The sequence below is a fragment of the Aulonocara sp. 'chitande type north' Nkhata Bay genome, linkage group LG5 (genome assembly GCF_057382095.1).
Source record: "Aulonocara sp. 'chitande type north' Nkhata Bay isolate Kocher_YH1m ecotype deep benthic linkage group LG5, A_spYH_male_GT1.1, whole genome shotgun sequence".
Taxonomy (NCBI): Eukaryota; Metazoa; Chordata; class Actinopteri; order Cichliformes; family Cichlidae; genus Aulonocara; species Aulonocara sp. 'chitande type north' Nkhata Bay.
This window is the reverse complement of record NC_141348.1, coordinates 22,334,167-22,903,568: the sequence shown is the minus strand read 5'-3', so window position 1 is coordinate 22,903,568 and position 569,402 is coordinate 22,334,167. Positions and strand designations below refer to the sequence as shown.

Genomic DNA, 569,402 nt, shown 5'->3' with positions numbered 1-569,402 from the left:
TGTGAGAGCTGTGAAAGCTGATGCAGCTTTCAGTCACCTTAGATAGTAGTGCTGAAAACAGTCAGACATTCATTTAAACCAACCAAACTGCCATGTAAACCACACTCTGAAATGCTGAAATGATTTAGCAACTGTGTAAGCAGGTCACAGCCTCTCTTAGTGACATGGATCTGGCGGTTCCATGCACGTCTTATTCTTCTCAGGGATATGGTGACAAACCTGGTCCGGTCTGGGGCCCTTGTCTTGCGCTGCACTCAAGGTACCTCACAATTCTTACTTTTTCAGTTTGCAAATACTTCCCTCCATGGACCGTGAATGTAGCAAAAATAAAATCAGTTCAGAGCAGTGGAGTTAAACAAGGAGCAGGATGCAATACTGTAAAAAAAGAACGAAAAAAATGGAACACAGCAACCCGTGACGAAGGACAGAAAGACAGCCGGGTTGGAAGAGAGCACGAGGGATCATCCAGTAGGGATGACAGGGGCAACAGAGAGAGGAGAGAAAAGGAGGGAGAGATAGTGAAGCGAGACATCGATGACCTTCTTTTAGCTCTTAAACCATGCTGTTCATGCCATCGCATCACTCAGAGACAAGAACACCTCCTATACCCTGCTGCCGCGACATGAACATGACAGGGCTGTCTGATATACTGGACAATGCTCTCTAATAGACACAGCCACACACACACACACACTCACACGCACAATGCACACATAATTTCGCTCCAGAGGCTTTCTGTGATTACATGTACAGTAAAACATCAGATTTTCATGTTGGTTCATTTTCATGTTGTGTTTCTAAATTGAATTGCCCCAATAGAACATTTTCATCTACGCTGAAACATAGATTATAAAGACGACCTCACAGGATCAGCTGGATTTGTTTTAATCCAATATATCCAAGTGAAATTTATATAAAATTACATTAAATTAGGGAGAAAAAGAGGATTAAACCTATTGCTTCATTGTGTTTTTATGTGTTTTAATGGGGTTTTTGTGTGTGTGTGTCACATGATCCTGAATTGGTGCATAAATAAATCCGACATGTTTCCAGGATCATTCTTTGATTTTCAGAGCACTGAGAGTCGTACCCCTGTGGCACAGGTTTGTATCATTTCACTTACTGATAGTTTTGTGCAAAAGTGCAAATTTTATATTGCCGATACTTTCAGCTTATGTAGGAGAGAGCGTGTGTCGTGATTTATGACATCAATCATCATCGATTTGTAAATTTTAAACACGTTTTATTGACCATTAAATCACTGTGATTTTTACTTTCCAAAATAACGAGTTGACACAATAAAACACACTTTTCAGCTTTTCATGTATTTTGAGACTTTTCTTTTTGTTGTTATTTGGAGACCTGGAATATAACATTTTATTTTATTTCATGTTATTTAATTTTTCATTTATTTAACATAATTCAGGGGGCTGCATACCAAATTTAGAGGTTTTTGATCCCATCAGGCTAGTATACCAGTGTTGGTTCGGTATTTGCATCGATCTGCTCACTTCTACTCACAGATATTTCACAACATTCAGAACATTTCACTTTTTATTTTTTTAAATGATGTTTAAATGATGTTACATATATTTGTCTGTGTTATTTATAAAGAAGATGGATGCATGGATGGATGGATTTTGGGTGTTATAATAATAATGGATTGCATTTATATTGCACTTTTCAAGGAACCCAAAGCGCTTTTACAATTCCACTAGTCATTCACTCTCACACACTGGTGGAGGCAAGCTACAGTTGTAGCCACCGCTGCCCTGGGGCAGACTGACAGAAGCGAGGCTGCCATATCGCACCATCGCCCTCTGGCTTCACCAGTAGGCGGTAGGTGAAGTGTCTTGCAGGACACAACGACCAGGACAGAGAGCCCAGGGATCGAACCGGCGACCTTCCGGTTACAGGTGCGCTTCCCAACTGCCTGAGGCACGGTTGCCCAGGGGGGTTGTTATGGTTTACATTACAATCACCGCTTAAGAATAAGAGCATGGGCACCAATTATTAAAACCAAGGTAACTTTTTACATTTGGATTTATTTAATGCTACAGTGTAATGATTCTTTTATGGGATATTGTTGAGCTTTTATTTTTGCCCTCTATAGGTTTGAGACATTGTCAAAAATTCCCCAAAAACAAGGAGACCACACAGATAATGGAGGTTAAATAACCTAAAGCTGAATTAAATTAGACTTACTAAAAAGTTGAATGGCTATATCATATTGTGATATCGCAAGTAAAGCGGAGATGTCTGCAAGAAGTGAGGTTAAACAAAAAGCAAACAAAACCAAGAGGAAGCATGTGCCTGCTGGAGAGAAGAGAGGGTTATAGCACATCCTTTTAGGTAACAACTCCAACACAAAAACAGGGGAAAGTAAGAGGTAAACAGGGAAACTGGAAGGGGTCATCACCCACATTAACTGCAAATGTGGGCTCTTTTTACATGGTTTACATTTAAAACTGTCTGGGAACATTAAAATTGATCCTGGAGGTAGAATTTCAAAAGATTAATTATGGAATTAAGAATTAATTTCACATAAAATATGAATTTAAAACTGAAGTGAACTGATTGGTTAATTCACTGCTACCAGATCTAAACGCAGACAAAATCAAACTAAATATTGTCACAAGGGTTTTGACTATTGCAGAGTTTCATTCTTTACATTTGGTATCATTTATACTTCAACAAGAGTATTGCTTCTTTTTGAGTACTAGTTACTTTCAGGTTTCTTGTATTTGATTTATTATTCCTCTATGTTTATGTCTGTAGTTTTTTTTTTTAATCCTAATTTAGTTCTTTATCTCCTTTCTTTAACTCTTTAGTTTACATTTGTTTAATTTGTTTGATGTTTGGATTTGCATTCATTAAATTTACTGGTTTCCTTCATTTATCATCTTATGTTTTTCCTTCTTTAAAGCTCACCTGTGCTCAGTGCATCACTTTTCGTCTTGAATCACTTCCTGTTATACTTTATACGTTGTTTCTCTTCCCACCTCCATGCCCCTGCACAGACTCTTTTGTTGCTCCCCCTCTTTTTTCAGTGAGTTAGTTTTAGTTATGTTTCGCTTCCTGATGTACTTTGTTAGTTAGTTGTCTAGTTTTATTTCTAGTTATATGCCTCATTATCGTGATTGTTTTCAGCTGTGTTTAGTTTCTTTCCTATTTTCAGCACCCTCGTTACCTTCTGTGTATTTATAGCCTCTTGTGTCAGTTTTTGTTTTTTTGTTTTTGGTATTGTACCATTCCCCCTCTCTTTGTTTCCACACATGGTCTTTCCTGGATTCTTGCTGCTTTGCTCAATTGTGGATTTTATGTTTGGGACACTGCATGCCTTTATTCCAACAATATCTGAATCTGTACATTTCATTAGGCTGGACATTATTTTATGTAGACTATTAAAAGTCTAAATAAGAATCAGCACCGTACACTAAGACTAAATGGTCATCCGTCTTTCCTCTTTTGGTGTAAATGTGCAGTCTAACTGAAAAGCCATCCATCCCATAATCTGTCTCTCTCACAGTGATGTATCCATCTGTGTCCTTCATCTAATGCCTCTACCTGTCTTCGCTCCTGGGTAAACAAGTGCTCTGGACACAATTACTGTAACAAATCCCCCCTCACCACCACCACCATTACCCTCCACCCCACACTATTTCTATTTTCCTCCTACACAGTCTCACCCGTTCTCCCTCATTTCAAGCTTTACCTCCAGCACTCTCTTGTTCTTGATCTCTCCTCACACCACAGTACCGCTGGCCTCATTTGTTTTTATCTTGTGGTTATAATGACATTTCATTTAGGCTCTGCTTGGCTGGGTAGGTAAACCAAAACTCTTCATTTTTCTCTGTCAGATGGAGAGAAAAACTTGTGCAGCAAATGGGCACTGCTGCGGCTTTGGGGATTCAGATTTTCTTAAAAAGAAGAGGAGCCTAATTGTACTTTTTTCATGTCGAAACTTTGGGAGTGAATGCCTCCTAGAGTTCACAATGGGTTATTGATCTTTTCAGTTGATGCTAATGAGTCTTCACATATTTTTATTAGCTGTCTAATGGTGCATTTTACTGTAGACAAGGCTTTAGTGAGGCATTTTTAATGGACTGATTGACACACTGAATTAAGAACCCGGACAAACAGATGTCACTGCTTCATTTCTGAATACACACTTGGCTTTTGAGAAAGAAAAAAACCCCACGAAGACACTGTAATCCTGACAAACAAGGATGTGGGGGCACAGGAGAATAAAGCCAAAAGCCAAAAAGGAGAAATGAGATGTGACATAAAAAGAAATCATTGTGAGAAAAGAAAAGAAAAAGACACGAGTACATTTGTGTCCCCATTAGCACATATCGTGTCTAGAAGGGCAACTAGCCTCTCTAGTCTAATCTTAGCTCTAAATTAATGTACAAAGTCCAGAGAAGCCTTCCTCCCTCTGCAGCATTAACCCCTATCTTCACAGTTTAAAAGTGTTTTTATTCTATTATGCCTCTCCTCTTTCTTAATCAGTGTCTATGTGTTTTCTGCTCATTCTGGACACCTGATTAAGAAGCTGCTTGTATACCTGCCCCCTCTAAGTCATCAACTTTAGCATATGTGTGGTTCAGACGCAGCATCGGTTCTTCTGTTTCATATGCACAGCTTTTTCCACTTTACAGACTCTTTGTTAGTAAGTACCTCCAGGGCATACGGCAGCAGCTTGTTAAGCAAAATATTGTGTTTTACGTTCTTTTTCTTCCCATATTAAGTAATAAAAATGCAGCATGTGGTCATGAGGCCTTGGATTGTTTAAAGATATGTTTGATTGAGCTTGGCTTGAACTTGAATAATAAAACTGAACTAACAAGACAGCCGTAAAGCTATGCGCAGAAAGAAAAGTAGTGTTCAGATTTCAAAGTAAACATTTCCATTTGAGTTGAACTCACAAAGAACAGGACTAACATATGCAGAGTAAAAAGGTTTAGAGTTGCAGTTCTTTTACAGATTATTAAAGATGATTAAAGAACCACATAGTCTACTTAGTCCACTGAGTCGAGGTTCAACTTTAAATCACACAGAGAAGAATAAAGAAAGATTTAGTTGAAGTATATTTCTTAATTTTAAAATATTCTCACAAAAAGAAACCCCTAATTGACCATTAAAAAAACTGTGGCCACAATAAATAATACTTTAGGATATTTCACAGTTGTTGTTCACAGTCATTAATTAATATATGTGGCAAAAAGGGTATAAAGAGGAAGTAAAAGTGATTATTATTAGGGGTAGGATTAAAAACAGCTAATGCCTCTTCCTACTCCTCTTCGAACATGTTATTTATTAGGATTATTGTTTGTTTTCTTATTTTTCTCACATCATCCACTTCAGTTCATCCACTTTTTGTTTCAGTTCATCATAATGCACAGCTCTCTTAAGGTCACAACATTTCACACATGTCGAGGTGTGGACTTTGAGTGGACCACTGCAACCCCTTGTTTCTTTTGTCTTGATGCATGCTCAATCATCCAGGTAAATAAATCCCCAAAGGCTGATTCTGTTCATCTGGACGTAGCGTTTTCAGTGGGAGAAACATTTTGTGACTCATCCAAATGACTTCTTCAGTCTCAGCTGACTGCAGGTTTCCCCAACCTTATAAACAGTACATTTGTTTGTTTTCTTTTTCAGCCATTCTGTTGTAGATTTGCCGCTGTGTTTAGGTCCATTGTCCTGTTGCATGACCCAGTTTTGGTCAACCTTTAGCTGTCAGACAGATGGGCTCACATTTGACTCTTCAATACTTGGGTTTAAAGAGGAGTTCAATCAATGAGCACGAGGTGCCCAAATCATCACACGTCCATCACTGTGTTTGACAGTTGGTATGAGGCATTTATTCCAATATAATGCTTGGTTTTTGAAAAACATCCCCACTCTGGTCTTGTCACTCCAAGGGACATTGCTCCAGAAGTCTTATGGTTAGTTCTGATGCAATTTTGCAAGTCCAAGCCGTGCTGCCAATATTATTTTTTAAAGAGATACAGCTTTCTACTAGTGATGTGCGGATCAATACTGAAATATCGATTCCTCCGATACCAGTCATTTATGTTCTAGAATCGATTCTCACATTAAAATATCGATATTTTAGTAATTTAGCGTAAATGTGTAGTTTATCATTAACAGGAACACAGTGGGAAGAACCTATTTCATTCCGATTGTCTACATTGGAAGGAACTACTTCCTCTTCCGCCTTTCATAGTCATGTGCGAAATACAGCTGTATAAATGTGTCAGCTCCTTGGCGTGCGCACTCACAACAATGGCTGAGCGTAACTGGAGTTATGCGCGGCCATATTTTACATCCACAAACGTGGTTTGCGATACATGTGGCAAGAAAGTGAGGTGTTGTGGCAACACCACTAACCTCGTCAAACACCTCAGAGTAAATCATATCACAGAATATGACGAGCGTATGTTGAGGCGAACTGAAGAGGAGGACAGGGACATGTGCTGCTAGGGCGAGACAGACGTCTCTCACGGAGTCCTTTAGTGCTGCAGGCGGGCAAGGTGTTCACATAGCACACAACTTCAGGTTTTTTATATCTATTTGATGAACTCTGCATTGTTAAGTGATAAGAACAAGTAATCTGATGTCCTGTAATCATTATGACGTTATAATTTGAGATACAATAAATAAAATACGTTTTTGTACAAAGTATTGTATCGGATCAGTATCGTCGATACCACCCTGAATTTTACCCTTCATTCTAATTTGTGTTGTACAGTTATTTCATTTTTAACCTTAATTTATATTTTATTCCTTCCTAGTTAAATTTACCCTTTTTAATTTTTCATATTTATTTCCTATCTTGTTCATAGCCTTTTCCTTTTTTGTTTTCTTTAGGTCACGAGCAGTTGTCCAAGCATTTCACTACATATCGTACTGTGTATGACTGTGTACGTGACAAATAAAATTTGAATTTGAATTTGAATTTGAATTTGAATTTGAATTTGAATTTGGTATCAGATCGGAAAGGAAATCAGTGGTATCGCACATCACTACTTTCTACCTTCCAAACAAGCCATACTTTCCAGTCTTTTTCTGTTTGTATAGTTATGAACTTTAACATTTAACATGCTAACTGAGGAATGTAGCCTCTGAGATGTAGCTCTTGGATTTTTGTAGTTTCTCTGAACACTGCACAGTCTGACTTTGGGGTGAATTTGCTGGAACGTTCACTCGGGGAAAGATCGGCATCTGTCTTGAACGTTTTGCACTTGTGAGTAATCTTTCTCGCTGCCAAAATTGTTTAACCCTCCACAGACCTTAGAGAAGCAGCAACAGTTGCTTTTCTAAGATAACTGCTTACATCGCCCCTTCATGGCATTGTGTTAACAAATACTGTACCTACACATAATGCACAAAACCAGCAAACTCACAAAGCTTCCATAGACATGCTTGATGTTGATCAGTTAATCAAGTGCAATTGGTGCTACTTACCATCTTAATTCCAGTGGAAATAGTGAACGTGTATTTCGTTTTCACACATATATATTTGGCCTATTGTTTGTTTAAAAAAAATGGCATAATGTAAAGTTTTAGGCTGTAAAATGCTCCTTACCACAAAATGTGTGACAGGTTGGGAATGCAGGTTAATAATTTTACTGAAATGAAACTCTCAAACTCTTCTTTGGTTATAACTATACCTATAGCTTCCTGTGTACCAGTTTATTGCAGGAGTAGATGAAGGGGTAGGGGTTGAATGGCGTATTGAAAGAGCAAAGACAAGACAGCCATGGATTTTAAGAATATATCAAAGCTGCTTAGCTGGTGACGACTTATTTGCTGCATTCACAGCCGAGACAGTAAATCTCAGCCTCCCCCACTTTTGTTCATCTATCTTTGTTCTGCAGCCATCTTCCAAAATTTCTCTTTGTTTCTTATGCTGCCTCTTTTTTTGAAAAATAACTTCATTTCAGGAGATTGCCTTATAATTATCACTTTAACCCTTTTCTCAGATTTTGTCAGATTATTTAGTGCAAATCTGTGGTGCATTGATTGTAAACTCTTTATCAGGCTAGCTAGATGCCCACAGACTGAAATTCAGCTCTGTCTGCGCTCAGTGTGAGTGAAATGTGGGGTTGGGTGGGCTACCATTGGACCTGAATAATTCATGCTGGCTCTGCCTCTGTCCATGTGTTTTAAATACTGGTTATAGACTAGAAAGCTATGAATCATTCATCAGAGGCGATTAAAGTCTGCTGTTAATTAACCCTTATCCTTTTGCAGTAGTGTGGAGAGGGTCAGTGACTGATCCCTGCCCTGACCTCTCAGACCACCTGCTCACTCCCTCCATCTTTCACTCCTGAATTTCACTATACGTCCCGTTAGCGTGTGAGGCAGTGTGCAGTTGTCTTTTCTTGAATCAAAACGGCGGATCCAATTGAGATACAAGCAGTTTTTCTCATTATAAGTCACCCGAAACATGTTATTTTTTTATCTTATGACTTTCAAGAATATATTGCAGCGCTCAAAATAAAAGACTCTTTGAAATGTGTTTCGAGTGTACTGAGTATGTTAAATGTGTGTAAGTGTGCGAGTGTGTGTGTGTGTAATTGCCGTGACGAGACAAGATGTTGAGAACTCAGCGATGCATGTCGCCAGAGCGGTTGAACGCTCCACGGATGGCCCACAGAGAGGAGGAATGAAGGAGAGACAGAAGGGGGGTAGAATGATGAGAGGAAAAGTTAGGAGAGACAGATATATATGAATAAACAATGTGTATTCTTTAAACAACAGAGAACTTCACTGAGACACCACACCAAGCAGCTGCATGTGCGATTTCTATTTTAGCTCTTCAAAGTGTGTGTGTGCCAGGTGTGTGAGGTCAGCATAATTACACTGAAAGTTCAAAGTGTCATTAAATGGCTAATAGCAAATTAAAACAGCTCCATTCTAGTGTACATATGTTCTTTGTGTGCATTTATATCATATGCATTCAGATGTAGAAGTGATATACATGTAGCTACTATTCTTTGAAGCAGTTAACAGACAAGATGTTAATATTTGAGTCAGAATTGTCAATGCGTTTCTTTCTGCAGCAGTAAATCAAAAATGCAATTCAAACCAATGCAAGTTCTTGCAATGGTTTGAAGTCATGCTTCATTTGTTGCACAGCGGTTGGGTCCATTTGCGTACCATAAAGTTCCTTCGCGGAGACTACAGAGAAGGATTTTCAACCTATGAAATCATGCTTCTTTGCAGCCCTTCAACAATACAACTGCACATAGCTCAACGTAGATGACACTATGCACAGGCTGAATGGGGATTGGTTGGAAAACAGGAGAAATGTGAAAACACATCAAATATCAAAAAGTAAAGCAAGAGAAGCATAGTTAGTGGCTTTACTGGACTCTTTTACCTGGTTTATTTAGTTACTTTTTATTGTTTTTAACACTTTGTTTCAATGTAGACCTTCCTATGCTATAACAGCTCAAGCAAGCACAGCTCACAGACTGCTTGTTCATGATGCTGCCCCCTGGTGGCAGTAAACGAATAAAAATGTGTAGATCAGCGGTTCCCAACCTTTTTTGCGCCACGGACCAGTTTATGTCCGACAATATTTTCACGGCGAGGCCTTTAAGGTTTCGCGGATAAATACAACAAAATAAAAATCGACTGGTATAAAAAAAAAAGCGGATTTATTCATAACACACGGGAAAAGACCCAGGGAAACTGAGTTAACAATAAAAATATTTAAAAACACAACAATAAAAACCATGAAAACCATAAATTTTCCAGTACTAAACGACTCACGGACTGGTACTGGTCCGTGGCTCCGGGGTTGGGGACCACTGATGTAGATGACTTTTGACAAAGCTGCTTGTAGGCTGTGCACTGCTCGCCTGAAGAAACCATGTTGGCGCTCTTAGTCTGCGTGAAGCGTGATTTGCAATAGTGGACTCCACTCAAATGGTTGCCACTATATATTATATTCTTGCATAAAAGTAAAGTTACCAAGTGCCAGTGTCATTTTGTAGTTAAATTCCTTTCCTGCAGCAACTACGTCACCAACTGTGGAGGAATTTCTGAACATCTAGGAATATAAGAGAGAAATGCAGGTTGTCTACACTTGACACCGTGATTACGACTCTACATGTAAGATTACAGAGAGGCTTTAACAAAGTCATGCATTTCTTAAATTTTACAGTGAACTTCCAGGCATTTTGTTAAAACTATATCGTGTCACCAGTGTTGCAACTATGCAGAGTATTCTGCGCTCATCTTACATGCTCTCATTTTGCAGAGGATTCATCTTTGTGAGAGACAGAGGACCCTGTTGAATTCTGAGTGAGCAGCATTTCAATTCCACATGCCACGGTGAAGCGACTCCACACAAACACCGACAATCGCTTTTTTACATGTACATTTCTTCTGCCTTCCTGTGTGTGTGTGACTGTCACACATGTTACCAAACACACTTACTTCATCAGCAGTGCTGTTAGGAGCTGTTTGGAGGAGATTGCTATTTGCCACCACGTTCTCTCTGCAAAGGCAAACTGTAGATACGTTGGTGATTCTACGGACAGTATTTCTTTGACAGGACTTGGGACTGATGGAGTGTGTTTGTGTATGTGTGTGTGTAGCTGCTGGTGGTGGGGGAGTGACAGGCAGTGACGGTGGGTACACAGCGTAACCTTTAGAGTGGAGCCACAGGAGCATGACGGCCAGACTCCAAGGTAACAGAGAGGGAGAGAGACAGGGAGAGGTGTTGTGGGGGTTGTTGGGAGGAGAAGGAGAAATTCGACAGGTAGGGGAGATAGAAACTTCAAGGTATCTGTGTCATCTGCTCTTCTGTCTGTTTGCTTTCCTATGTCCCATTGAAAGACTGCTAGCAGCCAAGAGGTTGGAATACAAACGAAAAAAGTTTAACGCTTTAGAAAACAGGTGTATTTTTACGACAGCGCCACTATACACATCAAATATCTGCTAGATATAGATAAATGTATACCTTTTTTCCTGTGACTCTCCTATGAAAGATACTGCACCCCGACGCATTCTTGACACGGGGAAAAATGTAACTTAGCACACATATAAGGTAAAAGAAGAAGGTAGAATATGTGTTTGCTCACTGCTATGTATCAGTAAATCTGAGGAAGTGTGGAAGAAATGGGTGAATTTCTTCGTTCCCGCCCTGCCTTGATTACACAGAGTTTTAATCATTTCTCCTGTCCAGCAGGTCCAGTGCTAATTAATTTCCCTGTGCACATTTTAACACACACCCTCTACATATGCAAAGACATGGTGCCTATTTACGCTTTACACATGCTCATGTGGACGCAATGACACGGCTGAGTGTCTCCCTGCAACATTTTTCTCATTAGGATCTCTGTCCTGTCAATCGAGGCTTGGTGAATAATTTATAGACGTTGCAGAAAAGAGTTTACAGGGGGGAATATGTGCATGTGTGCAGCCAAAGGCAGTGATTTCAGTTTTTAAGCTTCCATGAGACTTCGGGGGAGGTTGTCCATGTTTCCACAAGCTCAGATCTCCAATTCATTCATACAGACCACATATCCACATGCAGTGTAGAGGTGAGCACACACACTGAGCAATAAACATAGTGGTGGATTTACGTGAGGCCCCAAACGCAGGACAGTCTGATGCTGATAAAGCAGGGCATGAACAAAGGCGAATGTCCAAGAAACAAACTGCAAAAACGCAATCCAAAAAATGAAAGAAAAAAAAACTTGGACTGCAGGGCTCCAGGGACACAGCTATGTGGGATGACTCAACAAAGGACAAGGGGAGACTGGGCCAATATTTGCAAAAGCTAATGAGAGAAGTAGAAATAGCTAAAGCTTATAATAGACGAATCATTTTCCATTCGTCTATTAGGCACCAACAGAAGATCACATATCACTCCAGTTTTGGCCTCCCTTCACTGGTTGCCTGCACGGTTTAGGTTTCATTTTAAAATTTTAGTTTTAACCTTTAGGGCCCTAAATGGTCAAGCTCCCCAGTTTATACCTGACCTGCGGAAAGCGTGTTAATCGTCCCGAGCTCTAAGGTCATCAAGCCAGAGTCTGCTGGTGGCCGCACGCACTCGATTTAAAACTCATGGTGATCGGGCCTTTCAAGCAGTGGCACCACGGTTGTGGAATTGTCTTCCACTGTTTTTATCCTGTTACTGACTCCATTGATTCTTTTAAACAGCAGCTGAAGACATTTTCAGTATACAAGCTTTTAACTAATTTGTTGTTTTTATGTTGTATTTTATTGTTTTACATTGTTATTTGTTGTATTTTCATTCTTTTTCATTTTCATTCTCTGTATTGTGAAGCACTTTGTGATTTTTATCTGTGAAAAGCGCTATATAAATACATTTTACTTACTTACTTACTTACTTACTTAACAGTGTGCAGCTAGGTGGCTACAGCCGCCAGCTAATGCTAGTTCAGGCAAACTAGCTAGCAAGATGTAGTTCACTCTGAACGAATTAAATGCAATGCTAGTTTTAGAAAATGCTGAACAATACAAAAAAGGGTACCACCTTTCATTCAAAGTGATTCTAATAATTTTAGGGTAATAAAAACCCTACTTACTATGAACAAGAAAACTCTGGAAACCAAACCACACTGTAGCAGGTTGTACAATATTGTATTTCTACTTCTATCTAAACATGTGTGTCTACAGAGATTAACATGCTTCTAAAGAGAGCCTCGGTTCAATGTTTGGCACTTCTAAGTTTTCTTTAGTTTTCCACCCTGCAGTTTGCTGCTTACCTGCCGTCGCTCTCCCACAGCTGTACCAACTGGGAACCACATCCATGACGAAAGAAGTCTGCTGTTGGCTTAAGATTCACCGACATACACAACATGCCATGTTTTATTTTTAAAAAAATCCAGGCCTGTTGCATCCTCTAATAATCTTTCCCACTAGTGATACTTTCTGTTTTCTTAATCTCTTCCTTCTCCACCTACTTTATTCACATGTGGTTACCATGGAATACAGTTTTCGAAAACCAGACATTTTCTTTTGTTTTGTTTTTCAGTTGCAAGTAACATTTGTTATCATGTTCTTTATGTTGTTTCTTGTCATCTTTTAGGAAATATACTGCTGATATCATGAAAAAAATAATACATTTCATCTAATTTAATTTAATTTAATTTAATTTAATTAAACTTTTGGTCTTAAAATGGTTAAATAATTTAAAGAAATAACAAATTTGCATTAAATCAGTAATTGTTGCAAACAAGCAAAGGAATAGTTCATACAGAGGATGGTTACAAAATTGCCTAGTAAGAGCAAGAAATAATGTGAAGTTATCAAAAACTACAATATATGTTCAATGTATAAAAACATGTTAAAAAAAATTGCATGTGTTAAGTGTGTGTCAGAGAGTGATGGATGATTATATTTCTGATAAAGAGGAACACATTACTCTCTTGAAGACAATGGTGTTGTTACTCTTTCCGCATTTTGAGTTGAATAGTTTCCAAGTTTGCTAGTGGTGATGTTCAGCTGTGTCAGCTTGATATGGTTAAAGGGAAATTGGTTTCTAAAATTGACAGATAAGTTCATTTAAATATTTCCTCATAAACTGACTTTATGCATATATATTTATCCAATTTAATCTATATGTCAACACAGACACATCTGAACATTATCACATTTTAAAGAAAATGCACATAATTACATATTTGTCGACTGGGACTGATTTATGTACGTTTTCTTTTCTTTATTTGTGGGGTTTTTTTTCCAAGTTAAGATTTATTCATTTAGGTTGATCAGTTATGGTTTAGTTGTGCCAGCATGTCGACATGCAGAGAAAAAAGCGGCCAAACGTTATAAATGAAGTGCACATACACATGTTAAAACACACACACACACACACACACTGCTTGGACCTAGGCCTGCGACTATGACAAGCCCTGCTGTCTGCTTCGGTCCTCTCCCAGGCTTTGGGAGAGGATGGGGAGGAATGCTAAAGAAACCAGGAGAAGCCAAGCATACAGTTTTGCTGTGGGGGTAGAGGGAGGCGGAGTGAGGGAGGAGGGATGGATGCTGCTCACCACACCACACAACTCTCTTTCTCCATCTCCCTTCCTCTCCTAGCATCCTTTCAGTCTGCAGAGACCCCATGTGTGTCAGCCAAGCAGTGGAGCATTCCTTCTGTCTATTTTACCTATTTTTGTTGTTTCTCCTGCTGTCTTTCTCGCGCTCCTCTTTTCCACTTTCCTCCTTTATGTTTTCTTTTGTTTTTACATTTTGCTGCTTTTAAACATGTTTTTCAGCAGAGGGGTTACAGACAAAAACATAAACTCTCAAGCTTACAGTGTTATGCACACTGAGATTAAAAGAGAGCCAAACTGGAGGAGGTGTAACAGAGAACAAGAGTTATACGATGAACTCTAGATTCTTTGAAATTCCAGATTAAATAAAATAGAAATCACTAAAATTGAGAAGAAGGAATGGGTGGTCGTAGAGAGGCAGCTCTAGCCAGTTTGGGTCTGTCGATTTGTTTCCTGTTAAACTTCTCCACAGCAGGTGTCAGCTGAAGAAGGAGACTTGGAGGCGGAGACATTGAGGAAGAAGGCAATTATTGTTGGGGAGCGTTTTGTTTTGTTTGTGGAAGCAGCATTGTGTGGCCTTCTGCTAATGAGGCCCAGCAAGCTTGTTAATAATGAATTGGGGGAAAAAGGTGACACAGAGTGTGTGTGTGTGTGTGTGTGTGTGTGTGTGTGTGTGTGTGTGTGTGTGTGTGTGTGTGTGTGTGTGTGTGTGTGTGTGTTTGGTGAGGTCATCTCACCAGAGGGTGTTGACATTCTCTCTGATAGGCCCCTAGGATGAATATGGTGTCACAGCACTGTTTGATATTGATCTGGTCTCACTCTCTCACACGCACACACGCACACACACACACACACACACACACACACACACACACACACACACACACACACACACACACATTCTAACTGGTTTACTTCTATCAAAAACAAATTTGTTTGCCGTACTTTTCCAATATTTGAATTTTAAAAAGAATAAACTACTGTAATACATACTTTCATTTCATTTCATTTATTTGTTTCACACATGGTTCAACAGTATTTCATTTCTTACTGACAAACCCTCGTTCCCATTAATATAACACTGCACCCATGAGTGAAAAGGAGCAGGACGAAGAATAAATTCTTATTAGCACCTGACCCCTATCTGAATTCCAAATAAATTTACAAGTGGGCACCTACAACCCCAAAAGCACTCTAACATTTATCTACACTTATCAATGCAAAATGTAACAACAAAACAACATAATCAACAGTATACAATACCAATAGATGGCTGCCTTTGTGTGATCCTGGCAAACTGATGCTTAAAATAAACTTTCCTTTTACAGTCCCCACTACCTGAACACAATACAAATAAACTTCGAACTTTGGAGGTAATGTATTATTTTTTGCCTTGAACATGATTAATTATGTTTGTAATGTCACTAAATCTTCTAATTTCAACAATTTTATAAACAGATTATTTGTATGTTCTCTATATTTAACATTATGAACCATTCGTACCACTTTCTTCTGTAACAAGTATAGAGGTTTTATATTACTCGCATATGTATTCCCGCAAACTTCAGCACAATAACTGAGATAGGGGGAAATTAGTGAGAAATATAGAATACGCATTGTCTAATAATCTAGTATGTCTCTAACATTAACTGGAATATAAATATTTTTAACCATCTTTTTTGAGATTTCTGTACTTTCTGTACTTTGTTTAATAATTGCCCAAAAGTTCTCAATACATGTCGACATGTGTGAATTTCTTTAGGATAATTTTGTCTGAAATCAAACACAGCAAGTTGTGAGTGTCACACTGTAAATGGTTTCATATTAGTAACTTGTCTCCTTGCAACACAAAAAAGTTTTTTTCCTCATAAAAAGTCAATTTCAACTCACATAATGGCAGTACCGGGAATAAAATAAGAAATAAAATAAGAGTAGAAAACACTGGGCTCAAATTTCAGGCTCATGTGTAGCCCTCTGTCCTACTGATGACATATTATGTGAAATTATTTAACAATAAATTAATGTTAGAGCTGGTGATAGATTTCATTACTGGGTTGATTTGTAGAGCTGCAACTTTTTTTCCTACAAAATAAAACTAATCAAAGTGCAATCAGTGTGTCAGTAAAACCAGCAGGTTACATCACTACTGGTTCTCTCCATGCCTTCATCCATCAGGCATTGTACTGTTAATTTTACAGTGTTTTACAATATTGTTTAGTTGTGACTACTAAAGTTGTTTGTTGGTCTTGCTCATCCCATCAGTATGGTGACCTTTCAGCATGAGAGCCGTGCAGCATTCCACACTCATTGTTTTCACTCCTCTTGAAGCTGTACTTGTTAGTTTAAATTAAAAGCGCCAGAACCTAGAAGGTAAGAAGGGACAAGCAGACATAACTATCAAATGGGCCTTCACACGTTACATGGGATGTATATATTTGCCATCTTTAGTTACATTTTACACATTATAAAAGTTCCAAAATATGTTTAGTTCACAGTTCTGTGTTGTGAGCCAAAGCCTAACTTTATTTATGCTGTATACATTTAACAAATGAATCCAATTTTAGATCAGAAAGGTGAGTGTTTGAAAGAAAAATCAGTCTGGAATTGTGTTATTTTGTCAGCTGTCTATAGCTTTCCTCTTCATGTTGGTGGTTTACTCAGGTTACAGTGATGAGCACAAAAATCTGATCTTATATGAGAGGCGACCACCACAGTAAAAGTGCAGACTGTTCCATGCTTACCTTTGCTCAGCGTGTGTGGGTTTGTGTGAGCATGTGTGTGTACTTCGCCTCGATGGGTGTGTCTTTGCCAAGTACAAGGAGTGAGAGAGAGAATTATTGCTCCCCTCACTTTGGTGTCCAAACGAAGCCCCTTGGATTCTTCCAAACTAACACCTCCCCAAGGAGAGAGGATCAGACAGTCTGCAAGAGGAATGAATCTCTGCGTGTTTCTGTGTGTGGGTATCAATACGTGTGAGTGTGTGTGTGTGTGTTTGCGTGCATGTGACCAGCAGCTGTGTTAGAAGGTTTAGGTTAGCATGGACCACAGACCGCTGACAGCTTCTCCTCTGTTACATTTCCTTGCCTTTCTCTGCACTTTGCTCTCTTTTGTCGTTTTCCATCTTCATTGTGAATACAGCCTGATCCTTCCATTTCTCCTTTTAGTCTTTCAGTGTACCATCTGACTGTTAATAGCCTCTGTCAACACTAGCAGTCTTTTCTCTGACTATCTGCCTGCTTTTTTCCCCCTTACCTCTAAAAGGTGAATGTTTTCAGCATCCTGCTTTTGTCTATATGGTTGTCTGTTTTTGACACTCTCTTCTGTTGCTTTAGAAGCCCTTTCTCTCTTCCTCTCAGCACCACTGAGACAGTGACCAAAAATATACAGTCTTATTTAACTTGCATGGTTCTTGCTTCCCTCCAGCCATTTAGCTTTTCTCTCGTCTCGTGTCTCCTTTCATTTCTTTCTTTTACTCGTTTGTATCAAACAGGCTGGAGGAGGACGTGAGGTGCATTGAGTTAATTTATTTGTCTCTTCCTATCATCTTCTTCACCCATCTTCTGTAGATCAAACTCTATAGGCAAATACTTTAGACATATTTAAGTGTGAATTTGCTTTTGCCATGCTCTCTAATGTAGGGTATGTGCATGATGTGACTACATAGTTTGGTGTTGCCTTTCTGAACAGCTTCACACATTTTGGAGGTTTGTTATTCTCGTTCTTTCTTACCATCTCACCAGCCTGTCCCCCTGGGGTGAGGCAGAGGAGAGCCCAGAACACCACAGCAGACCTTGTCTATTTCCATCCCCCTTTCCCGGTCGCTTCCTGACGACACAGGCGGCCTCCTGGTACCATGGCTGACCCCTTCAGTCAACTCTCTTCAGCCAGACTGACAGCTGTCAATCAAATGTCTGGGCTGCGTTGTGACATGCAGAGGCATTGATAGACAGCGGCTATGTTTGTTAGTGTGTATTTGTGTTTATACTCATCAGCAATGTGTGTCCTTAATATCAAAGTTGTCCAAATTCATTGATTAAAAAGCTGATGTGAGGTTCATTCATGGAGCTTTTATAGATTTAACATTTTGAGAAATTTTGTCGAAATAAAAGTTTTGTCCTTTCTTTTCATTGCTCTCCAATGTACAGCGATAAAAGACAAAGAAGTGCTTTACTGGACTGGTTGTATTTAATCAATATACTAATGACTAAACAGGCAGAGAGGTGGAATTAAGCTCAGTAGCTTTGTTCATTTTAAAAGCGCCTCCTGTGTTGTGTTATTGAGTAAGGCAGAAATTTCCAGACGGTTAAAGGTTTTGAAGCTGTTGTTGGAGCTCTGAAGATTTCTCATCTCGCCTCTTTTTGTTTGTGTGGGAGCAACAGACATTTCCATTGTTTATCTGCATTATTATTCTCCACTGGCACCTAAACCACTAATGGCACAGCGTTCAGATCAAACGGCTCTGTTTATGGCAACCAGGTCGGATCTCTAGTCATAATCAGAGCAAACAAAGTGAAGACTGTAGACTGAACTGTATCAGACAGTGTGGGTCAAGGGCAAGAAATCATCTGTACCTTCAGATATTAAAAGTATCTAGTTTGGATTTAAAGTTTTTACTTTACACAACACCAACTGAATGTTATCTCTATAAATTATCAGATACCGCTGACTGAAGGTAAAATGAAGAAGCACTGAGATCTTTTACTTGAGTACAATTTTAAAAATGCTCATAAAAAATAAGGCATTTGTGAAATAGTGAAACTCAGCTTTTTAGTGTTCTGAAAATCACATGCATATAGATATACAGCGAATCATAATTTTAGGCCCATTATGTATGTAGCATTTCAATGGTATCAAGCTATGGCTAATATTTGGCAGTTTAAACTATATCACATTTTTCATTTGCAAGACATGAATAGGTGGAAAATTAGCCATTCAGCGGTGGACTTGCCAGGGTTTGGTATCATTGTCCTACTGCAAAAGTGTTCATGAGCTTCAGCGTATAAACTGATGATCAGACATTCTCCTTCAGGATTTTGTGGTAGAGAGCAGAACTCATTATTCCATTAATCACAGCAAGCAATCCGGGTCCCCAGACCCAGTGGTAACATTTTTCAGACAGAATGAAATTGTCATGGTCCTGGGCCATGTGGGCCCAGTATTCTTATTTTTCATGTATTTTTGTATTTTGTTCTTTATTTAGGCCATGCTTCCTGGGTTGATCTGTTACGTTGTTCCTTATGTGTTTTCCCTTCATGACTCTTACCCCCTGTGTGCCCCTCTGTGTATTTATGAGCCCTCGTCTCTCTTTGTGTTTTATTCTATGTTTTCCCCAGCCCGTTATGTCTGCGTTCTCCCCGTGCTCTCTCTCCTCCTGTTTGAACCTCTGTGTACTTCCTGTTTTACTTTGCCCATCTCCCATCAGTGTTACGTTCACTCCTGCCGTGTCTTGTTATGATTATCAGTGTCACCTGTGTTCCCCGTGTGCATCCACTTCCCCTGATCATCCCTCATGTGTATTTAGTCTCTGTGTTTCATACAGTCTGTGTCGCGTCGTCTGTGTTCCCACCCCCTGTGTTCCGTATTTCCAGCCATAGCCTTTCCTTAGTTTGTCCAGTTTAGGTTTCTGTTGAGCTACTACTCATATGCTGCCTTCACTCTGTTTTGTTCCTTTCATCAGCCATAATAAAAGGCTCGCTTTTGTTTAAATCCACTCCTGCATCCTCGCTTGTGTTCGCACCTGGGTCCACCATACACATTCCCGCACGGTCTGCCTCCGCAGACCGTGACAGAAATTTAAAAACTGCACTGTATTTACTCAGGTCATCTTTGTCTACTATTACCATTTGTTTGATGATCTGAAGTACACAAAAAACAATTTAAAAAAAACTTTTTCCCAGCAATTTAGGTACCTAATATCAAAAAGAAACACCAATTAACCCCATAAACCCAAAAACCTTCAAGTAGTAGAAAATTGCATCAAATCTAACTTCAGTTGACACAGTAAAGCTACTGAGGTGCAAGTCATTGTGACATAGTGCAGCAAAAATGTTTCAGTTCATTTAGGTTTGCTGCATGGACGTGTCATGTCTCACAGTGCTCAGAAGTGAGATGACCTAAAACAATGTTCTTAAGTGGGAACCACCCAGGCATGAATATATGCAAAGTGAACTGGTATCTTAAGATTTTTTCAAAAAGTAAAAGCATTTAGTTAAATAATACTTTGTTATCATTGTGTAATGTTGTTATGTGTTCTCAAAAACAATGTTCCTTGGTAAATCAACAAATTCAGCTGGCTTAACAATTCATTATTACACGTAATGAAAATCTTATTAGCTGAGGGCAGTACAATTAAGACTGTGATTTATATAACTGCAAATTAACATATCAATAAGCCTTATAGGAAATGTCTCATTAATTAGTCATCCCTTAATTGGCCCTGAATGCCATTAGTGTGCTGTGTGTGTTAACTATGCGTTCATTAATAACATTACTGCGGGACACGGATCTGCACGGCCAAGCTAAGTTTAACTGTTGTCTCTTCAGCTGTTGCTGTGTGTGTGTGTTTGTGTGTCTGAGAATGGTATGACACCCGTGGCCGTGCTGATGCGGGCTGGTTTTTCTTTGACCGATGGTGCCTGGCATTGGGAGGGAGGAGGGGTGGGGTGCTGGAAGGTGCGGTGGGAATGAGGAAGGGGTTTGAACCTCCCACTGGTGCTGATGAAGACGAATGAGCTAACAAGACATGACGGAATTGCTTTTGCAAAGAGGGGGGCTGAATGCTGTGTAGTCATAGTGTTAAGGGCGGCTAACGGGGCAGGTTGATTTATTGTTCCTGCAGCAGATAGCCACCATTTTGCCCCCTCCTTTCCCTACTTATTCAGCAAGACCCCTCGGTCTTTAATTACAGCCCCCAGCTTCCTTCATTCTCTCATCCATGTCCTTATTAGAAGAGTCATACCACACATCATACATCCATGCTAGCAGAGGACAACTGTGTATGAGACAAAGCCTGAAGGGGAAAGGCTGAAGCCCAAAATGTCATCGCTACATTGAGTTTGCATTCCATTACTTTCTCATGGTCAGGAAAACAGGAAAGAAATACAGGAATGGGAGAGAGTAATGAAACAAGGGAACTGAAGGTCAAAACTAGAAGAAAAAAACACAGAATGGATAAAATTGAGGAGAGGGGGAAATGGAGTGATTAAGATATGTACATAATGGGAATGAGGGGATTGTGGATAACAAATGCAGAAATAGAGCAATCCTCAGAGAGAGGAGGAGGGGTAAATACATGTTAAATGGTGTTGGAGGTCTGAGAATAAGGTGGAACCTGGTGGCCCAACCTGATGAATTCATAAAACCCCCATGGAAAAAGGAGGAGGAGAGGATAACATGCAGAAAAAAGGAGGAAAGTGGGAACTGCTATCTCAACAACAACAAAAAGGCTGAACCAAGAGCAAAATACACACTTCTTTCCTTTCTGGTTAATTACAGTTTAGTCTGTTTTAGCCTGAATGTGAAAAATCTGGATACATAACATAAGACTCCTCTGCACCAACAAGTGGATAAATAGCTGTGCAGGTCTACATTAGCAATTCTCTGCAGCAAAAAGGCAGGAGAGAAGAGGAGTGAGGTACGGAGGGTGTGGGTTGGGCAGCTCACCCCACAAAATTTATCACCACATGGCTTTTCACTCTCTGAAATATCAGCCTATTAAAACATTCATTGAGCTGATTAAACTGCAATAAAATCTAACAAAATATCCACTGACACTTTCAGTGCATGATTCATTCGGCTAAAGCTTTGCGTGTGCTTCTCCAGTGCTCATAAACAGAGCGATGGGAAAGGTCTGATGCTGCCGCCATCTCTTGGCTGACTGTGAGTTTAAGCAAGGCTCTGTCAGGGGTTTTTTTTCCCCTTTATTTAAAGATCAGGGAGAGCAATAGTGTACAGGATTTATGTTGAAAGGGAGCAAAGTGCTGACCTCAAAATGGCCTTTTGCTTCACTATCTATTTTTCATTCTGATTAATTTTTACCACAGTGGTTTTAACTTCATGCAATGCCAGGTCTAGAGTCTACAAAAGTCTACAAAATACTTCTAGGACAATCTAGGACAATATACTCGTCCTAGATTGACTTAAGGTAATAAAACACACCAATGAGCAGAGTTTCTCTGGTTCAGTATGGGCCTTTGAGGGCCTGACACAATGTTAATCATGTTCATTCACAAACAGCAAATGCAACGACTCTGTTTCACCATATCTGACAAAAATGTAAACATTTTCTTTTATTTGTGACCCTTTGGTATGCAAAAACGTCAGTTTTACCTGTAACTACTAAACATGTAACCTGTAGTTAAAACATTTAATGTAGTAGTGCAGAAATTTAAAAACTTAATCTAAATTACTATGGAAAAGTCAATCTATGAAAAAATGTTTAAAAAAATGATTCTTTATGTCTACATAGATAGATAGATAGATAATCACAGTCTTAATCACAACATAAATTACAGAATATTACAGACAACTGGATAATTAGAGATGGTGAGGGATCAGATTGCAGGGATATCCAGTCCACATATCACTGCATTAGCTGAGATGGAAGTGTTTTGTGTTGAACTGGTCTTGTATTGATCCATCTGGTTTATTACAGCCAGTGTGAGTGTTAACAGTGTCAGGAAGACAGGAGCAGGGATTACCTGGAAATGGTGCTATTGATTGGGGTTCGCCTCAGGAGAGAGCTGCATGTCACTCAAACCACCAGGGGCACACAATTTTTCGAAAGATGGTGCACAAAGCTGCCTTTTGTCCACAGTGATGTATCTGCTTTAGAGGTCATTTTACTGAAGGAAAGGTGTTTTCTTAAAGGGGCTGCTGTGAGTCGTGACCTTCACAGATGACATGAGTTGATGAATCACAACAATAGAAAACCATTTAACTTAAAGCTCTTTTTTAAACTATCATGATGCATGAGCTTGTCTGGTTGTGTATGTGCGCCCAAAGTCTTAATCTGTTCCTATGACACAGAATTAGACTTTGAGACCTTGAAAGGTTTTTTTTAGAAAAAGGTGAGGACGTGGTGTTACAGTTAAGATTTGGTTTAATGTTAGGATACGTCAAACATTTAGGTATGCTGCTGAGATTATGGGTTGAGGTGTCCATTATATTAGTGGGGGTCCTCAAAAATATACTGTAGCTGTGTGTATAATGCATGTTATTTGTCAGTCTGCCTGTGCTTCACTGCTGTAATCTTAACCTGTGTTGGTATGAGAGCCACTCCAGTGTCATTGTCACGTGGCTGCATAGCTTGCTGGCTGCAAAGTCAGCCATCGATTTAAAAAACACTGACCCCATTTAACATGACACCACTGTTATAATGTCATACTGTACCAACAGAGAGACATTAAACCAGTTTGTCAGCTCTTTAAATAAATTTGACAAAGTTATAATGAACTGAACTACAGAACACATCGTCTGGCGAGTTCAACTCTGCGGCATACGGCAATTTTAAAGGTACAGACAGTTGTTTTTTGAGGTTATTTATTTTTGGTACAATAATGTGTACCTCTTTGCAACCAATTTCACCTAGCAACTGACTGGTCTCTAGGCCTGAGTGACTGGGGCCAAAAACATCCTAAACATCTTCTGACTATTTTAGCACTTTACCAATTCCCTTTTGTTTTTGAAGCCTAAACCCACTGTCTCACTCGTTAACACAAACCAAAACATGATCTTAATATATCCACCCAGCCGTCTGACTGCTGCAGACACTTGCAATTTGTATCTGATTACCCAACATGCTTAAACGATGAAGCTCACTACTCCACAATGAAGAAGTGATATCAAAGCTATTAATACAGATCAGAATGGTTTCAAAGGAACAGAGGTACTGGGAGGATGTGGCACTCAGGGCTCCTCATTGCTCTGTGGCTTCTTTGTGCCACCCTGTTGGCCTGCTTGCTCCTCTGGCTAAGAAAGAAGTGCCAAGGTAAAATTTGTTCCTTTGTGTGTTTTGGTATGGGCCCGTATGGTCTATGTTTCACTCTGTGTTTTATTCAAATGGCAGTATGAGACCGGTTGACTGGTTGAATTTGTTTTCAGGAACTTTTGACGTGTTGTTTTTATTTTTATTTTGGTAAATTGTCATACCTTACTGGGTAGTAAATACAGAAAAATGACACGGTTTGACATATTCAGTTAGGATGACTGTGCATTTTCACAGTAATGGGGGAAAGGAGGGGAGGGGTTCCTGTGAGGTTTACAGATAGCAGCTCCTGCGTCTATTTAAAGTCAGCTTCAACAAGCTAACTGCAACAGACCAAACTGTTGCAGTTAGCTTGTTGTCATATTGATCCTTACTTTTCATATATAATCAATTCACACATGCATCGATATCAAAAATTGACATCCCACACATTGGTTTGTTTAACTATTATTTGTGTGTTAAATATTGAGTTTCATCTAGCTTTGTTTTGTCTCATTTTTCATCTAACACATAGCAATATAGTTAATTCAACATTAATTTAGGAGACCAAAAATAATGTATTTCGTTCTGCCGTGCTGGTTCCTCAATTAATTCAGCTTCTTCAGGTGTGATTCATCAAACATTTTTAAAAACTGCAAAAACCCTCTGGACTCATACACAAACAAGCCTGTACCCACATCTGTTGGAGGTGTAATACTGTGCTGCATGTAATTACTCATCTGATTCATAACTGTGCATGTCAACAGGGGACTAACAAGGTATAATGTGTGTGCAGGTGAAAGAAAAAAATGGGCACAGTTTTGTGGTGCAGAAGATTTGTACATTTTCTTGCATACAAACAATACAAACAAGTGTAAATTGCTGTGTGAATTACAGGCTTTGTGAGCAGTAGTCATCTATATGGAATACCCTGAGGTCTTGTTGGTTCAGCACTGAATTGGACTTATTGACTGGCTGAACTGAGAGGAGACTTTTTTTTATATATATATATATATATATATATATATATATATATATATATATATATATATATATATATATATATATATATATATATATATATATATATATATATATATATATATATATAAAACACCCAGCACGCCCTTGCGGGCGATTTATCCTTCAAGCTCAGGTCCTCTACCAGAGGCCTGGGAGCTTGAGGGTCCTGCGCAGTATCTTAGCTGTTCCCAGGACTGCGCTCTTCTGGACAGAGATCTCCGATGTTATTCCCGGGATCTGCTGGAGCCACTTGCCTAGCTTGGGAGTCACCGCACCTAGTGCTCCGATTACCACGGGGACCACCGTTACCTTCACCCTCCACATCCTCTCGAGCTCTTCTCTGAGCCCTTGGTATTTCTCCAGCTTCTCGTGTTCCTTCTTCCTGATATTGCTGTCATTCGGAACCGCTACATCGATCACTACGGCCGTCTTCTTCTGTTTGTCTACCACCACTATGTCCGGTTGGTTAGCCACCACCATTTTGTCCGTCTGTATCTGGAAGTCCCACAGGATCTTAGCTCGGTCATTCTCCACCACCCTTGGGGGCATCTCCCATTTTGACCTCGGGACTTCCAGATTATACTCAGCACAGATGTTCCTGTACACTATGCCGGCCACTTGGTTATGGCGTTCCATGTATGCCTTGCCTGCTAGCATCTTGCACCCTGCTGTTATGTGCTGGATTGTCTCTGGGGCATCTTTACACAGCCTGCACCTGGGGTCTTGCCTGGTGTGATAGACCCCAGCCTCTATGGATCTTGTGCTCAGAGCTTGTTCTTGTGCTGCCATGATTAGTGCCTCGGTGCTGTCTTTCAGTCCAGCTTTGTCCAGCCACTGGTAGGATTTCTGGATATCAGCCACCTCCTCTATCTGCCGGTGGTACATACCGTGCAGGGGCCTGTCCTTCCATGATGGTTCCTCGTCTCCCTCCTCTTTCTTGGGTTTCTGCTGCCTGAGGTATTCACGGAGCACTCGGTCAGTTGGGGCCATCTTCCCAATGTATTCTTGGATGTTCGTTGTCTCATCCTGGACTGTGGTGCTGACACTCACCAGTCCCCGGCCCCCTTCCTTCCGCTTAGCGTACAGCCTCAGGGCGCTGGACTTGGGGTGAAACCCTCCATGCATGGTAAGGAGCTTTCTTGTCTTTATGTCAGTGGCTTCTATCTCCTCCTTTGGCCAGCCTATTATCCCAGCAGGGTACCTGATCACGGGCAGGGCGTACGTGTTGATGGCCCGGATCTTGTTCTTACCATTCAGCTGACTCCTCAGGACTTGCCTGACCCTCTGCAGGTACTTGGTGGTTGCAGCTTTTCTAGCGGCCTCTTCATGGTTCCCATTCGCCTGCGGGATCCCCAGGTACTTGTAACTGTCCTCTATGTCTGCAATGTTGCCTTCTGGTACTTCAATCCCCTCAGTTCTGACTACCTTCCCTCTCTTTGTTACCATCCGACTACACTTCTCCAGTCCGAATGACATTCCAATGTCATTGCTGTATAGCCTGGTAGTGTGGATCAGTGAATCGATGTCTCGTTCACTCTTGGCATACAGCTTGATGTCATCCATGTACAGGAGGTGGCTGACAACTGCTTCGTTCTGTAGTCGGTATCCATAGCCAGTCTTGTTAATGATCTCACTGAGGGGGTTCAGGCCTATGCAGAACAGCAGTGGGGACAGAGCATCTCCTTGGTAGATCCCGCACTTGATGGTGACTTGTGCTATGGGCTTGGAGTTGGCCTCTAGTGTTGTATGCCACATCCCCATTGAGTTCCTGATGAAGGCTCTTAGGGTCCCATTGATCTTGTACAATTCTAGGCATTCCAGTATCCAGCTGTGGGGCATTGAGTCATAGGCCTTCTTGTAATCAATCCAGGCAGTGGACAGGTTGGTCAGTCTGGTCTTGCAGTCTCGGCTGACTGTTCTGTCTACCAGTAGCTGGTGTTTTGCGCCTCTGGTATTCTTGCCAATCCCTTTCTGTGTCCCGCTCATGTATTGACCCATGTGCCTGTTCATCTTAGCTGATATGATGCCTGACAGGAGCTTCCATGTAGTACTGAGGCAGGTTATTGGTCGGTAGTTGGAGGGGACCGGTCCCTTCTTGGGGTCCTTGGGGATCAGGACCGTCCGACCTTCGGTTAGCCATTCCGGGTGTTTCTCGTTAACTAGCAGCTGGTTCATTTGTGCTGCCAGACGCTCGTGGAGTGCAGTCAGCTTCTTTAGCCAGTAGGCGTGAACCATGTCGGGCCCTGGTGCTGTCCAACTCTTCATACTGGAGACCCTTTCTTGGATATCTGCCACTGTGATGGTTACTGGACCCTGTTCAGGGAGGTCGCTGTGGTCTGCCCTCAGATCCACTAGCCACTGAGCATTGCCGTTATGGGTTGCTGGTTCTGTGGAGAACAGCTGGTTTATTCTCCTGCCTTCTATCTCTCTGGTGTATCTCCTCAAGCGGCTGGCCAAGGCTGTGAGTCTTTGCTTGGCAGTTTCCAAGGCCTCAGGTATGGACAGCTTGCTGTATTTCTTATGCACCTTCTTTGTCGCACCTTTCTGCAACTCCGTTAGTTGGCTAACCTCCCTCCGTGCTACTTTGATCTTGCCCTCTAGCCTCCTTCTCCATGGAGGGTACTGCCCCTTGTGGCTGTTCAACTTGTAGCCAAGCATCTCACTGATCACTGCTGCCGTATTGTAGATCAGCTTGTTAGTGTCGGTAATCGTGGTTGTAGGTATCGTCCGTAGTGCTGCATTAACATCATCTAGCAGACCTTCTGAGGGTACTTCACGTAATCTTGGTAACCGACTACGGGGGATACAGGTTTCAAGCTTGGCCATGATCATATTTTTCAGGTCAGTTCCTCTCGCACTCAACGATCCTTCTCCTATCGCACTTGGGGCTATGTACCCAATCTCGGGTGGGGGTGATGATATCTCCCCCCTGACCTGGCGTCCTGACTCCTCCTTGCCATAGCATTTGTGTTGTACCTCGTCAATCTCTAGCTGTGAGAGCAGTCCCTTCTTTCGAATGTTGGAACACTGAGCTACTAGTTGTTTCGCCGTCATTGTGGATGTTGGGTATCGAAGAATCCATAGGTCCCTCATCCTATTCATGTAGCCCCTTCCGCCGGGGTTACTTGCGTAGTAGCATTCCAACAATGCCCTGTTTTCGTCTCTTGCCTCTTCGTCTCTTGCCCATATATATGTATATATATATATATATATATATATATATATATATATATATATATGGGCACGGTGGTTAGCACTGTTGCCACACAGCAAGAAGGTCCTGAGTTCAATTCCACCATCAGGCCGGGGTCTTTCTGTGTGGAGTTTGCATGGTCTCCCCATGTTTGCGTGGGTTCTCTCCGGGTACTCCGGCTTCCTCCCACCGTCCAAAGACATGCAGCTTGTGGGGATAGGTTAATTGATTAATCCAAATTGTCACTAGGTGTGAATGTGCGAGTGAATGTGAGTGTGAATGGTTGTCTGTCCCTGTGTGTTGGCCCTGCGACAGACTGGCGACCTGTCCAGGGTGTACCCCGCCTTTCGCCCTATGACAGCTGGGATAGGCTCCAGCGCCCCCCCGCGACCCTGAAAAGGATAAGCGGAAGCGAATGGATGGATATATATATATATATAGCGATGTAGCGGTTCCGAATGACAGCAATATCAGGAAGAAGGAACACGAGAAGCTGGAGAAATACCAAGGGCTCAGAGAAGAGCTCGAGAGGATGTGGAGGATGAAGGTAACGGTGGTCCCCGTGGTAATCGGAGCACTAGGTGCGGTGACTCCCAAGCTAGGCGAGTGGCTCCAGCAGATCCCGGGAATAACATCGGAGATCTCTGTCCAGAAGAGCGCAGTCCTGGGAACAGCTAAGATACTGCGCAGGACCCTCAAGCTCCCAGGCCTCTGGTAGAGGACCCGAGCTTGAAGGATAAACCGCCCGCAGGGGCGTGCTGGGTGTTTTTTTTGTGTTTTTTTTATATATATATATATATATATAACCGTGTGTTTTTTGTTTGTTTTTCGGCATTCATTCCTAAGGAGCCAGCCTATCAACTGCAGCCTGTAGCAAAACACAAAAAAGATAAAGCCTGTGGGAGTAAACTAACTGCATTGTAGAGGATGTTGCAGAGGGATCACTAATGCTTTAAATTACAAAATGGATAGGAGAGAAAATGCTGAAGGATAATGCTGGAGAAGCTCATCTTTTGTAGAGAGGGTCTGTCATGTGAGTGAAATGCCAGTTTGCACTTTAAAGTGACTTATGGGTTTGCTTTTTGTAAAAAAATAACCAGTGATTCATGTACAGTTAAGTCACATACAGCTGTGGTAGGATCATAGTTTAGATAACATTGTATTCTAATTCTTCCTCCACAGGTGGTGATGACCTCTCAGCAGAGGATGCTGGTAAGCCAGACTGCAATTAAAGTAAACACCATCACCGCCAGCATTGATCTGTGCAGCGTTCTTCTGACTTGGCATGAGAGTACAACCTTGCCATGCTCCTATTCAGTGGCGGTGGGCATTGTTAGATTGGCTGTACTGTGGCCCAATGGCCTTACGGGACACCATGGGGGCAAACCATATTTTGAGGAAGGGGGGTTGGTAGAGCGTGTGTGTGTGTGTGTGCGTGTGTGTGTGTGTCTAAATGCGTAAGCACAACTATGTGTGCCTCGAATGTCTGCCAACAGGATAGTTGGGCTGTGCACTTTTGCAACTGTTACTACCTTCCATAACAGGCAGGCTGACTTAGAGGCTCCTTGTACTGTACACAGTACAGCAGGGTGGCAGGGATTTCTGCTTTCAAGGTCTCTTTCTCCCAGTCAGCTTCAGCTCCAGGACCATGGCACAACAGAGTCCTACCGACCCCACGAAGATGGGAGTGGGTCGGGCAATTGCCGTGCTTACCTCCGGAGGCGATGCCCAGGGTAAGTAGATGGTCTCCGGGGAGCATGGTGTGCCCAGGCAGTATTGCTGTTGTTTTGTTTCAGCAGGTGGCAGATTTGACTGGTGAAAATCAGCACTTAGGGACTCATCAGCAGTGACAATACAGTCAAGAATTTAAGTCTTGTCTTTGAAACTGTTCTTGGTTGTCAAAGACAAATAATAAACATAATGAATACAAACTGTGCATATATAACAATGAATTAGACTTAACACTGTAAATCAGTTTTAGCTAAAGTGCTAAGAATGGCCCAGACAAACTTCACTGCCATGTTTAATCACCACAGCAGCTCTGTTTTAATATCGACTGTAACTACTCGCAAATTTTTACTCACTGATCATATTTAATGATTTTCCTTCTAAAGAGTTAAACTACTGAGCTATCCACTCTTATGGATAACTTATGTAAAAGGGCAGCATGAAGGACTTCACCCAGACATGGTAGAACTACAGACAGAGATAGATGCTCCCCTGACCTTTAACTTGATGAGGAATATCTCCACTGTGACCTTTGGGAGGCGTGTCAGTGACCCCACACAATCCTGTAGTGTAAGCATGTGAGGCAGTGAGCTATTCAAATGATTCCTTTTTTTTCCATCTCAAATGTATAAGATCCTTGAACAGAGTGCAAAACTGGATATCTCTAACCTTTCTTTATTTTCCTAAAATACCTAAAATACATAATCCTCATTAGAACTTGTATGTCATTTACCAAGTTTCTTCCTCCTCTTCTTCCACCTTTCTCTGTAGAACTGTATCTGTTATGGGGGCTAATTTTAGAGGCGTGACCTTTCTGTCATGTGTTTGTAAAGGGGTGAGATAGAGTGGGAGTGCAGTCCAATTCTTCCTTACTCTCCTCTCCTTTTTTACACCGTAAGTGGAGATGCTCTTGACACCCTTAAAGTTAATTTTCCATATCTTGTCCTTTAAACAACCCCTTCAAAAGAGCAGACACAGGCCCAGTTTCCTTTCCAGCAGTTTACCGCTATCAGCTCTCTTGTGGTTCTTGATGCTCCCATTTGGTGTTTATCAGCTGATGAAGCATGTTAATATGAAGTCTAAAAAAAGAACTGTCATTATACTTGCAGAGATTAGTTGTGCTAAATCAGTGCAGATTATTATCAAAGAAAATGGTGCCTTGGAAAGAGTAAATAGCCTACTCGAGTTACCCCACTAACTTAGAGACAACCAGACAGACTTTGATGTAAAACTAAAAATAATGCAAGCGAGGGTGGAATATTCTTTAGTGATCCCCACGAGGCTGAGGTGTAAAAATCGGTTGTGAAAATATGCTAATCCAGTTATCATAAATTTTTAAGAAGGGCATCATTTTGAACTTTTAACTGTATTTTCATGCATTTTACACCTTTTCCTATCAATAAAGACCTCTCTTATGGCCATTTACATACCACCATAATAGATAAACAAATGACATAAACCTTCCCTTTTTTTCACTCCTATTCTCATTTCTGTTTTTAACAATGTGTCCAGTAATAAAAGAATAGAATATTTTTGTTAATAAATATAAACTCGTATTTGATAATTGCAGGACAGCCTGCAGAATGAGCTACCAGAACCTTTTCTGTCATTTTACACAATTTTATTTCTAACAATTTATGCCCAAAGAGTTGTGGCGACTTTGTTATGCAGAAAACTGGGATATATTGTTGTAATTGACTTTGCATTGCTTTTTCTCATACTAAATTATTCTAAAGATTAAATGTGCAGTTAAACATCTCTGTACTGATAGAAAAAGGTGTTTCATTGATCTAACTTACCCGAGATCGAAGTGGACCGTATGACCCCCATATTGTAAAAGGAGTGTGACATCCCTGCCATAGGTATAGAAAATCTGTAGGATTAGGAGTGGTGGATATTCATGCATGTAGCATGTGGGGGCCAGCTCCACGTGTAACCCAGCACCTTAGCCAAAGGCAATCACAGGAGAATTGCTCCTGTGTGTTTTTGATGGCAGTGGGAGTACAAGGAGAACAAGAAACCTCTGCGCAAAAGACCTTTAGCACAGGTTTGAACCCAGAACCCTCTGGCTGTGGGCAATGGTACAAAACTTTAAACCACTCAGACTTTAAATCATTAGACATACATATGTTAGGCAGGAAGTTGCTGAAGTGCCGCATCTATCCCAAAAATTTAAACCAAACTTTTGTGCTGTCATAAGTTTCCTATACATTATTCCTGCAGGTATGAACGCAGCTGTGAGGGCCGTAGTCCGAGTGGGAATTTACACTGGAGCCAAGGTCTTCTTTGTGCATGAGGTAAATTCTGCTTTTAACTTCATTTGGTTTCTTCAGATTAATCATTGTAAACACAGATTCAAGAGCTCCAGGTGGTATGTTCAGTTTCGGCATGATGTTTGTGCAACAAACCAAAACTACCATACCTAATATTGCAGGTATGAATGCGAGAGTGAATGAATAGTGGCATTGTAAAGCGCTTTGGGTGCCTTGAAAAGCGCTGTATAAATCCAATCCATTATTATTATTATTACCATACCTAATATTGTTATTCAGTTAATACTACCGTTAACAGTAAATATATAATAAAATAAAAAGTCTATGCTTGTTATTTTTCTTTTTAAAATTTAAAAATATTATTTGATTCTATATGGCATATATTCCACTGCCTAATATCCCCACCATAATAATAAAATCAACTGACGGAGTAGAGTAGCTGACTATATAATCACTAAGATTCCCGTGTTATTAAGCCCAAAGCTTTATCCAAGATATGACCCTTTTCACTGAGGTGATATTGTTCTTGTTTGTTAACAGGGTTACCAGGGTCTAGTAGATGGAGGAGACAATATCCGCCCTGCTACGTGGGAGAGTGTGTCAATGATGCTGCAGCTGGTGAGAACACACAAGGATGCAAAAACTGCTGGGTTTTCATTTTTGTTTGTTTTATTGTTTTTTATGTTAAAAAATGGTCACAGACTAACTTTTTGCTACACTCTAAAGCAGTAGATCAAACTAGCAGCTAAATATCAGCATTTTTAAATTGCAATACTAAATAGAAATGAAACATTTGTGCTTAGATTTTGTATAATTGCAGCTGCCATTCTCCTTATTATCCTCTTTGTGATTCTTGTCGGGGTCTGAAACCCTTCTTCATTGCCTGACGTCAGGGTGGGACTGTGATCGGCAGTGCCCGCTGTCAGGACTTCCGAACCAAGGAGGGTCGCACAAAGGCTGCTTGTAACTTAGTCAAGCTGGGCATCACCAACCTGTGTGTGATTGGAGGTGATGGCAGCTTGACGGGTGCAAACCAATTCAGAACAGAGTGGAGCGAGCTGCTGGCAGACCTTGTTAAAGCCGGTGAGAAACACAGAATTCACTTTTCTTAGCGACACAATAAACTCATGTTGTTATGAAACATCCATCGTTTTCTAAACTACTTGTCCAGTTCAGGGTTGCCTATGCCTGGCGCCGATTCTGGATCACCAGCCAATCACAGGGCTAGTTATGGAACGTGGCAAGGTGCATTTTACTGCTGTTAGCCTATTTGTCAAGTGTTTTGTCATTTTGGTCCTCAGGTAAGATCACGGCAATTGAGGCCAAGTCCGCTTCCCACCTTAATATTGTTGGCATGGTGGGCTCCATTGACAATGACTTCTGTGGAACTGACATGACCATCGGCACTGATTCTGCCCTGCATCGCATCATAGAGATCGTGGATGCCATCACCACCACCGCACAGAGGTATGCCCAGAGGCATTCGCATTTTTAAATGTGAACAAAGGAGACAACTGATTTCAGAACTCCTGACCCAAAATCTGTTATTGTGCAGTCACCAGAGGACCTTCATCCTGGAGGTAATGGGCAGGCACTGTGGGTAAGTACAGCTTGTGTGAGTGTTTTGTGCGCGTCAGTGCAAGTGTCAGTTCAGTAGTCACAAAGCTGTAATTACATTATCTCTGTGGAACCACAGAATATGGCACTGACACCAAAATAGATGGAAATGGAGGTGATGAGTTGTGTGTGATATATGTGTGTTCAAGTTATGTCATCCCAGTTTCTTTAAAAACAATCCACAAATTCTTGATATCATCTCTAAAATTGAGGACGATGTTTTGTTTTGTTTTATCTTATGTTTACTTGGTCACATTCCTTTATCGTGTTTGTTATTATCATTATTCTAGGAATTCGTTTTACAACAAATCTCATTTTAATATGTACCAATATTAGCGTTAGATATTTTAAAGTTTTAGAAAAAATATTACTTGGTTTAGTTTGTTTGGTTTCCAGTTACCTGGCTTTGGTGACAGCTCTAGCCTGTGGTGCTGACTGGGTGTTCATCCCAGAGATGCCCCCAGATGATGGATGGGAGGAGCATCTGTTCAGAAGACTAACAGAGGTGGATTTCACATTCATGTTCACTTTGGCTTCATTACAGTCCATACATGAAAAGTGAATTGCGATACTGTGTTTTACTCTGTCCCTCTTAGCAAAGAGGCCGTGGCACCCGCTTGAATATTATCATTGTTGCAGAGGGAGCGATGGACCGCCAAGGTAAACCAATCACCTGTGATCATGTCAAACAGGTCAGTATTGGCAGTACTCCAGAATACCACGTTAAGCTCAACTATAGTTAGAAGGACTGCTCATAAATCATCTGTCTGTGCAGCTGGTATCAAAGAAACTAGGTTTTGACACGCGCACAACCATCTTGGGCCACGTGCAGAGAGGAGGGACTCCCTCTGCCTTTGATAGAATCCTGGTAATGTCTCAGTAAGATCTTCACAATGAATCACCGGCTGGTATTGTTTTCTTTATAAAGTTAACTGTGTAAAGAAAATGTGTTTCAGGCAAGCAGAATGGGAGTGGAATCAGTTATGGCTCTACTGGAGGCCACACCAGAGACTCCTGCTTGTGTGGTCAGCTTGTCGGGAAACATGGCTGTCAGACTTCCGCTCATGGAGTGTGTGCAAGTGGTGAGTTAAGATCCTAAGCACACAAAAAGTCAGATTTCGACACACGGGATCTTCTAAGTATCCAATATGGAATATATAACATGTATGAGATACTGTAGGCAAGCTATAATTGGCTTTGGGGTTGATATTTTAGAATATCTGACCCAGATTTTTGTTTTCCTTCCACCTTCACCTATATCAGACTAAAGATGTCACAACAGCCATGGCTGAGGGGCGGTATGATGATGCGGTGAAGCTCAGGGGAAAGTGAGACATGTACTTTTGTGTTGCTAATACGAAATGCTCATGTGCTGCAATAATTTTTCAATGTCCATATTTTTTTTGTTCTAATTTCTGGCAACAGGAGTTTTGAGAACAACTGGAACACTTACAAGATGCTGGCTCATGTCCGCCCCCGAGAGGCAAAGGTTTGAAACTGCCGTGCTACCGAATAAATTGTCTTTCAGTCATTAAGCCTCATTGAAAAACGATATCTCTCTGTAAATATTTTTAATAAAAATCAAATATCTCTGTAAATATTTCTTTGCCAGAGTAATATCAACATCGCCATACTGAATGTGGGAGCTCCGTGTGCTGGAATGAATGCTGCAGTCCGTTCAGCTGTCAGAACTGGACTCCTCCAGGGCCACCAGATGTTGGCTGTGCATGATGGCTTCGATGGCTTGGCCCATGGAATTGTAATCTAATTGCATGCAAAAAATAATAATTAAATAAATAAGCCAGACCAGGGACCGTTTACTGTTTAAGCATTTAAACAGCTGTTTACCATAACTGTGCACAGCCATGACATACGATAGAGCACATGCTCTGTGACTCCACAGATTGAGCCCATTGGCTGGTCTGGAGTGGCAGGATGGACTGGAAAGGGGGGCTCCTTCCTGGGCACAAAGAGGTGAGAGGTGACAAGTGCAGTAATGAGAGTGCGTGTTACAAGTCTTACATCTCCATAACTTTTATCTTAGGGAGATTTAATCTGTTATCATGTGGCTTTCTTCTGTTCTGAAGATCCCTGCCTCAGGAGTTCATGGAGAAGATCAGTCTGAGCATCACTAAGTTCAACATTCATGCTGTGATCATTATCGGAGGCTTTGAGGTGAGCAGCATTAGACTGTGATAATGCCACAGGTAGATCGGTATTCACACCATAACCTACATATTTTAGGTTTGAGCAGGGATAAAGAGTAAATGCAGGTATTATTATTATTATTATTATTATTCATTAAGTAGTTTTATTTAAAAGGGACCATGTACAGTATTAGCATAAACGTTGCCATTCAATACATTGTATCACAGTAAGCTTAAGTTGATTTCTTTTATAATTTAAAAATATTAATACACAAAACAGTACATTTAGGAAAACAAACAAACAATGTATTTGATGCAGCATTTCACATCTCTTTAACACAGTAATAACGTATTTAACATGTGTTTACATTTGCACCCATGAGGGAGTGTCCAATTCCCACTTGGAGAATGACAAAACACAAAGTCCAAAGCTAGAACCAGCTGTGCCATAGGTCAGCTACCCTCTCTATTTTTAACTTTCACAGTTAAAAATAGAACCCAGACCTCTTACAGTGTAGGTTGCCTTCAGACTGCAGCATGTAGTAGGCTCTGGCCTACACAGAAAATCAGGAAAATGTGACAGCTGAGCTTGTAGTGTAGAGCATCTGTGCACTAGAGTGGAAGCACAACCCAGTACATGCACCTCCAATTAACCCAAAACAAGCACAGAAACAGGTTTACAGCAATTGCAAAACATACACACACACGCACGCACACACACACACAAAAAACCAACCCTCGGTCAGTGCCAGTTACCCACAACAAATGTGGAGGTGAGTTTCTGTGTGGATGAAACCAGTCTACTCTGTTTCCGTATCTTCCTGCCACATTGAGAGCACATAAACAAGAACGACAGACACTCATTCTTTTACTGTTTTCTCCTCATAGGCATTTTTGGGAGGTCTGCAGTTGGTGCAAGCTAGAGAGAAATATGAGGAGCTGTGTATCCCACTCGTTGTTGTTCCCGCTACTGTGTCCAACAATGTTCCTGGATCCGACTTCAGCATTGGTGCTGACACTGCCCTCAACACCATAACTATGGTAAAGCTCTTATTTGGCACACTCTTAAGCACAACAAAACAACAAAGCATCAAAGTCCTATGCAGCACATTGTTCTCTTCTCATGTGTCTGCATTTGTAGACGTGCGACAGGATCAAGCAATCTGCTGCTGGAACCAAGAGAAGAGTATTCATTATAGAGACTATGGGAGGATACTGCGGCTATCTGGCAACCACGGCTGGTTTAGCAGGTGGAGCTGATGCAGCCTACATTTATGAAGAGCCTTTCAACATTCATGACTTAGAGGTTTGTCTGTCTCGTTATGAGAATCACTGATGGATATGTGGATATTTTTAAACACAGGTTTCTTATTCTTGACTTCAAAAAAAAATAATTAATTTGTAGCTAAATGTGGAACATCTGGTGGAGAAGATGAAGACTACAGTGAAGAGAGGACTCATTCTGAGGTTTGAGGGAATTATCAACATTATTACATTTATAGGGTTCACCACTGGAGGTCATATCTTATCTGTTATTCTACTTTTGTTTTAGAAATGAGAAGTGCAATGCAAACTACACCACTGACTTTGTCTTCAACCTGTACTCAGAGGAGGGTAAGGGCGTGTTTGACTGCAGGAAGAACGTCCTTGGGCATATGCAGCAGGTGAACTGCTTAATGAAGATCTTCTTGTTTTTTTGTTTCCAAGATCATTATTTGACACCCAGTTCAATATTATGCATTAAAGGAAACCTGTATGTTATCAGGGTGGAACCCCTAGTCCTTTTGACAGGAATTTTGGCACAAAGATGGGGATGAAGTCTGTCCTGTGGTTGACTGACAAGCTGAAGGAATGCTACAGACATGGTGAGATTTTAGTATACCTCAGAAAGCAAAATGTTGTATTGACTTGCTGACCATCGATGTTCCCTGTGCTAATGCCACTTGTGCTGTTTAAACCTTAAACCTCAAGGTCGCATCTTCGCCAACTCTCAGGATTCAGCCTGCGTGTTGGGCATGAGGAAGAGAGCTTTGGTTTTTCAGCCTCTGGCAGAACTGTCAGAACAGACTGACTTTGAGTGAGACCGCATTTCTATTCTTTTCTGCTATCTAGTGCGCTGAAATAACTAAATGCAACTTCAGAAAGAATGTTTTACATATTTACTCAATAATTTGATCTCTTGATTTCATTGATTTCCCTCTGCAGTCATCGTATTCCAAAGACTCAGTGGTGGCTAAAGCTGAGGCCCATCTTGAAAATCCTGGCCAAGTACAAGGTCAGCCTGGACATCTCTGAAAAGACTGCAATGGAGCATGTCATCAAGAAGAGGGGCTTAGTTAATCAGTAGTTCAGCTGTAGGCTTATTTATAAGGCATGGGCACATGACCTGACTGTCTTCTTTGAAAGCACTTTGTAAACCATGTTTAAGGAGAGTGCAATATAAATAAAGCTATTAATTTAAAAAAAATTGTCTCACAGTGGACTCCTTCACCAAATCCCAAGGTGATCACTTTCCTTCATTGCTTATCTCACTGCTGCTGCTGCTGTGCAAAAAAGGTTTTTGTCTATTTTATGCACCCAAATATAATGCCTGTCACTTTATTTCAATCTAAAGTTTATATAAAATACAGCTTTTCAGTTATCTGTAACTGTTTCCCTTTATATGAGAGCTGTCCAATATTACATCAGATTTCTTCTACTCTTTTAACCACATTTTAGACTCAAAATGTGCTCTGAAATACCATTGTCACTGTGCATTGTTATTAATTAATAATTAATTATTATTAATAATTATGATAATTAAGTACAACATGGCACTAATACCTTTAACATATAAATGAAATAATGAGCTATCTTTGATTTATATGGGCTGAAAATAGATTGTGATTGACTGTTTCATTTGAAACATGTAAATATAAATAAAAGAGCAACAGAAAACAAAGTAAAAATCAAAACAAAATTAAGTCACCATGAATAACTCCATATGCCACACAATTTAAATGTCTAGTAAGGAGTAGGATGAAATACTATTTACACCCCCATGGCGTTATTTAATAGTTTACAAACATGTGTTCCTCAATTTAATATATAATACGACAATGGACATGTATAATTATTTACAAGCATAAAGTTTAATTACTGCTTGTAATATTTTTCTTAATTTAAGATTTTGACAATGAGTTCTCAGTGTGATTTCTGCATTTTTCCGGCTAATGTACGATTTATATGCAGTGAGACTCAATAAAACTACGGTACCCATAATTCATTCTGTTTCCGGCTAAAACGGATGTCTTGTCGGATTGGTCTTCAACGATCTTTTAAAAACAGTGAGCGGGGGAGTAAATTCTGTGAGAGGAAAGCGGCGGACATTGATAGTAATTTTTTTAACGTACACTATTAAAAACAACATTACGCTATTGTGGAAATGTTGCTTATTGCGGGCAGCTAAAAACCTGTTTATCTACCGTACGCACAAAAAACATTTTTAAAGACGTCGACCTTCAAGTAAGTCGCAGTAACTGTTCTCGGTTAAAAGTCTGTTATAGCGTCATAGTGTATTGACGTTGTTGCTAACGCTAACTAGGCTAGCCACTGTGTTGAAGTTTAAGTTATCTTTTATTTACTCTTGGCTAACGTGTTTTCCACAGCTGTCGTCATGAAGTGTTTAAAGGTGGACGAATACATCAAGCGGACTGCTTCCGTGAGAGAAACGGAACTTTTATTCCACGAACTCGAGGTTGGGACCAGTTTATTAAGAAGAATGCTATTAACTTTAGAATTCACGTTAAATTGCTAGTCTGACGCAAGCTGTTAATGTACCTATATTAATCCATTATTAATTGCCTCTACGTTCTCGATTTGAAAGCTGGATTTATTTATGTATGGTCTTTATTTTGCAGAATTATGTAAAGGGTAAGCCCGGGCTTCAGGGTCGCACACTGTGTGACCGGATCATCAGAGCTTGTAACCATCAACTTGGAGTTGGAGGCCTTGACTTGGAGCACATCGGTCAGTTGGTGAAACTGATGGAGCTTTCTCTTCATGGCTATGACATCTTTGCAGCACTTGTGCCTCAGAGCAACCCCTTATACATGGAAAAGATTGTTTTCCATATTGTCAAAAAGCTAAGCAGCATAGAAGTTCACACTCTGTGCAGCCACATAGCTGGACTACTTTACAGTCGTCTTTCTAAAGCCCAACAGGTATGCGTTGCTTTCTCTACAAGAGTGTCTTGTGAAGTATGTCTGACATTGAGTTGAAAAATTAATAATTTAACAAGATTTGTATTTTCTGTAGGATGAAGAAGACTACTGTGTTCTTGTGAGGAGCTGTTTTTCCGTGCTGTGGAACGGACTATCTGCTGCCAAAGACAAGAAAATCTTAAATCCTCAAGACAGACTGCGCTGCCAGATGCAGGCTTTGAGCTTTCTTTTGCTTTTGGACACTGAAAATGCAACTCCATCTCTGCCTAAAGCTGTCGTATACATTGAAGATATCATCACTGAATTTGAGAGTAGCTGTGGAGTGATGACAAAGGAGGATACCTCCATTCTTCTACAGGAAATGAACACACTTTTTAACACATGTTGGACTGGTGATCAAGACTCTGACAGGGATGGCTCAAAGCAGCGTGCAGCATCACGTTTTTACGTGCTTTCTGAAATGGTGCTGATTATATTGAAGGTGCTGTGTAAGGCTGGCCACCACAGGCTGGCCTCCTCCTTCCTGAGTGAAATTGAGAGAAAGGCCTCAGAGTTTCTTAGCTGTCAGTGTACAGCAGTGGTGCTTGCCAAATGGGGAGTAATGATTCATTCAACAGTGAAAGCAGGTGATGAGGCTCGCCAGGCTTTAACAGAGTGTGCTAGGGCCGTGAGATCAGTCTCTGGTAACCTGGGTGACAGAGAAGGTCATGCATTTCTGGAAGGGTGCAGCTTTGTTGTGTGGGCTGTCGACAGTGGGTATGACAAGGGTTTAAGTGGACCGGTGTTACTGGCTTTGTTTTCTTTTTTTGAGGAACACCAAGAGTGCGTAATGAGGATACTAAACAAGGTTAGCATTGCCTCTGACGAGTCAAAATAGGTTGAAGTTTGGAAAAACTGACTTTTTCCTGATTATAAGTGCTTTTTTTATTATTATTATTATTACATTTATTTTTTCAGAACTTGTCATGCCAGACCGAGTGCAGCAGACTACAGAAGTCACTTTGCTTCAGTATTTACAAAGGCTTTGAGTTTGCCTACGAGAGCATGCTTGCATCTGAGGTAAGTAGGGATGGGTAGAGTGACAACATAACATTGTTTTGATTATGTTTTTCAAGGAAAGTAACAAAACTAAGACCCAACTAGATATTTTCTCTTATAATTACATTGTGCTGTTAATAACTTTCTTTTGCTCTTCTTCTTTTACTGTTGTTGTTTTGTTGTTGTTGATTTTGTTTTTTAATTTAGCAAAGAAGAAAGAGGAAAAATAATAATAATAATAATGGATTGGATTTATATAGCGCTTTTCAAGGCACCCAAAGCGCTTTACAATGCCATTATTCATTCACTCTCACATTCATACACTGGTGGAGGCAAGCTACAGTTGTAGCCACAGCTGCCCTGGGGCAGACTGACAGAAGCGAGGCTGCCATATCGCGCCATCGGCCCCTCTGGCCAACACCAGTAGGCAGTAAGGTAAAGTGTCTTGCCCAAGGACACAACGACCGAGACAGAGAGCCCGGGGATCGAACCGGCGACCTTCCGGTTACAGATACGCTTCCCAACCCCCTGAGCCACGGTCGCCCTTTGTCTGCCAATACTTATACCAGTATGCAGTTAGAGCTGTGGGGATTAGAACGACTGCAGGAGGGGCAGGATGACCAGGGAAAAATATAGAATGATTTTTTTTTTTTTTTTTTTTTTTTTTTTTAAATTTTCTCTTAAACTGAACTTGGAAAGTTCTTGCTTTATAGCTTCTTCTTTTTTTTTTTTTTTTTAAGTAAAACATTTTGGTAAACAAATTCAAAAAGAGAAAGCCGCTTGTTAACCACTGTTATAGATAATAGAATTGCTCTGGTTTATTACTGTTTGAGTTGTGCACATACAGTCAAAGGTGTTTCTGTAGATGATGATGGTGTTGGCAAAACTGAAAAATCATATATTTCTGTGTGGTTGTTTTGTTTGTTTTTTTTGTTTTGTTTTGTTTTTTCCCAGTTCTGATTGTACTTGGTTTAACTGTTGGTTGTGATTTGTTGTACGTAGCTGGAGGACAGTGACACACTGGAAAGAGTGCTGCTCTACTGCCAAGCCACAGCTGGACTGATGATGACAGAACTGCATAAACTGTCTAGTGAAAACCTTGTCATCAAAGCAGGTGATTTTCTGTTATTAATGTTGTCAGTTCACTTGAAATGAAATTATATGAAAGGGTTCCTTAAATTATACCATACTTTAGATAGAAGGATTTTTCCTGACGGGCATAAATGAAACGTCAGGTAACAAAACTGCTTTTAAAGAATGTAATTACATGAAAGTTTTGTTGACTTTCTTTTGTCTCTAGCTCAAATAAGAAATACCATGAGGTAAATAGTTCAGTTTATTTGGTCAGGGTTTTTGTGCCTTTTTTTATTTGTCATTTTGTGTTCATGTGTCTTCTAGTAATTGCTGTGAGCAACTTGGCTTGTGGGTTGTACAACAGACGTCTCTATGACAAAGCCTTTATCCTAGTTGAAATCCTCTGCAGGGATCTGTGCAAAAATTGCCCTGCCTCTCTCTCTGTGGATAGGGTAAGTGTTCTTTAATGATTGTGTAATCTTATATCTCTGGTCATATTTTGTAGTGAGGCACAGCTAGGGGAAAATTTGGGGGTTTATGACTAACATTAGTATGCAGACTGCAGCAGTTGGTTTACGAATGAAACCAACGTAATGTATGGGAAATTTATTATATTTGCTAAATATTTGCAGTACTTTCTTTAAAATGTCTGTTTTTACGGTTTGTGATCAGTTGAGCCGGCCCTTCATGCTGGCTGTGCAAACTTCACGGCGGACTGGGCAGTATGATCGAGCTCTGGACTGGGTGATCCTGTGGCTGAAAGCTTTGGGGGACAAAATCACTGCTCACATGACTGAACCTGTATCGCTGTGGGTGAAAACAAAGACTGATGCAGCGTGTAATTCTGAAGAAGACATTAGGCTCAGGTACAAACAAGGACTAATGAAGTGACTTTTATTGTATGCTTGTCTTAGATTTGTCTTTTCTAACAATATTAAATGAGTAGAATATTGATTTAACAAAAGATAAATGCTTGTTTTGTGTTGGCCATTTCTTGAGCAGGACGTTGCGTGACGGTTTTGGTCCTGATGTACCTGATGAGAATGTAATGTTGCGCCTTTTGGAGGAAGAGCTTAGTGCTTACAAGGAGATGCCAGGAGATACAGCCCAGGAACGGTACAACACTCTGTGTGATCTGTTGGATATCTGTCACGAGGAGAGTTCCCATATACATCTGCGGGCTGTTTACCTCTGTGAAATGGCCAAAGTTGTGTGCTTCCAGGATTTCAGTGAACAGACTGACTGGTAAGAACTTTTTTTTTTTTGCACCAGTTCTAATGAACTCTGGTCCTTGAGAGACAAAACACATTCTTTAGTGTACCACCAAACTGTGTACTTGGGTTATCACCATCTATGGAAAGTAAATGTTTTCTCTGTGCTCATTATGTTATATTATTTGTGTACACAGCTCAGCAGTGGATTTTATTCACGAAGCTCTACGACTTCTTGATGAAGAACCAGAGACTCCAGAGAATGCAGACAAACTGAAGGATGACAAAGCCCATGCTTTGCTATGGCTTTACATCTGCACTCTGGAGAAGAACCTTCAGGAGGTGAGCGCTGTGTCATCAATCATCTGCTTGTTTTTGTGGATTGCTGTTGTTTGTTTGCACAAAGGTGTGAGAAGGAGTAAAACTGAAAGTGTAAAGTCCGGTTTGCATAGTGGAAGCCATGAGAGGTTATTTAGAGGTCCCTATTCAAATGAATGGGAAGAGAGACATATATTTTAATTTTAAGGGAACTGTGTATGGAATCAGCAGTTGAGTCCAGTAAAGACCAGACATCAAAGTCTGATGACTTTGTCCCGAAATACTTTTTAAAAGCTTTATACTCTGCATGTGCACGTGCACAGTTTCATGATATGTTTCACGAACATAAGTGGCTAAGCTGTTTCCCAGTTCAGCAGTCGATTGGCTCTTTAGAGAAGGACAGCAGCCATATTAGCTTGCCTCCTCGTTTTATATAATGTTTCTGGTGTTAGTTTGATACTTCTTATTTGTTTGTGTTTGGATTAATTGTTGCTTGTTTTTTTTTTTTTTTTTTTTCTTTTTTTAACCAGGCCATTGATAGTGACAGAAAAAGGAAAGAGCTGCGTGAGCAGACACAGTGTGTGACCAGTTCCATAGGAAACAATGATTTTGATTATGAAGACAAGCAGAAAACACAGGACAGTATTCCGGTTTATGAAGGGCTGCATTTCAACCTGACTGCAGAGCACAGTAAGAAATTTTTTTTCCCCCTGTCAGTCAAATCTAAACTGATTGTTTGTTACTGGATATGTTTGTGTGATATTTACAGTCCTCCTTGTTTTTTTTTGTCTTCAGAGTTGTGTCAGCCGTTGGAAAGCGCTTTGGATATTTGGACCACTATTTTTCAGAGTGAAACCCTGTCTTCTGTCAGAGAGCCAAAAGAGACGTGTCGTTCCATTGGTGTGACTGCATCACTGTTCAGACTCATGGGAAAGGTAACAGCACAGGATGTGTAAAATGTTTTCTTTATGCTCCGTTTTGCTAATATCAGTCATTCTAGAAGCACATTTTGCCACTTGGTAACCAATGAAAAATTAATTGGTTGAACATGTTTTTGGTTTGTTTTTTTTTTGAAGCTGCACTGTAATGGTATGTTTGCTGTGTTGCAAGAATATTCACTGACCATGTTTTTGTTTCCAGCAAGTTATCTAAACACCAATTCCATCCACTTAAAAAAAGAAAAAAAGAAGAAGGCATGATTGAATCCTTTTGTGTGTTAAATAATAATTATGTTAAATAGTTATGATATCAAACTTTACCAGAATAAGTGTATGGCCAGAGAGATTTCTTGTAACTGTTTTGTTTTCTGTTGTTTAGCCTCTCCAGGCTTTGAAGGCTCTCCAGATTTTGACGGACTTCTCAAGGAAACTGGCTGATAACGAGGCCTGTGCCAGCTCGCTCATTCATTCAGCCAGTATTCTTCTTGATTTGGGCTCCACAGAACTGGCGCAGGTAATGCATGCCGTTTAGTAACCTTTCTTACTTTATATGCTTTTGTTTAATAAGAGGCAATATCCAAATGCGCCATATTGTTTTTAGACACAGCTAGACCAAGTGGAATCAGTTCTCCCAAGTAACACAGCAGAGGGATCTTCATCCTTGTCCTTACTGGCAATCCTGGTGAAAGCTCAGTGCCATTACAACAATGGGCAGGTATGTAGCATTCTTCACATTAATCCACTGATTTTGATTTTCCTAAAACATATTATTCTTGCAAGTTATCATTGTTGGCGGGATTTTGTCTTTTAATTGCCCTTCTTGCGTTTGCTCCCATTTCAGATTGACTGTGGACTTCGCTGCCTTATTGAAGTGCTGAAGGAACTAAAGCAGCAGCAGAAACAGTCAAAAAGCTGGTACTTGCTGCGTGCACGGACTCTGCAAACATGCGCTTCTTTTTTGAGCATAGATGCAGCTCTGCTTCCCCAAGTTCAGAAAAATCTTATAATGGAACAAGGTTAGAAGCACTTGCAACTCTTTCTTGAGCCAGATGGCCTTGTGTGTTTTTAATTTTGCATTGTTAGAATATGGCGAAGAAGTTTTCACCTATAGTATGTATGTATGCATGTGTATGTATCTCTTAGGTATAAGTACTTCAGATGGTGCCCTGTACGAGAGCCTAAAGCTTCTTTGCAGCCTTCTGGTTACTTTGGTAGGAAAGGGCCTCTATGGGACTACCACCAGCAGCAACAGTAGCACAAACGTGGTTTTCATCAACCAGGGTATGTTTGTCCCTCATTCTGAAAGTCATTGGTGCTTGTTTTGCCTCTTGTAACTGTCTTCCTATTCCCTTCTTATCCCCTATGAGCAGGAGATAACCTGGCACTTAAGTGGCAGCTGCTTGCAGAACTGCTAAACTGTTCTAAGAAGATGGTGTCTGTGAGGAGCGACTGCGGGGCCATTAATGACGCCAGACTACAGTGTCTAGAAGCCTTGAAACTGGCCATAAAACTTCAAACACTCAGCCAGTATGTACATCTTAGTGAGTTAAAATGCAGTTTTTATGAGATATTTGTCTATATGCTTTCTACATTGGTGATGTTAATGTATTGAAGTGACATTTTTATTGTGGCTTGTTTTGGGGTTTTTTTACACTGAGCACAGTAAATTATGAATTCCTGTTAACAGTGTTTTATTTTGTTGTTTGTTTTGTAGATGTTCCGAGTTGCTGGTGATGAAAGCAGAGTTGGAGCTGATGCAGGGAGAAAAAGATGAAAGTAGAACTGATTTGGACATCGTCAGAAACCTTCTGGAGCGCTCCACAGGTCTGTAAATGTATAGCTCCAACACATGGGGCCAGATGTTAGTTTAATAGTGTTGACTTCCAATAAAAGGTAATGATATGATCACAACTGAAATGTTGCTTTTCATGTTATTGAGTCACAATAGACAATGAGACTGGACTTACCAGAGGCCACGTGAAATTATAAAATATGTTGCAAGGTTGTTGTTTTGTAACTTTTTTTTTTTCTTTTGTTTTCCCAAAGACTTTTCTGATCAGGTGCAGAGGGCTGAAGTGAAAATCAAGCCAAGGAAAGGTCGTCCTGTCCAGAGACCTCAGTCTCCTCTTCCAACCATAGAGGATGATCTCAAGGACATCTTGAGCACCAGGTGGACCTCCAAAGAGCCTATAGTGAAGGATCTGTCCGGCTCTCCACCTCTCAAAGCCCTGCCTCACCGCTGGCTGTCGTCACTGACCCATGAACCTGAATGTCAGTGCCCTTGCTGCTCTGAACCCTGTCTAGGTCGTGCCACTGCTCGCTGGGCAGCTGCACAAGCTGATCTGCTTCTTCAGCTGGATCCGAATGACACCAGTGTCAGCTCCAAACTTCAATGGGCAACATTATCCCGCTCTAAGACTGTTACTGCCAAACTTGGAGTAAAATTGGCTAAACTCTTCCCTCTGTACAATACTGGCAAGCATATTTCTAAACCCTCCCTAATGCAGGATATAGTTGGCCGTGTTTATCTGCACATGGCTTTGTCTGGGGTAGATCCGAGCCTTACCAAGGTCTGTGCTATATGGAAAATACTGGAAGCTGGGTTAGCTTTTGTTGAGTCTACACCTTCTCCAATGCTAAGGCCTGTGAGAGCAGGCCTAATGACAGCCAAAGCCATTGCATCCCTGATAAGCTTGGCTGCCAAAAACGAATGCACTCCTGAGGAGCTCTTCTCAAAAGCTTGGACTTGGAATATGCCGAAAGAGGGCAAAGACCTGAAATCAGAACAGAAAAATGATCCTCCTGCATCTGTACTGAAAAAATCTAAAGACGTCATTAAAAACTCAGTTACTGCTGATCCAAAAAAGGAGGCAAAGAAGACCAGGTCTGTCAAACCTAAGATTCAAGTCACAAGCTCCTCAACCAAAGAAAAGAGTCAGGTTCCTATCACACCAGTAACTGTAAAGTCTTATCCTTTTGTTAAAGAGCTCAGCTCTTATGACTTCAACACAGCGGTACCTACTTTGGCCCTTACTCCTGTACAGATGGTAAGATGCCCTGCTTCAGTGCAGAAACCATCAAGGACTGCTCCTAAGCTACAGTTTCATGTGTATGAAGAGTTGTCTCCAGTTCAAGGCAAAGCTCAGCCTGTGCCTGCTGCTCCTAAACGAACAAAGAAATCCCGTTTCAAGGTAAGCATCTAATGATGTGAGATTTTATTATTTCATGATGTGCACTCCAATTTTATGCAAAAATAAGAAAAATGTCTTTAAATTTTAATTATAGGTGGAATTTAGTGATGAAAGCGACTCAGAGGCTAATGCGCAGGCAGAGCCCAAAGTAAAAGCTGAAGCCTCTAAGACACGAACAACTGCTAGGAGAGCTGGCCACAATACCAAAACAACCCCAGATGCACCTGCAGAGAAGGTTCCCCCCAAGAGGCAGGTTAGAGGAAAAAAAAGCACCGTGGTCCCTCGTGCTGCTTCTTCTGAGGACGAGACATTGGTCTGTCGGCCTGGTTCAACAAGAAGAACCAGAAAACAAGTTTCCGCAGCTGCTGTGGAGGAACCAGACACAATGAGGACCATTGAGGAGGAAACTCCAGAAATTCTGGACATGAGCATTGAACAACTTAGGACATCAGATGCTGAGGACAATTCAGCTGCAAGTAAAGATAACAGTATGTATTTTGTGCACATTTTGGAACATCTACATGTCAGTCATTCACATGTATTGCTGTTTTGTTTTTAAATTACATCAGTGAATTCAGATTACAGAGAAGTTTCTCCCTAACTCCCTTGTCAGTAAAGTGCGTAGTTGTAGTTTTCACAACATTTACTTGAGGAACAAATATCCGCAAGCAAATACAAATATCGATAATTCAATTCAATTCAATTTTATTTATATAGCGCCAAATCACAACAAAAGTCGCCTCAAGGCGCTTCATAGATACAGAGAAAAACCCAACAATCATATGACCCCCTATGAGCAAGCACTTTGGCGACAGTGGGAAGGAAAAACTCCCTTTTAACAGGAAGAAACCTCCGGCAGAACCAGGCTCAGGGAGGGGCGGCCATCTGCTGCGACCGGTTGGGGTGAGAGAAGGATAGTGGTCACTATAGTCTCTAACAGAATATCTTGACTGTTTCTCCAGACGTGGATTTTGAGGTGCTGCGGAGGGATATGTGCGGTAATCTGGAGAGAGATGAGCTGTTGGTTCTCAGAAGCAGAGGTCATCTGAGAGAGAATGCACAAATCCACCTCTCTCATGCAGACAGCAGGCCAGGTGAGCCAATATCAGATGATGCAGTATTAATAATGGACTGGATTTTATACTTGTATCTTATGATTGTTTTCCTTTTGCTGGCACCCAATGTAAAATGAGTTCAAGTACTATAAAGGAAGGGTTGCTTTATAAAGTAAAACAAGGGCTATGATACCACGATAGGGCTGCTCAATTAATCGAATTTTAATCACGATTACGATCTGGGCTTTCAACGATCATTAAAAATGACTGAGCCGATTATTAGCCCCTCCCTCATTTATCCGCGACACCTTAAAGGCCGGTCCGTGAAAATATTGTCGGGCATAAACCGGTCCGTGGCGCAAAAAAGGTTGGAGACCGCTGATTAAGAGGACCCGAGGGAAGCTCTGAAAGCTAAGCAGAAGTTATTTGGAGAGTGACTGCCGTTGGTTGAAAAGAGAGTTTTAAAAAAAAAAAACTTCAGTGGTGTTGCACACTATGTTATATTATTTTTTTAAAGTCATTGTTAACCCTTTAAAGCCGGTCAGAGCAGCACGCTCCGTTTTGCGTAACTATTGTTAAATCCCTGTAGAACCTGAACCGTGTAAACTAGCGCAATAATTTGTTTTGCATATGAAACCGGAGGAGTTGTACTTACATCTGATGCCATCAGCTTGTCCTCGGTCACGGTTTCGTTCCACATATAGCTTTGCAAAAATTGCATAAAAAGCGCTTGCAGGAACAAAAACATAATATTCCAGAAACACGCTTTGCCGTTCCTATCAGCTGTTCGTAACACTTCCCACAGTGAAATGATGCACATGCTGTTTTCTTTGCAAATTTGCATCATAGGATTGTTTTTTGTTTTTCCTGCAGTATATAAAAATTGCTGTATCTCCAAAATCAAACTATGAAGACACTCAAAATAAATTTCCTGTTGTTGTAAACTATTTTTTGCAACTTTATTGTATTTAAAGTTTTGAGGGATAAACCTCTTAAATTTCTCCAAGTAGAAATATATGTAAACAAAACAAAAGCGATTTTCAATTTTTTTTTGTAGTTTATTGCACTTTTTTGCAATTTATGTAATTACTATGGACTTAATGCATACATATTATTAAAATATGGGCTATAACAGTTGTATTGATGTATAGCAACTTGAAATGCTCCCACAAATGGCACTACAGCATGTAAAAAAATAATATAAGCTCTGGTGGACTTGGTTCTATAGTAGGTCTTAAAGGGTTAAATAAATATCGTCAAATAATCGTGATCTCAATTTCAGTGAAAATAATCGTGATTATCATTTTTGCCATAATCGAGCAGCCCTATACCACGACTGTAAACCAGATTTGTATGTTAACACTGTTTTTAAGTTTTAAAATGTAATTATCTGATCCAAAGTGTCAAAAAAGGGCCACAACAATAGAAAAATAAACATGGAAGTAATATATTAGATGTGGAGTCCCTAATGAAGTTTCATCCGTAACATCTTTTTTTCAGACAATCTCACTTTGGAGGATGTTCAGTCATTGCTCCGTTCAGCGTGGTTGACTCTTCAGCACTTCCCCCCTCCCACTCTTTATCCGACCCTGTGTGCTCTTTTGGCCTTGACCACGGGACAGCAAAACTCTATAACCACAGCAATGCTACATAGCCATTCTGTGGGCATCACAAGTCGGCATCGCACAATCAGGCATATAGCCAGTTGTCTCAAGTAAGCACCTGTAATATGAAGTGTCAATTTATGATTTTCCACTCATGACATTCTATTTTCTGACACCCGTCATTTCTATTGTAATAGAAAGCTGAAAAAGGCTTCCAGTGAGCTGGAGGACAAGATGCATACTCTGAGTCTGAATGAGCTCACTCAGACTGTGTGTGAACAGAGGCTGGCTCAGATGGAGAACATCTTTTTATTCCCAACAGCTGACCCCTCGACTTTTCCAGAGACCCACGGCCAAGAGTTTATCCAACAAATCCAGCACCTTCCTTCAGGTAGAATAATACTTTCTTTGATTTCTCTTGCTACCCTGACAGCAGTGAGCGTCTTCTATTTTAGCATCCATAGCCCAACTATGTCAGAATCTTTAGCATTTGAAAGGCTAAGCTAAGTAAAAGCAGAGTTTGCATTATCAATGTGACCTAAATAACATCATTTGACAGTTTCTCTGTCTATACTTTCTGTTTTAGGAGTGACTGCATGTGTCATGTCTGTAATGGGAGTCAAACCAGGAGAAATGAGCAACAGCATCATGCTGACACGTCTGGAGAAAAGTTCTGCTCCTGTCACAGTTTATATTGACACATCTAAACAAAAGGTGAAGGTTTTCAGCAGACTGTTGATCTATTTTCTTCCTTCAAAGCAAATACATTTACAATTAATGCAAAATGAAAATGTAAACTAACATAGTTTTTACCTCTCAGCCATAAAAAGACTGATGGGGTATTACCACCCAACTTTGTGAACACGATAACATGAACAAGGAGACGTAAGATTTTTATACCATAAGTGTATCTATTAAAAATCTCAGACAACTTTGTCTCGTCAACGTCAGAGGTCAAGTTTTCTGAAAGTCTTGTGAATGCAATAGCTTAAGAAAGAAGTCACCTAGGATTTTCAAATTCATAGCACAGGTGCATCTACTAGGGAGCTTAAATCTAGAAACAATCAAGTAAGGGAATTTTATTACTGTCATAATCTGACGCCTGAATTTAAATACTTTGTTTGGTTCTGTGACTTCATGCCTCAGTCGTGACACTCAACAGCAGCAGCCCCAGTGCTTTGTCCAGCTTTGTTTATAAGACCTTTAAATCATATTTTTAACAGACAATGACTAACTTTGACTTTCTGTTGTGCAGCATCCCATTAGCCAGTTAGTCCAGGAGATGGATAGTATTCTGGTCGAGCAGAAGGTTGTGAGCTGTGTGTCTGAGAAAGCCAAGTGGTGGGAGGGCCGCAGGACTCTCGACTCTCGAGTTGAGGTCAGTATTACAGATAAATGACGTTGCTGGACTTCATAGTGCCTGCATTATTCACCTACTTTGATTTTGTTAAACAGTCATTTAGACCAAAAAGTGTCATAGAAACAAAATTTCTATGAGCAATATGAATTGCTGTTTTAGAGCGTTCTTTTAAAGTGAAAACATTTTGCTATCTCACCTTCAGCAACTCTTGAAGGACATGGAGAAGTTGCTTGGATGCTGGAGAACCTTCCTTCTACCCCTTTCACTGGATGCTGAGCTTTCCAAACAGACCCAACACCTTTACAAGGCATTATCTGCAAGGGGGGTGCCAGTGCAAGAAGAGATGTTGAAGGTGGTGTTTTTTTGTTTGTTTTTGTTTCATTTCCATGGATCTTTAACATCAGGTTAATCGATTATTCTGACCACTAATGCCTCTGACTTGTCTTAGGTTCTGCTTTCTGCATCTCCTGTGCTATCTGAAGACGATTTGAAAAGATTCACTCTAGGAGTTTCTCCACAGTGGGACACTGAGTGTGATCAGCTTCTTCACACTGCTGTGTCCCAGCTCTTACAGAGGGATGAGCCCCGAAATCATGTGGTTCTAATCCTTGACAAGGTTGGTTTCATCATCTCTGTGAAATACTGAATTCACTTTTATAGCTAATGCAGGCATGTGTGTCACTACAAGTTGAAAAGCATCACTGCATTGTATCACTTGTGAGAAGACAAAGTATTTGCTGCTTATCAGCTTTTGTGCTTTTTGCTGCAGTACCTTCAGAAGTTGCCATGGGAGAGCATTCCCGTCTTAAAGTCTAGCTCTGTAAGTCGGATGCCTTCTCTGCACTCGCTGCTTGGACTGAGCATTCAAAAAGAGGTATGATTAAGCTCTATAACTGTCAGGTAGGACTCATACATGTATGTTAAGGCGTTTAACATTCACACCTCTCATTAACTGCAATGCTAATAAAGACATTCCCATGCTGTCAAGGATTAATGCAAAGTGTCTGTATTGCTAATGAAATAGTTGATTTCAATAGTCGCAATGTTATCATTATTTCAATCATTCTTTTAGACTGACTCCGAGTCTATTTTGAGGCGTGGTGTGGATGCAAAGAAAGTGTTTTATGTGCTCGATCCTGATGACAATTTAGGAAACTCCCAGGAGCGTTTCAAAGACTGGTTTTGCAGGTGAGACTGAAACATATCAGTAATTGAGCACAAGTCCATGCATAAATGTTTTTCATCAGTTCAGTTTTCTATTCTCATTAAAGCAAACCGGACTGGGAAGGAGTGTGTGGAGTTGCACCTGCCTTGGGCCGACTAGAAGAAGCTGTTTCTACAAAAGACGTCTACATGTGAGTTTCAGTTTTTCAAGTAAAAATTAACTACTGATTCAAACCCCTTTGTTTGAACATTTTTCTCTCTTCAAGATTCACTTTAAAATTCTTTAAAAAGAAAAAAAAAAAAGGGTCTCCCTTAAAAACACATTAAAACCAATAATGTCAACCTGAATGAACTACATATATATACATACTTGTAAAAATTAATTCTGTAAGCAGACCACTAAGCACTGTGACGGACTCCAAGGCACTTCATCACTTGGGTAATACTCTCATCTTGGCAGCATCATGCTATTGGTGTACCTGTCAGGGCTTAAAGGAAAGAGGTTGGGGTGAAAGTTTTTCTATTAGTAAAAATAATTCAGCCACGGTCTTGTTGGAGTAGCTTGAGGACAAGTCTGGTTTTACCATCGTTGTTGCTAACGACAACCCGTAAAAACAGGCGCTTGTCCGTCTGTAGTGTGGTTATATTAAATATAAGAGAAAGAGAGAACTTTAAGAAATTAATATAGCCACTACAGTGACCATCAGAACGATGAAAAAAAATATTGTTTTATTTTGCGACACCATGAAACAAACGATAGCGTAAAATGAAACGATAGACGTTTTTATATCGTCATCCGATATATATCATTATATCGAACAGCCCTATGTAGAGATGTGTACAAAAAGACCCAAAGCTTAATGTGCTACTTTGAGGGCCTTCTGGAGATAAGTAAGGGGCAGTGTGCAGAAAGTGAAGGTGTCTGGATGGTGACCCTGAGCTTTACTGTAGATGGTTCACACTGGGACTGATTTCTTAATCAAAAATAAAACTTTCTCTTTGTCAAACATATAATAGTCATTCTATTTTACATAATTAGGGCTTGTTTTTCGTAACATTCAGTTCTGTCAACAGATTTCCATCCATCTTTTTTTACCTTGTATTTCTATTTTATTTTTTTTATTTTTATTTTTTTCTTTCTGTTCGTTTTGCGAGTTTCACTTTTTTTAATCTATCTCTCCATGATTTTAGTTATGTGGGCCATGGAGCAGGAGCCCGATTCCTGGACAGCCAGGCTGTTCTCAAACGGCCGCTGAGGGCAGCATCTCTGCTGTTTGGCTGCAGCAGCGGAGCCCTGGCTGTCCGGGGGCAGCAGGAAGGAAATGGCATTGTGCTAAATTACATCATAGCAGGCTGGTAAGATATTTTTGCATTTTCATTCATGTGCAGCTGAATGAAAACTGGATAACGTGATCATATGAAATGCACAGCATTTCCTTTTGATGGCTGAAGCAAGTTATAATAGCTGATGTGAAACCTTTTCATTGTATGCATTTATTTTTAACTTGTGCACTACAAAGTACTTATGATTACAACCTAAAAACAAAAATTTAAATAAAGAAAAATAAACATAAATAATATATTTTTTTAATACTGCTGTTGCAAATTTAATTGCAATTTTTTTGAAACAAACTGTTGTTAACAGAAGGAATATTTGGGAATCTTATGTACAGGGTGGGCCATTTATATGGATACACCGTAATAAAACGGGAATGGTTGGTGACATTAAAGTCCTGTTTGTGGCACATTAGTATATGTGAGGGGGCAAACTCCTCAAGATGGGTGGTGACCATGGTGGCCATTTAGAAGTCGGCCATCTTGGATACAACTTTTGTTTTTTCAATAGGAAGAGGGCCATGTGACACATCAAACTTATTGGTAATGTCACAAGAAAAACAATGGTGTGCTTGGTTTCAACGTAACTTTATTCTTTCATGAGTTATTTACAAGTTTATGACCACTTATAAAATGTGTTCAATGTGCTGCCCATTGTGAATGTGAATATAAACAATAGGTTGTTTTGTTTTTTTTATATACAGTAATTACATAAACAAACAGTTGTGTCTGAGAGTCAAATTGAGTCACTTATATCCAGTGAACTGTTCAAGTTTGTCAGAAAACTGCATACTGACTTTATTTAAGGGATAATTTTAAGGCAATACAAGGCTTATTTTGTAAACTGACAGAAATCATTTTAATAAAGAACAGTGGTCCCTAAATCTAAAAAATAGAATCTAATGGATGTACATTTGTTTTTATAAATACAGGTAAAATATCTTGTTTCAATCAAAATCTATTTTGACTGCAGTTCCTTCTCAGCTGCTTGCTTTGGCTTCACATAACAAGTTAATCCATTTATACTTCTCCCACTCTTCACACACTGATAGCAACACCGCAGGAGAAATGCCAGCACAGGCATCCGGTATCCGTAGTTTCAGGTGCTGTACATCTCGTATCTTCACACTATAGACAATTGCCTTCAGATGACCCCAAAGATAAAAGTCTAAGGGGGTCAGATCGGGAGACCTTGGGGGCCATTCAACTGGCCCACGACGACCAATCCACTTTCCAGGAAACTGCTCATCTAGGAATGCTCGGACCTGGCACCCATAATGTGGTGGTGCACCATCTTCTGGAAAAACTCAGGGAACCTGCCAGCTTCAGTGCATAAAGAGGGAAACACATCATCATGTAGCAATTTCAAATATCCAGTGGCCTTGAGGTTTCCATGGATGAAGAATGGACCCACTATCGTTGTACCCCATATACCACAGCAAACCATCACTTTTGTTGTTCCAACAGTCTTGGAGGGATCCATCCAATGTGGGTTAGTGTCAGACCAATAGCGGTGGTTTTGTTTAACTTCACCATTCACGTTAAAGTTTGCCTCATCACTGAACAAAATCTTCTGCGTGAACTGAGGGTCCTGTTCCAATTTTTGTTTTGCCCATTCTGCAAATTCTGTGTGCCAATCTGGGTCATCCTCGGTGAGATGCTGCAGCAGCTGGAGTTTGTAAGGGTGCCATTTGTGAGTAGCTAATATCCACCGAAGGGATGTTCGACTAATGCCACTCTCCAGTGACATGAAAGTTAGCTGACTGTAGCATGGGAGATGGGTGGTCTCGTAGGGCGTCTTGCATTGAAATCTGCTGCAATGACCCGGTTACTGCGTTCACCAGATATCAACACAATTTCGATCCGCTCCTCACGTGTTAACCTCTTCGACATGTCAATGGCTGTGAACAAAGAGAAACTTGTAAATAACTCATGAAAAAATAAAGTTACGTTGAAACCAAGCACACCATTGTTTTTTCTTGTGACATTACCAATAAGTTTGATGTGTCACATGGCCCTCTTCCTATTGGGGAAAAATTCAAAAGTTGTATCCAAGATGGCCGACTTCTAAATGGCCACCATGGTCACCACCCATCTTGAGGAGTTTGCCCCCTCACATATACTAATGTGCCACAAACAGGACTTTAATATCACCAACCATTCCCATTTTATTACGCTGTATCCATATAAATGGCCCATCCTGTAGAGCAGGGGTGTCAAACTCAAATACACAGTGGGCCAAAATTCAAACTGGAACAAAGTCGCGGGCTAACGTTAATATTTATTGAAATATATTTATTCCTCCAGATATAAGAATGAATCTTTTCTTATGGACTCAAACACGTTTGCTGAAAAACTGAATATGGAACAAGCAAAGCTTTATACTAAACAATATATATATTAGCTGTATAATACCAGTAGGCCAGCTCTGATAGTAATTTGGTATGGCTTCGCGGGCCAAATGTAAGTAGGCTGCGGGCCAAATTTGGCCCGCGGGCCAGAGTTCGACACCTATGCTGTAGAGTATCTAGTTTGTAACATGTCTTATGGTCATCATCCTTTTGATTTTTTTTTTTTTTTTTTTTTGTTTGCTTGTTTTAGCCCATTCATCTTGGGAAATCTCTGGGATGTCACAGATCGGGATATTGATCGCTTCACCAAGGCCTTGTTAGAGTCGTGGTTTTCTGCTGGCTCCGGGGCACCACTCCTCGACTTCATGGGGTCGTCTCGGCAGGCCACTCACTTGAAATATCTGATAGGCTCTGCGCCCGTGGTATACGGGCTGCCAGTGCACTTATCATAGGGAGCCACTGAGGGGTTTTTTTTTTTTTTTTTTTTTTTTTTTTTAAATGCATTTTGAGTATAACATTATAAAAAAATGTTATATAACCATTGTTTTGATTATCTTTTTTTGTGTGTGTCAATATGTTTTAAATAACTTAGGATTTTATTTTATTTTTTTTAATTCATCATTAATGTATAGAATGAACTCCTTTTTAAAATATAATAAATGTTTTTTTCACCCACAATCTGTCGGTGCCCTGTTAATTATGTAAAGAAATGAAGCCCAGATCTGTCTCCACAATTATCAGATCTCAATCTCTGGGAGTTGGTTGACCAGGAGATTGGTATGATGGATGTGCAGCAGACAAATCTGCAGCAACTCTGTGATTCGTTCATATTTAAATGGAATAACATTTCTGAGGAATGTTTCCAGCACCTTGTTGAATCTATGCCACGAAGAATGAAGGCAGTTCTGAAGGAAAAAGAGGGTCCAACCCAGTACTAGCAATGTTTATTTAATAAAGTGGCCAATGAGTGTACATTGAACCTGGTGCCTGTGGTACCTGACATATTTACATAAAGCTCTCTACCTTAAACCAATACAAAAAAAGAAGAGTAACGGTATAAAAGTGTTTGACACGAAAAATGTCTTCAGAAAGGAGCCCCCCCATAGCCCATCTTCTCGTATCACTGCTGAATGTTTTTCTAGTCACTGTTTTGAACTTTGCACCCATGGGGCATGCATGGTGTTATTTCTTTGGAATAAATTATTTTTTAACAGCAGTTGGTGGATGTCCACACTTTCTGGGTGCTCTTGCAGTTTTAGTTTTATTTTGTCACAAGCACAAAAAATAAATTTTATATAGGGCCTATATCCAGCAATATTTTTCTTCTTCTTTTGGCCTGAGCAGATTGAAAGCAGATCATCTGCCTGCATCACACTCTATCCCAGGAATCCCCTGTCACACAAACCCTCTGCATACCATCCTTAACTACATCCATGAATATTTTCTGTTGTCTTTCTCTTCTCCTGCTGCTTGGCAGTTCCATCTTCAAGATCCTTTGTCTGATACATCTGCCATCTCCCCTTTTCGCAGGTCTAAACCATCTCAGCTTTACCTCATCAAACTGCTATTCCCTCTGTGTACTCATTACTAAATCCTGATCTCTCCCACTGAAAACTACATCTTCGATTGTCTGTGAAGGTTCTCAGTCAACCAGGTCATCGTAGTCTATGGAGCTTGGGGGGGGGGAGAAAGCATCTGGAGACATTTTATCTTTTATCCAAGAAGCGTCTTTAGTTCATCTTCGACTGCCACCTGCAATTCGGACTGCTGTGTTTTAGTCATTTCAGCTATCTCCAAACTATACATCATAGCATGTCTCACTACCACCTTGTAAACCTTCCCTTTCACACTCGCTGATATCCTTCTGTCACAAATCACCCCGGACACTTGGCTCCACCCTGCCTACACACTCTTCTTCACCTCTCTTGTGCACTGTCCATTGCTTCAGATGGTTGACTGCAGGTATTTAAACTTCTACTTTCACTACCTTTGCACCTCGCTACCTCTCTCATTCACACATATGTATTCTTTCTTTCTTCTATTGACTTTTGTTCCTCTTCTCTCCTGAGTATATCCTCACTTCTTCAGGCTCTTTTCCTTTCTTCCTGCTCTCACTACAGATCGGTGCCATCTGCAAACATCAAAGTCCACAGAAACTCCTCCCTGACCTCATCTGTCAGTGATCACCATTTTAAACAAGAAGGGGCTCAGTTCAGATCCCCAGTGTTATCCCAGCTCAAACTTGAACCCATCTGTCAGCCTCACATACTTCTCCTTGAAGAGGCATAAGGAGCTGGTTCACTTCCTCACTTCTCCGCAGTGGGGCGATGTTTCAGACTAGTGACGGTCCAGCTCCATAACCCGGAAACAGCATCACTAAAGGTCTCTTAGCATCACGCTTCCAACATGGCGGTGAATCTGACAGACCTCTCCCTGCCTCAATTAGAGGGACTGAAAACCCAGCTAGACCAGGTAGTGTGCCTAGTTTATCCGTGTGTGTGTGAGGAATGTGTCCTTATAAAGGGGTCTAATCAGAGCTTTAAGCGTGCTGAGAACGGGCCCGGGTATTCAGCCGGCTAGCACCACTGATGCTAACAGTGCAAACCCATTGTTGTTGATGCTGTCGGCACACCTTATCAAGTCAAGCATAAAACCATTGGTTGGTAACCGTGTGCCACTTGCTTTCTACGCGTTGTGTCTTTTTGCAGGAAGTTGAGTTCTTGACGTCTTCGATAGGTCAGCTCAAAGTTGTCCAGACCAAGTATGTTGAGGCAAAAGATAGCTTGAATGTCCTAAACAAAAACAATAAAGGTGAGTAATAATTTTAACTTCTGACAGCCTACCTCTGGTAGATTGAAAAACATGTTTATCTCAAGACTCAAGAGGCGTGAAACTGACTATATCGGCAATAACTCGTATTATTATATATTAGATGCACCGGTATTCAAATGAAATGCAAGTAGCAGCTACTACCCTGTTTATTTACTTCCCCTTTTAACCAACCAGTTAACTGATAAATGTTATGTAGTGAGAGTGAGGAGCAGGTTGAAGACAGCCTAGGGAGGTTTGAAAGTCAGCACAAGTGTTGAATGAATGCCATGTTGATGTCAGAGTAGAAAGGTCAGACTGCTTTGAGTTGATGGAAGAACAACAGCAACTCAAATAACCACTCTTAATAACTAAGGTCTAAGACATTCATCGGACGTCCTCTATGAAAAATCAACTACACATCCTGGATTATAGTGTACATGACTAAATTTTGTGGCTATTACCCCTTTCGCAGTTTCAACAAAAAAAAAGCAAGAGCAAAACACAGAAGGGCTGAGGCGCTGATCTGAGCTCATATGCACTGTAATGATATAACCAGTCATCACATTAAAAACGACACTTGTTACAACCTTATTAGTTCTTATGACACCCCCCACGACCATTTCTGGCCAAAAACAGAATTCTGCTTTTTCAGTAATGTTTGCTGGAAATCTGTGGCTTAATTTGATTTATTATTACCTCCTCCTTTCTCCTCTCTCATATAGGAAAAGAACTCCTTGTGCCTCTTACCAGTTCTGTATCCTTTTGTTTGCACTGGACAGTAAGTGTTTTGCTGTGTTGTATGATGTGCTTTAAATTACGTCATGGTTATCTTGAGCTATGCATGTTTGTCCTTGACATTCCTGTTACTCAGATGTATGTCCCTGGGACATTAAATGATGTGGAGCACGTTTTAGTGGATGTGGGGACAGGATACTATGTTGAAAAGGTAAAAATAAATAAATAAATTTGCAATTTGAAAAGCCATGAATGGATTATAATGAAACAAAATGTTTAAATGTGTTTGAGTTGTGTTGAGATTTCTCCTTTATGTCTCTGCAGAACGTGGAAGACTCAAAGGCATTCTTTAAGCGCAAAATAGACTTCCTCACAAAGCAGATAGAGAAAATTCAGCCGGCCCTACAGGAAAAACATGCCATGAAACAAGGTAATTTCCTTATCTCGGTGCACCATCATACAATGTGACATTATACTGGTTTTAAGCACTGTATGAGTCAGAATTCTGGCTGGGTTGGAGGGGGATGAAATACTTATTTTATTCAATGACATGCATGTTTCTGGACTTTTTATTTTTTTCTTCAATTAAAATGAAATTATCCTAAAAATTAGACGACAGCAATTATGATTATTTTCACCACATTAATGTCGACTCTTTTTGAATGGATTGAACCTCAGTCTTGAAACTTTACCTTTACCTTTTGATCTCATCGGCAAAGCTTCATGTGTGTATCTTGCAGAGTTGTGATACAGTTGTGGTGACAGATTGTGCCAAATAACAACCAAATTACTCATAGTGCCTTTGCAGTTGTTTCCCGTACAGAAGGTGTCTTCATAAACACATTTTATCATCATTGACAAAAACACAGACTTACAAGGTGAAGATGACATCAGCTGAAAATCCATGTCCACTCATGTGATGAACCACGTTGGATAATAAGTTTGCAATGCAACATAACTCCCCCACATCTTCACTGTGTCTGTGCCAGGCATCGTACTTGTCCTCACTCTGTTTTTTTTTTTTTGTTTTTTTTTTTAGTTCGTTTAGCCTTGGCTTTTTTACAGTACAGTTTTTGTTTTATACACTAAAGAGTAGTAAACTAAATACTTAAGTAGCTTTCAGCATAGCTAGCTAATATGAATTTTGATGAATTAACCTATGAAGATGACATTTGATGACCTCGCCTGTACCCTCAACCTAGTACACTAATGCTGGGTGATTTAACCCATGTGTAAGTTATATAAAACAGCATGTTAGTGTTGTTGGGTTAGTAACGACTTTACACCTTGGCATTTATCAATGAAGATGTGGTTCAACAACCATTAGAACAGTATTCGGGTTTATCCAGGGGTAACTAGGGGCAGAAACCCCCTCACTAACTTTTGATTCAAACACACTCATTTTGTTCTAATAGTCAGGAATTAAATATGACAGAAACCACTCAGAAAAGAGCTTCAAGGGTTATTCTGAGTAAGCTATGAAGGGTAATAGAGCTAAAATACAATAAAAGTCGTTCATCAAATCACCTGAGTGAATAGTTCAAATGTGAAGAAAAGCAATGTTTTCAGCCTCTCCCATCCAACAGGAACAGCATGCTAAATTAAGAAACAGCTCAACTGAAAGTCATTTGTATGCTTATGAACTGCTCAGTCTTTAAATTTGGCACATTTCCTGCCCCCCTACTGTCTGTATTGCAATGGAATTCCTGCACTACGCAGGGGTTAGTCTAAGGAGGGGCCAAATGTCACTTTAGTGACTATTCTTTGGGATTTGGATAATATAAATTATTAATCTAGCAAGGATTTTATGTATATTCTTATTGATTAAACTAGCAATATATAAAGAAACTAAATGTTTTTTCTGGGACAGCAAATGTTTGATCAGTGGACTTATGAACCATGACTGTTTTTTTTTTTTTTAGTTTTTTTTTTTTTTTATGAAGCCATGTGTTGAGTCTTTAACATTAAAGAATAATGGTAATTTCCAGTGTCCATGCCATTACAAAAGATGGGTATGAGTGCATATCGGAAAATGTTAATGTTAATCGATAGCAGCGTTGAATTTATATTATACTTGTCTTCTTTTTTGCAGCTGTAATTGAAGTAATGAACATGAAGATCCAGCAGTTACAACAGAGCCAACAAGCCTCGCAAATGGGGACCACCAAGGCATAATAAGAACAGCTGTTTGAACTCCTTATGAGCAGGAGGATTTTTTTAGTTTGTGTTGAGAAAACATGCTTCAATCTGACGAGCACAAACCTTGTTTCAAATATATTACAAGTAGCCTGTTGTTATTGTAAAGCAGCCATATGCGCTTGGTCAATTTTAAATTAAATTGGGTGTCCAGCATGTTTGATTATTAAAGAGGTCACTGTGGATTCAATGAACATTGAAGTGTTTGTGTTATTGTGTTTATCAGTGAAAGTCAATAAGGACAGCTGTTTTGTTTGTAAGACTGAAGATTGTAAAAAATGCACTACTAGACTCTACTTTGGTACTACTTACAAGACGCTGCACTCCCATGTTTTTATTTATTCTGGTTAATTAAATTCACAGGGGCTGCGCCATCCTTTCTGACTTGTTTAGCTGGGGTTTAGAAGGGGTTGGGTTAGAATGAAGCTTGCAGGGCTTTAAAAGGCAGACAGTGATCATTGTTTCTGTGTTGCAGTGTTTCAGGTGTTAGCAGGGATTTTGATTTATTGCACAGGCTGGGTAATCAGTAATCCACTAATCACATAGCGTTGTGCAAATTGTGTTGCTTTTGAAAGACTGTGGTAAACGAATTCCCTGTAATAAGTTTGACTGAGGTAAATCTCAAAAACAGTGACCTCTACAGGACATTTTGACTGTTTCAGAGTAAACTACAGCTTCTCCCGACGGCCATGTGCTTAGGATCATGAGACTTTGACCCCTTCAGGCTGAAGGTGGGCAGGGCCATACTTAAATTGCAAGGTCACTGTAGAAGGCCACAATTGCCCTTTAAAAAAAAAAAAAAAAAAAGTAATGTGACACCATTAAATAAAATTGGAACTAGCTTATTAAATGTCAAATTAAATGAATCGTTAACTTATTTATACTGATAAATTATTTCACTTTGTAATTAATAGCAGTTTTTTTTAATGATCTAATTTTGTCAGTCCTCCACAGTTCTGATTTAATTTGCAGATTTAATCAGCCAAAAGTGAAATCACGTGTGCGGGTTTTATGAGAGCTGCGTTGATTCAATCGACATGATTTCATCAGTATTGTCGTGCTGGAGCAGCACCGTGTCAAGTTCCACCCACTAATTACTGTTTAGGTGAACTTCGCCCGGTAACCCAGTTTTGTCCGAACTGCATGCTGTCACAGTTCACATTTTAAAAACTCTCCTTGCTTTTACTTTTCCTACTGCGACAACACGAACTTATTGGACTGGCTCTTTCCAAAGCTAATTCAAGGCTGTTTGGCAGTACTCCGTTTCCTGAGGTCACAGATGGTTGCTATGCTGCGTTGCTGTTGCCGTGGAGGCGGAGTGCAGCCTGTCGGGACGGTCGGTTGAAGATAGAGGACGTAACTGTCACATGCTGGAGGAGAGTAGCGAAGTTTATCTGCGGGATGAGGATCTGAATGGAAGAAATTCATGAGTAAAATGGATAGTGCTTGTTAAAAAATATAGCGAAAAAAGTTTTCGGTGTCTTAAAGATAACAGATCTCAAAGTTGTCGTGCGCGCGGACGTGCCTTTGGAACTGGAGCGCGAGCTGTCGTTTAACCGTACTGCCGCAGTTGTTGGAAGAGACCTTAATTAAACGTAGACACCAAGATCAGCAACTTCGACTTACGATATTTAATAGCAAACTTCGCACGACAATTGAACTATCGGTTCCCCGCGACTGACGAGGACCTACGGAGAAGATCAAATCAGCATGGTGAGTTTTGACGAGGCCTTGTTGCTAGCTAACGAGCAGCAACCTGTTTGCTTCCTTTCTCTCGTTTCACACACGCGTGCTGTGTGAAGTTTCTCAGATACTTGTGTGCTTTTTCTTTGATTACACTACACTTTGTCTTTACGTTTCTCATTCACCACAAGCACTTCTCTTGCATTATTTTAACATGTCAAACACATTAGCTTAGTTTAGCAGTACGAAGTGTAGCCGGTGTCGTGTGCGGGTAAGACGAGAGCGAGTTAGCGAAACATGGTGGTGTCACTTGTTACATATGGCAACGTTACGGTAGGACACCAACCAAAGACCCTATTCGGCAAACACGTATTTACGAACTCATTGACTTGGTGTTGCTGCTTTACGAGTAACACTCGGTGTGCGTTTTTAAAGTTGGATTACACGTGTAGTAAATATGGCACGTGATTTGTGTTAAACGTTAGCACCACTGTAGCTGAATAGCCCGTGATAAAGGTCATAGCACTATGCGACGTTCATTGTGAAAATATAAGAACACGTACAGCAGGGGTAATGATGATCGATGACAGCCATTTTAACCAGAGGGAGACTTATTTAAGCGAACTTTAAATGAACACAGTGAATATCACTTCGTGTTTGAAAGCGCTCAGGCATGTCGGTGCCATGTGCTCTTCTCGACCCTCAAAGTACTTCTAGTATTTCACTGTAAACCCAGACCTGCTGCTTTTGTAATACAGTGTTGGAAAGCAGATTGGATTGAAAATAAGATTCTAGTACTGTGTAGCTACTCTAAATATTGCACACTCGAGATTTTACAATGGATGACAGGTCAAACTGCCTTATTCGAGTCATGCTGCCTTGAGGCGGGTCTGCGCCATGTACGGGTGTATGTGAGCGACTGAGAGGCGGAACAATGGTGATAAGCAAGCCAATGAAAATTCAGCTGGGGCTTACGTGCGTATGCGTGTCAATGCTTTAGTAGTACTACTTCAGGGCTCCGGTGAATGTGTGTGAAGAGTCGACACATTTGCAAAGCTGGATTAAAGGATCGCTAATGAACAGAGTTCATCCATTGGATTGGCTCTGATGTATAATGCTAAATTAGCTTTGAATGTCTATTTAGGATCTTGACTGACCTGTCTTGTTGATTGACTTGACATATGGCACACAAATGTTTTTTGACACTTGAGACTCATCATTTAGGGGGTGGGAAAGCGCATCTGTAACCGGAAGGTCGCCGATTCGTTCCCCGGGCTCTCTGTCCTGGTCGTTGTGTCCTTGGGCAAGACACTTTACCCTACCGCCTACTGGTGATGGCCAGAGGGGCCGATGGCGCGATATGGCAGCCTCGCTTCTGTCAGTCTGCCCCAGGGCAGCTGTGGCTACAACTGTAGCTTGCCTCCACCCACCAGTGTGTGAATGCGAGAGTGAATGAATAGTGGCATTGTAAAGCGCTTTGGGTTCCTTGAAAAGCGCTGTATAAATCCAATCTATTATTATTATTATTATTATTATGACTCATTCAATTTGTTTTGTTTTTTTAAACTCCAGTACATATATTAAAAAAATATCAAATCAAAAATATCAATTAAGACCACAGTGCAGTAAGTACAACACTAAAGTAATCTCTTTATTCAGTAATATACATGTTTTTACACTATACAAGGCTGTACACAATCTCTCATTTTTAAAAATTACATTTACTCTTGCTACAATTCGTCCAGTCTTACTTTCACTCCACTTTGAGTGACATATTTGAATACCACTTTCTTATGATTGATGAATGTTTCTCAGAAATTAGTAACCTACCAACTGTATGCAATTATGTGTAATGTTTGAAGGAAAAAGCTATTTATTCTGTCTCTTTTAATGATCATGCAGGTTACCACAAAGGGAGCGGGCCTGAACCCCAATGCCAAAGTGTGGCAGGAGATTCCTGCCCAACAGAGTGAGAGTCCCGAGGAGATGGACAATGCTCCATGGCTCAATACCTGCCCTCCTCCTGCTGAAATGACCGAAGGTATGTTTGCAGGGAAGAAAAAGTTAGTTCCTCTTATATGGTACTACACTAAAACCAAACGTTCTCACTTGTACAGTGTTTTTTTTAAATAAAAAAATAGGGAGTTGCTGTGTGGCAAGTATAGACATGTATAGTAAAATTATAGACATGGTATGAGGAAATGGTTGAGGTTGCTTCTCTTGTCCATGGGAGTGTGCAGTAAATGCAAACATGACAAACCTTGTTTTGTGTATTATAGTATCAACAGTTATGACATAAATGTTGCACAGTGAGGATTGAATGAATTAAGTGTTCAGGTTCACTAAACTGAAAATTGCTGACCAAACAGTAGGACCGGAGTGCAACAAAAGTTGGTTGGTTTTCATGAATGAGATTTGGGGGGGGTTTGTTAGTGTGCTCCTGTATTTATCAGGTTCATATTGTGTAGCAAAGTTTGGTCTTGCAGTTTTGTGTTGAAGGCCAATGAAGTTTTGCTTTGTTTTTATTCCCCACCCCCCTGGAAGACCCATGAAGGTTGAGTTCTGTATTGTCCTTGACACTTCTCAAGCAGACAAACAGTCATTTCCTTTAATAAGCCCTTTGGCAAGTCTGAAACACTGGCCCATCTAATTTCATCACTTAGATTGTGCAAGTGGTACACTCTGTCATTTTAAGAAGACAGATATTGTGTCACTGATGCTTTGACTCATTTATACATATTGATTACTGTACCGATTGTCATCACCCATTTTTCTGTAGCCTTTTCTGCTAAAGTCTTATAATCAGATGTTTGAATTTCACTGGCAGTTGATCCACAATTTGGAGTTCACGTATTCACATGTCATTTTACATGCATGTAGTTGAACTAATTGGAAATCTCTTGGATTAGAGTTTGCTTAGCTCTCATTTTGATGTTAAGGGCCCGCAGGGTTATAGTTTATAGCCCGTTATAGTTTCAGTGTAGTCCTCAAAAGATATATCTCCATAGGATGAAACCTTGCACTTGTAATATTTGAAATAATGAAACATTTTTAGTGAGATTGCACAAAGGTGCACTCAGTCCTGTTGTGTACTACTTTATTGAATGTGACACTTATCACTTGGCTACTGTTTTCTCTTAGATTACTCAGATGTTCCCTCTTCAGGAGGTAAAGGATACTACAGTGAAAACGTGGACAGCATTGCTGAGTATACCCCTGTGAATGACATCAGTCCGTCTGACCAGGGGTATTTAGGCTTTGACCCACAGTGCGAATCCGCCATAGATAATTCATCTGAGGTGCAGGCGATGTCCGAAGAGAGTTTGAGACAGTCTTTAAAGGAACGTCTCGAGTTCTTCTTTTCTAGGTGAGTTGTGTATAATGTTTTGTTGCCTTAATGGGACAGCAGTAATTACTGAATTTACTTTGTTTCATAACTGTAAGAAGCCATTTAACTTTTAATTGGAGTATATTCTTATATTGAGTCATTGGTGTCTGAAGTTTCTAATTTGGCTTAACTGCGGTTTTCATCTTGATTCAGCTGCACAAACAATAATTCAGGCCGATAGTGATTTAATGTTCTGAAATGTCTTTAGTATTTGCGAACTCTGTGCTTATTGAACAAAACTTATTTTAATTTAAATTATTTTATAGTGACATGTTAAATTGGACAATGTCTAACACAAAAGTGCTTAATAAATGGCTTTCCTACACTAATGTAAATGATTTAACATCAACCCCACCACCAACCACCATCATCATTTTGGTTGTTAAAAGGTTGATGTTTGTGTTTTACTATTACTGCAAAGAAAAAGCTGTAACTCAGAGAGACCAATGTTTTGGGTATTGCAGAGAGAATCTTTCAAAGGACCTCTACTTGATATCCCAGATGGATGGTGATCAGTTTGTTCCCATTTGGACACTTGCTTGTATGGAGAACATTAAAGCTCTTACCACTGACATGGACCTCATTCTGGATGTACTGCGAGGTACAAGTGCTTCTGTTTGTCGTTGTTTCACATAGACAGGCTGATACTTTTAAAAGTTTTGAACTCTAATAGTTCTTAAACTGCTACCTGCTCCAGCTTGATCAAATATAGAAGATTTAATGTAAGACTTTTTATTTATTAGGTAAATGCAATTACCTAGTTTACTACTTAAAGTGCCCATTGTTACTTTTTAAAAAGTAATGCATTACATACTTGAAAGAATTCATTACATTCCTTTTGTTTTACTCTTAGTGTGTGGTTAATTTACCACATAAATAAGATTATTCACAGTGTCTACCAACTTTAAACTGGCTACAGTGGAGCAAAGGTCTTTCATAGCTATTACATAAATGGGATATGTCAGTTGTCTTCAGCTGCACTGTGAAGATTTAGGAAAATAATTTTTAAAATTTTTTTTTTTTAATAAGCCTCCCCCATGGTGCAAGTTGATGAAACTGGGAAGAAGGTTCGACCAAACCACAGTCGCTGCATCATTATTCTAAGAGAAGTGCCGGAGACAACCCCAGTTGAGGTAAAGACGACTCCTACATGCTAATAAAATATTGCTCTGTAACCCCATACTGTCTGACTGAATAGTAAAATCTACAAACGAGGGCTGGAAACTGATTGTGCTTGCATAAATTGTGATAACTATTGTCAAGTCAGCTTTAGATGATTAAAATATTGTGTGGTAGTGTGTATGCTGTAGCTGAGTGATAGCTCTTTTTCTTTTCGGTCAGACTTTGCATGCTGACTTGTGGAGAGTGATGGAATGGTCTGTTTTAGGTCAAAATGTTTCATGTTGTGTTCCTCTCACAGGAAGTAGAGGCTCTTTTTAAGAGTGAACACTGCCCGAAACTGTTAAGTGTTGAGTTTGCGCACAACAGCAACTGGTACATAACTTTTCAGTCAGACATGGATGCACTACAGGTACGTCCCCTTATGAATTACCACAAGCTACTTTTACTTATTTTTAAACTGGTTGTACAATTTTAGGTTTACACAACCAGTTAAATATTCTATTATTACCTGGCATATTTAACTTAAAATTGCTAAATCTCACTACCAAGCAGGTGCAGTACTTTCTGATCTTTTCATGTTTCACTAAGGTTCTGCATTAAAGGAAAGAGCATTTCTACCACATTTTCTTTACTGTTTTCTTTTCTTGCCCTCAGGCTTACAGATACCTAAGAGAGGAAGTTAAAATGTTCCAAGGGAAACCAATCATGGTGAGTCAGTCAGTGCTTGTTATAGATGTATGGAGCTTGCTACGCTTTGTTTTTCACTTGATAAGCAAGAATGGGGATTTTTTTTTTTTTTTTTTTTTTTTTTAATAGGGCTTTTAAAAAAAGTTTTTCTATCAGTGATATTTTTGCTGGACTTTGTTATGACATCGTGTGCCCTGCTCTTTTATCTGATGGAGCAAATAACACTGATTTGTTGATGGTCCTGTTTAAGCCCCAGTGATGATCAGTATCGCGCTTGGAAGGACCCATATGGACTGTGGCTGGCTGGGTGGAACCTTTCACTGGCTTTCTTAAAATCTGTCTGTTTCTATGCTGTTCCTCTCTCCCTTATTTTTCTTTTATACTCCTTCCCCTCCTCCCCCTCAACACCTTTCTTTCCTCCTAGTCGGTGCAGTTTTTATGGCCTAATGACCGTGAGATTATGAGATCTGAGGGGACTAAGGACAGAGCTATATGGGTCCTGTGGAAATGTTATATCGATATTGATTCACTCATTTTCCCTGCAGGCCCGCATTAAGGCCATTAATACATTCTTTGGCAAGAATGGCTTCTGTAGCATCCAGGATTCAGGTGTGTACAGTCAACATGCTCCACTGCAGGCCCCATATGACTCAAGTGCTCCAGTGTACATGCAGTCGATGTACAGCCCTCAGCAGCAATACCCTGTTTATCCTATTGTGTCTCCCTCCTGGAATCCTCAGCCATCAAACATGCCTTATTTCGAAACACCGCTGGTGAGAACCTTAATATACTATTCAGAATGTCCCATAAAGCTGCTATGTTATTTATTTTAATGTTTTTAATGCTGTTCAAATTAATGGCAGTCTCCATTGTAGCTAATATTTATAACCTCTGTAAACTCAAAGTTAATATTAGAAGTATCAGAGGGTTTTTTTTGTTTTTGTTTTTTTTTTTAGTTACATTTGTAATGATTTTTCCTGTTTGGTGATATGCAGGCACCTTTCCCCAACAGTGGATATATGAATGGTTACAGCAGTTCCGGGAACTACAAAGCTAACTCAAGCTCCGTCAACACACATGCTGCTATGACCAGGAACCGGTATGTACAGTTATGATACAAACTTTTAGTTTATTAGATCAGTGCAGACTTGAAGTTACCATCAGATAAGATAAGATAAAACTTTATTAATCCCTCGGGTGGGCTCCTCTGGGAAATTCGGTTTCCAAAAGCACAGCACCGACCATCAGGTGCTGGCAGTGTTTGTTGTAAGCTTTAATTTAGGTAATTAAGGACTTTGAACTTGGTAAAATACTTTCTGCGGATGGTAATGCTAGCATTAACTTAAATGGAACGCAGTTTGGTACCAGTCCTTCCGGAGTCCATTATTTTGCTTCAGGACTGAAACTTTGTTCTTTAAAAAAAAAAGGAGAAAAAAAAAAAGAGTACTGTCAGTTTCCTCTGTTATTGTCATTTGCGAACCAATAAAGATGAGCTTTCTTGCATTGGTCTTGTGTTCACTCGTTTTATTAAAAAAAAAAGTGTACAATCCTGTCAAACTATGCTTTTGTGGTAGCGCTTGATTTCTGTAGTAAAACTTGTAATTTTTTTGTGTGCACCTAGAAATCATTTAAGAGGTCATCCCAGGCCTGGAGATGTGCACTCTTCTTTTGCTCCAAGGAACCGGTTGGATGGTGTGTCTGGTCCACAGGTCCTGCAAACACAACAGCTGATCTCTCTGGCCTCCTTCAACCTTAAAGATGTGAGCGGGTCTGGACGGGGCAGGTGAGTTGGTGTTATCCTACACTTACCCCTGTTAACACTAAAACGGTTTCCAATCTGATGTGGCAGTCTAATGGTATGTTTGTTTGTTTTTATAGAAGAGGCCCCAATAGAAGCACAAGGAGAAAAAGGGAAGATGAGCAGGCAACGGTCAGTCGGTTTCCTCTTTTCGTGCTCTTCATTTAAGAAGTTGACTGCCTGGACTGTGTCCTACAGTGTCTTGGTGTGCTGCTTTTTAATATATTGAATTTTATTTCTTCATTCAATGTAGAAGCCCGTCCCTGTACCGGAGGCCAAGGCATCGCATCCAAAGTTTGACCTGGCAGCCTCCAATTTTCCACCTCTGCCAGGATCTGTGGTCAGTATGCAGGAGGAAAGTGTCCCTGAGATGCGCCTTTCTGATATTGTGCGTGGCCTGAAGGTGACAAACAAGGTGAATATGTTGCCTCTCCTGGTGCTTTCTATCCTTAAGACTCTTTACAAAATGAGGTAAAATATAAATGCACAAATTTTAATTGTCATTACAGTCTGTCGGCAAAGATGTTCCCACAAACATCGCAGAAGGTCCTGTAAACAAACCTGATCCTGTAATTCCACCTAAACCTGCTGTTGTGTCCACACAAACAACCACTCCACCAGTCTCAAGGTAACCTTTGCTTCAGGCTAATATATCAGTGAATAACAAAGGTATTGAGTCTTCAACAATTCACTTATCCCTTTTTTTTTTTTTGTATACATTTAGTGATTCTCTTGTCGTAAAGGAAGAGGATAAAACTGAAGCTCCTGTAACAAAGGAAAATGTCTCCTCATCCGCACAAACTCACACACAATCACCTTCAGAACATGCTCCCTCCACCTGCAGCCAGGCTCTTTCTACCGAAACATCTTCATTGCTTCCCACATCTCCAACATCAGAACCGGTAAGGACTTATTTTGTGCTGCTTATCACATTATATTGTCTTGTAACATCAGCTTACAACTCTCCAAACTCAGCGTGTTTTGTCATCTTGTTGTTGTTGTTTTTTTGTTTTGTTTTTAAACTGTGGTTCCCTGTTCTTTCACCAGGGTCTAAAAAAGCTCAGTTATGCAGAGGTGTGCCAGAAGCTGGCCAAAGAACCGCTGCCAGCACAATTGCCCTCTCCCTCCACTCCCACCTCTTCAGACAGCCAACCCCTGCAAGAGCTCAAGGTAAACAGGGTGGAGGAGCCTCGTCCCAATGGCCGACAAACTGCAGAGAAACGTGGAGATAAACGGCCTCCTCGGCAACCACTGCGCTCCTTCAGAGGGGGAAGTGGCCAAGCCAGAGTCCGAGAGCCAGGGCAGAAGATTCGGGAACATCAGAAGGGCCTGAACACTGGGAAACGATTTTCACCACAGCGGGCAGCCAGACGCAGTGGCAAAGAACAGAATATCCCTCCAAGTTCACCAAAGTAACCAAAGGGTGGGGGAAAATGAACTGAAAACAGAAAAGAATATATGTACATATGTAATATATAAAGACAGATGCCTATATTTCATTTCATGAGTTTGTCACATCTCTTTAGATTACTGCAGGCCTGAAATTATTTGAAAAATTATAAATAGATTTTCCTTTTCGGAAAAATGTCGTCATGGATGGAATCGCAGGGTTCGCGGTGATGAAGCATACTTTGCTGAAAGTAGTGTCATGATATGATATGAGGATGTCCCTGTACATTTGTTGAATTTGTGGCATCTACATCTGTGGTTTAGAAAATATGAGACCTTGTGTCTCTTTTTAAACATGTAATTAACAAGTAATCTGAAAAACTAGTATCTATTGTCAGTTATCCATGGACTTGACATGTTCAGCTTCAGAGTGGGTTGAACTTTTGAAAGGTAAGAGTAGCAATATTTGTAGAAATGTTTGTAGACACTTGTTCTACGACTAGTGAATCTTGTCTTGAACTTATAATACTTGTTGGGTTTTGTGTTTTGCAATAATTTTCCTTTGTGGCACAAATATTGGATCAATACCGCTAACATTGGAATAAGTGGAGCAGATCTGCTTATGTCATTTTTACTAGACTTTACAAACCTTTTTCTTTTTCATAAATTATAAATATCTAATTATTCTATCAGTGCTAATGGTTGGTGGATGTAGGCAGGAAAGTGTTTGACCAGATCTTGGTGATGTTGGCATCTGCTTTGTAAAGTACAAGTAAAAAGGGTTTGTTTTGTTTTGTTTTTTTAGCTAACTTTGGTTTCTATTTCACAAAACCAGTGTACACTGGGATTAGGTAAATAATCCAGTTAACTAGGTCATTGTAGTAATTTGGTGTTTGTGGTTCCTTCATAGTTTCAGATTGTTGAAGTGGAACAGTCATGCTGACTCAAGTCTTCGTCAGTGAACCCTCTTTACTACTAAAATATTATGAATGGCCTGAGGGACAGGGAGCAGAAATTTTCCCCTCAATGTTGAATGTTTTCACTGCTTGATTTCAAAAGTAGCATTTTTATTGCTTGAATCACACGTGCTGAATGTAGCTGTGGATCTCAAACCATTTTTAATGATTTTTAACATGTATGTTTTGTGTTTGCAAATTCAGTTTTTGTTTGTCCACATGGTAGTGTATTTTGTTGTTAGCGTTGACTACATGTTATTCAGTGTTTGTAATGTTGATGAATTGGTGTGTAGACTCATTTTTATTAGCGGTTAGGTTCTGATCTGTAATGCAGCTTGTGGCTTGACAATGAATATCTTTCAGTTACAAATGACAGAAGGGTATTGGGATGGATTTTTCAACTTGTTCTTAGATTTTCTTAAATATGGTTAAAAGAGATGAGTAATTTAAGATAGAATTCAGATGTTAACAGGGAATTTACAAGACAGGCTGTACACTCTAGTAATCAGTAGTTTATACTGGATTTTTATTTATTTTATTTTATTTTTTTAAAGTGTGCAGCTGACTGACACTGCTTGTGTTTTAGACTATAAGGAGTTATCAAACCAAACTCCTAGTGCCTTAATGGGATTTAATTTCATTGTAAAAAATGCTGTAAACCACCTCATTTTGAGGCAACAAAAGTTTCAGTTCATTCTGTAGGACTTGCCCTTTTTTTTTTTTTTTTTTTTTTTTAAATGGGCTGGACATTTTTCGGAGTACATTGGTTTATGCGCTGAGTTATAGTAGCTTGATGTATTCAAAAAAATAAAGGTTTTATTTTTTAAAATTGGTTTTGGTTTTTTGTGTTTTAAGCCAGAAAACAAAATCTGTTCAAGGATTTCAACATGCCATCTGCCAAGTAAACATCCGGAAATAAACATTATGTAACTGCTGTAGGCGCGTTTGGCTTAGTCTTCAGTGGGTGTGTTCATAGCTTTCGCTGGTAGTTGACGCGAACACAGCGGAATATATATGTAGAGTTGACATAACGGCACATTGAGATAAAAGTCAGGGAATATGTAATGATTCATATAATATCAATCTTATTTCGTGTAAAATCTACGATTCCTCCCGCATAGAGAAATCCTGTTACATAATAACTCTTCCAAGTTCTCTCGCGGTATTTGGATAATGGAAGTGTCAAGAGTGTCAACAACGGCCAAGCAGCAGCACAGCAGCGCTGTCCGGAGCTGGGAGGGGGGGAGTGAAGAGGCAGTCTAAACGTGGGGTGAGTTTAGGGCATACTTTAGTAAAATGTAATGTAAATCGTCATTTAAAGAAAAAAAAAGTGTGTGTATATATATGTGTCTGGATATTCATAAGGCATGCACCGCGCTCATACAGTCGTGGCTTGGTATATGGGCACTATTTAGCATTAGCGTGCTAACGTGTAATGCTAGCTACTAAGTTGGCGGACGTGTTAGTGTAACTTAAGGCAAGCTAACGAAGCTTCCATTAGCACTTAGCATGAGCTCAGCTAGGGGATTGTACTTGCACTAAACAGCTTTATTTGCTAGACGTGCCGCGCCTTCTGATATTTGGAATGAGTTTGTTCAATGTTAGCTTCCATGTTCGCTATAATGACACGTATGTCAGGTTGTGGAAAACAGTATTTCACGTGCTTAGCAATGTGGATGTGCTACCTTGCGGCCCATTTCTCATTAAGTCATAGCTAACCAGTAATGGATTGGTAACCTGTGTCCTGTCCACAGTCTGTAACCCATGTCTTATAGCTAACTACATAGCCGGACTACATCGACAGCGCTAATAGCCAACGCCAGTGACTCGATCCTGTTAAGTGGAGGTTGCATGGTGAGGTGCTTTGGCTCTTGCTGCCTCATCGTTGAACGCTAGTCCCACATTATACCCAACCGAGTCTAAAGAAATGCTCAAAACAGGCCCACAGTCTTCGGCCTGTGTCCCTCCTATCCAGATGTTATTGTGATTTTGGTGACAGATGAGCAGGCACGTGTAAATTATGACGATTTAGATTGTAGTTCTTATCAGCTCCATGACACTCAAGCTGATGCTGTAGGTTAAGAACATTTGGTAGTAACATATCTGGTTCCCTTATGTAATATGTCTTGGGAACCTGAACATCAGCTGGTTTATCGCCTAATAAATTGGATGACATTGCTGTGTTTGTTGCTTTCTTTTACAGATCATTTGTCTGAGATGGCGGATGACCGGCCCTTTGTATGCACTGCCCCAGGATGTGGGCAGGTATGATTTCTTAAGACATACCCCTAACTCTAAACAGCCATAGGAGTCTGAATCTCTGCTTTTTATTCTCTTGTTATTAACTGAACCCAGCTTAGCTCACCAATTACGACTGCTGATAAGGTGCTGTGTAATGTATGATGAAACATTGCTTTAATAGTGGAAACCAGGCGTTATTAATCTCGCATCAGGATTAAAACTGTCTTGATATTCCTTAAATGTCATGTGTGGTGTCTTTTGCAGAGATTCACAAATGAAGATCACCTGTCAGTACACAAACACAAGCATGAAATGACATTAAAATTTGGTCCTGCCAGGACAGACTCTGTTATCATTGCAGGTAATGGCATCGCCATTTGTCTTTTTTTAAATTAATCTGTGCTGAGGAGGTGGTCAGTGCTCTGAATAGATGAATTGTATATAATAGTCTGTGTCTGAAGGTGATATTTTTGTCCACTAATACTGACAGTTTTTTTTGTTTTTTGGCAGACCAAACCCCCACTCCCACACGTTTTCTGAAGAACTGTGAGGAGGTCGGTTTGTTCAATGAGCTGGCCACCTCCTTCGAGCAAGAGTTTTGCAAAACGCAGGAAGATGATCAGAGGACGAAAAACCCGGTGAGAAAGACAGGGTTACTGTAGATCACGCAGTGTGCTGGTTTCAAGATAAAATTTGAAGGCTTTCATCTTCTCATCTTTGCTTTTGGTCTTCAAGGCCGCATCTTTACAAACACCATCTGAAGTAAAAGATGAGGATGAGGGGCCCTTACAAGTCGATTCTTCTCCTCCTGGAACTCCTGATTCCTCGTCCAGCATGTCAGAAAACAGCAGAGACTCTAGGGTGAGAGCTGTGTTGTAATTTGCTGTCCTTGCACGCACGTAAAAATGATGGACACACAAAAATAGTTACATTGCTTAATTTATTAACAGGAGATCTACACAAAGCCCGTGGCAAGCTCTGCTCCCACTCCAACTATTGTGCGTCCTGGTTCTCTTCCCCTTCACATGAGTAATGACTCACTACACCCCACGTTGCCATCTCCAACCTCCGTCATCACACAAGCTCCACCCTCCAACAGACAGCTTGGGTAAAATAATTTAGGTTGCTGTGGTTTGCTTTACTGTTTTACTGTTTGGACCATGCTGACAATTTGTAAAACTTAAAATGAATTAACTGCTGGTAAAATGTAGAAATTATAAGTCTAATTTCACATGACCAACTAGCAAGAAAGTCAGTAATCCAGTCCAACCAGAAATCAAAGATGGGGTGGTTTGATTTTTACCTGGTGGGGAGATATGCTCCTATTAATTAGAAAGTCTATATTTGTCAGTCACTTTTATTGAACCATAAAGTGCCTTTTAGACTCTGCGTCTGTTATTTATTAGCCATCATTTATGGCCATTGTAAAGCTGTTGCAGTTTTTTGTGCAAAAGAAAGCATCACTTTTTTTCTCTTTTAACAAATTGTTTCTCTACCAATATTTAAACTTTTTTGAGACACTCACCCCAAACTTAGAAATATAGCTACCTCTTCAGCGAATCTCTTATCCGTAGACTTGGATTACAGTAAGCAGCTGTAGTTGTTGTGTTGTACCACAGTTTAGCATCTTTTTGTTTTTTAATTTCCAAAAGAAGTATGGTTACTATCATCGTATGTGTCTTGATCTACTATGGAAATTGAGGCAGGTGTTGGAGAGCTGCAGCTCTGCACCACTCCGATTCTCCAGACTTGCGTGTTCCTCAAGCCAAGCTTAACTTTGAGAACTTTTGAGTCACATCTTCATGCTGCTTGTGTAAGCTCTGTACAGTTAACTCATGAAGAAGTGTTCATCGGAAAAGTGAAACACTGTAAGCCTGATCTCTGCTCTATCAGTGGGAACACAGTGGAGAAGCACCTATTTACAAATGTCTAATCTGGCCAACAGCTCTCCCACAGGCTCGTATCCACTGGTGAGGCACCTCCCTAATGGACAGGCAGTTCCTCTCTTGCCCAGTCCTGTGCAGATGACCTCAGTTATATCTGTAAGATATTTTCCAGAAAAATGAAAAACTATACAACAAATTGTAATTGGGATGGAATTTTAACATATCCTTTTGGTTTTTCCCCTCTCATCCACTTTATGGATATTCGTTGCTATGTGGAGCTTGCGAGGCCAGTGAACACAGTGCCTAACATCCCTGGGATTCCAGGACCGCCTGTTGGAGGTGCTAGCAGTGGTTCATCCTCCCCATCTGGCTATACTCTTCACTCTGAGGCAAAGATGGTGAGACCATCAGTTGTACTTTCATCATTTTGTAGGCTGCTGGCTAAACATTTCATTTACATAAACAAACGAATGACATTTATAAAACTTTTACATGACCTGGGTGTTGTCTCTGTGTCTTTTTAGCGGTTGAAGGCAGCTCTAACTCATCAGGGCCCAGGAGCACAAGATAGCATCAGTGGGGGGTCAGGATCCATCCCTGCTGTTCCACAGCGACAGGAACAAAGCCAGCAGCCCTCTCAAAACTCTGATGCACCATCACCTGCCCAACCACAGGTAGGTAGTGCACATATCACACAAGTTATGTGGTCCTAGAGCACACCTAGGACTATAGACTGTTAAATGTGTGTGATGAAGGAAAACCTTTGAATGTTCCCTCAAAAAGCTAAATGAGACTCAATGCTAACAGCTGTAGTTTTCACATTATTGATGGCATCAAAGAGAAAAATTTAGCAGAATGTCAGGCTTGTCCAACATTTGTGCTCATATATGCAAAATAAAGGCCGAGTCAGTTTAAGTCAAGCATGAGCATTGGATTGAGTGTGTTTTGGTTTGGATGCTTTAATTTGACAGTTAAGGGCACCAAATTGTCTGCTACCCCTGATTTTTTTACCCCTGTTAAATGTCAGAAGTTCCTGATGCAGTTGTTCTGTTCTCCCCCACTTACTGATCACATTTGGGTTTACAAGTAGCCAACTTTTACCCCCTCCTCATTCTCCAGGTGTCCCCTGCTCAGCCAACAGGGGGCAGGCGGCGGCGAGCAGCAGAGATGGACCCTGACGAGAGGAGGCAGCGTTTTCTGGAGAGGAATCGGGCAGCTGCTTCCCGCTGCAGGCAAAAGCGGAAGCTGTGGGTGAACTCTCTGGAGAAAAAAGCAGAAGATCTGGCCAACATGAACGTCTCCCTCACAGTGAGTCGTCTCCAGGGCGTAACATCAAGCATGTAAACACCCTGGCGGTCATAAATGGGTTTCTGTGGTGATATGGCAATAACGGGGCATGATGGGAATGATTTATGTACTGTATTTCTTTTTGTGCTGCTGTCAGAATGAAGTAACCCATCTGAGGAATGAGGTGGCACAGCTGAAGCAGCTTCTCCTGGCCCACAAGGACTGCCCTGTCACTATTATGCAGAAGAAGGCAGCTTTATTAGGTAACCAGTTGAGATAATGAACTGACCATCAGACTTCTTGTACTGTGTCACTTGTGCCAGGATTCATCTGTCACCTCATCCCATCTAATGCATTATTTTTACTCGCTCACCTCTCTAAGGGTGAATGTTGCTCTCTCTGTCTGTAGCTGCAGGAGGAGAGGAAACCTCCAGGGATACTTCCACTGAACCCATCGGCTCCCCAGCGGCAGTCATTCAGCACGTGCCGTCGCCCTCGGCAACAAGTCCGGGGGCCACCATCAACGGGCTGAGCGTGCGGGCTGCAGAGGCGGTGGCCATGTCGGTCTTGGCCGGCATGGGATCGGGCCAGGCTGCAGGGGTTGTCATGGCAATGCAGCCGCAGTCCGCCCCGAGATGATCCGCAGACACTTAATAGACCAGAATGAACTCGAGTGGCATTCGGAGGTCGGACTCGTGCAAAGATTTCTGAAAAGAGGAACCTGCCCTCAAATCCCTCTCCCCTTCCAACCCACACCCCAAAACTAAGATCCACTTCCACACCCACCCAATTCCCTCGCAGTCGCCGATAATCACACAAAGACGCGGCACAGTGCCTCCATCAGCCCTCCACTCCAAGCAGGCTCCCTTTTTCATTGAAGCTTCGTCACTCTCTATGTAAATATGAATTACATGTCAGACACTCACTCTGCAGGGTTTGGGGTAAGTTCTTGTTCAGTTCTGACACTTGGGAAAGGTTTAAAGGCTCGAGAAGAAAAATCTGAATCAGAAACATCGTTTTTTTGTAACTTCCTTTCACAAAGCCACTGTAGTCCACCTTCTTCCTACACACTGGTTGTGATGAGTTCTTTTTTTTCTTTTTATTTGTCCTTCCCAGGCTGACACTTTTTCTGTAAAATATCTTGTATTTTTCATGTGTAAGAAAAGATTTTTTATGCCGGATATGTTAGTCAGATAATGTTTTGCTAATGCAGTGAAAGTCTGAGGAGAGCTGAATGCAGTGAGCAGTAGCCTGGAAAGTGTTTATATTGTTTTGTTTTCAACCTGTTCTTTCAGTTTTGAGTTAATACACTTGTCGCTTTAGTCAGCTGAGTTCTTAGCAAACCAAATTGTAGATGGTGTTCACTGTTTACCCTGTGATTGTGTGCCTGACACTTTTTTTTTTTTTTAAATCATGTATTTTAACCCATTCAGAATGGATGACATGTTAGTCCTGTGTATGAAACCCTATTGACTGCATGGAGTATTTAAGGGTGAAGATTACCACTGTTTGTGATTCATCCTATTCACTGTTTTCATGTTATTTTTTGGTTCTCTAACATTGTTATCAATGCAAAAATCATTGTAAGGATTCCATCCTCGGTCCTAATGTAACACACTTGAAAAGTTTGATCCTTCAGACGGCCTTTAAATGATAATCATACGTAGATTTTTAAACTCCAGTACCCATGCATTTCAGTTGAGGAAAGACTAGTGCAATATATTTTTCTATTGAATATCGATGTTCTTGCATTTAGATGACATGTGTAGCCCAGCTGCTGAGGGGGTGGTGGGTGTTTGGTCGAGTTTTAAAAGCTAAAGTTATGAGGTGACCAAAGCAAATGTGAAGATAAGTATTCTTGAGTGAATGAGATTTGTGATTAGTGTGCATTTTTAGAGAGTTACAGGTGTCCTGGTCTTGTGTGCTTTCCACCTTTTGACGAGCTGTCTTGTATAATGAAGTAGACTCAATACTTGTGCACGGTGCTTCTTTTTAATTGCAAGTTTTAAAATGCAGCTTATTTTATATGGCATTGTACTTCCAAGACTATCATATTGCCCCCCTCCCTGTTGCTCTTTTATAACATGTCTTTGTTTTAAGATGTTTATTTTTGCTCTGTGGGTATGTTAGACCCCCACCCCCCAATTCATGTAATAGTACTTCCCCTTAATTTGTAAAGAGGACAGTTTTTAAGTGTTTAGCGACAGTGAATCCACATGGGAAAATGTCTTGGAAGGAGTTTACTCAGGCCTCAAGATGGGATACATTATTTGTGTACAGTCTCAACTAATGAATAAGTTGTCTTGAGCAAATAATAAAAATAAATTAACGAACCTGAATTGTGCTTCAGTAATAGTATGTTGGGGTTAAAAGTAAGCTGCTTTTAAGCCTGCAAGTCGTTTTTCATTAAACTTATCGCATCTTTTTGGGTGCAGCTGATGAAACAATGGCATAAAAATTTCCACTTTTTTTTTTTGGTTGGTGGAAAACCAAAAACAAGTTAAAGGGTGTTAAATGCAGGATCTAGACCACTGATTGAAACATAACTCTAAACATAGTGTTGCCTTTACTGCTGTCAAAATAGGTTGGTTAACCTGGCCAAAAGGGCAACAACGTAGATGCATAGAAACACAAATTCTGTTTGTTATATAAATATTATTATAATTATACAAATTAACAGTATTTACTCAAATAAAATAGTTGCACACAGATCTCACCAGGGCTTGACATGGTTAAGACGAACCCCTGAAGTTCAAACTGATCATTAGATTTAAAGGGACTTTGAACATGGCAGAGTTGTTGTGTCAGGTGGGGGTGGTCTGAGTAATTCAGAAACTGGTTATCTAGTAGGATTTTTCACACAAGCACACCAGCCTAGAGATGGTTATTTCCATGCCACCTTGAGCACACCCAAACTTGTCTGATCTCAAAAACTAAGCAGGTAAGCAGGTCTGGCCTGGTTAGTACTTTGATGGCAGACCACCTTGGCATACCAGGTGCTCTAAGTTTGGGTTGGCTTTAGCTCAGGAGGCGTCTACTAAACGGAAAGTTGGTGGTTCAATCCCTGGCTCCTCCAGTCTGTATGCCAGATATCCTTGGGCAAGATACTAACCTCATGTTGCGCTCTGATGCATCCATTGGAGTGTGAATGTTGGATAAAAAGTGCTTGTATGAATGAGTGAATAAGGTAAGTTGTATAAAGTGACGCCATATAAGAACCAGTCTATTAAAGTTTTACAGAGACTGGTCTGAAAAAGTGAAAGCATCCAGTAATTCTCTGGATGTAAGAAGAGAATCACCAGACTGCTTTGAACTGACAGCAAGGATAACTCAAGTAAATACTTGTTACAAACGAAGTATGCAGAAGAGCATGTCTGAATGCACAACACGACAAATCTTAAAGCAGATGAGCTACAGCAGCAGAGACCACAGCGGGTTCCATTCCTGCCAGTAAAGAACAAGAAACTGAGGCTCACCAAAACTGGATAATAGAAGATTGGCTCTTAGGTCTGATGAGACTCATTTTTTCATTTTGTGGAAACAGCAAGAAAACATGGCTCCATCCTGCCTTGTATCAACAGTTCAGGCTGCTGCTGCTGGTGTAAATGGCATGGAGTATATTTTCTTGGCAGACTTTGGGCCCATTAGAACCAACTGAGCACTGTTTAAACTCCACTCTTTCTGTCTATGCCCATCTCTTTATGCCACTGTCTTCCAGCAAGACAGTGTGAAATGTCACAACGATCTGAAACTGGTTTCTTGAGCTTGCCACTGTACTCAATGGCCTCCACAGTCGCCAGATGTCAATGGAGCAGAGCGCATTTGGGAATGTGACGCACCTTGTTGAATCAGCAGTTCTGGAGGCAAAAGACCGACCAACCTGGTACTAGAAAGGTGTGACTACGGAGTTGACCGGCGAGCGTGTTTAAAATGAGTGCGTACATGTGATTTCCGGTGCCATCTTTGTTTGGAATAGGTGGAAAATAAATAAAAAGTGATGCAGCCTGAAAATTTTGTTAAATTTGTTAAGTGTGCAAGTGAACATTACATTTTTTTTATTCTGATATTTTGTTTTTATTTATCTATTTTTTATTAGGAAAATACGCCCCCCCCAATCCACGGGGGATTATATATTTCCTTGAAACATCACACAAAATATCTCCAATAAAACCTGGCGCCACTTCCACCATTAGTGCATGAAAATACCTGTACAAACTCGAGCTAGCACCCACCTGAGGGGAAGGTGGCAGGTGAGCTGAGGCGACAGGAATGCTGTGTTTTCTTTTCTTTTTTCTCCCAGCTGTAAAAACACAACAGCAGAGGGAGCAGAGAGTCTGCTTTTCATCCCACCATCCTGTCACGGCAATTACCGTCAAGCCTGGTCATGTGACTGACGGACTCCTCTGGCGAGTTGTTCCCATCTCCCACAGTCATGGCGGTGTCGGGGAGTCGCGGAGATGGAGTAAACAACACGACTACTACATCTTGATTTTTTAAAATCCCCCCCACCTCTTCCTCTGAGCTTCATGGTGGATCTTACCTGCTGTCATTTGAGATTTCACAAACATCCCGCAGGCTGCTGTGCTTCCAACGATGGCCGACCGCGGCGTTGATCTGTCGGCTCTGCCTAAAGAGGTCAGGGACCAGCTGGCGGAGTTGGATCTGGAGCTCTCCGAAGGTAGGGTTTGCATATAGCGGCGATAAGTAGGTGGTGGTGATGGGAAAGCTGCGGCTCGCTGAAGTTAATAGAGAGGGCTGCGTGAGCGTGTTTGTGTGCAGTCATCCACCGTCTGCTTTCCCGTGTCAGCTGGAGGAGAGTCGGTGCTGCTGCAGTGCATCGGGACACGACTGCAAGAATTTATAAAAACAAAGTGACCTCCTTTTCCAGCTGTTGTTTCTCCATCAGTCATCTTCGTGTGTATGGCATGCTCTTAGCATGATCACCTTAATATTTGGGTTTTTTTATTTATTTTTTTAGCTTCCGCTTCTCTATATTCTTAATGAACCCACATCTATACCACGCAATGTTTACAGAGCACATACACTCCTGTCTAATGAAATGGGTCAAGGCATTGTGTGTGAAGAATTTGTGGACACGAACTGATTCATTGGGCTCTCTGAACGCTCTGAACCCTGAACTGCTGCACAAATAAAATGGATTTTGTGCATTTATTTAATTATTTATTTTTGTAAGAATGGCTGGAAGAAAACAGAATATGGAGCTGACTGTTATGCAAGTCTCCTCCTCACACTGTGAATCACTGTGCAGCAACTTGATTGGTGCTGTGCAGTTCTCAGGTGCCTGGGGGTGGATGAGTAATGTTGTGTTTCACATGGAGAGCCATGCAGGAGGAAGCATGGGCCACTAATGATGCCTCGGTCTCTGTTGCAGCGCAGAGTTGCCCAGCCCATGTGAAAGAAGAGGTGAAACTTCACATGGGCACAAGAGCGAGAAGAACCTCGGCAAAAGTGTCGTGACTTTCTTTTTGTATTCATTCGAAAGGTGACACCTCTGTGAAATGTAAAAAATGTTTTCCCCGTTTTTGGTTTAGATTCAGGTTATAGGAACTGCAAAATAAACAAAACAGCACCACTCTTAATAGACTAGACTCTCGGAGCATGACTGCAGCCTGTTCAGACCTGAGCTAGTGCTGGGAAAGAGTTGTGTCTTTAATTATAGGCTCCAATCAGCAGTGTGATAATGAGAGTGAATAACTGAGGTTGTTCACTGTATGTTCATCTCATTGAACGTGGCTGAGAGGCAGCGAATGAGAAATAACCGTAACGATGTGCACACTGGCGTGCAGTAATGGCACATTCATAACTGCGATTGTTATCATCCTGCACTTTTCATGATGAACTTTTAAAAAAGAAAAAGGAAGAAAAAAGCTTGTTTGTGAATGAATTAGGTGACTGCAGTGTCAGATCAGTTTACCTGGTGTGGGTTGGTGTTTGAGCACTGTGGCACGATTGCAAAATGTAAGTGCCACTGAGCCCAAAAGGCAGCACTTTGGTTGTGAAATTTACTGTTTTAAGAGTTTGAGATTTTTTAAGTCAGATCTTCTGTAAGAGAACCTATCATGTAGTTTGGAAATGTCTTTGTAAAAGAAATGAATATCCTCTGTTCCACTATAAATATAGTTAGTTGAGTGCCTGAGTAGAGCAGGGCGATATGGCCAAAAATATTTATCACGATATATATTTGAAAATTTGCGATAACGATATAACTGACGATATAATTGATGCGAGACAAAATACAACTCCACAACATTACTAGTGCAAAAAGACAACCTTCCATTTATTTTCACTTAAACAAGAAGCTGGTTTTTATGTACATTAAAGCTTTATAAAAATGTAACAGTGCAAATGCAAATTCCTTGCTGAAAGTTTAACCAAAAGGCATTTCCAGTAGAAATGGGCTGACATATACTGAGCATAACCATGTATAATATCCACTGAAGTTAAAAATAGGTGCTTTGCAACATTAAACGGCAGTGAGCAGTACGTATTTTTCGGACCATAAGGTGCACGGGATTATAAGGCACATTAAGCGAAACAAAGCAGTCAGATAAATCAAACTTTATTCAACTCATTCTTGCTTCCTCCACTTCTGTACCATTGATTCATTAATGTTGAATTCTCTGGCAGCGGCTCTATTCCCATGTTGTTGCAGTATATTAATGACTAACCTTGTATTGTGGATGGATTATCTCAGTTGTTCTCCTGACTGAAGTTTGGTCCGTTTACAGCATCCTGCCATGCGACTGAATTTGTCTCCAACTATCAGGAACCTTAACGTTAACTTTTACAAGTGGAAAAGTGTTAGTGTTCGTCCTCCAGCTTCACTGTTTATGTTATGTTTATGTGTCGCTAGCGATCACGTAGCACATCATTATATACCAGCTAGCCCAACTTCAGTAACCCTACAAACGTCACTGCTGTTTAGTTTCCTGTCTTCATTTATGTTGGAAGTGATAGCAGAGCTGTACGTTTGAATTTTTTCAGAAATCTCTCAGTCAGAACATGCTATATCATGCTTAGGTAACTAGCAAAACTAGCGTGCTAACTTCCGCTAGCTTCCTGCTAACTTCTAACTCCGTTAAATGTAATAAATTTTGTTTTCATGGATGCCTGGAAGTTAAACTTCATAGTTACACCTGGTAAAGCAGCAATGCTGATCGTTTTATTAAAGATGAAAGAATTTAGACAGTTTTTAACTCTCAGTGATGCTGCAGTGTTGTTTGACCTGAGAAATACGGGGTTTAGGACCCAGATTACTCCCAGATTTAAGAGCATCTTAGTCCGACAAATACGACAATAAGGACAGCCGCTTGCATGTTCTGCAAAAAATGTGCTTTGTCTTGTATCTGACGGACAAACACCAAACCAGTTCCACATCACTGAAGTTAAACCATTTTTACAAACCAATTCTGGTTCATCTGTTTCACTCAACAATCGGCCATGTGCGTATGAAAACAAAGGCACTGCGCATGCGCGTTTTACTCATATTCTATCGCGATATTTCATTTTCCTATCGTTGCCTAACATTATACCGGTATTACCGTGAACGGTATAATATGGACCAGCCCTAGTCTGGAGCATTGGTTTTGGCAGGTCTTATTATTAAAATGGCCAAAAGCAATAAAAAAATGATAAATGGCCTGTATTTGTATTGCGCTTTACTAGTCCCTAAGGACCCCAAAGCGCTTTACACATTCAGTCATTCACCCACTCACACACTGGTGATGGCAAGCTACATTGTAGCCACAGCTGCCCTGGGGCGCACTGACAGAGGAGAGGCTGCCGGACACTGGCGCCACCGGGCCCTCTGACCACCACCAGTAAGCAACGGGTGAAGTGTCTTGCCCAAGGACACAACGACTGAGACTGTCAGAGCCGGGGCTCGAATCAGCAACCTTCCGATTACAAGACGGACTGCCGACTCTTGAGCCACGATCACCCAGGGTTATTCATAAACTGTCAGGACTTTTTTTAAATAAATGAAGGCCACTCATTGCCAGGTCCGAGTGTGTGTACCACTACCTTCAAACATGCTCCAGAGTATGTCAGAGTCCTTAGTTTGACAAACACATGCCTCTCGGGTCCTCAGTGGCTACTTCACTGAATAATACTGCTTAGAGCCAGATTGTGCTGGTTTGTGAAGGACGCTGTTGTCTTCAGCACGGAGTATAGCCTTCTTTCCTTAGAAGAAGAAAAGAAATAAGTTTTAGAGGAAAGTTCTTCTGTAACCCACAGAAGCTGTGCTCGGTACACTTGACCAGTTAACACCGTGGACCACTGGGCCACAGGAGAGAATTTGCTAAAAATGGTTCTCTGTGCACCTTTAAAGATATTTATGATAAACAATTTCTTTCTAGTATATTTTTATTCTTATAATAGGAGGAAGCAAATGTGCTTTTCTTTATAGGATGTCTATCAGGTTTCAAACTACTCGTTATTTACTCTAATCTGATTGGATTTCAAGTCATCCAATTTCAGCTGTGTACAGTTTTCGGTGTTTTTGCTTTGTTATAACCTCGCAAACGGTTGCTTCTTCATTCTTGTCAAATGGTCTGCCTGGAGCAGCTGTTGCTGGCAAGCAGGAATTTTTGAGCATAGGGGCCTACGGTGGTCAGAGTTACCTGCGAGAGTCTTTTAGTGAGATTGTGAGGTAAGTCGACACCACTTGTCCCTCTTCTGGGGACTGAGCCTCAGAGGGTGAGTGCATCGTTTGTAACTTTAGATGAGACATGATTCTCTTGCTAATGAAAAGGTTCGCTGCTGTCCAGATGTCCTGTTTCTGTATCCGCAACTTCTAGTGAGATAAAGTGCCCTCGCCGTGTGCTCAGAATACACACAATGGGACAAGGCGAACAGCAGCTGGACCCCCAATGAGTCTGAAGCTCTCTCATGGCTATCTTATACATAGCAACAATTTCCCCCATTGTTGCCCACATAGATGGGACTCCCCTAGCAACAAACAGAGGAAATGTGCATCAGCGTTTTTTTGACAGAAATAGTTGTGGGCTGCAGTGTGGGTGTTTATTTGTCTGTATTTGTGTGTGTCTGTGTGTGTGAGAGAGAAAGAGAAAGGGCACAGCTCCACCTACTTTAACCTCTTTGACTGTACAGACACAAAGAGAACCTTTGAGGGGGGGGGGGGGGGGGGGGGGTTGGTTGGTTGGTGTCAAAGACTTGCTGTTTGAACTCGACTGGAATTTGGAGCCTCTGAACCACAACTGTTTTCTGCATTTGGGCTTCATAATATCAGCAGCTTCTATCTTCAGAGTATGTTAGGGAGTGAAAGTAAAAGAGGGAAAGTGAAAAACAACTGCACAGCTCGTCAAGCAATGTTGAGTATCCTGTTTAGTTATTCTCCACTCAGACAATTATTGATTTGAACTAAACACTGTTGTTGTGGGATCACAGCAGCTGTGACACCATTTCATTGTCAGATCACACCTGCAGAGGTGGGACCAAGTCATTGTTTTGCAAGTCTCAAGTAAGTCTCAAGTCTTTATCCTCAAGTCTCAAGTCAAGTCTCAAGTAATGTCAGGCAAGTCAGAGTCGAGTCTCAAGTCACTGGTGTAAAAGTCCGAGTCAAGTCACAAGTCTGAAACTTTGAATTTCAAGTCCTTTCGAGTCTTTAAAAAAAACAAACGAAAAAATAATGTTGCATTTATATGCTAAATGTAAATATTAGACCATGTAATTTTAAAATCTGTGTTTTTCTCAACACATACAAAATAGTGAACTTAGAAAATATACACAAATTGTGAAATTGCACCTCTTTAAAATGCAGCTCAATTAAACTTAGCTCCAAGAATAATTTTCACCGACAGTTCTGAGATAAGCTGCATGTTAAAATCGCATGACAAAAATATCATACACATTAAAAAAAACTGTATCACCAACGTAGCCTGGACAACATTTGCTAGTTAGATGAAGTCAGCTATCTCATCTTAGCATATTTATATGCATATTTATAATTATACGGTTCTTGGAGTGAGTGCATACACTCATGAAGTTTAGTAACTTCCGGTCACTGCAACAAGCCCAGGTACAGTTTACCGACGGATGGGTACAGGACCTTGAAATGCACCGTGTAGAACGAAAGACCATCGTACGTATCATAAGTTTACCAGTCTCACAAATCGTCGTCATAAATACACATTCGTTAACCGTTTATTAATAGGACCTTTGAGCTCAACGGTAATTAATTAGTAGTGGAAATAATTTCTGGTAGCATCACAGAAATGTAGCAGTGACAATAATATTGTATGCTGTAATCGTACTGGGCAATTAGTGATACAAAAAACCTGTTTTATCCTGTGAATAAAAGTATGTGTTTTTGTCAGTGTACCATAATAACAGAAGCGAAACGCAATATTGTGTCAGGACAATTCACTATTTATGCACAATAAATAAAGGAGCATAGCGCGACAATTTCTGTTCAGCGCCAGACTTGCTTGTAACCTATATCACCAATTATGTTAAGAAAAATGACGCATTAACTACAACAGCAGACTGACCTTTGTGTAAATGCTTGGAGCAGACTAACCTGTGAGCTGGAGTGTTCTGGGACGTTATATTTGGTCTTTGAATGGCTGCAATCCAGTCGCCTCTTTGTTACTTCGGAAACATGGCTCCAACAATTTCTCTTCCACGACGTAATCCGATAACAACCGATCTCTTTACCCGTCGGCTTCCCGTGGCTGTCATGCGACCGGCTATTGCAGTTAATAATACAACAGCTTCTTGACATTTTTGTGTTTCTTTTTATCGCTGTGTGACTGATTTTAATTGAAAGCCTGCGTGCGCTAGTACCGCTTGCCACGAGTTCCCAGAATCCTTTGCGGTTCTACCCGTGAATGACGTCACATTTTCAATCTCTATATAATATGCATGTTAAATTTTATATTTGGGGTAAAATATCAAGTCTTTTCAAGTAAACCGGTTCAAGTCCAATTCAAGTCCCAAGTCATTGGTGTAAAAGTCCAAGTCAAGTCACAAGTCTTAGAACATTTTTTCAAGTCAAGTCTAAAGTCATAAAATTAATGACTCGAGTCTGACTCGAGTCCAAGTCATGTGACTCGAGTCCACACCTCTGCACACCTGCCCTTGAGCTATGACTCTCACACACCTGTCAATAGGGCTGTTCGATATAACGATAAATATCGGATGACGATATAAAAACGTCTATGTTTAATTTTATGCTATCGTTTGTTTCGTGGTGTCGCAAAATAAACTGTTTACGGCAATATTTTTTCATCGTTTTGATGGTGACAGTAGTGACTAAATTCATTTCTTCTTTCTCTCTTTCCCTTTTATTTAATATAACCACACTACTGATGGAAAAGCGCCTGTTTTATGCGTTGTCAACGAAGGTAACACCATCGCGTGTCCGCTTGTTTATGTTCCACATAAACCTTTCACAATAAAGCTCAAGATCCTGTTGAGACTTTTCAAAATAAACGGAATCACGTGAAAGAGCAGATTATTTACGGATGAGAAGTAAAAAAGAGCCGCCAGGTGCTAAAAAAATAAACCTTAGACTCAAACGTTAGAGCGGCTTTTCCCCGCAGCACGCCGTGTAATAAATACTCACAAAGAAAACGGCGGTGGTTACAATTTATGTCTAAAAATGTATAGTTTCATGCATCGGTTAAAACACTGGACTCCAGGTACACGACACGCAGCTGGAAACACTTCACGCAAGTCGAGCTGCCCGAGATTCACATAATTTACAGAAAATGTTACATTTTTGTGATTTATATCGTTATCGGGACGATAGAATTCTTATATTGGGATATGAGATTGTGTTCATATCGCACAGCCTTACCTGTCAAGCTTTTTGACTCTATTCCATTCAGTGCTGAAATGCTACCAGTTTTATATACCAAATGGAAAGACATGGAAATACATCATGTGTGAAAAAACTCTGGTATAGGAGCATACTGTGGGAAGGGCCCATAGCCCCCTTGACCCTACTTCCGGCACTATTTATGGGATGGCACTGATCCATCTTTGAACTCGGGCTTCATTTTGAGCTCAACTCAGCTCTAGTAAAGTTTGATGATAGCATCTTGTACAGTTGCGGCACTATCGTGTTGACAAATCTGGCCGCTGTGAGCCCGTGGACCCTATCTACACCTTTGTAATAGTTTGCACATTTTGCCATGGTGTATTCTTCGAAGATCATGAATATACGTCTGCATTTTTATGACAGTTTATCCAACAGTGGGTGAGATGTTTGAGTAGACTGTCAGATTGAATTTGCTGCCCCCAAACCTATGCAATGCTATGCTAAAAACAAAACAAAAACAGCATTTTGCTATTAGTGTTGAAGCTCAGATATCATTTTGGTGCTTGTAATGATAATATATGCCATCTGCGCCATGATTTTCTGCATGGATGTGTTTGACCATAAGTGCATCACGAGTCCAGTAAGACTGCAGTTATGTGTTTACATAGTATTTTTTTTCTCATATTTTTACGAGCTCCCCAGTCCCTGTTGCAAAGGGCCGGCTGTTGAGTGGACGTGTGTATTCTCTAATGAACAGCATCCATCCCGCTGTCTGCCTGCGATGCTGCTGCAGAGGGGATGCAGGTTTTCATGTCGGCAGCCCGCTACATACTGAGAGAGAGGGAGAGAAATGAGAGATAATAGCCTTGCCTGCGTCTCTCAATCTAGGTCACAGAGCATCAGGAGGCAACAAGCCTGGCTCATTTAGCCTGTGAAGCACAGTGGGCCAGGACTGCTGCGGGGGGATCTCTCCTCCTTTCCCACCCATCCACTCTGACTCTAAAAATGACTTCTCTCAGTCTTCCTCTGTCCCCCTATTGCTTTATTATTTCAGTATTACCCTCCACAAAAATAGATGAAATGCTGTCCTGTGTGTCTGATTAAAAAATAACAATAATACTGAAGTAGTTCTGTTGGCATTTCCTGCAGTGAAGAGTGTTAAGAGCATTATGACAGACTGTATATAAAAGATGGACAGGTTTGTTTTTAGAAGTCGTCTTGGCCGTCGTATTGTTAGCTTCTTTATTTAAAAACTGGACATAACCACATTCGAATTAGGGTAGACCTTCAGTGTTGTCTGCTAGTGCTAGCTAGGCTGATTTACTCTGATTTGTGATGGGATGCTAACCATGGCCAGCATCAGCAAATCTAAGCTCTTAGGGTGTCTTTTAGTGCAACCAAACACTGAACTTCAGTCATCACCCACCTAAAGCAGTCACACCCTTAATATCACATAACATTAACCTTATAGTATAACTGAGTGAAGTTAATCCTTTGTACCTGTTGGGGAAATTACCTCTACCAAACCCTTTTTTGGTACCAGGCTTTAAAAATGTGTGTATTCATGTTGCAGAGCTTACAGCTCCATTTATTTGTGGTTGGTGTGCACACAGCATTGACCGGGACAGGAAGGAAGCTGATTTAGCTTTTATCTCTTTAATTTTATCTCTTTAAAAGCTCATTAACTGTTGCAGAGGAGCTGCCCTCTGATCTTCACTGTCCCAGGCCACAGGCTTGATCCTACACCATGAAAAGATGAACTCTTCTGCTGCTTGTTTCACAGCAGGATCCGGTTTGGTTTGTTTTAATTTGTGGATCATGGTTTTCATGTAAAACTTTGCATGTCCACTTTCACCACGAGCGCAGACACACTGTTACTAAAAACCTTCTGCTGCTTTGTGTAATAAAGAAACTGAATTATTTAGATGACATTCAAGCGCACCCCTCCAGCTGGGTAACTGAATCGTGTCACGTTCAAGTTCACAGTGAACCACAGGTGGGTCTTTAGCCTCCTCTGGCTTTAAAGTTGTGCTTCCCAACACCTTCTGGTAATTAAAGCTAAACTTCCTCTGATCTGTTAGTTTCCATTCTCATGCCACTTTCTGCTAAAAATAGCACAAGTCAAAGAAATGCCAGAGTGAGGGTGACAGTGTTGGAAAGAGAGAGTGTGGTTAAGTCGATATGCTATTTGCTGAATTATTAAAAAGTGGCAAATAGAAGTGGCAGTCGGACTTGGCCTCACATGCTTCAGCCCAGGCTGTGCGCTGCTACTTAATCCAAGTTTCTTTCTGGTTTATGTTGCTTTCACTTTCAGGCCGAGCCTCCTGAGCTCAACACGTTATACTTATTCTACGTGTCAGTGAGTTAATATTTTGATAAATTGTCCTCATCATAACTCAGCCCAAATCAATTACTGATTGTACTGGCTGGAAAATACTGTTATAGTAGCTGCTAATTCAAGCACAAGAACTACAGAGGAATAGCTTAAAAGAGCCTTGTGCCGCTTGACCCTTTCGATCAGATACGAGGCTTCTCATCCTGCCTTGTCTGGATGTCTGTGATCAAACCAAACATACTGAAATAGAATTAAACATGCAAGTTCATTGCCCTAACACAGATATGTTAGCCTGCAGTTTTGTTGCCTGGAGGCCCTGTTGGCTGTAATATGCAAACTACTGCAAACTACGTTACACTTGGCTGTTCGCCCATCCGTTTATCAACATCCGTTGCACAACAGGACCTCTTCAGCATGCTGTTGATCATTTTGGAACCGACTCCAAATAAATGCTCATTCAGTGACTGAGCAAAGTTCGCAAGCTTACTTCTGTAAATCTATTTCATCTTGCATTTCATTTCATCTGCTTCTAAAGCGCCATCGTGTTCATTTAACACAGGGGTGGGAAACTCCAGGCCTCCAGGGCCGGTGTCCTGCAGGTTTTAGATCTCACCCTGGGTCAGCACACCAGAATCAAATGATTACTTCATTACCAGGCCTCTGGAGAACTCCAAGACATCTCGAGGAGGTAATTTAGCCATTTAAATCAGCTGTGTTGGATCAAGGACACATCTAAAACCTGCAAGGACCATCATGGATTCGTATGTCACGTTCCCTCGTGCTGCACCACACAGTGGTATGGACACAGCTCTTGTGTGACCACCCACACCCTGCCCCCAAATCCTCCCTCCCCCCCTAACACATGCATTTTTTTCCTTTTGAAATTTTCCATAAAGCCTTTATCAGATTAAAACAGCCATATGTTGAAGCACATACAGGAACACAACTGCACACTGTGCTAAGCTGTTAAAACCATTATACGGGAAACATGAGGCTTCTGCCACCAATGATAATGTGCTGAGATGCTTTTGCAAATGTGGGGGAGAAATGCAGCTGAGTGTTGCTGTGTTGCATGATTTTCTTATAAATCATAATAGTCAATCGAGAGCAATTAGCCGATTCCCATCAACCCGTGAAGACAGGAAATGCACTATACGCTTTAGCTGGTTATAGTTTCAACTGTACAAATAAAAGCCCCTCATGGGTGTATATATTCTACATTTTTAATGTTCCTCCGTGAATCTTTTGCAAATGAATACAGCAACAAAGAAGTTTTATTCGGTGGGACGAGTAAAAGTTCTGCAGTTGCTAACAGATTAAAAACAAGGCATCTGATTGGATAATTATAACTGTGAGGTCAAAGGAGGGGGTCCTGACAAAAGTTTAAAAAAAAAAAAAGAAAAACCCAAGACGAAACGCTCAGACTTCAAATAACCAAAGAGGCAAAAAAGTGCTACAGAGCAGGGATCCTTAAGCAAAACCATTAACAATTAAAGCAAGTTATAGTAACTATAATATTTATGAGAGGCCTAATAACCTTCTAATGCTTTCTTAATTATTTATAGCTCAGTTTGTAAATGCTTAGCTGCACACTTTAATAGAAGGGAATATAAACAAAGACGTAAAATCAAAAAGAAAATAATCTCAAATGAATTCATGGTGAAAATAGTCTTTCACCATGAATTTGAATGAATTTTTGAAGTTTCTACATCAGGGGTGGGCAATTCCAGGCCTCGAGGGCCAGTGTCCTGCAGGTTTTAGATCTCACCTTGGGTCAACACACCTGAATCACATGATTAGTTCGCCTCTGGAGAACTTCAGGACATGTTGAGGAGCTAATTTAACCATTTAAATCAGCTGTGTTGGATCAGGGACACCGGCCCTCGAGGCCTGGAATTGCCCACCCCTGTTCTACATGCTTCTGAGGGAAACCTCACACTGGTTAATGAGGAGTGCCCATCATAGTTTTCACGTCTGGTTCTCTGGAGGTTCATGTTAAGTCATGCTTTGCTGTCCTCCAAAATAAACTGTCTCTGTGGAATGGGTCTTTGGAAGTATCAGGCCTTGCATTAAACAGGGCTACTCTCATGTGTTTTGCTTAACACCAAAACAGTTTTTAAGTGAGCTCCTTTGGTGCTTTTGTCGTTCTTATACAACATGAAACTTTTATTTTGAAAAACAAATCATTTTTTTTATTGAGTTATTTTTAAATTTTGCTCATAAGGACCACATCACTTGTTCACACATCCTCATGTTTGATCAAATTCTTACAGTTGATGTCTACATACTTGGATACTGGCCACTGGTACAGGTCTCAGCAAGAAAACTGGTGTGTGAAGAGTTTTCGTAGGAATTGCAAATGACAGTAAGAACGAGTTAAGCAGAGGTAGCCTCTTTCTGCTCTGCCAGGCTGATTGTTCTGATCTCATCAACTAAACCACACGTCCACTTAGCTGCTCCATTCACTGACCCTTAACCTTTGCTGTTACACCATTTTGAAACCTTATCAGACTTTTTTATAATAGCTTCATCTCCCATTTTCATTTTCTGTTTTCCTTTGTGGTTCTAGAGTGTACAGGCTTGGTCATGAACCCTCACAGGGAGACGTTATACATTACAGTCAGCTGTACAAATACACTTGATGTAATCTGACTTGACTGGAAAGGATTTGACTGTGACATCTGCTCACCAGGCAGTTCTGTGACTGCCTAAAAGTGTGTTGAACTTCACAGTCAGCATTTCAGCCCCCACCACACACACACACACACACACACACGATTAAAACCCGGAATACAATCCTCGCCTGGGTTTAGATCTCGCTTTGTAAGACGCTAGACATATTTAATGCAGTCAAAGACAGCACAAAATCATAGCATTTGCTAAGTTAGCATAATATTTAAAAAATATAAAAACAGATATATTGTGTTTAACAGCGTGCAAAACTCTGTCAGCACCTGCGTGATGTTTTTGGATACGGTGATACTGCTCCTGGGACATTTTTGTTTTTAGGTTTACATCATTTGTCATACATAATATTATAGCCAGAACTCAGCGTCTCACTGGTTGTGTAAATCCCGTAGGAGGATATGCGTTTGACGGTGTTCAACGTTTGTAACGGCTTCTTCCAGCAAATGTTGAAATGCAATGTGTCAGGTGTGTCTCCACGCCCTTTTCTTTCAGTCTTGTTTCCAGCAAAGACAGAAACTAAGGAAGGAGGTGGAAGGGCTGCCGACTGAGTCACGGTTTCATCCCAGACACGTCTTGAGCTCAGTGTGTGGAGGCAAACATGGAAACATGAATTGCACTGTTGGCCAGAGTTAACCACACCCTGCTTACAATTTCAGGGAAAACGAATCACCTGAGAGATCAACTACAGGGAAAGTGTGTGTGTGTGTGTGTGTGTGTGTGTGTGTGTGTGTGTGTGTGTGTGTGTGTGTGTGTGTGTGTGTGTGTTTTTTAGAGCTTGAGGCTTTTTTGAAGCACTTTCTTTCACTCACCAGTGCCTGTAATTCCAGTTTTGTTGTCTGACAGAGTAAAGGTACAGGTAAAGGTAAAGGTACACAGAAATTCTCTGTTGCTTTCTTTTCGATAATCCATTGTTGTTTTTTGTATCCTCCCAAACGGCAATAATTACTAAAACCATCATTATAAAATTCTCTAAAAAAGATAAAGATGTTTTGTTTGGTGAAATAAAACATTGCACAAGACACCTTGAATTGGGGAAATGATCATTAAAAAAAAAGCAGTGTAAAAGTGTGATATGTCAGACAGTGTAGAATAAGATCATCGACGCTGAAGAAAGGCGAACAATATGGAAGTCACAGAAGAAACAAAAAGCTCCAAGTTTTGTCAGTAGCACCCGAAGTGTCATTCACACTTGCATGGTCTTGTATTCTCAAGCAGTCTGGACTGATTGTTCAGTACAGAAAGCATGCATCATACAAAGGACATGAACCATTTGCTAGGATCTACATTTATGTTCCATATAGACAAAAGTATTTGGATGTACATATTTATCTACAGGCTGCACCCTGTACCAGGTCGCCCGTCTGTCACATGGCTCACACAGAGAAACAGACAACATACATTTTTTTTTATCTAGCTATATTATCCCAGTGTGGGTGTGTGTGTCTTCTAGAATACACATTCAGTTTTCTTGTTGTCTAAAAGCAACACAATATTAAGTGTTCTTAATATTTTGTCCCCGTAATATATTATTAATGTGTGGACAAAATGCTGAAATGTCACCACCAGGTTTCAGTTCAATCTTATACATGTTCCCTTGAACTCAGTCAGCAAATGCAGAGGAGCCCCAGAGCCAAAGAGGAGGGGCCATATGTCAGTTACTCTGGGTAAATTCGAATACTTCACTGACAAACTTGTTTTATTCCGTTTGGAGGATCCTCCTTGGAGTTTGCTATTGTGTGATTATAGTAGACACATTATCATCAGGCTTATTCGCTCTTGTAAGATGAGAGAAAACGGCAGGAAATCCACGTTTCCTCTGTAATATTTTGCCAAGTGTTTATATAATTTTCACAAAGCAGGTGTTAACACGACTTTAAGTTGTTTGTTTCTTTTTTTTTCTTTTTGGAGACCGAGTATTCGAATGATAATGTGATGAGGGAGAGAAAGAAGCAGGGAAAGAAAATAGAGGGCAGTAGCTAATTACTATTCAGACTGAGTGCCTGTGGGGAGGAAGGAGAGTGCAGGCCTGCTGCAATTCAAATAATCTGAAGCTAGAAAGTGTGAGAGTGTGGAGGGCTTAGACAAGGCACTGCTTTGATGTTTCTCCCCTTCACGTCGTGGAAAGTGAAAACGTACGCTCTGAGGTGCACGCACGGGTTTCCTTTACTGATGCAACTGTCAAACAAAGACAGGAGAGCAGAGTGGCGGCAGCCTCGTGTGAAACCTGACTGTAACACTGAAATAGTCGCATGGTGACCTCTCCACCAATAGGACAGACGTGACTGGGCCACTCTGAGAAAGTGGGTTAACGAGTGAGGCCCTCATCACCTCAGCAGGGCTGTGATTTGCCTCGAGCAGATTTCTTTGACTGTTTGCATATAGTGTGTGTAGACATGTTTGTCTTTATAATATAAGCTGGGCTAAATAATACATCTTTTTAACTCTTTTTCTGGTAACATTTTATAATACGGTTTGCAACTAAGGGTGTAATTCCCCTCTAATTAAATGGGATTTCAATGTTTTTTATGTGAAATTACAATGTCATTATATTTACCCACAAATACGCAGTCTGACTAAAACAGTAGTGCCTCATGTCTTTACTGAAAAGTGTTGGTAAAGTATGGGAATTCTTGAATATAGACCCTCCTTAATTTGCTCCACCTTGGATGCCTGCTAGGGGTAACCCTTGTTTCTTTTCTTTTTTCTGGAGTGAGCACTTTCTGTCATATTTCAGGCCTGCTTGCTCGAGAAGCAGGCCTGAAATATGGTGGTGATATACATTTAGGGGACCGAACTTTGTCATTAAGGGTACGGGGAGGTTGTCAAACGTCGTATTTTTGCGGGAAAGAGTCAAACAGTGACGACCTTTACTTATGAGACTTGCACAATGGTGAGGAGGAAAAAATCTCCCAACAAAACCATTTCAGCTCATAAATGTTTCAGGGTTGTTGTTATTGAACAGAATGTCAGAAAAACAGGATTTTACCTTGGCCATTGCAAAACATTAGTTTTATTTATTTTTTAACAATATCATTGTGGATGTACCTGTGTGCTTTGACTCATTCTGCTTGCACAACACGACCGAGGTCCATGGTCATGGACTGCTGCTCAGACACGCTCCTGCAAAATTTCTCAATGAAATTCAGACCTAATCTGTCCAAGTCCCAAATCTTGATGGCCTGTCCACATAACTTGTTTTGTCCTCCAAACACAACATTTATAACTTTTATCAGAAAATTACATTTTTATCTCATCTGTGTTACCGAACAGTCAATTTTTGTCTCACACTGGACACTTTAACAAAGATTAAGTTGCGGTGTGGAGTTATCTGCAGGTGCTCTGCCGTTCCCGTGGATTTTTTTTTCACCACTTCTGGGCTGTGTTCATAGTGTAAACTTTGTATGATGCCCGACACTATGGAGAGTTCCTCTATCGCTAGACTAGGGATGTTAAACATAAAACCCAGGGGCCAGAATGGGCCCATTAAAGATCTCCAATCCAGCCCACTGGATGGCATTGGAACATTTGATTTTTTTTTTTTTGCATATTGCACTTTGATTTTTTTTTTTCTATGATGATGTGAAAAATTGAGGCGCGTCACACTAACTGATCCTTCTTCTACGAACTTACCATATCAGTTTTTTTTGTTTTTCCTGTGCCCTTTATTCACAGGGCGAGGCACCGCTACAAGCTGCAAGCGTTGAAGTGTTTCCAATCCCATGGAAAACCTCACTCAAAATAGCTTTTTGGAAAAGTACAAAAAAAAAGATGTTGGTAATTATAATAGTTTTTTTTTTTATAGTCACATTTTAGGAATAATTGATGGAAAAAAAAATATAAGGGAGCACACATACATATTTTCATGCAGGGCTCTAATCACCTGTAGTTCACTGATCACATGCAATGCTTTCACATCAGTTTAACCCTTCAGCTTCAACTGCTGGAGACCAAATGTGATGACGCAGCCGTAAAAACACAGATGACTTTCAAATCATCCAGATGGAACAGTGATTACTTTGAGATTCATTTAATGCCACACAAGCCCCTCCCCCTTCACTGACTCCATCTCCCTCTCTGCCTATCTGCAGTGAAACTGCCTGTTCACATAAGCTAAAAATAAATTGTGTCACTGAGCGTGGCCAACTGTACTGTTCATGCATTACTTATGGAAGTGTTTGCTTTTCTTCCATTTTCAGAAAAAAAGGGCCCTCAGTCGCCGAGCAGATATTGTGTTGGAGTGGTCTCTCAGGCAATATCCTCCAAACAGGAGCACTTTCACTGTTGCCGTCCTATCCACAGTGATGTCAGCAGTGTGGCAATTTATATGGCTGTGTTGTAGGTTGCCTAAGCTTTTCTGTCTCTTCTGCTTAAGAGTTGTGTTAGAGGTTCTGTTTAAGACCAAGCAGATTAGTCAGTTATTAAATATAAGCGGAGGATCTTTGTATCATCTGTAATGTCAATTACGCAAAATGTGATTCTTATTGTTTTCATCCTTTCATAACAACAAATCCAAAAATTCCAACAATCATAAAGCAGGAAACAGAGGCCCAGCTTGAATATCCACCACAGTTAAAAACACCTTTAGCCTAACATGTGAGGCCATACATTCTCACTCTTTACAAAATAAGAATAACTAAAGTTTAAGCAAACTACAGTTTCAAAGGTATTGGTGTATTTTTTTTTCTGGACTGTTTAGTCATAACCGACATCTAAAGATGAAGTTTGCATATAATTGCGGATACAAATCATCAGCTATTTCTCTGAGCAGTTTTCTAAGTAGATTCAAAGTTACTCAGAGCGAACTTGGATGATGTCTTGACTGCATGTGTTGTAAATCATATGCATTTCATGTTGATTTAATAATAACATGTTCACAGTGCAAACTTCTTTGCACATCTCCTGTAAAGAATTCATACAAATTTGTGACCTTGAACCTCTTTCTGTTTTGGTTTGCGCTGGAAGGCCTTCTGTTTTGGGGATTCGTGTAACCATCATGATTTTGTTCCAATTTTATGCTGCTTTGCTTTTAACACACCGACTTCAAAAAGTGACACTTCACTTGCTGCTTTATATTCCACCCTTTGTCTTTGTAACAAGATGCTCACTTCACGTTAGTGCTTTTAACTTTGTGGTTTGATGGAACCACATCAGAAAATCCTCATCTCCTCTCTGTTGTCCTCTGTGCTGTAACTGGGCAGAGAATAAAAATCAGTGCCAGAAAGATTTGTATTTTTCTTTGCATCTCAGAATCCTAAATTGTAATCACAGATTAAAACTGAGGCCCACAGGGCATTATGCTACTGAGTGGCTGATTCACAAACATCAGGGTCCTCCATCAGACCGGCCAATACTTGTAGTTGATATAAAGCTATCTCCCCTTCGTACAGACATTTTCAGGCACTGTAAAAGGATAACAGGTTGTTTCAGAGACATGTGGAGATGAAGTTTAAAATGCAGCCAGGGCAGCTACTGGTGAACATACTGAATGAATCATTGCTGATCAACACAATTACTGTAAGAGTGTGTACGGGCTCTCCAGATGGATTTTTAGTAACTCAAAACCTGACAGCTTTGCCCACAGAAGAGTTTGGCAGAGTTTCTGTATCGCTTCGGGGCCAGCCGAGAGCTCAGTCAGGCTGTGTTGGGTCTGGTGGGGTGGAGGAAGCTGCAGATGGGCTGTTGGCAGGAGGGATGGAAGATGGTGTCGAAAGGACACTGCTTACCTATCACTTGAATACGATCAAGTCAAACCCGTGGCTCAGGATTCCTCCTCTTCTGTCCTTTGCAGCATCATTCTCATCTTCATAAGCTTTTTCTGACTTCATCGCTTTATCTTCTCTGCATTTCCGTTTTTCCCTTTCTTGTCCTCAGTTTTCACACTTCTGTCTTTTCTGTCGGTGTCTCTGAATCATCCCATCTCTTGCCCACGCTTCCGTACGTTTCCAGATTTAGTCCTGTTTTGTTTTTCTCTTCTTTGAGGCTGGAATCGAGCCACATGTTTGACGCCTGCAGTCATCTCCAGAGATTACTGCAACACTGTGTGGGTCCAACTGTGTTTTCATCATCTTCTTTATCATTTTTTTTCTTTTTTTTCCCTGCTGCGTCCTGCTTTTTCTATCACAGTGGGTTGGAACAGGTGTTCGCTGACTCCATTCACAGATAGAAAGCTGATCATGCTGAAGCTGTTTATTCTACCATCGATCTGCGATAACACTTGAGTAACTGTTGCTTGGTCCTTATGACAGTCTTTCTATGATCTGCTCTGCTGAAGCAGGGTTAATGAGAGGGGAAAAAGTGATATTAATAATGCTGATATTGTTGTAATGGCAAAGAGAAATGTGAAAACACTACCATCATAACATTTTTTATTAAAGTTCAGGGTTCAAATGAGCACCTTTGACAGTCTAACTGGTGTATATTTGAATTCCATCAAATAAAACAATCAGAGTTTGAGATGTTTTGTTATTTTTATGGTGGCATATCTTATGCTCATTTTTTCAGAAGCAATACAGAGTTTTATTTTATTTTATTTTTTCTACAGGTGACATCACACAGAAGGGCTATGAGAAGAAAAGGGCAAAACTTCTGGCTCCCTACATAATCCACACTCCACGTAAGTGTTCATAATCCCTTTTTTGATCGGGCTAAGCATAGATGTGCATCCCTCGTGTCTTTGCTGTTTTCCTGTCTTGCTTAGGCATACTCAAAACAATATTTTCTTTGTCTTTTTGCCGTGGCAAAGAATCTGTTCTTGACTTAAATTAAAAAACTATATTTAAAAATAGAATCATTTCACACCCATAGCTTTTTTTAGTAGCTTTTTATTTATTATGTTACAAAAATGAAATTAAAAAACAAAAAAAAACAGACTTGGAACAGCAGATCTACAAAGCAGACAAACACGAGCTGATTCTCTCAGTTGGAATATGACAATCCATGTCCTTAAAACAACGTCCAAAAAGCCCACCTAAAAAAAATAAATGTAGCTTCAAACACACACAAAAAAAATCAATTTTAATATTTTTCATGTCATTTGAAATTTACATTCAGTTCAGTTCAATTTGATTTCAAATATATGGCGCCAAATCACAGCAAAAGTCACTTCAAAACGCTTTATATTACAATATTATAGAGAAAACCGCAACAATCCTCAGAGTAAGCACTTGGCAACAGTGGGAAGGAAGGACCCCCTTTTAATAGGAAAAACCTCTGACAGAACCAGACTCACAGAGGAGCGGCCATCTGTAATAATAGCGATAGCAGAGACCAATTGACATGACAAGTATACATGGTGTGCTTAATGCACAGCCACACTGTGCACATATGACAGCAACATGGTTTCATGGTAAAAAGGCTAAAGTGGCATTTGAGGTTTTCCTAAAACAGAGAAAACTATCCAGTCTTTGTTGTGATGCTCATTAATATCATTACTATCATCACTGAGGTTCTGAAGAATATTAAATGGTCTGATTCCTATACAGTGCTTTCCCACTCCAGGTGAACATTCAATGTGCTTTATACACCGTTTCATTTATTCACTGCTTCTGTTCACACTCTGATGAACAACACATATTTGGGAGCAACTCAGATTCCAGTATCTTGTCCAAGAATACTTTGAATACTTTGTCCAAGACTACAAACCACCAACTTTCTGATTAGTAGATGATGACCTGCTCTACCTCCTCCTCTAGCCACCCCGTTGCTAAGAATTCATGTACCTTGGTAGCCTGGTGAGCAGCCACAACAGAGCCCATAAAAACATCACAGCCAGAGTGAACAAAGCTAGAGGTGCTTTTAGGTGACTGAGAAATATATAGGATCCAAAGCAAGCTCCAGCTCTACAATAGCAATGTTAAGACAGTGCTGCTATATGGCTCTGACTCTTGGCGGGTAGTGCAGAAGGACATAAACCAAATCATCACCTTCCACAGCACAGTTAAACAGATAGTGTTTAACAGAAACAGTTAAAAGTTCAGCAGATACCCAAGGCCTGTTACAGGAAAGTCTTCTGCCTATTAAATCAAAGTGTTTGCAGAAATGAGTATGTAAAGCAGTTTTTGATTGTTTTGTAACAATGCATGTATTTTGTGTTTATTTTACAGCACCACCTCCTCAAAATGTACAGCCTCCTGCTCCTAGTTCCTCGAGCCATGCACCTCCACCCTCCAGCTCATCCCGGTATCGTGAGCGACGCACTCGCAGAACGCATCGCAGTGGAGGAACCCGGGATGACCGCTACAGATCAGGTGAGCAAGAAGTCCAGCGCCAAAATGTTCTTCATCCCACTTTGGTTGTCCCACCACGGTCACACCAGCGGTACAGCACACTACAGCACAGTTTTCAGAGCTGAAACGATCCGACAACAGTCTGTTTTTAAGCTCAGATCCTGGGCTGTTTCAAAGGGACAAATTAAAGAGCTGTGGGGAACGTGTGTGTGTGGGAGAGCGAGGCAGACAGCAGTGCTTTGCCGCAGCTGGGAAGCCCCCTTAGTGAGGACCCCCTTCTCAGGCAGAAGAGTGATGTCAGTGGCTGGCTATGTATGAGAAGGTTGTGAGGAGAGCAGGGGAATACAGATTTTTTTTTTTTTTTTTTTTTACAAAAAAATCCTATATAAGTGGTAAAGATCCGAGAAAGTTGATTCTGTTCAGCCGCTGTGTTTTCAGTGGGAGAAATGTTTCGTCACTCATCCATGTGACATCTTCTGCAGCTTACTGCAGATTTCCTCAGCCTCATAAACACTATATTTACTTAATGATCAAAACCAACACCACTGACTAACAGTGGGGCTGTGCAGCCAGTTTCATGATCATTACTGTGTAAGTTTGTTAAGACTGATGATCAATAGTCACGAGTACCATTCAGAGAGTAGTGAATGTCTGCGATCTCAGCATTGTTACGTGTTGAAGATGTACCCTTTGGCCCCCTCCTTGATTCAGAGATGGTTGTTTCCTTTTCACGTGAAGATGAGACAAGAGAAGCACAAAGCACGTGTGCAGGACACAACTAGTGTTTGTTGACTGAGAGTCGGGCTCTAAAAGCATCTCCCTGTGGGCTGACCCACACCCTGCTGGTTCTTTTCTTAAAAAGCCTCTCAGCCTGTGCAGCATGCTAAATGCCAGGCTGACTAATCTAAAGTCTGTCTGTCAGACTGGAGTTTAGTGGAGAGTTGTCTAAAAATGTTTCAGCTTTACAGAAAATCTTACTGGCAGGGGCAACATACATTATTTTTGTTTAATCTGGTTGGAGGATTCAGAAAGATTAGAGCTTAAAAAAACTCAGTAGAGGCTAAATTGAAATTGTGATAACAGGTCTGTGTTAGGAAATAAATCTTTGTTTTGATGTTTCGCTGATGGCATTGCACGATAGATAAGAATTTAAATATTGAAAGTCCCCAAAAGCTATATTTGTGTCCTGGCTTCAAAATAGGTTGTTGTTATGTTGGTCAAGCTATGATTGTTATACTTACTGTGAGTGAAACTTGGCAATAAAGCTCCCTTGTGTATTCAGTTACTGCTCTTTTATAAGACAATCAGTAGTTTACAGTGTAGTGGGCAGTGAATTTAGATTTGAGACACATGCATTTATCTGTGTTATTGTCTATGTCACAGTCACTTCTGTGGTTCAAAACCCTTAATTTGGATTCCATAGTGGAATGAAAATTGCTCCCAGAATTGTTGTGCTTCGTTCCACAATGTTTTCGTAGTCTCGAAAGTCTCCGACATATGAAATGAATTCTGGTATAAAGAATTGCAAATACTGCAAAAGTGGTTAAATTGAGAGATGAGAAAATGTAAAATAAAACCAAGCTGAATGGCAGATGGTATTCCTCAACTAAGTTTATATTGCAGGATGAGAACAAAAAGGAGTGTCACAGTGGACAAGAAGTTCCTTTACATGCTGGAAAATACAGAATATGCAAATATATTGATGCACTGAGGAAATACAACACCACACACATTGATGTTTTCACAATTATGTTTATTCAACTAAAATCTAAGAGGACCCATTCTTTCAGAAATGTTTTTAGAGGCAGGCTGTGTGGCTAGGTTTCTTTGGTTTTATACACCTGAATTCCAAGATTAAGGCATTGTTTGGCCCAATACTGTGTCCACATACTGCATATTTAACTCTGAGGTTTGGAGAAAATCAACAAAAACCGTTTCAGCACAGAATGTATAAAACAATATTTCTGTTCCTGATCTTGTTCCCTTTTGCAAATTTTAGGCTACACGACTAAGTCTGAAGCTGTGGTGATTCCATTCAATTCAGTTTTATTTATATAGCACCAAATCACAACAGCAGTTGCCTCAAGCACTTTATACTGTATAGTAGCAACCCTACAATAATGGAGAGAAAACCCCAACAATAATGACCCTCTATGAGCAGGCATTTGGTGACAGTGGGAAGGAAAAACTCCCTTTTAACAGGAAGAAACCTGCTGGAGGTTTCTTCCTGTTAAAAGGGAATCTGCCACAGCCGGCTGTAGGTGAGGGGAAGAAGAGTTGTGGTAGTAAGTTTATGGGGGTGTATGCTGAAGCTGAATGCTAGTCTTGCCATGTACAACGGCAATGCTAATAACTGATGTTAGCACGTTAATTAGCTTGCACACGTTTTGCTAATGTGCAGTAAAACAGAAGCTAAAGCTGAGCCCATCAGTTTTGAGGTACTTTGTTGTAATTTTGCACTAATGAAAAAAATCATCAAAAGTGTCACATTTCACCCTGAGGCACATGGATATCTCGTGATAAAGGCTGGCAGCATGTACTGACACATTTTACATAAAAAATAAAATAAAAATGCAAATGTGTTTCTGATGGTGGCATGAGGAAAAAAAGAAGATCACTAAAGTCAGGAGGTGTACCCCTCTGGGGAACAAAGGATTACTATAGTAGGCTTATAATGGCAGTTCATCCAAAAACCGATGAGGAGTTTCTATCAGAACCAAAGTTGTGATCCTACTCGACAGAAAAAATGAACTTGATGACCTTGAGTCATGTTGTTAGAAAATGGCAGGTCAGAGATTTCTAATTAGAAGTGTTACAGCCTAAAATAATGTAAGAATAGTAGAAACTGCAGCAGTGAGGAACAGAAAAAATAAGGTGGTTATAATTTTAACAGACTGCAGAACAATTTAATTGCCTCTGGCTTCCTGCAGTTATTACACCTCTTACACAGCCTGTCACTACGGAGTTCACTCGAATACACCGCTGACTGCTTTCTGGAGCTGCTCTCGCTATGATTACACTTTATGTTTTATGTTTTATGTACACCATTTTAGATTCAGATTAAGAAGATAAATAAAACGGGCATGCATCAAAGACATAAGTAAAGGTCCTCAGCTGCCCACATGTCAGTATTGATTGGAACTGGAGTAAAACTCACCGCAAGCTGCCACGCACCCCACTGTGCCCATCACCGTGGAAACCGCCCTCATCCTCCCGGACATGTGCAAGGAGTCGTCTCTCCTGACGCTCCGGTGCGAGGATGCGCAACAGCACATTATGAGAGCGAATGATTTAGCTGAGAACAATCTGTTAAGCAGAATGACAGTTATGTAATTATGGTCCCCACTGCTGCTGTGAAATGAGCTGTGCTCTGTGATTTATTTAAATCTGTTGATGTTTCAACAAAAATGATGCCCTCCAGTCGATAGATGTGAAAATTCCCTAAGTCGTCTTTTGTGGCGCGTGTTCTGTTACATGTTCTGAGCGTGCGTCTGTTTACGCGGTGCCTTTTAATGCGCCTGTGGGTGTCATCAAGTGAAAGTATCTCGGCATTCATTACTGTGTGCATTTGCGCGTGTAGGCATGTGAGTGGGCTAATACACGGCTTGGCTCTCTCCTCTCTGTGTGCCGTTTCATTGGGAAAACGCTGTCTTCCTGTAAGGATTTCTTCAGGCTTCTCACCTGTCACCGTTCTTCAAGTTTTAAACATGACTTATAGACATAACACTGCACTCCTGCTCTCAAAAAAATGCTGTCACCAGCTAAAGCAAAGTAATGTTTTTCATCATTATTTTGCAAGCTTGCTAGATTTTTCTCTTCTTCTTTTTCTCTTTATCGTGGGACTCCTAAAGTTAGTTACTGTGCCTTGAAATCTCATTTAGGGGGCTCGGCTCCTCGGTTGAGATCCCCTATGGAAATCATTCAAACATATGAAAATGTTATTCACACAGCAGTGACTCTTTGAAGTAGTTCAATAAACTTTCATATAACAGGAAAAAAAAAAGGTCTCACTAATGGAAGAAAAATACCATAAATGGAGGTAGTAAACAAAATGTACATTCTTGAGTCATGTTGAAAGAATGTGAACAGCTTTTTTTCTTTGTGGCCTTCTTTGTTTTGTTGCTCTGAATGAGATCCAAAGCCATTGGAACTAATCTCTACCTAAACTAAATGTGTTTGTGTCAATACAGATATCCATACTGAGGCAGTACAAGCTGCCTTGGCTAAACATAAGGAGGAGAAGATGGCGCTCCCCATGCCTACCAAACGCAGGTCCACATACGTGCAGTCACCCATTGAAACACGCACACCACCAGGTAGGACGTGCGAAGGCATTAAAGTTGGACTTTTTAGTTAAGAATTATGGACATTTACATTTTCTTTTGTGGCACTAAGACTCCTCGTCTGGATCCGAAGATGAGACAGCCGTGCGCAGGCAGTCGTCAGTGGTTGCTCCCCAGCCTCAGGTCAACCCCAACCTGCAGAGCCCGGAGTCTTGGGTCAACCACATCGTCCAGGGCTCTTCCACCTCCTCCTCGGCCTCCTCCACCCTCTCACAGGAGGCCAAACCACAGCCTCAGAGCCAACCTCAGCCTCAGTACAAACCGCAGTACCAGCCTCTTTATAAGCCTCACCACCAACCACAGTACCAACCTCAGCACCAGCCCCACGAGCAGCCTCGCACTGCCGCGGTGACGGACATGCTGGCTCACAGTCGCATTGGTGAGACGTGCGCCTGTGTGGAGAATGTTCTGTGCAGACGTTGTGTATGTTAAAGCAAAGGACAGTAGACTTATTAATTATTTAACTGGAGGAAAAGCAGCAGGTAAAAAGTTTGGATCATCTGATTGGTCAATTTATGTAATGCTGCACAACTAGCTTTAATATAGCCTAATCCTGTAATGCAGAGTACATAAACCTACCAGCTATAGTTAGCTTGTGAGTAGTGTTTCACATACAAATAAACTGAGGGCTTTTCACTGCCATGTGTGAAGGTAATAATAGTCTTTTGTTTTTGCTAATGCATGAGTGTTTTATTTTTATTTTTTAAATTTAAAATTATAGCTACAGTACATTCGTCCCATTAAAACACGTGGACATCTCACTGCTTTCCCTTACAGCCCACTCAGAGAATAGTGCACCTCCTCCAGATGTGACAGCTGTGGCCCCTCCGGCCAGAGGCCCACGCGTGGACCTGCCCTCCAACGCTGTCGTCCGAGGGATGAGCCGGGGACAGAGCCGCTCGAGCATGATGGAGACAGCGGATGGTAATGGAGAACAGTTCATTTTTAACATTTTGTGTCTCTTTGCAAGAATCTGATTTCTCTTTCTTCAAATAAGTGTTGACTTCCAGCTGTGACCTTTTTATTAATCAAGTTGTTTTTCTTCCCGATTTTTTTTCTTTTTTTCCACTCTGTCAAATTATTTTTGACCGGCTAATAGGAAGAGGTAATATACAGAGTAAGGAAACTCCTTAATCTACAATGTCCATGGCGTTCTGTGTTTCTGACTCTCCCTGCTGTGTGTACTTAGTGATTTAACCAGGAAATGAAACAAAAGCAACGTCTACACGCACAAAAAGAATCCTCATGTGTGATCCCAAACCAAAAAAAAACCTTTATCCCGGCTCTCACTCCGTTCTCCTTGTGTTGACGCCACCCACCGCGCTGCTGCTTTTCAGTCCGGACATATGTTACGGTTGACTCAAAATGGTGTATCTGTGGTTAATTCAATTTTTTACTAAAAAGTTACGGCATGAAAAACAGCAGACTATGTGATGGTAAGACGCTTAAACAATGTTCTAATGTTCTGTCACTGTGTGTCGTGGGATGTGTGACTGTGTATTTATCCCTGCTGCTGCCCCTCTCCACCTTCACCCTGCCTGTAGGAGTTCCTGTAAGCAGCAGGGTCTCCACTAAGATTCAGCAGCTGCTGAACACCCTGAAGAGGCCTAAGAGGCCCCCGCTCAGTGACTTCTTCACCGATGACGCCGAGGAGATCGTAGAAGGTACGCTGCTGCACTGAATTAGCTGTAGCGGTAGACTGTTCGACTTGCACAAATTACACATAGAAAAATTGGAATTTGTGCCCCTCCTTACTCCAACGTTTTATAATAAGTTAAAATAGTCAGATGTAGTGCTCCAAAATGACATTTCTGATTATTTATGAACACTTACCTGTTTTACAAATGTATATTTAGGTTTCTCTAATAAGCCAAAGAGTTTAAAAGTTGTAACTAACTAGCATAGTTCCCATTTAGGGTGAGTTTGATGCAGGATATTTTAGGGGCTACATGCAAAGATGTTTCCTAAATGCCACACATGCAGGAAGTTGGTCTAAAAGAGAACAACTCTAAGGATGCACGCAGTGAAAGCATGTATGCCACTGTTTCTAAACACTGTAATCTGCCCAGAAATCAGAGCTAATGCTAACTGAGTCAACAGCTGCTGGTAAGGAGAAACCTAGTTTGTATTATTTTTATTAAACCACATATGCAATGACTGGTTTAGTCATTGCATATGTGGCAAGAACTGATTGTTTTATAAATGTCCCCAAATTTCTTTAGCAGGTTGAGAATTTGCTTGTAAAGGTGTGTGGCCAGGCTAGAATTTACTGATGTTCTCTGAACGTCTCACGTGCAGTGTTATTGAAAACTTCAAACTTAGTGGCTCCATGGTATAATGCATGCACTCACCTAGCAAGCGACAATCCCTGGTTTCTCTCCCTGGAGGAGACAAAAATCCCTTTGGGCTTGCGTCAGGAAGGCCATCTGGTGTAAAAACTGCCACATAAAATATCTATCTGCTACAGTGACCCCTTGTGAATAAGGAAAGTAGCTCACAGAAAACTTCAAAGTCAACACTGCACTCTGTCGGGTTCCCTGCAAACCAGATGAACAGACACATGCAGAGACATACAGAGATTCCTGGATTTTTTTTTAGGGCGATTGCTTTTCTGACAGTTCAAAAATATTTTTCTAATCCTTTACTGATTATGTTGAGCTATTTATGAGGAAAAGGATGTTTGTACTTGGCTTTAAAGTTTGAAAATGTTAGTAAAAACACAAAATAAGGATAATTAACGAATCAAGTCTGCATCCCTAACAGGTAATATGTTGGTAATAAATTAAAAGATATAAAAATGAACCGTTTTTCACAACATGGTGACAGAAAAGTGCTTTGCATTTGTAAATCGTTTTAAATAAGTGTCTTTGTATATGAGATTTTTTGGAATTCAAATTTGTGTGATGTAAAGCAAAACACTGATAAAAATCTATTTTAGAATAAGGAGATAGTGATAAATCTTTGGCATTTATATATATGTGTGTATACATATATATGTGTATACGTGTATACACATATGTGTGTGTGTATATATATATATATATATATATATATATATATATATATATATATATATATGTATATATATATATATGGAGAGAGAGAGAGAGTTTAAGAATAAACTTGTTGTATAGTTATAACAAGTTGCAGACTTCTTGTTTATTCTCTGCCCAACTCTGCTTGGATCAACTGATCGTTGTGTTTGTGGCATTTCAAACACACATTGCCAACAGGCAAGCTGCCCTCTGGTCAACAAACTATGCATTATCAGCACTCACTTTACAGAATGTTGTCCAATTCTTATTGCTCTTCCTTCTGACGATGCTGTCTGTGTTGAGCGCTCAGTGAATCTGCGTTCGACTACTCCGCCTAGGCTGCACTGTCGAGCGCAGATCCACTAAGCGTTCAACACAGACACCCTCATTCAGATCTGGCGTTTGGAATTATTTTGGTTTTTTGGTTTTTATGTAACGTATGACCCTGAAGGTAAGCGTGTCATGGACTAAAGTAAAACAGTATGTTGGATGTGCCACGCAATGCTCAATTACATGGGCGGGAACTAGTGCGTTAGCGCAGTTAGCTCGTTAACGTGTTGGCCGTCTAGCCCCACGCAGGGGTAGCTCGTTAACGGAGATTTGTGTTGTGGCGTTAACGTCATTTCAACGAGATTAACGCTGACAGCACTAGTGGGAACACAACGAATATGACTGCACATTTACCCCGACATCATCCTAGTGCAAAGACAAGTGGAAGCAGACAAAACCAACAAGCATGCATGCTACAAACTTTACCCGAGTCATTTAGACAGCCGTTAGCACATGATTCTCCTTATGGGGACCTGATATGTTTAATATTGTGGCGAGCTCAGACAAGGAGGAGACGGAGGTATCGTTTGGTCTTGCTTCCCGTGAGCTAGCCAGGGAGCACAGCCGTTTATTGACATCTGCAGAAGAACACTGCTGCTAGCTAACTGCTCAGCCCGGCAACCGCACAGCAACAACAACAACAACACACAGAGCGCCCTCTGACCCCGGAAGGACACACCGTGGCAGCGAGAAGGCGTCACCTGTCACTATGGCAACATAAACAAAACATAACTGTACAAACAGAACCCCGAACAGCCCTGACCCGCTACATAGCCCCCACCTAAGGGGTCAGTCGTCCCCGACGACCCCATTACCCCACACAAATGTCCAGGTGCCTTCTTTTGGCGCACCGGCCGGTCACGACCGGCGGGGGAAAAGTCACTCGAGTCAGAACATGGGGTGCCACCATCATCCCACTTCTGACACCAATGTGGCGAGCTCAGACAACGAGGAGACGGAGGTGTCGTTTGGTCTTGCTTCCCGTGAGCTAGCCAGGGAGCACAGCCGTTTATTGACATCTGCAGAAGAACACTGCCGCTAGCTAACTGCTCAGCGCGGCAACCGCACAGCAACAACAACAACACACAGGGCGCCCTCTGACCCCGGAAGGACACACCGTCGCAGCGAGAGGGCGTCACCCGTCACTATGGCAACATAAACAAAACATAACTGTACAAACAGAACCCCGAACAGCCCTGACCCGCTACAATATGCTGCTGAGAATATAGCCCAGAAGTAGCGTATAGTATAGCTTTTATTTTGGAAAGAGCCATTTCTCTGTAATAAACTCTCTTTTCCAAAGATGAGTGATTCCTCAATCAGATACAGGTGTTACCGCGCCAGATCCGCGGCCCCGAACCGTAGTAAGGAAACCTCTGGCAGTTACTTGAAGGTTCCGTAACTGACTCGTAGCCGGCAACAGCTTACTATACAGGTCAACTCCGCTAGCAAAAAGATCGAAGGAGGCGTAGGAAACTGCTTCACCGAACTTTATTTCTTCTCTAAGGCACGAACACCGCGTACAGTGGGCTGAAACAGTTTACTCACAGCGAGCATCGCCGACACAACTCTGGCTGTCGAGGGAGTTATTATATTCCTTTTATTTATTTTCTTTTCGTCTCTTCTGTAGCTAACCGTTACTTTTTCCCCTTCTCCGCTCTCTCTCTTCACACACACACCAGGCAGTCCCGCTACACACATCCCGAATACATTTCCCATCAGGCTTCATCCTTAAAGGGCCATGCCTGTAAGTTAACACAGGGCTTGCAAAATCGCTAGCCCGACGTCCCGGGGCTAGCGATTTTTCCAGTCGGGCTACCAAAATCTATCTCTGCCCTGCCCGTCGGGCTATCATAGGAAGGAAAAATATATGTCAATGCTTTTGCATTCTTTCGTTAATGTAGCTGGGTAACTATGTCATTGGCATCGGTGAGCCACTGTCAATATGTGACATATTGAAATCCTGTTTGAATTTGCTCTTGTTTTTTGCTTTCACTTTGCAAATGTCCAGGTGCCTTCTTTTGGCGCACCAAAGTCACTCGGGTCAGAACATGGGGTGCCACCATCATCCCACTTCTGACACCAATGTGGCGAGCTCAGACAACGAGGAGACGGAGGTGTCGTTTGGTCTTGCTTCCCGTGAGCTAGCCAGGGAGCACAGCCGTTTATTGACATTCTGCAGAAGAACACTGCCGCTAGCTAACTGCTCAGCGCCGGCAACCGCACAGCAACAACAACAACACACAGGGCGCCCTCTGACCCCGGAAGGACACACCGTTGCAGCGAGAGGGCGTCACCCGTCACTATGGCAACATAAACAAAACATAACTGTACAAACAGAACCCCGAACAGCCCTGACCCACTAAAATATGCTGCTGAGAATATAGCCCAGAAGAAGCGTATAGTATAGCTTTTATTTTGGGAAGAGCCATTTCTCTGTAATAAACTCTCTTTTCCAAAGATGAGTGATTCCTCAATCAGATACAGGGCTTGCAAAATCGCTAGCCCGACGTCCCGGAGCTAGCGATTTTTCCAGTCGGGCTACCAAAATCTATCTCTGCCCTGCCCGTCGGGCTATTGTAGGTAGGAAAAATATATGTCAATGCTTTTGCATTCTTTCGGAAATGTAGCTGGGTAACTATGTCATTGGCATCGGTGAGCCACTGTCAATATGTGACATATTGAAATCGCGTTTGAATTTGCCTTGTTTTTTGCTTTCACTTTGCAATCGCGCAAACTGTGTATAGAGAGCGACAGTACTGATTGGTGAGTGATGATAATTTGGGCACCAATTCCTCTGACATCGTCTTATCAATTGTTAGCTTACTATGCAAACATGACAAGTGAAATCTCCCACAGCAAGCTTAAACATATGAGAGGTTGATCGCGCAGAGAATCGCTGACCATTATGTGTGTGTGTGTGTGTGTGCAAAAGCAGCAGGATACATATTTTAGTTCTGCTGAGCCAAATAAGACAGGTCAGGGTGAAGAAGTGACAGCCAAAGAAAAGCTTACCACAAAACGTAAAAGTTATGACAAATCAGACTATAAGGCAAAAAGAAAGTGCAGCTTTCTGGTTTCATGGACAAAAGAATTTCTGTGGCTGCAATATGATGAGCTAAATAACCAGGACTGCACATAAGTGGTCCGCAGGTGTGCATTCGCTGTCAAAAAAACAAACAAACAAAAAAAAAACGCGCACAAGATATGAAGTTGCAACGCGTGTTTGCATACATAAGATTTTCTTGACGTGGACAGACATTTGTTTAAAACTCTTAAAGATGTCGAAGAAGCTCCTTTAAGCAATTACTTTGGTGTTCCTCCACCTCCAAAGAAATGTCAGAAGGAGTCCGAACCACAAAAGAAGAAAAGTGGTTGCAGGAGGTGAGCTGGCTTCAAACAAATGATGAACGCACAGAGATGTGGTGCGGAATGTGCCGTGAAAATCCCACTCTAGCGGACTAAAACAGTGCTTTTATATGGACGCAAACGCGCGTTGCAACTTCTTATCTGGTGCGCGTCTTTTATTTTGACAGCGAATGCGCACATGCGGACCACTTATGTGCACCCGTGTAAATAACATAATGTTCTGCCGGGTGTGTTGTTGGTTTTCTCTCGATTTCTGAGTCGACAAGCGCCTTTGTTACTGGGACCAGTCATTTTAAGAAAGGCCCCCATTAGAACCCATGAGAAATGCAAGAAATGCATTATTGCTCAGTCTGCAATATCTTTCCCAGAACAAACACCAATTGCAAATAACATACTAAAAATAAACCTGAAAAATCTGTTTAGAACAGCGTACTATGTTGCAAAGAGTGAACTACCACTGGCAAAATTTAGCAGTCTTTGCAAACTTCAAAAAGCAAATGGCCTAGATCTTGGTTCCACTTGTCTCTTACCCTGACTTCAGCGGAAATTTCAAATTCAGGATCTGACACAGACTGATTCATGTCCTACACAGTTCTTACAAGTTCATAGAAATTTCTGTTCAATTAGAACCAAGTATTTGAGTTGATGATTGTAATTTTTATACAATGTTGTAATTTGTTTTTCAACAATTTTTTGATTAACGTTTTGTTTCCTTTACAATATTATACTTTAATGTATAATATTGTAAAGGAAACAAAACATCAATAAAAAAAATTGCTCTCTTTTTTATTCGGGCTACTTACATTTATTTTGGGCTACCAAAAACTGAAGAGTCCCTGCCCGAAGGGCTACCAGGGAATTTGAAATTTTGAGAGCCCTGAGATATATTTATTTTTTTAATTACTTTTGTTTCAGCAACATTAAATTTAAAAACTGTACTTTTGAGTTAAAATATATATTTATAATTTTAATAAATGACAAATTAAAAAGGCATGAACGATTTTTTTGTATCGAAAAAATATCGAACCGTGACACCAAAGTATCGAACCGAGAATTTTGTGTATCGTTGCACCCCTAATATATATATATATATATATATATATATATATATATATATATATTAGTAAATTAAAAAAAAAAAAAAGAAAAAAAAAAAAAAGCAGGTAACATGAGAGCTCAGGAAACAAAGGGGGAAACCATGTAGGAAGAAACTGATACCCCGCATGGACCGGTTTTACCTCCGTGATATCTCATCTCATTAGTCTGTAATATACTCAAAAGTGTCCTGTTGTCTCTCTTTCACAGTGCCCCAACCGGACCCCAACACACCCAAGCCAGAGGGCCGTCAGATCATCCCAGTGAAAGGGGAGCCTTTGGGAGTGGTCAGTAACTGGCCTCCAGCCCTGCAGGCAGCGCTGGCTCGCTGGGGAGCCACTCAGGGGAAGAGCCCCGCCCTTACTGCTCTCGACATCACAGGCAAACCACTCTATACACTGACTTATGGTGAGACACAAGATTCAAAGAGAGAAGTATAACGTCATCAAGTCAGTAAAATGATGTCATTTAATGTCATAAACGCTTATTGTGACGACTGAAAGATAACATTATATATGTTTATTATTTTAAAACCTAGTAATAGTAAAAAAAATGTGCAAACTCTTTGACATTATATTTTTCTAAAGGTGCTAAACCCCCCCCCCCCCAAAAAAAAATCTACCATCTGTCTGTTAGGGAAGCTGTGGAGTCGCAGTGTGAAGCTGGCGTACACCCTCCTGAACAAACTGGGCACTAAAAACGAGCAAATCCTCAAACCAGGAGACCGAGTAAGAGCTCACACTCAGAAAACACACACTTATTTACAGCAAATGATTATTTTTAACTTGTGTATTTGCAATGAACATTGACTGTATCACAATTTATTGCTGCTGCCTCTGTGGGAGGCAGGATTTTTTTTTTGTTGTTGAAAATAACATCAAAAAAGACTGTTTTTAGTTTTTCACACACTGCTTCTATGCTGCTTTTATGTCTATTATGTCCTGTTACGTAAAACGACTGATATGGAAGAGGGTTTACTTTATTAAAATGACCACTGGCCCCAGAAAGTGCTTGTTTTAACGTCCAACTAAACTTTCTTGGTAGGTGGCGCTGGTGTACCCCAACAGTGACCCCGGGATGTTCTGGGTGGCATTTTATGGATGCCTCCTTGCTGAAGTTATACCTGTACCTATTGAGGTACCGCTGTCTCGCAAGGTATAAAAACCGTCACAGGAAACTTTCATTTTATGTTTTTATTATGTTCAAAAATCTGAGTGCTTTCTTGTTGTCCTGTTTGTGACGTGTTTAGGATGCAGGTATCAGCCAGGTGGGTTTTCTGCTCGGTAGCTGTGGCGTTGGTCTGGCTCTGACTAGTGAGATCTGCCTGAAAGGCCTACCCAAGACCCCCACGGGCGAAATACTACAATTTAAAGGTCAGCAAGCAAGTTCTGTCCTGAATGTCCTGAATACCTGTTTTGTTTTAAAAAAAGCAACCTTTGTCTAATTCAACACTAATGTCAAAAACATTGGGATGCTTTGTTTTGCAAATTTCAAAAACTCTTATTCACAGTAGAACCTGGAAAACAGACCAAATGTTTTAAATGAGAAAAAGTAACATTTCATAGCGACACGTATCAAAACAGTTAGAACAGGTCTGTGCGTACTGCTGTGTGGCATCCAGTCCATAAACATCTGGAAACTGAGGAACCAGCTGCTGGACCTTTTGGAAGGAAATGTTGTCTGCTCAACAGTCCTGGGTCTTCTTTGTCCTATTTTTTGTTTCATGATGAGCCAAATATTCTCATTTGGTGAACGGTGTGAACTGCAGGCAGGCAGGCCAGTTCAGTACCTCGCCTCTTCTACTATGAAGCTGTTGTAATAGATGCAGTATGTTGTTTAGCATTGTCTCCAGGCCTTCCATGAAGGAGGTGTTTGTCTTAATGGGAGCATATACCTTTCTGCATTGTTGGCACCTTTAAACTTGTGAAAGATACCGTTTCCAAAAAGGCACCATCAGAGATGCAGGCTTTTGAACTGAGCATGGAAAACAAGCCTCTTCACTTTAGTCCACATGATGCAGCATCCATGTTTTCCAAAGACAATACACAATTTTCATTCATCTGACCACAGAATAGTTTTACACTTTGCCTCAGTCCATTTTAAAAGCACTTTGGTCCAGGGAAGACAGCACTTTTTTCTTGATCATGTTCACTTACGGCTGCTTCTTTGCACGATAAAGCTTCAAACTGCATTTGTCGATTGCACAGCGAACTGTGTTCACAGACTGTGATTTCTGGAAGTGTCCCTGAGTCCATTCACACTCATGTTACTGACCCAGTTAGTTCAGTTCAGCATAACTTTCTTTTCCATCCTTTTGTTTCTTCCATCTCAACTTTTTCAGACATGTTACAAAATCCATCCAAATATAAAATGATCTAATATTTGTATGCCTGAGTTTAAACATTTGACATGTTTTCTGTGTTATGTGTGAGTTTATATGATTTGCAAATCATTGCATTTTTTTTTTTTTTACACATTACTCAGCATCCCATTTTTTAGGGAGAATTGGGGTTTTAATTCAGATCAATTTTGGTGGCTTTTAGAAAACCTGTGAGGTTTTGTTGTTGTTGTTTTTTGTTTTTAAAGAAATTAAATATTTCTCGAAATTGTTGTGTGATGCATATCTTCCCTGTCTCTGTTAGGCTGGCCTCGAATGAAGTGGGTGATAACAGATTCAAAGTACTTGACGAAACCATCCAAAGACTGGCAGCCGCACATTCCCACTGCTAACACTGACCCTGCATACATAGAGGTAACACAGCTGTGCTTATTATTATTTTTACTTTTGTTGCTTCATTCTTAGAGCCTATTCCATCCTGTCAAAGTACCAAAAATATTTTAAAGCATCATTTTAGTCAGGTGTGTTGTGGCTCATCTGTTGCTTCATCTCTTTGTAGTATAAAGCAAATAAGGAGGGCACAGTGGTGGGCGTGGCTGTGTCTAAAGTGGCCATGTTAACCCACTGCCAATCACTGACTCAGGCCTGCAACTACTGTGAGGGTGAGTAGAAGGATAGTGTTTGCATCATCCATTACACAAAGCTTTATTTCGGTTCAGCTCCATATTATTTATATAACAGCAAATCACAACTTGAGTCATGTCTCAGTTTAGATTGTTTAGACATAGCCAACCTCACTTATGTGTTTGTGTCTCTGTTTTAAGGGGAAACTTTGGTGAATGTCTTGGACTTCAAAAAGGACATGGGCTTATGGCATGGAGTTCTCACAGTGAGTGTCATTAGCTGTAGATTTCTAGGTTAGGTTAGGTTGCATATACAGCTAGGTGCATGTACAACGTCTTAATTTGTGTGCACATTATATCTGAACTATAAATTCTCTAGTAAATGTAAAATGTTAAATTACTAATGAAAGATTTCTTGCACAAAATCATCACAAAATGGGTTTCTCACTGTTTGTGTTGTTTGTCAAGTTGGAAGGAAAAAAATCCCTTCCAGTTTTTTTTTTATTTGCAACCTCCAGTAATCAGGTTGTTTGATTGCAGGCTGTAATGAACAGGATACACACGATCAGCGTTCCCTATGCAGTGATGAAAGCCTGTCCTCTCTCCTGGGTGCAGAGGGTCCACATCCATAAAGGTAAATTATCTTTTACTCTGAGATGAAGTGTATTAAAAAATAATTTTATAATTTTATAATACTCCATGTAACTCCTGCTGTTGTGCAGCTCGTGTAGCTCTGGTGAAGTGCCGAGATCTGCACTGGGCCATGATGGCTCATCGGGAGCAGAGAGACATCAGCCTGGCTTCATTACGAATGCTCATTGTTGCTGATGGTGCTAATCCCTGTGAGTATGTCCCGAGCCATCGCTGCTTTGTAAAACTGGGTCTTTTCCAACAAGCCAAATTAGATGTCACACTTTTAAAATTGTACTTTCCAGGGTCAGTGTCTTCCTGCGATGCCTTCCTGAACAAGTTCCAGTCTCATGGGCTGAAGCCTGAGGTGATTTGCCCCTGTGCCACATCTCCAGAGGCCATGACGGTAGCTATACGAAGGTAACTCACTGACCTATATTCACTGCTCTTATTGGATGTTGTTAAAAATTACAGAAAACTTAAAGACAAAACCAGAAGATTAAAACCAAATTCTTTCTATTCTTTCATGTCTCACACAAGCCACCTTCACAGCTTGTATTTCAGTCCAACTAGACAGAAATTTATATGTGATGTTGTTCATAAGAGGGTAGGCAGATGGCTAACAGATGGAAACATCCATGTTTGATTGTGAACTGTCTACTCGTGTAGATCCGGAGTGCCTGGTGCGCCTCTTCCTGCCCGTGCCATCCTTTCCATGGGTGGCTTGAGCCACGGTGTCATCAGGGTGAACACGGAAGACAAGAACTCCGCTCTGACTGTACAAGATGTGGGGCACGTCATGCCTGGAGGTGAGGGTAGAAGAAAAGCTGCATGATAAACGGCTTTTTGTTTGCATTTGTTTTTTTGATTGTAATTAATTTGCTAAAAAAGAGACCATTACGACCTACACTTAAAAAAAAAAAAAAAACAGTTTTCTATACATATTAGGAGATTACAATATTGACTAACTATAACCACGTGGTTATAGTGTAAAAATGTAATAGGCCTAGTTGCCGCCAGCTCTGAAATCTTTCTGTTTGACCTTTTGCACGTCTCCAAGAAAATGGAGGCAAACAAGCTTGTTCAAAAATATAATCATAAAATTATAATCATATGAGAAAATTAGAAATTCAAATAATTATCTTCTTCTTTTCAACATCCAGATAAAATGTTCCAGTTTTTTGGCAGATGTTTATTTCTAAGACTTCATGACATAAACAGTTGGGTTTTTGAACACTAAAACAGCATTTATTATTTTGGCTATATACCAACACTTGTTCATGTTACAGTTTGTAATGAATATGCAGACTTTAAGCTTTCACTTAGGAGGTCAAACTAAAATATTGTACCAACAACTGCCATTTTTATATATATATATAGTGCCCTGTTTATCTGGGCTCATGTGTAATTGAACAATCTATACGAAAAATTGACTCGGCCTATTCATTAATATTTCCTCATAAATGAATGAGGTCAAAGGTTTGGAAGTGATTCCAAGTGTGGCATTTCATTTTTAAAAGCTTAATCTGTGAACCCACAACATGCACTAAAGGAGCTCTCAGTGGAGGTCAATATCCACCAGAGAACTAGCAGGGACATTAGCACGTTGGCACAATAATGAGGGGGGTAAAAGGATGCACTGTTGTACTTGAACCTGGACTAATTTGGTCAGTGATCATGGGATCCTTTCCATCATAAAGAGAAAAAAAAACATTTATCAAACCTCTAGGAGACAGACATGTCATAATCCAAGCCTGTAATAAGCCCCTCATAAGCCTCAGCAGTAGAAAACAAAGATTAGACATTGGAGGCAGTCTGATGCATAAGTGTGCATCTGTGGTTAAGCAGACAAATTTGTACTTTAAGCTAAAATGAAACCCAGGAGTTTCTGAAGGTAAAGAAAGGCAAGACTGAAGGCATAAAGAACCACAAAATATAAAAAACATTTGCAGGCCTGGAAACAAGGAATCCCAAAGGAGGAAACTCATTCTTTGGTGTTATCTGTTTGCTTCCTGACATCGTGCAGCCATTTCCTGCAAAGGATCCTCAGCAAAGTCTTTAAAATGAATATTTTGATGTAACTGTGTTAATTTGTTCATTTATATTTATGACGCTCAGATAGGGGACTGAATATAAAAATTGTTAATTGTTAAAACAAGTAATACACTCTTTTATTAAATTTAAGCTGAAAGTCTACACTTTCCCACATTCTGTCAATCCAGTCAATCTTTTTAAACTGCAAAAATAACAGAAAGGATGTAAATCTGAATACATGTACGCAACAAAGAATGAAAGTGGGACTTTTTTTTAGTCATACGTCTAAGATAAAATTATCAAGGGAATCATTTTAAATTAGGAAGTCCGTGTTTTCTTAACTTTGCCTTTTTGTCCCTCCAGCTCTGATGTGTATCGTTAAGCCAGATGGACCGCCTCAGTTGTGTAAAACAGATGAAATTGGAGAGATAATTATCAACTCCCGTGCAGGAGGCAACATGTACTATGGCCTGCCTGGACTCACCAAAAACACCTTTGAGGTGCGAAAGCAGAATAACCAACACTCAAACTGCACATGCTGCCACCATCGTTAGTAAGGGACGCAGTTAAAGCTGATTCTGTTTTTGTGTGTTTTGCTGTTCTTTCTTTGCGTCGTCGTGCCCAGGTGATACCGGTTAACGCTAACGGAGTTCCCATTGGAGAGATTCCATTTGTGCGATCTGGACTCCTGGGGTTTGTTGGCCCAGTAAGTAGGACTCTTTCATTAGAGCACTTCTGTGGCAACCTGAAACCATTCGTCTCTCTCACTAACCGTATAACAACCCTGCTGTTGCATCACTTGCTCTGTACAGGGCAGTCTCATCTTCGTGGTGGGGAAGATCGAAGGCCTGCTGATGGTGAGCGGGCGGAGACACAACGCCGACGACTTGGTGGCCACAGCTCTTGCAGTTGAGCCGGTCAAGACTGTGTACCGTGGCAGGTGAGGCAAAACTCTTCTTCATGGATTAAAGAAAATAATCTTAGAGCTCTTTGGTGGGTCAAGTGCAAATCTTATTTATAACTACTGACATCTAGTGGTATAGAGGAAACACAGCAGGCCCCACACTGACAACTGAAGGGATTATTGAAAGATAAAGTATTTCTACTTTCTGTATGCTTTAAACTGCTCATTTGTGTTTGATTTCCACGTCTTCTGGCTAATCTTCAGTGAGTTTGTGTATCCTCGTGTGTGTCAGGATCGCTGTGTTTTCAGTCACGGTGTTCTATGATGAGAGGGTTGTAATTGTGGCAGAGCAGAGGCCCGATGCCAGCGAGGAGGACAGCTTCCAGTGGATGAGCCGGGTGCTTCAGGTAAATTCAGCCACAGCGTTCGAATGGAAGCCTCCATTCAGTGTGTCTACAATATAATCTTCAGTCTTTGGAGTTATCGAAAAATCATTCGACATATAGAACATTACCCAGCAAAGCTAATCTCAGTGCTTGGTTTCATCTGTAGGCTATTGATAGCATCCACCAAGTGGGGCTCTACTGCTTGGCTCTGGTCCCGGCGAACACCTTACCAAAAACGCCGCTGGGTGGCATCCACATTTCTGACACAAAGCAGTTTTTCTTAGAGGGCAATCTCCACCCCTGCAATATCCTAATGTGTCCCCATACCTGTGTCACCAACCTGCCCAAGCCCCGCCAGAAGCAGCCAGGTAGGTCTGTCTGACACAAACTTCTGTTCAACATGACTGAAAATGATCCCCATCAATTTCTTACAAGATTATGCCAAACGAAGCCTCGGTGAGGAGGTTCATAATTTAAACGTATTTAGCATAAATTATTAAATGGAGTCCAGCACAGAGACTGTTTATAGATGTAGTTTGTAGGAAACCTATGGGTCTGCCGTGCAGTCATAAGGATATAGATGCAGTAATCTGCAAATGTCTTAAGTCACCCCTCATTTCTAGGTGTTTTGCTAGGAAACTGCGAAATAAGAGCAGGAACTTATTGAAATGTGCAAACATGCATGGCATCTAAATAAACAGTGATTGTACTATTCTAACAATTCAGTATTTGGTTTGACAACCTTCAGTCTTAAACAGAGTCTGAACTCTCTTAGACAAGCTTTCCTGTCATTTTTGGGGCAGGGCTAGCTCAGTAGGTAGAGTGGTGGCCCCATTATCGGAAGGTCGGGGGTTCGAATCCACTGAACAGCTACACTGAGGTACCCCTGAGCAAGGTACCGTCCCTACACACTGTTCCCCGGTGCCCAATGGCTGCCCACTGCTTCACTTAGTGAATGGGTCAAATGCAGAGAGGAATTTTCCCACAGGGATCAATAAAGTATACATTATTTTTATTATTATTATTATTTTTTAAGTAGTTTTCAGGAATAGTTCTCCGGGCTTCTTGAAGGACATTCAAAGCTCTTCTCTCGATGCTGCCTTTTGTTTGTTTCTGTGTCAAGATGATCTCACACAGCTTTGATAATTTTGAGGTCTGGCCTCCCTGTCTTGTTTTTGCCTCCTACTTTATTTCACTTTATCTCTTTCGGACTGTTTTGTCTTGTAGTTGGTGTCGGTCCTGCATCTGTCATGGTGGGAAACCTGGTGGCAGGAAAGAGGATTGCCCAGGCTGCAGGGAGAGACCTCGGTCTGATTGAAGATCAGGATCTGGTCCGAAAGGTACTAGAACTATGAGCACCGAACTCCGAATCTGATAACCCAAGCTTCGATCAAACTGCCGGCAGAAATGGCCATAAAATGTTCATCTTCTCATCCTCTTTGGCACTGGTTGAAATGCTCTGGTGTCTACTGCACATTAATTGGAATCTGCAATAAATGAAAATGTGAATGGATGAATGTATGCAAGAACTATATCAGAATTTTGCACTGATTCTTGCAGTGTGACCGTACCCTTTTTAACCTAACTCCTGTTTTTCACAAGAGCTAAATGCAAGTCTTTCAGAAGCTGCAGGCACCCTGTGCATGTAATTAACAGCATTGCTCAGCAAAGTGTGTTAAAATAGGAAACACTGAAACATTTCAGCTGCCACTGTAACAATGGCTCTACCTCAGCCAGAGCTCAGTTTTATAGAAAAATCTGGACTCTTCTTTCTCTCTTCTCTCGTCACTCTCTGGATGTAGCTCTGTATGTGGCCCACCGTAATGGTAAGAATCACGACCCTCTCTGGCATGTTCCCCACCCTCGTTTATTCTGGTCATGCTCGAATCTGTATTGTATTGTGGTTTTAGTTTGTGTGCTTTCGTTCAGTTCTGACGTAAGCAAGAATTTGCATGGGTTTTTAACTTTTTGGTATTTCAGAAAATAAGCACCTTCCATGAATGTCACCCTTTATTTTTATTGCTGATGTACCTTTCACATCCTAAGTTAGGGTTCATTACTATAAGAGCTATATTGGCTTAGTGTGCTATTAATTCTTGTTCAGATCATTTATACCAGACAGCTCTCAGACAGCACACTCAGTGTAAGCATCGCTTTGTTTATTTTAAATTTAGACCCTAATAAATTCTTTTTTTCAACACCACCCTTCCTGTATTTACCCCCAGTGGCTGGGTTTGTAATATTTTATACACTTAAACAAAAAAACCCTCAGTTTACAGTGTGTAATTATGTTTCTTATTTAATAACAGCATCAGTATTTGACAGAGGCGCTACAGTGGAGGGCACAGACAGACCCAGACCACGTTCTCTACATTCTTCTTAACGCCAAGGTACCAAACTGATCTGTCCATACACTGCAAAATGCCGTACATCATCTATGTGATTGACAAAAACAATACATAGTAACCTTACTGTCACCTGTCCTTCAGGGTGTGACAGTGGGGACAGCGACCTGTGTCCAGCTTCATAAGCGAGCTGAGAAGATAGCTGCAGCGCTCACTGAGAAAGGCAGCATCAACACAGGAGAGAATGTAGTGCTGCTCTATCCTCCTGGTGGGTTCTACCTCCGGCTCCATGTCTAAGCGTTCCTTCCGTCATCATTGTTATGAAATGATTTTCCTCTGTTTGTTTTCCCTCAGGGATCGATTTGATTGCTGCTTTTTACGGCTGTCTCTATGCTGGATGTGTTCCTGTAAACGTCAGGCCTCCGCACCCTCAGAACCTGGCAGCCACGCTGCCTACTGTCCGCATGATCATTGACGTAAGTGCATGTGGTTACATGCATTTATGCCTGTCCTTTCATTTAATCCTAAGCAGGATCTCATTCGTGTAGATATTAGGACTAAAAAAAACACGTCCATACACTGGATTACTTCTACTTATGCTTTCACCAAAAATAACTCTGCAACTACTTGGCGCCTCTCTGCGCTTCATTAGATTTTAACAGATCTTTATGGCATCCAGTTTCCTGAAATAATTTCCATTTACAAGCTACATTGATTCCGAGAGCAAATTATGCTCATGAAGTGGGTCCAGTTACAGTGTCCATCGTAGTTTCCACTTTTTAACTGTAATCGACCCGCTGATGGAATGTGCTGCTCACAATTTTACAACAAAAATGATTCTGACTGTTGTGTTGTTCACGCTCCCATTCAAATGTGTTTTGTTACCAGGTCAGTAAAGCTGCGTGCATCCTTACGACACAAAACCTCATGAGGACTCTGCGCTCCAAAGAGGCAGCTGCCTCTGTTAATGTTAAAACCTGGCCAACAATCATTGACACAGGTAGTAAATACTCTTAGTATGTTAATCAAGCCTGAACATATCTGAGTACTGCATGATGCTCTGGTTACAAGCCATGGGCTAAATCAGGCCCCCCCTTGTGGTGCCAGTTGGTATGATTGAGACGTTCCAGCTATTTTTAATGTTTTATAAACACCGTCAAGTATTTGCAACTCAGATGTAAGTATGCAGTTAGTATTCAGTTATTAATCCTTGTATCAAAGAATTATGAATAATAAGTCAGTAATGTGAAAGTCAGGCATTCTAAAGAAAGATGATTCACTGTCCTCACAGTTCATTCATTTTGGTAAATATTCTGGTAAATATAAAAGTTTGTTTATTATAAACTATCGTATTTACCAGAAGGTTGATCAAAATTAATCAAAAATTAAAGGTTAATGACTCTTTGTTTTTATTAGTAGCTTCATAGTATGGTGGTTTACACATTTGCCTAACAAGGAAAAGATCCATTACTTGGTCTCCGGAGGTTACACAAATCCTTTTTGGGGTTGTGTCCACTGTAAAGGCATCCGATGCAAAAGCAAACGTGTGTAGCTGCCCACTGCAGTGCCCCATTGTGACTGAGGGAGCTGCTTTTATAACAGTTTGCTGTCATTTTGCTATGCTATAGTTTTCAATGGTCCATCAACGTGATTTTTAAATAAATCAGCCGTGAAAGCTGTAAATAAGCAAACACGCCGAAAAGAAAATGAGAAAATAAAACACTTTTTTCCCCTGTTCAGTTTTAACATATGACAAAACTTTAAATCCTGCAGTTTCTTGTTATTTACATACACACTCCAAATTAAGTACACGTTGTTCACAGCGCTTGACTTTCTCATGTGTCAGATTCAAAGCAGGAACATGGTTCATTAGTTGTGGGTCGCAGTCGAGGCAGCGTAGATGAAGTTGGCGTCGGTTATTGTGGACTGTTTGAATCTGTAACACTGAGACACTAAAACAGGAAGCTGGACATTTCACTGCTTTCTACAATTGTTATCCAAGTTGCTCAGTGGGTAGATTTGTGAATAGACACCTGTTTGGTGAACTTTGAGTTAGTTGTTGCTTGCTGGATCCTATTCTATATCATTGCTCAATATTATCTTAAGTTTACTTTGTGCACAGCGCTGTAAAACCCGCATTATTGGTGTTTGCAGATGACCTTCCTCGCCGCCGGCCTCCACAGATCTATAAGCCGCCCACAGCAGAGATGATAGCTTATCTGGATTTCAGCGTGTCCACAACAGGCATGCTCACTGGAGTCAAGGTGAGACACGTGACTTTTTATATGACTCCTCTACTGACTGGGGCTTTTACAGGATGGATTTTGCCACATGAAAAAGACTGTAAAAACACTGAGTTCTGTCACGGCGCTATTTTAAACCAAATATTGGCATCAATTCTGTGGTCGTTTTTTAATTTCGTGTTGGCTGTATCTTAAACTTGTTAATGACTGTCTGGTACACTGTCTCATACATTACAGCAGTAGTAGAGTAGTATTAAAACACCAGCAGGAATCAGCAGGGTGTCGTTTTTCTTGTTGTAATCCAGTACAGTCACAGATGCACATACCTGGAGCATGTCTTCATTTTTAAAAAGTGAAAGCGTGTAAGGAACAGTTTCTGGTTATATATGAGTGGCAGATATCTATGGAAGACTTTACTTTGTTTTATAAAACATACACAAAATTAATTCTTTATCTTTTCTTGTCTTTTGTCAGATCTCTCATGCAGCAGTCAGCGCACTTTGCCGCTCTATAAAGCTTCAGTGTGAGCTGTACTCCTCTCGCCAAATAGCCATCTGTCTGGATCCTTATTGTGGTCTGGGCTTCGTCTTGTGGTGCCTCGCCAGGTACGGTAAAACGTCAGCTACAATATTTCATGGTTATTTACAAAGGTATCACTTTCCCCACTTTTTCACCTACATGTTTTGTCTCACAGTGTCTACTCAGGTCACCAGTCAATCCTGATTCCTCCGTTCGAGCTGGAGACCAGCTTGTCTCTGTGGCTAAGCACGCTCAGTCAGTACCGTATCAGAGACACCTTCTGCTCCTACTCTGTCATGGAGCTCTGCACTAAGGGATTGGGTACTCAGACAGATTTACTCAAGGTTAGGACTCGACATGCAGGAAGAGAAACAATACAGCTATTTTTAAAATAAAACATCATGGGTTTGATCATTTGCATGTTTGTTTAAGGCCCGTGGTGTGAACCTGTCGTGTGTGCGGAGCTGTGTGGTGATAGCAGAGGAACGCCCTCGTCTTGCCCTCACACACTCCTTCTCCAAACTGTTTAAGGATGTCGGGCTGTCGTCCAGAGCTGTCAGCACTGCTTTTGGTTCCAGAGTTAACCTGGCCATCTGCCTGCAGGTACACCAACCAGCAGGACGTCGCTGTTGATCATAGATCAAATGAGAAAGAAGTGGGACCTCTTTAAACCTGTTCTTTTATATATGTGTGTGTTTCAGGGCACCACTGGTCCTGATCCCTGTACGGTGTATGTGGACATGAAGTCCCTGCGCCATGACAGGTGAGAACAGTCAAGTTAGTTAAAGTAAACTTGCTAGTATTTAGTAAAAGCTTACTTTACACTTTTTTTCTAGCTAAATGGGATTTATTGGACGCGATCAATATAAAAAATAATATCACGTCTGGGGGGTTTTCTGAAAAAACAATAAAAACAATAACACAGTGAGGTTCTGGCTAAAACCTCACTGGCATCAGAAACTTCTCTGTGCAGGAAAATCCCTGACATGGTCCAATTCGCAAAGATTAATTAGAACTTTGAATATTTATAAATGCGCTGCCTGTGTTTTTGGCAGAGTGAGGCTGGTGGAGAGAGGAGCACCTCAGAGTCTTCCTCTAATGGAGTCTGGCAAGGTGAAACTCATTATGCGCTGTCCTGTGTGGGGTTTTTTCTCAATTTTTGAGAGGTTTAATGAAAAGCATGTCAGAGTTGTATTTAGTGTCTTTGTTTCTCTGTCATTTTTAGATACTGCCAGGTGTTCGGGTGATCATAGTGAATCCAGAGACCCGAGGCCCACTTGGCGATTCTCATCTAGGAGAGGTTAACCACAGCACACACGCATATCGAGACCACACCTGAAGCTAGAGAAGATTTTCTCTGAAAGTTACAGATGTTTCTTTCTCTTAGATCTGGGTAAACAGCCCTCACAGTGCCAGTGGCTACTACACCATATACGGAGAGGAAAGTCTTCAGGCTGATCACTTCAACACCAAGCTCAGCTTCGGAGACCCGCACACTTTATGGGCCAGAACTGGATACCTGGGTTTTGTGAAGAGGACCGAGCTACTGGATGCAAGCGGGGGTAAATAGACCACAACTGAGCTAAAACCTGGACTCAGAAATATTGATGGAATAGTGCTGATAAGTTTAATGTAACAAGGTTTGCAGATTTAAACCTGATAAAGCATAAACTTAAACAAACTTTATGAAACTAAAGTAACCTCGATCCTACAGTAACCAATTACAAATTTTGCTGTAATGTGACTGAATTTGTTTGGGGGGGTGTTGCTTATATTGTTTGCATTTCTGTGCTCAGATCGGCATGATGCTCTGTTTGTGGTGGGCTCACTGGATGAGACATTGGAGCTACGAGGCTTGCGCTACCATCCTATTGACATTGAAACGTCAGTGTCACGGGCTCACCGAAGTATTGCTGAGAGGTGCGAATGCATGCACACACACCGACACACACTTTAATGTTTTTAACAATGTAGGAGTAGATAATAACTGCACATAAATAACCTGAGCTTAATATATAATAATATCCTATAGTATTTATTAAAAATAAAAGGGCAGCTCGTTCTCTTTCTTTTGGCAGGACTTTAGATATATAACAAATTTTGGGGTTAACTTGAGAAAAAAGGCAGTTGGAAAGGTCAAATGTATCATAATACTACAGTGGGGCAAAAAAGTATTTAGTCAGCCACCGATTGTGCAAGTTCCCCCACTTAAAATGATGACAGAGGTCAGTAATTTGCACCAGAGGTACACTTCAACCGTGAGAGACAGAATGTGGAAAAAAAAATCCATGAATTCACATGGTAGGATTTGTAAAGAATTTATTCGTAAATTAGGGTGGAAAATAAGTATTTGGTCACCTCAAACAAGGAAAATCTCTGGCTCTCACAGACCTGTAACGTCTTCTGTAAGAAGCTTTTCTGTCCCCCACTCATTACCTGTATGAATGGCACCTGTTTGAACTCATCATCTGTATAAAAGACACCTGTCCACAGCCTCAAACAGTCAGACTCCAAACTCCGCCATGGCCAAGACCAAAGAGCTTTCGAAGGACACCAGGAAAAGTATTGTAGACCTGCACCAGACTGGGAAGAGTGAATCTACAATAGGCAAGCAGCTTGGTGTGAAAAAATCAACTGTGGGAGCAATCATCAGAAAATGGAAGACATACAAGACCACTGATAATCTCCCTCGATCTGGGGCTCCACGCAAGATCTCATCCCGTGGGGTCAAAATGATCATGAGAACGGTGAGCAAAGATCCCAGAACCACACGGGGGGACCTGGTGAATGACCTGCAGAGAGCTGGGACCAAAGTAACAAAGGTCACCATCAGTAACACACTACAACGCCAGGGAATCAAATCCTGCAGTGCCAGACGTGTTCCACTGCTGAAGCCAGTGCATGTCCAGGCCCGTCTGAAGTTTGCCAGAGAGCACATGGATGATACAGCAGAGGATTGGGAGAATGTCATGTGGTCAGATGAAACCAAAGTAGAACTTTTTGGTATAAACTCAACTCGTCGTGTTTGGAGGAAGAAGAATACTGAGTTGCATCCCAAGAACACCATACCTACTGTGAAGCATGGGGGTGGAAACATCATGCTATGGGGCTGTTTTTCTGCCAAGGGGACAGGACGACTGATCCGTGTTAAGGACAGAATGAATGGGGCCATGTATCGTGAGATTTTGAGCCAAAACCTCCTTCCATCAGTGAGAACTTTGAAGATGAAACGAGGCTGGGTCTTCCAACATGACAATGATCCAAAACACACCGCCCGGGCAACAAAGGAGTGGCTCCGTAAGAAGCATTTGAAAGTCCTGGAGTGGCCTAGCCAGTCTCCAGACCTCAACCCCATAGAAAATCTGTGGCGGGAGTTGAAAGTCCGTGTTGCTCGGCGACAGCCCCAAAACATCACTGCTCTCGAGAAGATCTGCATGGAGGAATGGGCCAAAATACCAGCTACTGTGTGTGCAAACCTGGTAAAGACCTATAGTAAACGTTTGACCTCTGTTATTGCCAACAAAGGTTATGTTACAAAGTATTGAGTTGTATTTTTGTTATTGACCAAATACTTATTTTCCACCCTGATTTACGAATAAATTCTTTACAAATCCTACCATGTGAATTCATGGATTTTTCTTTCACATTCTGCCTCTCACAGTTGAAGTGTACCTCTGGTGCAAATTACTGACCTCTGTCATCATTTTAGGTGGGGGAACTTGCACAATCGGTGGCTGACTAAATACTTTTTTGCCCCACTGTATATTGTGATATTTAAAAACCCCATGTAACAGTATCATTTCTGAAACGTTGTCAACACAATTAAAGGCAGTACAATTACAAACATAGTTTTAAGGATAAAAGACATGTTATGAACATGTTCCTATATGCTGTTAATGCAAACAAAGTCAATATAGCATTAATATCATTTTGACCTACAGAGGAATCGATGGACTTTGAAGGATAAGTCAGAGGTCACGTATGAAGTCATATTTGAAGTGTTTAAACAGTACTTTCTGTATCTTGACAAAACATACCACACCTCTGAGATTCCTGTCAATTCTCGGCCAACAAATCATTAACTTGACCTTGAACAACTTCATGGATTTAAGCCAGATTTTAATGGATCATTAACATGACCCTACAAAGTTTTATCAGAATTCATTCAAAATGTTTCCAGCTATTGTGTTTACAGACAGAAAGACACACAGAAACGCTGCCAAAAACATAACCTCCTTGGCGTGAGTAAAAAGCCTGGCTGGTACTAATAAGGATAGAAATATAAACCTTGCAGATAATCATTGAAAATATTATGTCTACATTCATTTAGAAATCAGCTGTTTTTGTTGTTGTTTATGGGAGAAAGAAATACAAGAAGTGATGAACTAATTTCAAAGGAGGAGCAACTGAGAAAATAACCTTGAAAACATGAAGGTAAAAGCAGTAAAATTGAGCCTTTGTGTATAAATTTTGGAACCCCACTGCCTTAATAAAAGATTACATTTTAGGCTGTCATCACAACGTAATATCCGATTAGTTGTTTTTATTATTCCTCATCGTGACACTGCTGTTAAGTGCCTCGTCCTTGTGCCTCACAGTGCTGTGTTTACGTGGACCAACCTGCTGGTGGTGGTGTCGGAGCTGTGTGGTTCAGAGCAGGATGCGTTGGACCTGGTGCCTCTGATAACCAACGTGGTGCTGGAGGAGCACCACCTCATTGTGGGTGTGGTGGTCATCGTTGACCCCGGTGTCATTCCGATCAACTCCAGGGGAGAAAAGCAACGCATGCACCTTCGTGACTCTTTCCTCGCTGACCAGCTGGATCCTATCTATGTTGCTTACAACATGTGAGCACTTGTGGTGGTGTTCTGGGATTTAAAAAAAATAATAATAATTTTTTAGCCATTATCCCGCCATCTGGCTACTGGCTTGGTTGAGGTGTAAGGCAAAAGCATGAACCACATATACTGACACCTAGCCCTGTGTGACACCAGCATATCTTGGCCACATGCATGTCTGTGATTGGATCTGTGATGCTTGGAGTTGTTCACTGTGTTTTTGTTTTTTTTGTTTTTTTTCAATATATAGAATTTTGGGGAAGAGGTAACATGTGCATGTCGCACATTGGAAGCAAAAAAAGAAAAAGTCCCTGCTGCTCCTATTCTTTTCTTTTTTTGTTCTGCAGAAGGGACGGAACAACACATACAACAGGCCGTTACCACAAAAACCTTCCCTTTTGTGTCTACGCACCGCAACTGCACTTCAATCTGCAACTTGAAATATTTTTACATTTCAGACGCACACAAACGCATCTGCTGAGCCCTCGTCATTTATCACTAATACAGATGAATAAGAGGGCAAACTGTGAAAATAACAGCAAGTCTGTGGACATTACTTAAAATGCTTTTTTTTCCCTTAATAATGAAGCCAAATAGATTTTCCTGCCCTAATATATTTCTTGCCTTATAAAACTTTCAAACAGCCATACATTCCTAACTTAATTTTTAAGACTTTACCCTGAACGGCTGTTGATTCTCCTTTGGGTCTGAATAGTAGTTGAAATCCTGGTAGATATCCAAAGGGATCAAAGCAAAAGATGAAAGAGGCCGTATTCTGTACTGTACTTACAAGGGCCTCCTTTTATTTTAGATACTGTACGTAACTGTATAGATATTTTTAATTGTAAAAATGTATAGATGCTTACTCAGCTCTCTCGGTTGATGGTTTGTAGATAAAGAACCCAACAGGGAGATTACAACAGTAGCAGAAAGAAGATTGTAAATACAGTTTAACAGTTTCGAAGTGGTACACTAGCTATGTAATGGAGGATAAAGGTAAATAACTTTAAAGCATTATTAGTCAGGATGAATTTAACATTGCACTTTCACAAAAAAAATCTCTATTTTATTATAACAATGAGGCATTATAAATGGTTCAGGAGCATGTGTGTGATGAATCTTGGCTGAGGACTTTTGAGGTGTCAGTGGGAGGACTATTGCTGGTAATGCCAGGAAACTTTCTATCAGCCGCTGCGGGGGGGGGAGTGTCTACGGAGAAGGCTAAAAACAATATTATGACTGTTTTCAGGCTACCAGGTTATTTTGTAAGAAAAAGCAGGCCCCACAAGTGTTCATATATAATCCATTACCATCATACTTGCAAAAGAGCCATGCCCCTCTAAGTTTACTTTACACAATAGAGCAAGTATGTAAAAGTTCAGCCCGTTTCTCCCCTCACCGCTAGAAGGTTCATTCAAGCTGTGTTTTGTCTTTGTGCAACTTTGTAAATAGTTAACTCTGAATGGCAAAAGCAATGCTGTTAGTACCATCATTACGTATCTGGATTATTTTCTGTGTTCAGTCACTGGATTTTTAGAAGCACTTGTGAATCCATCTGCAGAGCTTAGCCAGATTTAAAACATCTTTGGTTGATAATGAAAGGTAATGCAGAAAAATGGGTAAAAAAAATAAATAAAAAGCAGCTAGATATATTTGCAAACTGTAGTTGGATTCCTGCGCACTCGTGCTTCTCCTTGTGCTCCTCAGAGAAGTAAAAGTTTGTTTGTTTTGGATCATACTGTTTCAGTGATGAACCTTGAATATCAACATGTATATAGTAATTGTTTTTTTGGGGGGTTTTTTGTTCTGTTTGGACTTTTGCTGTAGTTTTATTATAACATTCAGTCATGCCAAACATTTTAGAAACAACTTTAACATAACTGGGAATGATAATCATTTAATGACTGCACTTTGCACTGGTGGTACTTAACAGCAGGTTTCTAATGTGTGAACTTTATCCCCGTTCAATGTTACATTAAGTATGTAATGTAATTTTACAGCTTGATACTTGTTTTTGCCTAGTTTCAAATCCCCCCCCCCCACACACATATATATATATATTAAAAAAACGAATAGCTCTTCATCTTAGCTTTAACACTGCATCCTACAGTTGCAGCAGAATGTTTGCATGACTCAGCCAAGCACAAGAAGGAATTGTCTTGAGGCACATCTTGTCTTGAGGCACAAATGTGGGGGAGGGAGGGGATTTAAATATGTTTGAAACTGTATATTCAGGGAACAAAACTCCTAGGACAGGGATGGACCAGCTGGTCCCGTGGTGCAATCTGTGAAGAGTACCCATAAAATGTAGACATTTGTCAAAATGAGGCGTCACAAACCTAATAAGCATACAGAGGGGTAACTGACAACCAGTGTCCATCTACCATCAACCTGCTTCACTGGGAAGTCTACAAGGGCTTCTTCTGGTTTCCACTCTTTTTTTCTCCGTCAGAGTTCTTACACACTATGCAATCCCGACGACGGTGTAATTTCTTTTCAAAGCTTGCACAGTCTGGTGAAATAAACATGATGCTTATACATTTTGTAATTACTAAGAACGGAGGACTGAACAAATTTAATCAGTAGTGTACTTAAGACTGTATTCATCTCTTGAGTTGTTCTGTCAATGTTTTGTGTATGCACACTTTAGTATGTTGTATTTTAATTATTTGGTGAAATCTAAACTTGCTCCAAGAAGGTGTGATCCACTGATTAATCTTTATTGCTACAGAGGTGTTTCAACTTGTATAGTTAAAAAAAATAATACTAAGGTGGTACACTTTCCCATTTTCTCACTTATTTTCTATTTTGGTTTGTTGTACTTTGTTTTATACTTTATGTATAAGTAATGCAGAATAAAAAGAACCATTTAATCATTTCAAGTGTCTGGATATTCTTGAGCTTACTAATGAATACTGTTATTACTCTAAATATCTTACACTCTTTGAATTATTGTACACACTGCATCCCCACAGACTGTGGTCAAAAAGGGATGGACATGATCAGTGACTCGCGTAGGCTGTGGTGTTTAAACGATGCTCAGCTGGGGCCCCAAATGTTCCAAGAAAAGATCCCCCACATCATTACTGCACCACCACCAGCTGGAACTGTTGATATAACAGGATGGATTTATGTTTCCAGCCAGATTTTGACCCTGCCATCCGAATGTTGAAATCGAAACTTAGCAGACCAGGAAACCTTTTTCCAATTTTAGTGAGCCCATGTGAATTTTAGCCTTGACAAACCTGGCACCCGATGAGGTCTTCTGCTGCTGTAGCCCATCTACTTCAAAGGTAGATGTCTTGCATTTCTGCATAGTTTGGTTGTAACAAGTTGTTATTTGAATTATCGTCTTTTCCTATCGGGAGAAGCAATTTGGCCTCTGGCATCAAAAGCACATTTTCACATAGAGACCTGCTGCTCACTGGATATTTTCTCTTTCTCCAATCATTTTCAGTAAACTCTATTGATGCCTGTGTGGGGAAAATCCCAATACATCAGTAGTTACTGAAACTCTCAGATCACTCTGGCACCAGCAAGGATACCATGTTCAAAGTTACATTAAATCCCCCTTCTTAGGGGACAACTGCTCTTGCAAGTTGTCTTGACCATTTCCACATGCCTAAATACATTGACGCGCTACCATGGGAATGGGTGATTTTTTAAATTTTTATTTTTGTTAAGGAGCTGCTGAATGGGAGCACATAACAAAGTGTAAGTTAAGTGTAAGTGCTTCATTTACAGTAACTTCTACCTACTCCACACTATATGCAGTAGAAGTCTTGATTCTCTCTGAAAGGATGTGAAAACAACTCAACACCTTTTTTCTGTGAAAAATTACATAAGTCACTCACTTAGACACACTGTAGGTTTACAGAGCTGCAGTCTTATCTTTTCTGCACTGCCATATTTTCAGCAGGCACACCTGCACACAGACATTTAGTGAGTGTATTTCTATAGGATACATCTTTTGAACCTATTACAGAATAACCTGGGTCATATTCTCAAGTAACAGGCTCTGCAGTTCTACCAATAATTTTGCACATGTTTTGTAAGGTCACAATGACCTTGACCATAATCACCATAACTAGTTCATGCCTGTGTCAGTTTGTGTCAAATCTGAAAAAAATTGCCTCATGGAGTTTGAGATTTACATTTGCACAGCTGTCACTGACTCCGAGCTGAAAACATATCAGTCTTTTAAAAGATATGCAACAAGCATGAACATAACTTTTAGCAAATGGGTCAAACCATTGATGCGACTTCAGAGGGGATTTTTTTTTACTGGTACTGAGATTTTTTTCACCCCTAACCCCCTCCCTGAACCTGGTTCAGCCTGAGGTTTATTCCTGTTAAAAAGGAGTTCTTTCTTCCCACTTTGGCCAAGCGGGTTGTTTGATTGCTGGATTTTTCTCCATTTTCTGTAGGGTCTACACTTTACAATATAAAGCACCTTGAGGTGACTGTTGTTGTGATTTGGCATTATATAAATTAAATTCATGTGAACTAAATTAAATTACATGCGTACATAAAAGTGGCAAGTGTCTAAGAAGCGTTAACAACAAAACATACTACATTATACATGATCTAAAAAATATGTAATATTTTTGTCAAATTTAAATGTTAAAAAAAAAAAAGGCCTGTATTTATATAGCGCTTTACTAGTCCCTAAGGACCCCAAAGCGCTTTACATATCCAGTCATCCACCCATTCACACACACATTGGTGATGGCAAGCTACATTGTAGTCACAGCCACCCTGGGGCGCACTGACAGAGGCAAGGCTGCCGGACACTGGCGCCACCGGGCCCTCTGACCACCACCAGTAGGCAACGGGTGAAGTGTCTTGCCCAAGGACACAACGACCGAGACTGTCCAAGCCGGGGCTCGAACCGGCAACTTTCCGATTATAAGGCGAACTCCCAACTCTTGAGCCACGATCGCCCCAATCGATTACTAAATCACATAGATATAGTAAAAAAATTACAACTTCTATTTAAAACATAATTAAAAAACAAAAATAACTAAGAAGACACTAGCATCATCAAATCAGGACAGAATCATAAAAAGAAAAATCAAATTAGATATCAAACTCAAAAGGACAGAAGGACGACATTAAAAAGTTGCAAACATTTAGTCTTGAATGCTCTGCACAAAGTCATATACATATATATATATATATATATATATATATATATATATATATATATATATATATATATGTGTGTGTGTGTGTGTGTGTGTGTGTGTGTGTGTGTGTAATATCATAGATAGTTGAGTTTGTTGTCTCATTAAAAGCAAGAAAAAAAATTGGCCTTTTGTGTGCAAATTTTGATTTGAGAATGCGTAGAACGTGGCAAGAACCTGCACTACATGAATAATATAAAATGCATAATCAGCAACAACTAGAGAAGAATCAGAGAAAATGTTGTCAACTATATTAACCATTAACATGAAGACAAAAACAAATGAGAAGATGTGTCAGGAGGCTGTCCACAGATAGAGCATTTCACACCTGTCATTCTTTGATCCGTTTAAATGAACCTTCTTCAAGTCAACATCTCAGAAAATGTTGCAGCTCGAATAGTCAGAATTGTCTTTATTCCCTGAAAACATAATGAAGTAAACTTTTCATTTCTCTGTGTTTACTAGTTGTTCAAACTCTTCTCACCAATCACAAAGCCTAAAGAAACTGTTACGTAATGCGTCTTTGCTTTAGCAGCACCGCCCATTTCCTTTGGGAAAAAAGTGGTCAGCGATTTTTTTAGCTGACATCTTTATGTTTTTAGCCTTTTAGCCTTCGGTGCTAAGTACTTTTAGGATTACTTTTTTTGATCAAAGGTCTATACCCAAATCGCAGGAAGTCCACGCTGTGAGCGAGAGCAGCTTCTCTGCATTTGAAAAGGTAAATTTCAGCTGCCTGAGCGGCAATTTTGTGCTCGTGTGGCTGTCTGCTCGGCTGTGGCGGTAATGGCGGCTGCTACTTCGTCAACTCCTCGCCGTTTTACGAAAAGGGAAGGTGTAGTTAGCTTAATGGCTCCCCGTATCGCTGACGTCTGTTGACGCGGTAACTTGCGTGCCAGTGACAGAGTTGCACATATTTGCTCATTCAGACAAAAGCTTGTCCATCCTTTGAATCGGAGGAGAGAAACTTGCCTCGGATGTTGCTATGAAATCGATTTATAAGATTTAAACTGCTCAACATCCGTTTTACTGTACGTTAGCTACCGTTAACTAGCAAGTGTAACCTTAGTGATCTAGATCATTCTAGCAGTGAGGAGCTTTTATTTCACCCGAAAACGTTTGCTTGGGATGGAAGTTGCACATTGTAAAATTAGCAATAAATGAATAAAGAAAAAAAAGTTGAAACTGTTGACTGTCGGGCCTAGGCATGTTTCGTAACTCCTTTGCAACGTTAGTTGCATTTGGGCTAGCGCGACCTAACCAAAGAGGAAGTTGTTTTTTTTTTTAGTTGGCTGTAATTCATGTTTTTTAAACTGCAGAATAATTAAATAAACTGTGATTTGACCGCTCATATATTCTTCACAGTGATTGTATTAATGGTGTTAAGTAGTAGAGGAAAAGAAGCAGAGAAGGCCACAGCGGATTGGTTACAACATGTCACAGGCGTACCACCCCGCCACAGAAAGTTGTTGTTAACACTAGCGCCACTATGAAACGGTAATGACTTATTTCTTCCCAGTTACTATGGAAGAAGTACAGCAGGTCAGCAATGGCATTGAGTCACAGACTGCAACCATTCCCACTACCATCACAACCTCTCAGTTCTCACAGATAGGCCACCAGGTAACTAATAGATTCAAAATGCATTAAGAAGTATCACTGCTATACTACAGCTGCTCTCGCACTGCTGATAATACAAGGCCACTTATGAATGCCAGGCTGAAAGCGCATATCTGACCTTTTGTTACAGCTTCATGTTTAGGTTCATTCATGAAGTTTTTTGTTTTCAACTCTTGCTGTCACACACCTTAAATTTGTTTACTTAAAATGGATTAAAGAAAAATTGAAACGAAAAAACCAAATACATTCTAGGTTGTAGTGTAGTAAGTCTGCTTGGCTTAATCTTGCTTCTTATTTCATAAAGCTGTTTCAATTCATATCTGTAGTACTATTAAGGTCACAATATCTATGAACTATCCACTTAAAGTACATGGTGTCCAAATGAGGATAAATGAAGACTTACATGTGACAAAAAGCAACTATGTGGAATCATATTGTTATTAGCTTGTCGGGTTTATAAATAATAATTTTAAAGATAATTTTTCTTAAGATATCCTTTTATAGTTTGTTATTTTTAGTCATACTAATTGGATATTGCCCTTGCTACTGAATGTCTTTTAAAAAAGGGAGGGGAAAAGCTTTTGTGAACAATTAAAGACGAATTTACCCCTACTAAAACTACACCGGCGTGCCACAGGAAGCTTCGTGGCTAAATATGGCAAAAATAAAAAGTATGTTGTGTGTAAATTTGAGTGAAAATTTCCTTATATCCTTATTAATATTTCTGTTGTTCTCAAAAGTTTGGAGCACACTTGTGTGTATGTATACACACACACACACACACACTCACTGACACCAAGCTACTATGTCAAACATACAGTTTTTTGACATTTAGAACTTTTCTGTGTTTTTTTTTCCAGATGTCACTGGGTGGTTCTCCTGTAGCTGTTGTGCAGCTGCCTGGTGGTCAGTTTCAGGTTCAGGGTGTGATCCAGTCTGCACAGTCATCAGTCATTCAGTCCCCTCAGGGGCAAAATACACATGTAAGACCGGCTGCTTTTCTCAGCTCTGTATTTATTTTATTTTCAAATGGACCTTTTGCTTAAATTGTTTTTATATCATAATTGACCACCTACTTTCAAGGCCCTGGGTACAGACAGTGAAGACTCACAGGATTCATCAGACAGTGGAGCAGCAACTCAAAAAACCAGAGAAATACTGGCGAGGCGGCCTTCATATCGGTAAGGAAAACAAACAAACAAAAAGAAACTGAAAACCCAGTTCTTGTTTAATAAACAACAATTCAGGAACTGTCATTTTTTCACATTATAGAAAAATCCTGAATGACCTTTCAGCAGAGGAAGTGGCACACATTGAGGGAAAGGACAGCAGTCCCACATCCACAGGAGTTACGGGTGTTACAGTACCAACCACACCAATCTACCAGACCAGCAGCGGCCAGTACAGTAAGAGCTTTTCCCTTCGGTTATACTTGAAAGGAGAACCTACAAAATCTTTCTCGCTGACTTGCGAAATTAAGAATTGCCTTGAAATGTAAAATATATATATATGGAAAAGAGCTCTATATACATGGAGCGCTATACTGAAAGTTAGAATTTTTGTAGTACTTGAGCTACTCACAAAAAATGTAACTTTTACTTTTGCTTTACCAGCTTCTAATACTCTTTGTGTAATTTTTTTCTAGTTACCATAGCTGCAAATGGCACAATCCAGCTGGCATCTCCAGGGTCCGAAGGCATTCAGGGACTTCAGGCTGTCACCATGGCCAACTCTGGTGGAGCCCAGTCAAGCACCACCATCCTTCAGTATGCCCAGACACCCGATGGACAGCAGATACTGGTGCCTAGCAATCAGGTTGTTGTACAAGGTGAGTCAATAAAATTTGCCAGAGTTTTCAAGCAGTTTTTTCCTGATTACTTTTTTGTGAGCTTAAATGTGTTCAGCTAAATTATGCTCTCTCATAACATGTTCCGGTCAGATGACGGTGCCTTATCAAGGGGCTCTGACTACAAGAACAATGTAGGATTGGCAATCAAAAAAGTAAATCCAGTCACAAGTCTTCCTGGAGCTTACTCCAACATCCTGTAGTACATACCACGGACCAGTAGAATATGGAAAAACACACATACTACACTAAATACTTACCTACCATGCAGCATATTGTGTAGTGGCCTTGTGTCTGAAAATCTTTACATTCTTAGATTTTATCTGCTCAGTGGTATGTGTGTAGTAACTTGCCAAATACAGCTTGTAAGGTTCTTTATAAGAACCATCTTACTTCCAACAAGATGTCTTTTTATTTTTCAGTCTAATTATTGTTTATTTGAAAAACAAACCCAAACTGCTAGTTGAGTCACATAGGTTTGAAATCTTTTGAAATAAGAGGGGTAGAAAAAAGGCCAACAAACCCGAGCAGTAATAATTCAAATTTCAGGTGAACACAAGAATTCCTCGTGTGTGCCAAGTGAAGTAACATATGTCTTGTTGGACTATACCACTGTACATAGTTCTGGTCAACTGAGAAGTAATTACTGATCAAGCATCTTAACTCATGCCTGCATGCAAAACTCTTGTTTTTCCAGTTGTAATTCTTTGACTATTGTTCCACACAGGTGCAGGAGGAGAAGTGCAGACGTACCAGATCCGCACAGCACCCACATCCACTTCCTTGCCTCAGACTGTAGTTATGACGTCTCCTGTGGGACTGTCCCAGACTAAAACTGATGATCCAACAATGAAAAGAGAAATTAGGCTCGCAAAAAACAGGTAAATCCACAGTGTATTTGTGAGTAAAACAAGGTCTCATATTCCGCCTGGATGGGGAAGCTTTAACAAGTTGTATGAAAAAGCTATAAGTTTACAAAAACATCAACTGATTTGGACCCGAAAAAACAATCTATAGGTGTGAAAATGCCCCAGGTGCTTTTACTTTGTGTACATTCATTTTATGGTTATAGTTATAGTTGGGGAGGTAGGGATTGGACAAAATCCTCTATCACCGTATCAATAAGTTTATAGTGCACATTGTGAAACACTTTTTTTTTTCCTGTTTTCAGAGAGGCAGCCCGTGAATGTCGACGGAAGAAAAAGGAATATGTTAAATGCCTGGAAAACCGCGTAGCTGTTCTCGAGAACCAAAACAAGACTCTGATTGAAGAACTCAAAACATTAAAAGATCTTTATTGTGTTAAAACAGGTTAACCTGTGTGAATAATGTTCATGGATTGGGACGTAGTGTGACAGTGGTGCACCTCAGCCATTTGGACGTGATGGGGTTTCTGGGAACACTTCATTTCAGGCTGAGATTCTACAGGGTTTTGTTTTTTGTTTTGTTTTTTTACTCTGTTTGATATATAAAAAAAAAAAGTGACTTATAGCAGTGACATTTACTCGGGAAAAAAATACAAATTGGCCATTTTTCCACCTGCTGTTTTTAAAAAATGCTAATGCTATAACATTTATAGTTGTGTACATTTTTAATAATGGGAGATGTGAAATTGTGAGCTTTAATGTTGAGTCTCAGTTTCTAAATGTATCCCTTTCCTTTTTTTCTTGTTTTTTTTTTAACTTTGCTGTTGGATTTTTTTTTCTTAAACAACATCTGCAGAAATTTGACTATATAATTACTACACAGACATATTTTGTTTATTTTATGAACCAGCATTTCCCCTCATTTCCCTATACGGAGATGTTACAATTGTCATTCCTTATATTTGTGCAATGCAATATAAAAGGTAAGAGAGAAAGGAAACAAACAAAATTAAGTGTGGTTTGTTTGGGTGTTTTATGGCCGTTCCTTAGACAATCAGGGAAAAAAAGCACAGTGTCCAGGTAATATTTATTATATACATCATGGGAGGGAAGGGAAAGGAGAACAAAACAGTAAATGAAATGTTGCTGATTGTGTAAATAAATATATTTTCACTCAATTTATGTAGTGTGGCTAATGTATTGCAATAAAAATGTAAGCAGATCTGTTATAATTACAGGGATGAATGAAAATAATTTCAGGTTTTTTTCAGAATTTTAAACTTGTGTGCACTCAGATGGGCTGCCTTTCAAAATAAACCTCCAGCCTGAACTTGGACCTCAACTAGTAGTTTGAAATTCATATGTGAACTCTGGACAGGCCATTACAAGTGTTGCTTTAGGATGTATGTCACTGTATAACCTGAATGTTTTAATATAAACTCCACAGTCCACCATGCCGTCATTTAATACAATATCCCATGATGTGTGGCCTGATCATCAAACTGACATCTGGAGCATCAATGTGTCTCAAGTTAAGCTCGGAAAAACCAGCTACCTCTATATCTTTCCATGTTGCTCTGGTAATCATGCATCCATCCCCGAGAAAGCACCAGAGAGGCTCAAACACATACTGCAAAAAGTATGTCCAGGATGAAGAATCTGAGACAACATGTTCCAAAAAGTAGAAGGCGCCACCCTGAAACACAGTCAGCAAAAAAGATTACATTGTGTTCATGTGTGGTTGTGTAATGCTGGTTATACATACACTGGGGCTGACTTTCTGGCTGATACTGGTTCAAACTAGATGAAGTGTGACAAAGAAGGGGTGTGGCGATTCCAGTATAACCATTGGACTCCATTGGAGTCATACATCTATCAGATATTTTAGGATTTGCTAACAGTAAAAAATATTCTTGACAAGCATAAAGGGAAAAAGAAGTCTACTTTAAAAGTGCGGTCTTTTGCATATTTTAACTTAAAATATTTAACAGAGTTGTTCAAATGCCATGCAAGACGTGTGAGGTTCAGGTAAAATATCACCTTCAGTGGGTCAACCACAGATGATGCAAAATCTGCATAAGTAGATACTTCACAGAGAAACCAGTCTAATACTTTGTAGAATGGCTTCATTTCATTTCATCACTTGAGATGCCACTGACTATACTACATGTTGAGTACTTCTGGAAGAAGGGCTTCTAGAGCTACAGATATTTACCCAGTCTCTAGCCCTAGCTTTTCATATTGGCGGAAGTTGGGGCCAAATACTTTTTAAGCAGCCGGTGATATATTTTAACCAGATTCATTGCATAAGATGATTTCTGGGTTAAAATTACCCCAACCCGTTGTGGCAGATGGCTGTTCCTCCCTGAACCTGGTTTTGCCAGAGGTTTCCTCCTGTTAAAAGGGAGTTTTTCCTTCTCACTGTTGCCAAGTGCCTGGGGCTCATCTGATGTAAAGCATGTTGAGAGTAGGTTGTTGTTCTGATGTAACGCGATGTAAATAAGACTCAGTTAAATTGGATATGTTGTCCACTGCTCTACAAGAAGCCGGGAAATGGTGGTAATAACACACCGAGTGTGTTTAATGCCACATAATGAATTTACTAGCCGACCTCATGTAACCGACTACAATGCCATTCATGCGCGTTAGCAGCAAATAAAATAAATCCTACTGAGCCTGAAGGCAGCACCGAGACGTTACTTACTGTTCTGAGAACGCGCCGGGCCTCCTGCAGGACCTGCTGCACATTGCTGACAGAGCACAGGACTAAGGTGCAGACAACAACGTCCGCAGAGCCGTCCCGTACTCCCCGCATGTCCTCCCCGGAGACGCACATAAACTTGTCGTAAGTCAGATGCTGGTTTGCGTCCATGCTCATCCGCAGGTACTTCTCGAAGTGCGGGTTGGGGTCAGTGCAGATCACCGTGCAGCCGTGAGGGTAAAACTTGAAGTTAGCTCCGCTGCCGCACCCGATCTCCAGCAGGCGGAGGGTGCCATCGGTATCTGCAAATTTGGCCATGTTTCGGAAAAGCTCCCTCTTGACTCTGTGCATTTTGTCGTTGTATGAAAATGTCACATTGTAGGCGAGCAAGGGAAAAAGGCGTTTGTACATGCCACGCAGCCCTATGACCTGCATTGCGTGCAAGGGCAGACTCAAGGCTGAACAAAGCAGTCTGCATAATTTCATTAGACAAACCTTCATTTCTCACCGAGCTTACCTGAAACTTTGCTGTGGCACCTGAAGATGAACGACTTAAGAAGCTCAAAAGATTATAATCTTTAACACGTGACCAACGCCTCTCATTGACACCAGGAGGTGCTGGAAATGCAGTGCAGCCTACATGAGTGAAAGCAACACCAAATTCCTCCCAATCTTTGAAAGAAAACAAACTCAGTGGGATAAAGACTTTTAATTGCTGCTGTTTTGACACAGTCACCTAAATAACAGCAAAAAATATAAATTTTATCTGATTTTAATCACAAAAGGTACAAATCAATCCCCATAGCTCACAAACACTAAGACAATTTTTTTCCCGGCAAGCAATTTGGGAATGAGGAATGGAGGATGAAACACCACAATGTATTTGTCACTTTAGCTGGATTCAAAATTAGAGTTGTGTGCTGTCTATGTAAGGTTGTCTTTTTAGTGTTCATCTTTTTTGTACAACACTAATGGCTCACTCTAATAAAAAAATAGTATTAAGGTGACTGGTGGTTTCTATTACTGGTGGTCACATGATAGGAGAGGAAAAAGGCAGTTAATGCTCAGCGTATTCAGAAGCTGGTTGTGTGTGTCTGTGTGTTTTGGAAGGGGGTGGGGGGCTCCCTAAAAAGACAATCAGACTGAATTTATTTGACAGCATAGCCCGAGATGTGAGGTTTTATTATGAAGAAGAGTGGCGCTTCAATGTGTCTTAGTTTGAGATCAGAGAATCCGGCTTCCTCCACATATTTCCATGTTTCCCGGACGATCCAACATCCGTCACCGAAGTAGTACCACAAAGGCTGGAGAACGTGCTGAAAGAAGTACGTCCAAGTCGAGGTGTCACCAGCTACGTGCTCTAAGAAGAAGAAGGCTCCACCCTGCACGACAAAGATTTAACATGTAAACTATAAAGTGTGTCAATATTGGGTAATGAGTGGTAAATTAATAGTTTAACTGGCAAACACGTAGGCGCTCATTTCGTCTTAAGATCTACTACAGAACACACAAATTGATAAACAGAAAAAATACATCCCCAACAAAAAAACACAACCAACCAAAACAGTGGTGAGCTTTTGTATCTGTGGCCAGCCTACCAAAATCACTCGAAGAAAACATCAATGTCTCATCCAGGAGGACAGAAAAAAAACAAAAAACAGAACATCATCTAAAGACTGAGAAATTTGTTTACTGAAAAAGATCCCTAAGACTGTGCGGCCATCAATTCATGTCCTAAATCTCAAGGTTATTTGGATTATGCAGCAGGACGATAATCCGAAACACTAGCAAGTCCACCTCTGAATGGCTCAAAAAAAAGAAATGATGGTTTTGGCGTGGCCTAGCCAAAGTCTAGAGTGAAATAAGTTTGAGATCCTTTGACATAGCCATAAACAGCCATTCATGCTCAAAAACCCTTCAGTGTAGCTGAATTAAAACACAAGAGTTGCCTAGAATTCCTCCACAGACATGTGAAAGACTGATTCCAGTTATCACAAACACTTGATAACAGTTCTTGTTGTCAAGGGTGGAAAAACCAGTTACCAGGTTTAGGGAGTGATTACTTTTTCATATAGGGCCAGGTAGGTTTGGATAACTTTTTAACCCTTAATAAATGAAATCATCATTTAAAAACTGCATTTTGCATTTACTTGGATGACCTTTGCCCAGTATTACATTTTTGATGAATTGTTCAATGATTTCAAACATGTAAGTGTGAGAAATATGCAAAAACATAAGGATTCAGGCAGGGCAAATACTTTTTCACAGCACCGTACTTACAAGCATTAAACTTATTTTTCCTGTTCAAAAAATTATTAATACAAGCATGAAGTGAAATTTACAGCCTACATTGGACACACAATGCTTTGTAGTAATGTGAAAAATATGGCTGCCAGTATTACCCTTGTGAAATGTTTATGCAGGATTTTAACAATAAGGAGTTTTAGCCTACCATTCAAGAACTTCTAACCAGTGTTGTTTTATATGTTGTAGCATGTCTCAATGGGATGTGTACGTTTTTAACCTCCTACAAGTGCCACAAGTGCCTAAATTAACAATACTAGCAACTACCAAAATCACTGGTTTAATCTTTCTGTAATGGTTAATCCACTAGTACAAACTCTTTAATCAAAATGTTATTTTCAATGCTAAATGCAATTATTGTTCTAATCCAGGAACTCTTCAAATTTAGAATCAGAATCAGAATCAGAATACTTTATTCATCCCGAGGGAAATTAGGGGTTACAGCAGGCAGCACGCTAATGGCGCATGCGCACTCACAAAGGAACCTTCTGACCAACTTTACACAAACATCACATTGGGGAGACATGTCAGAAAGGTAGGCTGATAGGAAAAACAACGAAAATACACTACATGAGGTAAGAGGAGGAGAAAAAAAAACTGTGTTAAAATAAATAAATACATAGATAAAATGGTCAACAACATCAATTTGTTTTTTAATAAGATGCCAAAATACAGTTATTTACTGTTAAAGTAAAGAACTTTTGTAAAATACATGTAAAAGTCACTTTGCCAGTATTTAAACTGTGTGTAAATGACTTGTTGGCCTGTCAAACATATCTCTAATTAATTACTCCAAGTCATTCTCAGCCTGAAACAACATTCCTGTCATGAGATCAAAGGTGCAATCAGTTTTTGGCATTCGTTTCTTGCAAAATGCAGGAAATCGCTTTTTATGTTAAACAGAATACCTCACTGCATCTGACACATCCATGGAAATTGGGCGTCTTCCTCTTGATCAAGGAAAATTGCTTTTCACACATATCCAATAAATTAAAAATGTAATGTATAAAACAATATTCTTAAGAAATATATGCACTATAATGATCTAATAATTTAATTAATATTGCTTTAAATTAATATGGAATCCCATAAAACAGACCTAAATGCCTTAAACTGGAGACAGATTAAAAAGGTGCATGGTACAAAGTGCTATTACTGTCCATCTAGTGACTTAGTGCCTATTGGACTGATATTGGAAACTAAGAACTGATTTCAGTATTGCTGTTGGATATAACAGGTGGTCTCTAATAAATTTAAGTAATGTTTATGTTGTACAATCAAACAGAAAATGATGATAAACTTTTTAAAGCGTGAACACTGCAGTTGTTTTCTTGATGACTCTTCAACTTTTACTGATTGATGCAGAACCACAGCTGGAAGGCAGTAAAATCCACCAAGAGAAGGTGGCAGTACCCGCTTATCACGATCACGTGTCCTAAAGCTCACAATTGTTAAAGCGATAGAGAACACTTCGACAATTATAACTTTCATGAAAATATATTGACTCTAGACAACGACAGACTCTTAGGATACGAAGCGTCTTCTTCTCCCCCAAGAGAAGCAGCACAAATAATAACATAAACAGCATGGCTGCCAATCAGTGTTTAATATGGACTCGATTCAGTCTGAAGTAATTGCTGCAAAGCCCACTCACTGGTCGCAGTATGCGGTGTGCCTCTCGCAGGGTTTGGCTCACGTCGTCCACAGAGCAGAGCACCAGGGTACAGACTACAACATCTATCGAGTCGTCCTCCACTGCCCTCAGGTCCTCCCCCGACGCCACCACAAATCTCTCATATCTCAGGTGATCGTTCTTGGCCATAGTTTCTGTCAGATATTTCTCAAAGTGCGGGTTGGGGTCGGTACAGATCAATCTGCTACCAGGCGGATAAAACTCAAAATTTGCACCTGTGCCGCAGCCAATCTCCAAAATTGTGAGCTGCCCGCCAGCCTTCTTGAACTCTGGCAAAACGCAAAACAAATCCTTCTTTTTATCGTGCATCTTCTTATTGTACGATTTCGCCATCCGATTTATACAAATTGGGAAAATACGCTTGTATATTCCGTACAGGCCTACGGCGTGAATCAGGTGAAGCGGAATGCATAATATATTTACTATAGAGCTCAGAAATCTCATTACAGAAGTCATTTTTGTGGAGCACGACTGTCGTGCAGCTAAGCCGCGTAAACAGCAGCGAATGATCGCGAGATAGGAGGTCAGACGGGAAGTGTGTCACGCTTTTCTAAATAAAAGTCTACATAAAAAAACCCATCAGGTTACAAACAGTAGCTGCAAGCATGCAGGAAACAGTCATCAGAACCCAACCCTAATACTGATATGAATCTAAGGCGGGCACTAATAAAATTATGATAAATATATATATCTGTAGGTGGCGGTAGTGCTGAAGTTAACCTGCTCATATTTCAATATTACTGCATATCAGTACAGTGTAATTCACTGGTAACAGGCCAGTCTCAGACAATATATCAGACTACTGATATATCAGTGAAACTTTAATGGACATGGGCATATCCATTATGGTGGAATCATGTTTTTGACCACCCATCCTTTACCATGTTTTTATAAGATCATTTTTTTCCTTCTCAAAAATTGTCGAGTCATGTCAAAAAAAAGAAAGAAAAAGAGTTTATCCCCTTTTCAATAGTCTGTAAAGGTTCTCGCTCATCCAGGTCATTGCAGTCTTTCACCCCTCATCTAAGATGCTTCTTCAGTTAAATTCTGATGTTTTACTATGAAAACTGACCAGGTTATAAAATACAATCTCAGATGAATGAACAGCACATGATGGACTACACTGGGTCATTATTTATTTTAGTAACTTCATAGGCAAGAGTCTCTGAAGATGAGGAACAGAATAACAAACACCAAAATACATTTGTCACTTTAGCTGGATACAAAATCAGTATTATACACCGTTTGTGTCTTTTTAGTGTTTATCTTTTCTTTTTACAACACTAAAGGATCACTCTAAGTTGACCGGCACTTTTTATCTCTGCTGGTCACATGACAAAGGAGAGGAAAGTGAGTTAAAGTTCAATGTATTCTGAGCGGCGCCTCAATGTGTCTTAGTTTGAGATCAGAGACATTGGCTTCCTTCACATAATTCTATGTTTCCCGGCTGATCTCACATCCATCACCAAAGTAGAACAACACAGACTTGAGAATGTGCTGAAAGAAGTATGTCCAAGTCGAGGTGTCACCAGCCACGTGCTCTAAGGAGAAGAGGGCTCCACCCTGCACGACAAAGATTTAACATGTAAATTACAAATTATAATAACTAACAAAGTTTTATGGACCCACATGCAGGAGCAAAATATTTACAGCCTCCAATGCTGATAAATAAAAAAAATAACAGTTCAAAAGCAAAGTGCAGCACCAGGAAACAAACATCTAGAAATACAGGAAATGCAAGAATACACAACTAAGAGAGACAACATGACAAACCAAAATTAGGTCCCTCTCTCTCTCTGAAAACAGGACAAAGGTATATAACCTAACATGAGACACAGAGTAACCATTACCAAAAGCTAACTAACAAATACAGAGTTAGACACACATATAAATGCAGAACCTTTATACTGAAAGAAACATAGGGGAAGGCTGCAAAACAAGCAAGAAAACAATTACTATAAAAGCTATTAATAATCACAATAAACACAAATTCTACTAGTTAGTAAAACCAGTTCCAAATCAATTATTTTTCTCTCTGGTAAAATCCATATTTTATAACAATCTTTTTTTTTTTTAACCATTTAGTACTAAACTACATTTACTACGTAACTTGCAACACAATTACTATGAAGGTTGACATGAAATTGAACTGCATATATTAAATGAAAAACTTAATTTAAATGGCGAGCAGAACTGTATATTGTCTAATCCACTATGTTCACAAAGAGGGAAGATTCAATTGATGTCAAAAGTTAAAAGAAAAAAAAACTTCTGGTGGACTGCTCCAAGATTAAGCAGGAAGTTGATGTGGAAAATCAAGAACATTTTGGCTTAGCCGAAGACTGAAGGGTTAAAGAGCAGAGAGCAGGTCAGATAAGTGACTGCAAAAATGGCTACTGAAGCTGGCTTTGCAGGCTCTATCGCTCTTGTGCCCGGTGTGCCTTTTAGGTGAAACCAGCAGACACTGGAGATGTGGACAGAACTGCACATGTGCACCAGGAAAGCCTCCATGCTAATGTGAAAATTCTGACATATAATGTCAAGGCTGACTGGGAAGCCTTTTATTCGCAGTTTCAATTTTAAGTCCAGGCTAATGGTACTGAAGGAATGCACCTAAGCTCACATGGCCACTTCCAGTCAGAGTGGCTTAGCTTGTGGTCTCTTCATGACATTCTTGCGCACAGTGCATCTTTCAATGGTGCTTTTGAAGCCTTTGGATTTGTACTGGCCAGGATGAAGGCAGGAAGGCAAAAACATCTACATAAATGGTGCTTCATGTGACATAAGGCCATGTTAGTAGGCCACAGGCTAAGGCACTGATGCTGTAAGCTCCGAAGAATGTGGAAGGGATTGGCCCACCCTCAGATGTATTCAGGACTTAAAGAGGGGTTTCTGTACACAAAAACTGTGCTCCTTTCTATAGTAAGTAGATCAAAGAACAACAGTGGAAGAGAAACCCCTTACAAGCTTTCTATAGTTTGAAGGAAGCAAAAAAATCTCTTTAAGGTTTCACTTCACTACAGATGACTTAGTGGAGGTCCCAGTGCTTTACTCACTTGAGCCCTGGTCTCGATATGGATGTCAGCAGTGTTGGATCAGGAGCTCTTGAACATTGCAGGTTTTTTTGAAGAGACATCAGCCAAAAGCTTACTGCTATGGATGCAGCAGAGTGGAGGCGGATACATGAAGATGATGTTCACGTCAAACTGGTATTTGTGTGAGATTACCATGGTGTCTCAAGCTCCAAAGGGACTCTGGTTGGTGTTTGATTGTTTATGGTAGTGTAATGCTGGTGAGAGCCACCCACAGGAGAAAAGAAATGGCAGTTGCTCATACCACCGACCTGTGGGAGATGGTGCTCCAGGTGATGTCCATCTTCAATGGTTTCCTGCAGGGTACCCCAATGGAGAGAGTGGTGAAAGACATCCATGGTCTTTTCCCCCAAACTATGAGGGGAAACCACCATGCCCTCCCAGCTATATAGAGTATTTCACCAATTACATCGGGGTCGGCCCTGAGCCCCTTGCGCTCGTAATAGACATGCTGAGAGATGAGGTCAGGCAGGCGTCTCCATAGAGTATGATGTTTGCAGATGATATTGATCTGTAGTGGAAGTAGGCAGTAGGTGGAAGAGAGCCTGGACAGGTTTGAATAACTGGGGTCAATCATCGAAAGAAATGGACAATTCAGGAGACAAGTGAAGAAGAAAGTGTAGGATGGTGTGGATGGAGACAAGTGTTAGGGGTGACTTGTGACAGAAAGACAGATAGTGGCAAGAGCAAAAAGGAAAGTTTGCAAGGTGAGACCTAATATATGGTTTGGAGGAGGAAAAGAGGAAGACCACAGACAAGTTTTATGGATGTAATGAAGGAGAACATGCAGAGGGGAGAGAGGGTGATATGGAGCAGATGATCTGCTATGGTGACCTCTAAATGGACAAGAAGACAAAGATGAAGAAGATTTGTCTGTATTTTCAGTGCTTAGAGTAAAACCATCTATGCATGGTTACAGATTTAATTTCACATTTGCAAATCTGGTTACACACACATTCCAAATTACACATGAACAAATCTCTGTAAAGATTTACAAATATATTTGCACATTTCTGATCACACATACATGAATCAGAATACACACACACACACAAATCCACACAGAGATCAAAATGCACACACACAAATAATTTTGCTAGAATAATAGCCCCATAGTAGAGTCCACCATGTGAAACTAGCAGATTAGCCTAAAATACAACCTCAGATGACCAAAAGCACATGACATATTACATTGTCTCATTATTTATTTAATAATAGCACCCTTTTTGTTTCCAATAAGAGGAATTAAGAAGGTAAATAGCAGCCAGGTGCTGCTAATCAAATGCATTCGATTAACATGTCATCAATAAGTGTGGACACCCATGGAAACCGTTTTGGCAGTTTGTTGGTCTGGAGCAAAGCCTCGACCTCAACCCTAATGAAAATTTGAAGCTTGAACTTAAAAGCCAGGTCTGTACCAGAAACCAACCAAATACTGAAATTGTCAATGGCTACTATAACTGTCAACTACTATATCACAACTGTAGAGCTATAAATGTCTTTATTTTTGTAATTCTTCTTTGTCAAAAAACACAATGGCATGATTTCAATACGCTTCTTTAACCCCTTTGCAAAGGTAAATAAAACTAATAAAGATAATTTGGTTGTGTGTACATCCTTTTTTTCAGATTTCATCAACCAGCTGTCAAGATGGTGGCCCAGGGATGATGATTTGGGCTTGTTTTGCACCTGGGCACCTTATAGTCACTGAAATGAGCATGAACTTCTGTGTGTATCAATGTATTCTAGAGTCAAATGTGAGGGCAAATCAGCTGAACAAGAAAGAACTCAAGGTGACATAATGTCCCAGTTAAATTCCAGACCTCAACCAGATTGAAATGCTGCAGGACATTAAAAGGGCTGTGCCTAAAAAACACCTACACACCTTATTGAACTAAAGCAATACTGTAAAGAGTAGAGGGCCAAAATTCCCCTACAACAATGTGAGAACCTGATAAAGTTATACAGGACAATGATTGTTTCAAGATATTTCCTCTAAAGGTGGTTTTACAAGCTACTGAGTCATGACATGTACCTAGTTTTTCCAAACACTGTTTCTAATAATGACACTGTAAAATAGTTCATGTATTGTTGTTCATCTATTCATTTGATGTGTTTAAACAATTTGAGAACCTGCCATGGACCTGATTCATCTTCTTTAAAAAAAAAAAATGTCCTAATGTTTAAAACCTTACAGCTGCTTCAGTTTTTTAACAGGTGCATTTTATATGGCAAAAATTTGTCTCTAGGTTTTTCAATCACATAAACTCCCATGTTGTGTGGTTTACACTGAAAAGAGTCATGGTACTGAACCAAACAATACACTTACAGGTTCATAAATGAAAACATCAATCAAAAAGAGCCAGAAGTGAAGAATTTAGTCAATGTTTCATTTTTGGCCTGTTTGTCACTAAAAGCAAAATCTGTCATAGACTAAAATTATTAGGGCCCGAGCATTTATTTATTTATTTTCATTGAAATGAATTGCCTTTTTGAGGGCTTTAACATGCTCAAAAACTCACGAAATTTTGCACACATGCCAGGTCTGGTGAAAAATTTCGTATTTTAATGGATTTACATATGAGCACTGGGAAATGGCTCTAGAGCGCCACCTGTGCCTTGTTAAATGCAGCCCTACGAACACATCGTTTGAGCTACATACATGAAATCTGGCACACATGTGTATCATACCAAGACGAACAAAAAAGTCAATTGGCCCACTGACGCAAACCCAACAGGAAGTCCGCAATTTAGAAGTGAAGGTGACATTTTGGCACTAATTTTGCTATTTCCATGCCTCGAACTTTTGCGAACTCCTCCTTGGGATTTGGTTGTATAAGCTTCATTTTTGGTCAGTGTCAACTACACACCTGGGCCATGTTAAATTGCGGAGCTTTGGAGTTTTCGGGATACGGTGAGGCCGTGGCGCCACGGCGAATTTCGATGACTCGCCATGAAAATCTTATTGCCTCTCATTCTGTCATACATTGTCCGATTTGGACCAAAGAGCACACATATGATAAGGCTCCATATTTGACATCAGGGACAGCGCCACCTAGTGGGAACAGGAAATGTCATGTTTTACACTTTGGGGTACGGTATTGTGATGGGTGACATCTGCAGCCTCAAATTTCTCCAGGAAAGCCTTAAGGAGTTGGTCTTGGGTTACAGTGAAAACTGTGACTTTTCGCGAAAGGGTGTGACCCCAGCAGCATGGCGAACTTTGATGTCTCGCCATGAAGAAACAAATTAGTATAACTCACTGAAATCCAGTTTGATCAGTACCAGACTTTACAGGCATGATGTCAGACCCGCCCTGAACAGATTGATGTGCCCATTGTCAGGAATATGCAGAGCGCCACCTAGTGGCAACAGGAAATATCATGGCTTTAATTTTGTTGTACTGATTTTCACAGGTTCATCATGGCCACCTCAAAAGTGGTGAATATCACCATCAGTCCTTCATGATGCTTCAGTGCGAAAATTGTGACTTTAAACTGAACAGCGCACCCTGGTGGCAACGCGGTTCACCATGAAAAATAAAGTTGCTTTTGAGGGGCTTGGAAAGTTTAAAAAGTCTTGAAATTTGGCACACACCTCCAATGTGATGAAGGCTTTCTTGTTATGTGATCATTTTTAAGGAAAATGGTAAAATGGCTCCACAGTTCCCCCTAAAAAATGTCAAAACATCAGCCCCTGCTCTGTGTTTTATCTATGAGTCTGAAACCTGGTAAGCTTATGGAAGATATCAAGATGTACAAAAAATTATCTTGGAGCAATATCCCAAATCCAACAGGAAGTCAGCCATTTTAAAATTAATGTGTAATTTTATCGACATTTTCCCCTCTTTTCAGGCCTCATACTTTGACGAACTCCTCCAAGGGATTTCATCAGATTGAACAATTCTCCAGTGCGTGGAATCTAAAGACCTTTTTGATGTTGAATTGCGAAGCTTTTTACGTTCAGGGAAACGGGGTGGTCATGGCGACACGTGGAGTTTCAATCACTCGCCAAAAAGCAGTAATCTGCTGTCACTCCAAAACACAATGTCCAATCTCTCCCAAAGGTCGCAGGTGTGATGAGAGTCGAGCTCGGAAATGTTTGATATGCCATTTGTCAGTAATGGTTAGAGCACCACCTAGTGGGAGGACTATAATCATGATTGAATGAGATGAAATGTTAGCTGGATGTTAAATGCATGAATTCCATCAATGTGACATCAGATCGGAGGTGCTGGTTTCAGGTGTTGGGCGTGGCCCGACGCGCCGGGGGTGCGAGGGCCCTCATAACGCTGCTTGCAGCTTTAATTTAATTTGTTATTAATAATGTGATTATTTTGGGGAACAGCACAGATGGTGTATTTGCGGATCAATCCATTCGCTTCCGCTTATCCTTTTCAGGGTCACGGGGGGCACTGGAGCCTATCCCAGCTGTCATAGGGCGAGAGGCGGGGTACACCCTGTACTGGTCGCCAGTCTGTCGCAGGGCCAACACACAGGGACAGACAACCATTCGCACTCACATTCATTCACACATTCACACCTAGTGGCAATTTGGATTATCCAATTAACCTATCCCCACAAGCTGCATGTCTTTGGACAGTGGAAGGAAGCCGGAGTACCCGGAGGGAACCCACGCAAACACGGGGAGAACATGCAAACTCCACACAGAAAGATCCCGGCCTGATGGTGGAATTGAACTCAGGACCTTCTTGCTGTGCGGCAACAGTGCTAACCACCGTGCCACCGTGCTGCCCGTATTTGCGGATGTTTTTATTATTCATCCAGTTTTTCAGCAAGTGAAGACATGTATAAAACTCCATGTTTGGAGTTTTATACATTCTGGTAGCAGAATGTGTTGCTGTTCACATGTAACTTGAGAAGAGCTTCTAAGACAATCTGGTGGATGTCTCTGTCTCGTCTACAGTACACTATACAAATAATTTACTCGGGACATCTATATCCCATGCTTAGAGTTTTTTAAATGGCTCACTTATTTCCAATAGACATTAAACTGCAGTTCTTTAATGCTCCACTAGATGGAGACATTGTTAGCTCACGACACTTCCTTCATAAACTCCCCCAACACTGTGATTTGAAGGGTGAGGAATATAGACAACATATTGCAAAACATTTGTGGCTGAAAGCAAGTTACAGGTAAGAATTTTGTAATCTACAGGGTTGTGTGTTTAAAAAAAAAAAAAAAAAGTCTCATAGGGGAATGACGGCACACTTAACCATGTGAGGTCCATGTGCAGTAAAGACAGTAAGTCTGTTTTCTATATTTAACATAAATTGCACAATTTCCAGTCATTTTTGACAATTTCATAAACAAAACAGTGTATTATTGTGTTTAAGTAAAACCTTAATCATCAAATTTATTTCACAGTGCTGGTGATTTTTGGTTAGCCTGCTATGGGGCTCCAAAAGCTCAAACCCAGTGTTTTAAATTAATCAAGTCTTGAAACAATTCTTGGAACTCTAAACAGCATGGTTTACAGTTAATTTTACTGCTTGTTACAAGGTTTGGGAGCTTCGTTGAGGTTCTCCATCAGATAACTGTGCACATAGAATTTTGAAATGATTACATCCAATAGAAAGTTGAGCTTTAAAGCTGTTAGCTCGGAGGTGGTTGTTCCAGTTTTGAACAGCTGTAACAAGATTGATGCTAGTCTGTTTATGTTGTACACATTATATGTGTGAGAATCACACACACACACACACACACACACACACACACACACACACACACACACACACACACACACACACACACACACACAACCATGGCTACATCACTTTAACATACAGACCGAAGGAGCTGGGATCTGTTGGATGAGTCACTGTACCTGTTCGTACTCTTGAATCACAGCTACCTCTCTCTCTCTCTCTCTCTCTCTCTCTCTCTCTCTCTCTCTCTCTCTCTATATATATATATATATATATATATATATATATATATATATATATATATATATATATATATACATACAGTGGGGCAAAAAAGTATTTAGTCAGCCACCGATTGTGCAAGTTCCCCCACCTAAAATGATGACAGAGGTCAGTAATTTGCACCAGAGGTACACTTCAACTGTGAGAGACAGAATGTGAAAAAAAAATCCATGAATCCACATGGTAGGATTTGTAAAGAATTTATTCGTAAATCAGGGTGGAAAATAAGTATTTGGTCAATAACAAAAATACAACTCAATACTTTGTAACATAACCTTTGTTGGCAATAACAGAGGTCAAACGTTTACTATAGGTCTTTACCAGGTTTGCACACACAGTAGCTGGTATTTTGGCCCATTCCTCCATGCAGATCTTCTCGAGAGCAGTGATGTTTTGGGGCTGTCGCCGAGCAACACGGACTTTCAACTCCCGCCACAGATTTTCTATGGGGTTGAGGTCTGGAGACTGGCTAGGCCACTCCAGGACTTTCAAATGCTTCTTACGGAGCCACTCCTTTGTTGCCCGGGCGGTGTGTTTTGGATCATTGTCATGTTGGAAGACCCAGCCTCGTTTCATCTTCAAAGTTCTCACTGATGGAAGGAGGTTTTGGCTCAAAATCTCACGATACATGGCCCCATTCATTCTGTCCTTAACACGGATCAGTCGTCCTGTCCCCTTGGCAGAAAAACAGCCCCATAGCATGATGTTTCCATCCCCATGCTTCACAGTAGGTATGGTGTTCTTGGGATGCAACTCAGTATTCTTCTTCCTCCAAACACGACGAGTTGAGTTTATACCAAAAAGTTCTACTTTGGTTTCATCTGACCACATGACATTCTCCCAATCCTCTGCTGTATCATCCATGTGCTCTCTGGCAAACTTCAGACGGGCCTGGACATGCACTGGCTTCAGCAGCGGAACACGTCTGGCACTGCGGGATTTGATTCCCTGCCGTTGTAGTGTGTTACTGATGGTGACCTTTGTTACTTTGGTCCCAGCTCTCTGCAGGTCATTCACCAGGTCCCCCCGTGTGGTTCTGGGATCTTTGCTCACCGTTCTCATGATCATTTTGACCCCACGGGATGAGATCTTGCGTGGAGCCCCAGATCGAGGGAGATTATCAGTGGTCTTGTATGTCTTCCATTTTCTGATGATTGCTCCCACAGTTGATTTTTTCACACCAAGCTGCTTGCCTATTGTAGATTCACTCTTCCCAGTCTGGTGCAGGTCTACAATACTTTTCCTGGTGTCCTTCGAAAGCTCTTTGGTCTTGGCCATGGCAGAGTTTGGAGTCTGACTGTTTGAGGCTGTGGACAGGTGTCTTTTATACAGATGATGAGTTCAAACAGGTGCCATTCATACAGGTAACGAGTGGGGGACAGAAAAGCTTCTTACAGAAGACGTTACAGGTCTGTGAGAGCCAGAGATTTTCCTTGTTTGAGGTGACCAAATACTTATTTTCCACCCTAATTTACGAATAAATTCTTTACAAATCCTACCATGTGAATTCATGGATTTTTTTTTTCACATTCTGTCTCTCACAGTTGAAGTGTACCTCTGGTGCAAATTACTGACCTCTGTCATCATTTTAGGTGGGGGAACTTGCACAATCGGTGGCTGACTAAATACTTTTTTGCCCCACTGTGTATATATATATATATATATATATATATATATATGTATATGTATACTTTTTTTTTTTTTTTTACACCCAGCACGCCCCTGCGGGCGGTTTATCCTTCAAGCTCGGGTCCTCTACCAGAGGCCTGGGAGCTTGAGGGTCCTGCGCAGTATCTTAGCTGTTCCCAGGACTGCGCTCTTCTGGACAGAGATCTCCGATGTTGTTCCCGGGATCTGCTGGAGCCACTCGCCTAGCTTGGGAGTCACCGCACCTAGTGTTCCGATTACCACGGGGACCACCGTTACCTTCACCCTCCACATCCTCTCGAGCTCTTCTCTGAGCCCTTGGTATTTCTCCATATATATATATATATATATATATATATATATATATATATATATATATATATATATATATATATATATATATATATATATCCACAGAACCAGCAAAGGTGTACTCTCAGTGGCAAGGGAACAATAAGAGAACAGCACCACCAAGGCTGGAGACGGAGCAATACTGGAAGAGCATATGGGGGAAGGATGCAACCCATAACGGCAATGCTCAGTGGCTAGAGGATCTGAGGGCAGACCACAGCGACCTCCCTGAACAGGGTCCAGTAACCATCACAGTGGCAGATATCCAAGAAAGGGTCTCCAGTATGAAGAGTTGGACAGCACCAGGGCCCAACATGGCTGGCTGAAGAAGCTGACTGCACTCCACGAGCGTCTGGCAGCACAAATGAACCAGCTGCTAGTTAACGAGAGACACCCGGAATGGCTAACTGAAGGCCGGACGGTCCTGATCCCCAAGGACCCCAAGAAGGGACCGGTCCCCTCCAACTACCGACCAATAACCTGCCTCAGTACTACATGGAAGCTCCTGTCAGGCATCATATCGGCTAAGATGAACAGGCACATGGGTCAATACATGAGCGGGACACAGAAAGGAATTGGCAAGAATACCAGAGGCGCAAAACACCAGCTACTGGTAGACAGAACAATCAGCCGAGACTGCAAGACCAGACTGACCAACCTGTGCACTGCCTGGATTGATTACAAGAAGGCCTATGACTCAATGCCCCACAGCTGGATACTGGAATGCCTAGAATTGTACAAGATCAATGGGACCCTAAGAGCCTTCATCAGGAACTCAATGGGGATATGGCGTACAACACTAGAGGCCAACTCCAAGCCCATAGCACAAGTCACCATCAAGTGCGGGATCTACCAAGGAGATGCTCTGTCCCCACTGCTGTTCTGCATAGGCCTGAACCCCCTCAGTGAGATCATTAACAAGACTGGCTACGGATACCGACTACGGAACGGAGCAGTTGTCAGCCACCTCCTGTACATGGATGACATCAAGCTGTATGCCAAGAGTGAACGAGACATCGATTCACTGATCCACACTACCAGGCTATACAGCAATGACATTGGAATGTCGTTCGGACTGGAGAAGTGTAGTCGGATGGTAACAAAGAGAGGGAAGGTAGTCAGAACTGAGGGGATTGAACTACCAGAAGGCAACATTGCAGACATAGAGGACAGTTACAAGTACTTGGGGATCCCGCAGGCGAATGGGAACCATGAAGAGGCCGCTAGAAAAGCTGCAACCACCAAGTACCTGCAGAGGGTCAGGCAAGTCCTGAGGAGTCAGCTGAATGGTAAGAACAAGATCCGGGCCATCAACACGTACGCCCTGCCCGTGTTCAGGTACCCTGCTGGGGTAATAGGCTGGCCAAAGGAGGAGACAGAAGCCACTGACATAAAGACAAGAAAGCTCCTTACCATGCATGGAGGGTTTCACCCCAAGTCCAGCACCCTGAGGCTGTACGCTAAGCGGAAGGAAGGGGGCCAGGGACTGGTGAGTGTCAGCACCACAGTCCAGGATGAGACAAGGAACATCCAAGAATACATTGGGAAGATGGCCCCAACTGACCGAGTGCTCAATGAATACCTCAGGCAGCAGAAACCCAAGAAAGAGGAGGGAGACGAGGAACCATCATGGAAGGACAGGCCCCTGCACGGTATGTACCACCGGCAGATAGAGGAGGTGGCTGATATCCAGAAATCCTACCAGTGGCTGGACAAAGCTGGACTGAAAGACAGCACAGAGGCACTAATCATGGCAGCACAAGAACAAGCTCTGAGCACAAGATCCATAGAGGCTGGGGTCTATCACACCAGGCAAGACCCCAGGTGCAGGCTGTGTAAAGATGCCCCAGAGACAATCCAGCATATAACAGCAGGGTGCAAGATGCTAGCAGGCAAGGCATACATGGAACGCCATAACCAAGTGGCCAGCATAGTGTACAGGAACATCTGTGCCGAGTATAACCTGGAAGTCCCGAGGTCAAAATGGGAGATGCCCCCAAGGGTGGTGGAGAATGACCGAGCTAAGATCCTGTGGGACTTCCAGATACAGACGGACAAAATGGTGGTGGCTAACCAACCGGACATAGTGGTGGTAGACAAACAGAAGAAGACGGCCGTAGTGATCGATGTAGCGGTTCCGAATGACAGCAATATCAGGAAGAAGGAACACGAGAAGCTGGAGAAATACCAAGGGCTCAGAGAAGAGCTCGAGAGGATGTGGAGGGTGAAGGTAACGGTGGTCCCCGTGGTAATCGGAGCACTAGGTGCGGTGACTCCCAAGCTAGGCGAGTGGCTCCAGCAGATCCCGGGAACAACATCGGAGATCTCTGTCCAGAAGAGCGCAGTCCTGGGAACAGCTAAGATACTGCGCAGGACCCTCAAGCTCCCAGGCCTCTGGTAGAGGACCCGAGCTTGAGGGTCTCCACCACCCTTGGGGGCATCTCCCATTTTGACCTCGGGACTTCCAGATTATACTCGGCACAGATGTTCCTGTACACTATGCCGGCCACTTGGTTATGGCGTTCCATGTATGCCTTGCCTGCTAGCATCTTGCACCCTGCTGTATATATATATATATATATATATATATATATATATATATATATATATATATATATATATATATATATATATATATATATATATATTGGGAACCATGAAGAGGCCGCTAGAAAGGCTGCAACCACCAAGTACCTGCAGAGGGTCAGGCAAGTCCTGAGGAGTCAGCTGAATGGTAAGAACAAGATCCGGGCCATCAACACATACGCCCTGCCCGTGATCAGGTACCCTGCTGGGGTAATAAGCTGGCCAAAGGAGGAGATAGAAGCCACTGACATAAAGACAAGAAAGCTCCTTACCATGCATGGAGGGTTTCACCCCAAGTCCAGCGCCCTGAGGCTGTACGCTAAGCGGAAGGAAGGGGGCCGGGGACTGGTGAGTGTCAGCACCACAGTCCAGGATGAGACAAGGAACATCCAAGAATACATTGGGAAGATGGCCCCAACTGACCGAGTGCTCAGGGAATACCTCAGGCAGCAGAAACCCAAGAAAGAGGATGGAGACGAGGAACCATCATGGAAGGACAGGCCCCTGCACGGTATGTACCACCGGCAGATAGAGGAGGTGGCTGATATCCAGAAATCCTACCAGTGGCTGGACAAAGCTGGACTGAAAGACAGCACAGAGGCACTAATCATGGCAGCACAAGAACAAGCTCTGAGCACAAGATCCATAGAGGCTGGGGTCTATCACACCAGGCAAGACCCCAGGTGCAGGCTGTGTAAAGATGCCCCAGAGACAATCCAGCACATAACAGCAGGGTGCAAGATGCTAGCAGGCAAGGCATACATGGAACGCCATAACCAAGTGGCCGGCATAGTGTACAGGAACATCTGTGCCGAGTACAACCTGGAAGTCCCGAGGTCAAAATGGGAGATGCCCCCAAGGGTGGTGGAGAATGACCGAGCTAAGATCCTGTGGGACTTCCAGATACAGACGGACAAAATGGTGGTGGCTAACCAACCGGACATAGTGGTGGTAGACAAACAGAAGAAGACTGCCGTAGTGATCGATGTAGCGGTTCCGAATGATATATATATATATATATATATATATATATATATATATATATATATATATATATATATATATGGAGAGAGAGAGAGTTTAAGAATAAACTTGTTTTATAGTTATAACAAGTTGCAGACTTCTTGTTTATTCTCTGCCCAACTCTGCTTGGATCAACTGATCGTTGTGTTTGTGGCATTTCAAACACACATTGCCAACAGGCAAGCTGCCCTCTGGTCAACAAACTATGCATTATCAGCACTCACTTTACAGAATGTTGTCCAATTCTTATCTGATAAAGGATTTCATCTGCTCAACAGTCCTGGTTCTTCTTTGTTGTATATTCAATTTCATGACACACCAGATGTTTTCAGTTGGTGAAAGGTCTGCGCTGCAGGCAGGCCAATTCATCACCCGGACTCTCCTATTACAAAGCCATGCTGTTGCAATAGCTGCATTATGTGATTTAGCATTGCCTTGCTGAAATATGCAAGATCTTGCATGTAAAACGCAACATCTGGGAGGGAGCATATGTTGCTCTAAAACCTGCATATACCTGTCTGCATTGATGGCACCTTTCCACATTTGAAAGATGCCAATTCCAAAGGCACTAAAGCACTTTCATACTATCAGAGATTCAGGCTTTTCGAACTTAATGCTGACAACAAACTGGATAGTCCTCCTCTCTTCTCTCCTCTCTCGTCTTCAGTTTCTCCAAAGGAGATTTTCAAGTTTTGATTTGTCTTACCAAGGAACAGTTTTACACCTCACATCAGTCCTTTTTAAATTAGCTTTGGTCCAGAGAAAATTATGGCATTTCTGTGTCATGTTCACTTATGGTTTCTTCCTTACACGGTGAAGCTTTAGCCTGCATTTGTGGATGAGACAGCAAACTGTGGTCACAGTGATTTCTGGATGTGTTCTTGAGGCTGTGCAGTGATTTCAATGGCAGGATCATGCCTTCTTGTACTGTCTGAGGGCCTGGAGATTATGGGCATCCAATATTGATTTTTGGCCTTGTGTTTTTGTGCAAGGAGATTTCTCCAGATTCTTGGAATCTTTTGTCAATATTATGTGTTATAGACGATAGGATATTCAAAATGTTCACAATGTTTGAAGAAGATTATTCTTAAATTGCTCCACAATTTGTAGACAGTTGTGCTCATCTTTAACATGCTAAGATGCTCTTTTATTTACCAAATCATGTTACTGAGCAGTTGCCAGCAGTTGCCACTGCACAGACTCAAACTTTTTTTTCACGTGACTGTATTTACAGTGATGCTGTGCTTTTCCAGTTAGAATAATTAGATGCAAATGCTGCCATCAAATTCCAAGCTAATATTGAGCTGAGGTAATATTTCTCATGAAATGTTAAAATGTTTCAGTTTAAACACGTGGTGTATTTTCTCTGTTCTGATGTGAACAAAATGTGGATTTATGAGATTTTCAGAGCACTGCATTCTATCTTTACTTACATATTACAACATATTACAAAACAACCCAACATTTTGGAGCAGGGCTATTATATACCACTGCTGGTATATACCTTATATTTTGTCTTCTTTCAACTGTATTGCATGCTTCATCCTGTCACCCCAATGTTACAAGCTCCTTAATCATGGGATGTACTTAGTTCTTCACAGGACTGCACAGACTCAAACTTTCTTTCTCACATGACTGTATTTACAGTGATGCTGTGCTTTTCCAGAAAGGAACTTATAAAAAAAATAGCAATTCTGGTTTTGTATCTGCTTATTTATGACACAAGGTGTGACAAATTTCGTGTTAAAATTAATTCTACAAATCAGTTGTATTGAATGCAAATTCTATGCAATCTAAGCATTAAAGTAATATTAAACAAATTATTTGTTTTTTGGTTTGGTTTATTAATTTGCAAAAATTAAAGATTAAGGTATTTTGCTAACTGCTTACAAATCCCAACCAGAACACGAACGAGTTATCTTACACGAGTAGCGTACACTGTCCTTTTTTTTTTTTAAATAAAAAAAATAAATAAAAAATAAATAAAAAATACATTTCCTTACGACGCTGCGGTCTCTCGTCCGTTATTGAAACCAGAGGCATTTACCGACACTCCCCAACAATTTGCTGAGAGTCATCAATTATGCAGGGTAGCCGCACGCACTGGGAAGGAAGATAGCAGCAACAATATGGCGACAGCCGCATTTACTCCCGGCTCTTTCTCACATCTGCAGTTCGGTGACAGCTGTCTGGATTTCTGTTAATGCGAGAAAAAGTAAGTAGACCTTATTTTTTCTGCTTTGTCTTTTATTTCACGTCACGGGATGGATCTCGGTCTTACTTTGTCGACTGACTGCATCCCAGTGCCGCAGAGCGGTCCCTCTCTCAGCATCTTTTCCCAGCGTCTGTGGAGGGCTCCTTGCCAGTACATGGACTAATATGTAAGCGGGGCGGCAGGCAGAAGTAGCCAAGATGTGATTTATGGAATGAAAAACAGCCATCGAAATGCGACGTGGTAGAAAAAGGGGAGACGGGAGGTTGTTAAGGGAGTTGGCCCGCCGCTGGATAATAGGCTATGACATTTCAGTGTGTCGGGATGTAAAACACAGCCTACGCATATAAGTGAGATCATGTCAAACTTCTGTCAGTGGCTACAGCAACTATGGTGTGTGCTCTCAATGGCTACGCGAATAATGCGCCCCTGGCAAAAAATCATCCTCCCAGCATTTCCAGCTTTGTGCCATTATTTTCTAGGCTAACTGATAGTTTTACCCCCTCCTCTGCCACCCCCACACTCCACCTCTGTGCCCCCCTCCCTCTTTCAGTCTCTTTGGAGACTGTATTGCAGGAAGAGGTAGGTGCGTCTGTAGTTTGGCAGTCCTCAAAGGGGACCACGACACCCCTTTCTAGTCTTTTCGTGCAGTATTTCCCGCGGTGGTGGTACTCTGTAAACCTGCATCACAAGGAGTCTATAGATCTCCGAGGTCTATAGATACGGGTGCGGTGGCTAAGCTGTAACATTAAGGCCATTTTAGTTTCGTTTATTTTCTGCAAAAAGCCCAATTTCACTTTCTGTTGGGAGAACTGGGTTGTGCTGACTTCGTGTGTGTTTTTGTCGGTCCAGAAATGAGTATTCGGGATGTAGCTTGTGCATTTAACTGACCTACTAGAGTCAGAGCCCATATAGCAGCAGTAAACCACACTGCAGTATTTTAGGCTATGGCCCTATAGAACAACGGCGCGCCTCAGTAACAGTGGACTTTACCCTGGACTGCACAGGCTACATATCAGCATCACCAGGCCACTTTCATGGCAAGACGTAGAATATTAAAGAGGGAGTGGGTGGTCTTAATCCCACAAAGGGTAGAAGTTCTCTAAGAAATAGGAAGATGTGTGCTTGATTTGTGTTCAGTTTTACCGCACAGCTCCCTGAAGGGAAGAGCTCTGTAATAATTGTTTCTCTTTCCTCGTCTGTTCTCTGAGGACAAACGGGTTCAGATGAATAATCAACTCATCAAATTCCCACTCAGGACATCAAAACTTCGGGCCTACCTGAAATAGAGTCAGCTCTGTCATCCCCGTATATGATATGAGGGGGTTACTTGAGCCCCCTTTCATATTTGGCAAGCAGCTTATTTTCTCAGCAACGCTTTCGTTTTGATGGCATTTAGAGGCTGGCAACGTTTAGACTTCGCTGCAGGAAATGAAGGATGAAGTTCTGTCCGATCCATGTGACTCTGATGCAAGAGCCCCGTACGCCTCCTACTCTGGAGCACAGTTGTCTCCGCGGTGTCCTGATAGCTTCATCACATGTCAGGTCATCATCAGAGAGAGAGAGAGAGCCGAATCAAAAGCTTCTCTTTTCTTCACCGGGAGTGCGGCCGCTGTGCGCCTGGATGCCTTTCCTATGCGCAGAGGGCGCAGCGTCACGGCTCTTTTTCAATGGGAGGCAACTGAGGCTCTCGGAGTTTTGGGGCTTTTCTATCATCCATTCCTTATTTTCACTTTGAGCGGATTTTAATCAAACCGAGACCGGGTTGGCTCTGCGGAATTTAGCTCCGGCTGTGTGCGGTAGCATTCACTGCAAATTATGTAAGAGTGACCCGAGCGGCGCTTTTAATTCGAGAAAAAGTCCTATTTTTGCACTTTTTAAAAATGTTTTTCATGTTATCCTTTAAGTTTTGCTGGAAATCATAAAAACGACATCTGCAAAATTTCGAGCAGTTTTACTGCCTGTTTTTTTTTTTTTTTTTTTTTTTTTTAGATTTGTCCCAGCTTTACCTGTGAGTGCACACGAACTGCTGGTCATGCTATTGCATCCTGGTTTGAATCACCTTGACGGATCAATTGATGTAGCGTTGGTGGAAGGAGACTTGGAGGTTGTGCCGTGGTTGGGTTACTTAAATCGGACTTCGTTCCCCTTCTTTTTTTCCAACATATACTCAGATACCGGGTTGCCGGATCTCTCTCTGCCTGTGGATTGCTTTTGAGTTCGTTTTTGATTTATACCCAGGTCTGTAACCTTGCCATTGTTCCCCTAAATGTTTTGCACACACTCATGTTTGAATTTTTGACTTGACTGTTTAATACAGTGTATTATAGAGCATGCACAGCCATCTGGGGACTGAAATCTATCTATTCAGGGTGCATGAAGACAGTATTATAAGTATTATAACCTTACTTTTAAGCAATGAGTCAGAGTATGAGAGGCTAAATAACAGTGACCAATTCATAAAATCATTTATGCATTACTGTGTGAAACGGTTCTGTGCCTAAGAATGTTAAACGATTATAAATCAGTAATTAATAAAGTTAATCAATCATTTAACTGTTGTTACAGGATGTCGGATACCAGGAATGTGGCATTTGTAAAGTGTATCACAGTAGGGGTCAGGTGGATGAATTTGTCACACTGAATCACAAAAACTGTGATTTATGGGCAAGCTAAATGTATTTTAAAGCCAGCTCATCATGCACAGTGAATATTTACATTATCATCATGGATGAAACCCCACCCTGACTCGCATTAAGTTTATTAAGTTCTTTTGGTGACAGTGTTCTCATGTCTGACTTTACTGAAATGAGAAATGTCTGGTGCTTTCTGGCTTGTGTGTTTGTTTTGCACTGAAGAGGGCTGAATTTGCCTGTGTGCACTTAACATTTCTACTAGCAGCAAGAGCTGTTTGAACTCCACCATAGCTTAGTTTTTCCATATCTGGGTTTATCATTTCCATAGCTGAAAGCTGCACATACGCTGCTGCAGAGTTGGATATCTCTTCTAGTGAGAGCTACCACTTTCACATTATGGTTTTTCATTTTATTCTTCACTACTTTAGGCGCTGTGTAGCTGCAAATAAAATGTAAAGTAAATGCAGAATTTAATGTCAGATATATTTTGAAGGAGAGGCTATCAGACGTACAGTGCATAAACTCAAGAAGAGAAAACTTGACACGTCTCCTTGTTATGTAAAGTTGGGGTCACAGAGGTGAGAACAAAAGGGAATTCAATGCTGTCTGTGTGCCTCAGTCATTAAGGCTGATGGTTAGATGCTTGCACTTTTTATGTCTTTTAACCCTCTTTTTCTCTTTGTTGAGTATCTGTTCTCACTCTTCCACCCTTTATCGTTGTCTTCCTATCAGAGCTGGATGTCTGGGATGGAAAACAAATAAAGAGGAAATAGCTGCAGGATGAAAACATGGCCGCACCCCTTCTTGCACCCCCAGGACCTGACAGCTTCAAGAAATTCACCCCGGAGTCACTCGCTAATATCGAGAAACGCATCAAAGAAGAGAAGAACAAGAAGCCGCCCAAGCCAAGATCAGACAGCAGTCACCGCGACACATCCGACGAAAATGAGCCCAAGCCCAACAGTGACCTGGAGGCTGGGAAGAGCCTGCCGTTCATCTACGGCGATATCCCTGATGGAATGGTGGCCACACCACTGGAGGATTTGGACCCGTTCTACCTGAATCAGAAAGTAAGTTGTTATACAGCCTTACTCCACTAAACAAATGTCCTCTTCTTACCAGACAAACACTACATATATTAAATCAAGTTTAAGGATTCCAACTCTCTTGAATTCTCTGAATAGTATTAAACCATTGTCCTGAACCCCCTGATGGGCAACTGCCATCACTGTAAACTTAACACATTAGGTGATTTGAAATGAACAACAAATTTAGATCTCATATCACTTCAAGCAGAAAAATCAAATTATTGTTACCACAGAGCTAGAGATAACAAAGATGACCTTGAGGCAATCAAGTGCTTTTCAAAACTATTTTTTAGTCATGGTACTGGGGCTTCGAGGCAGTCATTAGAGTGTGCTTTGATAATATAAAATATCTGTGAGTTTACATATATGTTTTTTTTTTACTACACTTGTACAATGAAAGCAAAGCTGAGGAAGAAGGACATTTGGCTCGTGCAACACTGCAGGGCTGCTGTGGAATGCAGTTCTTGGGCAGCGGTTAGTCTCGGGTTTCTGCAGGGTTGATTAATAATATGTGTTAATGCATAATAAAGATGATGTAACAGCTGGAGGGGACGACAAATTTGCCTTCATGTTTCAGTGCTATTGTGAACTGAATTCTGTTACGACAAAGCAAACTCCCACATAACAAGTGCTCTGTCAGGATGGCGGAGGAGAAAAAACGATCTAACTGGATTGTGTTTATCAGCGCAGCATATGTGTGTGATTTCTTTTTTGAGTTTTAGTGTTAAACAGTACATTTCTTTAATTTTAAAATAGATAAACCAGAAAAAATCAAAGGTTTTCTCAGTGTTCTCTCAAAATCATTGTTACGCAGCGTTTGTACCAAACTCCAAACTCATATTTCCCCCCCAAATCATGTATTTCTTATTAATGAGACCCACGGCGCTGAGATTCCTGTCACTCCATACTAGGAAAAGAGGAATGAGTAGTGGAAGGCAGAAGATGGCAGAAGGGGACAGGGAGTGGAGAGAAAAAGGCTGGAGTGTGCAATAGTACTTTCAGCTGTGTATAGGTGGGGAGTAGCCAGTCTCCAGTGTGGTAGCAGGGATAATGTGTAAGAGAATCTGTGGGCTCTGTAGACGCCAGAAGCCCAGTCAGCAAGACTCGTGATCTCAACGAGAAGCACTTCCTCGTAGCCTGGATGGAACTATTAAGTACATGTGCCTTTTCTTATCTATTGAGCCAAAGCCCTGATTCAGTAGTGTGTATATATATATATATATATATATATATATATATATATATATATATATATATATATATATATATATATATATATATATATATATATATATATATATATATATATACACACACTACTGAATCAGGGATATTCAGTTGGAATATTCAGCATTCTTAAAAAAAAAAAAAAGTCAAAAAGTGTAAAAATGTCATTTTGTTACATGAAACATTAAATTTAATGAAATCTGGTCAAATGAAATTTACTTGATTCAGTTTATGTTAAGCTGTTCGTTAGCTGTTATGTTTTCTGATAATGATTTATTATTTGAATAAATAAACATTTGTCTTTATATATTTCATTTGCTATTTTCTTAAAATAATTGCTTCATGTTTACAAAGGCCAAGAATAATTTTTCAGATTGATCTAAATCTTCCTGCAGAGTTTTCTTTTAAACAGTAGTGTAATGATAATCAACCCCCTGTGTATTTATATGCTCTTACTGTCCAGATGATTTGCGGTACATGGCGGAAGTATTCTTTAAAATGGTTATGATGACATGATAACATCTACATTATCAGTATACAGGGTTCTGCTTCAAACGAAGTAGCATAGCATAGTATTTCCACATGGTCTTTGACCAGAATATCATGCGAGAGGTCTTTTAGACTTATATTTCTTCTGTTGGTACAAAAGTTAATATAATACCGTATAATTGCTGCAGGTACACTTATGTGCTGTGTCAACATGCATAAGCTAAATAAGATCACTCAGAAATATAAAAATGCCTCACTGGCGACTTACAGCCACAGTCCTTAGTTTGTTTGTTTTTTAATCCTCTGAGCAGCTCTGTTGGTGCAGCTGTGACTATGCTGCATGGCTGAAGAACACATTTACACTAAATTAGGTAAATAAGGTATGGGTGCTAAACTTTTACACTTCCATCCATCTTTGGCTTCACTGATTCCTGCATACAGTATGTGTTTCTGAACATATCAATACAGGTTTTGATTTCTCTTTATTCTGCTCAGTCACAATTTGCTTCCCTTATCGCAGCTAATTATGTGGTGAATTAGCAACATCATACCATCTTTCGTACCAGTGAACTGCCTAATCCACTCATGTATTTAACTTTGATCATAACCATGGAATTTACTCTAGTTAGTTAGTTCCTCTTACTCCCCCCCCCCCTGTTTCTGCAATCACCTTTTCGGGCTGCTCGTCTCCTCTGCTCAACCCACCATCGCTCACCGCTGCGCTGTGTGTCAATGAGTGTGTCTGAGCGCGTTCATGTGTGTTTGCGTGTGTGTTACCATCAGCTGCAGCTGCAGGAAACCTGATCACAGCACTTTAATGCAGTGTTAAAGTGGTACTGTGTGGAGAAAAAGAAGCTCTGGTTTTGTTAGTTTGAAAGCTTGATGTGCTTTCTGTATGTGGCATTTCTGTAACTGTCGTATTCTAGCAGCACCCAGTCTACCAGTCTGCACAGGCTTGTGCAGGGCAGCAACTGCTAGTGGGTGCACAAGGGGAGCTCACAGCGAAAAGAGCGGTTGCTTCTGAAGCTCAGCATGTAGCACTGCACACACCATTACATTATGTCCCTATCCCATCATCTCTGTCAGTGTGTTTGTCTATCTCCTTTACTCCCCTTTCTCCTCTCCTGTCCGCTGCCTCCTCTCTAGCATGTTCTTTTCTTTCGCGGTGTAGTAAATTAGAATGAAGCCCAGGCTTTAGTGCTCTGTCTGAGTCCTCAGTCTCTGATGACACAGCATCCTCCTGTTCTGAGCTGAGTGAGGAACGGATAGAGGGAGGGGAGGGGGGTTGAATGTGCTTTCACTGCTAGCCAGGTTGGTATTAAGAGGGAAGGTAGGGTAAGGGGTGGAAAGTGTTTGGTTTTTGTTTGCAGCACAGCATATGGGTAAGGAAGTGGGATGACGCAGTTTTTCTGATACAGGTGAATTAGCTTTGAGTCATTCATATTTAGATGCGACCGTCTGTCCACTGAGGTTCGACGGCAGCGAATGAGCTATATTTGCTGACACTTAGTAATTAATTAACATGTCTCGTGATGCTGGTTTGCCATAAAGGAAGTGCTATGGAAATAATACTTTGTCAAGTCTAACAATACTTTTACTTTTCCATAAATTTATTCTAGATTGACTTTGTCCATACCAGGTACACTTTACAGATTGGGTTTTTGACCGTTCTCGCTTGCAAAAGTGTACCAGATCACGACAGAAATAATATCTACTTTGCCACTTTATTATTTGGTCAGCATCTTAAAAGGGTAAAAAACTGCATGTTTGTCTGGTTTGGGTTATAAATGATTCTAATGTAATCGTTTGTGCATTTTTGTTTGATCTGCTTTATACATTTTTTATGTCCATCTTCTAATACATGTGCTGATCACAAAGACTTAATTGTTGTCAGTTTCATAAAGAAGTAATTAAGAGAAATAAACCACCTCTTCCCTGCGACTTACTTACTATAATCTCCCCTTTAAGATTTCATTGAGCTTTCTTTGTTTCTCTTTCGTCCTCTTCTCATCTCTAAGTTTCTCTCTCTGCTGCATGCCTACCAATTCCTCCTACTCCTCCTCCTCCCTCCATCTACCCATCCATCTCAGGTTTGGCTCTCTCATCTCTGCAGCTCTTTGGCTTTCTGTTCTGCATCACTCCCCCTCCATCCTCTTATCTGTCTCTCTTTGGCTCTCTTTGCTTGTGTCCCGTACCTCCATGTGTCCGCTCCATGCAAACACAAGCACATCTGCAAGTAGACTGCCATTGTAGCTGCATTCTGTCTCCTGATTCTTGCATGTGCTTTGTTGAGAGTTATTATCATTTCCACAGCTTTGCAGCAAAGGTGGCTTGGTAGAATGAAGCCCGACCTGCTGAGTCGTGCATTTAAAGGTGTGCATATTCATTTGTTTATAGCAATATAGATCAGTGCTATTGTGATAAGCGTATGCACTGTACCTTCATGCACTTTGTGTGAATGACTGCAGTAATCATTATGTGCCGCACAGTCATTTGTTTGGTACTTATCTACTATAGCCACTCTATTTGATTGTATGTTTATCCATTTGAAGAGATGCAATTGAACCACTCGTTCACTACATGTTAAATATTTTCATCCCGCTGGAATGCTTTGTGAAGGCTAAAACCTTAATTTCATATTGATGAACTGATTCACTGTCTGTGATCCTACTTTACAGAGTTTGTTCAAGAAATTAATTAAACCAGGGAAAATTGTTCTGTCAGTTAGGCGCTTTGAAGAATTTAAACAGTCAAAGTTATCCTTCACACATTCACTCAGCTGCTGATTTCATTGGTTGGACTCAGGATGGTGGCTGCTAACGATGGCATGCTTCACGTGTGTGCCTGTTTTCTTGTGCAGGTCCTTCCATCTAGTTTTATTCTTTAAAAACTGTGAAAAGTGAATTCCAGTTTACAAAATACTCTTATAATTTATATCTGACCACAAAGATTTGCTCCCATTTTTGGGATCAGGAACAAAAGTTGGACTGTCCTTTTTTTTTACTCATATGTTTTTAATCATACGTTAGTTCGACTTTTTTTTTTTTAAGAATATGACTTAGGATGTGCAAAAATAGCCTGTAAAAATGACACATTTACTAAAAGAATTCATTCATTCACTATATATAAGGTTCAGCGATTCATTGATTATATGATCAATTAAGGAAACTGCCTGACATTTGCGAACCTTGTAGTAATCATGCCAAGTTTGCGTCAACAGTAGATTTTTCTGTCTCCAGGCTGAGACAATTCATAAAGTAGTTAGAAAGCCTTTACAATTGAGTCTACGGAAGTTTCTGCATTCCCAATGCAGCAGAGGGTGACCTGGAGTACTGTGAAAAAATCTTGATCCACTCCTCTTTTCTGTGCTGCTAAGGAGCCAGACGTTCTTGTAGTTTTGGTTTTTTTTGTGGATACCATCTGCCTTTTCTGTCATTTTCAGTCCAGTCCTTTGAAAATAATCACAGACACACTGCTAGTGCATTAAAAACATGAATAGATAATGAGACACACACAGTAGAAAACTATCACTCATGGATTGACCTCCCCAGAGCTCGGACCTCAAAATTACCGAAGGAGTGTGGGATCATCTTGACAAAGAACATAATAAGACAGTCAACATCCACAGACGAGCATTGAATGTCCTCGAGGAAGCCTGGAGAACTATTCCTGAAGACTGCTTAAATTACAAAAAAGGCTTGGCAAATTGTACAAGCTCTGTTTTTGCCTTATAGACTATATTTCGATGTTTGCTTGTTCATGCTTCAATAAATTGCAGCACCTTTCCACCCTGTATTCTTAGCAAACGGGATGGGTAAAGATATACCATACTACAATATGGATTACTATACAATAGAGACTCAGGTTTTATGATGACTCAGGTTTTTAAAAGCATCAGTAAACCCATATGACTTATCTATCGCAATATCCTTGACATTGATTAGCCTATCATAGTCTTGCACAGTGGGCATATGCTGCTAATGAGATATTCCTGTTCTTCCATCCCAATGCTGTATTGGTGAGCGAAAACCTTCACTTGACCTCTGGGAGAGATTTACCCTTTGGACAAGACTTGGACAAGTCTGTGATTTCCTCTTTTTTCTGTGGTCATTAAGTAGATAATCCTTTTTATTTTTCAAAAAAAAAAAAGAAAGTAAGAGGATATTTTGAGTAGTGGTTATGATCTATGGACAAAAAGCAGCAGGGAAGGGAAAAGGAGGGGAAGAGTAAGGAGTTGTCTGATCTAGAGGATACATTTTGTCTTTAGCCAGACTAAGGGAACTATTTTTGATTTAATTAGTTTTCTGGACACCACTTGATTCAGGACACTTTGAGTCGCCTCCTCGTTTCTTTTCCCCTGGTGGATATCCCAAACTCACGGTGTGTGTATTTGTGATGTGGTTACTAAAGACCAAATGCATCTATCATATGGGTTATCACTACAGAAGTACAAGGATTCCTCGTCCTTTTCGTCTTCTTCTTCTTATCATTACTGTTACTATTATTATTTCCATATCGATTAGCTCAATGAACTGAGCTAACTGATAATTGATATCCATCCATAACATTTTATGAATGCAAGCTCACTGCGATATAAATGATTAGCTTTTGAACTAAGAGGATAGAATTGCTGTTCTTCAGTGAGGGCATAACAAAGAACATGATCAGTTTTCTCCATATAGTGGCAGCTGATATTGTCAGTGATGTCATAAAGACGCAGAAGAGGCTGTTGTGAACAAAGACAAATATCCAGGCAGCGTCCACATTCATAACTCACTTACATTTACATCCAAACAACACATTTATAAATTGTCAGTGAACCATCTCTAAACTGTATTGCATGTAGATACAGAAAAAAAGAACAAGTGCTTGCAGCAGCTGCAGCTATGAATGCACAGTATCCCTGTGTTTGTTTGCAAATAATCCCTCTTACTGTCACCTCCCATAGTTTTGTCCAACACTGGGCTCAAACATCCACAAACGTCCACAAACAAACACACAATGCTGTCTCACCCCAGTGCCCAGCCCCACTTGGCCCGGTGCTGTTTATGGGTGGGGACCGGAGCAGTCGTTGAGAGCCTAGAGTCAGCAGATCTGCCCTGATCGATGACAGCATTTGCCATCTCCTTCCAGTAAGAGCTTTAAACTTGGGATGAAGAGAGACATTTGGCCACGAAAAGGAGAGTTTCCCATGTGCCTGTCTGCTGATCCTGAAGCTGCTCAAAGCTTTTATCAGGGGGAAAGCTGGCCAGGGCAAAGTCCCAGTCTGATGTAAGAAGGACAGAACTGTAACCCTGATTCCTGGGTGAATGATCACCCATGTCAGTAGAGACTCTTACTGCTGCTTTCTATGTACCTTTATCTCTTTATTACCGTTTTTAACCTGTATACTTAGATCATTGCAGGGTAATTATTTCCAAATACGTATAGTCACAAACCAATAAGCAGGAAGCACAGTATAAACTCCAGTATTACAATCAGCCTTGTAGATACAGAAGAAACCAGTGTATTCAGAGGTCAGCTCAGTAAGCTCTATCATCATACTTTCAATAAGATAATATGAAGGTCTTCAGACTGTTTACTGAATATTTGACATAGAAGTGTTTGTAGGGTTTGTCTGTCTCACTATCTCTGTCTCTCTCTCTTTTTCAGACGTTTATAGTCTTAAACAAGGGGAAAACACTCTTCCGCTTCAGTGCCACGCCCTCCTTGTACATCATAAGTCCTTTTAATCTATTTAGGCGAATAGCTATTAAAATTTTGATACATTCATATCCTTTCAAGTTATTTGATTTGTTTGCCTTATAGTGAATGAAAACATTTTTTCTGTTTGCTGTTGAAGTGGCCAGCTCATTGTAAGTTATTTTAATGAACTATAAGGACTAAATGTCCCTGCTGACTGCTCTTCTTTAAGTTTGTCTTTAATGTTAAAGCCATTTTTCAGTTATTATGGACGCAACTGTTCAGTCTTTCCTTAACTGTGTTCTCACGCTATTCAGCATGATCATCATGTGTACGATTTTGACCAACTGCATATTCATGACATTCAGCGATCCCCCGGAGTGGTCCAAGCAAGTAGAGTAAGTCCACCTCCATACTTCTCCTCAGCAGTCATATCCTCATTTGATGTTCTCCTCACCTTTTTTGTCCTCTTCTTTTTTTTGTCCTTGAAAGGTATACCTTTACAGGTATCTATACGTTTGAGTCACTCACAAAAATTGTTGCCCGAGGTTTTGCCATCGACGGGTTCACCTTTCTCAGAGACCCTTGGAACTGGCTGGACTTCATGGTCATTTCAATGGCGTAAGTACTTCAGAACACATTGATTTGTAATCAACAAAAATACGACTTCTCCCATATGAAAGATAAGATGCACTGTCTGAGTCTTCTTTTGCAATCTTGACTCAGATTATATTTGTATTTAAAGTTTATATTTTATTGATCATAGAACAGCCAACAACTGCGACTTTGAGAAGTTGAAAGATTGGAATCAGATCAGGGTGTTTGTGCATCCTTCAAAAGTCTCGAAACTTCTTAAAAACAAATTTTCTGTTATAAGGCGTTTAAAATGATTGAATTGACTTAACTTCAGTTGGGATGGGTCCTAAAAGTTTTCAGTCTGCCATACGTATTGATAATAAACACATAAGGACAGTCTCTTTTCCTTAGTTTTCTTTAGTTTTATCTTATTCTCTTTTTCCTGAGCTAACATAATAACGTATTTAAAGTGGTATGGGAAAGGTCCTAAACTTAAATTTAACTGCTGATGCCAGTAATACTTTTCTAAAAAGTTGAAACATTAACATGTTTACCATATGAAAGTTTCTGGCATATTGTACTCATACTTCATAGCACAGTACCTGCATTCATTTTAGAAATAAGCTCCTTATTTGATCATTTTCTATTCAGCCGTCATACTTCTTTAGTTTCTGAGCTATTTTGTTCTGGCCCATCTTAAATGAGCTCAGTGAGTTTCTGGATGCATTTTGCTGTTGATAATATGGTATTAAAATGCATTTGTTTATGCACTGATAAATTTTAGGTTTTGTTAAGGTTTTCAGAAGTGCTCCTGAGCCCATTTAATGATTTCCACTGCAGAATTATTAGTCTGATCTTGATGCATTCCCACCTGCTGGCAAGAAGCTTGGGGCCATTCAGTACTGGTTTTCAGCCTCGTCCCTCGCATAGAAACTCTAAATTATACCATACACTTCTCAATTTAGGGTTCAAAAATTCTTAAAGCTCCCCTCACTGTGACGTCTGAAAGACCCCACCTACCTGGGATGCTTTTAACCCCCCTGGCAAATTAAAAAAAAAAATCAAACATCAGTTTGCTTATATGAGTTTTAATCTGACACTTTTGTGCAATTTATCAGTCATAGTAACAAAGTACAGTACGCACATTTTATGTTAAATACTCATATAAGCTCAGAATGATTTGAACATTGTTAAACTGGGGTTTTATTTGTGATTCTACACACTGGCATGTTTCTTATCAACACTTTTTTCATTGCCAGTTTGCTCTTGCCTGGGTATAGATTATGAATTTCTTTCCTTTTTCCTGTTTGCCAAGTCGTGCATGTGTGAAGGCAACAGGGGTTAGTTAATTTGAGAGAATGAAACCATTTATCGCTTTATTCACAGTTAAAGTGATTGTAAGTTGTAAGTAAAGTTGATTGTAATGCACTCAAAATAATATTCATGCCCAAAAACGCTTTAGTGTAATTTAATTACATATAAATTTTACAGTACAAGGTAAAACAAAATTTTCTTGATTTGCATACATCCAGTTTATACCAAGCAAATTTTCCTTACCAGTTAATTATTTGGATAAATAAATCATGGATTTTATATTTTTCTGTTGCATTTTGCATTTTTGGGTGTGATTTGTGTTGATATTTTTAAAATGAAACACTTCAACACAATGACTAATCCACATCACTCCATCACAGTTGCTGATGATGCTTATTCACATAGTCTGTATTAACCTCTTTCTTTCTTTCCCCTGGTCAGCATGGCTGCTGAGTAACTGTATCTGATCCACCTTGCAGGTATATAACAGAGTTTGTAAACCTAGGCAATGTGTCAGCTCTGCGTACGTTCAGGGTTCTGAGGGCTTTGAAAACAATTTCAGTTATCCCAGGTAAGAGAGTCCAGGTGTTTGTGTTTGCGGGTGGGCGAGCCACGGGGTTGATGTTAGGTGTGGTTTTGTTCCACTCCCTCTCCTCTCCTCTTCTCTCTGCGTTCTCTTCCCACTGGTTGAACAGGTGTTCTTGCTCTCACCGTGGTGTCCCTCCTGGTCTTCGATGGTGGTGCTGGTGTCGTGTTCTTGCGCATACGTGCGTGTAGTTATCGTGTGTGTGTGTTGTGTGTCATGGGGCTCTGTTCTGTGTGTCATCCTACCTTGTTACAGATATATAACAGAGTTTGTGGACCTTGGGAATGTCTCGGCGCTGAGAACGTTCAGGGTTCTCCGAGCACTGAAAACTATTTCTGTCATTCCAGGTGAGACTCCCATTTAAACACTAAGGCTGAGCTTACATTACCTCTTAGCTCTATTTGATTCTTTCATTTTAGTCTTTCTTTTACTTTTAAAGAAGGTATTGATTTTGAATTATTTCCTTTGTTGTTTAACTTTTTATTTTTTATTATAATCAAAAATGGTAGCAATACATTTTTGATAGGCTTAGCAGTCTACTTGCACCTCACATTAAATTAGAAATGTCCAGAGCTGGCATAAATTAAAGGGAAAAGTTTACTCTAAAAGCCATTCTGCATGTTGTTAAAAGTGATTAAATGAACAAACTAATTATTTTGAATTTTTTCACCAACTGTCAGATCAACTGTGTTCAGTTTTACTACGTTCTTTGATCCAAATTATCACTGCAGGGATTTGTTTTTAACACTATTTCATTCCCTAAGACTGCCAAGCCTAATCTGACAACTGCATGAAGCTTTGAAGTACATGCTATTACACGTTTGGCTTTAAGAGGCTATTCTTTTTATTTTATTTTATTTTATTTCATTTTATTTTATTTTATTTTATTTTATTTTAATCAGGATGTAAATAAACTTTTTTTTTCTCTTTTGAAGATCTTTATCCATCCTGGGAGTGAAAGAGAAAATATAAAGAAATATTATAATGTGTTACATTTCTTTGCACTCATTTCCTATTCTTTGGTGTGATAAGAAACTTAAGTCCTGATTTCCAAATTGACATAAGTTAGCGAGACAGCCTAAATCCACAGAGTTGTTACAAGTATTCCAAGGTAACCTTCCAAGTACCTTGAAAAACTGTACATGAGTGTAGTGTACTACTGTAATCTAAATATTTCATATGCTCTAATTTTCTTTTTATGTTGGCAACAAACAATAGGTCTCATTTCTGTATTTTTATATACATCACATTCACCCGTTGTATTTTTATGACAACTCTGTAAGCACCATCGCAGCACATTACATGCTTCACACATACAGCATACACAGACAGGGTACAATAATGTTAATTCCAAGCGTACAACACTTAGTGTGGTAAAACCAGCTTGAAGTTTCAACACCATGAGAGAGAAAAACAGATGCCCGGGATGGAAATGGTTCTTCGGTTAATGCAAGGTCATCACCACGTTTTAGACGAGTGATGCTGACATAGTCACTTCCTTCAGCCTTAGCGTTTAAATGACCTGCATGACACCTCTCATTGCCCCCTTACCCCCTACCTACAGGCACGTACTCTTCCTCACCTGTCCTCTCTTTCTCCTCTTCACTTCCTGCTTCCTCGATTGAGCCTGATTATGTCCACTGTTATCTGTTTGTTGTGCTGTTGTGTGCAGTTCATTTGTTGGATGCAGTGTAATTATAAAAGAAAGCTACTCAGGGATGTTCCCATAGATGAACACACAGATTTAAAGGAAATTAGGTCTTTTTCACATGGATCCTAAGTTACACAGTTGTACAGTTCCGATAAATCAGCTTCGTATTTCTTTAGCTCTCACTGTGTACATTGTGTACAGTTGTTATGTTTTTTTAAAAAGAAAGTAAACCAAGTTTCAAGTCTAAGGTTTTACATATTGGGACATAAGAAAAAGGGTTAGGGTACTCTTCAGATCTTAAAATGATTTAAATACAACCTAAAATCAACAACAACACGTGACATTTTGTCCATTCTTTATTTAACAAAAAACTAAGACAAAGTGCAGAAGCAGTGTGTCAACAATATATCTTATGATTCATCAGCTTATAGAACCACTTTGAGCAACAATAACTTGACGTCATCATTTCCTGTTTGACATTATCAGTCTCTTACATTGTTGTGATGAAACCACTCTTGGACCGCCCTTCTTTACAGCGTTGCTTCAGTTCCTTAAAGTTCACTGATATTTGTTTGTCCACATTTTTTTTATCATTGTCCTGTTCAGTGACTCAATGTTACGCTTTGCTTGTGCTGCTGCAAAACCAGCCCAAATCATCACCCCTCCACCACCGTGCTTCACAGTTGGTGTGAGGTGTTTGTTGTGATATGCTGTTTGGGTTTCACCCAGTGTGATGCTGTGCATTATGACCAAACATCTCCACCTTGGTCTCATTGTTCCAGACATCTTGTAGTTTCTTCAGATGGAAATTGGTGAACCTAAGTTGTGTTGTCATGTTCTTTTTAGAGAGGAAGCTTTCTCTTGGCTTTCCTCCTAAACATACTTGTTCAGTGTTTTTCTGACTATACCAATATGAACTTAACATTTTACATGCTAACTGAGATCTGTAGTTTGAAATGTAGCTCTTGGGTTATTTGCAGTTTCTCTGAACATTGCATTCAATTCTTCAGAATACCGTAATTCCAAAACATCTGCTTTTATAGAGGTGGTGCATTTGATAATCAGCACCTGGCTGTTTTTCACACACTGCTTCTGCATTTATTTATGTTAAAAAATGATGACACAGTATAATATGTCATGTCAGTTGTTCATCCATCTGAAGTTTTAATTTGGAGAATAGCTAAGGACCAGATGATTTTTATCATATGCATAACATCAGAATTAAAATTGTTCAGCTTCTTTTTATATAAATATAAATACAAAAGTGTGCCTTTCTAATGGAAACATCCCCTACAGTGGTAGTATTCGTCGTAGTGCCATATGCTCTCTGTAGAAATTGAGTGTGATTTCTTTTTAATAGTCTATGACAGAAAAATCAGTGCTGTACACTTCAGTATTGGTACGGTAAACTTTAACTAGAACAGGCCAGAGGTGATACAGTGGCCAAAGCTAAGCTTATCAATGACTAAATATTCAAAATGCAAAAACCTGCATAAATGTTAGATTTTCTCTTAATATAAACACTCATTATATTAGGTCAGCTGAGCAGCCTGCAGTCTTAATCTAAATTAATACAAGGAACGCTGGAAGTCAACAGGCAGAAAATTAGTATGTAGGCAGGGGAGACGTGGAGAAGCAGGACAGCATGTTCTTCTACGTCTAAGGTGCATAAATGTATCCGCAAACAATGGCTGTCTACACTTTTTTGTTACTTTATGGGACTACCTGTACCTGTTTATTTTTTGGATAGCAGACTATTACAGATTCTGGATGAAATATCTCACAAACTGACTGGTTTTCTGTTAAGGATGAATTAGGGCTTTAACAAAAAAAATGAAGGAATTTAATTGCATATTATTTTGAAAATGCGCCACTTTATTCTACTAAATAATAAAATAAAATTAACTTTGGTTAAAACGTAGTTAAGTGATAGTTCAATTACAAACACACAGCATACAGTAGCTAGTGCTGAATAATTAATCAGAGTTTGGGCTTACACTTGCATCGAGGCAGAAATGACAATGAAAAGCAATGCCTATGCACTGGTTTTATTCTGTAAGGGACTGCACAACACACTCTGAATGTCAATTTCTGGTATTGAGACTTGGCAGAGCCGGGTGCAGATTCTTAAGAAATCACTCCGATGCCTGCCAAGTTTAGCTTTATATAAGAATCTGCACAGCACAGGGTTAAAGACAGAATTAGTTTATACATTACCTAATTTACCCTTTTCATGCATGATTCGAGTCAGCTTAGAAGTGCAGCTATAACACTGAACCCAACACATCTAGTGCGAAAACATTTTATTTGTGTCTTATTTTGTGTATGTGTCTATGTGTGTGTGTATTTGAATGTGTATCTCGGTGTGCATGTGTGTGTGAGTTGTGCCTGTTTCCATGTGTGTGAATTTGTGCACATTTGTGTGTGTGTGTGTTATTCATATGTTAATCGACAGGCCTGAAGACCATTGTGGGCGCTCTAATCCAGTCTGTGAAGAAGCTGTCGGACGTGATGATCCTGACCGTCTTCTGTCTCAGTGTCTTCGCTCTGATTGGACTGCAGCTGTTCATGGGGAACCTGCGGAATAAATGCGTGATCTGGCCGATCAACATGACGGCTCTGTACCCGAATGGCAGCCGGGCTTTTGACTGGGGTGAATACATCATGAACACCTGTAAGTGTTGACTTTAAAACTTGATTAAACTTTGGGACGCGTATGCAGCATTAGAGATTCTTTGACTTAGTCATGATGTCTGAGGGATGAAATATTAACAGAAACGCTGACTCACTCGGGTAACACAGACTCTTTGCCCAGTGGCCAATGCAAGTGACTGCTCTCTCTCTCTTTTTTAAATAGCTAATTTCTACTTCGTCCCTGGTCAGCTTGATGCTCTGCTATGTGGAAATAGTTCTGACTCAGGGTAAGCCAGTACTTCGCTCAGTAAATCCTCACAATTATATTTATGCTATGTTTACAGGAGCTGTCTGCCATATTCCTGTTGTTCCACCACACATCTTAAAACATTATCAGAAATTTAACAGGGGGGCAGTCGGTGTTTGGGGTATTTCAGCATCAGATCCTTTTCCTGGGATGACCCAGCTAATTTCTCCAGTCACAGCCATTACGAGGCCTTGTTGACGCTTTCTTCCAGTGCAGTTACTCCTTGTGACATCAATGTATTCTTGTTTTCTTCTAGTTTGTGCTAGTGCTCCACATTCCTCCTAAATACTGCTACCTGTCATATGTTGGGCTGTGGTTTTATGCCTGTAAGATTCTGTTGAGCTCCAGCCAGTTAAACTTTTGATGCTTAGATATGGCTTATTGCTGTATTTGGAGGTGTAACAACGGCCCTGTCTTGCATATCTCCAGGGGATATTTGATCGTATTTTGATCTGATGGATTCACAGGGTGTGTAGATTAAAGAAAATCAAAAAGCACACGAGATATTTTTCATCTCGTTGCATCCAGGGCAGGGATGTAGATCAGGATGCATGTTATCTTACCTGTGTCGATGTCAAAGTGGTGCTTTTCATTCACTTTTTAAATGATGGTTTTCGGTATTGCTCTGTTATCCTCTATCAGACGATGTCCAGAGGGTTTTACATGTATGAAAGCTGGAAGGAACCCCAACTACGGTTATACCAGCTTTGATAGCTTTGGATGGGCTTTCCTCACCCTCTTTCGTCTCATGACCCAAGACTTCTGGGAAAATCTCTACATGCTGGTAAAGACTTGTTTTATTAAAGCCTCTCAGTGCCCAGTAGCTACCTCTCCCTCAAGCAGCACACTTCATCATAAAAAATATATATGAATCATCAGATTAGCATGGATGTCTGAATGATTCAGCACTTTTTGATGCTTTTAGGGACACAAATGCATGTGCAAATTCAGTATGTGCACCAAAATCTGTTAAGGTAGCTGCACTACCATGACTGTGAGCTGGAATATTTCCTGCTTCTGTAGACCATCACCATCACAAGCATAATAGCTTCTCCTTTTTTGGCAAAATAGGTTTGTGTTGTAGTGTGTGTACGTGTATGTGTGCGCAGACTATAAGGCATCGTTTCAGTATGGACGTTTTCCCGGAGAAGGTCTTCGGATTGTCGAAACATCAGAAATGCTGACATAGCACACAATATAGAGTGCATACTAAAATCCAGCAGAAAAAATCCATAAACATTAAAATAACTGTGCACCAAGGAGGATTTCAGTTATATTTTATCATTACTTGTTTCATTTTAGTCTTAATCTTGCATGATAAATTACTGATTCATTCACTTTTATGCTATGTCTGTGTTTTCTGTGAGACTCTTCGAGCTGCAGGGAAGACGTACATGATCTTCTTTGTGCTGGTCATCTTTGTGGGCTCCTTCTACCTGGTGAATCTGATCTTGGCTGTGGTGGCCATGGCCTATGAGGAGCAGAACCAAGCCACGATTGAAGAGGCACAGCAGAAAGAGGCAGAATTCAAAGCCATGCTCGAACAGCTCAAGAAGCAACAGGAAGAGACTCAGGTCTGTCATACTCTCTAATATACATACACCAATATGCATTTTTCATAGTTTTAGGTTATCATGTCTTTTTTTTCTCTCAGGCTGCTGCCATGGCGACATCTGCTGGTACTGTGTCAGAGGCTGCGTTAGAAGATGAAGGTGGGGGGCACTTGTCCCGCAGCTCCTCGGAGGTCTCCAAGCTGAGCTCCAAGAGTGCAAAAGAGCGTCGCAATCGCAAAAAGAAATGGCGACAAAAAGAGCAGGAGAAAGAGAAAGGAGACAGTGAGAAGGTGGTTAAGTCCGAGTCAGATGATGGCAGCAAGAAAAGCACCATTCGATTCCCAGGGAGTCGACTGGGAAGGAAGACGTCCATTATGAACCAGGTAAAGTTAGCGAGAAAAGCTGTAAACTCGAGAGTTTCAGCAATGGCCCCATAGACTGTATATAAAAGATGGCTGTGGATGCTGTGATGTCACTAGTGGTGTTGTGGCCTTCTAAATCGAAGTAAAAACATTAATGCTCATCCTCCAGCTTCACTGTGCTAATGTGTTAACATTATTCTAACCATAGCTCTGTTTTTAGCCACCAGGTAGCAAATCTTTATATGACAGTTAGCCCAACTTCAATAATCCTACAGACATTACTGCTGTTTAGTTTTCTGTCTTCATGTGTGTCTGAACTGATAGGAGAGCAGTACGTTTTTGTTTTTTAGAACATGGTACATCATCTTTAGAAGGAAACTTGCGAGTTAACTACCTGCTTATCTGTTAAACTTTGTAATCCTTTTTATTGTTTCCTGGATGAGCAGCCCAAAAATCTGGGCTGTCACACACACACACACACACACACACACACACACACACACACACACACACACACACACACACACACACACACACAACCATGGCTACATCACTTTAACATACAGACCGAAGGAGCTGGGATCTGTTGGATGAGTCACTGTACCTGTTCGTACTCTTGAATCACAGCTACCCAGATGCAAAAGGCACCAACAGAGCCCCCACATGTTAAGTTTATTGACTACAATTACTTGCACTTACACCTAGTAAAATCTATCTGTCATTCAAAACAGCCATTCCTATAATAATGTATAACTTTAAGCCTTAAAATTAAAATGGGTGAGTTGTGTAAAAAAATTTTTATTTTTGCTATAAAGTTGGACATTTTAACATGTGGGTATAGGGGGATTGAGTTACTTTTGTAGCCAGTCTCTTGTGGCCATTTAAGGAATTGCAGTGGCCAGGATTTGTATGGGGATCCAAGAAGAGCATGTGTGCTCATCCAGAGCTTGGGTGGATGTGATGATTCAGCTTCTTCCTGCACTTGGTGGTTTAAGCAGTGACCTCGTTGTGGTATCAGCTGTATCAGCCTCTCTTGAGCCACAGCCCTCTTGGGACTCTTCCTGCCACTTCAGTTGTCATACAGGCAGTTTTCCTACTCTTCTTTCACTCATTGCAGGACCTTTTGAGACTTTGGTTTCTTACTACTTTGTCTACATTTGTTGGCCAGTCCTCTGTACTTTATTTGTGCTTGTACGTATTTGTATTACTTTATCTTTCCCTGCATTGCAGTTGCAGACAGGATAGAACAAAATAATAATCAAAATAACCCAAAAGCTTGCAGTGAGCTTTTCTTTCGTTAAACATTGTTACGTAGTTTTTTCTCAATGAACACCACAATGTGTAATGCTGAAGATTTTCAACATTAATACTTCACTTATTAAGATCTAATGTGTCATTTAAGTGTGACTTTTAAGATACAGATAATCGTTTTTTTAAATGTATTTTTTTAGTAGGAAAAAAATGGACCGAGATGAACATCACTGTTTTGCCTATTTGCCACATATGTGGCGTGGTGCAGAAAAATTTAATATGTGTCTACAGCCTCAAGATATGAAGGATCATTTCTATGTTTATCATCTGAGAAGTGATCCCCTTCACCAAAGAGGCGGAAATGTGATGCAGGGTTTACTTTACAATAGAAGGCGTCTTGAGGCTACTGTCGTTGTGATTTGGTGCACTATAAATAAAATTGAACTGAATAGAAAAAAATGGGACCAGCATCTAGGTAAAATGTTATCGTCTTATTCTTATTGTCAGCAGATTAAACATATAACCCTCCAAGTTCCATACAGCTGACGAGATGGCTAAATAACAAGAGCAGCTAGTTCTGAGCTAACATTATGCCTGCTAATGTTAGACTCAAGGGTCCTAAAAATCACACTTTCTCATTGATAAACAATTCAATTACATTCTCACGTTTTACTAGTTTATTCGATAAGTGTCTGAATCTAACAAGGATTCCACTTCAAGGAAAGTTACAATAACAGTGGCTAACAGAGGCTAACGACAGCTAACAGCGGCAAAAACAGCAGAGCTTAACAACTTACACTGTGCCGCAGTCATCAATCTCCTGCTACTGAGTGGTGAGATTTTACACACTGTAATGTTATTTTTTTGGAGCAATGCAGTTCTTCTTGAAAAGCAATATAACATGTTTTAAATATATTATGGTTATATTTTGTGCCTACTGCCTGTTTCTCATTTCTTTTTAGTTCCCTTCCTCTGATTTATTCTTGTTTTATATACCCCACCTGTACACATCAACTAACTCCTGCTGTTTTAAATAACTCCTTAATTCTCCCTGTCCTCATTTATCTCTCCTCTTTCAGTCACTACTCAGCATCCCAGGCTCACCCTTCATGTCGCGCCACAACAGCCGCAGCAGCATCTTCAGCTTCAAAGGCCGTTCCAAGGACATGGGCTCAGAGAATGAATTTGCAGACGACGAGCACAGTACAGTAGAGGAGAGCGAAGACCGTAGAGGATCCCTGTTTATACCTTACCGTCGCAACAGCTACAGTGGCAACAGCCAGGGCTCATCACGCATCCATCCGCTGGCACCCCACCCTGGAGGGAAGAGGAACAGCACAGTGGACTGCAATGGCGTGGTGTCTCTCATCGGCCCTGGGCCCGGCAGACGGCTTCTGCCTGAGGTGAAAATAGATAAGGCAGCCACTGATGACAGTGTAAGGACGTCCATGGGACACCTAATACAGTTTAGGCATGATGTTGGTGGCCCGGGTTTCTGCAGCTTCTCCTTCACAACCTCTTCCCCTGCCTCTTGTTCCTCTTTTCCCTAAACCCAGTATCTCCTTTTTTCCACTCCCTGAGTACACAGAATCTGTTTTATTTTTTCACCATACACTGACTCTTAGACTTCCAGCCTGATCTAATGCCTTTTCACTTCTTTTTTTAGCAGCACTAGAAGTCACTAACCAGTTGAAAGAACATCCGCAAACTCACTCCCTTGCCAGAATCATCACCATTACTTCACTAACAGTAATGCGTAATGAGATCAGCCCTTTCGAGTTGCCCTAACAGTTCAATCACTGAGAAAAAAATCATTATTATATGAAATTCTTTTCATTCTTTACTTCTACTTCCTCATTCTTGAGGGCTTTGTACATCTGGACACATACTATTTTCTATCACTGTTCTTATCTGGAGTTCTTTTTTCTTCTTCTTCCTTTCAGCCTCACTTTCCCTCTGCTGCCTTCTCTTTCCTCCTTGCCCTCATTTATCCTCTGCTTCTGAGAAATGGATGATGCAACGACAAATATGAAAACTTTTTTTTCCTATAATAAATGTCTCTTGTCATTCTAGCTAGCATGGTTGAACCCTCTTTTATTGTCAACCAATCTACCTGCTTTTTACCTTCTCTAAAGTTTAGCATGATGTGTCACTAAATGATGTCTTGATGTCTTCCACTCTCTTGTTGACATGCATGCCACTGCATGCATTTTACTGTTTCTTAGGGATTGTATTTTTGTCATGCACATTTAATGATGGCAAAATTAGAATGTGCTACCTTAAATTCTCAAAAGTAAAAATACCTCAAATCAGATTAAATCATAATGGAAAAAAGAGGAATTGAAATTGAGCCCTCTTTCAAAAAAAAGTTTTAAATAAACCCTGGTTCTTTACCTGGTTGTGCTAATTTAAGGCACCTATTTGAGAATTTACAGTAAGAACTTGAAATGTATTTGATTATATTTTCTGGAAAATGTAGAATATCAGTACATTATTTGATACTAAAGCGACAGTTCTTTTGCCTTGTGAGCAGACCTCAGATCTCTTTCATGATTTAGATGGATCAAGTTGCATCTTGTGGCAACTGCTGTTGTAATTTGGCGCTATATAAATAAAATTGAATTGAATTGAATTTAGATAGCTGTGGAGCACAAGGTTGAATGCCTGTTTAGATTCATGTAATGACCGTGACATCATGTCTTTCTCTGAGTACAGACTACAGACGTTGAGATTAAGAAGAAGCACTCTGGCTCTCTCATGGTGTCTGTGGATCAGCTCAACTCCTCCTTCAAAGGGAAGGACCGTGCCAACAGTCAAATGAGTGTAGTCACCAACACTCTGATAGAGGGTACAGAGAGTTTATATGTTTCTCTTGTTCTTTCTAATCCTGTGCCGTTAATTGTCAGATTAGCTCTTAGTGCTAAAATACGTTGAGGACATGAAAATGCACAAGTAAAAACAACATCAGTTTTCCTCGGTATCAACTAAGTGACAGCTGTTGTTGCAACTTGTTAGTATATGCCCATAAGTTGCATGTAATTATCACATAAGTGAGGTGTTCAGGAGTCTAGATGTTACAGCACATAATGTCACTTAAATAACTAAATGTTAAACATTTCACGTCCCCCCTTTTCTTCCATCTCTTTGTGCAGAATTGGAGGAGTCTCAAAGAAAGTGTCCTCCCTGCTGGTACAAGTTTGCTAACGTCTTTCTCATCTGGGAATGCTGTCCCATGTGGCTAAAACTCAAGCACATAGTCTACTTGATTGTCATGGACCCCTTTGTTGACCTGGCCATCACCATCTGTATTGTTCTCAACACCCTTTTCATGGCCATGGAGCACTACCCAATGACTCCACATTTTGAAGAAGTCCTGTCTGTTGGAAACCTGGTAAGAAGCTGCAGTCAGTCTTTATTTAGTCTTTTTTCTTACTGTTTCCATTCCTTTTTGTTGTTGTTTTATGACTGCATGCTCAGTATGTCTCTCAGGAGGTACAGAAATGTCGTAGGTGTATTGTGTGCCTCAATTACCTCAAGCCAACTCATCAAAGCTTCATTTGATATGTGCACTTAAGAATATATACACATACCGTATACAGGAATCTGATGGGGTCTCATTAAAGATTTAGTACCATTTTAATGTAGCCAACTAGGCTTGCCTGCCAAACTTTTATTACATCCACTCACTCTTCATCCGTTGCATCTTGCTTCCTTCAAGTCTGCTGAACCCTTAACTTGCTCTCAGCTGCTTCCATACAGACATAAGCCTGTTCAACACTGATTTGACCAAGTATATAACAAGATCTGTCGCAGGCATTCTGGTTTGTCTGTACTCTGTCTGTGCTACCAGATATCACTGTCGCACAGCTGTCTGAGGGCAGAAATACTGGCACAGTGTCAGATATTAAGACAGGAAATGAGGTCATAGGCATTGGCATGCAGTCCAGGAACTGAACTCAGAGGAATCTGCGCAGTATGATGGATGGTGCAGTGTGAATCACTGGGTGTTCTCTGCAGCACTAACAGGACATAGCAGAAGGACAATACAAAGCAACGAGTAATATAGTTAATTACGAATTCTGCTGAAACATATCCTTGTTAATTTTTTAACAAGAAATGCTTCAAATGCAATCTAAGCATGCCTCTTTATCCTGTTTCCCGAGGAAACATATTAACATATTCTTCATGTTTTTCTCTGTGTGGGTCTTTAGGTTTTCACTGGAATCTTTGCTGGGGAGATGTTTGCCAAGCTAATTGCCATGGATCCCTACTATTACTTCCAGGAAGGCTGGAACTGCTTCGATGGCTTCATTGTGACTCTGAGTTTAGTCGAGCTGGGACTGGCTGATGTGGAAGGCCTGTCAGTGCTCAGGTCTTTCCGATTGGTACGTGGAAAATAAGAGACATTTGATTTGACCTTTTGTGGCCTTAATATACAAGCTAGTATCAGGTAAAATTTGTGCAGCTCTCTTTCTTACTGATCATCAGATCAAGGCTGACGTTAAGCCTGGCTTCTGTAGATATTACATCAGGTTGTGTTTTGTAGATATGAAAAACTATAATTAACCCTGTTCGTTTGTTTTGTGCTTCTCTTGTAGTTGAGAGTGTTTAAATTGGCCAAATCATGGCCAACACTCAACATGCTGATCAAGATCATTGGCAACTCAGTGGGAGCTCTGGGTAATCTAACCCTGGTGTTGGCCATCATTGTCTTCATCTTTGCCGTGGTGGGAATGCAGCTATTTGGCAAAAGCTACAAGGACTGTGTGTGTAAGATTGCAGAAAGCTGCAAGCTGCCACGCTGGCACATGCACGACTTCTTCCACTCCTTCCTAATTGTGTTCAGAGTGTTGTGTGGGGAATGGATTGAGACCATGTGGGACTGTATGGAGGTGGCAGGACAGACAATGTGTCTAACGGTCTTCATGATGGTCATGGTGATTGGTAACCTAGTGGTAAGCAAAGACAGACATTACATAGTGTACAGGCTCCTGAATTATAGTAATCCATTGAAGTTTAATAGATACATTGCTGTGAAAAAGTATTTGCAGTTTTCATGATTTCTTTGTTTTTTGCATATTTGTCACACTTACAATTTTCAGATTATCTAACAATATTAGACAAAGATAGTATATACAAAATGGTGTTTTTATCATGATTTCATTTATTAAAGAAAATAATATCCAAACCTACCTGCCCCTTGTCTAAAAAAGTAATTACTCTCCTTGTCAAAACACAGTTTTTGGAAAGCTGAGTTACAGCCAACCCAGACCAGTTAAATCAAGAAATCACTTAAATAGAAGTTGTCTGACAAAGTGAAGTAGGCTAAAAGATCTCAGAAAGCAACACATCATGCCGCAGTCTAAAGAAATAGCTGAGAAACAAAGTCACTGACATCTATCAGTCAGGAAAGTGTTACAAAGCCATTTCTAAGGCTTTGGGAACTCCAGTTGACCACAGCGAGAGACATTATCCATAAACAGAGACAACTTGGAACAGTGGTGAACTTTCCCAGGAGTCATCCAGGACGTCACAGAAGAACCCAGAACAATATCTAAAGAACTGCAGACCTCAGTTGTCTCAGTTAAGGTCAGAGTTCATGATCAACAATAAGAAACACACTGGGCAAAAATTGCATTGACACAGTTCCAAGGAGAAAACCACTGCTGACCAAAATGAACCTCAAATTCTCGTCTCAAATTTGCCTAAAAACATCTTGATGATCCCAAAGACTTTTGGAAAAATATTCTGCGGCCGATGAGACAAAACCTGAACTTTTCGGAAGGTTCAAGTGCTGTTCCATCTGATGTAAAACTGACACAATATTTCATAAAAAGAACATCATACCAACAGTCAAACATGGTGGCGGTAGTGTGATGGTTTGGGACTGTTTTGCTGCTTCATGGTGATTTTCCGTAAGTGATGGAACCATGAATTCTGTTTTCTTCGAGAAAATCCTGACGGAGAATGTCTGCCTATCAGCTTGTGCCATCAAGTACAAGTACACTTAAGAAGCAAGACAATTATCCAAAGCACACCAGAAAGTCCACCTCATTTTGGAGTGCCTAGTCAAAGTCAGGAGTTAAATCTCATTGTGATGCCTTAGCACGATCTTAAACAGGCTGGTTTAACAGGATTTTCAGAAACCCTCCAGTCTGGCTAAATTTAAAGAAAAGATGTGAAATGTGAAAGCCTCATTGTCAGTCACAAATGCTCCATTGCAGTTCTTACCACCAACTACGGTACAATCAGTTGTTAGCCTTAGGTGGCAATAGCTTTTTCACATCAACTTTTTCCTTAAATAAAATCAGTTTTTATTTAAAAAATGCATTTTGTGTTTACTCTGGGGTTTTTTTAAATTGAAATTTCTATGATGATCAGAAACACGTGTGAAAAATATGCAAAAAAAAAAGAGAAATCCAAAGGTGGCAAATGTTTTTTTCCAGCGCTGTATATTGTGAGTGCTAAAATGAGAGCTTCTGTCTATTTTCCCTTTGAGGTGCTGAACCTGTTTCTGGCCCTGCTGCTGAGCTCATTCAGTGCAGACAACCTTGCTGCCACCGATGACGATGGTGAGCCCAACAACCTCCAGCTCGCGGTTGCTCGCATTAAGCTGGGGATTGCCTGGTTCAAGGCAAACATGCGGGTTTTTGTAGCCACAATGCTAAAGAAGGTACCATATAATTTAACATTTATACACCTCCTTGTTTAAATAACATTGTTTTGTGTCAGACTCCTATTTGATGGCAGTTTGTTTTGTAATAGCGATTTTTCATTGGTTGTTTTATCACTATGACAAGCAGCCTGTCGAAGACGAACAGAAGCCTTTGGATGAAATGTATGAGAAGAAGCTCAACTGCATTGCAAATCACACAGTGGATATCAATCGAGGACTGGACTATGCTAAAAATGGCAATGGGACCACCAGCGGAATTGGGAGCAGCGTGGGAAAGTACATGATTGATGACGACTACATGTCCTTCATCCACAACCCAAACCTCACTGTCTGCGTTCCAATCGCTGTTGGCGAGTCTGACTTTGAAAACCTTAATACTGAAGATTTCAGCAGTGAATCCGATGTGGAAAACAGCAAAGATGTGAGTATCATCTGCCCTTGCTTTGCAGGTAGTTTTAGTAAATTATTGTTTTGATGTCAGAGGTGATGAGGTTGCTAAATATAACATGGTAGGAAGCAATGCAATAGTGCAGTAAACAGAATAAAGTTGAGTATATCGTGCAATATGCAGTAAGTGGAACTCATCTGAGTTGCCACACTGGAGAGACTTAGTTTAACTGACATTTAAGAACATCCATTTAGACAGGAGCGCTGTAACACTGAGCCTGAGTGCTGACCCTGCAGACAGCCAAGAACAGCAGGCAGACAACAGACTGCCCTGGTGAGATGACAGAGAAGCAGAGTCACAGTCTACTGTACAGTATAAATGGAGGAGAAGGATAGCCAGACCCAAAGTGTGTGGAGAAGTCTGATGGGTGGGTCACCTTGACCTAGTTTGTTGTAGGAAGAAAGGAGATAATGCAGCTGAATCACTACTGTACCTGCATCAGGTTTATATTCTACTGAGCTTCCTCAACCACAAAAATCTACCCAGCGCTGCAGCTGGCCAGAGGGCACGCTGCAGCGCGAAAGCCAGTCAGAAAAGCATGATGGCTATTTTGTAAAAAGAATTTTAAAAAAATGGTGGAAACAGGGGAAGAAGGGGTGAATGTTGATGTGCATTCACTCTTCAGTGAACTGAACTGTCCTGAGTGTTTGTGAGTGTTTTTGTCGAGTTAACAGTAAACGACTAATATCAAACGTGTATCTAAAGTATTAAATGAATCGTGCGATTAAAACACACATTACCTTACATCCTCTTTTCCCTCACAACACAGATAAATCCCCCGATTCTTTCAAATGTGTGCCAGTGCAATCCCTCCATTGTGTTTTGTGAGGTTTTGTTTTTTTTCTACTTAGGTTCTGTTTTGAGTGTTTGCTGTTTGCTGGTGTTTTCAATGCATTTGACCTCTCAGGGCCACCGTATAATGACTATTATTAACAATTCAAAGAATTACTGATTATCTCTAGTGACTAACATGACTTTTAATAACTGCGCTACATGGCTGTAACGTGTATACCTCCATTTATAAATCATGTCATGCATATAAACCCAAAGGATGCATTAATGTAATGGCTTCACTGGCACTGTGCCTTATACATATTGTACGCTTTCAGCATCTCACTGCTGAACCTATAACATTCAGAGAGAAACTAAGAGGTTGAACTGATCTCTTTGTCCTAGCTGGATGACACCAGCTCGTCTGAGGGCAGCACAATAGACATCAAGCCTGATGTGGAGGAGGTGGCAGTGGTGGAGGTTGTGGAGGAGTATCTTGACCCAGAAGCCTGCTGGACAGATGGTAAGTGGTGATTAATTTTTAACTTTTTGGTTAGTAATAACAACAAGCCCACACAATATGTTATCGGTGTACTGTGTTAATGACAGCTTATTCACAGTTCAATCCATGATGTATATCAACAGTCGTGTTTTCATTTGGCATGCAGAGTGTGTGGCCAAATATAAGTGCTGTGATGTTCCCATTACTCACGGGTGGGGGAAATACTGGTGGTTCCTGAGGAAGACCTGCTACCTGATAGTGGAACACAACTGGTTTGAAACCCTGATCATCTTCATGATCCTGCTCAGCAGTGGGGCCCTGGTAAGAACACACACACACACACACACACACACACACACACACACACACACACACACACACACACACACACACACACACACACACACACTTAGTTCTGAGGATGTGAGCAAGCATCATCTTCTGCTTTTCTTCTGCAACTGCTCTTGATATTATTGCCGATAATGGACAGCAAAGTGCTGTAATGCACCAAGCTTTCAACCAGGAGTTTCTAGCTTAGGCTTGCAGCTTTATCCAGGTGGGAGGTAAAGACAAACACTTATATGTGGAATAATGGAAACAGGGAATGAAGGGAACCATGACCCTAGTCTGATAGGGTTATGTTTATCAGTTATTTTTCTGCATGGTGTAAACAACTTATTGTCAACAACAAATGAACACAGCATGTCATCCAGCAAATTCTAACCCAGGTGATTTAGAAGAGTGAAAAGACCTTCATACTGATAATAACACTGGTTGTTTCATGCCATGCATATTGTCTGTGTGATGTTTCTGTTCTGCTCTTCAGGCCTTTGAGGACGTGTACATAGAACAGAGGAAGACAGTCCGTATCATCCTGGAGTATGCGGATCGTGTTTTCACCTACATCTTCATCCTGGAGATGTTGCTGAAATGGGTGGCTTATGGCTTTGTCAAGTACTTTACAAATGCCTGGTGCTGGTTGGACTTCTTCATTGTTGATGTAAGTACATTTGTATGTGGCTTGGTTACATACTGGCCACATGATGATAGTTTAAGATTGCAACATCTACAGATTTGAGAGTTTAAAGTCAGTGAGTCATTTGTCACACAGAAAAGATGCTCTATTGGGGAAACACGTATGTTTGTTTTTTGTTTCTACCAAATGGGCGAATGTCTCAAAAAACATGGTTTTATTGCTTCAGCCAAAAACTAGAGAGATAACAGTTCCTGCACTGCTGAGTCACAGACCTCTTTATCTAGTCAGCAGTGTCTACAAACACCAGGGACCACAGAAACGCATCTGCACATTGCTCCATGCTTCTGTCATGAAGCCTGGAGATTTTGCTTAGTTTCAGTAGCACAATGGCCTCTCTGTCCTGAATGTTCAATCTGGCCTGCTGAGGCATTCAGTGTTTCCCTCTCTTGACAGCTACTGTAATTCATATGTGGTTTATCCTTTTCTCTCATTTGTGTGTGATCTGTTTCTCACGTGAATTCTTTCCTGCATCTATATTTTAAAAAATGATGTCATAGCTAGTGGGCAGCACGGTGGCACGGTGGTTAGCACTGTTGCCTCACAGCAAGAAGGTCCTGAGTTCAATTCCACCATCAGGCCGGGGTCGTTCTGTGTGGAGTTTGCATGTTCTGCCCGTGTTTGCGTGGGTTCTCTCCGGGTACTCCGGCTTCCTCCCACCATCCAAAGACATGCAGCTTGTGGGGATAGGTTAATTGGATAATCCAAATTGCCACTAGGTGTGAATGTGAGTGTGAATGGTTGTCTGTCCCTATGTGTTAGCCCTGCGACAGACTGGCGACCTGTCCAGGGTGTACCCCGCCTTTCGCCCTATGACAGCTGGGATAGGCTCCAGCGCCCCCCGCGACCCTGAAAAGGATAAGCGGAAGCGAATGGATGGATGGATGGATGTCATATCTGGTGCTTCTCAGGAAGTGACATTTTTTATAGCACTTTACTTCGTTATTTTACGGTTTTGAGGAAAAGAATAATTTGGAAATTTGAGAATTAAAGTGATTGATCACTGAATGTGATGGCATACATTCAATGATATTTTATGGACAGTTTATTTAATTAGTTGATCATTTCAGTCCCTGACATTGACCTTTCCAAATCCAAATGATTTTTTCCTCAAAATGTGTAATTTAATTCAATTTTATATATTTAGCAATAAATTTATATTTTTTGTCTTGTCGTAATATTGATTTCTATATATATATATATGTATATATGTGTGTTTTTTTTATTATGTCCTATGTTGTGCTAAGTCATTCATTTATTTTATTTGTCCTTTGACCACCAATTTATCTTCACCCTTAATTGTGAAGTGCCAGTCTGTCTATGTTAACCTCGACATATACATATAAACAAGCATTTAGTTATGTTTAATAGGAATGTAGTATTGTATGTTGTATTCCTGATGGGGGTCAGAAATTGTAAGTATGTTTACCCTGCACACATACCATATGTGTGCATTTTTTTATGATTATTTGTGTATATCATGTATTTTCAGTTACTGTCTGATTGTCTTTTACAATATGTAACGTCACAATAGTTTGTTGAGAACAAAGAACATAGGAGTAGTCAGGTTGCTTCACAAACATCTGCCTTTGTTTTTAACAAACATCCTCAGTTATCAAGATTACGATTGGAATCTGGCCACTAACTTTCAGTGATCATGTTGAAAAGATCAGGTGGTCAAAGAATCATTTGAATATAGCAGTAGAAGATGTTAAAGTTTGGAGAAACTGACCAAATGACACTGCTGCCCACAAGAAGGACAAAAGAAGGACAAAGAATAAGTGTGTGAGTCTTCACACGGCCACTTCAATAGTTATTCTTAATTAGCATTATGTTCAATCCCCTTTTATCTTCAGATCTCCTTTAATTCTTTGTGGCACAGATGCAACAAGGTGCCAGAAACATTCCTCTGAGATTTTGGTTCATGCCGAGTCGACATGACTGCATCACACAGTTGCTGCAGGTTTACTGGAATCTCCACATCACCTTCTAGAAAGGTGTGAAGGTGCTCTGGACTGAATCTGCTAACTGTGAAGGTCATTTGATTTCAGTGACCTCATCGTTAAGATACCAGAAACCAGTGGTATGTTCTCCTACTGGAAGGAGCCATCAGCAGATGGTCACTGTGGTCATAAAGAAATAAACATGGTCAACAAGACCCCAGAGGAAAATGTCTCCCACACATTATACCAGCAACACCGTGAACCATTGATGAGACAGGATGAACCCATGTTGTTTATGCCAAAATCTGACCCTACCATCCAAATGTTGCAGCAGAAATCAAGACTCATCAGAACACACAGCATTTTTCTTCTGTTGTCCAGTTTTGGTGAGCCTGTGCAAATTGTAGCCTCAGATTCTTGTTCTTAGTTAAAAGGAGTGCAGAAGACCACACCCAGTGCTGCTGAAGCACATCTGCTTCAGAGGTAGATGTGTTGTGCATTCAGAGATGCTCTTCTGCGTGTCCTTTGTTGTAAAGAGTGTTTATTTGAGTCAATATGCTTTCCTGTCAGCTTAAAGCAGACTGGCCATTCTCCCCTGACCTCTGGCATCAACAAGGCATTTTTAGCCAGAGAACTGCCGCTCAGTGGATATTTTTTTTCTTTTTCAGACCATCCTCTGTCAACCCTGGAGATGGTCATGTGGGAAAATTCCAGTAGCTCAGCAGTTTTTGAAACACACAGACCAACTGTTCTGGCATCAACAATCACACTGCGTTCAAAGTAATTTAAATCAGTTTGAAATCGAGCAGGTCATCTTGGCCATGTTTACATGTGCTGAGCTGCTGTCGTGTGGTTGGCTGATTAGTTAATGAGCAGTTGAACAGGTGAACCAAATGAAGTGGTCAGTGAGTGCATACACAACATTTGTGAGACTTATAATACAATGTTATGCAGAAGATGTTAATATCACTACAGGACTGAGATATAAATTCACTTCCATAGAAAGCCCTTTAAATGTAAATCAAAACAATATGCAGTTACTTGGCTGTATATAACAACAATCAATATAAAACAACCAAATGTTAAAACTGAGAAATGATATTGTCGCTTTAAATGATATGTCAGCAAATCATTTAAAAAGGGTTTAGATATCTATATTACAAATGTGTAGCATCTTTCTTTTATTTGTCTCTGTAGGTGCTTAGAAACGTCACAGTTAGAGCCTCCTTTGTTAAATATTGGCATTTATAGTGCTTCAAATAGTATCAGTTGTTTTCAGATCTGGACTTTTAAGCAGTTTTGCATTGTCTGGTTAAGTAAGGTCTTCTCTATGAAAGATATAAATAAGGACAATTTTTGTCAAACATTTCCCATTAATGAGCAAGTGATTTTTATGCGCATTAACTTTGTAATGAAGCTTGCAAAATCAAGGGTTATCTTCCAATTTACACACAGTGTAAAAACTTCAGCAAAGGTTTGAGCTATAACTTTAGAAAGTGTTGTGCCAAAAGCAAAAGAAATCAGTTTAGACTTGAGAAAAAGAATTGCTTCTGCTCACAAAGCAGGAAGTTTATCACAGAGTTCCTGAGTGTCAAGAACTGGAGCAAGAAGTGTGATCGAGAAATTCAAATAGAGCAACACAGTACAGAACAAGCCTGGCAGAGGCAGAAAGCGAAAGATTTCAAAGAGCGTGGAAAGAAAACTAGTGAGAGATGTGTCTGCAGAGCCCAGGACAACTGCAGAGGGGTAGGGTAACCCTACACCTGCAAACCAGACTGAAACAAGCTAAGGTGAAGATCAGAAGAAAGTAGAGATTTTTAGCCACAGATATGCTGCTTATAGTTGGAGAAAGAAGGGGAAGGCATACAAGCCAAAATGACACCATCCCTACAGCGAAACATGGTGGTGGGAGCATTAAGCTATGGGGATGCTTCAGTCCATCTGGAACTGGAAATCTCATCAAGGTGGAAGGAATGAAGAAGAAAGAAGGATATGTGACGATTTTAAATGAAAACCTCAAGCAGTCGGTAGCAAAACTGTCCTAACTTTTTTACAATTTTCATGTAGGCTAAGTACAGATTTTCTAAATGTGTGAGTTGGATCCTCTCTTCCCAACAATTATAGTAAGGGGTCTGTCCTATGGGTCATGATGGACGACAAAAGTGTTCAATTATTCAAGTTACATGGTGGATTTTTTTTTTTTTTGCGTAACCCTGAAATATGAAGACATCGCAATATAGTCTGATAACTTAATCCAGATTTTTTTAATGCAGCCCTCTGTCCTAACACTGACCTGTCCTCTCTCTCACAGCAGGTTCCTATAACTGTGTCTCTCTTTAAGTTAAGAGAGACGTTGTGCAGCTATCGAGAGGGACTGAGGGGTCGGTGTTTGGGGGTCCAGGGTAAGGTTGATGTGCTGTGGTGGGACTCCTACTTTCACAGGCTTTTCCTCTCTTCTAACCCTGAAAGTTGTCGTCAGCTTCTGCGTTTTCTCTCCCTTCTTTAAGTACAATGCCCTCTGATGTGGAAACTGTACTGTTTTGTATCGTGTACTGTGTGTATATTATTGTGTCACATTGATTTAGTGTTTGTGAACTCATTTCTCCTCTAATTTTTCCCTTTGTTTGACTCTCTTCTCTTCCTCTCACTGTGTCAACCACAAGTTTCTTTCCAGGTGTGCTCACTGTGCTGTTAAGCTGGTTATCACGCTAGACTGGCTTGCCAAACTAAACCAAACTCAAACATAAGCAAACACATTTTTTTTAAAAAGAAAAGGAAAAAAAGAAGTCCGGCTACGCTTTATTGACCGTTGTTTATTGTAATAACTCCTGTTTAACCGTTATGCTATATAGATACATATACTTACACATATATAACCTATATATGTACTTATATATATCTGTATATAACCATTCAGCCATCCTTACACTTTAGAGTCCACCTTTCTCTCTATTTCCCCTCTAACTTTGTGGGTCCTCTCTTCCTTTGCCTCTGTCTTTCCCTCTTCTGTCCCTATCTGTGTAGGTGTCTATAGTCACCCTTATAGCTAATGCGTTGGGCTACTCCGATCTAGGCCCGATTAAATCACTCAGGACACTGAGGGCCTTGAGACCCCTCAGGGCCCTGTCACGTTTTGAAGGGATGAGGGTAAGACCCAAGATACCAGGCAGCTGGTCCTTTTGCATGCCGAATAAATAAGAAGTATCAGCGCATGCTAGAGATGGCAGAATAGATTTTAAATATCTCTGAGGGGACTTTTCTTTTTTTAAAGATGACTCCTTGGATTAGTGAGAAGCTTTTTGCATGGACGCAGATCATCTCAGATGGTCATCATACATCTGATTTGATTAATCATGTTTCATTTCATATATAATAAATTTAGCATTATTTTAAAGCATTTAGCAGTGACTCCAAATATTAACAAAATTAAACTCTGTCCAATGCTTTATTTAAAAAAGTAGACTGCACTCCAATTTTTTGTTTGAGTGATTCAGCACGCTACAATAAAAGCTCTGTTTAGTACCAGCTGAAGGAACAACTAGAGGTTGGTTTGAACTGTCAGGCAAAACAAATTCAAGCTGAGCCATGCAATAGGGTTATGACACAGACCCAAAATGCAGTCTGTTAAGTGCTACAGAGCCCCCAGCTCAAATGAACAGATATCCAAATTAGTAGTCAATCTTTGTGCATACTTCATTTACAAGGTGCACACAGTTAAGTCTGTCCTTAAGTGTGTGCACAGTTTCTACATCTATAGTTGTGATGTAACTCCAGAGTTTTAACTAATAAACAAACAAAACAGAATCTGGTTTAATCTGGTTATTTCATGTGATGGATTGCGTCAGCCTCTGGTTGTTGCTGGGCAAAAAAAAAACAACAACAATTTTTATCGTGCCTAGGCTCAGCATCTTCTGGCTTTTGCTCTGGCTCAAGTGTCCTGTTACCTGATATTATCACAGTTTGGCTTTGGCATTGTCACACTGGAAGATCAACAAACTTCTGGTTGCATAACCCCTCCCCTGACATCCTTGCTCATCACTCCTCAGTGAATTTCATCACCATGATTTTCACGATCACCGTTTTGCAGTTATATTAAGTTATCGCATAGCTGCATTGTCTCTATATTACAACATTAGACAGAACACAAAATAACGCAAATAATTTTGACATTTGATGTTTGCCTATAGTTTTGGTTTATTTGGCTTTCTGTTTTCATGGCTTGGTGTTTGGAAATGCACATTCCTGTGTTTTCCTCCTAATTCTAACAGCTGTATATCATTCAGGACGGTAAAGTTATCTTTTATATTAACAGTTCATGCAATCATTACTTAATTGATTGAATTAATTTGTTGCATTGAGCAGCCACAGCTAACACAAATGTTCTCTTGACATACTGGAACACAAATAGTATACGAGTGTGTATGAATGCAATATACTTTTGATGGGAATAACAATATGCTGGGGCACAATACAAAAAAATCTGATAATGTGGATTAGAAGCTACAAAAGGATAACTTTATAATGATTTAGAACTAGTTGTAATGAGTTTTAGTTTAATATACCAAGCTGTCATAAAACAGTACTACGTCATTTAAATGCTGACAGTCAAAAGTGATGATTTATAAAATTTGTAATATCCCCTTTATTACCAAAACCTATAACACAAACTATTTTAAGCATGGCTCTCTGTTCAAAGTTGAAATAATCAGAGTTCTACACTGTTTTGACTTGTTGTGCATTGTATTGTGCCCTGTTGTTATACTCGCTTGTAGGTTATTGTGATTGGCATGAATTTTTACGAAGCAATCACATAACGCAACTTGAGTCTCTAAGGGAGGGAAAGAATGTGCATTTCTATGTAAGTGTGTGTTTCTGTGCAAAATGTTATAACATCTACAAGCAGGTGGTGTTTGATTGCTAACATACACTCTTGTCTGCTCCCCACCCCCCTGTTCTTTTTAGGTTGTAGTGAATGCCTTGGTGGGTGCAATTCCCTCAATCATGAATGTGTTGCTGGTGTGTCTCATCTTCTGGCTCATCTTCAGCATCATGGGTGTCAATCTGTTTGCTGGAAAGTATTACTATTGTTTCAATGAGACAGATGAGGAGTATTTTCTACCGCATGAGGTGAACAACAAAACAGAGTGCCTCGCACTCATCAATGACAACTATACTGAAGTCAGATGGAAGAATGTCAAGATCAATTTTGACAATGTGGGCGCGGGATACCTGGCACTCCTACAAGTGGTGAGAAACTTTTTTTTTTGCTACTTCGCATTTGTACAATTTTTTTGTTTTCTCACACTGTGACTGCCACCATCGCAGGCAACATTCAAAGGCTGGATGGACATCATGTATGCGGCAATAGATTCTAGAAAGGTAAGCTTTTTCAGTTTACAAATAGTCTGACTTTCACATCAGCAGGACCTACAGTTTTTTTAATATGTTTTTTTGTTTATGGCAATTTGTAGGTGGAGGATCAGCCCATTTATGAGGACAACTTGTACATGTACATCTACTTTGTCATATTCATCATCTTTGGCTCATTCTTTACCCTAAACCTCTTCATTGGTGTCATCATTGATAACTTCAATCAACAAAAGAAAAAGATAAGATTGCTTTTCTTCATTTATCTCTCAAATATACACATTTTTACTTTCTCACCAGAGTTAGATGAAACAGTCAATTACACTATAATCAAGAAGACAGATGTATGTCCCAAAATGTCATTAAAATCTACACCGCTGACTTTGACTTTTTTTTTAAAGTAGATCCTGCACTGGAAAATGTGGTCTTGCAGATTGTAACCAAATTGTTTTTTGTCCCTTTACTTTGGAGGTCAGGATATCTTCATGACAGAAGAGCAGAAGAAGTATTACAATGCAATGAAGAAACTAGGGTCCAAGAAACCACAGAAACCAATCCCCAGGCCCCAGGTAAATATTCTCCTCCCTTCTCCTCCACGCAAGTTACATTTCTAAAAATCATTAAGAAAATCACTCCAACATCCCTCTTCTGTCTTCTTGCTTTCTCCTCAGAACAAAATCCAGGGCATGGTGTTTGACTTTGTGACGCAGCAGGTGTTTGACATCTCCATCATGATACTCATCTGCCTCAACATGGTCACTATGATGGTGGAGACAGACAATCAGTCGGAGGAGACAGAGAACGTGCTTTACTGGGTCAACTTTGTCTTCATTGTTGTCTTCACTGGCGAGTTTTTACTGAAGCTCTTCGCACTACGTCACTATTACTTCACCAATGGCTGGAACATTTTCGATGTGGTTGTGGTCATCCTTTCAATTGTGGGCAAGTATTTAAAAAGGCTGTTTATGCATGAGGGGAAAAGTCAAAGCAGCTTTACTGGAAATGGCTCAAATAAGCCAATTTCATTCACGTACTGCAGATGCACACAGCTCAAACATGAGCCAGACTTTAAGCTAACCTGTGTGTGGTCTCCTGCAAACTCTGTTCAGGCAGCTCTCTTGCCTAAACCAAACTTTGTGTTTCTACCAGTTGTAATATATATGAATTAAAATATATGTAGCACTAATGTGCGCAACCTGTCAGAAGGTGAAATTTAAAATCTTTCTTTATATTTTGCTTTCAAGCAGCCAGACTTTCTTGGAATTTTTAAAGTGGTGTTGAGCAATAGCACTTTCTTGCTAGTAGCCTGTCACAAAAATCCATAATTTGGTTCCATTTCTTTAATCGAATCTATGAAAATATAACATAGTTTGACAGGGATAAAATTTTATTTTTGCACCAACAAAATAGCTAAAAGCTTGGCTTATCTCAGCATGGTGGGCAACTGTGCCGTTAAAAGATTTAAAGCCAATCTTATGGAAGGGAAACATTGAGAAAGGGCTGAGGTATGCCAAATTACTCAAGAACTGGACTGAAAATAAGCCTCAGGAAAGCTGCATAAGACAGTTCAGGCTCAGTTAAAGAACACAGCTGGTGTAAAGAAATATTTCCCATTTTCCAAGTAAATATAAAGAAATATAAAGAAATCAGGGATTGCTGGACTTTTGCCCAGTATACATAAAATCAAATATAAAAAAAACTTCAATTTCTTTCTTTCAAATGTCTTCAGTTCAAACGTTGCCATACAGTTTTTCCTGGCTTTTTGTTGTGATCCTCGTGCTGTATAAAAACAGATGGATTACTAACTAAGACCAACAAGTAATGAAGAATCAATGTTTCTTTTCCTGCTGTGTGGAATGGGGTAAAGCATTCAGTCGGCTTTTGTCTCAGCCTTAACTAACATGTGTTTGTTTTTCCTTCCTTTGAATTTCAGGAATGTTTCTGGCTGACCTGATTGAGAAATACTTTGTCTCACCAACACTGTTCAGGGTGATCCGTCTGGCTCGTATCGGCAGGATCCTGCGTCTCATCAAGGGGGCCAAAGGAATCAGAACTCTTCTGTTTGCCCTTATGATGTCACTTCCTGCCTTGTTCAATATTGGCCTCCTTCTTTTCCTGGTTATGTTCATTTTCTCCATCTTTGGAATGTCTAACTTTGGCTATGTGAAATACGGGGCTGGAATTGATGACATGTACAATTTTGAAACCTTTGGCAACAGCATGATCATCCTGTTTATGATCACCACGTCTGCGGGATGGGATGGCCTTCTGCTGCCTATTCTGAACTACCCTCCGGACTGTGACCCCTACTTGGAGAACTCTGGGACCCCTGTTACGGGAGACTGCGGCAACCCATCGGTGGGCATCTTCTTCTTTGTTATGTACATCATCATTTCTTTCCTGATTGTAGTCAACATGTATATTGCCATCATCCTGGAGAATTTCAGCGTGGCCACAGAGGAGAGTGCAGACCCACTCAGTGAGGATGACTTTGAGACCTTTTATGAAATTTGGGAGAAGTTTGACCCAGATGCCTCCCAGTTCATCACCTATGCCAAGCTTTCTGACTTTGCAGATGCACTCGAACACCCACTCCGCGTGCCCAAGCCTAATACCATTGAACTGATTGCAATGGACATGCCTATGGTGAGTGGAGACCGCATACACTGTCTGGACATCCTCTTTGCCTTCACCAAGCGTGTGCTGGGTGACAGCGGCGAGTTGGACATGTTGAGGCAACAAATGGAGGAGCGTTTCGTGGCTGCCAATCCTTCCAAGGTCTCTTATGAGCCTATCACCACCACTCTGAGACGCAAGCAGGAGGATGTGTCTGCCAGAATCATTCAAAGGGCCTACCGCTCCCATTTGGCCAGTCGGGGTTTTGTTTGTAAGCGCAAACCAGCCAATAACAAAGACGAGAATGGTGGTAACAATCAGGAACAAGAAAAGAAAGAGGGCACTCCCTCAACTGCCTCCCTGCCTTCTTATGACAGTGTAACCAAACCTGAGAAGGAGAAACAGGACGACAACAATGAGGGCAAAGGGGGAAGGAAAGAGAAAGGAAGAAACCAAAAAGACATCAGGGAATCCAAATGTTAGGCCACTGGATGTATATTCACAGTAATAACAAAAAGATGATACTAATGCGAGCGGAAACTCACCAACACAGTTGTACAGATTATTTCATTTGCAAGTCAGAAAAAAAAAGTCTTCAGTAATTTTGTTTACAGACTTCATTCTTATATTGATGCAGAGAGAAGCATCTTGGTCTGTTACAGCTTGAAGACTTGAACTTTAGTCAAACCAAACATAATCAGCATACTGTGCGACTCTGTATCTGGACTACTTAACAAAAAGTCAATCAAAACAGACTGCGTCCCATACCGCTCACGTATGACTGGTCTTACAGATAAGTTGAGCAAACTCTACACCAAGAGGTGAAATGGAAAAAACAACAACAAAAAAATCACGCGTCTGGATGCAAGGAATGGTTTTCTTATGGAAGACAGTACTGTGAAAGACAACAAGGATGCTGCTCGCTGCTGAAGAAACGCCTTCTTGCAGCAGCCACAGAGTGTTTCTGTGTCTTTTAATACAGAAATGTATAAAGGAACAAATGGCACACTCACTCTATGAGCAAACAGAAGGTGAGTGAAAGACACAAATAACAGTGTGAACTACTTTTTTGTTTTATTGAGCTAGAAATTGTTTTCGTTTTGTTTTTTGAGCAGCGAAAATGCAAACAGAAGAAAAAAAAAGAACAATATCCAACAAGTTTGCCCATGTCAATCAACTCTTCTACTCATTTTATCTTTGTTATAATCCACATCGAAATCCTTTTTTTAACATGGGCTTTCACACCAAATTGAGTAAGTGTCTGTTTATTATGGAGTCAACTCGGGCCAAGGGCTTAACATTTACTCAGAAAGATTTCCAAACAAATAATAAGTGTGCTTGTTCAATGCATAGAAATGACTTGCATGATGGCATGTTTTGATCAGAAATCTTTGCATGAATTATCATAGTCCACAAGACACTAATACTCAGACCACGACGGTGGCTCGACTGTACGATCAAGACATGTTCGAAATTTGAAAGTTCAGAGTAATTTGTTCCACGAAGATAAGCGATGTGGGGAGGGGGGGGTTGATCAGCTTAAAATGGATCCAAATTTTAATCTCATTACTCAGCACATTTCAAATTACTGTTTAAACCTGTTGTCTCTATAGATGGAAGAATGATATATGTCGGGAAATGATAGCACCGTCAGTCCATCAGTGGGTGAAATAAAAAATAAATAAATAAGTAAATAGTTGCTGCTTTGGAGATTTTGAGTGTGTAAGATTTAGAGAGAGATATTTGTGTGTGTGTCATGGGACTGAAACGTTTGTTAATTTGGACAGAAATACAGTATTTTCAAGGGCACAGCACTTTGAAATGAAAAAAAAGAAGCTTATATTTATAATTTGTATGCACCTATGTAATGCTCCATACCATCTGCCTTTATTTTTGTGTAATCGGGCATTGTGGGTATCCTGCTGTCAGTGGTTTGTGGGGATTTCACAGGTTTGGCAAACTCCTTTCTATTTCTAATGTTTCTCTGTGGGTGGTTAGACCTTTTCTGATAGGGCTGACAAGAGTTTTGATCCTTGTTAGGTTAATTTATTTACACAAAATGTAAATGTATGTATCTTTTGTTGTTGTTGTTGTTGTTATTTTCTTTCAGGATATAATTTCCATGTCTTATTTTGTGCTTTTACTTTTAGAGAAACGATCTTGTGATGAGACATATTAGTAGTATCTTATTTTGTTGAGAAATGGGAAATAATGAATGGGTGATGAGAACATTGTGCGTGGAGAAGCCAAAGAGACCTGCCTTGTTATCCCTTGTTGCCCTTTGTCCATGGAGTGGGATTGGGTTAAGTATGCCCTGCCCAGTCTGTTTTCTCGCTGTCGTTATTAGACAGAGACCCTAGAAATGTATGCAATGCTTGAAAAATTCATCCCTTTTTCTCAGGAGATATTATAAATGTACTATTATGAGCTCTGCAACAAAATGCAAGTGAATGTGATGGGAGTATTTATGAAATCATGTTTTACTCTTTTGTTTTATGCCATGTTGATGGACGATGATCTCGGCTGGTTGTCGCGTTGCTGACAGCCGCCCGGTCAGGGGCCACTTTAGTGCTTCCTGCTTACGATGCTTAGAACTATAGGGCTAGAAGCATCTCGATGAAACGGCGTCATTGCGCTCGCTTGTAATGGTGACGTTTATATGAATAGTCATTATGGACTGCAGTCTGGTCTCAGTTAATTTCAGTAAACAAACTAATGTTCACCCTGATAGCAGCCAGATATAGGAAACACTGTGAGGAGATGTCATGAAAGTGAATTGGGACACGTTGGTTTGAGCAGCACTCTTAATTCCTTCTGAAGCAGAAGGGGATCAGTGGATCGGCCCAGATTTCAGTATTCACCAACAACAAGTGCTCCGAGCATCTCATTTGCCATGTTTTTCTCCCTATTGCTCTACTGCATAACAAATACCAAATAATCAGGCAGAGCACTGGATGCATCTTTACGGTGCTGTGAGCCTAGGCACCACACCAGAGCTTATGCACTTCCTGTCGTCCAGTGATGTCACTACCCGTTTATAAGCCGCTCCCAACCCCTCCTCATCCGTTTTCAAGTTCCATGGTCCAGTTGCTGCATGAAATCTCCAAAATCAGTGTGGGTGTTACCTTGAACCAAATAAAAAACGCTGAATGACAAACGTAAAAGCTACTGCCGTCCATTTTCTCCGAGACCTCCACGAATACGAGATTGACAGGAAGAAAGAGGGAAAATAAAAAATCAATACACATACATCCATTTGGGGAAAAAAAGAAATAAAATTCAGGCTTCGTTCTATAGGGCACAAACTGCAAAAGCTAAGACTGGACTTTTTAAGAGGCTATAAATAATGTATTATATTATTTTAACAGCATGTGTAGTTTTTTTGTAAATACAGGATTACTTAAAAAAAGAAAAACTACAGCTATTAATCTAACACTAAATATTAATAACCATAAATAGAATGGCTTCCAGCTGACACCCCTTGTCACACTTGTTAGGCTGTGACGCATTTGTTAGATGGAATAGGTTTTTTCTTTCTTTCGTTCTTTTTTGATTCACATTTCACAAAAAAGAGGGAAGTAAGCTAATCTATATTTAAAAAAAACTGATTGTAATAAAAACTGTATAAATTCATATGTGCATATACAGAGCTATATTACATATATATTATATATATATTCTACCATTATATATATATATAGTATATATACATTAGAACAGTGTCTGTAACTCAACTCTCCTGTCCACTCCTTGCATTGAGGTGAAACCAGAGCCCCAGAGTGTAACTGATCATGCTTCTTTCTTTGTGTGGTATGTTCAGAGAAATAACCAAAACTCTGGCCTGCCCAGGACTTGTGCATACTGGGTACCAGCGTACAATGCATGGTGTTGTACTGGCTGCTTGCTGAGAAATGTGGAGCCTGCCTTGGTTAGAGGATTGCACTACCAGCATACCCTTTTGTATATGTGACGATGTCTTGCCCCTACTTTCCTATATTGTAGACACAAGGTTAAACGGATTCACACACACGCGCACTAACACCCTCGCACATGCGCACACAAACACGCACACTCACACACACACACACACTCACAGCCTTTTTGCAGGCGACTGCTGGTTAACCCGTGTGCCCCGACTACGAGCCACAGCTCACTCTGTGTGACGATTTCTTTTGCTTGTTGCAGCTCTAACCCTCCATGTTTCCCGTTAACACACTGCTGTAGTTTTGGAGCTCACCTTTAATTTCGCTGTCACTTTCAATATGATATAATAATAATGATTTTAAGGGTTAGTTGTCTTAACTGTCTGTGTGTTTGTTTATGGTGCAATATCTCTTAACGGCACGTGCCTTTTTAGCTTTCTATTTAGTCTGTCGATAAATCAGCAATGAGAATCTCAACACCCATCGAAGTGAATCAAAACGGAGCACGATAGACGCAATGTATTGAGTTCGTAAATAACCTGAACTGAAAAACTCACCACCTAGATTAGACTGTCTGGACTAACATCTTGTAGAGTCATGTAGTAGAAGTGCTCTCTGTGTGTTCTGTTTACTGGCTCTCGGGCTAGCAAAAGAACAGCTTGCCTTTTGTTTTACACTACAGCTCATTTCCTAATGTTGGTTTACCAAATGGTATATGAGGCCATTCTTTTGTAGCATGACTGAGATACATTTCTTTTCTTTGAAACTACTTTAACTGAAAAAACCCTTTTGACTGTCATTGTCTCTTGCCACTAATACAGTCAGAAAGATAACACGTGTCGCACAACCACATTGGAAGTTAAATGAGAATCAGTGAAAGAATGTCTTCATTTGAGCACGAATCTATTTCCAAACAATAAAGCAGCCTTCCAGTTATTCCTCTGGCTGGTGTCATTTTTGGTTCTACAATGCATGGTTCTCATACAAAGTCGGACGATGTATCGCTGCATCATAATCTGTGTTACCTATTTAAGAAAATTACTGACACTTTAAAGAAGGTAATTTTGTTTGTTGCTGATGATCACAAAAATTGCAAGGCAGGGAATGTGTGCAGGTTGCAGTATACAGGGAGGGACAGAGACTACATTAAAGAACTCTGTAGTTTGTGTAGTTGTGAGAACGAGAACACAGCCTTCCTGCAGGAGTACGCATATGACATCGTTTCTGTTTGTGTTACCTGAATGCGACTCTTTGATCTGCCGTGTTTTGGGTGTGTCACGGTGAAACTGTAGTAAGATGGCAGGTGTGTGCTTGCATGTGCCCCCCCCGCGCCCTCCTCCTCCGTGTGTGTAAGGTGGTGCACTGAGTGAGGCAGGCGGGTGGTGGGGCGGGGAGGAGAGAGACAGCACTGCAGTGCAGATAGATGAATGCAGTGGCCTGGGCTGAGTCAGCAGCATGTTCCCAGCAGGCTCAGACTGTACAACTCGCTGCGTAGCGCCTCCTTGCCCACAGCAAGCAAAGCAGAGGGATCTACTTCAAGAAGACGAGGAGCACATGAGAACAGTGAACATATGCACACGCGAGTGAAAAGCAAGTCGGCCGCCGAGGATGGAAGCGTCACCTTCTGCCACACATGCTGCAACTGTCTGAATCGTGCATCTTGCAGACCACTGCTACTGCCATTTTAATAACAGAGTGTGCGAAGCTTATTTCCACACTGTTTCTCTAAATGTGTTGCTTCCCTCTGTAGATGTTGTAAAATAACCCAGGCGCATTATAATACTGTACAGTGCAGAGATTTTGTTTCATTTCTTCTCTTTAGGTTTCTGTCCTTGCATCCTAATGTATAGAAGTGCATCGCTGCAGAGGTAGGACGTGGATTAAGTAGAACATTGGTCTGATCTGTCAGGTTGTGTGTTGTGGGAACAGATTTATGAAGGAGAGAGGGAGGCTGTGAGTGTCTGTAAGGGGTTGCACGGAAAGGGATTCAGCTGTAATCTGCAATATCTCCTTCACCAAATGTGGGCGAGGACTTCTTTTTCATATAAGAGATTTGTTTGTCAGCTCTGTCAACTTCCAGCTTTCCTTGCCCTTCTTGCCTGACTGAAAAAAGACTGATTGTAAAACTGATATTTAAAGCTCAATTTGGCCGTTTTTACTCCCACTCACTGATTTATTAATAGAGTGCAGCACCCTCTCTCCCTTCTGGGTTTTGTTTTCCATCCCTGCCCCTGTCTGCAAATATCACAGGCTTTGACTACTGTATTTATATCTGTAAAATCTCTAGATGGCTTTGGCATACTTCAAATGCCTTCTTACAGATATCTACCACCCTCTAGTGGGCTTTGTTGAAACACCACTTCCACAGATTTAGGGATGGGTAAAAGTTAATAATATAAGGCACTATAAGTTACTTTCTGGTGCTCTTATGGTGTATGACGAGATGTTATCTCTCAGGCTGTTAATCCAGCACTTCCCCATCAAGACGGGATCTTGCCAAACAAAATGAAAAGGAGCAAGTGGAGCCCTGGCAGTCATCTCCAATGGCTTCACAGACAAATTATTGGGGCAAAATTATTTAATTGTTTTTTTTTTAAATGTTTAATTTTGTAAAATTCAATTAAAAGATTAAATGTAACTTTTCATTTTGAAATGGCTCATTTTTGTGGGGACTTATCACAAACATTAGATATTTAATGTTTTTCGGCTCTAAAGAGAAATATAGCCTCTTCTAGAAGAACTACTCATTTCATAATTTTAACACTAACTTTTTCACTTGACTGTCTGAATTTCAAAGTAAGTTTGACCATATGTGGTTCAGGAAAACCCAAAAAAGGTACACTTGTCCTACTGCACAGGTCTCTACTTGGACTGAAGGAGGAACTCTGCAGACTTCTTTGGAACTGAAGAAACTAAAATAACTGGATGATCCAAAGGAGAGAGTAATAAAATGGATAAGCATAATGTATTCGCAGTTACTACGTTGTATTTTTCTCATTCTTTTAATGCAAAACTTTTAATCACAGTCTGTGCTTGCCATTCTGCAGCCATGCGTTTGGTTAATTAACATACTTTTACAAATAAAGCCAGACAATAACTGAAAAGAAATGATATAAACTGAACTTGCAGGAGTGACAATGCAACGATTAACATTCAACATGGTGAGAACCATCTCGAGGGGACCCTGTAGGTGTCACTGTTATACTTGTTATGTGGTGTAGCTGCTGCAGTGTGAGTGTCATTAGAAGGGCAGAGACAGCAATTCAAAACAGGGGTCATGTGCTGATTTTTCTTTTTTTCGTTTGCTGTCTTATTCCACACCTGTGATCACAACTGAGATCTCAAATGCGGAGACATAACTAAGTCAGGTTAATAATTTCACTGATTTTAATGCTAAATGTGAGACATAACATAGCTGAATTGAAATTGTTAAATAGGAACAGAGGTTAGCTTTATCGTAGATGAATGGACTAACAGTTGCTGTCAGGAATATGGTTTAAGGTGTGTTAAAATACAATCCTTAATCAGAAGCAAAACAAAGAGAGTTTTGCTGTGACATGACTGACGTTGCAGCAGGGCGAGACTTACTGTGGCTGAGAGGACAAAAATTGTCTGTGACATGTCAGCACAGGCTCGCTGTTCTCTCTCACTCTCTTGAGCTCAAGTACATGACATAAATGATGATAAGGTTTCCTACAACTTGAAAAATTACAAAACATTAAAACATCAATAGAGCGCACACTACTGATGAAAGAGGAGACTTGTATTGAAAGGCAGAAGAAAGGTGATTTAGGTGGCTTTAAACGTGGTGTGTTTGTTGACAGATAAGCTGGTCCGAGTATTTAAGAAAACTGCTGATCTTCTGGGATTTTCCCACATGAATATCTCTAGGGTTTACAGCGAATAGTCAGGAAAACCAAAAATATCCAGTGTGTGACAATTCACTGAGCAAAAATGCCTTGTTGATGTCAGAGGAGAATGGCCAGACTGCTTTGAGCTGATAGAAAGGCAACAGTAACTCAAATAACCACAACCAAGGTATGCAGAAGAGCTTCTCTGAATGCACAGCTCATCGAATCTTGATGGGTTACACCAGCAAAAGACCACCATGTGTCAGCTCAGAACAGGCATCTGAAGCTACAGAAGATGGGAAAAAAATGTTATTTGGTCTTATTCAGATGGTAGATTCAGAGTTTGGCGTAAACAACATAAAAACATGGCTCCATCCCACCCTGAATCAGTGCTTTCTTTACACTGGTGGTGGTCGTATGACCCATCCATCCATTTTCTTCTGCTTTTCTATATCAGGGTTGCGGCGTGACTGCAGCTTATTATCCTTTACATTTTGGTTATTCTACAGACGCTTTTTCCGAGCCAATACTTTCTTTAACTGTACGTCAACTTAATGTCACTTTGCGAAGAGAAATATGCCACTGCCAGGATAAAATATCACATTGAACCCAGTAAGTATATTTACTGCAGTAACCCATCATCATCATAGCATCATTTAGTGAAAGATCAGTACATTCAAACCTTAAAACATTTTTAATTTCCACAGACAAAAAGAGAAAACTCAAATATTTTTCTTTTTTTTTTGGTATAATATCTTCATTTCCATGTCACAACAGTCTCTAGTGAGGTAGACTACAACAGGTCAACAGTTTGAAACGCTGGTCTTTAAACTGGTATGTGAAATGACATGAAATAAATACTTCCATGTACAAGGTCTTCAACATGAGGTAGAAACGGTTACAGAGAATGTACAAGATACAAGAAAAGTACATGTGAATCACAAAGATAACAGTGAAGTCTGATTTTCCATCTGCGAACGCCAACACTGACTCCACCCGCTTCACTGAATCAGAGTAACACAAAGAAAAGGCAAATGCTTCCCGCAATGTGTCTTTTGAATGCAGAGCACATCCTGTGTTGATTCACTTGTTGTAACCAAATACTTGTAAAAACCTGGGGTAAGCATAAATCATGATTTACTTAGCACCTCTTTCCTAATCTGAATTTCTTTTCTGGTGAGCTTCTACTTTTTCCCCTTAAACCGCATTCTGAGTAAGATAGTAAAAAAGCACTAAAATGGCTTTTAATTACACTGAATTTCCAATTAGTAAAATTAAAGGGGAATCCATTCACTTTAGATTTGAAGTTCAGCTTTGTAACAACCTAGACATCTCAAGCTCATGTTTCATTTGCCCTCCTGCTTCCACTTAAACAGATTTCTACTTTAAACTGCCAGTTGTGACCAATCACACCTGTTTGTGAATCACCGCATGTGATTAAGAACATTTCTGCCAATTTATGACACCAGAGTTTCACTTTCACTCTGGTGGCTTGTGGCTCAATCGAGTTGGGTTTAGAGGTGCTTAAGGGTCAAAACTGAAGTAAGAGTTTCCTGATTCGTTCATTTAATAGGCTTTTTTTTTTTAAATTTGAGGTTGGCACAGTTCATAAATCAGTGGCATAGCAGAGCAGCAAAGCCCCAGTGCGCTGACAGTGTTGGTATTCAACTTAATTCAACTTGAAGTTAGGGCTAAATTCAAGCTGAATCAAGTGGTTTTAAAATACTGAAATGGTGACTGGATACTTTATTAAGACATTTAATAAAAATATCGCTTATGCACCATATACTGTAGTGTGTGTACATCTTGATATGTGTTTATCAGGAGTGCTTTTCCTTTTCCCCACTGCTAACTACACTAACACTTGACATGCCAATATTTTCTCCACCAAAACCTACTGGAGACTTACATCTATACGTGGAAAAAAAATAGATCTAAAAACATCATTGATGTACGTATGGCATGTCTTTAAAAAAAATATCTGAATTACATTCAACATTTCAGGCCTTGATATAAAAACCTCGAGTTTCCCGGAGCTAAGAAACCATGTAGTGTTTTGTGTGTGTGTGTGAACGCATGTACATGTGTATGTGTACGTGTGCGTTCACACTATTAAAAGGCCTTAAAAGTTCATTGTTTCCCTGAAGTGTCAGCCATGGCATCGTTTTCATCTCGCTCCATTAAAGCTCCCCCACCGACACCCTAAGGTATCAACATACATTCGTAGTTCATCTTTCTGAGGTAACAATATTCTTCCTGAGTATTCAATAACACGATAAATCATCCTTCTGACAGGCAAAAGTAAAGAGAAAAACATATAAAGAAGTCAAATCTAACGACAAGCAGGTAAATTTTAACAAAGTATGTAGCTGAATAAAACTTTTAAGAGGCACTCGCTCAGACGCATATATCCTCTGCTGCAACGTGCGTGCCTGTGCAGCCACACTGAAGCAATAATGAGCTTTTATGTAGCTAACCTGCACTGAGTACATCTTCCCAGTATGTACAATCATCTATGTTTTTCCATTGTACAGTCTGAGATAAAGTTGGGTTAAGGATTAGCAGAAATATCTGTGTGAAGAAGATGCTTTTAAGATGATTGAGCCATACTTGATTTACCCATACTGCGACTTTATGAAGGCTAAATACATTTTCAATGGATTTTCATGAATAAAAGCTATTTAAAGTATTTCCCTACTTCAAAAAAAGAAGAAAAAAAAAGAAAAGAAAAACAAGACAGTTCACCTGCAAATCCAATATATGTATTTTTCCCTCTGTTGTCTAGTGCTGTTCATCAGTCTGGATTATTCAGGTGTGAGTCAACAGTTGTTAACTCTGCATTATAAATAATAGGACTAAATAGCGATGGCCTTGTGATGCTCAAAATAAACAAACAAAGAAGAAACAAACAAACAAACAAACAAACAAAAAACACCTAAAAAAAACAAGCATCAATGTTTTACTGTGGCCAGTTTTCAGTAGGGACTATTTTACATCTGTCTACATACACCAACCAAAAGTAGTGTGTAGCTAGCAAACACCCATCTTGCCATGGGCAGATGCATGGACCACAAGGCAAGTGCCATTTAATTCCATAATTCCAACTAAACTCTAAATTAATACATTGCAGGAAAAATACATAATTTTGATTCTGAGGTCAACTGCCTGTCAAGAAAAGAGTGGCGTCATGTATATTATGACATAATTACGCAGCATAAGCAGCTTGATATCTATAAATGAGACAAAAATGGTAAGTTGGGGAGCAAGGAGAATAATTAATCAGAGGACAAGAGGTCCAGGATAGAAGATAAACATAAACATGGAGATAAAAAAAAAAATCTAAACAAAAGAAAAGTGAAATGAAACCTGAAAACATTCATTTCTCAAGGCCAAGCCAAGCACAAAGACTTACAGCCAGCAGTGTAGTCGGGATTGTGCTGAAGTAGTATGGCATTCTCACCACTTCAGTTATTGCTCTTTTTACTTTTTGGTCATAATGATTTTTTTATTATTAATTTTTTTTGGGGTTTTTTGTGGTGCGATAGAGCATATTGCAGTCAAAGGCCTTTTAAATACATAACGGCCACAAACAATTACACCAACTCCAAAAACAATGTTGCAGTGCTGTTGCCACAGTAGCAGAAAAGGGAATAAATAGGATCCTGAGAGAAACAGACACGCGTACATTTAGACTGTCTTAATGATATCTATGTAGCGAATGCCTCAACCTCACTCCTAAGACTGACCTCAGCCTTACAGGGCAAAACGCCTCTGTGAATCTTTGGGAAAACATGATAAACAAAAACGTTAATGTACAGGAAACACCCGGGAAATTAAATGTTTCATCGACAAATTCAATGTTATTTCCCCGAGTCTGTCAAGGTTAGGAACCCTGGGTGGTTTTTAAGGAGCAAGGGAATCCTTCAATATGCCAACCTGGTCTGTTAGTGCCCTCCAGTGGGGTCCTCAGAGTGTGCGTGAGATGCAGATATCTTCATCTGCATTCTCTGCTGCTGAGGAAAGCTGTGCTCCCCCGATACACTCTCTCCTGCTAGGCCTGATGGCGGGCTGTACTCCCCTGCCCTGACGTAAGGGGGTGATATGAGGGGCTTTCCAGATTTGAAAGACTGTGCATCTGAGGCGGGCACACTCATATCATAACCATTGCCATGCCCGTTGTCGGAAGCTTTGTTGTGACTGTTCCCGTTGCCATATTTTCTATAGCGAGATCCTTCCACCTCTGCTCCCTCTTGTCGTTCCTCTGTCATTTCAAAGGCCTTGCGTTTCAGAGGTACACCTGTCTCGAGCGTCCCTCCAAGGCTGTGAGATGGGTAGTTGTAAGTCCCCCCCACCATGGTAGGCCTAGGGGCCAGAGGAGTGGGAGCGCTAATCCCAGACGGCAGGTAGGACGCACTGGGGCGGCTGTATCCCGAGGACAGGCTGGTTTGGGGGTAGCACCCTGGGGGGTAGTTGTAGACAGGTGGGCTAGGGCTGTAGTTGGACACTAAAGTAGGTGGAGCCTGCAAAGAGTGTAGAGGGGTTGGTGGGAGTGCTGCACTGGGCTGAGGGCAGTATCCTGAAGACAAGTAGGTGCTGTTGTAAGCAGGAGGGTATTCCTGAGATGATGGAGCACTGCACGAGCCAGCACCACTAAAGCCTGGCTCAGGGGCCAAATTACTGCTCACCACTGTTACACTTCCTGTAGTCGGGATCCCCACAGAGGCAGGGGCCACCTTGGTGCCAGTGAGTGCCTCAAGTCCAGGGTAACAGTCCATGCCTTGAGCCAGAGTCCAGGGCTCAGAGTCTGATTTTAAGAAAGTCCCATGCTCTGCGTAAGCTCCCGTAGCAGGGCGGTCCAGGCCTGAGTACTTCTCAGCGTAGCGCTTGAGCAGAGAAGAAGCACTAAGGGCTGATATGTCGTCACTGGCCCAAGGATAACTTGTAGGGGCGTAGCTTCGGCGAGGACCTGTAGCGTAGGGGTCGTGCTTGTGGGCAGACGGTGGCGAGGTGGTGGAGGTGACATCTAAGTGCTGTTCAGGCCACTGAGATAAAGGGGCGGCGTGCTCCGGAGACCAGTGCATCTTTAACAAACCTGACAAACAAGAACAAAGATGTTATTTCACATAATCTCAGAATAATAACCCTGATCAGATAACATTTCTACACCTACTTTATGGTATTTAGCTCTTCACAGGGATTCCAATTTCTTCTAAAGAAGACAAGATCTTATATCTGCCCTCATAATCACCTTGCAACGCTGGCTCTTTTCCACAGTTTTGTCAATGCTTAGCCCATGTCCTTCTAAACAGTCTCTACCAGGCGGAGGCCAACTGCTCTAATCTGTATGAGAAGCTACCAACATAGCCCCCAGCCTGGTCTCCACGGCGATAAGCCTCTATCAGCCTGCACACTGCCCTCTGCCTTCGTCTCTCTCACATTGGGGCCATTGTATTTTCTCTTTGAGTCTCTTAGCCCACAAAGCCACCCCCACCAAGCGTGTGATCTAATTCGGCCCAAACCTCAGGGGTCTGCTGGACGGGGGGGGGGGGGGGGGGGGGAGAGAGAGGTAGACTAGCTTTTCTCCAAATTACACAGAGACTGTCCCACTAGCATCTATGGACACTGAAGTGTGTGTCATTAGTGAAGTGACTGACTGATGAGTGAAAAATGACAGATTTTTGATTACACACGCACATTTGCACAGAGTAATCCGCTGGTTTAGTGGCTCAGGGTTTGTCTTTTTGAACTGGCATTAAGCTGACATTCCACACATTGCAGAGTATTACTAAAGTGTCCTGACCCCAGGCTTTGACCAGAGGGGCTTCCTTGCAACCACTGGACAGCTTTATTGATTTCTGATACTGCATCAATATACAGTACTGGACAAACATGGTACCATCCTACGGGCACTGGCCATTTACTTGTTGTGTCACATCAAGTTATCACAGTCTAAATGTTCGAAGAAAGTCTAATGGAGATGTTGGAACAAGATAATAGTTTCTGCTGTGTAAAACCTGAACCATGAAGTAACTGCAAGAAAAACTCTACTTTTGTGAAACTGTATTTTAGTGAACATCTAACAAATTTAAAAAAATAAATTATATATCAGTTTGCATATGCAGGTTTTGATTTGTATCATGTTTGCTACATCTGACATTTCTGTGCAATGTATTGCTTAAAAATGAACTTCTGTAATTTATTTAGGTTTTCACTCATGTCTGGTCTGAAACTGTCTGCAAGTGGATTATACCAGGTTGGGTCATATGTCCACACGGACCACCAGATGGGTCGCTAAACGGTCCACACGTTGATCCCTAAATTAAATGATCCTTCAGCCTAATAATCCCTCTCATCCATTCCAGGGATAGCAAGTGCTCTTGTCTGGCACAAGCTCCACCCTTGAGCTGAGAAATCCCCACGCTCCAGGGAATTCTGACCCGTCACGGTGCACAAAAACATTACACATTCAAAACAGCAAACACAGGCATCAAAACCTACCTAAACAAAATAACTTGACCTAACCCTGAGAATTATTAGTCATACACCTGTACACTAGACAGACTCGTATTCTGTTTAGTTCTGAGTGTGGGTTTTTAAATAGTATTTCACAAGCCCCAAGGGAGTAGGGGTCGTCTAAGCCTCTGTGCCTGCTGTGTTGTGAATGATATTCCATATTTCTATACAATGCCAATGAATGACTCAGTCTTTCATGTCAACATCAAATCCCCCAAAATGTATCTGAAGGAGATTAAGGGATAAAAAAAGAGCACTTGTGAGGAAGAAGCCCTCATGACATGTTTCCGGGGTGTTTGTTACTGTCATGTTTTTAAGGTCATTCACATTAACAGAACCACAAGTGTGAAAAGTTTATAAATGTGTGTTGATAACGGCTCTACCGAGATCTCCACTTTGTCGTATTTGAATTCATAATCTTGATGCTCCTCGATGGCAAACTTTCAATTAGATTTATTGGAAAAATGTGAGCAATTGCTATAGTTACCTAATAGAGAGACAGATATTTTGTGCTTGATTTCTTTAGCAGGTTTGCACTAGTTGAACTGACAAGAACTTAGCTGAAGAGAGCACAACTACTCGATTACATGCTAATTAGTATACTGTACTTAACGATTGCTTATTTCTTGAGCTGCTTCATCATAAGCTGCCATTTATTTTATTTTCAACATGTGAGCTCTTCATTTTCCTTTGTGTCTACTTAGACTTTACTTCACTTTGTCTTTTTTCAATGTGAACAAACTATATGTTACTTGCATGCTTAAAATATTTGATAAATCCAAAGGAAATTTACAACCAATTTCTGATTTCATGGCAGACGAACAGCTAAAAGAAACAAAAGGAAAAAAAAGAAATATGACCCAGTGTTTGATTTATGTCTGCATAGAAGGAGTTTATAAGAAACTGCTCACAGTAGGCTCAACACTACAAAAGCACTAGTGCAAATGGGAAGTGCAAATACAATCAGTTCAGTTTAATTCAATTCAATTCAATTTTATTTATATAGCACCAAATCACAACAATGGTCACCTCAACTGCTTTATATTGTATGAGCAAGCACTTGGTGAGAAGGGGAAGGAAAAACTCCATAGGTTGTCCTTTCTCGTATGTAGCACAGAGCAGGGGACAGTGTGTGTCATTTGTGTTCTCACATCTGAAAATACTCTGGGCTACCATGGCTCTCACTGAACAACAGCTCAGAGAGGATCCTATGATCCTATGTTGGATCAGCGGAAGAGGATGGATGGTTGTTTTTGCCAATCCCACTGAGAATCTGTGTCCCGCTTTGTAAAGCTTCCAGCTCAATACTGCATTTTTCTTTATTACATATAAAACTATTAAACAAGATTACTGACATATGTGTGAAGATAATCTGCAATGTGAGATTTTTGGCATTTTTAAAAAAATGAAATGGCTTCATGGAATTATTCTCATATAAATTCATAGCTGGCCAACATCAATGACATATAGTGGTGGCCATCAGTGTGGTATTCACTGATCATACTGATTGCAGGCATGTGGCAACCATTTTTCCATGTTGTCTTCAGTCTAGTTCTCTAACGACATCTCCACCACTGGCTCTATAATTTAGCCAAGGCTCATTTGAGCGCGGTGATCTACTATTTCTGGAACCTTCACCAATTTTGGCAAAAGGAATTTAAAACCTGAAGACATGGAAAGATCCCCCTGAGATGAGAAGATGAAGAGTTAACAGGTGAGTCTGTCTGTCAAGAACCAGACTGAGAAAAGTACCTGAGTTAATGATGGATTAGAGCACATGAGGCTTATGGGAGCGTTAGCGCGTGTTTAAGCTAACAGTCAGCTCCAAGAATTAAAGAAGCATCACTTGCAAACTCACTCTCAATCCTGGCGGTAACTTTCACAACATAACATAACACAAGTCTTTACATTACATTTTCAAAATAACTTCATAGTTATTTTTCATTCTCATCTCTTCATAATTTTCCAAATTAATAACATATGGCAGCTACATCAGGAAAAAAGTATTTTTATTCATATTTAGGCAAAAAAAAAAAAAGATTCTTGAACTTTATTTTTGAAACACATACTTTTCAAAGAGTTTGTTCCATGTCCACTTAAAGCTGGACAACATGTGTTTTGACCTTTGAATTTTGTATGGAGTGACACATAAGTGTCCAATGTAGTGGTTTATGTGCAAGTATGCCCTCAACACTGACACAAATACAAGAAAACAGCCTTTGAATAACTGTCCAATGTAGTGACCACAATGCGCGAAAGGGTTAATGAGTATATTTCATTGCTTATTTATATATTCTGTATTTATATAGGTATATATTTGCTATATTTATGCATATTCTCTTTTTCCTGTTTATTTTTTACTCTAACTTCTTACTATGCAAATTTCTGTTGGTGTTCTGCTACTGGAAACAGAATTTCTTTAAGTAATCTTCAGGAAAAGTTCTCCATTCTTCTTGCAGGACATTCAAAGCTTCTCACTGATGTTCATAATTCCATCAAGGCCTGTAAAAATACTTATGCCTAAATCTTATGCCTGGCTCTTTTATCTTTGACATTTTTGCAGGTTTAACTAAAGAAATTGGAACAATGATGTGATTTTTATTGCAGGTTGCTTGCAACAAAGTGACTATAGATAGAATTTAAAATCAGTTCTTGAAGTTGTTTAATAAGTATAGACACAACACTGGTTCATTCCTTGAGTTTGGTGCCTTTTTATGACCGAACGATTCATAGGTCAGTGTTAAGTGCCTAAACAAACAAAGAAACATTCCTCTGAAAATGCTCAGGCCCAAGGACTGGACTGAAAATGAGTGAAAAAGCAGCCCATGCCCAAAGAAAAACTTTACAAAACCTCCAGAAAGCCTGAAGAGCTTTTGCTCAAGCCCACTTTGAAAATGACATGAAAGTCTGGCTCATGTCGATACACAGACTAGATCTACTTTATAATATTAATATTCCCGATAATAAGCTGGCTAGAACATTTCTGAGATGACTCAAAAACAGGAAAACAAAGTTAACTGCTATGCATGCAGGAAACGCTGACTCTTATGTTCAAAGGTGCATGTAACCAGAAATCTTTTGCAAACTAAATTGCTGTTACTATGACACCCCACTCGAGTCCTGTGTTTACATGTCTTTGCAATAAGAGACAATGAAACTGACTGAAAGCAGGAAGTCAAGTCAAGTCACACAAAAACGCACTGACGAACTCAGAGTTCACTACACAGAAAAATGTGCCTTGCATCAGTGTGTAATCATGTGTGCTGTGTGTTTAAAGACAGCCAAAGACAAACACATAAGGTGATTCTAATCTGAGACAGATGAGTGCTTAAAGTGTATAGAAACGCATCTATGCACAGTTAAAATGTAACTTGTTCTCTCACCTGCTTTGAGTGGTCACTAAGACTGGATGCCTATAAACTCCAGCCGCATTGCTTTTTTGAATAAATGGTCCCCAGCCATCAACAACCACCACCGGAACCAGTTTCAGTGCTCTAATTTGGATGTGACTATTATAATGACTTGTACATTTCAAAAACTCTGACAAAACTGCTTGAATTTTTCTTTTCTGCAATTCTGCAACTCTGTGTGTCAGTGGAGGCTAGCTTGACTCCCAGTCCACTGCATGGTCAGTATGAGTAATTAGGGGTTAATTAGATGGAAGTATATGTGGGGGAAGGGGCTAGCTGAAATGAGATTTAGGGGGTTGTGAGGAATAAGAGATGGGTGACTGGCTGGATGGAGAGTGGACACAAAAATCACCCTTCTGCAGCTGTAGGGTCTCTGTAAGTGCTTTCAGTCCACCCACAATAAACAAAGACACCCCCTGAAGACGGAAAATCCAAAATACACACACACAAAAATACACACACACAAAAATGCACACACACAAGCTGCAGCAAACTACAGTCTTATATTGTGTTTTTTCCATGGAGGGTTCAGCTTCAGCTGGCCAGCACGCAGATGGACTCTCGGTCATTGGTTGAGTCAAGCTGCTGGAATGCCAGGAATCTAACCTGAGATCTATTTACAAAGCACATATCCTTTCCATGCACTCAGCACGCCTTGTCTATTCCCAGGCTAAAGGAAGCGAGGGAGAAAACACAAAGAGAGAACGTGATTCCTTACAGTGCTGACAAATGACCTTGTAGCCTGTTTGCACATTACTGAGTGATTTGTATTAGTTAGAAGTTGATTCATGCCACTGCCAAGATCAATACACATCAGAGGAGAAACGGTATACGAGTTTACAAGGAGAATGTCACGCCAGCTGAGATGAACAATGAAATGCACGCACTTTACCCATATATCCCTGTGTTTCAAGCTAACGGTATAAATTAGTGTTATAGTCCTGTGAGCACTGACCAAGAAAAAAAAACTGGGTGTGCAGTCAGTGGGAAGGAGAAGACCCTCCCTCCCTCTCTCTTCCTTTTATTTCCCCTTCCCCCTTTTCTCCAGGCCTGCACACTACACCAGGCCATGCTGCTGTCAGCCAATCAAATACTGTACCAGGTCTGATTCAGACTTTAAACATCCCTAACCTGAAAGCTATTTGAAAGCTCCAAAGCCAAATGAGAAGATCAAACTATGCCAACCACAGAGTTTGACACAGTTTGATCTCTGAATCACGACACAGCTGGTTTCAGCTCGATCATTTGAATCCTCCGTTCCCTCTCATTTAATTTCTCTTTTCTCTCACTCGCATTTTGTTCATTCTTCCTATCCCTCCTGCTATCTGCGCAATAGCAAAGACCAGACTCTGTGTCCCAGCCTGTGTGGTCAGTTTCCCTTCCCCCACTCCTCTAAGCTCACACACTCACATGTGGCAGAGGTTGGCCTGGCCCCTCTTTGCTTATTGTGTCCACTCATATATCAGGCTGCAGCTGACCAGTCCCTCCTTCTACATCTTCTCCATCTGTCCTTCACTTTGCTCTTTCTCTGTCGTTTTCCCCACCGGCGCCGCACATCTACACTATAACACCTAATAAGGAGCCGCGGCTTGTTGCACTTTCTTTTAACAAGCTTTTGCGATTATTAAGCAGGGCTGATGCATGCGTGTGGAGACAGAGGGTGATGTTTATGCGCCCCACTACAACAGCACTAATGAGAGGCTGTTGACACCAGGTTACTAACGATCTGGCTTTCATTCACAGAACTGCTTCACCCTGGTAACGGGCGGCTAAAACGCGCTAACGCCGCTCATCACTCTCACATTATCATCATTAAGGACAAACAATCGCAGTCACCCACACCTTAACGAGCTGTGATTGTTTCCTTATTTGTGTTTGGGAATTGATCTGAAATTTGTCAGTGTGTGTGACACGTGACTGGAGGTGGTGCGGTTGGGAGTAAAAAATAAAATGCCAGAATGTGAGCGTGTTTAGTTTCTATGAGTAGAAAACTGACACACTGCTGTGAGTTGCTTTTGAGGAAGGAATGTGACACGTAGATGTTACCAGAGCTTCTTTCTACACAGACAGCCCCATCGTTGTGCCTCGCGAGACGTCAGAGACGAAGTATCGTGACATTTTGCTGTTTGTTAGCTGCTGCTTCTCTGTGCAGTTGCTTTAGAATACACAAAACATCCAGCGGTAAATCCCTGTTGCATTATTCCAATCAGGTTAGTGTTGTAATCCTGTTAAAGCTGGTCCTGATCAATAAGCCGGTCAGTCAATACAGGTATATTTAACAGTCTAGATAGGAACCTCGCATAATCAGTACACATATGAGTAAGGGAGGGGCTATTCTGTGACATGTTTACATGATCTGAATATATTTTGCTTTTACATACTCAAGTAACAAACAAGTATTTTGTGGAAATGCCTTCCAAATGTGTCAACTCTTTACCACGTCTGGTAAAAATACAACTGGAGTTTATTCAGATTGAACATGTGTACTGCCCTAAACCTGAGACCTAAAGCCTGTTCAAGCACACATTCATTCTGCAAAATATGTGTGGCGTTTCTAAAAAGACAAACATCTGCTGTCTGTTTGGTCTCAAAAAACAGTGTCTGAACACTTTCTGTGAAATTCCTCAATGCAAAGCCTGGAGACTCAGCTGTTAAAGGCTTCAGGGTATCTGCCTTCTCAACATGACTGCTCAAGAGATCCCCCTCCCTTCACCCCAGCAATTCGCTTCCCACTGCATATCCACAGGAGATGAGTTCTGGACAAAAGAGGGGCCTGAAGAAGAATGTGTACAGGAAAACAAACTCAAGCAGAACTGGAGCATGGTATGCACGTACAACATGATGCATTCATCCAATAAGTGTCTCCCAAATGCAAACCAAAAAAATTAAAGACTTACTGTATGGGGTGACAGGACTGAGCATTCTGCAGCCCTGGTCCCAGGTGAAGAGGAGAGGACCAGGTCCACTTGGTGCTAGTGAGGGCCCAGCTGCATGCTTCAGGGTCTTCCTGGGTTACCGCTGTTGCTTCTGCTGCTTTTGGCTGTACTGCTGCTGGTAAAGGCTAGTGAGTGGCCTCCTGTACTGCTTCATGGTTCATCTCATAGTTCAACACCACTCTGACACATTGCCACCTGAAGAATGCAAACAAGTCAGTGTCAGAGCCAGCAGACACCTTGTCCTGGTTTAATTGCTGTCGCTTGATTCTAATAGATTTTACGAAAATAATGATAATTAAAAATAAAAGTCATGCTTACTCGCTTACACCGTAGAGCAATATTAATATTCGTTTATTTTACTGCAAACCTTCTAACAAAAAAAGTAAAATATTTGTTGTCATGTAAGCTGTTATTGAGTGGTAATGAGCTTTGCATGTATTTTCATTGCGCTTGCTTTTCTGGTTCTTTCCTTAGCTGTGCGCACAGACACAAGCGCACAAGAGAGACTGAAAGTCGAACACTGACACAGCGCTTTACCCTGTGACTACAAGACGGTAAAGCACGGTTTTCATTATAAAACTGCAAACCAACAGAGGAAAGAGAACTCCATGCTGCCCTCTCTAATGCTGAATAGTTCAAGGAAATTTAGGGCAAAAAATGCGTCCAAAGTGCACGCACTTAAAGCAGGCACCAAACAGTCGACACAGAAGGCCAGCTAATTAGAGTTTAATACATATGAAGACAAGGGGAAAAGATGGAAGATAAATTGAAGTAATCTAAGTAAAAACGAAAATCACGACATTTACCGTAAGGAAAAGAGAGAACATCAGAAAGGACCGAAATGTGCAGGCAGCAGCGGAAACATTGTCATTACTGCTGAAGGGAAACCAAAATCTATTTTTTCCTAATAAGTGAGTAAATGGTTACAGACCTGACCATGCCTGGATTTGCCCGATGAGTGTTTCAGTTTGGGAAGTAATCCACTACTCCACAAATTGTAACAGAAGGTCTCTCGCCCTCTCTCTCTGCGTATGTGTGCATGTGTGTGTGTGTATGTGTGTGTCAGTGTGTTTGAGCCTCTTCTGGGATCCTATCCTTTTCTCCTACACTCCCTCGCTCGCCCTCCAGCTCGCCCCCCTCCCCGCCCTCGCTCTCCCTCGCCTGGTGACAACAGAGCAGCGCACGCATCCCCTCCCCCAAGCACGCCACCCCTCCCCCTCCGTCTCCCTTCTCTTTTGTTAAAACTATTTCAGCAGGAAGGGAGAGAGAGGGAAAAAGTGACCAATCATGCAGTGTCAGAGAAGAGCCTATTTCCCCCCCTGCGGTGTGTGTGCATGCGTCTATGTGTGTCTCTGCCTGAGTGCACATGTACCATTTCTGCACGTGCGGATTTGGAGGATTGATAAGACTTGCATGGGTGGCTGCATGCTTTTGGTTACAAACCTTCAGTCTGATGAATGGGCATGTTGGGACACATGCAGATGTGCAAAAAAAATTGAATTTTCTCCTTCACTGATCACATGAGAAGTTCAGTTATTGCCAATGACTTTTATTGATCTGGTACATTGATCTTAGTGTTGTTTGTAAGGTGGGGGCTGAAATGGCCATGTCAGTATTACCTAATTCCTCTGGCACACCATCCCCCCACTATACACAAATACACACATTCACACAGTAGCCTGCACACATGCATGGACGGCAGCAAACGACCTCCACATTGGCCTCAAACCTTTGGCCAAGAAGTGAGTTAATTTCTTCAACTGTAATTTATCAACATGGTTATAATGTGCAGACATAGTTTTGTTTGTAATATTGTCTCACTGAACACTCTCCACTCATGGTACGGTGTTGGAAAACCCTCTAAAACCCTGCAGGGCTTACCTCTTCTCTTTTGGTTGTGAGGCAGTAACCACATGAGCAATGTGACATGTGGGAGATGCACTTCAGAGGATGGCCGTACACAGGACAAACTTACTTCAATCTTTTTAGAGCATAATCCCAAAACAAAACAGACAGTTTCCCTTCAGTAACACTTTATATTAAGGTTCTTGCGATAGGTAACAAGGTGCTCACAGTCCGATCCGAACTAGTTTCAGTATGATGACTAAAAATGAAGTGAGACTGATGGATCTCAGCACTGTTACAATAAAGATGGTCAAGTCAGACCTTTGGACCAAAGTGAGGATCATATATCATATATCACTGCAACAAGGGAATTTGATCCATTTATTTCTGTACTTAAAAAAACCCAACAACTAATATGGCTGTGAAGAGGTAATTAGTGAAAAACAACAACTATGGGTTGTATTTATGGGCTTATACAGCTAAATTCAGTTTAATTTGTTGTACAGTGAACTTCTACATTTACGATTTTCCCCTTTCTGTCCGTGATGCTCAGGAATGCTATTAATCATAAATGGTGGACCCCAAAGCATGAGATCAGGACTGAGATGTGTTGTTCTTCTCATTCTTTTTATTAAGAAACTTTTATTTCATTTTTCTTATTTTACTTTATTCCAATGCATAAAGAGACTGTGGAAAACAGTTTTTGAACACAAACTTTCTTTTGTATCCATAGTCAAAATGTTAATAAATAGCAGTAATATAAATAATAAATACTTTACAATACATGTATTAACTAGGTATGCCCCTATTAACACTCAGCTATGCTTTTACGCAGTAGCTTGAGTTAAAGTAACAATGTTTTACTAGGGTTAATAAACACATTCCTATACAGTTAGAAATCATTTTCATGGCTCTGTCCTCTGGAGCAGTACATAATGTTAAGAAAAGACAATATACAAATTAATACAAAGAAAATCCCTTAAAAAAAGATTAAATTAGGCCTGAGTGTCCTGGTCCAAATCATGCTTTGAAGAGCTCAGACTCACTTATAAGCAGCTTATGACTTATTAATTACTGCTTATTACAAGGATCTTGTTTTAAGTATTACCTTTCCTTCTCCTTATAGCAACTGTAGAAAGGCATGGTGTGGCAATACCAGAGTATTGGGTTAAAATCCTGCTAGTGATAGGAGTGGAGATACAGGCCTTTCACTGCCTGACTCAGAGCAGTAATTGCTAGTGCGGCACTCAGCTCTTTCCCCCTTACCTGCATTGCTGACAGACACTGAAAAAAGGCCATGCTGTTATTTTACAGGTCAGGAAACAATACACCTAAAAAATTCCAGTTGTGCAGTTCTTTTCATTACAGAAACAGTTTGATACATTTTCACCGTAGTGTAACAAACCCAAGATGCTGCCTCTCATTAGATCCAGAAAACATCTACATTTAGCCACACAACCTAAAGCAGGCTATGAGGAAAAGCAGGAGGGACAAAGAGCAAAAAGTGTGCTAATGACAGCTGAACACAATGGCTATCAGCAAGTTTGAGAAAACATTTACTTTTGGAAACAAAGGAGAGAAAAATCCCCATATAACTGGGGTGCACAATGTACACAGGAAGACAGATTTCCACTCACACGCGTAACAGCCATTCTGGAAATTATTGGTAACTCTAACCCAGAGCTGCTTTGCTCCTGTGGGTGGGATAGGTCACATGATAGCACCCTAGAGAAGCTCAGCTGTTTGCCGCTCTAATTCTGTCTCTAGCAGCTGAGCACTGACCCACTGCTCCAGTGAACTGTCCCAGCAATTATAATTGTGTTTGTGTATGTGCGTGTGTTTGTGCTTGTGTGGATGAAAGTGCTGTAGGAGTTTATGGAGTTAAGGGTGAAAAAAATGCGCAGCCATAATTGGCCCACTTGTTGTTAAATGTGTACCTTCAAAACGCTTAACCCCTGCAAGCATACCCATGTTCGCAAATGATTTGAAGGGTGAATTATGAGACAATGAGAGAGAGAAAGGGCAAAACAGGAACAGGAAATCTTTGGAAAAAGAACAGGAAATGTGTGTATTGTGGTCTCCCACACAGAAGACGTCAATGTCAGTTCAGTACAGTGCTTGAATCTGAACGTTCTTGATTCTGACAAATCCCACAAAAAAAGGTCAAATTCCAACAGCAAATTCATCCTACTGATAAATGTTGCCTGCATAGCCAAAGATTATATAGCTTACTGTTAGATATTAGTAAAACACATCAATGAGCCTTTTAAAACTGGTAAGATGTTCTGTTAAAACGAACATGGCCTGGCCTGTAGTTTATTTTAGTCATTTGCACCTACATCACTCTGCTGACATGAGTACAGACCAGGACACAGTAGGCTTCATGATAAACAGATAAACTCTATGAAGGAAATGTTTGAGATGAAAGTACAGGTTTTCAGCTTTAATTCAAAGGTGCGACATGTACGGCAAGAACCCCTTTACTTTCATACCCTAATTTTCAGAGACCCTGTTTCCTTGTTATTTCATGGCAAATCAAGCAGATAGAAGATCTGGGTTAATTCCAAGTGTTTGGCATCTTTTTACTGGAAGTGTCAATATGAGATCCAAAGAGATGCCAGAGCAAATAAGGGGGGGACACCCAAGGCTAAAAACCAAAATAAAGTGGAGAAAGTGGAGTGGCCAAATAAATTATTTGGTGTATTCTTTAAGAAAATAAATTGAAAACACTAGCCAGCTCCAAAACTCCTAAAACTCAGAAAGACCGCAGAAGACAACTACACGATGATGATGAAAAAAAATCACATCTAACCAAGTCTAAAAACAGTCGTATGGAGTTGGGTGTATCATTGTTAAAGTCTACAATTATGATCCATGGATGCAAATACAGGGGATTCACAACAAGGTGCAAACCCGTGCATACACCAAAGAATGAGACGACCAGATTAGACTTTGCTGAAAGAGCCTCAACAGTTCTAGAAAAATATAGTTTTATAGTTAAAATTACCTTAGTTTGTCCTCTGAAAATACATGTCTCTATAAAAATAGCTGTGATTCCTAAACAATTCATGATATGCAAAACCTAAAATTCACAATTCAATCACATCTTGTTTGATTTCAAACCCACTATCATGGTGTACAGAGATGTTGTATCTATAGATAGATAGCTAGATGGTAGTAGTTACACCCATGTACTACACAAAGTCTATAAAACATATTGGAGTTATAAATGTATTTAGTTTCACACAAAAATCTGGAGACAAGCATGTGTTATATTATATATACAGAGCTGCGTATAATTATTCTGCTGGTAACATTTTTAATGTGTTCAGTTTTTAACTGCCTGACTTTCTCATCTGGGAATATGATAATGAGTGCAATGGGCCTGCTTAAGTATTCAGAGGATTTATTAATTAACTTGAATTTATGCCAAGTACACTTACTTAAACTCTAATAGACCCACCCCAACAATGTCTTCACCTCAAAATGTAATTTTCATTTGTGGGAAACTAGTGCTTCAACCCCATAAAGAACATATGTGACTGTATACACAGATTTAGGCCCCGAAAACACGGCTAAAGCCGGATTCTCTATTTCTGCAAGGTGTCAGTTAGCTAGCCTTATGCTCAGAATAGTGTCTCTTTAAGGTTAAATAACATTGCTCTTCCAGTAATTTCAATTGGAAGATTACAGTTAGAGGCTCTAACTTTCTGACAGAGGCATTCATTGTTCTGTTTTTTCTTGAAAGAAGTGTAAAGGTGTAAAGTTTTTTAACAACCCTCCTGAGTTGAGTCAGTCTAGAAATTGAAAACAAGGGCAAAAGAGGAATTTTATTCATAGTGTTTAAAAATACAAACAGTTGAAACACCAGCTAACTGAAGGAAGCTAACTGCTGTTTTCTTACCCTGCCTCGCACAAACAGACAGACACAAGACTGCACACCGCACACACATGCAGCACAGCGCTCAGTGTTGGAGTGGCTTATTGTTCTCTGGCATAGAGGACACAATATCCAAGTCTGGTAATAGAGGTTAGATTAATTGCTGACAAATCTGTATTCAGCAGTTCCCTTTCTCCCCGTGTGACAGATTTATGACAGAGATTGATGGAGAGGAGGGACAAGCTGAGAGCCAGCTCTGTTCAGTGAGAAAAGGGGACAACAGCTCAGTGATTCAAAGAGAAAGAGAGAGAAAGAAGAAGAAAATCCAAACACACCATCGCTTTGGTCAGATCTTATTCAAGCTACAAGCTCAAAGACCAACAGTTTTGTCTGTGAACATGTATTTCACAGTTTGTACCAAGGAAAAGTTACCTCCAACAATCCGTGCATGTTAGAAGTTAGCAGCTGAGTGTTCGCTGTTATTAGGTTAGAAGAAACCAAGATGATTGTCATTCTTTCTGCTGGTTTCTTCTTAAGCATGCCAGACAAGCAGATGACATTTGCAGTTTCCCAGTTACTGTACGGGCATGGGATTCGAATAGTTTTTACATCTAAGTAAGAAAGTGGGCATGTTTATGATTAAATGAATAATGCACAACAAAACACAGCAGTAAACACACACATTGACAAATTACTGCATTATACTGAGATGTATTCATTTCAAATGAAGCTCACTATTCAACATTTGGCTTTTCTGTCGAGGCCGAAAAGCCAAATGTTACATTCAGGATGTTTCTTCAGTTCTCGTTCACAAAAACAAGGACCTTCATCCAGACACAAAGACTTTATATGAATGCTTAAGTCTTGAAGAAAGGGCATTGGGGCTAAACTAGTTTTTCACCTCTAATTAAATTGCACCAGTGAGATGATAATAATAAATGGAATACACAAATAGATGAACTGAAATTCCATGGTGGGTAAATGTCATGTATAGTTTGACTAGCTGACCACATTCGAAGCACTGTGGGGAACTAAGAAAGCTGATGATTCATTTAAAATAAACTTAAGTATCCTGTCCAGCTCTTTCCCTCAACCTCATGTCACAGCCAGAAGCTTCTCTCAGTGGCTGAGGCGATGCCAGCTGCTTGTAATCAGGAGCATTTGGGAGTCAGATCACATGACACCCTTGAGGCACATACGGACACTTAGATGTATGCATACAGAGCGCAGTGCATCTTTAACCGCATACTCCTTCCCACAGGCAACTCCTTTGCAGTCAAGATCACCTCCAGATGTGCACACTGTATTCTCACACGGGGGAAGGGTGCTACACAAGGGAGGAAGTTTGAAAAACCTTCTGAGTATTTCTCAGGATGTTTTGGGTGGGATTAGTGTTTATGTTTTCTACAATGATGCAACAGATTTGAATTTAGCTTAAAATTAGAAGGGCAAAGTCCTTATGGTCAGAACCTGCTAGAAAGGATTGTTACTCTGCTGCCTCCTAGTGGACAAAGTCATTAAATACACTGAAATATATGCATGGTCAAACATGTAAATACTCATTTTGGTGGCGTGTATTCAAGAATTGTGGCAAAATGACATAAAACACATTTTTCTTCAGTTTTACCTGTAGTTATTTATTTTCCATTTCCATTGTCAAAAATTAAATTTGATATACATATAAAACAGAATTATTTCTTTCAAGACTAATACAAGAGACAAGGCATCGCTCGTTCTATGGCTCCGAAACTGTAGGATTAATGTTACCGCGGTACAAGTGTTCTTCTTCTCAGTGGAAACTTCCTCTCCCCCCTCTACAACTACATTTTTCCTCTACTGTCACCTCGTCCTTGAAATAGACATCGGTTTCACATAGTACTTATTACAAGGACAAAGTGCACAGATGTCACCTTTACCTACATGTAAAAATGAAGTGGGCAGGAAAATATAAATAACGATTCAGTACAACAATCCAAAACTGGACCCAGAAACAAAAGCGGATGTAAGGTCAATGGTGCAGGAAAAGGCAGCACAACAAGAAATGGTTATGTAGTCTATGACAGGCACGCATGTACTGGTATTGCACATATATTTATAGTCACATCCACCTAATGAATGAATCTCCTGGCTACATGTTTATGCAATCATTCTACGGTGCAATGAAGGCATTTTACTTTATATTTACCGTACATTCACATAGACATCAACAGGTTTAAAGTCACCAAAATAACTTGTAGATTCTTTTTTTTAACAGCACATTTAAAATCCTTAAACACTGGATTTTTAACAGTGATTTTACATTTTGGTCAAATCCTCTTTTTTTTACCCTTAGTTTTACATAGCATCAGCTACTGTTTGCACTCACTCATATGATTACACAATAATATTTTATTAATGAATTTAGCTACGGCTGCACTCAACTCACATTCAGATATCTGACAGAATCAAAGCAGAAGTGCATGACATGAGTCACACTCCACAAACTTTCACACGTGTCACAGAGGTGTCACCTTTACAGTGACACATTACTTGTGCACTTTGGATCAAATTCACTTAAACAGAACAGATGAAGACTGTTCAGGAAGTATCCCTGAAAATGAACTGATGTTAACAGGATATTGTTATTTGTGAAATATTACTAAGTTAATTCATGATGGCTAATGTTAGCGAACTTCAGGCAGAAATGGCTGTATAACTTTGACCTGAAACTCTTCATTACCAATTGGGCCAGTTCTATTGTCGACCGCATTATATTACATAACAGGTGTCTCCCACGACTGTATGGAGGCAAGACATTCACCAAAGCATTAGTTATGTGCTGCATTCTTCAGCCTTAGAATACAGAAAGCAAAGAGGATATTTTGTGACTTTGTATCTAAAAATAAATAATAATAATAAATAACTGTAACATTTTATTAAAATAATTTGGTTGCTTAATAGAGTTTCTTAAAATAAAATATATCAACGTTTCTTTATCTACAGAAAGTGCAACTATAGCAGAGACTGTTGGTCTAATGAAGGTTATTAAACACAAGGGCCCACATTACAGTGCAACCTTGTTTATGCAGACTGAAAGGTCTCAGATGAAGTTGACATTGCTCAAATAGCTTCACTTTATTAACTGTAACTGTTTTATAGTGTAACATGTAATGAAAGTGCGAGGAAGGCCTTCAGAGTCCAGCTCAAGATGAATATACAAAGTTGCACTAGTAAGAAAGGTTCCTGAAGAATAAAAAGCTGCAGTATGATTAGTTTTGGGTGGAGCGTGGGTAAATTATTGCTTAAAATAAAACCCTGAAGCCTCCCTCATTTTTTGATACGCACACGTTTCTGGTTTTTCCTACCTGATGTTATCCAAAATGCCTTACATGAGTATTCGTGGCCTTGTTTGAGGTAAATAAATAAGAATACAAGCAGAAAACAAACACACAGGGTGCTGTCGGTATAACAGACTTGATTCTTACACAATCATTAATTTAAAGATGAACACCCAATAAAGGAAACATTACACCCCAAAAAGCACATTGTTGATGGTGCTTTCATTTCCCGTTTTCTGATGAGTCTACCAAATAATCAACCATATTAAACATATCATTGTTTTTGCTTACTTTTTTGTTGACACAAGGTTTTTTGATAACCAGCAATAAATTATTACTTAAATCTGCGCTTTGCCTCAGCTCTGTGGAGCGGTACAGGTTAACGGTTTTACTATTTTGTTTCACTCTCACTGTTTTCATGGTACTGTTCTTTTAGTTAAAAGCAAACTAAATTTGACTCATACAAGCTGAAACAAAACCGCCATCTTTTGGAGATGAACCAGTATGGTTAATTGGAATGGTACGTCCCAGTTACCTTTATATGACTGCATGGTTTGAAACAGAAAACAGTTCTGTGACTGTCAGTGGAGCAGCTCCAGGACTTGCCTCTAGAGTACAACTCCATATCACTGCTCTCCACAATTCAGTTAAAAGCTGGACGTTCAGTAGTATTGGAATCTCACAGCTAAATATTGTTTAAGATTGTTCAGATGGTGTAAGAAGGTTGACATTATATGTGCCTAATAAAAACAAAACTCCAAGCCAAGGTGTTTAAGATATAGGAGTGGTGAGGGCCAGAGCTATAAGTAGGTAGGGATTTGAATTTAGGGAAATTAAACAATATATATGTAGTACGGTATATATATTTTATATATTTACAAACTTCACAAAGGTAGAAGTGAATGGATGGATGTTCTACACCCTTGACTTTCCCTGTGTGTCTGAGAAACATGTGTTTTATGGGTAGCTGGTAGAAACTAAAGACTCCTTTTTCTGAGCACTGAAGTGGCTGATGGTTGAAGCAGCCAAATCCTGTCCAGTCAAGAGATGCAGTCGAGTCTGTCATGAATCTGGACATCCTTTACTCATCGATGAATGCGATCTCTTCAAACCTGCAGGGCGAAACATGCAAAGGCTGAGTTAAGACAGCACAGAGCACAAGGCAGCAACCCTGAGTTTTGAATAACAAAATAATGTTAAAATACTAAAGATACAAATGAGCACAATATAAAGCAGGAATGTTTCCAGATTGTAGGGGTGAGGAAAAATAAGGGGTGTGGCCTTGCCTTTTTCGCAGTCAAAGGACGAGTGTCCTTTTGATTGGTGTTGAGAGATTTCCACACGGTGGTTTTAGACATTTCATCAGATATGTTAATATCAGAGGGGTCACACCTGAGGAGCACGGAAAGGAACCGGAGGGTTTAGGGAGAGGTCTCACTCACAGGTGGCACAACAGAACAACACACACTAGTATATAAATACAAGCATGCATGTAGGTTGCTGGGAAAGTGACAAAAATCCTTGTATACAGGGAGTGCAGAATTATTAGGCAAGTTTTATTTTTGAGGAATAATTTTATTATTGAACAACAACCATGTTCTCAATGAACCCAAAAAACTCATTAATATCAAAGCTGAATGTTTTTGGAAGTAGTTTTTAGTTTGTTTTTAGTTTTAGCTATTTTAGGGGGATATCTGTGTGTGCAGGTGACTATTACTGTGCAGAATTATTAGGCAACTTAACAAAAAACAAATATATACCCATTTCAATTATTTATTTTTACCAGTGACACCAATATAACATCTCCACATTCACAAATATACATTTCTGACATTCAAAAACAAAACAAAAACAAATCAGCGACCAATATAGCCACCTTTCTTTGCAAGGACACTCAAAAGCCTGCCATCCATGGATTCTGTCAGTGTTTTGATCTGTTCACCATCAACATTGCGTGCAGCAGCAACCACAGCCTCCCAGACACTGTTCAGAGAGGTGTACTGTTTTCCCTCCTTGTAAATCTCACATTTGATGATGGACCACAGGTTCTCAATGGGGTTCAGATCAGGTGAACAAGGAGGCCATGTCATTAGTTTTTCTTCTTTTATACCCTTTCTTGCCAGCCACGCTGTGGAGTACTTGGACGCGTGTGATGGAGCATTGTCCTGCATGAAAATCATGTTTTTCTTGAAGGATGCAGACTTCTTCCTGTACCACTGCTTGAAGAAGGTGTCTTCCAGAAACTGGCAGTAGGACTGGGAGTTGAGCTTGACTCCATCCTCAACCCGAAAAGGCCCCACAAGCTCATCTTTGATGATACCAGCCCAAACCAGTACTCCACCTCCACCTTGCTGGCGTCTGAGTCGGACTGGAGCTCTCTGCCCTTTACCAATCCAGCCACGGGCCCATCCATCTGGCCCATCAAGACTCACTCTCATTTCATCAGTCCATAAAACCTTAGAAAAATCAGTCTTGAGATATTTCTTGGCCCGGTCTTGACGTTTCAGCTTGTGTGTCTTGTTCAGTGGTGGTCGTCTTTCAGCCTTTCTTACCTTTTCTCAGTTCATGGGCAGTTATTTTGCGCCTTGGTTTTTCCACACGCTTCTTGCGACCCTGTTGACTATTTTGAATGAAACGCTTGATTGTTCGATGATCACGCTTCAGAAGCTTTGCAATCTTGAGACTGCTGCATCCCTCTGCAAGATATCTCACTATTTTTGACTTTTCTGTGCCTGTCAAGTCCTTCTTTTGACCCATTTTGCCAAAGGAAAGGACGTTGCCTAATAATTATGCACACCTGATATAGGGTGTTGATGTCATTAGACCACACCCCTTCTCATTACAGAGATGCACATCACCTAATATGCTTAATTGGTAGTAGGCTTTCCAGCCTATACAGCTTGGAGTAAGACAACATGCATGAAGAGGATGATGTGGACAAAATACTAATTTGCCTAATAATTCTGCACTCCCTGTATAATCTTACCACTCCAAATATGATGTCTATTATTTAAATTTGAACATGTGTGCTCACCTGGGATCGTGGGCTTTTGGAGCCTGAGCAGGCTTGGTCTTCTCCATGGGAATCTGAACTGTAGTCGAATCTTCTTTATTTGTGCTGAGCATAACCTGTGACTCCTGCGAGACAAATCCATGACGTACGCGCTCAATATGTGCACATTTATGCATTCACAAAAGGTGAACTTTACATTTTAAAATTCCCTTTAGACTACCTCTTCAATCTTTTTCGAGGCATCGTCAAGATTTTTTTTCTTCCACTCGGGCATTAGGTCATCTAGATAGCTTAGCTCTCGCTTGGAGAAACACAAGTCCAACACCTTGCGGATGAAAACCAGAGCCAACACCTGCAGAAAAAGGCAGACGAACAGGCTCGGTGTTTAAACAGAAGATACGGCTCCACTAGGTAAGACGGAATGGTTGTGGTCAACTCACCATCATGGGGAAGACTATGGCCGCCGGTGATGTCTTAATGACCCAGAGAAGCACCAGACACGTGAGCTGGGTGACAGTAAACAGATGCACCTTTCTCAAGGGAACGTGTCGCAGGTAGATGAAATCTGGCTGGTGCTTCGCCGGCATACCAAACAGTTTCAGACGGTCAAAGAACTGAGAAGTGGTAAAGATGAAAGCAGGTGTTATGGAAGTTGGCAAAGGAGAGAACAAATTAATGAGAGCAAAGCAAAGAGACAGATGGTGAATATGGAAAAAGAATGAATGCATCTGGTTAGTTCAGACAATAAACTGTCAGGCCATGATTAATTGCAACAGCATTATAATTAGAAAAGGCAAGGGTGCAGCAGGGGGCATCCAGCAAGAGAGGACAAGAGAACAGTTTTAATTATTTTGCAGTTTTGAGTCAGAGTTGGTGTTTTTTGGGGGGGTTTTTTTTTTTTGGAAGTACGTTATTCATAGTGTAGTATTGTTTCAGACATTCTCCAAAAACAGTCTGCATGCCAAAATATCCTTGGGCAAGATACCGAACCCCGAGGAGCTCCTGATGTGTTCATCAGAGTGTTAATATATACAGCAGCATGCATCGAGAAGGGGCCGGAGTAACCACTTTTTCCTGGTTTGAACCTCCTCACTGGCAAAGACCAGTCTGCGTGGAGTCCGCATGTTCTACTGTGTCTGTGCGTGTTTCCTTCCACAGTCCAAAAACATGCTTGTTAGATCAATTGGTTATTTAATTTGGCTGCATGTAAGGATTGGAGAATGAGTGGTTGCCTGTCTCTCTGTGTTAGTCGTGTGGTGGATCGGCAATCTGTGCAATGGCTGGCGTATTCAATCACACCAGGACAAGGCGCCTTCAGCTGCCACCAGATTAAAGGAAGGAGAGCTTTCTAAATAATCATAATCACAGTATATTTTGTTTTTGTGTCAACTGCACAATCATGCTGCATAGTTCCTCACCTGGATGCCTTTTAATGAAGACACTCCCATGTAGAGGAAAACACCATACAACACTGGCATAGGAATGAGCTGAAAAAACAAACAGACATTATATTTTTATCAGCTAATTTATCCATTAACTTCCATTATAAGTATTATATTTTTTTTTTACAGCAGATATTTCTTGTCATAGTAGGTATATTGCACATCTGATTCATGTGTAATACACCAGAGGGGGCCACCATTATATAGCTTCTCTGACTAACCTTGAGGGCTCTAGTCATGAATACAGATAAGCCCATGAGCAGGAAGATGACCAGGCCAGTAAGTCTCTGTTCTCTGATCCCCAGGAAGCGAGGCTGCTCCCCTGGAGCTGAGCTCTCTGACTCCAGCTTCAGACTATTGACATGAGAGATCGACAAGACAGTGGCTGCCACGAACCAGGGCAAGCCCATGATGGAGCATACGGCCAGCATCACTCCCACCATCAGCAGGTCCAGATGGTACCCACAGCCTTTCTGTATCGCAGAAGTCCGAAAATCAGAAAAGCTTCAGGACTTATTTGAATATGATTAAAAAAATGTTGTCTTACCAGTAGTTTGTGCTCTTTGCGGTTGACTATAACGGCAGTTATTTGTTGGTCCATGAAGATGAGGATCGTACAGAGAAGAGCAGGAATCGATGCAACCAAAGCTGTCCACCATGGATTTCGCCCTATTGGATTGATGAACCAACCACGATCATCTCTGGTAGGCTGAAGAGGTAATTACCAGAAATATAATGCAATAATGCAGCTAATCATCCTCAATGGTTTTATATCATGAAGTGCAAGTTATACAGTTCCTCTATACCTGGAATTTGCTTGGCACATTCAGCTTTTGGGAGGGTACTCCAATGGCAAAGTCAATCAGGACCATAAAAACAATGGTAAGAAACACTGCAAAATCACTGATCATAGACCGCACCTGAGCAGAAGAGACAACAAGGCTACGAGATTAATGATCATTAACACAATGCAATAAGTTTTAATGCTATTGCCAGTGCCTACTAATCTATTACTCATGATGTGGTTAGTTACCTTAGTGGGAAAATAACGGCTAGTCTTGAATTGTTTGAGAAAGGCAGACATGAAGAACGTTGAAAAGAACAAGATAGCAGACCAGAAAAGGACATCTGGGGTGTAGGGGCCATGGTGACCGCATGCTGTCCCAACAAAGTGGCCGTGCAGACTGATACACTCCTACAGAGATGAACAGAGATCCTATTACAATAAATGCATCACATTCATTCATGCATCACATAAAACTGTTTTATCAGAATTATGTGGCGGACTGGAAGAGCCTTTGGTGTGCTTAGCTAAACACACAGCAGCGAGAGTTTAATTGAAGTCTCCTTGTCAGTGTTTGCAAAGATCCTTAAGTGAGGTCGGCTGCACATTGGAAGGTGAGGGGGTTAGTTGAATGTTAACAAGTTGGGAAAGTAAACAAGCTGGAACAAATGTGGCAAGTGCTATTATGAAAGTTATATCAACATTAGACTTCATTAGATGTGTGTTCCCACATAGTTACGTTACCTTGACAGTCAGGTTGGTCCAGGGTACAGCAGAGGCTGTGATGTTTCTCTCAGTCCAAATTTCCACGGTTTCATTACTTGGATTATCAGGTTCTGCACACTTACAGCTACAGACAAAGACGCATAACACACACAATGAATTGAACTATACATCAGCTCACAAAAATGTGTTTTTTTTCTTCAGTAGTCAGAACAAGTCAAGCATAAGATGAGGAAAGCAGGAAAGTGATCAGCAAAAAAAGAACGAGCAGTGAAAAAGCTACAGCGTAAACATTCTGGTAAACTCTCGAGGAAATTGAGTTACTGACTATGCCAGGGTGAGCTTGTCCAAATCACTGTATGCGTTGTAAGGGTAGAGTTCTCCCAGGTGAAACAGTTTTTCCAAAGCCTCATAGATGAAGATGAGGCAGATGAGGGCAGCAAAGGCCTCCTCTGTGAAACGAGTGATGTAGCACACCAGGGAACTAGCATCTGTGGCAACCAACAGTAAACACAGCAGGGCTGTCCATAAGCCTATGCAAGTCCGCAGCGACAGATAAGAAAGGTCGTAGTCCCTGAAAGAGGAGAGGAGAGGAAATGAGAGAAGAGACTAAAGTTAGAGCACAGCGGGGAACAGGGACAAATGTCATTTTGGCGATAATGATGTCACAAGGAAGCTGTTGTGAGTCCTGTACATACTTGCAGAATTTGAAGAGGATTTTCTCAAACACAAGAACAGGACCTGTGCTGCCCAGGATGGTGAGAGGCTGACCAGCAAACAGCGAGTAGGCTACTCCAGTCATAGACGCACCAAATAAGGACTCAATGGCGCTCTACAACATATGTTGCAAATGCAGAGAGCCTGTAACCTTTGCTACACAATCTTCAGTAACATTCAGTCTTGATGCTGTGGTAGTAATGGCCTAAAGACACGGCAGTATATAACTACAATATAGTACTGTGAATGTGTCCTTGAGTGTGTTTAAGCTCTTACAATACGTCCTTCTGTCGCCTCCCCCAGCAGTCCCCCGAAGGTGATGACAGGAGACATGCAGGCACAGTAGAGGAAGAGGAAGGAGGCCACACACTGGAGGCTGACACCATCCTTAAAATCACTCCAATAGAATGGAGCTTTCCTCTTGATGTCCAGGATCAGACCACCAAATAACCTGATCGCAGCACATATGGAAAGAAGAGGACTAGTTCAGTAAACAAAGACAGTTTAACCTGACATATCCTCACTGCATGAACATGATGAGCATGGAATATTTTCAGAAACAGTTCTATTTTTTTGTTGTTTTTTTTTGTATTTGCAAAAACACATCAAGGCAAAGAATAGTACAGTACATGGACTTGGGACACTTAAAGAAAGGGGGGAAACTGGTACTAATATTTGCCTAACGAGCAACATGTCCCCTGTTTGATCTGGGGTTGGGTCAGGAACGACATTCAGTGTAAAAAAATGGAAAAAAAAAAAACAAGGGGAAAAAATCAGCCAAATCAAACGTGTAACTACCTGCTGTACCAGGCCCTAGTGAGTAAGGAAGCAGCATGGTACTTATTGAATTACTGAAATAACTAGCTTAACTATAGTGAAACTAGCAAGTGTAACGCCTTTGTGGCACTGCTTTATAGTCCTCAAGTCTAATGGCTGCTTCTAGTGGCTCTGTGGTGTTGTAGAAAGGTTCACTGGGATTGTGGTGTGTGACAGATCACAGCTCCTTGCTGTAATAAGTCACCTAATTGACCTACAACCTATGAGCCATAGCAGCATCTTGGCACTCTTCAACTTTAATCGGTGCTGTATCAAACATTTGAAACAGCCTCACAATAAAATCACAATAATTTCAAGTTATTGTGTTAATGTAAATAGGAAAAGTGCTGAGGAAAGACACCTGCAAAAGATCTGGAGCCACCATAAAGGCCTTGAGTGGCTCAGCAGGGCAAGTTTATCAGTAGTTTAGCAGCAGTTTAGACTTGTAGCGCAACACTCTCTGTCATGACCTCCTCCAAACAGTCCGCAGTTCTAAGGAGGGAGCCTGTGATCGTCACGTGTTCAGCATTCAAGTGACTTTTTATGCTGTGTAGAATTCAGATTGCACTGTGGAAAATGTGCACATTTGCTGCTGGATGAGAACAACAAAATTTAATTCATCTACCTCTCAAAGGTTCAGTCTTTTATGCTAAACTGAGATAAACAGCTCCTGGCTCAAGCTACACAGCTAACACACAAATGGACATTATAGTCATCTAATTTAACTCTTGGCATGATAGTTGCTACTATTTTCTAAATTCAAGTTATTACTTTAAGATTAATTTGGACAATTGATAACATGATGATCAGAAGAAAAAAATGGGTTAAAATGAAGTTGCCTGTAAATGATTGTTGTAGACAAAATGGACAAGATGTGATTGTACTAACCTTTATTTCAATAAAATGGAACTTTTTTTGGTACCTCACTAAAAATTGTGGTGTGTGGGATGTAAATAGAAAAGATAAAAAGAATCTTGTTGAGAAAGAAGATTTCAAAGACAACCTTTTCTTTAAAGAATAAAGTAAAATGTTTTTGTCTTCAGTTTCCTTCAGGCTGTCACATTCGCACTGGTAATTGTCACTTGTCTGTTCCTCACAAATCCAAATTTAGATTTCGTGACCGGAGCAAATGGGAACACAGTGAAGAGTGCTAAACTCAGGCCCAGGCTGCAACACATCCATTAAGGCACCTAACTGCAAGCTGTTTTAAGGGTTACATTTCTGGGGGAAAACACCCTGCTGTCTGAATATGCCTTCTACAGTCACCATTACAGAAGCAAGAAGTCTGGGCAAACCTTCCAGTTCTCTGCAGTTCTGGCCCGTGGTGTTCAGCATGCAGCTCTTCCTCTTCCTGACAGACGGTGCCATTAGGGACTCCAGGCATCTTCCTTTTCTCCTGCAGATATCAAGGAATGCAAAATTATGATACACTGAACCAACAGTTATAAATTTTCGTTGTACAAATATCTTTAATTGACTGCAGCTATGTACCTGAGATGGGACCTTTTTTGGGGGTTCAATACGGATTGAGGGGTCCCACTCTCCTGGTGGCAGGACAGTTACTTGGTCTAGAAACTCATCTATTCCCGCTAGAAGGTCACTTCTGTCCTTTGCCTTATATGCTACATCATGAAAAATCTGGTACAGAAAAAAGCAAAAGAAATAGAAAACTCAGCCTCTTTATACCTGCAAGAGAGATGCTCAGATTTATTTTGATTGACAGAGTGCTTACCTCATCTGTCATGATGGTTGCCATGGAGCGACCGATTTCATGGTATTGCTGAGCCTTCCCATCAGGGCCAAGAAGTATGAAGAGGAACCTAATATTTGTCAGCAGATGAATTTCAGTTTATAAAGAGTTTCTGGAATATTGAATTTGATTTTATGATTAAAGCAGGGAGCTGCAGCTGTCTACCTGGTCGGTATGGGCACCTCTGTAAGTCCAGTGAGCAGCACAGCAGGGGAAAGGCGCACAAAGGCTACAATAGGCCTCTCCAGGAAGTCCAGCTCTCCCACCAGCACATTGGAAGCCTCTGCACCCTCTGGGATCTTTTTCATGAAGTGCAGATCCACCTGTTCAGACAGGACAGATGCAAATATCAGTACAGGATTTGATCTCAATGTTGATGTTATGATGTAAGTCGATTGGGATTTTTGTTACGGTATTTAAAAACGTTGTTTGTGAATTTTTGTATATCTATTCTTCATTTGTCTCCAGTTTTCTTTTCTATGCTATTGTAACTTGTCTGCCCAGAATTAATGTCCTTAATTTTCTTCTCTTTAGCGTGTTGTTTATTGATTTACTGTAATAACTAACTTAACTGTAGAGAACCGAGCAGGTCCAGTGCTCATTGGAAACCTTTGTCTGTGGCTTTATGGCACTGCTTTTTAGTCTTTCGTTGGTGGACTGCTGTTAGTGGCTCTGTGTTGTTGTGGTTATCACATTTGCCTTACATGTGGAAAAACCTCTTGTTTGATACTAAGAGGAAACACAAAAACCCAACCTCAGGGGGTTACAAGCCTGGATAAATGGGAGTGTTGAGTAAGAAAGGGCATCTGCTATGGCAACCCTTTGGGAGGCTCTAAAAGTACCTTTATTGATGGGCTACTGCTGTGTGTTGTTCCACTGTAGGGGGCACTATGTGACACAATTGTTTCTCATTATATTTACAGCATCCCAGTTCAGGTCTCCAGTGCATTCTCAGAGCTGAGAGCCCCCCCCACACACACACACACAAAATAAGATCTGTTGTTGTTGTTTAGCATAATCATATTTACAAGTATTCTGGGGTTTTTTTTAATAGCATTCATCTAAAGAAATGCAACATTTGCTCTACAGCCTGCTTGTTTACCTTACTCAGGTCCACCTGAGTGCTGTCCTGTCCAGCACCGTTCTTAGCTGCTTCGTTGGATTGAATAGGCTGGGGAGACGTGGCTGACCCTGCAGGGTGTTTATGTGCATGTGTGATGGAAGGAGACAAATGATTCAGAGTCAGTAAATATGATAGTTGTTGTGCCAAGTCCAAACTAACAACGATGAATAAAAAATATATCGCCCTGAAAGAAATATATGTTTGTTATGCAGTCTGACTTACTTTAATCTAATCAAATCAATACTTACTTTTCATGTATTTTTATGTATTTTTACCCTGACTATAATTTGAACTGAAAATCTTAATTAATATTACAATTAAAAACCCAATCAAGGCCCCTCAGCACACAGCCAAAGTACCCCCCCCAAAAAAAGCCAATTTCAGCCCTATATCAAGACATGACTTCTACTTTGATGTAGAGAGCACAAGTCAGGATGCGCTTGTGTGTGACATCCACCATCAAACTCACCAATCAGATGAGGTTCTGACTGTTTGCGTGCTCCCTCTGTGATGGAGCGTACAATGGGAATCAAATTCTTCTTCTTCTCGTTTTGGTGGTGGTGTCTCTTGAGCAGCGCCTCACGAACCCTCACTCTTACGCTGTCATCCAGCTCATTGGATGCCTCCTGGTGGTCCAGTACCATGTCTGCAACGCAGGTCAAACTCATAAACCCAGAGTTTAGTATGATCAGAGCGTTGGTGTTCCACATCAAATCATAATGTCTCAACATTATACCCTCCTTGATTTATGGAACACATGTTAATTTTATGTAACCGCTGCTTTTAAAACAAATACAAGCCAATCTGGTCAGACATCTTTCACTGTTGAACAGAAGGTGAAAGTTTAAAGGGTTATGTCAATATCTGTCCACATGAAACTGCAGAATAATCAGCATCTCTCCATCTTTCTTACCGCTTCTGCACTTTATCAGGCCTTGCTTACTCACTTGTTCTTGTTCTTGTTATTTTTGTTTATGTGTGTGTGTGTGTGTGTGTGTGTGTGTGTGTGTGTGTGTGTGTGTGTGTGTGTTTGTTTGCATGATGTGCATAATTACCTCATCCAGTCATGAGTATGCATAAATAAATGAAGGTGCAAAGTTTATTACTTGCATGCAAATGAGTTTGGATCAAAGTAGATTTTATGCAATCACAGTTTCAGCTGCAATTTCCAAGTAAAATCCAGGTGTACAGGTGCTGACAGCAATACAATTTCGGCTCAGGTTTATTACACAAACTGCAGCTTGATGTGCTGCCTAGAACTAGGCTGGTTGTTCTGCAAAGTTACCATAAGAGAAGCAAACTGTGTTTCTGAGTCCAAAAGAATATAGTCGTTCGTGTATGTTGTTCTTCTTGGATTACAACTAGCAGGCATTCTGACAAGGCTACAGTCTGATTCATAGTAACAAAAGTAACATGAGCTAAAGAACTGGCTCTATAGAGCAAGGTGGAGAAAAACAGACAAATAAATGGTATAAGGTTGAATTTGTGCAGCACGGTGGCACGGTGGTTAGCACCGTTGCCGCACAGCAAGAAGGTCCTGAGTTCAATTCCACCATCAGGCTGGGGTCTTTCTGTGTGGAGTTTGCATGTTCTCCCCGTGTTTGCGTGGGTTCCCTCCGGGTACTCCGGCTTCCTCCCACCGTCCAAAGACATGCAGCTTGTGGGGATAGGTGAATTGGATAATCTAAAATTGCCACTAGGTGTGAATGTGTGAATGAATGTGAGTGCGAATGGTTGTCTGTCCCTGTGTGTTGGCTCTGTGACAAATTGGCGACCTGTCCAGAGCGTACCCCGCCTCTCGCCCTATGACAGCTGGGATCAGCTCCAGCGCCCCCCGCGACCCTGAAAAGGATAAGCGGTAGCGGATGGATGGATGGATTACTGACAATGGGACTATTAGACAGGCCAATATGCAGACCAATGGAAAAGTTGGGAAGATCTCTTGGAGCCATTTTTGAACAACTAGAGATTCCAAGATCATCGGTTCAAACAATTGTAAATACAAGTTATTTTGACATGTCACCTCTTTTGTTACCACCCAAACCGTCACCCTCAGATGAGAGGAAATTTCATGTTCACATATAACTCAGGAATCACCGAGGTTCAAGCCTGCCATGAACCAGAAACTACCGGAAGACCAGCGTCACTTACTACAGTGAAGTGAGTTTTACTCTCTGTGGGCTGAGAGTGTGCCAACCTAGAAAGAAGCTTCTGCTCCAAAATCAACACCTTAAAGCTTGACTGAATTTCTAGCTTTCCACATAAAAGTTTTCTGGAGAAAAGTTTTATTGTCAGAGTGTGTTTGTCGGCTGTCAATCTTTGCTAGTGTTCTGGAAGAATGAGTTTATTTGAGACCTGAATAAAGTGTTTTGGTAGTTGTAGTGCATTTTGAATGTGAAATGAACTGTTTTGCCAAGCTGACGGTCAGTTAGGAGGATTGTGTGAAGAGTTTTGCAAAAGTGACCTAAGTATTGGGAAATGTGTCCTAGCTGCTGTAAAAAACTGTAATGGCTACCAAAAGCAACTGGTCAAGATTCAACTGACTAGGGAGCATTGAAACAAATGCTGTGTGTGTGTGTGTGTGTGTGTGTGTGTGTGTGTACACTTTTGACCCGGTAAATTAGAGAAAATACAAAACAAAACAAACAAACAGCAATCCTTGTTTTTTAAAGTTATTAAAGATGTATGCAGTGAAATGATTCCATCCTGGAAAAAGAACACTTCAAAGAAATAATTAAGTTCAGAATGACCATGACCTTCATGCCCATAATGGGTGTATATAAACTTCTGACCACAATTATATGCCAAACATGAGAAAACAGCACATGATAAAGACCAATAATAAGTTTTGTTTCGCCCTTAATAATGAGTCTGAACCTGCCTTCTTATATAGAGCACTCGGGTAGAGTCATATTAACATACAAGTGTTCTCACCTGCGATCTCTTCAATGCAGTCAGCATGCATGTCAAGCAATACGCTGCCGTTGATAATGCAACTGCGCAGCTCAAATAGACTGTGGAGGGAAAGCGTAGCAACGTAAGGCTTGCTCCACCTTTCTCCACCGTCCTCCACATCTTCCTCAAACTTCAGCCATCTGCAGCATAAAGAGATGTTATTTAGCAACTTGCAAGTTGGACCACATGTGAAGTATTATTATTATGATTTTTTCCTTCTGTTTAATTCGCTATATTGATTACAAAGGCTACCATACAAAGGCTTAATTATTTTTATAAAACTTAAGAACATAATTTCAATCTTATAAATTGACAAAGTGTCATTTAAATGACAACAGCTGAGCCAAAACAAGCTGTTACTGTGGATAAAGAATAACATGTAAAGAAATGTTTGCTTTAGCAAAAGCTTCTTTTCAGCTACCATTAAAAAAACAAACAGCATTTCTATCACTTCTTCATTTTTGCATTTTTTTAGAAGGTCAATAGTATAATTTATTCCTAAGTATATCTACTGTCAGTTTTCTACAAAAGTCCCCACTTGGTACATTTGCTGTACATCGTCTCCCAGCAGATAAAATGTTCCTCACCTGATTAGTGCTTTTGAACAAAGCATTAACCTGACTCCTGCAGTAGCTCTGCAATCAGAGCTTGATTGTAAAGGGCACCGTTAGCCCATTGTTCAGTCTCCTCTGGCTTTTTGGTCTCATTCTAGTTGCAGATATATAACTTCAATGTATTTGGGCTGTTTAGGGCTGTTAGAGCACATATAGTGTCGCTCTATATGTGTGGATAATGTGGGTTCAGTGTACAGTGTAATTTATTTTATAACTGTTTTTTAGTTTTATGATTGCAGACATTAGGAATATTTAAATAAAGTATTAGTTAAAATAAAAATCATATGATAAATGTTTTATTTATTTATTTATTTTTAATGATTTAATTCTATGGGTGTTGTTTGGGTTTTAATCTTTCTGTTGTTGGAGCTCCAGTTTTATTCTTGAGTTATTAATTTGTCAAAAAAGACACAAAACGGAAAATCTGTCACGTTGTGTCATTGTTGTTTTTTTTGCTTCCAATTTCCTTGTTACTGCTCCACTGCTACATGATATTATACTGATTTTCTGTTTCCAAAATATCTTGTAAATATTTAGAGTTGACCTCTCACACACGGAGGACAGTGAGCTACCACACAAGTTGCTGGTTTGTCCAGCAGGAGTTGCTGATGCAGAGACTTAAAACCTTTAGGTAAGAACTGAAACCAAAGGCCCTTGAGAACAGATGCTATGCTTTCCCAGCCGTGGCTATAATAGGGACTGCTTGACTCACGTCGGGTCTTTTTAAAGGAGTTCCTTGAAGTATGATGAATACACTTCTTCTTCAGGTTAAGTGTAGAGGGAGTATTCAACTTTAAATAGAAAGCTGTTTTTCTTTCCCACGCATAGATGTGCTTTAAATCTCTTGTACAGTGGTTCACACCACCAAATAAAAAAAAGTGAGCATGAGAAACTTAGATTTGGCATTTGAACAGCACAAATAAGCCATATTTGTTTGACTCACGGCTTTTGATCTTTTCACCTTGAGCTAACCTTCAGCGAGCTTTAAGTGTAACTACCTCTTGTAGACTTCCCTCTTCATATTAGTGCCGCTGTAGAGCTGCCAGGCTGTCAGAAACCTTATTGCTAAGCACTGTTACCAACAGCTCCCTGAGGAGATATCCTGACCTGGCTGTTTCTTTCCACTCAGCATCCTTGCCATCCTTGACACAGATCTCATCCAGCTCGGTGAACAGCTCATGGGACACGTGTTCAGCGTCCTCCTCATTGCCTAGAATGAACTGGACCCGCTGGGATGGTGTGTCTGGTGATGTGTGGGAGGAAGGAGAGGTGACCTGTAGGTTCTCAAAAGACTTTCCAAAACACAACATTTCTTACTCTGTCCTTACATGCCTTTTAATGGCTTCTGAGCCCACATGCATACATACTTTAACACACATTTGTACACATGTGCAGCATGCTGATTTGTTCCTGTTCTGTGTTAGCTAATTAGTGGTTTGTCAATTTCAGCCTGGAGTCCTGCATGTGTGAAGTGCCCACAATATTGATAGGCTTTGTTTAACAACCACTACCTACTCTATGGGTGCTGGTCCTGTTAGCAAGTCACTATATGGCTCCATCTGATTGGTGAATGACTATATGAGCCAAAATAATCAAAATAATGCATCTAAACTGTAAAACACTTTAAGTAATGGGGTAGCCTAAGAAAAATTCTGATGTGTTTGTTTCTGTATGCGCTACCATGACTAGAACTGGTTGTCTCATTCTCCTCGCTTTGTTGTGCTGCAATGCTGCTTGCCCTTCTGTCTCTCTTGCGGTGGCGGGAACCATGACCTTTGTGGTGACGATGGCTCTGCCTGGGCATCCGGACCCCAACGAACAGAGTCCTGTGACCTGAAAACAATGCAAAAAAAAAAGACAAGAAAAATTAAAAGAAAGTATATTTGATTATCAAGTAAACATGCGAGCATTTTAATGTCACACAGGCTGTTTCATTAGTTGCACATTATTAATGCACTTTAGTTTAACTTCATTTTATCTGATGAAAAGACTGTAAGGAGTTTAGTGGATTGACAAAACAAGTAGTTATTATGCAAATAGGCTAATCCGAGATGCAAGATGTCTTCATAAGTTCTATTTTTATTGTTAATTTATTTAATAAACATGAAACAAGGAGAGCTCCCGTTAGACCAAAGGGACTCACAATGAAGAGGTTTTTGCTCCTGCTGTCAATTGATTGCTGTGTGGTGAAGATTTGCAACCAAAATTTAAAACTGATGGTTATCTTGAGAGAGCTTCAGTAATTTTACAAGATTTGACTAGAGACTATGTGACCTGTTTTTGTGCAATTAGTTTACTCTCTACAGGTATTTTTAAGTTTACCCGCAATATTAAGAGCATTTAGCACTTGGAAAAAGAATTATCTTCAAACACTGAGAGGGGAAAAACATGAAGGAATAATGTGTCCTATGATTTCTCAGCATGCAGGATAAAAGTGAAAGCCATTAAACTCAGGCATAGGTGTTAAACTCCACGGGGAAAATGAGAAAACAACACCCTTCCTGTCCTATATTAGTCTTGACTGTTGCCATCATTAATTATCATTAGTGGATTCAATTTCAAAAACAGCGTGGTGTGATAACCAAGAGACTGATTGCATGTGACACTGTATATACTGGAGCTTTATTTGAATATTAGTCTTTTTGAATAAATAAATAAACAACAGGCTTACACAAATAGATTTTAAACATTTTGAGAGAATAATTCTGCATAAGACATATGAATTTTATTATTTTTGAATATGAGTGAACGTACATGCAGGCACTCATGGACACACGTTATTGATCAGCATCTGGTCAACTCAGCATAGCGTAGTGCAGGACTTCATACATTTGTTTGGCAAGCAGGAGGTTATTGGTTCATTTCCAGCCAGAGATCCAGATCCTACATTGGTCTCATTTTCCACTTGGCGGGCAAATATGTTAACCACTACACTACACTGTTAGCATTGCTGCCTCACAGCAACAATGTTAGCAGTGCTGGGTTTGAAACTACCATCTGGCTGGGGCTTGAAGTTTGCCTGCTCTTCTCATGTCTGTGTGGGCTAACTCTGGGTTCCTACTACAGTCCGAGAACATCCAGTTAGTCGAGTTGGGTTAATTGGTGATTCTAAATTAGATATGAGTATGTCTGTCTCACTAAGTTGGGCCTGCAACAGGCTGGCAACCCGTTAGGAGTGTACTCTAAATAGTTAGCCATACGGATCTGGTGCAATGTGGATCAGGAAGTGCTCAAAGGTGGGGGCTTTGGTTGTCTGATCCCATTCTGCTGAAACTGGTTCTTGAGACATATAAGATTACTTGTATTATGGACAAAGGACCCAAACGAGTGTGTGAGACTGATATACAGCTAGATATAATTGGGAACACCTCAGGATACAGACTGGGTTCTGGAACCGGTCTCCTGGTGAGTGGTTGGAGTATAATCCACTCTGGAGTTGCCTTCAGTGTGAGGCAGTGAGAGGGGGTGGTCAGAGGTAAAAGTGGGCCACAGCGATCCAGCTGATTAAGTTTAATTACGTTTTTTAATACAGTTTAATACTGTAGAGCCAATATATACAGGTTGCAAAAAAGCAAATAAACTTTTAAGCAATTTTTAGCAGATTGGAGCTTTTAGATATAGAGTTTTTATGTTCAGTTGACCACTGAAATAAAAGTTCATTTAGATAATGCACCAAAATAACAACCCACCACCCCCACATCCCCCCAAATAAACATACATGTTTCTGTGTGGCTGCTGAGTCTTTCTAAAAAGTGGGAGTAAATTCAGCTTTTGGAAAGCAATAACGATAGTTTCAGGAAAGTGTTCTTTTATATTGTAAAATTTGGTTTACATTGTAAAATCAGAACTTGGTGTCCATATCCATAAGCTTGGTGCTTATGCTGGATACGAGCTGGATGTTGTGTGGCTGTCTTGGCTGCAACCTCTGCAAGATCATGTGAAAGGTGGAAACTGTGGTCTTGGATTGGCATACTTTGGTGCTGGTCCTCCTTTTTAAGGAGGAGGGCCAAGGGACGTGTTCTAACTTGAACACGTCCCTTGGCCCTTCCCGAGAAGGTGTGCACAAGGGTGCTGGAGAGGACAGTCCATCCACTGGCTGAACATCAGATTCAGGACAAACAATACATTTTCCTTCTTTGTCGTGGATTACTGGATCAGATCTTTATCCTCTTGAGGATTTTTTTTATGTTGGGTGTCCTGCTCGGCGGCACTTCAGGACTATAGGTTATCAGGCCTGTTGTTAAAAGGCTACGTGGTCCATGTACAACTACAGAGAATGCTTTTTTTGGTACCGCTGAAAGTCATACTTGCAGCAGTACAAGTCAGACAGTCTAAAATAAATCTTAACAAAACTGTGACAGATGGATTCTTGCTGACCCTGTATTTTACACATGGGGGCAACTTTCAACAAATCTGCAAGTTACTCACTTTCCAGTTCTTCCTTCTCATAGTGGATGTTCAGCACAGAGCTGGTTCCTCCCTGATCTACCACCACCTCCTCATCAGGCCTCTGATGGACACAGATATAAAAAAGACACATGTAAGCATAATGATTCTGCTTTGATTTTTTTTTTTTTGGTGTAATCAATGCTCTTTGTCTCTAGTAGCCATATTGATTCGGTGGAAATGTTGATCGTCTTCAGCCTTTAAAGATTAGGCCCTGAAAGAAAGTTTTAAAGGTTATTAAGTCAAGAAGTTTCCTGATAAGGAGAAGCTATTGTCACCGCAAAGGAAGTTTTTCCACAAGAAGCATCAAATTCCTGAAAGTTATTCTTAGAATGTCTGGTATGGACACATGCAGGAGGACAGGCAGGCGTGCACACTCGGCAGCACACACACACACACACACACACAGCAGAGGTAAAAAGAGTATGAGTGCAAGGCTCTACTGTCCTGGGGAAATCAAATCAAATTAACAAAGAGCCATTTCCATTGGTGATGAATCTGTTGGCAGACTGCTGCAGGATGTTGCTGTTCTAAGAAACAGTGCAGTTAGCTCACATGCAGTGTGTTTTTCATGGTGAGTGTATCTGACCTATGATAATAAGGGCAGATTGCTCCAAGACATGTTACAAAATGTTTGGAGTAACTCTACTGCTCCATTGTATCTGTTTACAGGATGTTTACAAATATATTACCACAATGAATTTTAAATGAAACAACTCAGATGCAGACTTTCAGATTTAATTCAGTGGGCTGAACAACAAGATTACATAAAAATGTGAGGAACTAAAGCATTTTTACACATAATCCCTTCATTTCAGGGGCTCAATAGTAATTGGAAAAATTAAATAACTGAAAATAAAATGTTCATTTCTAATACTTGGTTAAATACCCTCTGCAGGTAAAGGGCCTGAAGTCTTGAATTCATGTAGTTCACCAGATTCTGGGTTTCCCCACTTTTAATGCTCTGCCAGGCCTTTACTGCAGCAGCTTTAGTTGTTGTTTGTTTGTGGGCCTTTCTGTCCGAATTTTAATCTCCAAGATCTTAGATCTTAGCAAAGTCCAATCTACCCTTTATATTCTTGAGGTTTATGAATGACTTGCACCTTGCAGTGAACTCTATGTATTTACTTTCATGCAGTCTTCTCTTAATTGGTAGACTAGACAGGAGCCTACCTCCTGGTGAGTGTTGTTCACTTGGTTGGCTGTTGTGAAGGTGAAATGATTCTGTGATCATAAACCACTGTTGTCTTCCATGAACACTAGGTCTTTTTGTGTTGCTGAGCTCACCAGTACTTTCCTTCTTTCTCGGCGTGTATCAAACTGTACATTTGGCCACTCCTATTATTGTAGCAATTTATCAGATGGGTTTTTTCCTGTTCACAGCTTGTGGATGGCTTGTTTCACTTGCATGGATCACCTCCTTAGGAGCTCATTTGACCCCATGTTGTCTATTTAAACCAAAGTCTTCCAAATGCCAGCACCACACCTCAAATAAACCCCAGGCCTTTTATCTTTTTAATTGATAATGACATAACAAAGGAATTGCCCATACCTTTCCATTAAATAGCCTCTGAGTCAATTGTCCAGTTACTTTTGTTCCCTTTAAAAAGAGGGCGACACATGTTAAGGAGCTGAAAATCCTAAATCCTTCATTCAATTTGAATGTGGATTAAGTGAAAGCTGACAGTCTACTCATCATGTCTATCCATTATATAACTATAATTGGGATATGTTTCAGTAAACCGGTAAAAAAAAAAAAACATTTGTAAGTGTCCAAATATATATGGACCTAACTATTATAGTATGTTGTTGGTTGGAGCTATTACCAGTAAAATACATTGACAGTTGTTGTAGTTTTGCCTCTGTACACCACCACGTAGATTTTAAATTAAACAATCAAGATGTGATTGAATTGCATACTTTGTGTAAAGGGGTTTTCCACAAATGTTTCATTAACAGAATCAGACATTTTTATACATAATCTCCCATTTTCAGAGGCTCAAATTAACAAACTAACAGGATTTTAAATGTAAAGATTATTTTATTACTTGGATGAAACTTTGCAGTCAGTGTCTATCTAAAGTCTACAACCCATGGATATCACCAAATGCTGTTTCTTTCCTTCATGTGCTCTGTCAGATGTTTACAGCTGTTATCGTCAGTTGTTGCTTGTTTGTGGGTTTCAGTAACTGAAAAGCTGCCCTACCTGGCTGAAATCAGGTGACTGATTTTAACCCCTTTTTGCCTTGAGAAATTCTGGAGTTGCTTTTGCAATATGGTTTTGGGTATTTCCTGTGAAGCACCGTTTGATCACTACGGCAGAATTAAGCTGAATGCTTTAGCGAGTATAGCTCTGTTCACTTCAGAATTCATGCTGCGACTTGTGACAGTCCCATCTGGCAGCCAGACATTCCCCTGCTATAATATTGCCTTCATCGTGTTTGAAGATCATATGATATGCTTTGGATCATTACCTGTTTTTCTCATTCTCCATATGTTTCTTTTCCCATCATTCTGGTACAAGTTCGTCTCAGATTCATCCAAAGGTTGTTTTTTTGTCAGAACTGTGAGTGCTCTTTTAGATATTTTAGCAAAGTCTAATGTGACCTTCCTCTTCTTGAGTGCTGTTGTAAATGCTTTGTGCCCATTCATGAAGAAAACACTTGATTGTGAACTTTAATATATCTACCCTTGGTTTTTCAGCCTAATGATGGCCTTCCTCACTTGCACTGACTTCTCTTTGGTCCTCATATTTTAAATGACAGTCAACAAGTTGAATCAACTTCAGAAATTATGTCTGTCTCCTTTGTCAGGGTGAGGAGTTAGGCCATTCGTGAGGGACTCAGAGTAGAACTGCTACTTCCTCCACATCTGGGCTCATCTTATCAGGAGACGGCCCTGGGCAGACTCAGGACATGCTGGAGAGATTATATCTCTCAGTTGGCTTGGGATGTGGTTGCCACCACAACCTTTACCTAGATAAGTAGCAGAAAATGGATGGATGGATGCATTTGTCATGAAATAACAAGGGAACAGGTCTCACCTGCTCATGAAACTTCTTGTTTGTCAGCGGGCCAATTATTTTTGAACCTTTAAAAATAGGGATATATATATATAAATATATAATGCTAAACATTTGTAAACCCCTTGAAATAACGATGAACATCTGCACTTCAATCACATATTGTCCTTGTTAAGTTTGAAGTTATTTAGATCAATTTGGGGTCATCTTCCTATAATTAAGCGATGTCTGGGGTAACAACCTCACAGATGTGGTCACACTCCTCTGTGATGATTTATTATTTCAGTAGTTCAGATAACATAGCTCAGAAATAAAACTTCCACTCACTGTGACGTCTACTTTTGCTGACGTCAATATGCCTGTGACAGTGGGCACTGCACCAGTCTATAAATAAATGTAAATCGATGAAGGGATGCATGATGCCATAAATCCCTACCAGCAGCACAATACAAACACACATGCAGACACTGATATATATAATCTGCTTTCTACACTATGCATGCTTTTGCCAACTCTGTATGCATTGTGTTTACATACTGGCAATGCTACTGTGATTGCATGTGGGTGGATGCAGAATTCTGTAGAACAAAAAATACAGATTTTTAATCAATAGCTTTAAAAACATCTGATAATCTAATTTAGAGCAAAGCTGTTTTGAGAGCATTTGTCTCAACAGGTGTGCATGAGGAATACACAATTGTCATACCATATACTGAATGATGGCTGAGAGTATCTGGATAATCCATTCATTGCATTGCCTTTTAGGGGAAAAACTAAAGGGGAAACACTGAAGACTTGCAGTGTCTCTGTCAGCAATGTTTTGCTGTGGCTGGGATTGCTGCATAATGACCACAGCAGCAACAATAGTTGCAATATGTCTTCCCGAAGGGCTTTTGGATTGTAATATTAGCTTGGTCTACAGCAGAGCCACTGACTCACATTTGTCAGACATACACATAAGAGCAAGAACCTGGACAATGCTACAAAGTATTCATATGAACACAATACATATGGACGATTAGCTCTTTCAATCATCTATTTGAAAATATATCTGAATGATGACTTGCTAAAATTCCAGAAACTCCCTCAACTGCAAATTGTTTCAGGGTTTTCTTGCATGTGCGGCCCATTTCAAGTCTCCCAACAGAAATTCAACGGGGTTCCAAACTTTGGCTTTCCCTGGGGCAGTCCCTCAATTTATTCTTTTTAGAACCATCCCTAGGTGGATTTGATGGCACGCCTAAAATCATTGCCCTGATGAAAGGAGCACTTCAGAGAGATGGCCTTTTGCTTGCACAAAATGTCGAATCTGAACAAAGGACGAAAAAAAACCCATAGTATAAAATTATGACCACAGTTGGAGAAACATATCCTGATACATAAAGCCTGTCAGGACACAAAACATCTATTGCACTCCAGTACCCTGTGTGTATCACTGTGTGTTATGGAGCAAGAGCTTTTTATTTCTCACAGGGTTTAACTGATAAAACCCCACGCATGTTTTATTGCAAGAACTCAATGGTTTCTGGCTGCACTTATGAAATGTGATTTAAAAGCAAGACAGTGCTGTAAGTGTGTCTGTAACTTGAAGTCCCAAAGCAGTATTTAATCTCCCACTTTCTTTAGCCTCTCCATGCTGCTAAAAATGGAACAGCTAAGCATATTAACATAAGATTCTGATAAGGAAAAAGTAATTAACATGCAGTTCAGACAGATGAATGTCTTACTCTATTATAAGCAAAAATTCAAATCCACAACACACTTCGGTTATGTTTTATAACAGCCTCTTTCAAATGAGCTTAAAAGAAACACAATGGGTGGCCTGGTGCTGCCTTCTTGCCTCCTTTCACATCCTCTCTACCATATCAGCGCTTTGGGATTTCTTTTTTCTTCTTCGGTGACTGAGCACTTCATATTCCCAAGCCAATTCTGTTATTTCAAAGATTAAGGGTACCTAATTAGGTAGTCAGGCTTTGGCCAAAGACCGAATGGGACTCAAGGTGTATGTGGGCTACATGTAGCAGTTAAGTGCATCGAAGTTTCATTTAATTCTACAGATGCTTCTGAGGCAGGACAGCCATACAACAATACATCTGCTGATGAAAATAGGACTAAAACGCTGTCAGCTTATTCACAGAGGGTCACCACTGTGAGCAGCTCCACATGTTTTGGTTACTACTTTTTTTTTTTTTTACACCGGATGCACTTCCAAAGGGATTTGTGTCTCATCCCAGAATCAAACTGGGGCTCTTTCACTTGTTGAGCAAATGTGTAAACCACTACACTACAGAGCCATGAAAATAACACTTGACTAATAAACTATTTACTCCAGAGTAATGTCTACTTTTTATCCTTTTGGTTGCTTCCTTAGGTGGTCTCCACAGTGGATTATCTACCTCTATCCCTAACATCCTCCTCTGTCACACCAACCCACTGCATGTCCTCCTTCACTACACCCATGAGACTTCTATCTGGTCTTCCATATTCAACATCCTTTGTCCAGCGTATTCACTGTAATTTCTCAAAACATGACCAAACCATCTCAGCCTTGCCTCTCTCAACCTGAGCTGTCACTGTGTTCACTTCTAATCCTGTTCCTCTTTGTTTTCTTTGAACTAGAGTTAGCTATTTTAGATTTATATATCTTAAAAAATAAAAGTAGATACTGGTGATCTGTTTTTAAAGATTTATGTCTTTATTCCTGATAACTGGACTTACAAACAGGGGCAGAGGCTGCATCAGTTGGTTTGTTGGTTTATTTTATAGTAATGCAACTTTTGCTTCAGAACACTGTCTTGATCAGTAAAACTGCAGTTTGCATTGGAGCGGTTCGCAGCCGAGTGTGAAGCAGCGGGGATGAGAATCAGCACCTCCAAGTCTGCCATGGTCCTCAGCCGGAAAAGGGTGGAGTGCCCGCTCAGGGTCAAGGACGACTTTCTGCCCTAAGTGGAGGAGTTTATGTATCTCAGGGTCTTGTTAATGAGTGAGGGGAGAGGGGAGATGCAGTGATCGTAGTGGTGAAGACAGATGAGCATAAAAGTGAAGCTCTCGAATTAACAGACCCTTTACAGGTTCATCTACATCCCTAACCTTACCTGTGGTCATGATATTTGGGTATTGACCGAAAGGACTAGATTGAAGATACAAGTAGTGGAAATGAGCTTCCTCTGAAGGGTGGCTGGCCTCTCCCTTAGGGGAGACCTAACAGATACACAGACTAGGCACACAGATGATAGGAGGAGAGGAAAAACCTGAGAATAACTAACAAAGAAAACTAGGAATACTAAATCAGAATAAAAATCTTATCTGAGCAAAGGTAATATTCAAATTGAAGACTAGAACAAAGTCAAACAGAAAATGTCAAACAGAAACTGAGTCTCCAAAGTGAAAACACTGGATCGTTACAAACAGAAGTACTGTACTGTATGTACAAAAGAACTGGGAAGCCCACTTTCAATTTACTGGTAGCATCACATAAAAGTTGGGACACACTTTGGGCCATGTTTAGCACTGTGCAGCATTCCCTCTAACATTAAGTCTGTAAACATCTGGGAATGTCTGAAAAGACCAGCTGTTGGGCCAACTATAACTGGTCGACCTAACTTCTTGGGACATGTTGCTGTTCATTGCATTCTGTTTTATTTACATTTTAAACAGAGTTTTGTTTATGATTTTTTAATTGTGTGGATGCTTTAAGCATCCACACTCTTGAGTTCCTGTTTCTCTTTATTCTTTATTATTATTATTATTATTATTATTATTCTTAGGACTTCCGTACACTTTTCGCCGTTAAACTACTTCCACAATTTTTAGCCGATTTTCACCGTTCAAATTTTAAACTATTCAGCTATTTTTGCTCTTTCCGGCTATGACTTTTGCTATTTTTAACTATTATACTTTTTAAAATATTCCACTTTTTTCCTTTAATTTGTCCCATTGAAATGAATGGGAAACTTCAGCAATTCTGCTAAAATTTGCTTGTTTTTGAAACTTAACTACTTCCTCATACTTTCACCTAGAACAACCATTCAAATTTTAAAATGTTCACAAATTATTGGGCTATTCAGGTATGATTCAGCTTTTTCAAATCTTTTACTGTTTTACTTTTATGCCTCTTAAAGTTTTGAGTTGCAAAATTGTGATTTTTCACAAAATACATGCGTTGTTATGGTTGCTATGCTCTTGGCTTCCAGTGTGCCACTGAAGCTTTTGCAGTCTTCTCTTCATGTCCGAACAACTGTTTGCTACTTGCTCAATATTCACTCAACTTCCACAAATTATACATCAAAACGTAGGTATTTTTTCTGGCTTTCAGAAAATGTCACTATCATTGTTGTGGTATTCATAGAACTTTCGCAAATCTCCTCAGACTAACACAAGGTCAGAAAACTCTCCATATAAAGTCAATGGAGAGTTTGTTCAAAATCACCGCTGCATTTCTGTAATGAGAGGCATATTCGAATCGTCATATCTCCTTAACGAAGCAAAGTTAAGACATGAGGCTTGTCCCGGCATATCTTCAGACACTCCTGACGCTCACAATTCAAGAATTTCTTTCTCAACTATTACCGTTCTGAAATGAGTTGGACTTGTTTGAGGGTAGGAAATTCGTCCTTCGCTCAGATTTCTTCAGATTTCAAACTGTGGAAATGAACCACTTTTTTCTCTCGTCATAACTTTTTGTTGGATTTCCACAGAGACCTGAAAATTTCCATGATTGTTCACCAAAGCCTGCTGTCTCTTACGGTGAAAGAATGATATCGATACTCCAAATAGATTTCAAGTTACAAAGCGTTGTTTGAGGGCAAGTCAAGGCAGTTTTTGCTTCGCTCTACTCAGTTATGGTGCATTAGAAGTCAAATATCTTTAATAATTCATATTTTAATGATAAATTGTAAACACTGGAAGATTCCCCCATGTCTTCTGAACAAAACGGTGTAAGAATGACCGTTCTAGCCCCTACGGTTAGGAAATTATGGTCATTTGTTTGAGGGGAGTCGTCACTATGAGAAATAGACTGCAATAATCCTGTGCCTCTCTCTGCTGCGTGTGTAAAAAGATGCACCTTTTTTGGCGGGAAAACGTAAACAGCCACTCTGATTGGTGGATTTAAATTCGGCAGCTCTCTCCCTCTGTGTGTGTGTGTGTGTGTGTGTGTGTGTGTGTGTGTGTTTAGTGGGAGAGAGAGGACCCTGCCCTTATTTGGCAGCATGTCATTGTAGGATTTAAATTGAATATAGTTAGACTGATTGACTGGATTAGAGCCTGTGTTTGTGTGTCCCTCTCTGCATTTCTGTTTCAATATGCCTCCATATTTGTAATTTTGTAAGTTATTGCTATTCTTCTAAATCATAGTATTTCTGGTACTTTTTGGTACTTGTGCTAAATACAGTATTTCTGCTAAATTATAGTATTTCTGCTTTATTATACTATTTGTGCTAAAACATAGTATTTCTACTAAATGTAGTATTTCTGCTTTTTATACTATTTGTGCTAAATTATAATATTTCTGCTTTTTATACTATTTGTGCTAAATTATAATATTTCTGCTTTTTATACTATTTGTGCTAAATTATAATATTTCTGCTTTTTATACTATTTGTGCTAAAACATAGTATTTCTACTAAATGTAGTATTTCTGCTTTTTATACTATTTGTGCTAAATTATAATATTTCTGCTTTTTATACTATTTGTGCTAAATTATAATATTTCTGCTTTTTATACTATTTGTGCTAAATTATAATATTTCTTCTTTTTATACTATTTGTGCTAAAACATAGTATTTCTACTAAATGTAGTATTTATGCTTAATCATACTATTTCTGCTTTTTATAGGATTTGTGCCTAATATAGTATTTCTGCTTTTTATAGGATTTGTGCTTAATATAGTATTTCTGCTAAATTATAGTATTTCTGCTTTTTATAGTATTTGTGCTAAAACATAGTATTTCTACTAAATGTAGTATTTATGCTTAATCATAGTATTTCTATATATTTCTGCCAGGTCCCCAGGCAGCCAATCCTCTGTGAGGACTTAGAAATTCAAATTTTCAAATCAGGGCCTGCACGGTTTCCCAGCCAATCATATATGTGTCCTGAGGCATTCAAATTTGCATATTGGGGCCTTCATGGTTTCTAAGCCAGCCAATCATATCTGAGGGCTGAGGAATTCAAATCCACAAATCAGGGCCTGCACGGCTTCCCAGGCAGCCAATCATATATGTGGCCTCAGGCATTCAAATTTGCATATTGGGGGAATTCGTGGCTTCTAAGTCAACAAGTCATCCATGTCGTATATCTCTAAAAATTCACATTTTAATGATAAATTGTTAACACTGGAAGATTCCCCCATCTCTTCTGAACAAAACGGTGTAAGAATGACCGCTCTAGCCCCTACGGTTTGGAAATTATGGTCATTTGTTTGAGGGGAGTCCTCACTATGAGAAATAGGCTGCAATAATCCTGTGCCTCTCTCTGCTGCGTGTGTAAAAAGATGCACCTGTTTTGGCGGGAAAAAGTACACAGGCTCTCTGATTGGTGGATTCAAATTCAGCAGCTCCCAGGCTGACCTAGAAACTTACTTCTCTCTCCCTGTGCATTTTTTTTGCTGATTTTTTCATTTAACAAGTATATTTGAGGGACCCTCAGCATGTTCAGCATTTTTTCAGCTGTCCATTTTGCTTTTCCAATTTTTATGTTAAACTTATTACTATTATGCTAAATCATACTGTTTCTGCTATTTCATAAGATTTGTGCTTAATATAGTATTTCTGCTTTTAATAGGAGTTGTGCTTAATATAGTATTTCTGCTTTTTATAGGATTTGTGCTTAATATAGTATTTCTGCTTTTTATAGGATTTGTGCTTAATATAGTATTTCTGCTAAATTATAGTATTTCTGCTTTTTATAGTATTTGTGCTAAAACATAGTATTTCTGCTAAATTATAGTATTTCTGCCAAATTATAATATTTGTGCTAAAACATAGTCTTAATTTAAAATTACAATATTCATAGTTCATCACAGTGTCTCTGGTAAATCACAATATTTCTGCTCTGTTGTACTATTTTTCTAAATCATAGTGTTTCTGTAATGTTTAAGTATTTTTGGCTAAATATATTCTTTCTGTTATCTTATACTATTTCTCCTAAATTCTTGTATTTTTGAGAAGTTATCATGTTTCTGGTAAGTTACAATATTTCTGCTAAATTCTGCTATGCTATTGTATTTCTGCCAAGTATTATGTTTCCTCTAAGATATTGCAGTTCTGCTAAGTTATTCCATTTTAGCAAACTTCTTTTGCTTCTGCAAAGTTTTTACAATTTCTGCAACTTTTCAGCTTTTTCAGCTACTTTTTGCATACAGCTTCAGCTTTAAGCATCCACACTGCATTTTCGCAGGAAATGCAAATTTTTCTAGTTAGGGTTTGGATTTATAAGAGCGAGAAGAACATGTGGAAGATATATCATCTATACAAACCAGGTCATTCAAATCTACTGTTCAAAGCTCTGTGTGCATTCACATGTAGCTGTGATTTTCTCTCACACACAATGCCCCAGTAATCTTTGCAGCTGTGCAGGTGTTGGTTGTTTCATGCAGTTTATAGGTTTGGGCTCAGGCTGCAGGCAGTCAGCTCCATTAGAACTGCAGCTTTACTAAACATATAGACACACTCCAAAAGAGGGACGACTCTAAAGGCTCTTTGTCCCAGACAGGCCATCAGATCAGATCAATTAGTTTGTTTCCATTTACACACACACACACACACACACACACACACACACACACACACACACACACACACACACACACACACACACGCACAGACTGAGACATCTAAACTCTAAAACAATAACTACAACTACAGACTGAGTGAAGCTGCATTATACAGAGGAAAAGATGCAACATGAAAGAAATAAAAGGTCGCCACTGTGGGCGAGATCAGATTACACAACCATGTATCTGTTCCATGATTATGATGTTCTTTCTCCTCAGTCTATGCTCGTGACTCGCAGCCCGCAATCATCTAGGTCACAGTTGACTAACAGCACTTCCTTAATGGCAAATTCATGCAAGTGTGTGTGTTTTTAACAGGTTAATGGTTCCCTGTCATTCACAACTCACCTCTCCTGTGTCACGTTACATGCTTCAGCTAATTAAAGGCTCACATGGAACTCAAAGTTTTGTTTGTTCCCTCTGTGGGAGCACATCTGTGACCCTCAAAGCACGCATGTGTGCGTAATTTTCCACTGACAGAGCAAGTCATTTGTGTGATTCTGCCTGTTTTTATATCCTGGCAACCGGACCTCTTTCTTTACTCTTTTCCTCAAGCTCAACATCTGCCACCGTACTGAGGTGGGATTATGGCTCAATAATTTCCCCAACAGATTAGCACGACTGTACCACAGGATCAGTTCACTGCCAAAATGGCTGCCTGTCCTTGAGGTTCTGTCCTTTACCAGCATCTCGGCGGAAACAGTCGACCCTCACCGAAGCTGCTTTGTGACTAAAAAGACGTGATAGTGTTAATTCAAATATCATGTGAATTCAAAGCTGGAAAAGATCAGAACTTAACTGCACTGTATTTTTGTAAATAAACTCTAGCTATGTTTTGCTTTCTTGGGACATCAGAGGTATTTGCCCTCCAGATTTTCCCAAAGTAATGCGACTTTTTTAAAGGATGGTCTTTTTAACTTTACTGAAGCTTTTTGTTGATGTGCAGTGAAGAGACAGTAATGTTAAGAAGCGCCTTTTCCAGGGAATTAATCTGATGTTTTATGCCCTTTGAATTTTTTAAATATTAAAAGGGTATGAAATAATATTTTTGTTCACCTAGTAAATGACAAACTGTTAGAATGGAAACAAATGATTCTATGTATTACACTTAGCCAATTTCAAAGATCTACCTGCTGATGACTTTAAACACCTCAGTCTAGTGTCTCAGTATGAAAATGAAATGTGAGTTTGATACCTCTGAAAACGCCGAGCAGGCTGTCCCAGAAACATGTCAGATTCCCAGAGCAGGGTTGAATGTCCTACTTAGACTGCTGATAAAACCTGCCTGTGATGCAGGACGTCATCTTTAAGATAAGTATTATTTGACAAGGTGTTCTCGAAAAGCATCAAAGAGGATAAAAAACAAAACAACATATTGAACTGCTTATCGTCCCGAACAAGTAGAGCAGCAATGATTTGAATCCCCGCGTCCTAGCTGAGCGGGGCAATCGATGCTTGGCACTAAAATGCTCTCTGACTCCAACGGGACTGCAAAGGAGCTGTGAGTGGAGTCAGAGCTCGCTGGCTACTGTAAAGACTTTGAGCTCTTGATGGAGAGCTTTGAAAACACAAGAGGCAGGAAAATGATGCGCGTATGAGCAAAAAAATTGTTGCAAAAATAAGCCTGAACTTTCAAGTCTTTTGAGATTTCATTCCTGACTTGACCAATCATAACATTGATTTCGCGCTCTGTAACAAAACAGTTTTTCAGCAAATCTTTTGAGACAAAATTTCCCTTCTCCTCCTTAACTGTGTTTCTCTGGCGTCTCCTATTTTTATCTTCAAACTCCAACAACACCCCACCTCCCTTTTCAATGCTGACCCCTCTGCGCTATTCCCCACACACAAGCACTCTGAATTGACAGCAGGGATATACGCCCTGACTCAGACAACTGGGTCTGTCACTTCCAGACTGAGCTTTGTTTCTGAGAGCCTGCATTGGCACTTGGCGCCATAGCCCCAGGTTATTTAAACGTGTCCATAGCACGGTGACATTACAGATCTGGTGCAGACGCATGTGACAGCGCTTCACTAAGAGAAGGGGATGAACATGAATGGTGGAGAGGAAGAGGTAATGGTGAAAGAGTGAAAGAGGAAAAGAGATAGCTGGGGGAGGTAGGATGAGAGGGACGGCTGTTTTGACTGTATCAGCCCACGAGTAGCATGACTCATACACACCTTATTCAATGCCACATGTTGAATTCAGCCTCCCTGTAGCTCTCTCTCTAATTATTTTCCTTCTAGAAAGATTACTGCCAGCTCAAATGGCTGTGTGGGTAAAAGACTGTAATATATACTGTAATTAAAAATCACACCTTCTACAATATAGTACACAATAAGGTTAAATAATCAAAAGCAAACACTAAAGCGGGCTGAGCACTGAGTTTTGCGTTTTTAACTAATTCTCAGTCATCTGGCCCAAAAATTGAAATAAATAAATAAATACTAGTGCCAAAGTCCAGGGGACCAAATGATTCCCAAAGACTCTTCTACACCATTTCCTAATTTTTGAAGAGTTTTTCACATATCTGTGATTATACACGCTCTTTCAAACTAAATGGCTGCCAATAATTGGACGTGCTGGTCATGCCTCATTACTATAATAATGTATTGAGCGCCTTAAAAATGAGAGTTTTAGTACAGTTTTCACATAACGTGGAGACTTTTGGAAACTAGAATGTTGCTCTTTAAAGTACACATTCATTCATTAGATGGGGGCTTATTGATCACGGTCACTAAATGGATTCTATACCACTTAACTAATTAAAATGAAACTTTGGGGCCGATGCCAAATAGTTGCCGTAAAGCGACTAAACTGGGAACTGTGACAGTTTTGTGCTTGATGGGCTTAAAATGCAGACAAATGCACGATGTGGAGAGCACTAACTTATTAACTGTAACTGAAAATCACTTATAGTACCAGGCCTGGGAGTGATACTGTGAACATTTGAAAATGAATACCTGTTTAGTTGGTTTAGTTAGAGATCTGGAAGTCATTGCAGTTTGTTTTGACTGTGTCTGTAGGCTTGTTTTTGCTGGTATTTGGATTTATTGATTTACATTTCTGTTAGATAAATGAAAGTAGTGAGGGAAAATTAAGTCGTCTCAATCAATACAATACTTTCCTTTATTGCAGGTACTGCAAACGCAGTGCATGAATGGCACTAAAAAAAATTACACTGTGCCTACTAAAATGAAGCACTCAAGTTTGTAACAGTAAGACTAAACTTTATCAGTGGTTAAACTAAGGGTGTCCAAAATACAGCCCATGGACCAAAACCACCCTGCCAAAAGATTTAATCCAGTCCTCAAAGGGCTTTGCAAAGATGGAGGTCTGAGTCATTGTCAGCTTTACAATCTTTTGTTGAAAAAGACAATTAGAAGCTTTTGACCAACATCCCGGTGACAGTTAACCGGAGTAGCTGTCATGATGCATTTCACTCATTTTGGACCTTAGAGTTCTTTGCAATGGCAGCACACTGGCTGAATGTGGACATTTTGTGAAATTTCACTTATTTTTCTTAAAACATAGTAGTTTATTAATTAAGTTCAAGTTGCTCTTTGTTCTATGCAAAGGTTGTGCTAGTTGTGAGATCAAATTTGGCTGCATGGGGCGAATGGACTAAAAAGTCAATTTATGCAATCAGTAAAGAGTATCTGATAACATTTACACAATAATTATTTCCCAAGCGTGACATTACCTCGCCTGTTTAGTACTTGGAGAAAGACACATATATAAAACTGACAATTTGCTTGATACAACAACATCTGTTTGTCCAGTCCTATATCCATATTCTTCCACGGTTGCACTTCAGCTTCAACTGATTTGTACTTTTTCCAGTAGTTGTATATGTAGTTACTTTGTATCTAAACCAAATATTTAAAAAAAAATTAACAAACCTCTGAAAAATATTTATATATATATAATGCAGTATCATAGATTAAACGTGGAAGCTGACATTATTCGCCTTTTATGGCAAGGAAACATTAATACTTATTAATTATTACATTAATTGTTATTATTAATAATGTAATAATTAACCCTTCATCAACGTATCTTTGAATCATGCAGATATATCTAAGTGAAACTGTTCTATTCCCAGCCTTACTGCTGTTATCCATTTTTACATTTTGCATTTTCCTAAAAGAAATTACCTCTCTTTTCCCACCACCTGAGCCCCATCAGCAGCACCGTGTGAGAAATCAACAGGTTGCAGGTGGTATGAAATGCAAAGGTCCACAACACATCACAGACATGGTGGAGAGACAATTATACAGATTTTAACACAAGCTTAGATAACGCTAATATTTGAAGAGCTTCTGGCCATTTCCTCTCCCTTACTGAAAGCTGGCTAATCATGTCAGAGACTTCCCAGCTCACCTCTGGTCTTACTCCATCTGTCTCTGGCCCAGACAGGATGCTATGAATCAAAAGGGTGACATGACTGTTAGGGCAGGCTGCATCAAGTCCATTAAGCTGCCCAACTGCATGCCAGGGTGGTTATAATCAGTCTGTTCAAATGTTAATGATTGTCAGTTTGAATGAAGCCTGGTGTGCTCACTGGCTTTCTTATCCATACTGCTACTGAGATTCTGTTAGAGGACATGACACATGCACATCAGCAGGACACTGGATCAAGACAATTTCCCCTTCAAACCACAGCTTTCCCACAAGCTGTCCCTCTTCTGCCTGTATGGAAACAGACCCTCGGCTCTTTATAGAACACCATGTGAGAATGGCGTCAAGGTCATTTGAGGGTAACTAAGCAGAAATAACACGCCGTTCAACTAAAAGTCAGCAGAAAATCCACCACACATCTCTTCCTTTTATTCTGCCTCGTGCACACGCGTCGTTCGGACCAGCAGTTTTTAATGAGCGCTGTGTTGGACAGGAGGAAAATATCTAATCAATAATCTGCTGCACTCTCACAGCACCGTGTCCACGGCATTTCCAGAACGCAATCCTTCATGTATTCTTGTGCGTTAGTCCCAGGAGCTACGACCCCTCTGCGCATTTCAATGCTCTCCGGAATCAGTGCACGTGTTCGCAACTCAGAACAACATCAACAACATCCCCCGATTACAGCATCATCCTGTAGGGCAGGAAACACACCTTAACATCATACAAAATGTTTTACTGAGGTCTCTTAACCATTAAAATGTTTAGGTAGAATAACGAAATAAAAATAATATTATAAACCTTCCGGAGTGCTCTCAATCTTTGAGTTTGAGAGAATCTCGAAGCATGGGACTACAATTGTCCGAGGTTGTGTGCACCCTGCTCAGTGCCAGCCCACAGTGTCAAAGCAATGCAGCACACAGTAAAAAAACACTTTACCTGGTAGCACAGTATACTCTCGGGGTCGTTGACTTGCGCGCTCATGGTCTCCTGGTTATCCTGCTTTACCTTCACGGAGTGTAAAGTAAGACTTTCACTGAGCCGCTTTGCGCTGTTTTCGGACGTTTTGAGTGAACAGTCACGAATGGGCTACATCAGCTCCCTTTGTTTCTGCGGCCATATTAAGTGTTTACATCTATCTCAAAGGACTAAAGCGAAGAAAACTGTTATTTTGCTCCTGTGTTGAGATGATTTCCCAGTCGCGCTTCGAGCTCCCCTCCCTCCTGCTGTAGCTGTGTGAAAGCAGGATGCGGAGAGCATCACTGCAGCCCCATCCAATCAGAGCGCAGAGGTAAGCAACGAGCTGCGACGCATTGCTGCTACCAACACGTTGAAGCCAAGACTATTATGAGCCTACAGAGCTTCTTTACAGTGTTCTTTCCAGCAGTTTCCGGTTGTGCGACTACTGTGTACAGCAAAAGGTTCAATTCCGTCTAAAACGACTGCATAATCTTAATATGACAAATAACTCAACCTACACAATAATTTATACTAACATTATTTATCTTGTTTAAAGTTCATTGGTGCTTCTCCTGTTTATTGTGCGTATGTTAGCTTTCTGTCTGTGAAAAACGTTTAATTAATAAACTTTATTTACTTACTGTAGCGCAGATCCCACCAAACTAAATGTGAAGCTGGTATGTTTTAATGGGACAACGACGCACATCTTACTAATGCTAGTAAGTGGTCTGAAATACTGAAATCCACAAAAAACAAAACAAAAAACATGCAGGTTAAAAGTCTGGCATATCACGTGAAGGCTGCTGTATCATATATGCATAAATGTACGTACCATTTACGAAAATATAACAATATGCAATATGCAAAAAAAGTCGTTCACTCATGTGTTCCTCTTTTTCAATTACAAAGCTGTTAAAAACGGTTAACTGTCATTTCAGATGCATTTCATCCTGTCTAGAAATCATATTTGGGTAAAGCTTCATCTTTACCAGTTGAATTAATTTTAAGAGACTGATCTTTGTAGGAAAAGGCGTAAAAATTTCCAACCTAACAATGAAATTCATGCAGTAGAATAAATGTTTTCATGTAGTCCAGTAGCAAACCACTCTACCTGGACTAAACTTTGTGACTGCGGGTTTCGGGTTACAAAATACGCAGATTGGTAACATAATATTAGGCTGTAACAGACGCTAGTGTTGCCTTCTTGGCGCACCGGCTTGAACGAACACAGACCTTCAGAATCTGATTGATCCAGAATATACCAGAAGTCTTCGGATGCCATCGTGTGTTAAGCTGATGCATTACGCAAAGAAAGATCCATGCGTAGTAAATGACATAATTTACCATTGAAGGCAGTTATTTACGATGTAGCACAGATGGGTTCCTTTACCTACGCAACATGTTAATCTTTATTGATAGATAAGGAGATACGATTTAATTAACCAGGCAATAAAAGCAACAGTTTTTGTTTGTTTGTTTTTTCCATCATTGACCTCGGCATGAACTCTTGCCTACCAGTCACGTTGCAGAGCACTGTATTGAATTTTGGCAAGCTGACCCTCTTTAACCACTTTGTCCATTCACACTGAATTCAAAGTGCAACTGCAACGGGATATTTCCACACACATATCATGTATGAGTGCCTTAATTGTCCGTGTGCATGTCGCATACACCTGTAAGCCACGCTGTTTGCAACTGATAGTGTCCGATAGTGATCCAGTTTCTTCAAGGCATGCCTCAAGGTGGTGGATTTTTCATCCACCGGCGTGGCGTCCTGTTTCTCCTGGACACTGTTGTTGGGGCAACTATAAACTGTCTGTGGGAGCATGCACGGTTGTTATGGGAACAGTGTGCGGCAGCATGAAGGAAGCCGGACTGAGCAAGTCTATGGACGCATACAGATACAGCCCAGTTCAGTGGGGAAGTGACAACAGAGGTTTGTATATTCATGTCCACTGTAAAATAACACCTGGTTTTATTTGAGATTCATTTATTCGTTATGCCTTTTTAATCGCTTATTTAAATCATGGAGAGTTGGCTTATCAATCCACGGCTGGTCATGGTGTATTCGTTTTATGTTTCTACTCGTGTGCGCGCACCTGCGCCCTTCTTGCGCGTAGCTCTGCCAGTCATCACAGCCTAAATCAGTTCAGATTAAGATGCCTGATTAACCCAATTTACATCCTTCTTCAGCTGCTGCATAGACAAATTTAGGTACCACATGCCATACTATTTATAGTAAAGCCTCCTCTATTTTTCAGCTGCAGGGGAAACAGTAGCCAGTAGCCTAAACAGCATGTTTAGGTCTACAGTGAAAAGGTATATTTGGATATTGGAATAATGTCCCTATAAATTTGGATCTACTTATATTAGCTTGCTATTCATAGATCTGTATAATTTCAAATCCTATAATATGATGTAAAAATAGTGCAACTGGGTGCATTTTTGCTTTCTCTTTCACATTGTGCATTGGTCAGTTGAAAAGAGACCTACAGACCTCAGCGACAAATGCCAGGTAAGTCATTGTACATCTGCTGGTAAAAACATAATTAGTACTTCATATTTAAATCTGGAGTTTGTTCCAGTGTTACAATCCACAGTTGCTCCAGTGGGGGGAAGGATACGATCCAGTGTACGTAGCCTGCCAGTGATCAATCCAGACAGGCTGAAAACAGCTAAAACGCTGGTGGACAAAGCTGTGAAGGTGATCATATGTAAAAACAGATTTTTATTGTAATGCCACAGTTGATTGTGTCATATTTTTTTTCTTCGTTTCTCTTCCCGTCATTCTCAGTTAAGGAAAGTGTTTTCAGTGCAGGGACCCTATCCAGTGATCCGTGCTGCATTATGGGCCAGAGGGTGGGTTGAACGTCGTTTGCCACATCCCGTCCAAAGATCACCTACTTACCCCTGCGTTGAGGAGGGGGATGGTAATGATGGGCTGATCTGCAGTTATTTTACTGGTAAGGCCAAAAAGAGAAAGGATTGCCCCCCTCTAAGTGTGGGAATAATTAACAGAGAGTAATTGTAACACAAGTTAGATGGATTTCCCTTTAGCTGGTAAACAAGAAATCGTATGCTGCATTACAGATGCTAGCCTCTAACACCTGTAACCATGCATGTATACACACACCTCTTATCTTGTGACAGAGAGAGCGGAGGAAGGCGAGAAAGGGGAGAACCTTGATGACATGTATGATCTCATGGTAAGATAAGCTTTAGGTGTACCCACTAACTTAACACAGATATCTTGCCCAGTGTAAAGCCAAAGGGACTTTCACTTGTGTCTTTGTTGTGACTCTTGTAGTCTCGCCTTGTTCGAAATGAAACAACGTATTTCTACTGGACGACACGACGGGACAACATAGACTGTCGCTCCTTGCGGCACGACCAGATGACCAATCACTATGCGAATGCTGGAACATTTACCACAAAGGTAAAACGTTTCTAATGATTAGCTGGCGCATACATTTTATTTAGCTCTTTTCCTGCAGTGTAATTGTTTTGTTTTCAGGTGGGACTTTGTGTGAATCTGCGTAACCTTCAGTGGTTTGACACAGCGGATCCAGACACTTTCTTCCCAAGATGCTACAGGCTTGGAGCAGAGGATGAAAAGCATGCATTCATAGGTCTGCTGTAAATTACATATAACAGAAAAAAAGATGTTCTACAAGACTAAATTAGGTGTAATTTAGGTGCAAAGAATTTTTAAGTTTACTTATGTCCAATAGCTTCTCTGACTGTTTTTCTCTTTTTTATGAACATAAAGAGGATTTCAGGAGAACAGCATGTACCAGTCTGCTGCAGTATGTGGTTGAGACAAGTATTTGGAGAAGAGATGAACCAGAGGGGGACAAACAAAAATCCAAGAACAGTCTCGCTGAAGGTTTAGAAATAATTTCTCACACATAGGAATAAAAATGCTTTTGATGCAAAGTTTGGACAAGAGGGAGTATAACGGTGCAATATTCTCTCTCTCTCTCTCTCTACAGAGTTGGATAATGAGGAGCATCGATCTGTTGGTCCAGAAATTATTAACACAGCCTTACACGTGTGTCAAGAGTTTCTCAGTGTTCTAAAGCACAGCGACATTGATGTAACAGCAGAAATACCGCCCTCAGTGGAGGAAGCGCAATGGGCAGAGTTTCTTAAACACTACTACATGGTTGTGCAGTGAGTTGAGAGATTTTCTGGGAGCTTCCAGGGTTTTTCTACAAATTGTCATCGGGTTACACTCGTTTTATTTTCATTACTGGCAGTGGAAGTCTGCTTATAAAAATCAATTTAGGTTGCTAACAACTTTAAAAGGTATCTGAAATAGCAAAATTGGAGTTCTCATTAGTTAGGAGAAGATCCCATAAGGGACGTGTGTGTGTTTCTTATCTTGGGTCTTCTACCAGAGACCTAGGAATTTGAGGGTTCTGCGCAATGTCTTAGCTCACTGCACTCCTCTGGACCTCAGGTGTTGTGTCTCAAATCTGCTGGAGACCATCTTCCAGTTTACAGCTTACATACAGTTTACAGATCCCAGTTCTCCCATTACCACTGGGACCACTTTGGACTTTAGCTAGAGCGGATGTGCTCTAGTTGTACTTTTCTATTATCTTGTGCTCTTTCTTCCTGATGTTACTGACCACTGAGATTGTCGCATCTATCACAACTATGGTCTTCTGCTCTTTGTAAACCACCACCAAGTCTGATTGACTGGCCCGCAGCTGCTTGTCTGTCTAGAACTTGAAGTCCCACAAGACCTTAGCCATGATGTTTCCAACCACGTTTGGTGGTGTCTCTCATTAGGACTTGGGAACTTCTGTATGCTCTTGTACACTATTCCCTCCACTTAGTTGTGCCTCCCAGTGTACGGTGTCCTGGCTTGCCTCTTACATCCTGCTACTATGTGCTGGACTGTCTCTGGGGCATCAGTCTGGGTCCTGTCGCCTGCGGTAGACTCCTGCATACATCCATCTGGTGCTTCCTGTGCCGCCATGATCAGAGCCTTTGTGCTGTCCTTTTCTAGCTGCTGGAAGGATTTATTCATGTCAGGTGCCACTTGTAGCTGTCAGTGGTACATCCCATGCAATGGCTTAGTCAAGTCAATAAGTAAAGGTTGGGGTTAAATATAGAATGACATGCTATACATGTTCAAAATACAGAGGGCTTCAGAAAACTACCACTACTATAAAACTGTATTTGCAATTCTAACAATAACATGTTTATATGCAGTAAAGGCAAACTGATCAGGGGCAGCAGTGTATTTGTGGAGCGTTGCCAGGATATGTTAACCAGACTTCAGGCTGTTTGCCCACAGCTGGACACAGATGGATTAAACAACATCTGGATCATCAAACCAGGTGCCAAATCAAGAGGAAGAGGTTAGGCTTTTTTCTGATAATTTACCTTCGTAATAGTTAATATGATACTTACATAGCAAGCTTGCTTTTTTTTTTTTTTTTTTTACAGGTAAACAGCTGTGAAAAATATTGAAGAAAGCAAGCCTGGTTTTGTTTTCAGACATTCAACTGATGAATGGACATAATTAATATATATATATATTTAGATTTTCCTTTTTATTTGGGAAGTTATATTACAGCAAAATAGAAAAAAAAACCACAGCACATACATAAAAATTACGTAAAAATTATATGTGCATAATAATATAGTCTGCCAAGACTACAGTAGCACAACATAAATTCTAGCATCAAGTCTTCTGTGCAAACTTTCTCATAAAAACATTTGAAAAAAACCCTATATTTTATTAACATCCCTGTTTTTTCGGTTTTGTTTTACTAATTTTAATACATAGAGAAGAAAGATGTCATACTCTTTTTTTCCTCCTTTCACTGTTTTTATTTCAAGACTCACATAAGTTTTTTAACACCACTGTTTTCATCTCAACAAAGATATGATTTGTAGTCAAGTCTGGCCTAAGTGGAATTATATATGCAGGTATAGCTACTTTGCCTTCACTCTCATTTATCTTTAGTAGATGGCTGTTCATTTTGGAGGGCTCTTCTTATTTTTATTGCGCTTTGCAAGTCATTTTTTATTACTTTCTGACAAATTTCAGAGGACAACTTTGTCCAGGGATCATTTTTGTTTGTTGAGCTGTCAAATAGTTTTCTGTCTGCGATCATGCTCGAATTGTTGGTCTTGGTCGCATTTCCTTCCATCTGGCTGCACACAAGAGGCCTTTATTGCACTGCACAGCAGTGGTAAAGCCAAGCCTTCTTTTTATTTTTGAAGTACTTTGTATTTCATTATTGACTTTATGTGTGTTGTTAAGAAATTAACATGACCCATTCTTTGAATGTATGCTGGGAAATTTGACATGGTATTGACTGAAAGCTGGCATAGTGAAATTACTTTAAAAAGACTGGAAAGATATGAGATTCCATCATCAAATATCAGATTTGATTCACGAGGTCATCTTAAACACTGCTGAATCAAATAGTTGTCAAAATTGCAGTTCTGATTTTGTGTTTTAATCAACTCTGCTTTCACCTCTTTTTTCACTCCCACACCCTCATCATCATTAGGCATTATGTGTATGAATCACCTGGATGAGATTTTGGCACTTGTGGACACTGACAGAGCACTGACAAAGGAGAGTAAGTGGGTGGTTCAAAAATACTTGGAACGACCCCTGCTGGTCCACTGCACAAAGTTTGACCTCCGTCAGTGGTTCCTTGTAACTGACTGGAACCCTCTGACTATCTGGTTCTACAAAGAGTGCTACCTGCGGTTTTCCACTCAGCCTTACTCGACAAAAACTCTGGACAGGTCAGTAAGAGTTTTCAAACAAAAGACAAAAAATGAAGGTTACAGTTAAGTTTTACGGTGTCTTTTATCTAGAGTACTTTGTGGATGTTCCCATTTTCTACCATTTTCCTCAGCTCAGTCCACCTGTGCAACAACTCCATCCAGAAGCACTTCCAGCCATCTCGTAACCGCCATCCAGGACTGCCGGAGGATAATATGTGGTCCTGCTCACAGTTTCGCTCTTTTCTGCAGCGAGAGGGCCGTGAGACAGAGTGGGAGTCGGTGGTGATACCAGGCATGCAGCAAGCAGTTGTCCATGCTCTACAGACAGCCCAGGATTTGGTGGAGCCCCACAAGGCAAGCTTTGAGCTTTATGGAGCTGATTTTATGTTGGGCAGAGATCTGAGGCCTTGGCTTCTAGAGATCAATGCCAGCCCTACTATGGCCTGCTCCAGCACTGTGACTGCGCGGCTCTGTCCTGCTGTGCAAGTCGACACGCTGAGGGTTGTGCTAGATTGGAGGACTGATCCCAGCGCTTACACAGGAGGCTTCAAGCTTATTTACAAACAGGTTGGACTGGCTTCAAAGCCAATTGCTGTTTATTTCCAGGATATTTCTACTTAACGATGAATGCCATGGAGAATTTTGTGATTTGTTTTTACTTTATCACATTTTCAGGCTGCAGTTGAAGTTCCTCAGTATTTGGGAGTGAACCTGCTAGTGGAAGGAGCGACCATAAAGAGATCCAGACATTACAGACAGTCTTTTATCTCTAACTCACCTCTCCCTCATCAGGTCCATCCAGAGCAGTTATCTCAAGCTGTGGCTGAGCCAAGACACAAACAATTCAGTCAGAAGCTACATGCAGTTGCTGATTTTCCCCTTTTAGGCAAGGAGAGCCAAGTGAAAAAGAGCCAGATGACATCTACATGTCCAAAGAGGGAGCACGATAGAAAAGCAGAACGTCAAAACACCTGCCCTGTTCGCAAATCCTGCCGCAGCGTGGCATGTGAACAGCCTGCGAGTGTACACACTGAACCTCAGAAGAAAGCACAGCGTTTGGGATTACGTCGCCGTGTCAGTGGGGCAACCCTGGTGCCAAGGAGTCTATCCTTTTCCTTAGACCCGGCATGTTGTACATCAGAGGGTAAACATCAGTCCATCCATCATCATGCATCACACACGTCCAAATCCTTCCTTTCCCAGCGAAGCTCTGAGCCACAACATAAGATTTCCTCCAGGGTCTTTCCGTCACTCCAGGGTCCCCTTCCAACCCTGGAGATCTTTCAATTGCAACCAAATATTGTGACTGGAACTAACGTTTGTCATAATTCTGCCTTTTTATCTCACCCGACTACCCACAAGCACCAGTTATGCCTAAACTCTCAAAGGCAAGTCAAAGCTAGACACAAAGGGGAGCTCACAGAAGAACATAAGTACAAGAGATGTTGAGTTGATGGAGATGGAGCACAGCCAGAAATGCTGAACATAATTTACATTTTAATGGGCTGAAGCCAAATTAGCAGAATATCTGTTAGTTTATCTATATGCATGTCTGTACAAAAGTTTGGCCTTTTTATAGGATGTGGGTATTTCAATTCCCCACCAGGTGGCAATAAAGTTTCAATGATTAAAAAAAAAAGTTTTAAGGTTTGGTGATGACAGGAAATAACCAGAGAAAATCATTCTGGGTCCACAGACACGCTGATACATTTAGCAACACCTATTTAATTGAGTGTTTCGGTGCTTTTTTATAAAAATAAAATTTAAATGTAAAAACAACTTGGAAAGTTATTTTTTAAGTGATATGGGTCTTTATGCCCCAAGAAGAAGAATCTTTACTCTACTGATTACAATCATTTTCTCAAAACATTCAGACAGTAACACACTTGACTGCCACAGGTTTAATCAAATTCATGTAAACTATCGTTAACTAGATTTTGTTGAGCTGTGTGTTAAATAACATATGTGGATAAAATAATAAAGTTTTTTTCATATGCTTTGTCATAATTTTTTAACTACAGACAGGAAACAACGAGAGAGGGACAGTCGAATATGACTTGAGAAAACATGGTATTCATCTTATCCACTAATTTGCTATACTGCTGGAAGCAGCCATCATAAGATGGGTACACTGTGGTCTTAAAGGGATTGACATAGTCAGCAACAATACTCGACTGGTACCAGCAGCCATGTTCAGTGCTCCTACGTGCAAATATTCATGTATGCGGCAGCAGCTCGGTTCATTAGACATATAGACATGGTAAAAATGACCTGCTGAAGTTCAAAGCGTGCATCAGATTTAAGGATGATTTAAAGTGACTTTGAAGGTGGCATGATAGCTGGTGACTGACAGGCTGATCTGAGTATTTCGAAAACTGCTGATCTGCTGGGATTTTCCCACATAAAAGTCTCTAGGGTTTACAGAGAAAAAGAGAGAATTTCTAGAGAGCAGCAGCTCTCTGGATGAAAATGTCTTCTTAATTGCAGAGAAGAATGGCCAGACTGCTTTGAGCTGATCGGAAGGCAACAGTAATTCAAATAAGCACTTGTTACAACCAAGCTATGCTAAAGAGCATCTGGTTAGCCAGGCGGCTAATCCTATCTTTTTTTTTTTTCTTTTTTTTTTTACTTTATTTATCACATTTTAGACATACAGTCAAGTAAAACAGGGATCACATAAAAGATGACATTGTGGTAGTAGCGGCTAATGCTATCTACCGCCTGACTACCGAGGACAGTGACGTCATCAGCGAGAGACCGGTGACCAGCATCGCGGAGCATGACGTCCGAGCGGCATTGAAGAGAGTTAACACAAGGAAAGCGTCGGGGCTGCGCTGCTGTGCTGACCAGCTAGCAGGTGTGTTCACTTACATCTTCAATGAGTCCCTGGCGAAGTCTGTGGTCCCCACATGCTTCAAAAGATCCACCATCATCCCTGTGCCCAAGTACAGCAAACCCTCATCCCTGAACGATTACCGGCCAGTTGCACTGACCTCGGTAGTAATGAAGGTGTTTGAGAGGCTGCTGAAGAACATCATCTCCTCCTCCATCCCAGACACTGCAGATCCACTGCAGTTCGCCTACAGATCCAACAGATCCACAGAGGATGCCATCGCCCACGTCCTACACACCACTCTCAGCCACGTGGACAAGAAACAGGGTAACTATGTGAGAATGCTGTTTGTTGATTACAGTTCAGCGTTTAACACAATAGTGCCCTGCAGACTGTTCACGAAGCTCAGGGATCTGGGACTTAACAGCCGTCTGTGTGCATGGGTGTTGGACTTCCTCACTGGCAGAACTCAGGTGGTGAGGGTGGGCAGGTGCTTCTCCAACAGCATCACCATCAACACAGGAGCACCTCAGGGATGTGTCCTCTCGCCACTGCTCTACTCCCTCTACACTTCAAACTCTGTGGCCACCCATGGCTCCAACACCATTGTGAAGTTTGCTGACGACACAGTGGTGTTGGGTGCCATCTCCAACAACGATGAGGCGGCCTACATGGATGAAGTGAAGAATCTGGCATCGTGGTGCCAGGACAACCACCTCCAGCTGAACGTCAGCAAGACCAAGGAGCTGGTGGTGGACTTCAGAAGGGGTCAGCACAGAGACTACAAGCCCATTATCATCAATGGAGCTCCAGTGGAGAGGGTGCAGTCCTTCAAGTATCTTGGTGTTCACATCTCCTCAGACCTGACATGGGCTGCCCACATTCAGGCCCAGACCAAAAAGGCTAGGCAGCGCCTGTATCACCTACGACAACTGAGGAAGTTCAGGGTCTCTCCAAAGATCCTCAGGATTTTCTATACAGGCGCTGTGGAGAGCATTGGGAACAGCTGTTTGAAGGACCAAAAAGCTCTCCAGAGAGTGATCCGTACAGCAGAACGCTGCTGCAGGATTGCTCTCCCCCCGCTTCAGGACACCTACACCAGGAGATGCCGGACTAGAACAGCGCAGATACTGAAGGACCCGTCCCATCCTGGCAACAAACTGTTCCAACTTCTGCAATCTGGTAGAAGGTTCCGCATCTTCCGGGCAAGGACAGAGAGACTCAAGAGGAGCTATATGGCAGCCTCGCTTCTGTCAGTCTGCCCCAGGGCAGCTGTGGCTACAACTGTAGCTGCCTCCACCAGTGTATGAATGTGAGAGTGAATGAATAGTGGTATTGTAAAGCGCTTTGGGTGCCTAGAAAAGCGCTATATAAATCCAATCCATTATTATTATTATTATTATTCTATCCCCAAGCCATCCGTGCCCTAAACCACACACACCCGCCTGCTCACATCATCTCACATCATCTATAATTGACTGAGACAGGACTCTCTTCCAGACACTAAACCAAGGCACAATGTACATTTCAAATTCCTTTAATTTTAAATATGTTTATATTGTCTATCCTGTAAAATAGTCAGATGTCTATTCATATTAATGTACAGAATTCACCTGCTTGCTGCTACTACTGCACATTCACCCAATGTATATACTATATATATAATGTTCTTCCTCTACAGCCCCACCCCCCCCCCCCCACCCCTATTTTTGCACATGTCGAGGAGTGTGTCAGGCTACATTTCACTGTGTGTTATACTTGTATAACTATGCATGTGACAAATAAAGAACCTTGGACCTTGAACCTTGAAGAGCATCTATGCAAGCACAACACAAACCTTAAAGCAGATAGTCTTTCCAGCAGATGGCCACACTGGAATTAGTACTTGGTAATCAAAATTGGATAAGATGAGACTAGAAAAACATTCGCTGGTCAGACTTTGGTGTAAAAAACTTGAAAGCATGGATCTATCCTGCCTTATATCAATATATGTGTGTGGTGATGGTGTTGTAATGGTGTGGGGTTATTTACTTGGCACACTTTGGGCTCTTAGCACCAACTGAGCATCATTTAAACACCACGGCCAATGTACTATTGCTGACATTGTCCGTCCCTTTACGACAACAGTGCACTCATCTTCTGATGAGTCCATCAGGGGGATTACAGGTCATGTCACAGAGACAAGATCATCTCAAACTGATTGCTTGAACATGACAATGAGTTCACTGTACTCAACTGGCCTCCACAGTCTCCAGATCTCATTCCAATAGAGCACCTTTGGGATGTGCTGGAACAGGAGATTCACATCATGTGTGATGTTATCATATCAGCGTAGATGGGAATTGCTTAGGAATATTTCCAGCACCTTGTTGAATCCATGCCAAGAAGAATTAAGGCATCTCTGAAGGTAAAAAGGGCTCAACTTGGCACTAGCAAGGTGTAAATAACAAAGTGGGTGGTGAGTACATGTATAATGGTTTTGCTTGCAAACTCATGACATCAATACAACATGCAACTCCTCCTGAAACAAATAAATGGAAATCAGCTTCAAGGAAACTAGTTTGAAAGATATAAATGACATTTAGGTGGCTGGTCGTAATCTCAAACTGTAGATTATATAAACAAACCAGCAACAGAATGACTAAGCTCCGAAAAAAAGGGCACTGGAAAAAAATGTGTAGGTGGGAAGACAAAGATGTTGTGACTGGCACTGGGCTTATGTTGAACTGCACTGAGATAAACCTATAATTGGAGGTGCTATCGCATAGATGAAAAATGTGATTGCACAACACAGGAGGTAGTGGTAGCATTTTTTGTAAATTATACAGCTACATGTTTTGCATGTCTCCAGGAGGTAAAGCACTCTGCAGGGAAACTAAATGCAGAGGGGTGTGTCACAAATCTGGAATAATGGTATTTACTATCGTCTCATACAGCCATAGAGACAAGATGCAGATGTATTCTGACTGTTGCCTCAGATGATTTACTGTAGCTGTTTATACTCGTGTGTTTACTTGTGTTTTTGCATTTGAGGCCACAGACGGTTAACCAGCAGGAGAGCCATGCCACAGATCTTCCATTACATAAGTGTTCCCTGTGACGTGAATGCTGTGGTGCTGTAAAACCTCTAAAAAGTATTTATTTGTTTTCACACACATTCTCACTCTCTTTCGTACATATACGGTCAGAACAAGTTTCCACGGGAAAAAAAATACTTTATTAATACACTTATATCATGTATATCAACAATTATAGACAAAATATTTACATCAAACATCTTTCATGTAGGTCCCAAAATATAAAATCTCAAGTACCTCTTTCTATAGAAAACTAGTCTTCTGGTTAAAACGTTTACATTCACTTCCTTGCTCCTTTGTCTCCAAGATTCATACATAGTACAGAGAATTAACATCTGAGATTTATCAGCTTTTCACAAGTAAAAAGCAACAGCAAGCACAAACACCGGGTTTGACTTGAGCAGAAACAGATGTCGAGTATGCAGACCAGGTCCAGCACAGTGCTACAGTATGTACACAGTTTCTGAGTACACGACGTACATTGTCCACACTCTGCCCTCCTCGTATATCTCTCGGGGCAGACAGAGTGCGAGAAGGTATCAAAAATAGAAATGTACAATAAATCTATGAACAATAATTACAGAAAAATCCATCTTAGGCGTCTGTTTAAATCATAAACGACACTTCTCTCATTCAGCGTGGCCATGCGGCGGCCTTTTCCTTCATCTACCATGTGGTGTACCCTCGCTGTCTGTACACATTTGAGGGAATCCTTGTATTTTATGGTGCCGGTCATGGCTGAAAGGGCTTTTTTTTCCATCTCAGTAATCATAATGGTGAGCAAAGGACATAGGCGACAAACTTTGGGTGGCAAATTATCGCTAACATTTGGTGCAACACGTTCTAAATTACAAAATTGCGAGTGAGATGCGTCAATGTTAATCTGTGTTTACACTTTAACAGCAGCAGCTAAAACATTTCTTTCTTTACATTCAACCATATGTGTGTTTATGTGTGCACAGGGCAGATCCAGTTTATATGATACATATATACCACTGAACACCGCTGAGCATTTGACATTCAACCAGAGCTTTGCATTGCTCTCAGTGTGGAAGGATGCTGCTCTCACCTCTTTCTCTCTCTCTCCTTGATCATTTCTACAAGTCCTCTTATTTGATGCTTTACCCTCCAGGCTGAGGAAAAGAGGAGATGAGTGATTATGAATTATGGAACAGCTCAGTCGTGTTTTGAGAACAGGGCAATATATCAGGGCAGTCTTTTCGCCTTTATCTCTCAGTCTTTGGTTTCCAGGTTGAGGGGTGGTACTTGCTTGAGTGCCTGAAGGAGAGCAGGAGAGTCCATGGGAGTCTGAGATATGGCTGGGGCTGGAGAACCTCCCCGGGGAGACAGCACAAGCTGAGGTGGGCCGGGCCTTTCACTGGGTATGGTAGGTGATGAGCTGCTCATGCCAGGGTAGAGCATTGGCATGGCCCCAGGGTACCAGCACTTCTCAAGCATTGGTAGGTAAGCTGCAGCAGAAGGTGGAATGAGGTAGAAAGGCATGCAGAGGGGATGTGGAGGAGGGGGTGGATGGTTAGGGGATGCACTCATGAAACTTCCATATCCGCTAGAGGATGAAGAAGTTGATGATTCTCCGCCTGAGAGCAGCTCATCCTCAGACGACTCCACACGGGCTCGTTTGTGGCGTGGCTCGTCATCCTCCTGCTTGATGCTGGAGTTCTGCCTGTCAGCCAGCAGTCGCTTCTGCTGGCTCCCGTGAACGTAATAATCTGGATGTCCCTGCGGCGCCCCAGATTCGTTTTTCTCCAGCTCTCCTCCGTAGCCACTGTCTGTGTCTGTATCACTGCCGCTCTGCTCGCTGCTTGGTGAAGCGTACACCCGCTGGATGACGGGCACACAGTTCCTCCCGTAGCCCTCGCTGGGCTTAGGGGCTAAGCTGGGAGACATTTCTTTATGAGGTTGGTAGGCAGGGATTTCCTCGGGTTGAGGGCTAAGAGGGGTGCGGGGTCGGGCTGGACTGTGCAGCACCTCTACAGCTAACTTGTGAATGTGGCTGATGACGTGGGATGGGGTGAAGTCTCCGTCAGTCTTGTGATTAGCGAGATACTGGAGAATTTCCTTGGCACACATGTGGAAGCCAGAGCAGAACATCTCCTCTGACTTCTCCTGGCTGATGGGAGGCTGCTCTATAAACACATAAGGAAACAACACACTCAGAAATCTAATATAGACTGTGACTTTTTGTAAACAGCTGTAAGTGAAGTTACTTTCAGTGGTGCAATTCTGCATTCATCTGCATTATTTGCATTCTGTCTAGAAAACCCATCCAGTTCCTCCTCATGTGTTTGTGCGTGTGCAAAAATGATCTGCAGCTCACCGATTTGCATGCCGTTCTGAAGAGCGAGGATCTTCTGCTGCTGCTGCTCAAGAAGAGAGGTGAGGGCTTTCACGTGCTTGAGCGTAAGCTCTAAAACCACAGCCTTCTCCAGATGGCCCAGAGTCTAATGGAGAGACACGCACACAGTCAGCATATCCTCTTATATAACAAGCAGAAACCAAGCTCTACTACACATGTACACATCACCACATGTGATTACTCTGAAATAATTTACACCAATTTATTGAAATTTCATTTGCATTAAGGAAATCAACACTGAATGTAACTTTTTAAAATATACACTCGAAACAACAAAAATCTAACAGCAGCACATTCTCTTTAACGTGAGCCGTCATCGGCATGAGCTGCTGACGCACTCAACAAAGATGTGATAGCACTAAACAGCCACTAGATGGTGCGTGCCGCTCAATACAGCCAATCCCATTAACCCTCCCACCTACACTATGAACTTACAGTTAGTTTCAGGTGCTCGGGTAATAGATCTTTTAACTGGGCGATGCATTCGTTTATCCGGTCACGTCTTTTCTTCTCAATAAGTCTGTGAGGCAGCTTGTAGGTTTCCTAAGAGAATAAACAGAAATGTTGCGTAAATTTAAGTGAAACGAGAGCACATAGTTCTCCATGACCAGAGGCAGATACACCGATAGGGAGGAATCCAGGAGTTATGTCATAGTAGAAACTAGGTCAACCATTTATGGGACTATAGACCAACTCCTAATCTAATTCCTGGATGTTTGAGCTCTATGGTTATTACTTAACTTTACCAATTGGCAATAAACAACCACAAACACGAACACACACACACACACACACGTAGAACGGACCTTGCTCTCTTCTCCTCGCTTCATTCCCCGCCTGGGTTTATAGACATACATTGGGAAATCCATCCTAAAGAAACACAAAAAGAGCGCACGAGTAAGGAATCAGGTCATTTTGATGGTAAAGTGCACAAAATTATACATTAGGTGCATTTTAGTTGGAGGTTAAAAAGGGGGCGACGCAGTCTGGGAAAGCTACATCTCCAAAGTATAACTTACCCCTGCACGTCTGACAGTTCAGCCTGATGTTTGGACAGAGGGGGTGGTTGCGCGCTTGGAATTCGCTCCATTCTTTGTATTCCAATTTTGCTGTCAAAACCGAGGTACTCTTCCAAAAGCACTCAGAAATAAATACGCATTTATTTACGCGCTCTATCAGCACTTGCAAAGCAATTTGTAAATAAAAAAGGAAATGATAAAATGCAACGAAAAATGCGCAGAATGCGTCGAAAAAGGTTAAAACTGTTTAATAATCTGTCATTTTTTTTAAAACAAAACGCTGTAAAGTTAGTTCCTGCGATCTCCACGCCGTGGTCCCGCAGCGGTGAGGAAGTCAAGCCTTGGTGGCGCGCTGGGAAAGTGGGGGAGGACAGAACGACGAGTTAAATAAACCCTCTGACTCTCCGCTCAGACTGATCTACCTCTGTCACATGAGGCTCACGTGTTAAACGGCGCTGTATCCTCGGCGAAAGGACGGCCCACTCCCTACAGATGAGGCGCCTCAGTGGGCGGACGGCGAATGACGTCAGAGCGCGGGGCGGGGCATGACCGATCCCGTGTACCACCATGCTGAAGTGTATGGAAACAAGGCTGTGCGCCGAGGAACGTGCTGGCAGTGAACCATCGCAGGAGTTCAACAAACCCGAACCTCGCGAGGCGAGTAGGTGTGGTACCTACTACGGTTTTTTCTTGGTTTTTTTTTTTTTTTTTAAAGGAACACAATAAAATTAAAAGAGTAAATCGAGCAGTTAAAGGCACACAATCTCACGTACGACTGCAAAATAGCAAAAAATATCGGAATATTTCTTCAAGGGCAATAAAAACAATTTAAGGGGCTTTTCAAACGTCACGAGCTCTGCACTAAAGGACAAAAGTTCACTTTATTAATCATTAATCTCATGGAGACAAACAACTTATTGAATCTGTAGAAGAGGAAAGATGAAATTGTCTCGTCTATTGGTCTGTTTGCAGAACGGCTCGGTCACGGTGGGAGAACCACGTGCGCCTGTGCGTGGACGGCTGTGTGGAGTCCGTGTTTACTGTCATGAGGCGGTGCCGTCTGTCACGTTGATCTCCTCATGGCCCCGGGATCCTGCTGAGCGCGCGCGGGGCACATCCAGCTCATCCAGGCACACGGCGGCTGCACCTGTCCGCTGCAGGCTGCAGGCACACTTTTAAAACGTGCTTCTTCATTGATTGCATTTCTCGCAGAAAAACGAAATGGTATACAAGGACTGGTGTGACGACGTTTACATTGCAGGATTTTGCTCATATTTTTGCATTCACTAAAAATATCCCCTAGAACTCTCATGTAATGTTGAAATAAGCAGTAAGGTACTTTTTTCCTCTCACGCAAGAATAGCTCATAAAATGAGGTTTGATGATGATCCTAACAAACTTAATACACAAGGGTATTTCCACATTTAATAGGAATAATAGGGGTCAGCTGCAGCTTAATGAACGGAAATATGAGAACACACCAACATTCAGTAGGTGTCACATGTCAGACGAAAACAGGAACGACAGCAGTGGCATTTAAGGGTCACTCAGCAACATACAAGACATGAAAATCATAAATTGTTCATCTCGTAGTTAAAGACACCTTAAATTCAAGGCACATTATGAAACCACCGTGAAAGAGGTTTAGGGTTTTCCCAGTTTTCACACCTTTTTAACACAGCAGCAGCACATTTAGTCAAATCTATGGAGAATCAGATGAAGTCGTGCACGTTTTTGTGGGGTTTTTTACATTATGAAGCTTCTTGCATTTTCATCAGTTGTTATACTCCTTCTGACAAAAAAACAAAACAAAACTAAAAATGATTACTGTGTTTAAGAGCTCATTTTGTCTCCCTGCTTTGCTGCTAAAAGCAATCTTTTCGATCTGTCTTATCTAGCAAAAGAAAAAGAAAGTTGCAGATATCAAACATGCATTCATAACATCAGAAGGCATTAGCTCTGAAAGTTTCACTTAAATGACACTAATTTTAAAAGAATCCGGAGTAAACAGACGTTTCATTGTTTCAGATAATCAGGATCCTTCACAGTAACTGGTAACAGTCTGTATTTCCACTAAAACCCTCCAGAATCTCTCGTCCTGTGATTTTATCAACTGTTCCTAGAAACTGTTCCTAGAGTTTGGTGAATAAAGTGGGGCTCAGTAATTGGAAAACAACCATAATCCCGGTCACATCCCAATCTTTTATAAATAACCATAACGATGGAAAGCACCCTGAAGGCAGTCTGGGGACACGTAACACAAGTACATCCTGTTTGTTTTTTTATGTAATGAAGCCTTTTCTTTTTCTTACAAAATGTTTGAGCTTTGGTAACAAAAATATTGTTTTTTATGTGATACTGTGAAACCACTGAGAGAATGTCAAAGGCTATTTCAACAGCCTTTTAGGCGACAACATATAGACGACAAATAGAGACGAACACTCTCTTAATCTGAAGCATATATTTAGAAACCTTACTTATCACTGTGCAAAGGTCTTGACTCTCACCCCTCATTTCGTCTTATTTTAATCCAATAGCCTGTCTTTCTTGTAATTTATTAAAAGTGGTCATGAGCAATAGTTTTCCAGGCTTTCTGGAGGTCTTTGGAATTTTTTTGATTTGGACATTGGCTGCTTTTCCACTCCTTTTCAGTCCACTCCTTATACCTGACCATTTTAAGAGACATTTGTAGGACACTTAAGACTGACCTATTGATCATTCATGCGTAAAGGCACTAACGCGAGACATGAACCAGTGTTGCATCTTCACACAACAAACAGCATAGAAAGAAACGGATTTTAAATTGTATTTTTATGCACAGTGTTATGAGCAGTGCATCCAAAAAAAAAAAAAAAAAAACCAAACAGTTAATTTGTTGCAATTTCTTCAAGTTTAAAGTTGAATTGATAAAAAATGCCACAGATAACAGTTTGTAAAGCACCAACAGGATGATCCCCAAGAGCTATTACACAGACATTTGAAGAAACTGGACAAGTGAAGGGCAAAAGAAGAAGTGCTAGGCCTAAAACAACAACAACAAAAAAGCACCATCAGAGTTTCAGCCAACATCCAAAGAAGAGCTTTGAATGTCCTTCAAGAAGCCTGGAGAACTATTCCTGAAGATTACTTCAATAAATTCCACTAAGGCTTGCCTAAGAGAGTTGAAAATAAAGGTGTTCATACCAGATATTGACTTGCAAACTTGTTAGGATTGTACAAACTATGTTTTTGCCTCAGAAACTGCATTTCTGTGTGCGTTTGCTGCTATAAATAGCTGTAACCATTCTCATTTTCCTAACAAAATATAAAGAAATTAAGGGTGGCGCAATGCTTTTGGGCAGTACTGTTCAGTTTCAATGTTCAATGCAAATACAGGAAGCTACACAAATGTTAAACTCTACAAATATTCTGCCTGCGGAAGGATGAAATACAAAAAGATCAAATGAAGCTTACAAATGTGCAACCCATGTACGCGCAGACATTTCCCCATGCCGTATGATAATCGAAGAAGTGCACTTCCTCATTTTTAGAGGATTTCGGATAAGAGATAATCTGCCGGCAATTCCCGATTATGACTTCTGCATGCTGCATTTTTTTCATGCTCACTGCAGTATCAAAGTGCATGGCTGTGACTTAGGGAATTACCAGATCTTCACTTCCTTTTGTGTCACATTTGTAGATGCAGACATTGGTTTCAGCAACCATATTTGACACACTTATTTATTTAAATAGACTCCAAGAATGCAATGTACAGTTCAGACAGAATCCATCAGTAAGTATAAAAGTTGAGTTTGGTTTAACAGCACTCCAAATTCAATCTAGTAGTTTTTTCTTTCTTCACATTAACATGAACACAGTCTTTGTATTCTTTACAAAGTGACCAAACAAATAGCAACGATTGCTTCTGTGCTACAGAAAATATCAGTGCTTCAATCTAAACAGGTTAAACGAAGGTTAAGTAAGTCAGTGCAGACATCAAGGATAATGAAGATAATGTTGTTCCCAAAAATCTTTTATGTTTGGATCTGTGGTTTTAATGAGATCCCACATAAATCACATTGTTAAATACATCATGGACCCAGTGTCAGGGTGAAACAATCGCTTCAGCTCTCTAGGAAGTCCATAATGTTCATTATACAAAAAATATTTCTCCAAAGTTGTAACGGGTCAGAATTATTTTTTATCTTCAAAAAAAGTTACCACGTATTCCCAACGATTGTTTTTCTTATATAAACTGCCCTGGAACAAGGAGGCCCTTAGTTTGAGATTACAAAGAATTCTGAAAGTAGTATCAAATGCTTTCTCTCGACTTAAAAAACAAAGAAACAAACGATTACAGATTTAATAACATCTTTATATGCTTTGGAAAAGCTTGGTGACCTCTTCAGTGTTGTTTACAGCTTTGTCTTATATTTTAAATACATGATAAATCACTTTAAATAAAAAAAAAAGCAAACAAAATTCTCAAAACTAGTTAGTTCTTAATTAGTCATTGCATATTAAATAGCATTCTTATTGCCATCTGATGAAAGCAAAATATTAAATATCATGTTGTAGGGGTCAAACAAAACTTCAAATCCACATGTGACCTGAGTTTGCTGGTGCAACACAGAGGATGAAATCCTCATTACAAGGACACTTGAGAGGAATATTTCCTCAGGAACAATGGCTAAACTTTGGCATGCTGTCTGACAGGTCCGATGCAGAAGGCATTCAGGGTAGTAAAGCTGAAGACAGAAACTTACAGGACTGGCTTCTCAGGTCCTGAGGCACGTCGTGCACACTCCACCCACACTGACACATCTATACTACATACCAAGATAACTTTTACTCACGTCTAAGGGAGTGTTTTGGAAAATACAGCCATACATTGACCTAAATAGATACTGGAGATGGACATGTTTTGGCATTCTCCTGGCTAACATGTTGTACACTGTTACGGGTGCTCAGGCACTGGTGAAAATGGCCCCAAGGCCCCTCAGGCAGGCTGCTGGGGATTGATGTTCATGTGAGGAGGGTGACCAAGAAGTCCAATTCGTTGTTTCTGCTTCCTCTGTTCTGTCATCTGCATAGGGGGAAAAAACAAGACAGTTTAAAGGCATCATCTCAGTATAGAATCCCTGATGTTAATTCTCATGTCTTTATAGACTTTGGAGTTTTTGACAGTTAGCTGTGCAAATTTTTTCATTAGGGAACTTCGTGACTCCTATCAAAGCATTCTAAAGGTTGGCTGAGCAAATCTACAACAGAATGGCTGAAAAAGAAAAGAATCAAGGTGTTGCAGTGGCCGAATGCCCACAAAACTCAATAAACTCTATTTTAAAAAAAGGGTGGGCCAAAATACTTAAAGAACAATGTGAGACACTGACACAGTCTTAAAGAAAACTATTATTTCAGGATATTGTTGTTATAGGTGGTTCTACATGCTATTGAATCACAGGGTTTATTTGGATTTTCACAGGACTGCTTAGAGTCCTGTGAAAGCTTTCTGTTTTCACATGACTGTAAGCACGCAAGCATATGAGAAATAACATTTTCCCCCTGATTTCTCAATAGTGTGCAAACAAAGGCAAGTCAGAAATGAAGATGTAAACAATACAAAGTGTAAAAACTGGAGTTTAATATTGGTTGCAGAAAGCTTTGAATCAAAAAAAAAAAAACGCAAACAGAAAAACTCGATGGTGTATTACAAAATGAGGGAGTTAGTTGACTGTCACATGATATACCTGTTCTTTGAGCTCAGTCAGCTGTGCAGACAGGTTTGTCACCAGCTTCATGGTTGACTCCAGCTTCTCTTGCAGGCTCCTGATTTCATTCTGCTCCCCCTCCGAATCACTGCTCACCAGTGACATGGCACGCATCCGAGGGAACCAGTCCAGGTTGTGCTCCTGGCATTGACAGAGAACATCAGCCGAGCGTTGAACTACTTTTATTAACAGTTAATGAAAAGGCAAATTCAAAATATTGTTACCAATGGAAAAATTGGGAAAACTTTCTACTACTGCGATGAAAATCACAGTGTGCACGTGACTGATTCCTTTTTAAGCTTTAAGAGTTTTGGCTAATCTGCCTTTCTGGTGCACATACTTCCCATTGGTCTGTTTGTGTCTTTAAATGGACATGACAGGTATGTCTGTCAGTTTAGATTAAAAAAGCGGAACACAATCTACTAGGGTGTGTGGTGTGTGTGTGTGACAAGCTGGTACGTGTTTATGTGTGACTCAGTAGGATAAACTGATGAGCACTGCTTACCATAAAAATGTGACACAAAGGGAAATGCTGCCCAAAGCGCTCTTGAATTCAGGACTGAGTATTGCAAGGAGCACTCTGATTTCTAGTAAATGGCTTGGGAATGATGTCAAAGATACTTACGTCATCAAGCTGTGAGGTTAAGCAATTTTTATGCAGAAAGTTCTGCAGATTACACAGTCTTTACAGACATTCCCTCTGATTTTACACACTGTTAGTTCTAAAACAGTGCGGTCTCACAGTGAAGTCAATCAGTTTTTAACATATAGGCTTGCAAAACAACCAGATCAGTTAGCTCTTTGTTTTAAGGGTGTGTGCATGCTTTGCGTTTACCTTGATCATCTCAGCCACGTAGCTTTCCGGGCCGGTGTATTCAGTGGAATCTTTAACTTTTACCAGGACGATAAAGAACAGATAGTGCCACATGTTGTGCTCCTCTTTAAAGTGCTCCTCAAAGGTCACCGTCTTGTTGTCAAACTTGTCACGCTCCAGACCTGCCATGAGGAAAATAGCACGAATAGAGGTCACAGTGTGTTTTGGAAAAATAAAGCATCAATGTTTCTTGCTGTTTTGTAAGTAATGCAATGCACATTATTTTAACAAGTTAAATTCATAAATATTTGCTAAAATGATGTGAATGTTGAATGTCAGTGAATGTTAAATCTAATCAAACTTTGGTGTTACAGGGGTCTCCTTGCATTGGGTCCTGAAGAACAACAATTGTTCTCTGTATTCACTCTTTCGCAGTGTCTTCTGTAACCCCAGACTGGCTCAGTGTGTTGAGGTCAGGACTCTATGGGTGCCAAACCATCTGCTGCAAGACTCTTTGTTCTTCTATTGGCTTAAAATGGCTCTTGAGGACATGGGCCGTCTGTCTTGTCAGACATGAAATTTCCCACTCGTGGGATTAATAAAGGTATCTTATTATTATTATTGTCATGTAACTGTCATTTGACACTGATCAGAGAGCACTAAGTGATCTAAAATGTCTAAAAAATTTGCTCAGAACCAAGACAAACAACATGCAAAGTATACAATTAAAATTGATTAAAAACTGTCAAAAGATAAGATAACATTGGTAACAAATTGCTTCCAGGAATTGTTGTTTCCAGGAATAAAGCAACATTCATACAGAAATTAAGAAGTCCTAAAGAAAAAATAAGAAGTTTTGTCAGTTTGTTAGCCTGGAGCATTTAGCTGTGTGGAAGCCCCAGCAAATTCACCCCAAGGTCAGGCTGTGCATTTCTCAGAGAAATTCTGACTCTACAGGCATCGGTTAGCATGTTACATGTTAAAGTTCATGAGAGCAAGGTTAGAGAAAGACAGAAGAGGTTTGGCTTGTTTGGAAGCACTGACAGGAAAAAGCTTTTTCTCTCTAAAAGGAACATTTTTGCTAAATTGCGTCTGAACAAACCACAGGACCCTTGAAACTCCTTTGGACAGACGAGGCCATAGTGGAGATATTTGCCCCTAATGCACAGCGGCACAGGACCTGGACACTTAAAGACAATGATTTGACCACAAACTCAGTTGTATACTAAAGTATTCTAGAGTCAAATGTGAGACCATCTATCTGAAAACTAAAACTCATATATATATATGAACTTAAAAGTTTTTTTAAACGTTACCCAGTGTGACACTGACAGCCAGCAGGTTGCACCCATCCTGTTAGCTAATGTGGGCAGGGACAGGCTCCAGCTCCCCCTGTGACCCTGGTTGTATAAGCGGGTTGGAAAATGGATGAATTGTTCTTAAAGTTAATTTTCTCAAGATGGTATTTTTGGATTTATAACTGAAACCACTTCTGTAAAGTAGACAGTCGAGTTTCACATTTATTGATTAACTTGTCACATGGACTGAAAAAAATCTTACTTTCCCGAATATGGCAATTCAAATTTCAGTCTATATTATTTGCTAGCCTGTCATTACAAAAGTGATGCATGGTTTACTTTACCCATTAAGAATAATTATCCACATAATGAAACCAATTAGTCCTCACTAAAAGCCCATAAACCCTAATCTTTCTACTCAATAAAGGGGGCTGCACAATAGTGTTACTGATGTACAAATGCAGAACAAAAAAGGCCCAAGGATAAAAACCTTCTACAGTTTGATAAAAAAAAAAAAAAGAAGCAAGCAGAGGCTCACTCAAGGACACCGGCAGCATGAAAACCAGACCAATAAGATGGTGGAGGTCATTTTATTGTGCCAGTGAGCCTGATTTGTTGCACAACAATAAATTAAGCTACAGGTAAAAATCCCTGTGCAGGAAGTTCATGACGTAAATCAATCATTGGCAACAGCCCCCAAAGACCTGAAGACTAATACGAGACTGAGCGAAAGATCAATGGCTTATAAAACCAAGCTAGAGGATGTTGAGCCACTTAACATCCTCCTGCGGAGCCCCTAATCTCTGCATCTCCTGTTCTCTCGTGGTCCTTCTGGAAACCATAGAGACAGCAGCTCCCCCTGTGGCCTGGCCTTATTTAACATGAATGAGTCAGAGCTGATGGCTGACTGGGTGACATAATACTGTTCTCATTCCATATGCTTACCACTTGTCCTGACTGCCTGACCCAACATACGCATGCACACACATGCTCACATACAGCATGTACTTCTGGGCTTACACTCAGTAATGAGCAGAGACATGCACACGCTGCACGGCATGTTCTTATTTAGCTACTTACTTACATATAATGTACATATAAGGACATGCGGCTGATGGCGCACGGAGGGACAAAGTTCGGGCAATCGGCGAAGCCTCACGAGACATATGGTAAGGAAATTAAGTGTGTGCGAGTTAGTGAGCGAGCGAGTGGGAGAAAATGTCTGTGCGTGTGAGACAGACATGAATTATGGAGGCGAGCAGAGCAGTGGCAGGAAGCCCTCATGACTCAGCCTTCTTTGGAACGGCAGAGTGAGAAGGGGGAGGGAGGGCGGGAGAGACGAGGGGGAAAGCAACAAACTAATAGACTAACTAATATGGGCGTACCACAAACCACAAATACACCAAAATCAAATCAAATCTAATATTCCAAGAGGAGAATTTGGGAATAAAGTAATATTAGATAGACTGTGGAGGAGTTCTAATAACAAGCAGTCTTTAAAACCACACAGAGCCCTTCCAGCAACAGAGCACAGCCTTACCGGGCTGGCACACTGCCCTTATGTTAAGACAAGTCATCCCATCACTGGAAAGTTAAGAGGTTTATTTCCCATGACTAACATCACAGGACTTCTTGAGACAGAAAGCTGTGCCCAACACCCGGTAGGTTACACACAACATTAAAGTATGTATGCATTTGAGCTGCAATTATACATTATCAGCTTTTATCTCTATTGTTATTTATTTTATTTTATTTTGGAGCAGTCACCTGGCCTATAATGTCTCACTAGTGGAATTTGCAAAGGGCACCAAACATGTCAGGAGGGAGAGTCTTTTACTATTTTCCTACAGAGTTATGCAGCTTCCTCATATTTTTATTCCTGGACTCTGCCAAAGTAACTTTGCATAATTCAAAGGTTATACTGGGTCTCGCTCTTTATAGCCTCTCATTTACGGGTCTGGTTGAAACACATATACATACATATAGGATATATGTGTAATAACGTATATGGAAAAAAACAACACATCCCCTTTAACACATTAGATTGAGCGGTCTTACCGCAGATAAAACACGAGGTCTTCAGGATTTCCTCTTTCTTCTGTTTTTCACTCCTCAAGTCAGCAAAGGTGTCAATGATTACACCAAAAATAAGGTTCAGGACAATGATGATGACCATGAAGAAGAACAGCAGGTCATATATCACTCTTGCTGCAAACAGTGGCTCCTGGGTAAGATACAAAAAACAGGGTTGTATGAACATTAGGGTCATGATCCCACATTAAAATAATTATAAACTTTAATTTAAGTGAGGTTAATATAGGGAGGGGAAACAATGAGGACCCCCTGTCCCATTTAATGGCATGACCTAAAAGGCAGGCCTTTATGTAAGCAGGTGTTGTGGATGATGTTACGAGTATAAAACGAGGTTAACCTTGGTCCTCACGGTTGTTCATGGAAACATAAAGCCGTGGGTATAACCTGCCAGATGCTACAGTAACAGAGAGGACAGGAAAGCCGGTCAACGCGGTGCAGCCCGTCTCGGATACACCGGTTAGATTCACCGACTCGTTTTGCTTATTTACTCATTGCTCTAGAAAGTCATGGGATGAGCCTGTCTCTGGATTCTTTCGACCACCCTGCAGTTGCCACCCACACAATGCATACTACCCCCACTTGTTTGTGACAAACCAAATAAAGTTGGAGCCACCATGCCACCCGTGTCCTACGACTGCTGTAATTTGCTTTAACAACTAGTAAGGGTCTCAGAGTCGAGTTGCGAATGCGTGATTGAGACATTCACATCCTCTTTTGACATCATAAGTGGTTAAGCCTTCATTCAGTGGAATTCTATTTTGAGGCGTAATTCTCACACAAGGCGGAGGCAGCGCAGCTGTAAGGAAACATTGCGAAACCTCCATACTTTTGAAACAAAAACAAGTTTAGTGGCTCATAGCGAGCTCACATGATCCATGGCGCAGCTGCGGGTGCTACACCTTCTCAGCCAAAAACACAGGCATATACACATGCACACACATGCAACATAGCGCCTGAGGCCTAATCGCAGTTGCACGTACCTCTTTGGAAGGCTTGCGAAGAACATCCCCCACTCCCCCTCCACTCCTCAACCCGTGACTCAGCACAGTAACAATGCACATAAGTAAAGAGTCGCACGTCCGTTCCATGTTGTCCTCCTCAATGTCATCCCCTAAATCTGAGGAAACAGAAAAGACAGCATGTTTAATAATTACAATAATTAAATGAGAGACTATTAAACAAATCATTGTTGCATATTCGCATCACTGCAGCACTAGAGAAAGCCTATAACAAGTCTTTATGCTATAATGCTTGACCGGACTGATCCAACCAGGAAATCAGCACATATAGAACCCGCAATCATCTGTTTATCTAGCATCAAAACAACAAGGTGTGACTCGAAGTGATTGTAACAGATAATAACATGATGAAACACTGACCTCTGGAAATAACAGCAGCCTGACATAGTTTTAAAATAACTCTCTGCCTGCTCAAATATAATAAAGTCATAAACTGCAAATGCATATTTATTTTCGAGTCGTTACACAAAAAAAAAAAAATCCTGACCCAAATTTGTTAGGTTTTAATCGCCCCTTTTTTTTGCTGTTATATATATTTGTATATATGTATGTGTATATATGTATATATATCTCAACCACATGCACTGAGTGGCTGTGAGGCGCAGACGCAATGCAGTTAGCTGATCGATGGCTGCTCCCACAGTCTTATAATACATTTAGCAATCTTTGATTTTGAAAAATGCACCCTATACCCTATGAATATTTATTATCTACCAGTATAGGTGTTGAGTTTGTTCCACATTTATTCAGCTATCATATAGAGTTAATGGACTTCATATCAAATCGTGTGACATCATACTCAAGATGCATTGACTGCATTAGAAACTTTTCGATGCTGTATAACTGAGATGCTGTGACATAGTGGTTGCAATGTTCATATTCAGCATTTATGAATTGGTTTATGATAAATAATACATGTAGAATAATTCTCTATAGTAGGAAGTGGAATTATCCATGTAGTCATTCATTAAATATAAGACGTCGACTGCCATTCTATTATAAAATATCCTTGACTTTGATGCAGCCATGCTGGTATGTTTTGGTTCATGCTGTGAAGCCTCTAAGTCAAAGCAAAAGTGTTTGTTTGGCTGGAATGTAAGATAGATGCTGAATTTAAGGACTTCTTCCAAAGTCAAATCAAAAACAGAGTAGAACACGTGATCTCTTTGCTGTTTTGGGCCAAAGTATTTTTATTGCTATGTCAGTGATGATGGCAGAGGGAAGGAAACTCAGATGGTGAACCCCAGGAGAGTTTATAGTTTCTCTGTGGAGCAAATGTAAACATGGAGAACGGTCCAGTTTATGAGTCACATCACTGAAAATATTTTCAACCATCATTCTGGTTCCAGCTCCAGACATAAACAGTTTTTCAAACGGGTAGCATTGATGGCAACAAAGCTGGCGGGAAGTTCCCCAGAAATTTTATTCCTTTTTTGTGACTGTCATTAATCTGTGTCACATGAAGGTTGATAAGGTCGCATGTGAGTTGCTTAGGTCAAATGGCAGGCACATGAAAGACAATCGAGTCACATGGATTGAAGTGCGGATAAAAAAGGGAAACAGTGCAACAGTTTTCCTTTCCGCTTATTGTTGTTTCACAATTATATCCAACAACAGATCAAACCTAGACTAGACATGACTTCCAGTAATTTGCCATCTTCCTCAAGATATTCTCCTATCTCAGGGTAGTCAGGGGAAGAGGAATGTAAAATATATCTCAACCTTAAGTTAAACACACATGCATACAACTAATGTCTTTAAACCATCTCAGAGGAGGGTGTCAGTCCTTCTTCCAACATCTAAACACTATTTATAGATTAATGGAAGACTCTGATGTTGCCTGATAGGGTTACCTTCCTGGAGGGCATCTGTAGTGCAGTTTTCATCAGTACCTCCATGACACACTGTTGCAGACAGGAACTCGCCGGCCAAACTACCTCCACTTTCTAGAAAAGAAGGGAGGCAATGTTTTCTAGTCCTTTTTTAATGTGGAGCTAACAATCTATAATTAGTCTACTTGGAAAACTGATAAATAATTGCAGTCTCTCCTCACTCATAGTTGTGTTGGGGATATGGTCCACCTCCAGGATGAAGTCATCCTTGAAAAATATGTAACCCACGATGGAGAACAAGTAGACCAAAATGAGGGCGAGCACAGCGGTCAGCACGATGGAGCGTCCATTACGAGTCACACTCTTGATCACATTCAGCAAGGTCTCCTCTCTGTATACCAGGTCAAACAGCTACGGAAACAAAGCACACATTACAGAAGAACAAACGACTAAATCAGAATACACCATGAGGTTTCTTGGCTTCCTTGCATGATTTGGCATTTTCTGTCTGCCGCAAAATATTAGATGTTCGTGTAAGATTGTGCTATTTTTTGAGCTGCTTGGACCCACGTGAAAGGAGAACATCGAGAAACACTTGGATACTCAGACCGATGCGCTAAAAAGCAGACCTGAGGCACTGGGGAATAGCAGTCAACAGTCCAACGACAACATTGTTAAAACACCAAAAAAGGAAATTTCTAGGAGGATATGGCCCTGAAGGCATCACGGCTGCAGTTTAATGAGAAAAACAAAAATAGGTGGGGTTTGTGGGTTGCTATAGTGATTAACTCCCTTTTAGTCATAGTTAAGTTTCAATCAGACTGTATTAATCTCTTCTCAGGACGGATGTGTATTTAAAAAGCGAATTCATTTGTGTGATTGTCTTACCAAAAGACTGTAGAAAAAAACATGGCCAAACACCCCCAAACAGCAGATGATGAGGTAGATGAGGTGGTAGAGGAACTCAAAGTCCATCACCATGGCTTTGTAGCCTCGTGTGAAGGTTCCTCGATTGCCAACAAAACTTATCAGGAAGATTATCTTATTACAAACCTGAAAGATAAAGACAAGCTGCCTTTAATAGCAACAATAGTGAGTAATGGATCAGCATTTTAATATTCAATTTAAGAAACAAAACAAAACAACAACAGCCTTCACTGAAGACAAGCTCTGAAAGCCCTGACAACAGTATGACTCTGGTGCCTTTTAAGCTAAACAAAGTCACAAAGTGTTTACCCCGGTGTGTGACCTGTAACTTAATTCTTTTGAACATCATCCAAACAAGAAACTCTGTTTCTTGAATCGGGTTAAAGGATTAACAGAAACCCGGTTAATGCAGCCCGAGTGGATACCTGCTTGAGAAAGTTGGCGACTCGAGCAGACACATCTGTTTAACCAAATTTCTCCACGGGGTTTTTAAAAGAGCACATTTGGCTGATAAAGAGTTCAGATAGGCGTAGTATCAATGCAACGATAGTGGAGAGTGATGAAAAGAAAGGTCATACACTCCGCAGCCTTTTGACCCAGATAATGAAAATCTATAGCCTGACTAAGAACGAAACTAACACTAAATACCAATTAATTAAGTTTCACAGTAAAAATATGATATTTATTTGAATATTTCCACCTTTCCATTTCCAATCTTTAAAAAAAAAAAGAAAAAAAAAAGGTTAAAATATGTCAAATACATAGCCAGAAGACATTTGACCTGCTGTGCATAAACTAGATTTCAGTGTACCGGAGCTACTGCAGTCCGTGGTAACTTGTTCTCTGATTTCTTGCCCTAACCTGGTTTCTCCCAATAACCTGCTTTTGTGTGTACATGTAAACACAGCCTGCACAGGGAGAGATGACCGCGCGCTTGAGTCTTTATTTTGCATTGTGTGTGTGTGTGTGTAAAAGTATATAAGAGCACATCTAGAAAATCTCTGGCGGGTGAAGGGGCGGTGTAACCCTCTTTGAGATCCAGTGACGCACTTAACACCACAAAGTACAGCCAAACACAGCCAGCCTACAAGGCTGGGGGCAACACTACAGGCAGACGCGGCACTGGCATGCCAAGTGGGCTCAAGTGTGAGTGAGAGATGAAAGGAGAAGTGGAACTGGTGTGGCAAAGGTTTCTGAGTATGTGAAAGTAGTGGTGTGGGTGAAATAGTAAACCCAAAATTTAAAAAAAAACGTCTGTCATGTAGGTAGTTTAGACTTAAAATGCCCTGTCAGTCTAAATTTGAAAAGCATCAAGTTTCTAACGCTTATCCAGGCTCACTGTGGGGCTGGAGCCCATCCCAGCTGGCACAGGGCAAGAGGTGGGGTACACTCTGGACAGTTTGCCCACTTGTCACATCATTTATTATTATTATTATTATTATGGATCAGTTAGCTTATGAAACTATTTCTGAGAGCCCAGTTTGACATCTACTTCAAACTGCTTGGAGGTTCAAATGACCAATCCAAAAGCCCTAAAATATTTAGTTTATTGAGTTATTCTTTATATTACTTTATATTTTTTAGATTAGAGAATTGCTGAAAATAAGAAAATGTTTATCTTGTTAGCTTGAAAGATTGAACCAAGGATTCAGTTATAATCTGCCTATTATAGCGATTTCTAATTCTTTTGCATTAGCTAATACTCACTTTTACAAAACTTTCTTTCATTGTATTCAGCTGGATACACAAATGCACAAATGGATGTTTGGCACTGGTGGTGGTGATTTGGGTTAAATGACCCTCCCTGTGAGCTCACTTACATTGAAAGCACCCAGAAGGAAGAGCGTGGGCTCCAGGCCCACAGAGAAGATGAGACGAAGGATTGTGACAGTGACCAAGGCACCGATGCCCAGTGGTTGTGGCATGATGATAACAATGATCAGCGCTGCCAAGACTCCCATCCACAAAAGGGCAGATAAATGGGGATCCAGGGTACCTGCAGGTAATAAATAACACATGAAGACAATTAAATGTGCAAAGCACAAACAAGCTATAGGTAAATGCACAAACCAGCCAACTCGTTATACAGTAACTGTGACACATGTGAAATATGAAAGGACATGTTGAGAGGATACATGTACAGTCTGGAACTTTTCAGTATCATCCAACTTTGTTTTTTTTTTTTTATGAGATCCGCTGTCTTCTTCCTACTTTGGAGACTTTGAACTGAAAGAGAGCCAATTACATAACACTTAAAGTGTATGACACAGTTTCTTGCGTTAGCGTGCGCACCTGATGTTCCTCCTGATCCTGTGGTAAATCCAGGATTAGTGTCCTAGTCAGGGGTTTCATGTGACAGTGTGTCACTCAAGCTAAACCCATGTTTCAGGAGCCTAAAAACAAGGCCATATCTAACCTGCTGCCTCTTTAAGCAATGTCTTTTCTAAAACGTGTGTATTATTGTAAGAACTCCGTGAACTCTATTCACAGATCGACCTCAGGGAGCGGATACATGAGGAAAATAAATGGGGTAGAATTTAATAGATTGAAAAAGATGAAAAAGTGCAGCAGTGGGTGACAAAATAGAGGGGGGAATATTACAATGAAGGCACCGCTCTTTACCTTCCCTCTCACTCTTTGTTTCCTCCCACCTTGCCTTCCCCTATTCCCTTCTCTCCTTCCCTGTCTCTCCTTTTTTCCTCTCCCTCCCCAGTCCCTGTTGAGATCACATGACAGGTGCCACTTGCATAACACTGTTCTCTAAAAATACCTCAGCTGAAAGATTCATGAGGGATGAGCGGGGAGGAACGCACAGCTCGAGTGATGTCGCAGACTGAAAGAGGGGCGTTTACGTGCACTCACAAGCTTTGCATGCGCTGCACACCTAAGGTTAATGTGCAGGCAAATGATTGTGTGCAAACAGCTAGAAAGTCTGCAGTCGAAAAGCTGGAAAAGCGTGCGCTGTTTGATTGTGATTATGTATCATGGGTGTGTGACGCTAGCCACAGCTATTCACCAAAAGCCAGTCACTCATGCATGCAGGCACAACACACTGACCTAGATTTCCTGCTCTTATAACCCTCATTCTAAAGCCTCAAGCAAAGGAGGGCGTTGAGCCAGGAGAGCAATGTATGCAAAGGCATAGGCCGAAAGCCATAAAAGTGACTGTTTAACCCTCTCCAAGCAGGCGTTGCAGATTTGCAACAGTTAAAAACTAACAACCTGATTACCCCACATACGTATTTTTTTACTCAGAAGTACCACTGCAGGACTTGGTTGTGCATTAGCAACAAAAAGTTTAATTTGAGCCTGAGATGGTTAAGCCAAAGGTATGCTGGAGTCTCGCACACAGGTCAAGTGGTTCAGTAAGACCTTGTTGGTGACGTTATGAGAAACCGCACCAGATTTTAGTTTTCATTTCAAAATGCAGTATTTTTTGTCATCACACATAATTCACAAACCCATCAGAAAAGCTGTTAAGGCAAAATGAAGTGCTGATTGCTAAAGCAAGGCAAACTTCTTTCCTGGAAATGGGTTCATTGTTTGATTTTTATTTTTATATAAAAATGTTTGATTTTTATATATATATATATATATATATATATATATATATATATATATATATATATATATATATATATACACACACATATGGCTTGTGCTACCTAAGACAATGCAGGCTCAGTTTACAGTAAATTAAAGTGCACCACTCCTCTGTTTATTACGGTTTCCATAGAACTACAAGGTAAATATGAGCTGAAGCTTTGAGGGCATGGTGTTACTGCGGGTGTGTCTCAAACACAGATTACCAGGTGATTAGAAGTCAGCATGTAAGAACACCGTGGCAGAATGAGATCAGTGGGTCAGTGGCCACGTCCAGCAGAGTCACCCAGCTCTTTAAAGTGTACCTCTCTGGGTGTGTAGCATGCTGTACATTACAGATTCTTTCTTTTTGGTGTCGTTTTTAAAACTTGATTCTTAAGTCATTGTTGCCTCACAACATTGTTATCGTTTTTAGAAAACTTCTACACAGCTGTCTATATTTGCATTTCTCAACCCATTGTGAGTTATAGAATGTTATAGATGTGCTTTGAAGCAGGAAGAAAACATGTCAGTGAGCCCCTGTCCTTCCGGTTTTTTCCCCCTGAGTACATAACCTTTGTCTGACCCTTGTTTCGAAAGAAATCTGATTGCAACATCATGGCGCTAGATACAAATCGTCTCAAGCAAAACAGCATCGAAACAATATCTACATTCAAAGAAAAAAAAGAAAATCTCTATACTGTCTGTGAGCATGTCACATGCATGAATGACTGATAGGCAGCCTCATCGGAACACCTGACAGAAAACGTCAAATGAAATGTGTCAAAGTTTTAGTCTAAAACGATTGATTAACTGGAAATGTTGCAGAAATGCTTGCGCCTATTTTAGCAACAGGATGTGCGCGCAGTCACAGTTCATACTCGGGTGCCACCTCACTGACCTCCATGTACCCCTTCGAGGGGGTAGAAGAAGCAGACCAGGAGATTCATGAGCACAGCCAGCTTGAAGGAGATGCCACTCCACACCGACATGTTTCTTGAGCACCAGTACAGCACCGGCTGGGCTAAAGAGAAGAAGAAAGACAAAACAGATTCTATTTTTAAAATCTGCTCCAAAAGCCAAAAGTGAAGTTGGCGGGTTGCCTATGTTGAAATACCAATTCAGCAGTTTGAATTCAAATAACCTAAAAGTAAATTCTTTTATTTGAGAAGCTTTGAATATTTAAAACTTATGCAGAATAAATGAAACTTTTTGAAATATAAGGGACCAGCAGGTTCAGCTGATTTCAGTATTTGATTTATGCATCAACAAGCTGCAAGTTTGAAAAGAAGAACTGAGGAAGTTCGGCTTCAGTGTCTTTGATATGTAAATATGAAGTAAGCGTAGCTGTCAAAAACAAAATGAATGGTTTAAAAGTTCAAGATGCAAAACATGTCACCTCGACCTTTTAACACAACATTTTGCCTACTCAGGTTTAATTGGAAAAGAAAGAAAAAAAAAACAGATGCAGGGACTTTTCTGTGTCCATCCCCTCCTTTACGTGAAAGACAAAATAAGGGTTTGTGTGGGTATGAGGTATGTGAATTAGAAGTGTGAATGAGTGTGGGTGTGGGTCTGCGTGTGTATGTTTGTGTGCATGCGTAAGCACGCTCTCACTTGTGATTCATAAGGTTACTGTATAAATGTTTCATGGCTCAAAGAATGTGGAAAACCCCTGTCCGCTTTTAGACAGTGGAAACATGCACATGCATAACATGAGCGCACACAGGATGACATATTTAGCCCTGCCATCAAGGTGCTGATGCACATCCTTTCATCCATTTTCCAAACACTCTTATCCTGTTCGGGCTCGCAGGGATTGAGCTCTATCCTGCATTAAGGAGGGAGGTCACCACCAGTCTATCACTTAAATACACATAAAAAAAACCACATTTATAACTACGGCTAAGTTGGAGTTTCCCCTTTCACATGACCTGCATGTTTGTGGAAAAAAAGAAAGTAAAACACCCAACAGAGCATGCAAATTACACACAGAAATTTTCAGCTATCCATGAAGCACAGTATTCCCAGAAAAAAAAAAATGCACGGAAGTTGTACTTGCCATTAGGAAACAACAGGGGCATGTTGCCACATGTTTCAGTACCTGTTTTAGTACACAGACTCTCACCTTCTCCACCTGTAGTTACTCTCCGTGAAAACAGACACACAGAAGACAAACTCACCTCTGAGTTTCTTCTGCCAGTTCATCTCATTAAAGAGGTCCTCTGCTCGAAGGAAGAAGTCATTGATCTTGCTGCCTTGCTCATCTCTCTCTGTGGTGTAGTACACCCGGAGCTTTGACTCTGAAGTTAGGAACTCACAGATGTTGGGTACAGGGAAAACTATCTCCTCCATGGTGCGGTCCTGACGCACAATCTGCAGAGAGACACTCACAGTCACCTCCGAGGGAAGCCCACAATTTGTGACGTAATGTACAGAAAACATGTTCCGATTCACATTCTGTGACAGGGGTTTTGCATTATGACCTCTATCTGAGCAGTGTGATTGGCATAGAACTCCAAGGCCTCATCCCCCTCTCCACTAGACACTCCTGGCTTTAACATCAAGGACAGCTCTTTATTATGACGTGCCAACTGTATAAAGGACACACAGGTAGCAAGTGAGTTGGTTACAAGGGACAACAAAAGGAAAATGCATGTTTCTAAGATACAGCATATACAGATTCTGCAAAAAGAGATAAATAAGACACCTGGTGAGCTAAGATATAGATGTTGTGTCCAACATTTCGGGGTGAAGCAGCATCATGTTCCTCTTCTTCTCCGTTATCCTCCTCCTCCTTTGAGTTTTCAAACTCAACCTCCCCCTGCAGATAGGCTTTCTTTATCACTTCCACCTGCAGACACCCACATACACATATATATATATACATACACATATATATAATAAATAATACAATTCCCATCGTGTTGGTCTTCAGAAACTTATTCAAGATGACATCCCTTCTCCTTCACTATTTCAACACTTTCCCTGGATTCTGTTTGGGTGGGTGTGTGTGTATATGTGTGTGTGTGTATATATATATATATATATATATATATATATATATAACACACCCTAGTATTTTTACAAGGTAACATCAAATTGTTGTTATGTACTAACAAAAACAAGGTTATAGCTGAGTAGATTTTGCATTTGATGTAGAAATAGCAGCTCAGGACTCAATGACAAGATGGACAACAACAGGTTCTCACCAGCTCTTTAGGCCTCATATTGTACAAGATCCTCTCAGCATTCTCACTGTCATGACGGCTTTCCATGATGGCGAGCAGCAGCTTAGATGCATTGTTCTGAGAGTCAGAATTGGAAAAGATAAGAACTACAGTTTCTTCATCCAAGTAAAGCAGGCGGAAAACCTGGTGCTCTAGGAAAATAGACTGCTGCTATTTTTCTTGGCAGGTATGCAGAAAAGCTAGCTCAGACGGGTGAATTTCCTGCTCTTTCACGTCAAGCCTATTGGTGTTACTGCTGTGAAAGGAAACTACAGCGTTTTTCCCCTCATTTTTTAAACTCTAGTCTTAAAGTAAAAGTGAGATCTGGCTCAACTTACCTTGAGCTCTAAAACCAGGTCCATCCGCTTCTTCCCAAGTGGGTTAATGTCATTAAGAATCAGGGCAATAATGATATCAATGCCATTGGACTCATGAGTGGCAATGCAATTCTGGGGGAGAAAGGAATAACTGTAATAAAAAAAATAGTGGTGAAGGAGTTATAACTTCCTTCACCGCTCAGTGTCTTTTGTACCTGGTTTTCATGGCAAGGGCCTTGGCAGTACTCTGTTAGACTCTCCAGTGTTTGGTTGATGAGAGCAACATTCTTCTCATTGATGTAGAGTCCGAGCAGACCGAGACCGCCTGTGGTGCTACCACAGATACAGTCTAGAAACTGAAGCGTCTCACACACAAGGTTGTAGTTGTTTTTGTTGTTTTGGCAACGAAGGAAGTTCTAGGAAAAAAACAGTGAAGGTTTCACGCAGTTAACCAGCATGTAAACAACATCAAATTCAAGAGTGAAACATCCAAGGAACAGCTCGTGCATGCTAGTGGACGTCTGTTTTTGCACAACAACATGGAATATATTAACAAGCAGGTAAGCAAATATCTATACATGAAAATACAATTATTCTATCAAAATAATAGTCTTTTTAGAAACCTGCATATGAGTAAACAGTTGATAAAATCTCATTTTGTACATCTTGGAGGATCTTGGGGGAGGGAAGTACAATTAGTGGTACTGTTTAAGTCTCTAAACAAGCTTTGACGCAAAGAGCTACCAAGAACCAACATCCTCTGCAGATACATCAGTAGAAACTAAAACTGATTAAACAGAGCCTGAATCCTCAAGACTCAAGAGCTTAGTAACAGAAAATCTCTGCTTTACAAGCTCAGTGGAAAACAAATACATGTGAGGCTCTCTGAATAGAAGAAACTTGAAGCCCTGATATCGCTGCAAATAAAGATACTTTACAAAGACACACAAAGCTATTGGCATTGGTAATAAAAACCATTGGAAATTGTGTCTGGACTCTAAAGGCTTCAGTTTAATATTAAAAGGAAGTAAAACTGGACTCATTCTAAAGTAAATCTGTAAAACTAAATTTGCGACGCTCAGTCTGACCCACCTGTAGGTCACGGTTGTGATTCTCACAAAGTAGCTGGAGAAAGCGAAGGATAGGCTGCATGATAACAATCACAAAACTCATCTCTCCTTCATCCTGGTTCTTGTCCCCCGTGCTGGGCTGACCATCTGCTGAGGTGAAGTGGTCCTCGGGGTCAGCTTCTCGCCGATAAGAGTTAAAGGCTTTCTTTGTGGCAGACGAGGCCTCTAATAGCTGCTCTTTCACGTCTTCTGTCATCACCACAGCTGGGTCTTTTGCTATATAGAGACATAGAACTCGTACTATAAACTGAGTCGCAACTAAAAGAACCTTCAAATATTTTTTTTCCTATTTTAAATTTAGAAATAAACATGAAATCAGCAGTTTTCAAACTGGGCGTTGTTTAGTGTTAACAACCCTACAGGTGACCTCTGACCTTTTTTGCGAACAGGGGGCTCTTTGTCCTGGCTGTCATCGTCTCTTTTCCTGTTTCCCAGGTCGCTTGTATTTACTGTCACCGTGGCTTTGATCTCGAGCTGGGCTGACTTCATGCGGTCATAAAAGACACGGAAGAACTTTTCTGATTTTTTGTCTTCTGTCAGACGGCAAAAGAATGAGCGCTGGAGACACAGAGAAAGAAGAGCAAACTGGAATTATTCCAAAACCACAGTACATGCTGTGTCACTGTAAAATGGAAACGAACATTCAGTGGTGTCAGATTCTTTGCTGAATGTGTTGACGCTCACCTGCAATATGAAAAACCGGAATAAGAGCAGTTGATCAACAGAAAAGCAATCTGCTACTATGCTGATAAGATTATCATATATGGTGGGGAAATAATTATTTGATCGCCCGCTGAATTTGTAAGTTTGCTCATATACAAAGAAATGAACAGTTGTTATGGTAGTTGTTATGGTAGTTTTAATGGAGTTAGAATATCAACCAAAAATCCAGAAAAAACACATTTGAGCCCAATGCAAAACATGACTTAGCAGTTGGTGGAGAAACCCTTGTTGGCAAGCACAACGCTAAGATGATTGTTTTAGTTGGTCACCAGGTTTGCACACCTTTGGCCCACTCCTCTTTACAGAAACTCTCTAAAACCCTTAGGTTTTTTTGGCTGTTGCTTGAGAACTCAAAGCTTGAGTTCTCTGCACTGATTTTCTACAGGGCTGAGGTCTGAAGATAGGCTAGGCCACTCATTATCCTTAATGTGCTTCTACTTTAGACACTACTTTGTTGCCTTGGCATATGTGGGGTATATTTGTCATGCTGGATGAGCCATCCACAACCCATCTTCAGTGTTGTGGCTGAGAGAAGGAGGTTCCTGTCCAAGATTTTATGACACATGGCCCCGTCCACTGGCCCCTTATGTGGTGAAGTCATCCTGTACCCTTAGCAGAAAAACAACCCCAAAGCATAATATTTCGACCTCCATGCTTGTGGGGATGGTGTTCTTTGGGTGATACCCAGCATTTCATTCCTCTAAACATGGCAGGTCCAGTTAATGCTAAAGCAACAGCACTTTCTCCCAACTTATTGCTGATGGTCTTGTAGCCCATTCTAGCTTTGCTCAGATCAGTCTTGCCCCTGACATCCTCTGAAAGCTCTTTGGACACGCCCATGATGGTTGAGAGGTTGAAATGGAAGAAAGTGATTCTCTGGACAGGTGTGTTTTACACACATATGGAGTTGAGATCAGGAGCATCTGTAATTGATTGGCTGTAATCTGTGGGAGTCGGAATTCTGGCTTGGTAATCGGGGATGAAATACTTACTTCGATCAATGACATGCAAATATATTTGTAACTTCTATGTATGTGTATGTGGTTTTCTTGATTTTTGGTTGATGTTTCATCTCTCTTTATTAAAACGACCATAAAAAAAAAATTCAGCAGTGGATCAAAGAGTTTTTTCCCCTCATTGTATATAGCATGGAGGTTATACCACGGGAAAATTTAATATCTTTTGGTGTATGTGATCTTTAAACAAAACAAGCTAATAAAAAAAATTGTAGAAAATTTAAGAGATAAAATAGAAAGAAAGAAAACAAATAAACGGTCAAACTTTTTCTTAACAAATTAGCACACTGTCTCGGCTTACAGTAAAAAACAAACAACAAATCGTTACTTTATATCAGAAAACTCTTCTTTATAGGAAAACAAATCTTTATTCAAAAAATATTAGAAACTCTAATGAAGCAGGTCTAATTTTGCAGTGATGTGAGGATTTAATCGCTGCAGCTATGGCTGTGGAATGAGGTCACACAGAATTAGGACACTTCCATGCCCGATGTATACACTGTGTCCCAACCCACAGGTCTGTTGTTTTGATTATGTAAGAGATGTTAGCAGCACAGTCTATGGAATGGCTTCGACGAGCCAAAGCAGCTTTGCCACACTAAAAGGGTGAAAAAAATTACATGAAAGGGAGAAGCCTGGCCTACTTACACAGATACAGAAATGGAGATGGTGGGAAGTTGTGAGAAAAAAAAAAAGCTTGAGGCAAAAGATAGATACCAAGAAGTGGGGAAAAAGGGGCAAAAAGAAGGGGAAAGAACCTATGATCGAGAGAGGGGAAACAAGAGCGAGTGATAGGGAGGGAGAAAATCTTATCAGATGTGGTATCTAGGCCAGCTCTCAAAGTTTGTTACATAACCATATGGTCTTTTCAGGTTAGATGTAGAACTGGGCTAGTTAAGAAAACAAATACAGTAAATGATAGTCACATGGAAAATGTTAAGCAAAAATAGACAAAGCAAGCTTTGTTTCTGCTCCTCCAAGGACATTGTTTTAAATGTGTTTGTACTGCGGCGGTTACATGCGATGCAATTTAATTTTTAATAGGCTCGCTGTGCTAAATTTTTCATTCAAAAGTAAAAATAGTGACAAACCAATTAAGGAGCCAAAGTGAGAATTTATCTGGCTTATTAATGACTCAATGAAGGGATACGCCGGTTTTACAGCCTAGTTTCCTTTAAAGAAACAATGACATAACTGTGTGACTGTGCCCCAAAGCAGATTCTCGAGCCTCGTGCCCCACCCTGGCCCTCCACCACTGAGCAGCAGCACTCCTGCACGTACACACTCTGCCAACTTAGGAACACGGAGACAGCAGCGTGGGGAGGGGAGACCTACCAACCAAGGCCATCGTGCAATAAACAAGTTGATGACAAAGTGAGGAGTACAGAGACGGGCATTAGCTACAACACTGGCAGCCCACTCGCTGCTCACACATCACAGCATGCCTGAGGAGGGAAGGGTTGAGGGGACAGTAATGGTCATGCCTGTCCGTCTTTTTTTGTTCATATAACTGCCCTCCATCAGCCGGCTAAAGCGTGGGCCTGCAGGGCGGGTGGGGGAGGAAGGCAGGGTGCAAAGGGTGAGGCATGAGGAGCGGTGGTAGGTTAACACACAGTGATTAAACCAGAGCAAACACAGGAGAGCACTCACCAGCACTCTCTCACCCCTACCATTACATAACTCAAACAGACACACACACACACACACACACACGCTCGTACAGTACCAGCACACACAGGCTGGAAAGCACATACGCTAATACGCCTACTGACTTTTACACTCACCAAAGTGGGTCAGCTGTCTCTGCCATAGGCACATGCCAGTTCAGAGAGGACACACCCACATATCACACATGCTCTGCAATACAGTATTCTCTCTCAGCTTTGTCCTTATGTAATCATCAATCATTTTCATAGCCTGTCATTCAAGTAAAATATCCTATGAGATACTATGTTTAGTCATTTACATTCAGGCCTAGCAAGACTAGCACCAGTGCTGAGCTACAGTATTTGATAAGGTGAATCAAGTTAAACTGAGTTATTGCCATTCGCTGCGATAGCGACAGTGGAGGTGAATGTACTGGGCATGCCAGAGCGTTCTTTTCTTTTTCCCAGCATCATTTCTTTTTCACCTGAGAGCTAACTGAGTATTTGTTTTGTTTTTTTTAAACACCAGTTCTTAGGAACTGAACCAAATTGAGTGACTCACTGAAACAAGGACGTGCGCACAAGTAAGGGACACCACAGTAAAGAAAAACACCACAGCAAAGCTTTCCTCTTCTGATTTCTTCAGAAAACGTATGTGACAACAATCAGAAGTGAAAACCTGTACTTTCATATCTAACCACGTTGTTACATTGCGTAGCATTTGGACGACAGTCCTCACACATTGGTTTACGAAATCTGTGCTGCTGTATCAAGACACCATCTGTGTTTTGATGGCGCTTGAAAAGCAGGAGGAAGACTGGCATAATGGAGAGATGACGTTACGGATGAAGTAACACATGGTGGTCAAGGCAAGGAGAGAACACGGTGATAGTAACGAAGGAGGATAGATGAGAGGGACGAAGATGTCACGGGCCCCTGCAGTGTTGGGTAAACACAGAGCCTGTCTGTATCTATGGAGGCAAACCCTAAGTGGAAAGAGACAGAGAAGAGCAGGACGGGGTGGGGGCGGACAACACTGAAAAACAAGGTCATAGCGCTTTCCCTTCTCTCCTTCCGTTCCGCCACTTGGCATCAACAAAGGGATGTTATGTAACAGCTATTTATACTCGCGCTCCCTTTTCCTTTCACCCTCCCTCTCATGTCAGGCAGCGCCACATGTAAACCAAATGGAACTGCTGCTGCTCCTCTCTACTCTACGCTCTTTCGAGACCTTTTCCCCGTTCCTCAGTTTCTTCCTTCTTCCTTTAAATTCGCCACCTCTGCATTCACATTTTTTCCTTTTTTTAGACTGACTACTCTGGTTTAGCACACCTGCACATCAAGGGCTTTGGAGGGAAACGGAGCAGCACACCATGCAGTTAGAAGCCAGATGGCTGACGAGTAAAATGTTAAAAGTTGTCATGTAACAACAGAATTTACAGCTGTCTGAGATCTCTCATAGCTGTAGCAAAAAGAAAAAAAAGAAAAAAGAAAGATAAAAAGCCGCTATGTGACTGAAATATAGGAGCAAAGGAGTGCAAGAGCCTGAATGTAAAATATAACCTCTAGTGGATCCGTGCATTGGCCTTGCATGACAGCAAACAGCATGCATGTGTAAGTGACTTAACTGAGCATGCAGCTGGGTTATTCTGTGTGGTTTATTTCTGTGCACTATGTAGGCCATGAGTAAATAGTTAACGGTGTTACGTGAGTACAAGACACCCAAGATCCAACAGGTGCTCAGCTCAGCACGACAGTCACACAACCCCACTTATATTTCCCATGGCGTGCTTTCTTGAAGAGACGAGAGAGAACAAAAGAAACGCCTGATCTCAAATTCAAGCTTTAAGCTGTCAGTCACAATCATCATTGTTGTATTTATAGAGATGAAACGAGGCTTTTATCTCAGGCTTCCTTTATAAGCCATCCAGTAACTAAAAGAACATAAATATTTGCACTGTATGGTGCAGTTCTAGCACTGCAGGATAGCTTTCCCTGCAAATAAATCTCCCTTTCCAGAACAAACTTAAGAATGCGAGGGTAAGAGGAGCTCCAGTTTCTCCTCAGTCCGCTCTGTGTTTCCTCATCCCTCCGCCCTCTCTCCCCACTGCCCCAGTTCCGGAGGCCCAGCGTGACCCAGTTTGGGCCAGCAAGAGAACGCAAGGGAGCGAGGCTGGAATGTTTTGAAGGCTGAGACATTCCTCATTGTTCATTCACACAGACCTTATGTAACACAGACGGATCACGTGACGTGGCTCTGCAGCAGCCGTGGGAAGCCAATGCATTATCTCTGAAACAGTGGCTTCCTCTAATCTGATTATGCAAGCTCCTTGCTTACACAACGTAGACGGACACACAAACAGAAAAATGGGGATCCACTGACAGAACAACAGACATAGGAAGAATGGACGGTGGGGGAAACAGAGCAGCTCGGGCTGAACCCGAAAGGAGGAGAGTTTATTTAAACTACCCAATACACACCTAAGAATTTCTAAAATGAAAAAACAGAAACACATGAACATTTTTGATCCAAAGTCTACTTTAGGTCTACTATTGACATTATTAGCAGCTGGTCTGGTCTCCCAGCTAAGTTATATAGGGCTAGACGTGAGGGGGAGGTGCCGCAGTAATGTACATGTGCAGCTATGGTGGCACACTGACCCACTTACTGAAGATTGTCTAGTGATGAAAAATTCCCTCAATTACACAGTGTTCTTTACACTGATCGTATTGGAGCAGATCATATTTAAAGTGTATAATTTTTTAAAGTGAGATGCAGATTTATACACAAATCAGTTGTTTCGCAGTAGACAACAGACACAAGTCCATATTCTTAAGGTTGAAATGTTTGGTTAACTGACCTGGATGGTGGTGTTTCCACCCTCCAGCAGCGCAATAGCTAAGAGGATGCTTTCTTGGAAGACTCGGTCGCTCGTGGTGTTCATGATGAGGTCAATAACCAGGTCAGAGGCTCCTTCTTTGTCCAGATGACACTGTACCTCTGCCAGGCTCATTTCCCCACGACTCAGGCCCCCATGTCCCCCTAATCCACCTAAAGACCGAGATGAAGCAATGGGACAATTCAGAACAGGCTATATCAGACATGTGGCGTTAATTTTTCATTCTAATCTGGTTTATTTTGGAAAATTTCCTGCAAATACATGGGAACTACAACTATAACCATTTAACAGCTTATTAAATCATCTGGAGATAATAACAGAGAAACACTACTTTGCTCTTAGTAAAGCAAATTATAGTTCAATTAAAACATATAGTGAGATTAAGTATTTGGACTTTTTTTCATCTTTACACCAGTACAGTGCGCTTTAAATCAAACAATTAATATGCAAGTGAGTTGCAGTGTTGAAGTACAAATTACTTTTGACAGTTGAAAATGGAGGACTATATAATTTCTATTAAGTTGATGCCATATTTTGGTTAAATCCCTTTAAGGTGAAAGTCTTCACTTCCATCACATAACCTGTGGTTGTTTACAGAGACAAAGCTCTAAAAATGTGCTGTTTTCCAAATATTCATGGACCCAACAGTATACATACACAGTTAAAATTAAATAAGAAAAATAATGTGCTCAAAACTTTTTGTTGCTTTAATAATGCTGTGAGTCATCAGAAAGTGTGACCACCACTGTCAAATCAGAGGTTTTAGCAGTTTGCTAGTCTGGCATATACAGGTGTGTGTAAACACAATGGCACAATCTTCCCAGTCGTGGATATTCCAAATTCATGCCAAGGTCATACAGTGCAAAAGGCAGAGAAATTGCAAAAATCCCAAGAGCTACATCGCAGACTCTGCAGACCTCAGTTAATATGTTAAGTGTTAAAGTTCACGACAGTATAAGCAGAAAAAGACTGAAGAAAGATCCTTTTTTTTGAAGAAGAAAAGATGCCGGGAAAAACCCTCTTTTATTTAAAAATAACAAGGCAGCATGGTTTAGGTTTACATCTGAGCAAGCCATAACTTCTTTAATAATGGCCTTTGGACAGATAATGATGCCATTCCACTTTGGCAATAATGCCAAAGTGGAGATGTCTGGTAATAATGCGAAGTGTCAAATTTGGAGAAAACCAAACACAGCATGTCAGCACAATCAACCACACAAACACTAATTATCAGCATGGTGGTGGAGGGGTGATGATTTGGGCTTGTTTTGTAGATAGAGGACACGGGCACGTTGCAGTCACTAAGTCAGTCAAATACAAGGCCATCGCTTAGACACCTAAAGCTTGGCTGAAACTAGGTCATGCAACAGGACATTGACCCCAAAGCACAGCAATCAAAGTCCAGACCTCAACCAGAGTGAAATGCTGTGATGTGATCTTGACAGAGCTGTGCAAAAACAAGCACCCATGAATCTCAATGAACTGAGTTATTGCTGAAGTTATTGCTGCTAAAGGTGGTAAAAGTTACTGAATCATGGGGTGTACTTAGTTTTTCACTGCAAAATGTACAAACTTTTTTCTTTGTTAAAGAGTCCAAAAAGATGAACTTAAACAGGTCCCGAACATGCCGTGCTATCAATCCTTTACTAACCACCTGTGCAGTGCAACTGTCCAGTGGTGTGATTCATTGTACAAGCCTTTGCCTGTACATCCCCCCTTGAGGCCCAAGCTTCAAGCTACATATGGAATCTCAGTGTGGCTCTTGTTTCTGCAACAGGTGCAAAGTCTGTTTTCACAGGAAGTAGCAGCTTGTCACCTAGCAACAGTAAAAAGTGGATCATGGAGGGGATGGGTTTACTTCCTGCTGACTGGAAGTTTGCCAAAATGTTGGCACAAAAGGGAAAGATGGAGACCTGGGTACAACTTTAATCATCTCTGTTCTTGACTCCTGTTGAAAGAGCTTTTGTACAAACATCTGAGCTACTTATCACAAGGCTTAGTGAATCAGTGATGTCCTTTAAATCACTTGTCAAAACAGTTGTTTTTTTTGTGGTTTTTACTGTTATTGCCTTTTTTAAAATCTTAATTGCATTTATTTTCTGTTGATATTTTGTGTCCTCTTTTGTCTATCATTATTATCATTATTATTATTATTATTATTATTCAGTAGCATTCTTGCCACAGCAGATACAAAGTGTTCAGATTATTAGGTTAACAGACTCACAGCACATTGTACTGACACCAGCACAGTGTCCGTGTGTCCCCCGAATCTATATTATGATAAAATGTCTTACATCAAACATGGCAAAAATCAACCAATCGCTCAAAAAACAGAAGAAAATACACACATTGCTTTAGTATTTTGACTGCAGATAATAAAAAAGTAGCAATGTTATCAGGTAGTGATAAGAATATTTTGCTCTGCATGCTCAAAGGGCAGTTCACAGCCTGACTCAGGAGCTGATAACCAGCTCAGGGCCAGACAGATAAAGCCCCATCCTTATATAACAACCCAAAAAGAGGTTTGCCACACTACAACTTCAGAGGCAGGGAAAAAAAACGCAAAAGGTTCATCTAGACTTTGATCTTAAATAATAGTAGTTGTAGTCATGTTTGGCAGCACAATCCCCCTCCTCTTCAGCAGCATGCGTTTGGTAAATGCTTCACACAGACACCAGGTCTATTAGAGATACTGAAAGATGGGTTTCCTTGGCCTTTCATGCAGGAAGAAAACACCACTGAAAAGAATGAACAACAAACTTCCGTGCTGGTTGTTAGAGATGAGTAACAATCGTCGTTGCGTCCCACCTGATTGGCTTTTGCCCGGTCCAACCTGACCGAGGGGGCCATTGCTAAATGACGTCAGGCTGTCCCTCCGCCCACCACTCCTATGGAAGTTGCCATAGTAACGATTCACCAGAATCTGTCTCAGCACCTCGCCCTGCAAGAGAAGACAGAGAAGGACGTAATGATGTGATGTCTGTGGCGGGAGAGAGAGAAATAAAGAACAGCTTGTGTAACGGGACAACGTGCATCATTAATGATGCATTGTACATTTCTTTTCTCTGTGAAGACTGCAAGAAAACGCAGCCTCAGAGTAATACAGACTAAAGACAAGTTAAATAAAGAGTAAATTAAATCTCTAATAAAAGAAAAATTCCTAAAATTCCGTGCTGGACAAACTTTTAGGTATAGGATAAACTTTCTGATATTTACCGCCTACATTACAATATTGTTATGGGTTTCATCGCAGCAGTGACTCTGTGTAGTGACAATGTGAGGTCCTGATTTTCACTTAGACAGACCTGGGGCCAGCCCTCCCACACTGTGACTCATCCTCTGTCGAGCAGTCAGCAGCACGACTTTGGCGTTGTCATGGAAACCGCAGCCCATAGCTACCTGACAGACCTCCCATGGGATAAAGTGAAGGAAATGAAAGAGAAGGGTTTTTTTTGTGTTTGTGTGCAATTATGTGCAAATCATCAACTGTGGGTGGTCCTTGATAGACGACGGAGGAGTTATGTAAGCTCCGCTGCCATAGTTATGCTCCAGAGGTCAGGATTACTTTATGTAGGAGGTGCGGGGAACACTATTCTCATTGTTCATTGGTTGGAGGTTAATCAATGGTATGCATCGTGCTTAACGGCAAAGCACAATCAGATGGAGTCAGAAAATTATTCCCTGATCTCTAGAGTCGTGAGGCATGAGCCAAACCCTTATGGCATTTTGAACAGGAGGTTATCTAAACTGTCAATACAAAGCAACTCTATAACAAAGTCTTGCCACTCGCCACTATTAAGCAGCAGGCACAAACTTTTTGAAGCATTATCTAAATCAATATTAAATTTCGATGGTTATTGGGAAATGAAAAAGATCCAAATTTTGCGCTAAAATAAGTTTCATCCATCTTCGTCCCCCTGTAAGTTTTACCTCTACTATTTTTTACTTCAACATTTTTGCTGTTGAAAAATTCTTCCAAAAAGTAAAACAGGAGTTTCTCTGTGACATTCAAAAACATTCAATAACTCTAGGATATGAAAGGCCTTTGGAGGTAATAAAACCTTCACTGCTTATTTGGTAATAACTATATGCAAGATGCCAGGAGTCAGGATACACATATTTAATGATTGGATGAATGGTCAGTGATTAAACCTGTGTGAAAAATGTTTTCCTCTAGGAGATTAGTCCTATATATTGATGAACCCATCAGTGGCGGCCTCTAAAAATACTGATTAGACACAGACATGCCTGAGGCTCTGTAAAGTCTCTGCTTTGTCATAAACACCATTAGAGAGAGAATGCAGAGGAAAAACATGTTTTCCTTCATCAGTTACACAATCACCATGACTGATCACTTGGCTGTTGCTTAAAACACTAAAAGAAGAGTTCTCATAAACCTAGAAGGCAAAAAGAATCAGGTCACAAAGTGGGAATTTTTCATTCTATATGCATGACTGCTTTACATGTAAATCTCAGTATGAATCTGTCTAGTGTTGGGGTTTTCAGTTAGGTTGCCATGCTCTTAAAAAGTACCTACCCTCTTTTGGTCCTCCACCAACTTCTCAGGCTGGTTGTTATCCAGCTGCTGCGTGCAGTGAGTAGTGTGCGCATAGTGGTTGAACAAATACAAACACAGGGTTAGTATTCATGCAGCACAGAGAAGGCAATTGTCAGGTTAATTACCACATCTTGTACCTATTCAGCTGTTTCAAGTGGCCATGCAAAGGTCTGCTCGGTGTGACTTGCTATGCTTTTACTGGTAGGTCAGAAACCGAGGAAACATTATGGCTACGTTTAGGAGAGCTGTGATAGGAGATGTGTACTGCGGTGACTGTGTTGAAATTCTCCAGTGGATGTTTTGTTCATTTTCTGAATTCCCTGCAGAAACAAAACTGTAACCTTTTTCACACATTGGGCTCAGAGATTAAAGGTTCAAAGGTGTTTAGACACTTACGCATGAAGTTAAAACCACTGAATCAATGAACCATGACGTTCTGTTCAAATACACACCCGGCTTTGAAAAACATGCTAGGTTAATGCTGCCTATATCAGCCTAGAACGCTATTGAAAAATAGGTGCTTAATCTCAATTTTAATAAAGGTTATCATTCTAAACTTTATCAGTCTTGTTTTTTTTTGTTTGTTTTTTTTTTATCTTCCTTGAGGATGATGCCCTCCAAGTCTTTACTGCTTCACTTAAACTCTTGCTTTTGGTATTTCATATGCAGTCTTTGGGTAGTGAAACACATGCCCAGTAGGATTGAGATCAGATAAAAGACTCAGCCAATCGCCAAAATGATGAAATCTTGTCCAGTGACCTTTTGCTTATTTGGCCAAATCTGAGTCTGCAGGATGTTTCTGTCTACCTCTCTGTTGGCATATTGCTTTTTTCAGCAAAAAAAACCCAAACAAAAAACAAATAAATGCCAGTGGACAGGTTTTATTTAGAGCCACAATAGCTTAAACTTTACATTCATTTAACCGTAACCAGACCTGTTTTGTGAGGGAAGCATCATGTAGTGAATCCTTTGCAGATTATTGTCATGTCTTCTCTTCAGTTTTGACCACAAAACATCAACGCCTACATCCAGAGAATCAGTCATAACGTGCATTTTTCAGCAGAATTGCGCTTCTTGCATACCTGCTTGTTTGCTATTTCCTTTCTTTTTCTACTTTGTTTTTCTATTCACAGCTAGTTTCTTCTGAATTGATGCAACACAGCTATTATTGAGAACTCTGACCAAGTTTGTTCATTTTTAAATCTTCAGTTGTATGTGCTCTTCATACAAACAGCCTGCTCTATTTGAGTTTAAATGCCAGATCTTAACTCTTAGTCAAAAAGTTTTGATGCATGATCAAGGATCCAGGTAAGGAAATCCAGAAAGTTGATTCTTTTCATCTGGATGTAGTGTTTTCAGTGGGAGAAACTTTTTGTCACTCATCCAAGTGACTCGGAGACCAAGACTAAAGAAGTCGTTTAGTCAGAAACCAACTTTCCGTTAAACATAAATTGGTCAACTGTCCAACTGATTTTGGATTTTTGCAACTTGGATAACGTGTGTATAAATGGCCATTTCCCCTCAAACAGTTCTTTCAGTGGTGAAAAAGGGCAACCAGCCTAAAACTGAGGATATGCACTTTAGCCTAGTCTGAAAAACAAACAAACAATATTGTAACTTTTCTAATGAGCCATCAAGTTTTTTAAAAGTATAGTCCAACCTGCTGGATAATATGGTTTTTCACTATTGAGTTGGGAGACCAATATAATTTTCTCATATGGCTTTTCTTTTTAAATATGAAAACTCTGCAGCTGAACTTATCATAGCTTAAAGAATGACAAAAGTCAACTATAAAAAAAGTGTAGCTCTGTCTAAAAAAAAAATAAAAAAATCCAAGTATGTTTTTTAAGTTTGTTTTAAATGATCACATGCCCCAATGAAGGATAAAAAAAACATTTTGCTTTTTGAAAACATTCATGCTGACCATTTTGATCATCGTCTGAAGGAGTCATAGAGACAAAGTCTACAGTACTCTTTCTGTAAAAACTGTATGAGTCAAAAGAACGTTACTTTCAACTTTAAAATTTCCACTTTGCTTCCGCAGATAGTATTTACTTTCTGAGTTATGGACAGTAACTCAATGCAGGATTTCCTGTGAAAGAGCCAGTAAATCTGAAAGTCTGATTTCACTTACTCAGACAGTTGATTTCAAGCTAAATTGAAGTTTCAACTCATAAAAAAATATATGCATGAGGTCACTTATGTATATATTTTCCCTTTTCCATTATTGCCTTCAATAAGGGAAGTAATTACTTTATTCTGATTCAGTAAAAGGACTAGATGCTACAATCCCTGATGGTGCATATGATACAAATGCATTAGAAAGGTATAACTTTTTTAATGTTCATATGCACCCTAGATGCCATTGAAAACCCTACAGTTCCTAAGGCTTATTGTTGGCTTGCTGCATGAAGTATAAGGGCTTCTTGGTTGGTTGAATTGCAGTGTCACAAGTCTGTTACTGGACTGTTCTCCAAAATATACAATTATCATTTTAATAACTTAGACCTTCCCCACCGTGCTCCCCTCCTAAAACACACACACACACACACACACACACACACACACACACACACGAACCAAAACTGAAATCACACTGCAACTGTCAGGTAGTCAGGAATGGGAAAATACAAATGAGGTGAGAGGTTCTCAGTTTGAACTATGCTATGAGTAGGACATGACAAAAAGTGCAATGATCCACTCCAGTAATATAGAGATGCATTGTGTTCCTATTTTTAATTCCTAAAGTCCTATTGGCAGAACCAAAACAGTGGCAGTTCAGATCAGATTAATATTAAAATTCAGTAACTATATAATTCTTCTGTTCACTGGGGAAAAATTCAACCAGAGTAAGCTACTGCTGTGCATACATTGTTATGTAAAAGGACAGTGTAAGAGGGCAAGAGAGGGGAAAAGACAGGAGAGGGGCGATGAGGTTAGAGTTACATAATCACTCTAAAAGAAACCAGGCCACTAAACCAATGACAGAGATGCTTGCAGAAGCCATCTGTTACCAAAAACACAGTGGGCAACAAGAAAACCAGTGAAAGGCAGAGACAGAATTAATAAAAAAAAAGAAACATGCTATGAGTATGTTTTCATGTATTCATGTGAGCTGAAGCTGAACTCAAGAGTATGATGATCAGAGGTTTGCTCAGATACTCACATAAACTCCTCTTGATTGATTAAATGTTTCTAGCAAGTTGCACCTGGACCAGATGCTTTTGGTAGTCATCAACATGCTTTGGGCATATGTTTTCTTGGCAGAATTCAAAGGGTTCATTTAAAATCGTTGGTTTCCTGGCATAGACCAGGCTTTTAAATGTAGAATACAAACTTTCAATAGGGTTGAGGTCAGGTTTTGGGAAGGCTTTTTCCAGAAGCTTAATGTTAGCTTATTTTTCTTTTCCAAAACCTGTTTTGAATAGTTTGTGGGATTATTTTCCTGTTGAAATACACAGTTGTGTCCAAGTTTTACTGTCTAGCTATTTGGAGGTTGAGCAATCTGCCAGTACCACTGGTAGCAAAACAGACCCAGAGCATGATGCTACTGCCACCATACATGACAGTACAGTGTTCTTAGTTTTGAAAGCCTCACTTTTACTCCAGCGGGCATATCTCTTGTCATTATCTGACCATAAAACCTTTTCTTTGTCTCGTCCATGTGGGCAGCTGCAAATTTTAGTCAAGCTTGAAGGGGTCGATTTTGGAGCAGGGGCTTCTTTCTTGGTTGGCACCCTCTCAGTCCATGGCGATGTAAAACATCAGTGGAACATCAGTGTCACTGTGGACAGTGACACTGATGTTACAGCAGTTTCCAGTTCATGTCAGGCTTGAGCCTTGGTGGTTACTGGGTTGTTTCTGAACATCCAAACCAATTTCCACCCATCTGAGTGTAACATTTTGGGTCTTTTCCCAGACCTCAGCAAAGTGGTGACACATCGAATAAGTGCATTGTCTCTTTCAAATAGCAACTAATACTTGTTAACTTTTGTTTTTATGTTCTAGAATTTTGTTATGAAGCACTTTGTGATGTTTATCTTGAAATGTTCAATACATTTAAAATTTTACATACTTTTTTAAACACGATTGTTTGAACTGATGATCTTGGAATCTGACCTACTCAACTTGTGTAAATGTTCACTTCTTAGATCTTCACTGAGGTCTTTGGGCTTTCCCATTGTTCTCAGTATGTGTCAATCCAATGAGTGCTGTCAACAAGCTACCAACTGTAATCAAGCAGGATTGCATATGAGAAGTTAACAGACCTTGTGCAGTTAAAACATACTGTATAACCTTGCGCACCACTATCAAGCCTGTATGCACTTTTGATCCTGTGTGGATTACAGCTGAACCAGAATAGATTCAGACAGGTGGATTCAATATTTAAAAGTTATGAAAGATATATGCTGTACAACACTTTTCTACTTACTTATAAAGGCTTTTGCATACATTTTTGTGTCATCAAAAGCTCTGCAAGTATTCAAAGATACGCAAAAATTGCTAACATGAATGTCAAGCAGTAAAGGAGGAGGCTAAAGAACACCCTGAGTATATCTGATGTGGCATAGTTAACACACACACACACACACACACACACACACACACACACACACACACACCCTTAAAAGAATACAGGTTTTTAACCCTTTACTCTTAAACATAACATCTTCACAGTTAAGAATATCTCCCCAAATCAGAATAAAAAGCAGGACTGTTTTCAGTTATGTGACCGTTCTAATGTGTTCTAACATGTTTCTTAACAGGAAAATGAGATACGCATTTTGTTTGTTGGTGTGTGCGTGTGGGTGGGGGTGAAAAAGCACAATGAGACAGAGCAAGAAAGAGAAAGTGACAGACGGAGACACAGCAAGAAAAGAAGAAAGGGAAAACACAGAATATACTCATGAGTTCTTTGGAATAGCTGAAATGCAAATAGTGGGATTTTAGCACATGGCATCAAAAAGCGACACAATTAAGTCTAGCCTGAATCTTGCAGGTTTTAAAATGATTATCTGTGCATAAGCAGCAGCTATGACCTATGAAATCTACTGATTCTAATGTTTCCAGCACTTCTGATGATGATCAAAAAGCTTATGCCTTCTGCTCATTGCAACAATTATTTCATATGAAGAGTATTATTGAGCGAGGTGTGATATGAGACGTGGCTTGGGTTCTCAGTGTTAAGCCTTTTTGACAAACACAACAGCTGATCCCAGCAGCAGATATAACAGAGTTTAGCATCAGGTTGGGGGCTACGCATGCACACGCTGGAGGATCAGCATCTTTCACAAGTCTATCGACATGTTTTCCCTGTCACTACATCAAACCACAATGCAAAACGCTGATCAGAGTAGATATATGCTTCTCACCACCCCCCGACCTCACCACAACGACCACAGGCTAACCCCTCACGTCTGCCACATCCGCCCAAACTACAGTATATTCCACCAAACTGGAATCTCCCCAGGGCAAACCCCTCGATCAGTCTCACACCTCTCAGTTGAACATAAAAGGAAGAAAGTATGCAGACACACATGCACGTACCAAAAAATTCATGCTAATTTACGTGTGTGTGTTTTCTTTTTTCTCTGACAGTGCATAAATAAACACATCTTTGCAGGTGGAGGCTGAGTCATGTTTAAACCAGCGGTGAATGACATGAAAACTGGGGTTTACCACTCGACTGCTTGTTATGGGCAGACAGTAGAGCAGACTTAAATTAAAAGGCTGTGCTCTGTCATTTACATTGTAGCTGACCCACTTCTATACCAGAGCTGTAAAACAAATTTCTGTCTTGACCAGAGATGGAAAAACCTGCTGTGAGAAAATGTGTTAAGTAGATATAAATAAAGCAAGTCAAAAAAGCAAGATTACTCTTGCAAGCCACAGGAAGAAACAGTGCAGTGAAAGGGATGATACAAGCCTTATTTTCCAACATGGAAGGCTTGCATAACTGCTTTGCCTAGACCACACACACACGCACACACATCAGGGCAGGTGAAGCCTGAGAGTAGAAAGCCTAACACTGTATCCTGAATTCCTCTGGCTCTTACATAACTCTGACAGTCAAAGAGCAATGAATTAAGCTGATATTCATCTCGGTGACATTTAGCAATGGGATAGTACGCACACATCAGTGAGGCCAGAAATATACCTCGAGCCGTCTCTGTTTCCATTTCACCATTTCAAAAAATGCCTCCATAATACTTTGCAGACACTGCTGCATAAATCGACTTCATGTGACCCACATAAACTCTGTTTCCTGTTAAACACAAACGCACAAACATGTATCCTTCTTCTATACCATATATAATGCTATTCTGCTTTGCTCAAAGATCAACAGAAGAGACAAGAGCCAGCTACGCACTTTCATATCACACCTACGCAAACATTCACAGCCAACTTCATTACGTTTACACAGAGCGGGTGTGTGTTTGCATCCATGTGAGAAAAGGTGCGAGTGGAAGTGGGGTGGGGGGGGGGGGGGGGGGGGGGGATTTGGAGCAGTTAAGGAATTGTGTCACAATGATTTAATGGGGCCAAAAGGGGGAAAGAGGTGAGAAGAAATATGAAGATCGGCACGGGTTTCCACTTTCCTGCCACTCTTACACAGGAGCAGCTTTTCACGTGTAGACAGCCAGACAGAGATGCAGCACATGAGAGAAACTCATACAGCCCCCACCTCACTTCCCCCCCACAGGTGTGCACATGCACATGTATGCGTGCGCACACAACTGCTCTGTGGATAAACAGCTCCTCAACACTTTTATTGGCAATTACTGCTGAAGGTCACACATCAGCGGCGGGGCTGAGTTCCAGGAAAAAAAAAAGCCTGGTTCTTATGTAACCTCAGCCCAGAGTTGGCAGGCACCCAGGAATCGTGCAGCTCGCAAGCAAGGAAAACTAGGACACAGCCTCAGTGACTGCCTCAGCCCTTCACAGCCCAACACGTTCATTAATAGGCGCATATACAGAGCACGCACACAGTCAGAGCGCCCCCTATTGGAGCAGGAGATACTGGGGAGACACCCAGCCCCCCTTCCCAAAGGAATATAAAAATATAAAAAGGAAAGGGCAATGAATAATCTTCATGAGAACAGAGTGAGAGGAAATTAAGCAATGGGAAATCTCATGGTTTTAATAGATTAATCTTTATATTATCATCAGCTTTTTAGTGTTTGGGGTTTTTTGTGTGATGTTTGTCATATGGTCATTGCATTCTGCACTCTCATGTCTATTCAGTTTTTTTGTCAGTCTCTTATCGGTATTTCTGTTGCATCAGTCCGTTAATCTTAAAGATGATTTCAGTTTCTGTAAAATTGTGTTATTTCTATAGTCTTCCCTTGTAGCTAATCTATATCAAAATATAACTTCTTGACCCCGCTTTTCACAGGGCTGCAGTTTATTACATAAAAAGATAACTCCCTTAACTGGACCTGAATACAGTAAATGTGTGCAAAAATGACTTTCAACCAACACTTTGGCAAAAAGTCATGTACAGTGCAAGGACACTGAGTGGATACAAATATAGCACTGGCACATAGCCCAACCAGTAAGTGACTACCTTGGAAAATGGAAGCTCAGTTGAGCAACCTGCAGTCAGCAACAGAACACATCTCCCAGCCTCTCTTTTTTCTCACGTTTTCAGTTCTACACACCGTTTTATAGCAGACAATGCAGCAGGTGTTTAAGACAGAATTGGTCTATGACTGTTTGTTACCAGCTGTGCCCAAACCCCCACACAGCCAAAGCAGCTGCTACAGTAGGCTAATGTTAAAGTACAGCTAATATAGTTTCACAGATGTAACAGATGCTCTGGGAAACAAGGGCATGAATGGAAGATAAAGAGAAACAACCTTAGGCATATCCATCTCATCATCAAAGGCCCTGAGCTGAAAGAGAACAGAGGGTTTCAGGGGTTAGATAACAATGCAGGAAGCAGGAAGTTAAGGCAGAGGTCAATGATAAAGCATGTCATGTTAGTTAAGTGAGTTAACACTGCTGAAAAAAAAAAATCTAATTCAGGAGCACAGATACAGTGCCATATCCATGTGCAGTATTTTTGCATGGATATTAGGAAAAGTGAGTATAATTAGTACAGTCTCACACAGCAGTGACCACCCCTGTTTAACTGAAAACCAAGGACAAGCCAAATCCCTTCAAAAAACTGGTTGGGGTACGTGTGATGCAGTATGTGTGTATATAGTGTAAACTCTATATAACTACACAAAAGATTTGATGAAATCATTTTCATATATAAAATCATAGTAAACATTGTATCAGATTGCTGTTTTTGTGTGAGGACTTGCCTTTTGAAAATGCATCATTTTAGGAGTTTTGTGCTTCACTTTTAGTTAAAACGAATGAAACTTAGTTGCTGAAAAGTTTTTTTTTTTTTGTTTTTTTTTAAACCCGGCACTTTAAAAGACATAAAAAATAGCAAGAAACTATCAACATCTTTTATTCTAAACCTGCGTTGATACAGTAAAGTATATACAATGTAAAAAATGTACAGTCATACCGCCTACAGTGAAGTGAATCATCTCCCCATAGAAATACAATATGCCTGTGCTTTGCAGCATCTCCTACCTTCTCTCCATAACCTCTGTCCTTAGTCATCATCTCCCGAAGCGTTTGCAAAACTTTAATGCACAGTCTCTCCTCATTTTCCTCCAGCAGCTGCTTGGTATGTTTGATCAGCCTGCAAATGAACATTAGAGCTTTAGTCTCAATCCTAATGAGGGCCTTTACGCTTTAATTGTAAATTTCATCGATCGCAGCATTCCTTACTTGCATATAAATCCTCCGCTCTCGCACTTCTTGCGCGAGTCTGTGTTCTCAGGGAAGAGCAGCTCAGGCCGATGCAGCACATCCACCAGAACGGACAACTCAGCCTGGACCAGCGGACGAAGACGGTCTTCGAGAGCGGACACGATGTCCTATATTACAGATAAAGCAACACCCTGAAGGTTTTTGTGCAATATAGAGACATAAAGCAGCGCAAACTCAAACAAACCTAACCTGCAGCCTCTCTATGATATTCCTGTAATCCCTTGACGCGGTCACTATAGAGTCTCTGCGTGCAGCGTTGCGAGCAGTAAGTCTCCAGCTCATGGCTGTCTTCTGAACGATGTTATTGGATTTCACAAACAGGTTGTTCACCTGGTTGTCCAGGTCCACAGGTATGGCTATTGCTCTGCCTTTGGCTGGTGGATTCAGAAAGACATACAACATTAGTGTCAAATCGCTTTAGGATTAATATAAACTGTTAAACCTTTTGAATATGATGGACTGATTTTGAGAAAGACCTTGGTCTTACCAACATCAGAGAGCACTTTGATACAGCTCTCAACATGACCCTTCTGCACTGGCATCAACCAGTTGCAGTGATAGGCCCTGAAGACAGCCTGCAGCAGCTGCACAAAAACTGGTTGCCTGGTCTGGGTAAAAAAATAAGAAGAATAAGAGAAAAACAAGTGAAACTGTAGTTTATTCTTGATTGAAGTTTTCTGATAGATGTGTCTCACACGCACACACAGTGCTGTACCTGAGCTGCTGTGATATTACTGTGCTAATCCCCGCATGCTATTGTGGTCAGTTGCTACTGCTAACCCATCAAGCAGACCTTTGCCCAAAACGCACCTGTGAAAATCTTTCATATTGTTTAAAAAAAGAAAGAAATCTTAGCACCCAGATCTTCTGTGCCCTTATTTAAATTGTAACCGATACCTGAAATATTTTCCCCAAAAGAGAAGCCTGAAGAGCACAGAAAACATACAGCAGGTGACAAATTAAATAGCAAACCAAGATATAGTAAGGGGTTAGGCCAACATTGTGCCACAAGAGCAGCTTAAATGTGCCTTTGTTAGCTCTCTGAAACACTACTCGAGCAATGAATGCTATTCTTTGAAGTTATTTCATTAGATTTAATGATGGCAGTGGAAAGCATTATCTAGTCCGATGGTCCAAAATCTCACAGATGTTCAGTCGGGTAGGCGGTGAAACCATAGCTTATGATTCATATCATTTTTGTGCTCATCAACCATTTAATGATCCCCGTCGATGAAGGTGCTGTCATGCGGAAATCAACTACACCCAGATGTTTCATCACTGGATAAGGGTGATTACTCAGATAAACACTGTATCGAGGGTTTTGTTTTTTTTTACCTTTAATAAACTTTTTCTATAAACAGTTTTTAAACCCTATGAAGGAAAAGAACAAAAAATGATTCATTAACCAAAATTATTGTAAATAACTACTGGCCATGTCTGATCTTGCAATACCCGATTACCTCTACCAGAAGTTGACTAACATGCTGAAAACAGAAGTGGGAAGAGAGAGGAAACATGGTGCCAACAACCCAACCTAACCACTCCAAATAATGTTACTCAGCAGACACAGTTCTCGGGAACTCTGAGGAAACGCTGAGTTTACCACTTACGGAAGCAGAGTCTTGGCATTTTCCCATAATTCTGCTTTTGCAAGAGAGACTCGGGCTATTGGTATAAAATTACATGAAGCAACAGTCATACAGTATATTTTATACTTATATTTGTTCTGATGGCCACATAAGGACAAACTGTTTGCTATTAGGCTTAAAGTTAGCAGGTAATAACTAGTTCCTAAAAGATAGTCTAGGCAGTTAGATTTACATGAACTCTACACGTTACTGTTATTTTCAAAATGTTGAAGTATACCAGGGCTGATATTGACATTAGCATATTTATAGCTACTGTAAAAGCTTTTTTTTTTTTTTAACCCCTTTGCATTATTGTAACAGGTTACCTGCAGGCTGGTGCTCTGGTCAGAAAAAGGTGAGCTGAAGAAGGTGGTCACAATGCCCATGACTGTCTCTGTCACATAGCGTTCAAGAATAGTGTCTGCATGCTTACGGTCACTTGTGTTGTTGCACACCTAAACAACAGAAATAACACATTTTGTCTTTTAGCTTGTTTGTTGTTTTCTTTTTTCCTTTAATATAGCTTTTATGTCATTATTGAAATAAATATGGGGTTTCTTACTCTGCAAATGTCAACTAGAAAGTTCTCAAAGAGTTTCCACATGTGGTTGGAGGTGTAGATCTCCTTCATTTCAACCTCAGTGTCCACATAGCAGTGGTTGAGAAAGTTGATATAAGCAATCTTCACCTGAAAGGTTAAGATTAAAGTTCATGTAAAAAAGATGGCGCTAATCTAATAAAACAACAGCAATACCTGTAGAATTTGTAACTTTAGATACACCACAATAAGCTCTAGACTATTAGTTAGTACCACATTATGGACAAAATTCATAATGTGGCACTATTTGATACATTTGTCACTAAAGCTAACTATGTGACATTTTTAAAGCTTGACATGCAGCAAAAACAATGAATAACTGTATTGCATTAGCAATCTGTAAGACCTGCAATCCACACGAAATCAAATGTATTTTAGATAATCAGCCTCTATAGCATACCTATTGCAAGCAGTAACACTTATCTTTAGATATGGCTCCCTATCTTTATTTCTTCAATTTTTCCAGTGCATTAAAATCACAAACTGTGCAGCTTATTGTTTCTCATAACTCTCAAACATTCCAGCTTATCTCACCTCAGGGATACAGTCTTCATGGGTCACCACCCGCACTATGTCATCCAGTGGCAAGAGCGAATTACACTTTATCTCTGTGTAGACGTTCTTGCCCTCAGTGCACACAGCCAAGAGCTCCACTAGGTGTATGTGGTACATTAGAGGACTGTTCTCATCCATGCGATCCCTCTCTGATCGCATCATCTGGACCAGAGTCTGGAAGGAGGCACGGTCATTATAGAAGACCAGGACATCTTCACCAGCATTCACCAGCTGGAGGAAGAAACGGATACATATTAGAACATAAGGAAACTGTGGCATAAGTGAAACACAGTGGGGGGGAAAAAACTGTGTAGAATTGATTTAGCACCTCTGCCATGACAATGTCTTGGCACTTTTTGATGAACTTGTTCTCTGCCTTGACAATAGTCTGTAAGAATTTCAGGTATTGGACGTTGCGGCCATGTGTTTCAATGCAGTGGACAAAGTGCTGAACCACACGCTCATTTATTTCACTGCATAGCTGGAAGTTGTTCATGAAGATATGCTGCATGGTGATGGCCTCCAAGATCTGAACACAAGAAAACAAAGACAAGAGAAGCCAGTTTTCCAAGATGTTGTTGTTGTGCAAAATCAAAATCTGTGCTTTTGTATCATTAACACTGCAAGCCTCAATCAGTGCACAAGACAGCTCACCCCTGGGTTGAGGAAAAGATTGATGTGCTTGTGTAGCAGCGCCTGGTTCTGCTGATTTCCTGCACAGAAATTCTGTAGAAACTGATGGGCTAGCTTCATAATATCCTGCATGCGTAAGTCTTCTCCCTGGAGTGGAAAAGGGCAAACGTGAAGGTTTGCCCGCTCGTACACACAAAAGAATGTGCTACTAAAAATAAAAACAAAAAATAAACCCATTGAGAACCATTGACACCTTCTCATAAGGGATCTGTAAGAGCTCAAGAACCACAGCATGAGCCCCCATGTTCCTCAGCAGCCTCTGTTGCTGCTTCTTGCTTTTTCTACCTGACAGACCTTCTTGGACACACAACCTGCTGAGACGCAGCAGGATCTGTGAGGGAGAGTTGAGAAAAAGCAAAAACATGAGGAAAATATATGTAGAAAAACTCTAGTGCTGCGCAACAACATTTGCAAAATATTCAGATATGTTAAAACAATCTTTTAACAAGGTTAGAAAACTTGTTACCTCCTTCACCACCCTGTAGTTGTAACTGCTTGTGCTTTCTGCTTTCTTTGGTTTGTCTATGCCCCCTGAGTCACCCTGTGAACGACATAACAGCGTGTTATAGCCTTACTGTGGTAAAAAAAACAACAACAAAAAAAACAAAAGGAATACTTTTTGGTGGATGGCTTTTCAGGGTTATGAGATTGGCTCTGTTCAGGAAATAACACCCTGCACCTTTTTATGTTCTGGCTCAGCGGCGAGCACGTCCACTACATCCATGCCCTCGTCTGGCCCCAGCCTCTTATACACCCAGAGCTCAGACTTCTCGACGATGGAGCGCAGCTGGTCCAGGTCCGACTTTATTTGCTTGTAATTTTCCACATCTTGGCTGGTGACGAGCAACTGGACCTGTAAATACAAAAATTTGCTGGAAGATTAGGCAAACTGCAGAGCAAAAAGCTATACAGGATCCACAAAATGTTACTGTGAAAACCTGAATATGCATTTTGTGTCACTGAGGTTTAGGAAGATCCTCCAAAGAATAATTCTTAATATTTCAATGTTTTTCATCCATTTTAGAGCAATACAAGTATTTGCAAATCATAATATACTTAAGCAAATGTCAAAAACACAAACAAGTGTACGGGTTATTGATTTCCTTGCTTTAGTTTTAAGTTGAGGGGAGTCACTGTGAGGATACCTGCTTAAATGCCTGCAAGACCTCCTGCCTTTGGCTGAAGTGCCTGAACAGCAGATGCAGGGCTCGAGACACCAGAGGAGGATAGTCGTGCATGGTTAAATGGAGCAAGACCCTCAAAAAGGTTCGGCCACCCTGATCATCCAGGTCCAGAGGGGTGTTCTCTTCACTAGACATAAACAGAACATATACTCAGAAACACTTCTCTATTTCATATTTTCGACTCTTTCGATACTCAATGTGTGTTTACCTTCCACCAAATATCCCCTCTGCCTGCTCTTCTATGTGCTCAAAATCCAGAGCCCCTGGAATCACAGAAAATCTCTCTAACTAACAAAGTCCATAACTTGTTCACACATTTGTGTATGATGTAGCTATGTTATTCTAAACCTGGCATGTTGTTTGGTCCTTCGACTGCTCCAGCTAAAGATATGTCATTTTGGGAATTACTCTCATCAAACTCCCTCTTAAAGATCGATAGCAGACAGGAGATCCTGTAGTCCAGGCGAACATTCAGGATGAACTGCAGTGAAGAAAAAAACAAAAACAAACGACATACATATATAATGTGCTGTATTTATTAAGGTTATATTGAAGTATAACAACATTAGAACATTGTATGTCTTCCACCTGCAGGATCTCGATGATCTTGAGCTTGGTGTCCATGACCAATATGTCCTGTTTCTCTGGTTCAGTCTGGGTCTTGACTGCGTCACCATTGGGGGCCCTGGTTGAAGATGGGGGAAGGAAACCCCCCCCTCTGAGCACTACTTGGGACATCAGCTCACCAACGCCATGAATTGACCTCATCACATTACTGCCTGGAAGCATTGACACGCACGCAAAACACACAAATGAACTTCATATCCATGGGATTCCGGTCCTCATCTTGCCAGCCTGTGTCCCCTTACCTTTACTGTCATCTCCTTTGTCCAGCTTGTTGAAAGCAAAAATGGTACTGACATGGACACAGTCTAGAATAGCCAGGAGGATCTTGGTTAGTCTCAATAAGTCACTGAAGGTGTAGAAGCCAAAATAAATCAGGTTCCTGGCCAGATTCACCACCTAAACATGGAAAATAGATGCTTTCAGCGAGTTTGCTGATTTGATTTTTGGAGCATGACTACTATGACATGAGTGTAATTGTAGTATATCAAGAAAGCACCAGGGTGACCTCAAAGGTGAGTTTGTTCTTCTCTTTATCTGCAAAAGGGAAGCTCTGAGACACCACATCTCTCAGGTAGTTTTCAACAAATTCCATCGTTTGTGAGAATCGCTCCTTAATTTCATCTTTAGATGTTCCATCATTGTCATAGCTACAAGTAAACCATATGTAAACAACAAGTTACGAAACTGCAAACACATACATGAGAAATGCTTTACAATATGATTATATAGTTTGCCTACTCCCTCACTCGTCAATAGCAATCTCTGAAGGGATCTCAGACCACAGTCGTGCATATTTGACTGGTGTAACCTGCTCCTGAGGGTCACGATCCACATGCATGTGCAGCATCATTCGACAGAAAGAGGCTCGTAGGTCATACGGCAGGTCTTCATCTGACATACACCGCAAGATCAGGTCCACATCCAGCTGGCCAGAGATCTTGTTGATTGCCAGATACTGACGGTCCAAACACATTCTGGCAAACAGGTTTAGCTGGTACCTGTAAGGTGTCCACACAGGTAAGTCAGGCTCTCCTTTTGTAAATTTGCCATCACAGGATACACCTTTTCCATCTTCAAGGAGCCGGCTGAGGTGCGGTATTTACCTGTAGTAACTGATCACCTCCTGGTCATCCTTCTGACCCTCCTTGGCATCCTGAGCAAGCTCCCGGATGCTTTTACTGCGGATCTCTTTAGTGTTGTCTTTCCAGAACAACCACACTTCCTCCTCGTCTTCCTCTGATTCCACAGAGTTCTCCCCGAGTGATGCTCCTTCAATCTCAAATCTCGAAAGAACCAGTCTACAGAAAAAAAAGAAATCATCAAGAAAAAACTTAATAAAAACAGACATTATTTACTTTGCTAGTGTAATCGTGTGGGCAGAAGAAAGCCTTTGTATCAAAAATGTTTTATTTATTCCAAAACTGCGACAAATAACCTTTGTATTTTTAATCACAGTACTGGATAAAATGCCTTTTCTAGACACCAATTAATGGGCAACTGTCAAAGTGAAACCTCAGTACATTCACAGTGACATCAAACAGAGGGAACAGGGAGGAGGTCAAGAGAGTGATGAGGACTCACTTCGTTTCTATGAGGATGTCTGCGTTAGCTGGATCCAGCACTGCATTACAGATGAGCTCCTGTGTCACAGGGATGGACTTATTCATTGACACACACAAGTCTGAAAGGTAGTCCAAGAACCTGAACAAACAAAAGTATAACATTTAATCCCAAGTCTTCTTTTAAAAACCTCCACGATCTCTCAAAGCACGAGAGGTAATGAGTCTTTGAAGCGAGGCTTCAGCTTTTCTGATGTCACAAAGAGTTACAGTGGGGGAAATAATTATTCGATCCCCTTTCCAATTTATCAGTTTTGCTCACTTACAAAGAAAAGATCAGTGTCTATTTTTTTGCTGGTTTCATTTTAAAGCGGAGAGATCAACCAAAAATCCAGAAAAAGAAACACATGTGGCACACAGATATCGCCCATAGGACATCTAAATGATTCAGAGAAGGCTTGGAAGAACGTACTGTGGTCTGATGAAACCAAAATCGAACCCTTTGGCATCACCTTGACCTGTTCAAGCGTGGAGGTGGAAACATTATGATTGGGGCTGTTTTTCTGCTAAAGGCACAGGATGATTATAACGCATTAAGCGGCCAATGGATGGATCATACGATCTTTGATGAGAAAATCCCTCCCTGGCTGACAGCATACTGAAGATGGGTCTTGGATGGGTGTTCCAGCATGTATGGGACCCAAAACATACCAGCAAGGCAACAAAGGAATGTCTAAAGAAGACGCACATTAAAGTCATGCAGTGACCTAGCCTGTCTCCAGACTCAAGGGAGCTCAAGTCTTGAGTTGTCAGGTGGATGCCAAGAAACCTAGAGGATTGAGAGATTTTCTGTAAAGAGGAGTGGGACTGCACACATCTTCCCACGAGATGTGTGCAAACCTGGTGACCAACTAAAAAAACGTCTCACCTCTGTCCTTGCCAAAAAGAGTGTACCCACCAAGCACTAAGTCATATTTTGCTTGGGGCTAAAATAGTTATTGCACTCAGTGACATGCAAGTCAATGCATAATGTTTATGTAATGTGTTTTTTCTGGATTTGTGGTTCATATTCTTTCTATCGCCATTCAAATGAAACTACCATAAAAATGAGAGACTGTTCCTTTCCTTGTAACTGAGCAAACAAATAATAATTTCGTCCACTGAATGACAAAATGTTGCAACGGATGTTTATTTGATCACCAGAATGTTCTTAAGTACAATACAGACATAGAGTTATGGTAACACATAACTAAGTAATGGTTTAAATTCAATTTAATTTTAATTGGATGCAGACACACACACACAAACCTGGGCTCACGGTTCTTGCGCACCAGGCTAACAAACGTGTCGATCTCTGCAGCGGTAATATGTTTCTCCAGGAGCTTGCGGTTGTTATGGAGCAGAGCTGTGATTGTGTCCTCTGCCAGGACATCATAACCAATCTGTTTCTGCATGAAGCGAAACTGTTTGGCTATATACTCCTGCAAGGGAGGCAGACGCTCTCAACAAAAAGCAACAAAAGACAGCTTAAGCACATTTTAAAGAATGTCATTCATTACTTGGCCTGTCTCTCTTTAAGCTCTTTCTAAAAAGCATAACCTTAAGTCGAAGCCATCATTGACTCATTTTGCCCCGTCTTTATCAGTGTGCAAAAAGAACAGCATGTCCACAATGTCCTCTTCATTTAACCTAATGAAATGACTCCTCTAACTATTACACTGTAACCAAAGAAATGGACTGTTCCTAGAAAAGCCAAATGGTAACTTTACTTTACAAGAATTCTTTATAGAATGAGCTCATATCACACTGGCTTTGTGTGTTTGTGCCAACAGAAATTGATAAAGAGACCTGGCAGATGAACCAGCGCATACTTCAGAGTACTTTCAGTTACACATCTTGGATTCGGAATATTTTTTGCTTCAGTTATCAAATCAGTGTTATCACAGAACAATGGCTTATTTTACTAAGCGGAAATACACCTTTACAGAAACCACAGCGAGACCTGTACCAAACGTCAGATGGGAACTGCACTTATGAAGACTTCAGGCCAGACAAAAAGTACCTGGTTCTTGCGGTAGTCCTGCTGCGAGTGACGTAAAACTCTGTAACATAGGCGGCAGATGTGTCTGAAAGGGGCATGACGCTGGTCAGCCAACTCCTCCAGCCGCAGCATGGGCCCATCGCCGCTATCTGTAAAAGGAGCCTGCAGGAGCTTGAAGATCTGAATTTAAGAGAAATGTTAAGACAGTTGTAACAATGACATTATACATAACTATATACAACTATGCAATACTGCTAAAGCAAATGTGGCAAAGATGCCACATGTCATGAGAAGATAGAGGGACTTCAGTAAGTCAGTAGGACTCAAGAAGTTCACACAAAATGGAAAATTTAACCTTGAGTGTCTAGAAAATGTTATATTTACGGTATTAAGACATCACCTGTTTGAGAATATTCTGTTCTCTCATTAACTTCTGTCGTTCTCTGTTGGGTTTGTTAACCATGATCTCCAGAACGTCCTGTCCATTGTTGGGAATGTCCACCACAAAGAACACCAAATCCTCCAGAAGCTTGGTAACGGCTCTGATTTTATATGCAGGAATAACAGTAAGATCGTGCTTATAGTTAGAACTTAACAGTGTTTACTGTTTAACTGTCCCACTATGCATTTTATACCTCCTCTCATTCTGGGTGATTGTGCCTTTTTCCAGCTTCCCAGCAATAGAAGCCAGCACTTTACTGGCATCGTTGGCAAAGTCAAGGTCTCTCACTTCAGCTGGGGAGACGGGCACAATGGCAAAAGCCTCTTTGTCTTCTTTGAGTGCAGAAGTTCCAATCTTGAAAAAAACAAAACAAAACAAGAATTGGTCTGTGAAACACTTGTTAAAGCTCTTTGCCAAGAACCCATAATCAAAACTGCAAAAGAGCATTTTTTGTGAAAAAGAAAGAGAGCTACCCGCACTTAATATATAACAAATTTACTGCACAGCAGGTGCAGGAGGAAGAGGGAACCAATGTGATTTAGATTTGACTGATCCAAATCTCCAGCATAGTTATAGCTCAGCATCCTGCACAATTTGCTACATATTTAGACATTATTGTAAATTAAGTGTCACTCACACGCAGCATGACAGGCTTTTCCTCCTCCTTGTCGATTGGTTGGTTGGTGCTGTGAACCCACGTGTTGGTGCACAAGTGTCTGAGGCGTACATACGAGTTTCTGAAAAGACATTTTATTGTTATGCTTTGTTCTTGTTTATATCTGCAAATTGTTTGTGCATCATAAGTGCAAAGGCTACATAACTCATGAAAAAGGTGATGTTTCCATTTTTTTTAAAAATGCTCTTTTTTAAGAAAAATCATGCATTTGAAGCAGAACCTTTGATCACCTTACAAAAGTTCACAAATATACATATGATCTGGGGCCTACATGGTCAGTCGACCACTTCCCATAAATGTGGCTAGGCAACAGCTTTCACTTCCTCGAGCTATTCTAGCGAAATTCGGTGCATTTCTTCTGCGACACTGCGAGTCTGCGTCATATTTTCTGACTCCTCACCAAACTTACACAGACACACGTTCACATAAGAACAGAATAATTGTCTCCTTTACACACTTTATTATATGCTCTATCTCAACATCCTTATCTGCATTGCCATCATAAAGAACAACTACACCTGCGTAACTTCCAACATCCACTTTATCGTGAATAATCATCAGTTAGAGACTCTCTTACAACAATTATTATCACACACACTTGCCATGCTTGTTTTGCAAACATATTACAACAGTGGTAATATACTGTGGAAGTCCCCTGCTTGTAATGTGTCTGCTGTCTGGGTTTCCGTGGAAAAAGTGACAGGGCAGGAACCAGGCAATGAATTTCTCTGTATCGCAATAACACAATAATCAGGGTGGGTCTGAAATGCTTCATCTTTTTTATCTTTCATACCTGGGAACTAGTGAGTCTCCCCCCCTTAAAGTGGTAGGGTCGAGCTCAAATATGGAAGAGATGTCATTTCCATCAGGAACAGACACAAGAGTGTACATGACTTTGTCCTGGACATTTCTCAAACGGGCTCTCATAGCTTCTTGCTCTGAGTCAAGCTGGAGGGAAAGGGGGAAAAATAAAGTCTGATTAAAAATAAACAGCAAAATAATTTTAAAAAATGTCAGAGATATGTCAGTGAAAGTGTTAAAACTCAGTGTGGAAAGATTTCTAGGAACTGAAGCAAGATACTGCTAATATATTACAGTGACCATAAATATTTCTTCCTTTTTTTCCCCTTGTAAGTTGCATTTCCCTCGTAAAACGTCACAGTCTTAATTCAGTAACTGATAATGGTTCCCACGGAAGGCATAAGACTACCTTAAATAAGTCAAAACTCAATAAACAAAAGATGTTATATGCAAAAAAGACTTAACTATAATGAATTGAAACTAATTTCCTTTTAATCTGAAGAGCAAGGCCGTAAACTGAGGAGGTGACTGGCTAGGATTTGGTTCACTTGTTACAGCTTGGCCAACAGATGTGAACAACTTCGGCCCGGCCTGTGAGATGAGGCCTCCTGCAAGTGCAGTGTATGGCTGAGGCACACTGCTACTGCACGTTTCAGGAACACACATTCACAGTGAAAGGCTGCCATCTGCTGTTCGCTGAAAGTTAAAGCATTCACATCCAGTAAAGCTACACTGAGCCCTCTATTGGTGGAAATGGTAAACAATACAGCTCTGATTATAACACGGGAAAAGAGGCTATGCCTTCTGGTTTTTTATTCATTTTATTTTTAAGTCACAATTTGGGGTTATTGTCTCAAAATTCTGAGTTATTAAGTTGAGATTTTGAGGAAACCCAAATGGATGCCATTATAATTATTATAAACAAGGTTCCATATTAAGAAATGAGTAGGTGAGTTTCACCAACATGGTATCTGTTAAACTAAACTATAAAATACAAATACATATGTGATATGTGAAAATAATTACACATTAGCATATATTTTTAAAAACTGAAGAATTAGATTGGAGATGCTCTTCTACACTACACAAATTCTTTCTGTGGCCATGACATTCACCTACTAAGGCTTATTAAGCACTGGATTCCAATTAAATATTTCTAAATATTATGACTTTTTAAAAAATGTCTACTTACTGAAGAGCGTGAGTCCAGGCACTCCTCTTCATAATCTGGGTTCAGCTGCAAAAAACACAAAAGTGATTCACTACTTCGTAAAATAAATAAATAAATCCAGTCCAAAAAGCATTCGGAAGATTGTAACTTAGGAAAATGAACTGAATGTTGGGTCACTGATATTTTCTTCAGTGTAAATAAAGTCTAATGGAAGTTCTTGGAATAGAAAAGCTGATGAGTAACATGTTATTAATAGGATGTTTAGATCACTTGGCTCCAATTATAACCAAAGAGGGCCTTAAAAATCACAGCTTCACATATCTGAATTAAGAGGTCTGAATCCACAGCAAAAATAAAAATGGGGTCTTTTTTTGCTGCACTCCCCCTCTTCACCTGCTTTCATGAATTTGCCCTGGTAGTTTTTGCGTAATCTTGCTGTTAAAGAGACAGACAGACAAACAAATGGAGGTTGGAGGCGTGCTGACCTCTGCAGCCAGGTAGTGTCCAGTGGCCAAGTGTTTGAACCTAAACAGGCTGTTCCAGTACCCTGCGCCCCCTCGGCACGGATCGTGCTGTACGACCTGATGCAAGAGCACAAAAAGTTGATGATATAAAATAAATAGGAAACAGATCACAGTCTCTATTCAGGTTTTTGTTGCTGCAGTTCAGAAAATCTACACCTGGGATTGCATACAAGTGCACAATAGGAAAAACCAGCTCTAACAATATTCCTGCTCACTTCTATCTCCCATAGGGCTTTGCTGCTGGTTGCCGAGGTAGCTGACTGTCGTCCCGTAGTGCGTAGAAACACATATTGCTTTTTTCTGTGATCGTCACATGTAAGGAATTTCTCTTGCTCTGCATGAAACAGTCGTACCACATCACCCTGGAGAGAAGAAAAATGTAGGTTACTTTTCTCAGGTTAATCTTAAAACCACCAAAACTTGTATGAAATGAGACTAGTTTCAACTAGTTCAGTATATGAGGAATAAGAGAAAAATAATTAAACATTTTCTGGCTGCTGCCAAACATTTCATTTCATGGAGGTCGCATGGCAGACCTAGTTGCCTACGCTGTTTTAGATGTTAAAGCCCCTAATGTAGAGCTGTTTCTGTAAGAGATAATACACATTTGTTAAAATGTTCTGTAAACTGATGATACTCAACTGGGAAAATGTATATATATATATATAAAAAAACAAGCAAACAAGCAACCAGCCCACTCAACTCTGGTGAGGGAACCTTATGCAACAGCTTTTAGTTAGAGCAGTTTCCAAAAAAGTGGACACTGTGAGATGCAATAAGATGCAAATTATTTGAATTCTATAGGAAATGGAAAACAGCACCAAAAAAAAGCAAAGAAGAAATTCCAGATATTCCAGACTCCAGACACTCTACAGCCCTGAATTGGACAAGCAGATAAAAATGACTGGATAGATGGGCAGACGGATGGAAATTAAATTCCTATATGGAATTTGATGCCAGCAAAATGTTTAAAAAAAGCTGTGGCGGTCTGCGAGAGGTGTGTTGCATCACCACTTCTTTTAACAATGCTAACACTGTAAGCATCTGGGTAGTATAAATAGGATTTCATAAGCTCCAGTTGTATATATGCAGAATGTGGTTTGATATAATCCTACTAAAACAAGCTTTATAGCTTTACAATAAAATAAAACATCTTTCTGCACTCCGGAACCGGCAGTCTCTGAGCCTGTAGCTTCCATGACTTCCAAAAGACGTTAACATTTCGATTAGTGAGGCCACAGGACATTTTCTGAATTTACCTAAACGTACTGTGAACGGAGAAGACGGCTGAAATTCTGGGTCAAGGTTACCTGTGCTTTTGCCGTTGACAGTAGAATTTTAAATTGCATTTGTGGATCTAGCAACAAATTTGGTTCACCAGCTGTGGTTCTCACTTCCTGTGTCCTTGAGCCGATTTACCGATTTCCACTACTGAATTTGAAGAGCTGTTAACGTAGTGCTGCTGCAGGACTCTTCAGTATTGGTTTCTGGCCACTTTCTTTACATTCATAAATTCTTTAATATCACATCATCACTGTAGATGATTTAAACCCTCAGTTCTTTAGTGAGAAACGTTATTCCATCATAACTGAACCATTTACCCACGCACTCTTTCACAGAGTGGTGAACTCCAACTGAATTACACTGAAATAATCATTTGCCATGGGAAGCTTTTTTTTTTTTTTTATAAATAGTTAAATTACTCATTTAATTAGTGTAATTAATTCATTTAGATTTTTTTTAGCTTCATGATCGCCTCCTCCGCTTGCATAAAAAACTACCAAATAGAAACTGAACACTTGCAATTCAATCAAGCTAATTTATCTGTTTCATTTGTCATTGAGGAAGAAGGGACCTGCTCGTCAGTCTGTGGGAAAGCATATAGAAACATAGCTGTGATTCTTAACGAGTTAATACAATACTTATATTAATCATATCGTGATTGTTTGATTTAAAATCCTCCGTGATGTAATGTGAAACATTACAAAACATTTGTCATTGTCCAAAAACGTATGGACTCGTAGTCTTTGTACTATTTCAGTCAAATATAGACTATGAATGCAACTAACTGAATTCTTGTTATATTGGCATTTTATAGCGTCTGAAAGGTTTTCCATAAAGCCAGACTGAACTGACTTAGATGCTGTTGTATTATTTGGTTTGTTTGTTTCTGTCATTCTATTCATGTTATATTAAAATACAGTTATGTTATAACCAGTGTTGGTCAAGTTACTTGAAAAAAGTAATCAGTAACTAATTACTGATTACTTCCCCCCAAAAGTAATCCCATTACTTTACTGATTACTTATTTTCAAAAGTAATTAATTACTTAGTTACTTGGTTACTTTTTAAAAACATGATTTACAACCTGAATAGGTGATAAAGCGATAGATCTTTCAGCCCAATTCTACTTTTTCTACATAATGCATCATACAAAATGTAATCAAATGGAAAAGTCTCTTTTAAAACTTGTTTTAACTTGTAACTAACACCTAGTTTGCATCAACTTTATGCATCAAGCAAAAATTTAATTATATGCAACATTCTATGACTGGAAGAAATTTGTTTAATATTTAAACCTATTTTCTGCACATTCCAGCACATACAGTGGGGCAAAAAAGTATTTAGTCAGCCACCGATTGTGCAAGTTCCCCCACTTAAAATGATGACAGAGGTCAGTAATTTGCACCAGAGGTACACTTCAACTGTGAGAGACAGAATGTGAAAGAAAAATCCATGAATTCACATGGTAGGATTTGTAAAGAATTTATTCGTAAATTAGGGTGGAAAATAAGTATTTGGTCAATAACAAAAATACAACTCAATACTTTGTAACATAACCTTTGTTGGCAATAACAGAGGTCAAACGTTTACTATAGGTCTTTACCAGGTTTGCACACACAGTAGCTGGTATTTTGGCCCATTCCTCCATGCAGATCTTCTCGAGAGCAGTGATGTTTTGGGGCTGTCGCCGAGCAACACGGACTTTCAACTCCCGCCACAGATTTTCTATGGGGTTGAGGTCTGGAGACTGGCTAGGCCACTCCAGGACTTTCAAATGCTTCTTACGGAGCCACCCCTTTGTTGCCCGGGCGGTGTGTTTTGGATCATTGTCATGTTGGAAGACCCAGCCTCGTTTCATCTTCAAAGTTCTCACTGATGGAAGGAGGTTTTGGCTCAAAATCTCACGATACATGGCCCCATTCATTCTGTCCTTAACACGGATCAGTCGTCCTGTCCCCTTGGCAGAAAAACAGCCCCATAGCATGATGTTTCCACCCCCATGCTTCACAGTAGGTATGGTGTTCTTGGGATGCAACTCAGTATTCTTCTTCCTCCAAACACGACGAGTTGAGTTTATACCAAAAAGTTCTACTTTGGTTTCATCTGACCACATGACATTCTCCCAATCCTCTGCTGTATCATCCATGTGCTCTCTGGCAAACTTCAGACGGGCCTGGACATGCACTGGCTTCAGCAGCGGAACACGTCTGGCACTGCGGGATTTGATTCCCTGCCGTTGTAGTGTGTTACTGATGGTGACCTTTGTTACTTTGGTCCCAGCTCTCTGCAGGTCATTCACCAGGTCCCCCCGTGTGGTTCTGGGATCTTTGCTCACCGTTCTCATGATCATTTTGACCCCACGGGATGAGATCTTGCGTGGAGCCCCAGATCGAGGGAGATTATCAGTGGTCTTGTATGTCTTCCATTTTCTGATGATTGCTCCCACAGTTGATTTTTTCACACCAAGCTGCTTGCCTATTGTAGATTCAGTCTTCCCAGTCTGGTGCAGGTCTACAAGACTTTTCCTGGTGTCCTTCGAAAGCTCTTTGGTCTTGGCCATGGCGGAGTTTGGAGTCTGACTGTTTGAGGCTGTGGACAGGTGTCTTTTATACAGATGATGAGTTCAAACAGGTGCCATTCATACAGGTAACGAGTGGGGGACAGAAAAGCTTCTTACAGAAGACGTTACAGGTCTGTGAGAGCCAGAGATTTTCCTTGTTTGAGGTGACCAAATACTTATTTTCCACCCTAATTTACGAATAAATTCTTTACAAATCCTACCATGTGAATTCATGGATTTTTTTTTCACATTCTGTCTCTCACAGTTGAAGTGTACCTCTGGTGCAAATTACTGACCTCTGTCATCATTTTAAGTGGGGGAACTTGCACAATCGGTGGCTGACTAAATACTTTTTTGCCCCACTGTAATTTTTTTTGTGTGTGTTTACACTCACTCTTTCAAATAGATGCAAGTAAAACACAGCAGAAAATAAATAAAATCAAAGACTAGCGGTCCTGTTGCTCTATTTTCACCTGTAAAGCAGGAGTAGGGTAGGCGGAGGTTTACCCTGGTGCAGGTGTGCCGCGGCGGTCAGTGCCGCGAGTTTCTCTGTGAATTTCCCATTACGTCGTTGCGCGCTCGGTACTTGCTTGGGAGTTTAGGGGTTTTTTTCGCTGTAAAAAGAAGTTTTCTTCCCACGCACAATGGACACTAATGTTTTTGTCACTTTTTATGGAATCAAACTTAAAGTAAGGTCAGTACTTCCACGCTTTAAACGCTGATACTCTCTCCCGTACTCGATATATTATCCACTGTTGATCTGCAGACAGCTGTTGTCATGAACGTCGCACTCGCTTACGTCACTGTCATGAGACGTTCTCGCAAAAAAAAAAGTCATGGTTTTAGTAACGCAGTGTTCCTACGGGAAAGTACCGGTAATCGAATTACCGTTTTTGCAATTGTAATCCCTTACTTAACTCATTACTTGGAAAAAAGTAATCTGATTACAGTAACGCGTTACTCTCTGGTTATAACACATATGCAATGATTTTCTAAAAGCCATAGACAGTTTTTCTAGGCTGGTTTCTACTGTGAGACAAACCCCTTTAAGAATGGCATCCTGATTGTCGCTCCATTTCATAAACAAGACGATCTTCCAGCTGGTGTTACAGTTGACTGAATTCACCTGAAAAATAAACAATCAGAAGAATGTGAGTTGTAGCATCATGTAGTGACACTAGACCTTTCATTTGTTTTCTCATATTCTCCAAAGATCAAAAAAACAAAACATAAAATCATCATAAAATCATTTATTTTGAGATTAGATCAGAGACCACTCTTATTTAAAGATAATATCTAAATGTGCATACGTTGGCATATATTGCCAGAATCAGTACTTGTAATTCAGTTAATAATCTACACATGTCGCTAAGTCAACGCCAAAGAAACTGATATTTAAAAACCTATTTTAACTGTCTAGTAAACATACTACTGTAAATATGAAACTAACTAATACAACATATCAAACACAGAACTGAACTTTATTCCTCTGGTTCCTCCGTTGGAGTCTGTTTGATGCCATTAACATCCAAGATTTATGTTTTCACTTTATGTTTAAACCACTTGCAGTCATCAGTCATCAATGAGATACAAAAGTTTTTGCGTTTGCTTTTCAAAAAGAAGAAAAATAAAAGCACTTATTTCTTAATCTTTTTGTGTTTCTACTTAATGCCCTTTGATAAATTAATGAAAACAATGTTGCTTAGTAACACAGAGCAGAAAAACAGGACAACTCTCCTAACGTATTGTTAGTTTTAGCCTTTTGTTTGATTGCGCTCAATCTAAGGAGGACACCAGAAGAAGCCTGCAGTTTAACAACAGTCAGCTGTCAGCCAAGCCGGAAAAAGCGCTAATCATACCTCATTGCATCCTGGATTATCCACGAGCTGGTGTGTGCTGGCATGAAGCGGCTGACCAGCATTCACTGGGTTCAGGACCACTTTGTCCCCGATCACCACCTGCCATTAAAACAAAGAAAAAAAAAAGAAAACATTAACAAAAAAAATAATAGTCTTACTTCTTCCGCTGTCTTAACTATAGTTGTGCAGATTCATTGTTTTATTTCTTTTATCTTTTACAGCTTTAAAAAATATATATTTTCAAATTCTGTGACGTTTTAAATTTTATTGACATCCCTCGACTTTCATTTGATTCTTGGTACTTCCATAACTGTACATGCTCTGGCTGCTTTGTAAAATTTGTGATTCTTTGACTTTAAGGAGGTTAAATTGAGTCAATCTATAGTAAACTGTGTCAAACGACTTAGTTAAAAAACATCTGCCAATGACATGCACACAGGCAATGGTCAGAGAGTATCACCATCCATTTATATGCCACTGCACTGTCTATTCTCAGCAGGTTGAGAGTGACTCCAATTATCTTTTTGTTCTTGACCTGCTGCTTAGGCTTCATGCCATAACTCTTCTTTTTTTTTTTTTGGGTTGTATGGAAGCCCCAAACGCAATTTCATTGTTCTTGACAATGACAATAAATAAATAAATAAATAAATAAATAAATAAATAAATAACTAATTTGAGAGGAGCTTAACAGGGAAGCCTGGACTCCACTGTAGTTCATTTTGTCCTTGGACAGCAGCCTACTACTTCCTGCCGTAGGACAGAAGAGCTGTTGCCAAAAACAGCTTTGTGATCAGAGAAAGTGGGCGCGAGCTGAATTCTGTTCAGGGATGTGATCAAACAGATGCCCAAGAGTAAGGCTAAGGAGGGCAAAGGCAACCTGCCTCTTAAAGGCCCCATGTATAATATATCATTACGAGTTAATCTTTCAAATAATTAATATTAGTATGAGTTCTATCATTTAAAAAAATGTAGATAATGCCTGTTTTATCTTCCCTGCAGACCTGTATAACCGACGTCTTACAAACATACCATAAATCTGGCTGAAAGTTTAAAATGGAAAAATGAAAACTTACAATTAAGAAGGTGAATATTTTGCTTAGAACTGATGGCTATGAAAATAATATTAAGTACTTGTAGTTTAATATCTCCTACTCACACCATACTAATATACTACTGCACATTAGTCACGTCATTCTAAAGGGATGTCTTAAAAATACAGGATTAAAAAAAACCTCCCAGACACAGTTCAGTTGTTTGCTTTGCCTTACACTGAATTACATACGGTATAGTGGCAACACACTCTTATCTACACAATGACTCACACTGTCCCCAATGGAGCGAAGTTTGTAGAAGGGCTGTATGTAGAACCAGGAACCCTCATTTCCAGCAGTGTCCAGCATCACCCTCATGGCATTTTTCTCCAGCAGTGCCGGCAGTCGTTTGTTCACGGTCAGATATTTGTTGCTCTTCAGGTGGAGGAGCTGAGCAGAATTACATTAAACAAATGAAATGAATTAAATTCATGGCAGACAAATCAGAGGCTGAAATCTGGTGTGAGAAGGGAAGTGTGTTTGATGGACATCAGCCTGTGATCAAGGCACTCCTAATAGTGTCTGATGTTTATATAATAAAGTTTATATATGATATGAAATGGAGAGATTATTTGTCATTAATTTGTTTGTTTCCAGTATCTTTTGTTAAGGATATTTTTTAAGGTCACTTCAGTTTAGTTTCATTAGTGTGCAGCATGAATTTCAGTTTAGGGGTATTGCAAAACAATACTGTAGTTTGTTTTTTAACCAAACTTCAGCAGTTTTTTAAGTTTAATTGCACTTAGCCATAATACCTACCTTTAGCAAGCTTGCACTTAAATACTTTTAAAAACACTTTTAATACTAACTTAAATCTTATTAACCTACTATTTCCATTTATAAGGCAAATAACCATATTTGGTAACTTCAGTTGGACATCAAAACTGGCCTTACAGGCCTGCCAGCCTGAAGAACCACATGGATTTCTCCCAGGCAATCAGCAAAGATCAGGCTGCGTGACTGATAACGATATAATTGCATCTGACTAATCAGCAGAGGCCTGGAATTTTTCAAACTTCAGTGTTCTTCTGGAATTCAGGAAATTTTGTTTTTTCCCCCACTTTTATATCCTCCTAAACCAATGGTCATAACACTGAAACTAACATTGGCAAGATGATGAAACTCACACCTTATGTGGTTGAATAGTTATGCTAAAGATTGGTGTTGTTTGTATAAGATTTCTAGAAATTAGTGAAAAATGGCAGCACTATATATGATCATATGACCTGTTCCTGTAAAACTAGTGCACGTGATATAATTTAAAGCATGTAGCAGAAAAATATAGAATGACAGAAATAAGAAAATATTGTGTGTTTTTCTTATATTCCTTTTTGGAAAACATCAAAAATATGTATTTGAAACATAAAAAAGGAAAAATCTTGAAAAATGTGCCTTTAATATTCTCCAATAACAAGTGAACTCTTATAGGTGTGAGGCACCCCTTGGAAGACTGTTACATATATTTAACAAACATGAAAAAACAGAGAGAGAAAAATAGTGTGTACACAAAATCACATGTGGAATAAATATAAGTGAGTTGACACATGTCAGCACAATGTAACATATACCCAGTATATTAAAATAGGAATCCTAAGAAATTCTATGAAATGTCTGCTTGTCTTTATAATTTCTATTTAATCAGTTTATTTCTGCCAGTGATGACTAATGTCAGTTGAATGCAAACTAGGTGTTAGTTACATCAAAGTTTGTGTGACCAGCTTGTAAACAGCTATTTCCCAGAGACACACCTGAATGACATTTCCATACTGAATCACTGTTCCAAGAAGCTTTTTGTTTTCAGAGTCATTCTGCTTCTTCTCCAAGTCAGCCGCACTCTGAGATACAAAAGAGAGATGAGAGAGAAAAAAAACAAAACAAAACCGTATCTAACAGCTATTGCAACATAAATCACTGCCAACACTCTTACACAGTAATTCCAAAAGATGCAATCATGTTGGTTAGCCATTAACAAGGCACCACATTATTAACAAAGTTCTTAGTCAAAAATATACGCAGCAGAGACTTTTAGTTAAAGCTCAGGCTCACATTTCCATGGAAACGCAGGCACGATCGCAATCTTCCAGTTTATGACTGTGTAGTCAGATTGCAGATTGCTTTAAATGGTAATGTATTGCAGCAGAAAAAGGGAAAGGAAAATGTAGAGGGTGGAAAGATAGGACAGTAGTAGGGAAATGTCAGAAAAGTCTATAAAAGGACTTCTACTTTATAAAATACCTGCAAAACCTTTAAAAACCCACCTGAAACTGTGACACAGAGTGCACACAATCGATAGAGTGATACACTCACTATGCTGTTTTTTAATTCAGCGTCTACAAAGTCTAGACTTCATCAAGACCATTTAAACCCAAAAAGTTAAAATAACAAAAAAAAAAAAATCTGACTCTTTCTTTAATGTTTATCTTGGGAGCTTTTGGGAACATGGGTGTTAACTGCAGTGGTCTGTAGTACCTGCTGGGAGGTTCACTTCACTTACATGCAACTTGTTAAGCAGCACTGACTCTGTGTTCCCTCCAGGTTTCGCCGCTTTCCAGAACTGCTTCTGGGCTGAGTAGCGGTTCATGGGACACAGTCTAAACAGACAGTCTGCACAGAGATAGAAATCACTGGCTTTAGCTGAAAAACTGGATCCAAAAACATGTAAACATGCACACACACTCAAAAAGAGATATATGTGTGTATCATTTAATCACATTAAATATCATTTAATCACATGATTTCTAATGACATCATGCTGGTGCACAGTCTAGAAACAATTCAATTATGTAAATTAAATAAATATATAATTATTTTTAAAATCTGTTTTTAATAACTAACATTAAAACTAAAATAAAACCCAGGAAAGAAAAATAAATTGGTCACCCAGGGCTAAATCGACATATTTACTAAATATGCATATGTTCATATAACTTTGAAAAAAGGCAAAAAACGATCAGTCCAGATGGTTATAAAGAGAGAAAATGGTCACAATTTGCTCCGTCTGTTTCTGTCCACATTTGTCTTCTCCAGTCACTCCTTCTCTTCTCCTCCATTTAATACAGATGGAAAATATACCTCTGAGTCCAATGCAAATAATTTGTGTAACAATTTTGAAAAAAGAAGAAACAGAAGAACAGAAAAAGTAAAAAGATTACACATGATTCTATTTTCCCTTTATGGCTAATGACTGTTCGTACATCTCCAAGTCTTTTCATTTCACAAACTGGTGGATCCTTACCCAGCCATGAAAGCTGGGTTCACTGATGTTAGTGGATATGTGACCTGCTGTAGTCAGAATCCGTCCACATCAGACGCTACATAATGTTCAGTTCTCAAACCAGTTGAAATCGGAGCAAATTCTCAAAAATGGTTTTGGTTGTATACCACACTTATTACAGCTGACAATGGTAAATTAGTTAAAAATCAAACAATGTGTACAAAATATATTCATCTACTGGGAGTAAAGCCTGGGAAGGTTGGTGCTGTGTGGAAGATGGGTAACAGCCACAGCTCACACACAAACCAACAGCGTGAACAGCAAAAACACCACAGTAAAAATTATTAAAGACACTCACCTAAATAAATTAGACTTTTTTGCCATTTTAAGTTATGTGCTCAAATATTAAATAACCACAACATTTAAGCACACATTATTCTTTCAGTTCTCCAGAAAAAAAATTCACACATGTGTGTTCCTGCACTTCAAAAGCATTAATAATTTGCCTGCATGAAGATCAAAGGTCTTTGTCTGCTTCACGGAGCAGTCATCACAGACAACACAGCATGTGTTTGTTATGTGTGCTTACCAGATGTATGATCATAGTAATGTATGGTTATAAGCTGTGGTTGGACTACCACACACACACACACACCTATGTGTCTGCAATGTGATCCAGCAACACAACAAGTTGTAACTGTAGCAACGATGATTTGCAGCTGTCATCAGGAGTCTCTGATTTTGCTGCTTATTTGCATAGATACTGCAAAAACCGGTCTGCAGGGAAACTAGTGTTTTTTTCATTTGCATGTGGATGCAGTTTTAACAGAGTTCCTCTTCTATCCTGGGAGACTTCCTCTTTTGTAACAAGCTCTACAGCAACTTCAGTTGAATCCCTCAGAGACTTCCACAGGATGAGTACTGATAAAGCATTTCGCTGCAGAGTTATAGCCGCTTTCCCTGCTGAGTTCAACTACAATTCGACAGTGACTCCTCCCTGCGAGTCCTGGCTTTCCTCTGACTTCACCTCTCATCAAACCACAGCTTTCTTTTCTAAGAGGATGAAAAGAGGAGAAAAAAGGAGCAATGTGTCCATCCTTTCTCCATTCTCTCTCTTCTTCAGCTCTAGTTGCAGTAACATGACCAAATAAGGCCGGCCAAGAAGGGGAGTGGGATGACTGAAAGAGAGAAAGGAGGGTGGAGACTCCCCAGCCCTATATTCTGTCATCTCTCCTTCTCCTTTCTGAATTCCTCCAACCATTTCACACAGAACTTGTTCCCTCGGAGTCAACGTCTCCGTCTGTGTCTCCTAAATTGTCCTCGGGCCTCCCTTAGCCCCTCCCCATTAAATATGGTTTACTTCTTGGCCCAAAACATGGTTAGAAAAACAAAGCAAAAAGGAAGTGAAAGAGAAATGAGAAAGGCCAGAAGAGAATGAAAGAATGTAAGATAGAGCACAGAAAGGTCAACTAAGTGGAGAAATTGAGCTTTTAGATATAATCAGTGTGCGTTTATGTGTTCCACATAAATCAAAACATACAATAATGGATGTGGCTTTAACTTGTAAACATAAATGAAACAATGAATACATATTTCACACAGCCTGTTTCACGCGCAGCACTCCATGGAAAATATTTGGTGCATGTGACAGATAGATGATCAGCTAATAGACATTTACCTTGCATCACAGCCAGCTGTGAGGGGAAACGTGCTATTTAAGTGAGACAGAGGTGAGAATTTCTTCCAGGGTCACAGATTTCTTTCTTTAGCATGCAAGTACACAATTGAGCTCAGAAATAAATCTGTCTTTGATACTGGCCACCTCGTATGTACTTATAAATGCTGACCTACAATTGTTTAGCTATAAGGCGGGTACATGATAAAACAACTGAAAAGGCTAAAAGCCTATCTTAAGTCATATGACAGAAATCTTAAGCCAATGCAGAAGAAGCACTGGATTTTTAATATATACACACACATCTCTTTTCATTGTTTTGTAGGACGTCCGTAACTAATATTAGTAATAACTTTGTATCGCACTTTTCAAAACAGAGTTTCAAAGTGTTTCACAATTTGATTAAAGTAACACATAAGTATACATATCCCAACATCATTCCTGCATACGCACTTCCACATACACAAATAGATGTAAACCAAGGATGGGGAAAGGATTAAGAGAAAGCTAGCCAATAAAAGTGAGTTTGTCAGAAGTCGTTTAAAAAAGCCGACCTGATAGGCTGAGGAAATTCGGTGGCTAGTGCCCTGTGCTTGCTCACGCACAGCCACAGTGACATAGAGTAAGTTATGCATGAATGGGCTGGACATTGATCTACTGCCAGTCAGTGTGCTGAAAAGGGTAAATCCACAAATCACCATAACATGTGCAAAGTATGAAAGCAGCTTTAAGGCTGGGTTCGTATTCACGCATATATTCATAGTTATTCAAAGTCCTCTTCCTCCATCTCTCCCACACACAGTGCTGAGTGATTCTTGACTCACAGCTGAAGATGGTGTTAGATTGTGACAGTGCCTTAGAGTATAAACAGAGAACAAGTGAGCTGCGAGTGTCACACACATGCATATGTGACTTAACTTAGCAAATAGCATAAACGTTGCAAATTCGGGCATCTTTTTAAAGTAACGCCACCATCTAATGTGACAACAGTCTGAAAGTCAAAGTGAGGCAACAAACTGACTATAAGAAGACATTCACTGACAGTAAATGGGAGACGTCATGGAAAACATTTTATTTCATACATCAGGCATATTGTATCAGCTGGTTGACTCAACAGAAGTATGTGACTGAAATGATTGTTGTATCTGTGCTGGTTTGATTTCACTGTCAGACTGGTTTTAAAGACAAGGTTATGAGAAAGTCTTTTAGATGCTGACAAACTTCCGCAGATTAAAGAGGATCAAAAGGACGACGCTTGAAGCCGTGCAGCCAGCAACTGAAGAAACTCTAAGGGGCTGTAAAGCACACAGAGATGATTGAAAGTTTTATTACAGCACAGAACTGCCACCATACTTGGACGGCAGGATGAAGGTACGACAGCTTCTCATTCAACTGAATGACAACATAAAGTTGCGCACTTCACTGTAGCTGAAAATAATAATAAATTGGAAATTCAGCCTTTCACTTTATCTCCTCTTAACCGTCTGCTACCCTGTCCAAAACACAGTACTGGATTTTTTAAAAACTACGCTGAACAATTTACAAAGAAGTAGTAACATAAATAGCATCTCCTGCAGTAAATATACAACATAGTCTAGCTCAGGAACTGGGGAAACATAATGCATTACACGTTTTCTATTCTCTGCTAAATCTGAAACATCACCAACAATCTGGCTTGTATAAAGTGCTATTCACTGCATCCCTCTTATCCTGTTGGAGGTATTATAGAGGAAGCACTTGTAGTGCATCTGAGACAGTAAATGGATCTACTGACAACAGCTTCCCTTCACCGTTTCCTGCAAGACCTCTCATCTCAATAGGCAGGAGAGGAATTTGTGCAGTTGTTAGCAGGGGAAGGGGGACTAAAGACAGGCCCGTTTCTGGTGTTTATCGCAGATGAGCCACCCAGCGTTTTTCTGCAGTCCGTCTGTAACAGCATCAGTGGCTCGGCCTGACAACAGACAAGTGGTGGTAAGGAGCTGGCACTTCAAGTATAATTGAGTCTATTTAAATGTTTCAAGTTATTTCAGGTAAACCAAGGCATGAGTTGTGATAGGCAGGAGGTGGCAACATCTGAAGCCAGCACAAGAAGACGCTGCCCAGTGTAATGGCCTTCACATGCTACTAGTTAAGCAGTGAAAATGTCAGAGTACAACAAGCAAGCAAAAAAAAAAAAAAAAAAAAAAAATCACTTGTTGTTCAGAGACCTGTTTTGTTAATGGAGTCCTTTCTAGTGTTTGTTTCAGGTTTCTCACACCAGAGCTTTATAATTAACACTATTCTAGAAATAGACCAGCAATTATATAGCACTTTTCTAGTCTCACTTCTCAAAGCACTTTAGACTACAACCCAGAATAGGTGTGGTTAAAAAAAAAAAAAAGCAATGCTGTCACACATCAAACTGACAAGCATCATTTTACCATGTTCATAAAACAGGCAAATAAACCAAATCTATTAAAAATTCAGAAAAAAAAAAAGAAATAAAAGATAGTTTGACTGAGAAATTATATTTATCAAGTATTTAATGAATATCTTTCATACAAACTATGACCATTCTGTTATTGTTATACAGTGTTTTACACATTCTCTTTACAACAAAGATAAATGCAAATCCACACTATGGGGCTTATTATAGACTTTTTTAGAGTGGTACACAAAGGTCTATTCAAAGCTACAAAGAGAAGAGTGTTATGAATACCCACAGCTCAAAACAAAATTTTAGGTCAGAGTCTCACTCACCAGAGACTGTACACATGTCTCAGATTTCAGCTGTTTATTACATGAAGTGCCAAGAGGTCTGATTGGTTAATACAAGTTGAGTCAAGAGGCAGCTTTGGCTCTTAGGAGAAATAAAGGCCAGTGTGATGATGACAGTCCCAGAGTGACAAAGCCAAAGTGTGCCATGTTTACATGTAGAGAGTCCCTGTCTCTTAAATTTCTTTTGTCAAGTGCCCATATACAGTAAATAAAATGTATTGTATGTTTAGTACATTAGTTGTCATGTCAATGCACTATCATTACATGGGGGTTTTGGGTGGAAACCAAAGTATTTTATTAATTAAAGTGCTGAATAAAAAGGTCTAAAAAAATATAAATAAAATTTAAAAATGGGTTGGAACGTCAAGATTTATACTCTTGGCTCCAAATCTACAAAATGCTAACTACCATCCATATAACCACATTGCTGACAACATTTAAATGCAATGGCAGGTGCATAAAATATAAAAGAAACAGATGTTAAACTGATCCAAATGACTCCTAATATGTCAACAGAGTAAGTAGCTAAATAAAGGCTGCCTAAGTCAGCTAGAAAGACAAGGTTTCTACAGACACTCGTTGATTGAAAGTATCTGCCAGTAGGTCAAGTTTTCACCATCAATGATTTAGATAAGGGCCTTTACATACTTTGTCAGTCTTAAATATGCATTTTCAGTCATAGAAAAAGTGACAGTTCTGAAGGTTTTGCAACAGCTAAAAGTGAAAGTTGCAACAGATTTTAAAGAGGAGGGCATTTTTGAATAACGCAGCTTTCCTCCACATGTAGTAACTTTGATGAAAGCAACTGATCTGACTGGTTGTGCAAGAGAGCCTTAAATCACAGTGACTAGAACGAAACACAAAGCAGTCTCTGCCTTAGATGTGTGTGGATGTCGCTCAGTGTGTGTGCGTGTGTGTAGCATGTGTGTAAAGGTATCTGAAATACTGTAAAGGTGAAATGCAAAGAAAAGGCTGATGTCTAAGCCTATGGACAAAGGCTTCACGAGTGGGAGTATAAATTGTGTGGAGAGTGCTCATGTTTACATTAGGAGGAAATGTTAAGCATACCTCAGCAGTGACAGTATCACAGAGTGGACATGGCTCGTCTGGCCTTATTGCTCTTATGGTGTCCACTTAGTGGGATTATCACTACACAACTGGGTCTCTTTCCAGCTGTGCAACTCCTCATAGTTTTGGGGGTGGGGTGGGGGGCAAACAATGAAGACATGTATTGTGAACACATACATGAGTTTGGCAGCTGTCAGATTTTTACGTTTTACGATTGGTTTCCCCCCCCCCCCATGGTTGAAAAGTAAATTTTCACCACATAGCTCGTGCTTCATGCATATGTCACAGCTAAAAGTTAAATGTGTCAATAATAAAATGAACGTCTTCCATGTACTTGTAGTTTCCTTTTAATCCTGGTTCACTGTCACATTGACTTAAAAGGGACACTTTCATACAACAGAGCCATTGTTAACGGTGTTTAAAAACACCGCCGCCTTTTCTTCTTTTGACATCTTAAAGTCTCTGCTGTGAAACGCTCCATTTCTTTTCTCTTTACAGTATATGCTATACCATTAATGGGACATATATTGCACACGTTATAGCAGATAAGTAAGTACACTACCTCTTTCCTATTTGGCTCCTTACAGAAACAGACTAGTTAAAGATGTCTCTGCGAAACCATTCACAACATTCTGAAGCCAAAAGACCCAGGGTCATTTCAAAGAGGTACTACAGGAACTACACTTTAATGAAGCTATAAAATTTCAAACAGATTATTATGGTCAAACTTGAAATGCGCAGGCCTGAGACACCCTGATGTTTACTCCATTTTACATCGTCCAGGCTTCTTTTCATTGCATCCTACCTGCCTGTATAAGGACATGTCTGCTTATTTGCATACCTTCGCTTAGGATCCAAGAAATGTCATAGGGTTGCTATTTTAAATTTTACAGGCTCCAAGTCCATTATATCATTGCTGTTAACACAGAGTTACTTTGTCACATTTTAAACTCTACCAGAACCAAAAGGATTATAATATTTGTACAGGTTAAGTAGTACTCTACATTTTGAGTAAACTAACCTTTAAGGAATTTGCTATGTATGGTTTTACTGGAACCTTCTCCAGGTGGCTTTGTCCACATCCATTAATAACACCTTTTTCCCCTCTAGCAGACACCCAGAATCCTCTCTCACTGGCATTAAGGCCTCTTCTGATCAAGCTGACACAGTGAATGAGTTACTAACTCCAGTTAGACACAAAAGGTCTATATATTGCCAAAAGTATTCACTAACTCATTCAATCATTGACTTATGTGTTTCAATCACTTCCATGGCCACAGGTTTATAAAATCAAGCACCTATGCATGCAGACTGCTTTTTCAAACAAACGTGAAAGAGTGGGTCAGGCTCAGTAATTTCCAGAGTAGTACCATGATAAGATGCCACCTGTGCAATAAGTCCAGTCATTATAATTTCTCGCTACTTAATATTCCACACTCAGCTGTTAGTAGTATAAACAGCCAGTGCTTGGGATCATTGCAGTCCTAAATAAAATAAAGCTTCTGCAGAGTCTTTCTACGTGGTGCTTGTATGGTGGAACAAAATCTGACCTCTCCTTTCTGTATTCATAATTCCATCAGTTTTGACAAGATCCAAACCACGACAGAGCCTCCATGATGTTTTACACACGACCGTAGATGATCAATGTCGTATGTCTCTCCTGACCTCCTACACATCATTAGGCCTGCCACTTCTTCTTTTGTCCAGTTTCATAAATGTTTTTAAGGACATGCTGTACAACAAGGCAAGACATCACCTTGTTGGAACAGATATACAATTTTATGTGTGTCATACTGACAAAAAGTGAACAAATAATGTATTTTTGCAAAAGGATGCTAAAAAAAAAATAAAAAAAAATGCCTGAAGACACAATTTCAAATTGGTTATTTGCTAAATTGTCTGTTATGTGTAGACACAGCAATACTTCATCCCTTGTGCTCGGTGTCTTTTTATCCTTGGTTAGTGTTAAGTGGTGTAAAAAAACCGAAAGCGAAAAGGTTGAGAAGGTCACTTATATAATGAAAGACATTTAAACAAACAAGAACTCCTATCAGTAATACATACATAAACACTCACACACATCATATATAAACAGTTCATATACAAAAATAAATAATAAGTTAAACCATGTAAAACACAAACTAAAACGTGAAAAAGTAACAATCTTGGAAGTTGAAGGCCAATATTGATTAACACTGTGCAGAAGAAAACTATGCTCAGTATCTGCCAGATTACTGAATGGAGCTGAAGTGAAATAAACTGCCAATTTCCAAAGAAAAACATTGAAAGACGTTTGGAAAGCCTGGAGAACTATTGCTCAAGAATTTTAAGAAATTGCAAGCCTGGCTTCTTGGAAACAAAACATAATGAAAGGAGGGCTGACTCAAGAATTTTGCACAGTAAATGGTAAATGGTAAATGGCCTGTATTTATATAGCGCTTTACTAGTCCCTAAGGACCCCAAAGCGCTTTACATATCCAGTCATCCACCCATTCACGCACACATTCACACACTGGTGATGGCAAGCTACATTGTAGCCACAGCCACCCTGGGGCGCACTGACAGAGGCAGTCATTAATGCAGTCATTAATGACTGACAGAGTACAGTCATTAAGACTAAAAGCAACACAATAGTTGAAATCACGCCCAGGAAGAAAACATGTCAAACGTTGCCACTTTGTAAGTTAATAGACTTATCGTATCACTGCTCCATTGCTAAAGAACAGGTAGATCTGACTATAATTACACGGCTATTCAGTTTAATGAATGTGTTATTTAGATGTTTTATGATCCCCAAGACAGTGTTTAGCCCTATTCTCACACCTGCAAATGCATCTGTATTATATACTAATGGGAAAGTAAAGAACTAAAAGACAAATAAAATAATTCAAATGGATAAGTACTCATATGTCTTATATGCTCAAAACGTACAATTCTGAAAGGCTGTAATTACTCTCTTTTGTAGGCTTTTATAGAAATGGCCGATACAATTACTTTGAATTGCCAATGAAAACAAAGAACCAAGGAAGACTACATTTCTCTCTTTCAAAAAACTTAAATTAAAATGAAAATCTGAATATGCGGTTGAAGCTCTACCAACGGTCTAGCTATATTACATTTTCTTTAAGTGTCATCCAGCAGCAGCAAGCTAAAGTGCACGTTTCTTATAAATGTGTACCAGTGCCTGTGACTGCTCAGGCCTTCAATCATATTCTGTGTACAATGTTTAGCCAGCTCTCCCCAAGGGACATAAACCTCTAGCCTGAGAACTGCAGGTCACGAGTTCTACTTCCTGTATGAGAACTAATAATAGCAAATTCACCCAAAGACACAGCTGAAGGATTTTTATTTAGAAAACAGATTCTCAAGTGGGTGTTTTTTTTTTTTTTTTTTCAACAAATCAGCAGAAGAGATGACTCTCCATCTGCCTCTACCTCCACAGACCTGTGCGAGCTAGGGCACACAGCTAATAAATACACACACACACACACACACGCCTGTTTGAAGTCCAGGAGGCTGAGATATTGTGGCTGTCACCAAAGAAACACAGCATAACACATTCAGCAGCAGGTCTTACACGCTTCACAGTATAAACAGATAGGAGTTAGTGCTATGAGGAGGAGTGTCACGAGGAAGAGGGGAGATTAATTTGCTCCTCTTACCTCTGAACTTCTTCGGCGGGTTGTTGAGGTCCCCAGCATCAGGCTGGATGACGCAGCGGTCATCCACCAGGCTGTAAATACGGACACATGACACATGTAAGCGCTATACATATAATAAGATCAAAATATTTAAACACTGCTTAATTTAAAAAGAAAAAGTACCAGTTGCAAGCTAATTTCAAAAACACTGCATCAGTTGAGTGTGTTTGATTAATAATTTTATAGCACAGCAATGATCGGAACATTTAAAAGGCCAGGAGGAACAGAGGGTTGATAATACTGAGACAGTCAAAGTGATCAACACCACATTTTCAGAACTACAACTCAGCATAACTGGTCAACATTTCTGCAGATGTACTAAGATTGCCATTGTTCTTGGATATCAGAGTCACTGTAATTCATCATTCCTGTGGGTTTGTGTTTAAGCTTACTGTGTATGTGCTGAACAGAGACTCAGGCAAAAAAGTATCTCCAACAAAAGCGTGTGCAAAAACTCTACCTTTGTTTCATGAATTATCTGGGATCGTTACATAGTTGCAGCATGTTTTAGCCTCCCCTTCCACAAAATAAGGAAATATTCTGGATTAAATGACCGGTGGCCAGACAGGAATTTCTGGTGACAAATTTAGCTTTCACTGGCTTAGAATAACACTTGTCTGGACACAGGCCAAATCCCACATCCACTTTCAGCCTTCTGAAGTTGCCCAAACATACCTCACTGTTCCATCAGCCTGCACATCTCGAGGAACAAGACCGACTACAAAGGGCGAACATACCCATGCGTGTTAAGACAAATAACAGCAGAGTGCCAAATTAAAGGAAAAACTCGCACTTTTTCACCTCAAAAGTGAAGGCATTCAACTGCTCCACTATACTGTGGAAGCTCTAATCTCCCTGACCCCTTAGAAGGAATACTAACTGCAAATCAACACAAAGTTGTTGCTGAAAATAACATGAATCACATGCGCTGACCTTTGCAGTTACCAGATCTAAACCTAATTTACTACGAGAATTAGCCTTTGGATCAACATGTTAGTCAGTTTTCAACACCAGTATTGTCAAAACACCAAATGAGGGAGTATCTTTTGGAAACACGGTGTTGCAGCCCTTCAGTGGAGTCTTACTGAATCAACGCTAAGCTCTGCTGAAGTTAATCTGGCATCAAAACTCCTTACTGTACTTGGGGGGGGGGGGTTTCGTCACATGAGCATGCTTCACGCAACTTCGCTTTCACAGAGGTCAGTTATTAACACAAGTTTAATAGTTACACCTCTGCACAAACAGGATGGGTCCTGCTAAATACTCAATGCACACAGCAGCATTTTCCCCCCCAAAAAAAGAAGAAAAAGAAAAATGTAGCCTTTCATTTGCTCATATAGCCCCCTCCCCTCTGCAGCTGTTGACTTGGACTGCTATTTGAGTGAAGAAAAAGAGTTAATGTGTACAGAATTTTCTCAGTATGGTGTCTTACTTTAAGGGCAGTTGATCTGCTGCTGAGTTGGTGTTTATGCGTGGAGAGGATGGCTTCTGGCCAAAACCGTCATGACAATTTTCTAAATACATGTGCTAGCATATGCGTGCGTGTGTGTGTCTATGTGGGAAGCACATGAACTCCAGAAAGGCCACAATGTCTCTATAGTGACTCAGTCTTCGCTGTAGGTCATTCCATTTTTCATGAGCCAGGAGGGGAGGTCCAGGACACTGAGCAGATAGCCCTGATACCATTACTAATGCTAATGCCATGGTTTACCGTCTTGTGATTTCCTGATGGTTCATACCAGCAAAAACATTAATGCAAACTTTCTCTTGTTGCTTTGTTTAGATTCAGAACAAAGGGGAGAGGTTAAAAGCAGCACAACTGAATCTTACTGCGCTTGTGATATTTCTGTCATATCCTAAGGCCAGTATTTCAAGCAGTAAGCCAGTGTAAATAATCCCAACAGACAGACCATATCAAAAATATGCATTTTACAAGTAAGGAGAATTGATGGAGGAAAATGATGCTGTGACTGTGTGGGCAAATGAGTGGCTTGCCAACAGTACCACCAGACCATTTATTGTCTTCTAACTCCACCCTTCCAACCCAGGCCTGCCCCAAACTTTAGCATAATCTGCATGTTTTTTGCATTTGTTGCAACAAATTACATTCACTACTTAATCCCATTCCGAGACCAAATGATGACCCTGTCGCTGCGTGTAAGCAAACACGTGCATACACAGGCATCGGACTAAAGGGAAGAAATGTGCTTGTTCTCGACTTTGTCATCAAAATGGTTAACAGTTGCTACTACAAGTGTGATTTCCTCCCTTCCAAAAACTGCTGGCTCAGTATCATGACTGAGCAGCATTTTTTAAGAAAAGTGTGAAGTGGGCCCTCCACACAGGCACAGGGACATACCCTAGGGTGCTGATGAAACCATTGGTTGATCCCTCTGCATACAGGGAGCAGATGTCCCCAATGTGTAGGAAACTGGACATTTTGTCCGACATGTTTGGCACACAAGGGAGCACCTGTATAGGAGAAATTGGGAGAAAATATGGATATTATTAGATCATTTAATATAACATGCCTGTCATGGACACATACCATCATGCATTTATTCAGTATCCATATGCAAATTAATAGTTCCAAGTTAGAAGCAGTTTTCAGAGAGCGGGTTCCCTTGCAGGTGGAGACTACACAAACACAACTGTCAGGCTGCAAGGATTTGCATAGAGAGGAAGAGAAAATGTCTATTAGATGTTACTGTAGCCCCGCTGGTGTTGTGCTGCGCCTTACATGTTTAGGAGCTGCAGCTGCCAGCGAGGTTTATGCACCTGCAACAGGTCATGGCCACTGAAAGCTGATAGAGAGCAATGCAGGTCCCCTCCACTCAGGTTATCTGCCTGTGTGTTTTTCTTTTTTCTTTTTTTAAGCACTGCCTCTCACTGAGGTCGATAAAGCCCCATAACAAGTTATTCTGGTAGCTTTCCGACCGCCGTCTGTTGCAAGCCCGACCAAACGATCAACGATCACACAGCAAAAGTTCGGATCTTATTCATCTAAGCACCGAAGCGCCAGCGAAACTTGAGAAAGCACATCCAGCGTTAGCATTGTAATCGCGGCTCACTATCACATTGCTTCACAGCAGCCCGAAATCATTGTCGGTGTAAGATCCACCCGACCGTGATACAATCTTGTTGGGCTTCTCTTCAACAAAAATATTATTCACTAAAAAGCGCCACTTTTGAGCTCTGAGGTTTTTTTAACCATTTAAGGAGAACTAAATCCTTTTCCCCCCTTTCCGCTGCGAGAAGATAGACATATGAAAGGAGGATGATGGCAAACTGCTCAAGTTAAGCTCTCAACTTTACCTCGGCTGTGCTCGGGTATTTAGCTTTCTCTGGGCCAGCTAAGACAACATAACTGCGGTTCTCCTCTCCTCCGGGCCGGGGGATGACATCCAGGCGTCAGCGACTGTAATAATCCAGTTTTTTGACAGCTCGGACACCTTTCCGCGCCTCTCAGTGCTCCCGCAGCTTGTGCTCACTGAGGCAGGCAGGCAGGCTGGTTGAACTGCCTGGCTCACTTCCACTTCTTCTTCTCAAGCGGCCGTAGTGTTGATAGCTGGGAAATGATGTCCACGTCGCCCCATCCTACCGCTAAGAAAATCTGAGCTGGGTTATCACTCCTGCTACTGCGCTGCCCAGATTTATACGAAGAAGTCTATTTTTCTGTAAAAAAAAACAAAACAAAACAGAAAGGTCAAAAATCTGTGTGATTTTGGGCGAATAAGTCATTGAAGTGTATTTCAGATAAGCGATTGTATTAATATCATCATACACCCCCGGATGTAGCTGTATTTGCGAGCCGTGATCAGAATTTGCAGTGTTTTTGTGGATTAACAGAGTTTAGTCCACAGCAAACATTCACTTCGGGAAGGAAAGGGTTACGTTTTGTTACACTGTAGCCAGCTGACTGACCACGTGACTTTACGGAAGCAACAGTGTCAACATCATGCATGGACCCTGAGCTATGCCTTGGAAACAAACCATCAAAATGTTGCGTTATTTCACCTTATTGTTCATATTTGGATGTGTGAGCAAAGTGTTGTGTCTTCAGAGTTCATGTAGCGCAGAACCTCCAGGCCCGGAAAGAGCGGTGGGCTGCGGTTGTGATAAGCTGACTAGAGACGCTCCAACTGTGGATCCCTTGGACGAGGATGAGGGTAAAGCAGCTTCCACAGATCCTGATCTCAAATACTCCAAAGACGCAAATGACAGGACGAATCAGGTGCAGGACAATGAGCGGGAAACACAAAGTCCGGTATGTTGCGACTCCTGTTACAGAAAAAAAAAAAAAAAACACCGCTATTTTGTGAGAGTGTGGAGATAAGGTTATGCGTGCAAAATGTCATAAAGTTGTTACCAAAGTCGAATCTGATCGTTCTTGGAACTATTAGGCCTCATGAGGTTCCCATGCATAAGCAAGGCCTTGTAGCCAATCAGCTGCAACACAGATCTGTCGATTAACACCAAAACCAAGGGTTGCAAAATTGTGTCCACATATGTGCTAATTTTAGTTGTGTGTTTAAATAAACCATAACACCATGTGCTGTAAATATGACTTGAATGCAGAAGCAGGAAGTTTGACAGCCTAGCCTTTGTTTCCTGTAAGTTACCCTCTTAATATTGCACATTTGTGGCACTCTGGTGTCATATTTTTTTTATTTCTACTAGTATTTCTATTATTTATAGGTGGCTAATAACTTAGATTTTTACTAGATATATTATAGATCTTCATTGTTTTATTGTGTTCTTTATTGGTTGTTATGATCTTGTAGCTCATAAGAGTTATTAATCCTGAATCTACATTCCAGTTTCTAGCACAGTTTGTTTGCATATGTAAATAAAAATTGTACTTGTTCCGTGCAGATGGTGCAGATTTCTGGAGGGGAGTTCCTGATGGGAACAGACAACCCAGGCATCCCCCCAGACGGTGAGGGCCCCCAGAGAGTGGTGTATGTGGACTCCTTCAACATAGACATCCATGAAGTCACTAACCAACAGTTTCAGAGCTTCGTCCTTGCGACAGGATATGTGACTGAGGTTTTAAAAAATATTTAAAAAATAAAACAATATTTTTCTGTGAGTGGTTTTCATTATCCTGGTGTTGTTTTTTGCCCATAAAATCTGTGTCTTTTCTGATTTTTAGGCAGAGAAATTTGGAGACTCGTTTGTTTTTGAGGGACTTTTGAGTGAGCCAGTGAAAAGCCAAGTCACTCAAGCAGTAAGTGTACCACTGAGCAGGCGACTTACCTGTGCAGCTCACTTTTTACCTGCTACATCAGTTGTAGCTTTGAAGGAAGACATGTGCAGGCTACATGTCATGCTTTCGATTTCACTGCACAAAACGAGCACACAGTCAAAGATGTGCTCTACATTAGTTTGCACTTATGCAACGATCTAACAAACTATTTATTGCTTACACATAGATATTGGTAGCTTGCAGGACTAGAGGTCCAAGTTCACACACTATGTTTAGTAGACAACAGTAAATATAAAGTGTTGTAATAAATGTAACCTCACAGGCTTTCATGCTGTGTTTAGATGTCTGTAAATGTTTATGTGTAAAAAAGCTTTTTTGTTCATATAAGTACATGTAGCTAAAGTTCCCAAAGGGAGTTTTTCTCTCCCACAAACAACACTGATGCTGAGCTAGGTCAAAGGTTTCATTTGAACCCCATGCTTTTCTCCTTTGAGTTCTCTATATCACATTTTCATCATGCCCACCTTGTGGCTATTTTATATGCCCTCAAACAAAGGTATGAGCAGTCCACCCTTTTTTGAGCCACTTCTCACACTCTAAAATGTCCCAGTCACAAGAAAAGCACGCCAAATTTTCTGTTTTTGGCAGCAAAAGAGGAAACACAGGAGTCTTTATGCATGCTCTGAATCTGAGGACACAGTGGATCGGCTTTATTTTTGATGTCAGGGTCCCCACAACAGATGGAAAACCCTAATGTTAGCTTGCTGCATGACAAAATGTGGCTAATTTGTTTATCAAATGCCCAGAGGCTTGATAATCCAGTTCTTCGGCATGTGACAGTTTCACCTACAGTCGTGTGCTTTGCAAAAATAAAAAATAAAAATATCATGCCAAATAGGAAGAAGCCTCAAAGCACCTCCTTCACAGAAAGTCACCTTAAACAGTTTTTACCTGTCAGCTGTAAAAGGTTGATGGGGGTACTGTCGTCACCCCGCTAGGTGGGCAGGCAGGTGGCGTGAATACACAAGTCTGTAAATGCAGTAACTTGATAAAGAAGTAATGTAGAAATTTTAAGTTGATGTTTTAGGTGTATTTACTAGGAGGCGGAGGGGTAGCACTGGCAGCTTCCAGTATTTTTATTTTTATCTTTATGCACACAGGACTGAAGACTTTTACCACACTTCAGCAGCAACATGAGTCGATGAACTTTGGAGCGTGCTAAAGATAGTTTTTGTGGTTTTGGACAGAACATTTCCAAGAGATTGTTGTTTGATGCTTCCTGATGTTTCTAGTTTTCACTGTGTGTTCATTACATACCTACAGCTTGACAGGTTTACCTATAGAAGTCTTCTGTATGACCCTCAAACCTAGAGGCTTCCACACATTTACCCATATGGCACAATAACTTCACTAATTACTGCTAATTATTTCCCAAAGAGTCCCAGTTTGAAAGTTATACATTTGTTGGATTTTGGCAACAAAGTTCTTTATTCTAAAAGTGTGATGCTGTTATTAAAGTTACACATATTTTATTATAAAAGAGTGAGCCAAAAGTGAATGCAGTCCTTATATAATGTGTGACAGGTGAGTGCAATTAAGGACAAGCACCACACCCAATCAAAGGTGAGAGAACTAAACAAGGTGCATCTGGTGAAGTGAGTGAGTGGGTGGGCTGGGATGTGCTAAAAGGTGGGTCTTTACAACAATTATTGTGCACATGCATGTTTCTCTATAGCTATCTGAACCTAAAATAAAGTCATAAATGTATAAATGACCACTTTAATATAATATATCTCACATATTTACATTCAACATTTTAGATATATTAAAAATTAGCAGCACAGCATCAATATTAGCATCATGACAAATGTTGTTCTTGGGAACTGTAAGCTGCTCCAGTCAAATAATATTAAAATAAATAAGGCAGCCTTTGACAGGGATTGCATTTTATAAATGCAGCACAGTATGTTTTATTCATTTAAATAATTACATTTTAGTTTTAACCCAGCACCTTCAGAGAGCACGTTTTTGTCTTTAGCTGGACGTGATGATTTATACTACAACTGTTTAAGAGTGTTGAAAATGGCCTGTTGTTTGAGGAGTTGCACATCAGTGGGCTTTGCAAGAGAAAAACAGAAAAGAAAGTGTGAAAAGCATAATGCGGTCCGTAACAACTGTTACTACCATTTGTTGTTAGGTGGCCGCTGCCCCTTGGTGGCTTCCAGTCAAAGGAGCCTCCTGGAGGCACCCTGAGGGCCCAGACTCCAACATCACAGACAGGTAGAAAAACTCTCTTTTACTAAAAACTTCGTAATGTTTTCAATAATACGCTCCACATTTATATAAAACACCTATCAAGCATCAAACCTTCACTCTTCTTTTATTTATGAAAAGATGATAAGAGCTCGGTAAATTACTTTAAATCTGTGTTTTTTAGGCTCCATCATCCTGTTTTGCATGTCTCGTGGATAGATGCTGTTGCCTACTGCTCCTGGGCTAACAAGAGACTCCCTACAGAAGCAGAGTGGGAGTATGCCTGCAGGGGTGGCCTGAAAGACAGGTAAGATGTTAACTGATGATGATGATGATGCATCATAATCAGAAAACACATTATTGATCCATGTAGGGAAACTGCTTTGTTACAGTTGCTTAACACACAGTTTATAAGAGGGGGAAATACTAACAAACCTCTAGTCTGAAATGTGCATTCAAAAATGGGAATAATAACAACGTATGACCAAAGTGAGCAGAAGATTCATAAGCACAAATGCAAAAGGAACTTTTCTGTGAAAGATGTTTGAAAATGTGCATTTCCTACATGAAATATGTCTCAGATTACTTTCCTGGTATACCACGCCTACATTTAGACTTTATCCATGGGGAAACAAGTTGAACCCTAAAGGACAACACTTTGCTAACCTCTGGCAGGGAGACTTCCCCACACACAACTCTGGAGAAGATGGGTATATCAAAACTTCACCGGTAAGAGACACAAGCAAGAATGAAGAAATGCCATAATTATGGGTGTGTTGAGGGATCTCATATTTCAGGTTTAGTCAGAAAAAGTTTGGCCCAGGAAAATACTAGACATAATTACGCATTCCAAAGCTCGATGAAGTCACAAAAGAAGCTTGCAGCCTTGAGAGATTACATAGATTACAAAAAGACAACATAAATCCAGTCTTTCTTCACAGAGGCAACTTCATAGTTCCAATTCTAGTATGAATCCTGAATATCCGATTTCTGTGTGAAATCTTTAAGAGTATACGGTGTTGATGTAAAATGATATTCTAATCTGCATTATGTCACCTTGTTAGGGTAAAAGGCAGTCACTGATGTTGAAGTAATAGGGGAACTTGAGCTCAGTTAAGAAATCCCTTTAGTTGTCCAGCGGGTTTAGAGGTTTGATTTGTGTTTCAACATTCTGCTTTCTGCATTAAGATAACAAAGCTTTTCAGTTTCCATCTACCATGTAAATGCCCAGTCTTTTTTCCAAGAATGTCACTGAACCCATCAAACCTGTAAAGTCAACCCTCAGCTTCACTAACTTGACACTTTTTTTTGTTTACGTAACTTAAAAATCTGTGTATGTGTAAATATACAATTTTCTGCAGTCATCTTTTTTGCAAGTTATTTTAACAACAATGAACAGTATCTTACTATAAAAGAAAATCTCTGTGTTTGTTCCTTTGTCTACAAACTCCTTCTATACTGGGAGGAGTTAAGCAACCAAAATAAGTTTAAAGATTCTTATCTATATCAGATATTATAGTGTCATCATGTTTTCTAGAAACTACTTGGCAAGGGGCTAAAATGACCCGTTTTATGCATTTAAAACCTATAGCGCCTCATAATAGTATCATATCATTGGTATTTCATGTCTAATTTATGTTCACAAAAGTTGATATAGTTTTTATTATTTATGTATTTATTCATTTTATTTTCTCACTGTGATTAAGGATATCAGTTTGTCAGCAGCACTAACAGGCCAAATAATACTGTAGCATTAGCGTGTTCTAATTACCATAATATACTGTGTGTACCATTGAAAGACACAAATATTCATGCACAATAGTTCTTCAAGCCACAGGGCTTAAATATCCTTTAGATAGATAGATTAGACTACTTTTAGAATTAGTGTAGAATTTAGAAATTAGAAATGATAATATTAACAATAATGTATTTTTAAAAACATTGCAGTAAAGTGACAGTAGTGCCCTTATACCCTACAGGTGATGTCCTTTCCTCCCAATGCTTTTGGTCTGTACGACATGGTGGGGAATGCATGGGAATGGACAGCAGACTGGTGGACTGTGCATCACACCACGGACCCGCAACGCAACCCAGTAATGGCAGATTACATTCAGGCTTTTGTAATTGTCGTGGGTGTTGATTTTTTCTTTTTCTGTAATTATTATCTACCATTGCTCTCTTTCAGACGGGGCCTCCCTCAGGCAAAGATAAAGTGAAGAAGGGAGGGTCATACATGTGCCACAGGGTATGAAAAAAATTATGTTAAACATCCAGTTTTTTAAATCTGAAATTTAAAACGTGGTTAATTATTTATTTGTTTAATATACCAAGGGCCTCACTCACTGGGATTTTGTGGGATTTTTTGGAATAAAGTGATCAGTGAAAGTAAAGCGGTTCTGGCTGTTGGAGAAACCATGTTATTGTTGGAAACACTGAATCCAGACAACTGATATTAGCATTTCTAAGAGGAAGTAGGGTAGCTCTCTGCTCTCTGTTACTCTCCACCTGTGGGATAACAAAGGGATAGATGTATTCATTCTTTCCTTTCTGGTTCATGGGGCTTTTGATGCTAGTGACAGCCTTGTCACATGTTGACTGGCCACAGTTTTCTTCTTGTTTCACATTATAGTTACACATGTGAGGGACCCGAGAGGTCAGTGATTGGAGACTGTGCATAAGCAGGCTTTCTACAAGATTAATATCAGTAGTCTTGACTATCAAACAGTAAAATATCACAAAGCAGTGTCTGTTACTGACATTATTCAGTTCATTCACAGTACATTTCCCCCCCGTTCCCCCCCTTTTTCAGTCTTACTGTTACAGGTATCGCTGTGCAGCAAGAAGCCAAAATACACCGGACAGCTCAGCTTCTAATCTTGGTTTCCGCTGTGTTTCTCAGGAGAAACGATAATCTCACCTGCTTGTCTTAAACACACTTTTACTGAAGCTGCTGCCTAAACCTGTTGTTGACTATGCAGGAAGGACATGCAACCTGTGATCTGTGATCTCATTGCCAAACATCTGAATATGATGGACAGTAAATCTTCTCTACTATGATATATGTTCACAGTATTCTCACTTTTTATAGTTTTTCAGATGTTTTCATAAGAAATGAATGGAAAAGCTTTCTCTGGCCACCTTTGAGCACTGGTGGGAAAAATATTAATAATTCAAGTTACTGTACCTTTCACTGGAACAGATTAGTGTGTTTTTTTTTTATTGTTGCCATTATCAGCTAAAAGCTGGTTGTGCTGAAAGTAAATCTTAATGTACAGAAAATGACTTTGCTGTAAAATCATTATAGAAACTTGTACTTTTTTTGCTCAAAATCACTGTTTCATATATTTCCATTATAAAGTTGTTGTAATAAAGCAGTATTTCCTCTTTTTTGTATGTTGTATTAGTTATGTACTGAAAGTAAAAGCTTTGATAAACAGCCATATTAAACATGATTAGTTTTAATATGTAGCATCCACCAGAGGGCAGCACACATTCACGTCTATCTGTGGAACTGAGAGCTTACAGTACCATTTATTAAGACATGAGATTCAGAGCCTAAATACAGCATGTGTCATCAACCACTAACACTGTTAGTCTAAAGCGAACAGATGCAATTCTAATGCCAAAGAGTCACAGAAAACTCCCAAAGTTCTGTAAAAGAATCAAAATGTTATTTATTTTAACGTGTTTAGTATACATGTTGCATGTGAAAATAATAAACTAAGCAGCCAACAAATGTCTAGCCAAATAAAAGAATGAACAAAAAGTCAAAAGGCTTCTAGTGCACCTTAAGGAAAAAGAAGTCAAAAGGTACTTATCAAACATTTGCATTTCTAGCATTTAACATCACATTTATCTGCAAACTAAAATCCTAATATCTTGCGCTGTAAATTAGAAAGTTCAAAGATATAGTTGATACAACATTACTGCACAATTGCTAACATTCAGTAGACAGTTTAACAAGTCTAAACCCCATTGTCAGCTTCGAAGTTTGTACAAACTCCTTTATCTATCAGTGCGCAACAGATTAACTGTTTTACAAAACCGAGAAAGAAACATTTCTAGTAATGTTGGAAGAAGTTCATCGACCCTGCTGCTGTAGAAGCTTCCCAAAAATAAGTGAGTCAAAAATGTACCACAGAAACAGAGCAGAGCAACTAAGACAACCTGGAGGCTAACTACAGCTGCCATCTTGGAAAGTCCAGAACGTTAGAAAGAATCAAACAAAGGCGATACGCTATACTAATAAAAATCCTGCACTTGATCACTCTGCCTCTTATTAGCAAAGCTGAGAATACAAAAAAATTGCAACTTTAGTCAACTTTTGCCCCAAAATGGCAAAAGTGTGTCGTTGTGCTGCTGGAGACAATAAATCCTCAGTGAATCCTCACCACATGTAATAACTGCGTGTGGTGTCAACAGGAGAGGGTTTTCCCTCTGTGCTCCCATCTTTGTCCTTCTCACCGTCAGCCTCCCATAAGTTAATGAGTGGAGGGTAGAGCTCGTTAAGTGGAATGGAGGATGTCTTCAGCATGTATTTCTTCAAGGAGTGGTGGTAATTTTTCCTCTTCCATCTTCGGGCCATGTAGATGCCCACAGTGGCCAGACTGAGGAAGAGCAACATGGTTGACATGACAGCTAGCACAGCTGCGCTTGGGTGCTGGTCTGTCAGGTCCAGGGCAAAGGTAGCGCTACGTGTTGTCACATTAACGCAAGACTTGTGTGTCTGCAGGTGGATGTTGGAGACAGTGAGGCATACCTCGTACTCGGTGGCAGGTTGAAGGTGCGTGAGGTTGTACTCGTGGACATCTACAGGGACACGGGCTGTGTAGGTGATGTGTGGATTGTCAATCTTCATGGTGGCCGAAGCCCACTTCAGGTTCGAGGACATGACATTAGAGTTGACTTTCCAGGACACCAAGATGGAGTGTGACTCCGTCTGCTTGACATAAATCTTCATCACCTGAGCGCTGTCGAGCAGGGTTCCATTTATGCGGATGGTGGCGACCCGTGTGTCGGCCCCTTCAGTGTTCTGGGCCACGCAGGTGTAACGACCAGAATCTTGCACCTGCACGTGAGAAAGCCGCAGGGTGCCCTCGCTGCTCAAGTGATAGCGCTCTGACACAGTGTCCATTGTGATTTTGTTTCCAAGAGGAGTCACCCAGTATATATCTGGATTTGGTTCAGCCATTGCCCGGCAGTCCAGGCTCACGCTCATGCCCAGCTCTAGATTCAAGTGGCTGGGAAAGGTTTCATGGGATATAAGGGGAAGACACTGCTCCGTTGACTCCAGCAGCCTGAACTCTCTGACTTGTTGACCTCTAAATTCTGGTGGGGAGGTGCACAGCATAGTCAAGGGCTCCATGAAGCGCACCGTGGTCCTGTTGGAACTCATCCACTGTATGACACAATCACACCGCAATGGGTTGCTGTGGAGACTGATCTCCCGCAGATTTGGCAACACATCCACAGTTTGCTTGTAAAGGGCAGTAAGAGCATTATTATTAAGCATCAGACTCTCAAGGGATGGCATATCCCTGAATGCAAACCTGTGGATATAAGACAGCTTCGGGTTGTTGGTTGCCTCTAGTTTAGTCAGTTCTGGGAGGTTGTCCATAGCATAACGGTCAATAGACACTAACTCCATCATGTTGTTGATGCCCAGCTCCTTCAGACGTAGCATGTTTCTGAAGTCTCCTTCTTGAATTTTCTGGACTGGATTCTTGTTTAAATCCAAGAACTTGAGATTGGGAACTTTCTGAAGGGCCAGTTGGGGGATACTGACCAATTTGTTGTCATAGAAAGAAATGCTCTCCAAATTATCTAAACCTACAAATGCATCGGGTGGAACATCAGTGAGATCCATTCCAGCCAGAACCAGACTTCTCAGCCTTACTAGGGGCTTGAAGTTCATGTCTAGGAGGCCAATAACTGGATTCTCCCCAATCATGAGAATCTCAAGATTGGGTGTTTCTTCAAACCAGCGGCTATCTATGACATGGAGCCTGTTGGAGTTAAGGTGGAGGCGCAGCAGACTGTGCAGTCCTGCAAATGCTCGAGGGGAGATGGAGCTTATCTGGTTGTGGTTGATGTAGAGCTCCTGAAGGTTGGAGAGGTTTTGCAGGCAGTGGTCTGGCAGCTGCGTGATCTGGTTCTCCTCTAGATGCAGGGTGGTCAGGTGGTTCATGCTTGTGAGGCCGACAGCTTCCACAGTGCTAAAGTTGTTTTGGGATAAATCTAGCTCCGTCAAGTTAAACAGTACCTCCAGCTCTCCGCTGGTACGAGAGATGGCGTTGCTTTGGAGCAGTAACACTTGGGTATCCACTGACAGGTTGGTAGGGATGTGTGTTAGCCTTAAATCATTGCAATCCACTGTAGTTGCCTCCTTGTAGGTTGACTGAGGGGTGAACCAAGGGCGGATCTCGCAAACACACAAATGAGGGCAATCTTTGCCGTGTGCCGGTGACAGAAAGCAAAGAAGCAATCCTATGCACAACCAGATTAGAGGAGGCCAAGGCTGACAGCTGAGCGCCATGTTGTCTCCTCTCCCTGCTCACAAAAGGCTTAAATGAGAGGCAGTGTTTGGGAGGAGGATATAAGGGTACGGTTAATAAGCATTAGTCTCCTTTGTAGCTAGCTGCTGTAGGTTGAGAATAGTGATTTCTAACCAAGAGGACGGAGTTTGCAAAAGACAGGCAGGACAGGCATTAGATCCAAACTTCAACTTGAGGTTTTGACCTGAAAAAGAAAAAGAGTAAAGCAGCTGTTAAGGGATATAAGTAACTGGGGGGGGGGGAATTGAAAAACGGCATAACAGAATGAAGTGAGAAAGTAATGAGTTCATTATTAATTTCAAGATGATGGAAAAAAATGAGACACGTCACATTTCCATACCAGCACCTCACAGATGTTTAGGGATATTTAAAATGATGTGTCTAACAGGGCAGAAAGAATCTGTCAAATTCATGTGGTTCCCCTTGAGTCACATAGGATTTTATCATCATTTTAAATTGTAGCTCACACATCCAGACATAACTGATAATAAGCAGAAGTGTGTTTAATTAATTTGAGATCTTGAAATGAACTTCAGCTGAAACAAGTCATCCCAAAGGACTGCTTGAAATTTGCTCTTGAGCGAGGCACTCTTTATTTACATGTAAAGCTTTAGTGTTACAGCAATGAAATCACAAGGCATTGCAACGTATTTAAAATCTTGCTCCTCCTTCACTAAAACTGCCATTTTACCCAAGCAGGTTAACTAACAGAGAGAAAGAGGCAACATTTTTAGACTGAGCACTACACTTTTCAGCACGTAGGATGATAGGTTTGTTTTTGCCTGTGCCTCCTTGATGTATCTGTCTCCTTGGAGATTATGAAAATGTTTTCTCTCGCTCTCTCTCTGGTTTGGTTAGATTATCTGCATACCAGCTTAGTTTCAGTTATCCTCTTCAACGAGCGAGCAGGGTGGGAGCAGCCGGCAACTCTGGCTGTGAGCCCATTACACAACAGGCTTAATATACTGGGAGTGAGTGCTCTTCACTGTTAATCACTCACTGCTTATGATAAAGACCCAAGGTAGGCAGTCACAAAAAAAGTTTGAGCTGTGGGCCCGCTGTATAACTGTGCACGTCCAGGTTTGTTGAGATTAAGATGAGCTGACTGTCATCCTGAGCCACCAGCGCATTTTTAAGATTTTATGCTTTTTTGCTTTTGTTCTACAGTCTGATGTCACCCAGTCTGACAAATATTACTAAGAATGACCGGCACAGACAAGCAATATGAGTGTTGAGAATGAGGAACTGCTGTCAGTTTCTTTGAACAAATAAAAAGAATTCCTCTATAGTGTTACAAACTAGAAAAATAACATTCTTCTTTTAGCTAGTTTTGCACGTGCAGACACGGTATCTTGTCTGTATGTGAGGTTGTGTTTGTGTCTATGTGTCGGTACGCATCCTAAACAACTGAAAGGAAATCTCCATTTATTCCTATAATAGAAGACAGAGAAATGGGAAAGCAAAAGAGGCTCTTGGCTTTCTTTCACTAAAACAAACAACTGCAGTTTCAGCTTCCAGTGTGACTAACACTAACGCTTGTTTTGATCCTCACATACTGAGGTTGAGTTTGTGCATGCGTGTGCGTGTGTGTGTGTGTGTGTGTGTGTGTGTGCGAGATGGGTAACATTTATTTCAGATCGTAAGTAGCAGGTTCCTCAGATATTAACATAAAATAGATACAGATTGTTTTCCCTCACCTTTCATATGGTGTCTGTTCACGCTTTGCGATGTGTTGACAGATTCTCGCTGTTTTTCCCTTAACATCGCATACACCATAATGTAAAAACTGCTTGACAGATACAGAATAAAAGCCTGTGCCATGTCGAGAAATAAGTTGTTTCTAGAAATTGAAATGCAGCAGAGGAGAGGAACTGCACATACAAAAAAAAGGCAAATTCAGTCAAATAGAGGAAATATACCACAGAAAGTTTAAGCATTAAAGCTTCAGCGCTCACCCCAGTTTCTCAAAAGAATTCATATGCTACCTTGGATCAGGTGGCTGATCTCTGCAGTGACCTGGTCACACACTATCCGATCTAATGATTCTCTCAGTGTGACTAAAGTGAGGCAGCAGGAACGTGTGCCTACTATTCATAGATCCTGATTAGAAAACTCTGAACATGTGGCTTCTCCTTCTGCTTTTAATCATCCATCATTTAAATAATCCAGTCATATGTTCTTCATTTTAATTACTTGCCTATAAATATATGTAGAAATCTCCTCGATAACACATTTATCTGTCCTCTCTCTCTTGCTCCATGTGTTGCGTTGCTCGGGTATTAAATTGGAGAAGACAGGAGGAGTGATGTTTGTTTTCATGCTGAGGCCATAAAACTCAGACACCTGCCACTAGGTTTCTGGCAGCCTGGCAACACTGTGGGAGTCAGCATCCGGTCCCCACCTATGTCTTGCTGTGTGTACGTGTTGACCTTATTGACCCTGGGAAGTTTTGTTGGGCACATATGCTCTTTTTCACTGGTAGTTTGCTTCATAATGATTGCAGTACACAAATTTACACGTACACTCTCTCCGCTCAACCCACACACACACATATTGTTGGCCACGGACCAGTTCTGCTGAAGTGATTGGAATGGCTTCCCACCTGTTCATAACATCGAGCCTTTGCTGGTCCAGTGCTAAGCCATGCAGCCTGCTGCTCTGACCCCCTGCTCACTGCTACTCTTACTAACGTGTTTGAAGGATAACTTTAATCTATGTCCATCGCTTTTTTTGCATACATTGTGTCAGAGTGTTATGGCCTTTAATGCACATTCTTACAGTTTTCTACACAGCTTGTGTGTTCTGTGCAGTCTTATAGACTGCTTCTGTAACTGAGAAGCTCCACGTACAACTTCCTCATGATAACTATATATTCTGTAGTGGGCAACACACTTCAGTCTCACAATTTAAACTGCAACAGAGGACTTGTAAAGTCCTACCAGATCATATCAACAAGAGGGTGGGTGGTGGACAACTTTATGAACTTTTGTTTTCACTGCTCTCAGGGATGCAGCAGAGATTCGGTTTGAGATATAATATAATACACTCACTGCCACAGCAGGGCTGTACCTCTTGGGTACGAGCACCTTTATGCTGAAAATCTATTGCTAATCACTCGGCTGTGGCAGCAGAGAGCACAGATATTGTATGAAACATATTTCTTCTTACATTTGGATCTACACTTTCACACAAAATACATTTTTCGTCCCATCGCAACACATCCCCCGACACATACCCGTCCTTGCCTATTCTTATTTGACTTGCTGATTTTTACATGCATGCATACTCAGAACACTAGAAGGAGGAAGAAAAATCCTTCAGTAGCTCGGCATTATCCAGCTGACTGTCTAAACTGAAGGCTCAAGCTGAGGGATTTACTCTCACAGCACACCCAGTAGTTATGAGGTTTTAATCCAAGTTCACATTATATATATAAAATGTGTCAACAACCATCTACAATTGCTGCACGGAATCTACAATTGGTCTGCACTTGGTTCAGCTGAACCTTCAGAGGTTCATTGGCCCTGAGAGTCCGAAGCATGACAGCAGGATGTAATTGCGGAACATAACGAAGTTTGTCTGTTCTATGTTAAGGCTCCATAAATCTATTTATAAGACATTTTCTTTGGACAATACAAGTGGCGAGATAATGAGAGCCCCTGAAGGAAAACAAACCTGCAATCAGATGCAAGATCATTTCTCTTTAGATCTGCGGCGTGCAAGTCTTTATGGGTGCACCTGGCAGTCGTTGTTTTCAATCACAGACATTAAAGAGGTGATTTGAAAACACTTTGATTGAATAAAAATCATGACACTTGTGTTGTTTTATGAGTAATTTCAGTTCATTTGATTTTACGCCCTTCTAAGAATTGCCGCTAATATTATATTTCACCATATGCCCCTGGCACAGCCAGGAGGGACCTCACTTGATAGCGCACCACATCATTTTTCACAGGAGGCAATTCTTTCACCCATCTGTTTCTGGGGCCCGTTTCACTGGGTGCAAAATGTGAGCAGTGTTTCTGTATCAGCAGCCACACAACAGGCTCACAGACATGCCATCACCATGGCAACGGCTATGCCACCGGCATTTGTTCCATAACCAAAGATATGAGAAGACAGCTATTAGTGCCATCAGGCAGCGAATGAAATATGCCAGTAAAAACTTGGGCTGATGCAATAGAAACCCACTGGTATGATTAAACAGCCAACCATATGTGCAAGGAAAACGCTGCCCTCGCAGAGGAACCAATAAATAAAACTATACTTTGCACATGCATCACCATACGCTATATTATAATAAGACACTTATTCATTTACTAATGCTTCGAGTTTGCCATGACAAACAGCATCAATCCAGAGCTGTAATGTGGCACTGAAACCTAAGCAATGCCGCCTGATGTTTTCTTCATGTCCTCACTGTGCTGGCCTGCCTGAGAGACATCCTGTTTCTGCTCCATTAGTATGCAAGTGTCTCACTTCACATCACAGAGGGCTTTGGTGCAGCTGCTGATTGCAGAGGTGTAGCTGAGAGGGATGCATGTCCAACCAGTCAGGAAAAAGACAGAGCGCAAAGAGAGAGAAGGTGGAGAGCTCGAAGACTACAGGAGGAGCTGAAAACGCCACAGGACTCAAGGAGCAATGACGAAATCGAATAGTATGTATGGAATCACGGAAAAGTACACTGCATGATTTCTTCAGAATCCACTGAAGGTTAAAAGTCGCAGAGCAGCAAATTGTCTCTGTATTTCCATTTACCGCAAATCCATACAGGAGGCTTATTTCCCTGTGGAACAGAGATGGATCTTGACACAATTTTTCTTGTTTGGCTTTATTTTTTTTTCTGTCCCTTTTTTTGTCCACACTCTCCCTCTCCACCTCAGCTCTCCTTAAAGTTGCAGCGTGTGTGAAAAGCCAATATGTTGTCATTGGAGTATCGATTAATCATAGTGACATGCCAAGGTCTCTAATCTCTGGGGAATCCCTATTTGGAAAGACTCAGAGGTCAAGGGAAATTAACTTTCTCTGTTTAAATTGACCTACTGCACAGAGCAAAGAAATCGTGCCAATATTAATTCTTTTGAGTGGAATTTTAGGAAATGTGCTTCTTTATTATGTGTGAGTTTACATGTGGGAAGGGACAGTGAAGACTGCATGTGTACAATAAAAATGTCGTGAATGAATGTGGTTTGCATCGAATGGACAATAAGTCTTCACAAACTTAGTTCATTTACTATTTCTTATTTTTACCTACATTTTCAGTGTTTTAGTTTGTTTTTAATGACATACTTAATCTTTAAATTGACCGAGCATCATATTTTATTTTAAAAAGGCTTTTTAAAGTACTATGTAGAGTGTGAAAAAACATATACTGATAATGAAATAAAATAAAAACACTCATTCAGTCACAACAAAACGACAAGACCTTTAATGGCTCATTGCGTTCCCATGTTTGAATTCACATCACACTCTCAAAGGAATAAGGTCAAGCTGTTGACACCCGCAACTCCCCTCCACCACTGTGGGAACTGCAGCTCCAGAACATGCTGCAGCGGTAGCCCTATGGCGCACAATGGCGCACAGACACACCAAGTCGTGTCTTTGTGTCGGTATTTTCTCACACTCCCTGTTACCAGCTGAGGAGATACGTCACTGTGCATTGTTGATGCTAAGATTCGGGGGGGGGGATCCACAGCTTTCATATCACTGGCTCGTTGGGCGACTACACAAAGTTGTGTGCTTGCATTTGCTGGAAGATTGGCAGTGTGCAAATCATGCACAATCTTTTTGTCTGTGTAAACAAGATGACAAAACTCAACCAGACGTTTGTAATAAACAGTTATGATCCTCAACCCTTGGTGCCGCATTAGTGACCTCAGTAACAGGTGCTCTGCAGCAGCTGAAACAACAGAGCCAACTTGACAAAGGTGACCTGAACAATGCAGACCCCCCCCCGCTTTCTTTTTAGTAGAAACACAGGGTTGTCTGTCTCCTTTCCTCTCCTTGTCATAATTTCACACACTTCCTAAGGATTCATTTCCTCACCCTTATTTGGCATGCACATATATAAATATGTGTGTGTGTGTGTATATATATATATATATATATATATATATATATATGTGTGTGTGTGTGTGTGTGTGTGTGTGTGTGTGTGTGTGTGTGTGTGTGTGTGTGTGTGTGTGTGTGTGTGGAGAGAGAGGTGAATACTACTCAGCTGCCCCAGTGCACTCTGCACTGCACCGGGTAAGTATGTGTAAATGTTAAATGTTACACTACATTGTTAGTTCAACCAACTACAGTGGAAAGTCTGCAATACTGCGCGTTTAACAACATCCATGTAGAGATGTATTTAGATCTTTTATGGAGAAAACTATAACAATTAAAACAGAAATAATTTCACTTAAAGCCATTTTTAACACCAGGTTTGGTTCATGTTTTCTTTGTTTTCCTGCGTCCTAACGTCACACATTGATGATTGTCTAGACTTGGAACGGCTCATAATGAAGATATGCCCTGTAGAGACTGACTGCAGAGCGCAATCTCCTCGAAAAATCACAGCAAAAAAAGCATTTTATTGATAAGACTGACTGAGCACACACCGCAGAATGATAACGTCCAAACATCGATAAACCTTAATATTATTATTATTTTATTTATTTTTTTAATATTACTATTATTGAATAATCTATATTTCCGTTTGTTCGGGCAATCAAATCAGTCTTGTCTCTTAACGAGAATCCATTATTGTCACATTGGATCTTTGTTGAACAGTGCAGCTCTCAAATCTTTTTAAGAACTGCAAAATGATGACTTCATCTGTATCGTTCTGAAACGGATTAAAATATTAATGCCGTCATACAAGTCAGAAATTAAGAAAATCGCCCGAGCTGTTCTATGGGCATGCACCGAAAAACATCAGCACATGCATAAAATAAACAGGCGTTTTGCTCTCACCTACGAAGCGCCGAATCCTCCGTACCAAAGAATGCTGCAGGCTACTGTATGTGACCCATGCAGCATCCGCCACTCCAGGAAGGTGACTGAGCGACGCAAACTATGTTTTCGAATACAGATGTGAACCCGAACGAAGAGATTTTGTAGCAAAGCACCCCGTACCCCGGCTTTTCGCTCCCCTTCTACTCCAACTGGTGTTTGAGACACGGCGACAGGCGATACTTCAGCAGTGAAAAGCAGCAGCGCGCAGCTTCCAGAGAGCAGCTGCCCTGTACAGGTCAGCTGGACAGAAAAGCCTCTGACACCGACTCTGGTGCCCAAACAAGCAGCCTCACCATCTGTTCTGTCATCACAACCATGGGAACGAAAATCCCACCCTACCGGCCGTAAACTGCGATGCGCGGATTATGTTGTGATTGAACCTCAGGCTGAGGAAACAATGACATGTGACTACACTGAGACTATTTCGATGTTTTCTTTTTAGATTATTAGTGTTATTGTTGAGCGCTTAAACATTGTGCGTATTTTCACTCTTCGGGTAAACCTTACTGAAAAGTAGTTATCACCAGTGAAAAAAATGTGTGAACGTGTTTGGTAGAAAATCTTTTGTCTGCCACGAGCTCGGAGTTAATAATTCATAATAATTATGAATTGAAATGGACTTTAAAGTGGATCTAGTCACCCCACTTCTTCCCCCATTTCCCTAGCTCTCTCTTCCATGTGCATGCGCGCGCGCACACATACACACGCACAGACTCGGAAGTTTAATGACTAACATTGAATTCCTGGACTTTTACCATCTTTACACACTGGACCTTACCCAATGGTTTCTCAAGACTAACTGGTGGAACATAGAGTCGCTGCAGGCATGGATGACCTGGAGAAAAACATGAAGAGAAGCTAGGTTCAGTGATATAATGATAATGTAATTTTTTATTATAATTGAATTGTTAATGATTTTTGGCTGCTGGGTGTGAACTTTGTGGCTTGTGGAGCTTCTGAAGTTTAAGAATCACTCAACTTGAACATTACCAGAACCCTTTGACCAGATCTTCAGCATTAAATTAAACTGTTTACGTCATAGGGATTTTCTTTTATCCACATACGGAAGGCGAGTCCCCACACTGACGTGGAAACAGATTTAGGCATAAGGCAAGTAATACGCAAACTCTTCACACAAACACAGGAGTCCATTTTGGGAATTTAAGAAAGATACATATTTCCTACACAACTGTCACTTCTTTGGATTCATTCTTGCTCCTCCGCCGCCTCCTCCTCCTCCCTCCTTTTCTTGCGGGAGCCGTGAAAATGACACTGTTTCATCACTTTCTGTTTGAGCTGCAAGTCTGGGCACTGCCTGTCAGGTACTTCATCCAAACTACAGCTACGGAGAACAGATGTTATCATCAATGTGTGCAAGAATGTGTGCAAGGATGTCACGTGCAGGGTTTGCTCTTTTACAAAAGAATTAAGGAGATAATTGCAGATATATGTATATACATTGTCAGCACAAAGACACTTTTGCCATTTTATTGGTTTTTATCAAAGCTTTTATAGATTCTCCATTCCACATTAGTAGACCAAGTTTGGATTTGCATACCACTGATGAAATACTGCAGTGTTCAACCATTTCACATGGTTATGATGGACTGTTGATAGAAAGACGCAAACAGTTAAAAGGATTATGAACTGTTGACCCCAGGAAACAGATGACTCTTCAGATACATACATTCGTTTAATACTGAGCAGACCCCAAAGAAAACCTCAGTGGTAGTGGAAGTTAATATGATGGCGTCCTTCTTGTGACATCCACATAGTAGGCATTTTAGGTTATTCTTTTTGTTTTGTTGTTGGAATCTTGAATCTTTTTTGAAGAGAAAGGACCAGTCCATTCACCATTTCGATTTGTCACCCCCTAACCCTTTAAATCAGAGGGTTCTGAACATTCTCCTCAGACCCCCTCACATTGTAGTGGAGCCCTTTTTGAGTTGCATCCATCAACAAAAAAAAGGTTTATGCATTTCACTTTGTTGATGGAAACCCAACAGACTAACTCCTGTTCTGCACAGGATACAATATAATATTCTATATGTCAACATCCTGATGTCAGTAAACTAAAGGTGAGAAAGTGCATCAGGAGATTTTTATTTATTTATTTACCACCCTGATCTCGAGAATTAGGCAGCATTAAGTAAGAAATTAACCTTATTTTCTTTCACTTCTGTAGGCTAGCAGTCAGTTTTCCTGCAGAAGTAAACATAAAATGAATGAATTCAATTATAGGTCATATTTTAGTCTAAAATCAAATAGAACATGTCAGCAATAATGACTAATTTTGCATAATTTATTTTGGATGCGCAGGAAAGAGAGCAGAAAAAGAGAAAAGCGAACAGGCTGACGAGGAAACAGCTGCATCCTCTGAATCTCAGATGATGTTCTAGTCTAGATTTACATTTTGAATTATTCCGTATAGTTGCAGGGCGTCTAGGTACAAATGTATAATGTTTTTTTTGTGATGTATAAAACTCGCTACTGCTCACATCGTGCTACCCCCACTGAGAGCTCAAAGTTGATTCAGCAGTCAGTGCGTGCGCAGGTTGCAACCAGCAAATCATAATTTCCCACCATTAACCTGCAGTGCTTGTGGTGTGGTTGCTCTGGCAACAACTCCCTCCCAGGAATGGCGATGCAGCATATCCACCGGTTTATTAGATCTCCGATCACACAGCTCCCTCCACATGACCATCTGGGAAAAACAGTCGCAAAGAAACATGTGCCCCCTGTTTTACCTTTCGCAGGTCTTCTCGTGATTTTGCTGCACTGCACTCCGCTGAAGAGACGATAAGATGTCATTTTTCTTATCAGTGCTTGTTTGGGGTCATAGATGGGTGGACTATAAAAGGCAGAAATGATCAGATGAATACTGAAATAAAATGCATGCTGAGAAGTAGATGGAGACACTCACAGACATGATAATGCCTCCTTTTTTTTATCCAGAAGCATTTGCTTGAGTTCACCCACGGTTTATTTGGAACACATAAAATAATATTTATTGGAGCACAAGATCTCAAGGGAGTTTTATTTGAAGAGATTTTTTTTAACTGAGCTTTACTGATGTTATTATTAACAGTCTCATGCTGTTTTCAGATGGAACCAGAGCAGATGCTGCTTGCCTCTGAACATTTAACACATTTACAGCCTTGATGTGACATTATGCCATAATTACACCATCCTTGGTACCATCACCACCTTCTGCCAAACTGCAGCAAACACTTCTAAGGAACTGCAGATGCCCATTCCACCAACGCTAATAAACGGACACTTACACGTGTGAAGTTGTGAGCACATATACACTCACTAGCCACTTTATTGGGAACACCTGTTTAGCTGCTCTTTACTACAAATACATTAGCCAATCACTTGGGAGTGAGCCAGTGCATTGAAGCATGCAGACATGTTCAAGACAACCTGCTGAGGTTCAAACTGGGGAATGAAAGGTGATTTAATAAGGCTACAGTTCACATGGTCTCACCAAAACTGGAAATAGAAAACTAGAAAAACATTGTCTGGTCTCAATTTCTCCTGCTAAGGTTAAATATCATGAGAGCATGAATTCATTGTGCCTTGCATGAAAGGTTTTAAGCTGCTGGTGGTGAAATGGTGTAGCACATTTTTTCATGGCACACTTTGGGCTCCTTAGCACTATATGACTATCACAAACACCACAGCCTACCTCAGTGTTGTTGCTGACCATAGTCATCCCTTCATGACCACAGTGTGCAATCTTCTGATGGCTGCTTCCACCAGAATGACGCACCATGTGATAAAGCTTAGTTAATCTCAAACTGGTTTCTTAAACATGGCGTTCACTGCATTCAACTTACATCAACAGTCACCAGATTTCATTCTAATAGAGCGCGATTGGCATGTGGTGGAATGAGAGATTCTCATCATGGATGAGACCAGAAATTTGGAGCAAAATCTCTGAGGAAAGTTTCCAAAACTTAGATTAGTCTTTGCCAAGAAGATTTAAAGCAGTTCTAAAAGCAAAAGAGGATCCATCCCAATATAATGGCAAGATGTACGTAATGAAGTGGCCGGTGTGTGTATACATGACAAATACAGAGGTGTGTTTTTATTTCTGTTTAGTTTCTCTGTGACTTAATAACTATGAAGTTAGATTTTGGTGCAGATGGTGCAGTTGAAATGATTATTATTCACTTCCTTGAATAGTGCTTGGGCCTTGGCCTAGTTGTGAGTTTTGTAATTTTCTAACTTTATAATAATTTAGACTTGGGATGGGCAGAGAAACAGAAACATCTTACAATACTGCATGTTGCAATTCAACAAAAACTAGCACAACCAGCCTCAGAAAATCTCCCCTCAGCTGAATCAGCTCCTTTCAGTATCAACGTAGATTGAACATTTTAAGCTTCACTGCATTTATTGCAGGGTTTTCACATTTTATACCAACAGTGTACAGGTGCTGTGTTTTCTGTGACTTTCAGCTGGCTCTGTTATATTATACCAAACCATAGACTATAATACTGATGATCATTGTTTTGGGGATATCAGCAATATCACTCCCACAACTACAGCTACAGCCCAGAGTCTTAACTTAACCTAGCTCAACTATCTTTCCAAAAAATAGCAAATAAATAGCCAAAAAAAACAACCCCATAACCAAATCAATCACCCCCACATCTCTTTGTCTACAAATTATGACAGTTTGTCCATATCACATAGGTTTTTTTTTTAGGGGATTCCCAAAAAGCAGTTGGCACATGCTAATTAGTAAACTTTAAAGGTGCTGACAGGATGGAGCCAGACTGGCTTTAAGGTAAGCTAAATCTCAGATATTACAAGGATATTGTTCTTGTATCTGTATGTTGTGACTCTAATGAGTAAAGTATTTTATTACATTCTTCGAAATTCTCAAGTCACTTAGGGTCCACTCAAATAAACACACAAAAGTACGTTCTTATACACCCGCAGATAAAGGTAAACTGTGCCTACAAACCCGAACTATTTAACAAAAAATGCGAGTGATAGTTATATGAGAGAGCGTGACTGCATTATTAATCCTGGGAGAGTTAATATTTGATAATCTTTAACCATACTGTTAAACATGCTGTTTAGAAATGCAGGGCAGAGTGATACCACTGACTTTGTATGTCCAGCTCCACTGCTGAGACTCAAGGTGAATTTGTGTGAAATGTCTCATCGGAATTGGTCTTAATAGCCACAGAGGTGATGAGGTCCTGACTTCTGTTACACATGTCACTTTGCATTAGTGTCCACATTAGGGCCTTCTACTCTGCAACCAATCAGAGCCACTTAAAAACAAAATCAACAGATCCCTTTCTAATTGCTCCTTAGCAAAGCAATTTAGCAGAGGCTCTTGGGAACTGACTTTCATTTGAGTTTGTCAAATGCAGGCCTTGCTTGATTTGTTTTGGCCCAATCCAAAATTAAAACAGTTTCTGAAGCATTTGCAGTGTGTGTGTGTGTGTGTGTGTGTGTGTGTGTGTGTATAAAGTAGCCGTGTGTACTCCTTTACGTTTTGCTTTTCTTTTTGCAAAAATATATTAATAACACTAATTGCCCCTGGGTGTACTGTGGTGAAAAAGTATAATAGAATAATAGCATCTCGTTAATCAGTTGTATTTATCCATCCTTCTCATGTCCTCTCTCAGACAAATGAGAATATTAAAAGCAATTTGGTTCTTTTCTGTTCATTCCTGCAACAATAACAACTCCTTAAAAATTCAATCACACGTGGCACGAGTAGGGTTTTACATCACTGATGTCTTGCAAAGCAGGAGAAAAAAAATGCTTTGACAGCCTCAAGTCGAAGAATGAGGTTTTTTGTTTTGTTTTTTTTATACTTCCAATTTCACAGATACAGCTGGGGATGCACAAAAGAAAAATGTTGTCAAGTTCAAATATTCCGAATGAATCAAACTCTATTCTATTCATTCCATTTCAAAGCAAGACTTAAATATGCCTTATGTGTCATCATCAAGAGGTAATTGGGAGTATGTTGAGATCAGGGAAACCAGAATACTTCAGTTTGTGTCCAAAGAAGTTATTTTTTTATTTTATCGGTTACTAATGGAATAATTTTACTTTTGTATAAAGCGGAGTAAAATTTTTTGTGGCTCAGTTTTTATCCTAGAGACATATTTGTGCATTTAAGTGATATCACTGCCGATCTTTGACTCAGATATTGCAAGACTTACTGGACAGACTGGCATGAAATATGATGTATTCTGGCTTTGATCATCCCTGTAACAGCAATTCACTCATGTTATGAAATATCACGTCATCAGTTTGATAGTAGCTGCAAGATGGTTCTCCTCCAGAAATCAATAAACTACTAAAAGAATGTCTTCATCGAGAAAAAACAATAAAATGTACGCATACTTTACCTGATGAATACATACCTGCAAAATTAATGTGATTCACCCAAGCTTCAATTTGTGCCTGGAGTTAATTTGCATATATTTTCATGCTAACATGCCAAAGTGGTTGGTGAACTGCATGGTAAACAAGCTTTTAAGCTGCAATATATCAGCATGATAGCATTATCATTATGAGCAAATTAGCATGCTACATTCAGCATTTTGTTCAGACCTCTCTAGCAGGGTGCAGGCCAGCCTCACAGGGCTTCTAACACTGCTGCAGACCCTTAAAAAGCTTTTGTAGCATTGCTTTAAGCTTAACTCATCCCTCAGAATAGAAATACACAGTATGCTTAAGCAGTCATTGGTATAATGCTTTATATTACACGCTTTTGTGTAAGCATAGATCCACCTGAGTAAGCACAGCGCTGTTTAAAAGCATGGTACTCAGGATTCTGCATTGTGTGTACGTGTATTATTAGAGCAGGAAATTTTGCTTCTCAGCTCTTTTTACGTTCATACTGAGAAAAAGAGAAATCTGTCTCTCCCCATCCTCCATCCTTATCCCTCCTTGTACCCCCTCCCTCGCCTGTGCCAGCTGAACAAAGACAACTGTTCTTTGTTTGCTTCATGCTCCGTCTGAGCTTGAAGTCAGAATGTGTCTTTTTTTTCTTCTTCTTTTTTTTACTGATGCTTGTGGCAGAGATAGAAGTACTGCTAATGTGTGCGTCTATGGGCAGCAGATATGCAGAGAAAGAAATAATCCAAAAGAAAACATTAAGCTTTGTGCCCACCAGGTTTCTGTTTGGAGTACGTTTTTGCAGATATTTTCAATAGAGGCAGCTGAAGCAGCTGTTTTTGTGAAAGCACTTTACCCGGCACCTTTTCTCGTTCAAAACACTCCACCTTTTTGTTCAGCTGCTCTCCGTGCTTGAGCTGAAAAATATCTTACAAAGAAACATTGCACTTTTGCTGTCAAGAGGATGAGATGTTCTCAGAGATCAAAGCACTTCATCCTTGAAGCATCCCAGTGCATTTTTGCAAGGGAAAAAAAAGTGTCCAGAAAGCAACAAGGATTCGGGTTGAGGGAAAGGGCAAGTTGGCCCACTTAGGAAGAAGGAAGGTGAATAAAAATGTAGTGAAGTGATTAGGGCCAGCAGAGGATTTGCATTAGGAGAAGTTAAGGGAGTGATGGATTTAAATATATATATGCCCCACTCAATTTTCTCTATATGGTAGGACTGGTGTGCGCTGGGGAGGGGCGGTGAAGTGATTCACCAGTCTGTGTTATTGGGTAAGTGGGGGGTAGAGGGTGGGTGGCCTCTTTAACCAGTCTGCTTCCTCGTGGAATATCTCTTTGTCTTTATTTTTTATAATTCCTCTTCTTGTCTTCAGAGCCCTGATTGCCTTTTCATGCTGGTTTATATTACTAGTCATTAGCACTGTGCCAGGAAGAAAAGAACGTGCATGTCACAATTAATTATTTCCATAGCATGATGAGAAAGTATGCATAATTAATCGGCATGTTCATAATGCAGATGTCAGTTTGTGTGGTCTGTGAAAATTTTGTATAATGTGCAAAATTCTCAGTTAGAGGGTAAATCCTTTGGACTGTTAAAGTCTCTCAGTGAATGGGATAATTTAGCTCCATTTCCTGGCTGACTGATATCAATAGATTGAGAGTTAAAGAGCGTGAAGAGAGTGGGTGGCTATTAGCTCTTATAAATCATGCTGATTCTAGAACGAAAGAGCCAGTGCTTCAGAGGAGTAGTGAGTGGGTGGAGGGTGTCAAGGACAGGAAAACTTCAGAGAATGTACCTTAAAGAGTCTTTAGCAGAATGACCAAATTACGCATAGGCAGCATGCTGCAGTAAGGAAATTCACGCTCGGGCACTAGTCAAGCTATTAATTTGCTAAAGACTATCAGACTGCCCTCAGCTGCTGCTACTGTGCGTTCTATACACTCAGATGACTCAAAAACAAATTATGCCCGTAGTTATATTTTAGTGTTAAAATACAACCCACACAAAATGTAAATACACACCAGGTCCAGTGTCCTCTCAGGCAATGTTGATACAGCATGCACGAATCACCATCTGCAGGTTATCCAAGAACAGCCCGCAGCACACCATCAGCTCTGGGACTAATTGTAGCTGCAGGATTCAGTGCAGTAATTGGAACAGATTTGGGATTTCTTTTAAGAGCTTTATTTGATTAAATCACCGCAGTGAAGCAGGGTTTCAGCTAGCCAGCCTCATTACATTTGAATAACACTACTCCATGTAAACAGTGGGGCCCTACCTCTAACTTTGTCATTCAGTTTTTCAGTAGCTGACTCCTAAGTGGCAAACTTTCACACATTACTGAAGCAATTCTTTGCAAAAACACTCGTAGGCATGGCATAGCACAGAGTGCAGTTTCTTCTGTAAATTATTAAGAAGCCATAAGAGAAAGAGAGGCACATTGTACAATATGCTATGTTCTCCCATTGCTCAGTGGAAATATTTCATTTTATGCCTTTTGGTCGTTTCTCTCCATCATGGACATCTCCGTGCCTGTACCTCTCTGTTCTTGTTAACTTGCTTAGTGGTTTGTAAAGCTGAAGTTGCATAAACATACAAAGATATCCTAAACATTGCTCCTCTGTATATCTTTACAGATATACCTCTGTATATCTGTATAACAAATTACTCTTTAAGATATACAGATTGATTTGTGGCTCTCTTTTTTTTTTCACTGAATCCTGCAGTTTGCATTATTTTCTGCAAATTCTGACACAAACCTTATTGTGAGATAGAGTCTCATATCAGCTTGTGGGTGATATCATTTAATCTTCATTTGCAGAGTAAAATAGACCTTCAGCAGGAGCCACTATACTTGTTTTGGGCACTTTGTATAACAGTCACTAAATAGCTTTCCTGCTATGATCCTGTGACAGTCAGTCTTTCTCCAGACAGACAGAAGCACACATAATGATCAAGTATTCAGAGCTGTGATGACCTTTTATCTGATCCTCCATCCTCTTTGGCACACCCCTTATGCACATCCTCCTGTCTCCCGCTGCACTTGTTAAATCCAGACAAACATGAAATTTAAATATTAACAGGCTCCTTCAGACAAAAAGTGACACACACTCTGGGGCTGTTGTACAGACAGTGGAACTGTCAGTACTAGATTGAAATCATCTGAGTGAAAGTACATCTGTACACCAACCATGGCTAAAATGTTGCCATTTTATTATCAAGTCGTACACGAAGGTTAACTTTTAAAGTCTTGGAGTAAAAAAAAGTTGGAAAAATGGTGGATGCAAGCCGTATGATCTGAAAAAAAGAATCTGTTTTTATATAAATTATTGTTTAATATTCTCCTTTTTGTCTTACATTAAAGGAATCATTAGAACATTGAGGACCTCGACGACCAGAAGCTTACATTAACTAGCAGTGGTTACTGTTGCTGAGCAACTCCATGACCAGTTACAGATGGACGACTAAGAGTAGAAAAGCTTAATAAGAAGAAAAACACATTGCTAAATTTTTCTTCAGCCCCTGCAACTGAGAAATGTTGAGTTTATAGTGTGATTACTAGAGATGGCACGATACCACTTTTTTATGTCCGATACCGATACCGATATCATAAATTTGGATATCTGCCGATACCTATATGAATCCGATATAGTGTTTTTTAATCAACAAAACTATTTTTTAAATATTTTGCTGCATTTTGTATAAGTTCATACTCAAGTTTAAAACAACAACTACACTAAAGCTATTCTGTTATACCTGTATGCAAAAAAAAATATTTCATAGTACAGCAATACTGATCAATCTAATAAACTTAAACCTACACCATCCTCCCTATTCTGGTATTTTAAAGAGTACTTAGCATAAATATTAAGCAACCTAACTAATAGGGTTCCAACTCCCAGCAACAACAAAAATAAATAAATAAAAAATAGGGAACCACCCCTCACGCTCCACCTCATGATGCTTAATCGACGTAATCAACCTTAATTTGATGCAGTGTGAAAAAAAATGCACAGAAATCAATTATTTTTCAAGAAATATTAAATAGATTCAACATCTTTCTTCAACAAAATTGCAGACTGCACAGATGGTACCTTCCCAAAGGAAAAAGTACTATAGCTTACTAGGGTATATATATTAGACTTAATAGTTACTATATACAGTAATGGACTTCTATACATTTTGCATCAAATTAAAACTTTGGCTGTCAGATAATTATTTATTAAAAGCTAGACATTTTAAATGAGAATAAGAAAGAAAAGTATGTCTTTGTGCCCCCTTTTCCCTGTTAATGCCCTATCGGCCCCCCTGGCTAAACTTTGCTAGATCCGCCCCTGCACAGTTACCAGCGTCAGCTAGTAGAAAAAGATCCTCGAGTAGAAAGTAATAATAAATAAATTCTAACAACAGCTGATCAAGCTTAAACGTGCTGCTGTTGTTCAGCCGCTGGTTTCCTCTTTCTGGTGCAACGTGGGCCAAAAGCAAACTAGAGACACGGACTCGCGACAGAAAAGCCGATCAGCTGATTGTTAAGCAGTTTCATGATTGAAGTAGCAGCCGGAGAGGCAGTCGCTTGTTAAGCTTAACGCAGGAATGCTTTACAAACATTCAGAGATGGACTTACACACTTGCTTTACTTCTCTCGGGATAACTTTGTCGGAGATGAAATGCTGGGTTGCTAGTGAAGCTCCACATGCTATCCAGACCACTGACAGGTCCCGCATGCCACAGCCGCTCTATCACGTGATGCATACTGCTCCGACGTGCTAACGTTCTGAGGTGAGTTACGGCGTGTTGCAAGTTTTGTGAGGTGCTTTCGTGATATTTAATGGATCGGATTACATTTTTTATTTTTCTCCGATATCCGATCCAGTAATTTAGGTCAGTATCGGACCGATACCGATACGTAATATCGGATCGGTCCATCTCTAGTGATTACATTATGGTGCTATCACCAACCTCAGGCTATAGCTGGGGATATATTTTTCCATTTGACCCAGAGCCAAAGGCAATATAGTCATGCCACAAGCCCTCTTAAGATCACTGCATGACTCCCACAGTTCCAGTGTCTACCAGTGGCATCCACCTTCCATCATGGAAATAAGGTGGTGTGTTCAAGCATGTATTTCCCCAGTGGAGAGTATGGTTCCATTTGGTATTTAAATGGGTCAAAATGTGGTGATTTATTCATGCCCTGAGTCTTTAGTGAAATTCAGCCTGACAGGCAAGCTTCAGGCTTACCCTCTCTGTGCATAACACTTGCAGTCACCCTTTCTTAAGATAAATGTGTGTAAAATATATTTACACTATAGTCATTCAGGGTAATATTCCTGTATCTAACAAAACTACAAATCGTAGAATTCCAGCTACAACTCAATAAAGTCATACAACCAAAACAATTATTAATTCAGGGCCCTTTTAACTCTGTTTATTCACAAATTAATAAAGTATTGGTTCATACATAGTCAGGAAAGCAAGTGTGATTTTCAGATGAAAAACAGGATTTACTGCAGTAAATTTAGATGAAATAAAACTTACTCTCCATGATAAGCAGTGTTTCTTTTCATCAAGGAATATTATGCTTTACTCTGAAAGGTTGCCCTAAGACACAAAACTGTATGTACACACCCATATGGAAAAGAAATAGTAAAAATTTATAAAAGACTTGCATAAGATGTGGCCTACTTCATATAGTGAATCATGTGAAAGTGGCCACTTTCTCATTACTTTCATATATTGTTTTAGTAAGTATCCAAAACATACAAGTCTCATTTATATAATTTTTCAAGGGATCTTATGTCTGTTTTCACTCTTGTATGCTTTTCATACAAGTTTCACACAAGACTAGAGATGGACCGATCCGATATTACGTATCGGTATCGGTCCGATACTGACCTAAATTACTCGATCGGATATCGGAGAAAAATAAAAAATGTAATCCGATCCATTAAATATCACGAAAGCACCTCACAAAACTTGCAACACGCCGTAACTCACCTCAGAACGTTAGCACGTCGGAGCAGTATGCATCACGTGATAGAGCGGCTGTGGCATGCGGGACCTGTCGGTGGTCTGGATAGCATTTGGAGCTTCGCTAGCAACCCGGCATTTCATCTCCGACAAAGTTATCCCGAGAGAAGTAAAGCAAGTGTGTAAGTCCATCTCTAACTGTTTGTAAAGCATTCCTGCGTTAAGCTTAACAAGCGACTGCCTCTCCTGCTGCTACTTCAATCATGAAACTGCTTAACGATCAGCTGATCGGCTTTTCTGTCTCGAGTCCGTGTCTCTAGTTTGCTTTTGGCCCACTTTGCACCAGAAAGAGGAAACCAGCGGCTGAACAACAGCAGCACGTTTAAGCTTGATCAGCTGTTGTTAGAATTTATTTAATATTACTTTCTACTCCAGGATCTTTTTCTACGTAGCTGACGCTGGTAACTGTGCAGGGGCGGATCTAGCAAAGTTTAGCCAGGGGGGCCGATAGGGCATTAACAGGGAAAAGGGGGCACAAAGACATACTTTTCTTTCTTATTCTCATTTAAAATGTCTAGCTTTTAATAAATAATTATCTGACACCCAAAGTTTTAATTTGATGTAAAATGAATAGAAGTCAATTACTGTATATAGTAACTATTAAGTCTAATATATATACCCTAGTAAGCTATAGTACTTTTTCCTTTGGGAAGGTACCATCTGTGCAGTCTGCAATTTTGTTGAAGAAAGATGTTGAATCTATTTAATATTTCTTGAAAAATAATTGATTTCTGTGCATTTTTTTTCACACTGCATCAAATTAAGGTTGATTACGTCGATTAAGCATCATGAGGTGGAGCGTGAGGGGTGGTTCCCTATTTTTTATTTATTTATTTTTGTTGTTGCTGGGAGTTGGAACCCTATTAGTTAGGTTGCTTAATATTTATGCTAAGTACTCTTTAAAATACCAGAATAGGGAGGATGGTGTAGGTTTAAGTTTATTAGATTGATCAGTATTGCTGAACTATGAAATATTTTTTTTTTTGCATACAGGTATAACAGAATAGCTTTAGTGTAGTTGTTGTTTTAAACTTGAGTATGAACTTATACAAAATGCAGCAAGATATTTAAAAAACAGTTTTGTTGATTAAAAAACACTATATCGGATTCATATCGGTATCGGCAGATATCCAAATTTATGATATCGGTATCGGTATCGGACATAAAAAAGTGGTATCGTGCCATCTCTACACAAGACAGATACAAACTACAAAGATTTACATGTATCTTTTCCATATGGGTAGACACTATGATGCATATAATGCAATGCCTTTTGAATTCAAACAAGCAGGAAAAAAAACACTATCACTATCCAACAGTCAAGATAGGGAAGATTGTGTAACCAGTCATAGTCATGTGTACTACACTGTAGCTCCTTTAGCATGAAAGCACCTCATCCAAATCAATTCTTCTAAATGGCCAAAGTCACGTATTAAAATACATTTTAATTCTGGACAAAAATCACAAATACTAGCTAGAGTCTCGCAATAATGGCAACATCCCACCAATCAGTATCTTATGAACAACTACTGACAACTGTACAGTAGTTATATTAGGTGTGAAAATAATAGATTTCCCAGTCACCTGATAAATGAATGACTGACAGTGCTTTACATGCATATTTTCCTTATAAAACAGTGCCTGACAACATGCTAAATGCTTAGCTAGCTATACAACAGCTTCATAGTTTTAAAGCTATTCAAACTGCAGCTTGCTTTTGCTATTGCTGCATGGGTTTTTTGGCACTCCAGGTGATATTATTGCACATTGATGTGATTCTTCAGGGGAGGACTGAAACATCAATTCAGGCCTGAAACTTGACTTCCACCTAGGGCTCTCACTTTGCCCCGTGAACCTGTGTGTTTATTCAAGACTTTCATGACATCAGATGTCCTTTCATGATTATCAAGACCAAAGAAATCACATATGAATGGCATTATTGGATGTCTAGTATAGGAATTTTGGAAAAAGGTGATTATTAACTCCCAAAATATGGAGGAAGGTGGAAAGAGAGTCTGCACCCATGACCAAAAGGTCAGTTATACAAGGCTGAAATTTGTCCATGTTTGTCTGATGAAAGATATCCAGAATACAAATGCAAAAGATTTCAAACTAACCAATCTGCTTGAATGCTGAGTTTTCAAGGTATGCTAAAGGTGTAGATGCACCTTCAAAAACTCACTAAGAATATAATAATCATAGCCCATCCTAATAAACATGATCTTTATATTCAGGTATCAAGTATTAAAAGAACTGAACAATGACTGAAACTGAACCCAAGCTACAAAAATATAAAAAGGCTTAGTGTATTTGTTCGGTTGGTGTTTCTGACTGGCGTGTTTTCTAGCTAGTAGTTATTTTTAAACATTTAGCTCCATCTCATTTTTTATGCTCTTCATCTTTCCTTTGATTATCCATCACACTCCAGTATGGCTTTGGATGACAAGTATACTGTTAGACAACATGTTATTTGAGAGACTGAACTCTGACGAGTAGTAATAAGCACTAGACAATAAAGAATTAAAGAAAGACTCACTGAGCCCAACCCCATCAAACCTAGCGCAAAAAAAAATGATACATGTAAACACAGCTGTTCTGATGCCACCTGGGCTAGTGTCACTTTTAGTTCCTCTACAGAAACAAGCTTTCAGACACTGTTCACTGATGTAAAAAGCATCCAGACACTCCCTCTGAAATCTTTAGGCCTGTGCTTCTGCTTTCATTGACTCCAGGTCACCTGTATCAGTGAGCAAAACAAAAGAATAGGCCCACTGTTGGCTACAGTCAAACATGAAAAAAAAAAATTCTCGAGACAAACATATGTGATGACAGACAATAAGACACAGAGCAGCATTGTGTTTTGTTTTGTTTTTCCACTCTTGGGGGCTGTAAGTGAAGGAAAGAGAGAAAGGCGAGCAGAATGACAGCGAGAAGTTGACCCATGATTCGCCTCCAGTGAAAGGCCCACAGAGACCCACACACAGTGTCAGAAACAGGATGAGATTTTTATCAAGGTCACTAGACAGGGAGCTGTATTCCATTACTCAGACATTTATAGCCTGTAGAAAGGTCTTTTTTTTTTCAGGAAAAATGTAATATTGAAGTATAATTTTGTGCATAAAGTGTCAGACTTCCAACTTTTAATTATATAGATTTCTGTTGGATGGACATCATTACACTCTAATGATGTTTTATCAATAAGGATATCTTTTGAAAATTGTTTTAAGGGCTTATTTTTGGCCTTTTTGTCTTTCTGTTACTTACTTTATTTAGATAGCTAATGTTTAAAGCAGGGAAAAGTTACAGGAAACATGGGAAATAAAGTAAGCAAGGCAAAAATCCCTGACTGGACCTAAGCTAGGTCAAGTCTGTGTCTAAGGCCACAAAGACAGGCCGGGAGAGAAGACATCATAAGTAAGGCAATGCAACCAACAACCAGATACCTGAACAAACTGACAAAACTGCACAGCAAATGCTGAAAACAAATAAAGCAAAACACAGTTTAGCATCTGACAGTGCAATAACTACAGAGGAAACTGAATGGCTTATGGGCCCATGTGGAATAATAGCTTACATTTTTTTAAAGCAATGCTAAACTAGCAGAGGATTAGTTATATGTTTCAGTAATGGAAGCTTTGGGTGTTTTTCCTGTTTCACTTTAGTCTAATCCACCTGCAGATGCTAGGGGATAAAGTGGAAGCCAACAAGTATTGACACTGCTTTTTAGGCCTGCAACGTCCACAGTAATTACACTAATGCGGCACCCTCTCAGCAGGCTCATTTGTTTGGTTTCCATAGAGCTTACCAGATGGTCCCCTAAGTCCTGTGTTCTTCCATATTCATGAGATGAAGTTTGACCCTGTCACCTTAAGGGCTGACCTCTAACCTGGACTCTTGAGGACATCAATGGGATATGGAAGAGGGTTGGCACATCAACACCCACCCGCAGTCCCAGGGGTGAGTGGCCGACCCCGCTGACTGTAGGCAATGGAAATGCGTGAATACCAGTTTGAGCCCAAGCTAGGCGAGCCTTTACGTGGTTTCCCAGGCTTTGATGGGATGTCACATCTACAAGGGAACATCTGTCCCATCCACACGGAGCCCTGTAGGGGTGGAGGAGGCTTGATATGCAGACAAAGTCACGGAAAGCAAACTAATGGTGTCAGACCAAGCCATCCATGTACAAAAGTGTGCCATTGAACTCCTCGCAGGATGTTTTCGTGATCACGAACAAACCAAATCATCATGGGAATAAAGATAGCAACTGCAAATCGGTGACCTTCAAGACCGATCAACACAGTATGTGACCACTTGTCACTTTATCTATATAACCATGAGTTTGCGCTGTCTTTTTCCTTCCTTTCTATTTTAAAGGAAGCCATTACAAGGTTTTTTGTGCTAAGGAAACTGCTTATTAAAAAAGAACAAAGTGAGACTGCGGAGATAATCAAAATTCCATCGGGATGAGGGCTGAGTCACCAAATGACACAGCATGATTTCTTCCTGTCTCTGTACAATTACAGAGCAGATTCACAAGGAAAATTTTTCAATTTCATGTATTTTAAACTCTTCTTCTTCTGAGCAAGCTGAGAAGGGTGACATGTCCAGTATAATTTGAATTGTGTTATTTCAATTACAGTTCTCCCATTGTTCCCGCAGCTTTACGAACGTGTTTGGTTTTTGAGTACCTCTTTAAGCTGTCACTTCTGAAATCTTCTCACTGTGGTGTTTGCAATAAAGAGACTGAAACAACAAGATGTGCGAATGTGAAATATTTTATTAGCTCAACGCTTCAGAAAAATGAAATGAGTGAAATGAAAGTGTAGCAGTTACAGAAGCATTTTATTACGTATTCAATAACATTCCGATGCTAAGTGATATGATTAGATGAGCATGTGCGATGGTAATGTTTGCTTTTTTTTCCTTCTTTAGTTGCTACGACGGCAAAAATATCAGCATGGTGGCTCTTTATTACTGATCTTATCTGGGCCTATTCGGCCACAGTAGTTTACAGGAGCTGTGTGACTGTGTGGTGGAGATGAGCCGGAGTGAAGATAACACTGCACATCCATCTGACTAATTGGCTCTACAGTGCAGACAGAGGAAAAAACTCTGATTTATGGGGCCTGAGGATGCAGTTTCTCCCTTTTAAAGTATCTGTCCTTCTCTATCAGCTTGCATTAAAGTTTAAATTCAGAGCCCATTTACCAATTAAAAAATTGTAATCCATGATCTCATTTACGGCATTCTGTGCGCTCCTCCTGTTTAATATACACCCCGTGATAGAGCCATCTATCTCACGGTAATTGTGGGCATTTTGTATTTTCTGTGTGTATTGTAAAGCAGAAGAGCAATAAAAATGTGTAACCCCGGGCGACACCACCTCTGGCAGGCTAAAAGCCTTCAGAGGGGGTTTGTACAAAAGAAGATTCAACCATATAAGCCGATTATGTTCCCCCAGAGATGATCATGTAACATTTTATTTTGGGTAGCCACAAATTATTCGCCTATTATGTGCACAATGGCTTCTAATTAGCTATTCACTCATAATTTGTGGACTATCTCTTTCTATGGCGAGATTCTCTACAGGGTTTAACAGGGACATTGGTGGTTTTAGTGGCGCTTTCACAGAAATGGTGCCCCTAGGGTAATGTGACACACAGTGCTGACATAGTATGTCGTGCCAAGACAGCCCTGTCTAGTCCAATGCACTGACACCATGGATACAGTACATGTCACCATTTCCAACATCACACTTGTCACATGATTCCTGCCACTGTTGATACGTCCTTCTCATGACAGCAACAGAGACTGCGGGAAAAGAAAGCTTCACACCAGTAGTTCAAAGTTGACACTCCGGATATCTGACCTTAACTGGGAGTTTAGTGAGCTTCACTGTTCGCTGCGTATTGTGACATACTAGAGAAGAAGACAACATAAAGGGGAATTTATTCAGTGCATTATTATTTAGAGAAATAACACTTATTTTCCTTTTTATGCAGAAAACACGATTTTAAACTGTTTTCACCAAATCTCTCAGTCTCCTACTCATCATAAACTTTTAGTCTAATATGGCTCTTTGGCCCATACTGCTGTACATTTATGGGCCATTTCATTAGGTATAAGTGTTCAACTGCTTGTTAACACAAATATCTAATCAACAAATCACATATCAGCACCTTGATGCATTTAGGAATGCAGACATGGTCAAGGTGACCTGCTGAAGTTCAAACCAAGCATCAGAATGAGGGGGGGAAAGGCATTTTTGACTTTGAATGTGTCATGGTTTTTGGTACCAGATGATAAACTGCTGATCTAAAGGAATTTTCCCACACAACCATCTTTAGTGTTCTGAGAATTGAGAAAATATCCAGTGAGTGGCAGTTTTCTGGTGAAAATAACTGCTGGCTATTCTCCTCTGACCTCCTGTTGATGCCAGAGGTCAGAGGAGAATGGCCAGACTGCCTCAAGCTGATAGGAAGGCAACAAACCTTAAAGCAGATGGGCTACAGCAGCAGAACATTACATCAGTTCATAGTTGTGTCAGCTAAGAACAGGAAACGGAAGCTACAGTTTACATTAGTTTGAAAAAAAAAGTGGATAACAGAAAAATGTTGTTTGATCTGATGTGAGTCTTGATTTTTGCTTCAACACCACACGGACAGAATGGGCCGCTCAGTACTATCACATTCCAACATCTCCTTTGGGATGTGGTGGAATGGGAGACTGGCATCAGGGATGTGCGGCATAAAAAACTGTAGCAAAGATTAAATTCAAATAATTATTTGAAATGTAGGAAATACAGACTGGTTTAGCTCAGAGCTATTTACACAAGTACAATATGAAAAATGCTAGAAGCAGGGTAGCTCAAATTACTATACAATAGAAACCAATGAAGGATTATTTAACTGTTTAGAGCATCATGCATCTGTTCACTACAACATCCTATTATTTGGTGTAGAGCCACAGAAAATAACTGTTTTCCCTTCAAATTCATCTAAAATGAAGCAAATTACTCATAAAACTGATGTTATTTCATATGTTACAGTTGGAGACCACATGTTAATCTGTTAAAAAAATTATTGGATCATCAATTCATTTAAAAAAAAAAAAAAGGGTTTATAGTTCGCTCACTGGAGAGCACAGAACAAGCCCCCCACCCCTATCAGTCTGACAAATTGTTCTCAGTCTTCTGTTCTGAGTTTGATCTGATTTACACGAATGATCTCCTTGTTATAATTTCTCATATGTGCACTCATTCTCCCCAAATTTCTTAAAGACGAGTTGTCATGGACTGTGTTAAAGATTATTTCTGGATGTTTCTAGTTTCATGTCTGACAGGATAGAACAGTCTTCAAGTCTGATCCTCTGTAATGTCAAAAAAGAGGAAAGGTGGGCCTGCTCTAATGTATCCCTCACAGTATCTCTAAATTTCACAGTCAAATCCACTCTTTAATGGTCATGTTAGACTTCAAAATGTTAAGATGGCGACAGTAAAACATGATGTGGTGGCTCTGCTCATATTTTATATGCAGTCTTTATGAAATATAGTGAAAAATCAATAGAAAAACAACAGAAATAGTACAAATTCAAAAAACAATTCTACCCACACTGCTGGCTTTAACATATTTATTTATATGTAAATTTTACATGCAATTTGTTACATAAGGTCAATATAAAATTTACATTTAATGGAATCTGTTGCACTCAGTTTATATCAAGCACATTTTTTTAAAGAGAAAAAAAAACATTTGTCTAAATAAACAAATAAAAAGTTGCATTTCACTCAAAATTATTGCCTCATGTTTATTGAGGGTAAAAACATATTTTTTGATTTATTATTTTTATTGAATTTTGGGTTTAGCCCTCGGCTGAAATGTTTGTTGTCGAAAAGCAAAGGCATATTTTACACCTAAAAATGCCAGCGTTAAAGTAAATAAGATGTAATTTGAACTGTATTGGTGCTGGTGAGGGGATGTGAAATATAATAAAATATTTTTAAAAATCTCTAAAGGCTTAAAAAAGGAATTACTAAGACAATAGCATTGCAAAAGAAAATACTGACTGGTGTTGCTTATGTGCATCAGGTTCGCGTTCATAAACACTGTAGTCCTCTAATAGCAGACATGTAAGCTCCCTCAATCATTTAATGAAGAACCCTTGAACTGGCTGTGACTTTTTACTAATGCAGTCATTTGTGGCTTTCCTTATGACATTTAAGCTCTGACCAAGACTCATTTATCTCTTAAAGAGTTCAAGGACTAAACAGTCGATACCCTACAGATGGTTGGGGAACAGCGTAATCCGTGCAGCCACTCGAGGCTACCAATTCCAATTACCTGGAATAGGAGGCTTGGAGTAAATGGGGAGAAGCGCAAGGTAAAGAGGTGGCAAATGATCCCACAGCTGTAGGTACAGGAGACGCTGCATTAGTCTTTTAATGAAGCACTGAGAGGCTTTGCCCTGTGAAAGGTTTTTCTTTTGAGAGCGGAGTTGAAGCTGAGGGAAGTCACTCCGTGGCACTGAAAAGATCAAAACTGTGCCATCCAGCGTCACTGATATTGTATCATTTAATGACTAGACCAATAAGGAATTTTGACCTCTGACCTCACCCTGTAATGCATCTCCCATTTGACTGGCATGCCTCATTAAGCTCTGGAGTTGGTTTAATCAGTATAATGATAATAAAACCATCGGGGAAAACACGTGTACTTGTTTTGCATGTAATTTTAAGCCCAACAACCATTCTGCACTAATGTCATTAGTTTATCAGGGTGGATGCATTCATTATATTCTATTTTCAAATTAACCAGCACAACAAGTACTGCTTCAAAATCCCTCAGACTGCATGTAGTTCATTGCAAAATAATGTTTTATAAATGCATCCAGGTGTGTTTGCACCATACAAGGACTCGAGCACATATGTTTAGTTAAAAACTTACACACACACACCCTGAGGTGGTCTTGTAATAGTGAAAAGAGCAAACGGCCTGCCTGCCAATCATGGGGTTCCTGTGTGATGACTGATTGGTTCCACTCTCTGTGCCCACACCATCAGTCAGAGGGAGAAGGCACGGCCTTCATTAATATTAATTTATTTTTTCCTCTCATCTATATTCATACACTCATTCATATTCATCACTGGTTACACGCAGAGCAGATTAGAGAGCTTTGTGTGCATTTCGGCGGATCATCGTTTGAGAGCTGACAGTGGCTCCATAATGTAGTGGTTTACACGTTTGCCTAACCTGCGAAAGACCCCTGGTTCCATCCCAGGAGGAGCCAAACAAAAAAATCCCTCGGAAGGGCATCCAGCCTAAAAATCTTCCGAATCAAATATGTCGAGCTACCTGCTGTGCCGGGTATCTTGTGAATAGGGGAGCAGCTGAAAGTCGCTGTTGTTTGAGAGGACAAACATTGAGGATTTCTATAATCTTACTGGTGGAGTTTGAATTAAACTTCATCCTGAAAAGACTCTGGGCAGAATATCCTTTTTAAAGTGATTATACTGTTTTCCAGACAATTGGACTTCATAGCCAGAAAATTTATTAGATTATCCTCTTCGGGTTGGAGATGGAGAAAATGTAATAATTGTTGTGTGCGTGCCTCCGTGTGTGTATGTGTGTATTTTCAGATTTGAGTGTACTTCATTGCAACAACCAGGCCAGCAAAATAAATAAATAATAACAACAAAAACAATAACAAAAACTTTGCCTGTCTGCAGCAAATGGCAGACAGGCAAAGTTAACAGAAATTCAACTATAACTACAGCAGTCGTGTACATCACCAGTGCTTGTATGTGCTAATCAGCTCAGCATTAACATGTCATCTAATACTTAATTATTTTTACACGGAGAAGCTCCCACTTGTTTCACTGAGGATACAATATTAATTATTCACATCCTAATAATACATCAGTACAGTACCCTGTGACAGTAAACACCTGTCATCATTTATCTTGGGCTTGTGGGTGTAGTAATGATAGCTCCCATAAGTGACTTCACTCCGTGAGTGGAGGAGTTCTTCCTGTCACAGAAAGGACTGGACACGCTCTCGCTAATCATTCACTGTCACTCTCAGAGAATAATTCACTCAGCTATCAGACTGATTGATAACGCCACAGCCACAAAGAAAAAGCTGGATTCTTTACAGCTTGTCCAATTAATTTCCTTCTTTCATCATGCACTGTGTGTCTGTTTCCTCTACTGTTCCTTTGTTTCATTTGTATCCCATTTTCTTCGCCTTTCTCCTCCCGCTGCCACTACAAACAACCTCTTCTCCAATTTCCCCTCATGTCTTCCTCGTGTGCTATTCATTTTCACCCAATCAGCCTCTAATTGGCTGCTTCACACCAAGAGGATGGCAGAGATAGAGCAGTCGTTTGTACACGTACATCAGCAGACACGTGTTATGGTGGAGAGTAAACAGGAACATGGCTTGTAAAGCTTGCTAAATGCTAATGTGTGCATAATCCATTTTAATGATTTTTTTCCCTCCCTGTCCTTTTTTTTTTTTTTTTTTTTTTTTGCTGTGACATTTATGAAAAACAAAACATGTTTGCTCCTAATAGCGCAGCACAAATTCTAGTTACCCATATGATTTACTATATTTCTCTAGTTTTTGCCTCCTAGCACTGGCTTCCCCTAGATGCAATTAAATTGTTACCTATGAAATAGTAGACTAGCGTATTTTAACCTTTTAACACAGAAGGCTGATGTCTTTGTTTCAAAGAAAAAGTTATCAAGACACTAGAGCCCTCTTCTTTCTCTACTCTAAACCCTTAGATAGTCGAGGGGACATTTTCATGCTATTTTGGCTGCGCTGACTAAACATAGCTCATATTTGCCAGAAGATATCTATTTTTTTTTTTTTTTTTACGATCGTTGTCTCAGGTTCCTTTTAGCTTAAAATGGCCAAGCTGCGTGAAAACGACCACATTTTATTCACAGGCCAAAATGTCTCATTGAAAATAATTGAAAATGCACATTTTTAACCCCCATTTATCTCGACATCTACTACTAGTACTGCATTCCTTTATGTTAAGATTTTATTTTGGACTGCTCACCTTCAATTTTTAAGTTTTAATTTTTAAATTGGTTCACCAAGTGGCGCTACTTTTTTTTTTTTTTACCATTTACAGACCAGCTGGAGTCCAACTCTGACTCATCTGATGGTGAGACTGGAAAGGAGATAGTTGAAGCAGTGACAGGATGGGTGTCTCCATCTCCATGTTTTGGTCATCCCCATATTTTGGTTTTCCACAAAGACTGCAATGCTCCCCTACATCCCAGCAGCCAGAGGTTTGATCCCAGGACCTACACACTATGCCACCAGCTATGCACTGCTGCTAATTGATGAAATCCTGCAGGAAACTGTGGCCATGACAAGCCTGCATGGGAAACACTCAGTGGCCTATGTGGAAACAGAGGAACTGCAGTTTTGTGTAGAGATGCTCATTTTGTGTTTACAGGTCAAAAAAATTAAGCAATTCAGATCTGCAGGGTGTTGCTGCAGGCTCCTCTCATCAGCAAATGTAAGGGCAGTGTGACTTTTGCATGGACAGTCTGTCCATTTGCGGCCTCTGTCCCACCTCAGCTGGTGTCCCTTATTCTTTAAAGGGTTAAAATCCAAAAAATATGATTAAATATAATTAGTCACTGATATTTATATTTCAGTCTGAAGTAGTTTTAAAAGATTGAGTCATTTAAACTGAAAAAAATATTACTCTATAATAGCAGTTTTTGGGAAGCTGTCGTTTTTTTGTCCTTAGGATGTTGAGTGAGACTTTCTTTTAAGTTGACATTACAGAAAAAATGAAAATCTATTTGTTTTTTCTGTTTTGTTGTTCTCTCCAGGTGCTCCGGCTTCCACCCACAGTTCGAAGACATGCAGTTAGTGGGGTTAGATTAATTGGTAACTCGAAATTGCCCATAGGTGTGAATGTGAGTGCGAATGGTTGTCTGTCTCTATGTGTTAGCCCTGCGACAGACTGGCGATCTGTCTAGAGTGTACCCTGCCTTAAGAAAGCTGGGATAGGCTCCAGGTGGAAGAGAATGGATATTTCAGGCTGAAGTAGTTTTAAAAGACTGAGTCATTTAAAGTAGAAAAAAATATTACTATATAATATTTTTACATTTTGTGGCATTTTGTGGCCTTACCATAAAAAGAGTCTTTTTTTTGGTTTTTGTTTGTTTGTTTGTTTGTTTTTTAAAGAGGGTGATCTATGAGTTAAAGAAGCACCCCACTTGGGATGCTCAAATCCAGACTTCAAACCTTATTTATTCTTGTAGTCTTAGAGGTCTACATAACAGTTTCATGTATATATATGAGAGGAAAGTACATGCATTGCACTGTAGTTCTTAATGAGCTCCCTAATGATGCCTAATGAGTGGTTATCATCCTTAACATTATCGCATTGCTGTGCAGTACTGTGTGTTTATGAACTGCTCATCTCTATTTGGATGCAGTCTCTGTCCCCACTCCCACTGATGGTTGTTGAGTATACATGCATGAGAACACATTACAGTAAGAACATGTAGGCAACATGCGTCTTAAATGCTCTTCAAGACGAACATTTTCCTTACTTAATGACAGATTGTGAACATTTTGTGTTCTTCAATTAAACGAGAGTGAAATCACCCATTTCTTTTATTTTCTCTTCTTTAATTACAACCATGCCTTTAAATACTGTATAGAGTAATAATTCATTTTTGACCAACCCTGATTTGAGTTTGCTGAACATAGTGTACTCCTATAATACTGGGGGAGGCAGTGATAGATCTCCAAGCCTGAAGCAAGCAAGAAGCACAGAGACAGCTGCTCCTCTCATCGCTGCTCCTCTTGACAGTACTTTAAAAACCTCGTGCCATCTGTGTGAAATCTGTAGCTTAATATAGTTATAAATTCCTATCATGTAAAATTCTACAAAAAAAGTCAATTTATTCTCTTTAAGTGTTTGCAACACAAAGGGTCAACTCAGCAAAAGCCAAAATGAGCTTTTCTGCATACTCCCTAATGGAACAAAGGCAGAAACTTTAGTGCCCTTGAAATTAATTATTACAGTAGAACCTCACCTCTCTGTCACTACTTAAACCTTGCTTGCAGACAGGGTTTACTGGTGCAGATACAGTAGCTGTACTCCCATCCTTTCATCCACAGCATGCACAGAAGTTGCTCACTTTCAGTTGACTCAACCGTTTCTAACACTAAGGTGTAAATTTTCAGTGTAGTGAACACTACTCGTGGGAGGCAGTTTGCAATACACATTCATCCAGATAAATGATGTAATCATATTGTGCAAAATATATTGTGTAACTGCAGAGTATTGTGTCAAAATGATTGATTTTTGCATGACACATTGCCAGTAAGAACTGTGACAGAAGATTAACGGATTTTTGAAGCTGACCAAGGATTATTTAAAAGCATTTAAAGAGAAAAGACACTGAGCTAATCACTTGCTCTGTTTTCTTGTGTATTGGTTTCCTTTCCAACAAAATATTCATTTGAAATAATAGTGAGAAAAAAATATCCAGTGCGTCTTAATTGCCTCCAGTGTGCCGCAAAATAATACAAAACAAAAAAGGTAAATTGTTCCTGCTTGCTCAGCTTGTTTTGCTTTGTTCTTTGTTATTTTCTCATCTTAGCCCCCATTTGCTCTGCAGCAGGAAGGATTTGATTAAAAACACAATCAGCAGGATGGCAGGCCCCGCGCCTTCTAATCAAACCATAATGGGAGTTTACCATGCATTATCTCTGACTGGGATTTAATGAGACTTTAGCAAGCATAATCGCAAAGTGAAATTTAATAGCAGCATCCAGAGGGCATTCGCTATCCCGTCTGCATCCCATCGCCGTGAACGAATGGGAGGAAACAACCGCGGGGGAAAGGTGAAGCGAAACTTGTCTTGGAAACATCCCGGCAACAGATGTTGAACCTCTGTTTTGTTGATGACTTTCCATCTAGTTGCCTTGCCCTTGAATGTGTGTTTGGAACATGAAGGTGTCTGGATGAGCAGAGAGAGGCTGTTCTTCAGCTACAGTAGTGCAAAGTGTTTGAGCCCCTGTGGCAGCGAGTGTCATCCCACTCAGATGTCCTTGAACAAAATTGAGAGTCCTGTGCAGCTCCGGTGGCAAAAAAAAAAGTTGCTCAGACAGTGAAAAATTGTTTTGTTTTGGAAAACAACAAATGCAACACTCGAGCCTTTCCCATTCTTTGCGCTCCGCTGTGTTTGTGAACCTTTTTTTTTTAAAGCTGTTACTACAGTAGATTTTGTAGTAAGCACATGTCAGCAGCGCACAAAAAAAGGCCACACGTTGGAGAACATGTGACAATAATGACCTTTGGAGTGAACAGCTCGAATGTGTGTTGATGCTTCTCTGATCAAAGCTGTGTCGGAAACATTGATGAATAATTGATTTTACTCTAATGGGCACATTTTTATTGTGTGTTTAATAATGGTGTGCATCATTATACTGTACTTTTGCATTGCAAAACATGCACACGTGTGTGTCTATGCGCTGTTATTTTTCTGAATAAATCATGATGTTGTAAATTCAGAAGATGGGCAGCCCCAATTCCCCTTTCCATGTTTCCTGCAAGTGTTTTCCATGTTACGGTATATTCAGAGGACTCTGCTGCGTATTAAAATGGCAGGAATGTCATCACCTCAGCATGTCAGCCTGTCCATAGCTTCACCGCTAACATTATTTCTGCAAAACTAATTAGCAATATCATATCATCATCCACAATCCCTAGAATGCATGACAGGCAACCAGGAGGGGAGTGTGAATCTATTAATATTTATGGATCCATTTAGTAGTGAACAGGAAAAAAACAGACAAAATTAGCAAGTCTAATGCTTTGCACTGCGAAGGGGTGGAAATTGATATACTATGCACTATCCAAATCATTGGTGGAGCGCTGCCATCAGGGTTGATTATAGGGCTGAGGGGTTCTACATGTACCTTGTGCTGTGCTCCGCATTCAGAATAGGATGTGCCTTATGAAGCTGTATAAACTACAGATGGCTGGGGCATCTGCATTATGGCATTTGTCTCTTTCTCTCCTTCTCCTCCTGTCTCATTCTCCATCCTACCAACTTTTAATGAGTCTGTGTACGGCGGTGATTAGATTTAATGAGGTGCCAACAACCTTGGATTGACTCAGCTGAGCTGCAACGCTCTCATTTATTTGTAATAGACCACAGCCAAGCCTTGGACCGTATGACAGAAGCCTCATGCAAGAAAAGACAGGATTAAAGCTTTCAAAGTGTGTTTGCTTCCCTTTGACTTCAAGCCCTGTGTAATTGGTAGGAATGCCAAGTCTTGTCTGGAAGATTTAAAGGGAGAGACTTTCACATTAGCATCTGTAATCAAATTTTGTTCTTTTATGTTACCAGGAATTAGACCGTCTCAAAGATATCAAAGATGACTTTGAAGATGGGAAAGAGCTATCTGGGGAAATCCAGGGACAAGTCAAGAAGAAACAGAGTTTCTGATCTATTATAGCCAGCGCATGCAGATGGTGTATTCATTTTTTGATTTGTTGCACATTCATTTTATGGTTTTGCTTTGAATTTAATTGGCCGATTATCACATTTTTTTAACTCAATGCAAAGAACACACAAGCAACACTAAAACACCTCCAGTGGAAACACTGAATAAACTTAACAAAGAAGCTACACCCTACCTAACAGGCTGTCATGCTCATCAAATTGGTGTAGTGCAGTTTCAAGGGAATGGTGGAGTCATAATGCCTTGTCACGCCGACTATTCAGACAAGCTGCTTTCGTCTCTCTGCGCTCAACAAACCAGTGCTTGTCAAGCCATAGGCTGGTATGTCTGGTGCTGCCTATCCACCAGTAATGAGCTACTTTTGCGAAGCAGCTCCAAGTCTATGTGTCGAGGGGGAGGTACACTCAGGCACACACACACACTCCATACACAGTGTTGCCATGATCCCTCTGTCCTTGATCTGGGTCATGCTCTCAGCAGCTGAGAACAGCTCTCATTAGTGTGTGTGTGTGTGTGTGTGTGTGTGTGTGTGTGTGTGTGTGTGTGTGTGTGTGTAGGTGAGAGAGAGAGAGAGAGAGAGAGAGAGAGAGAGAGAGAGCACTCATCGTGTGCTAGTTACCTGCGAACACCAAAAATGAGGCTCCCCTGATGTGAAATTCATCTGGTTTTACTGACAAGCAGTAGGGATGGAAGCATCACAGATAATGAATAATAACACAAAGTATAATGCTGCAATATGATGAATTCTCCAGAAAAAACATGCAGGCTTTTCTGTTTTGGATTTACACACCATGTAGCTTTGTATCACATTCATAATGTTTTTCTTGGGTAGATAAAAGTAAAATCTAAAACTTAATAGAAATGCTCCATAAACTTCCCACATTTACCATTTACAGTGTTCCATTAAAACCAATAAACCACAGAAATGTGGAGCAAAACCTTAATGATGAAACTGCTGGATTTAATGATCAATAAACGTGCTGCGCCGAAAACTAATGTCTTTTTATCGTCCTCTCGACAGCATTAAAAAAGGGGTGTAAAATGTGGACTAGCATTGCAGTGACCTGCCGGTGACCTGCTGTAAACTTAGTCTAAATGTTGTTTTTCCAATAAACATGGGACTAAAATAATGACGTGCATTTTTTAAATGAAAGCTCATTTGAAAAACTTGTTTTTTCTTTGTTTCGGTGGTTTTAACCTGGACACATTTATGGGATTAAAATGCATGTTTGACATGTAAATACACTGCTCAAGAAAATTTAAGGCTAGCTTAAAGAATAGCTTTTTAGCATCAAGTCAGTCAGAGATATTGATCTGGTCAGTATTTGAGTGACTGCAATGACATTTCAGTAAAATAGACCGGCTTGCCTCATCTTTTCTTTCACTTCAGTTTTTTGTCTTTGGATTTAGCCCTCTGTTGATTAATCCTTTAAATTTCTATCAAGCAAAGTGGCATCAGTTTGTTCCTCACACAATACCCAGTGCACATCAGTATATATGCATTTTGAAAGCGTTTCCTTTAATTATTTTGAGCAGTGAATATCTCGTTGTAGCATTTTTTGAATGTTTAAGTAGACCTACAGTAGGTGATCTGATTTTTGCACCACCATCAGATGAAGGTTTTCCTGGGAGAAATCTCAAATATTTTAATAACTTGATCAACCGTTTCTCTCACATGTCACATGAAGCAGAGCCTCGGAGAAATATGTTGGATCCATGTGAACAGATTGCTAGGAATAATGTACACTCATAATTGTATGAGTTTATTGATCCCCTGCTTTTAGTCCTAGCAGCAGTAAGATGTCCAAGAACTAGATGGATGAGATTTTTTTTCCCAGCAGCCATTTAGACAAGAAATATCTGGTAAACCCAGGTGCTTCATAGCACATAAATTTAATGCTCTGTACCCACTGAACACCTGTGTTTACCTGCTATTTCATGGCAAAGTGGCTGCTGTGAAATAGGCCTGTCTGGAGATTAGTACTGACCTCCTCGGATGAACGCTGGACCTTTGTGCTATTTGAAGATCAATTCTTTGAAAATTATGTTTTAAATCTCCTTAACTGTAGAAAATGATAACAAGGTTACATGCAGAACCAAAAAGGGTTAACATTGCAATCTTATACATGAGCACATCGGCACTTAGGTCTCTTGAAAATGAGATTGCACTTAATGAATTTCTCAAGAGACCACCCTCAAAAAGGTACAATGGTGGATGTTTTTAACACAATCTATGCAGGTTAGGAATATTTTTTCATTGGTAAGCATCTGCCTGAGGTTGAAGAAGGGCAGTAATTGTGAGGGTGGAAGATAGCGATATAAAATGATCTCAGGTTGTCAGACCGTGAGGGAAATGTATCACAAGGGGATGAGAGCATGCCCTCTAATGCCAAATGCAGGCAGTCTTTCACTGCAAGCCACAACGATACCAAGTCCTTCCCCTCGTTTTTTTTTTTTTTTATCAGTTTGGGAGGAAACTCTTAGCATTGCATTACATCCTTTAATTCCTTTGTTAGCTAAATCGCTTTTCCATCCTCTCTTCTTAAGAGGACACTCATCTTTCTTCCTGACTTATTCCTTAGGATGCAAACCATTACTCCTAATTCTGCCAGCTAAGAGATCACAGGTCACAAGAGAGGCAATGAAGAACACAGCAGGACTGAGATATGAACCTACAGGCCTACATCAGCAGATATTGAGACTATATTAGAAAATTTTAGCTTATGTGTATCATGGCAAACCTTACAAGAGATCTTAATGGTGTCAAAAAATGTTCAAAGAGATTTTCAAAGAGCCAGAATCATTTCAAAAAGGCCAACACAGGCTGTCCTTGCTGCCATGTCCTTGCAGAAGCAGTCAAACCAACTGATTAATGATCCAGGAGTAAGAAACACACACAGAGGCAAGCAGGTACTTTGGGAATCAATTCATCACACTTTATTTTGTGTGACCCCAGCTGATGTACTGGCTAGAGAGCAGCACAATACATTCTCAGCACAAACGCAGCAGTGCAATATAGAACACATAAACCTTCGCTCACGCACGGCAGTGTTATTGGATGATGAAACCCACTGATAAGATCTCAAAACAATCATTTCTACCTGGATTTTATTGGAGTGAGTACATCTTAATAGAGAATGGGGGAAAATAAGAAAGCGTGTGTGTGTGTGTGTGTGTGTGTGTGTGTGTGTGTGTGTGTGTGTGAGAAATTATCAGCAGAGCCATCCTTTCTCCGTTGCTTACATTTCCCTATTTACACTCAATAAAGCATCAAACTGCAGCACAACACAGTGAAGGACAGGTTTGGGTTGCTCCGTGCTATGATTAGATTTACTGAGGATGCTAATTTGAGAGGGTGCCAGAGAGGTCACTAGGCCATTCCCCTAAAGACTTCCAGATGCTGGTTGAACTGGTCAGCACTTTCTTTGGCTGTAAGAAGTTGCTTTTCACACCAACCAACCAGAGCCTGCTGCAGCATTTCCACGCGCGCTCCCTGAAAACGTACAATCTGAAAGAATCACGTCACATCAATATTAATAGATGCAGAAAATGCATGGCAACAACATGAATTCAGCAAACCAATCCACTGTGGAAAGACACGTGAAAGTGTGGAATGCAGTTATTTATTGTGGACTTTACCTCCTGCTTAGCCACTCCAGAAGTGTGCTCAAACTCAGTCTCTGCTGCTTTCTTCACTTCTTCCATCTGATGAATATGAAGCGCATGTTATTATCATTAAGTCTACATCAGAAAGCCCACAACAAATGCTGTTTCCTCTTACTAACAGATACGTTGCTGACACCTGCTGGTTACAAGAAAATGTGCAGATCTGACCATGCTTTTAAAGTATGGGTGCAGACACTCACAGCAGCCTTCTTTACAGGTTTCGCCTTCTCTACGTTCCTTTGGGCATTCTCTAACTCCACTAGTTTGCAGGTTCTCCTGAAGAGCATCTCCTTTATTGGACATAATAATTGTGTTACACGCTGAACAATTTAGTCACAATATTCACTCCAAACATGTTGCATCTAACCAGAAATCTAAGATTCAATATAGGAAGGAAGGCAGCATGTATACGATGAGCATGAAATGATTGCAGAACTAGAAAACACACCCTTTCCGCCTCCTGATAACGTGACTCGAGGTCCAGGCCCAGTCCAAGAGTGTTCACGTTGTTCTCAGCAACACTCGTCATATTTTTCTGCCCACACACAAACACACGATGCGGCAAAGCACAAGTGCACTGCTGTTTGTGATGCTATTAGAAAAGACAAACAGCTTACCTTTATAGATTCAAACACTTCTGATAATTTCACACAAACCCTGTAAGAAAAGACACATATATACATGTATGCAGCTTTATCACAACTTATATGAATCATTCAGATGCTTTTCCTTTGAATACACATGATAATGGTGTGAGTCCAGTACTAATGTTTTTTTTCCAACCTAGAGAAAGCCTGTTTGTCAGGATCCTCGCCTGGTTCCACGCAGAGATGCAGAGCAGTTGAGAAGTGTCCACAGGCCACTGCTATTTCTGCAAGCAAACAGAGCACTCTAATACAACACATTGGATGAATTCAGCTGACACTGAGCCCCAAAAACATGTGTACATAACACCATAATTATCATCTGCTGAATCTGATCACACAAATCTTAAACAACATCGACGGATCAATTCTTTTTCTGTGCTTTCACACTTATATAATTTTCTTACTTTGCTCTGTTGCCACCACATCTAGGAATTTCTGCAAGAAGAAGGGAAATGTTTGGAAATCAAACTAAGAAAAGGAGACGACGACGACAAATAAACAGACCGAGAAGCAATAGGTGACCGTCTCACCTCAGCTGCAGTCTTGGTGCAGCCAGTTAGAACGAGGTTATGATCCCGTTCATTCTGAAAGAACTCATCCACATCCTGCAGACACGTTGATAACAGCATTAACCCCCCACTTTCTCTGGACACATTCTGCCTATATATGAGTCCCAGATGCGTACCTTATGGCCTTCTTTTCTCATCTCCTCCACAGCTTGACTCAGTCTGTTGAAAATGTTCTTCTTTACTTTCTGTCTGCCTGGAGGCTGAATGTAAGGACATAATAAAAGCTTAAATCATTTATCATTACACAGAATATCATAACATATCACAGCAAATGGCATTTTGTTATAAATGTCCATTGAAATATGCTGGTAAAATGTACAAGCTGAAAACTATTAAAGCTTAATAAAATAAACGTTTGGCCAGAATTCGACACACAGGAAACAAACGTATCATCGAGATGTAACACACGCAACACTGACTTTATATATTTCAAGATACTACGTTCCTTCTACATGTGTCTGTACAAGTCTTGTGCTGACCCTCATTTCCTGATATTTTGTGTCCAAGTAGCCAGACTTTCTTGTCATTTTTAAGGTTGTCCTAAGCAATAGTTCTCCAGGCTTTCTGAAAATCTTTGAAAGTTTTTCTTTGGGCACTGGTTGCTTTTTCACTCATTTTCAGTACAGTCCTTGTACCTGACCATATTAAGCCACTTATGAGTGGCCTATGAATAATTCAAGCATAAAAAGAGCACCTAATTCGAGGGTTGAACCAGTGTTGGGGCTACTTGTGACAAAAACACGTCATTTGTTTCCACTTCTTCAGCTGAATTAATGAAAAATATCCAAAGATAACAGTCTGACAGGCCTCAGTGGCAACAGTTCTTATAAAGTGAATGTCTATAGCCAATGTAAAACATGTAAAACAAGGTGGAACAAAAGGAGGGCAACATCCAAAGAAGAGCTTTAAATGTCTTTAAAGAAATCTGGACAACTGAACACTACTTGAAGAAATGATAAGAAAGCTTATCTAAGAGAGTTCAGGCTGTGTTGAAGACTAAAGGTTCTCATATCAAATAGTGACTATCAATCTTTTTAGAATTGCACAAACTCTGCTTTGGCTTTATAGACTGTATTTCCATGTATGTTTGTGCATTTGTATGACAATTTTCTACCTTCTTTACACTACAAGCCACACTGACCACAGTTACAGTGCTTCTTATTGTATATGCAGTGCTATCAGCATCACACACATCTAACCACTGACCTGATTATTAGACACCCTGCTCTAACCCAAACAACCACCTTCTTGTAACAAGAACTGTATGCTGGCTATTTACAGGGTGATATCTGACTGATGTGAATTCATCAGTAGAGGTTACATACGCAAACTCTCACCCTTTTAAAAAACTTTTCTTTTGTGGATACAATCTCATTTGGAAGGCCATATATATTTATATATAAAGAGCCGAATGAATGAGTACTGTCACATGGATCTCTATCACGTTGGTGAAAGTTTAACCATTTATTGTCAGTCTCCCGCATCACAAGGTTTCACGTGACAACCTGTTGTAACATGAGATTCTAGCTCTAAAGTTGAAGCTTGGCAAAGCTGCCAAAAAGCTGTTTCTGTTCACTTACATCCGAGCTGGTCAGAAAGACCTCCACGGCTTTATTTTTGCTGAGTATGCTGTGTGCAGCAACCTGCTGCAGGAACGTTTCTAATGCTTTACAGTAGGGCTGACACTCTCCTAAAGCAAGGAAACCTGCAAGCAAACTATTGACATTTTAACCACACCACTTCACATCACATTTGACACTGTACATCAGAACTGGGAAGTGTTTGTCTTTGTGCACAGGCAGTCTTCAGATGTACTCACCAAGCTGTTTTATAGATCTGGGAGATGCATTCACCTGGGGCTTTGCAGGAAGAGGAGGGAACTTGAAAAAGAAGACAATATTATTTTATACAAAATTTTTTATCCCATTATTTGTCTCTTAAAACATGTCTTAAATACGAGCTTGTGAAAGTTTCGTGCATTTTAAAGTTACTCTGTGCTTAGATCCGTTGCGATATGCAAACTCTATGCACTATATCAGATATTACACAATGTGCTTGTGTAATACATTACAAGGAACATCAACACACACTGTCATAGTAGGAAATAACATAAAAAAAATACACCCTGATGGTGTACTGTTGACTTTCTTTGAAAAAAGTAGTCCCTACATTGTTTACTTAATTCCCCACAGTACTGGGGCAGCTGGCAAAAATAGCAACGATAAAATCAGTTGATTACAAAAGAGGAGGACACAGGAAGGAAAAGCAGGAAGGACTTTAAACCACAAAAGCAGTACAATCATAGCAAGAAGAAAGTACGCTCTTTTAATTCTTTACATACCAGGACACAATAAAAGTCATCTGGTCCTTGGCAGGTTTAAATAATTTAACTTTAAACTCATCATTATCATTATTTAAACACAACCTCAAATACACAACAATACATGACATATTACACTGTGTCTTTATTCATTTAACCTTTGTATGGTGTTCATGTTTTGGCTACTCAGCCCATGTTTGTGGGTCTGGGTGAATCCAGCGCATTTTGGGGGTTTTGAATCTATGCAGCCATAGAACTTTGTGTACAAATACTTAACAGATGTTCACTTTATCCCAGTTCCAAGAAATTCATCAGAATTGCATCAGCAATAGTGGTTGCTCATCAGTCTGGGAAGGGTTATGAGGCTACTACCAGAGAATTTGAAGTTCATCTTTTTTTCTGTGAGAAAGCTTATTGACAAGTTCAAGCCATCTGCCAATATTCCCAGGAGTGGGCATCCCACCCAGCCCACCAGGGCTGACTGCAATCTATGGAAAAATCTCAAGAGCTAGCCTTTTAAATGTTAAAGGTCAGGAGTAAATTTAGAAAAAGACTCAACAAATATGGGTTGTTTGGAAAGTTTGCAAGGAGAAAGCCTCTTCTCGCACAGCTTAGCATTGTTGCATTAGTACAAATCACAAGACTTTGGGAACAATATCCTTCAGACAGACAAGGCCACAGTGGAGATGTTTGGCCATAATGTGCAGTGCCACATTTGGACAAATAAAATCAAACACAGCATATCAAGACAAACACCTCCTAACAACTGCTAAACATGGTGGTGGAGGAGAGATGCTTTTTGTACACCAAAGAATTCTAGAGTCAGATGTGAGGCCATCTGTCCAACAGCTAAAAATGCCCCAAACTGGGTCCTACAACAGGACAATGATCCTGAGCACAGAAGCAAATCTGTGACAGAAGGGCTAAAAAGGAAAAGAAAGAAAAGATGTTACAACGACCCAAAGTCAAGACATCAGCCTGACCTAAATGCTGTGGTGGGACCTTAAAAGAGCTGTGCATAAATGAATGCCTAAAAATCTTGATGAAATTACATTATAAAGAAGAATGGGTCTACATTTCTCCACAATAATGTAAAAGACTGACAAAGTCTTACAGAAAAACATTATTCCAAATTATTCCTGCCAAAAGGTGGTTCTACAAGCTATATAATCAACGGTTGTACTTAGTTTTTCTCACACTGCTTCTGCTTGGCAGAGTTTTTGTTACATAAATGATGTCATTCTGTAATATGTCATGTGCTATTGTTCATGTGAGGTTGTACCTACCTGATTGAAGAACTTCTAAGGACTGGATAATTTATTATATCCTGACATTCAAATACAAGAACTTAAAGAGGGTTTACTTTTTTTTTTAACCACGACTGTTTCTTGGATAGAAACACCACACAAATTCAACATTTGTGGCACTAAAGCCACCAGTACTCCAGCCCTGACCCTGTTACTGTCAAATAAGCACATACAAGCTACATTAAAGAATAACAAGTACTGACTATGACTCCCTGTATTCCTGGCACATCCCCCTGAGAGAACAAGTGCTGCTGCAGCCATTCAAAATCCTCATAGGTCCGGTCCACATGGTATTCCCCTGTACCAGAGAGCTGGAACAGAAAGGAAAGACAACCAACTGCTTTTGGAAAATCATAATTCAAATAAATAAGCTGACAGATTCTATGGTTCTTGTGTCATTTGCCTGGATCTAACCAGATGACAGTCTAATGAATCTCACCTTTTGAGATACGATGATAAAGGTGAGAGTGTCCCCGTCTTTCAACACCTCTGTAACTTTGATGCTGTCGTCATGGACACTCAGAACAGATGCAGTTTCTTTCACTTCTTCCTGCAATTAAAAAAACAAAGCGGTCAAAAGCAGTACAGCACAGCAGAAGCAGTCTAATGGTATCTGTACAGGCTGAGATTAAAGTCGCTTTCATGCTCAAACTAAATTTAAAGGGAGAAAAAAAATGTAATTCAGCACACACTGTACTCATGTCTGCGAGGAGTAAACGCCTGTCACATGACACTCAGAGGCTTACAAATCCTGCAAAATCTACAGGCATACTCACCATCATTGTCAGCTTTGCAAACTAGCAGTCTGTCTTTTATCTGCCTTTGTGGTTTGTCCTTTTAGCGTGATAAAAGTACATAAAACTGGAAAGAGCTCTTGCCTGTTGCCTTTTAGTCTGCTCGAGCTCCAAGTGTTGAGAATGCACAGGATATCCTTTGGGTCAAAGTGCACAATGGTCCCATGAGAAATGGAGTAAAACTGTGCCAAATCTAAAGTGCTGGCGCAAGGAAAAAGATGAGTAAATGGCGTGTGAGTAACTCTGGACCTTCGACACACCCACACAGGAAAAGTGGCATAACGGCTCAGTCGGTTATCTAGCAGCCAGCCTTACAACCCCACAGCTGCTGAATTTATAAGTGAGACCATAAAAGGGGGAAGAATGTAAACAGGTTCAAAGGGTCTGTTTAGGTGATTTTTTTTACATAATGAATACAAGAAACAGATACTGAGAGAGCATTTTAGACAGAATACTTTATTATTGATAAAAGAAAACATGCTAAAAGGTAACAGTCATTCCAAGCACAGGGAGAAAAAAACTTTTAGAAGTAGTACTCTTCTTCATATTCATCTGGATCTCCAAAATAAAAGCTAAATCTTTCCCCTTCAAAACTGTAGTGATCATAACGACCATCCTCCTCATCCTCTTCCTGGTGAAAGCGCCACTGTCCACCAAAGAGACTGTCATCAAAGTCGTGGAAGAAGTCTGGGAAGCTGAAGTGGAAGCTTGTCTGATACTCATCCTCAGGCTTGAGTAGGTCCTCATTTTTCAGGAAAGCTCCGTGGCCCACATGGTCATACGCCCTCCTTTGCTCCTTGTTTGAGAGGACTCTGTAGGCTAAGGAAACACAGTTAGAGGGGAAAAGGTCAACTTTGGTGATGGAGGGGTGTGGTTGCAAACAAGCAACCACAACGCCTCGGCACCTTGCAGTCACTGACTCAATTATGAACTAGTCTGTGTACCAAAGTCCTCTAGAGTCAAATAGTAAAGCTAAAGCTGCCCAGACACCAACCTGTGTGAAATGTTAGAGAGTAGTGAGCTACATTTAACTAAACTAGCAGCTTAACTTCATTTTGCAAGAGCCAGCTGGCCTCCAGTTATTTACATCTTTTTTTTTTTTTGATGGGAATAGCAAGTACATTTTTGCACTTTTGCCAGGAAGAACAGCGGTTTTTTTAATCAGGGGGATTTTTTTTTCTGAAATCACACATTCCTTTAGTTTTTAACATAATTTTTAATTTAATTTTAACCATTTTCAAACCTTTTTTCTGAGTAGTTTCAGTTAACTAAACTCCATTTTGTGGCTTTGTTGTTCCTCAGCTTCTTCCAGAGTGAAGTAATTTTCAGTTTACTACAAAATATTATACTAATGATAATGATGATAATAGTAATAAAACTCCTCACTTATTTACACTGTAAAATGTAAACGTTTCCGTGTGTCGGATGAAGCATCCTTTCATCCTTTACCTTCAGCAATCTCCCTGAAGGTCTTCTCAGCATCTGCGCTCTTGTTCTTATCAGGGTGGTACTTCACGGCCAGTTTTCGGAAAGACTTTTTTATCTCGCTGTCCGTTGCTGTTGGCTCAACATGAAGAGTGTCGTAGTAATTTCTGTTTATCACTTCGGACAGGGCTTCAGATAGACAGAGCAGCAGAAGCATGCAGAGTCGCAGCCAGTAGGAAGCACCTTGCGCTGCCATGTTGAGGAGCGCCCCAGCACAGAGAGCGTGAGGAGGAACTCAAAACAAACGTCGTCATGTGCACAACAGTTTATCTGGAAGTGTGGCAGACCTTGTGGTTTAGCGTCTCATTTTCATATCCACACAACGCCGTAAAGTCTCCAGTCAGCACTGCTTGTAGTAAAAGTACACCAAAAGTATCAGTTGTTGGTGTATTTACGACAATTTCTATGGAGCTTACGACAAAAACTGTGATACACGGGCACGAAAGAAAAAGTGACCTCGTTCACAGACTGTGCAAGACTCCGTGAATCCAACTTTACGTCGTGCACGAAATTATTTCGTGGTTTTAAAAATGAACAAATTGTGAACACGCTAAGGTGGTGTTCCGCATTTCCACCAATAGAGGGCAGAAAATCCCAATCAGCGAAAAAATAAGGAAGACGCCGGCGCTCTTCTTCGTTGGTATTGAAAGCTGCATTAAGAAATGTGGTAAACAGCACCAGGGCCTCGAGGAACCGCTAAAATAAAGCAAGTTTTTTGCTTTTGTTAGCAGCGGTGTCTGTTGACTCAGTTAGAGGAAGTTGTTTCTTCGTGGAAGCTTCTCAGCTGTACTTTGGAACCTTCTCTATCCTTCGATTTGGTAAGACTGCAGTAGTACCCAGTTAGCTAGATGTTCGCTAGCCATTAGCTACCCAGGGTAGACGACGGTTTCGTAGTAACATTTAGGCTAACTTATTCTGGAATATAATATAATACGACAGAGTATGCATTATTTACTGGTTGAAATCAGTTCCATTCAATTTAGTTGATGTTTTGTTGTGTTTTACCAAAGAACCATGTAAACAGAAGCAGGGCTATTTATTGTTTACGATGTGTTGTCACGTGCTAAATTTCTGTCCTTACCTTGTCTAAGGTAATCATATACATGTCCTGTTGTCTTACATGCCGATATTCAAATCTCCCGTTTTAGTTCTATCGCCAGTATCTCATGCTGGGTTCGTGTTTTTGTCTTGCAGGTAATTAAACAGCAGATTGCAATACTTCGAGTGTGAAGAAACAATTAATGACTACTTCTGTGTATGTGAATGTTTGCCAGCTCACATTTGCCAGTCCCAAACACACATGAGTGCTCCTTTCTCCTTGAGCTGGGCCGAGCGCCATGCCTGACCGGGACAGTTCCTACCTGTCAGGTGGTGGTGGGAGTGGTGGTAGTCTGGGTGAAGAAGGGGGACCCGGGTCTGGTTTGGCAGGGAGTGCAGCAGAGGGCAGAGGAGGTTCGGGAAGTAGTGTCGGAGGAAGCGTCTCTGGCTCTGGGGGTATGGGTGGAGGAGGAGCGCTCGGAAATGGCAACAGCTATGGGAACGGTGGAGGCCAAGGTGCGGGACTGGCCTTGGATGGCGTCTGCCGGGACTTCATACGCAATGTTTGCAAGAGAGGAAAGCGCTGTCGCTTCAGACACCCAGACTTTAACGAGGTACCAGACTTGGGAGTGCAGAAGAACGAATTCATCTTTTGTCACGATCATCAAAATAAGGAGTGCATGCGCTCCAACTGTCGCTTTGTCCACGGATCCAAAGAGGATGAGGACTATTACAAGAAGACGGGAGAGTTACCTCTCAGACTAAGAGGGAAAGTTGCTGCACGGCTAGGCCTCTCCCCCATGGATCTCCCCCATAGCCGTGGTGAGGTTCCCATCTGTAGAGACTTCCTGAAAGGAGAGTGCCAGAGGGGCAATAAATGTAAATTTCGCCATGTCAAAAAAGACTGTGAATATGAACCAACCAGGGTTGGAGTGGGTGGCGTTATGGGGCCAGGTGTCAGTGGCATTGTGAATGCTGTAGGAGGCATGGGTGGAGGAGGAGGTGCTTGCGGAGGAATGCAGGGACTTGTGGGAGGTGGCGCAGGGGGTGGAGGTAATATGATGGGGACCGGCTGCCCTGGCTTGGGTGGTTGCAGAGATCCAGGTATCTCAGGTCTTGGAGGAGTAGGAGGAAGTGGAATGAGTGGGTGTCTGTCCATAAGTTCATCTGGACAGCGACGTTATGACAGGAGCACATGCTCAATGTTTGATCCTCTGGTTGAAAGTGGTCTGTTTGATGCTGGTTGCCTGGAGACCTCTATGGACCACACCACTTTACAGTTAAAGAGGCGACGGTTGGAGGGGCTGCGTCTGACAGATGGGAGTGGAGGTGGGCTCTACGAGTTGGGAGTTCAAGCCACCTTGCCGCCTCGTCCTCTGGAGTACAGATTTCTAGAGGAAGAAAATTCCCTGCTAAGGAAGAGAGTGGAAGAATTGAAAAAGCAGGTAGGTATAAGAATCATAATATGACTTCCTGGGAATGGAGTCATGCCACTGATGCAGAATGTAAATGGCTTCAGTCATTTTTTTATTTTTTTTTACTGAGATACATGCAAAACAAGCATTGCCAAATTCCAACTAAACGGAAACTTTATCGAGGTGTTTTATGACACATCCTGGAAAGATTTTTCAACATGACAGGTTCAAAGAAAACGCCGATCCAAACAGCATCTCAGCGGTATATCCAAAAATCCACCAGAATGTTCGTCCCATGTTTGTTAGAAGTGTGATTAGGTGTCTTCTGACAGACTTGTATATTAAAATCCCAGCGATCAACAGTTTACATTAACATTACAATAAATTTTTAAATATAAGGTGAAAGGAGTTGGTGACAAAGGGGGACTTTATTTCATGTAGTTACAATTAAGCAAACTTTGCTGATCTAAACAAAGAGTCATCCAGGAACCTATTTATGTGTTGCTTCTTTGGAGGATGCTAATGACACATTTTTGTGTTGCTGGGCTTTTTTTCAACATTTAGATCCCATCATATCAGATGGGATCGAAATGTTGGAAAAGAACCCAGCAACACACTGTTAAAATGGTCAATGTTATTAGTAAGAACTGAGATCATCTGATGTCCAAAAGCACAGAGTTTAGACTGCTGTAAATGCTCTGCCTATTGAGTAGAATGGTGGACTTGAAGGGGAATGAGCTGAAATTGTTACTGAAGAGTTAATATGAAGTGAAGCTGTGCAGGAGTAAATGGGGAAGAATTTGTTTCCCCTTTAGTCACCTGACAAAAAGGCCCACTGGATGTTTTGGGGGTAAAAGGAAAAGACACTCTGTAACATCATGAGACACGCAAACACTCAGATTCTGCCGTTTTTAGCCTTCTGTCTCTGTAAAACTATGTGATAAGTTAACACGAAGTGTAAGACTACTTGTAAATGATTTCCTTTATATCTTTGCGTATTTCAAATATTTAATGTCTCTGTGTTTCCTGTCATGAACTTTCTGCCTGTTTATACTAAACTCTTTCTTATGTGTTTTTCAGGTTTCCAATCTCATTGCCACAAATGAGGTTCTCCTGGAGCAGAACGCCCAGTTCCGAAGCCAAGCCAAAGTGATGACACTGTCTTCAACTCCCGCACCCACTGAGCAGAATCTGGCGCCCCCCGTAGGTTCAGTGAGTTCCTACAACCATAGCATCGCCCAGACTCACACCACCTTGAGCAGTGCTCCATTACAGGCTCGGCCAGTCACCCAGCAAGACCTTGTAGCTCCCGCTGGTGCCCCTGCAGCCCCCCAAACCAATGCAGCCCCACCCACAGCTCCTCCACCACACCTCAATCCTGAGATAACCCCCCTCTCAGCCGCCCTCGCACAGACCATTGCCCAGGGAATGGCACCCCCTGTTTCTATGGCGCCAGTGGCAGTATCTGTGGCACCTGTGGCAGTGTCCATGACTCAGCCGATTCCCGGGATCACTATGAGTCACGCCACCACCCCAATGGTGTCGTACCCAATTGCAAGTCAAAGCATGAGGATCACAACCCTGCCACACTGAATGATTGCAGGGGCTGCAATACCAATGAGTCGAACTGGAAATGTACTTGAACTTTAATGGGTTTTGAATTTTTACACAGATGGATTTTTTTTCTGTGTATGAGACTCAGAAGACGTTTGAACAAAGAGAGATGTGTGATAGAGACACTTCGTTTTCTCCACCAGGGGTCAGGATAAATGCTTATCCTTCCCTAAATCAGAACTTTGTTCTATGGCAACGTTACAAATGTTGAGGGTTTTGGGGTTTTTTTGTTTTGTTTTCGCAGATTGACTGACACAATCCCTGGCAAAGGTCTTTGTACCAAAGGGATCTTTTCATACACACATACACTAAAAATGACAAGACTTAAAACTCATGCCGTCATCTGTGGTGTGTGAAATGTGAATCGTTTTGGCAAAGCTGCAGCGTTGTCCATCTAAAGACATTGGAAACAGTTTGTTTTTTTGTTTTGATTGTTCTGGTGTAAATTAATTTTGGTACTTTGCACATTTGAAACAAAACCAACAAAAAAAAAGAATTACAACCACTCAACAGTGAATCCTGTGTTTTCTGTCTTTTTACAGTTGCTTTTTTATGTTTACATATGTCATAAATGGATATATTTTCATGTTGAAGTGATATGAGTGCTCATGTTTATATCCTGTTGGTCTAGTTGTTTGGGAGGAGTCATGCTGTGTAAACTAGAGCTTAATCTCTGTTTAGTAACTTCATGTGCGTGTGGCTCTTTAAACAGCTAAAGTATCTGGCGTTGACTTCACACTCTGGGGCCTGGTGGGAGCGCTTCAAGTTGTATTTAGTTACTGTCAGTTTAGTATTTATGTAATCACGGCAAAGCAAATATTTCTGAAAACAATTACTTCAAAACCAGATATTGCACCTTCATACTAAACATGGTGCAACCAAAACATATTCTTTAATCAGAGCATTATTTTGGGGAAAGTGGTTCAAATGCAAGCCCGTACTAGCTTTTAAAATACACCCACTTTATTAGGTATGCTTGTTTAATTGTTCATTCATGCAAATGTCTAGTTCAAAGTGGGCATTGAAATTGGCAGAATAAAAAGTTGTAAAGTGGTTGTAAAATAGTCAGATGTCGGAGCAGAATGGCCAGACTGCTTCAAGCTTTAAGGAAGGTAACAGGAAATCAGAAAACCACTTTTAACAACAAAGGTATGCAGAAGAACACCTCTGAAAATAAAATAGTGAACAGCAGCAGATGATATCACTCCAGCCAGCAAAGGTCAGGAAACGGTTTGAAATTTGCATGGGCTCATCAAAATTGTACAACTGAAGTTTGGAAAGTATTTCCTGGTCTCATGAGTCTCGATTTCTGCTGGTTTGTAGGATTGGAACCTGACAAACAACCTGGAAGTATGGATCTATCGTGCCTTCTATCAGTGGTTTGTGTTTGTGGTGGTGTAACAGTGTGGAGGTATATTTTCTCTGGGCCTTTAGGACCAATTGTGCATCACTGGTGCCATATACCCTACCTGAATATTATCTATCATGTCCATGGTGTACCTGTCCTCTCATGTCACAAAGGACAGCAAACTGGTTTCTTAAACATGAACTTGAACAAGTTCACTTTACTCAAATTTCCTCAACAGTCATCACAACTCAATGCATGAGAGCACCTTTGGTAGATGGGGAGCTTCTCATCATGGATGTGTAACCAACAAATCTGATATAATAATATGGACCAAAATCTGAAGGGAATGTTTCCAGCACCTTGCTGAATCTATGCCACCAAGAACTGGGGCAGTTCTCGGTGTGGGGGGTAGGGTATTATCTACTCAATCAAGTGGCCATGCTTTAGAAACCGCATGATAATGAAAAGTGTGGGCACGTGGTGTCTCTTAGAAAGTACTTCATTTTGTGCCAAGAGGAGGAAAAAAAAGTATCGACTTCAAGCAGTTTTAAATGCAAGTGTTTCCAAATTTGTGTGTTCAAGACAATTCTTAACAACTGAATTATAATCTTACTGCAAATTTATCACAGTTAATCTTTACTTACTATACTACTTATTTTTTATAATCTGATAACGTAATCCTAATTACATGTAATTAGTTACTATCCAACCCTGCTTACTGAAATCATGGCAATAGCCTGTGCGCTATTTGGGGGTTTGGGGAGAGATGATAAAGCAGTAGGAAGTATTTCCAAGCGTGTATTGTTGAGTTAATGGGTGGTCTGTGCTTCATCAGACATATACCCTTTTTTTCGGATAGTTTGATTATAGAAAACTTACGAACTTCTACATAATGCTGCAGTAATAACAGTGACTGGGTAATTTGACGCAGCAAACAGTCAAAAACGCCTTTTTAGTGGGCGTGTTTTTATCCAGCTAACGGGACTGGGTGAGCAGCAGCTTTCGGGGACTTCTCCGAGATCTGTGCTCAATCAATACTACCGATCCAATCCAGCGATCGCGATCACATTTTAATTGTAGTCCGTATAAAATGCAACACTCGCGAACGGCGAATTAGCGGCGGTGCGTTTGTTCAGGCAGTGGCTCGCACGAGTCATGAAACCGCAGATTAAGTGTTAGGGAAGTTCGATCGCCGTTTTAAAGACAGCAAATATCATTCAGCGAACAGCCTTGCGGTATTTTAGTGGTTTTAGAAGATAACCATAATGCAGAGCGACAAGCCGGAGCCGAGCGAATCCAAGGGCGCCGAGTGTCCGAGCACAGGCGACCGCGAGAAGAAAGCCATGAGTAACGTGGAGGCAGAAACTGACAAACCCAAGGGGATAAGTGCAGTGGCGGTACTCTGGACCTTTGGGAAATGCCTGGGTGCCTTGCTGCCCGTCTACCTTGCCGGATACTATCGGGTCAGCACCAGTCTGCTGGTGTTCGGCATGATGATCTACACGGGATGGAAACATGCCCGAGAAGGCAAGGAGACGCGCCTGAAGTCAGCCATACAGCTGCTCGACAACGAGCAAGAGTACACATCCACGAGAGTGTCCAAAATCAAGCGAGACCTTCCTGCATGGGTAAGACATGAATGTACCTGATGGTCTGAGAGCATATTAAACTTTCTGCTGCTGCACTGTCTCCCCCTTAGCCCACTTTGGCCTAGAGTAACCTTACATTACACAAATCAAGCAAAGCCTGGCACTGAACCATGCAATCACAATACCACTACAGAGGCTACTGTAGGGTGTAATGAGTATTTTTGAGTGATTTATCCCCAACCAGTAATTATTATTTGCTGCAATGGAACTATGGCATGCACCACAGCCTAGTATAGCCTTGAAAAACTTTGCTGCACCGTTGCTCTTTAGCTCCTCAAAGGAGTATTCAGTTTTGTAGAACTCTTTGTCCCTCTTCCTTTCATACAAAGACACTTCCTAAATTCATTGCACACGTGTTTAATTTTAAAACGAAACATGTCTAAAAGCACACAAGGGGATTGTTGCTTCAAAAACAGCTCCAAAAACACTCAAACTGTCTAATCAAAACTGAATGGAGAATGTGTGAGGGCACTAGACCTGCAGTCTATAGTACATCTTTGTAGTAATTGTAGACAGAACGCAAATTCAGAAACCCACATGTGCCTCTGTCATCTAGGAGTATCTGGCCACACCCAAGTGAGGTTCTGTGGGTTCCTGTTTCAGGAGTGATTAAAATGATTGCGTGCATAACCAGACAGAATGCATCTCCTCACTGAAAGGTTCAAAACAGATTTCTCAACATTGTCACGTGGCAGTGCTTTGTCTGAGAGAAACCTATGAAATATACATGGGGGGAAACACTTCAAGCACATATATTGCAAGAGTATCTTGACAACTGACTTACAATGCTTAATGTGTAATAGCCACATCATTTTTAAAGTGATCTTTTTATATAACATATCTTCATCCATTTTTTTGTATAGTTTTTGAAAAGCTTTTTCAGTCTGAACCCTCAGGGAGAGAGCACTGTTGTGATAGCAACAAAGTTACCGGTCATCTGTGAATGAATCATTTCCCTTTCCTCTTGTTTGTTTATCAGTTTCTATATAAAATTTAAGCGTGTCCCTGCCCTCTGTTTCTATCCTTCAGGTAAACTTTCCGGATGTTGAGAAGGTTGAATGGCTGAATAAGGTAAAACATCAACAAGTTCCTCTTTTTCTTCATCATTTTATTGTACAACTGTCCATTTCCCCTCAAGCCCAGCAAACACACGCTGTTCAACAGCCCAGCTGTTGTGTTGATTGACACTTAGTGTGTGCTTGCTGATAAGTACTGTTGCTACCTTAGTGGAAAAAAGGCCACACCCCCATCATTGTGGCCACTCTGTCTGTACTGCAGAGGGGAGGCCCGGTGCCAGACAGCCCACTCAACATTTCCATTTCATTGCAGCCTACCAGACTCACAGGAAAGAGGAGGAGCCACATAGCTCTCCAAACTAAAAAGAAACCCTGCAGCCCCACCCCCATCTCCTTCTAGCTCTTCTAGCCTAGAGAAAGGCCTCTAATACAGACATAAAGAAATAAAAAGCATTCAAGATAGCAGGATCACAAGACGTAAGCATTAGAAAGCAGACAAAGCAGAGGTTTGAGACTGCTTACTGGAGGGGAGGTCAGCAGATTGCTTTACTGCTCAGGCTTCATGCGCCATAAGAGCAGGCAGCTGATGACTCATTCTCCACTTATGCCAGACTCTAACCAACTGTGGGGTTTTTGTTTTTTTTGACAAAGTCAGAGGCACGCAAGCAAACTGTGCTCTGTTTTTAGATTCTTTCTCATTGACAATAGACTGAAGACTGCACAGGTTTACATAGCGGTATTAATATTGTGCAGAAAGAACCACATCTAGACCACAGATGTCATACAGCATGTTGTGACCCCAAACAAGAACACTAACAGCTGAGGAGGTTTGGTACACTGCAGCTGTCTCTGTCATTCTTTCTGGTATTTCAAACAGAAGGCGAAAGTTTACTTGAAGCAGTCGTCTCGGTTATGTTTATGAAAGATAAAAACATCGTATTAAAGCATGTGCTTGATATCCTGGCCAGGTCCTGCAGCAGGTGTGGCCCTTTGTCGGCCAGTACCTCGAGAAGCTGCTGGTAGAAACCATCGCTCCTTCTATCCGAGCCTCAAGCAGCCACCTCCAGACCCTCAGCTTTACCAAGGTGGACATGGGAGACAAGGTGATGACACTGAGAGTTTACACAATGCTATGGATTTGCAGCAAAGATCCACACAAGTGATGCATGATGGAGTTATACTGTTCAAACAAATGTCCTTTATGTTTGCTTTAGGCCATGAAGGTTGTAGGGATCAAGGCACACACAGAAAATGACAAGGGACAAGTCTTGCTGGATCTGTATATTAGGTGACTTTTTACTCTTTTGCTTTTTACTCTCTCTTTACTGGAATGTTTCCAGGGTGCTCATATTGGTGACATTTTTGTGCTTATATCTTCAGCTACGTTGGCAACGTGGAGATCAATGTTGAAGTGAAACGGTACTTCTGCAAAGCTGGAGTCAAAGGCATACAGGTTTGTCTTCTTATCCAAGCTTAAAACTACTATGTGGTGACATTATTAGACAACCATTTCATGTAAAGCTTTTAAATGCCAATCTAAAGACCCAGAATTCAGTAAAATACAAAGAAAATCTGCTTTTCTTTATTTAGTGATAATTGGCCTTTCTGTTTCTCTTTTGCTTCAGCTACACGGGATGATGCGAGTGATCCTTGAGCCTCTGATTGGAGATGTGCCCATTGTGGGTGCAGTCTCTATGTTTTTCATCCGTCGGCCTGTAGGTCAATTTATATTTACAATTCACCTCCATTAGTCCTTCTCTTGTTGCACCTTCCAACCCCCATTTCTGTCAATAACACGTGTCCTATAGTCTTGTATGCTATTGGTTTGCTATCAGTCCTTAAAGATTGCTCTACACGGTTCCTTCTTATCTCTTCCCAGAAACTAGACATCAATTGGACTGGACTGACTAATTTGTTGGACATTCCTGGACTGAAGTGAGTCATGCTGAAAAAAATCTTGCTTTACACATTATTAATAACCATAGCCTTTAAAGGGAACCAAGTCTGCTTGTTTCCAACTAAATGTTTCCAACTTCATGTACGCTATTCAAGAAGCTTTGCATGATCATGATTCACAGTTAAAAATAATCCCTACTCATCCTATGCAGTGATTTTGTAAAGCCCCACAGTTTAGCTTTACCTCTCTTCCCTTCTGCAAATTCAAGGCAAATTTCTGCTAATTGAATGCCCTTCATAAACAGACAAGTGGGCGGGGCTTCTCTCTGCTTGCAAGAGATGAACATTTTAGTGACGTGAGCCTGATCAAGATCGTTTGGCTCAGAGGAATCACCTGTACATAGGCTGACTTCATTGTTTGAAACTTCTGTCATATTTAAGATGTGCATGCAACATTAACAGTATATTTATAAGAGAAACTAAAGAAAGTACAATATTTTCCCTTCAAAAATGTCGTTTCAATAATTTACTTTTATTGTACAATGAAAATTAAATGATTTTTAGTGCTGCCACTGAAATATTACTCTGTTCTATGTTTTAGTGTCATGTCAGACAGCATGATTATGGATGCTATTGCCTCCTTCTTGGTGCTGCCCAACCGCCTGGTTGTCCCGCTGGTTCCTGGCCTGCCTGTGGCCCAGCTACGCTCTCCTTTGCCCAGGGTAAGGCCTGAATATTCATCTGCACATTCAGACTACAATTGTACTTCAAGCTTTAAAACACTAGTATATGAACCTCTTCTCCTCTCTCAGGGTGTTGTACGCATCCACCTACTGGAGGCACAGAAACTAGTAGCCAAGGACAACTATGTGAAAGGGGTCATGGCAGGCTTGTCTGACCCCTACGCCATATTAAGGGTGGGACCTCAGACCTTCACCTCCAAACACATTGACAACACAGATGCCCCCAAGTGGGGAGAGATGTATGAGGTGAGGAGAAAGGTTTTTTGTTTTCTTTGTAAACCATCAGCACGTAAATTGGAAAATGTTGTCTTTCACACATCATTTCACTTTGTTCTGTATTTGAGTGTTTCTCCTGATATATCAGTCACTGGCATTGTTCATTTTCATTCACGAGGCTGCAGACAGCTTCCATACAAGCCCCTTTGTCAGTCGTCATGTCCTTATATGTGTTCCGTACATCAGGTTATTGTCCATGAAGTACCTGGTCAAGAGTTGGAGGTTGAGGTATATGACAAAGACCCAGACAAGGATGATTTCTTGGGCAGGTACATATGCATAATTCATGTCCTGGTTGAATCTCATGTTGTCACCTTTCATTTGTCACCTGCATGAACAGTGGGGAAAAGTACTTCGAATGTACAGAGTCTCCTTTCTGTTCTGTTGATCATTGAAATTGCACTACTGTATTTTGTTTTTAATCCTTCTTGTCTTGCACTCCTCCTCCTTATAGGACCAAATTGGATTTGGGCATTGTGAAGAAATCCATAGTTGTCGATGATGTAAGTGAGCAGTTTTCTTTTTTATCTTTGCCACACTGAGGATGATTTTTTTTTAAGGTATGTCTGAATGTGTCTTCCCAGTGGTTCACTCTGAAGGACACAGATTCTGGACGGGTTCACTTCAGGCTAGAGTGGTTGAGTTTGCTGCCAAGCACTGATCAACTAGAGCAGGTCTGAGTGTCTAATTTTCACTGATGATCAGCTTTTCGTGTGTCATCGAGGAGACTTGTGTTTGTTGTCAAACAATTACACTAAAAGAAATGTTGTAAAATCATCATCTAGGTCCTGAAGAGGAACGAGAGCATCACCAACAAGAATGCTGATCTCCCTTCTTCAGCCATCTTGGTTATCTATTTGGATAAGGCTGAGGCGCTTCCTGTGAGTCAAATAAGTGTGCTTTCTGTGCCCACATTCGTGCACAGCTCAGAGCTGCTTCCTGTGTGTGGTTAAACTAACTGAGCTGAAACTGCTATTTGTTTCGCATTCCACAAGTTTGTTGCCTTGGCCTCAAACCCAGTTTAGTCTGTTCCACTGTTGATGAATATGGGTAACTCTATCCAAAACTGTTACACACTTTTCAGACTCTTCTAATTTTGTCATATATTTAAGAAGAAAAACAAAAGTTAAAGAAACTTTGGAAGAAAACCCCCGGCTTATTGTTTTTTCTCTTTGCAAACTTAGACTTCCTGATTGTGCCAGGCAGCACGGTGCTTCATTTCAGTTATTTGTGCTGTTGCTATGGTAGCCATGCACATACTTTCATTGTGACCGACCTCATGTTCTTATAATAGTAGATAAATCTATTTGTTGTGCTGCGCTTGGTTACAGAATGTCAGTGTCTTACTCTGCATTCATATCTGTCCGCAACTGTGTACGTTTTAGATGAAGAAGGGAAATAAAGAGCCCAATCCCATGGTGCAGTTATCTGTGAAGGACGTCACTAGAGAGAGCAAGGTACATCTCCTGGGAAAGCCATTTAAAATTCTCTTGATATGTTTTGTTTATTTTTTTGTCATATGCACATTTTCCGTCTTCTCTTTAGACTTGTTACACAACCATTAATCCAGAGTTTGAAGAAGCTTTTACCTTCTTCATCCACGATCCTCGCAACCAGGACATAGACATTCAGGTAGTAGATGATGAGATTATGTACCATTTACTATGCAATAAAACTCATCTTTGATAATCTGACGGGTGATGGTGTTGAACTGTCTTTTCTTCATTAGGTGAAGGATGCTGACCGTGTGCAGACGCTGGGAAACCTGACCATCCCGTTGTCCCGTCTCTTATCAAATTCCAATCTTTCTCTGGACCAATGGTTCCAGTTGGAAAACTCTGGATCAGCCAGTCGCATCTACCTCAATGCGATTCTCAGGGTAAATGGGACTAAGACCTATGATCCTGCACTGTTATAATGTCTAATAAACACACTAACAAAAAAGTGGAGTGTAGGAAGTGATTAATTCCAAATTCAATTAAGAATTTTTGTCTTTCTGCTTCTCCTTTTTCCCATTTCACCAAAGGTCCTGTGGTTAGACGAAGAGCGCATTCCATCTGATGTGTCCTCCAGCTTATCCCAACAGCTCCCACAGCAGACCTCTGCCCATCCTAGCTTCGCTACAGAGGTAATACAGGACAGTCCAGTTATTTTTTTCTTTTTACTTGATAGCTCTTAGGATCTTGCTAGTATTTTTTTTATTTTTTAAAAATTTAAAATGCACATTTTTATTTCAGGGACTGCTGAGAATTCACCTGTTGGCAGGTCAGAATCTTGTTCCGAAAGATAACCTGATGGGAGGCATGGTGAAAGGCAAGAGTGACCCCTATGTCAAGATCAGCATTGGGGGTGAAACATTCACAAGCGAAGTTATCAAAGGCAATCTTAACCCCACCTGGAATGAGATGTATGAGGTAAGAAATTGCTGTAAAATTTTAAAGAATATTCTGTGCTTTTGTGTGTAATTAAGTAAGGAATTTTATTTCAAGACAACTAGTTCACATCAAATAAAAACAAAAAACAAGAAAATAGAGAACCAGAGAACCATTTTAAAATAAAATCTAAATCCAAGTTTAAAAAGACAAGTCTTCAGCTGCTTTTTGGCTGAGTAGTTCATTTAGTTGCAGTGTAATTAGTTAAAAAGGGTCCTTTGAGATGTGTACTTGGTTTGCCCCTCAGGTTATTTTAACCCAGCTTCCAGGCCAGGACCTGCATTTGGAGGTCTTTGATAAAGACATCAACATGAAGGATGACTTCATGGGCAGGTAACTATATCTAAATCAAGCATCACAATGCTTATTACCATCTACATGATCTATTCTAATCTTGTATGTGTTGACATGCAGGCTGAAGATCAGTCTAAAGGATCTCATTGATGCTCAGTACACTGATCAGGTGGGCATGTGCTACAGTGTTAGCCTGTAGGAATGTGATTAGCCACCTACATAGAGTTTTAGTATTTCAGGTACAGACACATATGAAATTTTAGAAAAATGCAAATGATAGATCTGCTTGAACTTTTTCTCTAAAATTACTTAATTAAAGATAGTTCAGACATTAAAATGATTTCTCTTTATTTTTCAGTGGTACACGCTCAGTGATGTGAAGTCTGGTCGTGTACACCTGATATTGGAATGGGTTCCAACAGCCTCAGAGTCAGACAGATTGGACCAGGTCAGTAATATCGAAACAAGCCACGGATTAATGAACACCTTGTGCTGAGCTTGATTTATATTCTGCGGTTGCTTTCTGCATCTTTAGGTTCTTCAGTTCTATTCCCAACAGTCCTACAAGAACAAGGCAGTTCCCTCGGCAGGCCTGCTGTTTGTGTTTGTCGAGCAGGCAGATGGATTGTCAGTAAGTCTTTTAATACTGCTTTGTAGGACAGACTGTAGAACTAGGAGCTGACCTTTGGACTCCAAATAAATATTACTGACTGTTGTCTCTTCCTGCAGGTGAAGAAGAGTGGAAAAGATCCAAAAGTAGGAGCAGAGTTAACTCTTGGAGCAAAGTCTCGAAAAACTACAGTAAGACTTCAAGCCCTCATCCTGATACTTCTGCTTCTCTTTCAGTACTAAGATTGGCAAAGAACTCTATGGATTGACTCTTTTGTCTCGTCTTAAGGTGTGTGATCGTACAACATCACCTCAGTGGAATGAAGCATTCTGCTTCCTGGTTCGTGACCCCAGAGAGGCTATTCTTCTTGTTAAGGTAAGATGACTTCGGTGTATTATAAAACTTATCCTCATGTAAACAGATCTCTCATATAGAAGTTGTTAATACCAAATATTGTGTTTTTCCAGCTCTCCCACAGCTGGACCTTACCCATGGGCTCTGTGGTTATTCCTATTCGAGAGCTGCTCTCTGAACCAGAGCTGGTCCTGGACCAGTGGTTCCATCTGGATGGAGCCTCACCTGAGAGCCAGATTCTTTTGAGAACTGAACTCAAGGTATGTCAGTCTTTGTCTCTCTCAGTTTTTCAGTTCAACTTTTTTTTTGTTTGTTTGTTTTGTTTTTTTGTTATCTTCTAAATTAAGCATAGTTGTAGTTTAAGTGAGTCAGAGCATCAAGCTCAGCTTCAGTCCCAACATATCAGTTGATCTCAGTGCCAGTCCACAGTTTCTGAGGGCTCATATAGGGCACACTATATGAGCCGCTTTAGTTGCTGAACCCCTGCAAGCTGCTTTGCAACCCTCCTTTACTCCAGCTCCTAGTATCCTGCTTTATGTGACATATCGGTGTCATAGCTGTTGTCACTGTTGCCTGCTCTGTATTCTTGTTATTATTCTTGCTGTTGCGCCCTCTGCCCATGGCTTTCCATGTTAGCATAGTGCAACCAAAGGAGGTGGCAGAACAAAGCTATGCTTAATTTAAATCACTGCAGATACAAATATCAATCTTCAGTTTTAACTATGTTGGTTTAGACCGAAATATTTAACATATTTCATATGAATAAGTGAATATCATTAACTTTTGTTTTCGCGATAAGTCCCCTTCTCTGACTTTAATTCTCTCTTTTATTTCCTTTTTTGCTCATTTTTTTGTTCTTTTTCTAATTTGTTTTTGCAACGGGTGTAATGACTGTGTAATAAATAACATAGTTAATTTAGAACAATGTCCATTTAACTACAGATGCTGATTCCAAGCAAATGTCCTGTTACCGCTGATAAAACTAAGGTGACTGCGGTGTCAGATCCTTCTGCTGCTAAGCAGAAACAGGAGACAGAAAAAACGCTCAAGTAAGATTATTTATTCAGTAAAGTCTATTTCTGTTTAGCCACCAGATTTCCGTCTTAAACTTGACTGATTTCTAATCGCTGTGTTTTTAGGTCGAGCTCAATAGACACTCCTCCCGTGGAGACTATTGTCTCTTCAGTGACTTCGCATGAAGATGCCGATGCCAAAAAAAAGGCAGCTGATTCAATTCCAGATGAGACGGAAGAAGAATCACCAAGTCCTGCCATAACACAGCCCCCTCATACTTCCCCAGACATCAGCTTTGCCAGTCAGGTAACATCACAACACACTGATCTACAGAAGCAGATACAAGAAGCAGGGCACGACAAAATCCTGTTTGTTAAAAAGCCGCATGGATGAAAATATCCCTCCCTTTAGGGTCTGCTGAGGATCATCCTGCTGGAGGCCCAGAGTCTTGTTGCCAAAGATAAAGTGATGGGTATGGCAAAAGGCAAGAGTGACCCTTACGCTAAGATCAGTGTCGGTGAAGAAAGTTTTAAGAGCAACGTGATCAAGGAAAACCTCAACCCGGTCTGGAATGAGATGTATGAGGTGTGTATGAGGGGCTGCATAAAATCAGAAGGCCTGTTACCACCTAACATCTGTGACTTTGACTAAACTTGTTTGTGTTCTCTAAGGTGGTTTTGAGGCCTCAGTCAGGACAGGAAATGCAAGTGGAACTGTATGATAAAGACATGGACAAAGATGACTTCCTGGGCAGGTAGGGGCTAATGTGGAGGTCTACACTTGTTCAGAACTGAGTCAGAGGAGTCAGATCACACTAAGATAACTACCTGAGCATAGCAGTTGGTAAACAAATGTGTATACTGGCAAAAAAACCCAGTGTCAGTCGACCATGATATGATGTTTATCACAGTACACTAGTAAAAAAAACAAAACACTGTTTCTAAATTCAGAATCGCTGAAACAGGAATTGTGCATAATGTACATAATCTTCTTTGTTGACTAGATTCAAAATCAGCGTGGCAGACATAATCAGCTCCCAGTACTTAGACCAGGTGGGTATTGTAGATATTTTCTTACTAAATGTGTGTACGCCTTGTGCATTTATAAACTGTAATCCAATGTTTGAGCACCTCTGTTTCAGTGGTACACCTTGAATGATGTAAAGTCTGGCCGTGTCCGTCTGATCCTGGAGTGGGTTTCAACAGTGTCCCATAATAACACCCTAGACCAAGTCAGTGCATGTTTCTGTACACAAACAAAATGCTCCTTCTCTGATTCGCTGTGCACATCGGTGCTGAGTCACTAATGTATTTTTTATTTGATTCTCTGCTGCAGGTAATGCATTTGGTGTCTCTGCAGTCTTACCAGAACAAGGCCACTCCCTGTGCAGCACTCCTCTTTGTTTATGTGGACAGAGCGCACTCATTGCCTGTGAGTCCCTTGTAATTTTGCACAGTGAAAATCATTATGATAGACAGTTTGATTATGAGTTCGTTTACGCACATAAAGTGAAAAATTGCCACTTTTAACACTTTATATTTTATAAGATAGTATTGGATGTCATAATTACGGAGAATAATGTCTACTGGGATAAACTCTGATCACACTTAAATTGGAGAAGTTAAGAAAATAGATGAAAGGAATTCAAACTATTCATGTAATCTAATCTTTTTTATTTCTGTGTACAGTTCAAAAAAAGTGGAAAGGAGCCCAAGGCTGGAGCTGAGCTGGTGTTTGGTAACACAGTCTACAAAACTAAGGTATGAAATTAATAATATATGTGACATAATATACTATAACTTCACACCTGATTTTTTTTTAAAAGAGAAATAATTTATTACCATTCTTTATCCATTTTCTGCCTGAAGGTGTGCGATCGCACGAGTGCTCCTCAGTGGAACGAAGGATTCTACTTCAAAGTACACAATCCCAAAGAGGAGATGCTCATCATAAAGGTAAATGTCCTGAATTTGTTACAGTACAATACACAGTACAGTACAATAGCATTTAAAGTCTGCTGCTGCCCTCTTCATTTCAAGTGCTGACTGATATCACAAATGTGTCCTTTCGCTGTGTAGCTCTCCAGTGCGTGGGACCAGCCAATGGGATCTCTGGTAGTTCCTGTGAGACAGCTTCTCTCTGAACCACAGCTGGTCCTGGACCAGTGGATGCCTCTTGATGGAGCATTACCTGAAAGCGAGATCCTCCTGAGGGCTGAGCTCAAGGTATGAAGATATGTACTCTCTACATTAATGTTACTGTGACTGACATCAAGGAACCCCAACTGAAAATGTGTCATTAACAGATTCTTAACTCGAGGATGGATGAAGTTCCACGGCCGACTGTGACCACTGTAAAGAAAGAGGACACCAGCACCCACACAGAAAAGGCATCCGCAGCAGCTGGCAAGGAGGAAAAAAGTTCAGAGATGCCAACGCACAAGTGAGTCATTTGCGTGTGAAATCTATAATCTCACGTTGAAGCTAATGCTGCTGTACCCGAGACTGTAGTCTTATTCAAAAACAGTTAAAACCAAAGTTAGAAGTGCTGCTAAGGAAAATAAGCAGTTCATACACCTTTAATTTAAACACAAATAAGCTTAATAAATAGAAGATATTAAATGTGCTCCCTGTTGGTGAGTGAAGGTTTAGGAAACGTGCTCCTTGATGTCATATACCACTTAAATATATAGACATAGTTGCACTAGGACTGCACAGGACGCATCATTCAGATGGTATTATGTCTGACAAGCTTTATTCCAGACTTTCATGTTTTTAGAATAATGTTGCTCTTAGGTCTGTTGCAGTATCAAACCAGACTAAAGAACCTGAAGCAAATCCTGCAACTGCTACAGAGATGGCTCCTCATGTTGAACCAGCACATGACCCATCCCCTGCTGCCGCAGTGAGTCACATCACACAAAAGTCAGTTGTTACTCTGCCCCAGATGTCTGTTTTCGTCTTCATAACATTAATGTAATTTTGCTCAGCTGGTGGACAAGCCAGCCGATGCAGAAGAGCACCGCACACAGCCCCACACAGCAGACAGAGGAGACTTTGAACCACAGAAAAAGCAAACAGAAGGGTGAGCTCCACGTGACAGCAAACACAACTATATTGTTCCTTCAGTTTTTCATATTTTTGTCATGTTTGCCTCAAACAAACAATTTGAAAAAAAAAACATAATGAGAAAAAAAAATCTTCTCCATTTTCTGTGTGTTTGGATATGAATGAATTTCCAGTTTGGGCAATCTTGCTCACGCTACAGTGGCAGGTCTTCCCACTGACACTAAAAAGCCAGAAGTGGTTCCTGAAATCCCCAAACCTGCTCAGGTTCTTCCACCACACACAACCCCGAGCCAGGGCTTTGCTCAAGAGGTGGGTGTAGTTCTGTGTTTGTTATCAGCATGGAAAGGAAAGCAGTATCATGTAATTTGCTTTTGAGTTCATATATACATATTCAGATCATTCTGGAGGTCTAATTCTAATGTTTTGAAATGTAGGGCTCCATTAAGCCTGTGTTTTTTCATTACCTCACATTAGACAATATCCTCCCAGCGATTCCATGTGTCCTCAGATATTCGGTGGGGATAATTAGATAAATGGATGCTGCTGGGATTCAACCTATCATTTGGGTTTCTAAACAGCCCCTCATGTCTCTTTCTGCACAGCAGGATTTTCCTTCTTCCTCCTGTTATTTTACTCTGAGCTCTACTAGAATGGCCCCCTCTGTTGTGTCATACCAGCTTCAAGGAAGAAGAAGGACATCTAGAGGCTTAAAACAAAATGAGCATGTTGCAAACGCAACTTATAATGTAGGATACTCTTAATGATGGATCCTTTGCTAATTTGAACAAGAAAATCAGGTTTTCATTAAGTAGTTAAACAAATCTCTGATTGATGGTTATCTCTAAAGATTTATCTATGAAAGTGACAAAAGAATGTCAGATTAACAGCTAGTAAGCAAGAAATTCCTGTTTTCCAGTCTTCCGTGGGAAGGACAGAAATGATCTGGATCACACTGAAATGTATACACTGACTTAATAAATCCAACGAACGTCTGCTCTGTTCTGTGGTACTTTCTGTATAACACTTGCAGTCTTCATGCTGTAGGGGCTCCTGAGGATTCACCTGCTGGAGGCCCAGAATCTGGTTGCAAAGGATAACCTGATGGGGGGGATGGTGAAGGGCAAGAGCGATCCCTATGTCAAGATCAACGTAGGCGAGGTTGCATTCAAGAGCCATGTTATCAAGGAGAATCTAAACCCAACATGGAACGAAATGTATGAGGTAAGCTGTTTAAGGTTGTTGTTTATTATCTGAGCTTTGATTTGTCTGAAGTAGTTTTTTTGACAAATGTTTGCTTCTCTTACTTTTAAACAGGTCGTTGTGAAAGGGCACAGCATCCAGGAGATCAAGTTTGAAGCATTTGATAAGGATATAGATTCTGATGACTTTCTAGGAAGGTGTGTTTCCTACTCTAAAGAATCAGTGCTGTGTTTCACTGGTCTAGCTTGATTGCAGCTTCCACCTCGAGCCATGGAAAATGAAAGATAAAACATTTTTGTTTTATTTAAAACAAATTTCCACCTGTATAAAATTAATTGAGAATACCATTTACATTATTGTTATTAATCCAGTATTGACTGCTTTTTTCACAAAGCCTTTCTCTTAAAACTCCTGACATCTGGAAATCAGCCTGAAGTAAACATGGTCATATTATGTGAACTTAAACTCGTGTTGTTGTTAATCATTTGCCTGTATTCGTGTTCACAGATTCAGTATTAAGCTAAATGAGGTCATAAGATCACAGTACACAGATCAGGTTAGTCATGCAAACCTTGAGCCACACCCTGTGTGTTTTTAACTCAGTGTTGCCTGTTTTCCTCGTACAAAGAGTTTGTCATGTTTCTCTAACAAACGTTGTCTCTCTTGCAGTGGTACACTCTGAAGGACGTGAAATCTGGACAGGTTCACTTGATACTGGAGTGGGTTCCTGCAGTGTCAAATGCAGCCAGACTGGAGCAGGTGGGCCCCCCAGACCGTGTTAATAAACTCACTCAGTTCAGCCTCGCTCTGTTCATTTAAACATGGAGTAATATGCCTCCAGCCTCCTAGAATGCTGTTGAGCAACATAGCACCACACAAGGTATATTCACTTTGCAAAATAATCACCTGACCTAACTGGCTGTGCTCCATGCCACAGGTGCTGCAGCTTCAGTCTCTCCAGGCTTTTAAGAACAAAGCTGTCCCTGCTGCAGCTCTGCTCTTTGTCCATATAGACAGAGCACATTCATTATCTGTAAGTCGCCCGCAGTTCATTGATACACTGTGCACAAGTTGACAGAAACAATCCCACGTGCTGTGTAACTTGAATGCCTCTCTTTTGCTTCATAGTTGAAGAAGAGTGGAAAAGAACCAAAAGCCGGAGCTGAGCTTGTTCTGGGTGAAACAGCCTACAAAACCAAAGTGAGGCTCTTTCTCTCATGATGCTCTGCAACTCAGTGTGATAATTGCTTTTTTTACTGCTATATTAATCGTATCATTTCATCACACTTTATCAGCTCTGTGACCGCAGTACCAGTCCTCAGTGGAATGAGTCTTTCTACTTTGTGGTCCATGATCCTAAGCATGATATGCTTGTGGTGAAAGTAAGATATTTATCTACATCTGTTTTTAACTTTTGCCATACTTCTTGCATTCATTTCTGTGTACAGATTTAATTTGCTTACATGTAAGAGTACTAATATTGGGGTGATTTTCATTCTCACGCTCTTTTGCATCGCAGTTGTCGAGTGGCTGGGACCAGCCAATGGGATCTCTGGTGATTCCTGTCAAGAATCTGCTTGCAGAGCCACAGCTGGTTCAGGATCAGTGGTTCCATCTGGATGGAGCATCACCTGAAAGTCAAATCCTGCTTAGGGCTGAACTCAAGGTGATAACATCTGACAGATAAAAGCAAATGAGTTGACTCGTTACTGCGCACTCTTACTGTTATCCTGGATGTGTTTTATAGATACTGGCATCCAAAATGACGGATTTGATTGGTGCAGGGACTTTGCCCTGTGCTGCTTCTGGGTGCAGTTCTGGAAACGGGCAGGTGAAGCTGTCGCTTTCATACGCCTCGCAAGAGAGAAAGCTCATTGTCATCGTTCACGCCTGCAGGTGTGTGAAACAAAACATTTAAATCGCATGAGTGCTGCATATGAATATTATGCATCTGAGGCTGTGTTAAAGGAAGGTGTTTGTAATAGTATAACACAACCTCATCATAACTTCATCATAAACTTACCATGTTTCTGTGTGGGGTCAAAAACAGGTCATAAACGAAATTCATGTTTATTTTCACCAACTTTATACTGACAGAAAGATCATTTTGAATTCATTTTGCACATCTTCTGATGTGGCTGTACGAAAACTGAATTCAGCACATGATGGAAACAACACCTGAGTCCATCAGAAATGCCTGTATGTTGTTGCATTGAAAAACATTCTGCTCTGCATTTCTGTTGGTCTCTAACACTTTAGGAAAAACCCACAAATAGGGAAATTATTAATGATAACTCAAAGAATATTTCATGCTATGTTGACTGCTCCATATATTGAAGAAGAAACTGTATTGCTCTAACATACTAAATGAAAAATAATGTCTCCATCATATGATATGACAACCTTTTCGCACGAACTGTGAGACCGTTAATTTTATAGGCTAATGCTTTATGTTCATTTAACAGATGCTAGATTTTAATAGAGTTATCCAGGGTATGAGTGATCTAATGGTAGCAGATTTTCTGTTAGGTAGAAAATATATTCATAGACATTGTGGGCTTTACCAATAGACGCACAATGAAGCATCTTTAGGAAATGCACCCCCTGTCCAGTGGATACTTGGAGTGAGAGCTGCAACTTATACTTATATCTGAGTTTCTCATGTTTGCTTGTTGTACTTTTGCTTTTGAAGTTGACTGTTCATGAACTCAAAATAACTCCCGGGAAACATCAAAGTGCTCCCACCCCTGCTGGCATGTCTTAAAACATTTTTACAGTTAACTTTTGTTCATCTTTGCTATATTTCATTTTTATATTGTTTATTTTTTTATCCACACAGAGGTCTGTTGTCGCAACATAAAGATGGTGTGGACAGCTATGTCTCCCTCATGCTGCTACCAGATAAAAGCAAGGCCACTAAGAAAAAAACAGGAGTGAAGAAGAGAGACCTCAACCCAGAATTTAATGAAAGGTTGCACTACCTTTTTTCTCCTTTGTAGGTTTTGTTATCCCTAAAGATCTGACCTAGTGTTTTAATAATCTTTTTGTACTTTTTTAAAGGTTTGAGTATGATCTGCCTAAGGACGAGATAAGATTCAGACGCCTCAGTGTATCAGTGAAAAATAACTCCTCTTCATTCAGAAGCCGAGACGTCATTGGACAGGTCAGACTGAAATCATATTTGTAGCTCTTCCTGCATCTGTTACATGGCTTTAAATATACTGCCAAACAGCACACTGAGATTCGGTTGGGTAAAATGTACTCCAATCTCCTCACTGTGCCTTAGCTGGTAGCGTAAATTGCATTGATTCCATAAATGTGTTTTATCTTTTCACTCTGAAATGCTGTGAATACAGGCAGAAACTGTGTTCATGCAGATGCTGACATGACATTCCCATTCTTTAGGTGCAGCTCGAGTTGGCTGAGGTGAACCTCGTGTCTGGTGTCACAGAATGGTGAGCAGAAGAGATCTGGTTTCATCCAGACTGTATTTACATTTATTCAAATGCTCAAGCTTGATGGTCATTATTTCTGACCATTTTTATTGACCATCAGGAACTCTTACTATCATTCAATGACTGTTCCACCTCATCTTCCAGGTTCACTCTCAAGGATGAAGCTGAATAGAAATCGCTGCTTGCTGATGCCGTAGTACAGCGATGAAAACGTCATCATTCAAATCCTGCTGCTGCTAATCACACCGATGCCTTCTCCTCTGTACTTCTGCACACAGTGCCAGCATGGCAGCCTTACCTATATCCACCCAGCTCACTGTGTTATAGCATCTAGTATAGAAGTGCACAGCTCTCGTATTCACATACAACCACATACATACAAGTCACCAAAGATAAGTAGAAAGAAGCAGCTAAGTTTAAAAAAAAAGGTGTAAGTAAGTTATGATTGAAAATTATATGAAGAAATTGAATTTAAAGACTGAACAGAGAAAGTGATGGATGAAGTGGCCTGAAGGTGTCATGTTACATTTTATTGCTTTGTTTGCTCCTTGTTGCTGTGAGAGTGTTTAAAATCTTGTTTGAAGTGCAGCAACATTATAGCTTTTAGTTGATTTTCATGTATCACTCATGAATTTTAATGCCATTTCAGTATTTTAATCTTGTTTTGTTTACCGGCTTAAGGTGGATTTTTTTATATTTCACATTGCCACGCAGCTTTTGAGAGTGCCTTTGGAAATAGTTTTTGTATGGTTATTTTTTTACAGCTAAGGATGTGTTACACATATTTCCACAGTTATGGTTTAATTTGTGTATATTTGCAAAGGTCATTGATCAGGTGGGAAAATGTTATTGAAAAGATGGCAACAAAAATAAACAGATTTTGCACAGCTCACATTTCTGCAGAACAAAAGACTGTTTCTGTATAAATTTGTTACCTTTTGTACTTTGCTCTTGTTATGTTTTAATTGCTTTCTTGCTTGCTTATTTACTACGGGTGTACTGTACATGAAAAGCTCGGACTCTTCTGAGTCTAAAAAGGAAATGTTTTTGCAAACTTGAGTTCAGAATATAAAGAATGAAAGGATGTATGTAAAGCTAGAAAAAACAAATTCTCAATTCATATAAAAAACTGTCAAAACTATGTACAGCAAGTAGGAACAAATAGAATCATGAATTTTATTAATTCAATTTTGTAACAGTTTTATTTTGTGAATATTTGTGATACAATTTCTACTGAATTTTTGTTATTCTCTTTGATATATAGAAGAGTTATTGTAGGCACAGTCAGTACACTAGTTTTAGGGTGGCCTGGTCAAAGTCAGGACTTAAATCTAATTGAAATACTTTGACATTTTCTTAAACAGGTTGCCCATGCTTGAAAACCCTCCAGTGTTGCTGAATTGTAATAATTTTGAAAAGAATGAGAATGAGCCCCCACAGCAATGTGAAAGACACATTGCCAGTTATTTCAAATGGTTGATGGTAGTTCACAAGTGTGTCACAACCAGTAATTAGGTTTAGGGAGTAATTCATTTTTCATATATGGTCAGGTAGGTTAAAAAAAAAAACGTAATAAATGAAATCATAATTTAAAAACAGAATTTTTTAAAATTCTCTTTGCCTAATATGAAAATGTGTTTGATGATCTAAAACGTCTTGATGCATGCTCAATCATCCAGGTAAGTAAATCTCCAAAAATCTCCAAAAGTTGATTTGGAGATGATCTAAAACATGTCAGAATGTCAATATGCAAACAAACAAAAACAACAAGTAACCAGGAAGGGAGCATATACTTTTTCACTATACTTTACACCACCTCACACACAGAGAGAGATGCAAGCATTTAACACACCGTATTTCACATCAACTGTAAACTTTATTTGAAATATCTAGCGAATAATAAGTCAAACATAAACAGATAGTTTATTTCCACGGCCATTTTAACTGAGCCAACGGATTTTATTTGTGCAGCAAATGAAAAAAAACGCACATTAAAAATTTGGTGCGATCACTGTGACGCTCTTGTTGTGGAGGTAGAACGTTTTCGCTTTCGTTTATCAGCAAAAGTCACTTTTTAAAGTAGCCAGCAAAGGTAAGTGGAAGCTTCATATTTACGAGCAATAAATGTGATTCGGTAAGCACAATGTGTATATTTAATGTGTAAATTAAATATAACACATAAAAAAAATGATATTTGCATTAAGGAAATGAAGTAAAGAGATAATAACGGTTCTCAGTACGCCATTTTGAACAATATCCTACTGAGAAATTTTTTTTTAAAATTCACCAGATAAAGAACTTTTGAATGTTTGAATAAAAAGGTATGTTTCGTGGGCCTAAGCTGTTTGTTTGGTGTGTTTTGAAGGGAAAAGACTGTCACTATGTCAGCGAACGTCTATGAAGCTGAGCCCATGAAAGTCGTAAGTTGCAGAAACCACGGCCATGAACCAGCCAACCAACACTTCATCAGACTGAAAAATAGCTTTAAAAGGAGCGTTGGCATTAAACATGATCAATACATTTTCACAGTGACTTGCTACAATAAAAGACGTACAATAGTTAAGAAAAACAGCATTTCGACACATTGATTTTCTTTTATATTTACAAATACTTTTCTCCCTTACAGTTTTATAGTAAACTACTAAGAGTAACAGTCAGTAACATCCAACATATATTGAAACAACTGTATTTAGTCTATCTAGAGTTTTAAGGTGACAATTTTGAAATTATGATAAAAGTAGTTAATCTCACATTATTTATGTATACTATATATATGAAAAATGCACACTAAAACATCTATGTTTACAATGTTAGGAAGATCTAAGCTTGTTTAAATAAATTAAAAATTAAAATTAAATTAAATTAAAAAGTGTTTTATTATGTTTCTATCACAGGATGATGAAGAAGTTCTATTTGTCCTCTCATTGAAGTGGACAAATCTAAAAGAACCACAAAAAGTGAAGAGGCTAGAGACTCGTCTACATAGAATGCTTCAGACTTGGTTCAATAAATGCAAACATAAGGTGGACTGTGCAGTGGAAAGGACCTTAAAAGATGGCCGTGTTGTGGTAAAGGCTAAACCAGCTCAAGGTGCAGTATAGTCTTGAATAACTTTAATATCTTTCTTAACTTATTCAATAAACAATTACTGAATTATAACTTATTCAGTAAAAGTATATTTTGACTTAATTCAGTATATTTATGTTGGTTTTAGAAAAGAGTTCATTTTTTGTCTTTTAAGCCCTGGCTGATCTTCAGAAACTGAATAACCAAACACTAACTGGGAGGGATGGACAATCAGTCACCATAATATCCATCAGTCTCACACTGCCATCTCCAGAGCTCGATACACAAGTACCAGAGGATGCTTCAATTAACCTTTCTGCATCTCTGCAAGAGTTACAAACGGTATGTACGATGTGATAAAGCATCAACAAATGGAATAGAAATGTTATATGCCATTCCATTAAATGTACTGTACTGTATTATGATGTACTGTATTTTTAACAGGAACAGGTTCAAAAAAGTGAACAAAGTAATGCCCCTAAAGAAGAGGTGCACTCTTGTTCCGTCCCAGTGGGTCATTTCTGGTATGTGAGCCACATGTATGAAGAGGAAATAAAACGTATAGAGTCAGATGAGTGGGGCAACGCCCTGAAAACCATCCAGAAAAAGGAAAGTAAGCTTTTGGTTACTCTGACTTCTGATGTAATGACTGTGCGTGGGCCAGGACAAAGTCAAGATGTTATGAGTAAGTGCTTATATGCAGATGCAATGCAGACAACAAACACACATGGTTCTCTTGCTCAGTTTTATGACCAAGTTCAGCTGGGGAAACAGAGTAGCAGAGATCCTGCAGGTGAAGAAATGTACACTTGTTCTGTCCCAGTGGGTCATTTCTGGTACGTGAGCCACATGTACGAAGAGGAAATGAAACTTATAGAGAAAGAGAATGGAGTTAAAATCATGGCAGATGTGAAGGTGAGATTTGAAGAAGACCAAAAACATGGGAGACCAGACCGTGCTCTCGAGGAGTTTGAAAACCTTGTCCAGAAAAGCTTAGTTGAATCCTGTGGCTCAGTTATTCCTCTCAAGTTCATAGAGTCAGATGAGTGGGGCAACGCCCTGAAAACCATCCAGAAAAAGGAAAGTAAGCTTTTGGTTACTCTGACTTCTGATGTAATGACTGTGCGTGGGCCAGGACAAAGTCAAGATGTTATGAGTAAGTGCTTATATGCAGATGCAATGCAGACAACAAACACACATGGTTCTCTTGCTCAGTTTTATGACCAAGTTCAGCTGGGGAAACAGAGTAGCAGAGATCCTGCAGGTGAAGAAATGTACACTTGTTCTGTCCCAGTGGGTCATTTCTGGTACGTGAGCCACATGTACGAAGAGGAAATGAAACTTATAGAGAAAGAGAATGGAGTTAAAATCATGGCAGATGTGAAGGTGAGATTTGAAGAAGACCAAAAACATGGGAGACCAGACCGTGCTCTCGAGGAGTTTGAAAACCTTGTCCAGAAAAGCTTCGTTGAATCCAGTCGCTCAGTTATTCCTCTCAAGTTCATAGATTCAGATCAGTGGGGCGATGCACTGAAAACCATCCAGAAAAAGAAAAACAAGCTTTTGGTTACTCTGACCTCTGAAACAATGACTGTGCGTGGACCAGGACAAAGTCAAGATGTTATGAGTAAGTGCTTATATGCAGATACACATTGGAAAAGAAACACAGATGCTTCTCATCAAGAGTATGAAAGAGAGACTCAAGACACACTGAAGATTGACATGACCACCAAAGATGATTTCCCGCATGCAGGACTGATCATTGAGAAGACATTTTGGAAGTCGATGACTAACTCTTATAACAAGGAAATAGAAAAGATCAAAGCTAAGTTTAACGTAGCATTCAATGATTCAGACATTGATCAAGGCAAAGTTAATGTCACAGCTTTCTACAAGAAAGAAGGAAATGCCTCAATGGAGAGCCACGCCCTCAGAGCACTTCTCTGTCTACACCAGAGGTTTGTTTCATCCCAATCCCTAATTCCATGGTGCCACTGGGATCAGTGGCACAATCATGCAGATAAAGAGCAGAAAAGAAACATGAACAGAATGAAAGAGAGACTCAAGACACATCACTGAATATTGACATGACCACCAAAGACCATCTCCCAAATCAAGGATTGATCATGGAAGTTGATGACTACCTCTTATAACAAAGAAATAGAAAATATCAAAGCTAAGTTTAATGTGGAATTTAAAAAATCAGACATTGATCAAGGCAAAGTCAATGTCAAAGCTTTCTATAAAAAAGATGAAGGAAATGCCTCCATGGAGAGCCACGCTGTCAGAGAGCTTCTTTATTTATATCAGAAAACTGCCACATCTCCCATGAACAGTTCAATACTGCTAGTGAAATGAGTTTGTCATGGACATGACAGTAATCTCAGTTTAGTGCTAATATTTTGTGTTATTTGCATGCTTACAATGGGGTTGTTATATTTCACAATGTTACCATGTATCTTTGTTTCGTGCCTTGTGAAGCCTTATAAAAAGTTGGAGATCAGCGAAACAATTTTGCCTTAAACAAAAAGTAAACAAGCTTTGCATGTTGGTGTTTGTGTGAAATGGCTTTACTTTTATTTTGTGTCTCTTCCTACTTTGTAACACAGCTATTCATACTGCATAAATGTTCAATTTAGGATTACTGTAATGGAAATGTGAAATACTGTATATTAAAGGATCTTTCCCACTGCATGTTGAATCTACATGAAAAGATTTCATTTATTTGTAACTGCAAAGAATGGAGGAGCATTTTTAGGACGGAACCACAATATATCACTTTTTTTAAGTGGTGGCAGAAATGCTTTTTTATAAAAGTACAAACACAACACCAGAAAATCTCTGTAGCAAGTGAAACATGAGTAGAATTGGTAACATATTATCAGAAAATGTTTTTGATTTACACTAAAGAAAATGTCAAACAGAAAATTTCCGTGGATTGTAAATGATACATTTTACCTGTTGCATGAGTTATAGCCTGCAGTAAATTATTTTATTTACAGCATCATGCTGTATAGCTGGTATATCCTATATCAACTAAATGAAACAAGTCAGTGCTGTACATGTGTCAGAATCATATGAGACAGTAGATATTTATCAGAAGTGAGCTTACACAAACTGCAAACCATGAGATATCAAGCCAGAAAAAACTTGTCCTATAAAAGACATCTTCTGCCCTTTTTCTGGAAATGAAGGGAGGTTTAGTATCCACAGTCATTTTAACTGAGCAAACGGACCTTTAGTCAACAACAGAGGACACTCTGTCCCAAATAAATGACAGAGGCGAACTTGCGTGTTGGGGCGTGACTGTGGCGCTGCAAGCTTTCACTTTCGTTTATAAGGAAAAAACAGTTTAAAGTAGCGAGGCAGGGGTAAGTCTAATACGCAGTAAAGTCATATTTTCAAGATACATTTCTGTTTAGATGATACATAAAACGTGTGATATAACGTTGTGGTTGTTACAGGTTTGGTTAAAATGTAAGACATTAGAAAACTGGAAAGTGAAGTGCAACCAGGAGTGTAGCTCTGCAGGTTAGGTGGAGAACGACGTTAGCTAATTTATGAGAATAGTTTTATATAAAATCACCAAATACAGAATTGTTGGTTGTCTGAGTGCAACACACTGTGTCATGTCGTCTGTGTTTGATGTGTTTTGAAGGAAGACGATCAAAATCTTGAACATGGCCAGTGCAGAGCCCATGGAGGTTGACAGACCTGATGACATGAGCCAAGTATGTAAACTAACACCGAATCAGAATAAAATAATATAGTTTCAGGAACTTTGGTGTTAATGCAGTCATTAAATATCCACAGTGCTTATTTTCAGTAGGAGCCTTACATATTTTAAAGTGCACTTTTGAGGCCACGGTTTGCTTTTATACTTAAAAAGATTTTTTATTTTGGTGAGTTTGTGTGCTTATACTTAATGTCCTCCATTTTTTCCGTATTCTTGTAAAACGTAAAGTGAAACTACTGAGATTACAAGGTCAGCATAATATTAGTTTATTGGCGGTGTCCAAAAGTTGGTTCTGTTCATCTGGACGTAGCGTTTTGTGGGAGAAACGTTTTGTCACTCATCCAAGTGACTTCTTCAGTCTCAGCTGACTGCAGGTTTCCCCAATCTTATAAACAGTACATTTGCATAATGACTGAAACCAGCTCACTGAAGGAACAATGGGCTGGGAGGTCAGTTCCTTAATCTTAATTATACAAATTCTCATGATCATTGATCAACAACCACTGACCAAAACTCACTGATCAAAGACCACTGATCAATGGCCATGAGAATTAGCATAAGATGAAATATAAACCATCAGCATTGTATTGTAAGAGTTGTGAGATTGAGGAACTTAACAATGTGTAAAGCTGTTCAGCGTTACTTTGATCATCAGTAAGAACATTGTAAAGTTCTAAGGCTGCAAGGCGACATCAGTGTGACAAATGTGAAAATATGACACGTAGCTAAGCTCACACTATTCATTATAATACTAAAGAAAATAATTCTAAAAAGATATATCTCAACAATGCTAAACTATACTTATTTAAATTAATGATTTTCAGCATAATATCACAGGCTTACATGTTTTTAGTGTTTTATTATTATTTCTTTTATCACAGGTTGAACATGGAGCTCTCATTGTTCTCTCACTGAAGTGGATAAAGTCTGATGATGAACCACAAAAAACAAAGAAGCCTGAGACTAGTCTACAGAAAATGCTTCAGTCCTGGTTCAACAAATGTATACCTAATGTGGACTGTTCAGTGAAAAGGATCCTAAAAGATGGGCGTGTTGTGATAAACATTAAACCAGCTCCAGGTGTAAACTCCTACATAATCATCTGATTACTCTCTTATCTTTATAACTTCTCCAAAAAAAGCATTTATTTCTATTTCATTCTGCATATTTATATTGGTTTCAAAAAAGAATCCATTTTGTCTCTGTCTTTTAAGTCCTGACTAAACTTCAGAAACTGAATAAACAAACACTAACTGGGAAGGATGGAGATTTAGTCACCATAACATCCATCAGTCTGACACTGCCATCTCCAGAGCTTGATGCACAAATACCAGAGGATGCTTCAATGAACCCTTCTGCATCTGTGCCAGATCCACAAACTGTATGTAACATGTAGTAAATTATTAAAAACCAATATAAATGAATTCTGTTAAAATTAATGATGTACTGTATTTGTAGGATCAGGTTCAACTGGGAAAGCAAAGTAAAGCAGTTTCAGCAGGTGGAGAACAGACAGGTGCTTCAGAGGATGCTTTGACAAACCATCGTACATTTGTGCCGGCTCCACAAACTGTATGCACTGTGTAGTAAATCATTAAAAATACACACACGTTGTTGTTGTTGCTGTTGTTGCTCATTTGTTTATTTGTTTATACCAGGACCAAGTTCAGGAGGGGAAACAGAGTAGCACAGTTTCTGCAGGTGAAGAGATTTGCACTTGTTCCATCCCAGTGGGTCATTTCTGGTATGTGAACCACATGTACGAAGAGGAAATGAAACTTATAGAGAAAGAGAATGGAGTTAAAATCATGGCAGATGTGAAGGTGAGATTTGAAGAAGACCAAAAACATGGGAGACCAGACCGTGCTCTCGAGGAGTTTGCAAACCTTGCCCAGAAAAGCTTAGTTGAATCCAGTGGCTCAGTTATTCCTCTCAAGTTCATAGATTCAGATCAGTGGGGCGATGCACTGAAAACCATCCAGAAAAAGAAAAACAAGCTTTTGGTTACTCTGACCTCTGAAACAATGACTGTGCGTGGACCAGGACAAAGTCAAGATGTTATCAGTAAGTGCTTATATGCAGATACACATTGGAAAAGAAACACAGATGCTTCTCATCAAGAGTATGAAAGAGAGACTCAAGATACATCACTGAAGATTGACGTGACCACCAAAGACCATCTGATGCATATGGGACTAACGATGGAGGAGAGCTACTGGAAGGTGATGATTACCTCTTGCAGTGAGAAGATAGCAAAGATCAAAGCTAAGTTTAATGTGGAACTGAAAGAATCAGATATTGGTCAAGGCAAAGTCAATGTCAAAGCCTTATACAAGAAAGATGAAGGAAATGCCTCCATGGAGAGCCACGCTGTCAGAGAGCTTTTTCATTTATATCAGAAAACTGCCACATCTCCCATGAATGTCTCCCAGTCCAGTGCTGCTACTGGAATATGGGGTTGGTCGTGGCTATGGTAGCAATCTCAGTCTAGTGTTAAACTCTTGTGTTATTTGCATGCTTACAGTGGAATTTGTATATATTTCATAATGCTACCATGTAGCTTTGTATTGTGTCTTCTGAAACCTTTGTTCAACCCAATCTCTAAATTCCACCATGTTTGCTGAAACATGGCAACAAGAAATAAAAAGGTTTTTTTTGCATGTTGGCGTTTGTGTGTAATAACTTTCCTTTTATCTTGTGCCTCTTCCTACATTTTAAGGCAACCTCCTATACTCAGTGTTGGGAAGGTTACTTTTAAAATGTTTTCCACTACAGATTACAGAATACACGCCCCAAAATGTATTTTGTAACGTATTTTTTTGTAACGTGTGCTCTGAACCCACAGAAGGATAACGTTACTCAATGAGAGTAAAGTATTCTGAATACTTTGGATTACTTAATATATTATCATGCTTTTTACAACTACATGAATGTACTATTGCTGTGTGATTTATTACTATTATTGAAGGCTACTCGCCATACCAATACCAACTAGATTTTTAAATCTTAATATGAAATGAGTAACAGTAGGGTGGACATTAGGTAAGGCTGCACTTTTTGCAGCGGCCGCGTATATAAAACAGGTCCGCCGAACTGTAAGGGACCTCTGGCTACGTCGGGTTCCGCTCGTAGCCGAAAACTAGCTTTAGTTTGTTGACTGGATCAACTTTGCTAGCGAGAGACAGAGAGAGGCGTTGAAAGGCTGCTCCAACGGAACTTACTGTTTCGGAGGAAAACACGAACACAGTGTACAGTCGAGTTTTAATAGCTTACTTACAACCACGAGGCTATTCTTTAGGGTTATGCCTGTAACACTCTGCCTATTGCCTTCATATTAAATAATTTTTTGAGCAATAATTTTTAAAAATATTTCTTCACGTCATTATGCAAGTAGAGATGACATGGGCCGCGAGCTTGAGACCTAGACATTGTTTTGTGTGGGTTTAAACCGGCCTGGAATTACCAAAAATAGACAGGGGACAGCCTAACAGAGGTGGGCAGTAACGCGTTACTGTAATCTGATTACTTTTTTCAAGTAACTTGACCAACACTGCAGCCTAACATATGAAACAAAGTAACTGTATTCTAAATACCACCTGTTTAAACGGTAACTGTAACGGAATACAGTTACTCATATTTTGTATTTTAAGCACGTAACGTCAGTACACATATTCCATTACTCCCCAACACTGCACCTATACTGCATATAAGATTTTCTGTAGGTATACTGTGTATTAAAGGATCATTCCCACTGTATACTGCATCTAAAAATACATACGATTAAATTAATTATAATAAATGAGGACAGAGGGGCATTTTTAAGGCTAAGAAAAAAGTTCATCACAGCATTTTTAAAAATGTTATAAAAATACAAACAGAACACCAAAACCTTTTACAGTGAGTGGAAAATGAGTAGAATTTGTGAAATATCAGCAGAAAATGTACTTGAGGTACTTTAAAGTTAAAACCAAAATTTTCAGTGGATTCTGGCATTCTGGTATACATTTGACCTTTTATTTGAGTTATAGGCTATTATTAATACTTTTCCCTCAGGTATCATAGTTCTGAAGGGAGTCAAAGATGAAATAAAAATCAATGCAGTGTTCGTCAGAATCATATAAGACAGAAGATATTTAACAAAAACGATCTTACACAAACTCTTAAAAATATCTGAAACATAAAGCAGACAACATACATGTAACATAAAGAACATTTTCTGTAGTTTTCTAGCAATGAAGAAGGATTTAGTTTCCACAGTCAGCTAAGCGAACATACCTCTTGCCAACACTGCTGGAAATGACAGAGGTGCACTTGCGTGTTTGGAGTGTGACGCAGATCCTTATTGCGGAGCTGCAAGCTTTCGCTTTCGTTTATAAGGAAGTACCAGTGTTTAAAGTAGCGAGGCAGGAGTAAGTCATATACGAGGTAAAGTAATATTTTCCAGGTATATTTCTGTTCAGATACACACATTTGTACAGGTTTGGCTAAAATGTAAGACATAAGGAAACTGGAAAGTGGAGTGTATCCGAGAGTGTAGCTCTGCAGGATAGTCGGAGAGCAACGTTAGCTAATTTATGGAAACGTTTTTTTTTATATATAAAATCAGCAAATAAAGAATTGCTGGTTGTTTGAGTAAAAAACACACTGTTGTTATGTCGTCTGTTTGTGTTGTGTTTTGAAGGAAGACGATCAAAATCGGAAACATGGACAGGGACACGGACATGGTGGAACCCATGGAGGTTGACGACCAGAGCGTACGTAAACTAGCACCGAATCAGAATACAATAATATTGTTACAGGAAATGTGGTGTTAATGCAGTCATTAAGGAGGAGCGGCGTTCAAATGTCACTTTTGACACCACACTTTGTTTGATTTATTTTTAAAAGTCTTTCTTCATTATTATAGATGCAGCATTCTGCTTTGAGTGACAACCAGCAACATTCATCACCTACAGATACAACTGCTGCAGTAAGTGTTTTGCCGAGTTTGTGTGCTTATGCTTCATCTGTTCTATAAAACATAACCAGTTCCAGCTTTTATCCATATTCTTGTAAAAAGTAAGTAAAAGTGAAAGCACACAAGCTCAGCTAACCTCAGCTGATCAGGTTCATGAGTGAAGAAACTTCATAAGGTTGCAAATTTGTTACAGGAGCTTTGGTGTTAAAGGGTCATTAAATAATCAACTTTAGTGAATATCCACCTTCATTAGCACCAATAAACTTCTTTTTTAAGTTGACACAACACTTTCTTTATACTTAAAAAGCCGTCCTCCCATTATTATAGGTGCAGCATTCTTCTTTGAGTGTCAACCAGCAACACCTAACACCAATTGATACACCTGGTGCAGTAAGTGTTTTTGTGAGTTTCTGTGTGTTACGTACGTTTTCGAGAATTAAGCACACAAGATCAACATAATAATCTCAGCTGATCCACTCTGGAGGTTCATCAGTGAAAAAAACTTTGTAAGATTGCAAAATTTTGGGGGTTAATTCAGTCATTAAATAGCCATAGTTATTATCTTCATTGGGAGCAGTATGCTTGTTTTTGTTTTGTTTTGTTTTACTTTCAACACAAGAGTTTGTTTTTATACTTAAAAAGACTTTTTATCATTATTAAAGGTGCAGCCTTCTGCTATGGGCAAAAATGAGCAACATCTAAAACCTACCGATACACCTGCTGCAGTAAGTGTTTTGATCAGTTTGTGTGTGTATGATTAAGTTCTCAGTAACACAAAACAAGCTCCAGCTCCAAACAAGATTATGTGAAAGTGAAAGTATTGATTACACAAGATCAATATGATAATCTCAGCTGATCAACAGTGGAGGTTCAGGAGATACATGATCAATGCTGTGTAAAGCTGTTCAGTGTGACTGTGATCGCCAGTGAGAAGATTTGTAAAGTTGTTCAAGTTGAAAATGTGAAAATATGACATGTGGCTAACCTCACACTATTTATCTGCATTGTAAAAGTGAAAAAATAATTCTAAAGATATAAATTTAAACAATGATTAAAATGGCTTTTAGATATTTTTATTTTCATTGAATATCATAGGATTACACAGATTTACACTGCTTTATCAATTGTTTATTTCATTTCTTTTTATCACAGGTTGAAGATGGAGCTCTCATTGTTCTCTCACTGAAGTGGACAAAGTCTGATGATGAACCACAAAAAACAAAGAAGCCTGAGACTAGTCTACAGAAAATGCTTCAGTCCTGGTTCAACAATTGTAAACTTAATGTGGACTGTTCAGTGAAAAGGATCCTAAAAGATGGGCGTGCAGTGATAAACATTAAACCAGCTCCAGGTGCAGTCAAGTCCTACATAATCATTTGATTAATAATCATCTGATTAATCTACTGTCTTTATAACTTCTCCAAAATACATAGTGTTATACACACACACACACACACACACACACACACACACACACTGACTTCTTCCTGTATATTTATATTGGTTAAAAAAAATTCTTTATGTTTTTTCTTTTAAGCTATCACTGAGCTTCAGAAACTGAGTAAAGAAACACTAACTGAGAAGGAAACTGAGAAGGGAGCTGGGAAGGGAAAAAAAACATCGGTCACCATAACATCCATCAGTCTGACACTGCCATCTCCAGAGCTCGATACACAACTACTTACTGAAGATGATTCTTCAGTAAGTCTACCAGAGCCACAAACTGTATGTAAAATGTAGTAAATCATTAAAAAACAAATATTAATGCATGCTATTGAATTTAATAATGTATTGTATTTTAACAGGAGCAAGATCAACAGGGGGAGCAGAGTGAAACAGGTTCTACAGCTGGAGACCAGATGGGTGCTTCTTTCATGCCAAAGACAAAAAATGTATGTACTGGGTCATAAATTAAAAGTTTATCAAAATATTAATGAGATATACTGTATAGTGTATGTATATAAGTGCATTATACAGTATACAGTATGTATATAAACGATATACGGTATGTTTTTTCAACAGGAGCACATTCAGCCAGGGAAGGAGAGTAACACAGGTTCTACAACTGAAGAAGATAGTGGTACTTCCCCAATGTACTTACAAACTGTATGTACTGTGTCATTAATTACAAACATAAAAATGAAAAAGAAGATCTTCAACAAACAAACATAATGATCTTTTTTTTTTAAAGATTATTTTACCTTTTTTTTAATCTTCAGGAGCAAGTTCAGGTGGGGAAACAGAGTAGCAGAGATCCTGCAGGTGAAGAAATGTACACTTGTTCTGTCCCAGTGGCTCCTTTCTGGTACGTGAGCCACATGTACGAAGAGGAAATGAAACTTATAGAGAAAGAGAATGGAGTTAAAATCATGGCAGATGTGAAGGTGAGATTTGAAGAAGACCAAAAACATGGGAGACCAGACCGTGCTCTCGAGGAGTTTGCAAACCTTGTCCAGAAAAGCTTAGTTGAATCCAGTCGCTCAGTTATTCCTCTCAAGTTCATAGATTCAGATCAGTGGGGCGATGCACTGAAAACCATCCAGAAAAAGAAAAACAAGCTTTTGGTTACTCTGACCTCTGAAACAATGACTGTGCGTGGACCAGGACAAAGTCAAGATGTTATCAGTAAGTGCTTATATGCAGATACACATTGGAAAAGAAACACAGATGCTTCTCATCAAGAGTATGAAAGAGAGACTCAAGAATCACTGAAGATTGACGTGACCATCAAAGATGATTTCCCGCATGCAGGACTGATCATTGAGGAGACATTTTGGAAGTCGATGACTAACTCTTATAACAAGGAAATAGAAAAGATCAAAGCTAAGTTTAACGTAGCATTCAAAGATTCAGACATTGGTCAAGGCAAAGTTAATGTCACAGCTCTCTACAAGAAAGAAGGAAATGCCTCAATGGAGAGCCACGCCCTCAGAGCACTTCTCTGTCTACACCAGAGGTTTGTTTCATCCCAATTCCATGGTGCCACTGGGTTCAGTGGCACAATCATTTCTCAATCAGAGGGGGCCTCCAATGAGCCTGTGTTGAATGGCCAATCAGCAAACAGGAAGCACAACATTGACCCACCAACTGACAGTGGGAAAAGAGCAGGTGACCAAAGTGATGAAAGGTGTCCTATATGTTTGGATAAATTCAAAAACAAGAGACAGCTCAACTGTAAACATGAATTTTGTAAAGACTGTCTGAAACAAGCGGAGAAGGCGAATGGGCCCATCTGTCCTATATGCAGAGTTGTCTTTGGTAAGATAGTCGGAGACCAACCAGATGGAAGAATGTCACACCAGATACTCACACTTCCCCTCCCTGGATACTCAGACTGTGGCACCATAAAGATCAGCTATGAGATTTCAAGTGGAACACAGACGGTAAGTGACAATTTTATCTGAATGCTTATGTCCCTGTTTAAAAAAACAAAACATGATTGTGTTTTCATTTGAAGTTTTATAAAAAGAAAAAAAATGATAAAAATTATTTACTTTCCATTCTGCTTTTAAGGCAAAACATCCCAATCCTGGACAGCACTATTATGGTATTAGTAGAACAGCATATCTTCCAAACAACAAAGAGGGCAATGAAGTGCTGCGACTGCTGAGAAAAGCGTTTGACCAGAGGCTCATTTTTACTATTGGGACATCCAGAACAACTGGAATGGACGGCCAGGTGACCTGGAATGACATTCACCACAAAACATACATGTCAGGAGGAGCAGAAAGGTAGAGTAGCCAGGTTTCTTACTTGTGTTGCGGTAAATGTTTTCTTTTACTGTTTTCTCTAATAAAATACTACATGTTAACCTTGGATATGTTCTGTTTCCACAGCTTTGGGTATCCTGACCCTGAGTACCTGAGCAGAGTCAAAGAAGAGTTAAAGGCCAAAGGCATTGAGTGACGTTCTTAATACAAAGTGCAGCTGGATTAAAAATGTTTAAAGATGACTCTTTAAACAGACACTGAAATTCAAATACTCTGTTTTGCTCTTTTCTCTGTTAATGTTTTATCTGATCAGTAAAGTTTAGAATTGACTTCTTTCATTAGCTATATATATTATCTTCAAATACTAAGTGATGATTTTTTTTTCTGTTGATTGTCAAAGTTTTCATCATGTAACAATATAAAATGTAGATTTGCATAAACACAGATTTATATAATCTCAGGTCTACAGTGCTGATGGTCTGACTTTCTGTTTGCCTAATAAATGATTAAATCCTCCACACTGAATTCCTCCTTTTATCAGGACCAATTGTGAACAAAACACAGAACACTGTGGCTTGTTTTCTGTACAATTTTTAAAATTTTATTTATAACAATATCTGTTATTTAGTTTGTAAAGTACTCCAGCAAAAATTAAACATTATTCTCTTTTCAGAAGAAAGTCTGCGCCTCCATGCATTGTGTACTATAAAAGCTATGTGTCATTTTTCATTTTAAAAAACCAAGGACTAATCAAAACAAAAGTCTGGAAATGCACATATGATTTAGCAAAAATGTCCTTTCGGTAAAATGATTGTACTTCTCTCTCAATTAAAGACAAAACATACACGACGGCATAAAATAACACTGGCTTGACAGGTAAGCAAAATAAAAACTTGTTATTGTAGTTACACTGAAGACTTGTGTTACTTTTCACATGCATTAAGATATGGCTGACACATTTCTGACAGAAGCAGCATTTTGGGACAGAGGCTGAGCGTAAGGACGTGTCAGAGCAACCAGAATGGTAGCATTAGCAGCAGCAGGGCACAGAGAAGAGATGGGGAAGGGCTGAAGAAAGAAAACAGAGAAACGCTAAGGATCAAATGAAAATAATGCACTTAAGACAGAGTCATTACACAACTGTGAACATACAGACTTTGATCCTCTGAAGGCAAATTTACTCACAAAGCCAGATGGATGCTACCTGGTCTTTACAGAACAAAAACCAGGACTGGAGAAGCAGAACACACATAGAAAAGAAATCTTTCCTTCCTTACATTTGACCATAATTGCAGCCTCTACAGGAAGACCAGAAAACACGCTAAATAGTGCAAACATGACACTATCTATAAGTCTTCTATCAAAAAAGCCCCCGCCATTGTTAGCCAGCTGTTTTCTGGGCATGTACACACAGCCAGCTACCCACCCATTAAAGTATCACCCCATCTATTGCTTTACATCCGTAATCTCCATCCATCACTCTGCCTGGAATGTTTAACCCATAACCACCTTCCACGTTCTTCATATAACTGCACAATCACGCACCAACAAGCCTCTTTATCCTTTCTCCACAGCAACACATCAGCTCCAGCTGTTACACAAAGTGATAAAAACAAACATTTTCTTTACATCTTAAGGTATAAAGCCTACAGTATACACTATACCGTAAAATGTGATATTCTGTGCAAGGAAGACCACACAATCATTTTATGAACATTGTTCTCTGAGAAAGAAAGAAAAATACGTGGAAATACTGTAGTTGCCATCTGGTATTGACATTTTACATGTGCTATACACAAACGGTGCTATCACAAATCTGTCTCACACATTCTTGCCAAGAAGCTCGACAAGATGACAAATGTACCGATTTCAAAAACTTTGAGTTTTTGCCTTTTCCCGCTCAAAGTCGACACAAACAACAGACAGTTGGCACTGGTGAAATGGAACAATGTTTTTGTCTTTTCTATACAATTCATACAAAAATAAAAAATTAAAATTGCTCCAATGATAGCATTTCTTTTTTTTTTCTTATGATTTCCATGTTTCCATTTCATTTTGCACAGAGGTAGTGGCTATTTAGGTAAAGGGTAAGGGACGAAGTGGAAATTAAAAATCTCTCATAGAAAATGTTATTTGTTTTTGACCAGAGGAATCTCAAAAGAACAAAATATAATACTGCAATCACATACAAAAGTAGTCCTTCATTTTTGTACATTTTATACAGTGTTCACATGGTTTATCAATTTTCTCTCACACTTTTTATTGATTTTTTTTTGTTCAATTTTTCTTTAAAAGGCAAGAATGGGGGGGTGTTTGGAATAGCGTGATCCGGCACCAAGGTCTATGCCAGTGGGTCCACAAGGGGCTCCTCATCTCCACGGGATAGCAACTCCTTCTTCTCATCTGTGCTGGCCAGAGAGTTGCGGCTGTTGTGAGCTCCCATATACAGAGTGGCATAAACTGGGTTGGTGAAGTTAGTGGGCTGGAAGGAAGAAAAATGATCCATCACATCATGTTTAAAACACTGAAGTTTAGCATCACGAATATACAGTGCTGTGCAAAAGTCTTCAGTCATTCCAATTTTTTTTTATATTTTGCAAGATAAATGTGGAATAGATGCTGGATTTATTGTGCAAACATACATGGAAATGCAGTATAACCAGCTTTATTCTTCAACATACCAAGAACTCTCTTAGGCAAGCTTCTTCTTCTTGTAGGACATTCAAAGCTCGCTTCCATACACACTGATGACAATTTGAATCAAAAAACTGAAAATTTGGATTAATCGCTTCACCTGCATCTCTCAGGTCCTATGTCAGGTCTTTGCTGAACCTTTCTTGTTTCTTAATTACATGACCTGCTGTTCATCAAGTGTTTTTAAGGACACACTGCACATCATGATGAGAGATGCCAATTTTTTGGGCTAATAGCTTTTTTGGGAATCGCCTTGTTGGTGCAACAATACTATTTTAAGCTTGTCTGTGCTGTCTGATGATGATGTTTGCGACAGTCTGCAAATAACAAAGTGGCTAAAGATAAAACTGGTTCTTTGCTAAGTTGCTTGTTATGTGTAAACAGAAAACTGCTTCATCACTTGAGTTACGCACCTTTTTTAAACCCTTCAATGATTAATAGGTTGGCGTTAAGTGGCTTAACAAACAAGAAAGCATCCCTCTGAAAATAGTCAGGTACAAGGACTGGACTGAAAATACTAACTATTAAACTATTACTCAGGACATTTTTTTTTAAATAAAAACTGCATTATAATAGTCTGGCAACTTGCAAGAACACTATAAAGAAATGAAGAGTGACTGAAGTTTTGCACACGTCTATATTTTTCTCTACCTTGTCTGGGTCCAGAGTGAAGTCTGCATCTAGCAGCTCCCCAGCATCGTCATCAGGCTCGCCCTCATAGATCTTGTAAGCAGGGTTTCCAATCTCAACATTCATTGCCCCATTGGTCATCCTTTGGTGCTGGAAGCCCTTGGCCCTATACAAAATGACAAGGAGAGCAGTCATAATTTCATCTTTTGTTCAAGAGTAGAGCTGCCTGAAGAGTGCAAGCAGGGACACAGCCACATTACGACGGGAGGGGAGAGGCATTGCATGACTCTCACCACCATCCAGGCTAAGCCACAGCACAAGGACCAACACAAACCCAGCATTCATGTACAGGAGGTAATGTCAGATCCAGACATACTGGACCTGGATATCTTCCCAGACCCCCAATAAATCCACAATCATTCCTCTAAAATACGAATGAAGTATCCATGGCTAAGTAAATGCTGGATTTTGGGAAGTTGCATTTTCCAGTCAGAGCTTGGAACAATGCTACTGGACTCTCCATGTCTCGCTACAAGAGACACTACCACAGCTCAAACCACAACACAGTACATTATGGCACAATATGATGGACAACAATATGAAAGACCTACAGCACTGGCTAACACACAGACAGATCTATTCATTTAATCTTTTCAATAGATCTGCCCTGGAGCCCTGCTTTGAAAGAGAATAACTACACAGGACGGACACTGTAGGAGCGGGATGACCTACAGCCTCAATGACCATCAGAAAAAAATGGCACAACACTAAGGACCAAACACAGCACAGGAACTCATGGTTAAGGGAGAGGCAGGGAAAGAGAGAGCCTCAGAATGAAGAACTGAAAGAGGGCATGGAGAGAAAAGTGTAACCCTGGCAGCCGTTACCGCAAGCGTCTGGAGCCGGTTTTTCCGGGCCGGCTAGACCTGAGGAGCAGAAGAGATGTCATTACAGAGGAGGAGGGTAAAAGTGCAGATCGAAGAACGGAAAGGAGGAAGAAAAGGGGGAAGAAAAAAGGAAACAAAAAAACAAAAAGAAGAGGTCAAAGTAAATCAAAGTTTTGAATGTCGTGTTACTCACCCTCTCATCCTTCTCCTGTACCAGAACAACGCTCCTGCAGCCAGGAGGATCAGCAGCAACAGCATCAGCACTGCAATCAGTATGGAGACTGTGCCTGCACACAAAGAATTAAAAACAAACAGCCTCATCAAACAAAACTCAAGAAACCTCTGTTATCAACGTCACAGTGGAAGAGCTGACTCACGTCCGCCTGAACCTGAAGCATCACTACTGGCCACAGACTCACAGCGATGCCCTTCCCAGCCAGGTGAACATCTACACACGAACACAGACACCAATACAAGATGACACAATAAAAAATATGTAATCTATGCAGTATTATAATGACAGAGATATATGCAAACAGAAATATTCATGCACACTATGAAACAATGCAAAGGATTTAACCAAGACTGATAGACAACAAATATGAATGAATGCACTCCTCACATGCACTTTGGAAGGCGAGTATTGGAGTCTATAGAGCACTGGCCATTTGCACAGTACTCGTTCGTATCGCACGTGTAACAGCTGGGCTGGACTCGGCCATCTGTGCAGCTATGGAAAGAAAGAAATTGAGCAAAATGTGACAGCTTCACGCATTTATGTTTCTTTTCCGTTAATCTGAGGCAAATTATAAGTGCTCTTACCGACAGGTGAAGTTCACCACCGATGTCAAAGTATTGCTGCGGACGCACTCGCCATCCCGACAGTAGTGACACCTGTCAATCTCACATGTGCTACCGGTGTACTGGGGCTGGCAGCGGCACAGTTTGGTGCCGCTTTCGCTCTCCAGACACGTTCCTGCGTTCAGACAATGGGCTTCGCAGGTTCCTGCACACACGGGCGCACACAAATAACGTAGGTGCATTAATTCCTGGCCACATCATAAAGGCTCATTTCAACTGTTCTTTTTCTTTATTTCAGTTTTAACAGTTTGAAACTTGTCGCGTCACACAGACAACGCAAACACTCACTGTACTGGCACTGGTCACCAAGGAAGCCAGAGGGGCAGTTACAAGTTGGCTGGTTTCCAGCGCTGACCGTACAATTGCCTTTATTCCGGCAGTAATTCTTACAAGTGTGCAGGTTACAATTTGGTCCTGTAAAGCCTGTCAGGCAACGACAGGTAGGAGAGCCTGTGGGAGGACAGATACATGAAGAGAAATGAAGGGAAGGATGGGTGGAGAATGGAGAAAAGTGTGCAATATTTTACTGGGCCAACAGAACCATGAAGGTAGCCTATAAAGCAATATTTTAAGCCAGCTGTTAACTGCAATATCGGGCATTATAAATATAGCAAAGTAAGCTACGTTTTCATATCTAACCTGTAGGGGAAGGTGTGCATGTGCCTCCATTCTTGCAGTAGTCCCTGCATTGGTCAATCTCACATCGATCTCCTCCATAATTAGGCTGGCAGCGGCACTTGGGCTGCTTGTGGGCATTTAGGAAACAGCTGCCGCCGTTCATACACTGGATTAAGCAGGGACCGCTAGGAGGAGCTGTAGGCGACAAAATCCTTCAGTAGCATGCATATACATACATATACAAGGCAGTGCCTGCGTACATTCTGTGTATGCGAGTGTGTACTTTCTGTCTGTGGACTCACAGATAGGAGACAGCGTGGGAGTAGGAAGCTCTACACATGTGCCGTTGTCCAGCGTACGTCCGTTGGGACAAGTGCACACAGGTCCGCTGGGGCTTAGCAGGCACAGCCACTCGCATTTCTTCCTGTCGCAGGGATTAGTCACTGATAGAAAGAGAGCGTGAGAACAAGAATTAAAAATGGGGGCGACAGCTGCTTCAGTGCACTAACTGATTAAACACTGCTGCTGCTGTTTGAACTTTTGCTCTTTTCTTTTTTCCTCACACTCACTTTCAGGTTGTTTGTAACGGTGATACAGGGCGATATCTGTGGCGTGATTTATTCCGGTTGTCAGGTTCTCGATGGGGCCTTTGCCAAATTTGTTCACCCGGAAGACGTAATTGTTGATGTAGGTGACGCCATAGATGTAGTCCTCAAACACATCGATGCTGAAGGGCTGATGGAGCTCTGAGTGGAAACAAAGGTGTAATTGGAACGGATTCCTGACTAATAAAGACGGATCGATCAGAAGTGATTACAAGAGGAGCTGTAGAATGCAAATAGATGCCACGCAACTGTTTTTAATGCTGTTTACAGCCACGATGGCGTCACTGCCGTTCAGCTTCACGCTGCAAATCACTGAGAGTTTAGCGTCAGCCCAGTACAGACGCTCGTTAAAGTAGTCCACCGCCAGGCCTATGCACACACAGTAAATTAGAGAAAGTTTAAAAGAGGAAATACTCAAACTTGATACTAACTGCAGGCAAGATGAAAAGAAAGTGTTGCTTTTGTATAGCTGTGTGGTTTACCGGTTGGCCATTGAATGTTTTCTTCAACCAGAGTCTCTCTCATGGTTCCATCCATAGCAGCTGTTTCAATCTTGGGGTGGTTGCCCCAGTCGGCCCAGTACATTTTCCTAATGAATGAAAAGTAATTTCTCTGATGTCAACACAATTAAAACACAGTGTGCATTCCTCAAACTCCTTTCTCCGATATGACTGCATATTACGCCTCCCACAAACCACTTACCCTCTCTGGGGGTCAACTACAATTGCATGAGGCTCATCAATCATGCCTGAGATCAGGGTTTTGCGGTGGCGTCCTCCACTTATCTGGGCCACCTCGATCACATCTCTACCAGAGTCAGTCCAGTACAAGTTCCCTGCCACCCAGTCCACAGCGATGCCCCGGGGCATTTTCAGATCAGGAATCTGAAAACAAACAAGAAATTGAGACTGCAACAAGAATCTATAAAACTGGACAAATATTCTTTCTTTGTTTATGGTAGATCAGATTTCTGTAAGCACGCAGCAAGAACACACAAGAAACACAAAGTTACCTCAAGGCTGGTGATCCTGGAGTCACTCTGGCGTCGGTCGCGGTTGTTGTTGCTGTTGGGGGACGAGGAGGAAGAAGGCAAATCGTAGGAAGAAATGCGTCCCGTGTGCCAGTTGGTCCAGTAAATGCGATTCGTCTTCACGTGCAGGTCCATGGCATCAATGCGCACGTTGGCATCACCCTGGAAGATCTGCTCATAGTGCCAGTTTGGCATGGAAGGGTCCAGGCTGCGGATTTCATTGTCATCAGCGATGTAGAGGACTTGTCTCTGAGCTGGTGATGAAGAGCAAAGTGAGTTCTGGTATAGGAAGGCATTGAAATAAACACAAAGAATGTACAGTGTGTATATAGAAGCTACTTTCTGCTTCTCCCTTGCCACAAGGGGTCGCCACGGCGAGTAACTCTGCATATTTGATGTGGCAGTTTTACATTTCCTGATGCAACCCCAAATGGGATTTGTGTCTCTGGCTGGAATCGAACCAGCAACCTTGCTTGTCAATCAAAACAACAAACGAACCCAAAACATTGCTGGATTAGGTTAGAAGTACTTACTATCAGCTTTGCATGTGTCATTGATTCTGCTGAAGTACTTGTGGCAGCTGCACTTGTAGGAACCCTTAGTGTTGTTGCAGATGTGGGAACACACTCCGAACTCCTTGCACTCGTTCTTATCTGTGAAACACCCCAAAAACCACATGACACACAACGCAAACACAAAACGCCTTAGAGTTGTAAAAAGACACATGAAAAATGAAGCCAGGGTACCTTGACATCTGTTACGTCCACTGGATGTGAAGCCAGGTTTGCAGGAGCAGAAAGAGTCGGTGCCGTTGACCACGCAGTGAGCTTCATCTCCATCTCCACACACCGTCCTATTACTGTGACAGTCATTCAGTACTGTGTCTGCGGGAAAGGAAACGGGCAGCAGGCGGTCAGAGGGTGAACACCGCCAATGTGACAAATTCACTGTGGCCCAACATACCTTTCTTACTGCAGTTGACTTCATCAGAGCCATAGTCCTCACAGTCGTTGAAGTAGTTGCAGCGCAGAACTGAGCTGATGCAACGGCCGTTCGAGCACCCGAACTCGTCCTTTTGGCACGCTGGTTTGGAGGTACTCCCTTTTGGAAGAGAACAAGGGTCACAGAGAAGTTATTTTTAACATGTTACATGTGAAAAATTAACCATAACAAAAGTCTTACATCCAATTGCAAAACAATACGCAGCTTTTATCTGACGTTACAGTAAGTTACTAAAACCCTGCCCTCCTTATCAATCCAATAATAAATACTCATTTTCAAAAAAGCACACTTACAGCAGTTGAGTTCGTCACTGTTGTCCCCACAGTTGTTCACACCATCGCACCGTTTTGATACAGGTAGACAGACACGGTCGTTATGGCACCGGAACTGTCTTGTGGGTGGACACTGGAATTTAACTGAAGGACCAAAGGAGAAAAAGCATTAAGGAACAGGAAAACCTCTATAAGAGCAGGCTATCAAATGGTCTTCTGTAATTCTAGCAATGTGAGGAATGCACTGGTTCTCACCACACTGTTCTGGGTTCTCATCAGAGTTGTCTCCACAGTCATCCTCACCATCACACGTCCAGCCCAGTGGTTTACAAAGGGTGTTGTTGCACTGGAACTCATCCTGGGGGCAGTGTCTACCAGCTGAAACAAAGCGGCGAGCGCTCAGTTATCATCGGTCTTAGATGCTGATATTTTAAGAATTAGCTTTGTTAGAAATATCCAGTGGTGGTACGATGACGCATGCTTCTTACCGCCGCTGTCACAGCTCTCTTCGTCACTGCCATCCATGCAATCGGGATCTTCATCGCAGCGCCAGCGGAGGGGAATGCAGTGGCCGTTTTTACATTGGAACTGATCTCTGTCACATTTCACATCACAGCCATTCTGAAAAGGAAAAAAATGAATTGCTTTCATTATAGCACGTCAGATTTTAAACCAAAAAGTTCCATCAGAAGTTAAAATGTGAGCGATACCTCATCTGAGCCATCAGCGCAGTCGTGGTCCCCGTCACATTTCCAGCGCCCTGCAATGCAACGCCCGTTTGTGCAGGAAAACTCGCTCTCGGAGCACTGGCGAGGCACTGAGGACACAGGGGCAAGCGCTCAGAATGGGTGTGAGCATGATTTAGGAGCAAGGAGAGTCGAAGCAAGGAGCAAGGAGAGGTGTAAGGAAAGGAAAATAGAAGAGAAAAGGCGGGAATAGAGCAGACTGAAAAAAACAACACAAGAAGCTCTGTTGAGAGCCGGACGTACGTGGATAAAATAAGTCAGATAGTTCATATCACAGGGTTGGCTCGGTGGGTACAGAATCGGGCATGTGTAACACGGGAGCTAAAAGAGCTACGGGGATTTAAAAATAAACAAATAAAATGGAAAAAAAAAATACTGGCAGGACTAAAAGAAAAGCCGGGGGCACACAAAGGGCTGGGTAACTGGTGATAACACCTACCTCTGGCTCACAGCAACTGGCCAGTGTAAAATGCAAAACAGACATGAGATGATGTGAACGTGAGATGTGCAAATGGCCGTAAAGCCATCTAACTTAAAAACAAATTAAATCTCAACCATGCGTGTATAAATATAAGACACAAACGCAGAGTGACAAGCGAAACCCTGCTCACCACTAAAACCCACTCTAATGGAACAGATTACTTAACAATTATATTACAAATCACTGTGCGTCGAGGGTGGGTGAGAGTGTTAGTGGGCGCCGTCCCATCCAAAAGTAAGAAAAGCTGGGGTGACCTACCACACTTGTCTTCATCTGAGTTATCACCGCAATCATTGTCGTAGTCGCATTGCCAGCGGCCAGGCACGCAGCGGTTGTTTTTACAGCGGAACTGGTAAGGCTCACACGTCCGCTCATCTGTACAAAATACATATTTAGCACAAGTTTCCCCTCATCGCCAGCATCTTTTATCTTTATTCACCTTCCAAAACTCTTTCCTTACCACACTCCTCCTTGGGTTCATCCGACGCGTCCCCGCAGTCATCCTCTCCGTCACACTTCCATCGTGCCGGGATGCAGCGGCCCGAGTCCTTGCAGCGGAACTCATCCACACCGCATGTCATCTGAGCTGCAACAGAGGAGACTGACTGGATTAGACCCTCAAAAGTAGATATGGGACTTTACAGGCTTACTCCCTCCTAACGGATAAACAGGTCATGCCTCCTTTACTGATGCTGTAAAAAGAATTGCCTGGGTTTTAATCAGCTTCAAACTCGACAATAAAAGGGTGAACGACGACATGATAAAAGTCTAGATGCAGCTCTGTTTCACTCCGTAGTTTTAAATTTCTCTTTTAAACTCCAGCGCAATATTCTCCACATCCAGATTTCCTCTGGTGCTGACATTCACAGCGTCTCATTAGTATAATTGGTCAGATTCTATTACTGAGCCATTTCATTTCGATGCGGAGGAGACGCTCTTCATAAGCAGAGCAATTGTTTTGGTGTTGTAATAAAAAGAAAGATGTCTTACTGCAGTTGGCAGGCTCATCAGATCCATCCACGCAGTCGTTGTCCCTGTCACACACCCACACCCGTGGGATGCAGCGCTTCGTGATGGTACACTGGAACTGGTTGGGGGCGCACGTTACCTCCGCTGCATATGAGGCAAACAGATGGGCCCATTTACTTCATCACACTACATAAAGACAAGCTGCTCTCCATTTGAAGAATTCACATGTTAAAAAGCTGCAGTGTTTGGGTTCTGCTACCGGCTCCTTCAAACTGCAAACACGGAGATCCTGCTATAAAGGTGCTAAAATGCTCATTTTGACCTCTGGATACTACAACTGAACAGTTCATGTAATCTCTCTCTAGGGAAAATGAAATGTCCTTAGCAAATGCCATCCCAATTACATTATGCAACATAATTTGGCCCAAGGGCTTCGTTGCTAAAGGAAAGGTCAAAAAGGACAGAGATCCTCCGGGGAGGGACACAGCGTTTAGCAATTTCCCATCTGCTTAATAGTATAGTGGCCTAAGTGAGACAAAAGAAGGACGGTTATGGCCTCTCTGCAATCAGATTGGTTCATCCTCTGGGGACAAATTTGCTACAAGTGACGGAGACAGCTTGCTCCGAACCAAAGTGTTTAAGATAAAAAGGCAGTCACACCGTAGTGAACAGGAAAGGGAGACACTAAGAAAATAGCAGAGGAACTAATGACTTACGGCAGTCTTTCTCATCCTCTCCGTCTCCACAGTTGTCCTGCCCATTGCAGCGGAAGATGCCAGGGATACATCGACTGGGGTGGGAACATTTAAACTGACTTGGCAAGCACACGTGGATGTCTGAAAAACCCCCAAACAAATACAATAAATAGTGATTACATGGGATAAAGACTGTCAGTTCTAATTTAGACTTTCTAGATATGTGTAGGTGTTTGTACCACAGTTGGCTTCATCAGAGTTATCCTGGCAGTCATTGTCTCCGTCACAGATGTAGGCCGGGTTAGTACAGATGCCCGTACCACACTGGAACTGGCCTGGTCTGCACCTAAACTCAGCTACAGGGAGAATACGTGGCGCATTATTAACCAGCATAATCAAAACGTCAGCCTACAACAGTAATGTGTCACGACTGCTATGGTCGGATCACTCACGACAGTCTGCGGGCTCATCTGAGTGGTCACCACAGTCATCTTCAGTGTCACACTTCCACCAGAATGGGATGCATTTGTCGTTTTTACAAACAAACTGAAGGAAAAGAAGAAAAACAGATGATTTTTTTAAATATCTGGTATTGTGATGTGTCATCATGTTTTAATACAGGCAGATATGCTTTTACCTGACTGGCGGTGCAGTTGGACAAGCAGTGTTTGCCATCGGCTGCTAGGTAAAAGTTGGTGGGGCAAGCGCACTTGTAACCGCCTCCAGGAGAGAGCAAGCACAGGTTACTGCAGCCTCCATTGTTTGTCTGGCACGGGTGGCCTTCCACTGAAGAGGAGAGACATGTTAACAAGGAGAACACAGAGCAAATCAGACAGAACCAGAGCACAGATGAAGATTAACATGTGGTTGTTAATGACGGGTATCTTTGTCCTACCATCAGGTTGGCGATATGGGTGGTAAATGTGGATGTCCATGGGTCTGTGTAAGGTGCTGATCAGCATGGTCTTGGTGGTCCCCAGAGTCTTGTGAGCTCTGTTGATGGACTTTGTTTCCCAGTCTGTCCAGTAGATGTACTCCTCAAATAAAGTCATGGCAAAGATGTGGGGAATATCCTGGGCCAGAACTACAACGTGCAAGCATAAAGACGGAGAATTTAGCCACAAAATCAACACCTGAAGTTGCTCTTGTGCGTTTATGTGTATGTTACCTATATGTCTGCTTGTTCCATCCAGGCTAGCAAACGCAATGTAGTCCTCCCGAGCGTCAGCCCAGTAAATGCGGTCATTAATAAAGTCCAGAGTTAGACCATTGGGCCAGGTGATCTTATCCTCCACAATGACGCTCCTGTTGGTGCCATCCATCCCAATCCTCCCTATGTGGGGGTTGTCACCCCAGTCAGACCAGTACAAGTACCTGTGAAGGATATTTATAAGGTTTACTGATTAATAGCAAATCTGAATTTAACATTTACAAGGTTCAAGATGTCCTAGACATTCAACCTTCTTATTTTGTCAACCTTTGATATTTTGTCTGACAATTATGCGCTGACCATCAAAAATGGTTAATGTCTGAAGACACTGAAAAATACTTCATTTCTATGGATTAAAATTCACAACTAAAAAGATGGAAAACATTTCTGTGAGCTTTTACAGCAGCTGACTGGTTAAACTAGATACAAATTTTCACTGAAAACAGGAAGACTATCTTACTAGAGAGTAAGAATGAGAAATGTATTAAAATTGTGCTTTTTAAGGCAAGAGACCAGTGACAAAGTGCTCTACAGGAGTTTCATCAAACAAGATCAGGATGGAACACACATGAATCTAGTAAGCGAGCTTTATCAAGCTTACATTTTTTTAAATGTTACTAATTGTAGGAATTGTACAAAACATTTTTGAAAATAAATCTTATTTTGCCTGCAGTTCTCCAAAGCACCACAAGAGGTATTATTACCCTGTTTGAGAAAAACTGATTTAGAGTCTCATGTTCATTTCACCTCATGTAACCTACAGATGTAGGTTACTGACTACAACAGATATTGGTAAAGTGAGCCCTTCACTTCAAACAGAAACCTAAAAATTCTTCTTCCAAAAAGAAAAAGAAAAAACCTTCTCTGTTAGCACTTTAGGAACATTTTGCAGTGTCACTCTTACCCGTAGCGTACATCCACAGCCAGAGCGCGAGGCTCCCTCAAGCCGTTGTTGACCAGAACTGTTCGATAAGCTCCATTCAGCTTCGACACCTCAATAGTATCCCGTCCTTTATCACACCAGTACAGGTTTCCTCCCACCCAGTCGACTGCCAGGCCGTCTGGGTTGCTGAGTGATGTGCGGTGAAGAACCTGACAAATGAACAGGCAGTTTTTATTTTCTGAAAATGAATGCGTGTCTTTGGCTTTCACTGCACATCCAATGTACACACACACACGAACACATTCATCATTTTGAATATAGTTTACATTTCTAGCATTTATTAGCAGCACATTTTATTTCTCTTCCTCTGCCAAGACGCTTCTATGCTGACCTGAACATTGCTGCCATTGATGTGCATGCGTCGAATCATGCTGCCCTGGGTGGTCACATCTGTCCAATAAATCATCTGCTGGCGATAGTCGAAGTCTAGAGCGACAGCATTGTTCAAGCCCTGTCAAGGCATGGGAACTGCATTAGTCTGTTGTGTAGATAAACTCCAGCACTTTCCAATCACATCAGCAGGACTGAAACTGCAGGGCTCACCTGTTTGATTAAGGTGTAGTTAGAGCCGTCCAAGTTGAGCTTTCTCAGGTAATAGCGGTTGGCAAAGATGAGGAAGGGTTCTTCATCTGCAAGGAGTGAAGAGAGGATATGACAAATTATGAGAGGCTTTCCCTTAAACACATCCCTGAATGCTAATAATCTGTCACATTTCTTACCAGAAGTGGATTTGCATATTGTGGGGTTCTCGGGGCTAAGCTGGAAACCCTCCACACACAGACAGTGGAAGCTGCCGTGCGTGTTGATGCACCGCTGCGTGCACGGGTAAGTGGTCGTGCATTCATCTATGTCAATACAAGTCTTCCTGTCATCTTTCAGATGAAAGCCGGGATGGCATCTGCACTGTGGGGGAGCAAAGCACAGAGCAGGTAAAGCAGCAGTCCGTGCAATTTTTTTTTTTACACATCCATTACTTAAGAACTCAAGTCCTAATTTCATGCTGTTCACTTACCTTAAACCCTATTTTCAGGTCTTCACAGAGCTGGGAGCAGCCACTCAGTTTGCTGTTCAGGCACTCGTTAATGAAGCAGTTGAGCTCATCAGAGCCGTCGCCACAGTCGTCTTTATGGTCGCAGAGCAACGTCTCGTTCACGCAGTTTCCATTATTGCAGATGTACGCGGTGTCGTTGCACTTCTTCTCTGTTCCGCAAAGTGAAGCAATGAAATGAGAAACAAATGAAGAGAAAATGTCAGCCGGCGTAGCTGATATAAAAGCCTCAGGATTAATTTCAGTCGCAAACGCTGAGAGCGGATTACAATTGCCAAAAAGATAAAGATAGTGGAGTCTTATTCTCTTTTAGGCTTGTTAGCATACAGTATTTAATTATAATATAAAGACTGTGACTTCTCCTTGTTCCCTTTCTTTCCTGGAACCTCCTTTATATATGCTATAATATTATTGTCCCTTTATTTTTATTTTGGAGGTTTTTTTGCAAGTTCAGTGGTTAAAAATGAATTTTACATGTCCTGTAATCACACTAATTCAATAAATATACTGAATACATGAACTGAATAAATAAAGTACTCCTGGAGAGACTCTGTGTGTCTAACCTGGGCCAGTGCACCGGGGATTTTTTGGAGCTTCATCTGAGTGGTCATGACAGTCGAAGTCTCCATCACACTCCCATGAATTTTTAATGAGACAGCGTCCGTTCGCACAGCGGAACTCGTTCGGTCCACACGTCGGATACTCTGTAGCGACAAACGGTACATGCTACTTCAAAAAAAAAAAACCCAAAAAAACCCCAAAAAAACCCCCACACACTCAGGAGGAGGGAGAGTGTTTCAAATCACAGGTCACGGCTCCACTCACCGCACTCCTGGGACTCGTCTGAGCCGTCGCTGCAGTCGTTGTCATGGTCACACACAAAGTGCTTGGGTATACACTGTCGGTTCTGGCACATGAACTCATTGCTGCTGCATGTGTTGTTGAAGTCTGAGGCGCAGAAATAATTGGCGCACAAGTGAGATCATTAAAACTGACAGATATTCCTTAGTCTATGAGAGTTATTAAAATCTATTTATCTTGATCAAACTCAGCCCTCAGCTTGCACTCACAGCAGCCAGCTTTCATGCTCTCGTCAGCTCCATCAGGACAGTCTTTATCTCCGTCACACATCCAGCGTTTAGGAATACACCTGTGTGATTCGGGGCATTGGAACGTCTCTGGACTGCAGGTTTTAGTCTCTGTAATAGAAAGAGGTGACTGATTGGAATGTCTATTAATGGTTATTTTAATATAAAAAAATTTTAAAAAAATCAAATTTTTTGTACACAGCCTAATGTTTTGCACTTATTAAACTCATATTGTTTAGTGCGCAGAAGACCACCCATCATTTCCTTATATTTTGCTAAGAAAATATGAGGTAGGTGCAGCAAAGCACATGCAAACATGTGGTACAATTCAGTTCTCCAGGCTTCTCGAAGGACATTCAAAGCTCTTCTTTGGATGATGGCTGCTTTTTGTTGCTTTCTCTGTAAAGATTGTCGCACACTGTTTAAATCATTTTGAGGTCCGAGCTTTGGGGACGCCAATCCATGACTAACAGTGTTCCATTGTGTGTTTTTCTATCTCAGCTCCTATGTCTGGATTTCTTCTTATTTCTTAAGGACATGGATTTCAGATATTGTTCATCTGCTGTAGATACTCAATGCCTCTTCTGCATTTGTACTCTGCTTTTCCAGTTTCCTTGGATACAACTTATTGGTTCTTTGCTAAGTTGTTTGTTATGTGTAGACTGATCCATACCTTGAGTTAGGTGCCTTTTTATGCTTAACTTTGACGCATGAGTCAAATCAAGTCATGTGGCTTAACAAACAAAAAGAAATTCTCAGAAAATGTTCAGGTACAAGAACTCGACTGAAAATAACTGAAAATAACTGAAAGCCTGGAGATCTGTTGATCAAGAACACTAAAAATTGCAAGAAAATCTTACTGACTATGAAAGTTCACAGTATACAGAAATTAGGGGTGACTCATACATTTAATCAGTGCTGCAGGTTAAAAACTGTTGCAATATTCACTCAACTTTAGGAGTTCAGTATGTGTCCATGTCTAAATATGCCTTCAGCACTTACTGCACTTGCTGTCCTCGTCACTGCTGTCCCCGCAGTCATCCGCTCCATCACAAACCCAGCGGTTAGGAATGCAGCGGTGGTTCCCACACTCAAACTGGGTGGCTGAGCAGAACTTGTCTAAAGGAGAAGTGAGAACGCGTAAAGTGCAAAGCAAAGACATTGAAACAAAGCAACGGTCTGTTGTCCTGTACAGCGTATACGAACTTACCACAATGAGCCTCGTCCGCACCGTTCTCACAGTCGTTCTCCTTATCACAGGTCCAGCTCATAGGGATGCAACGTCCGCTGGGGCAGGCGAAGAAGGGCGTTGGACACTTTGTTTTCCCGCTCCCTGGCAGAGCAGCAGAAAAGAGGTTAGTTTGAAAAGGAAACATCAAAGAGTTAATCCAGCATGAAGAGAGGAAAAACAAATTACATTTACTTTGCTGTGTTTTTCAAGGAGAATTACCTCCCAAAACACAATTTAATGGATGAAAACATTCATCGTTTTTCCCTGTTCCCTGTGGCATAATCCAAATAGTTCTTTCTACTCTAACAACAAACAAAAAAACTCAATCCAAGTAGATTTAGCTGTCAGATGTAATTAAAATACCAGGGCAATTTCTTTCATCTGAGAAGTCTCCACAGTCGTTGGCACCGTCACACTGCCAAGAAGGTGCATAGCAGAGTGTGGTGAACTCGCACTTCTGAAATGTCACTCCCTTCACTCCCAGATGGAAATAACTGGAACAGTCTGTGGCGGCTTAACAAAGAGAGAAGCAAAACATTTTACCACTGCCTCAGAGTAGCAAAAATGTCAACATTGAATTTTTAAGAACAAATCTGATGATCTTAACTTACTGCAGTTCATCTCATCACTAGCGTCCTCGCAGTCCACTTTCTGGTTGCACTTGCTGGAGTTGGAGATGCAGCTTCCGTCTTTGCATTGGAACTGATCGGCTGAGCACAGCGTGGCTGGCGAGAGGAGAGGCGGCGGTTAGTGAGAGCAATATTTTAAGAAATGCGAATGCAAAAATGTTTGATTAATTGGAAAAGCAGACTCACTGTTACAGAAGAGCTCATCTGAGCTGTCTCCACAGTCATCCTGCCCGTTGCACCAGGAGCTGTGACCCACACAGCGGCCATTCACACAGCGTCTGTAGCCCTTCTTGCAGACGCGGTTGGCTGAAAACCAGACAGGATGGATTCTAACTACAAAATCCAACAAGAAAAAAACACGGCTGATAGTGTTTCGACGCGCAAAAAAAGGTTCCACTCACCGCAGTATGACTGCTTCTCATCAGACTTGTCCTTGCAGTGAGCCATGCCATCACAAGTCAGGGTGTAGTTAACGCAGTCTCCATTTCCACACTCAAACTCATCAATGCTGTTACATGTCGTGTTGAGGGCTGACAGGCAAAAAGAGAGAAATAGGGACTTAGGAAGAGTCGCCTAACCCAAGACAATCAGAGCAGGCACAGAGCCGATATCTGTCTTTGCTTGTTACTTTATCACATCAAGTTCTGCCCGAGAAGAATGTCTGCTCATCATCACCAGCATCACCACACAACAGTACCATCTGGGACACATCTACAGTAATGCTGCTCAGTCTCAGCTCATTCGGCAGTGCGCGGCCTCAAACACTCAGCCAAGAGTTTTTAATATCCATCTTCAGCAAAAACAATAACAAGTTCTACCAAAGACAGTCCCCGACCAGCCCCCTTCTCTTCAGTTATCAAGATTAGATGAAGACAGCCTAAATCCACGGAAGAAGTGTGATGAGTCCTCCAAGAAGATGGGAGCAACCTGTTTGCTAGGTACCTTGAAAATCAGTGTACAAATTTATCTCGAGGATGTTGTGTTTTAAAGGCACACTGATCTGATTTAGTGTTTCTGTTTACTTATGGAGCTATAAAAAAAAAATGTGTCCGAATTTTGAAATCGTCCTCGCTTTGTTTCCTGTGTATAAACATTTCCTCCATATAAGCGTGTCCTATTCTTGAATTACCTATGCAAGTGTTGTCTTCGAATAGCTTCCTGTCGCCCCGACAGCTGCAGTTGACCCTTCCCTCAGAGGTCAGCAAACACAGGTCCTGACATCCCCCGTTGTTAACACGACACATGGAGAATTCACCTGTGCAAACAGGAGGACAGTTAGCACACAAACCTGAGAATTTCTGATCTCGCATCCAATCTCCTGACACACAGGCGAACACACATCACGAGCAGACAGAAACACCTGGGTGAACCCGGCAATGGCTCTGCCTCAGCTGAATGCACAATGTGACTCTATCTAAATAGGATTTGCGGCTGTTACAGCGGGCTCTCGGCTTGCATCGGTGCTGCGGGTATTGGTGCAAAACTGTTTACTGAATAAGGGAACTCGAGGGAAAAGATACGGTAGAGTGGAAAAATGCTTGACTTGATTGAAATAAAAAGATACGAACAATGATAAATGCAGAGAGGAATAAAAAATAAATAAATAGTAGAAAAATTCAGGATTCCTTCACTTATCATAAATGTGAAAAAGATGTTGAATGTTTTACCGGCTCAACTCAACCAATGTTTGGTTTGCAGGCTTTATGTAAGATCGATTTGCTTCACACATTCACATGAAACAGTCCAGCAGTCGTAGTCTTACGACAGAGGACTGTGATGAAAATCAATTTTACATTGAATTTCCTCATTTGGTGCAAAGACTTACAGCTGTTAGTGTCATTGGCCACCGCGACAATACCCATCGGCTGTTGAGGAATATCAGCACGCAGGACCTTCATATCTGCCCCGGTGTATTTCTCAGCCCGGAGCACAGCCCTCCTCACCCAGTCGGTCCAAAAGATGTAGTCTCCATACACCGCCAGGCCAAATGGATGGACCGGTTCATTCTTCAGCACGACCTGCAGGGGGAAGCAAAACCACAGTCATGAGAACCCCAGTCTTTTTCTATCAAACCAGTGAAAGAGTAAAAAGCTGACGGTTGCTATTTAAACAGTCACATTGCTCAGCCATGCAGCATTAGAAATATTTTTAGTGTTTTTGTCACTCACGTAGCGCCTACTGCCATCATACTCGCAGCGTTCAATCTTGTCCAGTGTGGCGTCGGAAAAATAAAGCTTTTCAGCACGGTGGTCTATGGCCAGGCCGTTGGGGGTTCGGATGTCCGTGCCAATGATCACAAGGACGTTGGAGCCAGTCAGAGTGGCGCGCATGATACTGGGAGACTGCTCGTTCCAGTTGGTCCAAAACATCAGGCTGTGGAAAAACAACATAATAATCAGTGATACAAACAGGTGTAATGAACTGGCGTGAGCAGAATGGCCTGCAAATCGGCGATGTGAACAACTGAATCAGTTCTTACCTCTGACACTCGTCGAGAACGAAGGCCCTCGGGTGGTCGTCTCCTGACATGGTGACCACTGTATGCCGGTCAACGGCACCCCAGCGGCTCTGGTCCACAGTGTGGCGGGTAATAGTCGAGGTAGTGTAGCTCGTCCAGTACAACATATCCCAGGCTCTATGGTATGCCAACCCCTCCACCGAGCCCACATCTGAAAAAGCATGAAGGAGTCGAGAGAAGAGCACACAGACAGTAAGAGAAGGCAACGACCAGAGGTGGGGGACGGAGTAGATAGAAGAGGAAAAAGGGAGAAGAAAAAGAAGCACGTCAGCTACGGGGTTGTGTTAAAAGGCCAAGTGTAGACCGTTTGGCAGCAGCTCAGAGCTGGCAGACTGCTGTGTGGCAACCCGGAGTCAGGGCTCTGGGCATGACAGCTTAGTATTAATGACTAAGAACACTGTGTGATTCAAGGCTTTTATCCAGCAAATAGTGGAGGATAAAGGTCACAATAACGGTTACCAGCTAGCATATTACTTTCCACTGGACTGCCTCATCAAGAGATGAGAAGCAAGAGGTCATTTTTTTCTGCTTTCCCAGCCTTAAAATTAATAAGAAGTTGGGAGCTTCACGGCTGAAAGGAGGCCAGAGGACAGCCAAAAGTCAGCAGAGATGGAGGAACACAAAGTTCTGCAACATCAGATGGAGAACAGCTGCACCGGTATTGAGAAAACACGCGACGCAGACACAAACAAATACTGTAACTTGTGCTTCATGGAGTCAGAGACCGCTCCAAATAATAAGTAATAGTCCCCTACTTGTTACTGCAGCTGCTGCAATGGAACAGTGCAGGTCTAATGATTAAAGCAGCCTTTTCTTAGGACTGGATATGATCTCATCCCATCAGATGTCAGGCCAAAGCAACGGTGAGGTTTACCACCAGGTGGGACAGTTCACACTACACCTCAATATCTCCAGTGCGACACCGCAGACGTGAATCATCGCGCGTCCAGCGCACGCTATGGGACTCTGAGAGAAGCAAAGCGACTGAAAATCAAGCGGAGCATCGCAACACGCAAGGCAACTGTCCCCCGCTTCTCGCACTCATAAATCAACACCCTAACAATCGATAGAGAGCGCCGTGAAATCTATTCACCCCCATTTCCTCTTTCTTTAGCGGTGTTAATGAATTTTAAATCACAAACTGCCACCACTGTCTGCTCAAATCACATTACTGTTGATCTAGGGCTACCAAAGATTCTCTACATTTTCACGCGCTGCTTGTGCCAATACAGGCAAGCTGAATATACAGGTCTTGAGCTCTGCTGACAGTGATTTTATGGCCGTTTATCTACAGTAGGTATGATAGCAGTGTAGTGTTTGCCATCAGGCCGGGAGTCAATAATTACCCCGATTCTGAAGGCAAACACTATCTCACTGTGTCGCTCTTTGTTTATTTTTTGTATCAGCGCAGGTTTTTGTGCAGGCTGTGCTGCAAATGCACGTCGAGACAATGCAGAGGCCTTTCCACAAAATGGGAAGAAACTAAATAGAGCATGGGGAAAAAAAATATGTTGGGCCTCAATAGGCCCTCCCACAGAGAGTTGGACAGCCCATCCACGTCCTGCTCTATCATAATCAGTCCAAAGTTCACCTACCGCTTACTTGGTTTCATCCTGTCTTCCTGTCAAACTATCTACTATCCTTTCCACTGTTGCGGTTTTCTCTGGAAGTTCCTTTCCTGGATATATGAGGAATACTGATTGTGGAAGGCGAATGCCATGTGGAGTAGCTGCCTGCTCTGAACTCACACAATCTACAGCATTCACCTCTCAACACCCGCTTGCCCTTAACAGGAGTTCAACCAGAAGAATGGCAAGCAGCTCAGAAATCAGGTGTGTCTTGACTTCAGTGGAGGGGCCTGATCTCACTTTGTTCCCCTCTACAATACCAAGCCAATAAGAGGTGGAACAGATCGAGAGGAAGCAGCTTTAACTGTACACTTTTATACAGTCAGCACAGTCATATGTGTTTATGTATTTAACATGATTCAGTCTGAGGCGATTCATGTTAAACTTTGAACTGTAAATCTGTGCGTTGTCATTTCTGAGAACACTGCTACTGGAATGTCCTTAATCATTCCTACATTTATGATCAGAAGTTTTATGACCAGATTGAACAAACTGACCCAACAAAACTGAAGACACAATGCTGCTGCTGAACTCTACAAGCTCAGAGGATCTGTTGGGTAACAGTAGCAGTGACCCTGGACTGGACAATGTGGAACAGGTTCTAGTCCCAATACTAGATTCACTAATTCTGGTGCTGGGAGTTAGCGGACACACCATAGTGATAGTAATCTTATGTAAGCGATGGAGGAGAGGGGTGGGACGTATTGGACAGTCTCCCCAAAACTCTGTGATGGGTATGGGGACAGACATCCTGCTTCTGGCCCTGAGCGTTTCAGACCTGCTTTTGCTCTCCATGCTTCCCTTCCACACAGCTGCTATAGCCATGCAGCACTGGCCATTTGGTGACTTCATGTGTCGTCTGCTGGGCTTCCTGGGATCAGCCTGCTCTTCAACCAGCATCTTTACTCTGGCCACACTGGCTGTGTGTCGCTATCTGACTGTGGTGAAGCCTGCCAGAGCATATTCCCTTCTCACTACTCGCCGAGTCTCTGTAGCTGCCATACTGGTCTGGGTCCCAGCCTGCTGCCTTGCTGTTCCACAGCTAGTCTTTCGCTCTGTAGGAACCCCACAAAAAGCCCTTGACGGGCTTGCATGCTTTGCTTTCCAGACCCACCGTGACCAGCTGATCTATGGACTGTCTCATTTCTTTGTGGCCTTCTTTCTACCACTAGTTACCATAGCAGTGGCATATGGCAGCATCTACATGTTCCTATGGAGGAGTCGGCATGCTGGAAGAGCCCCCCAGGTGGAGCGTTACCAAAGCAAAGTGACCCAAACGTCGGCTATGCTGGTGCTGGCTTTCACCCTGTGCTGGCTGCCGTCCTACGGCATGACGCTGGCCTTACTGGCGGATAAAGGCACAGGAGCCACTGGAGCCTCACCACGTTATGGCCCCTTTGCTGTGTTTGCACGCTTTATGGCAACCTCCTCTACAGTGATGAACCCTATTCTCTATGTGCTGATGTCTGAAAAGTTCAGGCAGGACCTACTGAGGCTGTTCAAGAGGGACGGACAAAGAGACAGCAGGGATGTGGCTATGGCTGCTGCCTGACAGTATTACTACGAGTAGCTAACTTGACATAACGTGACTATTTTAATTGCACACAGCGAGGAACTGCTGGCAACTGGGATCGACAAAAAAACACAAGCTAAAAAAACGTGATCAAAGACTACAGATAAACTGGACGTCAGCGTTGCCTTCATGAACAAAGTCAACTCAAGAGCTCTCACAGCAACAGTCAGCATCATTGCTTTGAACAACAGTTGCTCTTGAATTGAGCGGGAACTTTGCTCTGGGATTTGTTGCTTTACATGCACAGCGGGAATATCACGCATTCCTTGTAAAAGAGATTAAAGTAAAACATTAACGGTGCACCCGTGTTCTGTTGTGCTGAGATAAGGTGAATGAAAGTCTATCTGTCTCTCAGCCTGATTGTATTGCTTCTCACTCTGTTCTAAAAAAATGCTTTTCCTTTGTTTCTACTTTGGCTACATCTACAGAATAAATATGAGTATTTTAGGGAAAAGCCAGCAGATTTCTTCTCCAGGAAGATTTCTTATCAGGGAGTCTTATGACTGGACAAATGACAGGAGCCATAAACCTTGGGTGGGGTAGGGTGGGAGGTTTAGGCCAGATCACCATGTCATGTTAGTTACTTGGACGGAGCACAAAGCATTAAGAAAACTAACTTAAGAATCAGGAAAACTCACTCTCTACTACAGTCTTGCGGTCAGACCCGTCATCACTGATCTGCTGGATGTTGCCAAAATGAATATCACTGAAGAAGATACGGTTAGCTCCTTTGCCTCCTCCTCCTCTGTAATCAAAAGTGAGTGCGATGACGTTCTTCATGTGCTCGGGGTCCTCGAATGGTTTTACGGGGGCATTCAGGTTGTTTTCGTCGGACAGGTGAACGCTCTTCAGTATGGTGCGCTCCGAGTAGAGAAGGTAGCCATCGTAGTCGCGGCACGTGCGGCCGTCTTCAGCCAGCATGCCATGGGCGCAGGCACACGTACGCTGTCCTTTGCCACGGTAAAGGCAAAGCTGCTGACATCCGCCATTGTTTTCCTTGCACACATTTGTTCCTGTAAAGAGAACAAAATGCAATTAAATATACATTTGAATGATAATATATTTTCACCTGACTCTTATTATACTTTTACTCATTTTATAGAATATATGTAGCGGCATGTGAAGGCAGACGATGCGGCGCAGCCAAGCAATGATGTCGTCGAGAACAGACTTTCCAGCATTTCCTGTGTTTGTTATCTTAGCTTTGCTGTCTGCAGATAGCTCTCAAAAGTATGTCACAAAAAAATGTAGTATATCAAACAGTTTCTGACATGTTAACTCCAAGTAAGCAGTGCGCTATTTTACTCCAGGTCTTTGTTCCAACAAGCTTCTCAGCTATCACGAGAAACCCGTGCACAGCGCACTCATACATGCCCAGGGATGCCTGGCCAATCCGTCAGTGAAATTTGCCCCTTTAGTGATGCTGGGGATTTTTGTGTGGTGGTAACACTGTGTTTACTGTGACTGATCAACGCTTTAGTGTAAACCTTATGGATTTGTAAGTATTTATGTATTTGCACTGTTGCAAAAACTACTTTTGCACATTAATCTAGAAGTTTTGAAATTTTAAGAAACAAAAACACGATTTTGTCCACTTTTCTGTTCAGATTTAATGTCGATGTATTCATTATTGCACATTTTTAATTTAGGAAATTAAAACTTAATAGGGAAAATTTACTCTCCACTGCTGTATATTAAATAATAATAACGCATATGTGTTCTAAGGTGATAAGCTCAGGGTTCACACATGCTTCATCTATAACTTTGTTTTTCCACTTCAGGGCTTAGATGACGTCAGCTCAGCATGAATTTCCAAGCACTGCGTCCTGTTTGCAAGGACAGCCAGTCATAAGAAAATCTGGGTTTTAGAAAGAAGCAGCTTAAGGACACAGGAGCTAAAATAAGTTTCAAAGATATGATCAACTGAGGTGCTCCATAAAAACCTTTAAAGAGTAAATAAGGAGTGTTTTAAAAGGCGATTCATGCAAAGCTATTCCAGGGAGTGCCAGAATAAAAATGGGGAGCTGGAAATGAGCGTAACAGGTCACCTTTAAAGCACACTTTGCTTACCTTTCTGCCTGGCCCTGTTGAAAACCTTGATGTCTTTGAGCTGGACCCCAATACCAGTCCTCAGTGACACAGAGTCTGTGGCATTGTCCTTGCTGCCTCTCTTTATGGAGCCATTAGCATGCGTCCTGGTTGACACCAGACAGATTATCAGCATTAAACACAAGCTGACATTTGCTGATATAAATATATATATTTATAAATAAACATTAGGACCATTCGCAAAAAGAGGGATAAGACTGAGTAGGAATGGTGTATCTGACCTGTCACTCCAATAGATGTAGCTCTCAAACACAGACACAGAGAACATGTCCATGTTGTTGTTGCCCAACACCACTTCCCTGTTTTCTCCAGTCTCGAGGTTGATGCGCTCAATCTTATCAGTCCTGGCATCGCACCAGTACAGCATACCATCCTGCATTCCCACATTAAGTAATGTTAGGCCCACTCTCTGTGCTGCAAGTCAGCGATATAAATGTACAAAATGATCTGTTGCGGTGTACCTCATAGTCGATGGAGATGCCATTGGGCCAGCTGATACTGACGTTGACGAGGATGGCTCGCTCAGATCCATCCAGGCGAGAGCGTTCGATGCGGGGATACTGGCCCCACTCTGTCCAGAACAGGTAGCTGCTCGCGCCAAAGCATGCAAAGACAGAAAACCAAATACCGCAGAAATCAACACTGAGATAAATCACAGAAGGAGAAGCTAAAGTAGGAACCTGGCACAGTCCTTCGTTCTCACCCTTTCTCAGGATGGACAGTGATGGCACGAGGTTTGTCCAAGCCCTGCGAGATCACCACATAGCGGAAGGAACCATTCAGCCTGGCCACCTCAATCACATCGAAGCCTTGATCTGTCCAATAGATGTTTCCTGTGGAGGATGAAGGAGAAACAATTTCCTAATTTTTAAACCGCATTGACCTGGAAATAATACTTTTTTCTCTCTGTTTTTGCATCTACTTTCTGTTTTCTCACTTAGTGCAACAGGTCCACACTGTTGCTTTTAACAGTGACAGGCGGTATGTGCAAGCATGATAAATGTCCAGAGAGGAAAAGCAAAACGCTCTTTATCAGTATGTCTAACTGTCATTATCTAAATTTAGTACGCATGAGCCGGGACGCAGTTTCTCTCACCAGCAATCCAGTCCACAGCGATGCCCTCTACCCTGCCGATGCCATTAGTGACCACGTCCTCTCTCCAGGTTTGGTCTCTCTTGGCCCGGCTGATGGTGCTCAGGCCCATGTCTACCCAGTAGATCGTGTCATTGTCTGTGGGAACAAGTAAAACACAGAGTTGGACTAAAAAAGGAAGCTAGTAGCTTTAACAAATATTTTATGGAGCAGTGAATTCAGCTACACGAAATATGCAGAACTAGAGAATTTCTTCTTTTTTTTTTTTTTTCCGCCTGTCCCATTTGGTTCTTTAGCCATCAGAATTGTTGTCTGAAGACCAACAAGGATACCCAATGGATTTACTTTGCCAAATGGATCATCGTGGCATTGCCGTATTGGTCCATTTGGTCGATCTTTGTTTTTATTATTTATTATATTTTATTTTCAGATGTTACAGACGGGACAGACATGAGTGAGAGATAGGAAAGGGAAAAAGAAAGAGGAAGGAAAGGAAAAACAGAAGGGGAGAGGGACAGTGAGAAAGGGGGGGAGAAAAAAAATAAAAATCTCCTGGATCACCTGTTGAGAGAAGAATAGAAAACAAGCAAAAAAAAGACAAAAAAAAAAGAAACAAAGCAACATACTAAACACAACACCATCGCATTAACCTAGCTAAGTGTAAACAGCAGTAAATACTAAATATTCAATGTTGTTGTGCAGCACGCAGGACAGATGTGCTTCGAAGTAGCAGCCAAGAAAGGTGTAATTTGGGTCTACGAGCAGTGAACACCCGTGTGCATACCTGTGTGGATCAGCGTGCTTGTATTCCAAAGGTTTCTCCATGTAACGATCTGCTAGGGAGTGTGGGGGGGCCACAGCCCCGTCCTCCAGGGTGTGAAGCAGGTATGGAGGAGATCAAAACTCCAGACATCCAGAGGCCCCCAGAACACAAGAAACCATGGAAGACCAACAGAGGGGCAGCCGCGCCACTGTCCCAGAAAGAGCTGAGGAGAGTCCCAGATGAGGGTTCACTCAGCAGCCGCGGAGCAGAAGCCAGGGGGAGTTGCAGTGACGCGCCCGTGAGCTCCGCCGGCCGCCAGCTGTGCCTGAGTGACCGAGCCCCAGGCCGAGAGGCCGGGGGCACCCCACCCCCGAAGGGGCCCGAGCGAGCCCCAGGCTCCAGGCCCCGATAAGCGGCCGCCAAGGAGTGAGCCGGTGTGTACCTGGACGCCCACCCCCAGACACAAAGAACCACCAACGCACCGACACCTGAGGGAGTCCGCCACCGGCAGGGGAAGTGGTGGTAGGTGGAGATAGGCCTCCAAACCTTGGAGGGCCTGAGGTGTCCCCAGAGAGGTGGTGTCTGATACCCAACCTGACATATAGACACAGACATACAGGTACACACAGATACAAACATCCATTCCCACCCTCATGCTCTCATATGCACTCACTCCACACTCAACCAACGTGGAGACAGACATAAAGAGACGCTGTACACACAATCACACTCCCCAAGCGTACTCTACAAACCGGGTCTAGGTACCCTTGCCCCTGGAGGGGGGAACTGCACCCAGACCCAGGTGGTGTTACCCTTTTCCCTGCGGTGGGGAGAGGCAGACCACCCCGACTCCGTAGCAGCAGGGAGGCCCCACACTCCAGACCGCAGTCGGACGGCCAACTCCTCCTACTAGCCCTCCCGCTCCAGCAGGCCGCAGAGAATGGGGGTGGGAGAAGACTCCAAACCTCCCTCCACCCGCTCATTGTAGTGTTGATGCATGTGTGTTCTAAGGTGCAATTAAAACCCAGGAGGGCATGGAGCTACCTGCCAAGGAGCAGCAGGTAAGCGCATAGTCCCTCCTGATAGCCCTCAATGTCTAAGTGTATTTAAAATTGAGAGGTGGGCAACGACGCCAGGGGTGGGGTGTACACCCTGATGGTAATTTGGACTCCGTGATTGTGCCCACCCCCAAGATCCTATATGTATGTGTAATGAGAGTGTGAGTAATGTGAATGTCTAAGTTGTGGGATAAAATTGAGGCAGAGGCAGCCAGAAGGGGACAGAGGGGGGGGTAGCCTCCTCTGCACCCTGGTGACATACCCCTACTCCAAGGCCCTGCATGTGTGGGTGGTTGTGGTGGAGCGGGAAGAGAGAGGCAGCTGGAGATGGGGAGGGAAGGAAGGGAGGGGCAGGTAACCCCTCCCTGGGGCCAGCTCCCCCGCTGACCCCAGTAGGCACTCCCACACTCCGCGACCCGCCAGGGAAAGGGGGCCCAGGCCCATCCAGACCGGGGCCCAGTGCAGCAGCGCCTCCCGGCTCCACAGAGCCCGGGACAGTCCACCCAACCCCACCACAGAGAAAACTGCACCCACCCCACCATCCACTCATCTTCCAGACTACATAAGACAGTAAACGCCCAGGCTGAGATCTTCCTCCACCTCTCCTGTATCTCCCCCTCCTGCAGAGAGAGTTCCTGAAGAGAGGAAAGCTCCTGCTAGATGTGACCATCTCCCCCACCAGTTGAAGAGCCCCCCAGGCGGTTCGACGCACCGGCGGCACCCTGCTCCAGGGCCAGGCCCCCATGCACCCACCCGCCCACAACCCCGGCAACACACCAACCAGGATCCAAGCCCCCGAGGCCCGGCCCGGGCCCCAGCCCAGAGACGGAGCGCCCCCAGAACCTCACGCCCATCCCGGACCCACCCAGGGCCAGCCAGGCTACCAGGTCAGTAACCCACGTCCGTCAGCACAGACCCTCCCCTAGCCCCGCTGCACGCAGCCGCGAGGAAACAGTCACCTGAGAGCCAACAGAGCCCCCAACCGGACATGACCGCTACCCCGGGTTGAGCCCCCCAAGGAAGATGCCTCCGGGGAACCCCCCGACGCCCTAAGCCTGTCCCTACCCCCACACCAATCACAACAGTGAAGGTGGGACCAAATTATGACCCCCCACCCCCACTAGGTGATGGAGCTGATAAAAGGAGTCCAGAGCAATTGATCTGATGTGGTGGCAGAGGCTGTATCAAGACTAATGTAATCTAATAGATAATTTCTATATTGGTTAGAATTAAGATAATTTTTATTTTTCCAGTTCATGAGGACTGTTTTCTTGGCTATGCATAGGGCAGTGAAGATCATATGGGCTATATTCTTTTCTGAAGTGACATTATCTAAGCTGCCCAACAAACACACTAAGGGGGAGGTTGGAATGTTACATTTCAGACACTTCGATAAGTCTTCACATATCTCGCGCCAAAACTTCTGAACTGGTGGACAGAACCAAAGAGCGTGGATGTAATTGTCTGGTGTATTGCCTTGACAGTGTGAGCAGTTGTTGGAAGATGTAAAGCCCATCTTGAACATCCGATGACCTGTATAGTGCACTCTATGTAGTATTTTGTATTGTATTAATTGCAGACTGGGATTTTTAATTAATTTAAAGGTTTTTAAGCAAATCTGAGACCAGAAGTTTTGGTCCGAACTAGAGAACTAGAGAATTTCTTACCTGCATGAAAATCTATGCCCACTGCTAGGGAGGTGCCCGACACTGGTACAAGGGCATCAGACTTATCTGATGGGTCCAAGGGAATACCCCGTATGCCCTCGTGCACAGAGTACAGCAAGAAAGAGCCGACACCTACAGCAAACAAATAAAATATTCATTTTTGAGCGTGGCATCACTTCACATTCATCACTTCATATATCCAGGATTGTCTAAAATCAGGCATATGGCATGGGTATGGGAGCATCGTACCCTCACAAGACTGCTGCCCTCTGCGCAGGCTGTATCCTGCAGTGCACATGCAGGATCTGGTGGTTGGGGAGGTGGGGAGACACAGCTGGGAACAGTCTCCGTTGTTATTACTGCAAAGATTGGTGCCTGGAAATACAAAAGCAAAGAGCAAATAAAACAAATCAAAGACTAGTAACAGAGGCATAAACAGATGTGCTTTAGATACACACATAAGCTCTGGGCTACATGCAGTCTGCACAGCAGATCTTAAATGAAACAAGGACATATCTTCTTCCTATTTTTTTTGCAGAGCAATTTCACAAAGCAAAAAAAGACTGAAAAAACCCCCAGAAAAATTGGCTTGCAGCACCAAACTCTGCACCTTTCTGCACAGTTTCATCATAAATTTTCATGTGCATCATGGGAGAAGTGCTGTTCCTCAGGACTTTCCAGTTTCCACCGTCCTTCTTGTCACAGGTTCCTATCTGGTCAGTTCCTTGGTCCGCCCACCACAACTTGTCTCCTACAGGACACAGCGCACATGAGGATGATCAGCGTTCTCCATTAAAACCTGATCTCACACTACAAGAACCGTGTTAACCGGAGCAATTTTCAATGCAACACAGCCAGATAAGAGTAGTATCACGCAAGATGAATAATGCAGTTTTAATGCACTCTGGGTACCTACCCATGATGGCCAGAGCAGTAGCCTTGGTCAGCTTGCCCTTGGCCCCTTCAAGCACCTCAAGTCCAGAGCCGTCCAGTTTACAGCGGTTGATGGTGCTGTTTCCCGAGCTGATCCAATAAAGCCGCTCAGCTTTAAAGTCAATGGAGAGGCCTGAAAAAAAAAAAAAAGGAAAAGAAAAAAGACAGCTCTGAGTTGTAATCATCTGCCCTGTCACTAGGGGGTGCTGTCGCTTATACAGTCACAGAAAAGAGCCGCTAACTCACCAACAGGGCCTTTCTGGTTGGTGAAGAGGACGCTGCGGTTGGTGCCATCTGTGTTGGCCATGCTGATGTTGTCCCCATCTGTCCAGTACAGCTTCCTGATGGAGGTGCGCAGAGAATCCACAAAGATATGATGCGCAACAGGAAGAGAGAGAGAGAGAAATTTTACTACATCACTATTAAACTTGAACCAACCGTGGTAGTACGCCACTGAAAACCATAAAGCCTATAGGTACACAAAGCATGAACAACAGTGATGTTATCGATAAGAAATGAGAGCATCAGGTCTGTGAGCAACACCGAACTGCACGCGAGCTTATTTGGACTTTTCTAAAACGCAATCTGCCGTTTTCATTTCAAAGCCAAAATCGCATCAACAGACTGTAATGACGATGAGTGAGGCAGAAATAAAGCTGGCAAAAACCTGACAAATAAGAAACTATATTTCAGTGCGTTTAGTTCAGCAGTTAATTAATGTCCCGATCAACCGCTGACAGCTTTAATCTCCCACACCAGATGCACTCACATAAATGACTGCTTCTCAAACTGTCATGAGGAAATGCACATATGCAGAGTATAGAGGGTAACATGTATATACGTGTGTGTGCCACTTTGTTTGGACTGCACATTTTCTATGCTCATTCACTTTCTGTTAAATCCAGCCAGAGCCACCACGCCCTTCCTTTGTTTGTTAACTACCCTTAAATAAAGCATCTGAAGCATATAAACCCCTATATTGTCATGTTTGTGTACACACACACACACACACACACAAACACGCACACACATTTCCCTCCCAACTCTTTGCCCCGCCTCAACTTTCTTTGACCCCACCCACCTTTGGTGGGGTCAGCGTGTTTGTGTGCCAGAAAAAGGGGAGAGCTCACAGATCTCACATCTGCTTCTCATTTTCTCTCACGCCAACAATGCTCAGATCGGAAACATTCCTCCTCTTAAGGAGGCTAAAGCCTTTCACAGAGAGGAAGGAGTACAGTGGAAATAATGCACACAGAGGCAGAGACTTGTCTTAAGAAAATATCTTTTCTTCACTGACCTCAAACACACAAAAGCCCACATATTCCAGCAGATCAAAACTGAGTATATGAATACAGATGGACTTTTTTATTCTCTGATGGACTGAGAAAAGACTGAGTTCATGGAGCTGGCAAAAAAAGAAAAACTTATGCAAGGCAAGACAGGAACGGACAGGATGTAAGATAAACACAGTGAAGAAAGTGATGAGAAACAGAAAAAGAAACACAAAACAACAGAGACACTTGCTGTAAATTATTTATACTCTGAGCACAGAAACTTTTGAAACAGAAATAGAAAAAAAAGACAGAGAGAGGCGGCATGAGGGGAGAAGGATTGGAACCACTTCCTGAGTGACAAAACACTCCGAGGTCAGGAACTGAATTACTGTGAGCGCACACAGAGGGGAACCTGCCAGACAGACTTTGTATGATTGTTTGTGTGTGTCTTTGTGCAGACTTCTGCTTGTATCTGTTGCAAGTTATAGGTGAAGCCAGGAGGGTGTCTGTGAGCAATTTCTGAAAGCTTCAGCGTGGCGACACATGACAGCTTTATAGTATGAGTGTGTGTGTGCATTTGTGTGCGAGACCAACCCCAGTACTGGATGGAGCACTAGACAGTGGGGTTTGTCTAAGCCCTGGATGACAGCATTTTTGAAGGAGCCGTCCAGTCTGGCAACATTAATCTGCTTCTTGTTGGCATCATAACTGGTCCAGAACAGGTTCCTGGACACCCAGTCGACAGCCAGACCATGAGTATTGGGCAAATCTGATGAAAGATGAAGAACACGAACAAACTCTTATTAATCAGCCTTTTTTTTTTAAAAACAGATGTTTTCTATGGACACGTGTCCATAGGTTAGAAAATGCAGTACTGCATTTGTTGGCTAACAGGACAACTGATGACACATTTTATCACCTGAATCTTTTATTGTTTCCAGCTAACTTGTTTTTTTTTTTAAAGACAGAGTTAGCTGGCATAGATCATCCACCAAAACGTGCCCACTCAGGTTATTATTTCAGGCAAAAGATCGCCATTCCCCAAGCTAATGAGTTTTGTTGTGTAGAGCCCTTGTACATAACAGCATCTGCATACTAGGAATCTAGAAGTGAGAGAAGCATTAATTTTTAACTACTGGACAAAAATCTTGGTGCAGTCTGATAAAATTACCCTGCTATATTTGTTTCTTAAAGTAAGGCTCTAAATAATGAGCCTTTTAATTATGTTCTGTAATGTGTCGTGTTGCCTCCATCATACCAGCAGAAACCACAGTTTCAACTCCAGTGCCATTGATGAACGCCCTCTTGATGGTCTGAGTACGGACATCTGACCAGTAGATACGCTGCTCCAGAGCATCATAGTCCACCACAGTCACGTTGTCGATATCCGGCACAGTGAAGGAGATGATATAGTTGTAATACGGGTTGTCGATGTCTACTCCTCTGATCTCGATCTGCCGAGCGTACAGCAAGAACTGGCGAGACTCTGCGGGAGACACAAGATGTTGACGTGGACCCTTGGTATTCAATGTGAGTAATCGGGAGTTAAATGTAGCTTCAAGTCAAATGCACGAGTACACACTAATGCATGAGTCAGAGCTGCGGATAGATGGTTACAGCATGGATCAGTACATCCACGCATTATTCCTACCACTTGAACAAACAGTTGATCCAATTGCATCTTTTGACTAATGATTGTGTCTGGCTGGCTAACTCAATAGCACAGCCAGAGTAGAGCGAGCGAATTCAATCAGTGAAGATACATTGCAATTGCACTGGTCTCAACAGTCAAGTATCATTTAACTGTGTGCGGCTTAAATGATAGACAGCAAAGGAGGGAAAGAGAGCCGGAGAGGGCAGAGTAATGACAGCGCCGGGCTGTATTGGCCATCCCAGAGCCGGTGGTGGAAGCTGGGGGATGTGTCTGATGCTTGCATCAGACAGAATGGGGCTCTCCATTCCATTACCGCCGAAGATAATAGAAAGTGCTGCCTTGAATATTAAACTCACACACTGAATAAACAGGCCAGCTTTCACTATTTTACAGACGGACACCTCAATACGCTCCAAAGCTGTCACAGCAAAAAGACCTCAAAGCAACAAAAAAAAAAAAAAAAGTCTGTTTAATCCTCTCTCTTTTTCTCCAAGAGAAAAATAAAAGAAATTATAAATAAACAATTCTGCAAGGACAGGGATTAGACAGTAACATTCAAGAAAAGAACAGGACTGCGTGGAGGCTAAGAAAGACTCAACGAGTCTATTTTCCACAGTGGTTGCATTTGTGTTCGTGAGCTCAGCCTTACCGTAACACGTGCGTTTGTCAGGGCCCAGCTTCATGAGGTGAGGACAAGCACAGGAGAACGTCTGATTGAAGTTGATGAGGCACAGGTGAGAGCAGGGCTCTTTGCCGTCTTTAGCTGCACACGGATTAGGAGCTACGGAGACATGAGCACAGAAAAGGTTGTATTTTAAAAGTATGAAGGTCAATGAAATGTTTTAATGTGTGCTTAAAATCGAATGTAATTATACTTCCTAATGGTCAAGAAAATTCAGCATAGTGTAAAACTTCTTTTCCCCGTGAATTCTGCAAGCCACTTTGCAGCCCCCCTCCCAAAATCAGCTCCCCCCTTGCATGGTGTTCCTGTCTAATTACTGTTCTGACAGTTTTATCGATGCCTTCGTGTCTCGTCACATGCCTTAGGCTTTCATTATAAGCAGATGGAGGTCAGAGAGGTCTCAGAACGGCCAACTATAAATGACTGCAGATGGAAATACTGACTGTAGTGGTCTTGACTTACACAAACTTTCTTGTGGGGTGATTCAGTTTATGACTGTCAGTAACTCAAAATGTACAATTAACAACTTTGAAGGCAGAAACTTGTAGATAATTTCAGATTGTAATCTTTCCATATACTGATTGAATGGTGGTGCATACATGAGTGTGTGTCTGTTTCCTACCCTGTGGTTGTCTGGATGGATGGTACACTTGAAGGTCAAAGGGTTGCGTATTGGTTCTCTGCACCACTGTGACGTTGCTCCCGGTCCACTTGTTTGCCTTGGCCAGCGTGTTGGTCCTCCAGTCTGTCCAGTAAACTTCTCCACCGTACATGGTGACAGCAAACGGATGCGACAGATACTCGTGGCCCCTCAGAACCTCAATTAGTCCAGAACCATCATACTTGGCTGAATAGATGGCATCAGACCTGCATAAAGCACAAGTTTTAGCTATGTTTCGGAGTATTACTGAACATTTATGTGCAAATATTTTCATGTTTTTCCCTCTGTACAACCTGGCATCAATCCACAGGATGCGACGCTCTAAATAATCCACAGTGAGTCCATTTGGCCAGCCTCCATTGCCCGTTTCCTTATGGATAGTCTTCCTGCCTTCTCCACTCATGGATGCAGCTTCAATCCTTGGCAAACTGGCATCCCAGTCTGTCCAGAAGAGAATCCTAAAGAACCATAACACGAAATGAAACAGTCAGCAAGGTTTATAACTGAAAAAGCTCCGTAGTTACAGCCAAAACAATTAGAGCCATTGTAACGTGATGTTAACGTGTTCTCCTTGATATGAGGAGGAGGCGGAATAAACAGCTGTTACCCATCCCGGGGGTCAAGAGCAATAGCTCGGGGGTGCTCCACCTCCCCCGCCAGTAGCGTGGTCCTCATGGTTCCATCCAACTTGGCTACCTCTATCTGATCCAGGTTGCTTTCCACCCAGTAAATGTTTCCCGCTATCCAGTCGACTGCCAGACCCTCTGGTGTCGCCAGCCCGTACTGGATTACCACATCAAAGCTGGTTAAAGCTACAAGAAGAGAAAAAAATCAGGGCATATGTTCAAACATCATATTTCATCTCACTACTCAATAAAATAAACACTCCTCTGGGGTGCTTACATTTTTTAAATTCACACAGTATCTCAACATGTAGCATTAAAGGCTGCAGAGGCTGGGATTTGCTGACGACTACATTTCTAATCTTAACTGCTAATCCAGTTTTAGTTTGACAAATTATGTAAATGCAATGGAGCTATTTGGATAAGAAGTTAACTCTGCGATTTTCTTTAATCAAATGGTAAATACAGTAGTATTGTTCAGCATGGGTGGTGATGCTACAATTGCAGAAAAGGTCTCAAATGTGTGGTGTCTTCCAGGAGCAAAGAGACACATTTTCCAGCCCCTTTCTAACCCTTTCATTTTCCGTTGGGCTCCTAATCAGGGTCTAATTACACGAGTCATTATCCTCTCTGCCACAATGAAAGCATACACATACTGCTGCATGTAGCCTATGGACTGTGTAAGTAAACATGACACACAACAAGCAAATAAACATACAGTAAGATGCACAATATAAGTGGAGACTTGTGCACATAATTTCCTCATTATTGCTGCTGCAGCCATGATGACGCCTTGCTTGCCTGATGCAGCAGGTCTTGATTGACCGGTCTGACCTTATGTGATGAAGTATCTGATGTTCTGTTACCCAGAAGCCACAGCTCCAGCAGCATAGCTGTACACACTCTACAGTCTATTCTGCTTTTAAGCACAGAAAAGGGGCCCTGCATTCCAATGTGTTCCTTTCAGCTCAATAAAATCCTAGAAAACCTAATCATTGCACTGCAATTGGAAGGCCAATTTCCAGATGTTTTCAGCTGCAAATAGAATTGTTTTTCACTGATGAAGATCGTGCATTCTGGCATGAAACTTAGCGGACCCTCGATTGTCAAAACAAACCAAAGAGGTGGTGCTTTTAGGTCTTTTAGGCATAAAACCCTGTTACAGTACAAGGCTTCACCTCCATTCTCAGACAGCTTCCCACGATAGATCTTATCCTCCACGACGTCAGTCCAATAGAGGGCACTCTGGTTGAGATGGAAGTCCAGGGCTATGGTGTTTCTGAGCCCAGGAACTAACACGCTGAACTCTCCCTTATTCAAATCAATGCGGCGGATCTCATGGCGGTTGGAGAAAATGATAAAGGGTTTGAAAGGATCTGTGGAAAGAGGAAAAAAACAATATCCTAAAATATGGAGCTAACCAGATCATAAAGGGTTAAAACTTTTGCTTGGTCACCGTTGATTGATACTCAAAACGCTCCAAAATGGCTCTGCTGTGCAGCATGGAAAACCCTGCAGCCCTGTTCCTCTGCCGTGTGTGGCTTGACCAGCAAAGGAGGGGGTATGAAAGTGGCTCTAATCCCTGGTAATTAAAACTCAGTGTAAATAAGACAGGAGTTATCTGTACCTAACAGGCAGCCATACGGGCAGCAGGATGAATGACAGGGTGCTGGTGGCTAGTCTCTAAGACCTGGCAGTGAGAGGCAGCATCATAAATCTGTGTCCTCGTTGCTGCAGGGAGATAGCTACATTCTTTATGTGGATTACAAAATTCAAAGTTGATATAAAGTGATTAAGTATTTTCTGTCTTTCCCAAATTGCACTTTTAATGACTTTAATAATTTTTTTTAAAAACACATCAGCTCTTTAGTTTTTTCTTTGACATTTAATAATCACTTTTTCATAAACTAAAACTGGTAGTCAGAAAACACTAGCTAGGTTTTCTTCATGAATCTTTTTACATGTCATATACTCTCATTAAAACAATGTAATATGTTCCCCTTTCCTGTCTCCAGTGTACTGTCTATTGTCCAAAAAGAATACCATATTCTGGCGATATGCATCCTCTCCAACCACAGTTTCCTGCTTGGCTTGCCTCTCATTTCCTTCATCCCGAAACCAAACCACCCTTCGATTCTGCTGTTTTGGCAGTGATGAGGTATAGTAAGGGTCACTTCTTCTCCCCCTCCTGTGTAACTCAATTCTATACACACACACACACACGCACGCACGCACACACACACACACACACACACACACACACACACACCCCTGCTCACTTCCCTAAATCTGCCTTTTGTTTCCATGATCCCTTACCCGTGCTCTTGCAATTCTCCTTGTCAGGCTCCAGTTCCCAGCCGTCGTAGCACGAACATATGACACTGAACTTGTTCTGCTCGCAGCGTTGACTGCACTTCAGGTGTTTAGCGCAGAAGCTCTGGATCTGACAAGTCTTGTTGTCAGCCCCCAACTCCATGCCCAGAGGACAGGAACAAATGACCCCCTCTCCGGGAGCCACTGTGCAGTTATGGCTGCACTCGCCGTTGTCCAGCGAACACAAGTCTGTAGATAAAAGGAACAGATGTACTTAACCGTTGATTTATTTTAGCGATCATTTTAAATGCAGGCCTTCACTTGCTGCGTTGCGTTCCCTGCAATGAGACATAGCCTGGGTGGTGTTGTTCCTTACCACAGAGTTTCTCATCAGAACCATCTGGGCAGTCGTCAGCTCCGTCGCAAAGTTTCTCCGCGGGCAGGCAGATGGTGGAGTCGTTGGCACACACATGGTGAGAGAGCTTACACACCAGTGCCTCACAGTTGTCCTCATCTGAGTTGTCCTCACAATCGCTGTCGCCATCACAAACCCAGGCTTTGCTGATGCAGCGTGCTACAGACAGAAGGCAGGGTTATTTCACGAGCAACGTCCGTCAGAACGTTGCATAAAATGTCATTAGAAGCAGAATGAAATTAGTCGGTGCATTTTAAGAAGTGTGGATTCCTCACCGGAGTCCCTGCAGCCAAACTTGACAGCTGGATCACACATGTGCGTGACACCCTCACAGTTCTTCTCATCGCTCATGTCCATGCAGTCAGTGTCCCCATCACAGCGCCAGCGCAAGGGGATGCACAGGCCATCCATCCGACACTGAAACTCATCTGTATGACAACCTCCAGGCGGGCGAGTGGCTGAAAAAACACAAAACAAACCAAAAAACAAGACATCAAAAAGACATCACTCGAAAGTGACGCCGTTTTGCGACATCTCTCGCATTAGGACACGCAGCCTTGAGCAAAAACAATGTGCGACTTCAAAAGATTGAGAACTAAAACTAATGAGGTGCCCGTTAGAAATTAGCACGCAGAAGGACAGATTTGACAGAAAAGCTTTAAGCGTGAATTCAGAAGGTCACTGTTTTCTACACATCAGCAGGCAGTTCGTTACAGCAGGAAAATATATTTGATTTATTTCGCTGCTTTTAAGAGAAGTTACTTATAAGTATAAGTAGGTATATCTGAATTATTGGGTGTCAAAGGTTGTACCTAACAGACAGAGTGACTTACGGACACGAAACCCATTGAATCAACTAAACAAAAGAAAGAGATTAAATAAAGAAATTAATGCAGAACCATCCGTGACACTAACAGCTACCTGTGCTTCATAAACACCAGCTTGAACATGAGCTTGAATGTTTAACATAAATTTGACTTCTGTAAACTCATTCAGTCTTGTTTGTTTCAACTAAGAAACACTGCAAAATATCCAACCTATACTTTCAGCCAGGGATAGCAGGGATAGTTCAGTAGGTAGAGTGGTGGCCCAATGATCGGAAGGTCGGGGGTTCGACTCCACTGAACGGCTACCCTGAGGTACCCCTGAGCAAGGTACCGTCCCTACACACTGCTCCCCGGGCGCTGCACTGGTGGCTGCCCACTGCTTCACTGGGTGAATGGGTTAAATGCAGAGGAACTATTTCCCTATGGGGACTAACACGCACACTTTACACTTTACTTTAGCCAGTAGCCTTCGTAGGGGCTCTGTAGCGTAGTGGCTAACAAGCGAAACCTCCACGGTTTGGTCCCAGGAGGAGACTCAAATTCCTTTGGAAGGGCCATGCAGCGTAAAAACTCTGGCAAATCAAACATGTGGAGCTACCCGCTGTGACGACGCCTTGTCAATAAGGGAGCAGCCGAAAGTAGCTTCTATGGTAAGCCAGTGGCCCGTAACTTTTAGTGCACAATGTCTTTTTCCCCTTTCCTCACATTTATTGCCAGTACTCCTTCTTAGCCATTCTTCAACTAAAGCTTTTATTATTAAATATGAATACTAATTATATAGTATATAAATGCAAATTCTTTGTCAGGGGAAATCAATTATCATACATTTTTATGGGTACAACAGAGGTTGGTAATAGAATGCAGTCTGTTCCATCAGCTGCAGGTCCTTTTATTGTATTATTTTATTTCTGTATAGTACAATTGTCACGTTCGATAGCTACTTTTTAAATCATGTTTGTTTTTTGTTCCTTCCAAATGCAATACACCATAAAACTTCGCTAAGTACTGTGTCAGATTTCCCTGCCTGATATTTAAACGACTTCAAGTGTCTGAATAACATCACATAACATCCTTGGGAGTGCTGCGTGAACAGAAACATGAAGTTCAGAAAAGAGATGAAACAAACCTCTTCAAGTTGAAGTCAAGGCAAAACTTGTTCGCACAAGTGTAGCAAGGCTTTATCTAAACAGAAAACTTGACTCTTAACACACTGATTTTTTTAAAGGATATTTTAACACACTGCTTTTTCTAGTTAAAGGTGCATTCGATTGGAAAGCAATATTCTGCAGCAGTGGAAAAGTTTCAAGAGACAATATGGAGGTTAGATACAGACCCTGATTGGTGCAGTTTGCATGGGTCTCGTCACTGTAGTCTCCGCAGTCATTGTCTCCGTCACAGGTCCAGTAATCTGGGATGCAGCGGCCGCTGTTACACTTGAACTGAGCGCTGGAGCAGGAGTGACTACAACCTGCCTCGTCACTGTTGTCCCCGCAGTCGTTATCTGGAAAACAAATGCAGTGAAGCAACGCTAACTTACTCACTTTGTGAGGCATGCAGTGCAGATGATAGATAGACAGGTGGATAGATAGATAGATATCATCTTTTCTCAATTACGACAGAGAAAATTAAAAAAAAACTTAACACAAATTAAATTGAACATCAAAGATGAGAGTCAAAGTAATCACAGAAACTGCATAGATCAGACCATGCACCATGAGAGAATGTACCCAGCGCTGATACATTGAGCTTGGAAGCAGAGCATTCTGAGCACTTTTGAGACAACCTAATACATAATGTTCAGTATTTGTTAAACAATTTGACTATGAAGTCATCTGGAAAATAGCATTTATTCTTTAGTTAAGGTTTCCAGTAATTCCTCAAAAAGTACATTTTGATTATTTAATGTATTTGTTTTAATGAATAGTTTACTTGGTGTCAAATTTGTGCACAATGGACTAATCAATGCTAGCAGTTTTGGTCTCAGCTTGTGGCCATGTTTAATGAGCAGAAAAGCAGCCCTAACTGTTTCTAATCCTGCCTGGTCAGTCCTAAAGCGAGGCTAGCATCAAGGCTTTTGTGGTGCATGTTGATCTATGCACTAACCGGTCAGGTTTGGACAATTCAACTCATCAGAGCCGTCCTCACAATCCTTTTCTGAAAGACAGAACCAATGGAAGACAGCAGATTGGGCTAACAGCACAACACGTGACAACAAAACCAATTGCACACACACACACACACATGCACACACAGACACGCACATGCAAACGCAAAAGATGATGAAAAGAAGAGCGTATGCAAAAATGAGGCTGGTGGCCAAACATGCACAGATAACTGGGACAAAGACAAACAACGAGTTGCTACTGTACGTCGACATAAAAGACACGCAGACGAGATAATAAAGAAGAGAAACTGACCATTATCACAGCGCCAGTTAATGTTGATGCAGCGCCCATTGTTGCAGGTAAACTGAGTGAGGGGGAAACAGGTGGGGTAGGCTGTGGACAGAGGAAGACTTTTAGATATAAAGCGCTAGCTCACGTGGCGCTCATATGGCAAAACAATTTGTACAACGAGCTGTCGGGTGGAAATTAAGTTGACTAACCGCAGGAAGCAGGCTCATCTGATCGATCACCACAGTCGTCGTCCAGGTCACATGTCCAGGAGATGGGGATGCAGCGCCCGCTAGCACACGAGTACTGATTGGGCGGGCAGGTTCGGGCTAAAACACAAAATAGCAGAGTTCACGTCATAAATAGAAAAAAACCTCCGAAACGACCCAAAATAAATGAGTCTTTGTCTACCTGAACAGGTGGTGTTGGACTCATCCTCGTCATTCCCGCAGTCATTATCCCCGTCACACAGCCAGCGCAGAGGGATGCAGCGGTTGTTCTTGCACTTAAATCTGTCTGCGGAGCAAGTGTGCTGGTCTGGAGAGGGGGAAAAAAAGGGCGCACTGAAGGGCGAGGGAGAAACAGGAATACAAGAAGCCGTGTGTGGAGATGGGGAACGGAAAGGTGAGAGAGTTCGGAGATGTGAGGTGAAAACGAATACAAGAGAGGGTAGATATTCCAGCTGGTTTGGACGGGGTGTTGTTTTGTCTGGAAGGGAAACCTGTCTGCACTTTTGACCACAGGCAGAAAGACAGACGGAGAGACAGACAGAGAGCATTTCCCGAGCCGCAGAAATCGTGTACCCGCATATACACGGGCATTCACACACACAAACTCTCGCCCACTCAATTCAAAATCTCTCATTTCATTCTGGCTCCACTACAAATTCAGGACACCATCTGACTCAGTAGCAAAAGGAGGGGCAGCTGTTTTGTTTGCGTGTACGGGCAGTAACTCACAACACAGTTCAAGAGCCTCATCGCTGTTGTCCAGACAGTCGTTGTCTCCGTCGCACTTCCAGCGCTCTTGGATACAACGGTTGTTCTTACAGGCAAACTCTCCAGGCTGGCACTGAGGAGGAGGTACATAAGAGGGGTTTGCTGTAGAAGAGAAGAAGGAGGTTAAAGACAATGTGGGGGTAAAAACAAAACATAAAAACAAAGGTCCTGAGGGACATAAAAGTAGCAGGAGTTTGCAACGAATTCTGAAAATATTCCACAGAAGGGAAAAATGCGTGGTTTTGTGAAAAAGCACAATTACATGAACATTCATGAAATCCATCAGTCAAAACCCACCCATAACAGGCTGAGGCTGAGCTGACTGGTGCTTGCATAACAATCAAGAAAACCAGAAGGGAACCACTTGTACAAAGACTGTAATCTCTGGGTTTTTTTTGCAAAACAACAAGAACACCTTGAAGACAACGCTTCACAAAGGCAGCGTTTTTTGCACAGTTTGCACTGGATTGCATTACAGTATGTAGATGTTGCTTGCTCTTGTAGCCTGCTCTTGTGTGTCTGCATTTGTTCAAACATTTTAGGACTAACAGTTTTAGAAAACATACAGTCAGACTGCTTGACTCATCTTGTCTGACATACAAGAAGCTTAACCTTGTGGGTAATGGAGCAAAACTGGTGCCATTAGAAACACCCTGCAGACGCACACAAGCACGTACAATGAGTTCATGCACAAACCTCTGCAGCTGGTGTTGTCAGTTTTGTCTAGTACTTGGTCTTCTGCACAGGCACACTGCCTCCCTCCTGGTATGGCCAGACAGAGACTGTTGCAGCCTCCATTGTTTACGCGACATGCATTAGAACCTGTAGATGAATGGGCACTTATGAGATGCTGTCTCTGTGGACAATAATACTTTTTAAGTTAGCATGCTTGGATGGATGTTATGTATAACGCTTTTCCCAGTACCTTGCTGCTGCTGAGCATCGTACATTCGAATTTCAAAGATGGGAGGTCGCTCGTTGCGCAGTAGAGTGGCAGTGCCTGTGGTGGTGTCCAACTTGTAAATGCTACCACTGCGGTACTCGTTCCAGAACAAAAAGTGTTTATAGTGGCACAGACCAAAGGCGTGGTTCAGCTCCTGACCTTCATACACCGTCTGGTGATGTGAGAAGAGAGGCAAGACTGTAAAGCATGTTTTTATAATGAACCGCTACTGCATATATATGGTCAGTTAGGTAACAGATGGGGTTGTTGGTCAGTTTCAGCTGGTTTGGTGTTAATGAAATTAATAACAGTTACAGTAGAGGAAAAGAAGGTTTGCTGTGTCTCCCAGGACAGTCTCAAGAACATGGAGGAGATTCCAAGAGACAGGCAGTTACTCTAGGAGAGCTGGATAGGGCCGTAGAAGGCCTTTAACCCATCAGCTGGACCGGTGTCAATAGGATGAGCTCTGCCAGAACTACGATATGACCTCCAGCAGGCCACTGGTCTAAATGTTAGCATGTCTAACCATCACAGACAATGAGAGACAGACTCATAGTGGGCCGTATGGAGCCTGATTAGCATTTGCCCTATAATTCCAGAATTGGCAGGTCCACAACTGCCACCCTGTGCTTTTCATAGATGACGGCAGGTTCACCTTCTGCACAGTTGACGACATGACCTGTTTGATAATGGCTCAGTGATGGTATAGGGTGGCACCCTGACTGCAGTTAGGCATCAGGATGAAATCCTTGGACCCACTGTCAGGCCCTACACTGGTGCAGTGGGTCCTGGGTTCCTTCTGGTGCTTGAAAATGCCCGCGTTCATGTGACAAGAGTTGACTGGCCCCCACATTCACCTCTCCTAAAATCAGTCGAACACCCTTGGGACATTATGTTTCAGTCCACCCAACGGCATCAGTATAGATATCCAGCATGATTTTTTTCCCTTTAATTTTTTTGAGCAGTGTAGTTCAAACCTTGCTCATGGTGATGATAAAGTATGATGCAATGACTGGTGTTTTTTACTAGTTATTACATGGGTTAAGTAACATAAGTGTCTAGGCAATAGCAATATAAAAATGCACATTAAACATTGACTGGCACTTGTTTCACTAATGTGTGTGTGTGTGTGTGTGTGTGTGTGTGTGTGTGTGTGTGTGTGTGTGTGTGTGTGTGTGTGTGTGTGTGTGTGTGTGTGTGTGTGTATAATATTTAGATTCCATTCCAGTTTCTGCATTATAAAAACAGCACCAATAGCACCACAGCTCAGTGAAATCAAAATATCAGTTCAGACACAAGGAGAAACCAGTGTTAACAAAACTCAAGGCCACATTGTTTGTACTACACAGTGATAGACCACCCACATTATTCCACTGCTTTAAAGCGCATTCCTTATTAGTGCACTGACACCCGTTTTTAACTCCTGTCTGAAGTTACCAGACTCCAGTAAAACAGTTTTAACCTTCAATTCTTAAACCATTTTAATTCTGACCTTGCGTCCGGAACTGTTAAGGTAGACCATCTCTATGCGGTCGTAGTAGGCATCCACCCAGTAGAGGATTCCCTGGGGGATGTCCAGGCTCAGGCCGTTGGGCCACAGCACTGTTTTACTGGTCAGAAACACATTTCTGTTTGAGCCATCCATCCACGCCCGCTCGATCTTTCCACGCTTGCTTTCCTTAGGATCCTCTTCCCAATCTGTCCAATACATCCACCTGAGGAATAACAAGGGAACTGTTATGGGTACAAGTGATAGCAAGACAGGAAAAGGTAAATATTATTGGTGCATCGTAAAGAATCACTTAGGATTAACAAAAGCAGTGACATTTTATCTAGCTGCCCTAAAGCACCCAATACTCATCAAACCAACCAGTGGGGAATGCTCAGCAGTGTGTCTCAGCTGATATGCCCACAGGCATGCCGGTGTTTGTCATCAGGTACTCTAGGTCCTGTCAACCACTGATGTCTACACTATTGTACGACATTAGAAACGTCCCTTCTTGCCATAATATGACTGACATTAACAGTGGCATTCTATAGTTCCCTTGCCTTTTCCTCTTTCTAGTGGTTTCTGCTAGTTTCTCCTCCTCCTTGCTGAGCCTGATTGATTACAGGCATTAGTAGAAGTGAGTGCCTTTCCCCAGGGAAGTGTGTGGACACACATCACCCTGTCACTAGCAATCCAATGTGTGTGCGTGTCTTTGCGTGGGTTTATGAGCATGTATTTCTCAGGAAAGAGCACAGGAGGTCTTATCAATAAGACACATCCATGTACACCATTATAAAGAATTATTTGAAAGAGCAATATGGCTGCATGCAAATGAAATGGAGCTAATGAAACTAATATACAAAATGCTCCATCTGTTTTAGTAAATAAGGTGTGATAGGTGTAATCAGAAAGGACTCGCCAATTCGAGGGGAAAATGGTCAGCAGCACTGGGTGAAAAATGATCAAAGGGCTTCGGCTGGATGATACAAAGATACTGCTTACAAGGAAAAGCAACAGATAAAGATAAAAGCAAACAAAGAGAGCAGACAGAAATGTTGCTTTGGTTTTACTGACAGGGGAGCAGCAGGGTGGGTATTTTTTTACTTGAGTCATCAGACAGACAACCAGATGTAACGATCACCTATTATTATTATTATTATCTCTTATCTGCTTTCACTTGTACCTTATTACCATCATTTCCTCTACTGCTCTTTACTGATATCTGTTCTCTCTGCACTCTATTCCTCCCTTCATCTCTTTATCCTTATTACCCATGAAGCGGATCCACTACAATGGCACGAGGGTGAGTCATTTTCCCTTCAATCAGTGTTTTCCGGGTGCGTGAAGCCTTTTCCAGTCGAGCCACACTGATAGTTTTCTTGGGCCCGTCATCTGTCCAGTACAAGTTGTCAGCCATCCAGTCCACAGCTATACCCTCCACCGTGTGGATCGCTTAGACAAACACAAACAGTGGCTGTGAAGTTTTTCTACACAGCATAAAGCATATCACATGCTTTATAAGTAAGGTACTGAAAGAGGCTGTAGTTGCTACTTGTTATAAACTGGACTGAATATAAGAGTCATATTGTAAAGCACTTTTTTATCTCAAATAATTTTAAGCCAGATCAACAAAAACAGTCTTTTACAATATGGCTACAAATTTTATTTTAAGAAATGCGTTTTTGAGATTATTATGGAAAATCATCGAACTAGCTCATAATCTTGGCATGTCGTTTTGGTCTCTCCAATCAGCTGCTGTTGCCGTACCTTCCTTCAGAATGGTATCCCTCTCCGTTCCATCAATCTTCTGGCGCCCAATCATGTAGCTGGTGGCGTCAGCAAAGTAAATGAACTCGGTCTCGGCGTGAAAATCCAGCGCTCTCGGGTTCATTAGATTCTCGATCGGGATCATGTACTCATCTGGCACCTTAGCATTCATGTCCATGCCTCTGATGACCCCCGGGCGACCTTTACCATAGACCAGGAAGAGCTCGTGCTCTGGTTCTGTGGCAAAACAAGGGAATAAAGGTAAAACACTTCAACTTAGACCATCATTTACTGTTCTTTACTTTATTTTTTTTAAAGGAATCAAAATTAGAGGCCAACTCATATGCTGACACAGTTATTTCTGAATAATTTATATGGATTATTAATGTTAAAAAAATGCAAGTTCAACAAAAGCCCAAAAATGAAAATTAAGTGATTTTTAATGAGACAGCGAAAGAAGAGGATGGGTGCCCTTTGGGTCAATCAATATTGCCATTTTCAAGGACGTTCTTTTCTCAGTAGGCAGATCAATATAAAGCTGTTATTGGTGGATAGTAAAACACTTCTCAGAATAAGCTGAATCACACTGACAGCTTTGTGGAGCGGCCAGCAAAGAGCCAGCAATGCTGTTAAAATACATAAAACAAATGCTGGAGCTCAGTGCCGGCGTTACTTTCAGAAAACTCAACTCTGCAAATAACTTGAGAACAGAAAGACTGCATATGCAGGACAGCAGAAGAGATCGTTTCATACATCGATAAATGACTTGTACAACTTGGTTCGCAGATCATTTGATATAGAGTCACTGAGGTAGAGGGAGAGAGTTGTGCTTAAACTCAAACAGTGAGATAGCAGGATTAAATCTACAGGAGAATGAACACAGACAGACAGCAACTGCTCGAGACATCTGTTAATCTGGTGACTTCAAACTGAATCTACATGGATCCGAGCCAAGGCAACAGTTGAGACCAAAATACACTTAAAGCAGCTCTTCTCATAGAAAGGCCTTTATAATACCTTCTCATAGGGCACATGTAGAAAGTCTAAAAAGACCGTCCAAATTCTTAAAAAAATTGGCATTTCTACATGTAACAATCTTATGCACGACACAATTCAACAAACTTGTTTCTTTCTTAGTAAAATTTCAAATTACTTGAGCTATGCCCCCCATACACCCACTGGGAAATTCAGGAGCCCACCCTCGTCTGGGAATACTGCTACAGTGAATGTTTGACACGCAGATAACTTTTGATGGATGTGTTGATTTACAATCGCTGGAGCTCAGTCACCGTTCATTCCCACTCACTTTTGCAAGATTTGCCATCGCTACCCAAGCTAAATCCAGAGCGACAGCGGCAAGTCCGCGTCTTTTGGCCATTCCCCAACAGACAGATGTCGGAGCAACCTCCAGCCTTCCCAAACTGGTCCTCCTCGCATGCGTGGCTGCGCACTAGAAACCAAGAAAGAGGGAAAAAATGAGTCTCATAATAAAATATCCACCTAGGAATGATGTATATGTGCGGGCATGTCTACCTGGGGGCTGCCGTCTCTGGTGGTAGACGTGCAGAGCTCCTCCCTTGTCCACCCTGGTCACCACCTGGTAGTCTGTGCTGTTGAAGCGGTTCACCCTGATCACACTGGTCTTGGGCTGCATGTTAGCGTTGTCTGAGTTGGTGGCGTAGAGATAGTTTTCAAATACAGTCAGCCCATACAGATGCTCAATCTAAAAACAACACAAATCAGAGGGAGAGGAAAGCACAAAAAACGCTTTATTTTTTTCAGTATTTCATGTGTTTCGTCTCTTGTTGTTAAACTTACATGTACAAATACTCATACAAAATAAGTTTTCCATAAACAAAGTCTCTCTGACTAACAGTCTTTACAAAAAAATAGACCTACAAGCGCTTTATTAGTCTGCAGAGACTGTAAAAAATCATCTAAGCCCTCGTGACGTCTACGCAGAAACACTTTAGTATTGCCTTTGTGTGTAACCTCATAAAAAGGGGTTTAACTTTCATAAATTTGAACAAATAAATGCAATCCAAGAGCTGTTTTTTTAGTAGTGCACTCCCCTGCATCGCCAATATACAACAATGGATCTGTCACTCCTTGCTTTGTGACATTTTCCTTGAGCGAGTCTTTTATTTTCTCTGTATGGGGACAATTTGGTAGCTATTATTTTCCTCATTCCATGGCAACTTACCACCAAAACAAAACAGTTCTCTCCTCTTTGTGATCTTCTTGGTGACATTTCCGATGGTTAGATTTTTAAAAAACTCTTTTACCATTAAACAAATGCTGTGTTGCTATGTCACCTTTAGTTTAATAAACCATGCGCACATGTGTAGAACAGTGGTCAAGCTGTTTGAGGTGCCCCAATATACAATTTAAAAAAGCCACTTGTCCAAAAAGTAGAATTTCCCATGGTCAGCATGGTGCAAAGTGTGACCGAGACCGAAAATAGTCCAGAGCTCTCAAACATGATGATTGCTCACACAGCACTTGCCTTTAGCTGACAAAGTCAGCAGGAAATACAAAAACACCGGAACAACACGAAATCTGACATGGAACTGAGGCCTGTCATTGTGGATATCGCTGATAAACACAGACTACCTTAAAGATTACATTTACATACTGCTTCCTATCATAATCTGGATTCAGGCAACAATTAACAATAGTGCATTAGGTCACCTTAGCTTCCACATGTAGACAACACAAACCAGACTGACGGATTGTGTTGGCCAGAGTGTGTGATCTGAACGTTACTTTTTACGCAGCTTGCACCTTTAAGAGAGTGTGTGCTAAGTCTCAGCAAACACATACACCGACTTGGTAAAACAGCCCTGACTCAGCACCATCCATAACCACGGTTCTTTTTATCCTGTAAGTGAAGGATGTGCATGTACTAATGGTCTATCACAGGTGCGCACACACACATATATTACAAGAGGTGGCAGTTTAAGTGTGTGTGTGTGTGTGTGTGTGTGTGTGTGTGTGTGTGTGCATGTCTGTGCCCTTAGGTTCAGTGAGTAAATGAAAGCTGTTACTTCCCCCACAGATCACAGTAAAAGCCATGGTAACAGGTTTAAGAGCCAATGTGCTTCAACAGCGCAGCAACATCAACAGCCTCAATATTGGACACGATTAATCAGCTTATTTAATGAAAAGCCAAATGTCCACCATCTTCTCCCTGCTAATCACTCACTGGCTAAAAACGCATTAAAGGCGCACACTGGGGTAACGTATCGTGTATAGAGCTCCAGAGCATGTTAGACGGCGTTATGGGGAATTTCTTACAGCTAAAGAGAGATAATAATGAGATTATTTTCTTACCAGCAGTCCCTGAATGATGGTGTGCCGGTTCTTGCCTTCATAGTCCACCACCTCAATATAGTCTAGATAGGCATCAGCCCAGTACACCAGCCTGCTGACAAGGTCCAGCGTGATGCCGTGGGGGAAGACGATCTTACTGTCCACCAACTTGGTGCGGTTCTGGCCATCCATGTCACAGCGCTCCACCTTGGGGATCTGTCCGTAGTCTGTGAAGAACACCTTCCTATAGAAAGAAGTGAGAAGAAACGGACTGATAGCAGGGGTGTTTTCATGATTTTTCTAAATGGAGTACAAGGGGGGCACAGGGGGCACCAAAGATGCAAATTGGTCTGCAAAGCACAGTTTTCAAGGCTATATGCAGCCCTGTGTCATATTGCCGATTTAATATGCAAACATAATCTTGTAATAGATACTTTTTAAAATAGAAAAAGTATTCTGACTTTTTCAGTAACTAAAAATTATAGCCTATTATAACCTTTATTTATACAGGTAATCCCACACAGACTAGATGTCTCATTTACAAGCAAGACGTCACCTGTAAATGAACTACAAGTACATAAAGCCTGAGAAAGTAGTTGAGTAAATGTACTCGGTTACATTCCTACTGGTCCTATCTGTGCTCTCACCTATTACTGTTGGGTACTGTAAGATTAACAGCACTCTAGTCCAGTGGCTTTTTGGGTGGGAGTAGGGTGGGGGGTGCCAGGGAGACCAAACATATTTCAGGAGGTGTCGGGAGCACCTTATAGCCCGCTCCCAGAGATGCTGCTGATTGACAGACTTTAACTTCTGGTTGGAAAAAATACTGAAAACTTTATTTTGGGCTTTTTGATGGATATTTGAGATCTGATAACATTTTTTCCTTCCAAAACCAGTTTGTTAGACCATAAGTTTTCATTGTTGCCAGAGCAGAAATATAAAAAAATAAAATAAAATAACTTGTTTATGACATCAAATCATCAAATCCTGCTCACAGTCTCTGTAAACGTGTTAACAAACAGCGTCTACTGTGAAAAACATGTGTTACACAAGCGAGCTGTGAGTCCTTCTCTAAAGTAGACCTCTCAAAATCCTTTCATAACAGAGAAACGGAGCAACTGCTAATGAGTAGATGAAGGCAGGAAAAATAGAACGATGTTATTTATTTATTTATAAAATTTTGTCTTTTACTTGTATGTCACTCAAAGTAAATCAGCCTGCAGATTAAAAGCACAACTAAGACTTTTTTTGCTGTGCCAGTGTTTGTTATTGCTGTTTTCTCCCTCTAATGACACTGCCGATTACCAAAAGAAAAGCCAGCTCCAGCAGCTCTACCTGTTCCTGAACGAACCAATTACAGCAGAGAAAGCCGTGTGGGAGGAAAACTACAAGCAAATACGTGCACGCGAACGCACATTCTTGCATTCGCGCAGTTTTCTCCGAAGAACGATCTCTCAGAATCACGACCACGCGCCGCAGAGACAGACGCACTATCAGGAATTCAGCTGGAAAGTTTGGTCATAAACAAAAGAGCCGAAAACAAAAACGTGCTTTTCCTCTCAAAACCTTATACAGTCAGCATACCGCCAACATCTGCGCTCAATTACTCCAGCTTCCAAACATCCAATTTATCCTGTTTTTTTCCCTCTATTTCCACATATTTTAAAGTTGAATAACAGCGATGGATGACACAACGCTGGACAAAGTTTGTGTGATGTCCTTCCCTCCGTACTTTAAGAAAGTGACCACACTCACCCCATGGTGGGGTCCAGAGCGATGCCTTTGGGGTTGTACAGCTCCTGATCCAGGAGGGTAACACATGTCTGCCCATTCTTGTCACACACGAAGATCCTGTCATCCACGTCGTCCACAAAGTAGAAGTTTCCGGTCAGCCAGTCAATGGCCATCTGCTCCACATCTGGATAGAAAAGTTGGAAGTGGGGTGGGGGAGAAGATGGGACACAGAGGGAGCAAGGTGAAGCAAAAACTGTACTTGTAATGATTCAGTGACTAGTATGGAACTTGTGGCGTGCGATGATGTTGTTTTTATTTCTAGGAGATGGGTAAGAGGTTTGGCTCGTCTGCAGCAGTGTGCTGCAGACACTCTCTCTCATGCACACATTCGCACACAGTCCAGGACGTCAGGTTCACATTCGGATCGCTTTCCCTGACTGACAAACAAGACGACAGCTAACGCCAATTAGCCAGAGTCTAAGTACTGTGTCTGTCACTTAAAATCACTTCAGCAAAATATGAGAGAGCCTGTTTGTTGCTTCGGGTTATGTGATGTTGCCATAGTGGTACCTCAGAGCTGACGGCTCTGTGTGGTTTTTCACTGGGTTTATTTTCCCCAGGCTCCACTCCCCACACACGGGACAAAAATCAAACACGTACAGCGCACAGCACAGCACCACACGCAAAGTTTATGGAACATTTAAAGCCTACCGAAGCTCAAATTCAGACCGACATAAAGACTGTAACGTCCCTTCCCCTATCAAAACTGTGCCGAATGCGGTGAAGAGGGGAGGGGTCTGAGGAAGGAGAAAATAGAGTAAAAAGAAACGTTACATTAACAGACCCCCTTCTTCATCAAACAGCAGCACGGCCGCAATGAGTCAGAGCCAACAATCAAAGACAGAAAGCTTTTGTTGAAGATGAATGGAGATGGGAGGATATTAAAGGCCTGGAATTATCACTACCTGTTACTCTCACTGTTACCAATTTAAGTACAGTGCATTGGTGAAGCACAAGGGCAAGAGAATTACGCATAAGTTCTTTATATTTTGCATTTTTATACGTACTCTTAATGCTGAAATGGATATATTTTTCAAATACCTTCATTTATCTGGCAGGTTGGAAAAAAGCTCAAAGCTCAGACCAGAAATAATTAAGTAAGGAATAATCCAATAATATATTTTATATATTGCAGACTATACTCCTTTTCATATGAGTGCTGTAACTTTTTTACTGTTAATTCTATACTTTTAACAAAGTATACATCATATAAAGTTGTAAAACATGATTAGTCTCTTTCCTTTTGAACTGCTGGTAAATGAATAAAGTCGATTTCCAATACTGTTTTAAAAGATGTGGCTTAACAAATACTTTTTCCTCACAGTAAAGTGCTTCTCATCACCATGTGTGTTTAATTTTTCTGGTGTTTATATTTGGGGCGATCGTGGCTCAAGAGTTGGGAGTTCGCCTTGTAATCGGAAGGTTGCTGGTTCGAGCCCCGGCTTGGACAGTCTTGGTCGTTGTGTCCTTGGGCAAGACACTTCACCCGTTGCCTACTGGTGGTGGTCAGAGGGCCCGGTGGCGCCAGTGTCCGGCAGCCTCGCCTCTGTCAGTGTGCCCCAGGGTGGCTGTGGCTACAATGTAGCTTGCCATCACCAGTGTGTGAATGGGTGGATGACTGGATGTGTAAAGCGCTTTGGGGTCCTTAGGGACTAGTAAAGCGCTATATAAATACAGGCCATTTACCATTTACCATTCATGCCAAGTTTACAGCAAGCTCTTAAGTCATACTCAAAGTAAGGCAGGTATGTGTGCGTGTGTGTGTTGACATTTGGACATTCGGAGGAAGCTGTAGCCAGAACCTCAGTCCTGCATCGGAACTCCCTGGTCATTACTGCAAACATCTTGCAGGAAATGACATCACCAGTGCCAGATGGCATTACACAGTTCTAAAATATTCTCACATTACATTTCTTTGCTTTGTCTGATTTTCACCTTTATTACATAGGGGTTTTATTGGTTACATACCTGTTTGGATTAAATTAAGCCTTAAAGTTAAGCATTATTAGACGTGGGGATGCTTTATGACAGGTGGGCGTCGACACAGGCTGAACTTGCCCCTAAATGACTGCTAGGCTGCTTACTCAAGTCACTGAACTGGACTTCTCTGTTTGTGCTGGTGTCTTTATGCAATTACCTGACAAATGATAAGGCTTGCTGTGTGGGTAATTGTACTAACAGCCAATCTGCAAAGTCTGTGCTTCATTTTTGTTGAGGGAAATTACAGTATTTTATTTGGATGTTACGCAGCACTAATTAGCAGTTATCTGTGTTTGCGGAAGCAGTTTAGTAACTGAGTTTGTTGGCGTTAGTCAAGTGAATTTTATCTGTATAACGCAAAAGGTTCAAAAGTCTTCACAGACATAAAAATATATTAAAGACAGCAAAAAAGAAAAAATTGTAACAATGACACAAACAAGCAGCCAAAATAAAATCTAGTTGATCCATCTACTGTTTGCCAAAGCTTAATTAGAAATGCTCTCAGTGGAAGGATGGCTGTGAAAAGGCCATTCCTAAGGAAAGGAAAATGAGCAAAAAGGCTGAAAAGTTGTCCAAATTGCACAAAAAACTGGGCTGAAAAATCAACGGCAACAGTTCTTATGGAGTGATGAATCTATATTTAAAGATGGGTTCAGCAGAGAGGTGCAACACTGAGTGTCTAAAGCCATCTGTAAAACATTTTGCAGGCTCTGTCATGGTATAGGTCTGGATTTCAACCTGTGGTGTTAGGAATCTTGTCAAAATCAATGGAATTGTCAATGTGGAAAAAGGAAAACATCCGATTAGCAAGAAATGATTCCAAACACAATAGATCACTATCAGCCACGGGTCATAGGCCTCCCCAGGGCTCAGACCTCAATATCAAAGCAATGTGGGATCATCTTGATAGAGAACAGAACAGAAAAGGCAGCCGGCATCCAAAGAAGAGCTTTGAATGTCCTTTAAGAAACCTGGAGAACTATTCCTAAAAAATACTTAAAGAAATTGCAATCTCTCAGGTCCTGTGTCAGGTGTCTGTTTCCTAATGACTAAGTTACTCCTCATATTATGTAGATAGTTTTTCTTAAGCCCCTACACTTTTCTTTTTTTGTCCTCTACTTGTCCACTTTCCTCAGATCCTTTTTTAGGACATACTGGACTGCATGTCGAAATGTGCCAAGTCTTCTACAAATTTGGGAATCTACTTGTTGGTGCAGAAATACTAGTTTGTGATTCTCTGTCAAAGACATCTTGAAAGCCTGGAGACCTATTGCTCATCACTTTCAAAAATCTGAAAGTCAGGCTCCATGGAGGCCAAATATTATGCAGTCTGTGCAGGGGGAACATATGACAGATGACTGACTATGAAATCAGCCATCTTCATGCAACCGACCAACATAAAATGATTTTTCTTTGCTCTTAGTCTCTTGAGATGCCACAGAAACAAGCTGTGAACATAACCCTTTGCTACTTTTTTACCTTTACTTATGCAAAACAGCTGAATACTTCTTCCAGCACCAGCAAACGTACCTGTAAATATTCATTTTGGCATGGCAGATACAAACTATGCATATACTAGGGAGAAAGTAAGAGAAATCCTGGTGAGGCAGGCTTCACATATCACAAAGCCTGTATTTTCACAGCTGCTTTGGCTCAGCTCTCCACAGAACTATCCTAACACACTCTACGCAAACACTTCGTATGTAGGGCTAAAGTCATACTGTAGGGGTCCTTGGCCACGCAGCGCTCGGAGGTTTGGGTGGTGGTGTAACATGGCAGTATGTTTACCAGAGTGATCAGGTCCCCGTGCTGACTTTAGGGGAAACCTGAGGATCAATTTTCTTCAACCAGGAAAGAAACGTTTGGGTTCGGGAAATGATGGAGCAGATTCCTTAGTATAAGAATGCAGTAAAAGTGCCCATAGTGAAAATTCACCAGCAATGAACCAATAAATCTGTTTAAACTCTTGTTTAAAAAAAACATAACTCACATTTTTTGTGAAGAGCTTAAAAAAACAAAAGGAAGGCAAACGGGCCACCTTCAAATATTTTGAGCCTGAACAAAAGTGGAAAAGGGATAAAAGAAAAATGCAGCAGTACAGAGAAAGAGAAAGACAAAAAAAAGTGAGAAGAGAAGAAAGATGGCGAGGGAGAGATCTGATTTCCACTAGGGAAACTTGGCAATTGTGCAGCAGCATTTCTGAGGTTTATGGAATCAGCGGCCGTAAGTCCCAAAGGTGCTCTTAATTTTTAACACAGAGTTCTCTGTTTAAATGCTTCCAGCTGCCTCACAACACCGATTCCCAGATTAAACCCTGGGTAAACAACTGAGGGAGAAAAGAGGAGATTGTGCAAGATTACTGAAAACCATGAAAAAAAAAGGTTTTCCTACACCTCTGCTGAGCAGAAATGGCCTCAGCAAAGCCACAGACTTTTCTATCTCCTCCCATTCTCCTCTCTCTCCTCCTCCATGCATCATCCCCCATTCCTCCCCTTTGTCTGTTCCCCAGAGGTGGGAAAACAGTCTGGATTCATTAACTGCAGCTCTGTCTGTCTGAAACTATGCTATAAAAAACAGCACCGTATAATTGAAAAAACAGCTGCCTTATTCATTTAGCCTTCCTTTCTCTAAACAACTCATTTTCTTCGTGTTTTCTTGTTCGTAGGCTGCTCCCCATTGGTCTAAGAAAAACAAGTGCATGACTAGCTAATGGAGTTAAAATTTATTTCTAGGAGCTCAACAACGTTTTACACAAGCAACTGCGCACGTAGTAGGGCGGTCACGGGGCCCAGCATTGTACTACGCCGCTAACAGAAGGACGCATTAGCGTGCTTCTATCAGTATCATCGCGTTTAAAGCGGCGGATATGGCTTTGAGACTTCATGGCTGTCAATTTGAAATGTTTGAAGCTTTAACACCAGTCCCTCATACTGCACAACCCAGTCCCCGTGTTAAATAAGAAAAAATGTGCAAACTAAAATGAGTGAGGCGGGTAAAGGAGCAGAAAGGGAGCGAGGGAAACTTAAAGCTGACCAAGTGTTGAATGGAAAGACTTAAAAATGTGCTGACTGGCTTGCCTTTTAACAGCACATGACCCTTTAAGGAGATTTCAGGCCAGTGTCTGTCCTAAGCAGCATACTGTAGCTGGTTGTGCAAGGGTAGCAGGTACTTTGGCTCTTAGAGTACAAGCTGAGATGAGGGGGGCTTACTGGCAGCTCCGGGATCAGCCCTCCTGTGCATAGCATGAAGCATCAAAGGCTGATTTTTAGTAAATGTAAACTTATCTCTGTTTGATTTCATTTGAGCTCTTGGGTACCAGTTTAGACTGTCCTGCTGCTCTAGCGTTAGCTCTGGATACTTGATTTGTATTTCGCTTCAGTTTCATATTTGCTTGCTTAGTGTCCTTGTTGTTTCCGTCTGTCCTTCCCTCTGTCACGTCTTTCTGTGTTCCCTAAAAAAGGGAAATATGTTTGGTATTTGTTTTTCATGTTACCATGTCTCCTTGACAGAGCTTGTGTGTACCACAAGTTTTGTCAAGTCAGTTTCCTTTAGAAAGGTTTCTAACTGAGAGAGTAGACGTGGAAGTATCTGTGTCGCAGTCATAATAAGAGGAACTGTAAATAAATACTAAGGAAAGGTGCTTCTGTCTGTGCTTCCTTTATTACATCCTTTAGCAGAGGATACACTGGACCATCCTTCATGAAAGAGGATAATGCCATCCCACCATTCATAGATAATTGACAAAGTTGCGCAGATCACCTGCATGTTAATTATAAATGCATTTTCCATTTCGTGCCGTAACCTATTGATATGGTTTGAATTTTGAACAGGCTGATAAACGCGCAGCTGATCTCTGAATGCCACGCCGCTGCTTCTTGGTAGTTACATATTGAAACATTCAGATGGCTCGTAGTAGATCCTTTACCGGACAGAAGCAAAACAAAAGGGTCAGGTAAGGCGTGCATGTTGTAGTCCATCTACTGGATGTTGTAGTTTCGACACAGCAGATATCTGACATCGTGCTGTTAAGGAACCTAGGCTGAGTAGACTTAGCCTTATCACGTCTCCTACACACCTTTCCTTCACCTTGTGACATTTCCCATTGAGGTCAAGGAAAAGTGTTCTATAGCTCATGCTCTCAGCTTCTCTGTGATTTCTATTTAAGCCTTAATTCAGCTTTGTTAGTTTAGTTAGCTTTTAGGGTTTTTTTGTTTGTCATCTTTTTTGGCAGCTCCTTTTATTAACATTTTGCTCACAGTAAAGTTTACTCAGCTTTCTGAGTGTTTTTTCGGCCTGTATATTAAAAGGATAGTTGTTTTCTGCAGAGCCACGGTGTAGAATAAATGGTGCAGAACAACATACAGTTTATTAAATAAGAAAGTGCTGAGATAAACGGGGGAAAAAAAAATCATCAAATGTTAAGGAGGTATTTTTGCAACTTTCCTTTTTAAACAATCCTCTGACCTCCATCATCGTACATCAAACAGGAACAAAGGTTCTAAAAATGTAAATCTTATTTGGAAGGCTCCAGTAACAGGGATTAACGCCATGAAATTTAGTGCGGACATTAATGTGCCAGAAAGATGGATCCTACACTGCAAAATCCCATGATTTTTCCTCAAGCTGAGCAGGAGGCAGATGTTTGTGGGTGAAGCAGGGTGAAGCAGTAGCAGCATTACTTTGTAGTACTTTTGAAGTAGTATGATTATCAATATGCATATTTGTTATATGCTTTAGTTTGTGCTTTGTGTATAGGAATGCTAATTATTATAGCACACTTTAAACGTGCTGCATCATGGCTATAGACTTGTTCTGTCATCCCATTAAAAGTTTGCCTGATTTTAAATTTGTTTATTTCAGAAATTTGTGAGTACAAAAAAAATAAAATAAAAATAAAAAAGGCAATGTGGCTAAAGAGAGTGACAGTGTTCGCGGGTGGAGACACATCTGGACAACTCATCTGTGAAATAGTGAGGTCATGAGTCACTCTGATCACATGTGCGTCATTTCCTATGTTAATCCCTGTTACTGGAGCCCGCTGGCTCCTTTGACGTTAACTGTAAGTGTAAATCTGCTCCTTCCTCCTTCCAGCCTGTACAAAAGATGAAGTCTGATGGGCAGTCCCTTCAAATCATCATGTGGAACGGATGACAAAAACTCTTGCCCGTTTGTACTGTTTATTCTTTACACGGCTCAAAGTACACAGCCATAAATGTTTGTTTTTAAAGTCATTATAGCATAAAGATCTACACATCTTTCCATATTATGTAGCTCATACCCAGCAACCCTTTTGTGCCTCGGATACGCTTGCTTTAATTCAGCATATTTTGATTTGCCTCATTAGCAACCGAAATGCATTTTCCATCAACAACAATGACACAGAAACCACAATACGGTGACAAGGATACAGAAAAAGCAGCGCCCTTCGATTGCTTCCACATTTACAGCATCTCTAATCCTACATCATCTGTCATGCACATCCTGTCCTTGCTCTTCAATGCAGCCAGTGCTCCATCTTGTCAGTGCGTGGGTGCGCACACATGTGTCTGTGCCTACAAACGAACACTGCAGTGTGTGTGGGCGTGCATGTGCGTGGAGGACAGGCGTGAGGAAACCAGCTGAGGCTGATGGAATTTCCTTTATGGAAAAATAAATAAATAAATAAAAAATGCTTCTGGTTCTTAAATTGGCAAGTCGGTTGTAAGGTTCTGGTTACAGCTGCACAATTATAGCAACTGTGATAATTCTTGTTTTTGAATGACTTTGATCATAATTATTATTATTACTACTCTCAAATACTGTATCCTTAAAGGCAAGCTCTGTAATGATGTGGCACTTTCTGTAATTTTGAGATGGGCGTTATGATGTACTGATGTGCAGTAATGAGCTCATGACGAATGTAGCAATAGCGAACACACACAGAGAAATGCTTTTTTATTTAGTTTTTTCTACTCTGATGATAAAATCCCCCATTTTTCCTGCTCTAAGCTTGTCTAGTATCATCTGGTTTACAACTAGCACATTTCCAAAAGACAGCTGCACCACATTGTGTGTGCATGTGGAAACCAGAGCTCGCCTGTCTGTCACTATTCTGCTTCTAAACTTTCTATGACGGTCGGCGCTGAGCAAGTCATTTCTGTCATGTTACTTCATTCTTTTAGTCACATGGAAAAGGAATGTGGAGAGAGTGAGAGACAAGTGGTTGCACTCCAAGCAGATGTGAGGGGAGGAAAAGGAGAAGAACAAATCTACATGCTACATTATTCAATAGGGCTGCTTGAAGTCCCGAAATCAAAAGTAAAGTGAAAATATGTGAAAGTTCACACAAGGAAGACTGTCTTTAATGTGCACCCTCTTTCTCATTTTCCGCTCAAATTCAGTCAGCGGACTGAGGGCGTTCCCCTATTTCCCATAAACCGATTCGATTTTGTCACGACCTTCGTGAGCACATTATCTTCCTTCTGTTGAATTTTAAAACTCCTCATTTCCCCTGCTGCTGTAAGGAGCTACTTAGTGTGTCAGATCCCCTCCAGTTCTCATCAGAACCAATATCCAGAGGTCTGCTCGCTAAGCTCATCAAAAGTCCTGCACGCCCTCCCATCTCTCCCAGCCGGTTCTTCAATACTTCTCATTCCTTCATCGAGTTACAGCTCTGTTGGCGCCGCTCAGCAATTATAAAGTACAAATGAGACGTCGCGTACTTCTTCGACTTTCTCTGGTGCACTCGCAAAATAGGCTCGCTTTCATTTTAGCCTTCCCTTAAGGTGACGGTAAAAGATTGTGGGGAGAAGCACGCGGTTTATTTTCCGAAAATAAACGGAACGGCAAAGTGAGGGAGAAATTCGGCGTTGTACTGATTCAGGGCCAAGTCCCCCGATTAATGTTTGCAGCTACGAATGATTACAAACCACCTGTCGACCAACTTCCCAAAAGATGTTGTAATGAGGCGTCGCAGGTGGCTTTCTCAAGATGAGATTTCTGTTTTTGTCGCTCTGTTTTCTTCTGACTCATTGAAGACAAGCTGCCCGAAACCAAGCCACAGTATGACTAGAAACAGGGTGCGAAGCAAAGGAGCGATAAAGGGGAAAAAGACGGTAAGAAAGACTGTGTGACTGCTTGACCTGCAGGGTGTCTACACTCAGGAACATGCAAGTTCTCATGTCTGTATTCAGTGACTCTCCTCAGGTTTTGACTTTTAGTTTCATTTTTACACAAGTAAGGACTCTACAGTGTTTTTTGAAAGGAGACTTAAGCCATGGAAAAATACAGCTGCTTCTAATGTGTTGCCATAATATCTATGACTGACTGTGCACAGAGCCGAGAGAAGCTCAGCCCAGCTTTTGGCCCAGTTTCCGGACATTTTTTTGTTACCCTATTTACATTGTGTTTTAAGTATTTATTTACCCCTCTGATATACACTTTCATGTTCTTTAACCTTTAAAAAAAAATGACCAAAAAACCCCCATTTGAAAACATTTTATTCTTCTTCTTCTAGCAGACATCTCTCTCGCTGCCCCGAACATTCCTTCCTCCTCTCCTCTTTCTTTGTCTTTGCCGGGCAGTTTCCACCAGCACCCTGCTGGCCAACAGGACCAGACAAGAATTTAACTGGGCCCTCAGCTGATCCGGTATGGAAATCTTACAAATGAGTCACATGTTTAATTTGGCAAAAATTTTTATGCCGGGTTCACTTTGTGACACAAGTGTTCCCGTTTATCTGGGCTTGAGACCAGAACTAAGAGAACCTGTGGCTGACTTTGGTGGGACCGTACTAATCGGATTAAATTGCCCCAAGGTGTACGACAAGCTCTGTCAAACTGCCATCTGAAAAAGTGGATGGATGTTTATTTGTCTATCTGACAAAAACATGGGTGTATGTTCATCACACAGAAAGACGCCTAAATCACTCCCAGATAACAATGTCCACCTTGCTGCAGGAGAAGTAGTAAGTAGTAAGTAGTAATGGATATCTGCTATGTCACAGCTAATGCACGCATTACATCAACAATTCATTTTAATAAGACCTGCATGTATAACGGAAGCACTTTTCTATGCAAAGCCACAAAAATGCTGAAACGTCCCTCCTCCTCTTCATATAAACCAAGAGAAAAAGTCTAATTATCATTTCTGGAGTGTAGTGCACGCCTGTGTTTTTGACTATGCAAAAGGCCTACAGAAGAAAACTGAAAAGCCAAAGCTTAAAAGATCCCAAGTGGTTTGGCAGATTGCTATGTAGCCACAGGTGGTGTAAAGTGTGCCTCACTGAGCTAATTACACTGAGCAATTACAGCAAAACATTTTTACGTTGAATTGCTGTCAGAAACAGAATTACAATACAAACACATAAATAATACATTCCCATATTAAAGTGTGAGTAAAGTGTGAGAGAAGGCTATAGAAGACCATTTTCTGGTGCACGCTCTGGACTATGCAGATAATACTGTGCTGAGTTTTTGGAGCAAGTTCTGTAGCTCATTGAATAATTTGAAAAGCATTTAAAGCGTAATTTGAAAACATTATAAACATTAAATGGTTTAGCTGTGATGCTGCGCTGTACTTACGGTGCAGGCTGAAGGAGATATTGATGATTCTCTCGTCCGTGAAGCTCTTCAGATTGGGGATGAAGGCACATTTGAGGTTTGTGGACGAGGGGGAGTCTCCCACATGGATCCAGCAGACCTTTTCCTCAGCATAAAGGAAGTCCATGGCGGTGGTTTGTTTGGTGCTGGTAGACAGCAGATTGTTGACTGTGGTGCCGCTCAGAAAGGTGGCGTTTATGTTCTGGGAATTGGCGATCAACAGGACAGGAAGACGCTCTACTGGCACTGGAAAGAAAGACGGACATAACTAAGAGTAAACAGAAGGAACGCGAGGAGATCATCAATATGCACTGAGACAACCTGCTTCACTCTACAGTTCTACTGCTGCCTGACTGTACTCGCCATTCTTGGCCTTGCAGGAGCGGTTGTCTGGCTGAGACAGGTAGCCTTCCACACAGGAACAGGTGTAGGATCCTTCGGTGTTAGTGCAGTTCTGACTGCAGGTCCCGTACAGGCTGCACTCATCAAAGTCTGAATCCAAGAAACCGCAGATGGTGTTATTAGTCAGTAAATACACCAAATAGCATCAACAGCTCAGAAATGAAAGGACAACATAAAAGGATAAAAACTTGACTGTATAATTTTAAGAAAAAATGCTGATTAATATTTACTTTCAGTTTCCTTAAGCTGGCAAATACATCTCTCATTTGTTTTTCATGTTCCCACTGGCTTCTAATTTCTTAAAGGTGTGAGTATTTGTAGATAGACACCAGGTTTGTTGCAAAAATAACCATGATATAAATGGGATTTACAAGTGTTGCTCATCATTGCCAGTAAGTCCTCCAAAAACCTGCCAAAATGCAACATTTTCAAGACAGACTTTTGCAGGAAATGCTCCACATGTTTCTCAGCACCCAACCCACCCGCACTCAGTTTGGCTTCTATAAAACCTGAATAAACTTTGGTTTGGCTTTGTAAACAACATGTTTATTACTAAAAAAATGTGCGCATAGGACAGAAAGATGAATCACAGACTGTTTTTCTGCCGTGACACGATGATTAGACACTTGCGGTCCATACTTGACTATCGGAATTTATAGGAACTCACCTTTGCATGTCTTTCCATCTGGGCTGATCTCATAGCCAGTCTTACAGTAACAAGCAGGCCCTGCCGGAGTAACGGCACAATGTTCCTTACAGCCCATGTGAGAGCAGTTGGTGATATACTCTGAAATAAAAGGAAAGAGAGCAACGGAAGAGAGGAATGATGAATAAATGAACACTAAAAACAAACGACAGCTTTTAACCCTAGAACACTATCGCCGGGTGATTTTCACCCGAGCAAATGTATTTACATAATTTTCAATATGTTGCGTTTGTCTGAGTGTGGTGGGTCTCTGGGTAGCTTCAGCATTGTCTTTGACGTCTTTGAAGGCGTGGGTGTTTCCCTACCCCAAATCCCGCTTTTTCCCTACAGGCATGTGTTCGGGTGAATTTCACCTGGCAATAGTGATAGAGGGTAAAGTAGGTTTTGGGTGGATTTCACCCGGTGATAGTGTTAGTGTATAAAATCAGGTGATCTTGCCGCATTTCAAGGGTGACAACATTCAGGCTCACCATATTTACTGTCCCTCTTCAACTACAGCTGTCACCCTGTTGCAGGTTTAGTGTCTTTGGCATCTCAGCTAGTGAGTAACACAGAGGTAAGGTTTGTTTAACTTGGCAATTGTTAGCTGATTAGATTTCTTTTTCTTTTCTTTTTTTTAATCTAAAAGCTATGTTATGTAGCTAGCTGTGGCATGACCTTAGTGGGAACAATAAAAGCAAACAAAAGACAGATCCCACAAGTGATGAAAGTTAAAGAAAATCACGCGCCAGGCTCCAGTGCATTTCCCTTTACCAAAGAACTAACCTTGGTGTCCTTCCTCCCTGACAAAGCTTCAAAAAAGAAGGTTGTACTGCTCCTGTCATCCATGCATACACAACCAAGCATAGGACCCACTCGTAGGCCCGAAGTGATTGAATTTGACAACAAAACAAAGGGAGGTGTCGATACTTTTGACCAGATGTGCGCTCACTATGGTTGTGGAAGAAAAACCAAGAGATGGCCCCTTTGCGTGTTCTATGGCATGATCAATGCTGATGTGATAAACTCATGGATCATTCACAATGAGAATGCAATGAAAACCAAATGCAGAGGAGGCCTTATATGCAGGCTTTGGCATTGGCACTCATCAAACCATGGGCAGAGCAGAGGCTCCCCTCTTTAAATCTGTCACGTCAACTCAGAGTCCTGATCTGTAGCGTGCTCGACATCCCTACCCCTGGCACTCTTGAAGGTGAGGCACGACCAGTGGCAGCAGAAAGCAGTGGTCCCTTAGTGAGGTGTGCCCCACAGGCTTGGACAGGAAGACGCGATACAGGTGCCATGTCTGCCGTCGACCGGTGTGTCCACGCCATTACTACCCTGTGTGTACTGACTGCATGTAAGGAATAGGTAAGTAAGAGTGGTCCTGGAATTTGCATGTTATCCTTATTTAGTGCAGTGGTTATGAATAACTATCAACAAGTAGTGATTTCCAAGGGAATTCATATGGTAAAAACAAATATTTTAGTCAACTGGTCATTTTTACCCACTCAAAAAATGCCATTTTTTGTTTCTCTCTCCTGCAGCTGTTCGCGTGTCAAGGAGACTGTGCCTTCACCAGGGAAGACTCAAATATCCCAGGAATGGGTGGACCAAAGACCAAGTTTCCAGCATCATTATATTTTTGTTTAGGATTTGTTTTGTTCTCCAACTGCTAATTTTCCAGAAATTTTGGAGCATTTTTTAGGGTCCCCCCATGAAACTTTTTTTTCCATTTTGTTAGATATGGCACAGCTGAAAATAAAAGAAAACCCCTCTAATTTGTCATGTGTTGTCATATATTTTATATATTTTGATGACAAGTACTTTTTGTTGGGTATATTATATTGGGTAAAAATCACCCGGCGTTAGTGATGGTGTTACTATTTTTAGCGATAGTGTTCTAGGGTTAATCATGTTCGTCTCCTGTTACTTATATTGCTACTGCACTGAAAATGCTTCCTCGGTGGTTTTAACGGGGAAAGGGATTTGTAATAATTATGCAATAATCCCTTCAACATATCACTATACACTCAGATATTATACTGTGATCACTCAGCTTCCGTTCATCTCGCTCAGTACTGTCTATCAGAAGACACAGAGCTTAGAGAATGCCTGTAGGTATCAGGCACAGGTGCTGCTGAATCTGCTATCGTACGCTTTCTTTTTAGAGCTCAGCAGGGTGCTTAACTGCATAAAATCTTGATGTGCATTGCTAAATTGTTCAATTTCACCCTCTGTGGCTTCCTCCCGACTGTGAAGAACATAAATAATGGGCATGAAAAATTTATAGTCAGCTCAGTTATATCATCAGTTAAGACATTAGAACTGACAGAGACGTGATCTACAGTTTCCTTGGCTGCTCTGTGCCTCAACATGTCCCTGAAAACAAAAACAACCCAAAAAAACCCCTCAAAAATAAATCAAATCAACAATAACTGGAAGTAAGATAAAAAAAAAAAGAGTCAACAACAACAAGTGGTTCTCAGTAGAAAAATAGATACAGGGGGGTTTATTCAAAATATGACTGTGTTTGTGTAAATGGTACAAATGGTTCCCATTATAATTCTGCTGTTGCATTAAGGAGTTTTCAGGATCAAACTTTGACTGTTCAGCTCAACGGAGGAATCATGAGACTTGGTCAAACGAATGTATCGAACATCTAGTAACAACTAATGTACCAGCCTCGCCCTAATGTGACGAGAAATGTTTTAAACTTACAGAGACAAAACTCAAACATACGTATACAGTCATATGAAAAAGGTTTTCGCACGACTCTGTGCAGTCCTGTGAAAAACTAAGCACACTCCATGTTTAAGTAGCTTGGCAGCAATAATTTGGAAGAGTTGTTTCCTATATGACTTCATCCGTTTCTCACATCATAGTGAAGAAATACTGGGCCATTCTTCTTTCCACCATTGCTTCAGTTCATTGAGGTTTGGAGGCATTCGTTTAAGGACCCGCCACAGTATTTCAGTCAAGTTGAAATCTGGACTTTGGGTAGATTTTAACTTCATTGTTTGCCTTTTCAGCTATTCTGTTGTAGATATGTTGCTGTGCTTCAGATCATTGACTTGTTGTATGACCCATTCTGGGGAAGTTTAAGCTTTCACAAAGCATTTGACTCCAGAATACTTTGGTACACAGAGGAGTTCATGCCCAACTCAATGATTTCAATGTGCCCAGGTCCTGTGGCTGCACAGCAAGCCCAAATCGCCATCCATCCACTACTGTGCTTTACTGTTGGTATGAGGCATCTGTGCCTATATGCTGTTTGGACTTTATGGTTTGTCACATTACCCTTGGGTAATTCAAAAGTAGAAAGTAAATTTAACAGCAGTGCCAAGTGCAACTGGCGAACTGATACTAATGATTACAGGGGTAGCTGCAAAGTAAACTCTAAATTGGGAGAAATGTAACCCATTTCACTAAAGTTATTTCTCTGGAACTCTTAATCTTCAGGTCAACTCAAAGGTAATGCTTCAAATCACTAAAGTATAACATATATATTCTAGTGATCTTAAGTTTGATTGTTTTAGTTCTAAGTGAGTAAGAGAAGAGACATAAAAGAAAATAACCAAATATTCCCACCTAGCATTCAAAATCAATGTCTCAGTGTTATCACAGACCATCTCCAAGGCTACGTACACGTCTGAGATAAAAAGAGTACAAACATAACATCAGGAGAGCTTTCAAAAGAGCAGGGAACACGCCATGAGATATAAATCTAGACATGAGTCATAGTCAAACAAACGCACAGCCATGTCAAACCAAGCTGAGATCTATCAGTCACAAGTGATTCACTTTTCCCAGAAACACTGGAAGACTCTTCACACTAAAAAAAACACCTCTAGAAAGAGAAGAGGCGCAGTCAAAGTGTCGCATTTCTGAGACAAAATCCCACGAGTCTGTCGCAGTGCTGTGCAAACCTCTGAACTACTGACCGAATGAATTTCTTAAATAAAAAATAAACTTCATCTGTAAGCACTAAGCGGGAAACAGAGAAGAAACCACACAAATCAGCAGATTTTTTTGGTTTGTGCATTTTTAAAGATGTTACCCCAGACCCCTACATGAGAAAGGGATGAATTCCCCCGTGTAACCACTGTCCTGCTGACAATCCTATGAATACACCAGTCTTTCTCCTGCTCTCAAGAGACTTGCTGGGACAGCCACAGTTGAAATTACAGACATGCTCGGAATTTTCCAAAACAAGTCTGAGCGCCGAGCAACTGAGATTAGTTTAGAAAACCAACATGGGCAACAATGTAAACAACCTACGGTGACAGACACGGCAAAATATTTATTTTGAATTACATAAAATGCAGAATGCAACCTTAAAATCAGTCAGATGACTCTTAAATGTAACACCTGATGTCTCAAAAAAAAGCTTAAAAAGTCATCAAATAAAGATGCAATTCCAACTTTAACCCTTAAGTTTAACTTTAACCCCAAGTCACAGGCCCCAAAATGATTTCTTTCTTCTTCTTTCTTTTTTTTAATAGTGCAGAAGGTACCCCTGGATACAGGGGCATCCCATATGTTGACAGTTTCATCACAATTATGAGGTGAACACACACACCTACACACACACACACACACACCTACACACACCTACACACACACACACACACACACACACACACACACACACACACACACACACACACACCGTAACGAAGTCTAGCCAACCTGAAAGCGCATGAAAATTTGATGCCTCTCCCAGTGGCTCTTTCTGTGTTTCTTCAATAAATATTTAATCCCAGCTCATTTTTAACTAAGAGTATTGGGGACACCCAGAAAAGAATAAAGGAAAAGAATGACAGACGGACTCTTAGGTGAGCGAGGTGGTGAGCAAGACGACGAGGTTAGATATTTAGTTCAGAATCTAAGAAGCCAAATCTCACAGCTTTGAAACGAATATTGAAATATCAATTAAATATTTTCATCCAGCAGGAGTGGGATTTTTGTACAGGCTGGATGTGAGAATGGCAGGTTTCGGTGTGTGTCCTCCGCAGTAAAACTCTACCATTATTGACAGCTACGATTATTAAAGACACTCCAGAGGACAGGTGAGTGATGCTGGGTTTGTGATGTGTGCTGACTTTTGACCAGCGCCACATAAAGCAGTCTGATTGATAGTCCATCATCAATTCTGTTCCTCTGCTGACCTTTAAGTTAAAGTCCCCAGGTTGAGTTCCTTTTAGATCTTTACCCTTTCCTCCAATAATGTAAAAGTGTTTTGCACAATTAAATTCTATTTTTTGAAGCTCTTTTGAGCTCAATCAGCAAATTCTTAAAAAAGAAATGTCACATTCCTTGGAGTCATCATAAATTACTTCCCAGTTTCTGGTTTCAAAATCACTGCTTCCCTAATTCAAATCATAAAGACTTTAAAGCTCTAAAAATACACACAGCCGCAAAATACAGCACACAGAACCGGTGGGAACATACGCAGATGGCAGCACAATCCAATGTTATAACATGAATGTGGTAAATCAACATGTTGCTGCGATGTCAGCGGTGCTTCACGGCATGCACATATCATGGGTGAAGACTGTACAATAAATAAGTAAAAAGACAGTCAGACACCATTAGTTTCACACAGATCCACATCTGTAATATTAACCTACACAGTCTTATACAACCATATTGCATATCATAGACGAGGGCAGAATTATGAGCTTCCCTATGAAAATTGTATGTAGTTAAGAACAAGAAGTTTTCAACATAGTTTTCCAAACATCCAAAAAAAAAAAAAGTTTAATTTTGGACACTTTCATTATTTCACTTTACAAAAACCAGAAACTGCCAGGGTCAGTGCTCAAGTCTTAATGACCTATTTATACTGTGTGTAAACTGGAAGATAACCCTCAGCTTTCCATAAAAAGGTCAGTTTTTCAGGAGGCTAATAATACGGACCTTAGTAATCTTTCTTTTTTTTTCTGAAGTAATTCGGTTATTGTGTGCAAATAGAAATAATTTATGCGTTCCAAAGACAAAAGCTTTCATAGGGAGCTAAGTTTTTATCCTCATCTGTGTGTGTAGGGATTTTTTTTTTTTTTTTTTTGGGGGGGGGGGGGGGGGGGGGGGGGTATAAAAATGTGGCTTAAGTGATACCTCTGCAGTGTGGTCCTTCATCCCAGCCATCAGTGCAGTCTGAGACCCCATTGCACAGTTTGCTCATGTGGATGCACAGCTCTGTTCCCCCACACTGGTATTCATTGGGAGGGCATCGTGATACCGTGCTGTGTGGACCTGAGGGAAGACAAACACAAACACGGTTGACTGACAATGTTAAGTTGTAGTTGTTAATGCCAGCTTAGTCTTTACTATTTCCACATGTCGGTTTCATTCTCCTTTTTCTGTAACAATGTGTTTTACTAACATCCTTCTTTGAATTTTTGTTCCCAAATTTTAGCGCTCGCTGCAGTTTGCTCCAATTTCCAGTGGTGGCTGAAAATCCTTCTGCATACAGGAAGTCAAATTTCTGGTGTCACAGTTTGTGGAAGTAAATGCCACAGATGGATGCAGATGCAGTACAAGTACACTTTGTAAATGTTAAACTCTGAATTTAATAACCTCTCATCCAAACAATTTCAAAGTTGACAGTACTTTTCAGAAGGTTCCCACTAATACATATTCTATGAATTAATTTATATAAATAGCAATAAATTGCAGACAAAATCTGGGATGTAGCAAATATGATTTCTTTTTATATATAACATTTGTCGGAAGCTTCAATAAATGCTCCATTTTCAGAAAATTTGGATTTTTGGTTCAGGCTTCTTAGGTTAGTCATAGACTTAGCAAAGCGTTGGAAACATTCCTGAGATTTTGGTCCGTATCGACATGATAGATTCATGCAGTTGCTGTAAATTTGCATATCTATGATGAGAGTCTCCTGTTCCACCACATCCTAAATGTTGCCCTACTAAACAGATCTGGTGAATCATGAGGCCATTTGAGCAAAATTAACTCATTGTGATGTTCAAGAAATCAATTTGACATAATTTGAGCTTAGTGACACATCCCGCTGGACGCAAGCATCAGAAAATGGATACACTGTGGTCTTAAATTGATGAACATCATCATCAGCAATCCTCAGGTAGGCTTTGGTGTTTAAATGATGCTCAGTTGCTACTAAGGGACCCAAAGTGTGCCAAGAAAATAGCCCCGATACCAATATAACAGATTGGCAGCCTCAAATGTTTATACAAGGCAGGATGGCTCCATGAGTTTACGTTGTATATGCCAAATTATCACACTACCATCTGAGTGTCGCAGCAGAAACTGAGACTCATGAGACCAAATGACATTTTTACCAATCTTCTACTGTTTGGGTAAACTTGTGAATTGTAGCCGCAGTTTCCTGTTCTCAGTTGGCAGGAATAGAACCAAGTGATGTCTCTGCTGCTTCGGGGTTCGACCTGTTGTGCATTCAGAGATGCTGTTCTGCATATCTTGGTTGTAACAAGTGATTATTTGAGTTACTATTGGCTTTCTATGAGCTGGAAGCAGTCTGGCCATTCTCCTCTGTCTTTTGACATCAGCAACGCACCTGAGAGATGGCTGTGTGGGAAAATCACAGCAGAAATAATTCAGACCGGCCCATCTGGCATCAACAATCGTGCCGTGTTCGAAGTCACTCAAATCACGTTTCTTTCCCATTATGATGCTCAATTTTAACTACAGCGGGTCATCTTGCTCATGTATTCATGCCTTAATGCTTTGAGATGGTGCAATGTGATTGGCTGATTAGTTGTCTGCATGAATGATTTGTACTGAATAATCTGTACGTATATAGATAGATCTACTTTAGTTTATTCAACATAGGAATATAACCCAAAGAAAGATTAATTGGTTCCATTTATAATTGGTATCACTTGTATATTTAGTGCCTACATAGTTAAACTAAATAAGAGAAGTCACTCTGCTTGGGTTTCCAATAAGAACGAATCACTCACGGCAGGAATAAACACAAGTGTGATGGATACCAAAATTGTACTGTATCACCTCATCTGTGGAAACACCTTCAGCTGTGCCATTGCAAACACTTGTTGAAAGCAGCTTTGTCTCAAGCCACAGAGGCTCATACAGCACAGCCCAAGAATAATCTTACCCTCTGGATCTTCATCATAAGCCTTGTCCCTTTATCTCTTTCATCAATTTTCTCTCGACTATAAACCGTGCAGTAAAGCAGGAATGCTTTAAAATCAGTCTTCACAAAAATACTGCCCTTTTGTTCTAGCAGTAGATGACAGACTTTCTGACAAAGTCCTCGGGCACTACATTTGTCAGACCGAAGGAACACAAAATCCTTCTCTGCCACCTCCTGAGTTAAGCTATCCATTCCTAAATGTCTGTGGAGAGTACCACTGCTGTTGGATTCAACACAAAACATCTACAAGAATAAAGAATCCATAGTCTGGCTTTCAGTGAATCAACCTATATAGGTACTATTATATCTTATAACCTTTAAAGAATACCTTTTGTCTAGATACACTGTAGAGTACACCTGACCCAGTCACTGTGCTGAGTAATTGATGATTTAATCAGAGCTGCATGTTGTAATATCTGAGGTTTTAGAGTTGGGAAACCTCGCTACATAAGATCCTGTTCTTACACTGGCTGTTGTTTTGTGAAACATTAAGTGTCTCCTCTGTGTAATGCAAACAGGAAAGATTACATTTAAAAAAATCTAATGTTTTTTCCTCTAGTACTTCTTTATCGTGGATGACCATGCATTTTTCCTGCTTGCCAACTTAACTGGCAGAAAGACACAGCAAGCATCCAAAGCACCACTGAGGCAGCAAAAGATGGCCACTAAAGAAAAGTAGGAGGAACTATAAAAACACACCACTATCCTAGCTTGGACTAGCCAAATGACTGCCTTCACTGAATCTGCAGTGTGCACACAGCTCTCTCCAAAAGGCAAAACAGCAACAATAATCACACCAGAGCTCTGGCATGTAGTCCCGATGTGAGTGTGTGCTAAGGAAAGAACTTTGGGATTTCTGGGAAGGAAAACATGTTGACCTTTGAAAAGTAAATTCATAAAACTTTAACTGGATATAGAAAGAACATATGCTGACAAACCCCTTTGCTAAGGAACCCCTTTTTCCTTTTTTGGGGATTGAGTTTGCTGTTTTGTAACTCTGACCAGACTTTTTTTCCCCCCACAGACTAAATGACTCAGCATAACCCTGGTACAAACCCTCTATGTGTGCCCAGAACTTTGGCTGGTATCTCCAAACTCCTTTCAGCATATTTTGAAGCAATAATCCACAACTTTCGGCAGCTCTTGTAACTTTTATCATCACAGTAATAACATCCAGTTTGCAGCAGAATTAGGCTATAGCTGAGAACAAATGCTTTAATTAGATTTCATACTTGTGTTTGAAATGTGATAGATGGTGAGACGGTTCTACTCAAGGGATAGTTTGGCATTTAGAAAGCATTTTTTCCTTCTTTCCAAGAGTTAAATGAGAAAATCAATACCAGAATGAAGCTCCAGCCGAGTTGCTTAAACTACTTTCCAGTTAAGATTAGTGATATTTCGAGACATGCAGCTTGTGGGGATAGGTTAATTGGATAACCCAAATTGTCACTAGGTGTGAATGTGCAAATGAATGTGAGTGCGAATGGTTGTCTGTCCCTGTGTGTTAGCCTTGCGACAGACTGGCGACCTGTCCAGGGTGTACCCCGCCTCTCGCCCTATGACAGCTGGGATAGGCTCCAGCGCCCCCCGCGACCCTGAAAAGGATAAGCGGAAGTGAATGGATGGATGGATGGACATTTTTTGAGACAGCTTGACTACTGTAAAAATTTCCCTCTGCTTCAAATCTTCATGCGAAGCTCTGTCCCAGCTCTGCATTTAGCACAAACACACTCGAGACCGGGATCAAATTTCCCATCAACTCATGCCAAGAAAGAAGTTTCAAACTGATCCTTTAAGTTTCGTTCATTAATAAAACAATAACCTAAAAATGGGGAAAAAAAAATTATTTCTTGTGTTTAGTGTTATGACATATACAAGTGGTAGGAATTAAGTTTTGTTCCTCGCTTAACGCACCGACTTCAACCAGACTGCTTGCCTATATGCTACAGATGCTTTTTCTGTATATGTGAAAAGTTAAACTGTTGGCTCTGCCTTTCTTCCACGTTGTTATGCCTACTCACTTTCCTTCTTTAAACAGCACATAAAAAATGATTTGTCCTCCAAAGGCGAGGTAACGTGACGGAGGCAGAGAGAGAGAGAGAGAGTGAGACAGAGAGGCAGACAGAAATAAAAAGAGAGAGCGAGAGAGAGAAGACACAGAAGGCCATGTGAAACACCTCATCCACAGGAAGTGGCCAGAAACCCACAAGGCTCAATTCTTCTTCAAGCTGGCACCAGGCGAAGGTGCCGCGGTAGAAAAAGGCATTTCTAATTTGAATTAAACAGGGTTTTTTAATCAACATTCCTCTACAGTGAGTGAGCCAAGTTAGCAGGCCCGAACCTTTTTTCCTTTAAGAAGTTTCCTCTGCTCTATTTTTGTACAGAGCTCATTCACTAGTTCACTGAAAGACCTGCACAGGGCTACTGGGTACAGATTCAACTATTCTCTATCTCAATACGGGGGTCCACGAAAAAGAAAAAGTATCTTAGTGCCTGCATTGTGATGCTGACGGTGGTTAAAAACTGCATTTGGGGAGTTTGACTATTCTTTTCCTGTGGAGAATCAGAATTTGTTCCAAGACCTAGTTTCTCCACTACAGACGTCACGGAGGCATCAGCAGATACAGGACAGATGTCATTTCTTCCATATGCCTTAAAAATTTAAAACTGCAATGCAATATGAGAGCTGAAGTAACCATCTATTTTATGATTTACCCCTTTTTTAATCTGCAGAATCAGTATAAGCACCTGGCGGTCACAGCTGGAGCCAAACAAAGCTTTTCTTCTTTAAGCACCAATCAAAAGCAGGCTGAGGCATACAGGATTTCATACACCTTGTACCAGTGGAGTCTCTAAGCCGCTACACACTGAGGTAGATCACATGGACTTTTCCAGTCCAAGGGAATGAGGGCAGAGGGGGGCAATGGTAGTGGGATGGTGAACAAAGAACTAAGGCCATTGTTTGGATCATACAAATCGGCTGTGACCCCCTACAAAACAGGCTGAGCCACAGTGCTGTAAGCAGTGTCACGTGCGAAGCCTGACCTGAGCTGTGGTACAGCCACGTGGAGGGAGAGCTGGGGTAACAGTAAAGGGTAAGGGCCACGGGGCACAGGAGCAAAGTGATGACAGGGCAGCTGGCGCTTTGTGATTTATGAGGAGAATGTTGTATGTGTCATTTAGGACTCTCTCATAATTTTGCAACTTTAAGATTTTTTTTTTCTTTCACAAGATGAATGCTGAATGATTCATCCTGGAAACTGCTTCCTCATCTGCATTCCCTCTCCACCAGTAGAAAGGAGACAAGCTGATTGAGAGGGAGTCATGATCTGGGTCTGGATTAGGCTGTCCCAGAGCCCAAAGTCTGTTTGGCTGCAAGGGTTTTCCACTGAATAGTTCACACTTTCCCCCCATATTGCTAGTCAAATGGATTCTTAATGCACCAATAAAAACACAAATACAAATAACGAGATCCTGCCGGTGCTACAATAAAAGATAAAAGGAGCTTTATGCGAGCCAGAATGAGGCTCACTGCAGAGAAAACCAATTCTACCCCACTGCCTTTTATTGCATTTGAAATACTTCAGACGTTTAAAAATGAGAACGTAAAAGCAAATTGTACAGAAAAGAAGAATCTAATCAAAGGCGTCACATATACTGTAAATGTAAACTCATGACCATGTCCTCACGGGCCCTCACTGGTGATGCTCTTGAGCCACATGACATATTCTTGGATGAAGCGCCCAGATCCTGACCCTCGACCCTCCCCTACCCCACACCCCCCTTGCCTGCCCTGCCAAAGGAAAACAAAACCCCAAACAACTAGGACACCAAAAATTAACACAGCAACAGCACAGCCTTCGCTAAGGCTAAGAGAGGACAGAGAGGGGACAGCGAGGGGGGGTCTGTATTATGATGTGGCTACTCAACGCAGCCCTGTCAAAAAAAAGATGATGGGCAGCAAAAGAGCAGGCACAGCAACGGCAGGCAGCCGAGCGGCAAAGGGAACAATGCTGCACTTCACAGCTGTTTTTTCCCCTCTTTCTGACAGCCATCCTATAAACACTTTGCTCCGCAGGTGGCAAACAACACATTAACCTGCCACTCGAAGCGCACCTGTGGGTGACTCACAAGTACCACAGTGGGACAATTTTCAGTTAGGCTATCTGAATTTTCTTTGTACAGGCAACCACATCTGAGTATTAGCTGTGCTTTTTTTTTTTTTTTTTTTTACAAAAATTTACATCATAAAAGTTTATTTCAGTAATATGTAGCTTGACTGTGTGTCCTCTCCCCCCACCCTGCTGTTTAATGGTTGGATCTTAGCTCTCTGGCTCTTTGCTCACTCTTTTCATTCTAAGATATCAAGACTGCATTTTCCTTCCTTCTTGTGGGGGGGTGGGCTTCTAGGGTGGCTGGCAAGGGGACAAGCAAAGCAGGAAGGCTAAATCTAGCTCTCGAAAGCACAACAAACTGAGCCTTCTCCAAACACACGAGCACCACTGCTCCTCGGGGCAGAGCAACCACTAAGCAAACAGTGCTGTCAGCGCAGTAAATTGAAAGATTCAAACAGGACAACATCATCAGAATACCCCAACCAGCTAGACAGAGTGGACAAACTCCGGTATTGGTTATGAGAGAGAAAAAGTCAACGATACAGGCAAAAACCAAAAAAAACCCAAACAAATCTGGTGTGGTGTGAAATTTAAATATGTGGGGGCATTGATCCAAAACACACTTGCTCTACTTCAGCTTTAAAAGTACAGAAAGGAGTTTAACACGTCTTTCTCTCGCACAGCAAACGAGACGCTCTTTCCCTACCCTTCACTCTTTCTCTTGGAGTTTTGAAAGAAGAGGAACAGACCCGTCGCTGACTAAAATAAGGTTTTTACGCGGCGCCTCTTTTTCTCAGATTGAAAAGACTTCTTTCCTCACCATGGTGTGAGGCTTAACTCTCAGTTTTGTTCACATTTTCCTCAAAGACTTACTGCTGGCCCAGAATGACTAAATATCTGAAAGGCATTCCAGTCCACTTTGGCTCAGACCTCTTACCCAGAGAGCAGCAGGCTGACTTTAATCGTCACAAATCGAGCACCGAGCCCCAAACCCCAAACCGAACAGTTATTTTTAAATTTGTTACAGACTAATTATCACCTTGAGAAATAGATAAATGAAACACAAGGGTCGGGGGTTGAGGGGTCGGGATGAGAGTAATCCTCATTGTAAGAGGAGTGTGAAGTTAAACAAATGCTGCAGGAGACAAGCTGTGTGTTCAATAATGCACACTACAGGATACAGGCTGCAGTCGTTCGCTGCTGCCACTAATCAGACACAGGTGGTGAGAAAGATGAGCCACAAGGCAAAGCCAGGTGTTCAGCATCTGTCTGTACATTCAAAATGCAGAGTTTTGTTTTTTTGTTTTTTCTTCAATTTACTGATTTTCTTTGAGCTGAAAAGCATGCTGTATATTTCTTTTTAGGCTTGCTTTCGCTTTATGGTGCCTATGGCCTGCCGCACCTTTTTTGGGGCAGCTCAGATTACATAATAGCGTTTTAAAAATTGAAACGCCTGACATGCTTTTTTTGGCTAAACATAGGCAGGGCTCTGCTTCGGGCGCCAGCTTTGCCCTTTTTCGCTGCCCCAGCCTCAACCCCTCATCTAAAAACGGGTCACATCTGGCTCGCCACATCCTTCAATATAGTCATTACAGTAAATGCACAATATACGTTCCGCGGAGGTGAAAACAGACCCACAGGTTTCTATTTTACACATAAAAAAAAGGAACTGCACTGAAATAAATGACAGCAAGTCTTAATGTAAAAAGCAGGAAAGGATGATGCCATTTACTCACGTTAGAGGCAGAATTTGTGCAAATGCAGCTGGGGTTTAGGTCGGAGTTAGTGATTTCTCTAATGATTCGGGCAGATCTTAGCCATCATGAAATACCATCAGGAAGTCAAATAATGGGTTCAAAAATCCTTCTGCAGCAAGAGAATGAGCCTGTCATAAAGAACTGTCTACTGCAGCAACACAAGGAGGCTTGCAACAGATGGTAAGGCCCCCACAGAGCCCTGATCTCAGCATCACAGAGTCAGTCTACATAAAGAGACTGAAGAAAATAAAGGAGCTTAAATCAACAAAACAAGATGCTTCAAACCACCTACTCTTGCCAACCACCTTGAAAAACTTTGCAGAAGTGCACCTTGCACTGAGGTTTTATAAGGGGAAGTATTTTTTTTTCCTGCAGTTTGTGTAACTGTACCCGAAATATAAGAAAAAATATCTTCGGCATTATGTTTTCAAAACATACCTATGTTACAGTACGACATGAATAAGCAGGGGGGAAAATAGACGAACGAATGGCTATGTACACGTTTTGTTGTGGCCATTGGGATTTTAGTGTCCCTGTATCCTGTCTGTGACTTTACCCTCTGTGTTCAATTTGTTACTTCCTGTTTTTACATTACAGGGTTTGTCTCTGGTGTCTTTTCTTTAGATATATTTACTGTCCGCTCTTTACCTTGATTATGTCCACCCGTGTTTAGTTTTCCCCTGTTACTTTGTGTCTTTTTTTCCCTCATTGTAACCACTCTGCCTTTACAGAGATTACGTTTGCCGTTTCCTTTGGAAACGTGGATTTATCAACTTTGTTTTTTGGACTTTTTGCTGCCTGTAAGAAAATGGTGTTCAGTTACCTTTTGCCTGTTTTTGGAGCATTTGGGTCATTTTACCTATAACTATAAGATGTTTACATTTTTTGATATGCATCATGTATATACAACATGTATTGCACATTTTTAGATTTTTTTTTTTACACCTATGGACTGCTTAAAAATCAAATATAAGACTTATTAATTTGAACTTTTACACAACCCTTGAAAGATAATACGAATGTAGCCATACATATTGGAAATATTTTTAAAAATAACTGAAAAGGGAATGGTTTGAATCCTTGCAGAGTTTATTCTTAAATATAGGAAACTTTAAATATAACACACAATGTTATTTTGCAGAATAATATCAGTGAATTTTGAGAAACCTATGGGGCATATGGCAGGGAAAACGACATCAGTAGAATATATAAAAGGTAAGGAGCAGGAAATTTCCCTCAGGAGTTACACTGGAGTCTTTTGTAATGCAATGAAACAAGAGTTATCTTAGACTAGGCAATAAAATGTGAATCCAAAAGTTCTGCTTGCAAATCCAAGCAAAGGGGTTTACTTGCTTTTGAGGTTAATTTCACAGGCATAACCTACACTAAAAGATGCAAAGCAAGTCTATCAGTGAGTCTCAACCATGGTAACAGTTTACTGCGCATACACACAGACTAGACTAGCAGCAACGTGTCAAGCAGAGACGTGTAATGTCAATTAAATCTAGCAGCTGTAGTCAGGTAAGATACCTGGTCATGATGCAAAATAATTGTGTTAGAATTACCTATTAACTACATACCTATGGCTAAGAGCCATGACTGAAATCCTTCAGATTCCACTGAACTGCATGTTTTAGATTCATTAACAACTTTTAAACTTGAAAAACAAAATGTTTAGATTTGTTTTAATAACAGTAAATACATTTATACAGTTTTTTGAATTTTAGCTTTTGCTCAGTTTTTATAATTGCAAACATTTTCTATTTGATTGCATAGTAAAAGCGTGAAAAAAGCTCCATATAAATGAAACCTACGAATATAAATGCTACAAGTGCTCTTCAGATCAGCTCTAGTGATACTCTCTATCTGTTGAATGCATTTATAGGTACAGTAACACACAAACAATAAGAGATTCCAGATGTCACGTTTACACCTTTTTTTAACTATTACTACTATGAGTCCTCTTTGTCACGCGTGTCTGCATTACAACTTAAATTTCCTCCAACTGCGAGAATCAGATTTACTGAGTCGGTTAAAGTGTTGTCTAATTATGTTGCTGCACTCATTTGGCATGGATCCATGGTCTTTGAAACCTATTTTCCTCATCTTCTTTAGTTAATAATTAAAATTGTTATTATGAGAGGTAAAAATGTGTGTAAAAAAGGGGAAGTACTTATACCTAATCCTTGTAGGAACAACAGACACTTATACTAACCTAGGATTATCTAATTTAATGGCTTTAATATGACCTTGGTTGTTGCTCCTTTTATAACTGCTGTCTTATACAACAGTCAACTGTATATCAGCAGATTATAACCGCTTTTACCTTCCAAGGTTAAAGATGAAACTTACTAGATTTTATTTTCACGACAGTCTTTCATTTCTTCTGATAGGCATCAGTGAGATGCTCCACTACATCAGTTGTTTTCCCACTCTAAAAGTGGCTGTTACAAATATGTTTCATCTCCTAAAAAGCTAATTGCAGACTAGACAGGAAATGTCAGTCTAAAAATGCACTTAGAGGCTACAGGGAGGGCCATCATTTCAGCATCACGCTCTTCCTGTGTTATCGAGGCAGGAATTGACACCCTACCTGAAGGCTGCGGACCACACTAATATTCATCTTTTGGCTTTTAACTGTTCATTGACTAGAAATGTAGTTCAAAGTTCTATATAAAGGCCTCACGCCCAGAAGACCATTTTATTTTTGTTTTACTCATTCAGTATCCCTCTATGCCAGTCTGACCCAGCGCCCCGGAGTACAAAGAACAGCATTGTAGGGGTTACGCAGCAGGGCAAAGCAGCTGCACTGGACAGTGGCTGACTTCACTGGCAATAGCCAACACCTCAACAAAGCCCACTGTGAAGCTCCGTCCACATGAGTGAATAAATAAACTACCTCATGCATCTTTCAACCAGAAGCATCTGCAAAAGGCCCTCAACAAAGAGCACTTTTAATCAAAACAATAAAAACGCAGGTTTGTCAGTATATGATGTTTTTGCTGTCCATTATTATCTCTTGTCATATTCTCTGAAAACTCTGGTTTAGAGCAGCTTTTTAGGCGGTTAGGTTATGTTGGCCGTTATGCCGTCATTTAAAATTTAATGTACTGCAGCAAATTAAAAATTGCTTCATCGCAGAGACCATCCAGCAGGGGAGCGGCTCAGACTCTCAGTGTTGTATGCGGCACATGTAGAGTATGCATCACAACTAAGCAGACGAGTTTCAGAGTTAGGCAAGACCTTCGCAGTGTCGCTCATCCTTATTTTTACTCTTACTTAAAAATTTTGACCATCTTAACGTAAAACTAGCTCATATATTGCCTGTGGCTTCGGAAGATCTGCAGTTTGAGCCCCAGCTCATCCAGTCTAAAGATTGATGTATCCTAAGGCAAGATACTGAACTCAAATTGCCCCCGAGGCATCTATCGGAGTGTCAATGTGTGCGCGTGATAGTTAAATAGAAAGTATTTAAAGGCACAGATTAAAGCGCTGTATGAATGTGTGTGTGAAGGAGGAAAATGTGGCTTGTATCAACATCAGCTGCAAAGCCCAGTATTGCTTCCATGCCTATTGGGGTTACAGACTCACAGCATATTTAAGCTCCCATGCTTTTGTCAAATTTCATAAACGGAGGAAAAACAATTTGTTTGTTATCACTTATCCATTTCAGGGTCATGGTGAAGCTGGAGCCTTTCCCAGGTGCCATGGGGTGAGAGCACGGGTCACCAGCCTGTCGTACGACTATAACACATACTGACAGACAACCTTTCGTGTTCATGTTCACACCTACGGCCAATTTAGAATTACCAATTAACATAACCTGCATGGCTTTTGACTGTGGGAGGAAGACCGAGAGCCTCTGGCGAAACCCACGCCGGCACTGGGAGAATATGGACACCCAGGACGGCCCGAGCAGCTTGTGAATTCAAGCCCGGGACCTTCTTGCTGTGAGACATTAGTCCTAACCTCTTAATGTTGCATGTGGCTACTAATTATGTTTGTTTGTGACTACATGCCGATAGCATCCGTTCATTGTTGGTTTGGGTGTTTTCTTGAGATTTGGAAAACCTGATTGCTGGTATATTTTGATTACGGCAAGGATAGCATTAACTGAGCATAAAAGAAATTCACGATCCCAATTAAAGCCTCCTGTGCCAGATGGTTTAACCACCTGTTTATTTTCTGACCTTGCTTCACTTCTAGAGTTTTCCTCCCTGACTGTATAAAATCGGGTCCCTGGAGGCAATAGGTCCTATGACTGCTGCTGTTGAGAGGTTTGGCATACGATAGATGGAGTAGCAAGAAACAGAGGATCAAATCACTTCTTCCTGTCCCAGATAGACACAGAAGAAGAAAGGCCAAGATGAGAAGCGGGGAGGGTGTGTGTGTGTGTGTGTGTGTGTGTGTGTGTGTGTGTGTGTGTGTGTGTGTGTGTGTGTGTGTGTTTGGCCTAGGCAGGTTGTGAAAAACAGCAGGTTTCTCCATTGCTCTGGGCGAGTCTCTAATGACTTCCAGACCTGCTCTCATACAGCCTCATGCGTCTAGACTGCAGCTACAGTTCTCTGTCCACACAGTTGCTCTCTCTCTCTCCCAGGTCAGCCCCTCCAAAAACACACACATACACAGACACATACCACTCCCCAACCCACCCGGAGCCCTCTGTCCTCTTAGATAACTACAGGCATTTTAGTCTCAGAGGATGACCAAAAAGACACTGCTACTTTCATCCTCACCCCAGGGATTCGGCCTCAAAGCATCTCAACATCTAGTTGAGGACTTTGAAACAAGAGCTGTCTTTTTTTTTTCTTTTTTTTTCTTGTTTTTTTAGCACTTTCTGTTTGGTTTCGTGTCACGACTGTGTCCTCTGTGGGTCTGAGTGTTAGTGGAAAATCACATTTACCAGGGAAAAACAAACTTTGTAGATCTTCTAATTGGCCGTGACAGAGCTACTCAACGGCAGAACGACCTCCTCTCATTTGCTGATAGAACATCCCATTGTTTTCTCTCGTCTGGCGGTGGTTAGCCAAATAAATCGAAAAGTGCATCAATCTCGGTCTTTTAGTCAACAACTGCTGTTAGAGCGTGTTTGAGAGAACAAACGCTGCAGTATTATATTGGCATACCCCGGATACAGAGGAAGATACATTTTACAAATCTACCCATGCAGGTTCTGATCAATTTCCAAGCCAATTTCACACTTGGTGACCGTTGGTTACGTGCATAATTCACACATTGCCAAAAGATGAGGAGCTGAAGATGTTCTTTAGACCAAGTGAGCTCGCATTTTTAATTTGAGATTGAATAAAATGTAAGGTCTGCATAACACTGCATTTTTAACTGATTTAGTGAAAATGCTCCCTGTCTTAACCTGCCTCAAACACACCCTTATTCTTATCAAATGTGATAAGCAGTAACCTGAGCACAGAATGATTCACTCTGGACTCTATTATACAACAAGAAAGAGAAGCAACATAACTAGTCTTTAATGTCTCTTCTCAGGACAACAGTTATCTGTCTCTGAATGATTAACTGCCAGATAGTTTATTCTGCTGAATAAGTGAGATGCAGCATGCTCAATAACCTGATGATTTATTTGGATACAGCATATTTGAGCCTTTAAACTCATTATTTTTTGAAAGACTTACAAACATCAGGCTCTTCGTCAGAGCCGTCCGGGCAGTCCTTCTCCCGATCGCAGCGCCAGCCCTTTGAGATGCACGTTACCCCATCTTTGCACACAAACTGCTTTGGGCTGCAGGTCCTTGGGGCTAAAAAGAGATAGAAAAAGAAAGTAAGACTAAAAGGATTTCTGGGAGAAAAATAAAAGCAGCTCTCTTTTTTTGTCAATGATCTTTATTCCTGAGGTCTCATTAGGAAGCGGTGTCTGTTGTGAGTCAATAGAAGCTCACACTGGCCCTAATTAGGTTTTGGAACGTTGTTACATGACGGAGGGCAATAGAGAATGGATACACACACAAGAAAAGCAAAATGAGCACTGAAGCAAGCCTGGAAGCAGCTTTGCATAAACTTGCTGCACCTAAATATCCAGGTCAGTATTTGCAAGCCGGTGGCAAAGAAGCAGCTAGTCTGGAGGATATCAAAGAACATCCTGTTCACTGAATTACCCTCCCTCTATTACCCCCCTTCAGTCCAAACTTCCAGGGCGAGGAAAAACTGCCCACTCTAGCCACAGCCAAATGGCAGCGCATATTCAAAGCCACATTAATTCAAGTCCTCTCTGTGCAGCACATGAACACTTTAACAACACATATACACACAGAGAAGCAACAAAGCTGAGTCATTCAGCTTTGGTTTTGGACGAGCAGGACTTACTGTTGAGCGGTGACCAAAAGACAGACGATGGAGTACAAAGTCTTTGGCTTTGAAAATACGTTAAAACAAATGGAAGAAATAATCTCGGTCTCCAAGATTTTACAAACTTAGTAGGAAAACGTAAACACTGACCTAAGCTTTTTAACCATATTTCATTCAACGTGTATTCAGCTGTCACTGAAGTGTAAATAAAGGCAGGGATTAATGAATACTCTGACATGGACTGCTCTTCACATTGTCCCGAGCACTCTTTGTTCACGTCCTCTTGTAAAGCTGTGTTTTATACAGAGCAGATGTTATTTATTATTGCCAGTGTTTGATAAGTTCCCATAAGGTAATCACTGCAAAATAAATTGCTAAATTGTTTCTTTTTAAATCATTCGTCATCAGAAAGAGTAATTCCTACATTACTTAACATGTGTACGTTTCAGTTGCTCTACCTAACTGTAAGGAAATCATACAGAAGTGATGCTTTTTTGTGGTTTTACAGACAGCAGCCTACGATCTGTGGATGTTTATCAGAGTCTATGGTATTTACTGTCTGTCAGCAGCTAGCTTAACATTTGCCATTATGACCACATGCAGCAACATCTTATAAGTACTCGCTTCACAAGGTTCAAAAATCCCAGCAGATATGTGAACGCAAGCTGTTAGCAGGCAACCGGCTAGCTTAGCTAAGATTACTTTGTTGATACCAGAAGGCTGAAGTCTCCTCTTCTGAACAAAGACTGTATACATAAACTAGACTTTTATATACAGTCTATGCTTGCAGCTGCACAACCCAAGCCACAGTGCTAAGCTAAGACATACCAGACCACGCTGAAGACGGAGAGACTAAGATGACTTTGAACCAAACAACATATTCCTCTAATTATATTACAGTTACTGGCATACTGGTAACTAATATAATTACTTGATTCCCCCCCAAAAAATTTATTCATTTTAATAGTACGTTTAACTAAAACGGTTTTTTTATTATGTTACAAACGAAATATAATTTTCTAGTTATATTTAAAGATATAATAAACTGCTTAACATGGTAATAAAAAAGGTAGAATTACAGACATTTTTGTTAACTAACTAGTAATGCCCATGTTAGAGTATTGTTTGGCTTGTTTGTGCTGTTGGCACTTTATCACACTGAGAAAAGTACAAAAATAGAGACAGTAGATGTTGTTTATATGCTACAAATGGGTCATTTTAGCCCGTTGCTAGGTGGTTGCTAAGCATGTATCATTCAGCTTTTGAGGATATAAATGAGATGTTACTGTTGTGAAATTAAAATGATAGGATGCTTTCGCAAGGTGCTGTAGGTGTCTAAAGGGTAAAAACGGGTCATTTTAGCACATTGTTAGGTGTTTGCCAGGCAAAGTGATGGCATTAGAGTATCAACAATATGCATGCATAACTCAGCTTTTCTAGGTTTAAATTAGATCTTACATCAGATGATAATTTTATAAGATGTTACGGGTGCATAAACTCTAAAAACAGGCCATTTTCAAACTGTTGCTAGGCAAATTGATGGCACTGTAAGATCTGATATAGATAACAACCTTCAAGGACCAAAGATAAACCTGCATGCCAGGTTTGGTTGCTCAGCTCCTGATGGTCTAGGAGGAGTTTGTGAACAAAGAAACAAACACACAGATGGCGATTTCATGCATTGTAGTAAGATGGGACCATACGGTAAATAATATACTAAGATTTAGCTTAATACATGACCGAGAAGTGTTGTTTTTACCATTTTGCAAAAGTCTTTCATGGCATTTAAATGGAACAAACCGACACTTTAAAATTTGTCTGTTTTTGTGGATATTCAGTGTTTAAATATCCATCACGAGGCTGGTGTTTTTCCATCATTTGAGTTCAAAGTTTGTTTTTCTAATAGACTCCTTTATTTCTTCCTGTCATTATTTCGAATATAGTGGTCTGAGGGTGATTCTTCCAACATCTTTGACAGCATCGCCTCACTGAAGCGATCCACCCACCTCAGTCCCGCGGCACGACTGATGATTTACATTTTCAGTGTTATCTTAAAAAGTGTGTTGTATAGACGATTATGTAACGCCATTGTGCAGACGAGTCAGCCTCTTTGGGTCAGAATGCGAGGCCAGAAATGGGCATTTTTACCAGAGCTACAACTTAGTCAGATAGAGAGCATGACGAACAGGACGTGGGGGAGTGTAGGATAGCATAGGAGTGGCTTATGGGATGAAGAAGGATAAACAGGATGACGGCATCTACATGTAAAGCTACTCTTCAACTCCAGCAGTGAAAGGAATCTTCAAATGGGGCTCAACCTAAAAACCATGAATTCAACCTGACATATTGCTGCGCACATTCACACGCTCCCCACTTATCCTCCGCTCTGTACCACTGTGATCACCGTGTGTGTGTGTGTGTGTGTGTGTGTGTGTGTGTATGAGTGTGTAAAGGGTCGCCTTTTTTTTTCTCTCTCTCAGAAGTCACAAGGTTTTGAATTATTCATGAAATGCAACCAAGCTTGTGTTAAAGGGTTTCCTCTTTGCTTCTCTTCCCTCTTCTTCGGTGTGTGCGATCATGTTTTTTTGTTTGTTTGTTTAGGGATATCAGCACCAGCCAGAGCAGGCAGCAGTTGTGGTGTATCTGTCTATTGTCTATTGTTTATGTAGATGCTGACACGCTCTGCTGTGAACTCCGCTTTCAAAATGGCTGTGGGGGGAGTTAACAAGCACCTCAGGCTCAGCTGCAAGCGGCTGCTGACAGAATCATATCAGGGAAAATAAGAAGTAGGTCAAGAGGTTAGCTAAGGAAAAGTGAAGCTCAGTCTGGGATGGGCAAAGGGAAACCATTAAAGTAAGTCCTGGGCTACCCAATCTAAATAGCAGGCAATGACAAGTAATGACAAAATACTTAATTTTGGCGAGATCAAGAAAAAGAATCAATCGTATTTTGAATATGCAGGTTTACTTGCATGTGAACTGAGGTAAAACTGTTTAGTCATAGAAGATAGAAGACAGCTGCCAGTGACAACCACTTTACTGTTAGCTGTGAAAGCAGTCTGCTGCTGGCACGATCTGAATTAATATGGTTAAAAGTCGGGGTTTAAAGGGATCCAAGGACAGCTTTAACTGAAAAGCAAATAAATGAGGTCAACAGATGGATAGGCCGAATGATGATATAAGAGAACAAATTAGATGTACGGCATCAATGCGAGAGGAAATGGAGAGTGGGCAGTGAGCTACAACTCCTTGGGGGAAGTGATCTCAGCTTTCAGGACAGGCCTGAAGATCAGAGAGCACACTGAGCTGGGCAGGGATATTGAGATGGGATGGAGGAATGTAACACTTGCTATCAATGAGCTGCCTGTGTGCTTACTAAAGCGGAGGCTGCGGGAAAATGTTTTGAATTGTCGCCATTTGGGACGGTTTATAACCCACTGCCCTCTGCACCCCGCCGCTGCCCGCGAGCCCTCTAAGATGAGCTCTGTCTGCTTGGGAGGAAGAGACCTATACTAAGGCAAACACAAGCCTTGCCCCCAGTCACTGCAGCATTTCCTCAGACACCCACAGCAGAGCTATAAATAAGTTGGAAGTCTGCCCTCTGAGATCAACCAGGACAAAGCTCCAGCAGACACTGAGACTATGGCCTCATCACACACTGCTCAGCAGCGGTTGAGATGAAGGCAGACTTAAAGTACTGTCAACAGTGGGGCTGAAAGGACTCTGAACAGCAGGAAGTTTCAAAGTTAGTTGTTTAAAGGGTCCTTAAGAATACAGGAACTGTTTAAGGGCTCTAACTGTTGCATTTGGCACCTACTTTTGTTCTGTCTACACTGTAGAAACTAGAGACCATTGTGGTTCTTTTTTAACTATTTAGATACTTCATCAGCCTATGAAGAACCCCAAGTGACGTAGTTATGCTGGGACTAGTGTATAAATGTACCTCATTTTTGAAAACCAGTGTAAACACTGGTATAGACATTATGGACTAATATTTGTACAATCACTGGCCACTTCATTAGGTAAATGGTAAATGGCCTGTATTTATATAGCGCTTTACTAGTCCCTAAGGACCCCAAAGCGCTTTACATATCCAGTCATCCACCCATTCACACACTGGTGATGGCAAGCTACATTGTAGCCACAGCCACCCTGGGGCACACTGACAGAGGCGAGGCTGCCGGACACTGCCGCCACCGGGCCCTCTGACCACCACCAGTAGGCAATGGGTGAAGTGTCTTGCCCAAGGACACAACGACCAAGACTGCCCGAGGCGGGGCTCGAACCGGCAACCTTCCGATTACAAGGCGAACTCCCAACTCTTGAGCCACGATCGCCCCTTGCTAGCATTGGTTAAACCAATGCTAGCAAGTTATACCTTGCTAGCATTGGTTTAGACCCATTTTGCTTTTAAAACTGCCTTAATTCATCATGGCCTAGATTCAACAAGGTCCTGAAAACATTTCTTAGAGATGTTGGTCCATATTGACATGATAGCATCACGCTGCTCCTGCACTTTGGTGGCTACACATCCATTAAGCTAATGTCCCATTCCATCACATCCCAAAGGTGCTCTATGGTCACGAAGGCATGGACAACACTCATGTCGGCTCTGTTGTTTAAACAATGATCAGTTGGGGCGGAGAGTGTGCCAATATGATGTCCCCCACACTATTACACCATCACCAAAGTGCACTATTGCTACCAATTCATGATGAATCAGTGCTTTCATGTTGCTTTTGACCAATTCTGACTTTATTGTCCAAATGAAATCAGGATTTGTCAGATCAGGCAACATTTTTCCTCTTTTGCTGTCTTTTGCTGCTTTAGCCTCTCTGCTTCAAAATTGAATGTCTCGTGTTTTCAGACATGCTCTTCTACATACTGTGGTTGTGCAGGAAAATCCCAATAGATCAGCAGTTTCTAAAACTGTGAGATCAGTCACATCTGCCACCAACAAAGGTGACTTAATTCCCTTGGGTTTCCTCATGCTGATGCTCAATTCGAATATCAGAGATGGTCGCCTTGACTAAATCTACTTGCCTCAATGTATAGATCTTCTGCCACATTATTGGTTGAGTACTGATTTAAGTTAACAAGTAATTGAGGAAGCAAAGAAAAGGCTGGTGAATGTATAGTACTTTTCTAATCTTACTGACAAATTCACAGAAAATAAAGGTCCACAAGATACGACATACATCATGACCATTGGGAAGCTATTGCATCATTTCAGCATTCCAATTAGTAGATCTTAGATAGCTTCAAATTAAACGGGGGAAGAAAGAGATGTGAAGGTATTTAGTTCCTGGGGCACCTCCTCAGTAGTTACTAACCACCAGCTAGTCCTCAGGTTCAGTCCTGAAACTGCTAATCACATCACAGGAGTACTTTCCTTAAAATGGATAGTGACAATGTATCAAAGAGTGGAGTTAGAAATCAAAAAATGAGAATTTCAGTGTAGTAAACCCACCACTGTGATAAGACCAACAGTAGATAGAATACAGATTAGTATTATTATTAGTATTAATATAGGTTATAGAACCTTCTGAGGCCAAACTCTGAGCTTACTAAGAATCAGCTTTCTTGGCCAGCCTTACATGCTGATGTTAAGTAGGTAAAATATTTACTATGCACACCATCTTAGCTTAGTGCAGACCTTCCCAAAGTGTGGGGCCCGCCCCCTGGAAGGGGGGGGGCAGAGCCATTGCAGGGGGGGGCGCGGTATGAAAAGGGGAAAAAACAAAAAAACAAGGCTTGGACACTGCTAGCACAGGCCGCCCACACAAACGCAAAGCAGGAGATGAAGCATCGCTGAATATGTTTCCAAACCAACTTCCTTCCAAGCCAAAGACTAGAAAATATGGTGAAGCATATCTTCCCTTTGGTTTCACCTGCACAAGTGCCAGGTAGGTCTCCCCTGCAGAATTGGTTTTCCCTTACTGGGATCAGGCGTTGGGCTCTTCAAATCACGGACAAACAGTATCCCACAGCTGCTTATGTTTTTAAACCCATTTTGCACAGAGAGGCATTTTTTGAGAAATGTATTGATAGCAATGTTGAATATTATTACACAGGAAAAAAGCAACTACATGTAAAATAATCACACCGCAACGCCTCTGCCTTTGTAAATAGAGGGACAGTAACTGGTGTAAAACCTGCAGATAGTCAGATTAACAGTATTTTGTCTCCATCTCCCATTCTGCAATTCATCTCATGTAAACAATAACGTGGCGCACAGCGTGACGTGAAAAAAGGCACATACCTTTGACAAACTCTGTATTCCTCGTCCACACGTAAAAGCAAAAAAAGGAGTTTTAAAAAATCTCAGTTTTCGGTGATTCGAAACGCCGTTTACATGTGGACGAAACAGCTGTGTTTTCAAAAATACCCGTGTAGGTGCGGACGTAGCGTTAGAGTTAGTAGTTTATTTTATTACTACCTGTAATTTATTGCAGTTTACTTGTATTTGCTTAATTGTTTACTAAATGTTTGAGGTGTGAAATAAACCGCAATTGAGCAAAATATGGGTGTGTGTGGTTGGAGGATGTGTTTTTTGTGTTTCTCCCCCGGGGGGGGACATTTTTCTTGTAAAACAAAGGGGGGCCTAGCAAAATAAGTTTGGGAACCACTGGCTTAGTGTGTTAGCACAGCTGAAGCTGATGAGGCTGATGGGATGGTGATACTGTGTTTGAGGGGAAAAAATGACACTGAGCACATTTCTTTATACCAGATTTCTTTGGACTGAGCTGTTGATACATGTTATCCTGCTTGCACAAGTTGGGGAAAAAATGGTAAATCAGAAATTCACCTTTTTTTTTAAAAAAATAGCAAACCTCTAAAGCTATAAATATATTGCAATGCATGTGGCCATACCACCAGGTGAGCCATAAAATAACTAACAGCAAACTGTTTTAAAGTATACAATAAAACAATTGTTATTTGACTGTTAGACCTGCTACCCAAGCTTCATCTCACAAGACTGGAATCTGACTGTCTTTATGAAATAAGAGTTGGGTTTTTCCCCTGACTTTTCCGAACCTAAGTCACTCATGCCATCCACATACACTGAGACTAAGCAGGAAAAGTATCATATAAAATCTTTATACAAAAGAAAACTAATTCAACTGAAACTAAGAAAGCTGCCAGGGGGCATAAAAGTACCAGGAGGGCGTGCTGGCTGAAGTAAACACACAGTGACGTCATTTTAAACACTTACAGAGAGTTTTGAAATGTCTAATGGGAAACAAACGCCAAGTTTAGTCTACAGAAGACAGCATGTACTCGCACAAATGAAACACTTCAATAGTTTCTCAAAGGTTAAGATGCTGTCACTAATTTAAACATTTTTGCTTCTCAAAATATGTGTCATCATTATGTTTTCTAATATTTAACCAAGGAAGTTTAACATCTTGAGTTGTGTGCTGCAAGTCCTGACCCTGACACAGACTCTGGAAAACTTTGAGTTGGATTTGATCTTTACTGAGTCACCCACTGAGGAAAGAACCCAACCCAGCCGGTTTGATATCGACTTGGAGCTAAATGTCTTGACAGAATTCAACAAAAAATAAATAGAAAATTTCACAGTGGATTCATGGCAACACGCTTCTCACTCTCAAGAAATGGCATCTGACAAACTTGTATAGATATAGAAAACACTGAGGTTGAGCGAAAAAGAAATGGGATATGGGTTTATTTACTTGGCCTATGGGCTGAACTGAGGGGGTTCTGCTAAGTGCCAAAATTGAGGGATGAGCATATCAGCCTCTTTGGCTGCAGTCTGCCAACTCTTCATCCACCTCCACAGCTGAGCCATAAACACTTCAGAATTTTGTAATGGAAGAGGAGGAGAAGAAAGAGGGAGGGAAAAAGTTCCTGTGTTACAAAACAAGAGATAAAGGCTCCAGCTGTGCCTCTTAAACAAAATGGGTTGTAGATGGGTCTTCCAGCGCATTCCACCATCAACCAAAAACATAACACCAAGACAACAAAGGCATGATGAAAAAAAGGTCTCCAGACTTAAATCCTATAGAAAACGTGTGGATAGAGGTGAAGCTTCAACTGATGAAGCAGCAGCCAAGAAACCTAAAGAGTTTCTGTAAAGAGGAGTGGGCAAAACTACAGACTAACTAAATTAACCTCTGTGCTTGCCAACAAGGATTTCTCCACTAAGTACAAAGTCATGTTTTGCAAGGGCCTCAAATGCTTATTTCATTCAATGACATGCAAAGAACTTTTTCGTAATGTGTTTTCTCTGGATTTTTAATTGACATTCTCTCTTTCCAGTAAAATTAAACTACCATAAAAATCACAGTGTTCATTTCTTTGTAAGTGAGCAAACTTACAAATTCAGCAGGGGATCAAATAATTATCTCCCCCACTGTACTTGTCACCTACATTAAGGTAATGAGGCCTTTAAAAAAAATCTACAATCCAAGTCAAAGTTTGGCTTGTGCGTGCAGACTTACTCAACCGCCTTCTGGATGGATGTAAATTTTGTGCCACGTGTACATTCGTATGCATGAAAGTGTGTGTCATGCATGCATTAGGCTCAGGAGAGCCATCACGAGGAATATGTTCAAGTCTGGTGCTAGCTGCAAAGGCAAATGAGGCTTCATTTACAGGGCAACACACTCCTGAATGTGACTGTGATTTTTACAGGTCAAATCTGAGAAGAAAAAAAAACTCCACAAATTTCAGCAAGCCTTTGTAGTATTGTGAACAAGAACCTATTAGTTGAAGCAGAGTAATCAAATGAAAAGCTATTTGGATGTCTGGCTGAGATTTCACCATGTCTCAGCCCTGGTGTGGTAATCAACCATGACTGCTATTTGTGCTACTACGCTCACTGTTAGAACTCAGGGGGGGAGGAGGTCATGAACTCCTTCGCTTCATCATAAGGGTTAATCTTTTTTTTCTAAAGAAGAAGAAAAAGGGACGAAGCAGAAAACCACAAGGTGTGATGCATCATTATCAACTTAGTCAGTTTAGACAAATCCCTTTGCCGCACTAGCACCGAAGCACACGCCGTATGCAGCGGCAGAGGGGGGGAAATGACAATTAAGCCTGCTTAGCATGCTGCCGAGGGGAACATATTAAAGAAGATTATATGAAATTCTTTAGTGCCTTTTCGTAAGACCAGTACAAATTTCAAGTCTCAGTGTGACGCATGAGCTCTATGCAACAAGACCTGATTCTCCAGAATGTTTTTTCACCTCCATGTGCTAAAGCAACCTTGGCTGAGACTCCAACGAGACACTGACGATCAAAAAGCAAAGTCGGAAGAAATCCTCTTGCATAAAAAGTAACAGATTTAAATCTAAAGGTTGCTGAAATTTCCTTTTTGGGGAAATTTGGGAATTCAAACAAGTCTGCATGAAAATGTAAGAAATTGATATCGCTGTAAATACATGTCTGTGGTATTTAAGCAGACAGCAGCTGTTAACCTAACTATGCCTAAAAATGGACACAGAAGGAAAACCACTAGCCTGACTCTGTCATGTGGCAACACAGTCGCTCAAAAATCTCTGTTAATAAGAACATTTTCTGAGTGCTGTAAGGTGGGTTTCTTGGCCTTTGGCACATTGAGAAAAGACTGTGAGCGAGTGATATAATCCTAATCTTAATCTGAAAGCCAAATCACTCCTTCAGCCAGTTCATATATTTAAAAATGCAATTGCACACACTCCAAAATACCTCATATACATAAGGAAATGTCTTCAGGGATATTTACCAAATATATTCCAACTAGTTTAGTGTGTGTAGGCTAATAACAGCAGACCAAACAGCGACCCATTCTTTTCCCAGAAGCACACAATGCACATAATCAGAGAGACCACATTGCCTACACACATACATCTGAATGTGGGAAATCTTATGCAAGAACCCAGTTGCTTAAAAACTGCGTGCAGCATTTGCAGTGTGGCTCATAAAGTTAGCTCCACAGGTTTTTGTATTTGTATTTTTGCCTTTGCACACCACAACAATGGATCCTAAATCCAACAATCAAGGTGTGATTGAAGTGCAGATTTTCAGCTTTAATTCAAGGGGTTTAGTAATTAGCTGTTAGGGAATTACAGCTATTTTTTTTAGACACAGTCACTAAGGCCTGTTCTCTCGTGCTTTTCTTGCTTTGCATTGGGAAACAACATGTGATCAGTCTTTTAGAGTTTGCCTAAATCTAAGCAGAGACTTAAGCCCTGTTCACTTAACAGTTCATCCTCCTACTTCTATCAGCACTCACGTCATTAATGAACACTAGTGACCCGCTTCCATCGGCAGCCATGCATGCCCATGCTCTAACATTGCCTCCTTCATCAAGGTCCTCATCAGACCCTGCTAAAACTCTTTAGTCGATACATGTAGGTCAAGTTTGTCTCTTGCTGTGCTTTTACAAATTTTATCAAATTTTTTTTTAATTCTTACTAACAGAGTGTCTCTGCAAGTTTTCTGCTTTTTTGACTTGTGTTTTTTTTTTAATCCCACTGAGGAGCGCCTGTTTAGCATGTATTTCTTTAGATACCACAGAGCGCTTCTATTTTTTATCTTCCTTTTCTGATTGCCTCCCCCGTGTCTGATGTTAGGGCGTGCTTTAGATCATGAACCTTTTCTCTCATTCTTCATATTTTTTTCTTCCCATCCTTTCTTCCAAGTTCATTCTGGTTTCATCTGTACAAAAATTATTTTTTAGGAGATCTGTGCAAGCTCTTCTGGATATTTTCTGTCAAAGTCTAATCTGGCCTTCTTATTCTTGAGAATAACCAGTGGTTTGCACCTTGTTATAAAACCTTCATTCACGAAGGAATGTCTTGAATGCAGACTTTGACAATGCACAGTTTAGAGTGTTAATTTAGTTAGATTTGAAGTTGGGGTTGTTTTTTTTTTTAAACCATGGAGTTAATTCTTCATGCACTTGTCTTCTGTGGTCTTTCAGGCCTTTTGGTGCTGCTGAGCTGGCCACTGTTGATTCGTTTTTGCTGTCTCTATGATAGTTTCACTTTGGTTCTCTTACTGGACATCATATTGAAAGTTCCAGTAAGAAGCTATGAAATGCAATTTCAACACTTGGGATCAACTCCAGATCTGCTCGTCAGTTTTGCGGCCTCACTTCAAGAATAGCTTAAACTCTGCACTTCAATCACATATTGTTCTCTTTAAAATACACAGTGATAGTGTACCGAGACAAGAGCATGAAAAAAAAATATGTCACTGCCCAAAAACATATGGACCTAACTGTAAATGTGTAAAATGTTTGCCAGGAATTGCTACATAAATAATCTCCCAGTTGACTGCTATATTTCCTCAGGCTTGTTTCTCCACTACAGACCAGGTCAGGAGATTTTTTTAAAAATATTTTTTTACCTCAGAGTCAAGGCTACTGTCTGCTCTTTTTTTTTTGCAATTAGGCCTATGTTGAGGTTATTGTTATTTACATTTTGCATTAGAAGTTTGTAAATGAATCTAAATCACAGTGCTATGAATTATAACCTCGGTGCTGGTGCGTCTGGGCCTGTGGCTCAGCGCTCATTGTTTGAACCCGAGTTAGGAAGAGTTTGCTGGCATGAAGCCGGAGGACTCTTATTACATTGTGGAGCCTAGATACAAACTGTGATGTATCAGCAAAGGCTGGAGAAAAGGATGAGGTCTGTTTGTGTAGACCTCTGGATGCGTGTCCACTCTATCCCGGAATAAATGGATGTCAGTGAAAAACAATGTTTCTAGGAAAGGCCTTAATGGATGTTAATAAATATATTTGTTAGAGGCCTAGTGCTAAAAAAAAGAAAAAAAAAGACTACATATTGGTTATATCTGCTGGTGCAACCAAGACTGGGAACATTTCGAACAAATAAAGACATTTCCCCTGGGGCTGGAGCTGAAATTCAACAATGTTTACAACAGGAAAATAAAGCAATTTATCTAGCAAACTGATAAAAGAAATAAATTCACAAATTCTGCCTTATGCTGGGACAATCTATCACATTGCCTCCCTCGTGCTTTACGAAATCTGAAACTTGGTAAAGAGAAAAGAAAATGAGAGAAGGTCACAGCTTGAGTCATTAATATAACAGACATCCTTTCAGACTGACGCCCGAGGAGTGAGTTTACCTCATGTTTGCTATCGGTGATAAAAGGGTCCCAGCAAATCCTACAGCCTGACCATGGCACTGCCTCGCATCAGCATGACGTGGTTGTTGTTGACGTTGATGAATAATGCACATTACACACCTATAAAGCACGACAGCTTCTTTGCAAATCTGGCAAAACCCTTCAAACTGGACTCATTACACAATATTTAAGCACCTTTGTGTCACCATTTTTGGGTTTTTTTGTTGTTTTATCATGACAATTGGGTTGTTATGAAAGGTTAGTCATCCACTTCTTATGAAAACTGTTTCTCTCTCACACACACACACACTTAGACTAATATTTTATTTTGTTGAATTTTCAAGGCAGCCTGATTACTTACGTAGCCCACTCCTACATGTGCTCGCATCTAGCAGCAGATAACACGGCTTTCCACTAAGTGTTGCAATAATAAAGGAGTTACATACTTCGATGCAATAATAGTATTTCAAACAAGTACCAGGGGGAATCAGTGCCACAACATTAAGAGCGCTGCAGGTTTAGAGTTTTATTAAAAGAGAAAAATATTAAGGCTATAATACGGCCAAAAGCTGCGTTTGATTTAAAGTGCACTTTCTAATACTATTAAAAAAAATGCTGTTTAACCTGAGAGGATGAGAAAAATGAAGAAGAAGACAGCAAGGCAGTAAGTCAGTGAGAGGCGGCTGGGCTGTGTGGGCACTGCAATGTGTGTCTGTGTGCGTGCGAACTCGACGGTGGGGAGAGAAGAGAGCAAGGAAGTGCAGTTCAAATCAGCGTATCAATACTGCAGGAAATGAAAACTAAAACTCTTTCAAGTCTGGTATGGAAAAATCAATAATTTGACAAAGTAGCTGCGGCAGTAGATGTGAAGTTAATTGTCTTTGCCCTGGTACATATCGGGGGAAGGTGTACTGATGAGTTTTACACATGAGACTACAAGTATAACACAAGAGTGAAATGACTGTCTTTGTCATAGCTATACTTTTATCTACAGGCCATCTTTGGATTTAAAGCTACTACTCAAAGCAGATCCAACATCAGAGTGGTCTTCTTTGCCCCAGAAAAAAAGTCCTCCTCACTTTGACTCAGATTGAAAAATTGAAAATCAGATTTTCTTTGTTTTTGATGTTGCAGACTGAGACTTTACTGATTTGGGTCGCTCTCACTGTGCTGTTTCCTAAAGCTCTACAAATCAACCTACCTGCTTGGCAAAAAACTGCAGATTACAAAAAACAAACCTCAGAAAACTGCCAACTAACTACTGGACGCGGTCGAGAATTTATCTGCAGAAACAGACAAATTGTTCCCTTAGGAGTTGGTGAATAGCCAAACAGGCTTGCACACGGGTGTAAATCTTAAGACCAGATAGCAAAAAAACATAAAAGCAGAATAAACATCTGTGTTTCACCACTTTGCTCCTAAAAAAACAAAACAAGTGCAGTAAATAAGCAGATATGTGAATTTATAAAAAAATAACAGGCTGCATAGCCTGAGCCTAGCCTTCACATCAAATACGATTAGGAATATTTGCAGGTGGTTGCAAACACCGGAGCCAAATTTCAACTGGACACTGACTCACAATCCTGAACACTATGTTAGGTCAACTATGGAGCTCTCTGCAGCTCATCGCTACTGCCCCAAAATCCTGTTCTCTCCTGAAACACGTTGAAGCGCGCTCATCCTTCTCTTCTTCTAACTGTCATTAGAAGGTTTTGTAGTATTACTTTGTACTCGCTTTTGGTCTTAATGCAGGAGTATTTCTGCTATTGTTTCTAAAGAGAGGTGACCTGTGAATAAGACTAACATTTTCCAGGGATTATATTTCATCTGAGGTACAAATCAAAGGATCCTGACATGAGATGGACTGGTATTTTAACTAAGCTTCAATTCATACGCAGTTTCTTAAAATATCATCACCTTCACATACAGTACGGTGACGGTTGTTAAGTCATTTGCTGGCTAATGTGTTGCGAATGTAAAGAAATGTCATGATCATTACATCCCAAGAGCAACTTTCCGCTCTGTCGCCTCTGTGCAGCATCTTCAGTCCTTAAATAGCTCCATATAGATAGCATATCTCAATCAGTGGGTCACAAGCCTAAAGTGGGTCACAGGACTGCTCTAAAAAGTGTACGTGTACCCAGAGCCGAGTGGCTAGAAAGACGTTGCAATTTCAAAGATTTTGACAGTGTACCGCCTAATTATGAAGATTTTGTACACAACCAGCTGGTAGCATTGTAGTCTATATTTACCTATTGAGTATAAGTGAGCTTCAGGAGACGGCTATATTAACTTTAAATAAAGACTAGTGTTGGCAAAACTTCTGCAGCTGGAAAAAGAACCTGTCAAAGTGCCAAAAACTGCAGTTCCTCTAACAGCCACTTGAGGCTGGCTCCAAAACAAGTCAGTCAAATAGACTCTAATGCACAATGGGCATCATCACTCTGAATGGCATGTTTGCACACAGGCATCTGCAGCCATAGGTGTCTGCTATACCTCACCTCCATTGTATTGAAACCACTACGATGGACCTCTCATCACAATCTGTCCAACTATTTTGTGCTTGGTTATAGTGAAATTGCACTATTTTATCAGTATGCTGCTTAGCATTGATATTGCTTTATTGTTACACTACTTAAAAATTCTAGGGAACACATTACCTAGGCTACTTCTGTGCTCACATTTAATACTGCTGCTGCTGGCACCTCATGGCATTGCATTTATACTCTGAATCAGGTCGCCTAGCATCAACTACAGCAGCTTATTTGAAACGAAGGACGGCGAATGACCTTCATTTTGTTTGCACTAAGAAATGCTGCTGCCTGCGAGCTACAATCACCAATAAAATGTTCTTCAGTATTTTTTTTCTATATATCTTTAAAAATATTGTTATTACAGATGTCCTCAGAATATCACAATAGAATTATGAGGCTATATCCCCCACCCCTAAATGTGACCAGCTACCATTGTTCTGGTCACGGTCTACTAGCATCTATAAGAGTTAAAGATAAAAAAAAAAAACGGCAAGATTTTGTAAGTGATGCAATGATGTGAATGAGCTTTATGTAACCACCTGATTGTTTTCCCCTGGTTAAGCTCCTCATTCATCCAGCTGGAGTAGCTTTGAAAGTATTTTCAGAAACAAATGAACTGATCTGACCTAGAAATTTATATAAGACTTCTATATATGTCTCATCTGCTGTTTGCATTAGCTGCTGCGCTTAAATGTTTTAGGGTAAGATAAGGTCAACAGCTGTGAAGCTCTCACAAACCTACTCTGTATTCTATACAGTTGTAAACAATAAGCCTTTTGGCCCTATGCTGTCATTGTCATGGGAGTAGCACCCGGCTATCAGCCAAATGCCGGGGCAGTTCTTAGGCCTCCACCAAATGTTGCAGCACAGAGATGCACAGAGGGGAACTGCCAGGATAATCGCTGCATCGTGAGTTCATTAAGAAGGAAGGAACCCGTGCCACTTTCATCATCAAGGAAGAAAAGCAGTAAAAGAAATTATCAAAAGTTGAAGAGACTGATCTTAAGGCACCGCTTCTGCTTTGTCATTTTCTGAACAAAATATTTATCGTTGAAAGCCTGGGGCGGGGTTTGGGGGGAAACTGTCTATTTGTAAGAGGCCAGTGATCTCTTTCTAGAGTGAAATCACTTTCATAGACCGAAGTGATGGGAATTCTTTCATTAGGGCCCTTTCCACTGGGCCTCCAATTAGCAGAGCTCTCTGAACAAGCTGAGACTGTTCATGGAGGTCTCTTCTGGGAAACAAAGAGCAATTTAGACCCAATTAAACTTGGGGTTTGTTGGTACCCAGAGCCTTTTACACTGACTACAGTGTATGAGAAAAAAAGAAAGAAAGAAAAACCTTTATGGAAAAAAAGGAAGAAGACTTTGATGTCAAGTCGGGGGGGGGAGGGGGGGTTTACTAGTAGCATGTGTAACTGAAGGGGCCCTAAAAAATAAAAGCCATTTAACTACGTTAGAAAGAAGGCAATGTAGTGAAGAAATCTTCCAAATGCATGAGTTACAATTAGAGACTATTTGGTAAATCTCACAGTCAGTCTAACCAATAAATTGTAATGAAACACCTCATCTGTAAACAAATTAGAATCTTTGCTCACAGATGCCGTCGAGCACAGCAGGCTCTGCATCTCAGTGGATTTTTAGGAAAAACTCAGGTTTGGTGATCTCCTCTGTTCCACTGCACTGGTCTGACTCATCAAATGAAGGGAAGGAAAAAAAAGACTCAGAGGGAAGAAGATTTTGCTAAAACAATCACTGTGAATTGAGGCAGAAGCTGTTTGTTTTAAACGCTTAAATGCAGGCTCTCAAGTCTCTCTCAACTTACAGGTGATTGCAGGCTATCGATCTCCAAGGTGGTGTTTTTATGCGGGGGATTGTGCTCCTTAAGAACCTCACCGCACTGGGCTGCCAAGTGAGATGAGATGACTTCAAAAAGACACAGGGAGCCATTTGTGGCTCGATGAATAATCTCAAAATGCAGCTTGGGATTTGAATCCAAGTCTTGCTGAATTTAATGACACTGTGAATTCAGGACCTCCGATTAGCCCTGCTGACCCTGGTGACATCCCCCTCAAAAATTACAGGAAATTAAATTTTAAAAAGCTGTGTTTGAAGAACAAGCTTATAGATTTACTTTCCACCTGCAGAGATTTTAAGAAGTCTGTCAGCAAATCTTTGTCTTTGAATGAATACTTGTTTCCTGTCTTACACAAAAACAGGAACCCTGAGTGGGACTGTGAAGCTTAATAGTTTCCAGAAGTTGTTCCAGTGTGTGTGTGTGTGTGTGTGTGTGTGTGTGTGTGTGTGTGTGTTCATAAAGTCCGGGGGGGGGGGGGGTACAGCAGAGGCGTTTAGAGCTGCTCACTGTCTACCTGCAGATCACAATATGACTGTCGGCATTTCGGGGGCACAGATACGCAACAAACTGAATAATGGCACCGACACACAGCAACAGTGCACAGCGTTACGCATGCCTGTTGATGGCAGCACATCCTCGGAGCTTAAAGATGCAGAAAAAAACCAAGTGTGCAGTGATGGACACGAACGGGTCCTCTGCTCTTAATAAAGCACGATCCAGCCACGGATGGGACAAAAGTGTGGCAGTGCGGTTTGACTGAGGGGTAGCTCGGCTGCTGTCATCGCATCAGCGCTCTCGGGGAAAACTGTTGAACGTGAACTGACTGAAGTCGAGACACATCAGATAGGCTCGATTACAGCGCGGCAGAGGTGCTCACAGCTCTCTTCTTTTTTAATGAGACGTAGTACTATCATAGCTTAAAAAAAACGCCTCAGACTGCAGGTCGACACATTTTTCTAATGAAGGTATCGACACGTAAACATGAGCTTTGAGCTCTTATCGGGGCCTATGCTGGGATGCGAGCGCCTGAATCAAGTGAAGGGTGGCGGGGTGCTGATGGAGGGTTTGGAGGTGGGGTGCTGTGACATTGCAACATTCACACGCTTCACCGGGACACAGTAACAAAAGACCGCTTTAATTGTCTCGCCTAGGTTTCATCCCCTCCACGTTGCTCCGCTCAGTGGGGGCAGGCATTCCCCCTTCCACCGGGTGCAGTGTACTCTCATTGCAACGCAGGCACAGAGCAAAATAAATCCCGCACTAATCACTGTGCACACATCACCTAACGGCTATAGATCTTTTGAGCAATTGGCACAACACTCTGGGTAACATTCAATCAGCTCTGCTTACCATCAATGGCCCTGGCTGGAGCGATTACTTCCAAATTGTGTATGAATCCCAAGAAAAGCAATCCTGTTGCCAGCATGTTGGCCGCGATGCGCAACATTGTAGCCTATCTTGGAAGAATATTACTCATCAATCGCTTCTTGCTCCTGTCAAAAGCTGGAGGTTGCAGAGCAGACAGGCGACGACGTGTAACCGTGTGCCCCGGCGGGGATGCTCCTTGCTGGAAATCCGCTGTCTGGGTGCGCAGTGAGTGCTGACAGGGCTGCTGCTTGCTGTCTGCCCACACTCGGAGAATAAGTCTTCCAGACTTGTCCAGGCAAAAAGCCGAGGCTTTCTCCCAGCCCGGGTTGCCTAAGGGGTCCTCGGATGCATGGAGAGCCCTGCCACAAAGGCTAGCAGGCTGAATTGAGCATCAAGCTAGCCCGGCTTGTAGGCGAGATGAAGGAGCTCGCTGGCGCCTGTAATCATGCAGCTGTCCGCCTTTTGTTCTCCCTGCCCCGATGGAGAAGAAGTCACAGGGGGGGAATAAGAAGTGGATCAAATGTTCCTCTCCTCCCCGCCACCTCTGCTGCTGCTGGCCACAGATTGAGCCTGAAGCCCGGAGCCCAGTCAGTCAGCGGTCTGAGTGACGTCGCAACATCAGGGGGCTCAGCTGGCCCTCCCCTCTCCCCTCTCCCTCCAGCACCACCCCGACACCCCCACCACCACCACCATTCACCTCCTTCAAATTAGGCTCACTCATGTAAACTCGCAAACTGCAGTTGCTACCACGGTAGGGATTCTCAGTCCACCTTATTAAACGGATTTGACATTTAGATTGTGACATAAAAAAACACCCGATCGTTCCAGTATTGTCGTTATTTTCAAGTACTTTGCAACTTCATCGGGATTTGACGTTGATTTGATCTGAATTTTCGCAATAATATTGGAAGTTGCGGTCAATCCTTAACAAATGTATTGAACAAGCCACCCAGTTGAAGCTTTATGCCGCGGCTGCCCTAAATTTGTCAGTACTGCTAATTACCTAAATCATTTTTATGTTTCTGTAATGCTTAATCCACCAGCATGTAGGCTCCTTAATTCAAAATGACATTTTTAATGCTAAACTTTAATTATTGTCGTTATCCACGAAAATTCAAATGTACTGTTTTACAAAAAAGATGAAAAGCAGAATAGTATTATTTCATTTAAGATGCCAAATTCATTACTGAACAGGATATGTAGTTTAGGTGTTTGAATGTTTTGGTTGATTAACAACATTAAGTCAGTTTCATTACTGAACAGGATATGTAGTTTTGGCGTTTGAATGTTATGTTGATTAACAACATTAAGTCAGTTTGCTATTTGCCCAATAAAAATCTTTAGTTTTAAACAAGTTTCTGACAGATTTCTAATATTTGTGCTTTCATATTTTTATGACTGGTGGTCTAATAAATTTGCTAAGCACAGCAAACAATTTGCATCTTGATAGGGCCCAATGACTTGCAGATTTTCAGACCCCCAAGCCAGCTACCTTCTGGATGCAGCCTTCACAGAACTAAGTTTAACGACATTTGAAGAAGACCCCACATGACCCCATAAACCTATTATGATGCACATAGTCTTGAAATCACGACTTTGAAGGACATGATCCTTGAAATGGAATGACGTTTTAGTGGAAGAATGCTTTACTCAAGAATCAGAGCCATACTTTTTAGTGATGTGTGTGGCCATGACTGGTATCTGATGCTTGCTTTCTGCCTTCAACAGGGTTCAACAGTACCCATGAAAAAGCTTCTTACTGTGATAATGAGGAGAAAGTCACGTAATGTGTTAGAAAATAGTGTGCAGAGGCATAATTACCACAGCAACCATTTTACTATTTAAAAAAGGTAACCAAAAAGTAACCAATCGTAGACAAAGCTGACACACTAACGGTTTTGTAAGCTGTGAACTGCCTAGTATGGAGGGAAACACCCATCTGTACATCAAAAAATGTGTGGGGATTTTTTTTTTTACCCTGAATGATGACAGCTGATGTTGTTGGGATGCTAAACCAGCCTACAAGAACCTCTATCCAAAACGACAGCCAGGCGGCGGACACGAGGGTTTCCTTGGCTTTGTCTTAATTTAAGGTTTTCAAGATATGGAGAAGCTCATCCTGTCTATTTTGAGGCTGCTGCTTTCTCCACTGATACTCCAGCACATCGAGAAATGTTCGGAGAACTGATGATATTTTGGATCATTACCATCGCTTTACATTCATCAAGTACAAACTGCTTACTTGAACATGTTAGGCAATAGGTTTACTTGGATCATTTAACAAAAGCAACACCCTGAAATTTAGACTTAAGCAGTGAATCATTTCAACATTTGTGGCTCAGCAGAGAGCAGACTTTGTCTTAACACAAACGTTCTTCATTTACAAACAGATTGCTGGGATTATTGTCTGACATATGTTGAACTGCTCTTTAAAATATATAAAGTAAGGCCTGCAGCCTCTATTAAGAACCCTTCTAACTTCATTGTTTTTTTTAAAAAAAAATCATGCAAACAGCTTGTAAGACACTGGCTATATGTTAATGGTTTACTTCCTCTTTATTAAAACAAGTCATTCGTGGTCACAGTCCTACTGACGCTGATATCTGATGAGTCAAAGTTTTATTCTCGTTAACCCTGATTATGTTTGTTGTGACTGTATTTTGGTTTTAAATTCTGTGACTTTTTACATATTTAATTTAATCCCAACTACAGTGTAAAATTCATTTACAAAAAAAAGTGGCACAATCATGCAGAATTGGAAGAAACACAAGACCAGGTGTGGAGTCTTTAGACTGAGCCTTAATAATAACTATGTTTTTATAGGTTGTGCATGCTCCTGACAGCACAAATGAATCTGGCTTTTACTTACGCATCCCCAGTGTGTGTGCACCAGTTTAGAGCAACAATATCAAGTGACCTCTAGAATCTATCTGTGAAATGCTGTGCAGCACTGACACCTAGAGGGTCTACAGTGCAAGATTATCTAAAGCCAAAGAACAAAAGGTCTTTTGTGTCAGTGGAAAAAAAAAAGAGAGAAGAAGACTGTATTTAAAATACTACCAAAGTGACGCATAGCTTTAAGTATTCTGTTCTGTGTCAGCAGTCCCCCCAAGACTCTTACAAGGATAAGAAAATAAATGAGTTGCAAGCGTGACCACAAAGAATATCCAGCAAAACACTTGACCGAGATGTTTCTGAAAGAGAGAATGTTAATACCACTTGTGCTTTTAACCTCAGTCTTTTCTTGATTTCAGGGTCATTATATTTGCTGAAGCCAAACCTTTCAGGAAGAGTTATGAGCAACGAGGTTTGTTTTTAAATAAAACTGAAATTTTCATTTACAGTTAGTGTTAAACAAGCTATTATTTGGTGTTAATTCAATCAGGAATTCCACATTTTTCACCCAGATCGTCCTCTTATAGCTGTTTAAATGCTTTATTTAGTGCATGCAGCATAGCTAACAGTATAACAGCGCCACATACCAGTTCTTACCTTATCTAATGCTGTGTTTGAGTCCAAAGATGTCCTCATACCAAATGCTTTTGTGCAGTGCTTACATAACTAAAACCAGACATTCACTGAAAAAGCATGGAATGACAGAGAGGGAAAAAGACTTGAGATATATTTACAAAAAAAACATGTAGTCTTTAGAAAATTCACACACACAAACCTCAGACATGTACGTGTGATAAATACAGCCATTTTACATCATTCTGCAACCACCTTGTCCCACGATGGCACATTTTTCCCAGTTTATGGAGCTTAGTAACAGTGCAAATGTTTGTCTGAACCCTTTTTGAATTTTTTTTTGTGAATGTATTTTCACAGCCACTGGGCTCCCCGGACGAAAGAAAGAAAGAAAGAAAGAAAGAAAGAAAGAAAGAAAGAAAGAAAGAAAGAAAGAAAGAAAGAAAGAAAGAAAGAAAGAAAGAAAGAAAGAAAGAAAGAAAGGAATGAGTGCATCAAGGTGAGGTTGGGATGCTTTGGAGATGTAGAGAGTAGGGATAGTGGATATTTTGGAGTAGATATATATGGATCTGCCAAGCAGAAAGAAAAGAGAAAAACCACAGAGATTCCTGGATATAGTGAAGGACGACGTGCAGAGTTAGTGTGACAGAGGAGGATTGATGGGGTGAGAGGGAAAGGGCGCAGCAAAAAGATGATTTTGTCCTCATTTTTAATTAGACTATACTTAAACTCTTGAGATATTAGTTGCTGTGTAATGATTTTGCTCAGTTTTCTAAAGTTCTCTAAAAGGTGATCATGTTTTAATTCACTTTTGTGTTTCCCTTTTCTCTTCTTTTTTTGCTCTTTCTTGTTAATCAGCTCTGGAAAACATACTCAAGTGAAACTAATGAAACAAGGGAAAATCAGTCTTGGAGTGAGCTGTCACATCACCTACTTGCAGCATTGTTTGTGCATGTAAACATATAACCCACACATTGCAAAATTATAGCAAGCGTGTTGACCCGTAACACTGCTTCCTTTGCTCTCAAAAAGGCTCTTTATGGGGGAAATGTTGAGGTATCAGTTGCTGTTTTTCAATTTATACCAGCAGATGGAAGCATAACACAGGTGGCATGCTTGCCTGTAGAGTCCACAGCGCTCACAGACATCACTTTCATGTTACCCTCAGCCCTGTGTGTGGTAAAAGCAACGACTAGACTAAATTACTGTTTTTGGTTTAACTATTTTTGAGCAGGAATTAATGAATGAAATCTAAAAACAACAGTAAAATAGGAAAAAGTAATCAAGAATATGCTGCTATTAACACATCGCTCATGATTTCTTTCCATAATTCCCTCTAACCCTTCTCTTGACCTTGTAGAAGTCTCATGTGTTACTTGTCAGATTTAGATCCATCTCTGGGGATCTTCACTTTTTCTCCTCTAATCAGTTTTAATGCATTATATGTGTGACAGCGAAACAAATGGAGAAACACATTAGAGATCTGCTCTAACAGCTAACAGTAATATTTATCCCTGCAGCAATCCTAAAGTGACTCCGATGCTGTGCATATATACACCCACGCATCTTTCACCATAATGACATTTTGCTCAGCACTTCCCTTTCTACCTGTAGCTCCAGTATATTCTGTATCTCTGCACCGATCGTGTGATCGTGGCTCAAGAGTTGGGAGTTTGCCTTGTAATCGGAAGGTTCGGCTCGGACAGTCTCGATCGTTGTGTCCTTCACCTACTGGTGTTGGCCAGAAGGGCCGATGGTTCACACATATGGTTCTTACACACACACTGGACTTTCTGGACTTTGGTTTTGCACAACACTGGTCACTATATTCTTCATTTCCGGTTAATACTTGTACAGCTGCTGTTATTGTGTATATATTTATTTATATTTAGATTTCTTCATACATTCTTATATAGTTCTATATTGTGTATTGTGTATTTTGTTGTACAGTTATTTTATTTTCAACTTTAATTTATATATTTATCTTTATCTTATTCTTCCCAGTTAAATTTACCCTTCATTCTAATTTGTGTTGTACAGTTATTTCATTTTTAACCTTAAATTTATATTTTATTCCTTCCTAGTTAAATTTACCCTTTTTAATTTTTCATATTTATTTCCTATCTTATTCATAGCCTTTTCCTTTTTTGTTCTCTTTAGGTCACGAGCAGTTGTCCAAGCATTTCACTACATATCGTACTGTGTATGACTGTGTACGTGACAAATAAAATTTGAATTTGAATTTGAATTTGAATTTGAATTTGATATGGCAGCCTCGCCTCTGTCAGTCTGCCCCAGAGCAGCCGTGGCTACAACTGGCCTCCACCAGTGTGTGAATGGGTGGATGACTGGATGTGTAAAGTGCTTTGGGGTCCCTAGGGGGGACTAGTAAAAGCGCTATACAAATACAGGCCATTTACCATTTACCATTACCACCATCATATTGTAAAACACCATGCTTCTGAGTCCTGCACATGATAGGCTATATCAGGATTGGAAGCACTTGTTTCTCTTGGTCTAGTTGCCAGTAAAGCCATCATAGCCTGTAGCTTTTCTTGGTTGATGTTTTTGACATGCTTTAATTTCCCAGCCACCCTTCAAAGGATAGTTGGATGGATGAAGCAACTGCAACTGTGCATGTGAAGTAAAGTGTCCACACTGTGCAGTGGGAAAACATCTCTTCTCCTTACAAAATGTATCTGATGTGAGTGACACTGAATTACCGTATTAATGGAAACACTAACCTGTGGAGAACTCTCTGAGAGCTGTGCTGGGCTTCTGGTATGTCTTTTTCCGTTGCACATTTTATTGATGAAGTAAGTGAAAACGCCATTCATCTGCTCTGTGTCATGAGCAAGGAACAAGGATTTTGTGCGTCATTCTTTCATCCTCAAACTAAGGCTCTTGGTGCACCTACGCCCAGTTTACTGCAGCTGTGGTGAAAGCCAGGGTGAAGCGCAGAGCGGAGGAGGCAGTCTGTACTTGCTCCCCTCCAGCATGTTAATGTTAAGATGTTGGATTATTATTTTTTCCAAAACTGATGAATAAAGTATGGATTGATTTTAGGATTTCACGTCAATATCTGTTTTGTGTTTTTTAAAACTTGGAGCGTTTTTTAACTTTCCTTCATACGCGCACACGCAAATGGAGACGGGGATGCATCAGTCTCTGAAGTAGATCATCACTCATCTTCTACTCACCCATCCCTCCTCCCTTCACTGATGCTCTCTCCCTCCCCTCCCTTGCTTTGGAGCCAGATGGATTACCTCATCAATCAAAGTTCCTAGAATCACATCTTGTGCATGTGTGCGTCTGTGCATGTTTGTGTGTGCGCGTGCATGCGCATGTGTCCCAACACTACAGTGTCTTCATTTTAAGGAAGAGAGAGAGAAAAAAGATATTTAAAGAAATTTTCTGTCTCATTCACTTCATCTGCTTATACACAGGGAGCAGCTCATTTTCTTCATGCATGAAAGCCTGTTTGAGCTGACAAAATGACACAATCAAAATAATGTGAGTGCTCTTGTTTGTAGGTGGGACAAGGGCTTTTAATTTGACAAGTGTACGTAGAATTCCAAAGCTGAGCAGTGAAATATGGCCTGATTTCTGTAAACAACCAGAGAAGACAAGATTATGCAGTATTATTTGAATGTATTTTTAAGTTTTAAATACTTCAAAACTGTGAAGATTTTTGCAATACACAATCAAAATGCAATTAACTTGATTAGAAGAATCTAGCCCATTTCCCCTTTCTATTCCGTGCTATGCATTAAAAGTCAGACCCGCCCTTTTAATGTTAGTCTACAGTGATACAAGTGTAGCTAAGTCAAAAACGACCCCTTGTTTTATGTCCTCTAACCTACGAGAGGAAGTTCTACAATGTTGTACAGTCTGTGTATTTTTTTTCCCCTCCTCGAAAGAAACAATTATGGAGCGGGCAACGCTGATAACACCTAAGGAATTTGAGGCATGCACAAACAGCCCTTCCCCCATCCGCTTAGCTCAATCTCTCCCCTTCCCCCTTCCCTCATCCCCTTCTCTCCTTTCCTCCCACTCCATCATCAGGCTTTCTTTCTGCCTCTTTACACTCAGAATCTGTTCACATTACTTGCAGCTGGGACTTGGGGTTAAAAAAAAAATCAAATCAAGAGAAACAAAAATAAATCGTGCAACATTTAGATTGTGGTGTCATGACAGTGAGCCCAATGTTTATGCATGTTAACACCAAATAGGTTCTCAGTGATAATCTGTTAATTACATCCTCAGATGGTGAGTTTTGAAATGTTGTTAAACTGATGTGTACCAATCAAGCAATATGGCTAATTATTAAAAAATCTATACTTTTTATTTGTATTAAGTAAGTAAGCAAGTAAGTACATTTTTTATATAGTACCTTTTTAGATAAGGCTCAGAAAGTCTTTCACAACAACAATCAGCAAAACAAAACAAGTAATCATGAACTCGAGAGGAAAAGGAATCCAGAATTTAAAAAAATATAGACGTATATATATATATATATATATATATATATATATATATATATATATATATATATATATATATATATATATATATATATATATATATATATATGCGAGTGGCTCCAGCAGATCCCGGGATTAACATCGGAGATCTCTGTCCAGAAGAGCGCAGTCCTGGGAACAGCTAAGATACTGCGCAGGACCCTCAAGCTCCCAGGCCTCTGGTAGAGGACCCGAGCTTGAAGGATAAACCGCCCGCAGGGGCGTGCTGGGTGTTTTTTTATATATGTAGTATATACATTGG

The 569,402-nt window shown here is 40.8% G+C and overlaps 25 protein-coding genes across 44 annotated transcripts; 15 read left to right on the top strand and 10 right to left on the bottom strand.

The window, feature by feature from the left end:
* The first annotated feature begins 23,949 nt into the window (after positions 1–23,949).
* On the top strand, positions 23,950–38,460 carry pfkmb (phosphofructokinase, muscle b). Its single transcript, XM_086292219.1, has 24 exons — positions 23,950–24,036; positions 29,411–29,440; positions 29,857–29,961; positions 32,180–32,253; positions 32,770–32,847; positions 33,123–33,312; positions 33,531–33,696; positions 33,785–33,829; positions 34,243–34,351; positions 34,443–34,538; positions 34,622–34,714; positions 34,803–34,928; positions 35,110–35,174; positions 35,272–35,335; positions 35,459–35,605; positions 35,750–35,820; positions 35,934–36,021; positions 36,882–37,034; positions 37,135–37,299; positions 37,399–37,460; positions 37,546–37,657; positions 37,759–37,858; positions 37,965–38,070; positions 38,199–38,460. Exons 3-24 carry the CDS (start codon positions 29,877–29,879, stop codon positions 38,338–38,340), a joined length of 2,337 nt encoding a protein of 778 aa, XP_086148345.1. The 5' UTR covers positions 23,950–24,036; positions 29,411–29,440; positions 29,857–29,876; the 3' UTR covers positions 38,341–38,460.
* Positions 38,461–39,309: 849 nt separating this feature from the next.
* Positions 39,310–57,979, top strand: espl1 (extra spindle pole bodies like 1, separase). 3 transcript variants are annotated; one of them, XM_086292218.1, is made up of 32 exons: positions 39,310–39,497; positions 39,641–39,729; positions 39,893–40,195; positions 40,290–41,042; positions 41,153–41,254; positions 42,236–42,347; positions 42,632–42,759; positions 42,980–43,173; positions 43,310–43,552; positions 43,716–43,860; positions 44,367–44,526; positions 44,632–44,771; positions 45,154–45,288; positions 45,376–45,489; positions 45,616–45,790; positions 45,918–46,055; positions 46,145–46,301; positions 46,489–46,598; positions 46,821–47,965; positions 48,060–48,441; positions 48,928–49,059; positions 50,521–50,734; positions 50,822–51,015; positions 51,211–51,338; positions 51,880–52,002; positions 52,187–52,336; positions 52,433–52,600; positions 52,754–52,858; positions 53,057–53,172; positions 53,256–53,339; positions 54,340–54,504; positions 57,085–57,979. In XM_086292218.1, the coding sequence occupies exons 2-32, from the start codon at positions 39,649–39,651 to the stop codon at positions 57,284–57,286; spliced, it is 6,498 nt and encodes a 2,165-aa protein (XP_086148344.1). In that variant the 5' UTR covers positions 39,310–39,497; positions 39,641–39,648; the 3' UTR covers positions 57,287–57,979. The 3 variants fall into 3 exon arrangements, with proteins under 3 accessions (XP_086148344.1, XP_086148342.1, XP_086148341.1); XM_086292216.1 differs by having other exon boundaries at positions 48,060–48,453; positions 57,085–57,978; XM_086292215.1 differs by having other exon boundaries at positions 44,367–44,771; positions 48,060–48,453.
* Positions 57,980–59,175: 1,196 nt separating this feature from the next.
* pfdn5 (prefoldin 5) lies at positions 59,176–62,770 on the top strand. Its single transcript, XM_086292214.1, has 6 exons — positions 59,176–59,306; positions 59,543–59,645; positions 60,368–60,399; positions 60,517–60,591; positions 60,705–60,810; positions 62,473–62,770. The coding sequence occupies exons 1-6, from the start codon at positions 59,241–59,243 to the stop codon at positions 62,553–62,555; spliced, it is 465 nt and encodes a 154-aa protein (XP_086148340.1). The 5' UTR covers positions 59,176–59,240; the 3' UTR covers positions 62,556–62,770.
* An 894-nt stretch (positions 62,771–63,664) lies between these two features.
* larp4ab (La ribonucleoprotein 4Ab) lies at positions 63,665–72,748 on the top strand. 2 transcript variants are annotated; one of them, XM_086292210.1, is made up of 15 exons: positions 63,665–64,289; positions 66,162–66,300; positions 67,401–67,626; positions 68,112–68,248; positions 68,677–68,780; positions 69,068–69,178; positions 69,424–69,477; positions 70,002–70,229; positions 70,452–70,555; positions 71,078–71,239; positions 71,335–71,386; positions 71,508–71,669; positions 71,764–71,882; positions 71,979–72,156; positions 72,302–72,748. In XM_086292210.1, the coding sequence occupies exons 1-15, from the start codon at positions 64,287–64,289 to the stop codon at positions 72,668–72,670; spliced, it is 2,148 nt and encodes a 715-aa protein (XP_086148336.1). In that variant the 5' UTR covers positions 63,665–64,286; the 3' UTR covers positions 72,671–72,748. The 2 variants fall into 2 exon arrangements, with proteins under 2 accessions (XP_086148336.1, XP_086148335.1); XM_086292209.1 differs by lacking the exon at positions 63,665–64,289 and having other exon boundaries at positions 66,156–66,300.
* Positions 72,749–74,534: 1,786 nt separating this feature from the next.
* atf7b (activating transcription factor 7b) lies at positions 74,535–81,352 on the top strand. Of its 3 annotated transcripts, none has more exons than XM_086292212.1 (12): positions 74,535–74,869; positions 75,803–75,864; positions 76,105–76,201; positions 76,351–76,478; positions 76,576–76,701; positions 76,791–76,948; positions 77,786–77,882; positions 78,005–78,124; positions 78,251–78,400; positions 78,861–79,034; positions 79,171–79,276; positions 79,423–81,352. In XM_086292212.1, the coding sequence occupies exons 2-12, from the start codon at positions 75,817–75,819 to the stop codon at positions 79,650–79,652; spliced, it is 1,434 nt and encodes a 477-aa protein (XP_086148338.1). In that variant the 5' UTR covers positions 74,535–74,869; positions 75,803–75,816; the 3' UTR covers positions 79,653–81,352. The 3 variants fall into 3 exon arrangements, with proteins under 3 accessions (XP_086148338.1, XP_086148337.1, XP_086148339.1); XM_086292211.1 differs by having other exon boundaries at positions 74,543–74,869; positions 78,846–79,034; XM_086292213.1 differs by having other exon boundaries at positions 74,544–74,869; positions 78,846–79,034; positions 79,396–79,559.
* A 2,056-nt stretch (positions 81,353–83,408) lies between these two features.
* dip2bb (DIP2 acetate--CoA ligase B (putative)b) lies at positions 83,409–135,977 on the top strand. 5 transcript variants are annotated; one of them, XM_086292204.1, is made up of 40 exons: positions 83,409–83,691; positions 102,384–102,455; positions 103,945–104,088; positions 108,258–108,383; positions 108,463–108,789; positions 109,188–109,334; positions 109,510–109,527; positions 109,955–110,074; positions 116,450–116,647; positions 116,876–116,967; positions 117,284–117,394; positions 117,489–117,612; positions 118,882–118,991; positions 119,137–119,239; positions 119,402–119,466; positions 119,741–119,834; positions 119,923–120,042; positions 120,136–120,250; positions 120,500–120,639; positions 122,228–122,364; positions 122,490–122,570; positions 122,677–122,804; positions 123,061–123,175; positions 123,321–123,522; positions 124,382–124,494; positions 124,957–124,980; positions 125,464–125,544; positions 125,644–125,767; positions 125,854–125,975; positions 126,388–126,499; positions 127,654–127,763; positions 128,217–128,347; positions 128,437–128,605; positions 128,694–128,864; positions 128,963–129,024; positions 129,317–129,374; positions 129,487–129,561; positions 129,649–129,823; positions 130,058–130,181; positions 132,860–135,977. In XM_086292204.1, the coding sequence occupies exons 1-40, from the start codon at positions 83,607–83,609 to the stop codon at positions 133,110–133,112; spliced, it is 4,878 nt and encodes a 1,625-aa protein (XP_086148330.1). In that variant the 5' UTR covers positions 83,409–83,606; the 3' UTR covers positions 133,113–135,977. The 5 variants fall into 5 exon arrangements, with proteins under 5 accessions (XP_086148330.1, XP_086148331.1, XP_086148332.1 ...); XM_086292205.1 differs by lacking the exon at positions 109,510–109,527; XM_086292206.1 differs by lacking the exon at positions 124,957–124,980.
* Positions 135,978–138,803: 2,826 nt separating this feature from the next.
* Positions 138,804–143,957, top strand: atf1 (activating transcription factor 1). 2 transcript variants are annotated; one of them, XM_086292199.1, is made up of 8 exons: positions 138,804–139,003; positions 139,802–139,905; positions 140,763–140,885; positions 140,986–141,083; positions 141,175–141,308; positions 141,548–141,730; positions 142,476–142,629; positions 142,920–143,957. In XM_086292199.1, the coding sequence occupies exons 2-8, from the start codon at positions 139,807–139,809 to the stop codon at positions 143,062–143,064; spliced, it is 936 nt and encodes a 311-aa protein (XP_086148325.1). In that variant the 5' UTR covers positions 138,804–139,003; positions 139,802–139,806; the 3' UTR covers positions 143,065–143,957. The 2 variants fall into 2 exon arrangements, with proteins under 2 accessions (XP_086148325.1, XP_086148326.1); XM_086292200.1 differs by lacking the exon at positions 139,802–139,905 and having other exon boundaries at positions 138,968–139,003; positions 142,920–143,955.
* LOC147330547 (thiol S-methyltransferase TMT1A-like) lies at positions 143,403–145,954 on the bottom strand. The gene is made up of 2 exons (XM_086292201.1): positions 145,319–145,954; positions 143,403–144,310 (listed from the first exon to the last, which is right to left on the bottom strand). Exons 1-2 carry the CDS (start codon positions 145,814–145,816, stop codon positions 144,074–144,076), a joined length of 735 nt encoding a protein of 244 aa, XP_086148327.1. The 5' UTR covers positions 145,817–145,954; the 3' UTR covers positions 143,403–144,073.
* Positions 145,955–146,009: 55 nt separating this feature from the next.
* Positions 146,010–149,834, bottom strand: tmt1a.1 (thiol methyltransferase 1A, tandem duplicate 1). Its single transcript, XM_086292202.1, has 2 exons — positions 149,274–149,834; positions 146,010–146,697 (listed from the first exon to the last, which is right to left on the bottom strand). The coding sequence occupies exons 1-2, from the start codon at positions 149,766–149,768 to the stop codon at positions 146,464–146,466; spliced, it is 729 nt and encodes a 242-aa protein (XP_086148328.1). The 5' UTR covers positions 149,769–149,834; the 3' UTR covers positions 146,010–146,463.
* Positions 149,835–166,021: 16,187 nt separating this feature from the next.
* scn8ab (sodium channel, voltage gated, type VIII, alpha subunit b) lies at positions 166,022–211,745 on the top strand. 3 transcript variants are annotated; one of them, XM_086292198.1, is made up of 28 exons: positions 166,022–166,177; positions 169,543–169,880; positions 177,267–177,385; positions 177,605–177,694; positions 177,789–177,917; positions 180,028–180,119; positions 183,879–184,097; positions 184,281–184,344; positions 185,007–185,148; positions 185,732–185,938; positions 186,019–186,300; positions 188,610–188,933; positions 190,246–190,378; positions 190,683–190,921; positions 191,742–191,915; positions 192,129–192,485; positions 194,030–194,203; positions 194,334–194,627; positions 195,831–195,948; positions 196,094–196,248; positions 196,754–196,927; positions 201,928–202,050; positions 203,866–204,150; positions 204,229–204,282; positions 204,375–204,512; positions 204,735–204,839; positions 204,942–205,212; positions 206,204–211,745. In XM_086292198.1, exons 2-28 carry the CDS (start codon positions 169,599–169,601, stop codon positions 207,367–207,369), a joined length of 5,910 nt encoding a protein of 1,969 aa, XP_086148324.1. In that variant the 5' UTR covers positions 166,022–166,177; positions 169,543–169,598; the 3' UTR covers positions 207,370–211,745. The 3 variants fall into 3 exon arrangements, with proteins under 3 accessions (XP_086148324.1, XP_086148322.1, XP_086148323.1); XM_086292196.1 differs by having other exon boundaries at positions 188,610–188,966; XM_086292197.1 differs by lacking the exon at positions 166,022–166,177 and adding an exon at positions 167,955–168,415 and having other exon boundaries at positions 188,610–188,966.
* Positions 211,746–213,841: 2,096 nt separating this feature from the next.
* On the bottom strand, positions 213,842–228,581 carry LOC147330544 (fidgetin-like protein 2). 3 transcript variants are annotated; one of them, XM_086292192.1, is made up of 3 exons: positions 228,451–228,581; positions 227,481–227,714; positions 213,842–219,752 (listed from the first exon to the last, which is right to left on the bottom strand). In XM_086292192.1, the coding sequence occupies exons 2-3, from the start codon at positions 227,503–227,505 to the stop codon at positions 218,605–218,607; spliced, it is 1,173 nt and encodes a 390-aa protein (XP_086148318.1). In that variant the 5' UTR covers positions 227,506–227,714; positions 228,451–228,581; the 3' UTR covers positions 213,842–218,604. The 3 variants fall into 3 exon arrangements, with proteins under 3 accessions (XP_086148318.1, XP_086148321.1, XP_086148319.1); XM_086292195.1 differs by lacking the exons at positions 227,481–227,714; positions 228,451–228,581 and adding an exon at positions 219,909–219,960; XM_086292193.1 differs by lacking the exons at positions 227,481–227,714; positions 228,451–228,581 and adding an exon at positions 219,831–219,940.
* A 6,286-nt stretch (positions 228,582–234,867) lies between these two features.
* On the bottom strand, positions 234,868–271,382 carry slc4a8 (solute carrier family 4 member 8). Of its 2 annotated transcripts, XM_086292190.1 has the most exons (25): positions 271,080–271,382; positions 254,927–255,008; positions 252,179–252,331; positions 251,606–251,741; positions 249,864–250,024; positions 247,399–247,575; positions 246,909–246,997; positions 245,972–246,129; positions 245,789–245,876; positions 245,548–245,694; positions 245,352–245,452; positions 243,517–243,691; positions 243,222–243,355; positions 242,852–243,097; positions 242,545–242,650; positions 242,050–242,211; positions 241,823–241,936; positions 241,564–241,725; positions 241,238–241,489; positions 240,993–241,061; positions 240,015–240,188; positions 239,795–239,926; positions 239,596–239,699; positions 237,848–237,953; positions 234,868–237,673 (listed from the first exon to the last, which is right to left on the bottom strand). In XM_086292190.1, exons 1-25 carry the CDS (start codon positions 271,122–271,124, stop codon positions 237,668–237,670), a joined length of 3,279 nt encoding a protein of 1,092 aa, XP_086148316.1. In that variant the 5' UTR covers positions 271,125–271,382; the 3' UTR covers positions 234,868–237,667. The 2 variants fall into 2 exon arrangements, with proteins under 2 accessions (XP_086148316.1, XP_086148317.1); XM_086292191.1 differs by lacking the exon at positions 237,848–237,953.
* Positions 271,383–272,720: 1,338 nt separating this feature from the next.
* On the top strand, positions 272,721–279,501 carry ttll3 (tubulin tyrosine ligase-like family, member 3). Of its 3 annotated transcripts, XM_086292189.1 has the most exons (14): positions 273,005–273,036; positions 273,362–273,419; positions 273,578–273,615; positions 273,686–273,804; positions 273,895–274,063; positions 274,251–274,306; positions 274,408–274,536; positions 274,615–274,729; positions 274,870–274,986; positions 275,093–275,273; positions 276,324–276,472; positions 277,637–277,880; positions 277,994–278,429; positions 278,538–279,501. In XM_086292189.1, the coding sequence occupies exons 3-14, from the start codon at positions 273,609–273,611 to the stop codon at positions 279,309–279,311; spliced, it is 2,496 nt and encodes an 831-aa protein (XP_086148315.1). In that variant the 5' UTR covers positions 273,005–273,036; positions 273,362–273,419; positions 273,578–273,608; the 3' UTR covers positions 279,312–279,501. The 3 variants fall into 3 exon arrangements, with proteins under 3 accessions (XP_086148313.1, XP_086148314.1, XP_086148315.1); XM_086292188.1 differs by lacking the exon at positions 273,362–273,419 and having other exon boundaries at positions 272,942–273,036; XM_086292187.1 differs by lacking the exon at positions 273,362–273,419 and having other exon boundaries at positions 272,721–273,036; positions 273,578–273,804.
* Positions 279,502–283,889: 4,388 nt separating this feature from the next.
* Positions 283,890–287,603, bottom strand: LOC147330541 (class E basic helix-loop-helix protein 40-like). Its single transcript, XM_086292185.1, has 5 exons — positions 287,169–287,603; positions 286,956–287,019; positions 286,585–286,692; positions 286,111–286,234; positions 283,890–285,919 (listed from the first exon to the last, which is right to left on the bottom strand). Exons 1-5 carry the CDS (start codon positions 287,237–287,239, stop codon positions 285,006–285,008), a joined length of 1,281 nt encoding a protein of 426 aa, XP_086148311.1. The 5' UTR covers positions 287,240–287,603; the 3' UTR covers positions 283,890–285,005.
* Positions 287,604–291,501: 3,898 nt separating this feature from the next.
* Positions 291,502–364,237, bottom strand: LOC147330540 (inositol 1,4,5-trisphosphate-gated calcium channel ITPR1-like). Of its 2 annotated transcripts, none has more exons than XM_086292182.1 (60): positions 363,860–364,237; positions 362,904–363,016; positions 360,506–360,576; positions 350,624–350,733; positions 349,878–349,964; positions 348,361–348,519; positions 347,039–347,137; positions 346,222–346,305; positions 341,551–341,697; positions 341,297–341,392; positions 340,833–340,877; positions 339,633–339,787; positions 338,801–338,900; positions 338,357–338,517; positions 338,122–338,263; positions 337,743–337,901; positions 336,989–337,161; positions 335,703–335,822; positions 335,225–335,419; positions 334,868–335,119; positions 334,627–334,768; positions 334,364–334,517; positions 334,083–334,273; positions 333,843–333,975; positions 333,703–333,757; positions 333,456–333,621; positions 332,990–333,163; positions 332,777–332,851; positions 332,504–332,641; positions 332,272–332,397; positions 331,946–332,146; positions 331,597–331,848; positions 331,027–331,152; positions 330,791–330,919; positions 329,324–329,444; positions 329,026–329,210; positions 328,795–328,943; positions 328,594–328,705; positions 327,858–327,896; positions 319,981–320,028; positions 318,252–318,384; positions 315,405–315,595; positions 309,533–309,716; positions 309,121–309,374; positions 308,244–308,444; positions 308,050–308,160; positions 307,694–307,789; positions 307,192–307,335; positions 306,968–307,075; positions 306,665–306,857; positions 305,383–305,505; positions 302,720–302,895; positions 300,861–301,025; positions 300,194–300,383; positions 299,994–300,086; positions 298,102–298,238; positions 297,086–297,251; positions 293,751–293,911; positions 292,895–293,056; positions 291,502–292,233 (listed from the first exon to the last, which is right to left on the bottom strand). In XM_086292182.1, the coding sequence occupies exons 2-60, from the start codon at positions 362,993–362,995 to the stop codon at positions 292,147–292,149; spliced, it is 8,238 nt and encodes a 2,745-aa protein (XP_086148308.1). In that variant the 5' UTR covers positions 362,996–363,016; positions 363,860–364,237; the 3' UTR covers positions 291,502–292,146. The 2 variants fall into 2 exon arrangements, with proteins under 2 accessions (XP_086148308.1, XP_086148309.1); XM_086292183.1 differs by having other exon boundaries at positions 327,861–327,896.
* sumf1 (sulfatase modifying factor 1) lies at positions 364,213–371,393 on the top strand. Its single transcript, XM_086292186.1, has 9 exons — positions 364,213–364,811; positions 365,420–365,593; positions 365,700–365,774; positions 367,951–368,033; positions 368,191–368,313; positions 368,621–368,735; positions 369,986–370,099; positions 370,192–370,251; positions 370,816–371,393. The coding sequence occupies exons 1-9, from the start codon at positions 364,521–364,523 to the stop codon at positions 370,915–370,917; spliced, it is 1,137 nt and encodes a 378-aa protein (XP_086148312.1). The 5' UTR covers positions 364,213–364,520; the 3' UTR covers positions 370,918–371,393.
* Positions 371,394–371,472: 79 nt separating this feature from the next.
* On the bottom strand, positions 371,473–381,908 carry LOC147330538 (leucine-rich repeat neuronal protein 1-like). Its single transcript, XM_086292184.1, has 2 exons — positions 381,518–381,908; positions 371,473–374,744 (listed from the first exon to the last, which is right to left on the bottom strand). Exon 2 carries the CDS (start codon positions 374,539–374,541, stop codon positions 372,394–372,396), a length of 2,148 nt encoding a protein of 715 aa, XP_086148310.1. The 5' UTR covers positions 374,542–374,744; positions 381,518–381,908; the 3' UTR covers positions 371,473–372,393.
* A 30,520-nt stretch (positions 381,909–412,428) lies between these two features.
* Positions 412,429–418,982, bottom strand: LOC147330537 (sorting nexin-5). The gene is made up of 14 exons (XM_086294210.1): positions 418,773–418,982; positions 418,436–418,546; positions 418,200–418,307; positions 416,189–416,249; positions 415,950–416,074; positions 414,486–414,569; positions 414,331–414,405; positions 414,205–414,235; positions 413,937–414,024; positions 413,771–413,810; positions 413,602–413,688; positions 413,354–413,443; positions 413,127–413,192; positions 412,429–412,995 (listed from the first exon to the last, which is right to left on the bottom strand). Exons 1-14 carry the CDS (start codon positions 418,776–418,778, stop codon positions 412,858–412,860), a joined length of 1,110 nt encoding a protein of 369 aa, XP_086150336.1. The 5' UTR covers positions 418,779–418,982; the 3' UTR covers positions 412,429–412,857.
* Positions 418,983–419,229: 247 nt separating this feature from the next.
* Positions 419,230–421,321, bottom strand: LOC147330536 (dnaJ homolog subfamily B member 9-like). Its single transcript, XM_086292180.1, has 2 exons — positions 420,240–421,321; positions 419,230–419,609 (listed from the first exon to the last, which is right to left on the bottom strand). The coding sequence occupies exons 1-2, from the start codon at positions 420,469–420,471 to the stop codon at positions 419,314–419,316; spliced, it is 528 nt and encodes a 175-aa protein (XP_086148306.1). The 5' UTR covers positions 420,472–421,321; the 3' UTR covers positions 419,230–419,313.
* Positions 420,551–424,852, top strand: zc3h10 (zinc finger CCCH-type containing 10). Its single transcript, XM_086292179.1, has 3 exons — positions 420,551–421,093; positions 421,470–422,758; positions 423,809–424,852. The coding sequence occupies exons 2-3, from the start codon at positions 421,613–421,615 to the stop codon at positions 424,319–424,321; spliced, it is 1,659 nt and encodes a 552-aa protein (XP_086148305.1). The 5' UTR covers positions 420,551–421,093; positions 421,470–421,612; the 3' UTR covers positions 424,322–424,852.
* A 1,821-nt stretch (positions 424,853–426,673) lies between these two features.
* LOC147330534 (uncharacterized) lies at positions 426,674–444,587 on the top strand. Its single transcript, XM_086292178.1, has 52 exons — positions 426,674–427,318; positions 428,369–428,410; positions 429,324–429,458; positions 429,570–429,643; positions 429,736–429,808; positions 429,981–430,070; positions 430,235–430,290; positions 430,853–430,973; positions 431,064–431,240; positions 431,457–431,539; positions 431,725–431,773; positions 431,855–431,944; positions 432,056–432,151; positions 432,656–432,727; positions 432,816–432,902; positions 433,000–433,149; positions 433,297–433,398; positions 433,508–433,684; positions 433,950–434,035; positions 434,117–434,165; positions 434,355–434,444; positions 434,532–434,627; positions 434,726–434,797; positions 434,895–434,981; positions 435,074–435,220; positions 435,903–436,009; positions 436,100–436,280; positions 436,386–436,559; positions 436,646–436,728; positions 436,978–437,026; positions 437,116–437,205; positions 437,310–437,405; positions 437,663–437,734; positions 437,843–437,929; positions 438,053–438,199; positions 438,280–438,416; positions 438,770–438,878; positions 438,964–439,058; positions 439,216–439,351; positions 440,087–440,263; positions 440,357–440,439; positions 440,750–440,798; positions 440,912–441,001; positions 441,180–441,275; positions 441,371–441,442; positions 441,538–441,624; positions 441,762–441,908; positions 441,990–442,138; positions 443,082–443,213; positions 443,303–443,405; positions 443,648–443,697; positions 443,842–444,587. The coding sequence occupies exons 1-52, from the start codon at positions 426,956–426,958 to the stop codon at positions 443,867–443,869; spliced, it is 5,490 nt and encodes a 1,829-aa protein (XP_086148304.1). The 5' UTR covers positions 426,674–426,955; the 3' UTR covers positions 443,870–444,587.
* A 978-nt stretch (positions 444,588–445,565) lies between these two features.
* On the top strand, positions 445,566–448,970 carry dtex3lb.1 (deltex E3 ubiquitin ligase 3L b, tandem duplicate 1). The gene is made up of 5 exons (XM_086292176.1): positions 445,566–445,789; positions 446,063–446,117; positions 446,592–446,787; positions 446,939–447,105; positions 447,208–448,970. The coding sequence occupies exons 2-5, from the start codon at positions 446,079–446,081 to the stop codon at positions 448,840–448,842; spliced, it is 2,037 nt and encodes a 678-aa protein (XP_086148302.1). The 5' UTR covers positions 445,566–445,789; positions 446,063–446,078; the 3' UTR covers positions 448,843–448,970.
* A 1,074-nt stretch (positions 448,971–450,044) lies between these two features.
* Positions 450,045–459,682, top strand: LOC147330532 (uncharacterized). The gene is made up of 18 exons (XM_086293191.1): positions 450,045–450,134; positions 450,422–450,494; positions 451,381–451,579; positions 451,714–451,880; positions 451,958–452,071; positions 452,158–452,972; positions 454,907–454,924; positions 455,181–455,253; positions 455,406–455,468; positions 455,784–455,846; positions 456,119–456,181; positions 456,609–456,807; positions 456,994–457,181; positions 457,262–457,348; positions 457,479–457,562; positions 457,676–458,839; positions 458,970–459,187; positions 459,293–459,682. Exons 2-18 carry the CDS (start codon positions 450,444–450,446, stop codon positions 459,360–459,362), a joined length of 3,636 nt encoding a protein of 1,211 aa, XP_086149317.1. The 5' UTR covers positions 450,045–450,134; positions 450,422–450,443; the 3' UTR covers positions 459,363–459,682.
* Positions 459,683–459,741: 59 nt separating this feature from the next.
* lrp1aa (low density lipoprotein receptor-related protein 1Aa) lies at positions 459,742–561,744 on the bottom strand. Of its 2 annotated transcripts, XM_086292174.1 has the most exons (90): positions 561,132–561,744; positions 542,620–542,742; positions 529,059–529,196; positions 522,921–523,040; positions 522,215–522,343; positions 521,834–522,097; positions 511,254–511,416; positions 509,520–509,742; positions 507,720–507,909; positions 507,493–507,636; positions 506,187–506,423; positions 505,691–505,871; positions 504,423–504,645; positions 502,913–503,102; positions 502,684–502,809; positions 501,949–502,089; positions 501,401–501,526; positions 501,202–501,318; positions 501,014–501,094; positions 499,930–500,097; positions 498,045–498,227; positions 497,731–497,928; positions 497,358–497,603; positions 496,220–496,417; positions 495,026–495,230; positions 494,712–494,876; positions 494,380–494,624; positions 493,725–493,856; positions 492,680–492,907; positions 492,016–492,190; positions 490,394–490,488; positions 490,131–490,280; positions 489,825–489,965; positions 489,464–489,589; positions 489,215–489,346; positions 485,730–485,864; positions 485,337–485,466; positions 485,095–485,221; positions 484,855–485,006; positions 484,595–484,719; positions 483,163–483,537; positions 479,285–479,474; positions 478,974–479,178; positions 478,631–478,823; positions 477,935–478,060; positions 477,207–477,335; positions 476,992–477,111; positions 476,788–476,901; positions 476,540–476,689; positions 476,156–476,278; positions 475,948–476,064; positions 474,928–475,056; positions 474,683–474,805; positions 474,421–474,561; positions 473,822–474,009; positions 473,529–473,712; positions 473,353–473,438; positions 473,141–473,260; positions 472,771–472,958; positions 471,825–472,030; positions 471,552–471,740; positions 471,294–471,442; positions 471,109–471,202; positions 470,896–471,012; positions 470,678–470,797; positions 469,983–470,105; positions 469,453–469,578; positions 469,251–469,367; positions 468,476–468,582; positions 468,254–468,386; positions 468,021–468,143; positions 467,787–467,909; positions 467,455–467,592; positions 467,238–467,375; positions 467,025–467,144; positions 466,474–466,745; positions 466,164–466,345; positions 465,944–466,050; positions 465,711–465,830; positions 465,426–465,602; positions 465,159–465,299; positions 464,878–465,051; positions 464,527–464,688; positions 464,200–464,383; positions 464,000–464,107; positions 463,755–463,825; positions 463,571–463,664; positions 463,378–463,416; positions 462,512–462,656; positions 459,742–461,648 (listed from the first exon to the last, which is right to left on the bottom strand). In XM_086292174.1, exons 1-90 carry the CDS (start codon positions 561,226–561,228, stop codon positions 461,508–461,510), a joined length of 13,710 nt encoding a protein of 4,569 aa, XP_086148300.1. In that variant the 5' UTR covers positions 561,229–561,744; the 3' UTR covers positions 459,742–461,507. The 2 variants fall into 2 exon arrangements, with proteins under 2 accessions (XP_086148300.1, XP_086148301.1); XM_086292175.1 differs by lacking the exon at positions 463,378–463,416.
* LOC147330531 (somatostatin receptor type 5-like) lies at positions 480,862–483,042 on the top strand. Its single transcript, XM_086292177.1, has one exon. The coding sequence runs from the start codon at positions 481,469–481,471 to the stop codon at positions 482,501–482,503; it is 1,035 nt and encodes a 344-aa protein (XP_086148303.1). The 5' UTR covers positions 480,862–481,468; the 3' UTR covers positions 482,504–483,042.
* Positions 561,745–569,402: the final 7,658 nt, after the last annotated feature.

Excerpts from the sequence above, each read along its gene's own strand:
- dtex3lb.1 (XM_086292176.1), top strand. The coding sequence starts at position 446,079 with ATGTCAGCGAACGTCTATGAAGCTGAGCCCATGAAAGTC. Across the intron at positions 446,118-446,591 it reads AAGCTGAGCCCATGAAAGTC|GATGATGAAGAAGTTCTATT; the intron begins GTAAGTTGCAGA and ends TTTCTATCACAG. Across the intron at positions 447,106-447,207 it reads CTCTGCAAGAGTTACAAACG|GAACAGGTTCAAAAAAGTGA; the intron begins GTATGTACGATG and ends TATTTTTAACAG.
- slc4a8 (XM_086292190.1), bottom strand. The coding sequence starts at position 271,124 with ATGAGCGCGCAAGTCAACGACCCCGAGAGTATACTGTGCTACCAG. Across the intron at positions 241,726-241,822 it reads ATGTGCCAAGCAAATTCCAG|CCTACCAGAGATGATCGTGG; the intron begins GTATAGAGGAAC and ends TTACCTCTTCAG. Across the intron at positions 241,062-241,237 it reads TCATGACTAGAGCCCTCAAG|CTCATTCCTATGCCAGTGTT; the intron begins GTTAGTCAGAGA and ends TTGTTTTTTCAG.
- pfdn5 (XM_086292214.1), top strand. The coding sequence starts at position 59,241 with ATGGCGGTGAATCTGACAGACCTCTCCCTGCCTCAATTAGAGGGACTG. Across the intron at positions 59,646-60,367 it reads CCTAAACAAAAACAATAAAG|GAAAAGAACTCCTTGTGCCT; the intron begins GTGAGTAATAAT and ends TCTCTCATATAG. Across the intron at positions 60,400-60,516 it reads TTGTGCCTCTTACCAGTTCT|ATGTATGTCCCTGGGACATT; the intron begins GTATCCTTTTGT and ends CCTGTTACTCAG.
- atf7b (XM_086292211.1), top strand. The coding sequence starts at position 75,817 with ATGGCGGATGACCGGCCCTTTGTATGCACTGCCCCAGGATGTGGGCAG. Across the intron at positions 76,479-76,575 it reads ATCAGAGGACGAAAAACCCG|GCCGCATCTTTACAAACACC; the intron begins GTGAGAAAGACA and ends TTGGTCTTCAAG. Across the intron at positions 76,702-76,790 it reads AAAACAGCAGAGACTCTAGG|GAGATCTACACAAAGCCCGT; the intron begins GTGAGAGCTGTG and ends ATTTATTAACAG.
- sumf1 (XM_086292186.1), top strand. The coding sequence starts at position 364,521 with ATGCCTTGGAAACAAACCATCAAAATGTTGCGTTATTTCACCTTATTG. Across the intron at positions 365,775-367,950 it reads AAAGCCAAGTCACTCAAGCA|GTGGCCGCTGCCCCTTGGTG; the intron begins GTAAGTGTACCA and ends ATTTGTTGTTAG. Across the intron at positions 368,314-368,620 it reads AGGGGTGGCCTGAAAGACAG|ACTTTATCCATGGGGAAACA; the intron begins GTAAGATGTTAA and ends GCCTACATTTAG.
- larp4ab (XM_086292209.1), top strand. The coding sequence starts at position 66,156 with ATGCAGGTTACCACAAAGGGAGCGGGCCTGAACCCCAATGCCAAAGTG. Across the intron at positions 71,240-71,334 it reads AGCGGGTCTGGACGGGGCAG|AAGAGGCCCCAATAGAAGCA; the intron begins GTGAGTTGGTGT and ends TTGTTTTTATAG. Across the intron at positions 71,670-71,763 it reads GCCTGAAGGTGACAAACAAG|TCTGTCGGCAAAGATGTTCC; the intron begins GTGAATATGTTG and ends TTGTCATTACAG.
- LOC147330547 (XM_086292201.1), bottom strand. The coding sequence starts at position 145,816 with ATGAAGGTTTGTCTAATGAAATTATGCAGACTGCTTTGTTCAGCCTTG. Across the intron at positions 144,311-145,318 it reads CCCGGCGCGTTCTCAGAACA|GGTGGCGCCTTCTACTTTTT; the intron begins GTAAGTAACGTC and ends ACTGTGTTTCAG.
- LOC147330537 (XM_086294210.1), bottom strand. Across the intron at positions 416,075-416,188 it reads CAGATCTATAAAACAGCTTG|GTTTCCTTGCTTTAGGAGAG; the intron begins GTGAGTACATCT and ends GTTTGCTTGCAG. Across the intron at positions 414,570-415,949 it reads TCTTTCTGACCAGCTCGGAT|CCTCCAGGCAGACAGAAAGT; the intron begins GTAAGTGAACAG and ends CCTTACATTCAG.
- LOC147330540 (XM_086292182.1), bottom strand. The coding sequence starts at position 362,995 with ATGTCGGACAAAATGTCCAGTTTCCTACACATTGGGGACATCTGCTCC. Across the intron at positions 332,642-332,776 it reads ACTACAGGGTGGTGAAGGAG|ATCCTGCTGCGTCTCAGCAG; the intron begins GTAACAAGTTTT and ends TCTCCCTCACAG. Across the intron at positions 307,076-307,191 it reads TCTATATCTTAGCTCACCAG|TTGGCACGTCATAATAAAGA; the intron begins GTGTCTTATTTA and ends TCCTTTATACAG.
- LOC147330534 (XM_086292178.1), top strand. The coding sequence starts at position 426,956 with ATGCAGAGCGACAAGCCGGAGCCGAGCGAATCCAAGGGCGCCGAGTGT. Across the intron at positions 433,399-433,507 it reads ATCCTAGCTTCGCTACAGAG|GGACTGCTGAGAATTCACCT; the intron begins GTAATACAGGAC and ends TTTTTATTTCAG. Across the intron at positions 437,027-437,115 it reads GCTCCCAGTACTTAGACCAG|TGGTACACCTTGAATGATGT; the intron begins GTGGGTATTGTA and ends CCTCTGTTTCAG.
- LOC147330531 (XM_086292177.1), top strand. The coding sequence starts at position 481,469 with ATGCTGCTGCTGAACTCTACAAGCTCAGAGGATCTGTTGGGTAACAGT.
- LOC147330541 (XM_086292185.1), bottom strand. The coding sequence starts at position 287,239 with ATGGAGCGAATTCCAAGCGCGCAACCACCCCCTCTGTCCAAACATCAG. Across the intron at positions 287,020-287,168 it reads GAACTGTCAGACGTGCAGGG|GATGGATTTCCCAATGTATG; the intron begins GTAAGTTATACT and ends GTGTTTCTTTAG. Across the intron at positions 286,235-286,584 it reads CCGAGCACCTGAAACTAACT|ACTCTGGGCCATCTGGAGAA; the intron begins GTAAGTTCATAG and ends TCTCTCCATTAG.
- LOC147330544 (XM_086292192.1), bottom strand. The coding sequence starts at position 227,505 with ATGCTCAGTCCTGTCACCCCATACA. Across the intron at positions 219,753-227,480 it reads CAGTCCTGTCACCCCATACA|GTTTGTTAAAGATGCACTGG; the intron begins GTAAGTCTTTAA and ends CTTGTTTGTCAG.
- zc3h10 (XM_086292179.1), top strand. The coding sequence starts at position 421,613 with ATGCCTGACCGGGACAGTTCCTACCTGTCAGGTGGTGGTGGGAGTGGT. Across the intron at positions 422,759-423,808 it reads TGGAAGAATTGAAAAAGCAG|GTTTCCAATCTCATTGCCAC; the intron begins GTAGGTATAAGA and ends TGTGTTTTTCAG.
- LOC147330532 (XM_086293191.1), top strand. The coding sequence starts at position 450,444 with ATGGCCAGTGCAGAGCCCATGGAGGTTGACAGACCTGATGACATGAGC. Across the intron at positions 451,580-451,713 it reads AAACATTAAACCAGCTCCAG|TCCTGACTAAACTTCAGAAA; the intron begins GTGTAAACTCCT and ends CTGTCTTTTAAG. Across the intron at positions 455,847-456,118 it reads CAATTGATACACCTGGTGCA|GTGCAGCCTTCTGCTATGGG; the intron begins GTAAGTGTTTTT and ends TCATTATTAAAG.
- ttll3 (XM_086292187.1), top strand. The coding sequence starts at position 272,736 with ATGAGTGCCTTAATTGTCCGTGTGCATGTCGCATACACCTGTAAGCCA. Across the intron at positions 274,064-274,250 it reads GATCTGCAGTTATTTTACTG|AGAGAGCGGAGGAAGGCGAG; the intron begins GTAAGGCCAAAA and ends ATCTTGTGACAG. Across the intron at positions 276,473-277,636 it reads TGCCAAATCAAGAGGAAGAG|GCATTATGTGTATGAATCAC; the intron begins GTTAGGCTTTTT and ends CATCATCATTAG.
- lrp1aa (XM_086292174.1), bottom strand. The coding sequence starts at position 561,228 with ATGTTGCGCATCGCGGCCAACATGCTGGCAACAGGATTGCTTTTCTTG. Across the intron at positions 507,910-509,519 it reads CCATCATTCAGGGACTGCTG|ATTGAGCATCTGTATGGGCT; the intron begins GTAAGAAAATAA and ends TGTTGTTTTTAG. Across the intron at positions 470,798-470,895 it reads CTCTGATGAAGCCAACTGTG|ACATCCACGTGTGCTTGCCA; the intron begins GTACAAACACCT and ends GGGGTTTTTCAG.
- LOC147330538 (XM_086292184.1), bottom strand. The coding sequence starts at position 374,541 with ATGGCGCTCAGCTGTCAGCCTTGGCCTCCTCTAATCTGGTTGTGCATA.
- atf1 (XM_086292199.1), top strand. The coding sequence starts at position 139,807 with ATGGAAGAAGTACAGCAGGTCAGCAATGGCATTGAGTCACAGACTGCA. Across the intron at positions 140,886-140,985 it reads CTCAGGGGCAAAATACACAT|GCCCTGGGTACAGACAGTGA; the intron begins GTAAGACCGGCT and ends CCTACTTTCAAG. Across the intron at positions 141,309-141,547 it reads GACCAGCAGCGGCCAGTACA|TTACCATAGCTGCAAATGGC; the intron begins GTAAGAGCTTTT and ends ATTTTTTTCTAG.
- scn8ab (XM_086292196.1), top strand. The coding sequence starts at position 169,599 with ATGGCCGCACCCCTTCTTGCACCCCCAGGACCTGACAGCTTCAAGAAA. Across the intron at positions 185,149-185,731 it reads GGGAAAATCTCTACATGCTG|ACTCTTCGAGCTGCAGGGAA; the intron begins GTAAAGACTTGT and ends GTTTTCTGTGAG. Across the intron at positions 190,379-190,682 it reads CACCAACACTCTGATAGAGG|AATTGGAGGAGTCTCAAAGA; the intron begins GTACAGAGAGTT and ends CTCTTTGTGCAG.
- tmt1a.1 (XM_086292202.1), bottom strand. The coding sequence starts at position 149,768 with ATGACTTCTGTAATGAGATTTCTGAGCTCTATAGTAAATATATTATGC. Across the intron at positions 146,698-149,273 it reads CACACCGCATACTGCGACCA|GGTGGAGCCTTCTTCTTCTT; the intron begins GTGAGTGGGCTT and ends TTTGTCGTGCAG.
- espl1 (XM_086292215.1), top strand. The coding sequence starts at position 39,649 with ATGAAGTGTTTAAAGGTGGACGAATACATCAAGCGGACTGCTTCCGTG. Across the intron at positions 42,348-42,631 it reads AAACCTTGTCATCAAAGCAG|TAATTGCTGTGAGCAACTTG; the intron begins GTGATTTTCTGT and ends TGTGTCTTCTAG. Across the intron at positions 54,505-57,084 it reads AATTACATCATAGCAGGCTG|CCCATTCATCTTGGGAAATC; the intron begins GTAAGATATTTT and ends TGCTTGTTTTAG.
- LOC147330536 (XM_086292180.1), bottom strand. The coding sequence starts at position 420,471 with ATGGCAGCGCAAGGTGCTTCCTACTGGCTGCGACTCTGCATGCTTCTG. Across the intron at positions 419,610-420,239 it reads CTTCAGGGAGATTGCTGAAG|CCTACAGAGTCCTCTCAAAC; the intron begins GTAAAGGATGAA and ends GTGTTTCCTTAG.
- dip2bb (XM_086292203.1), top strand. The coding sequence starts at position 83,607 with ATGGCCGACCGCGGCGTTGATCTGTCGGCTCTGCCTAAAGAGGTCAGG. Across the intron at positions 126,500-127,653 it reads GCCAACAATCATTGACACAG|ATGACCTTCCTCGCCGCCGG; the intron begins GTAGTAAATACT and ends TGGTGTTTGCAG. Across the intron at positions 128,606-128,693 it reads CTCAGACAGATTTACTCAAG|GCCCGTGGTGTGAACCTGTC; the intron begins GTTAGGACTCGA and ends TGTTTGTTTAAG.
- pfkmb (XM_086292219.1), top strand. The coding sequence starts at position 29,877 with ATGGCACAACAGAGTCCTACCGACCCCACGAAGATGGGAGTGGGTCGG. Across the intron at positions 35,175-35,271 it reads GCGGTGAAGCTCAGGGGAAA|GAGTTTTGAGAACAACTGGA; the intron begins GTGAGACATGTA and ends TTCTGGCAACAG. Across the intron at positions 37,859-37,964 it reads GAAGGAATGCTACAGACATG|GTCGCATCTTCGCCAACTCT; the intron begins GTGAGATTTTAG and ends TTAAACCTCAAG.